Source organism: Rousettus aegyptiacus, unplaced genomic scaffold (assembly GCF_014176215.1).
Source record: "Rousettus aegyptiacus isolate mRouAeg1 unplaced genomic scaffold, mRouAeg1.p scaffold_m13_p_17, whole genome shotgun sequence".
Taxonomy (NCBI): Eukaryota; Metazoa; Chordata; class Mammalia; order Chiroptera; family Pteropodidae; genus Rousettus; species Rousettus aegyptiacus.
The window spans coordinates 15934125-16438013 of record NW_023416292.1 but is presented as its reverse complement, the minus strand read 5'-3'; the positions used below and the strand labels follow the sequence as shown (position 1 = coordinate 16438013).

General features: G+C 39.7%; 4 protein-coding genes, 1 long non-coding RNA gene and 1 pseudogene across 25 annotated transcripts; 4 read left to right on the top strand and 2 right to left on the bottom strand.

Annotated features, from left to right (window-relative positions):
• The first annotated feature begins 20198 nt into the window (after positions 1-20198).
• On the top strand, positions 20199-257268 carry RASAL2 (RAS protein activator like 2). Of its 11 annotated transcripts, none has more exons than XM_016141221.2 (19): positions 20199-20492; positions 130206-130333; positions 140348-140471; positions 190502-190608; positions 211092-211201; positions 220875-221028; positions 222485-222583; positions 223089-223643; positions 225950-226094; positions 229820-229964; positions 230635-230871; positions 232605-232806; positions 234945-235144; positions 235887-236748; positions 243289-243423; positions 245024-245226; positions 246390-246477; positions 249409-249439; positions 251750-257268. In XM_016141221.2, the coding sequence occupies exons 1-19, from the start codon at positions 20291-20293 to the stop codon at positions 251890-251892; spliced, it is 3870 nt and encodes a 1289-aa protein (XP_015996707.2). In that variant the 5' UTR covers positions 20199-20290; the 3' UTR covers positions 251893-257268. The 11 variants fall into 11 exon arrangements, with proteins under 11 accessions (XP_015996707.2, XP_015996708.2, XP_015996709.2 ...); XM_016141224.2 differs by lacking the exon at positions 20199-20492 and adding an exon at positions 44919-48037; XM_016141218.2 differs by lacking the exon at positions 20199-20492 and adding an exon at positions 90105-92072.
• A 5498-nt stretch (positions 257269-262766) lies between these two features.
• On the top strand, positions 262767-272821 carry TEX35 (testis expressed 35). 3 transcript variants are annotated; one of them, XM_036234579.1, is made up of 9 exons: positions 262768-262925; positions 264940-265098; positions 265621-265689; positions 266674-266730; positions 267421-267480; positions 271098-271162; positions 271378-271570; positions 271858-271901; positions 272142-272821. In XM_036234579.1, exons 2-9 carry the CDS (start codon positions 265015-265017, stop codon positions 272200-272202), a joined length of 633 nt encoding a protein of 210 aa, XP_036090472.1. In that variant the 5' UTR covers positions 262768-262925; positions 264940-265014; the 3' UTR covers positions 272203-272821. The 3 variants fall into 3 exon arrangements, with proteins under 3 accessions (XP_015996701.2, XP_036090472.1, XP_015996698.2); XM_016141215.2 differs by lacking the exon at positions 271858-271901 and having other exon boundaries at positions 262767-262925; XM_016141212.2 differs by lacking the exons at positions 262768-262925; positions 271858-271901 and having other exon boundaries at positions 263646-265098.
• Positions 272822-276330: 3509 nt separating this feature from the next.
• Positions 276331-309855, top strand: LOC107509033. 2 transcript variants are annotated; one of them, XR_004955150.1, is made up of 6 exons: positions 276331-276417; positions 287961-288079; positions 289122-289347; positions 291701-291903; positions 300522-300631; positions 307229-309855. It is a non-coding gene; the product is annotated as an uncharacterized LOC107509033 (long non-coding RNA). The 2 variants fall into 2 exon arrangements; XR_001596435.2 differs by lacking the exon at positions 307229-309855 and having other exon boundaries at positions 300522-303404.
• Positions 309856-330625: 20770 nt separating this feature from the next.
• On the top strand, positions 330626-503647 carry RALGPS2 (Ral GEF with PH domain and SH3 binding motif 2). Of its 5 annotated transcripts, none has more exons than XM_016141197.2 (20): positions 330626-330853; positions 417961-418098; positions 420773-420877; positions 421661-421711; positions 428728-428811; positions 432287-432376; positions 436021-436113; positions 438886-439012; positions 474539-474676; positions 475513-475603; positions 478019-478086; positions 479750-479885; positions 480681-480832; positions 483068-483122; positions 485565-485642; positions 487245-487350; positions 488921-489013; positions 493028-493133; positions 495042-495133; positions 497919-503647. In XM_016141197.2, the coding sequence occupies exons 2-20, from the start codon at positions 418042-418044 to the stop codon at positions 497946-497948; spliced, it is 1752 nt and encodes a 583-aa protein (XP_015996683.2). In that variant the 5' UTR covers positions 330626-330853; positions 417961-418041; the 3' UTR covers positions 497949-503647. The 5 variants fall into 5 exon arrangements, with proteins under 5 accessions (XP_015996683.2, XP_015996682.2, XP_015996686.2 ...); XM_016141196.2 differs by lacking the exon at positions 330626-330853 and adding an exon at positions 388730-388886; XM_016141198.2 differs by lacking the exon at positions 330626-330853 and adding an exon at positions 389500-394282.
• LOC118613026 lies at positions 399397-399515 on the bottom strand (annotated as a pseudogene).
• ANGPTL1 (angiopoietin like 1) lies at positions 447362-468540 on the bottom strand. 4 transcript variants are annotated; one of them, XM_016141201.2, is made up of 5 exons: positions 468389-468540; positions 461839-462686; positions 451333-451526; positions 449907-450177; positions 447362-448496 (listed from the first exon to the last, which is right to left on the bottom strand). In XM_016141201.2, exons 1-5 carry the CDS (start codon positions 468529-468531, stop codon positions 448309-448311), a joined length of 1644 nt encoding a protein of 547 aa, XP_015996687.2. In that variant the 5' UTR covers positions 468532-468540; the 3' UTR covers positions 447362-448308. The 4 variants fall into 4 exon arrangements, with proteins under 4 accessions (XP_015996687.2, XP_015996688.2, XP_015996691.2 ...); XM_016141202.2 differs by having other exon boundaries at positions 461839-462683; XM_016141205.2 differs by lacking the exon at positions 468389-468540 and adding an exon at positions 467230-467560 and having other exon boundaries at positions 461839-462683.
• Positions 503648-503889: the final 242 nt, after the last annotated feature.

Genomic DNA, 503889 nt, shown 5'->3' with positions numbered 1-503889 from the left:
GCCATATATATATATATATATATATATATATATATATATATATATATCTCTGGTCCAGCTTTTTCTCCTCTTCTGGAACTTCTCTTAGGTCACCTCAGTTCCCTCTTAAGATTCTTTCTTTGGAAACAAACCCACATCTGTTAATCAATGTTATTGTTTCTCTCTCCCCTGACCAAGCTAAGCATCTGATGGTACTACCTTCATTATTAAAAACTGACTTCTCAATCACACAGGCTTGTGAAGCTTGAACTAAAGCCTACCTTCTAGGACTCTGAAAGGAAAAGCAGCCACAGAATCCTGCCCTCTCCTTGAGCAGGAAAAATGAGATTACAGGTGTCTGTGACATGAGGAGAATGGAGGGCCCAATAGCTTTAAATTACTGGAAACAAGTTAAAACAGTTACCTTAACGTTTCCTTGCTTTTAACAGTCATGTTTACGTAAAGAAGACATTACCTCAGAGTCTGTCACGCCGCCCTCAGGAACTTTGAGGTAAACTTTTTGGTTCAGACATCCCCCCTTCAGGGAGCGTAATTCCCTGAGTGCTTGGGCAGAAATAGAATGACCTCATTTCCAAAAAGTTGCAAGTGACCAGTGACCGTCTTGGTGTGATTTATATACATGGCGCTTAGTGCCATGTATTGAATACTTATTTGGGGGTTAATGTTAAGAATTTGGGTGACTGGTTTAGATAGAAACATTCCCTTTGTTTGTTCCTTCATGACTATTTGGTGAGTACCTCTGTGAAGATAAACGATCCAGCGCCTGCCTTCAGAAGTAACAGCAGCCTTCTTTGGAGTGTCTGCCATGTGGCAGGCACCATTTAAAATGCTTTGCTCAGCTTCACTCATTTAATCTGCACAGCAATTCTATGAGAGAGATACTGTTATTATCTCCATTTTGCAGATGACAAAACTAAGGCACAAGTTAGCTAGTTGTCTAATGTTGGAGAACGAGGAAATCTCGGAGACTGAATTCGAATCCAGGCAACCTCGCCCCAGAGCCTGAATTCTTAACCATTGTACTTGATCACCATGGTCTCAAGTGCCTTGGATCTAAAGAGAGGAAATACGCAAATGTACTACGATTGAAAGAAGTGTACAAAATCAGAGACTATTTAAGAGATAAATTGACGCCATGCTACCTATCACCACGACATATATTTTTAGCCAAATTCCCTGCTATGTATGAGACTCAAAAGCATGCCTGGGAAATATTTCAATCTAACCCACAACAGGGAGGCACATGCAGACATACTGGTCGGTGGAGGATGGAGAAGATGTCCCAGAGGAGGAAACAGGTTGAGACGAAGGACAGTTTTCTGGCAGAGAATCCAGTATCAGTTCGACAAGGCCAGATAGAAGACTGTGAGAGAAGAAAGGGCAAAAGACAGCTCAGTGACAGATGGCAAGGTTATGAAAGGCCAGCCATGCCATGTCAAAAAGTTAGGGTTTTACCTTGAGGAATGTGCACTTTAGACAATCACTCTGAGTGCAAGGTAGAGAATGCATTAAGGAAGGACAAAACTGGAGGCAAGCAGACCGCTCGGGAGATGCTCACGGCAATCCTGGTCAGAGGAGGTGGGTGTCTACGCAGCGGTAGTGGAAACAGAAATTAGTGAATGGACTCCAGAGATATTTAAAGGTATAATTGCCAGACTTGATTGGAAGTAGGGTACAGATGAGGGAGAAGTTGAGAATGACACCCACATTTCTGGCTCAGGCAACTGGTTGAACGGTAGACCCACTCACTGGCCCAGGGAACCCAGAGGAAGAGCAGGTCGGAAAGGAGAAGGAGGTGAGTTTGGAGCAGTTGGATTCGAAGAGCTGAAATGTCCTTAGAACATCTAAGTGGAAATGTTTAGGAGACAGAATGATATATATATATATATATATATACTTAAATATAAACCTCAGGAGCAGTATCTAGGCCAGAATTATAGATTTGGGGGTTACGGGCAAATAGATGGTAACTAAAGCCAAGGTTTAGTCTGGGGTCGCCCAGAGAAGGTGTGTAGATGGAGAAATGAATGGGCCCCGATACAGGGCACCAAGAGGAAGGGACGGCCATTGGAAGAGCAGCTTTAAGAGAAGACGGTACAGCCAGAGGCGCAGAACGAAAACCCAGCCACGCGAAGAGCCGTTCGAGGGATAGCGCGCAACGGTGTGGAACAGTGAGGGGCGAAGAAATAAACGGAGGGAGCGGCGCACCTAGGATTTTGCAATAGGGAGGGGTCATTGGTGTCCCCGGTGATGCAGATTAAGTGTTCTTACTGGCACAAGCTGAGATATGGTGGGCTGAGGAGTGAGTGGGGGGTAAATAAGTAGTGACACCAAGTGCGGACAGTTCCTTAGGACGTGTGGCCGCGCAGGGGAAGAGAGAGCGAGCGAGCAGGGTTTGTGGGAGAGTGTTCGTTTTGTTTTTATTTATTAATATTGATGAAAGGGTTTAGTAGGAAGGGAAAGGTGAACAACGAAGAGTGAGGACGAAATTGACAAGAGCGCGATCCCTGAGAAAGTAGGAGGGTTTGGGATCCAAAAGTCAGGCAGGGGCTTGGGCTGCAGGAAGGAAACTTCCACCGTAACCACGAAGGAGGAGGACGCGGCGTGTCTGGTGGGAGGCCCGGCTCTAGGGGTTGGCGGCGGGAACTCGAGGTGGTTATCATCGTGTGGCTTGTACTTTCCCTATCGGTGGGTGTTGAGTCATTCGCTGAGAGTGAAGGGGAAGTGACATGTGTGGGTGGGAGGAATGGTTGCAGATCTGCGGAGAGTAGAGAATCTGTGAAAGAGCCACTTTGGAGAGTGGAAGGGAACATGTAACAAAAGGTCCCAGCTGGGTCTGGAGTAAAATCAGAGACCGCCCCCATGATGATGGACACTTTTAGCCAAGTTCCTTGCTTTGTATGAAACCCAGCAGCTGGCCCTGGGGAAAGTACTTTATCCTACTCCACAAATAAGTTTGAATCATAAGTGGACATGTCAGCTACTTGACTGGACTGAGAATAAATATTGATGAGAATTAATATTCATTAATGATTCATTTTAAGTGCTGTCTTTACAGTAGATAGGCAGACTCCACAAATCTCATCTTTTCATTAGATTCTAATATCACAGCATTGGAAGAAGCGATATAAGGAGATGGTTTTGCCCAATAGGTAAAAGCACAGGCTCTGGAAGCAAACTTGGGGTTCGGTCCTGATTAGACTGCCTGCCAGCCACATGACTTAAAGACCTCTTATCTGTAAAATGAGGAGGATAAGAACACTTACCTCATAAGGTTGTGAAAGCAGATAATGTATTTTCTGAGATAATACTTTTGATGTATTAGCTTTTAAGTTATTAACAGATTTCCTCCCTGGAACTGTTCCTTGTGATCTATTTTTTTGAGATAAAGCAAGAGAAGAAGGACAAACGAGGAAAAAAGGAAAGAAAAGTGTCTTTGTAATTTGGAACTCCCTCAGCCCATTCTCTTACCTCAACCATAACCCACGCTGTTGCTTTCCTGGAAGGGACTGAAATGAGCGTGGATCCTGCCAAGGTTGAACTTGGCTTCCACGCCACATCTGCGCCGTGTGACCTTGGGCAAGGTCTTAATGTTGCCGGGCTGCTGTTTCCTCCTTTGTAAAATGAGACCCGTTGGAAGGATTAAATGAGACGAGATATGTAAAACACTTTACACAGCGCTTATCACAGAGTAGGCTGTCCATAATTAAATGCCATTTTCCCTTTACTTCTCCCAGTAGGTTTTAATTGCTCCAGTCATTGCGGTCCCAAATCATTTTGATTATGCCGGCTTATGGCATCTGAAATTTATCAGATGATATTTAAATGCATAAGAGTGCTTAGCGATATCTCTATCTGTTTTGTATTTTGTTTATATTCAAGTCTAATCTCCCCCAATATATCCCTGAGAGCAGAGGCTATTTTTTATTCGTATTTATATTTTTGTTCTCTGTGGTGCCTAACAAAACGACTAGAACTTACTAGTATCTAATACGTATCTGCCGACCTAAATTGAAATCGGAGTATTTGGAAAGGATCAAAACTAAAACAAAATAGGAAATGCTGGCAATGAAAAGTGAAGGAAATGGCTTTAGAGAGAGAGGAAATTCATATATTTCCAGGAAACGAATCATGTGCACTGTATAGATTTTCATATTACATCTTATCATTAAATACTTTCCATGTACATCGAATTCAATTAAGTAACATTTGGATTCTTTACAGAGATAATGGTGGCAGAAATAGACAGAGACCCATCTCTTGAAAATGTTTAATGTTTTAGTTCATGAGCTTAAATGATAGGAACACCTTGTACTGGAGAAATTATACCATTAATCACATTAATGATTTAACTGGTTTCCCAGAGTGTTTCAGTTCTATTGTTCCTTAGGAAGAGAATTGTTAGGGAGAAAGAGAATTCGCTGGAAGGAAGTCAGTTTGCATTCTCCATTCAACTAGGAGGACACTTGAGAGTAGGTTCCTGGTAGATTTCCTGATAATAGAAGCAGGGCGACGAGCTCGAGGCATTTTTCTTTCCTTTCCCTATTGTCTGGTCACACCTGAATGACAAAATACCAGCTCTGCACCAGCCGGGCTATCTGACCCCTCCATGCCCACATCTGTCGCTTGGTGGCCTGGGTAGCTGCCTCCTGTTCGGGTGTGCAGAGCTCCGTGCTGAATGGCACTGTCCTTCATTCAAGGGTATACATCCTGTCAAAGAAATGCCATGACACAGCTCTTAGGAGGGGAGGGGATTCTGCATACAGCCGAGGTCCTCGAGCTTCTTTCATCGTTGTGGAGACGCAGTGACTGTTTAAACGGCTGAGCCAGGGCGCGTTCAAGAACAGAATTACCTTTCTCTTTCTTCAAGCTGTTTTGCTGAGTCAAATCCACTGCTCCAGTCTTCTCCCTTGCTTAGGATGATTCTGTTCCTCTCGAGGGTTCTATTGTCTGGCTTCTATTTTGGGGGATAGGGGATGAGATGGGGCTCGGGGAGTAGATGAGGAGATCTGCCAATGAACATTCCTTGGTGATAATTATTTTTTAAGCAAAAAGTTTGTTGCTTTGTTTTTAGGTAGTTAAAACGTTCTCATGTCAAAATGGCCACTTCACAGCAGTCACATCAAGGTGCTCCTGGCATCAAAATGACTGTGTCAAAGCTGTGTCAGCAAACTGACTATTATAAAGCAGCCTGCATCAAAAATGGCTGTACCCTACACTGGCAGAGGACTTGCCATCTAAACGCTGTCTAGAGTGTCGGTACTATTTACGATAAGAGGAAAAGTTGTGTTTTTCCATCGATGTTTCCACTTTCACTTGGGAGCTAGACTTAACCACAAGGAGCCAGATGACAAAGATGCACCACTCTTTATTCCTAGTGATCAATGCCTTCTGCAAAAAAGGAATTAGGGACAAATTAACAGAGGCGAAGCTGCTTTTACCACGGAAATTGTGAAACACCCACATCAATTTTATATTCGTGACTTTACACTTCGTTCTCATCACAAAGATCATTTGGAATTGTCTACTAAGCATCAGCCAACAAACTCCTGCTAACATGAAGGCAGCCTGGCGTCGCTTGTTAACTGCTTACCACCTCTGTGTTCAATCACAAGCATGGAAGAATCATAACGCATACGAGTGCCCAGAGCTGCTGCCCTCTCAGACATCCAATCAGGGTGCAAACCCTTTCCAGAAGATTTGACGTCAGATACCTTTCTTGACCTGAAGCTTTGGGCCAAGAACACTTACAGATCCGGCAGAGTCCTGCTCTGGGTGTGCAATGCAACTAAACCGTTGCGCCTCTTCTTTGAGTGAGGTACCACGTTCTCTTGGCTCTCTCCCCCCTCACCGGCAGCTCCTTTTCAGTCCTTTGCTCGTTCCCATTTCCCTAGGCAATGTCGAAATGTTGCAGTGCCTCTGCTCAGTCCTGGGCCCTCTTTAAAAATAACTCCCTAGGAAAGTGCATTTAATTCCGTGACTTTAAATAGCATCTGTGTGCTGATTACTCCAAATATATATTTTCAGTCTTAAAATTTCCCAGAACTCCAGATTCATGTATTTATTATCCCCATTTGAATGTCCAAGAGGCATCTCAAATTTATAAGTCTAAAATGGAACATGTGATTTCCTTGCCTAAGCCTGTTTTTCTAGCCTTCTCCATCTTTGTGTCAAAATGAACTATGTAATTATCCCTGATTCTTCCTCCTTCTTCTTCCTCCTTCTCCTCCTCTTCCTCTCCTCCTTCTCCTTCTTCTCTTTCTCTGCCTCTCTCTCCCTCTCTCTCTATATATAATCTCCTATTAGCAAATGCTGCTGTAGTTCTACCTCAAAATACATCTAGACGACATCTTCTCTTTCCACAGCCACAAGCCTAGGCTAAGCCACCATCATCTACCAGAACTACTGCAATGGCCTCGTCCTTTGCATGACTGGCTCCTTCACATCACTTAGATTTCAGATAACACGCCAAGGCTCAAAGAGGACTTCCCAAACAACCCTATAAGGAATACCTCTCTTCCCTCCACCACCAACTTGTACTCTATCAGTTCACCTTGTTGGCTTTCTTCACAGAACTTATCACAATGTGTAATTATCTATTTCCTTTCCATTGACTGTGTTCCCTTCTAGAATATAAGCTCCATAGGAGCAGGGAGTTTGATTCTTTTCTTCTGCATTCAGTCCCCAAGGTTTATCGCAGCACCTAACCCACAGTAGGCTCTTGACAAATATTTGCTGGAAAGAATGAATTGAAGGCCTTCTAAAAAAGAAAATCTCTTTGAGATTCTAGAAGTTTAAGAGCCATCAGTACATGCCATTATTCAGAAACACCCCATTGAGATTGGCCACGTATCAAATGTGAGAAATGTTTATTTAAAGGCATTAAGCCGAGACTGTTTTAAGGCCCAGTTCACATATAATTCTGTAACTACTCTCCAGTTTGTTCCAACCTGCACACCAGGATGGTGACTACATGTGTCAGTTGCTACCATCTAGTTAGCAATGAGGAAAGGTTTTCTTTACACAGATTTTATAAAAGACTTAGGAAGAAATAATCACATAGATTATACAGAATCTTTAGTTACCTGACACATAAAAATATCTACACTATAAATAGAAATGTAGTCAAGGGATGAGAAAATATTATTTTACAGACTGGCACAAGAGTTCTTTTTAGGCAAGGAATTGTCTTTGCTTAGAATACTATCTGAGAGGTGCCTAAGGGATGGAAGTAGAGGCTCTGTATGGGTTAGAAACAATGAAAAGATCACAAAATCCTTCTGCACAAGAAATTGGGACATACGGAAAGAAAAAAAGAAGAAATAAAGGAGGAAGAGTGGGAGAGAAAGCTGAGCAAAATGTCAGAAGGCTTAACTTTGGGTTGGTGGGAAAAGAGCAAGGAAATCAAGTTTTCAATTTTAAACCAGCCGAGGAGGGCTGCGTATTTGCCATACAAACCCCCAAATGCGGCAAACATTATCTTTGAATCTTCCGGAAGGATCTACGACACACAGCTGCCTCTCATGAATTTGGGGTGGGAAATTTAGGAGGAGGGGCTGTAACCCACTGTTGGGTCAGTGCCAAATGAAGATAATGGAACAGCTGCAAGATACAGAGCGAAGAATGGGAATTCAGCAGAAGCCAGAAACCAAACCCTGAGGTTACCAAGGGAATGGGAGCCCAGAAAAACTGCAGGGAGTTTGGGCGAGAGCATTGCTTTTCTCATAAGACATGGGATAGGGCTTCCAGATGTATTTATATAAACCTCAAGGTGATACCTGACCTCGCAAATAATCCAGGAGCCACCGACACTGCGATACTGCTGGTAAATATTAATCATTCCTCACTGCAGAATTAGTGAACACACTAGTTAGGGGTGATACGTAGTGCATACTCTAATTTGTATCTTCTTTCATCATTCTATCCTAATTTATTTGTTTCTATTTTCCCCTGTACTTCCATACTCCAATCTGACCATGTTAGCCACACTAATAGGTCACTGTTTTGTTTTGTTTTTTATTCTTAGAGTTTGTGAGCCAGAGCAAAAAAAAAAAATCAGATTTATAAAGTCTGTATGGTGAGAGAAGTCTAGTGAAAACTAAATTTTAAACAATAATAGACAGGAAAACCAAAAGTTTCTGGGAAGAGCATATTCAATTCAACTAAATCATTTATTCATTCAACTCAAGAAATATGTCAGATACTCTGCTAGTTTCTCGAAACTTAAATGTGAATACACCCCAGTTACTTCTCTTAATGAGTTCACAGTCCAGTGGGGATATATAATCAAATAATTATAATACAATATGGTAAGTGCAAAATATAGTAATAATCGTGGCATTTATGAGATCTTCGACGAGACACACTAGGTGAAGCCTGTGGGAGGGAGCGGTCAGGCTTAGGGATGGCTTTTTGAATGAGCTGACAGCCGAGCTGGGTTTTAAAGGATATGAAGTATGAGTCAGGTAGAGGAAGAGGGAAATTAGGTTTAGGTTAGGGGCAGGAGAGGGGAACAGAAGTGGCCATGTGCCTTGTAGAAAAGTAAGTGTAGGCAAAGGCACAGCAGGACAAAAAAGCATAGGCTAAATAGGGAACGGCAAGCAATTAGGAGTTGCTGGAGACAAGACTGAGATGCAAATGAAGCTAGAGCAAAATGGAAAGGCCAGATAATGGCGGGCTCTGAATGCTATGCTGAGAAGTATAGACCATCCTCCTACCTGCAACGGAGAAACACTAAAGGGTTTAAAGGCAGAAAAAGCGATATGACAAGATCAGAGTTTTAAATAAATCACTTAAGCGACTATAAAGAGAATAATTGGAAAGGGGTTGCAGTGGCATCTGTAGTTGTATCTATATTTGAGGTAGACAAACAAAAAAGATTTGTTAGGAAATTGTTGTCCTAGTCCAGGTAGGAAAGAAAGAAATCCCCATCTGAGGCATGGAAAGGCAGGAACAGATCAAGCAATGCCAAGGAAGTTAAATTGTCAGGGTGTGGTAATTGATTGGATCCGAGAAATGAAGGAGAGAGACTATCGACGAATTCTCTCTTGGATGACAAATATGGATAATGGGGTCATGAGCTAAGATCGTGTCGATAGGAGGAGAAACAAGTTTGGTGGAAATGATTATGAATTCGATTCTACACATGCAAAGTCCCAGGTGCCGCTAGGACAGCCAGAAATGACCCAGAACTAGCTAGAGCTGAGGGGACAAATCTGACATGAGGATACAGCATGGGAATTCATCTCTGTACAGGTGGAAGCTGAAACATTAAGGGGGCATCAAGTTACTTAGGGGACATCCGTACGGTGAGAAGAGAGCCAGTCAGGGAGAGTCCAGGAAGAAGACAGGCCCCTGAAGGAAGTAGACAATGAGATGTATCCATATATTTACACTTATTTTAACTGTTGAATAGTATTATTTTGTATGATAAACCATCATTTATCCATTTCTCATACACTCACAAACTTTTTCTTTATTTAAAAAAAAGTCGCTGCCAAAAAAAAAAAGACAGTAAAGAAGAAATATTCAGAGATTTATGAGAGAACAAGGAGGCGTGTGGTGTCATTAAAACAAAGAGTAAATTTTAAGAAAGAAGACCTCATTTGTGTCATATGTAGCTGCAATGTTATAAAAAAAGGCCCAAGGAAATTTAAACTTATCCACTTAGAGAACATTTTGAGAGTTGTTGTCATAGAGTATAGCAGGTTGATGACTGCTTAGGGAAGTAATCCCTTTGAATATTCAGGGACAATATTTAAGCCAGACAAGGACACCTAGCAGAAGGGAAAATTATTGGCCAGTCTCATATATAAATATAGATACATGAAAACTAAATGAAATGTTTCTAATTTATTGAAAATATAATATAATCAAGGAAGATTTAATCTCAGAAAGGAAACAATAATTTATTTTTTTTGAAATCTATTAATGTAATTCACAATCTTCTCTGATTAAAGGAGAAAACTAAATGATTGCTTCAATAAATACAAAAAGAAACACTTAATGAAATTTAACACGTCATGATTTTAAAATATCCTTCTTAAAAAACTAGAAATATAAATTTAAAAAATATAAATAAAATATTTTAACAATAAAAAAAAGAAAGCTAGAAATAGATGAAATAATTCTTAAAAACCTACAGCAGACAACATATTTAATGGTGATATCATGAAAACATTCCCTTTAATGTCAGGAACAAGGCCGGATATTGTATTCATTCCACATTGTCCAGGAGGTCCTATCCTATGTAGAAAGACAAGGGGGGGAAAAAGGGAGATTGAAAAAGAACAAACAAAACAATCATTACATGAAATAATATGATTGTCTACAAAGAACATTCAAGACCATCTTTGACATGTAATCAGTACTTATAATTCTTCAAGATCGATAGACACAAAATCAATGTTCACAAATCAATAGTATTTCTATACATCAGTGAATTCTCTTTAAGGTATAACTTTTGTTAAGTTTAGAGTCTGAATTCAAACAAGGTATTTAGAATTGGACCAATATATTTTAAAATGCACATGGAAGCCTTCAGGGCCAAGAACAGGCTGGGCAACTTTGAAAAAGAAAAGTAAGAAGGAGAAAATAACACAGCATAAATAGATAAATGGACCATACAATAGGACAGAAATCAATACATAAGAGAACTTGGTGTATGATAAATGTGAAAGTTCAAAGCAATGAGGAAAAGCTGGAATAGTCAATAAATGGTGTTGGGTCCATTAGCTACAAATAAAAGAAAAAATTATATCCTTCCCACTGTACATATAAATAAATATCAAGCGGATTAAAGATGTCGGTGTGAAAAGCAGGGTAAGAAAGCTTTCAGAAGATGATAGAAGAGAATATATTGATTACTTTAGTTTAGGGAAGGCTTTTTTAAGGCATAAAAAACTTAAACCATAAAAAAAAAGATGCTAACTTAAAATTTCTCTTTGAGAAAGGTACCACAAACAGTGTTAAAAGACAAGAGTAGAAGAAAATATTTAAATATTTGCAATTCAAATAACGGACAAAAGATTTGGGCACAGCATATACATAGAACTTCTATAAATCAAGAAGAAGACAAAAATGCAATAGAAAAACTCATCAAGAAATATGAAAAAGAAAGTCAGAGAAGTGAAACCTAAATTGCCAATAGTATATGAAAGTAAATTTGGATTGTTTTACATATATATGGCAAAATTTTAAATCTGATAATGCTAAATATTGGCTGTGAAGGTAAAATGAAAAGATAAGAAACTCTCGAACTCTGCTGATGGGAAAGCAAATTTGTACAAACACTATGAAAAACCATTTGCTAATATTTTGTAGAGTGGACTGCGTGTGGACTCTATTACAACGTGATTCAATTTCTGGATATACATCTAGAGAAACTCATAGAGATGCACAAAAAACATTTCTTTAAAGATGGTCACTGCTTTTTGTTTGCAATTGTAAAAAATTGAAAACAACTATCAATAGTGGGATGTACAAATTAATAGTGGACTATGTATATGATACAAAATTAGACAGCAGTTAAAATGAATGGTATAGATCAATGAGTATCAATATAGATAAATCTGGAAAGCACAAAACTAAATGCAAGAGTGAATTTCAGGATATATTACATATATGTAAATTTCATGAAGACACAAAACAAAAATTCAATAGGAAAAATCACCAAAGGAGTTGCATACGCACATGCGCACGTGCACATGTGGAAAGGATACATACGAACATTAGAATAATCACATTTTGGTATTTGAGAGAGAAAGGGATTGGATGGGGTGAAAAGGAGACTTCAACTGTATTTACAATATTTTATTTTTTTTAAAGACCTAAAGAAAAATGAGTGATCGGGAAGTAAGAAGACAGTAAAGACAGTGAGTATAGTCTACTCTTTCAAAAAATTCAGATGGAAAAGGGAAGAAGAAAGATTGGAGGGTGACTTGAGGAGGATGCTGAGTTGGGAATCACCCCCACCCGCCCCGCTAACTTAATTATGACAATTTTAAGACATACAGAAAAGTCGAAAGAATTAAACAGTGAATATCTATGTACCTATTATCTAAATTTTACAAAGTAGATTTTGCTACATTTGGTTAATCTACCCACCCATCAACACAAAAAGGATGCATTTCAAAGTAAGTTGCAATCATCAGCACCCTTCCATTGGTTACGAGCTATATAATTAGATGGGAGAGATGACCACATAAATCGAGGGAAGGAGCCAATGTTGAAAGTGTAGTTAAAAAATACAGAGAAAACAATTGCTTAAGCCCTGAAAGAGGTAGGAGATTTTGGCTTTTGAAAAACAGGAGGGATCGCTCATCCTCTGAGGCTGAAGGGAAAGATAGTAATGGGGTTGGGATGTTGAAGATCTTGCTCAGTGGCCTCCCTAAAATGGGAGGCAGAAACATTTTTTGAGAATGAGAGTTGCTAGTTGACTAGGTCTTAAGGAGAGAGACAGAGACCATGTATATTTACTGTAGAGAATGGGAGAGGGAATTGATCAAAGACAAGTTGAGGAACTGGTAGAGTCTCTGAGGACTCAGTCGAGCTTTAATCTGTACCAGCACAAGATTCTAGATTATGTGATTTTCTCTACTCCTCAGCTGTTTGAGAAAGAAGGACATAGAAGCAGACAGTAGGAATCTTCCAGAGTAGATGCGCCAGGACAGGGCGAAAGGGAATGCAAGAGACTGGTATGAGAGTGTTTCAGAAGAGCAACTATTAGTCCCAGGCAGGGAATGGGATGAAGAGAGTCTGTGAATAAAATAAAGCGATCAACAAATTCGTGTTCTCGTGGAATGAAGAAACGGCCCCTTTGCTGAGCCAGAAACTAGAGAGAACCTTTGTTCTAACCAGGCTCCTTGGTATGACTCCAAACACAGAGACAGAGATCAGATACGAACAAAGTCCCTATGGCTTCTCCAAAAACTCTGTGGCAGCCCTCACCACATCTCTGCACTTTGACAGAATCTTTATCCCATTGAGGCACCAAGAAACGCATGCCAAAGTATAATATTCGAAGCCCACCTTTCTCATTCCCGTAATCTTCAGTCGCCAATTAAAAGGAAAATGTTTCTAGTCGCCTACTTTCTCTTTTACCCTGTCCCCTTGATAGTTCAGTATTTTCTTCTTCAGCTCGTCACTATGAAATCCATCTTTCTCATCTCTTGTGTCTATCACTACGAACCCTTAATCAACCTTTCACTGAGCCGTAGGGAACCATTATTCCATTATGAATAACACACCCTGCATTCTTAATATTTCTATACTTCTAGCCTTGGATTGAGGCTTGCTGTCCTTCAAGTCTGGGGTTTGCCCTGCAAATTTCCCTAGTTGAGGCCGTTCATTCTCTCATCACTTTGTTCTATTGTGCTTAGAGGGAGTAGGGGTGCAGGGGTTGGCATTTCGCTGACCCCATCATGGCTACTTGCCGACCATTACTCCATAACTCTCATGTAAAAGCTCATCCCTCTCCTCCTCCCTGCCACTGGGGAAGAGGTTGCTTCCTTTCATTCCACAAAGACTTTGAGGTTAAATTCATAGTCTTCTTTATTCCACATCTTACCACTATCCTAGGAATTCAATAACTTAGTGATCTAATTTTTGTATTTCCTAAACCTTAGTGACCTTCTCCTCCATTCTACTTTAGTTATTTTAAGACTACATTTTGTATCTTGTCATCTATTACACCTCTGCGATCTTAAATTTTAATATCCTATTTTCTAACTACTAGCTTCTAAACTTCTAAACTTCTAGCTCCTCCCTAGTTGTCCTACTAAGGATGTCCTATTATAGACTAGTGGGAAAATAACCAAAAACTCTTCCAGATCTCCTATTCTCAAAACCAGAGATCAACCCTAGTTAATAACAGTGAGACATTCAGGATCTGTTATGACCATCATCAACCATATTTAGATGACGGTTTACTAGGGACATATTTTGGATACTTTTTGTCTTTGATAAGAGTTTTAAATAGGCTCCAGCTATTATAACTGATATCTTGATGCCTTTATTATATCAGAAGCAAAAATGGGCCAGTGTAGCCTCCACATGTCGATCAGTTATGATAATATTACTCTCAGGGTAATATGAGGACAATGGAATAATTAAAAAAAAAAAAACCTCTCCTTTAGAATCATTTGGCTTTATTTTTTTATTACATCTTTTGAAAACTCATTAAAACCAAAAAGCTAAGGAAGTGATCATTTTCTTTGGCTAGAGGGAATAACTTGGTGTTTCTATAGTTACTAAAAGAACACAGAAATTAATTTGCTAAAGATTACCCCCTTCACAGATTGTGTTAGTTAATAGGTGGTTGGTACTGTGTATTCCAGGCAGAGCTGAATTACTCAAAAGATATGGTGTTTAGAGCGCTGGTAAAAGTGTGAGCATACAAAAATATAACATTTTCAAGAGTTTGGTAATTGCCATTTCTAAAACTGTTCTATAGTGGTTATCAGTTTAAAAAAAAAATCAGAATTTTGTTGCTCTAACACTTTGCAACAAAAATTTTTTTTTTTTTAATTTACTTGGGGTGAGGTGAGGCACCTTATTATTTTCAGTGCTTAGAACCTCTAAAGGTTTTAATTAGGCCCTGTGGTTCCTTCTGAGTGTTTTTATTCTTTTGGCATTCCTGTAGTTGAATACTGAGGTGAGGTCATTATTTTGGAGGAGCTTTTGCCAAGAAGAAATGACTGGTGGAGGGCTGTTTGTCTCTGGCCCATTCCACTGCTTTCCCAAACAATATTATCACTGTTGGTACAAAAACAGTGACCTTCCCTCAGGGGACACGGGCGCTCACAAAATCCCAGATGATTCCTAAGTCTTTCTTAGTACCAATGAATGCTTAAGATCCAACAGTTCTAACTTATAATCACTATCAAATGTTGCTGTGAGGAGAGTCAGAGATCCTCAAGATGTCTATGTCAGCCTCAGTTTCTCCATCTAGAATACTCACTTTCTTTCTACCTGACCTGCTTCTGAACTTCGCTCATGCCACAGATCCGGTTTTCATCCCACTCTCTCTACCCAGAATACAGGGGAATGAATGGCAGCCACCCAACCTCTTGAGGCTTGCTGTCCTAGGCTCTTGAACAGAGACTGAGGAAGTAGGGGAATAGTTCCTTTTAAATATAGACCCCTTCTAGGGAGCAGGGGAGATATTTTCTTTTACTGCATTAGATTCTGCCTCAAGACTCAGGATGTAGGATGCTCTCTTGATGAGGGACAGACAAGGTTGAAAAGGGGAACATACTGAGCAATGAGGAACAGCTGAGAGCTACAAAGATAGGGCTGTGCTCATGTATAAATAGAAATGTTGCTGCTACCCTGATGAATCAGACCAGATGTTTCTCTGATGTCTCTGTTTGGTCCTTTGGTTAAAAAAAAAAAAGTATAATTTTGCTAAAATTATATGTGGGGCCAGGAATGTGGAACAAATGCTTTAAGCTTAAATAATATGTAAAGGAATAAAACTACTGAGGAAATCTTTATTAATGAGAAAAACATCCATTTAGGGAAGGACAGAAAAAGGGCAGGAAGGAAAGAATTTGTTGATATGATTGATGAATTGAGATTCAGGAGGTCTGAATTCTAATCCTTCCTTGGTCACTAGTTTTGTGACCTTGTGGAAAGCTATCTCTAGGTATGTTTATTTTTTTAATAGGGTAGAAACAGGGGTAGGGTGGGGTGGGGTGCATGGCTGGGTTTATAAAACTGATTGTTTCTTTTATAGCTTCAAACATCTGGAATTGAACCAGGTTTTCTTTTTCATTTTAATTTCTTGTTTCCTGGCTTCTGGCTTCATTGAGAGGTTGATATGTGAAAGACATTATGGGAGGTAAACATGAATAACACAAGGCCTCTGCCCTCAAGATGCTTATTTCTTAACAGCAGATATTAGACTTACATAAAGGACTATATACAGTGTGAGTGGTTCCAAGAGATAGGAGCAAACGTCATGGGAACTCAGAGGAGGCAGAGATCACTTCCAGCTTGGAGGATTGGAAACGAATTGTTGGAGAATGACATTGGCACTTGATGGGAGGTGGGCTCGGGGGGAGGACTTGAAGGTTGGTGCAGTTTTTTGCAGGCAGAGATGGAGGAAATGACATTCCTGATGCAAAAAATAAACAGGGGCAAGGGGCAGGGGAAGTGCTGGAGGTACTCGGGGACCAGTGAGCCATTTGGGTTGGCTGAGCACAGGCAGTGAGTCAGGTAGCATTGGTGGTTTGAGAGACCACATTTAGAAGGTCCTCTTTATTTTGCACGCATTTTAGTAGGCAGTAGGGAACCATTTTTTTGTTTGAACGTGACCTGGTCTGAACTGTGTTTTAGGACAATTCACCTCCCTCAGAGTGTAGGGTGAATTGGAAGTGGGAAGTCCTCAGGGAAAGGCGGGCAGCTAAGAAACTAATGCATCATCCTGGTGATAGCTAACCAGGCCTGAGCTGGGATGGTGTCAGTGGGAACGGAAAGCAGGGGTGGATTTATGCAAGGGAGGGAGAAGAGGACTTGGAGGTAACTCCATGTTTAAGCAAGTCTGAGGTAGAACCCTCTAGTTCTAATAATACCAAAGGAAATTCAAGAAGAGAAGGAGTTTGCTTTCCATACAATGAGTCTGAAGTATGGGAAGCGTATCTCAGCGGAGGTGTTCAACATTTATAACCTCCTGACTGGACCTCAGTACTGCAGACGGGGCTGGAATTGGGTATCTCAAAGTCAACGTTATCGAAGTGAGAGTTGAAATTGTAGAAGTGAGTAGATCACCACAGGATCAAAGAATGAGACAGGAGGAAGACAAGAGAATCTTGAGAAACGTAGAAATCCTTCTCTTATGATAAACTGGGCGCATTCGATGTCACAGAATATGACGAGTGCAGCACCATTGTGTCTGAGTGGAAATGGAATACTGAAAGGGGGGAAGGCCGATGAAACAGTCTAAAAACTGCATTGCTGCTGGGGTGATTAGCTGCTTAGAGGTGGTACCTAGGGAGCCAAGAAGGAACCGGCTATAAGAAATTAGTTAAGAGCACGTGTGATGAGGGATTCTCTAATGTGTGTTTGTTTTCTGACAGTCAAATGAGAAAATTGGACCCAGGTTGTGATAGCCAAGATTCCAAATCCTTATCTTTCCTTAATATTGGCAATGTGTATACTCAGCACCCAGAGCCTCTGTCTCTCTTTAGGAAATCTCAGATTACAGACAGCCTTTGTTTTTCAGAATATTACTTAGGGAATTCATTTTTTTCGTCTCCACTTGTCCTGAGTCTTGGGTTTGATACTTGGAGTTGAACTCCAAGGATAACGAATATGTGCATCACTTCTGAAAGCATAGCTCCGAAGGGAAGAAAAAGGAGGTGGGGGTAGGGTAGGCAGAAATGAGACTTTAGCTCTGTTGTAGTTTCACACACAAAGGCCTGTTTGCAAACGCCGATGTAAATGAAGACTGTATGAGCCAAAGATTCATCTTTACAATAAGATCTGCGTTACACCAGGGAGAGAACATTGGTGTAAATCCAAGTAGGATTAACTGCCTCCCAACAATGCAGACTGGTTTATCACTCTTGCTTGCTTTACTTCAATATTTTTCATAAGTGATAATAATTTGTAAAAACTATGAAACAGTTACTTTTGGCTTCACAAGTGTTAGAACAACGTTACCTGCCAAGGGGTAGGGGTGAGGGGTTGCTTAAGGTACCCAGATATAGTCTAATTAAAAAATTAGTGTTTTAATCTGTCTATTAACTAACTATGTTACTTTAGGTAGGTTGCTTAATTCTATGCTTCATCCCCCCCCGCCCCCCGCCCCATTGGCTTAATGGCAATTTAAAAAGTACTGGTTCTCTTTATCTCACAGAATTATCGTTCAGGTTGTAAAAGCATTTTCTCTTTAAATTATAAACATTTGGCGCATTCCAGACATACTATTACTTAGGCAAATGGACAACTACTGCAGCTAGTCTAGGGGCAGGATGGAGAGCTGAAGCAGGGACCAGGACTTGGAGAATCTGAATGAAGGAAGGATTATTGGGTGTTGGCAGAAACTTTTCCTTCAGCTCAAGGATGGATGATGCCACTGAGAGAGCAAGTTTGAAAAAAAACGCTCTGTGAATGTTTTGTACATCACTACTAATGCTGCTTTGAGAAAATTGCTTGGGTAAATAGATTCCTTATATATCGACTAATAAAGAGACTCAAATTTGTGTATCTGATGCCCACTATCCACTTGCTCTCTGACTTCTGTTACCATGGCTTCGACAGTAATTTAGTATAAATAAAAATGCTCTAGCTCTGTGCAATGCTGAGCCCTGTAATCTCCTAGCTTCATTACCTTCCTCTGTACACTCAAGCACCAAGGAATACAATGATTTAGACTTGGAAGTCTGACTCCAGAATTATCACTCTAAATACATTACCAAGTCACATAGCACCAAACTTGATCTCAAAAGGTTCTTGAGGGAACAAATCTGAAGTAACCAATATTGCAGAGACATTGTAGACCTATATACCCTGGTGTTTGACTTGCCAGGTAACCTGGTTGTTCCTCAGTTTCATTACCTATTAAACCAGAGGCAGGATGAGATTATCTCAAAGGTCACTTTCTGCTTTGAAATACTGTACCGCTAAATAAGAGTTTGGAGGAAATTACAAAATGCGTTGTCATAGCTCTTGATAAGTCAAAATAACACACCAGGAAACCACAAAACCAGAAAGCGAAAATGTCCCTTGTAGACCAGTCTCTGTGCAAAGTAGGGGCAATTGGGGAGAAAAACTCTAAATAAAATCCCCAAAAAGCTGTAAAAAAAAAGCAACATATATTTGTGGAATTTCTGATCCATTTTAAGTAGCCATATTCAAAAATATCATTGAAGACCTACTGTGTGCAAGGCACTAAGTGGTTGCTTTTCAATTTTTTACTTTGCCAGCAATCTCTTAAACCCGAACTGGTGAATACCGCCTTGGGTGGGCATAAAATTAAAGCCAAGGTCTAGAGAGACAGTCTACAAATAGACCAAAAATAAAACACAAGTGACATCATTAGAGAAAAAAAAAAAAGCCAACAAATTGCACAGAGATCAAAGGCAAAAAAAAAAAAAAAAAAAGAGAGCGAGAGAGAGAGAAACAAACATATTTGGTTAATACTGGGCTTTTGAGCATTTCATGCGCTCGCGAGGCCGGTCCATCCATCCACACCACACTTCCTAACCATGCTATGCTAAACCGATGACACGTCCAGCTTCAGCTCGGACAGGGCGCGGATCCCACACAGATCCCACAGCCCCAGAGCCCGCTGCCAACTCTCCTCTCTGGGAAGGAAGGAGGCGTTGCCCTCAGGGCGACTGTGAAATAAAGCAGCCTCTCCGATCTCCTCGTCCCATAAGAAATATCGGCCCGAATAAATAAGCACGTAATCAAACACAAGCACATACATAAGTACGCCCAAGGAAAACGGTGGGAAGAGGGGGCGCGGAAGCGCTTCCCCTTTCTTTTTAAATTTCCCGCAGCCCTCTTCCTCCCCGCCTCCTCGCGCCGTCTGCGCTTCCAGCGGCAGCCCCGGGCCCCGGGCGGCGCCCTGCGGGGCGGCGGGGAAGCGAGCGCGGCGGGCGGGGCCGGGTGGATGACTCGGCGCGCGGCTTCTCCTGCCTTCGGTGCCCGTCCCTCCTCCGCTTCGCGGCTCGACTGCACACGCGGCCGGGCGCTCGGCCTGCGATTGCTCCGGCCTATCACCCTGGGATGCCGCCGGCCGCCGCCACCGCCGCGGCTGCCGGGCTTGTGGGATCGGCGGCGGGGCCGGAGCCGCGGCGGGAGCCGTGGCCTGGGAGTGCGGGGGCGGGCCGGCGCGTCCGTGGGGCGGGGGGCTGAGGGCGGGGGGCGCGAGAGCCCGGGGCCAGCGGCCCCCCGAGGCTGAGGCAGCGGGCGCTCGGAGCCCCTGAGGCGGCGGCGCGGGAGCCGGCCGGTCGGAGGGGGCGGCCCCTGGCGGCGACGCCCCCCGCCCAGCCGCGCCACCCCGCTGCGTGCCCGGCGCGCGCTGCGACGGACGCCGCCGGCAGCGGCTCGGGGAGGCGGCTCGGAGCGGGCGGGCGAGCCGCGCCTCCCGGCGCCTCCCTCGCGCTCCCCCGGGAGCGACCCGCACCTGAGCCCGGACGCCGCGGCGGCCGCGGCCACGCTGGACCCGCCTCGCGCCGCGGGTGCCGCCCGCCGGCCGCAGGTGGGCTGCAGCGCGCGAGCCGCCGGCAGTGGGCGGCGGGGCCGGGGCTGAGCCGCGTCCGCGCCCCCCCGGGCCACCATGGAGCTCTCCCCGTCGTCCGGAGGAGCCGTGGAGGCGCTGTCCTGGCCGGAGATGTTCCCGCGCCTGGAGTCCGACTCGCCGCTGCCCCCGGAGGACCTGGACGTCGTCGTCCCCGTCAGCGGCGCCGTGGCCGGTGGCATGCTGGACCGCATTCTTCTGGAGTCGGTGTGCCAGCAGCAGGGCTGGGTCCGGGTGTACGGTAAGGACCGCGGGGCCGTCCCAGAGGCCGGGGCGGACTTCCTTTGCCCGGGCTTTAATTCATTCCCTACGTTCTCAGTCCCCCTGCATCTCGCGTCAGTTTCCCGCATCTCTTTCTCTTCTTGGACGCGTTTCTGACAAGTTCTCCAGACTCGCACTTGGGGAGAGATGCGACTCAGTGCGGTCTTTGGACCCTTTCAGGAGCCTGCAGTAAGTTTCAGGTAGAGTTGAGCTACGCAGACTTAATTCTTAGGCGGTTACAGGGAACTGTCAAGCGGTCTTCAAGAACGTCTGATGGAACACGCCATGAAATCAAGGGAACAGAGTTTTCGTTTCTTTCTCTTGATTGAGGTAGGGCTGCTGGAAACCAAGACATTATGAAGAAGGTTAGAGCGTGGGATAATAATATAATAAAATAAACCAAAAGTATGTATTTGGTGGGAACAGACTATATAAGCTCTTTCTGAACCTCAGTCGCCAAAGACAACCGCTGAGCCTGAGGGGTGTGGGTTATTTCAGATTGCACTATTGTTTCTGGTTCTCTTTGTAAAGTGACTGGGTTGCTACTCAGCAAGTTAAAAGTGATGAACACATTAAAACTTTCCCTTTCTGCATTCCTAGTAACCACCTCTTTAATTAAAACTGAACGATGGGATCCTATTAGGGTGAGCCTTGTGGCAGCATGAAAACCATGCTGGTTTTTGAAAACTCACAGCCCGAGGACTTATATCCTGGCATTCAGGACTCAACGGTGGCTTTCCAAAATATTGGAATGTCAAGATGTTTATCACTTAGCTCACATGAATGCAAAAGACGTTAGTAATCTGGCTTAGTCTAAGAAGGCAAATTTGAAGCACCTGGGATCAAACACAGTCTTAAAGATGTTATCCTGCAGTCATGTGCATCTAGGCCTACGGTGATGGAGACATTATGTTTCTTCATTCTTCTGAATGGGGTATGTTTGTTCAAGAGTGACCAAGACTTAGTTGTCTCTCTAGTTAGTTCAGTTGATTTCAAGACTTCATATCTATCGTTATCAGAAAAATCAGAACTAGGAGTTCAGAGATTTGAGTTTGTGTCTCATTTCTGCCGCTAATGTGGCTGGCTGTGTGACTTGGGGCAGATCAGGTCACCTTTTTTAACTTCTTTTTTCTCATCTGTAAAATGAGTGGATTGGATTAAATAATTTTTTACTCACCTTTTCAGTTCTAAAAATCCAGTTCTTATGACCAATTCTTAAGGATGTATGTATGTACCATTTTGTATTTTGGTTCATGTTTATATGTTTCTTGATGTTATTCTGATTAACTGAGATAATTAAAGCAGAGAAGTGGAAGATCATGCAAGGTCACCCAGTTCATTCTCAGCAGATTAAAAACTTTAGTGCCTGATTTTCCATCCACCTGTTAATCCCACTTAGCCGATAGTTTATAGCAGGGTTGATGAGAATCTGAAAGTGAGCTTGAATTAGAGTATATATTGTAGTTAGGACATTTTCCCATTCTGTCCTTCCAGACTTCTTTGGCATACCATTCGTTTGTTTTAATGAAGTCAGAGATAAGACTATGTGTTACTGCAAGAATAGGTATATATAATATTTCAGCATATCAGTTTCCAAAACTATTCTCTGGGTTTTCTAAACATAGGTTAACTATCATTCTTTGCATTTAACCAATAAAAAATATGTGCTTATTTTTGTTGTCCATTCCTAAGGCAAGATTTATGAGAGGTGTGTGTGTACGTGTATTTTTAAATATATGTATGTATGTATGTGTATGTGTATGTGTACACATACATACATACATATATATATACTCTCACACACACGTGCAGTATGTGTTTCAGTGTGAAGTTGCAGACTTTCTACTGCATTGTAACTTTTTTGTCTTCCCTATAAATTAACCAAAAGTCATTTTTATGTGCTGTTTAGAACTGCTACTTTCCTGCCTCTAGAGCAGCTCATTCTGGATACTACTTTGTTGTCTTTAGTTTGATGTAAATATTCCAAAACTGTCTTAATGACTCTTGGCTTTTCTATGTTCCTCGGTAGCTTTTAAGTTGCCTATTGTATAACTCTTTGAAGAGCTTTGAAATAAAAATAATGGACTGTAGACAGTCAATTTGGGAAACACTAGTTTGTTTTGGTTTTCTTGTTTACTTGATTGTTTTGGGGTATTCAAAATCCTGATTGTTTTAGAATATCTGAGTTCTTCTATACAATTTAAAGAGACTTTGATGAGTGTAATGTTTTTTAAAGAAATCCAGACACTGGGAAACCTAGTCCAGATTATGCCACTGGGGGGTGAGAACCTGGGTTTTCATTCTGGCTTTGCCACAAATTGGTTGTCTAACTTTGGGCAAGTAATTTTAACTCTGCGGGTCTAGGTTTCTACATAAAATATGGAATCTTGAGTAATTGGTATCTATGGTCCATTTTAGCTTTAGAGTTGTCTGATTCTATGGCCTGCCCTATTATTTTACCTACAACTTGGCCTTGTGATTCCAGCCTGACTCTCAAGGCCAGGCACCAAGCAAACCCTTAATGCATTTAAATCATGATTGTCAGGGTGTTCTGGGGAGCACTTTCATCAAAAGGTCAGTGAACTGAGTTTTGGAAGAAGGAATGTTGAGGGCAGATATAAATTTGTTTGGAATGTTTTCACAAGATAGGAAGGTGGGGATGAGGATCTTGCTCAGGTCTAGCTCATTCAGTTTTGAGACCTAACCTAAAATAGCCATGTGGGTTTTAAGGTAGGGTGAAAAATAAGGAGATGTATTAAGTACTTTTGGCTTTTGGCAATGGTTCACATCCTCTGCAGCACACTTACGTTCGAAATCAGTATGCAAACAAACAGCAACAACAAAAATACACCCCATTCCCCAGAACATCTGAACAGAAACTTTTAGAAGACTGGGCACTGTTTTGAGTTTGCTATCGACAGGTCTGGATCTTTGATTGATACCTCTGTCTGTCTGTCTGTCTCTCTCCAGAACTTTGTGTTTTAGAAAACTTTTCTGGAATGTTCAGAGCTTTATAATGGGTGGATCTATATTTAGAACACAAAGAAATGCACATCTTTGAGACACATCTAAGAGAGAGTGTTTATGCTGCCCTATCCATTTTCTTTCAGTTGTATAATGTTTCATTTCTTTTATTCCCTTATTACAATAATTGTGCCCGCGCCCTGTCAAGACTATAAAATTTTTGACACCAGGGAGTCTGTTTAGTTTATCTTTGTATTCCTGTCTTGCCACCCCCTTCATTGTCACCATGTCTAGCAGATTGGTACCTTGCTCACAGTAAGTCAATGTCTGTTGAATGTTGATCTGTCTCTACTTTGACCATCCCAATCTCAACCTGACTGATTGTATGGGTGGTAGAGTAGCTTAAACAAAGGCATGCCACAAACAGCTAAATATGGATGCAGAATCCAAGAGCATCAAATGCAGAACATTTTTCAGATATTTATAGCCTCCAAGCGAAGTCAATTGGCTGAAAAAGCTCAGCAGCCTAGCAAAAGGAAACGGGAGCGGCAAAGCCAGCCTCACTGTCTGTGCTTTCTGGTAAACAATGAGAACATTAAAATTAACTACTTTACCATGAATGGATGGCGAGTGTGGGACATCCTTTGGAAGAAATTTAAGTTACCAATCCCTAGAGGTGCCTCTGTTGGAGCACCCATCAGTACAACAGGTCTGCAAGTGTATGTGCTCTTGGATAGTTAGAGGGGAAATATAGTTACCACAATAAAGTGATCACCAAGAAATCATATAGTTTTTAATTTTAATAATATCAGCAGGATTTATCTAAAATATTCAATTAATAAAATAGCAACATTATTGTTTAACCATTAAGCTAATATACAGCTCATTGTTCATTGATGCCTGATAGGGACCTGCTGGAAAATTTCTTAAGGCTAGTACTATCAGCAAGCAGAAGAAAAAAGGAAATTAATTATACTGCATCAAATGCCACATAATTCCAGAAGTGTGACAATGGGAATTTAGGAAGAATTTATCATGAACCGCATATGAGTTGATGGGGGCAGAAGTCTTATCTGTTGTAGTCAATAACATTACTCATGCTTCACCAATTAAGACAAAGGATGAGATGTCTTTTATTGTATTTTTAGATACTGTATCTCTATATTTACGTAAAATGTTGCAAGCAGTAACAAGTCTAGGAAGTTGTTTCATTTTGGTCCAGTATGAATTAGATGTGACTAACTGGCCTTACCAGAATGTTCTTAACATAATTAACTTTTAATATTCTTAGCAAATCACTCATTCTTATATGTCTTAAATATGTACCCCACAATTCCTGTTTTGTTTTAATCTATAAACGCATGATAGTGTTCAAGCAAAACAAAGTTTTGTGTGCTCTAGCTGGTTGCTTGCTAGAAGAAAGTCAGTGAATGTGTACCCAATACATTCCAAACAACGTTCATGTTACTTAAGTGTTTTAATTTCCTCAACTACTGTTAACTGAACTTTTACACTGTTTATTTTAAATTATAGTGATTTCAGATAGCCCCCTTTTTTCTTCCTATGAGAGATAATTTGTATATCTCCTTTTAACCTTGTGTTCTAGTGGTGTTTACAGAAGGACAATTTCCTTTATAGTATCTTAGTAATTTTCTTTCCCTTATCATGTTGCTTTATTGCCATTTCATTTTCAAAGACTGGAACTATACATCCACAATCTCTTTTCCAAGACCATTTAGACTAGAGTTTTATAGAATTCAATTTTTTTTTTTTTTTTTTTTTTTTTTTTTTTTAGAAAATATGGTATATATACAGTGACATTAACCTCTTACTGGAGTCTGGAACAACATCTAGGAGTCAGTCCTGTTACTATTTCTGCTAAGACTATAAATAGTGTTATGTTAGAGCAGGTCAGATTTTGCTGCCAAAGAAGTTATGAAAAAAGGGTTTGCAGAGCTTTTCGGATTTAGGAATTGCAGTATAGAATTGAGGACCTGTACACATTTTCTGATATAGATAACGTGAAATTCTAGAATGCCCCTATTTATATGAGAATAGTTCGTTTATAAGTATTGCCTTTATTTATTTATTTATTTTGGATAGAATTCAGTACATATGCTTTAAAAAATGATGTATAGTTGTGTCTTGTCGAATGAAATTAATTTCTCCGATTTACTAAGAAGAAAAGGGATTCATGTGACTAAGAAAGTGGGCTTTACTGAGATTGCTAAGGAAATGGTGGCAGCGCAGGGGTTTCTAATGCTTTGTTTCATTAGAAGAATGAGGTGAGGTGAGGCAGAGACTTTATGGCCTTATTCTTTGCACATTACTCTCTTCAGTAGCACAGGGTGATTTGATCACCTTTTAAGTAGGCGAACCACAAAAAAGCATTCAACTAATGACTGAGTTAATCCAGAAAAAATTTAGCTGTCTGCTCCCTTGTCCCTCCCTATTGGAATAACTTTTAAGTAACCAGGGAGGTGTTGGGTCTTGTTAACCGGGAGGAGTTCGAAGTGCGCTGAGGGCACCGCTGAAATTGCTTCACCCTGTCTTGGCCGTGGGATAATTGTTCTCTGGTGTTTGTAAAAACACCTTTCTTTCTAAAGGCTATCAAGTGTTTCTTAAGACCTGTGGGTAGAGTATCCTTTACCAATTTAATGTAGCTGATTTTCTAGTGAGAAGGCAGTCATCGAGAAGTACATGACATGGAAATAGTAGGGAATACAAAAAGATGTCCTGAAGCCCAGCGCAGTGGTATTAGTGGATATACTATAAACAGAAGAAGTAAAAAATGAGCCCTTGAAGGCATGACAAAACTTTATTCCCTAGACTGTGATACAGAAGTTATCCTCTTATCCTTACAGCAGGGTTCAGATGTTGGGAGTCTGAGTTTCACCTTACCAAGTGTTGGTTACATTGATTACTTGACTGTGTCTACTTTGCTCGTAAGGGTCTCATTTAGATGTTGATTGCATCCATAGTCCTCTGTAAATTGTCTTCAATATTGCTAAAATTCTGTTCACATGGTGTCATTTTTAGTAGGCTTTTTAAAAGTACCCCTGACCCCTCTTAGGAGTCTAAGAGATTGTTAAATCATGTTGATACTGTTTGGGAGACTGAAAACTTAGAGAGGAAAATATTTAACACAATGCAAGAAAACAAAATTCAGAATAGTGTGGAAAGTTGAAAAGAAACTGTAAAGTTGATCATCCTGAATACTTTTTAAAACAATCCTTTGTTTCCTCATTAAGGAAACTGGTTCAGGAAGTGCAACTTATTCCCAAAATTGGAGACAAAGTCCACAGTTTGTTGGGATTAGAACTCTTAACCTCAGATTCCTCAGCCTCCTGTTTTAGCTTCTAGATCTTACTGCTTCCCTTAGGGAGATGGCCTTTTAGAGCTGGAGGTCAGGCACACTCAACAGTGAGAAATACCAGATTGTCAGTTTCACAGTCTTTAAGGGAAATGCTGGAAGTACCATTACCTAGGTAACAGAAAACAAAAATGGGCAAAACATCCAGAAAGTAGGAGGATGACAATAATCTCATAGTGATCCTTAAGAAGTAGACTAGAGGACAGATTAGATATTTTCATCTCTGCTTTCCTCAATTCTTTATCCATAAATTCTGTATTCTGAGATTGGAAGTGATATTTTGAGAAATTTGAATGTTTCATTTATGATGCTTAGAACCCTAGATAATACCTAATAACTTTTTACCTTTTTAATGTCTAACCTCTAATTCATATCATTAAAAACTACCTTATAAAAAATCCAAAGATAATTAAAATTACTGTGGTTCCACCTCTCAGAGATAACTGTTCTTTTAATATTTTATCGTGTTCTGTGTACAAATGTACTTCTTTGTGCATGTTTTCAATCATATTACATATATTTTGTCTCCTGCCTTTTTCTTAACTATTTTCTTATGTTTTTGAAAATTTTAAAAAATTTTTCAGATGTATTTTTGTTTTTAAATTCTGTTTTAAAAATAGGTGATATATTTTCTTCTTTCAAAATTCAAAGGGTATAAAAGGGTCTCGCTGAGGTCTCTGTCACCCCTCCTCCCTCACCCCTTACTTGCCATCTAACAGGCAATCATTGTCCCTTCCACGTAATCAATAAATGGTTAATGTTCTTGCATACCCTTCCATACTTAGTCCTTGTACATAGAAGCAGATAAATAGATAAGTAAAAACTCTTCCAATGGTAGGGTCCAAGAAATGTAGTTTAAAAAAATAATAATGTGGTTTTTGCAAGGTTAATGAAATGACTGGAGCAGGCCCGGAAAGGGGGTTGGCTGGGAGTTCTGGGTGTCTGGGGCCAGTTGTTAGTTGCTTTCATCTGAATCGATATCACCATAACTTTTACTGTGCAACTGCTTTTTTTCTCCTTTTGGACGCAAATGATAACTCATTATAGGAACTGATCTACACCTTGTATCATTCCTCTTTTGTATCCCCCCTTCTCACACAAGATATTAATATATTAATATATCTTGGATATATTTTCCTATCAATGTATAAAGCAATTCCTCATTCCTCTTATGGCTACATAATGCCTGGATGAGTCATAATTTATTTAACCATTCCCCAAGTTTTGCTGGTACAAGCAATAAGGCAGTGAATCTTGAATGTAAGCCATTTTGCTTGTATATATCTATAAGAAAAAAAATCATAGAATTATATTCCCAAATTCCTCTTCTCAGTTTTACCTATTTACATTTCACCAGCAGTGTGAGAGAGTGTCTCTCTCACACATAGGGAATTATCAAGACTTTGAATCTGAAAATCTAAAAGGTGAAAAATAGTTTAATTTTAATTTTTTATATTTCCTGTGTTACATGTGATTGAATATCTTAAAAAGCTATTTAAATAAATCATTTTCTGTGAACTATACACATCTTTTACCCAATGTTAATAGGTTGGGTCTCTTCCTTAGTGATTTGTAGGAACTCTTGCTATCTTAAATAAAGGACCCTTTATCTGCCATAAGTTGCCACTATTTTCCTTTGCCCCCCCCCTTTTTTTTTGCCTCTATGAAGAAATTATTTTTATGCAGTTGAATGTATCAGTCTGCTACAGCCTTTTGGCTTTACGTCATAGTTAGGATGGCCTTTCCTCATCTGAGGTTATAAAATAACGCTCCCATGGTTTGTCTGGCATTTCTTCATTTTCACTCTTTGCATTTAAATCTTTGCTCCATTTGAAATTCATCCTGGAGTAAGGTACAAGATATGGATCCAACTTCATGTTTAGAAAGATGGCTTTCTAGTTGTCCTGACATCATTTGTTGGATAATTTATCTTTCCCCTACTGATTTAAGATGACTCCTCTATCCTTAACTAGATTGCCATTTGTATTTTGGTTTATTTCAAGACTTTCTGCTCTGTTCTATTGGTCTGTCATATGCCAGTATCACACTGCTTTATTACAATGGCTTTATAATATGAAAATATAATTCGTTAATGACTAACATGACTTATCCAACCGTTATCTTACTTTAGGCATCAACATTTTTCAAAATTTTTGTATTAATAGTCTACTGATTATCTTTGTGTGCAAGTGTTTGAATTGATTCTGAATTTTTTTCTTAGGCTGAGTTCCCAGAGGAGTATGTTTCTGAAGGCCTGAGACTTAGTGCCAGTTTAGTGTGACCTTCCTGGAAAGCAGTTCCTGCTACGAATTATATGAAAGTATGGTTTGTAATTTCAGGTCCTGCTTCTGTGCTGCTACTTTCAGCATATTGAAGTATTTTAGGTAGATTTCATGTAGTGCTTTAAACATTATTTAGCACATATTAAATGTCCTGAGTTTTTATGCTTGTAAGACTGCCCATCAAAAACTGAGTTGTTTTGCCAGGGTACTTCTTTTTGGTTAATGGCATATTTCCAAGTGAATAAGAGAAGGGCATGAGTATAGTAGGGTCAAAGCAGTTGGCCTGCTAAAGGTCAAATCCAACACCATGGCCTTATTTATACTGTATTAGACACTCCAACTGAAATAACCTGACAAGAGACACGTAATGTTTTAGATACCCTAAGAACATAGTTGGTGGCTTTCATCTCAGCTGTTCATATCCTGTTTCTAGAACTCTTTGTTTCTCAGCATATTAAGAAGGAATTGACATTCATGACAGTTCTTCTGAACATGATTTGAATATAGGTTCCCTTAATTTTAGCTTGATGAACAACTGAGATGTGTACCTTAAATAGTACTGTGCTGATATCTGAGTTTTTAGCATGGGATTAGGTATGTTCTAGGGAAGTTTATTATGATGTCAGGCAAAGCCAAATTCAAAAAATGGCAACAAGAACTAATGGTCATGACAACAATGATTTTATTATTTATTTGTTTTTATTTTTTTAAATTTATTTAATTGAAGAAATTATTTAAAAAATTTTCCCCCGTCTATCTCCTCTCTTCTCCCTCCCCTCAACAACAGTACTTTTAAACATTCTGAAAAAAGGGCAGGAATAGGAATTGTCCTCTGAGAAATCATGGTTTATATAGATCATTAACCAGTTAACCACATTTTGTTTTTAAAGGACTTTGTATTTTTGGAGCAGATTTAGATTCACGGCAAAGTCGAGAGGCAGGTTCAGAGATTTCCCACACGCCAGCTGTGTCCACACACGCACAGCCTCCCCCGTTTTCGTCAGTCTGTCCAGAGTGGCACATTTATTACAATTGATGAACCTAATTAACATGTCATTATCACACAAAGTCTGCAATTTACACTGGGTTTGCTCTTGCTATTTTGCATTACTGGGTTTGGACAAATGTGTAATGACATTATAGTATCTCAGAGAGGGCATTTTCACTGCTCTAAAAGTCTTCTGTGCTGAGTCCATCTCTCCGTAACCCCTACTCCCCACCCATTGGTAACCACTGATAATTTTTACTGCTTCCATAGCTTTGCCTTTTTCAGAGTGCTATATAGTTGAAATCATGCCTCATTTTTTTTTTTTTTTAATCAGTTTGCTCAGGGGTCCCTAACCCTCATGCTATGGACCAGTACCAGTCTGTGGCCTGTTAGGAACAGGGCTGCACAGCAGGAGGTGAGCAGCAGGCAAGTGAGCAAAGCTGCATCTGTATCTGCAGCCGCTCCCCAGCGCTAGCATCACCGCCTCAGCTCCGCCTCAGATCATCAGAGAAGCACCGGTCCCTGGTGCCATAGAGGCTGGGGACCGCTGAGGCCAGTTTTGTATAGTATATAATATACACCCATGAGCATGCCTTGCTACATCACAAAGTAGCAGACTTAGAAAGGAACAAAGTAGTTTCGTTTTTTGAAATGATGTAGAGCAGTATGAGAGTGAAAGGAAGAATCTAATAATTAATACTGTGGAGATTTGTAGGAAATTTTGTTTGAATTAAATTTGGGCAGAATATAATATATAACTATTTTGCTCCCGTATTTCTCTTAGGCTTGACTATGCAGTTTTCTATTATTTGTAAATTTTATGAAAGCCCCTGAGTGAGGAAACACAAAGCCTTTCTAGAGTACGTTCCTGTTTAGAGATGAGCCTTTTTTGTCCAAGTGATTGGTGATTAGTCTCTATCAACAGACCTTGAAAAGATGGCCAGTACCATGGCTGCCAGCTAACAAAAGGCGTGTCTCAAGTATCTAAAAAATGACAGCCTTTATTTAGTGTTTTCTCATCTCATGAAGACTTTATAGCATTTTTCCTTTTTACAGAACAAAGATTTGTGTACTTATTTTGAATCTAGCTTGATAACATGGTTAAGGAAAAATAGTATCATGTGTGGTGATTCCCATTAAAATCAAAAAGATACTCCAGATGATTTGGCGTGGCCGTATTTCTTGCTGTTTTGTTCAGGTCAGAAAGTCCTCAGTGCACTCTAAATCAGTTTAAGAGATTTTTAGTTATTTGCACTTAAGGTTTTTGGCGTACACCTTGATTGTCTTGCCAAAGTGTCAACCTAAGAGAGGCTTTATTTTATAAAGTCTGTTGGCCGATAATCTTTCTTTTCCTGTAGTTGAACTGGCAATGATAGTATTTCCCTTATATACCCAGTGATATTATTACATTTGCTTGTGAGCATATTATATAAAATTATGTTTTACAAAGATTTACAAAGTGGAATCATACAATATTTGTCCTGTTTCTGTCTTATTTCACAAAGCACAAGGTAGCATATATCCTTGTAGCTTATATCAAAATTTCATTTTTTAAGGCTGAATAATATTCCCTCGTGTGTATATATCACATTTTGTTTATCCTTTAATATGTTGATGGACACCGGGTTGTGTCCACCTTTCGGTTATTGTGAATAATGCTGCTGAACACGATGTGCAAACGTGACCTTGCCGTCAGTTCTTTTGGACATCTGCCTTGAAGAGGAGGTGCCAGGTCTGATGGTAGTTCCACGTTTAACCGTGTGAGAAATGGCCAAACTCCACAGCATCTGTACCTTTTTACATTCCCACCAGCAATGCACAAGATTTCCAATTTCTCCACATTCTTGCCCATGCTTATTTTCCATTCTTTTTTATTATAATGGTTCTAGTTGGTATGAAGTGATATCTCATTGTGATTTTGATGTCCATTTCCCTAACAATTGGTGACGTTGAGCACCTTTTCATGTACTTAATGGCCATTTGTATATTTTCTTTGTAGAAATGTCTGTTCAAGTTCTTCTTTTATATTCTTAGTAGATGTATTTGTGTTTTTCAAATTGTCAGTGGTAATGTTAATTACCCTATATAGTAATCTTAATTCTAATGGTTACAATCATGAGCGTAATTATAATAACAGTAATGACAGTAAAACTTTTTGGGTGCTTACTATTAACCAGGCACAGTTCGAGGTGGTTTATGCTATTAATTTATTTAATCTTCATAACTACCCCATGAGGTAAATACTATTATAATTCTCATTTCATAGTTGAGGAATGAGGGGCATAGAGGTGTAAAGGAATTTGTGCAGTGTTATACAGCAAATAAGTGGCTGATGTGGGATAAGAGTCCAGGCAATTCACTCTCTGTACTCTTAAGTACCACATAATTTGGCTTCTCACAGATAAACAATTCAAATTCTTATTATGAAAAGCATTCAGTGTGGTGTTTGTTAATTTAAACCTTGAAGCTGTAGTTTACATAAGTGTTTTATATAGCACCATAACTATAAAATAGTGACATTTGATCTGCTGCATATGCTTTGGATGTTATGATGTTATTGAACACCTTTGTAGAGTTGTCCAAGTTTGATTAACTGTAGACAACATGAGACAGCTGTAGGTGGGTGAGTGGTGTGAATACGTCTATATTTTAAAAAGTTAAAGTCTGTTAGCTATCTAATTATGTATTTTTAGCAGTAATACAAAATATAAAAATAGTTTTTTCCTATAAAATCATGACATTCTAGGCTCATTATTTATGTTTAATCCAGTCAGTAAGAATGCCAAAATTAAGAGTCCGTACAATCTTAAGAACCGTGAGTTGTATTCATTTGAGGTATTGCTTTATTTACTCTACTATTTATGTTTCAAGCGTCTCTCCACTTTAATATCAGTAATTCTGAAAAGAGAATCCACTTTCGTAAAACCAGGTAAGCCCAAACATTGATCACAGCTTAGTCACCTCACATTTTAGGATATTTGTAGAGTTCACATATTTTTCTCTAAAAGCGCAGGACCATGGCTTCTTGGTGGGCTTGGTTTGCTTTCCTCTTAGTTTCTCTTGAACCTGGTTATCCTTATGGTGAACATGCTTCATAATTTAAACTTATTCTCAGGTTCATATTTCAAGGTCTCAGACACTTAAAGCATGTTTCATACATAGTAACCTGTGTGAATCAGCTCTGAAATCTAACTTCTTTCCTACTAATAGATTGTAGTTTTTCAAGATCTGTGATTCTTTTGAACTGTGGGCAAGTTAGCAATGGAAAGTGAGTTACAGTTTTACATTCTGATCAATTCATCTTTAAAGATGATTTAATACAGTATATTTGTTATTAGGAACCATAAACATTTAAGTGTACTATGTCCTCCTGATATTCTCTTTAACTTTCTCTAACAGAGTTAACTGGAAATCTTTGAGTAATTAAGTAAATGATGCTGCAATAAATAGTAATCTTTGTGAAGTTTTGACTTGAGTAGCTTTTGGGGTTACCATCTCAGGTCAGGTTTCGAGATGAACTCTAACCCATTTTGTTTAACATTGTATGATGTTTTCATATTTTAGTTAAAAAAGCCCTTACATGTGTCTTCCAAGTAATTGTATTTTAAAATAAACTTATATATATTTAAAAATAAAATATACCTTGAGTGAAGCAAATAGCAAGATCTTATAAATAAAGCTCAATTAAGATCTGGAATATGAGTCTTTCAGGTTCTTTTAATGTGTTACAGAGACTCAGAGCAGGATTCCAGTAACCTCCTCTCCCCATCTTTTCGTAAATCACCTGTTATTTATAATACATTTTCAAGTTTTTCAGGTGTCATCAGACTTACTGGTTTCCAGTTTCTGAGACCTACCCGTAACTGCTTTATGAAAATCAGTACAACATGTTCTTTAGGTCACCTTCAGAAATTTTGTGAATAAAATTTTAATCTCTTTTTTCCAATTTCCTCTTAATGTACCTTTTTAAAAATGTGTAGCTTTTGGCATGCATGTATGATATACATTTCCTTCTATGTTCCTCATAGCCACTTTGTGAATAGATAAGGTAGAAATGAAGAAACTGAGTTTAAAGCAGGTTGTGACTTGCTCAGAGTTAGAGACTCAAATCCAGCGTTCCATCTACTTTGTACTAATAGAAATCAAGTAGTTCTGCTTTCTCTCATTTGTTGTCATTATACTCTTTCCCCCAAACCGTAGGCTTCTCTCTGCCTATTTCTCTGTGCGTGGCTTAAAACAAAACAAAAGAAGAAACAAAACACCCAGCCCTGCTTTTTTATCTTATAGCATTTTTCACTAACTTCATCTCATTTTTGGTTTTAGTGTTCCTGATACTGTTTTTCATTTCTGGGGTTCTTTGGAAGCTTTTTGGAGATAGATTTTCTTTAAAAGCTAAGCCTGGCTCTAGGACTGCCTCATTTTTATTTATGGTATTCTGTACCTTGAAGACAAAGGGCACCCTGAGTCTTTTCAAAGGAGCATAGAATCCGTGGAACTGACTCCTGTTGTTACCTGCTAAGAAAAATCAATGATGCGCCACCAGCTTGAGACTCATGAAGTGTTCAACTGAATGGTTTTGGAATTGTAGGTGACTGTGACAAAATTAGTGTGCTTTATCAGCAATGCTATCATTGTCTAGACAGGTATGAGACTGCTCATTTGTTTTGTAAAGCCAACATCAGAGTTGAAAAAATTAAGTATTTTGGGAGACACTTTGAGTCAAAAAGAAAATGATGCTGTCTGCTTTAACTGTGCTTAAGTCAAAAATGGAGGAAAACAAAATTGACATGCTGCTTGTTTAAATGATATTTTCAGGTCTTCAGGAATGAAGACTGTAGTAGGAATGCAGTCAAAATGATTGGGTGTCAAAAATGACACGAGAAGTCACTTATCTGTTTGTGTCCTAGCACGTCATCTTAATGTGCATCCAGGAAGAAAATGAATCAAAACCAATGACTCCTGAACTGACTGTACTACTGTCAGAAAGAAGTATCTTTGTGGTGCATGAAAAACCTATATTGGAGAGCTAGAATTTTTATGATCAGTGAAGTTCTATTTATATTTTGGCATACATTATAATATATACAATTATAACCGGGATAAGTAGTTTTTGCACAAGGGAAGAATGAGCGATACCGATTTGTCAGATTTTTTAGCCCAGCTATTCATAAAATGGATCTGTAGTATCTAATTTCCATTTCCTTGCTTACACACTACTCTGGACCATTTAATTGTGTATTATTTAAAAGTTAATTTTATCTTTAGGTCATAGTCAAGTTGACCAGAGGCTTGTGGTAATAAATACCAAGGATGTGGATAAAGAATCCTAGATTTTGTGATCACATATAACATTGGTGCCAAATTCAACCTTTTGTCCCTTATTATTAAAAATGAGTCCCTCAGACCATCTGAATCTCTGCAAATGCTTGTTAAAAGTGCAGATCCCTGGACTCTTTTCTACCCTGATCTCCCACCAATCAAAATCTCTGCGAACTATGCCTAGGATTTAAATTTTAACAAGCACACAGGTAATTTGGATGCACATTAAAGTTTGAGATCTCCATTTTCAGAAGATTCAACATGTTATACATACTGTTCTCCTGTTCAGGATGATTAAATCAAGATATCTGTGAAGGCAGGGAAGAAAAAGATATCTATTTTCAATTGAAGAATTAACTATGCTGTATGCCTTAAACTTACACAGTGATGGATGTCAATTGTATCACAATAAAACTGAAAAAAAAATTATCATCTGGGGGATAGGGGAAGAATTAGATTTTTAGAGATATAATACAAAGCTAACATGTAATTATAGTGTTAATTTTATCTGTTGGTTTCTCCTGAGGATGCAACTTGACTTGAATTTTATAATTCAGGGCTTTGATCATCTAATGGTTGTTTCAGCAGCTAGAAAGTACTATAAGGCTTCTAAAGATTACATTTTAGTTCCTGTCGGGCTGAAGAAATAAATACAGGTAAGCTGAGCTTTCAACTTGCCGTCCGGTCCCTACTTCATGATACTCTCTCACTCATGCTGTTCTACAAATTTTCCAAAATTGGCCTTGATTTAAAATATGAAAACCTTACTGTAAATTTCCTTCACAGGCAAGGTAGAGAATATTTGCATCATCCCAGAAGGTAGCCTCATGTCCTCTATATTCAGTCCCCCTTCCCACTCCCAGCTCTTGGCAACCACTGATCTGATTTCTGTTCCTGTACTTTTACTTTTCCAGCACGTCATAGAAATGTGTTCATAGAGTATGTGTCAGAATGTGCTTCCCTTTTAAAACAGCAATATTCTAGTGTATATATGTACCACATTTTGTGTATCCATTTATCTGTCCATTTTACATTCTCACCAGTAATGCACAAGGATTCCAATTTTCCACCTCCTTCGCAACACTTGTTATTTGTTCTTTGTTGTTTTGTTTTGTTTGATAACAGCCTTCTAATGTGTGCGAAGTGGTATCTCATTGTGGTTTTAACACAATTTTTTTAACCGTATTAAAAATGTCTCTAAAAGTATTATATTTTGTTTTGTTTTTGAAATTAAGAACTTAAATTATTTTTCAAAAGAAGAACAGTAAACTTTTGTATATTCTAATAACGTTTGTGATATTCTAACCAGCCTAAAATTGGACTGCCTCAGCTTTCCTGCTCTCTCATACTTAGTAGCTGGGACTGTCGAGCAGGTTAGAACAAACAACTGAAGAATCCGTTTAGTGCTTTAGGAGTTATTTTTCTAATTCCTTCTCTTCAAACTCTCCGGCATACACATCTGCATCCTTTTCGTGGCAGCATCATCTTACTCTAGTTTTTAGAAGTCTGTGATTCTAGATTATTACCAGTTACTTTTCTCACACCTCTCCTCCCACCCATGGTGTAAATGTTTGCTGACACAAACATCTCGTGAATTTAAGTTCTTTGGACTGTATTGTCTTGTGAGTTAGAGCCACAGAGCTGTTGGATTGGGTTCAGGGCAGTCTCTCTACTACAGCAAAAAATCTAACATATTTAAAGTTTTATATCATAGTAGTTTGCTTTTAGAAACTATGTATGAAAAGTACTCTAACAGTAGATTGGAAAGTAGGGATATGTGAGGCTATATGTTAGACTATTTCCAATTAAGGAAGGCATTCTTGAACAGTAGACATTTCATCGTTCATAAATTATCATGGTGGTGATGAAGGAAATTATATTGTTGATATGGTTGTACATGTTTTAGCCAGTTGGCAGATACTTGAACATGTAAAGGACTACGGCTTGGTGCTAAGTATTATAGGGGATTCAGATAATTATAATAACTAAAATTTTATGGTGATTATTATGTGCCAGACACTTCTTCAGGCACTCAGAATTTATTACTTCTGTGATTTTTACAATCATATCCTGTAATCCTCATTTTGCAGATGAGAAAACTGAGTCATAGGAAGGTAAATATCTTGGTCAAGGTCACAAAGCTAATGATGGAGCTTCCATTTGACCCAGGTGGTATGGCTCCAGATCTTCTGCTTTTAACTTGTACTCTGTACTTGAAAGCAGAAGACATTGGTTCCTGCTCTCAAATAACCCCTAGACTGGTCGATGCAGTAAGTCTCAAACACATGCAGAGATACAAAATATATAATTTTAAAGGTTGTAGACTGTAAATAAGTGCTCTCAGTAGAAGGACGAGTTCAATTAGTTCACTAGGTTGACATAGCGTGATAGGATCAAAATTCTGTAATCCAGCAGTACTGCCACATGATATTATTAACCAACTGGGACGGGCAATGCACTGTGCTTGTATACTCTACGTGAGTAAGATGGAAAGTAACACCATTCTTTTAGGACAGACTTTTTTGTTCACTTAAAAAAAATTAGCCATGTGCAGGTAGTCATGTTGAATAGTTTATTAAAATTCAATCGAAATCTTAAATAAAAATGTGGGAAACCTTCAAGAGTAAGTATATTTTATGACCCAACTGCCTCTTAAAGGGATTTCTACTTGTATTACCTTTTGAAAGTTGTTCTTCATAATCCATGGGAGATGCTGTGGGGAGGGAAGAGAAGAAGGGAACATTTCCATTCATTCAGTCATCCATAATGACTTTTGTTAACATTGTTTAATGCTTTATGTCTGTGCTCAGAAATAGGATGTGTCATACATTACACAGCATGCTGTCATATGCAGTCTGCCTCCTCATGACTCTGAGTTAAACTGACTCATTTGAGGCCCAGTCTTCAGTGCAGGAGAAGCAAGCATCCACTTAGAGCAGCTAGAGAATTAGGACTGGTTTTCATTCTTCGGTCCTTCATTTAATGGCTACTTTTCTCCTCAGTCATGTATGACCTGTAGATTATACATTGAGTCTACTCTTCTTTGGTTAATTTTATTTCCAGATGTGTCACAGATAGCAGGGTATAGTGGTCTTATCAAAGGTTATATTTTTTAAAGTGACTTTCCTTCTAACAACCACTGCTCTCCAGTATTCAATTAGAGTGTATTTAAGTATGTTTAAGCTCAGTGTTTTCTCTTGGCTTTGAATTGTTGAGTTTTAGTGACATATACAGCCTTTTAAGAATTAGGCAGCATGAGAAATGCTTCTCTTCCGAATCGGAAGCATTTAAAGGCATAAAGAAGCGGTGGTCCCCTTTTTTCCCTGTGGGAATAACAAAAACAGCACTAACTCTTTCCATCTCCAGGTAGCAAGTAATCATGATACAGCATTCGTTTCTGTCATTAATAGTGCTTTCTCTGATTTTTAAAATTTCAAGGGTGGATTATTTGGGAAGAGCACATCTTTTTGGAACTTCATTTGAACTACATAGAGGATATAAATGAAACTCAAGGTTACAGAGGAAATGTAATGTACCTTCAACCACATTGCCTCCTTGTGTGAGAATTTTTTTTTTTGTATATTTTGTATAAGTCTAATCTTGAACACTGTCTTGACTGCAGTGTATATTGACTTGAACAGTTTTTCATATGGAAGATATAAAGAAGCCAAATGTCGCATCCAGTACATCAGAGTTAGTTCCAGTTTTTGGATGTTACCTTTGCAGGAAAAAACCTCAAGGCTAAAGATTTTTTCCTTCACCTTATTGGGCAGATATAATCAAATATTAATCTTGGTCTTCTGACTTTGCTTTACCTGTCATAGATTCCTTCTTCCCTTTTTTCCTATTTTTACACTTAAAAGCAAATTGCAAATAGTATTTTTTGTCAGGCTACGTGATGAATCTATATCATTAAATTTCCAGATAATTAGAGCATAACCCATTAAGTGCCAAGACCCTTTTATGGCAAGCTCCTTGGATGGGAATATTCAAGTTTGTTTTTTTTACCTCTTGGAAAGTATACACTGAACTTAATTTAACATTCTCTTTATAACTGTTGGGAGCAGTAGTGGTGATGGTTTTTCCAGAAACTGGGCATTAAACTGAAATTTAATTTTATTTCCTTATCTGTCCACAAATTAGATATTAGTATCTTTAGACTAAGGATTAGGTGAGTTATCCGCAGGGAAGTAAACTAATTTTAATTTTTCCAAGATCACATGACTTATGAGTGGCAGAATGCTACAGTGACTTCTGGGCATTCAGACCACAGAGCCTGAACTCTTAGCCACTAATGCCGCATTACCTCAACTTATTTATAAAAATCAGTGATGACATGCTACTAGAATGCCCTCAGTGGGTTTCGACGTGGTGAGACTGCTTATCCCTATATAAAAATGCCGACCAAACCGTTCTTTTCTTGAGACTTTATATCTGCTTTTCTAGTCTCTGTCTCTTCATTTGGAGGCTTTTTAAAACTGACATCCTACGCTCAGTGTAGCATACCAGTTTTCATCACTCTATACTTTATTTCTTTCTGATCTTCTGTAGGCTTGAAGATCAGATAAGCAAGTTTGTTAGTGTTGTTTGTAATCTAAAAGTGAATAGGTCATAAGTGAGGATAATGTAAATTACTAGATAACTTATTTCCAGATAATCAGTGTTACTGTGATAAGATACCACCTGGGACACTTAAGATTGTTTTCCAGAAGGATCAAATACTTTACTGTTGTATTTAAATGTATAGCTTATGTTTTTAGTTCCAGTTATCCTGTTGACACTGTGACATGAGTTTAGTAGATTTATTTCAGGTTCTATGAAAAGTATGCAAGCAAGCAAACTTTGTTTATTGGAGTTGTTAATTCCAGGAACAAATAAACAGCAGGTACTTTGCAGCCACAATAAATCCACAAATATTTATTTTCTGCTATATGCAAGGTGCCAGGTGCGATACAGATAAATATAAAACATGGCCCTTCCCTTCAGAAGTAAACAGAATACAAGCATATGAAAAGTAAATAATTTCTAATTGAATACACAATAATTTCTAATTGGATACACAAGAAACCTGAGGACCATTACTTCTGGTGAATAGAACTAAGATCTGGATATGGGAGAATGAATTTTTGGATTCTGAAAATTTTTGCGATGAGCGTTATTTTCGCAATGTAGATAGGTGCTTAGGAAAAGAGAAATAATAACTTTAAGTAATAGTTCAGTACTATAATAGAAGCAGTTCCCCAGTGATGAACTGATGAATGATGCCTGTGTAAAGGGGGGAGCTATCTCTCTGGTGTTTAACTTGGAGATAGAATTTGAACAGCAGGATGAATTTTTCTCGAGGTTTAGAGGATAAATGCTATAACTATGTACGACTTTTATGTTACTTTTATTTACTTTTTTGGAATTTGGAAATTTATGATATTTTATAAGAGTTTGGGGTGGGAAAGTGAAATCCACGAGTTAAGAATGTAATTTGGTATAATTTGGCGTTTGTTAGAGCTCAATGCTTCATTTGTCATCTTCCTCTTACTGTGACCCTTCTCTTCCTCACCTTCCAGCTCCTTAGTAAACTTTCCTAAGGACTTTGCCCTTTTTTGGGGGGGGGGCACGGTCTAAATGACATGAAACAAAACACCTGTCATCTGCCTTTTCATAATCACTTTGGTCTCATTATATCAGCCACCAGTAAACCTGTCAACCCTCTGAACAGCAGGACAGACTTGAATGTGGCATGTGTACAGAAGATTATTCACTTAATCTAAAAAAGTGCCACCAGAAAACAGCTCCATGTTCTTGGCTGTTTCCCCTTCCTTTTTGGATGGAGACACGTTTGGGGGAAGGGATAGTAATTTAAGTTGCTCTATAACTTACTGTCTAAAACATTTTGAAAATTTGTCTTATATGTAATTAGGCTCTTTAGTGTATTCGAGTTTCCATACAAGTTCTGGGTAGGGCTCTTGTCCTGCCCCCTATGAGAGCCTGTCAATAGGACTTTTGCGAAAGAGCGTAGGGCAGTCCTGTAAGGTGTACGTAAGTCATGCCAGCCAGGGGTCCTAGCGGAGCCTGGGTGCCGTCTAAGTCAGGCGAAGCCCCTTATCTTTCTTACTGTATTCAACACTTAAAGGGCACTCCATTTATTTTCAGATCATTATGTTCTTTATCAATGATTGTCAAATCAGGGAGAGGTGTACAAAAGCCTGGCGGGGCGCGGGGGCTTTATAAATAAATAGCTACCTTGCTCCCCAAGATTTTGATGAGTGCTGGGAAGGAAAAAGTTTGAGGCAGATGTTTTAAGAAATATTGTGTGGAATTTAATAATTGAGAGATTTCTTAATTCTTTATCTATTGCTATATAACAAACCCCTCAAATTTAGCAGTTTAAAACAACAGTGAACATGTGTTGTCTCACAGTTGTGTGGGGCAGAATTTCAGGAGCCACTTAGTAGGGTTTTTCTGGTTCAGGGTGTCATAACATTGCAGCCATCATGTCAGCCAGGCCACGGTCATCCATCTGAAGGCGTGTTTGGGGCAGGATGATGCGCACTCAGGACTGTTGTTAGACTTCACTTTCACACTGGCTGTGAGCAGGAAGCCTCAGTCCTCAGCCACGTGGACCTCTCTGTAGAGCTGTTGGAGTGTTCTCGGGACATAGCTGCTCGTGTCCCCTAGAGAGAGTGATCCAAAAGAGGGAGCAAGAAGGGAGGAGCAGCGCCTTTCACGACGTAGTCTTGGAAATTATATGAGGTTACTTCCACCTTCTTCTTTTCCTTAAAAGGGAGTCATGACGCCCAACCACCCTTAACAGGAGAGAATTAGGATTCATATTTTAATGGAAGAAATGCTGAAAAGTTTGTGGACCTATTTTAAAAGTGAGCAGGGGATATAAAATAAAATTGGTTTCTTTTTCTAATAATAGGCATTTAAAAAATACATTGAGTCCTTCCACTACAAGGTGTCACAGACTTGGATAGGTTAAAGGCCCTGCCCTCTACAGTTATAGTCCTAGTTGGGGAAGTTAGGTAGTCCTAGTTGGGGAAGTTAGGTACATATAGAAACAACGAGAAACCAAAGTAAAATATATATATTAATAAAGTGCTTGTGAGTTGCTTTTTCAAATCAGTGTTACCTCAGTATTATTTCAGTTTATTCACCTTAATTAGAGAATGTTAAAAAACCTCGTCTCTTCATTAAAAAAAGCAACCAAGAAATCTGCTATTCCTGAGTATGTATTAGTTGAACACCTCAGCATAAATTACAGAAATTCTGTTATTTAACTGCCTGATCTACCTATTATACCAAGTATATAAAGCATGGAGGAGAGAGAGCAGCATTTTAAGTATATTATACGAGCTCTCAAGTCTTAGAAGGATAGCCATTGTTCCTTTAATGATTCTGGTTAGCTGATTGCTCACATAAAAGAAATACAGATACCAAGTGAGAGTTCTGAATACAGAATTAATTATCCAGGCTGTCAGTTTATAAATCTTTATGTAAACTATTCTCCTTTTTGTAGCGTTGTATTTAATTAAGCATTTCCTCCTAGTGAGATAGTTTCTGTTTGAACGAGAGACAATATTGTGGAGCAGAAATATAGTGGGTTTGGGATTAGACAAATTTGGGCTCGAATCTTTGTTATATATTACCTGTGTGACTTTGGACCAGCTGTTTAATCTCTGAGTCAGTTCCTCATCTGTAAGAATAGCACCCATCTCTGAGGTTTATTGTGAAGAGTAAATGGAAATCATGTGAAGGGTTGCCGAGTAACTCTTAGATACTCAATAAATCTTCGTTACCTTCATTTACCTTCGAAGGTTTATTTCAATAAACCTTAGTTACTCATTTTCCTTACAAAATTAAAAGATAAGGCAGCCAAGAAGGCTTTCCTTGAGGAGATATGTTTAGATTGAGACCTGAAGGTCCAGCCCTTCGCAGGCAGTGGGAGCAGCCTGCGCACAGTGGGGCTGAGGGTGAGGGCGAGCTGGACTTTCTGCTGGCACACAGTGGGGCTGAGATGGGAGCAGTAGGTCGGAGCCACAACCTAGGATCCTTTGGGGTTATGGCGGGTATTTTCATTCTGAACACTGTGGAAATCACTGGATAATTTAAATCCGAAGGGTTGTAACTCTCATTTCCCAAATTTTGAGATAATAGGCTGCAGTTAATCCTAGAGGAGGGATTTATTTTTCTTTTATTCAGAATCTGAGATTCTAACGTTTATGACTTGGTTTCAAGATTTTTTTTTCTTTTTTCAAAATCTGATGAATAAACTTTTGCAGAGGCGATTCATACAGATATATGAGCCTTTCTTCGTAAGAACTTTAAAATAAATTCAGGGACTGAGATAAAACCTCCCCCTCCTCGCTGTTCTGTTTCTGCTCCCAGAATCGAAGTTATTTTTTCCTCTGCTCTCTTTCTTCCAATTGCTGCATTTTTAAGGACGTTAAGGATTGAGCATTTGAAGTGAGTTCTGTTGTCTCCCTCTGTTGTTTTTCTGTGGAACGTTGCACGGTTTTTACTGTTGGCTAAGCAGATTTTCTAGAACACTTCCGAGGCACATAAACTCCCATTTGCTTTTATTCTCTTGCTAACAACATCTTATTGTGTATGCCTCTATGTTTTGGGACATATAGTAGAGAATAATGTTAGGGATTAATTTATTAAGCCGTTAACTTTTAAATGGCTTTCTGAAAGTTTGGGAATTTTATTTCACAGAATGAAAAATCTTGTCAGTGCTTTTAGGAAGAGAGTCAGTTTTAGATGCTGACCGACAATTTCAAATAGTCAAATATTTTGACCTTCAAAATAGTCAATGGCAGAGTTAAAGATATTGTGGAATGATTTGTTTGTGACCAAAAATATCATGGCTGTGACTTGGGTGATTTGGTTAAACCAATACCAAATACTTACCTTTCTAACTAAATAAAAATGTATAATGTGTCTAGTCTGGGTACTATTTTTATTCACCATTTCTGCCCTTCTGTATTGCCAAAGACATTTTGGAACGGATGCACTCGCTTCTCTCCCACTCGGAAGCACTCAGGAGAGGAGCTGGTTGTGTTCCTACCCCTGTTAGCTATGGAGAAGGGAGAGGGAGAAGATGACTAATATTTAATGACCCTTTAGTGTGTTAGCTAGTGTATATTAGACACTTATTTTTATCATTTAATCCTTATAAACATTTTTATAACATAGGTGATATTCTCTAAAACTGAGGTTTAAAAAGATTAAATATCTTGTCCGTGGTCACACATCTCTTAAATAGTGCAGTTGAGATTTGAACCCAGGTGTGTCTAATTCTGAAGCTGTGTCCGTCCCTCCTTTTTTAATCTCCCTCCTTCCCTTTCCTCCCTCCCTCCTTTCTTTCCTTTTTGATCCTTCTCTCTCTCCTTCTTTTCCTCCCTCCTTCCCTCCTTCCTTCCCTTTTCCTTCCCCTTCCTCTTCTCTATCCTTCTTTCCTTTCTTTTCACTTTCTTTAATGTCCTAAAACAAACAAACAAAAAAACCCACAACCTTTTATTATTACAGAAGCACTCCAGATGCATTGTTGAAAATTATAAAATGTTAACTTATATTTTATTAAATATTTAGATAAGCAAAAAAAAAGTTTAATTCCTACTATTTAGAGCTTACTATTTTATTAACACATAATGTTAACCAGCTGACTCTCTGCATTTCAGAATTGTCATTTCATATAATGAACTGATTAATCCCAGAATTTCTTCTTCAACTGATTTGTACAAACTAGTATCAGTCTAGTATCATGCATTTCATCTACTTGTTATGCCCTTTAAGTAAGTCCCCAAATATAGTCCTAGGAAAGAAGTCAATTTGCAAGATTCAATTGAGAGGAAATTTACATATTAGCTTCTAAAGCTAGTTAATCTAAATTTTCTGTCACTCTTATATTTTCCATGTGAATGACAAAATTAAAATTAAGGTTAAATAGGTTAAATATTTTTAGATATGTCAGCTAAGTATTCAGATTATCATAGGAATGGAAGAATAATTAACGTCTGCATTTGACTACACAGGGAAGGAATCAGTTTGGAATCTGAAGCTCTTTTAGTCACCTTTATAAAAAGGGGAGAGTAATAATTGATAACCATTTTAAAATCATAAGCTAATTCTCTTGGAAATCCCTGACATTGTCAGATGAATGATATTATATAATCATGTATCTTGCTATCATAGTGATGGTTCTTTTATGCCTCATTTGGATATATCGCATGTAAAAGTTTTTTTATAAAATACTTTTTTAGAATAGTGTCAAGAATTAGAACTAATTCAATCATGCATGTTCTCTCTGTAATGCAGCATAAATATCATTATATTGGTCTCTTTTCAGAATGGATAGTGGTGGTAAGTTTACATCTATAGAGCTGTATAATTTTCAGCAAGTAGCATAACCATTTCATTCATCAGTTCCCTCATTTCTAAAATGGGATGGAAATGCCCTATTTCCTTAGACTTTGAGCTGTAAACATTTTTTCACATTCTAAGTGCTCTGTAATCAGGATGTATTTTTATGATTACTGTGTCTTATTGTCAATCAGATGACAATAGAGATGAAGTTATATAAAAATCTTTTGTTGATACCCTCTAAGATCACAGCATCTAGCCACCTTCATAGATTTGATGATAGCACTTACCTCAAAGGAATCAAATTAGTTTATAAAGTACCTGCCACCTAGGAAATGCTATGTAAGTATTAGCTATTTTTAATATCCATGGAACTATAATAAGAGTAGTTGGCTGATTTATAATTTTAAGATTATATAATACCTTCTGTTCGTGGGACACAAAGCATTTTCCATTGGACAGTTTGAAAAAGAAAACCAATTTAATGTTATAGATCTATAATAAATAAAAAGGAGAGACGATTACTGGACAGAAGAGGTAAGTGAGGTTGACGAAAGTGACAATAAGCAGAAGACTATGATTTATGTTGAATATAAGATATGCAAATTTATTTTTCTGATACTAGGGAATAGGTTTAAAAAAAATATATGACTTTTTTGAAGATTGTCAGTCTTTAGTGGTTTAAATTTTTTATTTAGATTTCTTTGTTTCTGATGGGAATAAGGGAACTTTTTAGAGGACTACATTGTGAAAAATCGAACCTAAATTTTATTCTGATTGTGATTTTTAGCTGATGCAGAGTAAATGGAATTGATTTGTATTATAATAAGTCATCTGATTATCTCTGTAATCAGATATACCATTTTATTTATATATATGTACACACACACATACATATATATGTATATATATTGCTTCTGACTTAAAGTAGAAATCCAGAGTGATAACAAGAGCTTTTGAAGTTTTAAAGTAACTCCTTACCATTAGTCCCTTCTTCATTCTGATTACCAGTTTGGTATAGAGTTATCTTTACCTCCATTTTACAGTACTGAAAGAGGTTAAAGAGCTTGTCATCTTATTCGTAAATGTCAAGATTTGATCCCAATTCTACATTATTCTAAAACCTCCAAAAGCTGATTGAAGTTTAAAACTTAATTAGTTGGACTTTCCCTTTTCAGACTAGATCAATGAATGCTTCTCAACCTTTCATTCATTATCTCCCTCATGCCACCCCACTCACAGCTTTTCTTTAAAGAAAAAAAACATTTTATTTTTTAGACTAGCTTTAGGTTTATAGAAAATTATGCAGAAAGTACAAAAAGTTCCCATATCCAAACCTGCCAAACACACACAATTTCTTCTCATTAGTGTGGTGTGTCTGTTATAATTGATGAGCCAGTATTGGTATGTTGTTATTAACTGAAGTCCCTAATTTACATTAGGTTTCATTCTTTGTGTTGTACAGCTCTATGGGTTTTGACAAATGCGCAATGTCATGTAGTCACCATCACACTATCGTATGGAACAGCTTCACTGCTCTAAAAATGCCGTGTTCTGCCTCCTCATCCCTCCTCCCCTTCCCTCTTCCCTTGAGTCCCTAGCAATCATTGATTTTTTTTTTTTACTGTCTCTAGTTTTTTCTTTTTCAGAATACAGTATGTAACCATTTTAGACTGGATTCTTCCACTTAGCAGTAGGCATTTAAGGTTCCTCCATGTCTTTTTGTGGCTTGATAGCTTATTTTTTTAATTGCAGAATAGTGCTCCCTTGTATGGTATACCACAGTTTGTTTATACATTTACTTAATTAAAGGACATCAATTTTTGGCAATTATGTATTTGCAAGCTCTTCACTTGGACTGGAAAAGCAAAATCTCAAGGTGCCACCATGCAGTTTTAATATCATAGATATAATGTATATTTGTTGATATGCTTGTGGCCTGTTGGAGGACCATCAACCATTTAATAGCTAATTTTTTTTTTTTTGTCTTCCAAGAACCATCTTTAAGCTGACCTCGTAGACTATTGTAGAGCTCAGCCATTGTGTTGATATTCCAGGTCGGAGCAAAGAGGAAGGGGAAAGGGCTGAAAGACCACCTTTCAGTTGAGCCAGTGACATGTACACAACCTTCCAGAAAGTCCTGCACAGCATTTCCACTTAATCCTGTTAGTCAGAGCGTAGACATGCGGCCACACCCAGCTGTAAGAGAAACTCGAACAGGTGCCTCGCTGCCCCAGGTAAGTGGGGTTCCATTATGAAGGAAGGCAGAGAGTGTATAGTGGATGAGAAAGTAGCATTTTTTTCATGGTGAGAGAAATAATAGTTATTGTTTTCACTAGATACAGTAGGTAACTCTGAAAATATTTGTTGGTTATTGAAAATTTGTAATAAATTAATTTAATCATCTAGTAATATTCGTAGTCATCATTACCAAGATCTTATAAATTCCTTATTGGAAAGAACATGCACAATTCCCATGGATTTGTATTCGGAGAGCTTTTTAAAGGTACTTCTGGGAAACGAGACAGATTATACTTTGATTTCTCACCATAGAGAGGAATATCCTTTCTTTCTTTTATTCCTCATACTCAAGCTTTGGAGTCCTAAAGGGGTTCTGACATTATCCTTGCAAACTGATATAGCCCTGCAAGCTTTATTTAGCTATTGAATCCTTACCAATTCTAATCATATTGCATTGTTTTCCTGATATTCAAAAAGAAGATTAGAGAAAACTTGGGATATGTAAATTATTCCAGAAGATACAGTATATTTTGGGGGCACATTTTTGCTTGTAATCATGTTGCTTTTAAAGCTGTTGCAAGTTTTATTGCTCAACTGCTTGGGAAACACATTCCCGTCTCATTCTATTATTCTTAGATGATTGAGCTGGAAATGTTTATACAGCTTTTATAATGGTGACTTATTGGCTGAGTATGTGTGCCTGCTGCTGTCTTTGGCATTTGAATAATGAATTAACTTGTAGGTGGCCATGGGAAGAGAGTGTTATGAATGGATTTTGCCTATGCTTTTTTGGTAGCAAATTATATCTGCTGCAAGGTTGCTGTGCCTTACCTTTATTTCTTCAGCTATTATAAAGCTATTAATTTTCACAGTGATGGGTGGCAGTAACCTTTCTCACACAGACCTGATCTCAGCATGGCGTATGTCAGGCTAAGCTGTGGGTGGGGATGTCTATATAAAGGCTTGGTATGCATGCCAGAGTTATTTAATAGCATAAAATGCTTCCTTTCAGCAGTAGCCTTTGGCCATTTCCAACTGTTTTAAGATTGGTTCATTTATTTCATAAAACTTGAATTATTTATGAAGTTGTAAATTACAGCTGTAATTAAACCTTTCTTTAACTTAGTTATGCCTAAGTAGATGCTTGTTATAGACAACTCAAATTGCTTTATTATGAATTTTTGTATTAGGAGGATTGGATATTCTAATCATCTTCTTTTACCTTCCATTCTACTCTCCTTAAGTTTGTTTATATGAGTGGTAAAATGGGTAAGTAAATATGAACAAGCCGTTAAAATATGTGTGAACACACAGGCTCCCTTTAGCAAATAAATGAGATTATACAAGGCAAGATATTCTTTCCTCCCTTCCTCCCCCTCTCCTTTCACCTCCCTTCCTTTAAATATAGATGATTAAAAGTATTTCATTAGGGAGTGTTATGCCAAGTGAATGATCTTAACCAGTGAAAAAATGTCCTTCCCTAATTTATGTACTAGATATGTGAAAATTGAGAAGCCTTTCAGATTCCTAAATTACAGAGAATAAGTTTATGTTTTTAAGACATTTTTCAAGTAATTGCTATATTTAAGGGAATAATATACTAGATATTTGTAGGAGTTATAACCTCTTCTATTAAGGAGCATACCAAAATATGTTTAAGTAAAACATGTATCATAAAATAGACTTGTTTGTTGTACACATTGTTAATATAAGAAATTCTAAAACTTTGGTTTTAATTAATTTTTCCTGCTTAACTTCAGTATTTCTGCCATTGCTTCTTCAACCATGGCACTGTTTCCTCCTGCTTATCATCTCTGAATTTTGTTATTTACCTTATACAGTGTTTATTGTTTTTACTTTTTCCCGTATTTTCTCATGTTCTCCCTGGGAGCCACATTGGCACAAAGTGACTACTTTTAAAAGGATGCTCTTCTTTCTTAATATGAACTCAGAGCGGTCCTGTATTATACTAAACACCTTTCCTGTCTTTCCTTCCCTCACCTTCCTAGTGAAAGGCAGATTTGATCGAATAATGCAGTCTGAATGACTTTCTGTTGCACTTAACATAAATTACATTTAACATGCAAATGGGATCACTCTGGGACTTAGTTATCCATTGTCTGACCAGCAGTTGTTCCCCTTCATTAGCTAATGGAAACAATTAGACTAGAGACGGCCATTACTGAACTGGATTTGGAAACTGCTACAAACCCCAACATGTAAACATTGTGAGTTCTGTTGGTGCTGGTTTCTGCTTTAGATGGTTCAACTTGTAATTTTTCCATTTTAAAAAGTATTGTCCTATATTAGGACAGTTAGAATTGTAAATTCACCTTTTCCAGGTCATTACATAAGCTCGTTCCTCAACTATTTCATCTTTTATAGATTTTCTGAGATGTTTTTAAAAATTGTTTTAAAAATGGTGATGAAAGCTCCATATTTTTGTATTTCCCTTAATTCTCTTATAAAAATAGAACTCGGATGTCTAAGCCAATAATTCAGATAATATTTATAACAAAACTAGACGAAGTATTCTCATGAACCTCAAAATATAAGCAAACAAGGAAATAATGCCAACAGTTACAAAACATGTATAACCAAAAAATCTGTATCAGCACAAACTAACCCTAAAGTATAACAGCACATACTTTTTTATGAATATGCAAGAACCTAGCGAATACTGCTCCCTTGAGCCTTTCCCGAAAACATACTATAAAATGACACTGTCCAGTAAAAATTTCTGCAGTGGTGGAAACGTGCTGTTTCTGTGCTGTGCAGTATGGTGGACACTAACATGCACTTGAAACGTGGCTGGTGTGACTCAGGAATCAAATTCTAATTAAATAGCTGCGAGGCTAGATTTTAATGGTGCAGCTATTGAATGAGCATTAGACAACTAAAATGACTGACATGCCATAAGGATAGGCAAAATATTCCAGATAATAAGTGAAGAGGGAACGACAGACTTAAAACGAATGAACGAATTGATTGATTATGTATCTATAGCTGATAACTTCCCCCAAAGAAAGATAATCATACTCTCTCTCTCCTTTTGGAAGCACACAATAACTTAGGAAGTAGTCTTGCAACATTTCTCCAACAAAGATGCACAAATGGCCAGTAAGCACCTATTAATGATGTTCAGTATCATTAGTCGTTATAGTAATGCAAGTTAAAACTACAGTATTATTTCTTACCCACTGGAATGGCTGTAATCAAAAAGTCATATATTTTCAAGTGTCGTTGAGGATGTGGAGAAATTGGAACCTTCACACACTACTGATGGGAACGTAAAGTGGTATGGCCATTTTGGATAATAGTTTGGCAGAGTTTTAAAAAGTTAATTACAGAATTATAACATTACCCAGCAATTCTACTCCTAAGTGTCTAAGAGAAATGAAAATATATGTTTGTTCAAAAGTTTGACATTAACCTTTGCAAACTGATGTAGGTGGAGCCTTGCAAACTTTATTTAGCTATTTAGTGCTTACCAAGTCTTCATCACCATTTGCCAGAATCCCTTCACATTTCTTTTAATTATACCTGTTATTGAGAATTGTGAAAAGTTAGAGCTAGAAGAAACCAGGAGGTCATTTAGTTCATAAATTTCAAGTGCATCTTTGGAATGCTATACATAAAAGTAGGAGACTGCCAATATTAAATGATGCTTTACTATAAAATTTATTATTGCTACAAAGTTTGTATATAAGGGTCAAAAGAAAAGGAGTTCCCATTTAAATAGTGTTTTTATTGACTTATTCAATGGTGAGTGCTTTCATCCCTATACATCTCATATGAAAACCATTAATTTTTCAAAAAATGCTTTCTTACTAGGGTTGCTTTTCATCTTTTGCTGATTTCTAAATGTTGTTATTTATTTATTTTTTTTACATGGGCCAGCATATTAATGGCCAGTGGACATATTTTGTTTGGCTGCTTTGTTACGTTTGCACAGTATATATCAAGCCACGTTAGATAGGCAGGGTATGTTTGGTTGTTAAACGACCTTATTCTTTGTTTGTTTAACTCACAGCATACATTTTATTTCAATTGCAAGGCTCCTATTGGCATTTGCGCTTCTGACTCTAGCTTAGAACAGAGGGTGGGGCCTCATAGTGTAGTGAAGGGATAGGTTTTGGAATTAGACCAACTCAGATTGAAAACCCTGCTCTTCCTCATACATTGTGTGTATCTTTGAACAAAGAAGTCGATCAAGTCGTCTTTACCTCTTTTATAAAATGGGAAAAATAATATTTTTAAGGATTAAATGAGACAATTTATATGTAGTATCTAGCACATAGTAGCTACCCCATATGTGGTAGTGATTCTTACCATAGATTCACAGAAGAACCTCTGGTGTCATGGCAACTTTCTCAAAACATTAGAAGCACTTGTTACTTTGTACCATGTTTTCTCCCCTTGTAATTTAGATCCCCAAGTTGTTCTTTGTGGAAATATGTAAATGGTTTCTCCCTTAAAATTTACCTGACACTTCTTTTAATAGGTATCAGTTTCCAATATTTGGCCTCATTCCAATATTTCTGAGGTCATAGAAAATGGGATAACATGCAACTGTTAAAAAGCATTATAATAAAATGTTTCTTGATGACTTCTAGATCCTAAGGCTTAAATTCAGATTATTGGATAATATTTACTTTTGAGCTCCATATTGCCAAAATATAGTCTTAAAAAGTCTTAATCATCCTGGAACAAGTAAGTTAAAATATAACTTGAAGTTTGGAATATAAACAACAGAATACTTAATTTAGAAATTCTTGGAAAATAAAATGTAGCTTTGAAAGAGTGAAAGTTTAAACCTGTATGGCTTAGTGTTTGGAATGAAATAGTGCAAATTGTTCTTGCTCTGGATATTTTTGGTTTTATTTTTGAATTTTTATCCTTCATATTTTAGTCTTTTAAATTCAACGTGTGTATCATTGCCACAAGAAACATTGCTCATGAGACGATGACACCATAGCATTCGTGTGATGATTTCTCGCTGACTGTTGTGTATATATATCCTCTAACTAGGCCAGTCACATAAGACGGGAGGGCAGACCTGGCATATCTTATTTCAAAGTAGTACCAAGACTTTGTCTTGGCTGACCAGAAGGTCTGCTTGCAGCCTAGTAGTTTTCAGATGCCCTAGAAAATAAAATTAAACAAAACAAAGTGTTGCAAGGAAAGTGTTTCAAAACAAACTGATTCAAACATCCACCTGTTCTTTTCTAAAATGCTTTTACTTATTAGACAATTATTGAAGAATAAGAAAGTCTTTTCTTCCTTTTTTCTTTTTTCCTTTTTTGCTCTTTTGCATATGTTCCATGAACTACCACTCTGGATGAGTGTGTTCAAAACAAAAATGGAAATAATCATAACTTTTATTATATTTCTAGTCATTATCTGAAAAAATTGTTCTGTGGTTTTGAAAGCTATGGTAAAACTTGTGCAGAGGATACAAGAAGCACAATAATGAAATAAAACAAAGTAATAAAATTACTACTTCATAAGATAGTCATGATAATAGATTTTCTTTTAATAACCAAACTCACGAACTGAGATCAGGATCAAGTTGGTAATAAAAGGATCCCATTTATATTAAATTGATTGAGTAAACATTTTACTAATGCTGTCTAATGAAGAAAAGATCAGTCAGACAGTGAAAACCTGACTTATGGAACATTTTGAAAGAAGGTAGCTTGATTGCTTTCAGTAATGTGCAGTACTGGCCCCAACTAGAGAAGAATAGAGTAGTAACCAGGCTTCTTTTGTAAGAGAGAGAACTTAAACTGAGCGAGATTCGTGCTGAGCATGTTCATCCCTCAGAATCAGTTCCCGAGAGAATATGACGCTGTCGACTGTGGCGTTCGTCGGGCGTGTGAGCCCCACGTTCTCTCTGATTGCTTCTCTGGCTGCTCGTTCCTCGTTTCACATGGGTGAGGGTTCCCCCAAGTGACAGTCCTGCTATTTTCTTATTTATTTCTGTTATCACTCACAAAGATCTCAAACGCATTGTTTTTCTTTTTCTTCCTCAAATAATTAAAAAAATTGAGATGTGATTCACATACTGTGAAATTCACCCTTTAAAAATGCACAATTAAGTGGTTTTTAGTATATTACACAATAACTTATGCAACCAATACCTCTGTCTAATTCTAGAACATTCATCATCCCAAAGAGAAACCCCCTATGCGTTAATAGTCGCTGCCCATTTTTCCTTCCTCTAATCTCTGGCAGCCACTCTTTGGTTTTCTGTCTTTATGGAATTGCCCATTCTGTACATTTCCTATGTATGTAGAATCATATAGTGTGGCCTTTGTGACTGGCTTATTTAACTCAGTGTAATGTTTTCAAGGTTCATTCATGTTTTAGCATGTATCAGTACTTCATTCCATCTTATGACTAATAATATTCCATTAGATGACTATACCACATTCATCAATTGATGAATATGTAGGTTATTGATTCTTTTTGACTGTTATGAATAATGCTGATATGAAAGTTTATGAACAAGTTTGTTGACTCGTTTTTAGTTTTCTTGAATATATGTCTAGGAGTAAACTTTTGGGATCATATGATACCTCTGGTTAACGTTCTGAAGATGTGCCAAAAGGTACCATTTTACATTCTATATTTTAGATTCTGTATTTTCCATATCTTCGTCAACACTGTTAATGTCCGTCTTTTTCATTATATCCCACCCTAGTGAGCGTAAAGTGGAAACTTTTTCTGGTTTTGATTTGAACTTTATTAGTGACTAATAATGATGCTGAGTACTTTTTCATGTGCTTGTAGGACATTGTATATCTTCTTTGGGGGAAGTGTCTATTCAAAACCTTTGTTCACTTTTGAAAAATTGTTGATTTGTAAGAATTTTTTATATATTCTGGATACTAGACCTTATCAGATGTATGATTTGAAAATATTTTCCCCCATTCTGCAGGTTATCTTTTTATTTTTTAGATGATGTCTTTCGAAGCACAAAAATTTTTAATTTTGATGAAGTCATACTTATTTTTTTGCACTTTTTTGCCATATCAAAGAAACCATAGTCTACTCCAAAGTCACGTGGAATAATGCATGTTTTCTTCTAAAAGTTTTATAGTTTTAGCTTCAAAAGATACCACAAAGTGAAAAAACAACCTGGAGAATGAGAGAAAAAATTTTTAAGTCATCAGTATACCAATAAGGAACTAGTATCCAGAATATATGAAGATCCATTTTGAGTCAATTTTTGTGGGTGGTGTGAGGTGTTCGGTTGACATTCATACTTTTGCCGGTGGCTATCCTGTCATTCCAGCACTATTTGTTGAAGACTGTTCTTTCTACATTAAGCTTTTTTTCTTGGCACTCCTGTCAAAATCAATTGTTAGTAAATATATAGGTGTATTTCTAGTCCCTTGATCTAAATGTCTATGTTATATCTATACCACATAGTCTTAATTATTGTAGTTCGTAGTAAGTTTTGAAATTGAGAATTGTGATTGTTCTGATTCTTTTTTTTTTCCCCTAAATTGTTTTAGCTATTCGGTATCCCTAGCAATTCCATGTGAGTTCTAGAATCAACTTATTAATTTCTGCAAAAATAAAGCCAGTTGAGATGTTTATAAGGATTTTGTTTAATCTGCAGAGCAGTTTGGGGAGTTTTGCCATTGTAATGATATTTAAAAAATCTTCCAATCCATGAACATGGGATAAATTTTCATTTAAGTCATCTTTAATTTCTTATACTGGTGTTTTACAGTTTTGAACGTACAAATCTTCCACTTCTTTTCTCAAGTTTATTCCTAAGTTCTATTGTTTTTTTATGTTGTTGTCAAAAGGAGAAAATGTGGTAAAATAAAGCATATGTGGTAAAATTTTACCATTTGGAGATCTGGGTGAAGAGTATAAGAATTCTTTGTACAGTTCTTTCAACTTTTCTATAAGTCTGAAACTACTTCAAAAGAAGTGCAAAAAACACTATTATAAAAGGAGGAAAAGGCAGCTAATAGAAATAGAAATGAGCACTCAGACTCCCTAATACTATTTATTAGCTGTCAGGTCTTATTTCTGGGGAGGCGAGGTATAAATCAAAAATGGGGTACATTTCTGATTTTAGGATGCCAATTATAACAACTTTTTTGGGGGGGCAATCATTGTTATGCCAGCAATCAGATAGGTTAATGTCTTTTCTATTCTAACTATTGAAAAGTTTGTTTCAAATGGAAAAGGCCCCAAAACTTCAGGGAAATGTATTTAATTTTAAGCAAAAATTAGAATAATAAGTAGCATTATAGTGTATGTGTGGGTGGGGGTGTTTAAACCATATTTTCCTTTCTTTGTTCTAAATGCTTTCCTGAAAATTAACTATCATTAAATTTATTTTCCTCCATAAGTGTAGGATTTTTTATTTTCTTTTATAAAGGAGGTGAAAGTGTGTATAACTGGTTATTATGCATGGTATTAAAAGCTTGTTCTTAGGCAATCCTGTGCTCGATAAATTATTTTGGTAGAGTGATAGATTGTTAATTTTCCCATTTCATTAGACCAAAGTTTTAAGTTTTCTAAGAGCACATTTTTGTTCTTCAAATATTTAATATATACATGTATGTGTGTATATGTATAAAATTATTTAGGCACAATGAACATAGTGATTGGGTTTTTCATCACATCAGCCTTAGGGCCAGAACTATGTTTTATTAATTTTTATATTCCTAATAAGTGATACTCAACAAGTGTTTGATTTTTTTTTTTTTTTTTTTTAGAACTGAAAGGAACCTCATAACTAAACTAGACCTCCTCCCTAATTTTACTGATGAAGAAACTGAGGTCCAGAGAGAGTAAACGTCCCTTGTCCAGAGTTGCCTTGGTCGTTAGTGCCTTAACCACGATAGACATCTACCAGCACTAGCCTGATGCACTATGAAGGCTTTAGTTATAAGTTAACCAGCTGGCAGAATTATGATCACCATCATTTCCCCTTTATGCACATGCGCACACATGCATCCTCAGACACAGTTCACCAGACCCACTTTATCCATCTTCGTTGCAGGTGTCAACAAACCCTGTTTCCCATTAGTGTTCCCTAATTGCACCAAAGCCAAATTTATCCGTTTTCAGCTTCCTGAAATCACAAAACGACCTTGTTTCTTCCTAACATTGCTAGAAACAAAAAAGATAGAAGAATCTTTTTTAATGGATCATGTGCTTGTGATCAGTCTCAATTTTAGTTTAATTAAATTTTTGTAAAGTGTGAAAATAATTGCTGTGAGACAATACTCGTGTGATGGTTTAATGGATTTTGAAAGTAATGCATGTAAAAAAATGCAGAACATGTTATTCAAAGAGCAATTTTAAGGTGAGAGTTCTTTATGAAATGACAAAAATCCTTATGGAACTAAAATCGGTAGGTGCCTCATATGATGAAGATGTGGCTAAAAGTTCTGTATAGTTTTAAAAGACTTAGAGGTACATATCTCATTATTAATTAGTATGTTTATTCAGAAAAGGAAACAATAAATTAAAAGAAAAAGTTAATGGAGGTCACTTTTTAGTTTAATTAAAATTTTAGTCATTTACATGGATTTTTAGTTGTATTACAGTTCTAGCTTATGTTCTGAGGAAGGTATTTCTGGTTGTTATTCAAAACAACAGAAAACTTTCCTAATTGATACATCCAGTGATACTCCTTGGCCCCTCTCCCCCCACCCCCTACCCCATTATCTGGTAAGATATTTTCCATCTTTAGCATTTTCTTTAGTTTTTTGTAATGTACGTAAGACACTAGTTATTGGTGTTTTAAGCTATTGAAACCCAATGATGGAATGACAGTGAACTTTATCCCTACTCAGAAGACTTAAGTTTTAGAGAGACAGATAAAACAATAACAATGAGAGAATGAAGACTTGTATTTTCCAGTTAACTATTGTGAAACATAATCAAGTAGATGATTTTTTATGCTTCTTATTTGTTACCTATACTAAACAAGATGGAAATGATTTCCAGTAGAAAGACGAACTTATTTTTCAGATAATAAATCAAAATAAGATTTTTAGATACCTGACAGTCATTGTATTGAAATCGGTAGTTTGCATAATTTAATTTTTCTTTTTAAGGTAATTGTAAGAGGAGAGGATATAAAAACAGACAGCTGCTTTTCAAGGAGAAAACAAGTTTTTAACTATGTCTAAGAGCATTTTAAAAATAACAATTCATCTTGGATTTAGAATGTGTTTTCAATGTTAACTAAACAACCAGATTTTCCTGTCAGCATTCGAGACTGCTGAGGGTTAGCTTGATTCATGGCACAAGCAGATGGCATCTTACTTCTGGCAGAATGAGTAGAAAATTCCTCAAGCACCCACCTGCATATGTTCTGTTCTTCATAAAATCCTGTGCACTTTCAAGCTTAAATACTCTCAACAGTTTTAACAAACACATTTATTAAAGTTGAAATTAGAGATAGCACACAAATAAGGAAGATTTGGTCTGATTTTAGATATTGTGATAAACCAAAAAATGAAAACTGCAGACCAGAGGGTAGACTGTCTTCTTATTGGCCAAATACTACATATATATTCTATGGAGATATGGATGTATCCCCAAGGAGAAAATTTTTTAGAAATGTCATTACCAGAAATTTTTTTTCTTTTCACACCTTCAGCTTAATTCGTAAAGGTTATTTTCTTAAAGTACTTTATAAAGGGCCACTTTGTAATCAGAAGTTCTCACTGGTAATCTATGGGACGGCATTCCTATTTTGAGTATGATGTTTTCTATTCCCACTTTCATGTCTCATTTTAAAATTTTGGATTGTAGTATGTTCTGTCTTTTATGTGGCCTGTGGGGTCTCAAAGTGGCACTGCTAGCTGTAGAGGCTAATTGAAATGGACAATGGACTCTCTATTTCTGAGATTTTGGCTTACCAACTCATGTAGTCAGTGAGGCAGTTGGTGTCAGAGGAGAAGTGGGTAGTGGGTCATACAGAGTGAACTCTTTTATAGTCATTCCTATTACTGCTTCTTTTAGAGTTTGTCAAGTGTGTACAGCTTGTATATGGAAACCAAAGTCTTTTTAATATGCTTTTGAACATGTATGGTAATGTTGAAGTTAATCGTGGTTCTAAAAATTTTTTCTTTACCAATAAAACTATTTTTTCACTTAACATTTAAGATTTCCAAGACAATGAAGAAAGATCATTGAAACTATCCTTAGTTTTCTCTTTTATTGGAGCAGTAATAGAGCAAAAGAAGATATAATCTTTAACATTTAAATTATTTTTAACATTGATATGCACAGTTGTCTACCTGTCCTTTAAAAATGTGCCATTTGTCAATTTTTCGACATTTTTATGACTACTTTCTTTTTTTCTTATCCAGTGTACACTTTAAAAAACCCTAATATCTATTTTTTAAAATATTTGAATGTCTCCAAGTCTTACTTAACGATCATGGTTATTTTTACTTCCATCCGTGATTGACAAGTTGTGTTCACAGTTCAGAAACAACTCAAGGGCTCTTTGGTGACAGTTCTTATTAGAAGATTTTATTTTAGTGAATGTTCATTTATTTTTGTACATTTTTAAATAAGGGCTTGCTTGACTTTTCAGTAGGTTCATTTACTTGGACGAGTTCATTTTTGACAGGCATTCTTTTTTAATCATCACAGTGGACACTAATTGCCTCCCTTTTGGGGTATGTAACTAGGATGCTAAGCATGGAATAGTAGGTCCAAGAGATGTTTTTTTATCTATAACCCTTAGAGGAGGGACAAGTCAAGAGGTATGTAGAAGTCTTCTTGGTCCTGCCGATGTCATTCCTCGTCATCGAAGATTCCTCTTTGCAGTTCTCAAGTCTGTGCCCTTTTCCCAACCATTCTATGTATTATTGAAATTTGCCTTTTAGGTTTTGCAGCCATGAGCTCTGAATGCAGAGGGCAGTTGCAGTTCTACTTTCAACCTTTAAAATGAATCCCATGGTGTTTAATTATGGGACAGGACAGTATTAAAAAGGGAATGGAGTTCCGTAAAAATTACTAGAGTGTTTCTACTTGCCAGAGTTCTGTCTTCCTAACATTCCCCTTCATATTTTAAAGAAATGCACATCATGGGAGAACGGATGGTTTAAAACAGATTTGCAGTTTGGCTAAGTGGTTATGAATACATTTATTTCTACTCTTAAAATCCTTACTGTGTGACTTTGCCCTTCCCCATCCTCATCACCCTGATTTATTTTAGATTTGCCTTTTCTCGTTTGGTTTAAACTGCTTCTCATTTCTGAACAGATAAATTAAAAATAGGCAATACTCCCTTGTTACTTCATTGCTAAGAAAGATTCCAAGACATTTGAAAGTGGGTTCTTGACCTTTATTTTATAGGGAAGAAAATGTTGACCAGATAATTAAACATTTATGAACTAGATTAAAGGATTTCCTCTCTTTATTTTAACATAGAAAAAGATACAGTAACCAGCTATATTGAGATAGAAGTTCTGCGGTCTTTCCCTGCAAGTATGTGAAGACGTGGTATACACACATTTTGACGGAGCAAAGAGGAAGCCGCTGAGTGAAACCTAACAGCTGTTCTATGTGGGAACGGCTAAGTCATAGTTGATTCCTCCATTGCAGTAAAATATATAATCGGAAAAGGGAATATCTACTTAGAAACACACTTCTTTGAAAGATTAAAATATTTTTAATATTCATTTACATGTGCCACTATTAAAAATATTTTCTTTTTTACAGCACACTTTTCAAGAGGAGTTCTTTGGTGGTTCTTTTTCTTAGAGTTGGTCATTATGTGTTCACTTTATAAGCTGATTTTTCTGTGAAGGATGTGCTATTCATTCATATTTTATGCTCATTTCATATATTTTATTTATTCAGGAATTCTAATCTATCCCTAGCCTTCTTTCAGATCTCCAGGTTTCAAATGTTAATCATTCACGAATCAGCATTTGTTTATAATTAAATACACACTTATATACGCACATTTATGCACACACATAAATGTATGTAAATGCCATTCTGGGTGTTTTCTGTTTCAAATTATTAGTTCTTTTTTTTTTTTTTTTTTAGTTATGTTGATTTGAGGTGTTTATCATTCCATTTTTTCCTTCATCGTTTCTCAGTTATTTTTTATGACACCTTATCTCAGCCAGTTTGGGGGGAATGAATTCATTTTGGCTAAATTTATTGGCACATACTCTTGCTCAGCAAAACTTGCTTATCTTTATGTTCTTAATAAATAACCAATTAATTATAACTTAATCAGCAGTCAGTAAATTTATACACCACTCTACCAACTGTCTTGAGAGTAGGGAGTACTTTTAGCCACATATCATATGTCTGGGCTATCCAAAAGCAATTTCTGATCCTGAAGACATAAGTTGAAAAGATGAGAAACAAAACATAAGCCTTTTGAAATAATCCGATCTATCAGCACATTGTTCCTGCTCACTCTCACCCTCACATGGGTACTGGTTTTGTTTTGAGAAGCATCATTACCATGGAGTTCAGGCAGTTTAATTGGTAACTGGTTTCTGTCCACAGAATAAAGGCTAAGGAAACATCCATAAAACCTGCAAACTTTTATATTATCTGAGCAGTTTACAGAAGAATGAAAATAATTGATACTTGAGTAGCTTGCCTAAAATATTTGTCTGGGAAAGTCACACTTGAAGCCTGAGCATTTAGTAGTTTTGAGGGAAACAAGGGCTGACTGAAAGGAGGATAGATCATACGTCGACCATTCAGACGATATTGTACCCATGGAGTTGGGGCGAACAGGTTGGTGTAGGTCAAATCCAACTAGAGAAAATGGTTTCTGTGGCAAAAGTTTTTTTTACATAGTACTTAATGTAAGCCATTTTCATGAAAATACAGGCTGTTTTCATCACATGGCCCATTGGAGATGTTTTATGAAGTTTTGGCCTGAGATGGGAGATTTGAGACTGAAGTGCCAAGCAGTGACCCTCCCGAGTGTTGCTCTCTGTTTTCACAGTCTCTTATTGGGAGTATGAAAAACTATGTCCATAAATTTGCCATCTTACTTGGTCCTATCATTCAAGACATTTTAAAAGGATTTATTGTGTCTAATATTTTTAGAATCATCAGGAAGTTTATAGGTATATAAATTTTATATGTTCCTGGATAGTTTTTTTCATGTTCTATTTCGTATGTTGCCTTACCAACCTGAGTGAGAGCCTCTATCTTTTTCTCTTTCTCTTCCTTTTTCCTTTCATTCATTCTTCTCTTCTTTCCATTCCTTCATGACAGTCCTTTTCAAGCCTCAAGGCCTAACAAAGTTTGAAACTTATTGGCTCTTCCATGTCTGGAGAGGTGATGATCTAAGAGAAGCGGACTCTAATTTCACCACAATGAGATGGATAAAAACATTCTACAAATTAATCCCAAAACTACAATTTAACAATATTAAATTACATAGAAGTCTGACAGGTTTTTCATTAAGTTTAGTATTGTTATCCCTGGATCAGTGATTCTCAGCCTCGTCAGAGTCACTGTCCACTTGTCACAGCAAATATTTTGTGATGTTCTCTTTACCCTCTCCTGAAACAAAATTCACATGTATGTGTGTATATCTATATCTGCATATCTATATAATGTACATTTATACATTTACATCACACACTTAAAGTAATTATAATACCTTAAGTAATATCAATGAGACATATTAAGGAAAGTAATTTAGACTAAAATAATATGTATTTCAATATGTAGATGCTCAAGCATAGCCACTTTAGAAACCGTCGCGAAGCAGTCAGATGCGTACAGCTGTGTGTAGAAGCACCACACGGCCGCGGCGTAACGCAGTGCTTCCCTGGCTGTGCAAGTACAAGTAGTGTTGCCACTGGTGACATGATTTTCCAAAAAGGTAAACAACCTTGATAAAGTTCCAAACATAGCAAAATACAGTCTTTATCTATTTATATTTGGTAATTTCATTCCTAGAAATCCAGTGTATGTTAAAATTGTACAGAAATACCTTATGTTTCTGTGTAGAACAGATTTAAGCTTCAGGCTTAGGTAGTTATTTCGCCCACGCGAGTGTCTGGTAGGACATTCTCCTCTACGTGGCATATCCATGCATTCCGAAATGCTTAACATGCAGGTTCTTTTTCCATCCGCTCTCCCCAGGTCGGGGAGGAGAGAATTCTAAACCTCGGCAGAAACCTCTAGTTACTGTGGTAACCAAAAGCACCCTCATAAATGTCCAAAGTGCCTCCCAGGGGTGCACAGCCCCCCCGTTTTGAACCACTGCCCTGGAGAAAAGTCAGTGGAAAATAGTTCTAAGGGTTCACTATGCCTCTAGTCAGGCATTTGTGGCCCATTCAGATAGTGATGTTTATCATAAGATATATGGAACAAAGGAAATATAAAAGACCATCAGCACATCGTAGTGTACATCTAAATATAGTGTTCGCCTTGGCTCAAAGTGTATAAACCTATCATTCTTTTTTAGGGCAAAAGGTCCTAGTCTGGGTTTGGTTACTCCCTGCAGTTATGCAACTTGCATATTTGTTCCTTCTGGGCAGATAGTCCATAGTTTTGAGTAAATCCCTGAAAGACCCCCTGAGGTCAGGAAGCAGTGTAATGAGGGCGGAAGGAGCAGCCTGCTGTGGCCCTTGGAGCAACTTGGCACCCTTGAGATTGCCAGGATGAGAGCCACCTCACCTTCCTCACAACCTCTTTCTTTTCTTTTCTTTTTTTTTTTGAAGCTTTTAATTTTTTTGTATATGCTTTTTTTTTTTTTTATGGTGCCATTGGTTAACAAAATCCAGTAAGTTTCAGGTGTACAATTTAGCAATAAGGTACACACACACACACACACACACACTGCATTGTTTGTTTACTGCCATAGTTAGATTTCTTTCTGTCACCATGTATTTGACCCCTTTCATCCCATCTACCTCCCCTCTCCTCCCCCACTCCCTACCCTCTAGTAAACCACTAAGTCTGTTGTCCATGTCCATGAGTCTCTGTTTGTCCTGACAACTTTCTTTTGACTAGAAGAAGGAGGGATTAAAATCCCTTTTTAATCCATTTTTGAAAACTCAGGTCTTTTGAAACTATGGCATTAAAACTCAGAAGAAAGCTAACATATTGTCATCCAGTCTTTATCCTGCCACATTTAGGAGAATTTTAATTACCGGATAAAGCTTTTCAGGATATCAGTTATATTAAGCAAACTTAAAAAGAAAGTTAATATTTTATGTTGTCATCAAGTTTAACATTTAAAAAACTTTAAATGAGAGACTTTTCTCTTTAACCCTACTTTACCTTCCCTTCTTTTATTCCTATATGTGTGACCATAGTTTGTATCCCATGAAAATTACTTTTAAGAGATGCAGTGACATTAAGACAAATTTTACATGGTTGATATCGTTTCTTCCATTTGCTTGTTACTTATTCCAAGAAGTTTCAAGAAAAATCTTTGTTCCCTAATGAATGAGTACGATATGAAAAAAGCGTTAGCATATAATCTTTTTCTTCCCTTGGAAAATGTCAATAATATTCTTCAACGTCTCTTTAAATACTTGATTTATTTGCCATCTACGGTTAATGTTTACCTGGTAATACAGTTTCCACAATATTAAGTTGGAAAATTCTAAAAGCTTTCATCAATTTTTGGTGAGACAAAAGGTATACATACTTCTCTAACATAATCTGAATGATGTCCTAACATACTTTCATGTGAGGATATCATGGGATAGAAGAGTTAATGAGGACTTCTTTTACCAGGCTGGTACCTACCTTATGAATTTCATAGGTTAGATGAAATTAAACTGTTTCTAGACCACATTCCCTAAATGATTAGATTGTGTTGGAGATGAGTTATAATTAGGTCAGACAAGAAGTACTGAACAGATAAACGAGAGGCTAATTAGTTTCCTGGTTCTGCCTCTGGATTTAAGCGGTGTAAAAGGTTCACGTATGAACCCTTTGACTTTGGCATTTACTTTCCAAGGACAATTGCAGGCAGCAGCTAGTTCCTTCAGGAGCTAAATTCAGCTCCTTCCTGAGCTTGTTTTAAAAAAATAATCATCCTTGCCAGAGTTCAGCTTCTGAGTTGCCTGTTTTCAAATCAGTAAAAATTATTGTCAAATCCTAATTGCTGTATATTGCTCACCTAGAGTCTCAAGAAACTTTTAGGAAAGTTTTGCTGTTTTGTCAAGAAGGGTCTAGATTTTAGAACTAATATCACTGGCTTGACTACTATCTTTGGGAGAACAAAATTTTCTTAATTGTTGTTTCAGTTTTCTCATTAATAAAATTCAAGAGAATGATCTTAGGTTCCTTTAACTTCCACGATTTTAACATGCATTTTTTTGCCTTTTAGTTGTTATAAAATTAGATTATTCCTATTTAATCTCATTCATTAAATTTGAAATTTTTTATTAAGTTTTTTAAAGGAAAAGTCACGTATGAGTATGGAAAATGCAACACCTGTAGGGGTGGGTGTAGGATAAAAGGGAAGTTCACTTCCTACCCTAGACCCCCCAGTTTCTTAGGCCGCAGTCCAGGAGCTAACCACTATTGCCATGGTATCCAGTCAGAAATATTTTATGTGTACCCAAGCACATATGTATGGGAATGCATGTGTGTGTCCCCTTACCACTGAAACACATTTACTTTTTACCTTATTTTTATCACATTTTATATTTATTTTAAATATAAAATTGGCATTCTTTTGAAATAAATTATACATAAATAATAGCTATCATTATTTAACGCAGTATATTTTGCTAGACTATTATGACTCTTTGATTTTTATTAGAAAGAGTTCATGCTCAGTACTTTTCTTCCATTTTAAAGATGATAAGGTATGTGATATTTCTGAACTTTCACTTTTTCAAACAACTGTAGGAACAGTGACAACACTTTATATTTGATAATTTTTTTTTTTCCATTTGGTTCAGATGTTTAAAAAACTTTTTTTGTGTCAAGACCTTCCATTTCCACATGGCATAGAAAGAAAGCAAGAGGATTTTCCATGGTGGAAGACAGTCATTGTCTAAAAAGCATACAAGTTCAAGAAACCTGTTAGAGCTAGTTACGTAGCCGAAGCCTCTTTGCCTCGTTTTGTCTAGACAATCAGTAATACAGGTGGTCCCAGCCTCTCAATATGCTGTCCTTTTACCTCTCAGGACACTTTCCTTTTACCTGTGCTGTTTTCTCCTACTGCCATTTAGTCTAGTTAGTTCTGCAGTCAGATGAACACATTTTAATGTCACTCACAAAATATTTTAACATTTTTAATTCTCTCGTAAATATACATATGTATATTCAGATATACTTATAAAAATCTGTTTTCGTGTTTCCAATGAGAAAGAAAAATCCCTTGTTGAAAACAATAGTTTTTGAGATTACTTACCACTGTAATCTAAGTTGCTCTTTTTTCAGTCGAAGCGAAAATCTGGGTTCAGCTGTAAGAAAAGGTGACCAGGTAGTTACCTAAGAGTTCTTTATATGCTTGGGTATATTACTAGATTACCTCTGTCTGTGACTTCCTTTTTATGGTACTTTCTCATAGATCTGGTGGCTTTCTGAATCCCTCCAAGTCACTACTCAGAAAGTCTGCACTTACATAGTTACGTAGTGGTGGCTGACAACTTGAACAGAGGAGATCATAATTAAAAGGGAAACTGGAAAATTAGAGAAGATTCAGAAAATAAAGTTCTCATTAATTGAGGGGTATTATATGGAATCCTGTGCTAATTTTTTTTCATTTATCAATCTAAAGGACCCAACAACCCTACTAAAATGAAATTCAACTGCTTTATTATACTTTTACATTATTGATTTCATGGGTTATTAGGGTTTTTAAATGCTGTACTTTCTATAGCCAGACTCTGTAATACTATAACACTGTTGCTTTTTGCCACACGCTAAGTGTCTCTCATGTTTCTTTTATTTTGCTAGATGTTTTGCTTATATGTGAAATTCTTACAACAAATTTTCAGGATTGGCATTATTCTTTTTGAGAAATGTGGAAACTGAGGCTAATGATATGTTGGTGAACGTTTAATAACTGGCTCTTCAGGCGATAAAAAAAAAAGTCCTGATTTGTAGCATTTGCTGATTTCTATAGTATAAAGGTGCCCATGTGGCAGATTTTAAGGCACCAGCTGACTTCAGAGGAAGTCATTGAAGGGGACTCGGGAGGATGGATGGGCACCACCGGCTCTCCCGCAGTAAGAGCGGGCTGTAGCACAGCAGTGACTGAGGCCGCTAAAAACACAGTTACTTGACTTTGCTAAAGCCAAATTTACACTCACAGCAGTCTAATTCTAAAGACTGCACTCTACAATTCTCCTTTTCTGGTTAAAAAAATACCGTCTCTTCAACTTGAGGAAGACAGAGCTGGAAGAGAGGGAAAGAGAAGGTAAAGAGAAGGAGAGAATAGGGAAAAAAGAATAAAAGAGCTTTAAGACTGAAAATGGAGAGCAACTGATTCAGACCATTTTGGAGATGGGAAAAGAAAAACAAGGCTTATTGAAGTGATAACTCAAATTTTATCAAAATAGGCAGCAATCTACTGTGGTTTTATCACTCTCAGGAGGACACACAGCATAGAGAAATGACAATAATGGTTACCACATCTCATGTGGGATTGTGTTCAGACAGCCCCTTCCTGCGACTGATGATATATTATCACCACTCCTGTTCACACTAGTTTCAACCAATGACCACATCACTGCACACAAAAATAGTCCAACGAAGTAGCTAATGTAGATAATAAATATCAGTCTTATTCTTATGCCACAGAAATAACCATAGTTCTCTGGGGCTGAGAAAGAAAGCCAGATATGCTATTGTACTTTCAGCATTCATTTATAAAATTGCTTGTTATAAATAACAAGGAGGAGAGAGCATTTCAGAGCACATCTAGGAGTGTTCATTCACTCGAATTTTTCAGAGGCTGATTATAAAACATTTATTAATCTGGATGCTCTGTCTACAGCAAAATCTTGTTTACGTGGTTTTAAAATATGCCAGATTAAAAACTTTTTCTTATATGTTTATAACTAATCACATAAAAGCCATATATTTTACTGAAAAGTTCTGAGTTATCTTAGTAGTATTTAGCTTCTTTCATAAAATGTATAAAATGTAAGCCTAGCAAATAGCACACAACAAGAAAGACAACACATTTAATAAATATTTTTTTTTCTTACTGTCGCAAAATATTTTCTTTTCCTACTCTGGTACCAAAAGCATGATACTGGAAGAAGAGGTGAAAGAAGGTACCATTGGTACCCTAATCATACTTTTTAATTAGTTTTGCAAATGGAAGTATCTAACATATTTATGCAGGAAAATATTAAAACAACCATGACTAGGTATTTCATTTAAAAAAAATTTTTTTTCCTCTGTGTGTAAACAGCCATGGCTGACAACCAAAGATACTAATTGAGGCTGGAGAGAAGAAACTACTGAAGCTTAACTTAACTCTGCCGGCGGGTTTTCATACCAGATAAGAAATAGATCTCTTCCCTTCTAAATTATTGCATTCAACGACATAATGTTATTTCTTTTACCTTACCAATGTAGTGTCTTTAGACTCTGTAGTGGTGTTTCCAATTATTCAATTTGTAATATTAATAATTTGTACCTTTTTTCTTGATTAATTAGAGGTTTTTCCATTTTAATCTTTCCAAAGAACCAGATTTTATAACTGATGTATTTATGTATTTTATCATAAATTTTTAATGATAGAATCGTTTTAGATTTATAGAGGAATTACTACAGAGTTCCTATCTACCCCACACCTATTTTCCCCCATTATTAACATCTTACATTACTAATGTACATTTGTCACAAGTAATGAACACCTATTGATACATTATTATTAACTAAAGTTCACACTCTATTCAGATTTCCCTAGTTTTTAACTCATGTACATTTTCTGTTCCAAGATTCCATCTAGGATACTAAATTAAATTTAGTCATCATACCTCCTTAAGTGCTTCTTAGCTGTGACAATTTCTCAGGCTTTCCATGTTTTTGATATTGATAGATCTTGACAGAGTAATATTTGGGTTGTGTGTATACTGGCCTGTGTATATACACATATTAATAAATAATTCTAAATATAACCATCTGTGTCTGTAAGCTGAAACATGAATTTATACTGATGTCTCCAACTCTTTTATCTGTTACCACACGGATTATTCTGCCTTCCTTCCCTGGTTTATTGGTAAACTCCCACTGCAACAATGAGAAACCTGGCCCCCATTAACTTAATTGATCAATTCCAATATACGCCTATGAAGATTTCAGAATTGTTAATCCAGATCCCTGTGGGAAATTGGTTTAATCAATTAAAATACAGTGCTTATGTGTAATTTCTTTTACTTTTAGTCATACCTACTCCATTAATTTCCAAAGTTACTTAGGGTAGCAGCTTTCCCTCCCACCACCTTCAGTAAGATTGTTTCACACATTCATATTAGGGGTAGGTTGTTTATCACATTCTGCTTCAATCCTGGAATCCCCTGACTTCCTAGGTGGTTAATCTGTTAATAAGCAGTCCTTTGTGCTGTAAAGTTCTATGGGTTTTGACAAACATATGATATCATATATCCGCCATTACAGTATTACACGGAAGAGTTCTACTGCCCTGTGCTGTACCCATTCAACACTCCTGCCCTGTGAATCCAGTGGCAACTACTGGTCTATTTACCATTTCTATAGTTTTTGCCTTTTTCCAGAATGTCGTAAAATTGAAATCGTAGATTACGTAGGATTCTCAAACTGGCTTCATTCATTTAATAATATACATTTAAGATTCATCCATGTCTTTGTGTGGCTTGATAGCTCATTCTTTTGTTAAATAGCCTAGTCAGTACTACCTATTGAAGAACATTTTGATTGTTTCTAGTTTTTTGGTGATTAGTAATAAAGCTGCTATAAATATCCACGTGCAGTTTTTTTGTGGACATAGTTTTAAAATAGCTGTGTAAATACTTGGGGGCATGGCTATGTAAGACTATGTTTAGCTTTGTAAGAAATTGCCAAAGTGCATTTCACAGCGTTTGTACCATTTTTTATTATTACCAGCGATGAATGAGAATTCTTGTTGCTCTGCATCTTCACCAGCAATTTCTTTTGCCACTTCTTTTGAATTTTAACTATTTTAATAGGTGTATGATGGTTTCTTGTTGTTTTAACTTAAATTTTCCCAATGATAGATGATGTCGATCATCTTTTCATATGTATATTTGTTATCTGTATATTTTCTTTGACGAGGTTTTCAGATATTTTGCCCATATTTTAATTGGGTTGTTTTTTCTTACCATTGTCTTACCATTGGATTCGAGGGTTCTTTGTATATTTTGAGTAAAAATCCCTTGTCAGATATGTGTTTTACAAATATTTTCCCAAATTCATGGCTTTTTTTTTTAACAGTGTCTTTCGAAGAACAGACATTTTTAATATTAATAAAGTTCTACTTACCGAATTTTTTCTTTCATGGATTGTGTGCTTTTGTTGTATCTAAACATTCAACATTAAAGCTTAGGTCATGTAGAATTTTTCCTCTTCTAGAAGTTTCATAATTTTGCATTTTACATTTAGGTCTATGCTCTATTTTTAGTTAATTTTTGTGAAAGATGTTTGATCTGTGTCTAGGTTCATGGTTTTACATATTCACAATCCGATGTTCTATAATCATTAACTGATAGATATTCTTTCTCCATTGAATTGCCTTTTTGCTTTTGTCAAAAACCAGTTAACTCTATATGTGTGAGTCTGTTTACAGGCTCTCAATTCTGTTCCGTCGAACTATTTGTCTGTTCTTTTGCCTATATCACAGTGTTTCAATTTCTTTAGCTGTACAGTAAGCGTTAAGATCTGGCAGTGTGACCCTCCATCTTTGTTTCTTTTCAGTATTATGTTGGCTATTCTTAGTCTTTTTCCATTTCAGAAAAACTTTAGAAACAGTTTATTTGTTTCCACAAAATAACTTGCTAGGTATTTGATTGGGATTATTTTGAATATATAGATAAAGTTTTGAGAATTGATATTTTTCTAATAATGAATTTCCCAGTCCATGAAAATGGAATATCTTTTCATTTATTTAGATCTTCTTTGATTTCTTTCATCATTGTTTGGTAGTTTTTGCATACAGATTCTATACACATTTTGTTAGATTTATACCTAAGTGTGTATTTTTTGAGGGCGTGAGAATGGGAGATGCTATTGTAAACAGTATTAAATTTTTTTTCTATTTCAATTGTTCCATTCGATATATAGGGAAGAAATTTATTAACTTTATATCTTGTGACCTTGCTATACTTGCTTATTGGTTCCAGATGTGTTTGTAGATTCTTTGTTTTTCTCCATTGACAGTCATCTGAAAATAAAGGTAGTTTGATTTCTTCCTTTCCAACTAGATAGCTTTTATTTCTTTTCTTGTCTTAATGCACTAGTTAGTACATTCAGTAGGGTGTTGAATAGGAGTGGTGAGAAAGCAGCACATCCTTGCCTTTTTTCCCATCTTAGAGAGAAACTGTCCAGTCTCTCACTGTTACATATGATGTAAGCTATGTATTTTTTGTAGATGTTCTTATGAAGTTGAGGAAGTTTGATGAGGGTTTTTTTTTTTTTAAAATTCACAAGTGAGTGTTATTTTTTGAAATCTTTTTTTTTTGTCTTCAGATGATATATCATTTTCTTTATCTTGTTTATATAGTAGGTTACAGTCATTGATTTTCAAATGTTAAACTAGGCTTGCATGCCTGCAGTTCTACTTTGTTGTGGTGTGTAATTCTTTTCATACATTGTTGGATTTGATTTACTGATATATTGTTGAACATTTTTATGTCTGTGTTTATTAGAGATTGTTCTATAGTTTTCTTGTAACGTCTATCTGATTTTGATATTAGGGTAATGTTGGTTTCATAGAATGAGATAGAAGGTGGTTTCTCTGCAGTAATTTTTTATTGTATTTTGGACATTGTGACTTTTATATTGTTGATTTTTTGCTTTTTATTGTCTTCCTTTATTATGACTGAGTTTATGTTTCTTTAGAATCAACGTGCTAGTTTTGAGGCTTGATTTAAAGCCTATTGGATGGATTTCTTGGGTTAATTTCGTTCTGGTACCAGCTAACTTTTGGAGATATGTGCAAGTCCTTTACCTAGTAAACAAGATTTCCTCCTCTTTGACTTGAGGGATTTCAAAATGTCTTCCAGTCCTGAGTGAGTTGTGAGGATTGTCCCCTAGCTTTTTTTTTTTTTTTTTTTTTTGCCAGCAGTCATGAAATTTAATTCTACACACAGACAGTTTAATTATGCAACTGTCTACGGCCATGCCACCCTGAACAAGCCAATCTCTTCTGATCCCGGAAGCTAAGCAGGGGCAGGCCTGGTTAATACTTGGATGGGAGACCACCTAGGAAGGCCAGATGCTGCAGGCGTAAAAAATAAAAAAGCGATAAATAAAATAAAATAAATTATGTAACCAATAACTCAAAGGGATCCTCATGCAGACTTTTGGAACTCTTTCTCTATGTCATTTCCTTTTCTCTGGTACTTTACCCTGCAAATTCCATCATCTGTCTCTCCCTGAACTCCCGTGTCTGTCTCCTCAGATTCAGGGAGACTGTCGTGTGCTGCCCGTGTTCCCTCTCCCTGTGCCAAAATTCAGAAATGCCTCCAGATTAAGCTCCGGGACTATCATAAGGTTTATCTGGTGTATTTTTCTTCTCCGAGGGGTCATAGTCCTGTGCTTCCTGTTTTCTAGTATCTGAAAAAAACTTGTTTTATATACTTTGTCTGGTTTTCCAGTTGTTTATAGCAGAAAGGCAAGTTCAATATCAGTTGATGGTCATGAGAGGAAATGGATGACTGTAGTTTCATTTTTAGCACAATATTAAATCTGTCACCACAAAGTCTACCGCTCAAGTAATTTTACTACATAGATTATTTAAAGTATTTCCTATCAAAAAACCATGTTTAAATGAAACCTAAAAATAGTTAAAGTTCTTAAACTTACATTCTGATTCTATGTGTAATTCAGTAAACATTTATGGAATATTATAATTTAGAAGGTAAATTATACTCAGTATTTACAGATTTCTGTATATTAGCCTAAGCATGTACTAAATAGCATTGTTTTAGGGTGTAAGAACTATAGGACTCACTAAAAGTACCTAATTTCTCAATTTTATACCCTCCTAAAAAGTTATTGGGAATCGCATGCTGTTCCTCAGATGTTTCTTCTGTTTTGATTCAGTGATTTATCTGGCACCAATTATTAAAAAAAGAAACCCATGTGGTAGTTGGAAGCATCCAAGATAAAGGCAAATAACCATAGCAATTATTGTCATCCACTTTAAATGTTGATTTATATTACCTTTGCAAAATCTGGAGCAATTACAAGGACATCAACTGCATTTATCAACCATGAGTTACTATAAATGAACAATTCATAATATTCTCCAGAACCACTATTATATGGCTACATCATTATGGCATAAATAAGAGACTTTCAGCAGTAGCCATAATTATAGTTCTTACATTCCCTGGTATGTATAACCCAAAATATTTATAATAAAAATTGATTGTTGTATGAAACTATAATAACTAAGTCTTAGTCCAATAGTAGAGTCAATTTGAAAATAAGGGTGGTGGGACTTTGTAGGAACTGGTAGAAATACTGACATCTATCTGTCATTTTTTGAACTAACAATATGTACAAGTACTACATATAGGAGAAGGAAAGACCACTCAGCTAGAGAATTTCTCCCATCTCAAGTTCATACTTAGTATGAATTTAATTAAGAATTTAATTGATACATTTTTCTTGGAACCTTTAGAATTCTTTCACTTTTCAATAAAGGTCATAATATCTCTGTTGCACTATATGTTATAGTTATATTCAGTTCATAAATGGCACGAATATGTCATAAACCAATGGTCTTAAAGTCTCACTATAGATCAGTAACTGAGCCAGTAAATTAAACAATTCTGTCTGTGAATATAGTCTATAACAGTTGTCTCAGAAGTGTGGTGTGTACACCCCTGGGGTATCCCAAGATACTGGGGTTCAGGTTAAAAAAGCATTAACACTTCTATTGATATATTTTTAGCTCACATGTTTAAATTTATATTTATGTTTTTCAGTGTACATAACGTTATATTTCTTCTGGATATGTTGAGGACAACTGTTATAAATGATACATCTATGCTGAATTGAATTTGATTTAGCATTTTCTTTAATAAAACCCATAATTCAAGATGGATGCATGTATGGATAGATGAATATATAGATAGATAATGTTGACCTAGCTTAAGCATCCTATCAGTAAATGGACAAATTTAGCTTCCATAGGTAGAGATGAATCCACAGGATAAGAAAATGGTAAGGAATTTGGAGGTGTATAGTCTTCTGTCTTGAATATATAATGAAGCAGGCAAATGAACGTATAATTTTAAGCACTATCCCCTCTAAGGCTGCTCAACTATTTTCTTTGTATTCCATCCCCAAGATATTGGTTTAGGAGTGAGAAAAAGTACAGAAGTCTGAAGTCCTAGGATGCTGGCATTGCCCTTGGGGAAAGTTCAGATCTTGCATCACTTCTTGGGTATGCACACATTTCCAGTTCCCACAGAGAAGCCGATCCCTGGCAGAAGGCAGATAGAAACAGCCAGACTGAGTCACAACTTTTGAGAATCAGAGAAATTATTTTTTAAAGGAATAAAGGCCCTTAGTGGAGTCAGATTTCTATAGCTAAACAGGAAGCAATGAAAAAATATATTTAAATCTTTATTACATTTGAGGGAACTCATCCCAACAATTTCATTTTATTTTGCCATGGCATAAATCTGTTTGGATGCATGTGGCAATTACCTTTATTGATTCTCTTTCACAAACATTGACTGATACTCTTCTGTTATATCTTAATCCTACCTGCCAGCTATGTAATGCTCTTTAATGTAGTTCATCGGATAAGCACAGGTTATGTATTAAGCGAATGTTAAGAACCACAATAAATGCCACAAACCCTCTTTTCTGACCTTTTTTTTTTTTTCTGATTAGGAGCTTATTTGTTGGAAAAGTCTTAAAACAGCAAAATAAATTACTTTCATTTGTAATTTTATGAGTCCTCTCTCTATTTTTAAAAGAACGAGAATCAAATAATCAGAACTTCACTGAAAAACCGAGGACAGTTTTGTGACCTAACACTTCATAAAACTTAATTCTATTTGGAAATTCCTTAACCTTTAGCATGTTTTTCTTTCTTCTGTCTCTACAGCTAACTCTGCCTCTACCTCTGCCTCTGTCTATCATGTCAGCAGCTAACACGAGTGCTTGATACATAACTTCTCTGCCTCTATTTAAATGTCCTCTTTGGGAGGGATGTACTCGCTGCTTCTTTGTGAGTAATGGCTTACATGGCCTCATACATACATGAGACGTAAACAGATTTAACTGAACGCATTGGATGCAAAGGATGATTTTAAGGTTTAAATGTAGATATTTTTGGTTTAACATGCCTACCAGGTATTTTTCTGCAGTTCTATCTGCCATGTTCAAATGATGACAAACAAAAATATTGTGGAGGCCACTGTAAGAGATGGCGCTTCTGATACTGTAGTTTGACTTAAGAATTTTCAAGGATAATTTTGACTCTGCCAATTTTAGCTTTAATTATCTACTTTAAAACCTGACTTGCTCCTGCTCCCATTTCACCCCGTGCAGACACACAGACACAATACAGTTTCACTGTGGTCCCTTTTTCATCTGAGTGAGGGAGGGCTAAGAGATATTAAGTGACTTGCTTAGGGACAGTCAACTAGACAGTTATGGATGCGGCCAGCTAGACTTCATTTTTTGTTTTTAATTTTAAAGCTCATATACTAGCCTACAATCCAGACCACTTCTCATTTGCCAGCAGTCAATATACTACTTTCCCTACAGTAAAGGTCATTAAATATTTACTATTTAATTAACTGTGTTTGAACAGCTAATTGTAAGTGACATTTTCAATAACATGCACTATGGATTATTACAGGGATTCAGAGTTACCAGGCTTGAGCTTGAATTATCTCCCTGCCTCTTGCTTAGTGTTGCCGTACCACTTAAAACTGGCCCTTCAGTATTTATTGTGTCGCTTTTGGGAATGAGCCTCATTTTTTCATCTATATAACAGGAAAAATACCTACCTCAGAGAGTGCTGTGAGAATTTAAAAAATAAAAGAAAAATGGAGACTGTGATAGGCTTTCAATTTAAGAGATGAAGTTGAATCTTTAATGCTCAATAGTTTTTTCTCATGTTGTGGTTTTCATTCTCATTGATTTAAAAAAATAAGTAAATAGTCGGCAAAGGTATCATATATGCCTAAAAATTTATTGCTTTGCAAATTCGGGGGCCATTTATACCCACTGAAAACATGTTTAAAAAATAACTGTAGCACTGTAAAGAGAGGAAAAAGTCAAGCCACAAAGTAAGAAATCTCTGCAAGTATAAAACAACTAAAATAAGAACTCTCTCATCCCGTCGTTTTCCGCCAAGCAGACTGGTTTCCATTTTGTCCTCACTGTATTTCATGTGTACTTATATTTGTGGACTCACCATCCTGTCTTAGCAGTTTTTAGTGTCTATGTCTGTTTCCCCTAACTAGACTGTGAGGCCACTGGGCCAATATAGAATGCATTGTTATTTATGTCCAATCCTTAGCGCAACTCCGAGAATACAGTAAATGCTTTCAAAATGTCCGTTGAAGTAATCGGAGGAATGATTTGACGTCAGCAGTATTTTGAACTCTTTCTCACTTAATATTCACAGTGAATTGCAAAGTGAGGAAGTACTGTGCTGTATAGTTTCTGAAATCCTTTCTTCTAGATTTCTAGGATTCTAGTACATGTTAAGATGGTCTGTACTTTGTAAAAGAATGTCTAAAATAGAGTGACCCTGTAAAATTGTAGAAATCACCAAAAACTAACAGAGGACATGTTCAACTAGTTCAGTTCATCACAAGGTAGTAGTAGGCATTCAATAAGTACATTTGTTGAATGAATGGATGACAAAAGAATTCACCCAACAAATAATATGTTAACCATAACAAGCATAAATAACAATAAATATGAAAACAGCATTTTCAGATTCCTGTCTTTATGATTCTTTGATGTGAGTTCTCTGACCTACTAAATGCTCATGCCAATGAGCACGTAGAGCAGGGGAGCTGAGGAACTGCATGCCCCTGATGGTTGCTGAGAGTCTGCGGGAAGGGTGGTTGAAAGAACTGAAGAAATTTAAAATTATTACTCACATGCCTGAGATTTGGCCTAGGAAGTGAGCACATTGAGATTGAAGAATGAGTAGAAAGTCGTTGGTCCTTCGTTGAACTTGGCCACTAAATGCAAATGTCACCTCCTGGGTACCTAGTAATTAACCTTTCATAGTGTGAAGAAACATTTTACAGTGTTGATGATTACTGAGAAATGATCTACTTAGAAAGGATAAGCTTTCTCTATTGAGTTTTCTTGAAGTCCAGCATAGCTGGCTACAATGCGGTGGGGTAAGATGCTGTTTATTTGCTGTCAGATGGGCGAAGGAACATACCTCCTGCTGCCTTTTCAGTGGGGTGGGATGGGGGTAGGGAAGAGCATGATGGACCAGGTGAGAAGATGAAATAAAAGACAATTGATCATGTGGACTTGCAGGATTGGCTGCTGCTGGTGGGCTGTTTACCTGCCCTGTGGGGTTAAGTTGAAGCTTGGCATTTATCACTGGTCCACATGGCTGCCGTTAACAGGACATGGCCCATCACACTTGCGGGTAGATACAGTTTGAGAAATATAGTTTGATTTTTTTTCCCAGTAGGAAATATACCATGAAAGAACAAGAATAAAAAAAAAAGGCAGAAACTGTTAATTTTTAGATGACAGAAAAAAATGTCGACAACATTGTAATTGTAACTTAAATTGAGATTTAAATGTAGGAATTATGTTGACATCTATATCGATAAATAATGTTAGAATATTGCCACCAGCTGTGAACTATACCACTTAAGAGTGATGTGATAAATTTTTGGATGTAATTCCTGGGAGAATTATCATAATAATGCATAATAATATGTAAAAGAAAGGCTTGAAGAATAATCTCATAAAGGAAATCGAATATGTGAGGGCTTTCATGAAATGGATGGGATTTTTTAAAAATCCCATGTGAGAACCAATTGAGAAAATGAGATCAAAGTTGGAAAGTGATCATCTAGCCTGGCCGCCTCACTTTTGGTGGAATTTTCATTGTTTTGATCCAGAGTATCAGTTCCTTTGTTCTTATCCCAGAAAGTGGCTGATTCACGGAGAATACAGGAAGAATCTGATGCAGAGGAGCTTGGGCTCCTTCCCGTCACCCAGGCCATAACTCACCGGAATTTGCTGAGTGTATGACTGTCATCACAAATTCCTTATTTGCCTAATGATGTGACTATACTTTCAAACACAAATGCAAAAATATGAGGGAATTTTTTTACTTTTAGTTGATTCATGTCAGTACTATTTGTTAACGGCCCTTTGAGATTTAGGGATTTCAGCCCCATGAATAGGGATAATCGGTAATCCTGTATTTTCAGGGGCCAGACTCTTCAGAAGGTCTTTCAGCACCTGCCCGAACAGCACAGATTAGGCTCTTAGTGCTGGGACTGGCCTGGCTCAGGGTTACCTTTTCTTCCTGGAACTAGACCTCTCTTACCTCATCTGCCTTATCTTTATCATTCTCCTCAAGTCATTTAAATATCATAATTTAAATATCATAATTTTGAAGTACTTGAGTCTTATTGTTGTAATAAGGATTATATTTAGACATAATCAGTTTGGACTTTATTTTTGATATCCTAGGTGGAAGCTTAGATTATTGATTATAGATCTTTCTTCTTTACTAATACATGCATTCAGTGTTCCTCTAAGCACTTCTTTTGTTGCATCCCACAAATTTTGATAAGTTTTACTTCCATTTATATTTAAAAATATTTTTCTTGAGATTTCTTCTTTGATTACAGCGTTATTTAGAATTGTGTTGTTTAATCTCCACATATTTGAGGATTTTCCAGCTGTCTTCTCGTTACTAATTTCTAGTTTAATTCCATTGGGGTCTGAGAGCACACATCATATGATTTCTAGGGTTTTAATTTAAGGTGTGTTTCATGGCCCAGAATGTGGTCTGTCTTGGTATATGTTACATGAGAGTTTGAGAAGAATGTGTATTCTGCTGGTGTTGGATGAAGTAATCTATAGATGTGAATTGTGTCAGATTGAGTTCAGCTGTCCTTACTGATTTTCTGCCTGCTAGATCTGTCCATTTCTGATAAAGTGCTGTTGAAATCTCCCGTTTATAATAGTGGATTCATCTATTTCTCCTTGCAGCTCTCTCAGTTTTTACCTCATGTAGTTTGATGCTCTGCTATTAGGAGCATACACATTAAGGATTCTTATATTTTCTTAGGAAACTGACTCCTTTATCATTATGTAAAGTCCTTCTCTATTCCAGATAATGTTCCTTGCTCTGAATTCTGCTCTGCTGAAATTAATATAGTTATTTCCACTTTCTTAGATTAGTATGTTATGTGTGTTAGCATGGTATGTCTTTTTCCATTCCTTTTAATATATTGGTGTCTTTACATATATATGTATATACATATATATTATAACTTTATTTTTCATTTTCAGTTGGCATACAGTATTATGTTAGTTTCAGGTATACAACAAAGTGACTAAACATTTACATAACTTACGAAGTGATCACCCCAATAAATCTAGTACCCAACTGACACCATCCATAGTTATTACAATATTACTGGCTATATTAGTTATGCTGTATTTTACATCTTCATGACGATTTCATAACTCTTTTGTAATTTGCACTTCTTAATCCCTTCCTCTTTTGTACCTACCCCACACCTCCCTCTCATCTGGCAACTGTAAATTATTCTCTGTATCTATGAGTCCGTTTCTGTTTTGCTTGTTTATTTTCTTCTTTAGATTCCGCATGTAAGTGAAATCATATGGCATTTACTTTCTTCTGTACCCTGTAGGTCCATCCATGTTGTTGCAAATGGCAAGATTTCATTCTTTTTCTTCTTTACAGCTGAGTAATATTCTATTGTATATATGTACCACCTCTTCTTTATACATTCAGCCACTGATGGACACCCAGGCTGCCTTCATATCTTGGCCATTGTAAATAATGCTGCAATGAACACATGGACGCACAAGTCCCTTTGAAGTAGTGTTTTAGCTTTCTTCAGATAAAAACCTAGAAGTGAGATTACTGGGTCCTTCTTTGTTTTAATGTCTGTTTTGTCTGGTATAAGTAGTGCTACCCCAGCATTTTTTTTTCATTACCATTTTCATAAAATATCTTTTTCCATCTCTTTACTTCAGTCTGTGTGTGTCTTTAGATCTAAAGTGAGCATCTTGTTGGCAGCATATGTAAGGGTCTTGTTTTCTTATCCATTCAGATACCCTTTTTTTTTTGATTGAAGCATTTAATCCATTTAAAGCAATTGTTGCTAGATATATAATGATTGCCATTTTATTATTCATATTTTTAATCTCTTTCTCCTCCTTTTCCCCTCCCCTCCTTCCTCTCTCTCTTTCTTCCTTCCCCTCCTCCTCCTCCTTGTCCCTCCAACATTTCTTGTAATACTGGTTTGGTGTTGATGAATTCCTTTAGCTTTTTCTTTTCTGGGAAAGCTCTTTATCTGTCCTTTGATTCTAAGTGATAGCTTTTCTGGGTAGAGAAATCTTGGTTGTAGGTCCTTTCTTTTCATCACTTTGATTATTTCATGCCAGTCCCTTCTGGCCTGCAAAGTTTCTGTTGAGAAATCAGCTGACAGTCTTATGGGAGCTTCCTTGTAGGTAACTAATTGCTTTTCTCTTGTTACTTTTAAGATTCTCTCTTTGTCTTTAACCTTTGGAATTTTAAGTATGCTGTGTCTTGACGTAGGCCTCTTTGGGTTCAGCTCATGTGGGACTCTGCACTTCCTAGGCTTATATGTCTATTTCCGTTATAAGGTTAGGGAAGTTTTCCATCATTATTTCTTCAGATAGGTTTTCAATTCCTTGCTTTCTCTCTTCTTCTGGTACCCCTATGTTGTGAAGTTGGTATGCTTAATGTGCCCCAGAGGCCCCTTATGCTGTCTTCATTTTTTTTTGGATTCTTTTTCTAGTTGTTGCTGTTTTGATTTGGTATTTTCTGCTACCTTATTTTCTAAATCACTGATTTGAGTCTCTGCTTCCTTCATCTAATTATTAATCTACTTTCGATTCCCTCTAATGTAGTCTTCATTTCAGTTACGGTATTCTTCATTTCTGACTTGTTCTTCTTTGTTTTCTATCAGTGCCACTGTGTCTCCTAGCCTTAGTAGAGTGTCCTGTGGGGCCTAGTATGACAGTCTCACCAGTCACCTGAGCTGTATGCTTCAGGTTTGACCCCTGTATGGATTGTGTGTGCCCCCCTGTTGTAGTTGAGCCTTGGTTGCTGTTTGTACATTAGTGGGAGGGATTGATCCACGGGCTGATTTGTTGTGAGGACTGGCAGTTGTCTACAGTGGAGGAGCTGTAAGGCTGACCCTACAGAACAGGATTCGTGTTAGCGGAACCCTGTTGCATGCTCAGTTTGCCCTCTGGGTGTGTTGTCCTCAGATGCGACCCCCCAGTGGTGCTCTGGCTCCATATGAAGCTGACCACCGGGCGTGCCAGCTAGAGTCTCCTGGGAGGGGCCCTGCCATAACCCAGCTTCAGCCTCAGCCTGTGCCCTGCCTGCAGCCACCTGGCATGAGCCACCAAGCAATCTGCAGATGGCCATTATCCACGCTGGGCTTGGATGTGCCTCGAGAGGCAAAGCCATGAACCCAGGCAAGCTGCCACTAGTGTGGGGCTTGGGGCTGCTAGCAGGAGGTACGGGGTACACCGAGGCAAGATGCTGCTTATTCTTTGAGAGATTTTAGGAAAGTCCAAAGCATGAGCAAAGGCAGGCCATTTGTATGGAAAAACTACTGTAAGCAACTTGGGAGCCCTCACCTTTAAGCCCATCAACTCAATATATCCTCATATGTCCCTGGCACCCTTCAAGCTGCCTCCCCAGCACTGGAGCTCAGAGTGAATAGGTCCATCAGTGAGTAAGCCCGTGTGTAGGCCACTTAAGAGGAACCTTGGGGACTTCAGCAGCCCTCCATCTCATTCAGCCACAGTCTGCTCTTTTCAAATCCAGATTTTGTGGGGACTTTCTGGTTCTCAAACCATGAGTTGGGGTACCTTGTGTGAGACTGGTATCTCTCTGCCTCTCTGGGGGAACCTCTGAAGCCGAGATAGCTTCTCAAGTTTTAATTGCCACATGCAAGTGTGGGACCAGGCTGTTCTGTGTCTTTATCCCTCCTACCAGTCTTGAGGTGGCTTCTTCTTTATGTCCTTAGTCATAGGACTTGTGTTGAACCAGACTTCAAGAGATTCTTAATGATGGTTGTTCTGTAGTTTTAGTTGTAATTTTAATTTGGTCACAAGAGGGAGCAAGCATAGCATTTACCTACTCCACTATCTTGACCTGAAATCATCTGGTTCTGTATACAAGAAGGTTTCTTGTATACAGCATAGAGTTGGGTCTTGTGTTTTGATCCTCTCTTACAATCTCTGCTTTTTAATTGGCATATTTAGGCCATTGACATTTAAAGTGATTATTGATACATATGTTAAGACAGGAAAGAAAATGGAATCACATAAAATGCTCAATTAAAATTGCAAAAGGCAAAAAAGTAGTGGAAGACAAATATTGGAACAAAGAAAAAGGGAAACAAATAGAAAACAGTAACAAATATAATATATTGTAAGTATAATATACTTTTCCCCCCTACTTTTTAAAATTGTTGCCCTAGAGTATGCAGTAATCCAAGTCCATTTTCAAATAACACCATACTGCTTTACAGGTAGTGTAGGTACCTTATAATATAAGAACAAAATATTCCTAATTCCTTCCTCTGGTACCTTCAGTTTTGGTGCTTAGCTAAGCCTAGCTTAGTACAAGCTGCTAGGTTATTCACCAGAGTACAATGAGATTTATTTCATGTTACCAGAATATTATTTAATTTTCCAAGTATGTATTCATGAAAGAACACATGAAATTTGTTGAGAGCTTATAGTTATTTCCTGATGCTTCTTTAAGGTTTTCTCCAAATGGTAACACTAACATCAAAGATAATTTTTAAGGAACTTGAAAAGACCAAATTATAGTTTCTGCATCAACTAAATTAGCATTTCTGGGAAAGGTTTTTTAATTTTTAAAAATTAAAGCAATATTTCTTGCTTCTTATTGCTCTCTTCCCATGTCACTTTATTCTTTTTTTTATGTTCCTTCTTTAACACTAGTCTCCATCCATATCCTTGAAGAAACAATAACCACTTGATTCAGGGAAAACAACTCCTTAGAGTGTAATAAAAACAGGCATGGAGTTTACAGCAGTGTGGGTAAAACAGGCATTGATTAATAACCTCACAAGAGAAAGTCCAAATACAGCTATAACTGCAATAGAGAGGTGTGTGGGCTGTAAAGACCTATAATAAGGAGATTTGACCTAGTTGGGTAGGTCAGGAAAGGCCTTCCTCAGAAGTATCACTTGAACTGAAATCAAAGCGTAAGAAGACAGGCAATAAGATCCTCCCAGGTAGAGGGAGTGGTGCAAGAGCCTGCGGCGTGAGAGAGAGTGGCTAACATGAAGGACCGAAAGGGTTCAAGTTCTTTTCAGAGGGAGGCTGAAGGGGTGGGTAAGGCAGGGACCAGGCTATGTTAAGGAATTTTGGTTTATTTTATTTTCATAAGAATAGTGAAAAGCCATTGGATAGTTTTAAACAGGATGCAACAAATTTGTATTTTGAAAAAATTATTCTGACTCCAGTAAGAATAATAGTTTGCTGGGGTCACAGGAGATGTAGGTAGGTGAATTTAGGAGGCTATTGTAATCCAGGTGAGAGAGGATAGTAGGTTCATTTATGGAAAATGGTGAGAAGTAGATAGATTAAATAATACTTAAGAGGGAAGGTCAGTGAGTCTCATGGATTGGATATTAAATGGTAGGAGAGGGGGATGACTGAGGTTCGGGGCTCGTACAGCTGGATGGATATGGTGCCTTTGTTAGGATGAGGAACAGTGGAGTGAGACCAGAGTGTGAAGAAAAGTTCATGGGTTAGGTTTATGCTTTTCGAATTTAAGATGGCCACAAAATGGCAAATTGAATATATGAGTATGTTTTTCAAAGGAGACAAAATCTGAACTGGAAGTGTAAATTGACATGGTCACTGCAAAGGATGATACGCGTGGTAAGAATATGGAGAAGGAATGCCAAAGACCCGGTTTGAAAAACTCCCACCATTAAAGACTAGATAGAGAAGAATGTGCCTCAGAGGAGCAGAGAAGGTGTGATCAGAGAAGGTAGAGGAAAACTAGAAGTTCTTATTTTTTCAAAAATGATTCTAATAATGGCATTGGGAGTCATCCATGTTTTTATTTTTATGTGTTTTCTCATTTTAAAAAAATGATTGATTCCAACATGTGTCTGTTAAAAATAATCTTTACGTAGCGCTCCTAGACATGAAAAGCAGCTGCGTACGTGTCAGGTGTGTCTTCGAGTTCTCCTACTTAGGAGGGAGGTAGTTCTTGCCGCAGGAAGTGTTTCGTCGGGAAGCAGATGTGCTCCAGTGATAGGAGATGGGAAGGGGATGTTGTGTTATTAATGACTTAGCTTTATATAAACAAGGACTGTGTATTTTCGAAAGATGTTTTCTTCTGCTTTATAGAAATTAATCCTATTTTTAAAGGTTTTCATGAGTTGATCTAAGAGGTATATAATCTCTTGTTCTAGTAACAGAACTCCAGAAATCTGTTAATTGTAGCATATGTCATATTTTCTGTTAGAAAAGACCACGTGGGATATACAGACGAGAATTTCAGTGTAGGAAAGGTGTGTCTTAAGATAGGAAGTGGTTGCAGACTGTTTGTAAACTGAGAAAGCTCGCGTTGCCTTTTTATCTCCACTTGCTTCTCTTAGTTGAAATAAATCTAAAAATATATTTTAATGAGAAAATGATATTCCATTTTAAACTTTAAAAAGGGAAGTATTTTAGCATTTACACTAACACTAACGCTAGATTTCATGTCACACGTATGCTCCTAAAGCCTGAATTTCTCAACTGTGTTGTGTGGATCATAATTTGGAAAAGGCTAGCTAAAGCAGGTTATGGAATCCTGAACTGGGAATTAGGATACGTGTTATGTTCTTGTTTTTTTGCTGTTAACTAAGTCATTATGGACAAGTGTGGGTCAATGCTAAGACTTTTATTTTTGCTGTGGGTAGACTTTAAAGTGTGTGTGTACATATATATGTTTTTTCTCCTTTCAAAAGGAGTGATAATGCACATGGTCATTGTAAAATTTCATATATTAACACGTTAACATAAAAATGAAAATATAATAACAAACATAGCCAATTTTATTGTTTAAAAAGAAAATAGCAACAGACTTTCTTTTCATGCATGTTCCACCATGTGTATACTGATATTAATAATCTTGAACAAAAGTGGGGTCATGTTCTACTTTTTATAGTACATCTTGCTTTTCTACCTTATCTATTTTGCTCGTTTTTTCTTATTATGAATGTAATATTTACTCACAGTTAAAAATTAAAACCGAAGATCTAAGGTGATTTTTCATTTGTATTCCTCACAGGTAATCACTCTTAAAAAGCTTGTATCTTCATAGCACATATAAACATATGTGAGTTTCTTTTGTGTCGACATGTGCTATGGTTTCTGTAGTCATTCCTCTTGATGGTCATTAGCATCCTCCTCCCTTGCTTCCTTCCATCAAAAAATGCTGCAGTTCAGAAGGTGCAGTAGATTGTTGGAATTTTAATTGGACTTTATTTCTATTGTAGATAGTCGTAGATAGTCTTTGCTGTCTTAAGGAAGAGGTTTGGCTAGATTCACTTACTATATCTGATTCTCAGTACACTGCCATGAGAATGACTAAATTTCTATGTGATATATACACTCTCAGACTATTTCAGCAAATGTTCTCGCTTTGTCCTCAAATCACAATACAATTTTTTATTTTGGTGAATCTGACGGAATCTCATGGGAGCCTTGAGAACTCCTTTAGTTCTTTTATTTAAAAATCTATTTATGGCTTGCTATTCACAATTTGGTCCACGGATCAGCAGCATAGGAGCTCGCTAGAAATGTAGACTCTCTGGCCCTCACCCATGCATGCTAAAGCAAACTGCATTTTCGCTCGCTCTCCCACTGGCGATTTGTCCACATGTCACAATGTGAGAAGCCTAGTCTGGAGGTGGATTTGCTGCTTTGTTTTTTGGGCTCGATCCTCTGTGCCCACACCATGAGTTTGGTTCTTTGGCTCTTATTGTTTTGATAAAGAAAAGAAGAAAAAAAGGAAAAAAAATGAAAAGTTTGAACTGAATTTACTAAGATGTTAAAAGCTGAATTTACAAAGGTTAAAAGCCATTTCTGCTTTGCTTTTATTGTGCCTTCCAGTGTTAAGTTCTGCTGTTGATTTTTACCTGGTTTTCACCATACCAGTTAAAGAAGAGATGAGAAAATACAGTCAGCTCTTCTATTATGCTCGTTTTGAAAATAAATATGTGTACCATACGATTGATATTAGGGAGCAATTATTTGTATTACATAAATTTTGTGTTTGCTTGTGTGCCATTTGTCTGGGAAACACTGGCATGTAGGAAATACTCAAAAGGCATACATTTCGGCTAACGACCAGCTACCTCAATTCTCCGCGTGTGTTATGAGCCACACCATTCACTTATGGTGTTTCAGTGGTCTGTAGGATTTCAGGGAACACTCTTTTCACCACCTCACAAAAACAGCAAAGCTGCACCCCTGCCAATGCTCACTTCCACAGGCAGACATCAGGGTTTTTTTCAAGGTAACATACCATATTTATTTTAACATTTAGGTAAAATGCTGGACAGTTTTTATTAGCTTCCTGCTTTTTCTGTATGTCATTGTTAAAGTTTCTGAGTGTTGCTCTTCAACTCTCCATCTTCCCCATAAAGCCATGTAGTTTTATTGTGTAATTTTGTACAGCGTGGTGCTTTTCAGGAAGGCATGTCACATTGTAGAAGCATTGACTATAGCAAAAGAACCTCAAGATCAAGAGAATCTCAGAAGAAATTGATTTTATCCCTTATGCTTTAGACTTGGTAAGAGTCCCCTTACTACACACTTTCCTAACGCTCTCTGTACTCCGCTTCCTAATGTAAGCCTTTCCTGACTAGCTGGCCAGGCCAAGAGGGCAGGGGCAGTCAGTCTTATTCTTTTTTGTTCCACTAGTCCTACCATAGTGCCTGAAACATGGCCGATGCTCATTAACAATTTGAAATATGACTCGATGTGAATATAAGTACCTTTATATTTATTTAGGGAATGCAGATGTTTCTTTTGGCTTAGCAACCAGAATGGTTCTTAAAGCATGTTTTAAATAGTACACATTATTAGTAAGAACATTTTAAGGTAATTAGTTGATACTTGAAGTGGCAGAAATGTTCTTGTTCTGACACTTCAACAATCAGCCATTCATTACAGGAGGTTTCATAATTAATGTAGTGATCCTAGTACTAGTGTCATTGTTTCTAATTTTAAGAAATTGTAAATCCCGTGAATATTTCGTTAAAAATTCATAAATTCCTTATATATGTTTAAGAAAATTCAGAAAATAGAGTCTCAAGTTATTATTTTAAATTCAAGTTAAAGATAATACTTGAAGAAATAACTAACATAAATGATTCTAGGCCTCTATAATGATAGAAGAAGCATTTGTTAAATCAAACTTAAGCCAGCTGTGAGAGAGATGAACCTTCTCATTTATTTCTCTGACTGTTTGTACTTAGAGACTGTTACTTCCTCAGTCTACAGTTCTTTGCTTTCTGATTTCACTTGAAGTTTTTTCTGTTATTTAATATTTTCCAGTTCCATGTACCTCAAATAGGGAAGTTTATGGTAAGAAAAATCATGGTAGTTCCCCAGAAAAATTGAGTCCATGAGTCTAGAAACTACGATAATTATTTTTACCCATAACTTTACCTGTTTAGTATGTAAACATCATGCCTTTATATCCCTAAATACTTATGTGTGAATTTCTTAAGAATAAGAACATTCTCTTTTGTAACCACAGTAAAATTATCAAAGTCATGAAACTTAATGTCAATGTGATTCTATTTTCTATTCCATAATCCATATTCATGTTTTATCAGTTGTCCTATTAATGCCCTTTATAGCTATTTTTCCCCCAGTTCAGGATCCAGTTCAAAATCACACATTGCTTGTAATCGTCTCCCTTTAATCTCCTTCAAATTGTAACAATTCCATAGCCTTTCTCTGATTTTCTTGACTTTGACATTTTTGAAATAAGAAGGACAGTGATTTTGTAAATCTTTAATTTGAAGTTGTCTGATATTGCTTGTGATTAGGTTATGTATTTTTTTTTTTGCAGGAATAGCACAAATTATGGTGTATCCTTCACAGTTCATCATATCAGGAGGCACATGGTGTTAGTTTATTTCAGTATTGGTATTCATTCATTCATTCATTCATTCATTCATTCATGCATTCATTCTCATTGATGTATTTACTTCTCTCCTTAAGCCTAAAATACACAAAAAGTAGTTTCATTATTGCTAACCTATAATACCAGATAAGCAAACCTACTAACTAAAGTTTAGTATTGCTTACAGTGTTTTCAGGTAAAGTTTAATTATGGCAAAACACAAAAATCTTAAAGGTATAGTTGAATAAGCTTTGACAAATACATACACCCATACTCATATCTCTATTAAGACGTAGAAAGTTTCCATCATCCCAGGAAGCTTCCTGGTGGCCCTTTTATGTTAATAGTGCCTTCTACCACTGACAACTGCTTTTCTTATTTTTTTCTATTATAGGTTAGCCTGTTTTAGAACCTCATAGAAATGAAATCATACAGTACTCTTTTGTGCCCAATTCCTTTTGTTGGCATAATATTCGTGAAATTCATCCACATTGTTTTGTGTATTAGTAGTTCATTCTTTTTATGTCTGAGTAATATACCAGTGTATGAAAATACCAAAATTTGTTTATCCATTCTACTGTGATGGATGTTGGGTTGTTTCCAGTTTATGGCTGTTATAAATAAAGCAGCTATAAACATCCAAGTACAAGAATGTATATTTAATTTTTCTTGACTAATGCCTGTGAGTGGAACTGCTGCCTCATAGGGTAAATGTATGTTTAACTTAATTTTTTTAAATGTTGACTTTGTTTCACAGCAATTGTACCATTTGATGCTCCCATTACCAATGATGACATTTCTAGTTGCTCCACATCCTCACCAGTATCAGGTGTTATCAGCCTTTCAAATGGTAGCCATCCTAGTGGTTGTGACTGATACCTCATTATGGCTTTAATTTGCATTTCTCTGGGTACTAATAAGATTGAGTACTTTTTCCATATGCTTATTGACCATTCATATAGCTTTCTTTGTGAATGGCTTGTTCAACTCTTTTGCCTATTTTTAAAAATTAGACTGTTTTTCTTTTTACTAATAAGTTGTAGGAGTTCTTCATGTATTGTACAGATTATTGTGAGTTGTGTATATTGTGAATATTTTCTTCCATTTTGTGGCTTGTTTATTGATTTTCTTAATATATCTTCTATTGAGCAGAAGCTTTTGATTTTCTGAATTCATATTAATGTTTTCCTATTATGGTTATTGCTTTCTGTGTTCTAAGAAATCTTCACCTACTCTCAGTTCACAAAAAAATGTTCTAGCTTTAAAGTTTTATGTTTTATATTTATGCAGATTAATCTTTTGAATGGTTTGATATACCATAATAGAGATTAGATTTTAATGTTTATTGTTTTTCTTTTGTTCAAATTCACATTTCTGAGTATTTTTTTAAACAAGAAAAAATTTTATGATTGTAAGATAACTCTACTTTGATATGTTTTTTGGAAAGTAAAGTACTTCAACATTAATATAGAAATGTATAAATTTAGAGGCCATATAAGTAAATGAAAATGAGTTTATCGATTTATGGTAATAGAAATAACTGAATATTTTGATATGTTTAAAAGAATAGGTATGCTACTAAATTTACTATTTCTGCATTAATAAGAGAGTATGAGAACTTTTTACAAATAAAGGGGTAGTTTTTTAGTTTTCCAGATGAAATCATCATTTTTTATATAACTTGCTAAGTGATTTGATTGCCATGTTATATCTTTTATTGGTGGTCTAAAGTCTGTCAGGCTTTCCATTCAAAACCCCTATTTTCAGGAGTTTATGAGCAGACAGTTGAAAAAAAAATTAACCAGTAAAATCTTGGCATTCATGATCTTGGTTCAATAGAAGGTACTTGCCTTAACAAATTTTTAAATAGTCAGCTCTTTTTTAAATTTGTAAGCAGCACAAAGAGGAATGAAGGAATTTCTTTGGTTAAATAAATAGGGAATATTTTTCCAGACAACTTACCCCAATTCGATTTACAAAGCAAACTTTGCCCTTCTAGAAATCATTTAAGTATGTATGGTCCTATGTTCCATTGCCACAAGATCTTGCCTCAGACTTTTTTCCCCTTCGCTGTCGTTCATAGGAAATGTCCTTTATCCTTGTTCTCTTTTCTATCCATTTATGGTTTTTAAATTCTCCATATTATATTTACAATAAAATGGCTTTAAATTTTAGCATTCTTTTGTCATTTTTTTCCTCCTCTTTGCAGCGCCTACAAAACAGTTATATGACTTTACCTATTGGTTAGTAAACAGTATTAACTTTGAGAAAAGTTGTAATGTACGTAGCATTGGTTTTCTTAAATTTCTGAAATGCACACTTTAAAAACCATTCTGTAGAGCTGTCACTTCAACAGCAAACTTTTAGGCAAGTTTTTTCTTCTTCCGCAAAGTGTGGATATCAGCTCGAATACTTTCACATTCTGTTTTTAACCCACTGTCATTTGCATGGTGAGCACTTAGCTGCTATTGGTCCGTAAAGGTGTTTGTGGGTTTTTGTCGCATTTATTTTACTTCTTATTTTTTAAAAGATCATTTCCTGAAAACCTCGAACAGAAATGTAACCTACTGTAGGAAGCAAGATGATCTTCTGGAAATCTTTACTTTTGCTGTAGTCTGGAGATAATTTGCTTCAGGCAAGAGATTTTTGGGTGCTGCTGAAATTTCGGAGATCTGGGAAAATAGGGGAATATAATAACATGACACCAGCTCTTAAGCAGCAACATCTGCTGTGGTTCAAAGCCACACAAAGAAAGCTACTTAAGCAGTTGAATGTTTTGGACTGCACGGACAAGTGTGGTTCAACTCCAAAGACTGCAGAGTAGAGGAAACTTAAAGCTTAGAGAAGTTGTTAAAAAATGGAGTCGTGGAAGATGAGCATCTTTAAGAGACAAACATCATCTTGTCCTCCAAGCTATCGAAGATCTTTGTCAGAACCTGCTTATGCAAACTCAGAGATAGGAACAAGTTTAAAGAGTTATCCATGGTGCAGTCCAGTGAAAAGCAAGAGGAAGAAAAATGAGCATGCTGTTTGCAATCCAGGAAAGCCACTGGGTGCTTATCGGTGGCAAACACATTCCAGCCTTAGGTGGAAAGGGGGCAGAAGGGACAGTATACAGAGTAATAAAGGAGACTGGGACGGACCACAACAAAAGGTTCTGCCAGAGGTGGTTGGTAATAACGCTGCTGTTTCTGCTGAAGAGGTACATGGAACATCAACAGAGAAGCTGAACCTGGCCAACACCCCATCACTTCGGGTTCCATTCACCAGGTCTATTTCAGAGCCAGAACCTCACTGCAGTATCAGATTTGTTAGACCGTGGCCGACTTCAGTGAGGTCAGTGGAGTCTGAGCAGCAAGGATATTTCATCCGTGGCATTTTCTCTACTCTTTCCAATGGCTTCTCCAGGATGCTGAATCTAAAAGGAGAATCAACCAATGAGCTCGTAAGAGAAGGTATATTGTGATGAATCAGGGGAAGAAGGGATACTTAATTTAATTGCTATTGGAATTTTAATTATTTGTGTTTTTGTAACAAGCTAAACCATTCTGTTCACTCATTATAAGGCAAATTTATTTAGTACACTTTTTAAAAAGTGATAAACTACTTCAGAGACCCGCTTTCAGTGAGTAATAATAAATAATAGTAAAAATACATTTGGTTAAATTAAGGAATTTTTGTATCATGTTATACTCTTGCACTCTATTTTGAGGCCTTTGTAGGTGTTTTATTTTTTTAACCCTTGTTTACTCTCCTTGGTCTACTTTGCAAGTTAAATGCAATTTAGAGAGAGAAATAGTCAAATAGCTTTCTCATGACAACGTTGAGACTTAACAGAATTTCTACTATGATCTCTTCATAAAAATAAACAGATGTTATTAGAACTATTTAGAGCAGAAATGTATTGGTAGCTTTAAAAAAGTTGGAATTTTGATTTGCTTATGTCATAAAAATATGCAGTTTGATTATGGAAGTGGAAGCTGCAAATATTGAATATGTTCAGATGACAAAATAGAAATTTAGGTTTGGTTCATTCCAGACAAGAGAATCATCAAATTTTTAAAGCCTCATTAGGACTTCTGTAAATTTAAGTGTTTTAGTGCATTGTTAAAGCCAACAGACACACAAAACTCATAAATTTTTATCTGGTTGCCTTGGAAATGACTGACCTAATCTGATCAACTAACTGTTTTAATTATGTGTTAGGACATATGCTTATTTATTTGTTGTTTTTTAAGACCTTAACACTGAAAATCTGATATAATCTTCATCCAGATGAGGTCATTTTTGGACAAGGTCTTACTATTAGAAAACTAGCTTTTCTTTACTATGAGCTTGACCACATCAGCAAAAGTTTTAAATCTTTCTAAAATGGGAATTGAAGAACTTTGTTATTGGAGTATAATGTCGTTTTTTTAAAAAAATAAAGTTAGAGAATGCAAAAGAGTGACATATCAGTGAAGAATGAAGTAATTTTCCAAATGTATATGTGCCAGTAATTCAGTATTTCTCCTAAACTCTGTCCTCCTTAGATTTTCCTTTGCTCAAGGAGTTTTAATGATATTAGTAAGTGTATATGTTTTCTTCTTACCCTTGGCTTATAGATAATTACCAAGAGGAAAATCTTTCTTGAAGTGCTTCTGTTAATATTTCATTAAAATTTTTGAAAGACTAGGTTGTTGCATTTCCTCGGATGCTAGTATGGTATGTCTGTTTTCTTGTCAGGTGATCCCAGGATGTTGTAAAGGAATGTCAAAGGAAACTTAAGAGTTTAAAATAAATTCTTAGAATCAGTGCCTTTCATTGGTAACTTGTGTTTTTGATAAAAGAAAGCTATAGGGTTTTTAAAAACTCTGTATTTATAAACATTTTGAGACTTTCGTAGTTAATTTCAGTTTTTAGCAAGTAGGCCAAGCTATTGACTATGTGTGAGGTGCTCGGAGAATGTGTACCTGCTTTTCACACGTTTATGGTCTACTTAAGGAGATATAAAATATTCTGTATTTATTACTTCCTAATGTTTTATCATTCAGTTCATAGAATAATTATGCATGTGGAAGCATACAGAGTTTAAGGTGCTATTATAAGAGATTTCAAGACCAATAATTAAAGACCAGTACATAGTGTTCCTTCCAGTCAGATTAGCATTTTTTATACAACAATTACTATGATATGTCCTAAGTGCTTCACCAGTGGAGACTCAAGCTCTTAAGACTGAAATGTACATTTTAATATAAAGTTTGGAGCTAGTTCTTGTCAATAGATCTTTTCTCTTTGGACAGTAGCGTCTAACCAGCATAGAGTCTGTCAGTGGTTTTCTAACCTTCTGCAGTTGGGAACCTTTCTCCATTTCTCTTTCCCCACAGAGGAAAGAATATGATTGGCCTAGGAGACCTGAACCCTACTTCCGCCTATGCCAGTTACCATTTGTGAGATTTAATTTCTGAGTTTTTCTTTACACTTTTGTGGAATAGTAATTTCTTCCTCACAAGCAATAAATGAAATTCGAAAATGCCATGTAAGTTATAATATACATAGCATTTATTCACACATGCTATGTGAATAAAAAGTATTCTTTCAGAGTTGTTATTACAGTATTGTGGCAAGGTATAGAAATATTAGCACATCGGCATCTTTAAGACTGTGTTAAGAAAATCAATATATTTCTTAATTTGAAACACACTAGTGTTTGTTACTTTGCTTCTTCAATATGAACTGTAAGACATGAGAGGCATTAAATAATCTAGTATATATTTAAAGCATTTAAAAAAACAGTGTTTGACACATAGCAGTTCTATATATATGATATTGTTTCTATTAAGAAAGGGACCTTACATGGATATAGTTATTTTTTTAAAATAGAAAGGAGAATGAGGATAATTGTTGATTTGTTAAAATTACTAAATGTAAGTAAATTATAATGTTCTCATCTTAAATTCTGTGAACTCAGACTTGTTCTGAGCATGTGCATGTTCTCAGTGTAAATAAATAATAATTTCTTGAACACAATTACCTTCATACTTAGAGCAATAAAATATACTCTACTCAGGGTTCCTAACCAACATCAGAGGGAGAGGCTCAAAGGCTTCACTACTATCCTATGTTCAGTCCTCCTGTGTGTAACATGTATTCCTTCATGTGGTATGATATGTAGGTCAAATGATACACTATAAAAAAGAAAACTTATACTTCTTATAGCTACAATTAATTCCAGCCACATCAGGCCCATGGCTAAGCATGGAGTCAACATGCTTGCAATTATGGAAATAAATTGAAACACCCATTAAAAGAGGAATAACTAAACAGATTATGGCCTATCAGATCAACAAATTACCATAGAGTCTACTCGTTGCTACTTACTGGCTATATGAAACTATAAAATTGTAAAGGTACATGGAATGTAAACCATATAGATCTACTTTGTATAACACTTAAAAAGTAGAATTACTGGTAGGCAGTTTTATTCCTAAATTATTTCCTTCCTCTGTTAGTAGGTAGAGATAGGAACAGAATGCTTTAAAAAAAAAAAAAAAAGTAAGAAAGGAAGTTAAATATACCGTTAACTAGTTCTCCTTTCTGGGTATAGTTTATATTTTATCTATAATGTCACGATAATAAGAATAACCTCTCTCCCGAGTGTTAGTTACGTTTTTAAAGACCCCTAACTTGAGAATTGGAAGACTTTGTTTTTGTCTTCTAGATAATTTCTTTTAATATTTTCGTTCGATTTTAATAATTTTTTAATTTAAAAATCTTATTGAAAAGAACTTCATACATCAACTCAGCAACTGTTTATTGAGTTCCTGAGACACTATTCTTGGTGTAGGGAACATAGCAGATTATTTTATTAATACATAGCTTCTTACATATTCTTGGGAATCAGTAACTATATTAGAAAACCAAAATTAAGTACTCTAAGTTCACAGGATGTACATATAATAAAAAGAGGTAAAATCTAGTTAGTATAAGAACTTATGTGGTGCCTCAGATCTCTGTAGTTAGACCTTTATTTGCTTTATGTCATAGTTAACAAAGAGAGGTGTCTCTGCAAATACAGAGCAATATATTCCCCTCCTGCTATTTCTCCTGCTAATCATGTACTTCAGCGTGCATAACACCTACCCAGCTAGCAATTTGTCACCCATCTGTTGCATTTAAGCTGTCCTGAAATTGTTGATCCAATATTTTGTCACTTATGATATTTATGTCGTCTATTGTTAAACAACTTTGAAGTTAATTTTTAAAAATTTAGGCAACGAACTCTAATACATTAGCCTATTTATGTATAATTCTATATTTAAAATTATTCGACATAATATAATTCTTTAATTTTAAATAAATATATCCTGGGTGTATTAGTCTGCTAGGGCTGCCATGACAAAATATCATGGGCTAGGTGTCTTCAAAAATACTTGTTTTCTCATAGTTCTGCAGGCTGGAAGTCTAAGGTCAAAGTGGGGGTGGTGTTGCTTTCTCCTGAGGCTTTGCCGACTTCCAGATGGGGCCGTCTCATCGTATTCTCTGCTGGCTTTTCCTTTGTATATAGGTGCATCTAGTGTCTCTTCCTCTTCTTTTAAAGACACTGATCCTATTGGATTAGGGCCTTACCTCATTATGACCTCATTTAACTTAAATACCTCTTTAAACATCCAGTATTTGTCCAGTATACAAATACCGACATAATGGGGGCTAAGGCATCAAACATAGGAACTTAAAGAGAACATAATTCAGTCGATAACACTAGGGAACAAAGGTCGTAACAATTATAAGGTTATTAATGCAATATATTAGCATAAAATTTAAAATGTTACCTGACATCGTCATATATATGCTCAAACTTAAAAAAATTTTAGCAAGTTGAGAGGCTTTAGAGAGAAATAAGCTATATCGCTTTAAATTTATATTCTGTTCTTTTTATCGTATATGTATAGTTTTAGAATGGTTGTAATCAATGTAAAATTTGTGCTAAGTTGTCCTCTTTTTTTTTATTTTATTTTAAACTACTTTATATACATTCCCACCTACTAACCAGTAATAAAAATGGCAAGGATATTGGACTGTCTGGCATTCTGTTATATTGAAACGTTGAAGTTGGCTGTACTGGACATTTCAGTAGTTTATAGTTTTTTTCCCCATTACAATTTCTCCCTACAGAAATCTTCTTTTTTCTTGTTGGCTTATTTCTTTGGGGCATACCAGGAATAATTAATTATTCTTCGGAATATGACTATCTTATAGTTCATTATCTGTTTTAAAGTTTTCTGCTAGAACGACATAATACATTAATAATGCCTATAACAATTTAGGAGTACAATTTTCCCCCATGCCGATACCAAATTTGGACTTAAATATTCTGGGGTTTTGTTTGTTTTTTGTTTTTTTGTTTTTTGTTATTTTGTTTTTGTAGTCATAACAGGGAGTGAGGGAAAGGAAAAGATCTTTGGAGTTGGACAAATGGGTTTAAATTTTACCCACGTTATTATCTAGTTGTATGACTGAGAAAGTTTTCTGTAAACTCTCTGAACCTCCCTTTTCTCATCAATAAAACGTGAGATGATAATAGCTATCTTGTAGGGTTGTTGTAAATAGTAAATGAAACAAGATGCCTAGCTCATATTAGGTACTTAGTTAATAAAAGTTTTTATGATTATTAGTTTAATGACTGCATAATATGACTTCTATTTTAATTTTTTAATAGTGAAGTACATTTTTTCCATAAAATGGTTTATAATATATTTTTCAATGAGAAACTCTTGCTTCTTTTGATTATATATCAAGTGGAATCTGAGTATATGTAACAATATTTTTTTTTATGTTCAGGTATTTTACATTGTAGATTTTAAGTTCATTTACATTTATCTCAAATATTATTGTTTTCAAATAAAATTTGAGCCACTTAAAAGAGCTGGTCAAATCTCGTAAAGCATATTTCTGATTTCTCTTTATTTAGAAAATTTGTCTTAATAGTGCAAATATATTCTTATATTTCATTGTTAAAAAATTTTTTTTTGAAATGCTTAATTATCTTTCTGGGATTAATTTAGTTGTATAATATGCAGTATAGAACTAAGCACATTATTTGCAATATTAATAATAGTTGTACCAAATTATTCTTCTCTACATGATTTCAGTATATGTTTAAAATATTCTGAATGTCTCTGTATCTGTTCCCAGGAATAGCTCTTATTTTACAGTTTTTCTGTTTCTGAAAGCAATAAGATTTGTTTTCTGTTTCTGTAAAATGAAATAGCCTTTTCTCAAATTATAAAAGTAAAAAAAAAATCACTACATAAATTTTATTAAAGACAAAAAATAAGGAAGACAAAACAGACCATAATTCCCAGTTGCCAAACTATAAATTTTAATTTTAAAAAGAATTGAATTATTTTAAATTTCTAATTTTAATTTCAGGTATAAAACAGGTGCATGATAGTTATGATGCTGCTTAGTCCTTACATTGGAGTTAGACAGATTCCTATGTTTAAATTCTGCCTCTGCTTCTTTTTAGCTATGAGGTAGGCATAACCTATCTGATTCTCCATGTTCTTTATAATAAACAAAGCTAGTAGTAACAGATGTCACAGAATTGTTATAAGGATTAAATGAGATAGTATGTGTCAAGTGCTTTTCATAATTCATAGGAAGAGCTCAACAGAAGTTAATACTGAGTGGTTTCTTGGAGCCAGCTTGCAGAGTCAATTTTATGTATCTGTTTCCAATCCCCATTTAGTGGAATTGTATTGATAGCTTCAATTAACCATAGTGGGACCATTTAAACCCCAGAAATAGAAATGAAAGGTAGGTGGTGGTGGTGGGTGATGATGTTTCAGGAGGAGCAGTTGTTAAACTTTTAGCAATTTACCACTGGTATTATTAGTTAAATCTTTAGAGTTAATAGCTAGTATTATAATAGAACACATGATTTTTACTTTAGATTTAAATATACTTTTTCTCAAATTAAGAAATTTTATGTTTTACTGCTTCAGAGTATCAAAGTTGAATGTTGACTTGTATTAAATGCCTTACTGGCATCTGTTGAGTTATCTTTTTTATTATTCTTTTTTCTCTTTTACTAGTGTCGAGTGTCTGGGATAACCTGTGTATGGTTGATAGTTATTTTAAGGTATTTTTGCTGAGATATGATAACACCTGTGTTATGATTTTTTTTAAAGTCATCTCTATGTTTCTTCCTCTGAGATAACACAGTAATTTTTCTGGATCCTATTATTGAGTGATTTCTGAGATTAAAATTATGTATCACCTTTTAGCTCATTGAATGAAATGTAATCCTCTTCTGAATTTTAGAATAATATGAATAACACTTTGGAATTTTCTCCATTGAATTTATTCATGATACCTTTATTACTCATTGATTTTTTTAAAGATGATCTAAATTTTTCATTCACTGTTGTAACAATTTTTCTGTTTATTGTTTCATTTGGTGTTTTTGTTTTTTAAGTTTATTTTCACCTGGATTTTTCATTTATTAGCATGTGCTAAGTAAAATGACCTCTAACATTAACAAAATTTGTATTTATTTTTGCCCTATATTTAAGTAAATCCATTAATATAAAATTCAAGCTAATTATTAAGTACAATCAATAAAAAATACTCACTTTAAAATTTTAGTTTACTTCTCTCTTTGAATTTGTATCAAAGGTTCCAACAAAGCTATTCTCGAAAGTAAAATTTTCTTGTCCTGTTTGTCTCATGCTTAAATGATCAGATTTCACTCTTTCCATGTGGTTATGTAATATCTGAGCAATCTGACAAATAAAATGAAAAAATATGTGCTTTAAACGCAAAGCTCTTTCCTTAACAAATAACTGACTGGTTTGATTTTTCTTATCTAAAACAGTAATTTAAATACACCAAATTAGTAAATCAATAAATTCATAGGGGAGAGCTGTTAACCTAAGGGATAAAATTTCCTAACCAATTAATTTATCTAAAATATCCTAGTTCATTTTCCAAAAACAAAGATGATTCAGCTGATATCTCACCTTTTCCTTGCTGCCAGTATCTTTTTTCATGCTTATTTTTAAGAAATTTGAGTCAAAGAGTGTTCGATTACCAAAAGACATTCTTTATTAAGATACTAGGTGCCAAGGATTTGACCAGGTATGGTTAATGGTAGTTAATGGTGATATCAGCCATATCGTAGTTTTTCTAGACTACACCTAATAATCTTGAGTACGAGTCACCCCTAACCTGAAATGGAAGTAATCTCTTCATAGGTGTGTAATCTTGTAGTTCATTTAGGGGTGTGATACCAAAAACTTGTTTCTGCTTCTCAGCTTTAGAATTTCTATTAATCTCAGTTTCAAAATCAAAGATTTTGATTTTAGGGTCTAGGCTAAAAACTAGCATTCTCAATAACCACTTTTAAAACTTGCCAAGTAATATTTTTTTGATATATGTTGTAACTGGGTCATTTGTTCCTCAAGTCTATAAAGATAAGCAATTTCTTGGTTTTCAGTTACTCATGGTTTTTAGTAAAGTCTTAGAAAGCAAAACAAGCAAGCCAACAAAAACAACTACAAACTAGAAAGGATTTAGTTTTAAGTACTGTGATTAATAGTTTGTTTCACTGGTTGAAACTTTATGGTATGACTTGCACCAAACATGAGGCGTCTCTGACATTTACCCTGGAGCAAAGATCAACTTATGATTTCTTACATTGGGCTCTGATTTCTTAATGTAACTGGATCCAGATCTTCCCTTCCTAGTTGACTCCATCCATTTTTTCTTTGCCACCAGCTACTGAGGATGATACAGAAATGAATATAGCCCATCATCCATGCTCTAGTACTTTACAACATAGTGAGGGGGTAGATATGTAAATGAATAAATAACAGTCCCTGACAAGATGTCATTTGAAACAGATTCAGATTAATGAAAGTCTCCCAGGTTAAGCAAAAAAAGTTAGGGGTGTTCTATGCAGAGGGAACAGTATGAAGGCCAGGAGTACATCTAGGGAATGGTGAGAAGTTCACAAAGCAAAAAGCGTAGAGGTTGGGAATGTGAGTAGATGTGACTACAGGGGAATGAGGGGTCACTGTTTGAAGAGTTCTGTGCTGAGTACCAAGTGAAGTTTTTTGGATTTCAAATGTAACAAATTTTAAAGTAGGAGATAAGCTTCGTTTTTTAGTACAATAATTTTAGTGTTAGTGTGGAATGATGGACTTATGATGGAGAGCTGCAGTTAAATTCTGCCGGAGCTTAAGTTAGGTGTGATAAAAGCCTAAATTAGTGTTACTACCTAATGATGGTAGAAACTCAAGATGACATTTCTGAAGGTAGATTGACAGAATTTTAATAATGTAGAAGGCCAATAGGAATCAATAACAAGGTTTATAGATTTGGAAAATGGTGACACCTGTATGGAGATAAAGCCATTGAACAAGTTCAAAGGGGAAGTCAATGAGTGTTTAGTAATTTCTGTATGTTTGATTTTAAACCCCAGGGTACTTTATATGCATTGATCTGGTTTAATCCTCTGAATAACCCTGTGAAGTAGTTAGATTTATTCTCATTTCTGAAAAATAAATTTATTTAAGTTATTTTCAGGTATACAGTACATTGGTTAGACATCTATAATGTTCATAAAATGATCCCCCCAATTGCTCCCTCCCTCCCTCCCTCCCCTGGCCCTTCTCTTAGCCATCATATTAATGCTGACTGCATGCCCTTTTCCATGCTCCCCGTGCCCAACTGTCAAATATTCTCTTTGTTTAAGTAAGGAAGTAGAAACTCAGGAAAGTTTAGTTACTTCCGTAAGAGGACCCCGCTAGTCAGTGATGGGTCCCAGTTCTCTCTGACTCCAAGCTCCTGTGCTTACCCCTCCATTTGTGGCCCTCTGAGCATACAGTGTTTGAGAGGTTTTTTAGAACCTGGGAGCATCTGCTTAGTGAGTACTAAGGGATAGTGGAGCAGGAGTAGAGATCAGTTCCCAGGTGATAATATACTTTGGGAGTCATCAGTACATGGGTGTTGACCCCATAGGAGTGGACGAAATCACTCAGGTGGGGGAATATAGTGTGAGGGTAATGAGCGTCAATACAAGCACCCTGACCTCGGCACATTTGGCCATCTTATTCCAGGATAATCACCATTCCACTTTCTGTCACTATGAAGTTGACTACTTTGAGTATCTTACTTAAGTGGAAATATATAATATTTGTCCTTTCGAATAATTTAGATTTTTGAGGTACATTCACAGAGTTGTCCAAACCGTACTGTAGTCATCTTTATAATACCAGAAAGAAACTATACCTATTAGCAGTGACTTCCCAAATACTCACATTCCCCCCTGGCTGCTCTAGCCATAGATAACCACTGATGTGCTTTCTGTCTCTATAGATTTACCCATAGATTTCATATAATAGAATCATCCAGTATGTGGACTTTTGTGTATGACTGCTTTTATTTAGCCCTTGCTTTCAAGTTCATGCATGCTTTAGCATCTGTCAATACTTCATTTCTTTTTTATGACCAAATAATATTCTATTATGTAGATACACCACATTTTAATTATATATTCATCAGTTGATGGACATTGAGTTGTTCTTATTTTGTTTGGCTGTTATGAACTAAGCTGCTGTGAACATTCATGAACAAGTTTTTACGTGGGTATATGTTTTCATTTCTCCTGGGAATATTTACCCTTATACTGTGAGGACACTGTAAAGGAAGTATCCTTAGTCCAAAATAATGATTTGGTTTTTTGAGACCTCAAGTCACATTTTGTTATCTAAACATGTAATAATCTCGCTATTTTATTTGTGTCTTATATCTATGTAGACATTCAGTAAATATTTGTACAAGGTATTTATAATATCTTAGTCTTAGTGAATAGTTTCAGTAGTTAGCAATTTCCTCTACCTGTGCTGAAAACAAATATAAATATATTTTTGGGTCTGTGTGATTTAGTTTCCTACTGGAAGCTTGATTATAATGAACTTGGTGATTGGTCTTCATTGCCAGGATGGTTGTATTTTTATCTTCCTGAGGCAGTTTTCGGTCAGTTTCTCACGCCCAGGGCTGTTATGTCTTTCCGAGGAAGCAGAGAAGAGTATGATGAGTAATGTCTTTGAATCTGTGATTATGAAACCTTATCCATATGAGTATGCAGGTTCTTAGTGACTGAGCTTCAGTCAGTTAACCACAGACATTTTTCCTGTCTTTCTCATTTGAATTTTCTCATTGAGTTACCCGTAGTTTCCTTTCTCCTAGTTTTTGATATCTAGATTAATTTATTATTTATTCACTTGCCTTAACAAAATAGAAATCCTTTGTTGTGTCCATGTTCTTAGATGTTGTCACCAAAATGTCAAAATCGTTTGAAGCTTACGTGATAGCAATTCAACTGTAACTTAGCACAGCGTATAACCATAACCTTGGTCAAAATAAAGGGTATTTTGAATGCTATGTGTGTGGTTTGTTTTTCTGGAGAAAAGCAGTATCTGGTGGTTAGAACATATGAGTTGTTGTCAGCATTTGTGGGTTTATTTTCAGATCCAAGCTTTTTAAAAAGAGAAGCAGAGTCCGTGCCTGTATATGTTTAGTGGAATGCTTTATATACTGTGGATGTACTGTAAATAGTGGAGATTTTATACTACTGACAGAATAATGTACAATAAGTTGCTGACAGCGTATGTTAGATAATGATAGCTGTCATGGTTATTTAGTGATTCCATCTTTAAGCTTTCTTTGAGAAAGGCATGATTAACTAGTAGCGTGATGGTATTTTCAGCAACTTAAAAGGAACATTTTTTAAAAATTCAAAGTGTTTAGACATTACTCTCTGTCCAAGGGACTGCCAAAAACTACCTAATGGAACTCATCCATTTCACAGTAATACTTGCCAGAATCTCGGAGTAAGAAACATCCTTTAAGGTTGCGTGATGATTCTGATATGTGGAGACTAGGCACTGATATTCTAGTATTTCAGTTTTATTTACTTACATCCTCTTGACAGCATATTAAACCAGGGATTTTAAAAAACAAGTCTTCTTGTGGTATTATTGGTCCTTGAGCTGGACAGAGGTGTTCTGCCCTTAAAATAAAGTAATAAATATATCGTCCTAGTTTATTAAAAACAGATGAATGGCATTAAAAATTTTTTTCTATTTAAAAATTTTAAAATATTTCTCACTATTTTGGTGTCTGGCTTAGTCTATAATAAAACAAAGTATTTAACTTAACTCAAATTTCTGTATTTTCTTATTTTAATGTTGAGTTGCTTTTTGTACTGTGACTTAACTTTAGGGAATGGCCTCTCATTATGAACACCTGTTGTACATAGTGAACAGGGTTTGGTTGCTAGTAGAAACCATGATTGTAGCTGGTTTATTAATCCCCTCTAGCCTTTATTCCAATTTATTAGATTGACAGTTATGCCTCAGATACTGCTATTAATCCCTAGATTGAGGCTGTATTCCTTTGAATAATACTTTCCTGTTCCTGTTTTCTATGGATTTCTAAATGTATCATTTTGTTCAGCCAAAAGAAACAATTTTGTCTTGTGAATCCCCTCTCTTCTGAAGTTCATTACATTTTTTGAAACCAATGACCAATGTTCATTTAACAGTTCATTGAACAAGCTATTTTTGTTACTTTTAGCTACTTTTCTTTTTCAGCGTTAGACCACTTCAAATATTAAATGCAAAGGGACTTTTTATCCAAGAGTAAATAGTATTGGAATAAACTACTTAAAATAAATTATTTTAAGTAATTGTCAGAATTTCATACTAAATAATGTGTACATGTATGTATTGAGGTGGGAGTAGAGGATGATTGAGAATTTATCTTTAACAAATATTAAATTGGAATTTATGAGATAAACTTTAATATTTTAAGCAAAATTTTGGTTATAATTGCAACTGTGCACCTATGTGCTAATTATTAAAATAAAAAACTAAAAGTTAACTTTAGTTTGGGTTACTTTTTCTGAAATAAAAATTGCATGATTACAAGTTATGACATCCTTCACATTTTACTTTCTCTGCACAATAATTTTACTATATATATAATTTTTTTTACAAAATCAGAATTTCTTGGTTCTTTAATGGCTCCTTTTTTAAAAAATTTATACCTCTTTCAATTTATTAGAAAATTAAGGCATCTGTTATATCCTGTTCTAGTTTAACAACTCAGTTTTAAAATAAAAGTTCAAGACTTAAAGCACAAGGTAGAATTCTGGGGAAAGAATAAGTAATTTACAATTTATAAATGTTAAAATATGATGAATTTATCAATACACCTGAATATTTACATTTTGATAATCATGCTCCTTCTGGAGTGCTGTATATTTAGCTATATAACTTAAATATCTAATAAGTGTTGTCAATGTTAATTGTGTCTGTGCTTGGGATAGGACACAGATTGCTGAGTAATGTTATTAAAGAATGAAATACTCTCTATATACAGATATCAAAAGATCTCTGAGCTATGTTTTAAGATAAGCAGCAAAAGTACTCATTTTTTTTTTTTTTTTTAGTTCTTTGTAGTTTTCAAGCCCTTTCAAATGTGTTATTTGATAGTAAGTGCATTGAGGGGAAAGTAGTAAGTTCATTTTATGTCACTATATGTCGTGAAATTTCCAGAAGGAAGCCCTTTCCTCCTTTAAGGCAGCTGTGGATTTGGAAATATGAGCTGGGAGGCCTGAAGGGTTAGACCGGAATCCTCCACCAATCTGATATCCCTGTCCTCCTGTCTCTACATTCGTTAACTAGAATAAGTCGAGCTCGATTCAGTAATCTTAGTATTGTCCCTTCCACTGCCAGAGATGTATGACCAAGGATTGCACTGGGAAAGGTGAACAAAGAGTGGCAAGTAATCTGCCAACTTATCAATTCCATATTTTGGGTAACTTTTCTTAACTCTCCATTTGCTAACTTTGAAACGCAGAAAATAGTACAGATGAATTAATTTCATGCTCCTCTCCAAACACATATACACATCCAGGGAGGTACATGCAGAAGCCATAATTGTATCACTTAGTCTAGAAAGCTTTTGTGTATAAATTTTCTGTGCTCTCTTGCTATGGTGCTTACCCTTTAGCTCTCTCCTCAGCTCACTGGTCTCTCAGAAAGCATTATTCCGTGCACTGAGATGGAGGACTTCCTCATTTCACCCACAGGCTTGTTCCTTGATTTGTTCATAGTGGATTTGTTTGTTTGTTTGTTTTTAGTGTATCTCTTTGTATAGTTTTCTTGGTGGTTGCTTTTGGGGTATTATAATATTCACGTGACATCACAGTATACTGCTATCAGCATTTTATCACTTTGAGTGTAGTGGATAAACCTTCTTCCATTTAGGTCCCTCTACTTTTCTGACTTTAAAATATCATTATCTTGCATATCAGATGGTATTATAATTTTTGTTTCAATCAAATATTTAGAAACTCAGGACAGAATATGTCCTCATATTTCTGCTCTTTTCATTTTACTATTTCCTTTCTGTTTGAAGAACTCTCTTTAGCCATTAAATTTTTTTTTTAAATTTTTCAATTACAGTTGACGTTCAATATTTTATTAGTTTTAGGTGTACAGTATAGTAGTTAGACATTTATATAACTTATGAAGTGATCACCCCACTAAGTCTAGTACCTCCTTACCACTAAATGTAGTTATTATAGTATTATTGACTATGTTCCCTATGCTGTACCTTACATCCCTATGACTATTTTGTAACTTCCAATTTCTTTACCTTATTCACCCAGCCCTCCAAACCCTCTCCCACCTGGTAATCATCAGTTTGTTCTCTGTATCTATGAATCCCTTCCTTCCTTCCTTCCTTCCTTCCTTCTTTCTTTTCTTTTCTTTTCTTTTCTTTTCTTTTCTTTTCTTTTCTTTTCTTTTCTTTTCTTTTCTTTTCATTTCTTTTCTTTTTTCTTCTCTTCTCTTCTCTTCTCTTTCTTAATTCCACATATAAGGGAAATAATATGGCATTTGTTTTTGTCTGACTTATTTCTCTTAGCATAATACCCTCTAGGTCAATCCATGTCACAAATGGTAATATTTCATTGTTTTTTGTATGCCTTTTGCTATTCTTTAAGGGTAAGTCTGTTTGCAACAAATTCTTTTAGTTTTCTTTCATCTGATAATGTCTTAATTTCCCTTTAAATTCTCAAGGGTAGTTTCACTGGGTATAGAATTTACAGTTGACAGTTATTCTCTTTTAGCATGTGAAAAGTTTTGTCTCATTTCCTTCCTGGCCTTTATGGTTTCAGATGAGAAATCCACTGTTATTTGGATTGGTGTTCCCCTAGAGGAAATGTGCCATTTTATCTGGCTGCTTTCAGGATTTACTTTTTGTCTTTAGTTTTTAGAAGTTAAATTATGATAATCTCGTCTTGGATTGCTTTGGGTTTACTCAGCTTCTTGAGATCTGTAGGCATGTTTTTTGCTTCCCCTTTTGTGAGGTCTTCAGCCATTATTTTTTCAAATACTCTTTTATCCCTGCTCTATTTCTTCTCTCCTGGGACCCCACTGATAAGACTGTTGGAGTTTTTGATATTGTCCTACAAGTCTTTGTTTTATTTTTATTTTTATGTTTTTTTATTTCATTTTCTCTGTTGTTCATATTCAGTGAAATCTGTTGATCTGTCCTCAAGTTTGCTGATTCTGTCTTCTGTCATCTCCATTCTACTATTGAGCTGTTCCAACAAGCTTTTTATTTCTGTTATTGTATTTTTCAGTTCTATAATTTTCATGCAGTTCTTTTTATAACTTCTGTTTCTTAGTTGAGATACTCTATTTTCTTAATCTATTCCAAAAGATTTTCCAATTTCTTGTCATGCATTTTATGATGGCTGCTTTAAATTCCTTCTCAGATAATTTCAACATCTGATTCATCTCAGTTGATTGTCTTTTCACATTCAAGTTGTAATATTCTTGTTTCGTGGTATAATGGATGATTTTTTAAATAAATCTTGAAAATTTTGGCTGTTATGTTAGGAAACTCTTGGTCCTATTTAAATCTTATTTTAGCAGGCTGTCAGCCTATTTAGATTTAGCATGTAGCTACATGCCTAATGTTGAAGGGTATGGTTCCTATGACAATTTAATTTTCAGATCCTTTGCAGCACTATTTTGGTCTGCTTAGTTTATATGGGCCTCCTACTCATCTTTGCTGGTGCCGGCTGAAGGAGCAGAATGAGCTTCCCCAGAACAGACCATCTGTGCCTCTAGCAGGGAGAAGAGAGTCTCCAACCCATGACAACTGAGGTTTTGTGGGCCGGGCTGCTGTGGCAAGTGGAGAAAAATTCCCAGGCTGGTCTCTTGTTGTGATGAATTCCTCTTTCCAGTGGCTGCCCCTACTCGTTTCGTAGTGTATCCCGGGGCGGGTGGGGAGGGCAGTTTCATGTCTGGAGGGGGAAAGACTGGTTCCCTTGGCTGCTGCTTGTCTGCAGGCCTCCTTGCAATATCCCCTTGCAAGTGCTATTGGGCTTGCCTGATGTTGTCTAAAGGAATGAGCCTACCTAGACTGCTTTCCATTCGTAGGTTTGGACAAGGCCTTGGGCCACCTTTCATTGAACCAGGGTTGTCAGATACACTGCCACTGTGTTGTTCCTCCAGTCCTAGGGACCCTACCTGATCATTCTTATTTCCATTTTCACAGTTTTGTGGCTACCTTTTGAAGTTCCAAAATTTCTAGTTGTATTTAACAGAGAGGAGTATGAAGAAATGAGTCTATACCATTTTGTCTGGCCTAAGACTCTTTCTTAATCCTTTATTCACAGTTTGGTTTAAAGTGCCTAGCCTGTTATCATTTATGTTAATTTTCTGCAGTTGTTTAATGATATAACTTTTCTGTAACCTTATGTATCAGAACTTTTCATGAAATCTTAACTTTTTTCCAACATAGCACTCATTAGCTTTATGAAGTCCTTTCTCTTTTAGAGATTAGTGATTTGACTCCATAGTTACTTTGCACTCATACAGTATTCAAAAATGATCACCAAAGGTTCCAGATGGATAGTGGTCAAGTAAAGGATTGATTTTTATAAAGAGTCATTTAGTGAACATTTTTGTGTTTGGTAAACTTTTATTTCTTTATAAAAATTTATAAATATGAGGACTGCAATGCATATTTATATAAGCAAAAACCTTCCTATGTGTCTGTGTCCTTATATTCTATTTTAGAAAACCTTAAAAGTTCTTTAATCACATTTTTATTTTACAGATGAGTAAAAGTCAAGAGAAGATAAAAGACTTGCCTAATATTAAGATGACCTTATAATTTATAACCTAAACAGAGAGGCTTTGCAAAATCTAAAAAGGGGCACTATATTAACAATTATTTTGAGACAACAAGGTGTAATCTGGGTCATGTGATCATTCTGTCTAGATCAAATTACTAGTAAGTACAAAATCTACTTTAGTGAGACCCCAAATCTCCCGACTCCTGTGGGTAGCCCAGATGTAGCATAGCATCATGAGTATGACTGTGGGCTGTGATTGCTTTCATTCAAGTCCTAACTTTACTACTTACTCGCAGTGTGACCATGATCGATTTACTCAAATGCTCTGCGCTTCGGTTTCCTTATGTGTAATGTGGGAGTAATGACAGTGGCAGCCTCGCAGGAACGCTGCGAGGCCTTAATGAGATTATACGTGTAAAGCCCTTACTATAGTTGGGGGCCAGCACTGAGTATTATGTCTCCTGGTGCTGTTATTACTGTTATTATTATTATTTTTTTAATCCTAAAATCAGAAAAGGCAAGGGTTAATTGAGGACTAGTAGCTTTAGTATGAGATTAAGAGCCAGGACTCTGGGATTCTATTTCTGTTTTGCTCCTGATTCACTTGGACTCTTAGAGAAACTGCTTAACCTTTTTGTGTCTAAATCTCGACATCTTAAAGCTAGAAGAACCTTGCCATCTGCTCACTTCATGGAAGATGGTAAAGAAAATATCGAAAAATGCTTTTGAGATCTGTGGGAGAAAGGTGCTATATAAGCTTATAAATTTGTTCATCTCTGCATCAACATTAACTTGCTCATTAAGTATGTATAGTTTTTAATTTGCTTAAGTAGTAATTCAAAATTTTATATATATATATATATATATATATATATATATAAAATGTGGAGGTGTTGATACTTCAGTTAGAATATTTCCTTTTGTGTTTTCTTCATTGTTTAAAAAATGCAGATCCTTGGTGCCACATTATATTAGAAACATATAAAAATCAGTATAAATGATTGATAATGAATGAACAATAATTTCTAATTTTTCTACTTAGTTTTAATTAAAATGTAGCCTTGATTCTTTTTCAAGAAATGTAAAAGGATGAGAGCAGGGATAAGGAATGTTTGATTGATTATAACGAGAGAAAAAATGTGGGCTAAAACTACCTCAGAAGGACATTTAGCCTCTTCTCATGTAACAGTAGAATTATATTTTAACGAATTCAGTTCGGTAATCATTGATTATGTGGCTACCATGTACATGGAAAAAGGCGAGACAGTTCTTCTCCTCACATGCTTATGATCTAGTAGGAAAAATAAAAGTGTAACTGTTTTGTCATGGTCATTAAGGCTATAGCCAATCTTTTCAAAGTTTGCAAATAGGGGCAGTATATGAAGTAAAACCTTATGCAACCTTTTGACTATTTCAAATTAGCTAGATTTTGCTAAATGTTTCTGTGAGGTCCCAAGACAAATGGTCAGTTCAGAAAAGACAAATACATAAAGAAGTATACACAAATTTGCCAGGTCGATTTCTCACTGGGGTCCATAATCAGTGTTAATTTACAACTTTTTTAATAAAAGGAAAAAAAGTATGTTATTCAAGAGAATAAAGTGTTTGAAAACTTGTGTAATCTGAAAAATATCTTAGGAGGCTTTTTCAAATAAATATCCTTTTAATTCACTTTGAGATTATGATTTAGCTTGAATAATTTTCATTTCTAAAGTAAGTCTGAGGAACAGAAAGAAATTCAAGATTTGAAATTAAAATTAAATGGAAAATTATGTTCTAAATCTATCAATTGTTACATTTTAAATGTAAAATTAGTATAGTGAAAGTCCAGGTTATAGATTATGAATATCCAAATAGTATGCTTAACCTGGGATCTCACTATTCACTTATAATGGTAGAGAATGCTAGGATAGGAATATTTTATCCCAGGAATATTAGGATAGGACTATCTTATTTAACTTAATATTTTACTTAAATATTTATTGATATTTAAATGAAATGTAAACTATGTTTTAATGTTTGTTATTACATGAAGATTAGAAAATTAAGTTTTGTTTTTAAGAAGACTTGGTATGATGTTTTGGTACTGGCAATTGGTCTGTCTTTCAGTTGCAGCTCTCTGAAATGCTACTAAAGGAAGAGGAATGAAATAATCTATTAGTTATTAAGATTAGAACACAGGCTTTGACCCAGAGAGCTCAAGAAAGAGCTTTTAGATAGAAATAGAGGCAAAAATTTAATAATAGTTATTTTTAGGAAAGAGTCAAATGCCAAGAAACATTATGAATCACCATTAACCATCTAGTTTGGTCATTCAGAACCTGAAGGTTCTTCTTCAACACTCATCTTCCCTTTCTGTCAACATATCTGTTCAAAATCAAGACCTGACTTTGTCTGTTTGTTTCTTTGTTTGTTTTTACCACTTAAATATTTCTCTAATGGTGACCTTCCTTTATTTTATCACCACACTGGTCCTAATTTACCGTCTTTCTTGCCTGGATTACCATAGTGTCCTCTGTATTAGTTTCCTAGAGCAGCTGTAACAAATTACCTCAAAGTGGGTGGCTTACAACAACAGAAATTTATTCTCACAGTTCAAGAAGCCAGAAGTCTGAAATCTAGGTATCAGAATGGTTGGTTCCTTTTGAAGGCTTTGAGGGAGAATCTTTTCCACATCTGTCTCTCCTAGTTTTAGATATTTGCTGGCAATCCTTGGCGTTCTTTGGCTGCTAGCTTTATCACTGCAATTTCTGTCTCCATTATCACATGGCCTTCTTTTTTGTGCAGCTCTTCTTTGTCTTCAGATCTCCCTTTCCTTATAAGGATGTGAGTCTGACTCTGGTACAACCTCATCTTAACTTCACATTTTACTGGAAGTTCTAGCCAGAGCACTGAGGCAATAGACAGAAATAAGAGGCACCCAGATTAGGAAGAAGGAAGTAAAACTGTTTCTCTTCGAAAGTGACATATTCAAGTATAGTAATATCCAAGGGAATCCTCCAAAAATTTGTTAAATAAATGAGTTCAAGGTTGCAGGATACAAGATAAATTTACAAAAACCAGTGGTATTTCTATGTACTTATAACGAGTAATCCAAAAATGACATTAAGAATGCAGTTCTATTCGCAGTACCATCAAAAAAATAAAAATAAAAACAGTTAAGAATGAATTTAACAGAAGGAGTACAAAACTTTTACTCTGAAAACTTTAAAATACAATTGGAAAAAAACTAAAGATCTAAATAAATGGAAGAAATCTCATGTTTATGAATTGTGGAAGACTTAACTATTGTTAAGATGGTACTACTCCTTTAACTGATTTACAGATTCTTTGCTATTCCTATCAGAATCCTAGCTGACATTCGTTGTTACCGTTGTTGAAATAATAAGCTGAAATGATAAGCTGATTCTAAAATTCATATGGAATTGCAAGGAACCAGAATATGCAAAACAATCTTGAAAATGAGGAGTCTTTCATTGCCCGATTTTACAATTTATTACAAAGCAACAGTAATTAAAACAGTGTAGCACTGGCTTGGAGGTAGACATATATACATTGATGGAATAGGATTGAGAGTCCAGAAGTAAAACCAAGTACCTAAGGTCAACTGATTTTCAACAAGCATGCCAAGGTCATTTAATGAGGGAGACGAATAGTATTTTCAACAAATAGTGCTGGGACAACCTGATAGGCACATGTAAAAATTGAAATTGTACCCTTACCCCCTTACCTCATACCAGATATGTAATTAACTCAAAATGAATCAAAGACCTGCATGTAAGAGCTAACACTATAATACTCTTAGAAGAATCAGTTTGGAGGTATATATTCATGACCTTGGCTCTAGCAAAGGATTTCTACACACCAAAAGTATGAACAACAAAAGAAAAAATAGATAATTTGAACTTACAGTTTAAACTTTGATGCATAAAAAGGATATCATCAAGGAAGTGAAAAAAAAAAAAAAAAGAACCCCACAGAATGGGAAAATATATTTGGAAATCAAATATCTGGTAAATTAGAAATTTATAAGAGGTTAATGTCCAAAATATACAAGGAATTCATACAACTCAACAGCAAAAAATAAAAGATAATTTAAAATTGAGGGAAGGTTTTAAAGACTTCAAATATATTACAATTTTTGTGTGTCAGTTATACCTCGTTAAGTTGATAAAACTCTGCAATGAGATACTGCTTCATACATATTCAGATGGCTAGAATCCAAGAGTCAGAAAATAGCAAATATTGATGAGGATGTAGAGAAATTGGAACCCTCATACACTGCTGGTAGGAATGTAAAATGGTGTAGTGCTTTGGAAAACAACCTGGCAGTTCTTCAAACAATTAAACATAAATTAACCATATGACTCAACAGTTGTACTTCTAGATAATTACCCAAGATAAATGAAAACACATGTCCACATAAAAAACTTGTACATGAATGTTTGTAGCAGCATTATTCATGGGAGCCAAAGGATGGAAACAACTCAGGTATATGTTAACTGATGAGTGGATACCCCAGTGTGGTATATCCATACAGTGGTGTACTAATACCTGCTACAACATGGATGAGTCTTAAAAAATGTTATGCCAGATGAAAGCCTACATATTATGCGATTCCATTCATATGAAATATCTAGAATAGGGAAATATGTAGAGTCAAAATAGATGAGTGGTTTTTGGGGCTGAGGGAGTTGAGATGAAATTGATGAAAGCGTGATGAGACTCCTTTTTGAGGTGATGAAAATGTTTTAAAATCAACGGAGGTCATAGTTGCACAGATTGTAAATATACTACAAACCATTGAATATACACTTAAATGGGTGGATTTATTCTCTGAATTATAATTCAATAAAGCTATTATAAAAGAAATGTGTGTCTTTCCAGGTAAAGTAAACATTTTTATATCACAGATATTTTTTGTTGCAAAACCATTGTATTGCTTTTTAGACTTTAGACTTTAGAATATAGAGTATAGCTACAAACAGCCTTAGCTATCTTCTATTTTAGATTTAGTGATCTTACACGTTGCCTAAAATGTGGGTTTTGTTTTGCCTTCATAATAGGTGTCAATTTTGTTATTTAAAAAATAAATTTGATAAGAGTCATTTTAGCATACTTGGAGATCTAAGAAAGTTTGGTTTCTATTATCTCATGTGTATATGTTTCTAGTCTTCTTCAACAGTTTTGACTTTTGTTAACATTTCATGGAGTTTTCGTTAAGACTTATGCTCAATACAAATCAAATTGTGTCAGTGGCATGAAAAACATCATTCACCAGGTAGAAATTTAAACCTGAATATGAAAGATGACATAGTAAAGCAAAGAAACACATATAAAAGACAATTGTTCTTTAGAAAATAAGTTAATAGGGATGTTTGCCTTTTTGTTTTGTTTTAGTTTTAAGGGAGAAATATAATGGTAGATTTTGTGATTTTAGGGTCATTTTTATTTATCTTATTCTTGATTAGGGTGATTACAATTAAAATATCTCAATATATTTAACTTTTTACTATGTTTAACACTATGTGTTTTGACCTTGGCCTTTAAAATCAGTTAGATGTATGGTTCACACAAAACCTTCTTAGAGTCTTCCAAAGAAGAAAAAACATGCTAGTTTACAAGTAAAAATATTTTGCATTGTTATATTTCCATAACTCAAAGTCTTCCTATATTCTAAAAAGTAACAACTAAAATATCTGGAGTGTTAGTTTCCTAATAGTCATACCATCACTTTCAAGAAGTTTGCAATCATATACCTACATATAAATGTTGGCTCGATGAAGAGACACAGCCTCACAAAATTCAACTTGACAGTGCATTAGAAAGCACGGAACCCATGATCTGGTTCTTTGTTTTGAGTATTGCCATTGAGAATTGTATTTTAAACTTTCTTTTGCTTCAGAATTGTATTAGTGCTTCATTACATTTAATAGATACCTTTCTCCACACTTCCTCATTAATTGCTATATGGACATTGATGACAAGGCAGTATTTGTTACTTTTGGAGGCACTAAGGGACTTATATAAAGCCAACGATGGCTTTCTAATGTAAAAAAAAAAATCTTAAATTTTTATCTCTCCTGTATTTTGAGGGTCTTGTAATTGACCCTTTACACACGTCTTTCAATTCTTCACATTACTGTTTATTAAAAAACATTTTAAGAACAGTTAAACCACTCGTATGAGATTCTGACTTTCCTAAAGATTAGAACAATGTAATATATAGCAATGTATAAGCTCCCTAAAATATACTCAGTACTTAATAACTGGAATTAAATACAACCTTACCCAAAAGAGTTGGTAATAAATATTATGTTTAAAAATATGAAAATGACTAAACAGAAACTTCCTCTGCCGTGTAGTCTTGCCATTGTCACAGTCCGAAAGTGAGGTGGTGTCAGGAGAGAAGCCCCAAGGCCCGGCCTTCCTTCCATCCAGCTCCCTGCCCCCGCCCCGTCATCACGCAGCTCCTGGAAACTCTCTAACTGCAGTTTCTGTGAGTTCTCCTGATTTTTCCTGTCACTTTCCAGCCCGCATTTTGAGAAATACACGTTCAAAATATTTATCGCCTAAATAGAAAAATAACTCTAGAACTGTCAAACCTCTCAATGGCACCTGTAATTAATGGAAAACATTCCACAAATAAAGTTGTCGTGAAGATAATATAACGAGTAAGGTCTAACTCTGGATAGACAGATATTAGAGAAAAGCTTAGGTATTGACCTCTTATAACAATTTAGCCCTGTATGTAACCTTTTTAAAGAGAACTTTATAAAAGATTCTAAATTTGTTTGACTTTTAACAATAACATACTTAATCACCTCACATTTAGCCTATGTTTCTCTGTTGCAGTAGTTAGAATAAACAAGTTTATATACTAAATTCATATGTGAGTTCAAGGCTAACATTAAAAAAAATAACTTCTAGGAAAGGCGTACAAGAACGAAATTATTCTCCTGCATTTGTAAATGGATACTCCATAACAGGAACGTTGCTGTAGGGATTAATCAGAAGTGTTTATGTGCAGTGCATTTCAAAAATCTGTAATGTGAACTTTCACGAAAGGACTCCACGCTGGCCTTCTGAGAGTCTCTCTATTAATAAGCTGTGTAAATTCTTCCTCTTCTTTTTTGCTGTCATTATGTTGATAATATAAAAATGAATAATTGAATGATTGAGGAATGTTGCCGAGTATATTATTTGGAGGAATCGTTGGAGCAAAATCAATGTCCTTTCTCTGTTGGAAGCAGTGACTGAATAGAGAGAGAGTGGGCAGGCTCCTGGTGGTGTGAGGGAGGTCGGGCTCCTGGGCCTCCTGTGACTGCAGGGTGTTTAAAGTGCCTGGTATCCCGGGAAACGTGAACTGTTTGTGATTCCAATTGGTGCTTGTGTTTCAGTGACGTCATGCAATTTACAGATCCACACAATGGATCTCTTGTTTGTGGACTTCCAGAGGAGTGCATATAGTTTGGGAAAAGCACCTGAATACCCTGAGGAATAGAGGCTTGAGGTGGGGGGAGGAGGTAGGGAGGGAAAGAGAAAGAGAATTCTCTCAGGCTTTAATTTTACAAAGCAGTGAGAGCCTTAAAAGCTGTTCCTTGGTCTTTTGAGTTTGGATTCAACTTTTTTTAAAAAGCAAAAAACATCAGCCATCAAATTTCTCATTGTTTTACATTCTTGTGATAGCATTTGAGAAATATATGAACATTTTTGTACAAACGAATTTGAAGAAAAACATGAGGATTAATTACTCTTAAATTTAACCATCAGCTGTGTAGTGGAAAGAGACTTATAGAGCTTTGAGTATTCAAACGAATTGGTTAGATTAAAACAGTGCCATTAAAAATATTCTTCCTCCCTCCCTCTCTCTTTCTCTCTCTCTCAGAGGTAATTGGTAGCCTGACCTAAATGATGGTACATCACGTTTACTAAACCAGCCTAAATGGAAGAATATCTTTCCACCCTTATGTTCTTCTAATTGTTTTTGTGGCCAAGAGGCTGTAGGTATATTGGCTGTCGCTTTGTAAAGTTTGCATCAAGAACAATGTGCATATTCTCGGAGAGCAAACCTGTGTACTTGGAGGGTTTTTTCTAGAATATTTTCAAGGAAAATTTACTTCTATACGTTATATAATCCTGAAGTTCGTTCGCAGTTTAAATCCGTTTTTTTCCTCTAACATTTTATTATAATATTTTTAGCATTGATAGTTTTGAATTAGAATAAGAAACAAATTTGTTCCTTCAAATGTGTGAAGTAAAAAGAATAAGAGGTAACAATATGCCAGGTTCTGTTCTAAATGCTTGAAGTGTCTTTTAATCCTCACAACATCCCTGTGAGGTAGAAACTATATTGTTCCCATTTTAAAGATGCGGAAACTGAGGCACCAAGCAGTATCTTGACTAAAGTCTTGCAGCCAGTACGGGACAGAGCAGGGATTTCTTTTCAAGCCATTCGACTCCAGAGTCTATGTTCTTAATGGTGCCTCTCAATGACAGTGATGATAAGAAACACTTACTGAGCACTTCTTTGTGTGCTGGAAATTGAGGAATTGTTTTCAGTTCTTTCTAGTGTGTTAACTCAGTCAAGTAACCTAAATTGGGGCTGTGAGTTCTGCCATGACTCTTAGCTTCAATCTGCCAGATTTCTGTGCTTTGGTAGCCTCTTCTCAAAGATCTTTGTAAATAATTTACATGTGCTGAAAACCAGGATCGAGTTGTGTGAATCGGCTCTATGTAAGACTGCTAGCAGGCTCATTATGTGCGGGGCACTGTGAGTTAGTGTCACCTTAGAGAGCCATGTGAGAAGCAGAAGTTTCAACCCAATGTTCCAAATGCTATTTAGATATTTATTTAAAAAATAAAATAAAATAAAAAGCCTTATATAGCCAACATTTCTTTTCTGGTTCCTAGGGTCTTCATGTAGACTTGATCTAGTTAAAAATAGGCAGTTCCCTAGTAACAGGTGCTTCTCTAACTAATAGTAGAGGAAGTTAAGCATCTGTGGACCCACTGAAAGCATCTCTGTGCCACCCACATGCTGTACGTACCATGATAGAGAAGTTGAATTATGATGTTGAATTATGGTTGTGTTGAAGTGATTTAAACTTTCTTTTTTGTCCATGAGCTCGATATTGATCAATTTAGTTTAGCGCTTCCCTGTAACCATTTTCTAATTTGGTTGGACATAGCTACATAGTTTTCACATGAATGATGTTATTTTAAAATTTAATCTTAAAGTAGTAGATGTACATAGTTGCAAGTGTGCCCTACAAGAACTGCAATAAAAAGAGTGTTCGCTTCCCCACCCACTGACTTAGCAAGTTTCTGTTCCATAGAGGCATCTACCTTCAAAAAAACCTTGGAGATTTTTTCTAGTACTTGCCTTCATATTTTTAAGTAACTCACGCATTAACACCTGCACATATGCACACGTGAAAATATAGACATAGAGTTTCACTCTTTGTTTGCAACTGTCTTCTACTTTTAGTCTTTTTAAAATTATCTCTAAACACATACACGCACACAAACCCATGATCTTATTCCCTTTTATTTTTGAGAAAAGGGAGTCTCAGAGAGGTTAAATCATTTGCCAAAAATCATGGAAATGGCAAAGGAAAATTTGAATCTGCTCGTCTGACTACACAGCTGAATTTGTGTTTCATTTAAGTCACATTTGGACTATATCGTGATTTCCTTCTCCTTTTCAATTTTCAGATGGTTAATAATAATCACAACCTTCTATTGTGTGCCTGGTATACGTGAGAAACTTTGTTGACACTTGCTGTGTATTATCTAATTTGAACCTCACAAAAATCCCTATGAGAGTAAGTCTTTTGTCATCCTTGTTTTAAAGATGAAGAAATAGAGGTTCAAGTAGATTGATTAATTTGTCCAAGGTCACACAACTTATAAATGATATAACTGGAATTTTTTGAGGATATTTTTTATTGAAATATGTACAGAGAGAAAAGTGCACAGATCCTATGGCATGATGGAGCTTAACGAATTTGCATAAAGGCGACATACCTGAGTACCTTGCACCCTGCTGAAGGAACAGGGTATCACTAGCATCCCAGGAGCCTGCTTTATGCCCTTTCCCAGTCACTGCATGTCCGGACAGTAACTGCGATGCTTTCATATCATGGATGGACTTTACCAATTTTTGAACTTTATATAAGCAAAATTATGCCCCTTCTATGTCAGACTTCGTGTGCTCAATATTACAGTTGCGTCATACATGTTATTACATGTAGATCATTCTCATCGGTATATAATATTTTATTTTATGAATTACCATAATTTACTCCTCCATTCTGCGATCGGTGGACGTCTGGGACTGTTTCCAGTTTTGACTGTTTGCGCAGTGCTGTGATGTGCAGTCTTGTACCTCTCGCGGGGAAAACGTGTCCACGCTTCTGTTGGGCGTGTATCTAGGAGTAGAATTGCCGGATGTGCGTATGTCCAGATGTGGCAAATACTGTCCCACCGTTTTCCTGCGTGGTCGCACCGGTTCGCACTCACCCCTGCAGTTGCCTCGCCGCCTCGCCAGCGCTCCGTGTCTTTTCCCTTCTGGCCCTTCTGGTAGGTGTGTGGTACCATCTCACCGTGCTTTCAGTTGGCCTTCCTCACGTGGTTAATGAAGTTGAGCACTTTTTACACGTTGATTGGACATTTGGATTTTTTTTTTTGAATTGGCTGTTTAAATCTTTTGCTCATTTATCAATTGGCTCTCTGCCCTTTCGACTGAGATCTCTGCTCTTAACAAAACACATTGGTTTTCCTCACCCTGTTCTTCTTTTTCTGAGACAAAAACTTTGGACTCTTCTAGCTTTTTACTCTGGCATTTACACATCTCCTTAATTCTAAATAGTATGTATATACCACTGTCTTTATAGTCATCAATTTTAGAGCTTGTCATTGATTTCTATTATGCTGAATCAGGATTTTGCTGTCACATAGAGCCATCCCAACTTCTTTCCTGTAGTTATATATTTTTTAATAATCAGTATTCAATGTTCAATTAGCACTCAAGAAACAATCAGTACTTTTTAAAAAAATGGTATTCAATTCAGTTTTTAAAAAATCAGTACTCGGTGTTAAAAATATATATATTAAAATCAGTATTCATCTGTACTGGGCATGGCTGAATATCATTATTGCATTTCCTTCTTATTTTTTTCTGAGGTTAATAATTGTCTTGCATTTTCATTTGCACCTATTACTGATTCTTCCCAAACCTTCTTGTAGTCTTGCAGTACAGTTTTACTCAAGGTAAGTAAGGTCAGTAATCCGTCAGGTGCAGCTTTGGTTTGTTTTGTTTTCTGTTTTCGCGGTGATAGCCTCCGTGGGGTCCGCCTGGTCTTCTTGTATTTAGGGCTGCTCCCGAATAGCTATCATCCCACCTGTTTGTTTTCTGTTTTCCCTTCGCCTTTCACTTACCTTGGAAGCCCTGTTTCCTGCATCTTAAGTCTTCTTCTCTTTTATTTACCTCATTTCCTTCAAGGACATCCTCCAGGAGTTTTTAAAGATGGTGCAGCAGCAGAAAATATGGTATGACAGCTTCTGGCATGTCGGTCTCTTTAGTCAAACTGCTTCGATCAGGACTGTGGTATCTGGTGCATACTTATCAGCCTCTTGTTTCTCTATTTCTCTTCATCATCACTTGGAGATACCTTTGCTTCTCTCTTGTGTTGGCATGCCTGTTTTGTGTTTTGTTTAGTTGTTTATTGTATGCGGTCTGTTTTCTTGGTTTATTCCCTGTTATGGATTGAGTGTTTGTGTTTCCCTCAAATTTATTTTATCTTGGAGATAGAACCTGTGAGGAGGTGATAAGGCTGAATGATGTCATAAGGGTGGGGCCCTAATCCGACAGAGGTGGTGTCTTTATAAGAAGAGGAAGAGATTGCTCTTTCTCTGTCATGTGAGGTGACAGCCAGGAAGATAGCTGTCACCAGGAACAAAACTGGCCAGTGCCTTGATGCTGGACTTCCCAGCCTCCAGACCTGCGGAGAAATGAGTTTCTGTTGCATAGCCACCCGGTGTGTGGTGTTTTGTTATGACGGCCCACACTCCCTCATTTTGAAGGAGGGTATACTGCAGTAGCTTCCTGAGAAACCATACATGGTAGGCAAAATTTGAGACCTTGAATACTAAAAACATCTTTATTCAGTCCTCACATTTGACTGCTGGTTTGGCTGTGTGTCATCTAAGTTAGAAATAATTTTCTTTCGGAATTTTAAAGGCATTGCTCCCTTGTCTTCCAGAATCATGTTGCACTTGAGAAGTCCAGATCCATCACTTCTGAGCTCCTGCATGTGTAGTTTTTCTCAGTGGTGTGTTTTGCTGGGTGTCTGTTTCCACTAATTTTGCTGGGCTCTTAGTGGGTTTCAGTCTGGAAACTTACATTGTTCAGTACTGAGAAACTTGACTAAGGATTTCCTCTTCCGTGTATTTTTTATGTTGAATTTTCTGGATTGGCTTCTCAGTTTGCTACTCTTTCTTTTTCTTGTTCATCTCTGTCTTTTTGTTCTACTTTCTGGAATGTTTTCTGACTAGAACAAAAGTCTATACATGTTCACTGCAGGAGAAGCCACCACAGGCCTAACTACATAGTCCACGTCCACAGCAACAATTTTTTTTTTTTCAAATATTTTTAGTCCCTGTTGGTTGAATGCCTAGATTCGGTGGGTGACCTGTACTTGCATTTCCTTCCACCACCATTTTCAGAAATGGAGTAGGTTTGGATAAGAGGGGATGTCTACTCTATTTATGTTGGTTGTATTGAAGAGAAAAAGCTAAATGCTTTTACTGCTTTATAGTCTCATATTGTAGCTGTTCGTTGCCTCCTACTCACTTTAGGTCAGTGGTTTTTGATGAAAGCTTTTTTACTTGGAACATTAAGTGAGCTAAGTTGTTTCATGATCAAGCTGATTGAATTGGGTTGGTGACTTACCAGTGAGTGACTGGGAGGATTCTCTAGAGAAGCCTGTATTATCAATTTGATAGTTTTCACTGTAAGCTCAGCGACTTATGATTCAAACAGATCACAGTTCAGAAAAGATGCATATTTATTTTCGTATTCCCTTCCAATTGATACTGTGGAGAGAGGTAGAGCTCTTAAATTTTTTAATACTACCAAACTCTTGGTAAGTTTTATTTTTAATGCAGTTTGCCTTTTCCTGCTCTTTTAGATAGAGAAAGAATATCACAGTATCGGCTGTACAACCAATTGCTAAAACCTCCAAAACTGATCTCTCTCTCTCTCGAGTGGTAAACCGTTTATTCTTTTTTCTCTACTCCACTAAAATCGTATTCCTTTAAGAGCTCTAATTCTTTCCCTACAGCAGCTGCTTCTAAAAGAAAGTGATGAGATTCAATTTAAAAAGAGGCAAGCGTGGGGATATATTAATATAGGAAGAGGTATTAAATAGAGCAAAAAGAACGAGTATTAAATGGTGTTTGAGATGAATTCTTAGTATGGTTCTTTTTTTTACCAGTAACATGAGACACGAAAAGGATCTTGAGTTTTGTTCATTTATGTAATACCCTGGTTATATTTTAAGGGCCAGAGTAGTATTTTCTTATACTTTTTTCAAATTTGCACTATACTTGACTATTTAAGAAAGACTTGCATATAGACCTTTTTTTTTTCTTGAGGATTGATATATAAATGATTTTATTTGAATATTTTATACTTTCCTGATTAGGTTAGAGTATATACTGTAGATGTGAGGGGTCTGTTAGGATTGAAAAGCAGGCTGTGATCGACTGTCATGTGCCATCTTGACGCTGGCATCATTCATAACATTCTCTTCAGTTACCTAATCGATATAATTGCTTAAGCAGTGCTTGGCCCAGTGTGGGGATTATGGGACTTATTCCTTCTAATGCATGTCTAAAAGCGGGAGGAAACCATGTGATCGGCTCTGCCCGCTGTTTCACGGCACAGGTGCAGTGCAAACTGGACTTCCTAGGGATGCGGACAGGAGGAGCAAGTGGAACCATGGGAGGAATTGTTTTCTGTCCTGGCCCTCTTCTTAAAAGATGACTTAGGTAACAGCATCAAAATAAAACTGGTTCTTCCACAAAGAGAAGTGTTACTTTTATCAAACATCTGATTGTCTACTGTGAATCATGCCTTCAAGGAACTTACCACACTGTTACTGGACAGCTCACTGGGCCCACGGTGAAGCCGAGGTAAAGCCCCCGCGCTAAGGTCCCAGCACTGTGGGGACAGTGAGGGGGGGCAGCGAAAGGACCCTTTCATAAGCCTTAGACTGAAGAAAATTACTCACTCTGAAGAAGTGTCACCTGTCGTCCCCTACTTGCCCTCTCTTACCCTTAAAAAGGGCGATGGCACGCATAGGGGACTGACTGACTAGACGCCAGCGATAGGTAGCTTGGCAATGACGCCTCTGTCGTTGAGAAGGAAACTTGATGGTTCCCTGAGGTTAACATACATGAGACACAATATAAATTCATAACAAATAGTTATGGAGTCAGTGAATTCATGATACGGATTAAAACCTGTGTTCCCATAAAGGCAAACATTCCTGCCCTAACGAGTTTATATCTTAAACATATACAGTCGTTTACTACTCAGTACCCTTATTACTCACCGAGTTGAGTGTGACCGTATTTAAATCTACTGATTCGTATGCGCTGTGACGTAGTTTGCCAGCCCAGCAGTTCATTGTATGTCAGGACAAAGCGGAGTTCACAGGCACTGGTGTTGGGCTGGTTAACAACCCAAGACAATTTTTGTTTATTATGGAAGCAAAGTATTTTTGGACATTTTGACAGAATATAGAAGAATGGAAAGATAATGGGGGGACGAAATAAGTAAAATTAAACTTCATTTTAATGTCTGGATTGGTTTTGTCTTTCCTTTCTATACTTTAAGAATGAAAGAGAATGGCTTAAAATATATTAATTGGCAGTAATCAGTGCCGGCTACATTAGGTCTGGGATAGTAGCAGTAACACATTTGTAACGCAATTTGCTCTTGTATCCTACTGTCTAGTGAGTTGGTGCTAAGCAGCCTGTTACAGTTACTGACATTATTAAGCATCAGTTCCCCGTGGCAACTCTACAGTTCTGTTGTTGTGGAAATTGGCTATTAAAGATAGCCAGGCATGTAGCACATGTTTTTAAGCTGTGTGGCAGAGCAAGGATTTTTTTATTTATCAGAAAAACAAAGAACTGCCATTTAAAAACATAGCTTGTTATTTCCCCTATTATCACAAGTCATATTGAATTTCTGTTAAAATTATTTTGAATAATTTGGGGAAGAGAAAAATAGCACTTTATGTATGTAGGGAAATTGTTATGTTCTTAGCTAAAGTGCTATGGCTCTTTTTAAAGTTATTTAAATATATTTTTACCTCTAAAAGAAAGTGGTCACTTCAATTCTGAGACTTTTTAAAGAATGCTTATACTTTGACTTTGAGTTCTAACCAAATTCAGAACCAGGTTAGCTCTGGCATCGGAATAAACACACACGCACACACACACACACACACAAATATAGATCTTTCTACAGTAGTTCAGACTCCTGCAGTTCACAACTACTTGTTAGAAATGTGTTTCTCTTTTAATGTAGCAAGATCTCCCCTATATAGATAGATAGATGTCCGAAAACTATGGGTTTGTTTGTTTGCTTGTTTGTTTTTGTTTTTTAGGTGGATACTAAGAATTCATGGTAGGTTTTCACAACTGAATGAAACATCAGGGTTTGTGTTAGCTGGAGGAGCCTTTCCGAAGAATGCTCTGTGAAGCTTGTTTTAGATGGCAGAAAATAGGTTTGGGATTTTAACAATTGCATGTAACTTAGGTTGGAATTTTTAAGAACGTGTGATTAGTAAATGATGTGGTTCAAATGCAATGCAGATGAATTTCTAAAGAGTTATAAGATACAAAAATAAAATTTCCCACAGCAATTTTTTTTTCTTTGACATTCTCCATATTTGGGTCAGAGACTTATTCTTTTCCACTCCCCTTTACTCCTATTTCTGCTTCCAATCAGATCCCTTTATTTATTCTCCTACTGTACATCCTTGAGATGCTTTCTAAATGGAGAAGAGACAGGATGCTTCCCCACTCAAAGAAAAGTTACTTTGTGAGTATTTATAGATATGCTTAGTGGAATTTCCAGCTCTGTCATATTTTGTTTATTTTCCTTGTCAAGTGATGTGACAGGCCATGATGCTCCCTTCTTTGGTTACAAGGAGGGGTAACTCCACGAAAGTTTTTTGCTATTGTTGTTATTGTTGTCTCCTTGCCAAGTGGTTACTAAATTTATATTAGCATTTGAAGAGGTCCATAGTTTGACTTAAATTTACAGGTAGACTAAATAAGCTGGTAGAGTTGGCCCGCTGTATCTATGGGTTTCACATCCAGATTCAACTAGCTGCAGATTGAAAATATTTTAAAAAAAAAAAATCCAAAAAGGAGTACTTAAATTTGCCACACACTGAGCACTAGGTGGAATCCACGTGCGTGAAGTGATGTGTAGGCATGCCCTGCGTTAGCCATGTGCATGCAAATACAGCTTGTGCGAAAATACCGCACCATTTTATGTAAGGGATTTGAGCATCCAAAGATTTTGGTTATCTGCAGGGTCCTGGAACCAGTCCCCCATGAATACCAAGGGACAACTTTGAATGCTGTTTGAAATGATTTGGATATAATGACACTGAATCCTTCAAGTTTGCCTTTTAGGTTTCTTTCTTCTTCTTCTTCTTCTTTTTTTTTTTTTTTTTTTTTTTTTTAAAAACTTGTATTTTCGACTTCCCTACTAAAACTAAAGCAGAATTACAGTTACATAACCTGCTTTAATGAGCATTTATCAATCTGTGTTTGTATTGCTTGCTCTTTTATTCTCTCGTCTCCTTTGTGCTATTCTATCACAAGCAACTAGAGTTACCAGTGCTTTTGATTCTTATTTCAAACTCTGGATCACGAAATCCCTTTCCACTGTCATCAATCTGTGACTCTAATCATCCCTTGCCCAGGCCATTACATTCGTCCCCCATTCATTGTATACGGTCTCTGGTCTTTTCTCCACTTACTTCATCCTACAAACTATTGCCAGGTTTTCTTAGAATCCTTTTTGGCTTCCTTTTGTCCAAGCAATGGTTTTTGAAGTGTGGCCTGTGGAACCTTAGAACATGAGGACCCCCTTGATCTGCTAGGTTAGAACTATGTTCCTATAAAAGTTGCCTTTTTTTAAAAAAAACCGTTGACATTTGCACTGATGATGCAAAAGCAATTATAAATGCACCTATCGATGCAGTAGCAGGACTCAAGACAGTGGCACCAGTACATACCAGTGGTCGTTGCATTCTTCTCTGCCATATGCAGTAGGAAAAAAAAGCCAATTTTACTTAAGAATATCCCTGAGAACTCATAGATTATTCACAATTTTATTAAATCTCAACCCATCTTTTTAACATTCTGTTTGATGACATGGGAGGTACCCGTAGCCGCGTACCAAAGTATGATGGATAGAGAGCACCACAGAAAGCTTTTATGCGAAGCGAGTGTGAGCTGAACTTGCCACTTGTTTTTCATGAAACACTATTTTTTCTTGAAAGAACAACTGAAAAACAGACTATAGATATTCAGTCTTGGTTATTTGGTAGACATTTTCTGGAAAAAAAAATGAGACATAAATGTGTCACTTAAGGGGGAAAAAAACAACAGTATTTATTGCCAATGATAAAATTCAAGACTAAAAATAAAAATCAGTATTTTTGAAAACGAATCTATCACCTTGAGCTTGACTTCTCCCATTACTTAAAGACTTTTCTGATGAGATCAATACCTTTCTAAAGGTTAGTGAATGTGATTTTTTGATATTATATACTGAAAAGTGTCAACATTTAGAAGATCTGCAAAACTAAATGCACCAACATTTTCTAGATGATCGGTGTATAATGTTACAAACTCATGCATATGGGTGAAAGATTCATTCAAAGGGCAAAGTAGACCAGTGCTTTTTAACAGTATGAAAAGTCCAGTGATGTGTCAGATTCAACATTTTACTCACTTTTAAGAAGCAGCTGCTTGTCAGGTTTTGGCATAGTATTGAAAATATTATCTAAAAGTGCTATTAAAATACTTTTCTTTTTTCTAACTACATATCCACACGAGTCCAGATTTTCTTCATATACTTCAACCAAACATAAAGCAATAGGTTGCATGTTGAAACAGACTTCTGTTCAGCCAGACTTAAAAGAGATTTGCGAAACTTCAAAGAGAGTTACTCGTCTCACTTAATTTTTTGAGAAGTTACATCTCATTAAAAATGTGTTATTTATATTAACATGCAATAGGTTTGTTGCTATCATTAAATGAATAAATATTTTTAAAATTTCTGTTTTGATTTCTAATATGGTAACTATTGATTAATATGATCTACATAAACAAAAGCTCTTTGAAGTTATCAAAAATATCTGAGAGCTGCTTGTCTGTGTGATAATGACCAGCCTTAGAGCAGTGCTGTCCAAAGGGTCCGTTGAGTAACCTCTGATTCTTTTCCATGTTTCTTAAATTATTCAATTTTTGTAATAAGGCCAGCATTCAATTTCCTTAGTATTCTTACAGGAACGAGACAGTGCAAACCTGAATTTTTTTCCAGTTTGCTATTAAGAAGCTAATTTATAATTCTAAGTTAGTTATCCTTTTCTCCAGTGAATTTTATACACTAAATATTATTGGAAGTGAGAAATCAGAAGTGTGTCACTAGAGCAGTAAGAGAGGGAAGGAGGATGACAGGGAGTAAGGAAGGAAGAGCGAGAGAAAGAGTTTGGGGAAATTACTAGATGAAGTAGGGCTTTAGTCTAAGCTTGTCGTGTTAATATAGTCTTAGTATGCGGGCTTCACAAATGTGCTATTTAAGCTTTATTTAGCCACATGAAATGAGGACATGATAGAATGAGTAAATTAAATCTATAAGTTATTTTAAAATCTTATTTTATCTTGTTATTTAAAATGCCTTCTAAACATTGACCCAGAAATGCTAAAAAGAACGAAAAAAGTCACTTATTCTAGCTTCTTTCTTGCTTTCTCCCTTGTTGTGCATTCTCATTAAATTATCAAAAAGTAGGCATTAGATAGTTTAAAAAAAAATGAAACTATAAAGTTTATTACAAGGCTACTCAATCTCATAATTTAGACAGAAAGGTTTTAAATAGACAATTATTACTCCCTCTTCATTCTGCCTTTAGCCCAAATGTTTTGTATGAGACATCTTTTTTCATAATACCATGAAGGACCTAGGAACAAAACTCAGGTTGCAGAAAGGGAGAATATGAGATAGGGAGACTTTAAGAGAATTACTCAGGCTGACATGGAAATCCAGGGCTGATGTGGATTTATATTTTGGCAGGAAATCTGGGTTATGCTATAAATATAGTATCCTAAATTCTAATTTTTATGTACAGAGTCTATCAATGTCTTCTTGCCTGTCGATCATAAGATTGCTGTTCAAATTAAATTTCAGTGGGCAAGTAGTGGGCAGTTTAAGTCACCCATGGCTAACTTACATGAAAAGGTTAGCTATTTGACTAAGAACTTGCCTAGGCCACAAAACCACCACATTTCCACATAAAGTAGGTGAATCCCTCTCTGTTGAGGTAGTCTTGATATTTGCTCTAAAAATAGGCCTACATTGTGGTAAAAATCTAACCCAGTTGTTTGTCCAAATTATGCGAAGAAAATCAGTTTTGATATGGCTTTTAAGTATAGGCAGGAGGCTCCTATAGTGTTAAAAAAGGACTTAGTTCCTTTAGAGCTTTTTGTAATCATTTTAGGAAAGTCTGAAGTATTAAAAAACACCTTTAAAATAATTTAAGATGCTTAGAGTGCGAGGGGAGAGCGGAGGGCGGGGAGAAAGTTGGTGTGGAATAGGGAAGCTGTGGATGGAGCACCGCTGCGCATTGGGCAGAGGAGTCAGAAGCAGAACAGGAGCGGGGAGGAAATAGTGGACTTCGAGAACTAGTAACGTGTCCAGCCAAGCCCTGGAAACATTGTTGGCTCTGGGCCTTTGACTCGTTTCGGAGGGTTGTGGATAAGTTCCCCAAAATGCGCAGAACAGCAGGTTTAGGCAGACTTTAGAGAGCCAAGGAAGTTAAGCCACAACGAGCACCAAAGATAATGGACAGCAGGAGACGCAAGAAGGTGGCCGTACACCGGACCACACTAAGTTACTGGCCTGTTGCTTGCTTTCTGTAGGACTCTGGCCATAGTTCTGCATGGTTGTGCAATCATAGCATAAGATGTCTAAGAAATAATTTTAATTTCCATGAAGCCATTCGATACCAGGAATACCTATCCTCTGGTGATAAAAGGTCTGTAGAAATTAATATTAATGAAAATACTCATTTAATAACTAAAATCTGCTTATTTATGATTTACAGCTCTCCTGCGCTCATAGCTGTTTCTTTTCTAATTTCTTCAGTTGAGGCATTCTTCTAGCATAACAACTAATGAATTTTAAATGATCCCTGCAAGTAATTTCCTGAGAGTAATTAGTCCTTCATGACTAAAGAACTTTTAATATGTATTGAACCGCCATAAAAGTCTCATTTAATGGATCTAATGTGTACTTATGATTAAGATATGTTCTGAGTTTTACAACAGCTCAAATAAATGAACAGTTTATATCAAAAAAATTTAAAGTAACAGGGTAATAGTAAGCATTTGGTATTTTATAGGGAAAAGAGACATTTAGCAGAGTGGAGACATTGATCTTTGACATTGTATACCTCCAGCTCTAAGAGATATGAGCGTAATAGTGTAGATCTTTCCTGAGCGAATTGCTTCCTATGATTTTAAGATATTACTGGCCTCTTGTGGTAATACGCCATAGTTTAAACATTTCTAATTCTTGTGAGTGACTAGAAATACAGCCATTTTGAAGGCATAGACTGCCAGGAACTTCACCCTTTCAGTTCTTGTCAGCAGAACTCTCACAGTGTACATGCGGCGGCATCTTCCTGCTGAAGACTAGGGGCTCCGCCTTTTGCTGTTGTCTCTGAGGCATCTCCACCTCTTTATTTCGAATGATGCTGGTTTTGCTGTGAAGCGACCTCCCAGTATTTCAGTGCAAATTACAGCCGTGATTGCTGTGTCAAGTTTGTGCTAACAGTTTTTCCTAGAGTGTTTCAGCCCTTTTTTCTGCACACTATAGGCCACTTTTTACTTCTATGTGTAAGATTTTATTTTCTTAAGAGAAAGTTTTCAGTTTACAATCGGGATTCATGTCTAGACTCATCGCTTTGTTTGATTTGATTTTGAAGAACCTTACATTTGAAACCCTAGTTTACTAAGCAGGACAATAAGTTATCCTTTGTTTTTTATATTTGTCACGCAGATGTGAAAGGGCCACCCACCCACCGTCTGTCCTGTGGCCAGTCACCCTACACTGAGACCACAACGTGGGAGCGGAAGTATTGCATCCTCACAGACAGCCAGCTGGTGCTGCTCAACAAGGAGAAGGAGGTGAGAAGAGCCACTTCCCTTTCTGACCAAACGCCTGCAATCGTCCGGTTTTATTTGCATGTCGAAAGTCACATATGAAAATGGAGGCTTTATGGACAGTAAACCGTATGTAAGTCTAAAGGGCTGCTGACATCACAATGACATGCAGTTGTCGTGAAGACGTGCATTCCTCAACAGTCACACAGTGAAAGAGGTGTTGAGTCAAGTAATGTGGAATGAGAAAGGATTGGATTACGTAGACTTGGCCCCGAAATGGCCCAGACCGGCTGTTGGAAATGGTGTCAGTCTGGCTCCTAGCAAGTAACACAAGGGACAGTCAGTGGATTAGTTGGGAGATTTAACGAAGGGACTACTTACAGAGGTGTGGGCTGCGTAAGGGACCCACCGAAGACAGGTGAAGCATCCATGAACTAGCAAGAGCAGAAAGCGGTTATCACCCTGGACCTTCAGGGTCAGTGTTTCCAGAACCCAGAGAACCGTGGTTGCGTGAGAGGGCGCATGGCAGTTGCTGTGGCTGTGCACAACAGCACGGCCTCCCCCAAAACAGAAGTGGCCGGCAAGGAGGAAGCAAGGGAGAGGACGCACTCCAGCCCACTTCTCCTGCCTTCCCATTTCTTGCCGGCACTACTGCCTGCAGCCAAACCTAACTTGAAACCAGAGGCAAAGAATGCGCTTGATGTGTTCTGTGGAGGTTCGCTCCCCGAAACACAGCAGAGAAGGAGAGGGCCGAGGTAGATCTGGAGAGGCAGACAGTGTATAATTAGTCCTAGTTGTAGGTAAACTTTCTGTCCCTCTCTAAATTTAAAACAAACAAACAAAAAAACCCCAAAGCTCTTGAATTTATCGTATATTATTACTACTTTACTGCTCAAACTGTTAGTGTTCAGATCCTTCCGCATCCAGATAATTCATTTGCTTATTGATGATTTAACGCAGTTGTTATCATTCTGAATTGGTAGGGCCATAAGACCATCCTATTCCCAACCTCTACGACATAAAAAAAAAAAAAAGAGTGACTATGATCATGACAAAGAAAGAGGGATGATAGGAGAGGAGAAGAAAAGGTCTGATTCAATGAAAGAGAAAGTTTAATTACCATATATATATATATAAATTAAGTAGAAATCTGTAAATAGAATATCAATTTAGTAAGTAAAATAATATTTTAAAATATTAAATTTAATTTTATTAAAATAATTTTTTTAAAGGACAGCCTTTTCTGGAGCAGTCTAGTACATGTTGCTGTGTTTCTGTTAAGTAGGTACATAATTTAAATTGGTAGAGCGCATATTAGTGTAGAAGATTTCTAGTTATCCAATTTGAATAAACAGATAATTCAAAATGCACATTTGAACCAACCTACTCTGTCAGCAGTCCTTTTTCAGAGTTGTTGATAAGGAGTGCTCTGAACAGATCATTTGCCATCTTTCTGCTCTTGAGCCCTGTAAGAAGTTTAACAGCCTAAAGACAGATGACATAAGGTCAAGAAGCAGGCCTTGTCCAGAGCCCAGATATAATCTGTCGATTGAACATTTCTAACCAATCGAGTAATCTAGGCCTGGGTCCCTCTTTGTATCCTAAAATAACTGTCCACGATGAATGATTTTCTAAAACAATGTCTTGTGCACTTTATCCCTGGCGATGCCAGTCATCACGAGTAACCCTAGACATTCCCACAGTCTGCGTGTGGCTCCGTCCCTGCCTCCCACTCATCCTTTGCCACCTCTTGAAACTCTCACTGTGCCCTCTGCAGCTTGTGATCCATCAGCGGCAAAATCAGCTGTTTGAGCCACTGCTTCCTGAAGGAGTCCTTGACGTCCTGGTCTCATGGGACCTTGCATCTTCCCCGAGGACACTGTCTCCTGTAAGGACTTGTTAAGTGACAGCTGTTCTCCCACGGCCCTCAGAGAATGCTGCCCGTGGTTGTGTCCTCTCCTGCCAGGGCTGCCTCCTATCTCTTCCCCCTCATTTTCCCCAAAAAGCCCAAACTCCGAACCTCAGGCTGTAGGCATCTTCCAACCCCCATTCATTTCTCCTTTTTTTGTTGATTTTTGCTCCCGGCTCATCATCATGATCTCCAATGTGACTCTAGCTTTAATTGTGAGGATTCCAGTGTCCAGAGACATGATTCTTTCCGTTCATGACTCTTAGGTCCTTGACCCCCTCTCCTCCAAGAGTCTTTTCCTCTCCTCTGCCCCACTTCTGCGTCTTCATATGCTCAGTTGTGTGCATCTTACTCTGTGCCACCATCTCCTGCCTGTTCAGCTCATTCCTTTTTCCAGCAGTCCGTCAGTCCTCCACCTCTGCTCCATTGGTCCTGTCCCCTCGTCCGCCCCTTCTGCCTCTGACGTCCTCTCATCCCTCTTCACCTAGCCTGAATTTTAGGGTCATTCTCATCATTGCCTTGCATACTATTCCTTGCCTTTGTCTTGAATCATCATACTCATTAGGCAGTGATGGCGCAGTTAAATCCTGCTTCTCCTCTGTCCCGCCTTGCTTCCATGCCGCAGTTATCTGGAGAAAATCACTCCACCATGCTGATGGTCTTTAAACTAATAGCTGCAAACCTCATGTGAGCCCCTAATGCTACTTGGCAATCACAAAACATTTTCCTAGTCCAATTATTGTCTAGCTCTCCTGGACCGGTGCATCTCAATCCAAGTGTGGTAAAGGACCATTTTTTTTCCCCACCTCATCATCAACAGAATGAATTAAGAAAATGAAAATGTAAAAAGACAAAAATACAAACCGAAATTTTTTTTAGATTTAACAAGTGGAAGTACAATTCAGTTAATATATGAGAATAATTATAACATAGGAAAAGAAGGAATATTACAACAATTGTCCATGTTCATAGAAAGTATGCCTCACAATGAAACAAATGAAGCCTGTTGCAGCCAGACTCTGACCGACACCCCTCTGCCAGAACTGCTCGTGTTAATGAGCTCACTGGTGACTCCACATTGCTAAATTCAGTGGTCACTTCTCAGTTCTCATCGTACTTAATCTGTCAGTCAGTGGTCACGCGTTCCTTCTGGAACCACCTTCTTCATTCGGCTTCCATGATACCGTCCGTGCTCTCTTAGTTTTCCTCCTCCTTCCCTGGCAGTTCCTTCTGAGTCGTCTTTGCAGATATTTTTTCTTCTCTTGAAATCTTTACAGGCAAGTGCCACAGAGTTCACCCTTGGCCCTCACTTTCTTCAGAGTCTCATCCAGTCTTACAACTTTAAGCTCCCTCTGAAGCTGGTGATTCCTAATGTTACATCTCAAACCTGCATGTCTCTCTTCTCTAGACTTACATATCCACCTGCACGTTGAACACCTCAAATTGCATATGTAATAGTCATCTCCAACATGCCCCACACCAAGCCCCTAGTCTATCCTTCCAAGTTTCAAAGGCCAGACCTCTCCCCTGCTTACTGGGTGCCAGCCATTCTGGCTTGGGCACTGTTCTCCAGTGCGTCAGGCATGTTCCTGCCTCAAGGCCTTACTTAGCCTTGGCCTTGGCTTTTTACTTAAGGTATTTGCACTACTCACTCTCTCATTTCTTTCCGCTCTTTGCTTACATTACCTGCTTACTAAGGCCTACCTGACCACGTGTTTAAACCTGGAACCCCTCCCGTATCCAGAACTTCTGATCGAATTACCGGACTCTAATTTTTTCTCCCCACAGCATTTGCCACCTTCTGAAATGCTATATAAGTTTTATGTTTATTGTCTGTCTTCCCCTAATGAAATGTGAGCTTTGGGCCAGGGAGTTTGTCTGTTTTGTTCAGTGGTATATCCCTCAGTACTTAGAACAGTTCTTAACACATAAGTAAATTCTCAGTAAATATTTGTTGAATAATTTTTGAAATAGCCACATTATAAACTTTGATTCCTGAATATCCATTTCCTTAATATAAACTCGAAAGTAGATGAACCTTCTCTTCTATTTTTTCTTTTTGTGTGGTAAATCGTCCCAGAACATTTTTTTTCCCTAAAACTGGATTACAAAAGAGGAAAAAAATAATCCATAAAATGCTTTACTGTTGTTGAGTATGTGATTCCATCTTTATTTATTGAACATCTGTCGTGTGTGCAGTATCGTGGTTGTGAAGATGGAGTTTTATTGGGGACACATTGCAGTGAATTAAAAGTTATAACCATTTGGAATACCATAGAGATGGTGGCTATATAACATTGTGAATGTACTACTTGTCACTGAATTAATTTTATGTTATGTGACTTTAACCTCAGAAAATTATATATTTTTTAAGATTTTAATATAACCACCAGGGAATGATTAACTGAGATGTTGCCTGGAGAGGGTTGTGTGAAGTGGAGAAAGCCAGAAAAAGGTTTTACAGAGAAACTTGTGATTAGGTCATGTCTTTAGGGACAAATAGAAGCTCACCTAGAGGAAAAGAAGGAAAGGACATGCCACGTATGTATAAGGAAGGGCACAGAGTCAAGAAGCATTCTCTCTTTGGCAAACTGCAAAATGTTAAGAATTCTTGGAATGCAGTTTGCAAGAGGAAAAGTGATAGCTTTCAACAATCAAATCATAAAGTTCCTTGGAGACCATGCTAAGGAATCTGGACTTTATTCTGGAAATGATTTAGACCATGAAAAGGTGTTTAACAGGGCAATAATATGATCAGATTTGCTTTTTAGAAAAGTAACTCTGTTGATCATGTGAAAAACTGAATGAACAGTATTAGAAGGAAATAGATAAGCTAAATTACTGCAGTAGACCGAGTAAGGGATGACAAAAGGAGGTCGAATTTACAAAACAGTTTAATGCCCCGAGACAGGTGTGTTCTGTCTTATTAAGTCGGAAAAACTGCATTAAGACTGTAGGATAAGAAAATGTTAAGCCATTGGTGCCCCACTACATGAATGATAAATTTAACAGTGTGTGTGTGTGCGCGCACGTGCGTGCGTGCATGAGTGCGTGCGTGTAAGGACCAGATATGCTGCCCCTCTTCACACACACTATTATAACTCTTACCCTTGGAATTTTGCATTGAACAATTTAGAATTCCTTGAAGCAAGGAGTTTAAGGAATTTACTGCTGAAATTATCTTAAAAGGCTGTTTTAAACCTTAATCAACTTAATCATGGGGGTGTTTACTGTTATGCTAAAAAGATCAATTAAGAGGGTTTGCTAAGGATTTAAGCTGAATCCTTAGCCAGGCACTGCTGGAAAGTAGGAGGCTTATGTGAGTCTCCTATCACTCATGGTGGATTCGGTGCGTGGGATCTTTTAATGCTCGCTCTCAACGCCGCGTGTTTCCTGTCAGAAATGGGAAGGAGTCTGCGTGGGGGATGCACATGAGAAGAGTGTTAAACACACCACTTAGCGACTGGGGACGTGGCAGAAGGGTGGATCTGGGCAGGATGCTGGGAGAGAAGTCTGCCAGGAGTATCACCTTGAGAAATGACTCATTGGTCGTGAACTGCTTCATGTAAATTGTGCCAGATAGACATGGCTTGTGTGTTATGAGATACGCTTCCCTGCCCGGTCGCCAGGAGAGGCCCAGCTGGCCTGGCACAGAGCCAGCCAGAGGGCGTGGGCGGCCATTCGAATTCCGTTTTGCTCGCAGGAGATAAGGCCAAGTAAACTGGAGATTAAGGAGTTGAGGGAAATGGTAGAGAAGACAATCAGGAACTTCTCTGAGGTGCAGCCAGTATAAAAGTACAAAAGAGAGCTGAATTCGTGAGTTTCTTTTGGCAATAACAAGCTGTTAGGAAGGGTAAGTGGGGCTCCATTTTTCATCATTCAGACTCTACTTTCTGTACTTGGAATTATGAAAGCTGGATGACAGTGTACAGGCGGGAAGGTAGTAATAATGCAATTTAAAAATAATTAAAAATATTTTTCTTGCTTTTGAAAAGCAGTATTTACACTCAGATATATTAATGAAAATAGCAGTTAGGCTTTGTGCAAACAGCTAAAAATCAACTGTTACTTATCCTGGGGTAAACTACCCGTGGCACATTGCATTCAAAACCACTTTCAAGTTATTCAGCAGATACATAATGTGTCCCTGTGTGTGCATTCATGTGTTACAAGTTATAAAGAATAAGACACAGTTCTTTCCCTTCATAGCAAATTTAGTTGTGGAAATAAGACAAATAATTTAAAAAATGGCATTTGATAAATAGCATGAGTAAATGAGATAGAATAAAGGAAAGAAATCCATTTATTCTAAAGGACCCTCTTTGTCATTAAGATGCTGTTGACAATGGGTAATCACCAAAGGAAGCTTAGGAAAGGAAAGGATTTGATCTAAGTTATGTGTCGTGAATGTTAATCTGTAGGATGTGTTGGAAGAGGGGGCGATAGGAAGGAGACAGACCAATTAAAAGCCTTACCATTTCTCTGATCCAAAAAGTCCAGTGGTTTCCCAGTGCTTCCTGAATTATGCATGGCTTGGTGTTAAAGCCCTCCCAACATGGCCATGTGTTCTGGGTTCCCCCCACCCCCACTTCTCCCCGTCAAAAGGCTCTAGCTAGATTGGCCTGCTCCCTGTTCCAAAATAAAACAAAAAAGTCCTGTGCTTACCAACTTCTTGGCTGATATTATGTTTTTTTCCTTTGTTTAAAATGGCACCATCTCTACCTATTAAATATTCATTCATTCATTTGTGGGTTGGAGCTATTTTAAGGTCTGGGGATGACGGATAAGATACAAGCTGTTAATTTCAATGGAATTAGTTGCACAAAGGAACGCTTATAATTCAATGTGATAAGTGTAGTGACAGAAAGTTCTGTCACTGGAGGAACGTCAGAAGAGGGTACCTTAACCTCCCGTGGGGGGCTGGTACACAGAGAAGTTTCTTGGAAGAGGCCCTGTCTGTCCTAAGCGCAGGGTGAACAGTTTACCTGGCGGGGATCGACTAGAAGAGAAAGCAAGGGGAAATAGTTCATGCTGAGAGAACAGACTAAGCAAAGGCGCCGAACGACAAAGTAGGGACTATAGCAAGGAAGTGCAAGCAGTTCGGTGTCCCTGGATGTAAAGTTTGAAGCTGAACACTTAGTGGCCATCTTGTGGTAAACCTGCTATACTATATTAGGGAGTTCAGCAATTTTAAATTACCTTTTTTAGCAGAAGTGTTCTTTCTTTGTGGAAAAACTTATGCAGAAGCCCTATATAACATAAATTCAGAATTATGCCCTGTATGAAGCAGAGGGATACCTTCCCCCATCACATGCGTTCATCGTGTTCTTTTAAAGGCACCGTACACGTGAACATCATTTAAGCATCTTTTAGGGAAGAAAATAACTGAGAAGATCTTTCTTTTGCTAGGCATAATCTTGGTTTTCTTTCCTTGACTATTTTATTTCATCCGTAGGTGCTCAGATTGAAATTGCAATTAATTTCTATGTAATTCTAAATTAAAGGGAAGGCAATTTTGTAAAAAATGATATGCATATGTATATATATATAACATACATACATATACACACATGCACACATATATACATATATGTGTGCGTTTATAATGTTTTCTAAGTAACCAGATTTATTTGTGCACATTGCTTTTCCATTGTCATGGGTGGTTTAGCACTAACGAGAGGACCGAGAGGCAGAGATCCAGCTTAACTTTGTGATTCGCACATCCTAGATGCCTGAAAAGCCATTTGCTTTTCATTGTGTTCCACTTTCCTCATCTGAAGTGGCATAAATTAAGTGCTTGATATTTTTTTTCCCCTGGGGAAAAAAAGGACTTCAAAGAACAGTACAAGGCTAAAAGGGCTTAAAAATTTTTTCTTTTTATGTTGGAGAACCTGGAAGATATACACATTTTAAAGAGTAATTCTGTATAAACAATAAATGTGAACTAGTAAAATTAAATTAGGAGAGTCAGAGTGAACAAAATTGCTTTTCTAAAAATGACTGTCTAAAACGGATTTTCTTTGGCTGTGTACTAAGATTTGTGAGCTCCAGCTTGGTTTGTTTGAAGGTACTTGAAATATGAGTCTTCTAATTTTCAAGGAGATCAATATCTTTTCAAAATATTTTAGGTAAGAAGCAATCGATAGTTCTGTAAAAGTAAAATGTTCATAAGAAACACAGATTTAGAATCAAAGTCAGCACTGTCCCAAGTCAGAGGTGAACTGCCCTGACCTGTAAGAGCGATACTTTGAAGGAAGACTTTGATTATATTTTAAGAAATGAGGAGTCTTCCTTAAAACTTCGAGAAAATAATTGTGAGTGCATTTTAGGTCTAAATAAGAAGATGATATATCTTATTTATCCTCTCCTTAGAAATGGCAGAGACAAAGTATATGATAATAGAAGCCATTTCTTACTTTTTCCCAAATATGGCCTTTATAAACTTCCACAGAAAAGATCATATAATATCAAAAATAACTACTACCATTTATTCTTTATGGCTTAGGCCTTGATTATTTCAGATAATAGGCATTTTTAGAACTATGAAGGAAATAGTTATATTTATTCAGGTTCATCTATTTGTTCAAAAATACAAACTTTTTCCCCCAGATTCACCCCCATTCTTTTCTACTTTTAAGACAGGTAGAGGATACATTTCTTCCTCTTTTACTACAAGGGCGTTATTTGACCTCTCAGTGCTATTCTTTTAATTATTTAAGTAGAGATAATATAATTTTCATCCTGAAAGGGATGGGCGACTTAGATTACCATTTGCAAAGTTTTAAGTTACAGAGTGCCTTTGGAGGAGTCCATGTCTTTACTGATGCTATTATTTATTTGGTCTCCCCTTATTTTTTAGAGTTTGACCTTTCTTAATTCTGTCTTTTCATTTGTCAGTGTACAAGCAGTAATCACAGTTATGCTAATGAGGAAATGGGGAATTTCTGGTCCCATGATGAGTGAAATTTTTCAGTCTGGTATGAAGACGTTTGGACTCTGCTCTTCGGGTTCTCAGTGACACAGCTCCCCTTCCTGCCACGCCCTTGACCCCAGCCACAGGAGTTGGGTTACTGAGGCAGAGCCCCAGGCACACACGTATCCGTCTTTCCGGATCAGTCAGTGTGATGGGTGTCCATTGCCATGACCTGTAGAAATAAATTATGACTCATCTGTAAAAAGGGGATAATAATGATAATGGCTCCCCACAGTGTCACACACATAAATTCCTCAGCCTTGTACATAGTAAGAACTCAATGCTAGTCGTTATGTTTGCAATTTGTCAAAAGTTCAGTATTGGAGCCATAAGAAATTAGAAACTACGATTATTTACTGACATGTGTCGCCAAACTAGTTTAGATGTCACCAGGACTGTTCTAGTTTTGGTAAAGGTTGCTAGTGAAATCTCATTACTTTACAATAACTTGTAAGTTTTTAAATAGTTAGCGGTGTTAGAGATCTCTTGTACCATTCATAGTTCTCATACCACATACACAAACAACACTTGGTGTGCTCCTGAAGTTATGCCAGAAAAAAATATTTTTGGGGATTTCAAAAACTAAATGCACTTTTGGGAGAAAATATGCCATTTTATATAGGTATATGAGTTTCCATTGAACATGTGTTTTATTAACTATCTCTAAGTGCTTAATTCTAAAATTGAAGAAAAGGAGTTATTTTACTACTTCTATCTAACAAAATCTTTTAAGAGAATTTTGGAGCTAAGTCTTTCTGGTCGACTTTTATTTCCATTTACCTTGTTGAGCACTGTGCAGAATTGGAGCTCGTGAACCAGTTTCTAATGTAAAAGGATCTTTTATTGGTGTGGGCGTTTTATTTAGTTTTCCGAGCTCCCAAAGCAGGTGCACACCTGGATACAATTTGTCCATACTTCCAGTAAGCTCATTTACATGCTCACCTTTCCTGATCTCTCAGTTTTGTTTTTAAAGAAAAGCCTCCTGAAAAGTGGTTGGTAATACCTTACCATTGCATATACTTTATTTCTACATTTTTTTCTACTTTGCTCCATTGATTACAAAGTCCTGTCTTATTAACTGAAAACGTCATTCAGTCAGAGGCAGTTATGGCGAGCTGACTATTAAGTTTCACCTCTTTTCCTTTTGGTTAACTAGATGCCTGTGGAGGGAGGACAGGAGCAGCAGGACTCCACCAAAGGGCGATGCCTGAGGAGAACTGTCAGTGTCCCTTCCGAGGGTCAGTTTCCTGAGTACCCACCAGAGGGCGCCGCTAAACTGGGTAAGCTAATAAAAGGAAAGCCATTCCTTGCTTTTATCTGGTAATTTATGGACTTGTTATTGAGTGCTACAGTAAAACAAAACATCCTGCATCTCCAGTTAAGGAAGCTCATTGAAATATAGTATCTTAACCAAGAGTTAAAGGTCATTAGAAAGTTCCGATTTTTTATAAACAAGTGGCAGCAAAGTTATTTTACAGAGATAAAATTTATCTGAGCGCTGTAAGTTTGCTGTACAGCCCTAGCAAGCTGGATGATGTGTTGTTTCTGTGTTTACTGCTCAGCTTTAAATTTTGAAAGACCATTAGGTGATCTTGTTGAAGTGCCGAGAGTCACTAGGAAGCCATATTATGTACAAACTTAGTACTGAGTGTTTTGTGACCTGTTCACAGAGGTACTGATGCAGTCTTGTGTGATACAGTGTCAGATCAGGCTAGTTTAGCTGAGCTAGTTTTATATATCCCGTGTGAGTTATATTCAGGACGACAGTTGGAGTGGGTGACTGAAGAAGGAAACCAGAAAAACCCACGAGTTGTTATACGCTAAAGAAATTAATGTCAATATCAAAGCATCTCTTCCCGTCTCCTCCCAGATGTATTTTGTTTCATGTCTTGCTTGCCTGCCAACGGATGTTTAGATAATTAGATCAGGTAATTTTAAGGGAATGTAATTAAGATTAAATAAAATAATGAAAGGATTTTAAAAGTGAAAAGTGCTTTGTATTGTATTATTATTTACTTAATGAGCCTACACAGTGAGCCATAGACCTTTGGTAGGCAAATAGAAAAGAATCATTTATATTCTCTGTGTTGGTTAACATGGTAATTCTGTGATTTTGGTCGTATATTTGAAAATTAGGGTTTTTTTTTTTTTTTTTTTTTTTTTGCCTTTCTCTTCATTTCTCTTCATATTCTAAATGGAACTCAGAATTCTTGGTCAGAATTTGAATCCTTTATTTTTCTTTTTATCCTGTAACAGCTGTTGCTTTTCCAGAAATTAGTCTTCTCGTCTTATTTCCATTGTACTTCTTTAGCATGTGTCGAAACCAGTTTAGGTGTTGGCCTAAATTATCCTGCAAACCTGTCTGGGTGTGACCTCTGTATTGCCAGTGTATATTTCACATACAAGTTAAGTGTAAATTGGACTGGCTCAGGGTCACCTTTCAACTCCTTTGCTGTCATTATTTGCAATGTTAATGCTTATGACTCTTTGTCGCTACTCTAGGAACCTCTGACAAGCTTTGACCCACAAACATCAGTTGATTTTGAGGAAGTGTAATCATAGTCTGAGAAATTATTGCCATTTTATAAAAGAGAGAAATATATAGTAAATTGATACATATCTCAGCACTCCAAGTACTGATCTCAAAGACACTAAGATGAGGTGGTTAAGGTATCTAGCCCGGAGCCAGCCCTCACCTACCGTCTTGACAACAGGCCTGGTAGCCATCTTGACTCATGGTGGTCTGTGATCAGTTTTGGAATGGATGTCCTAAATTAGCACTGAAGCTATTACTCGTAAATATTAGAGGGGAAGGACTACTTTCAGAGCCATTCTTTCTTACATGCCGGTCTAACGTTGAATTAGATCATTATTCTGTTCTATTTTTATCTTCCAGTGATTCGTCTTTAGGCAAAATTTTCTGTCAAATATTTTTATTGAGTCATTGCTGTGTATGTAACATTATATTCCAGTCCCTAAGAACAAAAAGAGATGTGAGATAAAATTTCTGCCTTTGGAAGATTCTCATCTATTTGGGAAGACAGATTATTGATACTAGTCTCAGTACATGTTATTATTGTGATGCATTATATTGTGTGGCTTCTATAGATTTTTTAAAGTTTATTCATTTATGCAGTGAATAGTTATCGAGTAACAACTATGGGCCAGATGCTGCTCTAGGCACTTGAGATATAACAGTGAAAAAAGTAGACAAAACTCTCTCCCCTTGTGGAGCCTGCATTCTATCAAGAAATGACAGAAAATAAGCAAGAGTAGTAAGTAAAACGTTGACTGTGCTGGATGGTGATAAGAACAAAGATAAAAGTAAAGTAGGAAATGGGAATAGGAAATGTTAAGGAATTATACTTTTAGCTAAGGTGACCAAAGAACGCCTTACTGCCAAGTGACATTTGAGCAAAGATTTGATAAAAATATGGGGGATCAGGGCACGTGGCTCCCTGGGGCTGCGGCCTTTCCCCCAGGATCAGCTCGTGCACAGTAGGAATGTGTCTGGAGTCTGCAGGAACAGCCCTGATGCCAGTGAGGCTGGCGTGCAGTGAGCCCGGGGGGAGTAGCAGGAGACGCCGTCACCGAGCTCAGTGGCGAGCAGGTCCTGAAGGCCTTGTAGGTCACCACAACGGCTTTTGGCTTTTACTCTGTGAGATGAGGAGCCACTGAGGATAAGAATGCAAGAATGGAAGTTCAGAGACCAGTTAGGATGCTATGCAGCGATCTAGACAAGAGAAGATAGAACTTGGGCCATAATCTACTGATAGCAGTAGAAAGTGAGAAGTGACCAAGTTCTGTATATATTTGAAGGAAGAGCCAACAGAATTTGCTTGTTGGATTGGATGTGGGAAGTAAGAAACAGAAGAGTGAAGAATTTTGGCTAGAAGGATGTCCCTTGAAATGGGAAAGACTGTGGGAGAAGCAAGTTGGGATTGGCCAGGGGCTCACTTTTAGACACGTTAAGTCTGCGGGTCTTATTAGACGCCCAAGTGGAAATACATGAGTCTGGGAATCAGGGGAGAGGTACGGACTGGAGAGGTAAATTGCAGGCTTTTAGCAAATAGATGGTGTTCAAAGCCATGAGGCCGAGTGAAATCACCAGGGAAACGTGGGGAGAAGAGAGAAGCCCGGGACGGAGCCCTCGCACAGCACCCAACGGTTGGGAGGATGACAAAGCACTGGCCAGAGACAGGCCGGGACGGAAGGAGCAGGGACGCTCTGGCTTCGTGTGTCCAGATGAGTCAGTGGAGTGGCGTGTGTGTGGGAAAGCCCTTCTGTTTTCACATAGTTCTCGCGTTTTCCAAGCTCCGAATTCTCTTTGTCCTCCAGCAGGGGGACCCCAAGGCGGCCTGACCAGATTTCGCAGGTGTAAATCCATAGTATACATTTTGGTTTTAGGTATGAGGCAGTCAGCTATAGAGAAATGCCTTCTCCTCAGAGACTTCATGACAGAAAGGAGCCCCACGAATGTAAAACATCTGCGGAAGACTTTCCTCGCGGCTGCAATTTAGTGTACATTACAGATTTCCAGCTGGTGAAAAAACTCGTGCATGTAAAAATATGGGAAAGCCTATGTTGGTGCCTCACACATTGTTCAACATGAGCAAATTCACACCTATGAGAAACCTGATTAAGTGTCAGGAACTTGGATCTAACGGAAGAGTGTTTGGGGACTTGGGCGGACAGTGGTTAAGCACAGACTGTCCTTCTCTCTCAGGGATTCTCAGACTCTCGCACTCAGCAGTTGACAGATTGCCTGGGATACTAAGCTTGCATTTATGCTGGCATTCGACAGATTTTGATACACCAAATTCTTTTCCACTGAAAATGAGAGGTTTTCTTTAAGGCATGAACATCACATCTAAAGCACCCATTTCCAGATTTAGAAAACCTAGAAAGAACTATTTTCCCCCTGGTGACAATATCCAGATTTTAATTTATTAAATAATTTTAATTATTCAAATTTAAATCATGCAAAGCATGCTTTGATGAATTTTCTGAAGGAAATTATTTCTTCAGATGTTCGGGTCTTTGCCTGGAAACAACACTAGGGGCTGTGTAAGTTGACCCCATGAACTAGAACTAGTAAACATTCATTTTCAACATAAACATAAGCTATATGGATTCACCTCTTTTTTTTAAGCCATCAAATACCTTCCAAGAACACTGTGAAATAGGGATAGGTGAAAGCTGAGTAATGGACGTTTTTAGGAAGTATACTTTTATTAAAACAGTACGCCTTGATACATGCTAGCAAGCCTCTGAGGAAGGAATGTATCAAAAGTCTTTTAGAGTCAGTCAAAGTTAGCTGTCCAGAATGTTCATGTTTATGTTTATGTGAATGAAGAAGTCAAACCATTTAAAATCCTACCACAAAAAAAAAAGGACACCAAATTGGAAAAGCACTTGAGGAAAAGTCAACCTTGTACCTATGTTTTCCTAAATTTATTGACTTAAGTGATAAAAATTTGAGGAAACTTTCAAGAAAATGCTTATTAAAACAGAATAAGCTCTTTAAAGCATTTATAAAATTATTATAAAGGATAACTTTTAATCAAAATTGTTAGAGGATATTGATTAGTCAAACCTTAGTGTTAACCGTTAACCCTGACCTTCTCTGTTAAATTAGCCTCAGTTTTAACTTTATTTATAAACTAATGATGACTATATTTTTAATCCCGAGACATTTATTAGGAGCATCTAGATAATTTATGAAGCATTTTCATAATGCTAGAATCTTCTGTAAAAATACAAGATGATAATAATATTAAAGGAAGGAGAAATGAGTAATGAAGATTCAATATTACAAGAAACAGATTCTTCCATTTTTCAAAGAATAGAATTTAAAATGCTAATAATTAATGCCTGTATGTGGTAGCACTTAATATTTAGATTGACTATTATGTTTATATCCGTGTGTGTTTGTATATATATCTTCAACAGAAGCATATCTTGAACAAATGATGAAAATGTTTATGAAAAAATCACTAGTCTGATATTTCTAGCTCTGAAAGTTAGAACTCAATGGATAATAACAGCCCTGGGTTTCTTTGAAATGCTCTAAAAATATCAAGTCTTATTTCTCTCCTATAAAAACCATTTCACAATTACCTAGAAGCAAGCTCATGCTAACAGAGCTATATAATAGCCAGCCTTTATACTTTTATTCCATCATTCCTGGATTTCAGTGATATGTAAGTTATTTGAGGAGAGGTCAGATGAGCTCAAGAATTATCAAAAACATATTGGATGATTAAAGTAGAAGACCCTGGAATAATCTCACTTGAGGATTTTGGTTGGGTAGTTCTTAAAAACCATGAGCCAGTATATATTTATTCTTTGAAATCTTTAAGATTCCATAAGTTTCTGTGTGGTGATACATATAATACTAGTCTAGAAGAATGAGCTCACATCTAGGTTAAAATAGCCATGTGTAATCAATTCTGCTATAATGTGATGTGTTCCTAAAAATGACTGTACTATGTAAAATCACACAATAAAAGTCACAAGACTTACGGGGGGGAAAGGAGTTGGGACACTATACTCAAGAACTTGGTCAATGACACATAATATAGGAACTTAGCGAAAATGGTAGCAGTTTTACATGCGTTAAATGATTGAGAAATGCATAAATACTGCAACAAATATAGCACTTACCTTGAAAAAATATCTTGAAATTTACTTACGATAGTGGGCCTCTGAGTAGTTCTAAAGTTTATTGTGAAGTGATGGAGGGAGGGCTTTTTGGAAATTGAATAGAGCACCGTTACACACTGTTCCCGTGGAAAGATCCCGTTTTCAAAGCAAGCATTATTACAGAACCGACCTTACTACCAACTTGATTTAATCAGATTTGTCCATTAGAATGAAGCAGCTGGCATTTGTGAGCCAATTAAATTCTAAAATGTCAATTTTGAAAACATTTCTAAATTTCTTTTGGAAGTTATTTGGAACTTAAAACTAGCATGAATAAAATAAAAATTAGTATTTTACTTTTCAAGCTACCCTACTAAAGCCAATTTCTGTTTTATGAGTTAGATTTAGACTAGCAGTGAGAACGTTTTTTCCCATAAGGAAATCAAGTTCTCAGTTCTCAGTCAAGGAGCCAGACCGCAGCGCCTTCTGACTTGTGAGTGGGTTCCTGGTTTGCCTCTTATCTTCTTCCCCATCCTCATCCCGTCACGGTGGAGGTTGGTCGCCTCTGTGAAAGCGGGTGCCAAGGCAATGCCGCCCTCTGGTTGTGCGGATCAGGATCAGGCGTTGTCCAGTAACGGGGGGTGGGGGGGGCGGTGCATGTCATTTGTCTTCATAGGTTTGTAGTTACTTCATAAAATTTCCAGTAGATGGCAGTAAAGTGTCTTAAATAATGGGTTCCTCTTGTGATTCATGTAAGTCATGTGTATGGGTTGTTGTTGGGGTTACTGTAAAGCCTGAGGACCTGGGGAAGGATAAGGATGAAGGACGTCAGCGTTAACTGTGGACCAGCGACTTACTGGGTTTATAAAGCTGTGTATAGGCCTTCATATTTAAGCTAGACGAACAGTTTTTTTTAACAGATATAGTGTGTTCTATTCTTCAGCCCTGGTTTGGTCCCACGTCATGAGAGGCCCCACAAACATGCATGCGGACATATTGGTTCTTAGAGGATTGGTAAGAAGAAGCCGTTAGTAGTGGCTGCTTCTGAGGAGAAAATTGGAGACATGATGGAGCAGAGAGGGAGGGAGATTAACTTTTCATTATATAACTTTTTTACCCTTTAAGCTTTTAATTGAACGAGTTAATATTCTTAAATAATAATGCAATAATACTAGTAACTGTAATGAAGAAGGAAGAGAGAGAAAAGGGAAGAAGAAATCTGCTCGTGCTGAAGGTAAATTTCAGTTCTTTATGATATATTTCAGAAACAGGAAGAACAACAAACTAAAATCCGAGAGAATGAACCAGAAGGGTATATTACGTTGATGTCAACCAGTGGCTTTCACATTACTAAAATATACTGCTTTAAAAATTAGCTAAGTTTCTTCTCACTCTCCAGTCGTTAATTTGTAGCAAGATATTAAGTTGGCCATTAAAACAGCTTAGTTTTTATTTATCTGCAGTAAAGAAGAGAGATTGGATCTAAGAGACTAAAAGACTTCTTTACGTCTTTACGTTAGGTGATTGTAACCTAATAGATTATAAAAGTAACCTCTATTGGATTTTTCAGGAATGTCAAAAAATGATGTTTTCTTCTCCTTGTCTCTTTGTTAAATAAAACTTAGCCAAAGTCATGCCGGGGAACGAGCTTTCTGTGGATCGTGAATGCCGAGCCTGTGAATTAACGTGTCGTGGAATCAGTGAGATAGAAGAATAGGTGTAAGCGTTTCTCATCTTGCTTGGGCAGGTTTAAATCAACCCAGGAAAGAGAGTCGAGGTGGGACATCGTAGGAAGCTTCCTGTCTCTGTATCTCATGACTTTACTCATTGTTTTTTTCCATTTTTACTTGTGCAGTTTGGCAAATTCCTTTCTTCTCAAGGATAGTCATAATTCACCGTTCTGTTCTGTGGTAGAGGTAGAAACATGGGCGGACTTGTTTATTAAGCATCTTGAGGTTTATTTTTGAGGCTCGATCTAGGCCCCTGGCTGCCATGGATCCTTTTCTAAAAGGTTATAAGATTCAGGTAAGCTGAACAAAATTAGCTAAATATTACTTACCATGGTCATTGTCTCTCTCTCTGTAGTCCAGGGTTGGCTGAGGTGTTTATCAAAGCCCCTTTAGTTTACATTTCAAACAGAAGGATTTAATACATCAGTTTGGTGGAAAATCTAGTTGAGTTTGTGTCCAAAACAAGACTAGAGCTGCCTTCAGGGATGAAGCGTGTTTGTTAGGCCCGACCCTCACCCTCTGGCACACACCAGCCCTACAGTAGTTTCTACAGTAGTAAGCATGCGTGACGGAGGGAACGCCCAGGTTTCTCATTAAGCCATCCTGCTCACCATTGTTCTGATTGCTTTCTTTTCTCTGAAATTTACAGCCTATTTTCTTTCCTGTTGTCTTCAGAAATTCTTAGGTTAACTTCTTTTCTCCTTTTAATTGATACTTAATAAAGCACCACAAGAAGTTCCCACCTTTCATTTTCTTTCCTTCTGCTTACAAAATAATTCTCATTTTGTCTGAGTGTGGCACATTCTTTCTAATTCTAGAGAGCAGAGAGTAACATCAGAAAAGTCCAAGGTAGAAAAGAGAGAAAATAACATGAATTCATAGAATGGGAAGGAAATAAACAGCTGAATTAGAAAGAGAACTGGGGTAGTAAAGAAAGGTTATTATTTTATCTCAGTTCATTTTTTTCCACTTAGAAGCCTTTAGATTTTTTCCCTCTCATTTTAATCGGGATAATGAGGTCTAAAGAATCAAAAACATATTTAAACATCTTTTGTAATTAATTTTTAAAAGTAACCATCATAGAGAAGTATTTAGATGTATGTATGAGGAGCTAGATAAGCTAGTGAGGAAGTCAGTGAAATAATACATTAGGTGTGAGTGAAAGGAAGAGGAGAGAGAAAAAAACTTTGAAAAGTAGAATATCATTGGCAGTGCACATAACAATTAGAGAGAAATAGCCCTGGAATAGCCACCGAAAGCTGGACAGTTCCGTGATGGTAGATGAGCCTCCCCAAAGGCACTGCATGTGCAATAGCAGTGAGGAGACAATTTGGCCTCTTCTAATGACACTTGACATCATCGGTTTAGCATAGGCTGATGGGCAGATGAGCTTTTATCATTAAATGTGTTACTTTGGTTAGAAAATTAGAATCGTACTTATAGTGTCATGATCTTTCCCAAAGCTTAGCAATGAGTTTAACGGCTCTATCATGTTCATGCCTAGGTAATACATTCATGACTTGTCTGTCTTAGCTCAGGCTGCTGTAAGCGAATACCGTGGCCCGGGGCTTAAACAACAAACAGTTACTTCTGGCTGGGAAGTCCGAGATTTGGTGTCTGCTGAGGGCCCTCATCACGTTGCAGACTGTTGACTTCTCCTTGTTACCTCGCTTGGCGGAAAGAGGGCATGGGAGCTCTCAGGGGTCCCTTTTACAAGGGCACTAGTCCCATTGGTGAGGGCTCCAGCTTCGGGACCGAATCACTTCATAAAGGCCCCACCCCATAACACCATCACATGGGGGATTAGGAGTTCAACACATGAATTTTGGAGGGACACCAACATTTAGTCCATTGCCGTACTGTTGTCATTGTTAATTGGCATAGCGATTTAAAGAAAAATTTGTCTTGTGGAACTCATGTGCCCATCTAAAGGCTGGTTCATGCATTTTCCACCTTTGAAATGGTGAACCATAGATCAAACGAGGTATATTGTGCCAGTTCTATCAGAAAATAAGAATAGACTAAAATTTTCATTAGTAGAAATTTACCCCCCTCTTTGGTAATAAGTGAGATTCATGAATGGGTTTTTAGAAGAATGTCATTAGACTTTAAGAAGACATTCCTTAGTATATACTTTTTTTTCAAAATTTATTGTATACTATTTTCACTTTATCGATAATACTGTGCTATTTCAGAATTGGCGATTTTACCAAAAGTTTGTCTCAAAAAAAAAATCTAATAAAATCTTATTTTTCTCACTGTACCCTCTTTTTCTCCATTTTTCCTATTTTGCTTTTTCCTATAGACTCTTGGTCATATGTTCTAAGTTATGGCATTCTTTTCTAGGAACAGTCGAAAGCACAGCCTTGTCTCTGTGGGATAAACCAAGATGCCACCGTATAGATATTGTACGGCCTAACTGAAGGACTGTTTGATGTAGTAATCGTGTCTCATTCTAATATTTCTTCTCTTTTAAATGAAACTTAAAAATCACCAAACTCTTTAACATTCTAGTGTTTGTGTGTATCCAAGTTTAGTTGCTGTCATTAAGAGCTTCTTAAATAGCTCTTTGAAAGCACACTATATTCTGATAACCATTAAAATTAGAAGGAACATTCTTGAGGCTAGCAAGTCTTTAAATTACAAACTAGACATCAGAAAGCTTAATACTGCTGAAACTGTAATTAATAACGACGTAGTCTGTTGTCCAATCTGAAGCTATAATGGCAGGAAGAGACAACCTTGTTGATTCTTGTAGCTAGAAAAACAGTATAGAAAATCCAGTAAAAATATACAATATAAAACCCAATCGAAAGAACAAAATCTGTACCTGGTGTAGTTGGTCGATGGTGGCTTCCAAAAGGATATGTTTACTTTTTTAAATAATATTTAAGGAAACTGAAGCAATGCTTTTCCAAGACCCTACAAGGAGTAAATGGCACAACTGGCATTTGAACCTGGTGCTCTGGCCCTCAAGCCAGTCCCCTTGACCGCTGTGATCCTCTGCCTGCCTGGAGTGGTGGACAGAGGAGGCAGAGTTCTTTACTTCTGGGTCCTGTGACACTCTTAATGGCAATAGCGCCCTTACAAAATAGCCCTTACAAAAATATGTTCATTAGCAAAGTCACCTTCTGTTTTTTAGTGTGAAAAAAAGTGTAGTCATCACTTTGAAAATATAAAAACAGAATACATAGGTTTTCTGTTACTATTGGTAGTCAGAGGAAAAACTGTGACAAATGAAATTCTGTTTACTAACGATGCAACTTCATGCATCATTTAGAGAACTTCTTTACAAAGAACATGTCGGCATTTAATAGCACTCGGTCAATATTAAGTCCAATTAAACATTGAACAAAATAGTATATTTTCAGCATTTTCCAATTCTTCATATTCTCATTTCCTGTTTTACATGATGTAAAATTTAAAATGTGCATCATAAAAGTTTTAGAAAATTTTGAATGTTTTATAGGGGATAATTTTAATCATGCAGCAACTGATGATAAAAGCTAAAGCACCATCCATAATAATCAAATTGTACAAACTCAAACCTAAATGTCTCAGAGGACGAAACTATATTCTTAAAAGTAGTGCTGTGGTCCGGCTTTCTCTTGCCAGTGAGAGAGAAACCATTGTGTTTATTTCCTGACACGAGGGGAAAGGGGTGCCTTCCACCTGCACCCGCGAGACCCTGGTCCGTATTTGTCTGGGTGGCCTCCCGAGAGACCTAAGAGTGGGAGCGGGAGCCGCCCATCATTGTCAGTGGCTGGTTCCTTAACAAGCGCATCGATCTCTTTCATCTGTCAGTTTTCGTCACCCACAAAATATCATTCAGATATTAGACTTCCTGGAAATATAGCTATTTTCACTTATTTTTGTTTCCTATCAATATGACATATTAAGATTAGAATATTAAATATATTATTTAGTTTTAAATTAGTTCAAATAGCCAAACCTTATACTAGCTTTACTATATTCTGAGCAGATTTTATCTGTTAATAGTAACCACTATTGAAGGTAGGTTAAAGAATACCACAGTCACGTGATCATAATTCTCGAATGTGGTTTTTTGGGGGACTTACATCACTACTGTCACTGAAACAAATCTCTTATAGAGGATTTTCAAGTTTTTCATTGGTAGTGATATTTTTTTGTCTTTAGCCTCAGTGGTGATAAATCTAGATATCAGGTTTTACTGCCAGGAGAAAATATGTTATCCCTTGTGATAAACAAGATGTGGCTTGTTTGTCTTCGGAGCAAACAGTTCATCGGTCCTTGAGCACAGTGCTCGCATCGCTGAACTTCACTGTGCTTTCTTTGTAGGGTCACTGTTTTGGGTCATTGTTTATGAATTGATTTTGTTCCTTGTCCCATAATTCTGAGCCTTTTGTACCGTTGCTTTTGCCTTTTCTGGGAAAATACCTAATTCATTTCTTATGACGTAGAACTTTTTTTGGTAACTATAATTTTTTTACTGTACTTGCGGAAATTTAGAAGGAAGTTTTAACCTCTTGAAAGTCATCTTTTATATATACTGATATGTTTTAGAACTAAAAATGATGATTTATGGAGTTGCTTTTTCATGTTTTAAACTTGGATTTAGCCAATTGAAGGGTCATTTATTTGAACTTAAAAAAAAAATCTCATGTCATTACTTAGGAACTCTCAAAATTAATCCTTAAAAAAATAGGGGAAAAAATAGAACTATATTTTGAAATGTAATATTGGAAATGAAAATGTAGTGAGACTAGTATGATAAAATGCAACAGGATCACCCTTTTGGATCCTGGAATAGAATTGAAAAGGGTCTTATTTTTATTCCTATCACCATCCTAATGATTCAGAAATTATGGGTAGAAGTGCTACAGATTAAATTTCCCTTGCTTAAGGACTTAAATTTTCCTTTGAGAAATGGATTTTCTATTTAAAAAAAAAAACCACACGAACATCATTTTTAAAGGTTGGACTAAGGGATGATATTCTCACAGAAAAAAAAAAAATGGAATATTTACAAACCAAAGACAATATACATTTGTGATACGAGTTTTTTATCTCTGTTTTTATATGAAGAATAAGGTCCGATTAAGTTCCTTGCTCTGTTTGATATTAAATATGTTAAAAATGGAAGAGAGAAAAACAGCTGGCGAAAGAGGCTCCCTCATTCTTTCTGGAGTTGGATTTCTTCCTGAGAACACAATTTGGGGCCAAGCTACTGGGAATATCTCCTTTCCCTTTTTTTCCATTTAATTTATTCTCTTCTACCTGAAGAAAAAAAAAAAAGAAAAAAAAAAGATGAATTTCCTCTCTTATGGCCCCCACATATCCTAGGGCCCAGATATTAAGAAAACGTTCACAGATTCTCACTCAACATGATCATTTTCAAGTCAGGAGCTGCCTTTCTGATTCTGGGAAATGTAGCTGTCACCAGCGACTGAAATAAGTGAAAAAGCACAAGTGGGGACCTTTTACAACTTAGTGTCTTGTTCTAACAGAAGCACGTTTTGTGACACTGGGCTCTATGCAGACTGAAGAAAAGCGCCCCAGCCGCTGATGACTCTAATCTGAAGCAATGCGCAAGCCTTTTTATAAAATTAATAATAGCATAGAACATTTGGAGGTACAGAAAGCTGTGGAGGGGAAAAGCAATAACCCCAGATGCCACTTAAAGGTATATCTGGAGAAGGAATTTAGTGTGGTACACCTCAGTGGTTACGGGAACGCGCTGCAGGGCCCAGCGGAGCTGGGCTTCCGCCTCTGCCGCCATGACCTGAGAGTCACGCTGTCAGACCCACCTGTGTCTCCATTTCCTCCCCTGCAAGTGGGCAGAATCGTAACATTGGCATCATAGGTTGTCTGTTTTAGAGCTCCGTGCTCTAGGAAATTACCGTTAGAATTTTCTGATTTTTTTTAAATGACATATATCTTAGAGTTCTAGGTTTTAGCTTATTTCAGTTAGTCGTGAATGAATATGGAAATTAAGCAAGGCCAACTGTACCTGCAGTGTGCAGTAGTATTTTGAAATACATAGGACATGTATATGTTGTGAATCAGTGGTATGCCGAAGACGACCATACCACACGTCTCTGCTTTTTCTAAGTGAACTATATGGGAACGATAACTCACAGTTGCAAATGTTCTTTAAAACTATGACAAAAACAAATACCTAATAACTTTTTTTTACTGAACCTATGTGTTATCTGCGTTATATGGGAACGATGGACTAATAGTCCTTCAGATAGCAGATTATCTTAATAGGAAATCAGTAAACCTAACAGATACGTATATACTTGTGTGTGTGTACACATACATACATACACACACAGGAATATTACCTATTAATATCTTACCTATCCCCAAAATGCTTTTAGTTACTTATGATATTTATTAATGAATTTTTCATAGAAAGTGTTATATTTGTTCCTGTAGTATATTTTTACTCATACGATAAAATAAAACTAGAAAATGATTTGCTTTTATTTTTCCACTTAGGTTTTGCTTATTTTTCTTTGAAATATAGTCCTATTCCTATGAGAGCGTGGGTGTTGATTTTGTTTACTTCCTTTAATGCGTCCTCCCTACCAGTTGCCATTTCAGGTAAGGAAGTGCAGTCCGCTCACTCAGTCATCTTCACTGGGAGAGCAAGGTGTAAAGCTGTATGCCTAGCCACGAGTTTATAAAACGCGGTGTGGCTATCATAATTGTCACTTTTTGGCATTTGCCTTTTCCTAACACTGCAAGTACTTTTGCTAAACCTATAACTAACAGATCTTCTGGTTTTTACAATGCTTGTTTTGTTGCTGTTAGAATAGCATTGTGTATTTATTTATATGTATGCGTTGTGGTCCAATCACATGCAAATAAAATTAAATAAAGTTTAGAATTTCAGAGGCATTTTTGAAAAAGTGGGTGACTTTAGTGTTTGTCATTCCAATTGTACACAATGATTTTCTTTTCTCATATGAACTCTGAAAAGAATGCAGTGGGAAGACCACAGTATCGAGATGCCAGGCTGGTTTGGGGGAGACCTTAGAAGAAACTGTGGTGATGAAAGAAGCTGTGTTTCTGATCCTCTGCTGTTCTAAAGCAGAAGCACACATATCACTGGTGTAGACCTCAGCTTGACTGCCGTTGAGATGTTGTTCTGTTTGAAAGAGAATGATGGGTATTAAAAGGGTTTTTTGTTTATTTCTTTGATAAAAAATGAAATGTGCAAGTAATTTTTAATGATATGCAGCTAGCTTATTTTTGTGCCCTTCGATTTTGAGAAAATTGTGCGTTTATGGTTTTAGGGTTTCTTAATGGCTGTCCCATTGACTTCTATATTTATACCGAAGTCACAATTCCATAATAACTTTTCTAAGGGGCTAGGGAAAAAATATGCCCTCTATATTCTTCAAAATGTACAAAGTGGACTATTTGATTCATAACTAAAAAAAATATCATAGCCTTTTAGAAACAAAACCAATATTTGTAGTTTCTGAATTTGGAAAGTCACATAACTAAAGCTGTCAGGAGTCCGCTTATACCTGTTTACGAGCCGTTTGTTTATTCAGCAGATATTTATTAAGCACTTGTAAGAGGCAGGCACTGTGCTTTGCAGTGATGACACAGCAGAGAACACGGTAGGTGTGGTCCCTGCCGCCGTGGGGCTTGCAGGCACCAGGATGCGGAGCAGAGGGACATCCAGTGTGTGAATGAATTGCAATGGCGATGAGTTCCAAGAAGGGCAAGAACAAAGTGCTGTTTTCGTGTATAATAAGACCACAGTTTGACAAGATGACCAAGCATTGAAATTGATTGATTTTCTTACTTATGTTTGAATTACATTATCACAGAATTCCAGAACTGAAAAACGCCTTTAAAATGATCTAGTCCAACCCTTCATTCAGCCTTTGAATCTGTCTTATTATTTATTTGATCATCGCAGATGTTTCACTATTTTTGACTTACAAAAATGGCATTTTCATGTAGTTCAACCTAATACTGTCATGTATTATTAAGTACAATGCTAAATTATGACTACGTAAGATGGATTAGTCACAAAAACCCTACCCATCTTCATAGAATAATGTGAAACCAGATCATTACAGCATAGCGATTATTTGCAGAAATAAAATGGCTTAAGTGTCCTCGCACTCTGAAGCGAAAGTGCCTGGTGCTGAGTTAAGTGTTCTGGTTGTTCGATCCAGTACATCAATTCCCGACTCCTTCAGCCACTTTCCAACTTGAGCTGATGGCGAAGAGTGAAGCTGGTACTCGTGCTTCTCCAGCTTCTTGGAGAATTCCCAGGTTGTAGGGGATTCAGAGTTCATCAGTCTCTTTTTCGGTCTCTACCCTAGAAGCTGAATTTCCCTGGTCATGGTGGCATAGCACATGGCCGTGGGTTCGTAGGTAGTGAAACTTACGCTGAGAAGCTACTTGTACAGATCAGGATCCCACCTGTTAAAAGTAGGCCCTAACTGGGTAAATGATGAAGTTACTAAATTCTTTTGGTGTGTAATTCTGTTGATTTTAGTTACTTAATACCACGCAAGCCTGAGGTAACTTCCTTTATGTTCGTCCACCACATGACATGTGTAGTGCTGGGCCCTGGGCACCGGGAAATGGGTGTAGGAAGGTCCCTGTCCTGAAGTTATCCCAAAGCACTAAGTCTCAATACTTACAGAAGGTTTGATAAGTGAAATACAGCCTTTCATCCATGCGTTCTCCCATCTGTCATTTATGAAGACCCACTTAACGCCAGGCATCCTTCTGAGTTCTGGGGATAAGCCGAAAACGAGGCCGAGCCCCTGTGCCCCCGCCTGCCTCGCAGTTCTGTAGGAGGAGGAAGGACATGGGCATCAGTGACAGAGTGTCAGGCTCTTTTCCTAAGAGCTGTGAAAAAAGTAGCACAAAAATAAAGGTAAAAGAAAAAAGATACGGCAACTCTCGATAGGAGAGAAGTTTACCACGTTAAGAAAGTAATTGACGTCTGGGTTTTAAAGGGTAGGTCAGAGTGTGACACGCAGACCAGGCCAGGGAGGGGCCTCCGGCCAGGGAAGCTGCAGCGCTGAGGCCGGAGGCACCGCGGGGAGCTCCCCGCAGCGGTGCCGCCTCACAGAGAGCTCCATGCAGGGATCAGGAAAGCGTTAATTTCTTAACAAATATAAATGAAGTTTAATATGAATGTTAATAGAGAAATAACGTCGGTTGATATATTAATACATAATTAAGTGTATTGTTGAAGTGCTGGAGAGGAACAGCATCCTTGGGTTTAAGAAAATTGTCTCCTCAACAGCGGTCTTCAGATTTACTCAGGTCTTAGAAGCTCCAGCAATAAAAGTGCTTTTTGCTCAACACAATAAATTATTGTTACAATTAATCTTCAGATATCTGAACATGTCATTATTGATTTGAATTAGGAACCATTTAGGCCTCTTTAAGGTTTAAGGAATATTCTTAAGAAGAAAAACTCACACTTGAGAAAATTATATGCATAAACTTTTTCTGTCATTCGAGGAAAGAAGGTCGCGGTTAGCTGTGTTCCCAGCACCGCTGGTGCTCAGCAGCACAGTTTGGGAACTGCCCCACGCAGTGGGTCATCAGGTGTCCGGTCAGTCTGCATGGGACGAGGTAGGGGTCCCTGCCTCTTGCAGCAGCGGCCCCTGTACCAGGCTCTTGCTGATGGCTTTGACTTCCTTGTATTGAGCTGAAATATCTCTCTGTAACTTAGACTCCCTGTTCTTAGTTCTAACTCTTGGGTAAAATTATGGAAATCATGACCTATTTCTTAGAATTATTCTGAGGAATTACAAGGAAGAATAATTTCAGTGTGCTTTGCGCTATTTTAAGGTTGATGATAAATGACAATGATAAAGCTTTGTGTCACCTCCGGTGAGAAGAGGGCAGGGTTGTCGGTGTTTTGATTTGTGCGGGTGAGGGTGGAGCCTGTGGTCTGTAAGTCTTCATAAACCCTCAGCTCGTTTCTTTTTTATAACTTTTGCTGGTTTCTTTCTTTCCCCATGATTCTTATTTGAGTAGCAATAGGGTTTAAAGGAGTAGTTCATCTAGAGTAACAGTAGGAAAATACAGTGTTACAGCATTATTTATGAATCTTGAAGGAAGACGAGACTAGATAAACACAAATAAAGTATGCCTTAACTAACGAAGACTTTAAATCTTATTTGAAAAAAGGATGCACATATGTGTGTATTATCTATACATATATACACACATGAGTAGGTATATACGTAACATGTGTATAGATGGATATCTAGATAGTGTGTCAGATGTATTCCATGTTAACACATATATGCACATACATAAACAGAGAGAGAAAATACGTGTTTCCACCAGCCGCTTGTTGAGCGGTGTCTGTCCTGGTCCCCTGAATGAAGTGGCAGGTAGAGTCTGCCTAGTGATTCAAACTGCGAATTTTTTAATTGATCCCGACATGCTAACCTCAGCAACCGAGCAGCTGCGTAATGTGTTAGGTCATCATACCAATAACGAAGGTGACATCATTGACCTGCCTTCCTTTTTTTGGAATGAAGAAAATAAAACCCCTAGTAATATGTCTGATTTTAAAACAAAATGGTGACAGAGAACAGTATTATCTATAACTTCTTCACATCTAATTGACCTAATTAGTTTAAGAGCTACTCCGTTTATAAAATTAATTTTTCATTGTTCTTTGTTTTTAAAATGAAGTTCTAGCTTAAGTCCTGAATGAACAGTTTTAGGGAAATGAAAGTTTTCTAAATATAAAATATTTCCTCTGCAGTAAGTTCAGGTGAGCTAATGAGTAAGCAAGTCTAAGGTAGTAGTATAACACGTGTGTGTGTGTGTGTGTACATCAGCTGTAAGATACCTGGTTTTTGTACTTTGGAAAGTTTATATTTTAATTCAGTATAAAAACATTCAAGGAAGAATCTCCAAAATTTGTTTTATTCTTCTGTCCTTATAATAGGGCAGATTTTGAAATAGATTCCTTTTTGGAAAAAAAATCACTTCTTAAAACAGAAATGCACACAGCCACCATACTGCCCCTTGGGACAGAAAAAAACCCCGAATTACCTAGCTCGGTGAATCACGTTGCTTCTGCAGCAGATCGCCTGCGCCCAGTGCTGAGAGACAGACGCAATAAGGAAGGGTGGCTATTGTTTAGTGCTCTGTAGCAAAAGGGCAGGGAGGAAAAAAAAAAAAAACAAAAAGGATTGAGTTTGACTGGCATCGGCTCTGGCTTTTCTGCATTCCAAACTGTCTGAGGCACAGAGCGAAAGCGAGAGAGAGAAAGGGAGAGAACAGGCGAGTGCAGAGTACAAAGTGTTTTGAGTTTCTGACTGGCATGCCGGAAAGATCATGTTAGCAACACCCAGAAACTTCCCAGAATGCAGACCCCAGGTAAGACTTCCTGGAGTCCGCCTGAGACTTCAGTGAAAAGTTTTTTTAATAACACAAATGCAATGACTGTTTACATTTGTGGTTATGGGCTTTTAAAAAATAGGTTGGTTTTCATTACTGTGAGTTCATAAGAATATTGTGGGGAGGCCGTGAGCATCCAGTACAGAAATCCAGCACAAGAACAGCTGGCTGAGAAACTCAGACCAATTAAAAGGGTGATGATCATAGCAAAATATTAACACTGCAACATTTTCTTGTTCTCTTAATAATTTGAAGTGGAGTCTTCCCCAGAATTCTTTATAAAATATTAAGATACCTGGGAATAGATGTATTTCATTTCTCTCCAAGAGAAACAAAATGTATTGACCATCAATAAGATTCTAACAGCCTTGATTGAATCTTAGTAGCGCATAATCTGTGTCATTTGGAAAGTTCAACAGGTTGGATCCATAGACTCAGTGAGAACATTCAGATGAGAACTTTGCTTTTTCTTTCTGACAAGTTAGAAACTTTAACTGATTGGCTCATTGAAAATTAAATCTGAAAGAGACTTGAGAGATCATCTACAGTCCAGTCTCCATTGTCTCTGAGAACATTGAGGTCTAAGTGATTTAACGCTTGCTCAAGATCACAGAGGGTAAGAACAGAACTGAAACGGATCTCCTGATTTTCAGTTGACTGTTGTTTTCATGGCATCAGTTCATTTAGGTTTTCTTTTTCATCTATACTGTATCTGCAGACCTTAAGCACCAATTTCCTAAGTCGACCAAATGTATCATAAACCTAATACTGAAATCTACGGAGAGGATATATTGGGGAACAGATGTCATCAAACTCTTGGTCAAAACCAAAAATATATAACAATATTTACAAAAGAAAAAAAAAAAGGCTTTCAGTTAAGGAAAATGACTATAGTTTGTATACTGCTTTTATATAAACAATTACATAGCTTTGGCATATTCTGAATATCTGTATGTGAAATTAAAACTCGTTCAAATTGATTTTAATTTCTTTTAAAGACTTTAAGACTTAGCAATTTTCTATATAATTTAAGATAGTAAAGCTTTTCCTAGATGCTAATATCCATTTCTGTAACTCATATCTGTTTACCGGAAGCAAAAAAAAATCATCCCATATTAGATGCATTCTCTATTATTTTTGGTAATTTAAGATAACATTTAAAAATTATCCCAACTGTTTGTACCACCAATTGCCTCCTTATCCAAGGTCCAGCTCTGTTTCTCTCCGTTTATAAGGGTCCTCTGTCACTTCACCTCACAAATTATGTGTCGGAGGGGAACTTAAGTGGAGGGTCTGGAGAGTCACGACAGACAGTGAACATCTGTCTTCATACATTTTCATTTAGTTTCTAAAAGAGGTTGCTGCCCTTTCCATTTGTCTGGAGACCATTGTGGGATTGAGAGAGGCCACACTGTTCTAGTGAGCTAAATGGTAAAGATAGCCGCTGTCAAAAGGATCTGTCATGGCTCTTTACAGCTCCTGGGAACAAGTTAGCTTGACTTGGCGATAAGCACAGTGGAGTAATGTTGTCCTTTTGTGTTAAAGCTTGACCTGTTCATTCCAGTCTTCAGCTGGGTCTGCGTAAATGCAGTTGTGGTTTACAAAGCTGTGTGGGATGAGCAGTAAGGAATAAAGGAACAGCAGTGAGTTTCATTATTGCTCTTGGCTACCGGAAACCAAATTACAAAGTGCATTCTCCACCCAGTAGGGAACAAGAGACTGTTTGTCCACTGTAGAATCTGTTCCTTACGCACACTGTTTATGAGAGGACTGGTGGCTGTGAGAATGAGGACACGACGCTCTGCACAGCGTAACCGTGTTCGTGTGGTGCCACACAGGAGTTTGCTCTCGTCTTTTATCCTTCCCGGAGTATGGGAAGGGCTGCCGTGATGTGTGTGTGTGTATTTTGTTATGTGAGTATATGCTAGATGACAGAGAGAGGGAGGGAGGGAGAGAGACGGACTTTTGACCTGTGTGTATTTCCTCATGGCAGAAACAATCAGGAGTCATTACTCTATTGTTCCTGTAGTTTACTGGCCTAACTTGTAAGAAACTACTTTATTAACCAACCTAATCATAAAACTCACTACCATGCATTACAGAGAAAAATGTTAGGAGGAAACACGTATTCCCCTTTTCTGTCCTGAATAAAAATGTCAGATATGCAGGTTTATGCCTTCTGTGGCAGAAGAAAGCAATAATACGGTACCTATTTTGTGACCGAAGACCAATTTTAAATGGGAACAGAGTGGGTAAAGTGAAATGCGTAGCATGAGGGAAAAAAACCCATGTGTACATGAAATAATTTTTCTTGTGCAGGCCCATTTTTACTACTCATGATTTTTTCCTTGATGTTAGCTTCTTTAAATGTTTCCCCCCCCATGAAATATATATATATATATCCACATAAATATAGTTTATATATTAAATTCTCAAGCTTAAGAGCTCTGCAATGTAGCTTAAGACATTTTTGCGGTAACAGTTGATAGTTGATCTGAACTTTTCTCTCATTCAAAGGAGTTGTTATATCTCCTTTCCCACCGCAGTTTCTTTCACCTCTTGAGTATTCCCAGTTAAAAACTGTAAGAATGAAATTTCTTCCAACAAAGTGAAGATGGGCTGGTCATGGGGTCCTGAGGCTGGACGTGTGAGACGCTGTTGTGGGCTTAATTCTTTCCTCATGAAAGTTACCTGATTATACACCCAAAACTCCGGGCATCCTTTAATGTAGACAGCATGGTCGCGTTTCCTGTCCACTCCAGTCTTGACCTTCAGCAGCCTCTACAGGGGAAAAGTTCCAGACTGGATTTGTTCTTTCTGTTCTTTCACACCCTCTAGTGGTTGTTTATGGTTATTTTCAGGTCCCTGTGCATCAGTTTCAGTGAAAAAGCGGGTGACTGTTGTGAAATCAGGTTCAGCAGATTCATACACTTCAGCTACATAAATTTTCTTAAACTATCTAAGTCTTTATTGCAGAGAGGGGAAAAATTAATTGTGTCCTGTTGTTTCCTAGTGAACAGTGATTCAAGAAAATGAGTCATGACTCAGCAATGTGACTCTTTCTGGCTGTCTTTATCTTAAAGTGCCGATGGGGATTCAGTCTATCAAAATTCCACATTTAATTATGGGTATGATCTCAGCTTGGGTTTGGAAGCCTTCAGCATTGCCACTGAGAATACTTTCTTTGTACATACTTGACAAGTATGAGAGACTTACTGAGTCGGGCATTAAAATTCAGATGAAAGCCTGTGTCTCCCCCGGTGTCCTCCTTGCGCCTACTCAGACCTTACCATTTAGCTGAAGTAGGAGTACCGTGAACTTAACCTCGTGGAGAGGGAGCCGGGGAGGAGTTTTCATCAATAATTTAACTCCGCATTTCTGTCATTCTCAGGCTTGCAGTATTTTATGAGTCAATGAATTGCTGAGACTGCAACTTGAAAAATTAGTTTAGGTTAGTGAAGACCTATTCTTTCAAGAAGAAAAATTACCTGGTTCCATGCTCTTTCTTATGGCAGACTGTCGAAAGTAAGCAACTTGAGCTGCCCCAGGATCAAGCAAGTGTCATTCAGGATCAGGTGTCACAACAGGTAGCCCAGCCCACCTGTTGGACAAGTTGCTAACTGATGTCTTGCATGTAATTCCAAAGACTATGGAGCCTCTTTGAAAAACTTCACAGCACTGTTGTATCATTAACACTTCATAGATCCTACTTCTACTTAACATGAAGACTAGGAAACTGGATATTCTTTCACTTCAATATTCGAGTTTGTAACATTTTGCTAAATTATACTCCCTGAGTTGTGTGTAATTGATTTGATTTCTGGTCTTTTGAGTCAGGAGAAGGTTAAGTTGTTTAGGTCTCTACTTCGATAATTCCTTTTTTCTGGAACACCTAGAATATAATATCAGGTAAATAAATGAAATAATTTATTTTATTTATTTATTTATTTTTTTTAAAAAAAGAGGAATGATGTATCAAAATAAGTATAAAAAGAACCACTAAAAAATCTGGCCCCTGTGACTACATAGGAAGAATTGGGTTTGTTGAGTCAAAGGACAGGATGAGATATGATAAGTCTATTAAAAAGGAAGGATTATCATCTTTTATGTACCAAGAGCTTGTTGTCAAGAGCTCATTTCAACACATTTGCTCAGTATGGTTATAGAATATTTCTTATTAGAATTTTCTCAAAAAAGAAAAAAAAGAATTTTCTCAAAGTATGGAAAACTAATCACTCAAAGAAATGGTAAGATTGTTTAGTTTCTTTTTGCATGTGGTAGAGAAATTGCATCACATGCTATTTGGTCCACTTTTCATGAGTATTACACAGCTGAGATTTGAGATTTTTAATAAATTGAAATCTTTATTTTGTCTTCCATGTAATTTGTTAACATATATCCAGAGATTTTCCTTGAAGCATTTTGCCTCCACTTGAAGTTCAGTGAAATGTCATGGTAGTTTCCTGAAATAATAGATATCACTCTACTTTATAAATATTTACTTGTAAATATTTGAACAGCTACAATTGCTAAGATTTTTAAATATATTTTAATAGTTTTAGTTTTATTCATTTCCTTGCCTTTTAAATATAGCACTCAGTAAATGATTGATGATCAACTTTTAAAGGTAAATTTTCAAAAAAAATTTTTTCAGTTGGAGCCAGTGTCTGTCATTTTTCTTAACAAAACTGAAAACGTGGTGTAAAGAGGAAATCCTAGGAGTTAACTGCTGTTGTTACAGAGAATAAAAACCAGTCTCCCTTGGAAACATTTTTAGTTTGTACGAAACCAAAATATATGCTGCAGAGGGCGTTTATTGTAATATAAAAGGCGGAAGTGTAGTGAAGTATATCTAGTTGTCCCCTGTGCCTCAGTAGGACTGTTCAGGTCAACCCTTGATAACGCCATTTATTAGTGTGCGCCGGGGCGGGGGGAGGGGTTATTTATTTGTTTTGTTTTTAAATGGAAGGGTTTTTAAAACCAAAAGTCAGGCTTTTGTCTGGTCCTTTTACAAAGGAAAATCCAACCAATTATTTACCAGTTTTTTCAGAAGTATGTCTTCCTGTGAACAAACTGCAAAATGTATCTGGCAATGAAATTTTAATTAACAAGAAATACTGAGCTTCAAGGGTGTGACTCTTTTATTGCTATAAAGTGCTGTGATTTATGACAGCTTCCCAGTAGGTATCTCCCAGTGTCAGAAATTATAAATCCATTTTCATTTTGCTTAGTTTTTGAATTAAATATTTAAAGGCAGACTTTTTCTTTCTCTTTTGCATTGTCAAACCTGTTAGAAGAGAAGAGAAGCTGTTTTAAGGCTTTTCGGGTCTAGTCCAGATGTTGCTTATGCTACATTTTTCTCTGACAGTCTGGAAAGAGAAAATTTTAAGTTTTAATATCCAATCATAATATATAATGAACTCCTACACATCAATGACAAAATGGTAAGACATGGATGCCCGTTTTACAAAAGAGACGGTCCAGGCGCCTGTTCAGTACATGACAAGGTCCTCAGTTTCTTCAGTCATCAGGGAAATGCAAATTTAAACCAAAATGGAATGTAACACCCATCAGAATGTCTAAAATGAGAATAATAGAAAATGCCAAACGTTGACCAGGATCGAAAACAAATTTTCGTGCACTGCTGATGTGTATGCTGCTGTAGAGAACCATTTGACAATATCTACTAAAGCTGAGCAATGCTTTCTGACCTGGCAGTTCCACTCCCATTAATGTGTCCAACAGAAAAACATACATAGGTTCGCCAGAAGACCTGTGCAGAAATGCTTGTAAGTGCTAAAACTCGGAAACTGCCCAAATGCGCCCGAGCAGTGGAACAGATAAGTTATGGTTCGCTTACGCAGGGGAGTTCTGTACAGCGCCGACAAGGAACAAACTGCTGCTTCGTGCACCAAGATGGGCAGATCTCACACGTGTATGTTGAGCATAAACAGTCTGAAAAGACTGTCCACACTGTGCGATTCCATTTATGTACAGTTCAAATTCATCTGAGGTGACACAGGTCAGGATAGTGATAATTCTTACGGGGTAATGACTCGAAAAAGTGTAAGAGATGCTTTTGGGTGCAGGTGATCTCTTCTGTTCTGCTTTGTTTTGTTTTATGCAGATGCTGGCTACTCCATTTGAGAAAAAGTATTGCTTTGTATACTTGTTATTTATACACTTTCCTGAAAGACTGAGAAAATATATTTCTATAATTTCTCCATTTCAATGAAAAAAAGAACCTATAAAACAAAAACAGAACATTCTAAGCTAACTTCTGAGATGATGGTGTGATGTTCTTTGAAAGTTTTTTTTTTGTGTTGGCAAGGCTGAGAGATGACCCCATGTTTATTCTCATACTGAAAGTGGTCTAGTTCAGTCAAGGACCTTACACTTGGGATCATTTAAAGGGTTAGATGATGAAAGCATCTGAAAACCCAGGCTTGTACATGCATCTTCAAATACAGTTGCCCTATGTGAATAATAAGTAGACCTGCCAACTAGGCTTTTCACCATCTCTGAATATACTGTACAAAACGCTAATTTTCATATGTCACGCCTTAATTTTAAAAACATTTTAGCTACATATATTTTATATATATATTACTATATTATATATAAAGGTATACATGTACTCATACCTAACACATTAATTTTTACATATGGTTTTTAATGGTTTCATGATACAAATTTAATAAGTTTTTTTATGCTCATAGCTTTAATGTCATTTTGCTTTAAACACATTTCTGTGCTTTTAAAGGATGTGTGATTACTTGTGTTTAAAGGAAAATAAAACAATTTTTTCCTCACTGAAATGTGGAAATATCCAACAGAGTAAATGGAAGATTCTTAATCAATGTTAATTTCCTTTTTCTTTAAAAAATACAAACGTGACCTAAGATTGAGCATGCTTTTCTTCTCTTCTCATATAAATCCCCCTCCTTCCGTCCTTTCCTCCCAGTTCTGAGCCATTAAAATGTGTGCATTTAGTTCTGTTTTGGGATCCATTTATAGCAGTCTTCTCCGCTTGATGCTTCACATGTAACCTGTTTTACTCAAACATGGTGTTTTCATGTTAGCATACTTCACTAGTTTTCTACTGCTGTATAACAAATGGCCGCACACTTAGTGACTTACAGTAACACCCATTTATTACTTCATAGTTTCTGTAGATCTGAAGTTCAGCGAGAGTGTAGCTTGTCTTCTCAGAGTATCACAAGGTGAAAACCAAGGTATCAGGCAGGTTGCCTTCTCTTCTGGAGCAGAGTCTTCTTGCACTTGTAGGACTAAGATGCTTTTTTTTTTTTTTTTTTTTTTTTTTTGGTGCTGGCTGCAATCAGGGAGTTGTTCTCAGCTCCTAGAGACCACCTTTGGGGTCCCATTCCAGTGGCACTCTCAAAACATGGCAGCTTACTTCTTTAAAATTGGTAACAGAATCTTACTCTAGTCTGCTATGATTGAGTCTGATATACATAGTTTAATCACAAGAGTGACAGTATCATCACATTTGCTATGTCATGCAGCCTAATTAAGGTAGTGGCTCTCCCATCATATTAACAGGTCCAAGCCCCACCAACAAGGGTAGGGATTATACAGGGATATGGATACCACACATACCCACATCATAAAAAACAAGCGTTTGTACCTGATTCTTAGTTTTGCCCCTCACTTTCACAGTTGCCTGTTGATGATTTCCTAGAAGCTAACGATGCTCTAATTTTGGCATGGTTAACAACTCTTATCTTTATACCAAGTTAGTATTAGTTTTATGAGGCCTATGCTTTTCTGTGATATCAGCATTTTCATTTTCAAGCCACCACCCATTTGTGTTAAAATAATGGAAAACACAATAAAATGTTTAATTGTGCAAAGGATGCTGAACAAATCTAAATGCCAAATTAACTGTTGACGAATATGTGACCCCACCTCATATTTATCATCAACTGATGAATGACAGTCCTGAATTAGGAAAAAAAAAAAAAACTGGATTAGAAAATTAAAGACCTACCCATTTGCAAATTATTTTGCTGTGGAAGAATGAGCTGAACCCTAAGGAGGACCTCGGGCCCTTAAAGACGTCGCACATTCTCGCTGTCCTCACCGCCATGACAGTTTTCTGCCCACTTTCAAATCCGCCTTCCAGTCACAGACCTTTCCAAATGCTGTCATTTGATGATTCTTGTTCTTGACAACCTGTGCTACCCTTCCCCCTTGAATTTTTGAAGACATCTTTTCATTTCATTACATCTATGCTTGTATATCCGTAAAGGCTGCTTATTATTTCATTGTCAATTTCTCTGTTTCCCTCTTATATGCACCTAGTGATTTTAGTTCTTGCCATTACCAGTTTTGTGTTAAATATCTTTGTACATACATCTGTGTCCAGGTATTTTTTAATGATATTTATGTAAAATTGGTTCTTAGAAATAGAATCAAAAGGTAGCTTGCATTTTTCACATTTGTTCAGAGTATCTTTTTTGCTATTTAAAGCTTTTAATTTTTATGTTTTTCAGTCTTGCCGCTCTTTTCCATTGTACTTTTTGGCTTTTATGTCATGCTTAGAAAGGCTTTTCTCAATTTAAGATTAGGCCTTTTTCTGGAATTTATTTTTGGTTTTGTGAAATGAGATTTTTTTCTAGCTGTATAGTTGTCTCAGCACCTTATATTGAATGGTCTACTCTTTCGATACTCGTTTGAAAGGACCCTCTATTATCAGTTAAATGTCTGCATGCCTTCTTCTGGATTCTTTTTCTTTTCCAGTGCCCTATTGTTCTATTCCTTCATTAATATTACAATGTGTTAATGACCACAGATTTTAATGTGTTTCTCTTACTGATACAGCAAATTTCCTCTAATTATTTCTTACTTTCAAAATACGTTTGGCTTTTTACCAGGCATTTACTTTTCCAAATGATATGTAGACTCAAGTTGTCCTCTACCCTCAGCAAAAAAAAAAAAAAAAAAAAGTGTATGTTGATATTTCAACTGGAATTACAGTGGATGTGTAGATTATTTGGGGGAGAATTAACTTCCATACATTACTAAATTTTAATTGTTTTTAACTGTATGTAAAGGGCAAGTTTTATATATTCTTTAAGGATTTATTTTTTTCTCTTAAATAGAATATTACTAATGTCTTTCCATATCATTGCTATAATTCATCATTTGACAGCTGTATGATTTTTACATTTTTTAATATACCAAAACAATTTAGAGTTAGAGTTTAGGTTGAGTTTAGTATTAGAGTTAGATCTCACATCGAAGGGTGTTTGGTTTATTGACAGAGTTACTATAGCTGTCAGTGTGGCTGTGAACTTTCTTTTACATATCTGCTTTTGTCGACTTACAGGAGTTCCTCTGCTATATTCCTAGGAGTCGAATTTCGGAATCTTAGGGTGTATAAATGTTCAACCTTAGCAAATAATGTAAAATTGTTTTCCCATCACCAATATATATGAAATCCTAAGAGATTCATATTCTAATACTTGATATTGTCAAAATTTTTAATTTTTGCCATGTAATGAAGATAAAATGGTTGATTTGCACACCTGATTACCAGTGATAGTGAACATTTTTCATAAGTAGGAGTTCTTTATATGTTCTTAATAGTAACCCTTTAACAGTTGTGTGTATTGTGAATATATTCTCAATACATAACTAGCCTTTTCATTTTTTTAGGGTTAGTAGATGATCAAAAGTTACTGATTTTACATAGACGAACCTATCAATTTTCATAATATTTATTTACAAAATCACTTCCTACCTCAAGGTCTCAAGATATTTTTTATTAGGAGTTTTAAATTTTTTTTCTTGATATTTAAGTTTTTAATCCACCAGGAATTGGTTTTTATGCTTTTATACTTTTTTCATACTGATGGTTTTTCCTGCTTGTATTTATAAACAGTCTTTTTCCCTGTGGATCTAACCATACCTAATGGGGTCTTTTCTTCATTTCATTTATCTAATTAATAATTGCTGGTAAATAGAGAACTCTTAATATCTGTATATTTATCTTATTCTAACCATCTTATAAATATTCTTGTCCCCTGTTGCCATCCTTACTAAGGAAACATCCTATTTCTGCAAATATTTACCATTCTCTTTTTTCTGATGTCTATATCTTATTGCTTGTCTTGTCTTACCGAGTTGGCTACAACTTACCAGCAACATATAACACACTCTAGTGAACCCATATCCTGTTGAAAAATAGTGATCCTAATGGATATCTTTATTTTGTTCTTAACCTTAGTAAAAATGTTTTTTATTGTTTTAGATTTGTATATAATATTGCTATTGGTTTCTGGTCTATATCCTTTATTAAGTTAAAGTGTTTACCTGTTCAAGATGTGCTAAGATTCCTTATCAGAAGGGGTACTGGGTGTTATCAGTTGCCTTTTTAGCATCCCTTGAGATGATCATTTGGTTTTTATCTTTTACTTTATCATAATAACACTGTATTCAGATCTTTCTTCATTTCTCCCAAGTCACAGATGTAAAACCAGGAAGCTTAAATCCTGCAAGTCAATAATAATATAAATATTTTCTTTTCCAGTATTCTCTAAAACTCTTAGACTACTTAACTATTTTGTTATTCAGCATATTGACCTTGTGTTTATCCTTTTACTCAATTATCTAATTTTACTTTATAAAACATAACTAATGAATTTCCCAAGAGATTTTAAGTCGTATTATTTATTAATTGCCTGCAGAAAAACCTGTGGGTCTCTTTCCATGCTAACTAAATGCACTTCTGAAAAATAAGGACACATGGAAAAATATTTTCATTTATTCATTTAACAAATATCGAGCATTTACTGTGTGCCAAGATTTGCACTAATGGTCAACGAAATCCTTTTGTTAAGAAATACTTGTGAAAACAGTCAGGCCGTCAGAGCCATTTACTGGTGGAAAGGTCTATACTGCATTCATGTCAATCTTCTTACACTTTCTCATTGAAAACTGTAGGGTCCGGCTGCCTGATTCTGTAGGGATCTTTGGGTTCCTACACAACTTACTTAAAACCTTGTTATAGTGTCTCAAATCACTGAGCTAAGAAAACAGTTTCACTTCCCACTTAATGACTGTTCACCATCCTCAAACCTCTCCCAAAATATCTAAAAATTTTATAGAAGAAATTATAATACGGAATGTGGTTAAGAGTGTGAGATCCAGAACAGGAATATCTAAGTCCCGGTCCCTCACCCCCAACCACTTTCTGGCTTGTACGGCTTTGTCACTCCTGTCAATCTTAGTTTTCTCTAAGCCTTAGTTTTCACAGATATAAAATGGGAACAGTATTACTGCTGCCTCCCAGGGTTGTCATGAGGAGTAAATGGAATTAAACATGTGAAGCACTTCGGGTATTACTGAGTACATTGTAAGTGTATAGAATACATTTGATCTTTTATTATTCTTGATAAAAGTGTCCATATTATGGCTGGTTCTAAGAGACAGATTAGAGGAGATATTGCTCTAATAATTTTCAGTTGACTTTCATAGCAATGATTATCTTAGTTGCATAGGTTTATCCATCTCTCTCTCCACTCAGTAAATATGGAGTAGCAACTAGTTGCTTGATATTGTTAGGTGCTAAGTAATAGACTCCAAGAAATGCATATACTTTGAGTAAAATTGGTTGTAAACTTTACCTTTATTTTACGAGAAAAATAATTCTTTCAAGAATAATTCTACATTAGCCATTTTCTGGATGTTTTTGAGAAGTTTTCTGTTCATTAACCGCGGTTATCACTTTATTTACATTTTTTTCCTTAAAAAAATACCTTTAGTGTTTAAGAAACTTTATCATCTTTAAATCTAAATCAACTTTCTTAAACAGAATCTGCCATTAGTGCTTGATTGACACATTACTTTTGAGCATCCATTTTATAATAGTGTTATTTTCTTTTTTAAAAAATTACTTTACATTTTGGTACCCCTTTTCACTGGAGGATATCCAAACACTTTCTATTATATGTTTTAAATAATCATATAATAGGAATACCTCTTACAATATTAACATCCTTGTTATTCTGTGGCTTCACATGTCAAAATGATCACTTTTTAAATCCAAATAAATGAAAATTCAGCCAAGCTTCATTAGTTTGTTCAGCTCTGATCATATAAGGCAACAGTTCTGGCAAGTGAAAACAGCTTGGGAGTGTATTCATTGATATATAATTTATATGTAAGTGGTTTGAGGTTTATATATGTATTTAGGGTACTATTTAAAGTGTTGAGCTATAGATTTCACAGGATTTGACTCTATTCCTAGTACAGTAAAATATATCCTCACCAAAATATATGGAAAAATTCTAGTTTGACATATACTTTAATCTGCTTTGAGGCAAAGAGTTGTATATATTTGAAAGAATATCAAGATGGAAATTCAATCACTTTACTTGTCATTTAATTGCCTTTTTGAAAACCAGTTATTCCTACTTCCAATTCTTTATCTCAACAGTATATTGAATTTTAATAAGTTCAATGGTAATCCTTCAAAATTTTAATAGACATTATTTTAATATAGTATAGACTATTACTTTGAATTATACTTGCATTTAATTAGCACTGGAGAGTTCTCAGTCAGCATTGCTTAAAGACAATTTGTTTTCAAATAAAGGACTTTGTATGACATCGAAGTAGAATTTGTAGAGTTGACTTTGCACAAAGTGTCATATTATCCTTAAAATATCAACCAACATCAGTGTTAAATTTTCTAATTTTGATCACTGTTCTTGGTTATATATGAGAATGTCCTTTGTTTTAGAAAATATACACCAAAAACTGTTGGCAGTAAAGGGCATAATGTCTCCAAGTTTTTCAAATGGTTTAGAAAAAAAAATGCATATATATGCTAATAATACACACAAGAGAATAATTAAGCAAAGGTAGCAAAATGTAGACAGCTGATGAATCTGGATAAAGGGTATGTAGGAGCTCCTTGTACTCTTCTTGAACCTTTATGATAAGTTCAAAACTGTATCAAAATATAAAATTACCCCCCCCCCATCTCCAACTTTATCAACTTTAGTTATCATTTTAGGAAAAGATCTGTTGTCATATATTACCTGCCTTTGTTCGTTCCTGAGTAGTGTTAATCTTTTCCTGTGGACAAGAATAATAGAGCAAGAGAAAAGAGGACTGAGTCAGTAGTTTTGGTTTCTTCAAGAATGACGGAAATCCCAGATAAAGGAGGAGGAAAATATGGTGCTTTTAAAATTGAAAAATAACTCTCTTCTGCTGTGGCATTTTAAAATACTATGGATGAAAGGAAGATTAGTTATTACATCTTATTTGGATATTCTTTTAAAGTATGAGGCTTCCACACAATAACATATACATGAATGTTCATAGCAGCATTACTCATAATATTAAAAGTGGGAACAGCCCAAATGTCTTTTAGCGGATTAGTATTCAGCCATAAAAAGAAATGCAGTGCTCATACATGCTACAACATGGATAAATTAAATGAAAGAAGTCAGGTATGAAAGGCCACATGTTATGTGATTTCAGTTATATGAAATAGACAAATTCCAGATCCGACAAATTCATAGAGAAAAAACTTAAATCAGTAGTTGCTAGGGACTCAGAGGCTGGGAGGAATGGAGAATAAATGCTCATGGGTACAGGGTTTCTCTTTGAGGTGATGAAAACGCTCTAGAGTCAAATTACTATGATGGTTGCACAACTCTGTGAATGGATTCAAAACCACTTATAAGGATGAACTTGATGGTATGTGAATTATATTTCGATAAAGCTCTTCCTAATTAAGAGCCCAAAGACCTTACAACGTTACAGGCTTTGGCTTCCTGTTATTTCACAGACCTCGACTGCTTGTACTTTCCCCCAGCGCATTCCAACCTACCTGCACTGGTCTCCTGACTTGCTACTGCTAGGCCTTTGCTTTGGTTTTCTGCTCTTCCTAAAACCCAGCAACCTGTTACTCAGAAGTCTTTCTCCCAGAGATGCCTTTCCTGTGCCTACCCTCACTACAGTTCCAGCCTCCGACGTTACCGGTGGCCCTTACTTGCTTTACCCTTTTCCTTGGCACTGTGCACCATCTAACATGGTATTTTACTTTTTTATTGTGCGTCTTGTTTATCTCTTCCTTCTAGAATCTTCCTCTAGAATATATGCTCTCTGAGAGCAGAGATATGTCTCTGTTATTCACAGCTGTATTCCAGGGCTTAGAACAGCACATGGCGCGTATTGTCACTGACGTCATCAGATGAGTGGATCTGACAGGCAGCTGTCAGGGGTATTAATTTACAAATCAGGAATATTTGGTTATTTATTGAGATTACAGTCAAACATTATTTCTAACAGTTCTACTCACAGTTTTTTGATGCCCAAGACTCGTATTCTCGCAGAATGTATAGCCCACTATAGAATGGTTGCATCTTCAGGAGAGTTTCATTGTTTTATCTTTAAGGAAAATGTTATGTAAGGAGAGCTAATTCGTGCTGTGTTCTGATTGTACGCAGGGGGAAGTAGTGTGACGCCTTATAGATTATGACAAAGTTTCAATCTAGAACTCTTTCTTGGGCGCCTCATTTGTTAACTGTGTTTACAAAAGGCAAGTTTATGGTATTGGATTATTGGGTGATATTTCTGCCTAAACTGCCTTGATTTTTGGTATAATAAATAAAATAAGAGATTTATGTGTCCTTCACCCAGGTTTTATTTTGGTTTTTGATTCGGAGGCTAATGGTATGGTTCTTTGCATCAAGAATATATAGGATTCTTTAGCATTAATCTGTCTCAATACATGGAATCACAATCTCACTTCCACTAATATATCATCCAATAAACATTTATTAATCAATAACCATGTTTTAGGCATTAAAAAACTTTTTAATTAGTAGAACATAATTTTTGCCTTCTAAAGGCACAAGGTGTAGTGGAGAAAATCGCTATGTAAACAAATAATTTCAATAAAGTCATAGAAATAATAACAAAGGGTGAATGAGAAAGCTATTAATTCTGTTTTAAGGTATCAGGGAAGTCAGAGAGGTGATGTTTGAGCTGAGTCTCAATGGATCAGATTAATGTTTTCAAGTATGTACGAGAGAAAGAACAGTACCTCGCAGGAGGTGCCAGTCCATCGACGAAAATTTTGAGCACTTACTGTGGCCAGATAATGCTCTAGACAGTGGGGATACATGACATGAATTTTTCCTGCTTTTGCGTAGATTACTTTCAGTGAAACATGTAAAGGCATGAAAGTGAGGTAAATAGTACAGTATGGCTGTGCCAAGGCAAGTCTGGGGGCCCCTTTCAAAACGGAAGCAGGAGCCACATCACACCAAGAAATTTGAATGCGATGCTCTAAAGCCAGTGATTTCAGTCTGGGATACCCTGTGTCATAAACTTATTTCAAAGGGATTGTCATGCATAGGTGCTAAGCAGGCGAAGCCTGTGGATTTTGATAAATGTCTTTTATACATATTTATCACTACTTTCCAATTTTATGTAGTTATTTTGAGTATTAAAATACAGATCTATTTAAACATTATGAATTCATAATACCTTTTTTTTACATGTTCTATTTTCTCAATCAATTCGTACTATTGCCACAACTACTTTTAAGTCACTATCTATCTGTCAAAATGACTAACCTTAAATAGAGATCCTAAAATATTCAGCTTGATATCTCCTGCCAATGTCGAAGCTGTTCAGACTTTTAGAGGAGCCATCTAAAACTTCAGTAAATATTTATTCGACTTCTAAGTTCCAGGCTCTGCTCTCGCCACTGGGGCTACAAAAATTAATATAAAACAAGATCTGTGTCCTCAGGGAGCTTACAGTCAAAGTGAACAGAGTCCAGATGAAGAATAATGAAGTCAACATGGAGAGAAGAGTATGGATCCAGGATATATTGAGAGAGAAACTCTTAAGCAGTGAGAATTCTCTCACTGTAGACAGACTACTAGAATAGAAAACAGAGTAGATTATTGAGAACAGAGCTCATGTTTTTAAGAGCGTTGTTTTCTTATACCAACAAATCTAATCAATCTCTATCTCCAGAGAAAGAGATATTAGTGATTCATGTGTCTCTGAAAATACTTCTGCTTAATTTTTCTCTACGTGTTAATAAGGCAAAATAAGCTTAAACTGTGTAAATATGTAATGTAAATCATATAAAATATCCCTCAGGATCTGAGTGCTTCACAGTGACAGTGTAAGTGTGACAAGGGTTGAAGAACAGTCACTTGCTTTATTGGTGGATCTTGAACCTTCCGCCTAACAAGCTCACTTCTCTTACTTCAGATTTCAGCCTCCTTTACACACACACACACACACACACACACACACACACACACACACACACACACACACACACTTCCTTTCTTTCTCGCTTAGAAAGACAGCGCTATTGACTAGAAGCCCAGAGTTGCCCCCAAGTTCCGACCACCGGCTCGAATTCTCATGAAGTGGACTTGTAATATCCTTAATGTTGCTGCTGGCAGTCAGTTACAGATTCCATTATTGTCGATCAATGCAGATGCCATGTGAGGTGGGGGAGGCGTGGAGGAGGAAGAGGAGAAAGGAGGGATGAGAGCTTTCTATTCACAGATTCATCAACCTGCCTCTGCTTGCAGGAAATCTCCGTAAAGGGGGCTGGGATGCTGTAGAAGCAGCTAAAGCAGGAAGGGGTTAGGAGGCTGCAGTTCTCTCCGCTGACTGAAAGGAAATTTGAAAACCTTTCTTCTTAGAACAAAACAAAATGCTGAATTTGTTCTTTTGCCTTTGTTTTTGTTTGATGATATGCTTTACTTAACTGATTAGCTATTGTGCTGTCTGGTTATCTAGGCTGTTTTAGTGTAGGAACCTGTTTCTTTTTCCTTTGGGTATCTTTATTCTTTATTTTCCTTCGCTTTCTCCTGTCGTTAAACACAAATCATTCAATTTTATCCTGGCTTTCTCTTTCAGGCTAAAGCTTAACAGCAAGAGGCAGAAGGACAAGTCTCTCTTCCCTTTTCTTCTATCACCCTCTTTTAACCCTCTCTGTCTCCTTCCCCCTCCCCCCCGTTGTATTAGATTGATGTCACAGAGACAGAATTCAGAGTGGAGGGAGGATCACATTTTCTCTTTCATTATTACAGTCTGGCTAGCAGTTTAAGTTTTGGACCCCCCAGAATTTAGTCTCTGTGTCTTTCTTTTCCCACTTCGTCATTCAGTAATTGTGCTCTGTATGGAAAAGTTTTCTGGCTGGAGAATGAGTCTCCTTTCCCCCGGTGATGTGGCCGAGTGGCTGGATAGTAGCACCGAAGAGGAGAAGAGCCTCCTGTCATTTCTGGGTACGGTAGGGCTCCGCTTGTTCGTTTAACCCATTGTTGTCTGACCTTCTCTTACTTTGGGGAGTAAGACCCCACATTTTCCAAAATCCACTTTTGGATTTTTAAAAGGGGGAAGAGAAATTAAGAGAATGTGTTTTAAGTTGTTTGTTCTTCAAGTTTTGTTCATGTCTATGGAAATAGTGCCACCAACATTGGCTATGAGAAAGAGACAGTTTGCTTTGCTTTAACAAAGAATGCCAGCTCCATGCAATGCTTGCCATGTCATCTGGGGCAGCTGTTGGTGCTTTTTAGGCAACTTCTGCTAGCCAAAATATATTATTGTTTTACTCTACCTCTCAATACAGTGATGATGAGACTTGCCGTGTGAGAGTGAGAGAGTAGGCTTTGTGTGCAAGAAAAGCCAGCATATGGATTGAGAAGTAGCTTTTATGCAAGGTGTGAAATATCTGTAATGCTCATATGTAAGCTTTCTCCTGAGTATGTAAAACAGGACACACGGACCACCATTTTTTTAACTTTCCATTTACAGATGCTTTCTAATAAATTTCTAGGTAGAGCAATTATTGATTATGGAATTACTGATATAGTAAATAAATTCCTAAGAAAGTTGGGTTATAAATATAATCACATCTGAAATGTAATAAGAGAGCTTGATACCTATAGAAATCCTATTTGTGAGTACTTTTGTTAGATTAATAAATGTCTTCAAATTTATCTTTTTTATAAATTCGATTTATCTCATAATTTCCTAAATATAAGTATACCTTTATTATTAATGGGCAAAACTTATGCTATTCTAATTTATTTCTCATAATAATCTCTGTGACCTATAAATATTTTTCTGATATTCCAAAAGCTATTTCTATCTTCTTAAAATCTTTTTTATTATATGTGGCATAAATTTCTGGTTTGTTTTATTTAATTTAGTTATGTTGTCAATCTTAACATTTTATAAATGATTTTTTCATGCAGTTTAGATGTAAAGGATCTTGCTAATTGGGTCTTTTCTAATTCTATAAATACTCAGGCACACGTATTTAGATATTATTCCTACTCTCGATTTAGCACAGTCTCACATACCTCGAGAACTGGGTGACTTTAAGAAATATGTACCTCTTGACTCCTCATTTCTCTGAAGCCTGTCTCATTCTACTTGCTTCCCATTCCCCTCCCCCCACGCACATAGGAAACCATCAGTGAAGAAAAGCAAGTACAATATCCCTGAGTGAGACCAACCACTTAGACCCCGCTGCATCACGGGAAAGAAGGGCACAGTCATCGTGAACGTCTTTCCCTTGCTCTTGCATGTTTTTGTCAATTCTAATTATCTAGTCTCAAGGTTAATTTATTTCTTTTTATGGCCATTACCTCACTAGGCCTACAAAGAATTTGATCGAATAAATAGAAATGGGCAGATATGAAGTACTGCAATTCATACCCCTCCCCGCCCCCCCCCCCCGCTCACCCTCTGTTTAGAAGAGTTAGCAAGACCCTCTTCATCCACACGTGGAGGTGATACAGCGGGTGTTGGAACACGCTTGGGAGACAAATGCTGATTCCTGCACATTATCCACTTCATGAAAGAAAACTTCGGCGTATATAATAGATAAAACAGATTGAGTCACAGTCATGATTTTGCTCATTAGCTATAACAAGAAGTTCAGTTACTGAGTAGATGACTGTGTGTCTCATGCTCCACTGTGGCAGGGCTGAGCCCTGGATGTCAGCAAGCCTTATTTGGGGACTGAAGCTCTCTGCTGACTGTGATAGCAAACACCTCCTTCTGTGGACAAATAGGAATTTACTAAACTCCTCAAGAGGAAACTAGGAGCAAAGCTATGTAAGATATGGCTCGTAATAGCTTGAGGATTAAGCAGAGCCTTTGTGATGAGTCATTTGCTAATGTAGTTAGCATTAATAAGAACATGTTTTTCCCAGTGAAGATGCTAAGGGAAAAATAAGAAAACTGAATCTGTTTTATGGTGCATCTAGGATAAGTGGAACCAAAAGAGACATTGTGTCAAAGAACCTATCACGCTATGCTTTCTTCGCCTAAGGAACTTTATGGCAGACTTATCTCTAGGAGAGGAAATGAAAAGTGCTTTGTGCTGGTGAGGCTTTACTACACTGTCGGGCAATAGCCACTTAACTGATGTCCGGGCCTTCCTGTTAATTTAGTGCACTGCTAGTCTGATGAAAGGTCATAAAACGATGCCCTGTTCCTTATTCTATTCAAAAACCTTCCATGGTTCCCTCATCGCCCGTCAGATAAAGTCCACATGCCTTCCTCTGGAGCTTATTCTGGCCCTTCCGCCTGACATTCCAGTATTGCTTTGGGGCGAGAGGACTCCGTGCCACCAAATCGATGAGCTTTCTGTATGTTGGACAAACATTGCGCTTTCCTACCTTTCCATGTGCTATTTCTTCTGTCGCCAGTGTCCCTTCTTCCAGACTGAACTTTCCGAGACCCTACCCCTGTTTCAGATCTCGCTTACGAACAAGACCGTGCAAGGTGCAGTGGCCGGATACAGATAAAGCTGCTTGTGAGAAGCATAGAATTTGGTTGGGGAGAAAACATGAATTATATACAATTAAGTGAGAAAGATTTAGTGATAATTTAAGATAACAATAGACATAATAAAATAAAACAAAATAAGGCAGTACCTTGGAAATGATAGATCCGGGCAGAATTGCTTTGGAAATTTGAAGAAAGGAGGTATCATTTTTGATTAGGAACACTGGACATTGCTTTACAGAAATAGGATTTAATCAGAATCTTGAAAGGTGAATAGATTTTTATGGAAACAGTGTTTTCTGTATGAACGGAGTGTTATGAAGGATGTTAAATTAAGTTCATGTCCAGTGAGTAAACTGATTTGCAAGGAATAGAAAGGAATAATGCATGTAAAGAAGTAATGAGAGGTAATACTTCAAGGGTATTTGGTGGCTCACTGCGTAGGACTTTCATGACAGCCTGGTGAGTAACAATTTATCCTGAAAGCCATTGGGAAGAATTAAAGAGTCTTGAGCAAGAAAAAGATATGGTTGAAATAGCTTTTTAGGAAGACATATCTGAAACTGCCCCAGTAGGGAGAAAGAGACTAATTAAACTGGTTTGAAAGCTATTCCAGTACTCCAGATATGAAATAAGTGCCTCTGTTTTAACACTAAACCCTCTATGTTATAATGAGTGGTTTGCTTATTTGTTATTCAAACTAAATCGTGAATGCCTCCAAACAAGGTCTCCGTCCTCTGTCTTTTCAGCACCTTGTACACTGTTAGGGGCAGATGAATATTTGCGCAGCTCAGACGAATAACTGATATGAAAACATGGAGAGATAATATAGGCTCTATTAGCAGAATTGGTGACAGATTGGAGGAATGGGGAACATAATGAGTCAAAGACTATTTCTGAACTCAGGAGGCTGGTGGTACTATTAACCAAAATACAGAAGTTGGGGAAGGGAGCCAGTTTTTAAGGGAAGATGAGTTCTAATTAGATATTTTGAGCTTGAGGTGCCTAGTACGTAACAAGGTAGAGATATAGTTTTGATGATTGGAAAAATGAAGTCATGGAAAGCAACATTTGAGAGCCATGTAGAGAAGAAAGTAAGTTGAAGGTCTAAGCATCTATAGGCGATCTACTATTGAGAGTCTGTCAGGAAAAAATAGGACAAGAACAGAACCTTGAAGAGTCGCCAATGGTGAGGATTGGGTAGGGTAGAGGAAGTAGAAATGCAGCGGGAATGATCCTGATGGCAGGAAGAAAGCCAGAATGGTGTGTTATTACAAGTGCTAAGACAGAAAAAATCAACAAAGTAGGCAGTAGTGTCAGTGGTGAAACCAGAGAAGTCAGAAAAGACAATTTGACAATTGGAAGATTTTTGATGACCTGTGAACGCATCGGTGCCATCTCATTAAAGTTGAGGAAGGAGAAGTCAGATTTTATAATATTGAGAAAGACAGCAGATGATAAGACTGAGAAAGCCACAGGTTCCATCTCTTGCCTGGAGAAATCTGTGACTGATAGAAAGGAAAAGGTACCTTTTTTAAAATCGGGAAGACTCATGCATATTTTTCTGTAGAGGAGAGTACAAGATATGGAACCCACAAGAGAGGAGAATAACCTATAGAACAAAATCCTTTATCGATGTTGGGGTAAGGGTGGGATTAAGGGCAAAAGATTCACTTTTGAAGGGAGGAACTCATGCAGGAATCAAAGATGCAACAGAAAGTAGGGAAGGAAGGCGAGGGAGAGAACAGTCATCGTATCAGCCTTATGGCATCTGTCGTACCCAGTCATGCGTTGTAGTTAGTTAATCGTTTACCCATTTATGTTGTTATTTGGGTCCCATCCAGCACTTCCCTGCGACTGCAGGATAAAGATATTCTCTTAATATTGTCCAGAACAGCACTGAATGGGTGCTCAGTAAATACTTTTTTGAATGACTGAATGCTATTCAGTTACCCAGAATCTTGAGATTCAACCATTTTCACAATTATCCTGTCAGATCAACCTCTCCCTGACTTTCTACTACTGTTCTCTGTTCTCATATCTGTAAGTACCATTGAAAGTACATTGGTAACACTTGCAATTTTTCTTTAGTTGATTGTAATGGAATCTTTAGTCAGTGAAAAAATAATAATAGAAATTATAAAATACTTAGAACTGACCATCCTGAAAATAGTACATATCAAAACTTATAGGATATTGCTAAAATAGTTATAAAGTAATACTTATAGTCTTAGTTTTTTATATTGCAAAGTACACTGAGAATTAGTGAGCTAATTAAGTATTCAACAAGTTAGAAAAAGAAAACACAAAGAAAGTGTAGAGAATGAAATAATGAACATAACAGCCAATAATGAAATAGAAGACAAAAATAAACGTAATAGAATCAATAAAGCCAAGAGTTGTCTTTAAAAACATCCAATGAAAATAGATAAAACTGTCAAGATTTGTTCAAGACAAAAGAGAGAAAACACAAATAATGAAAAAAGAGACAGTCAAGAAAATCAGAAACTTGAAAAATAGACTTATGAAAAACTCTATGATAATCTTTGAAATTTTAGAGAAAATGGACATATTAAAGATGTTATTTATTAAAATTGACTTTAAAAAAAATAGGAAATATCAGTAAGCCTGCTCCTTAGAACCATTAAAGAAATTGAGTCAGTAGTTTAAAATCTACCACTGATTGTGGTTTAGTTTCTCGTAAAGCTTGACTTCCAAAAAAGAACAAATGTTGGATCATACTTGAATTAATATTTCCAATCAGTGGTAGTCAGTTTCCATCGCAAATAAGTAAATTGGCATTCTGGTATCTAAATTGAAAAGCAAACAAAAAATATCAAGAGCCATGGTAAAGCCTAAGCGTGGCAATTGAACCCATGTTGAGTCCCACAGGAAGTCATGGTTCCCTTAGAGTTCTTAAGTCTTAATCATTGTTTAGGAGATTTCCTTAGAAAAGAAAAAAATTCTTTCAAAAATTATCCTCATAGGGGTATGCAAATAAAAAACTAAAGAAAATCAAGCTGAAAAGGTATCTAAAGAAAATGAAAATGAGTAAGATTTTTCAGACTTAAACCTGATTGATTTATGTTAAGGCTGCTTAGTAAAACCGTGGAAATTAGTGAATTTTTAAATAGAATGATGCAGATAAGGAAAAAACCTCAAAACTTTTATACCTAATCTCCTATGAGGCTTGTTTATCAAAACGTTAATTATAACTAAAGATTCAAGTTCATATACATAAAAGGAGAGTGATTCTTAAACTTGATTAGATGGTGACTTTAATTCCATATGTGAATTAGAGACAACTAGAAAATGTATTAATAACTTTACAATGTGTTAGGTTAACCCTGTGAAATTGTTAATATTTTACCATTTTAACATACAAAGATGGCAAATCTGTATGGTCACGCGTTTTTATTAAAGGAGAAAACAAAATGTGCAGTCTGTGCTGAACTATTTTTTAGTTGTTTAGTTAAAATTTGTTACTAATTATTATCTTTTCTGGTTTAGTACTCCCTGCAGAGAGAGAAGCAAGAATAGGTACAAATGGTATAAAAAAATTTATCATTGTGAAAGAAATATTTAAAATGGAAAGAATTCTACTTATTAAAATTTGTTTTATTTGAAAATTTAGACAAGACCAGCATTATTCAAATCGTACAGTCTGTGTTCAGTTGCAGAACAGGAATGTAGTTTGGTACCCAAAACTAGAGAACATATAATTGAGTAATATGAACTGATAATGAATGCATTAATTGAAGATCAAAAAAATGTTAAAAATGAGGCCTAGTTTTATAGAAGTAGATGAATTGAAATTTGTATCAAAGGTCAGCTAAGATTTGGCAGGTAAGCGAAAACCATTAGCAAAGGTACATGCGGGGGAGTGAGTATGGACAGTTTGAGTTCAGAGATCATGATGAAGGCGCTTTGCTGGAGAGTGTTGGCAGGAAAGAGTGACTATGGAAGGTGAGGCCAAGTGTTTTTTTTTTCTCTGTGTCTGACCATCTCAAGATCTCTAGGAGGGTAATTACATCAAGAAAGTAATGTTTGAGGGAGATCAATCTGGTAATGGTGAGCAGGACAGCTTTTAGCACAGAGGCAGGAGTCAGTGAGATCATGTCCGAGGGTCCTGCCATAGTCCACATGAGAAGATAAAGTCTTGGAGTAGGGTGATAGATGGCAGTGAAAGTAAAGAGGACAACATGAAGCCAGCGGACACTCTGAGGAGAGAGATGGCAGGGCTCGGTGGCCACAGGGATGCAGGTCAGCATCACAGATGCCTCCCTTTTCTATTACCTCCATCAAAGGTGAATAAGTGATGTCCACCGTAAGCATCTTTGCTTTCATGCAGCTTCATATGTATATCTGGTCCTCAGTAAATTATTAAGTTCTCATCTTTATATTAGAGGCTCAAATATTTGTATGTTTTCAATACTTGCCTTTAATTTCTATTTGGGGAAAAAAACCTAAACTAGGCTTAAACGACTGCAGAATAATCAAGGACCAGATCTTTTGTAAAGATTTTAAAGATAAATATTGAAATCATGGTATGACTAAATCAAAGATTATACCCACAATTATATATAAAACATACTAATAATGAGAATATATTATTGAGTCAGTTATCAAAAAAGTTTAGAAAAGGATCTTAGGGCATCTCTAAATTAGAAGACATTGTCTTCTCGAGTTGAAGACAAAATATGATTCACCAAAATGAATCTGTAAGATTAACAATATCTTATAAATAAATCGAAATGCTTAAAACAGTCATTTTATGCTGAACAGTGCCTTTTTAGGTATTTAGAGACTGTTCTCTGTAAAACCTAAGTCCTGAATGCTTTTATCCAGTTTCTTCTCACAGAATTGGCCTGAGTAGTTCTCTCTCCACTTAGGTGTACTGAAGATGACTTTAGGACGCTAGAAGGGCAGGTTTGTTTTCTTTTTAAAGACTATTTTTTCCATTTTTAGTTTCATAGCAAAATTCAGAGGAAGGCACGAGAGTACCCACGTATCCCAGGCTCCACACATTCACAGCCTCCCCCACCAGAGCTGATGAGCCTCCCCCGACAGACACAGCATCATCACCCAGACCCATAGTTTACATTAGACTTCATTTTTGGTACTATATATCCTGTGAGGTTGAGCAAATAGCCTAATGTAAACGGAGTATTTTCACTGCCCTAAAAATCCGCTGAGCTCCACCTATCCATCCTGCCCCTAAGGGCAACTTACTTTTTTGGAGGACTTCTTGGCACTTTTTTTATTCGCGCGCAGAATCAATAGTAGTTATTCTTTATAGCTTGTTTCTTGTTTTATGCAAGTTTTCTCAATGTGACATTAAGCGAGCACCTTTTCCCCTCTTCATCCCATGGCCACACCTTTCTTTGTTTCTTGACTAGAATATTCTTGTCAGCATCAGCGTTCCAGGATCCAGGGTTTTCTCTGAGGGGCTTTGTTAGCAGTAAATTATTGCTCAAGGAGTGTGACTTAATTCTCTTTAAAATATGAAGAATTGTGTGCCAGTCATTAAAGTTCTTTGAGTTATTTTGAGAAAGAGTCTCTGAGATTATTTATCTTATTTTTTCTGCATTACAGCCTGTTATACGAAACACAAGAAGAACAGGTAGCACACTTGGTGTTTTAACCTCGTAGGCTCTAGACCCAAGCCACATGCGTCCCTGTCCCCATTCTGCCCCTTTTCAGTTTGGCAAAAATGGACAGCGTGATAGAACCTCTCCTGTTTCTTTATCTGTCAAATGGGGGCGATAATCCTAGCTCCAGAGAATTGTTGTGAAGATTAAAGAGAAAACTCATATTAAACACTTAGTGTATAATAAGGAAAAATAAATGATAGTTTTGTGTTGTAGTTACCCTTGTTATATTTTCATCGTTGTTACTAAGATCCTTGGTTGGTATCACTAAGACCCAGAGATGTGTCTTATTTTTGAAACTTAAGATACATGGAAACACCCCTGAGCTGTTTTCTTAGCCTTTCTGGTTCAGAGAGTTATTTGCACTAAAACTGTTCTCAACCATCCCACCCAGTATTCTTAGCCTAAGCCGAAGAAGTGGAATTCTTGTGGGTGTCCAGATTCCTTGACCAGAGAGAAATCTGTTCTCCTATTTATTAACAAGGAGAAATTTAAAAGAATAATAATCATAACAGAATAAATTTGTTGAAGAAGAGGTAGATAGCTGTACTTTCTGAGAATTCGCATCTCTGTGCTTAGCACCAATTTGTACGTATCGAAGTAAGTGTCTGGGGCATGCAAACTTGAAAGGACTGATTGTGTGAGTGAAGTACTGCATTCTAAGTGATACAAACTGGATGAATTAAAGTGGCTCTGGGGATCGGTATTTCAGAGCATCCGTTGGTAGTGGCTGTCAGTGCACAGTCTTCAAAGCAGTGACAGTGGGATACTGCAGAAACCGTCCCACGGCAAATCAGGTGGACGAAGTCCGTAAAATGGCCAGGTGCTCAAGTGCTAGAAACTTCTCTTTGCTCTTGTCCCTTGCCCTTTATAAAATTGTTCTCTGCCTACGTCTTCAAGCTTCCATTACGTCTAGGAGTCCTCCAACAAAAAGTATGAAAATTCATTTTCATGAAGCCTTTTTTATGTTTTACTATTTGTTATAAAAGTTCCTCTTTATTGTAGAGGTAAAAACCCATTTCCTAATACTGTTCCTCCATCTTTTGTGCCTCCTATGGAAGAAAAATTCTCCTAGTTTAGAATTCCCAGCATGGAGAGCTAAGTTATATGCTTATTTCACTCATTAATAACTTGAGCCACTGCCTTATCATATCCTATTTATGTTATCATTTGCACAGTCTAAGGGAAAATACAGGATAATGAGGTCAATTCATTCACAGCAACACTATACACTAAAATTTCAGTGACTTGAATGGGTTCACAAGCAGTTTGGTGTGCATTCACTTTTCTATCATGTTGTGTTGAAATGTTATTGATTTTTAAAAAGGTTTTTGAAGTGAACTGAAAAATTCCCCTTTTAAGAATATTAGAACACTAGTTTCCTAATATAATATCGAAAATATTAAAGGGGCTTGTGAATAATCATAATTGACAGAACATTCATAGTCATTTATGTTCTGTACACAGAATTACTAGGAGAATTGGCTTGGGTTGCTATTCGCGTGAAATATTTAGACATCCTATCTATGCCAAACTGACTGCATCTGTGAACATGTAATGTTTTTCTGGTCTGTCATAACTAGGGAATTTAGCTGTGAGAAGGATATTTTGGTTCCTTACATCACTGTCCACCAAATTAAAACTTTATAAATACCTTTCTTTTTTTTTTTTATCTTTCATGTTGAATTTCCTGAAATTACTTTCACATCAATAAGGTTATTCCCTTCTTTTAAGTTTGCCCATATGTTCATTCAAGAGGGTAATAATTGTTATTACCTCAATGGCTATCTCAAGGATTAAGACAGCTCTTAGACCTAGTGCTTAGCACATAACACTCAGTATTGGCCAAAATTAGCATAAAATATGTGCTTGAACAAAAAATAAATGTAGTCGATGCTTATAGATGTCTGGCCATAATGATGTTATATAAGCTACCTTTCTCACTTGATGTTTTCAGAGGGTTTCAGAACCTCTCAGTTACACATTTATGTATATCAAACATAAATGGTCAACGTTTCTCTTTATTCCCTTTCCAAACATAATGTTCCAGAATTATTTCAGTCACATTCATTATTTAAAATCTGAAAGTAATTAAGAAAGTACCAGTAAGCGTATATCCATCAGGATTCTGTGTGATTTGTACCTTTTGGTGACGTGTAGTTCACCAGGTGGCTTTCTTTCAGAGTGAAAAGCTCAAGTCCTTACATGTAGGCGTACGAGCTATAAACAGTAGCCATCTGCCCCTGCTCACCAACACCAGCCCCCCGGCCTCCCCGCTGCACTTTACCCAGAGGCTTTGTCTGGCCTCCCCACTACCTGCAGGGTCCTCCCTGATAAGTCTCCGAGGCGGACTCCCGGGTCCTTCCTCAAATGCTGACTCTCACTTACCTGTTCACTGTACTCTCTGTAGGGGAATCCTTGTACCTCCTCATCTCCTTTACACCGTCATACTTTTTTCCCTCCCTGGAACACTTTTTGACATTTGCTTCCTGATAAGTGAACGGAAGGCCAGGAGAACACTATTAGATTCCTTAGGCAGAGGTTGAGTTGTTTGTTGAACGGGAACCTTCTCAGCTAAAAGTGCCTTTGCCCCTGTAACTATCCATTTGTCAAATTCTTTGCCACACTTTTGAAAGAAAGCGTATTGGCAAAAGGGAAAATGTATATGCTGAGGAAATGGTGTTATAATACACACTTCGGGTTTAGAGAGCCCCTTTCTTCCAAAATGCTAACTTTGCGTCAAAGCACATGATCTCATTCATCTCATCTTCATCTCTGGTTGGTCTGAACAGCTCAGTTCATTCACAAAGCCCGGAGCAGGAAAGGCGGAGTGGCGCACACAGGTCGCACAGATAGACGGTGGTGCTGCTAGGAAAAGCAGCCAGGTGTTCTCTTCGCTTCCTACATCATGGTCTGCAGAGCTGGACCGGGGGTTCGCGCTCATTATTATAAGTTGCCACCTCATCTCATCAGTCACGTTCCTCCATCAGTTCATACCCAATGGCAAAGGAAATGAAGAGATAAATGTCAAACTTACCCAGGCTTTTTGTAACTTCTTTTGCCTTTCAATCTAAAGATGAAAAATATTATTTTTAGGCGATGAGAAAGTGAACAAAACAGTTTCAGGCCTTTATCTACAGAAACAATACGAATGTGTCTTCTCAGTCTCAGAGGATGAGCATATTTTAACTGTAATTAAATATTATGACTATGAAAGGAATGTTAATGTTTTACAGCAGGTGAAAACAATGTGGCAATATACTGCTCAAGCACAGTGAGGGGAGAGCTAATCTGGGCCTACCGGAACCACTGTAGATTCCCCTTTCTGCTCGGAGGCCTGAAGTTCAGGGCGGCCGGCCCGGTTGACACGCGAGCCTGCCGGAGACAGCCCAGCAGGTTGTTAATCCTGGTCTTGCTGACGCCGCTGCCCTGTTTTTAAATGGACGTCGGTTCTCGGGGTGTATGTTCTTCTCTCAGCTCAGTTATGAATCTTCAGAGAACCAAAGACCCTGGACATTCAAAGGCCTTTGCGGCGTTGCTTTGTGGGGCACAGACTTCTCCCTCTTCTGGGAGCTCACTTAATTGACCTCGTATCCTTTCTTTTTCCTCTTTAGTAGCAATCGTTCAAATGTCAAGAATAATTTAATTTTTTCTTTTTTGAGCCCAGTAACATTCTTTAAGCTACATCAGAGTTGTGGGTTGTTTTTTGTTTGTTTGTTTGTTTGTTTCATGATACAGAAGGAGAATCTAAAAGCAAAATAATAATAATAATAATAATAATACAACAAATACTGTATTTGTTAGTGTGTGAAAAGGGATCGTTGCTCATTTTAGCCAATATAATTTCCACATAGTTAAAAACATTGGAATATATTTGTTTAATGAGTTCATTTGCCTGCAAACTAAAATTAGATGTTTGGGGAAAAAGTGAGGAAATAAGCTTCCATTTTTTTCCTTAGCCAGAACATTGTAAATTAAGAAAAACTGTTTACTAGGTCATTCAATCCTCCTAATAAAACTTCTTTTTCTCCCAATTTGGTTTCTCTAGCAATTATTCAGAGATTAAAATATATTTTATTATAATATTGTCTCCTATGCTTCGTAATTATACGTAATTATCAGAGGAAAGATGAGATTATCTTCTACCTTCTCCAGCCCCCCTGACCCCTTGCCTGTCCCCCATATATACTTGCCTAACTGGGGATAATCATTCTTTGAAGTCACGCTCCTGAAGTCTGAAGGTCTTGTTCAGTGTCCTTTGACAAACTGATCTGTTTAAATTCAGTGCTTTGTGCCATTCCCACGAATTTTAGCTAATTACACTGCCATTTTTTAGAAATGTGCACTAGAAGTCATGTGTGCCTAATTCTGAAAATGGCTTTGTACATTAAGGCTCATTTAACCACTGATGGTTAGCGAGAAGTTGAGAGACTTACAGTTACTGGTCATAATTTTAGAACAGTAATAGCGTGGCACTTTCTTGTACTGCAGGCATATAAGATGCTATACTGTCAACCTCTCAGTTATTAGGAATGTTGCAATTTGGTTTATGTCTTACTAGTCCCGATGTCACAGAGAGGATAGATGTTTAGCCATGGAAAGAAAACCAGTGTCCAACGGGCAGATAGTAACAGGGCAGGCACTTCCCATTGGATTTTCATAGGAGGAACTGATTTGTGTGAATTACTGGGTCTGTGTAAAATGGTGTCCTTTTGGCACTGGCTGAATATAAATTTCGGTAAATGTTTTTTTTTTTGTTTTTTTCTTTTTTGTTGCTGCAGATTAGTGTAATACAGTGAAATCTTCTGTAACTGAGGGGAGGCAGTGGTTGGGTGTCTGCTAATAGCCTGAAAGTAACTAATGAGGATGTGCAGTGGGAGCGATTGATTGAATAGCTGCAGTCCCGTGTGTTTCTTTCTTGCTTGTTCTCTCTGCAAGCTGTAGAGAGGGAGGGGGAAGAGCAAGACACGGGGAGGGAGCGGGAGAAAAGACGCTTTCTCTTAAGTGGAAGTAGCACGGATCCCAGGGGCCGGGAGGCCAGGAATGGAAGTTTAAACTGCATCTGTCTTTTAAAGGGAGAACAGCAGGAAGCAAAATGTCAGTCTCCGGAGTCACGATTTACTCCTTGTTTTTTAAGATCTGGAAGATAACACAGAATACTTTTTTTAGGATGTATTTTTTTTTTCTTGTCCATGTTGAGATTATCTAATGTTATTTGAGAAGCTGGATTCCTATATGTCTGTCAGTTGAAGTGGCGATGGGAAGCAGTTGTGATAAAGGTATAATATGTATATATCTGTCATCTGTGTGTGCGTGTGTGTATGTGCATATATATGCATATATATCCCCGTGAAAAAAATTTAAATGTAACCTTAATATCGTGTACAGTAATTAAATCGGAGATTGCCACATTAGGTGCAAAATCTGAGGCTCGTTAGGTAGTTTGAACAGATTTAGGATTCCAGAGTAAGATCTTAGTAAGGTCATATTACCAGAGCAAGGAGAAGCTGATCTATTTTTAAATCTGCATAAGCATATATGTTATTCTCTCCTGGCAGCAGCTTTCCGTCTCCTCATGGTCCTTTGGTTGCAGTCTGGTAAATCATCTTATCTGCACAGAAGTGAACTTTGACCTTTTTTGCAAACACCATCAAATCATGTGCATACTAGACTATATTTTGTTCATAGAAATATCGGAAATTTCATTGGATTCTGTTAACTCCTGTATTGCTCACGAATAGAGAAGTAGATTCATACACTGTGAGATGCAAATATTAAGTGAACTTATAGATATTAAACATAGCTCAGAGGAAATTACTTTTTATATGCGCACAGATAAAGATGTAAGCTGTCACACTCCAGCAGATTCTTAACTGTGACCATCTCCCAGTGTCTTAATAGTTCAAACACAACAGAGATAAAGAGACAAATTATGTGGATACAGAATGTAATACACCTTTAAAGCAAACTGATCTTTTTGTGTGTGTGTGGGGGGGCAATAATTTTACGATTTAGTGAAAGGTTTTTAAATTGGGGTTTTTAATGGTTTTTTTCCTTCTCTTCCAGAGGTGCCGGCAGAAAGGTCCCCCCGCAGACGCAGCATCTCAGGGACCAGCACGTCAGAGAAGCCCAACTCCATGGACACTGCAAATACCTCACCCTTCAAAGTACCAGTAAGTGTTTCTTTTCTCTTCTCTAAAAGAATATTTTACTTCTTTCCTCTTAGAGACAGTTACTAAGGAATCAGAACATTTTGCTCTTCAAGAATGTCTACAATACTTAGATTAAAGGACAGAGCTATCAGCTTGCATAGATTAGCTGTGGTTAATGTTCACTACTTTCAGTACAAGGTTTATTAGGTCTTAGGGAATATTATTTTTATGTGTGGGGTATTTTCAAAATATATAACTACATACATTAAATTCAAATTCCTCAAAACTGTAGAATGCAAATCTTTACAGGATACCCTTTTATCAAGTTACTAGTCAAAACCTATCACAATTCTGTAAAGTTGCTGCTAGGATTTTTTTTTTTTTTTTTTTTTTTTAAGGAATGGGATATGACTTCTTCCCCCCAGAGCGGGAACATAAGTAGAGAGTAATGACACTCATATAGTTGCAGAACAGATCATCAGAGAACTGGACAGTTGCGAGTTCTAATCTTGAAATCTGGCCTATGCTTTGCCGAAGTCATCTTTTAGATGAGCACTTAAGTGCTGAAGAAATACCCTGGAGGCAATTTCCCAGGTTAAAATACTCCTCAGACTGACTGGGCTGTACCGAGACTCGGCATTAAATTCAGAACGGTGCTGAGAGGGAAAGGCCTGTCCGTGCCCAGGTGTCCGCCGGCCACCAGTTGCAGGCCTGGTTTGGAACTTCTGCTGTAGCTCTGAGTAATCCAAGTTTTAGTTCACCCACTTTCTTTGTTTACTGAACGAGAAATATACTCACTTCACAATCATATCATTTTATTAAAAATTCATTGTTTTAAACTTGGAAAAAATTCTTTCATGACGTTGATCATTATTGTAAGTACAATAGAAATAAAGATAAAGTAGAAATAGATTTTCCTGTGGGGGAAAAAAGGGATTTTTATTTTTTAATTCAGCCAAGTTAATATGTTGTATTCTTTATTTATTCCAATACTATTTTTTTTTAAGTTGGGATGACCTTTGGAGTATAACTGATATTTTGAGATATGTAAGTAGACACTCATTTGTAAGTTAACCAAAATAAATGTTTTATTTTGGATTAACCCTGAGGAGCAAGATTTCTCCTTATTGTATCCCAGTGCCTTGTAGAGTTTGCAGATATCTCTTACTGTGATCTTTCAAATTTTTATATACGTTCTCATTTTTAAAGATCATAAGCAAATATTGGATTAATAATCAAATTATGACAGGAATTTTAAAATATCAGGTTTCACGCCTTTCACTAAATTTCTCTGTTCCATAGGCATAGCTGCCTATTTTCAAAAAATTCTTTCACGAATGAAAAAAAGTATTTTTCCTTCTCCCTTCTTGTTTTCCTGATGAAACAGAGATCAAATATACTGAAACTAACTATGCATGTACAGAGTTTGGCAAAAAGAGATTGAGTTGGAATTTAAAGTTTTCATACCAACACGCTAGAATAGAATGATAAATTTTTAAAACTTTTTAAGTCAATAACTGAAGAAGACTATTTCTCTGCAATATGGTACCATTGAAGTACTTCCTAAGTACTTGGTTGGGCTTTTAAAATTTGCATTAATTAGAAATAACAGTTTTCAGTTACATTTAAACAGTATGTTGGCAGCTAATTTGGGGTCTACCTTAATAACAAGACTGATTATTCTTGAGTAAAAGTGATAAACCGACGATGCATGTACATGAAGGCCGGCTAGCACTGCTTACAGCCACTCCCTCGGTCTTAGTCTCCTGCCTATCTCAGCCACCTCATGGGTTTAGAAAAACTGAGGGAAAGAAGAGCCCTTTGACTAGCAAATCGCAGTCACAGAGCCAATGCACTTAGCTCTCTAGGAGAATTTAACCATTCATAAGCCCTGACCATCAGAACACACTGGTTGCAGAGTCATAAAACAATCTGAATCCACTTAAGGTAAAGGCAGATAGCCTCACATTTATCAATAGCCCTTAAGGGTACCATCGTATTACAGGACGGATGATGCATAGTGCAGTAATTGACATTGATAATAATGATCCTGAACCATCCAGAAAAAGTGAAGTTCTATTTGTTATGCTGGGCTTTTTTTTTGAAGTGGAACTGTTTAATATTGTGTGATATATATCCATTGAGAATATTTAAAATCTTGAAGATAGGCGACTCTTATAAAACTTGTTATAAGAAAAGTGTGGTTTGTGAAGTACCTCATTCCTTGATAATACTGGATAAATAATTCATACTCTTTTAAGAGAAACCATAATATGCTGGCTAAATGAAGCACTGCAGTACTTGGATGTTTGTGGAAGGATAGTGTATTTTTAAAATTTCCATGTAATACCAATAGCGAATGTACCTTACATCACTTAAATGTTTTGCCAGTAAGAAGTATGTCTAGTTTTCAAACCAGCACAAAATACTTTTGTAATTAATATCACAACAGACTCTCTGAATATGGGAAAACAGTACAAAAAGGAACCAAACTTGAGATACTTAACTTTAAGTTACTTACACCATACCTCAGAGGTCATTTCCATGTTACGAGAGGGCAGAAGTGAGATTTAAGCACAAGGACTAGTGGTTCTAGGGTTCAAGTGTCTTTACTGTGGTGAACATGGATGAGGTTCACCACTCATCAGGTGGACTCAAAAAGGAGGCAGGAGTGGCCTCTCCACACCAGCCTTATTCTTCCCAGCTCCATTTTCAGGCTCACTGAGAGCGGAAAACATAGATTTTAGCACGCTTCGACTGAGATTATTGACAGTGACACACCCATTGAATGCTTACTTTGGGCAAAGTATTCACCAATTATTGATACTTTCTTGGCACTATACTTGGGACTGGGGAAACAGAAATGAACACAGTAGAATTTGCCACTCCCAGAGAACTTACAGTCTAGTAGCAAGGGGCAGAAAAATAACCAGATTCATAAGGAAGTAGAAGAGCATGGTGACACAGGTTTTTAACAGCGCGCCGTGTAAGCTAAGGCTTTGCCGAGGAGCCAGGATTTGAGCTGAGTTCCAAAAGCTGAAGGAAAATAATTGACAAGGAAAGAAGAGTATTCCAGGCTGAGGAAACAGCGTTTTGGAAAGACACACTTCATAAGGTGACTGATGTTTCCAGAGACTATGGAACAGGTTCAGTGAGGTAGGAATCAAACGCACGTAGGCAACAATGGCAAGAGAGAAGTCTGGAAAGGGAGGTTGAGACAAGACTATGGGTTTGTTCATCAGGCCTAACTTAAAGTTGCCGGTTGCTAAAGTATCAGAGATTAGTTTATTGAAATATTTATCTTAGCTCAAAAGCTAAACCAAGTTATATAGATATGATAAAGTACTGGGAAATTACTTGACTTCCACAGGTGACTTTTTCTTCCTGCCATCACTTAAGGTAATAGGTGAGGGACTACTACCATTCAGTAGAGGGCCAATGCAGCACTCACCTCACTATCAGGTAGCATTGCAGAAGGTTCTAGAGTAGTGGTTAGCGTTACAGAGATCCAGGAGAAGAAGCCAGTGCTAAGAGGTGCTTGTATCCTGCTGACAGCCTCGGGGTAAGGCAGAAAGGAGCCAGGCACTAAGCGCAGCAGTGAGCCCAAAGCAGGGGAGCCCAAAACCGTCCATGTATCGTCCTCATTCCCCCAAATTTATATTTTTAAAAACTTAAACTGGATTAAGCAGATAGTAGATAGCAGAGTCAGTAAATTTCAAAATAATGACATAAGAAATGCAAGAGGAAACTTACACAGCACTGAACCTATAGTTTGAGGCAAGGACTAGGTCTTTAAAAATGTTTAAATGTATTTGTACTTTAATCATAGCCATAACAAAAGCGGAGCTCTGCAGGATAGTTTTTTATATTCTTCCTCCACTCTCATTCCATATTTCTTTACCTTAACTCCAACTGCAGTCACAGTCGATTCTTGAACAATGTGAGGGTGACGGGCGCCTGTAGCCCCTGCAGTTGAAAATTTGCATATAACTTAAGTCAGCCCTCAGCATCTGCAGATCCCCAACTGAGATCAAAAATAGTATTTGTTTGTAGATCTGTGTCCTTCACTAGACAATGGATATCTTTTCTACTCATCTTTGTTGCTATGCCAATGCCTAACACAGTATCTTGCACATAGTAAACACCTGACAAATAATTATGAATGGGTCAAATATGCATGAATTATTGAAGGACCAGAATCAAGTATCTCTCATGCTTATTCTCTCGGTATTACTGGTGATGTTTCTAGTCAGATGGAATACTAAATCATTTATTTAATAAACAGTAAGAGATCATTTGGAATAAATGAGTGTGCCTGCGCAGAATAGTTATATTTTTTGCAGATCTGAGTTTGGACTGCTAGATTCTTCAAGAACAATTTTAGTCATTTCAATAGTTTTTGCCTCTTTTGAATATCCCGTTTTCCATTATTTTCTTTAAGATCCTGCTGAACTTTTTACCTTTGGCATATTTGTGTTTTCCTTTAAATAAGACATCCATTCTGTTTTATACGTTGTTAAAACTACATTTAAATGATAGTACAGGGGTTATAAGGAAGACATAAATGAACTAATGAAAAGTTATCCATGTACTTAAATTTAATTCCGAAAAGTGATCACATCTTGTCATTGTGTGTATTTGTTTTGCATGGCCTGAGTTTTGGGGACAGCCTTCTTTCTTCAGTATCCTATTTATGAAGTGACTATTGATAGTTATGATTTTCGTATCACTTCTCCTTAGACGATGCCATCAATTTAGTTTTGGCTAAAAGAAAGCTGCTTGTGTTCTGGGCCAGGTGTTCGGCTGTGTTCTCATTTCCATAACACAATGGTCTGAGTTGGCCTTCCATGTGAATATAGCACAATGCAGTCACAGCTGCTTCATTTGTATTAGCTTTGAGCTTGGCTCTGAAAGAATTCAGGCACTAAAATATATGCCAAGACAACCAGAAAGCATCGCTGAATTAAAGCAATAGCTGATTGTTTCTGCGTAACCCTCCCTGTTCTTATCACAGTGACACCTGAGCCTTCTCAATCAGATACGTGTACTAGATACAAAAGACTGGCAAAGGATTAAATCTCTGCATAGTTTTTAGAAAGTAAAGTAAAGCTTTGGAACAATAAATGTAGACTAAGTTAAATTCCTGTATAAAAGGAAAGGTTGCATCCTCTCTCAAGTATCAATATATCAGGTCCAATTGCTGTTGGTCTCTGTTTTGAACAGAACCTTCAGTAAGATCAATAAGGTCCTCAATAAGGTCTTTGTTTTTCCATGTTAAAAAAGAGACAGAAGGCTTCATGCACACTTAATAAAGACCAGAAAGTGTTCATTATCCAAACCAGTGGTTTTCAGCTCTGGCTATACCTAAAAATGACCCATAGAACTTCAAAAAAATAAATAAATACCAATGCCTGTGCTCCACTTCCGACCAGTTAGATCAAAATCTCTGGACTAGAACTTTATCTTCTGTGTGTGTGTGTGTGTGTGTGTGTGTGTGTGTGTGTGTTTTTTTTAAACTTGCCAGAAGATTCTAACATGCAGCCAGGGTTGAGAACTATCTGTCTAAATGATTGGTTAAAGTATTAGGAGCTCATTTTAGTCCGTGTCTTCCCGTAGACATCAGTGCTTTCTTTTGTACCTTCAAGTCCGGAATAAAAAACTGAGAAAATAAGTGACATTTTCTCTGTGGCCTGCTATCGCTCTCAAACAAATGGCTGCATTGTACGTTAGTTGCCCTTCTAAGTGTTTGCCACGGTCAATTCACATGACCAGTCTATATTTACAAAGTACTTGCTTTATTGTTGCTTCGTGGCCTCTGACCAGCCTAAGAATCTCTGCCTGAGGGGTGAAATAATAAACTTGAATTCATAGTAGGCAAGCTACAATTTATTTCAGTTTTCGTATTCTCATTGCTCCTGTATCCTGGGACACTTGAAGTTCTGTCCTAGACTGCTTGAATATACGAGATCCATGTTTGCTCCTGCTCTTTACTGACCATCTTCATGAAATTAAAATCCATAATAGGATCACCCTGCAGTGAGACCTCTTTTAATAAAGGGTGCATTTATATTCGTAAATGCATGAATATATAATATATGAATATATGCTCATATTATATGTCTGTCAAAATACGACTACCAGAAGTAAAAATAATGTTGTAAACAGGGATGTCAAAAATGTTATAGTCTGAAGATATTAAATATTAACTATACAGACCTTTAAATTATTTTGTAATCAGAATGGGTTGAAAATTTCAAGTCTTTTAATGAAAAACATCCTAGGAAATATAAAATTTGGAGCAGAGAAAAAAGGAATAAGATTAGATATGACCCCTCAAGGGGGATAAAGGAAATGGCAAATGTCTGGGGGAAAATACTTGGCAGGGAATATTGCCAAGATTCTAAACTTGAAAGAATCAGAGAAAGTTGGAAACCCTCAATCTATGGTTATTCCTAGAAACAGGTTGGTAGCAGTGCCGACTTGTGGCGATTCCGGCTTACCCTGCCCCAGAGATGAGGGCTGTTTGAGAGGGGACGAGATGAGCTCACTTAGAGCTCGTTGTCACAGACAGTGTACTATTAGCCCGTCTTCTTCAAACCACAGTATGTTTCTTCTGCTTTAATGGGCAAGTGGTGGCTAGACACCTTTCATTTCACACTTAGAGATAAACATGTCGAAGGGATAATGCCTGCTTAAGGGAGCATGCAATTAGCCACGAGGTATAACTGAAATCAGATGCTCTCCTCTTTCACAAAAGTTAGGAAGCTAGAGATATAGAAAGGAAACCTTGCCAACTTCTTGATTTTGCTAGGATTAGCTGTCCAGAAAGGTATTTTTATATTTCTCAGCTCTACCTATATATACTCAGCAAGGTACAAGCATTGCTGGTAAACGGTATTACCCGTGAGGTGCCTTCCTGCCATCAGGCCCTTTATATTTCTATAACCAGTGCCAGTCCCATTCTGCTGGATTTTTAAATGCTTCATTTGTTTTACATTAGCCATCTACTAATTTCATTCTAAATGAACGTCATTCCACGGAGATTCTTTGATTAAAATATCACCACAAAATGTTTTGTCTGACTGTTGAGTAGCTATGAAAAGAAAAGGCTCCAAAAGGATTTGAATAGACATTTCTCCAAAGAAGACATATAAATGGTCAATATGACTATGTCAAGATGCTCAACATCATGAAATATTGGGAAATGCATATCAAAGCCATAGTGAGATACCTTCTTGTACACACTAGGATGCTATAATCAAAAAAAGACAATTGTAGCTGTTGGCAAGGATGTGGATAAATTGGAACCATCGTATATTGCTTGAGGGAATGTAAAATGGTGCAGACACTGTTTAAACAGATTGATAGTTCCTCAAAAGGTTAAATGTAGAGTTGCCACATGACCTAGCTATTCTACTAAGTATATATACAAAAAAAAAAAAAATTGAAAACATGTGCTCGCACAAAATCTTGTACGTGAATGTTTATAACGGTATTATTTGTCATAGCCAAAAAGTAGACACAACCCAAAGTCGGCCAAAGGATAGATATACAAAATGTAGTCTGTCCATACAATGGTGTATTATTACACCATAAAAATAGTGAAATACTGATAACATTGCTAAAACATGGATGGACCTTGAAAACCATTATGCTGAATGAATGAAGCTAGACACAACTGGTCATATATTGTGTGATTCTATTTATATAAAATGTCCAGAGTAGGGAAATCCATAGAGAAAGAAAACAGATTTGTGGTTACCAGAGGCTGACTGCTGGTCGGTACAGAATATCTTTTGAGAGTGCTGAAAGTGTTCTGAATTTAGACTGTGGTGACAGTTGTACAACTTTATGGATACACAACAACCATTACATGTTATACATTAAAAGAGAGAATTTGATGGTATGTGAATTGTATCTCAGTATAGCTGTTTTTTAAAAATTGGGGGGAAAATAGAAGATATCTAAACACTTCTTACTAGTGATTACAAGTTGAAATGATAATATTGCGGGTGTATTGGGTTAAATGAAATGTATTTGGGGAGGAAAAACAACAAGATACATTTCATCACATATTGGCTGCTTGTTTTCTACAAGTTTTTTTAGATGCTCACTACTGATACTTCGCATGTTTGCATTTTATGCAAATTACCATAATTTTGCCTATTATAAGGAAAATAGTTTCATACATTTTTAGTTACGCATATAGACATATGCATGACATTTGGTTTTAAAAGAAAAGCAAATTATGGCAGTCATATATATACATGTATATGAAATATTTTTTTAATTTTTGCAAATATTCCCATCTGAAGCATTATTCACATCTAGTGTACTTTATAATTTCTTTCATAAGTTCATGTCTATTAAACTGCTTGACCTTTTTCATTATGTGTACAGTTCACCTCTGCTTCTGCATTCTTGTGAGGTATCTTATATGTGGGCTGGTTTAAGGGGGTAATGCTGAGATTTTCATCGTAGCAGGATATTTTCATTATTGTATAGCAGTGAAATTAATGATGAACATCAGGAGATACAAAGCGATGCTGTTTTGGAGAATCTTCTAAATAGTCCTCTGTGTTCTACTAACACTTAGTTCTGACGTCCCATGGTCATTTATATTCAGCTCTCCCCAAACCGTATTCACATAGGTTTTTACCAAAAACTGTTTTCTCCCTGAATTTCTAACTTGGTAATACTGCAAATCTCTGCACTCCCCAGAGTCAAAAACCTAAAAGCCATTGTATTCTGTTCTCTTCCTCCCAAATTTAGCCATCAGGTCTTCCTTGCCTCTCTTCAGAGTCATCCATCCATTCCCTCTTTCCCAGCCCCACTCAGTCTCGTTATTCTTCCCCTGAACCAATGCCATGCCGGGCTTCGTGACCGTGAGACTAGTGCAGTGCGCAGAGTCTCCACTCAGAAAGCCCCTGGACATGGAGTTTAATACTCTGTGTTGCCATCTCAGAATTCTCAGTGACTCATCTTTGGATTTCTATTTTATAAGAAAGTCCAGTGGGACAATTAGCATGTGCCAAGGCACAGTCCCAGCTCCCGGTGCCTCCCTGGGATGGATTCTGCACTGCCCACATCCCTGGCCCTGGAACGCCAGCCAGCCTCCCCTTGTCTGCCTCGCCCACCCACGGCTGTCACTCTCTGACCCTGGTGAGGGCGTGTGCACAAGCATGAGAAAGATAAGGGTTGGGCTGTGCGCCCCGTGGCATCTCAGAGAAGAGCTTGGCTGTGTCATCCTTGCCTGTCAGCTGCCCGTTAGGTTCACTGGTGTCTGGCAGGTGATCAGGGGACACAGCTCGGTGTCTGCCCATCCCCAATCCAGGTGCCCAGTGAGTTGCAATGACAGCCATGGAAAGGGGAAAAGACTGGCTCGACTTCCCTGCCCTGGGCCAAGGCATGGCACGTGGAGTTAGTGGTCGGGGAGGGGCAGCCTGGCAGGCAGGGGGCCACCCACCTTCTGCTTTGTGGGCTGGGGCCCTAATTTGAAGGTCTACACTTGCCCTGGTGCCCAAGAGAGCATGGCCTGAAGCGACAACTTGAAAATACCATGGCAGATGGAGATAGAGACTTCTGAAGAAAGGAAAAGTTTTCTATTTTGGTACCTTTAATGCCACTCTTTGCTATTTTTTGAACAAGAGCCCTTGTATTTTGTACTGAGCCCCTTCAAATATGTAACCGGTCGCATCTAGTACAGTAGAGACTTTAATTCACCTCCTGGCCTCCAGTTCCGCCCTCATCCGTTTTAACCTTCACACTGCTGCCAGCCTGGTCTCTTTAAAATCTAGACCTGGTCATCACTTTGACTCTCCTTTGCTGAAAGTATTTTATTAGTTCTGTGTGGCCCCACACCCATGGACAAGACCAAATTTTGTACATTGTATTTGGAGAGGGTTCTTTCCGTTCTCCTCTTTCTCTCCCTTCTGTCTTCCCTCATCTGAATGTCTTCAGACAGAGCTAGTTGCCTACAAAAGGCATCAGTCACCAGCTGAAAGCTTTTGACTATAACTCATGTTTTACAATATGATAAAAACCAAAGTTAACTTGGCACAGGAAGTCTTTCATTGCCAGCCCATCTAGTCTCATTTTGTAATACCCAATATCCCATCCCCACCAGCTTTCCGAGACTCCAAACTTAGAGTGTTCCAACTTTACCCCAGCCAAGTTTTCTCGGATATCTTTGCACATTTCTGTGCTTCCTAAATGCATTCTCATTCTTTAAAACTCGAGTCCAGTGTTTCCTTGAGCTGCTCTGTCCTTCCATAAGAGTGGACAATATTATTGTACTGTAAGGTCATTATTTATACAGTTGTCTTCCCCGGTCTATGATATTCTAGTCGATGGTTTTCAGAATGGGAGGTATATATTTCAGAGGGTACACAGCATAATCCATTTGTGTTGCAGAAAGAAAATAATAATTATTTTATTTTTAAAATTTCTTTTAAAATTTTTGTTATTGAAATGTTTTATAGTCATGCTCTGGAACATTCTTATATTGTATAGGTAAACAATTTTAGGTATGCACACCAGCAACATTTCACTCACTTGATCCATTGTCAAGACAGTTTAGAGGCCAGTCTTCTGGAGGATCAGGACTGCTATATATTTCATTCATCTCATAACTCTAGCACTGACCTTTCCTTTTTTCTAATCTGTTTATGAAAACTCACTTAATGTGTATGTAGGTGGTGTTCATGATTACCCAAGGTATTTACGATGAAAGACAGTAACCTTGTATAGCATCTTCATCAGTAGTTGATGGTTTTAAGTTAATCAGCATGGTGCACTGTTTGTTTGTTTTTTTTTAAGGGTCTACTTTAATCTGTTAAGTAAACCAGAATTAATGGTGGACAGTATAAAGAAATAAATTTCCTTCTGTGGAAGCCCTGAGAGATGAATGATAGAGTGACTCGTGAAAATTATCTTAGTTTGCTTCTCACTCAAGGGATAATTGGATGTGTAGGAATGGATGTGGTCTGCCTCGCAAGTCTTTAAAGTTAAATGAAAAACAGATAATACATCTAGCAGAAGTCAAGGTCAAAACTGGGTGATCTGTCCTTCGCCACCTAGGCTCATCTCTTATGCAGTCGGCGAGACCACTGTCACTCAGGAGCACTTCTCCATTCAGATCAGGCGCCTGCAAGTGAAAAGGGCTCTGCACTCTTCTGACCACGTGATCTAGGGCCAGTGTCACCTGCCTTTTTAATTCTGCCCGAGTATCAGTACAAGGATTTCATATTTTAGCATTTAAGAATTTGTAGCTGGAACAGGCAAAGAGGAATGTTATTTTTTAAGGTATGTTCAGCTAGCATGTTCCTTGTGTGACCAAGAACAAATTATTTGACCTCCTCTAAGGCCCATGATGTCTTTTTTATGATAATGAAATACTACACAAATGTTTTAAGATCCTTGGATGTTTGTAAATAAAAGGTACTATATACTAAGGACCAACTTATTAATATTTGGGGGCCTAAATTTATAATGGGGGGAATAAAATGTTTACATGATTAGCAGTCACGTCATTAGGAAATAGCCTCTAGAAGTTATAGAAATATGCCTAATAAGATCTTTTCCATGATAGACATTAATAAAGAGTAATTATGTTGTTTCACTTTGTGCCTTTTGCTCACCACCATTCCCATAATATAGGTTTTAGGTGTCTTGTGTTTCACCAGAGGCAGTAAGAATTTTATTTTTTTAAATAACAAATAAGCTCCAAAGCACACCTCCATCTGTGATCATGTTATTCTTAGAGTCCTAAAAATGAGAGGTGGAGAATTTCAATTAAATTCATCTAGTCCATCTCCCCTGACAATGAGAAAATGTCTTTCACATTATATTACCTGATACTTTCTTCAGGCTTTCGTGATAACCTCTGGGAGCCTGTCTAGTAGACTAATAGACCTCACTTTGGGGGGAAATGTTCTCTTTCTTAGTTTTGACCGATCATTCTCATTATTGTATCCCTTAAAACCATCTTCCTTAATATTTTACTCTGTGAACTTGAGCAAGATCAGCAGGCTCTGCTCGTCATAAGAAAGTCAACATAGACCTCATTAGCAGAAACTGAGATGGTCTACAGAGGAATGTATTCCAGATACTAAACATTTCCTCTTTAAAGCACCAGATTTGGTTTTATCCTAATAATTCTGACTTTTTTCCCCCTCAAATATATCAGATATTTTCTCTACTTTCTAGAGTGAATTGGACTTTTCATGATAATTTAGGTTAATTATTGTTAGCATTCTGCAAATATATATTAGTAGCCCACTGTGTGCTAAGCATTGAAGAAATACAGAGATAAAATCTATAATGTTTGCCTTCAGGAGTTAAGACTCAGTAGGGGATAAAATTGGAATAGAACTAATTATTGGTGGTCAAGATAAAGGAAAACAGTAGTATAAACAAAAGGTCTCAGGTAATTAGAAGTTAGGGACTCACTCCTATTATCAAGAATGATTTCTTAAGAAGCTGGTATTCGAAATATATATATTGTAGGAACAACAGAGTAGCCATTTGGAAAAAAGACAAAATTGGATGTGTGTCTCACATCTTGCACAAGAATAAACTCTAAATGGATGAGAGATCTGAATGTAAAAGATAAGTAAATAAACCATACAACTACTAGGAGAAAACATAGATGAATTCCTCTTTAATCTTACTGTAGAAAAAACTTTCTGTAATGGTTACTGAAAAGCCAGAGGCAAAATGTTTTTTAAAAATTCCGTGGCCAAAAAAAAAAAAAAAACAACATGATAACAAAGTTAAAAGACAACCAGCTGAGTGGGAGAAAATATTTATAACATATAAAGAACTATTAAAAATTGAGGAACAAATAACCAAAATGCCCATATAGAAAAACTGAAAACAGATATGACTAGGTCTCAAAAACTATAAAAATTGTCTTGAACATATAAAAGCAATGTTCAAACTCACTTATAATCAGAGAAATGCAAATTAAAACAATACAGAGATACCGTGTCACCTTGTAGGCTAGCAAACACTGTAAAGTGTGACAACAAATTCAGTTGGCAAGGCCATGGGAAACACACTCGGACTTTGCTAGTGGGAATGCACACGGTGTTTCTCCAGGGGGTTTTGGCAGAGCTACATATGCACTTCCCTTTTCGACCCAGCAGTCCACCCTGCAGATACACTTCCATCAGTTTGAAAATACTTATGCACAAGCTATTCCTCGCATCATTGTTTGTAATTGCAAAATATTGGAAATGACCTAAATGTCCACTCATAAGAAAGTAATTACGTAAACTGAACGTGGAAGGTAGGATCCTGCCTGTATGGATGTGGATGTGAACAAAACTGACTGCATCTTCGTATCCCACCGTGTGCCCTTCCATGCCCAGAGCTCTGACCTAACTAGCCTCAGCCAGCACCAGCGCTCCCTAGTTAATGCTTAGCTGTGTCCTGTAAGCTTACACAGTGTAGCCATAAAGATTCCTGTCAGTAAATGGCCAGAATGGCATAGCAACCAAGATTAATATCAAACTGGATTTTGGTGTCAATTCTAAGCAATTATCCATCATAAGACGGCTAGGAGGTATGGTTCTTGGCATACTGCGTTTTTTGTCCCTTTGTCTTGTCATTAGTAGTTAAGCTTTACTGTAAAATATGTCCTATAACCACTGCCTAGTAGCAGAGAATAATCTGTACAAAGTGCTGGGTCATCTATCCGCTCTGACCAACTCTTCTATAAGTAAAATTACCCTCCAGTAAATTTTGTTATAATTAATGGAGTTGCCAGTTTCTTCCTTTGGTCTTAAGATACCTTCTCGGTTTGGTTGCTTTGTCATTATTGTCACCTACAGTTTCCCTCCCTGTTTGGATTTGCAATGATGGGAAGGTAAACTAAGTAAATAAAACTATGATAACTGGAAAATAGAGTTTAGCATTTTCACTTACTTCTCCTTTTCTTTTTTCCTTGTCAATTTTCTACAATCAGATTTCAGTTAACATCTAGCGGACATCTACAAGTTCCTAAGTTACATTAAGAGAGCAAGGAAGGGAATAATTTATATATGACATATCCCTTCTCAGGTAATTACAATTCATAATAATATGGACTGCTAATAGGTACAGAATACACAGAGATTAATTTACCAGTTAAACTAAAATTTAAAGGCAAGAACTACAAAGTTCTCAGCTGGGGTCCTTTCTAGATGACAAGGTGGCATTTCCTTATTGTGAGGCACATAACGTTTTAAGGAACTGCTGTTAAAATTACTTAATCAGCTAGAATTGCTTGATCCCTTGTGTGGTCACCGACGCGACGAAGTCTCAGGGTGAAGCCGCGTTCTTTCGCGCCTCACGGTGTTTTCCGCATGTGAGGTGGTGACACGTCTCTGTGCCTCCACTTCGCGTGTCTTAAGGGAACGGCAGCAGCGCTGGGACACCCACGAGTCGTCCCTTGTCACCAGCGCCGCGGCTTCGGAGCCCGGTTGCGGGGCAGCAGCTTCATCTCGGTTACAGCAGCGCGGGAAAGGCACGTTCAGTCCGCGGGGGACGCGCCGCTTGCAGGCCGCGGACGGCCCTCGCCGCCGTCCTAGCGTTCACCACGCTCCAGAGGACGGCGCCCTTCGGCTCTTCCTTTCCCTGGCAGTTGCTCATTTCAAGCCTTATTTTGACAAAATGGTGACTATAAACTAGTTAAAGTGAGTCATTTTAGTTGTATCAGTTGCTACAACAATGTGGTTGTTTAAAATGATCAGCTTTTTGCTATTTTTAAGAGCTGTAGATGGTAGCGCCAGCATTTCAAAGGAGAATTGGGCGATGTAGGGTTTGTTTTGAAGGTTTTATTAGTATTCTGGTGGATTAGGTTGGTGTCTCTTACAAGGATGCAGTCAGTCCATTTGTAGTCTTTTCTTTCCATTTATGCTATTGCATTTTTAGAATATACTTGTAGGAGCATCATTTACTCTTCACATCAACATAAGACTATCATAACTTATGTCGAAGAGAGAGATGCATCTTCCTCTTGATATCTGTTTTAAAATTTTATATTTGGATCTTTTTCTCTCAGTGACCATAGAATCAATTATATATAAAAGTAATTTCAATAGTGTTTCAATTTTACTTTAGTGTAATTATATATATAGGAGTCCTAGATGAAAAGTTTTCTAAGTAGATTGTCACATGAATGTTTTGGGCTCTTTTTGGTTTTTTTTTGGTTTCTTTGCTTTTTCCCCTCACGTTTTTGAATTGTTATACTGCATTTCTGCCTCTTTGTGGTATATAATTCTATAATAAGATATGTGTAGAAATTAAGTATAGTCCGCACAGGGAAACGTATTATACTACAGTGCCTGGAGTATGTGAAGAGGAATTAGAATGTGGAGAATCAATATAGTGTCGTGGTTAAAAAGCGAGGATTTCAGATTCAGGCTGCCTGGGCTCACATAAGTATATTGTGGAGTTGTCATGTCAATTAAGTGCTGTCACGTGTTGGAAAATGCCTGGCCAACGCTCGATAACCAGGAAGCCTTCGGTAAGTTCATTCCGTCAGCAGACATTGCTGGCATGCTCACGATGCGCCAAGTATCGCTGTGGGCACGGGCAGACACCACCGAGCACAACGACCGAAAAGCCCCGCTGCCCTGGAGCTCGTCTCCCTTCCTCGGCGGTTGTAGTTTCTAGGAAGAAAAGCCCGCTCCCACCTCGCCCATTCAGTTGTCTCTCACCCTAGGTTCAGAGTCAGTTAATACTTACAGGCACTCACTTTCACTACTTTTGAATTCAGTTATCTTATTCTTTGAATTGGTCCCAGGAAAAGGAGTTTTTAATCCTCATTTTACAGATAAGAATTCTGAAACTTAGAAGTTGTGACTTGTCCGAGGTCATGCAACCAGGAGAAATCGGAGCCAGGATTTGAAGCCCCACGAGTTCCCTTCACTTTCCATGGTGATACTTGTAGCAGAAACACCATGACGTATACTCATTTCACTGCCAATTTTATTTCCGGTCTACAAACATTCCTTGAGCCCCACTAAATGCCAGGTATCAGACCTGCCCCGGGAATGCAGATTGTCTAGTTCTTGCCCTGAGGAGTGAAGCGTTTGGTAGGGAAGACTTGCCACCTAAGCGGGCATGCGCCATGCTGCATGGAAGGCTAGCTCTGTTCATGGATGCCTGGACGCACAGCGGAGGGTCAGGGCATGCCGGAAAAAGACATGCCAGAAGGGATCATCCTTGAGCTGAGTCTGAAAGGATGACTTGGCCAGGAAAAAGGGAGGGAGTAGAACAGTAGCAGAGACTCATGGTGAGTGGAGAGGATTCTAGGCTCTTGGCGTTGCTGGAGTGTAAAGCACGGAGCAGGGAATGGCCAGGGATCAGGCATAGTTAGTAGCCGCCAGATGAGACTGCATTCTGCAGGCAGGACCCTTACCAGGACCATGCATTTTGGTACCTTTACGTCAGTTACCCACCCAGGGAAGAGGAATTGCATGTTACGAGGCCTGCTGCCTTTACGTAAGGAATTGCTCAGAAGGAGGTAGTTGGCATGTGGGCAGCCATACACCCTGAGGTACCCCAGAGGGAGTGATGCGGAGGCATAGTAGAAGCCAGGCCTAGCTGGAGATGGTGAATTTTTAGTGGCAGCAGTTTATTCAGCTGTGTGGTCTTCCGGAACAGCTTAGTCATGGAACCAGAATTTGAACATTGATCCAGGTTCGATTTTGGATAGCTAGTCATTAAGAGGGTTGTCGGTGAGAGAATAGCTTCAGAAGACTGGCCACGAAGTCCAGGTTGGATGGAGAAGAAGACAGGGACAGGGAGGAAATGGGGTGGTCGAGAGACTGGAGGATCCTGTGCGGTCAAAGAGCATAAGTATTGGGAGAAAGAGATATGATCGGGAAGAAAAGTCTGAGGAGGAGGTTCTCTGAATGATGATAAGATCTAGGGTGGCTGAAGAGGAGGATAAGGATTACTGGAGGCACAGAATCGTGAGGCAAGGGTATTAGATGGATCACGACCTGGTTATTTACTAGCATGATGTTAAGAATTAAGAGACAAATATTGCAAGCTAGGGGACTAATGCTTTAATGAATAAAGGAAAGGGAAAGAGATTAATGCATGAGAACAGCAAGGAATGATAAAGGGTGCTAAATCAAGATGAAGTGAACCTCAAAGAATATGCTTTACTCCAAGCCATTATTTTGTGGAAGAAAGTTATTTAATGGAATAATGGTTTGACTCCATAAAGCCATTCGTGGTAAGCTTGAAAAATACCAGCGCCTCATCCAGGGCACCACCCGGTATTGGGCAGGGAAGAACGGAAAGCTTCTATCAAATAGGGCTGTAAGCTAAACGTTGTTCTCAGGTCAAACCATGTTTCAGTCATATCAAGAAGATGAAAACAGAATTTTGCGTAGCAGATTCTTCTACCTCTGTGAAATATGACTAACCACCCTGGGCAATCTTAAACTTTTCCTTATCGGTATTCCAAAAGCAGCCATGATTTCATGTATATAGTTATCAGGTACTTATTGAGCACTAACTAAGGTTTAGACACTGTATTAAGTATTAAGATAGGATTAGCATTATACCTAGCCTCAAAAGTTTAAGGACCAGTGGGAGCCAAATGATACATTAACAGCTGGTCAAACCACCCCTCCGATCTTGTTTTTTGCTGCTCCTCATCGTATACCAGCCAGACGAAACCTGCGTTCGTCCCGGCGTTCCTGCCTCCATGCCAGCTCCTCGTGCGGAGCGGCACACAGTCCCCTCGTCCCTCAGCGCACTGCCTGCCCTTCTGGATCGAGCACGTTCCACTCTTTTCCTGTAACTTCCCCTTATTTCTCCACATGATGTAACCTCTTCTTTCTCCGAATCCCTGAAACCGTTTCCTTTGTACCTCTCTAAAGCAATACCACGTCCACCAATTCTGTGATGCACAGTTTCTTCACTTTTTAACACCTCTGTAGATTATTCTTTTAAGATATACTTTGTCATCCACACTCTTAAAAGAATACAGGACGATGTTCTGCGGACTAACATAAACAGCAGCTTCTCTGAGTCAAAAAGTCGTTCAGAAGAATGAAAAAGCATTAGGAATACCTGATCAGTTTATTTCGCATATATTATTTGTATGTATACACTGTGTGTTACCTGACAAAACCAGCCTGAATAAGTTTTTTAAAAACTTTTCCTTTAATGCAAAATTAAAAATCTAAGCGATAAAGCATTGTGTTAGTTTAATTGGCAGCTTTTTTCTTAGTGTACATAAAATAATGGTGTGCCTTAGAATCAGCAGTGTGCTAGATTCAAAGAAATAGGATAGTTAACTTTTATTTTGTGATTGGGTATGCCAGGTGTTGAGAACGTGTACCTTCCTAATTGTAAAATATATTTATGTTTCGTTTCTAAATCTTATATTAAACTACAAGCTCCTTGAGGCTAGAGTTTGTGTTTGTTTTATCTTGGATTCCCATATAATACATGAATTAGTGCTTTACAACAAATAGACATAAAATAAATATTTATTAAATAAATGGATTAAGTGCCACAAAAGGCACAGGTAAGGGACTGTGTAAGCAAACATCTGCTAGTATATCCTCAGTTAACTTCTTAACTGTGTTGTTAGAAATGCCTTTCTATGTGATATTTGGTCAAGTCCTTAGTCTGGATCTCAACTTTGTGAGCTAACCGTCAGTGAACCTAATAGAATTCCGGTTTGCTGACAACATTTCTGAGCAAATATGACCATCTCGATTGAAGCAAGTGGTAAATAACGCCTTAGAGAACAAATGGCAGCGACACGGAGATTGTGCAGGAGAGCAGACGAATGCCCGTCTCTCAGAAACAGTACTTCAGAAGATAGGCTTGTTTCCTTCCCTCCAGTCAATCTCTATGCACCTCAAATGGAAATGATACTTTCTGGGAGTTTTTACCCTTATTTTTTGAGCTACAAGAACAAGAAATAACATAAGCATTTTTCTTAGCAATATAGTTCTACTTCTGATTTAAATGTTTGTTTCCATTTTTCTCTAATGGAAGGAGCAATGCCAGTGTGTTCACAAACACTTGTCATAGAACAGCACTGTGGTAGTATACTCGACTGTTCACCAAATATTTCCATTTCTCTTTCAGGATACATGATAGGGTTGTACATACTTTATTAGTTAAAATTGGGTGTAGCCATGTGACCTTTTTGTCCGATGAAATGAGACTGGATGTGACATGAAGCTTTAAGAGCTAGTCCATAACTTGTCACACTTCCTTTCTCCAGCTGCAGTGACCATAGAAGCGCACAGATGTAGCCTCTCTCAGCCGAAGCCCCTGAGTGAGGACAGCATAAAGCCGGGCCCAACTCCCTCGGCCGGCCTGCTCACAGACACATAGCATTTTTAAAGCCACTGAGGTCACAGGGTTTTTAGAAAGGCACACCCTAGCTTTTCCTGTTGAATATAGTCTTCACCCCGAAACAGTGGGCTTTGGTGGTAACTAAAAGAATTTAAAAGATTTGATGTGCTGATATTGGCTTAGCATTTCTTTTTCTTCCTTGCGGAAATATTTACTGGACACAGCTTCTATCAAATAATCATCATCTCAAAGTGATTAGGGTCATTTTCCATGCATCAAAATAATTTTCTTTGAGTTGCAACATTTTCTCAGGACATTTTGATGTAGTTCTATAAGATGTCCTTTTAAATGCTAACAGCAGAATTGTTTCTTGAAAGCAGTGACCATCATCATTCATTCTTGTATTTATTCTTTTATTCAACCCACTCTTATGGAAAGCCCATTATTTGCCAGGTGCTAAGACTAGAAGGTGCTCAGGGAACTCTAGATAGTTCAGTGGAAAGTGGCAGGGGGCAAGCAGGGGCCAAAACTGTAAAGGACTTTGTTCTTCCGATGTCTAAATGCTTTAATGTTGTCATAAATGATACCTATTTCATTTTAAAATAATTTAGCTACATTTAAAACTTAATTTTACAGATATCACATCCAAGTTGATAAAGACCAAATTTTGACAGTTTTGAGACCATCAACACATTACTTTGTGCTCATTACGCAACTCTTTTTTTTAAATTCGTCCAGTGCACCAGTACCTTGCCACCTCTGGGCCTTGGCACGTGGCATTCTCTTTTTCTGTTTTCCATTAATTTAGTTCAGGAAATCACCACATGCTATTTCTATTGAAATTGCTGATACCATCTTCATAGAAAGAGTATGTTTTTCTATATTATAGTTTTGAAAATCATTGGAGTAAGAAGTTTCTCTACCATAAGCTAGTATAGAAATTAAGAAATTAAGTGCTATCAAAAATTATCCCAATTATCCCAGTTATCATTGAAGAAAAAGGTGTTTCATCACATGACCAGGTGTCTTCAAGCAGCAAAATAAGAACTTAAAAGCCGGATTCTGTTTCTGGTCTTCAGTATAAAAACCTGAACATCACTTGCAAAGGTAGTGTGGGAGAGTAAGGAGGTGGCAGCTTCCTTTGGCTCTCTCTTTCCTCACCTTGTGCCATTTCATTCTAGGGGTTCTTCAGCAAGCGCCTGAAAGGCTCCATCAAGAGGACCAAAAGCCAGTCGAAACTTGACAGAAACACGAGCTTTCGGCTTCCATCCCTTCGCAATACAGACGACAGGTAGGAAGTTAAATTGCTTAAAACAGAGAAAGCAGTTACACAGTGGGTTTCTGTAAGGCATTTTGGTCTTCGCCAACATCGCATCAATGATGACTGTAATGATCCAATACAAAATTTACTTTTTTTTGTCTTGCTCATATTAAGACAGGTCCAAAATGTTGTCTCAAATACCCAGCTAGTTCAAGAATCTTATAATAATATTGGTGAGTGTGTGGATACATAAGAACTTAATTTAAGAATCAGTCGAGCTGTTTCTGTAGAATCAAGCTCTAATGGTCCGAGATGTATCTTTCTTTTGTAGAGTAACTATATGGGGTAATGATGATGATGATGATGATAGCTAACATTTTTTTGAGCACTGTGCTAGATGCTTTATACATATTGTCTTTTTTAATCTTTATAATAACCCTACAAGATAAATATTACTGTTATCACTATTTTATAGACTGAGAATCTGAGACGTGGAGAGGTTAAGCAGTCTTTCCCAAGGCCATACAGCTTAGTAAACAGCAAAAAAATGGTATTTGAACTTGGGCAGTTTGGTTCTAGAGTCCGCGCTCTTCACTATTACATTGCTCTTTGTGTGTAGCTTACAGAATCGGTCTGATTGGTTTGCAGTGACATCTAGAAGACATATATTAAAAGGAAGCCTGGATTTCAATAATTGGGGCTACCAGCTTGAGTAAAGCTCAGATGTATAACTTGCTAAAATCATTGAACGTACGCTAGGATGGACACATTTTTAACACTTCATGCCTCCATAATTAATAAATACAATTTAGGAAAATCGTACCTTTAGTATCTTAACATATCACCACCATCACCAGTATTTACTGAGTGCCACACATTTTTAATGTAGCCTCTCATGTAATACAAATCTAGATACTACTATTACTATCCTCTATTGGGGGTACACTATTGCCCTCAATAGAAGAATCTGTTGTTAGGAAGAAGGGAAGGTTGGACATTCCAAAGACAACTAGCAAGCTCGGACATAAGAAGGAAGTTGATTTGCCTACCCGCCCCAGCACTAGGGAAAGGTTCGGCTCCCACCCCAGCTCTAGAAGGCCAGCAGCCGGGCTTACCTTTATCACATGGCAAGTTTGAGGAACTGAACCAGCCCAGATAAAAAGACCTACAGATAGTGACATTTGTGTTTCTCCACCACAATCTCAGCTGGTAATCACACCCCTAAGTATATTCAAGAGAAATTAAAATATATATTATTATAAACACTTGTATGTAAATGTTCGTAACAACATTATTCAAAAAAGCCAAAAAGTAGTGGTGATCCAAATGTCCATCAACTGCTGAATGAATAAACAAAACATGAGACATTCATGCAATATATTATTTAGCAATAAAAAGGAATAAAGTGCTGATACATGATACAGTGTGGATGAACTTTGAAAACTTTATGCCAAGTAAATGAAATCAGTCACAAAAGATCATATATCATGTGATTTAATTTCTATGAAATGTCCAGAATAGCAAATCTTTAAAATCTTTAAAGACAGAAGATTAATGGAGATATGGGGATATGGAGATATGGAGTGGTAAATGAGAAATGAGTGCTACTGGACATGAGGTTTCTTTTTGGAGTGATGAAAATGTTTTAAGCTTAGACCGTTGTGATAATTCCACAACTCTGAATATGCTGAAAACTGTACACTTCAATTGGGTAGATTTTATAGTATGTGATCAATATTTTAGGGGGGGAGGGGAAACAGCTGGCCAGGAAGTACTCTACAGCGAAGATCATTAATCCATAAGCTTCATTCTAGCACACAAGAATAGCCAAGAATCTTCAGATATTTGAGGAAAATCTCCAACCTGAATGAGACTGAGCAAAACAAATAAATAGGAGAAAAAAGAACCCAAAAGAAACAGACAATGCCTAGAGCCAAAAACAACTTGAAAGTATAATGAATATTTTCAGAAGATAAGATTGTGCATCAATAAAACAAGCAAGATGCTGTAAGAAAAGGAACATCCATGAAACAAGAAAGATACTTGGAAATTAAAAGTAAGAAAGCTAAAGTCAAATCATTCTCTCAGAAAGTGGAACCAAAACTGAGAAAATAAACCCAGAAGATTTTAGAAAAGAGAGGAAATTGTCAAATAATAAAAGAAAATTTCCCAAAACACAAAAACATAAAAGTCTATATTGAAAAGGCTACCAGATTTCCTGCACAGTGAATGGAAAAAGACCAAAGACCACCCCCCACATTACACACACACATCCATTCACATCATCATGAAATGTTAGAGCACCGAGGCTTTAAAAATACCCAAAAAGCTCTAGAAAGAAAAAGTAGATTACATATGAAGAAGTGAAGAGTTGCGTTGGAATTCTCAGTAGAAATATTTAAATACAAGACAATGGAGCAATGTCTTTAGAATTCTAAGTGGAAATTATTCTCAACCCAATATTCCATAGACAGGGCAGTCCTTATATCAAACTGAGAAGTTTGGAGTTTATCATGTAAGCAGGGGGAAACTTTTAAACATTCTTGAGCAATCAAAATTGTGCTTTGTATAGATTAATCCAGCAATGAAGTTTCAAATGACTTGGTTTACAGAGACAAAGTTTGAGAGACCAGTTAGCAAAAAAACCATTTGTAAGAAATGATGAAGGCTCTAAGAAGGATAGTGGCAGTGGGAATGAAGAGGCAGAGATAAGACAGGAGGAACATTTTAGAGGCAGAATCAATAGGATGTCACAAAGTCATCATTGTTCTAAAGCCAGCTAATCAGATAAAAGCCAGTAAAGTGATTTCCCAAAATCAATATCGGCAGCATTTTCACGTTAAAGCCATGTGATATGGGGAGGGCGTTGGGACACAGAAAACTCTGCCATTTCTGCCATCCATTCAAAAGCACTTTGAAAAGTTCGAAAAACTAGGAAATGCTGAAAGTTGTGGTCATACTACGTTGTCAGGCGTTCAAGGATTCCAGAAGCCTGTCAGGCTGACTCTGGAAGTGCCGCTTAAAAATTACCCAAAGTTTTGAGGTAACTGTAAGCACAAGTAGTAGAATGTTTCTCACCCCTTTCTAAGCCCCTCAAATAAAAACCTTCAAAGTTACAGCCTCAGTTCTAAGGCTCACTAACAAAGCTTGATTTTAAAGTATCTGCTTATTTGTTCTTTGTCAGGAGATACCTGAAACTAAGTGTGGTATTCACTGGAGGGGGACTTGGGGGGGGTGCATGCGGGGGGAGGTGGATTTTGGAACAATATACAGAGCTTCTTGAGTTTCTCCTAATTAAACTAATTTTTTACCTTTTTATTTTGAATTTATATATTCACAAGAAGTTGTAAAAATAGTACGGTCTTATAAACCTTCTCCCAGCTTTCCCCAATAATATTTATAACTGCAATATAATATCAAAACCAGGTAATTGACATTGGTACAATACTATTAACTAGACTACAGACATTTTTCAGTTTACACCCATTTTTATAAGCAGTTGTGTGTGTGTGTTTGTAGTTCGATGCTGTTTAATCCTATGTGTAGATTTGTATAACCACCACCACAGTCAAAGTACAGAATCGTTCCAATACCAGAAAGAACTCCCTCGGCTGCAATCATCCCCCACCCATCCCTGACCCCTAGCAATCACTGATTTGTTTTCCATCTCTATAATTTTTTTATTTCAAGAATGTTATTTAAATGGAATCAATAATATGTAATAATTTAAAACTGGTTTTAGTTTCACTAAAAGAACACTTTTAAAATCCATCCAAGTTGTTGGATCTATCCATAGTTTGTTCCTTGTTGCTGCTGACGAGTGTTCCTTAGTATGGCTGTACCAGGGTGCATTTAACCATTCACCCACAAAGGATATCTGAGCAGTTTTTAGTTTTTAAAAAGCTTTTATGAATAAAGCTGCTATAAACAATAGTGTACACTAGTCTCCACCTCTCCGGGGTGAGTACACAAGAGTGTTATTGCTGGGTTGTATGTGTTTAGGTTTATAAGAAACTGTCAAACTATTGCTGGGTTGTACGTGTTTAGGTTTATAAGAAACTGCCAAACTATTTTCCGGAGTACCTGTACCATTTTACATCCCCACCAACAATGTTTATGGGGTCTTTCTGTGTTCCAAGAGATTTTCACCAATGTTTTCTTCTAGAAGTTTTATGATTTTTAGCTTTTCTCTTTAGGTCTGTGACCTATTTATTTAATCTGTGGTTGCATTTAGTAAAAGGTCTTGATTCAGTTTATTTGTGTTCAGTCTAAAATATTAATCCAAGCTGCAGACTTGCCCCAGCCAAGCCGGTTACAGGGGGGCTGCCTGCCATTGTGTTCCCTGCATCTACCTCTATTATAGTGCCTGATACATAATGCACACCAAGTAATTACTGGATGGATAGATGGATTCATACATATATTCATTTATTCAACCAAATTAGAAACTAATGGGAAAGCAGATAATCATGAATTTCGGAATGATTAACAAATGTCATTGAACTCCATCAGTTTTTTCCTCTTTCATCCTCTTTTCACTCATACTTAATTTTATGGCAATAATGAGACTAAAAGTCTAACTACATTCAGAAAGAAAAGTTATTAGTCTTTTCACTCATCCTTTAACTAGTAAGTATGTTAGTTGAAGTGGTTTATGAGTATGGTTTGGTTTAGTTTCATGGGAGTTTTTTAGTTTGTTTATATTAAATTGTTAAATAGGCACTATTAGAATTTATTCCATTTGCAATTTAAAGAGACATAAAAAGGGAGTATTACAATACGGTACCGTTTCTGTAGAGAGCTTGTTCCCGAGGGTCTGTCATGTTGGAGGCCAGTTGAATTTTCTGCCCTCCAGAACATGTTTTAATATTTATAGTCTTGTCTTCCTTCTGTGTCCACCTTCACTGTATGTATATGTGCATATGTACCAAAATAGGTTGAATGTCATGTTTGCCCGTGGTGATGAATTTCCTTTCCAAGAGTGTGTTCATTTTAAGTGACAACTCAGGCTGACAAGTATCCTTTTTTGCCATTAGCAGCTGGGCTCATTACACCATCCTGTCTAGAGACTGAGAACAGGGAGAAGGAAGATCAGCAGTCTATGTTTCCAAAAATAGCTTTTTTGTGTGAGTGGTTGCATGGTAGTTTTTTAAGCTAACATAAAAATCAGCGAGTAATAGAAGCAGCAGGGACGGGCGTGACGCGCCCCAGGCAGAGCAGAGCTGTCAGGGTCCTCGGGAAGGACGGCGTTTTTAGTCTACAGGTAGAACTCTGGCAAATGAACGTTAATTTAATTTATTCATTTTTCCTTCCTTCTTTCCCTCCTTCTTTCCTTCATTCCTTCCTTCCTTCCTTCTCTTTTTTAATTCAGAGAGGGAAACCTTTAAAATGATAGTACAAAAAAGGATCTGCTCTTTCAAACACAAAACATCAGTTGGATGTTTTCATAGGTAGCAGGTTGAAAAACAATTGAAATCAGGGAGCAAGTAAAGCAACATTTTTCCCAAAGCGAGATCTCAGATGGAGTTTTTAATAAACTGATCAGACCCTATATAAACTTGCTGGTAGAGTATTAGAATACCTAATTTTGTTAATTACTACCTGGGAAATTTTCAAAGGAGGCAGAGTGCCTTAGGAATACATCCTGGTGAACACAAGCATGTACTGCGGCACCCAGCTTATGGCTGAGCTGCCTCTTCAGGAATTCAGTGAAGCAGCCTGGAATCAGAACTGCCAAGCCAAGCAGAAATTCACCTGCTCTGGAGTACAGGATTTTGTGTGGCAATAAGCATTTTTAATTAAGTTTCCCAAGTTTGGGACTGAATCTGTAAACATGTGGCAGATTGAGCTAGCACACCCCAGCACCACTGGTGCTTTGGGGAAAATATGGCTTTTTAAAAAATTGGATGGTAAAGCTGAGTAAAATCCAGCTGTGTTTTGCTTAACACTGCACTAATCAAAGTTCTTTGACTCCTTCTCCTCATCAGTGTAATCCAATGGTGTGTGTGTCGCTCCCCTTCCCCCGTATTCACTTTTTCTTTTAAGACCCATTTCAGATAGGGATGTGGGTTAAAGCAATGTTATACTCATTCACCGTAGTGAGTAATAGAAAGCCTCTCCTGCCTTGTAGCGGCAGATAATCTTCATCAGCAAAGCAGTTAGATTTTTGACCCTTAATTAGCACATTGCTAGAGGTCGTGGAGTTGACACAGAAATCAGCTGTCTCCTGACCTTAAAACAAAAGTATAAAGAATACGGTGCCCTTTTGTTAGAAGTAAAATCACTTCTGGGAAGCACTTTCCCAATTAAATCGAGAAATAGTCATACTGGAGCCCTGAATTGCGCACGCATGGAGTTTGGGGTTGTGGCGTAGGAGTGCGGGGGTTGGGACGAGATCCCTGGCCAGTCAGTAGTCAAGGGATTCCCAGTATCCACTTTTGAGGCGGGGTTTGTTAATGAAGGCCATTGTCAGATTGGGCTGAGAAAAGTTGTTTTAAAACTTATTATTCTCTCAATAAATCCACATTCATAGAGATGCAAAGTGCTCTACAGAGCTGCTAAAATTCTCTAATTAGCAGATAGAAAATCAATTCATATGAAGGCACAGGAAGTGACAAACATGATTTACAGGGGACTTGAGGTTACTAATGCTATTATATAGAAATATTTGTAAGAAAAGTCCCCACCCCTGCCCCCACCATCCCAGCCATTCCAAGGCTGCTGGATTTTCCTGTTTACAGCAGTCCTGCTTCTCTGGGAATTACATCTGTCTTCTCAGAGACACTTTCTTTTCAGTACAGGAAGAGCTCACTTATTTACGCAGTAGTAATGTTGAGCATGCTAGTGACTTGGTGTTCAGTTCATGGGGGTGTGGGTGTGGGTGTGTGTGCACACATATACGTAGGAGGTTCTGAACCGTGTATGATTAATTGCAGTTTCAGAGACTAGGAGTAGTTTTGACTTCCAATCACATATGGTTTGGTCGTAATATCTGTTTATGGTGCGTTTGGAAGTTAGACCCAAGTATCAAAATGAAATTTGTTCAGCATTGGAAATACAGCGAATAAAGAATTTTATCCAACTTTGTGTAAAAGAAAAAAGAATGAGTAACCCAGATAGGATGATGTAAAATCAGACCTAGAAACAGTAAACCAGGGTAAGCGCTGCACAGGGACTAGAACAGACGGGAGAGGAAGATCGGACTTGCAAGCTGGGTGTAACCAACACCTTCCAGAAAGGGGCTGGGAATGGCCCAGCTCTGCTCCCCAGCGGAGTTAAGAGAGTCCCCTCCACCCCCGGGTTGCCTCAGAGCTTTCCTACAGCCTTCGACTCTGAGAAATGGCACGTGGAAGTGGGTAGGGGCCTTGCGCCCCTTCCCTTCTGTCTGGAAATGGTCAAGCCCGCAGCGCTCCGAGTCCTTCCAGCGCGGCTTCTCCCTGCCTTCTCCCTGCCGCGGCTCTAATCCGCTTACAGGTGTAGCAGCACCATGGCAACGGGCCCAGCCTAGCGCCCAGGAACCTCCTCGCCGTTACCTCAGGGGCTGGATGCCGCCTGAGGAGGAGAAGGAGGAATAGCGCCTGGGCTGCAGCCCTCTCGGAAGATGACTTCATGCTCCGTTGTTTGTCCTTCTGTTCCGCTTCTGCCGAAGACTTGAAATTACGCCTGGAAAACATTTATTCAAAGATGTTACCAGTGACCGCGGGCGGCAGGGACACTGTCTTCTGTTGGTTCTTGTCTTCCGAATGGAGAGTCGTTTTCTGAGACGTAGTTCAGGAAGCGACTTGCTGTCTCGTGACATGTGGCACCGCTATGCTTTGGGGCTGCACTGCCAGGTGGCTGTACAGTTGCTTCATGTAGGTAGACGTTTATTGCATTTGAAACACAATTACTTTATGTTTTAGAATATTTTCCTAGGAAATTTTCAAAATAAAAAGTAAGCCTTTTCTCATACCTCCTTCTATTTTAAATGTGCCTTTTTCTCTCCTGTTGAGAGCATCCTACCACAGCATGGGAGGCTTTTTCCCTCCAGACAACTCCTCCTGGGGAAAATGGGCTGGAATTGTTGTTTTGTTTTGTTTTGTTTTGTTTTCTGTGTGTTTAAGAAAGATTACAGTATCCTGTTGCCTCAACCAGGCTTCCTATGAAGCATGTTGGGAAAGGTCGTATGGTGACTACACTCGAGTAAAATTGTTTTAGCATTTAGCTATTTACAGTCGTTGCAGTGTATAACATGTCATTGTCTTATCTCATAGAACAAAAGAAAATAAATACAGAGCTGTGAACATCGTTATATTTTCACATCCAAAACATTAGGTGGTTTCTGTGCATGTTTTGTATTATCAATAGTAAATATAGTTATTGACTTTTGACCTTAAAAAGACTGCCGAATATCAGGGCACACATCTTTTACCCTAAACATTAAATGGTGGTTGGGTTTCTGTGTGTGGAAGGAAGAATGGACTAAAATCCCGTTGCTTGAGATGTTTTGTACTGTGTGAAGTTCGATTGAATGCTGTTAGAATTAGGAAAGAGTGAACGAGCAGCCTTTAACGCTACTTTCCTGTATCTCATTACTTTATAATTCAACTGAAAGTTACTCTGACATCAAGGATGTCAGTTCCTTTTAATGTTAATTGTGGTTATTTCAAGGAAATGAACGAAGCTGCTTATTTAATGTTTTACAAAAACAAATGTCTTTACACAAGGCATTTCTTTTTATCTGTATAACTAGGTACTTCTGCTTGAAATACATGTATTTAACTCTGGGTGTTTCACTCAATAAATACTATAATTATTGAGTAAAACTGCCTGGCCATTCAGTTCTGGATTCAAGAATATTGTGCTTCCTATTGTTTGACTTCGTTAATTCTTCCAAGGGGAAGGCAGTGTAGTTGTAGCTCTTGTAGTGACGAGAGCCATGATCCCCAGCATTCTTTTTTAAACAGCTAGGAAACAGAATCAGGATGCCTGAATGGTGTTGACAAAGGTCTGTTCTTCTAGCTGAGAGTTTGAACATTGCTTTTGTGGGTGGGAGGTTTCTTCAAGGCATTTTATTCTTTATTCATATTTATACAGTAAAACATGGACAGACCCAAAAGCTTGCCAGAAAAGAATGTCATATTGAGATGGAAATCAGACCTTTTAAAAGGCAGGGTCTTATGCTGAAAAGCTTGGCTTTGACTGTGTATGCGTGCGTGCATGCGTGCGTGTGTGTGTGTGTGCGTGTGTGTTCTGCCAAAGCAGAAACAGAATGAGAATTAGCTACGACTATTTAATCAGTAGTAGAAGATAAAGCTATAGCATGAAAAATATATATATATGTGTGTTTTAATAATACCCTTGCATAAATAAGAACATATAAGATAACCTCGGATAGTATATATTCCCTCATTTCCAAGACAGGAGTGACGATAAAAACAACATGCGTAGTGGAGCCCTGAGCTCCCTTGAGACTACAAAATTATAGTATGTTTTTGTGCTTTATTAAGGAAAAAAGTATGTGTGTGTGCACACACACATACATATATGGTTTATATGTGTCCCATGAATATGGTTACTGTTGTTACAGATTAACTAGTAATTTGCTCATTTATTTTTTTCCTCAGGCATTTATACGTTTGTTGTTAGCCTCCAGTGCTTTAGACCTTCATTTCCTTGTTGGCCAAGCAGTCACACTGTCTTAAATACCTGTTTCTGCTTTCAGGTCTCGTGGGCTGCCTAAACTGAAGGAGTCGCGTTCCCACGAGTCCCTGCTGAGCCCGTGCAGTGCGGTGGAGTGTCTGGACCTTGGGAGAGGGGAGCCCGTGTCCGTGAAACCCCTCCATAGTAGCATCCTCGGACAGGACTTCTGCTTTGAGGTACAAAAGTATAGAATGAAGAACGGGTAGTTAAACAGCAAGCAGATTTTTTCTCCAGTCATTCTGTGATTTCAGTCCTCTGGTGATGATTCAGTCACCTTCACTGGTTTTCCATTATCGAAAATTACCTACTTACAGGGAACAGTTTTAGAAATCTATTAATCTAATTATATTAATGATTAAAGTTATTAATGATGGCTTCTCATTCCTTTTGGTTTAATCTGCTTTCGAAATAAATGGGTTCTTAATGCATTCTCAGCAGAGGTCACAAGATTAACAATAATATTAAATTAGTATTTTAATTTTTTAGGATTGATAAAGATATCACTCACTATGTTATTATTTTTCTCCTGGAAGTCTAAGCCTCTAACTTTAATGATTCTTTGAGGGAATTGACCAAAACATAATTTTTCTAACGACAACACGGACAGTTCAAGATCTGGGACCACGTCTTACTAATTTTTATGCTCTGATACGCGCCGCCCAGCCCCTAGCACATTGCAGCTGCCTGATTTCTTGCATGAACAAATTGCCCTGTACACTTCAACATGTAACTAATATAAAAAATACCAGTGAGAATTTTTTTACGTTCTTTTTCTAGGGGGAGTAGTACTAAATCTCATGTATTCAGCAGTTATAGCGCATCTCAGTTTGGACCCGCTGCATTCATTTCAGGTGCTCGCTGGCCACATGTGGCGAGGCGCTGCCATATTAGATCAGAATATGTCATTCGATCTGATTCACTAGGTTACAGTCTGAGATTGAGTTAGTATGTGAGCACACTTAGCAATTTGGACAGGTCATTTGTTAGTGTTCTTTTTTAAGTCGCTTGAACTTTCCCGTATTTGTGGAACTCCACTTAACAGGCTGTATGCCAAGCCCAGTGTTAGGTGCTAGGCATGTAGGTAGCATGTTTCATTTTTAAAGGACAGTGATAATAGTGGTTAGGTTAACCTAATAAAGACCGGTAGAGGAGAAATGGGTTCATAAGACAGCAATCCAATACTGGTAGCCCTTTTTAATTTCATTTAGTTCCCATCTATAATATTATAGTGAACGCAGCCCCAAGAAATTGGATAAGCTGTTTTAGAGACGCTCTTCCCTTTTTAGTTATTTTTTTTTTATTAACTTACTCAGAATTGAGCATATTCATTTGCAGGTAATTTAAGATGTGGCCTGAAAGGTTTTTAATTTCGACCTTTCTGAACAGTTTTAGGTTTCTGAGTTGAATTCGCAATGGCCTTTGCTGTCATACCTGGAGATGAGCAAAGATGCAAAGCACAAAGCAGACATAGATGTAGATACAGAAATCACCAAGCTGGCAGATGTCATTTGGGTTTCATGTAGTGTTTACTGGGTTCATGGCTGATCCCTAATTCTTAAGTGATACAGCTGGGAAACTCGAGCCCCCAACCCCTGTGTTTCCCTTTCCTTATCTCTAATCTTTATCTTGAAGGTTACCTACTTAAGTGGAAGTAAATGCTTTAGCTGTAACTCCGCTTCAGAGAGAGATAAGTGGATGGAAAACCTTCGCAGGACAGTTCAACCAAATAAGGTAACAGTGGCTTTAAGTGTTTAAAAAATGGCTCATTTTTACAGATGCTTTTAAAACACATTTGCATATTATGCCATTTTATGCTTAAAATAGTTTTATTGCAAATATCATGATTTTACCAATGCGGATAAGAAAACTCAGAGAAGTTAAGTGACTTGCCCAAGTCAGAAACTAGTACATGATAGAATTGGGACTAGAATCCAAGCTTCTTAACTAATCTCTTTTTATTTGCAGACATTAGTCTAGTTGCCACTCTGCTAGCTACATGAGAACTTATATTACAGGATAATATTTTTTAACCCAAGTAAAATAGTATGTATGTGGCTCTCTAAGATTCAGATACATTCTTTAGAGCTTGCTATTATCGTGAACAATGAGATAGCAAACTTTCATTATTTATTAATTACCTGTCATAAATCATATGATCAGCATCACCTATTTTAAAAGGAAAATTTGTTTTTGTAGGATTTGAGCTCTCAAACTCAGCTCTGTTACCTCTTTATAGGACAATTGCAGACGGGCTGAAAATGTTCTCCGTTTATGGATCATTGAAGCCAAGGACCTCGCCCCTAAAAAGAAATATTTCTGTGAGCTGTGCCTTGATGATACTCTCTTTGCTCGTACAACCAGCAAGACCAAAGCAGACAATATTTTCTGGGGTGAACATTTTGAATTCTACAGCCTTCCACCTCTCCATAGCATCACAGTTCACATTTATAAAGATGTGGAAAAAAAGAAAAAAAAGGACAAGAATAATTACGTAGGACTAGTCAACATCCCCACTGCCAGTGTGACTGGTCGCCAGTTTGTAGAGAAGTGGTACCCAGTGAGCACTCCCACCCCCAACAAAGGGAAGGCAGGAGGGCCTTCTATTCGGATTAAATCGCGTTTCCAAACTATCACCATTCTGCCTATGGAGCAATACAAAGAATTTGCGGAATTTGTCACCAGCAACTACACCATGCTGTGTTCTGTCCTTGAACCAGTAATTAGTGTGAGGAATAAAGAGGAGTTGGCTTGCGCCCTCGTGCACATTCTTCAAAGTACCGGCAGAGCCAAGGTAAGTGAAAAGGGAGAGTCGCGTTACCCCAGATCTCTTCCCCGCTTTTGTGAAGAAGCAAACATGAGTCTATGGAGGTTTGAGTTAGAGAAATACACTTTGCTGTGGTCAAAATGGAAAAAAGAAGGAAACCCATTAGCAGTTCTCAGATCCAGAGAAGATGGATATTGTAAAACTAAAGAAATAAAATGGACAGACCACAAAGATTTATTTAAATTCCATTTGCGTGAAGGATAGATACCACAGCTAGCTCTTTATTGTCTGACAAAATAAATGGTAGTATTGGCGTGATAACCTCATAGTGTGTTCAAGATTATTTAGCTTTAGTTCTAGACTGTGTTATGTGGCGATTTTACTCCTCACTGTATCTCATTTAAGATTAGCGATGACATCCCCCAGTCACAGAAGGAGGTATTCCAGAAGCATCCTAGGCAAGTGTCTTCATGGGATTAAAATCTATATTTGGAATAAAGATACCAAGAGATGTTATATAATTGGTAGTTGTTTCATGATAGTCTTATTTCATTTCATCCTGGATAGAAGTAAAAATTTAGGAAGACAAAAACAAAATATGCTAATTGTATGAAGAACCACCACCAAATGATAGTCTTTGATCATCCCGAACCATAATAATTATCACCTCTATGGAAGCAATATTCACTTAACTAGGCTGAGTTACCATTGTATTATATGCATATTGGTTATTAAAATTGTATTTCAGACCTAGAGATCTTCATAGAATAATTTATTTAGAACCAAACAAAATAAAGTGCTATTAAGATTTCTTGGTACAAATCAGAATATGTCAATATATTCAATATTTTAGTCCCATACCTAATTACCTTCCTGTTTATTTTAATTTTTGTGGTTGGATTCACTGATAATCTTAAGCTTTCTGGCATTAAAAAAGTCATTGAAATTTGAATATCATCTTTGAAATTGTTTAGATGTGTTCTTTCTGCTCTTCAGTTGCTCAACATTGAAGATATATATAAGCTTTTTAAAAACAACTTTATCGTATGATTTACATACAATAAACTATACCCATTTAGTGAAAAAGTGAAAAATTGAATGATTTTTTGACAGATAATGCTTCCACTGAAACCACCACCACAATCAAGAAATAGAATGTTAACCTACTCCCAAAAATTTCCTCCTGCCCCTTAGCCTGAGAGTTTTACTAGTGATTTCTAAGTCTGTAACTCCTTGGCACTGTTAAGACGCCCCAGAGTAAATCCCATTAATGTTTAAATGCTTAATTTTAAAGTAAATCAGCATATTCCCTCTGTTTTTGGTGTTTTAGAAACTTTGATATATTCAATGAATCTATAGCATTCAAAATATATGTTATCACATTGCAAACTGAACAATAATAAATACCGAATTTTACATCAAGTTCTTCAAGACTATTGAGAATGAAGCAGCTGTTTCTTGAGGCCTGGATTTCTCCTTGTGCCTTCCTTCTCCACCGATGGGTTGGAGGGGCGGACAGACTGCCTACCAAGTGAGGTTAGGTGTTACTTTCAGGAAATTCCATTGTTGATACCGTGGACCAGTTTGTGACTGTTATGCATTAAAAACCTAATATGTGCAGAAACAGGTAAGCACTGAAAATATGGAGGTGAACAAAAATAGACATTGTCTTTGGCCTCAAGAGGCATACAATCTTCTGGGGAAAACAGATATTAATCAAGTAATGAGAGAAATGAATGTGTGCTTGCAGCGAGAAGTACAGAGGGAAAGAAGTATGGAGCTGTGAGCGTGCGGCCGAAGAGGCCTGACTCACGGGGTTCGGGGTGGTGTCGGTCAGAGAAGGCTTAGCTGAGGGAGCGACGCGCAAAGACCTGAGGGTTCTGAGGAGCCGCGTCCACGACAGTGGGGAGGAATGATGGTGGGAGGGGGCAGAACTGAGAACAGCGTTTGCACAAAGCTTCGTTGTGAACAGTCACACTGTGTGTTGGAAAAGGCTGGGCGTGCCAAGGACCTGAAGACCCTTGAGGCTGGGTCAGAATGTACAAATAATGGTGCAAGGTGACGCTGGAAGGTAGTCGGAAACCAGAAAATACAGAGACACGTAGGCTGCTCTCAGAACTTTGGTCTCTATCAAAAGTGCAAAGGAAAATCTGTGAAGGAATTTTACACTTAGGGCTAGTGACATCTAAAATGTTATCCTGACTTTTTCTTTGAAATGTATCTGGTAGCTTTGGTTTTGAAGCAGATTTCCCAAGATGTCTGATATTTCATCAGTCTCTTGTGATGTATATTTATTCAGTTGCTTTCTGCCTGACTGAACATTGTTCTACCAGGACTTTCTGACCGACTTGGTGATGTCTGAGGTGGACCGTTGCGGAGAACATGACGTCTTGATCTTCAGAGAGAACACCATCGCCACCAAGTCCATTGAGGAGTACCTCAAGCTGGTGGGGCAGCAGTACCTCCATGACGCGTTGGGTATGGAGAAGAAACGCCTGTTCTCTTTTCTTCCCCTTTTGATTTCAAGTTATTTCATCCTCATGAGACAAACAAATTGAGCTAATTGAGCTCGAATTCTGCATGTTGCTTAGTTTTAGTCAACGAGTGTGTTAAAGTTTGAGTGCAGCTTTGAGGAGTCTCTGCAGCACTAGCTCACCAGCGGAGAAACAGCAGATGGGTTTATTAGGATTCGTACAGAAAGAAAAAGCTCATTAGCATATGCTGCTACCCCCGTGTCCCCAAGTTCCCGATTTTGCAATACATAATAATATTGGTGGGTGGGTGTCACTACTGAGAGTGGCCTGTTTCCCCAAAGTGCTGGGTATTTATTTATGATATGAACATATCACTTAAGTCTTGGAAGTGTTAACATTTGTTATCATGAATCGAAAACTAAGAAACTCTTGCCCATCCCCACAACTCTCAACTTCTGTCTTCGAGACCTCCAGAATTTTCAGCCATAACTAATTTTTGTTCCATCAGTAGTTCCTGCTGACTAGGCCACTCACTTGCAGTTCCAGATTTGGTCACGAAATTCAGGCGCCAACCCCTAGAGTAAGGCGCCGTGCTGGGCACTGGATGCGTGAGTCCCTGAGGAACAGTCATTTCTTTTCTCTCTGTTCCCAGTGCTTCACGCAGATAGTAGACCAGCGCTGCCCGAGAGAAACATAATAGAGCCACGTGTGAGGAAACTAAATTTTCTGGTAGTCACAGTATAAAAAGGATAATGAGAAACATATGAAATTAATTTTAATAACTTTATTTAACTTATTATATCCAAATATTAGCAGGTATTCAGTATAAAAATTACTGATAAGGTTTTCTAGTTTTTCCATACTAACTCTTTGACATTTAGTGGCTACTTTACATTTATTGTATATTTCATTTGGCACTAACTCCATTCGAAGTGCTGATAGTCACATACGATTATCAAGAGTAGACAGTGAAGTATGTTGAGTGAGTAGATAGTTTTTTGCCTTCGAGGATCTTACAACATAGGAAAATAAGAAAGATGAGGATATCTGTCTAACTGTAGAGGGAGAAATCCTATGCATTTTTCAATGAATTAAATAAATTATTCTAGCTCATACTTCACTTGCTATCACAAGAGCCTGTAATAATACATTTGAGGAAGATTTTATAATAAGCATTAAATAAAAAAGCTTCACAGTGCTGAAATCTCAGTAAACCAAATAATAATAATAATAATAATAATAAGTACACTTGAGCACTCTGCATAAAGTTTTGCTATATTTCATACACTTTGAGCAAAAAATAAAAATAAAAAATAGATGGTATTTCCAGACTGCTTAAAGAATTCTCAAATAAAATTAAGTTAAAAGTTACCAGTCATACTGTTCAGTCTTCATTTATCTTGATTAATGAAGATCGATTATTTACTGCAGAGGCTCTGCCTCAGACTTAAATCTGCCATCCGTCAGTGCCTTTACCTTTCTGATTGAAGTCAGGTCGGGTGTTGACACACGGGAAGTACCACCGGAAGATAGAGAACAAGAAGGCCTGATTTCCATCCTTGGTAGCAGAAGCAAATTCTTTTTTTAGCAGTAATATGTCCACATCTATTGACTTATTTCTACACATGAAATTTGGATGCTGGAGAGTAATGGATTAGTGATTTACAAAAAAAACATATAGAACATTCTGGGCACAAACTTCCATTGAAACCACATCAGGAGCACCCGCCTCCTTGGGCTCTGATGTCTTTCAAAGGAAGAGGGCAGATATGAATGGATTTTTGAATCTGTCTTGGTAGCTTTTGATCTAGTAAGCAGCTTCTAGGTACAAACCTATAAATGTTCAGTGTGGTACTTTTGACATTATCAGACATAGGCTGTAGTTCCAAAAATGAAAATAATTTGTTCTGTTTTGGAGGATTATAAATACACTGTAGACAATTTATTTCCAGACCCTTGAGTTATTTATTTGACTCTTGTCTGGAAGAATAAGAGAAAATTCTTATAATTCACAAGTTATTTGTTAATATTTGTATTATTTCCCTAGAATTACTATAACCTTAAGGAACTCACAAAACAGAATATTTGTAACATAAATTTAAAGACGGGCCAAATGTTACATAGAGTATTTGACACTGATGATTTAGTTTTAACTCAGGTCCTCCCTAAGTGGGGTGAATTGGGTGGAAGCACATAGCGTAGGAGACACAGAGAGCATGTTGAATACAAATCTCGGGGCAATCAACAAACATTTTTAGAAGTCTTTTACTAGTTTAAGTCATTTCACTTTATGGAAATTATTTAGAAGTTGCCTAGTTTGTACATAACAGTACGTACTGTGTGGAGCCCCTGCAAGCGCCAGGCACCATATGAGAGGCTTGTCTTTTCATGCATTATTTCCAGTCCTCGCCACAGTTCTTTCTATAGGGTGGGAGCTGTTATGTTATTTTCCAAATAAGCAGCCGAAGCTCAGACTAGTTAAGTGACTTTTCAAGGCTCCACAGTCAGTGATGATGGGTCCAGGGTTTGATCCTGGATCCGTCTGACTCCAAAGTCTTTAATCTTTTCTGTGCACCACTTTCTTTTCTGTTCCTCAAGTAATTTTCTTCCAATTAATCATTTCCCGTCCTCTATCATAGCTATTTTTAAAAGCTTTCATTTACCTCAGTACTAAACACTCTGCTAGAAAATGCTCTTCGGATTGCTGCTGCTACTTAATTTTTGCAGAAATTATTGTTCACTTTCATGAAATCTATTCTAACTAGCCTAAACCTCAAGTAATATAAGCAGATTTGAAAGAATCCTCAAATGATCTACTCCTCTTTCATAAAGGCCTATTTAAAAACCTAAAAGTACTTACCCCCAGCTCTCATAAATACTTACTGAGCCCCTGCAATGCTTTGGGAGCTATTTGATCGGCCGGGGATCTGAACACGAAGAGAACCTGGCCCCTGACCTCCAAAAGCATTCATCCTAGCGATGAGACAAGACATGTGAACAGATAGCACAGAACTGTGAGACACAGAACAGTAGAACATCTGCAAGGTATAGTAAAGGACACATAGGGAGGTGAGGGTTAGTTCTTTCAGAAACTGTGGGCATATCCCGTAGAGGACGGGATATGTGAACAGGGCTTCTAAGTTAAATGTATTTGGGAAAACACATGCAGATTATATAAAGAGCTGTTCTGCTACAGTTTTGTGCTGTGCTGAACCACTGTCCCCATTACAAGTCTGGACACCCTCACTTGAATCTATGTTTGGCACCAGCATTCGCACTTAAGACCTTAGGTGGGCTACGTTCAGTCAAGCTTGGATTATTATTTTTTTTTAAACTAATAACAACATCATTCACCCTGGCTGAGGGGCCTTATAACAAATAAAGAGTTCCTGCTAATTAAATATATTTGTGGTTTCAGATATAAGACTTTAAATTATGCCATTGTTTAAAGTAGTGTCATTGTTATTTTTATAAATACCGTGATGATGGTGTTAAGTGATGGCTGTTTCTCCACTTCCAGGATAAGGAAAATCAGCATGATAGATGGGTGGTGGTACCTCTTGGGTTCCAAAGCAGTAACTCTCCGTGAACAATCTTTTGTCCCCTCCATATCAGGTCTTAGAAAGAATTCCCAATTAACATTTTAGGACAGAAATCCTAGATTTTTTATTTCTATTCAGGAAGACATACCTATAGTCAAACTCTCTGCCATCTTCTCTTTTTAAACAGGGGAGTTCATCAAAGCTTTGTATGAGTCAGATGAGAACTGTGAAGTAGATCCCAGCAAATGTTCGACCAGTGAGCTGCTGGACCATCAGAGTAACCTGAAGATGTGCTGCGAGCTCGCTTTCTGCAAGATCATCAACTCCTACTGGTGAGCACGTTAGCGCGCCGCCCCCTGCTCATGGGGCCTCACGGCTTTCCACGCAGAAGTCACCACGGTGCTCACTGTTTATCTCAGCCAAAGGAAAGGCTTAGGGGGAAAACCGAGAGTTACCCTCCTTCAGTCCTGCCTAAAATCTACGCCTCCCTCCTGAGCAGCAGAACCCCCGAACTGTCTACATCAGTGTAATGTTTATCCAGAATATTAGCACCACGATCCCCTGCCACTGAAAGTATCTTAATGGCTTTCTAAAATATTTACTAGTGTTAAACAGGTGTGTTAATGATTTTTGATCATTGCGCCAACCCTAGCAATTGGTGAGATTTGGGAAGATTTTTGATGAACAGTCTTTAGAGAGCTTGCGGTGAGCTATATTAAACCAGATGGTTTAGTCAGGAGCCTCCTGCCATTTTCCCACTTTGCAGCACTAAATTTACACTGATTCCTGAGTTTTACAGCTTTGGGTTTTCAGTCTCCATCTGGGCTTCTGTGAATTTTCCGCCACCTCTTGGCCGTGAGTCAGGCGGGGCTCACTCCACCGGGCCCTCCTCACTGCTTGACTCCAGCATGGAGGTGCGCGGAGCCAGAGCGAGATTACTCGTGCTTTCTTGGGTTATGGCTCTTTTCTATTTAGAGGTCTTGCTCTCTTTTCCTTCCCCAGTGTTTTCCCTCGTGAGCTGAAGGAAGTGTTCGCATCCTGGAAGCAGCAGTGCCTGAACCGCGGCAAGCAGGACATCAGCGAGCGGCTCATCAGTGCCTCGCTGTTCCTCCGCTTCCTGTGCCCAGCCATCATGTCGCCCAGCCTTTTCAGCCTGATGCAGGAGTACCCGGACGACCGCACGTCTCGGACTCTCACTCTCATTGCCAAGGTCATTCAGAATTTGGCTAACTTCGCCAAGTAGGTGTCTCTACCACAACCACTTTTTTAAAAAACATTGTTTAAAAAATATATGCGATCTAAAATGTGGATATGGGTGGGGAGCCTCCTCACTCATGTTATAAAATTCTCATTGTGGTGTTGTTATAAATAGCAAGAAGAATGGAAACAACTTAAATATTCATTTTATAGAGGAATGGCGGAGTAACCTGTGGCACATGCATTCACTAGAACATTCGCACGCACTATAAACAGTGTTCACAAAGAAAAGCCAATAACGTGGGTAATGGAGATATAACAGGGCCATTAAAAACTTTAGCAAAAAAAATAATCAGGATATCAAATGGTGTATATGCTATTATCCCAGCAATATAAAGACACAAAAACCTGAGCATTAAAACATTGAGAAGAACAGTCAGATAAATCCCAGGGTTATGTTGTCTCAGGCAGTTGGCCTGGTCCCTTCAAACAAGTCAGTGTCATGAAAAATGGAAAAGATGGGGGGACTGTTTTAGGTCGAAGGAGCTAGATGTGATGCATGATGCTCGATCTTAATCAGATCTGATTGGAGAAAAATCTGTGAAAGTCCATTTGGGGACAGTTGGTGAAATTTAATTTTAAAAGTTTTAGTGTGGTAATGGCCTTGGTTTATGTAAGAGGTATTCCTTATTCTGGAGAAACGGGTGCTAATATATTTAGCCATTATGTCTGCAACTTAGTTTAAAATGGTTCAGCTACAAAAAAAAAAAAAAAGTATACATAAATAAAGAGAGAGAGAGTGAAAGCAAACTTGGCAAAATGTTAACAGTTAATGTAGATGAGCGGCATATGGGTGTTCATTGTACATTCTTTCAACTTTTTCTGTAAACTTTAAAGATTTTTTTAAAGACAGAAAGCAGTTAGGGAGAAAATGCACTCAAATGTAAACAGCATTTGTATTTGGGTGATATCCACACTTTTTCTACTTCTCGTTTTCAAATTTTTCTTAAGTTTATATAATTTTTATAATTTATAGAAAATATTTTTAAGAAATCACTAAGGAATCATACTGGCAAAATTGATCACAACAGATTTAGTATTGAAGCATAAAGACAAGATTCCATTAGCAATGTACTAAAGGAAAAAAATTAAGTGAGACAGGTTGTTTTCTTAGTTTAAATAGTTACTTCTTAGAAGTGCACTACTTTAACTTCGTGTGCCCTGTTGATAATAAGCCAATGCCGAATAAACACATATACCCATATTTGAGCTAATTCTGGTAATAAAAATTATTTCTAGGTTTATTTTGGAACAAGTTTTATAGACTTAAGCTAGGCTCTGAAGATAGCTAGAATCGAGACAGGCAAAGAAGAGAGGAAGTTCTTCTCTAGCAGAAATAAGTAGCATGAAAAAAGGTGTGGAAAAGGAGTTTTAATAATGTATTTGGGAAACTTTGAAGAAGTGAGTGATATTGAAGGTTTATACTGATGAACTTTTGGTATGTAAATGAATATTATATTACAGAGTTTTAAATACCAGAAAAAAGGGTTTTAGTTTTACCTAATGAAAAATAGAAAACTATTTAAAGTTTTTGAGTATTAATATCAATATTAAAAGTATATTTTAGCATTTATCACTTACAGATAATAAACATATTAGTCACTTCCCTCCCCCCCCTCAAAAAAAAGAATTATAGCTCTACGAAAGTCAACTCAAAATGATCACCTCTCTTTTCCTAAATATGTTCTTTCTCATTTTCTCTCCATGCACTTTAGATTCGGTAATAAAGAAGAATACATGGCATTCATGAACGATTTTTTAGAACATGAATGGGGTGGAATGAAGCGCTTTCTTTTGGAGATCTCTAATCCGGACACCATCTCCAACACCCCAGGCTTTGATGGGTACATCGACCTGGGCCGGGAGCTCTCCGTTCTGCATTCCCTACTGTGGGAAGTAGTTTCCCAGCTCGATAAGGTAACAGGGACCAGAACAGTAGTGGGAGCTGGGAGACAGAGAGCTTGACTTATTACTTAATGTACCTGCATTCCGAGAGCATCAGCAGAGTGACATCACTCATGCTTTCTGTTAGTCGAAAGCAACCTTTTATCCTAGAAGTCTTGGAGTAAGTGGTTATCATTGCTGAGTGTAATCTGTGCCCTACAAACCAGGAAATTCTAGAAAGCCATGAAATTATTTACATATATTTTTAAGTAATTATCTGCATCAGTGTAGTATATATATTGCAATAACTAACTAACTAAATAAATAAATAAATAAATAAATAAATAAATAAAGTCTTCATAACATCTAAAAACTTGCCTAGAAACTAATATCAAATATTGGCATATGCAACCTTAATCATGTATAGTGGGATAAGATGAAGCCTCATATTGTAATTTCTAACAAAACTGCGGACTTTGAAAAATACCGAGACTGTCATGTTTAATTAGCTTTACCCATGAGTTTTTTTTATCTTATGCAAGTCAGAGAGTTTAATGTAACTATTAGTACTACAGTTATGTGGGATCTGAAATTTCAGATGGTTTCTTTCTGCAGATGTGAATTAGGAGTACAGAAAACAATTACTTTTAATCATTTATTTCCTGATTATAAGCTAAGAAATGTTTTATAGTAATAACTAAATATATATATATATATAGTCTTCCTTCTGGAATTTTGCAAAGAGGGATAGATTTTATAATGGAAAATTGTCTTATGCTTTGGCTAGTTTTCTCACAATAATTTTTTTTTGATGTTTTCATTTGCTACAGGTATTTATATATAAGTGTGGTGGTATGTTAGAATAATTTCAAAAGACAAAGTTATCTTTCTGTGATAAGAATTTGTTTTCCTTCATTTTTCTATTCTTAAAAATGTTGCACCAATAAAACTGGAGGGAGGAGGGAGTAAAACCTATTAATAAAGACCACTTCCCTGAGGAAATGTGAATGATAGGGTGTCCACTAGTGCTTAAAACACGGTAAACCCTTCCTCATTCTTAAGGACCCCTTTTCCACGTTTAGGGCATGCCAGCCAGATTGCAGCTATGCTGAGGGTAAATTCCTTGAATATGGATGAATCATGGCTCAAGAAGTTTGAGCATGTAAAGTCATTCTTCAGGTGGCATTTGAGCAGGCATTCTACCCATTCGAGCAGGGTCGAAGAATCTGTTGGTTGTTGAGAAAACAAAGAAGACCCGAGGCAGCCATGTAAAACTACCTAACGTTGAAGGGCCCCATAAGACCCCATGAGAATAAGAATTCCCCTAAGGAAAAAAAATGAGAGGGTTAAAGCAAGTACTAAAAAGTTAGTTATTCTTTTGTCGAATAGCTGCATCCATGAAATGCAGATACAGTTATCTTGAGATCAGCCTGGTTTATTCAGGGTCAAGGTCTTTTTAACAGACTTTTCTGTGTAAATACACTTTCTTCTTTTTAATCTCTGTTTGGTCCTGGGAACCAGGAGTAGTACGTCTAGACATACTTCATACAGAGAGTTTACCTGATTTTGTTGTTGAAAAACAAAAAATTCTCATGCTGATGCAAGCCCAGTTGGCAATAGGTCAGGGTTCCCAAGATTAAATGGGATCGTGGATGACAGTCTCAGCTGTGTGCCCTGAGTGCTCTGGACCCCTGCATGCAACACCTTCTTCCATGTTGGCATGCACTTCTTTCTTTACGTGATCCCTGTTCTTTGGAAGTTTTATCACACAGCCTTCTGGTCTTGAAGTCCTTTTTGGTTAGAAGGTGTTTAGTTCTTCCCCTCCCCTCCCCCACCTTGATCTACCAGCCTTCCAAAGATTTCATTTGCTTTGCATGCCTATTTTAGTTGGAATGGCAATATTTTGGTTGTTTTGAGCATGTCTTTTAATTTATATTTGCATAACCCTAATTTCTGTTTCCTTTCTTTCCTCGATGTCTGCTGCACCTTGTTCCGCCTCCTCCATCCATCTCGACGCCACGGTTCCGCTGCTCCATAACAATGCATTACGAACCTGCCACCCCCACATGCAAACACCTACCCTTCCCTCCAACCTCCACCCCTTCATCAATGGGCATCGTGGTCCCAAAAACAATCTGTGGTGGATATCGCAATGCTTATTATCCAACTAGGGTGAAAATTCCTTCCTACAGGCGACCGTGGCAAAACTGGGCCCTCTGCCTCGCGTTCTAGCCGATATTACCAGGTCTCTGACTAACCCCACACCAGTCCAGCAGCAGCTGAGGCGCCTCGCTGAGCACAACTCCAGCCCCAATGTCAGTGGAAGCCTCTCCTCTGGGCTGCAGAAAATATTTGAAGATCCCACTGACAGGTATGAAAGAGAGAATTTGAAGTCCTGTCTTGGAGAGAGAATGTTTAGAGACTTAGCGAAAAAATCTATTTAACTTATTTGTTGAATTTACCAACTTTAAAGCCACTAGCAGCTGGAAAGAACTGTGTGACTTAAGATAAATCCAATCGTTCGTCATAATACTACACAAGATCGGGGAGACTTATTTTCTAGAATGATATTTTAGAATGAATGATATGTCCTATTTAATGGAAGACTAAGGGCTCTATAAATCTGATATTGTCATGTATCATAGCACTTAAAAATCTAGGGAACCTCAGTTAAAACCATTGTATAGCTGGCCGTGTCGACTGGACGGTGTTGTTATGTTTAGACTTTGTTTTCTGTATCGGCGAGATTTGTGCCTCTGGTTGTGCACTCAGAGCTTCTCCTCTTGAAGGGTTGGAAGGAACCAGTTGAGTACGAACTGGAATACCGTGGGAGGGTTTAAAACCTAACTAGGCAAGGATTGGGGTCCTAGTTAAAAGCAAAGATAGTGATGGAGTGGTCGGTATACACAGTGTTATTTTCCAGCTTTGGAGAAACACTTAAAATGTTGGATTTTGTTCTAAGAATCGTAATGATGGAATCTGAATTTAGAAACTGATGTAAATATCTACATTGGGCCTTGAGCCTTCAGAAGCGTTCGCATGCCTGAAGTGAGGAATCTTAACTATGTGGAATTTGCCTCAAAGATAATTAAGGGTCCTTTCCTTTTCCACAGCGATGTGCATAAACTGAAGTCCCCAAGCCAGGACAACACAGATAGCTATTTCCGAGGGAAGACGTTGTTGCTGGTTCAGCAAGCCTCCTCCCAGAGCATGACTTATTCTGAGAAGGACGAAAAGGAAGGGAGCCTCCCTAACGGCCGGAGTGTCTCCCTCATGGACCTCCAGGACACCCACGCTGCTCAGGTGGAGCACACATCCGTCATGCTCGACGTGCCTATGCGCTTGACCGGAAGCCAGCTCTCCATAACCCAGGTGGCCAGCATCAAACAACTGCGGGAAACCCACAGCACCCCGCAGAGCGCGCCCCAGGTGAGAAGGCCCCTGCACCCAGCCTTGAACCAGCCAGGCAGCCTCCAGCCCTTGTCATTCCAGAACCCTGTCTACCACCTCAGTAACCCCATGCCAGCAATGCCAAAGGCCTCGGTGGACTCCAGTTTGGAGAACCTAAGCACTGCCAGCTCCAGAAGCCAAAGTAACAGTGAGGACTTCAAGCTCAGTGGCCCCAGCAACAGCAGCATGGAAGATTTCACCAAGCGCAGCACTCAGAGCGAGGACTTCTCCCGGCGGCACACCGTGCCGGACAGACACGTCCCTCTTGCTCTGCCGCGGCAGAACAGCACGGGGCAGGCCCAGATCCGGAAGGTGGACCAAGCCGGGCTGGGTGCCCGAGCGAAAGCCCCGCCGTCCCTGCCGCACAGTGCATCCCTGCGCAGCACGGGGAGCATGTCGGTGGCATCCGCAGCCCTGGTGGCCGAACCTGTGCAGAATGGCAGCCGGTCCCGGCAGCAGTCCTCGTCCTCCAGAGAGAGCCCTGTCCCCAAAGTGAGAGCGATCCAGAGGCAGCAGACGCAGCAGGTAGGGGTGGGTGCTGGCGGGCCTGGCTCCCCCTTGGCTGACTCTTTCCTCTGGTCTTTGTTTAGAAATCATTGGGAAACCCAGTTGCCAACAAGGTTGCCACTTAAAAATATTTTCTGCCACCTTAATTGGAAAGAGGAAATGAAAGACCTAGGAGGCTTCTGGCGAGGAGGTGGGGCGGAGCTCAGCTCGTCACCCTGAGGGGCTCTGTGGGGACCGGGCAGGGCCATCCCTCCTCTTCCCATGGCAGGCTGCTGTGTCGTGCTGGACAAACAGTTTAGGCCCTTAAATGATGAAATCTGGAGGCCAAACCAACTAGGAAATATTTGGGGAATCTAGACAATAATCCTTAATTTTTTTCTTAAGCTTCCAGAATAAAGTTTTGCATTCTGAGGCAGGAGTTTAATGTAACCACTCTCTACGCCATCCCCCAACTCCCTTGGGAAATATCAAGTCCCATATGCCTTTTCCTGGAAATAGCTGCAGAAATAAACAACTGAACACCTATAGAGGCGAGGGAGGGAGAGAGGTAAAAAGAGAAGCACAGGTGGGTGACAGGTATTCCGAACAGTTGCAAATCCCTTACGTTCCCCGTTACGTGGACAGGCCCAGCTGGCGTCACACCCAGTCCTAATAGAAGATTTCCAGATTTTTTCTCTTGAAACTTTTGTCCAAGAATTTAGTCATTACTTCATTACACATTACATTTGGAGGCCCCAATACGTATTTTGTTCTTTGAAACAAACCAATAACCTTAGCCATTTGTGTGTGTATGTCTTTCATCTGAAAAAGTTTTGTACTTGGTGAATTTTTTTTGAAACCAGTCGTACTTTCTAAGTAGCAGGGAGCTTTGTGGTTTAAAAAGTTCTACGACAAATCCTGGCCAGCGGAGACCGCAGTAAAAACCCCAGCGTGTCTCTTTCACATGCTTGGTTTCCATAGGTCGGCATTTCCTGATTGGGCTGCTTCCGCCTGCACTCTGCTGTGATCAGAGCCCTGGCCCCTACTTTGACAATCATGGTTTTTTGTTTTTTAATCAGAACATTTATAGAATCCTCGCATGTAGAAGAAGGAGGAGAGGCGAAAAGCATGACTGACTGACGCTGATTCTGGTAGCCGACCTCCTGGGCAAAACCTCCTAGTTGGTCATTCTTTCCTGAGGAAAATAAGTTTTTCTTCGGCCTTAAGTTTTTTGTTTTTGTTTTGTTGTATTTCCCAAAATTTCACCAATTTATTTGATTTAATAAGCATTTTCATTTAAAAAAGAAAAAAATTATGTTATATTAATAATATAATAATATATTTAATTTTTTCCTTTAAATGCAAAATGCTTAAGTGCTTATATATCTTTATAAACATTGTATATTTTTTCTTTATACATCATATCTATATATTTAATTTGTGTGTTAGGCTATCAGTCATTCACACCTAATCATGAATCAGTTTCCACACATTGCTTTTATGCTAGCTTCTAGTTTTGATCAACTCCTTTCAGAAAATTAAAGTGTGTATTGAGAGGAGAAGAGAAAGATGAAGTGCTGGGTAGGGGCAAACATCTACCTGCGGCTGAGTGCAGCATGAGGTTCCCGAGGAAGAGATGAGGAGGAGAGAGAATCTCAGGTCAGGAGAGGGACGGGACGTGGGAGAGGGCCTTCTGCCGACTTCCCAGCCGTGACGTGGCCCCAACCCTGGAGAGAAGCGGGGACTGCTTCCCCATTTCTCCTGCTTCGTGTATGTAGTCCTCGATTCCCGAGGCCTGCGACTCAGACCGATTGCTTACAAATATAAGTTAAATTCCCTTTGTGTGATCCTCTGGAACCACTTGTCATTTATAACATTTGTGCTATAGGAAGATATAGCACCTGTCACAGAAGCATTCAGTACATGTTTCTGTGGGTGCATAGAAGGCTGTCTGGGTAGATGGAGGTAGGAAATACATGTAGTTTCTAAACAACCAATTAAAATTATTTTTTATGCCACAGCCATTAAATGAGTTGGGGAATATCTTTATTATATTGTCATGAAGCGGGACACAGCCGAAGTCAGATGTCCTAACACAGCTTTAGAGATTCCTTTTTGTTTATGCCATTGCTGTTAAAGCATAACTCACTGTGTTTTGATTGCTCAAGTTTCTGGTTTTTCTGTACTCGCTTTTTCTACATAGAGAGTGTATTCTTTTGAACTTATATTGTTATTTTTTTAATTCCTTTCTGTTTCTTGCTTGCTTTTCTCATCTCACTCCCATGAAGCCTCTGAAGTTCTTTATAATCAGCACATTTTTTAAGCAAATTCCTTTACATATTTTAATTGTAAATTGTGTTGAGGAATTCTTCTCTTTCAAAAACGAGAAGATTTCTTGGTGGGGGGTGTTCTGTAGGCGTCTGTAGTTATCGGAGGCTTTGTCCTGTGCAAAGCCCATTTGTGTCTCAGCACAGAGGAGCTGCCGTTGCTGGCAGCATGACTCGCTTCAGCCTTCTCTATCTACTTAGTAGGAAGGAAATAAAATCCTAATGAAACAATCTACAAAGAAAGAATTTCTTTCGGGAAACTTGTCTTTTTTGGCCCTTTTCAGCCCTCTGTTTGGATTTATTTTTTCTCATTTCTCTTTTCATTTCGTTTTTGTCATATCACGAACACAGTACATGTAGTAGACTTTATCTACAATATGTGAGCTGTTCAGATATAGCATGTTACCTAACCTTAGAAATTCAGATTTGAAGAGGCTTTTTAAAGTGGTATTTGGCCAGTCTATCGGAATGATGCTTTAATTCTGACATTTGGATTTGTTGAACCCTCCTCTAACCAACCTCTGGCAAGGACTCTCAGAGTTTACTTATCAGTTTAGTCCGCCCTTTGGCGTTGATAGCAGAAATGTTGTCCATTGATGGGAACCTGACTCTTCAGACTGTGAAGATGCCAGAACCAACAAGTCTTGTTTACTAGCAGGGAACAGGGAGCTAGGCCAGGCTATGACTAAGTGGAGGGTCAGTGAAGCCGCTGCCTCAGGTCCTTTTGCCCTAAAGCACTATGATTTTTTCCCCATAGAACCCCTATACAGCTCTATCTCAAAAGGAAGAGATTCCTAATAGGAATTCCTGGCCCTTTTTTTTTTCTTTTGTCTCTTTCATCCTTTATTTTCTTTAACGCTCCTCTGTTGGAAATCAGTGGGTATAAACACTCTTCCTCGGGCTGTAGCTAAGCAAAATGGGGTCTGAACCACTTACCAACCTCCCTCTCAATTTCCGTGACTATGAACTAGAGGTAATAAGTTCTGCTGTGTCGCCAGCTTATAAAGGAGACGGAACAATAACTGAAGAAGAGCCTTTGATGCAGTTTATTACTACACATAGTAACAATACGTGTAACTTATTACTAAGAAGGATTAGCAGGAAAAGAGGATCCTTCTCTTAGTAATGGGTTCAATTTTAGGGATGAATTCTAAAGAGAATTCAATAATATTTTTATTGAGCATCTATTGTACAATTATGTAGTCACTACCAATACAAAGAAAACCCTCTGATATGGTGCTGTGCCTCAAGGATTGACCACCTGATTGGGAAATAAGACTAGCGCACGTAAGACCTATAGAAAAAATGTAAAAATCAGTATATAGCTATTTTACAACAAAAAATAATTTCGAAACAAAAATCACCTGTTGTCTTTCAGTCTAGCACAATAACTGATTTTGATTTGTTCAGTATTACTTTTTCTTCTTTTTACAATTACGTAAAGGTTTTATTATGAATACAAGAAATAATTACTGGCCTGATTTCATTTTTACAGCAGTTATTGACCACCTACCACATGCCGTGCAGAGTGCTAGGATATTATAGGAAGTGGTTGAAAATCGGGTTCAATCAATAAAATAGGAGTAGACCAGAATACCCAGTGCCCACTGACTCCACGGACGTTGTCAGTCCTTGAGGCACGGTAGCTACCACCATGACCGGTGGAGTGAAACCGCTCTTGCCTTTACGGTTTCTCATGTAGCAGTTACCCGAGACGACCCCAAGGGGTTGTTGTTCTTACCATGTTTTCAGGGGCTAAGATCTCTCCTTAGTGTGTCTTAGGAGGATCGTTAGTTTGCAGTGCATTTAGAGGACTTCCATAGCCAGTTACCATAGCAAATCACAGGAAAGCTCGCTCAGGCAACATCTCGTTAACTATATAAAGCAGAAAGCTATTGAATTAGCTGCCTCGAAGTAATAAATTCCAGACAGTAAAGTTGATGTTACTTTTAGTGACCACTTTATCTCAAACTGCTATTGAATAGAAAATTTTGGTTTCACAGAAAAGCAGCTTTTCTGTACCCTGTATGCTAAAGTGATAAGATTATAAAATTAAAAAGACATGTCTCCTTTAAATATTGACTTTCTATTAATTTTTTAAGACTCAGAACCACATTTTTGTTGCCTTTCAGATATACATAAGTCTAATAAAAACCTAAATCCCTTGTTAAATTGTTTTTCTCTACAAATACTAAAGCAATTTATTGTGTTCTGCTTTTCAATCCAGTATGGGGAGAACTAGTGTGTGTGCATGTGTGTGTACGTGTGTGTGTTTAAAGTACCGTAGAGTTCATGAAGTGGTTTTACATGCTATATCATTTGTTTCTCATAATAACTTTTGATATGGATAATGATTATCTTCCTTTATTTATGATACTATATCCTATAGGCCAGTGTCTTCAAAATTATTTTAAGTATATGAGGCGTTTATTTAATTAGTCATGTAATTATTTTAACACATCTTAGGAAAATATATAATTACTAATATAGACATTTTTAGTATATAATATATAACATCAAACTCATGGTTTTACTGACATCATTGTTTAGCATAAAGACTTAGCCAACTGAAAAAGATTGTTTTAAAGAGATAATAATATAATAGTGATAATGTGACAAAAATAATGAAAGTGATACAGAAATGAATGAAGTGTAAGAAACATACCTATATACTATAGCGGAGATAAAGGTAGATTTTTAAGAACTGAGGATACTGAAGTTTAAGACATGTTTATGTATTTATTGACAAAATAAAAAGAATGGCTTTAAAGAAGGAAATTTTAGAAGCTCACGCATGAATACTTGTGTGGGCCTTGGGCATGAAGCCATTTTTAATGGACACATATCTGTCAGAAATCTGTTCGTAAGTCAACCAAACCGGTTTTTCAAACCTTCAAGAAATACCTTCATATTACTTTTGTATGTTTTCAAGCCTCTCCCAAGCCATCTTTGATAACCTTTTAGTGTCTGCAGCCAGTTTTTTTTTTTTTTCAGTTTTTTTCCGCTAGTCTTTTTAAATCTCAAAGTCATCAAAATACCCCTTCTTTTAAAATATTCATTTGGAATTTAACTGGGTTCTACTCCAGAAAGATATAAAGATTCTTAAGGGGTACAGCTCTGCATGGGAAAGAAAATCCCCTTCAATGAGATTATGGCGTATAGGTCCTCAAAATAGAAATCCGTTTTAATTGTAAAGAGGCTAACTCGCACGCGGCGCTTTGTTCTCCCCACCCACCCATCCTCACCCCACTCTCTCTCTCTCTCTCTCAGGCAAGCCAGGGAAACAAATTTATGTGTTTCCAACATTGTTTGTGGAGAAGGAACTAATATTCAGAGGCCTAGTATAAATTGTAATATCCAGTGCCAGTTTTCTAAACCTAATACAGTGGCAGCATCTAAGCTTTCTGGTAAACGACAAAGAACTTTTGAATACATTATCTTATTCAATCCTTACAACTCCTTGAGATGGTCAGGCTGGGTGTTGATGATGCTGGTGGTATCTCAATTTAGTAAATTAGGAAAAGAGTATGTAAGAGGTTAAGTGACCATTTAAGTGGCAGAGATGCTACTTAAAGCCAGAAATCTTACCACTTTCTATATCTATATTAGAAAATGACAATTTAGCTATCCTAATTGGATAGAAATTTTCCATAGATGAATTTGATCTACTGTTTTGAGCTTGTATTCATCAAGAAACTGTCTGGTCTAGGATACGGACTTTTTAGTGGCCTAAATTAACCCATCATTACTCTGTAAAAATGACTGAAATGGTTTCTCTCTTTCTCTAAATGGTTAAGGTGAATGTTAAGAATTTGATATTCTGACATACAAACAGGCAGCTTGTGAGTTTATTTAGCAGTAATCATTCCTTGGTTACTGAGCATCTCTGGGCTAAACAGACATTTCTTCACCTGAGTAACCAATGATCAAGTTGTGCTCTCTTTCTCTCATTCTATTATCATTGGAAATCCATAAAGTAATTTGGACCCCTGGACTAATTAACAATTTTAAGACCTTGTCTTTCTTTGGAAGGAGAAAAAGGCAGGTTCGTAGGTATGTTGCATAGAGAATAGTTTATTCTTATACAAATGAATATTCTCTTTTCTCACCCCCAGCCCTGGCATTAATAAAGTATTATTTAGAACTGAGAGCACTTATTAGAAAACAGGGGTGTCTTCCAGAATAGCTCTCTGTGAAATGTAACTAGTGGATGAACTGTTTTGGGAGATGCAAATCAGTCTTTCTGATGCAGGTTCAATCTCCTGTGGACTCTGCCACAATGTCCCCAGTGGAGAGGACAGCAGCCTGGGTTCTGAACAATGGGCAATATGAAGAGGATGTGGAAGAAACGGAGCAAAATCCAGATGAAGCCAAGCACGCCGAGAAGGTAGAACCGAGTGTGTCTGTATCAACTTACTGCCCCACAGCAGCAGGCCACCAGAAGGGCCGTCAAGCCAAGAACGTGATCTGCCCCCTCCCCATCTTCAGTTTGCCTCACATATGTATCTCTGTATACTAACTCAGCAGGGTCCTTATGTGAAAATATGCAGAGAGTGTTCATCAAGCTGGAGCGGGAGGAATTAGCTCTATTTTTTTTTTTTTTTTTATGTAGGTTGCCTTAATTTGGAGAATCCTTTGCTATTCACTTCTAGTCATTTTAGATGAATATGTAGTGTTTCTATAAACTGGTTGTTAGTCTTCAACCAAGGCCAAAATTTCCCTTGAACTAATCTTGGTAATGATTTTGTCTTTCCTTTTCTTTTTGCATTTGCTGGATAAAGAACATCTAGCTCTATAGATAGTTTTTAAAAAGACATTAACTACCTGTTGGTTTGGTTTCATTTTGTTTTTTAAAGAAAAGTTGACAAGGAAAAAAATGATCAGACAGGAACTTTGACATCACATTATCTTATTTAGCTAACAGCCAGACAACTGGCTTCTGCCTACTCATCAGTATGATCCTAAGCTGTGCTTGGTTGATGCATCTCCCTCTTCGAACTGTCCTAGAAATGGTCATCTTTGACCTTCTGGATTAGCAAGTGTAGCTTAGGACCGAGATGTTGGCTAAGCAGAAGCTAATTGTCTGATTGTCAAATAAATGGGATGTTATGCGACAATAGATTGCATTTTACAAAGCACCATGTGATTTATCACTAATGACTAATGAATTTAAGTAGACCATGTACAAGAATGCTGATGCCCTTCACCTCACCTAGTAATTCGACATCCTCGCGGCAACTTCAGTACAAGAAAGAGCCGTGTAACCATTTGAATTATATAAAGCTTTAATAAGAATTTATTATATAAAGGTTTAGCTTATGTAAATTTAGTGAGAAAACAGACATATGTGTTCCAGCAAGCAGTACCAAATTGGGCAGATAAACCACATCATGAAAGCAAGCCAAGAGGCGGTATTCATCAGTCCCTGAGAACATGTAGGCTTTTTGCTTCGTGCTTGTGACCTGAATATTTTATGCTTTTATAATTGGGGAGAAAGCAGCAATAGTCTTCTCTGTCATAAAATCCTACTTATTGATTTAGTAGCTTATGGAAATGTTGCTCGACTCTAGTAGAGTGAAGGAATGGCAGTCTGATGAGCCACGGTGTGTCCCGGATCCTACAGTACAGGCGATGATCAGAATCCTTCCCCTCGTAGGCAGCTGGCTTTTGACTTATTTTAAGTGATTTTTCAGGCTTCTAAGTGCTTGATCTTTTCGTTATAGAATAAATATGGCTTGCAACAGCTGGTAGTTTCATGTGGAGAGAGACATGTAAATATGCAGGTTTGGAATGCCAAGTTAACATTAAAAATGAAATTTCAAGAGGAGGGCAAAGCCCCATCATCATTTAGGCCTATTGATAATTTAGTGGCACTGGAATGGCAGCTCAACCAGCGTCCAGCCACCGTGCCTAGGGCTCCCCTCGTAGAAACTACATCACTAGCTGCTAAAGCCAGTGTGATGCCCGTTTCCTCCCCTCCGCTGCAGTACGAACAGGAAATCGCGAAGCTGAAGGAGCGCCTGCGTGTGTCCAGCCGGCGGCTGGAGGAGTACGAGCGGCGGCTGCTGGTGCAGGAGCAGCAGATGCAGAAACTGCTGCTGGAGTACAAGGCCCGGCTGGAGGACAGCGAGGAGCGGCTGCGCAGGCAGCAGGAGGAGAAGGACAGCCAGATGAAGAGCATCATCAGCAGGTGGGAGGACGCCCGGGGGCGGGCGTGGGCGCGGTGGGGATCCCCCTGGTGGGGAGACAGCCGGAGACTCCTCACGGAGTGGCAGCAAGGCCGGTTCAGCTGTGCCCGAGCCCTGTGGCCCTTGATACAGGTGTGACGGCCAGCTGTGTCCCTTACAGTGTCTAAATCTGAGACCTTTGTGCACTTCCTGGGAAGTCAGAGATAGTCTGTTCTTCTTTTCATTGTAGCAGGTAGAAAAAATAAAAACGTAGTGTGACTCACTTGAGAGGTCTTAGAGGAGAACTGGATTTTGAAACCTAGGTGTTCAACATCCAAGACTAACCTAGTTTTTCATAAGTCCAAAGACATTTCATTGGCTGTCATTAGGGCCAGAGAACCAAGAGCGGGTAGCAGTGATGTCAAGGGAGGGGGCCACTTATAGAGCACTCACTAGGGGCCAAACACTCTTCTGAGTTCTTTACAAATACTAGCTCGTCTAATCTGTTAACAATAATTTGTTTAATGCCAACATCTGAGGTAGGCATTATTCTCATTTTACAAATAAGGAAACAGGCGCAGATCAAGTCAGTTGCCCGAGGCCACTTAGCGGTGCCACCAGGATTTGAAGCCAGGCAGTCAGGCTCCAGAGTCACACTCATTACCACTCTGCTTCGATCTTGTCAAAAGCCACAGACAGGTCAAGTAAATACATTGAAGACAGAAAAGGTCTGTTGTTTAGCACGCGGAGTCTGACCGGGAGCAGTTTGATGGAGTTTAAACACCAGTGGGGTGAGATGTCAGTGGTGGACAAGAAAGAAACTAGACGTACGAAGTGTAGAGTACTTCTCGGGGAAGCTCACTTAACAGCGGGTGGTTGGATTTCTTTTAACTCATTTGGTATTTTAAGGTGAAGTAAGTTGTGCCAAGGGATCTGACAGAGAGGGAGGCAGTGATTATGGGGATACTGTCCCAGATGGGACGAAGACAGCGGGATCTGGTCACAGAGGAGTCCACTTCGGATGTCTTCTTTCAAGGCAGGAGAGAAGAAAGAATGCAAGGTTGCAGATTTTTTTATTGGAAAGAAGCAGAAATATTGAACCGTGATGAGTTTGGGGTTTCTTGTCCTCTGTACTGTCTAGCCCTCTCTTGAAAGACATTGATATGTCTTTCCTGCCACTTTCTAGGCTAATGGCCGTGGAAGAGGAATTGAAGAAGGACCATGCTGAGATGCAAGCAGTTATTGATGCGAAGCAGAAAATAATTGATGCACAGGTAGGTAGGCTCGGATGCAGTGACTGTTATCTCCCGACTTCCCACTCCTTTGCAAATGCCAAAGCATGTACTAGAAAATGGGTCATCGGAAGGTTCTCGGCATTACCTTTTGAAGATGAAAAGTGTTTCTGTGTGACCTATGACCTTTCCTTTCTTTCACTGGTGACAAGTCTGTTAACCCAGCACAAACCCAGCGTGCTTAGTGCAGTTGCTTAGCAAATCTCCATCTAGTGCATGAGGAGCTCTACTTCTTTCCTCATGGAGAGTATGGCATTCCCCGAGGGGAGCGCTGTGAAGACTACACCGCATGTGTCTGGCTTGTGACCTCCACTGACCTTTGCTTGGCTGTGATGTTCACGGTCTTGTCAGTCACGTCCACTGTGCCCTCACCCTCTAGCCGCTGACAGTAGCGGAGCTGCAGGGGGAAGACAAGATCGTAGAAGGCACCTTTCCTTATTCTTGCGGTTCAGGGTTTGGCATCGATGCTTGGAATTTGCTTGGCTGCCTTTCTTTGTTGGCTGTGCTTGAGGAGCCTCTTTGGGTTGATGAAATCAGAGCCTGGGCCTCTGCTCACTGTAGCTTAGACCCGCGACACTAATGGTGTGATGACTGCCAGGAGCACCTCACAGGGACACATCAGAGATCAGAGCAAAATCCAGCAGGCGGAAGGCGTTTCTAGTTCCTTTCCATTTTCTCAATGCAAAATATGGTCATATTTCTTAGAGCGAAGCAAATAACAAAAGGCAGATGCGGTTTTGATAGTGGCTGGTCTAGCCGCTGCATGTATCACCTCCCTGAACACAACCCAGGTTTGCATTTCTCACCTTTAGATACTGTATCACATCCCTTAGCTAGGAAATAAAAATGGGAGCAAGCACTTTATGGTCCACTCTCCGCTCTGTGTACCAGCCCGTAGTCAGACTGTGTTAGAGCCCAGTGTCCTTAAACACGTGCTCAGCACCTCCAGTCTCGTTTCCTCGGATGGGCTTATTTTTCAAAGGAGTTAGGAGGGAGGCCAGAAGCACAGCCCTGGGAAGAAACCTGCATGGGCCACATGCTCCTTCAAACACACTAGCCTTGGAAGTCGAGTGTGAGTTGTGATGCTCTCTCAGAATATTTTGGACTCTTGAACTTTGTAGTTTCTGGATATTTAGACCTCCTACAAGTCAGAAGAAGGTTCTGCTGTAATTATCTTACTTGGTCCTTTTTAAAGGCCTTTCTGGATGTCCCCAGGATGTCGAGGGAACGGTAGCAGTGACAAGGCTGTCTCACTGTGCACACACTCAAAACGCATCCCAGAGGCTTAAGAGAAACAGCTCGGATAAAGAGGGCAGTTTAGTCAGGCAACCTGGTGTTGGCAAGTTTTTGCTTTGGGATTTTTAATATGACAATGTAAAGCAAGAAGAGTTCTATTAATAACCACACCAGGAGAGATTTTAGTTCTAATGAGATAAAACAGACCATTTTAATAAAATAATAAAACAGACCATTTCAACCTATGTAAAACCATGTCCGTCTTAAGCAGGGGGGCTGGGGTGAGCCATCGTCATGGCTCTGCACACAGGGTTGCCCTTTGCTCAGTTGTCCATCAAGACAGCCTCCTCATTAGCTTCTGAGGGTTTCTACCCTACCCCACCCCCTATTTTGACATCTAGGGCAAGATGATCAGGTATGAAGCAGGAATCAGGTAAAGCAAGAGAGGGAATAAGGTTTATTAGGGCTCAAAAGCTTGAGAGAATAAGGGCCTTCTCTCCATTAACCGGGACTGATTCGCTGTTCAGGATGGGAGCAATGCCCCCCGAGCACCAGTCAGTGTCAGACTCATGAGCTGGCTTAGCTGGGTAATATTTTGCACACATACCTCAAGGCAGTGGTTTTCCGATGGTCCCTCCAATTCCGCGGACTGTTTGGTGGAGCCGGGGGAGCCTTCCATACAGCAGTTTCCAGCTGCCCCTACTGACCAGCACTCTCGAATAATAGACCAAATCACACCTTGGGTGGCTAAAATAATCAGTCACCAAGGCCACATAAGCATTGTCTTAGAATAAATTTCCTACCAGAGGCCCACTGTGGAGCCCAAAGAATACTAGAAAATCCACTGTCCCACGTTTTGAAAGCTGCTATCCAATGGACAGCACAAATCACAAACACATAAGCTAATAAAACAGAAAACATCTAATCTTTTTAAAAGGAAGGTTTCCCAATTCCAGCCTTTGTCTTACTGCTACATTAAAATCTTATTATAGCAAAGGACGAGGAGCATCCTCTGTCATCAGTGGTGATGAATGACGCTTTGTATCAGATGTGTTCCTTTGCAAGGAAAGATCTCACATCTTGAGCATTTGGTGGAGCAGAGCAGCCCCTCTGGCATCGTCAACAGTGTGAGGAGAGGTCGGGGGTGAAAGCTACCCAGCAAGGGAACCCATGCTTTTGCATCCCTGACGTCTGCCTCGGTGCCACAAGTGGAAAAAACAAAATTATTTCTGAAATGAGTATAGCTTTCCTTAGGCTAGAGCTGAGCCCAGCCTTTCCCAAAACAGTAAAGGCCAGATGCCCGGTGAACTGGTTTTCATCTCTCTCAGTGGCCCTTTGTCCCCACAGGAAAGGCTTGTCCCTGAATCCAGCGTCCCCGCCTCCTAGGGTCAGCTTACGCTGTGGGCCTGGCCTGCCTCACCCGCTAAGGAGCAGAGAGGGCGAGCACTCCAGGGGTGAGGGCAGGGCGCCCTGTCCTGACTTGGGGCGCAGCCCCAGGGCCCCTGGGGATGGTACTGAGGGGCCCTTTCCAAACATTAGGCCAGGGACCGCCACCTTTCACCCCCGGGATCTCTCCCTGTGATGCAGATGGAGAGCAGAGAAGGGCTTCCTCCTCTGAGAAGCAAGCAGCTGCCTAGTTACTGTTGCAAGTCATGTCTCCGCTGTGTTAAATTACAGGTCATAAATGGAGATGAGATTATGCAAACAGGCAAGTAAACCCTGTCGCTCCCTAGCCGAGCAGCCCCAGCCCTGGCCCAGCCCCGGCCTCCTGCACATTCCAGCTCCTGCGCTCTCCACACCCGACACCCCCCGGCAGGCAGGGGCTCCGCTGCTGAACCTTTCCATCCAGGCAGAATCGAAATGTCAGAGCATCTTTTGCCAGCCGAACTTGAATTTCGAAATTCCCTATTTGGTTTTTTTTCTTTTACTTCTATTTTATTTTGAGAGTTTGGCAGTGAGGGGAATTACAAAAGGGGGGGATCTCTGAACTGTTGTCGGGGTGCTTGGCTCCAGCTCTTTCTCGCTGGTCGGTAAATAAAGTCATTCTTAGCCTTTTCGACCCTTTCAGAGTCAAATAAATTTTCATGAATGCCTAATTTTTTTGGATAAACCTGGAGAATCCTGTATTCTTTGGTATTAGGGCCTTATAATTTATCCCAATACTGAAATATCTTTTCTTTTTTCATCATTTCAAGAAATCACCAGCTTTTCTGTTTTGAGGTTTTCCTTCCCTCAAGGGAAAACATCGTATTTGGTTCCCACCACTCGCTTGTTTTCCGGTAACCACGTGGCCAGTCCTCACCTCCTGGCTTGGAGAAGGTCTGTACTTAGAATCCCAGGAAACAACATTGGCTGTAATTTTTTAAAAATTATTATTGTGTTTTTAAAAAGCCTTGCAGATTTTTCTTTAAGTTTTGCTTATCCTTACATTGAGGTACTCACCTTCCCAAAGTCAAAAGCATCTTATACCAGAGTAGTCGTTTGTTAATGCTGATTTGGGATATCTTACCACCTGAGTTCTCCATCAGAGAAAGGAAGATTTTTTTTTTTAATGATAATAACAAGTGTGAGCTAGGTTTTTTTCATGCTTTTGAAACTATGAGCTGCCATACAGATTCCCCACCCCAAAGTTGAAGGCGAAAGTGTCACGTGATACTGTTGTATACGCTTTTACGTAAATTCGCCCGCAGGGCAGTGGTCTTCACTGGCTTCCTCCTGGCAGCAAGGGTCCCAGCAGAGCAGAGCCGCTCGCGGCCCGGTGGCCTGTGTAGCTCCTGCTGTAATAGTCAGGAGAGCGTCAGGCCCTCAGCCCTGCGGGGCGTCTCTGAGCCTTGCCGTGACTCACCTTACCATGCTTTCCCCAGGTAAGGGCAGAAGCTCCCAGGGTAGGAAAGCTCCTTTGGCCTTGGGGTTTGTCCTCATGTGTTATTTTCTTTTTAATTTCGTGGGCATAGGTAAAGCTGGGTCTTCTCAGCGCTAACTTCTTACCTACTGAAAAACCACGACTTTGTGTTGGAAAGGTTCTAGAATGATTTCCCTAGCTGCTCAAGCTACGATGAGGGTTTCTTTCTCTCCTACTCTTCATGAAGCTGATAATATTTTGATAGGATGCTTATTATTTTTTTTTAATTTAGATCAGCCTACTTTCCATGAGATTGCCTTTTTTTTTTTTTTTTTTTTTTTGGCCCTTTTTTCCTTCTTGTTTTTTTTGTGTGTGTATTCAGCAAACTTTGGCTCCAAAATATTGGTTCTAAAGCATTTTTTTTTTTGCAGAGACTCAAAAGTAAAACGGGAGCCGCCTCCGTGTGGGGGGCCTCCCGGGAGTAACTCTGAGCTGGAATGGGTCCAGGAGCTTGTGTCCTCTGTTCGTTTTCGTGTGTCACGTTGGCGGCATCTCCCTTCGGCCACGTCTCCCCCTCCCCCACGTCCCCGCCCCTCCTTGGTCTGAGCTTCTGGCTGCTTCCCCCTCGCTGTTGCATCTCCACTCTGTGGGTGACTATGAACTGCCACCGTGTACTGTTTTTAACTTGAGGCACAATGTGACTTCTCTGCACATGTGACTGATGCGCCCTGTCCAGGGCCTAAGAGCCCATAGAGCACGTGCACGTCTCCTCTGTGAAATGAAACCTCTGGTGCTTCTTTCTTTGCGTTCCAGTTCCCACATTTTAATTTTAACCAAAAGCACCTAATACAGCCGGGCACCTTGACACCTGTGTTGCATAGTCCCAAAGTAACACTCGATGTCATTTTTACATGGTGTCCTAGTGTCCCGAGGGACAGTAATGACAAGTCCTGCTGTGCCGAAAGGAAAAAGAGAAAGCACACAGAGCCTCCCGGGGCTCCGGGGAGGCCGAGCCTGACCCGCGCGCAGAAAGAGGCAGAGACGTTCCATTTGTCGGGGGAGCGTCAGCGTCCTGCTGTCTGGGAGAAGCAGCAGAACGGTCACTCGGTACAGAGGGTCATGCGGCGTGATTCTTTTGCATGTGGCCCGAATAAAGCCGCGGTTGGTGTGTTGTAGGAAAAACGGATCGTGTCCCTGGATTCGGCCAACACCAGACTGATGAGTGCGCTGACGCAGGTGAAGGAGCGGTACAGCATGCAGGTGCGCAACGGGCTGTCCCCCACCCACCCCACCAAGCTCTCCATCACGGAGAATGGTGAATTCAAAAACAGCAGCTGCTGACGGGCTTCCGACCAGCCGGACCGCGGGGGACCGCGGGGGACCGCGCGCTCCTGCCCCGCCCTCGCCCGGCCCGGCGCTTCAGAACGGCGCCGCAGAGAGAAGGCTCCACGGAGGAAAAGAGTCTCATCTTTCAGGGCACAAGGCCAAGACCTCCCGGGTCGACGCTTTCCCCCATGTCTCTATGTACATAGGGAACTTAGTTCTGGGCCATGTACAGAAAATACCACTGTAATATACCAAAAGGAAGTTAATAATGTAGATTGCCTTTTTAATTATTGCTATTTTTATTATTGTTTTCCTCTTGTTGCAAGCACTGCAGTTGTTAGAAGAGGAAGGTAGGAACCAAGTGTGAGTGAGAAATGAGCCCAGGGTTCAGTAGGTAGAGACCACGTGTCCGTCTGTGTGTCTGTCTGTCTGTCTGGTAGAAGCGCACAGCGTGCAATAGGACATTGTCAGAATGAGTTTTTCAGGGATCCATCTGCCAGTTGAGAAACTCCATTCCTGCTCCCTAGTCCTTTAGGAAAACAAGCAGATACAAAGGTCCAAACAAAACATTCATCCCGTTGATCAGCCAAGACTGGTTTCGGAGGGACAGCTGATCCGGTTCGCGGATGCGCTGTCTCAGAGGGCGGATGAGAGCCCTGCCTCAGCACTGGACTTCAGGACTGATTTCCGTCGAACCCCCGTCGATGTTTATTTCCTTCTGTCTGTAGCAGATGGGAATTTTCCATTTTAGGTAGGGGGCTTTTTTTTTTTTTTTTTTTTACCCTAGTTGTAATAAAGGGCGTTTTTCCCCCCCTCTTTAGTGTTTACAAAACTATAAATATTTGTGTCTCTACATACTGTCTTCACCTTCACAAACCCACTGCCCTTTCCTCCCCCGTGGTGGGGGTGGTATCACCAACGGGGTTTGCTCTCACCTGGAGAAGCAGTTCAAATATGCTGCCCATCACCTATCCGAAGCAAACACCCTTCCGTGCAGAAAAGGGCTAACCATACCATAGCAGGAATCTCTGACTATTTCCTATTTAAAGAAAGAAAAAAAAAAACATTTTCTATTTGTAAATTATAATTTTTATTTGGGATAAAGATTTTTTTCACTGTACTAGCATATCTCTGGGCAGGGTTATTTTATCTGAATCTTTAACTTTTAAATTGCTTCTTTCTCTAATCCCCTGAGTAAAATTTGGAAAGGAAAGCTGAAGCATCACTCTCTTGAAGGTGATGATGACTCTTGTACAAGAGAAAAGTGAAAGTGTGAAGACAGCGCGTTCCGGTGGCCTTGCCCGTGCTCTCGGGTGTGTCGGTGATGAGCCAGTTTCACCAGTTGTCATCTTTGGCTTTATTGCAGGACAGAAAAAGTCATGGGAGCTAACTTATTTTCTTCTTTCTGAAGGTGTGCAATGTCATCTTGAATGCAACCTTTATTATCAGAAGTATGGAATGTTACGCGTTAAGACAATATATATATACAAATATATATACACATATCTATTCACATGTGTACATATAACTGCACAAATAGGAAGAGTTCATGCCTTCTATGCTGTCAGATACAATGGTAAAAGGGTTTTGAATCTCTCTAAGCAAGATGCAAGCCGTCGTCTATACTGAGAAAGGACATTTCTCAAAAAAGGTAATGATGTTTATTTTAAATTATAAATTCGAGGAAGTTTTAAAAAAGGAAAAGCAGAGAGGACAAAGAAGCCCTGAGGGAGTCGCAGGCATGGAGTGAGCGCTTCTGCCTAGCAGCACCTTGGAAGGGAACCAGAGAGCAGAGCGTCACCTGCCATGTCCTCCCCTGAGCGAAGCCCCGACAGGGGCACCGAGCACCCCGTTTCCCCGCACCCCGGCTCGCATTCCCACCCGTGGGGCGCTGCGCTCTCTCAGACGGGTCTTTGTGTTGGACCTTGCGGCTCAGCAACCTCACTGTGGCTCCCCCGACTAGGACCTTTTCAAGCATTTCCCTTCCCAGCCCTCCCGTTGCTGCCAGTCGGAGACTAAGGCAGCTCCCGCTCCCGCTCACGTTGCTCACCGCTGCGGCCTTCGCGCCCACAGGCTTCAGCACGTGCGTGTTTTCTTGACCCTCAGTCGTTATTTTACAAATCCCATCCCTCTCCTCCGAGCTGAGGGCACGCTGTGGTCAAAGTCACTTTAACAGGAAAAGAAATCCCCAGTCCTGAGGTTGCGGGAGGGGGAAAGGCAGATGTAGGTCTGCTCTGCTCTTGTCTGCGGCCGCTCCCCGCTCCGGCCGGTGTCATCCGTCACTGCGACGGCCTTCGACTGTGCCGCAGAGCCCGGGACAGAGCTGTCAGTCCGGGCGGTGTTCAGTAGGTAGCGTGGGTGGCGGCCCGCCCTGCGGTTCGGAAGAGCTCAGGTGTTGGTCGTGGATTACAGGGCGTCAGGGAGACAGAACACGTTTTTGACGGATGCAGTACATCTCGTCGGCGTGTGGGCAGACCGCAGCCCTCGACATCAGGTTATCTTGAATGAAGAGAAGAGAGTAAAAAAAATTATGAAGTGAGAAGGAAGCTGGAAGTTCAGAGTTATTGCCAGATGTTAACTTTTAGATTACCCTTTGAGCCTATTTCTATCCAAATATTTTTCCGAGTTTTTTTTTTCTTTATTGTGGAAAAAGGTAGCAACAGCTGATGATTTTTATGGAGGTATTCCTTAATTGGCTTTTCTGCAGCTCAAATAGCTACAGGCTTCTGTTCTGCTGGGAGGAGGGACATGGTTGAAGAAACGGGTGAATTAAGGGGGCCGCCGACGCGTCACCCGATGCGTCACCACGTTGCGGGGCACGGCAGAGACCCGGGCCCAGTGGAATTTAGACTTCAGAAGTGCTCGCCTGCCAAGCGCTCGTCTAGCTGACGCGCAGACGCGACCGTTAACAAGGACAGTGTGGTAGGATTTAGGAAAAAGCTCCGTGTGCTGCTGTGGTATCGCCGGAGCGACGAGCACCCCGGGCCGGAGCCGCAGAGGGAGTTACGTTTCCACAGGGTCGTCCTGTTCCCTGAGTCTCTGCAATGAGAGCCTGACCGACGGGAGGTCATAACTAGGTCACTAGAAGGAACGCTGGAGCATGTGCCGTGTCCCAGGCTGTCACCGAGGGCGGCCCGTTGGTGAGGGGCGTGCGGAACGAGGCGATCGTGCTGCCGCGGCCTTTCGCTTTTTTCCGTTGGTGCCGAGGTGGTCGGATGAGCTCTCTGCGGTCCGCTTCCACCTGTACCCGCGATGGTGTCCAACAGTGCGAGGAAAAGTAGCATTTCTGTCAGTGGCCGCCGTGTGCCCAGGGGAATTAGCTTGATCGAGAAGCAAAGCTTTTCACCTCTCCTGTGCCTGTGGCCTTTGTTTATGGGTCTGCGGCTCTGTCGACCCCTGACTCTCACGCTGTCCTCAGAGGGCCACCTGGTTGGGAGCATTTCTTAACATGGAGGTCCCAGAACGAGACAGTTGCCATCGAGTGCGTCTGCGCTGGTTTCTCTCGCCTTCCATCCACGTTTAGTTCTGGTTGTCTCCAGTGTGGAGTCCTGAGCAGGCTGGTCGTGGGCCTGAACCCTCTGCAGGAGCCCCCGGGCCACAGCTCCACGGCATCTGCAGCCGCCCTGGGAGGCCGCCTTCTCTGCGGACTGCGGAGGGCTCAGAGGGCTCTCCCTGCCCTTCTTACCCTTTCCCGAGTCTGGTAGTGGCATCTCCCTCTCGCCCTAGCAGTGAATAGTTACTTTCCCGCCCCTACCTGGGGGCCAAGAATTTGAGATACTTTGTTTTTATCAATACATCAATTGAAAGGACCTGTTTTACTAGATTTTTTAAAGCAAGTTACATTGGCGTGTTGAATTTTTAATAGAATTTCTTTTTGTGTTTGAGTGATTGTTATTAGTTCTAGAAGCATTCTCTTGTCGTCATGACCCAGTTCCAAAACAAGATCTTGAGTTTAGGAAAGATAAAAGTGATGAAATTTGCATGAGGTAGAATAAATATATTATGAGGCGTGAGAGAATCTGAGGAAGGTAACATGATCCAGAAGGGAACGCGTGGCCAGCAGCCTCCTCAATAGCTGGAAAGTTCAAGGAAACGGGGATGTACAGCCTTTCCCAGGAGCTCTTCAAACACATAGCTGTATGGAAAGGCAGATTCCGTAGACAGCACGTCCACACCCGCACAAAACACAGTTCCCGGGGCCTCCTTTTTCTGAATGTTGATCTATCTTGTAGAGCAGTGATTCCCAAACCTTCTTGGGTTTTTCAGATTTTATGCTCTCATTTGTTAGGTTTTATGACAGTGGTTCCCTTTTCTTTAAAGTGTACCATATGTGTTATATGTATATATAAGTTAAAGTAACTTGAAATTGATTCGGTTTGACATTATCTCAAGACCCTTGGATATCATCAGTGATACCTTGGGGAGTCATAGAAAGGAAGTTGAATCTCACAGATCTGAGTAGGATCCAGAAAGTAGTTTTGGTTCCTGATCAGTTAATCCTCAGGCAACTGAGCACCCCACCCAGCAGGACTTTGCAGACACAGTAAGCCACCCAAGAAAAGCAAAATGGTCGTTTTTGCCCAGATTTCAGCATGCATTTTAATTTCCTACACGGTTCTTATTTTTCATTCAAAAGCCCTCGTTTTTCATTTTTCTCTAGGAAATATTTTCATTTAGGACTGAAAACCAGATTTATCTGTTGTTGTAAAGAGAGTTCCACAGAAGCTGTGTTTCAGGGACCTCTGTCATCCACGTGGGAGTACAAATATTTATGTAAAGATATCATATTTATGTCGTTTTAAACTCCCAAGGGAAAATTTCAGTTCTCAGTTTACCGAAATTGATTCAATGACCACTATCCTGCAGAAAAGTTGAAGTAAATAGTAAAGGTTAAATTTTGAATGGTGCTTAGACATTTCCTAATCACACTAAAATTAACTCAAGCAGATAGCTGCATATTAACCTGAATCACACCTGTGAGGAATTTACCTTCTAAATTTGCTTTCGTTTTTCATCTCCAGGGCCTTAATAAAAGTGTGTTAATACACATGACTATTTTACAATGATAGCTCTAAATAATTTATTTTTTATTTCAAGAAAGAGAAATACACCTTAGAAAAACAAAACCCAAGATTTTATTTTATTTTTAAAGCCATATTTTTGTGCTAGTAGCACTTAGATTGCTTCATATGTGAGACCCATATCTGCATTTCATTACCTGGGTTTGTTCTAAAGAAGATTTATTTTTGTTCTGTGAATAATTTTTGATGGTTCTTGTACATGTACAGATATAGATATGTTTGAGGTCTTTTATTGATAATCCTACAAAGAATACAAATAAACTTTAACTTTAAACATTTCAGACTAAAGCTGCTACTGTATTTGACATGTTACTCTCTTTAGCATGTATCTGGGTGATTAGGACACTTGGATTAAAAAACAAACAAACAAACAAAACGTATGCAGGAACATTATTTCGAAGGTGTATTTTAATATTAAGAACAATGTCTTAGAATTCTTCAACTGACTGGAAAGAAATATTTAGCGGTAGGGCAAGTAGCTGGTGGTCACACGTGTCATAATGTGACGGTATCCTTGGAGAGCTCCTCGTTCTGGAGAATTTGAAAGCCCTGAGCTTGTCACTGGTAAAAAAAAGTGTCCACCTTCCTTGGAAGTAGGACCGCACTTAGCTCCCCAGACCACTGCCATCCCCTCTTAATCCCCCAGCGAGATTAATGGGGTTTGTTCCAGGATTGTTATTGCTTCACGGGGGGTTTGTTGTTCCCGTTTGCTTGTCATTCTCAAGGTTATTATTCCCAATTGCCTCCATCTTCTCTTTACCTGTTTCATTCCATAAACTCCAGGGATATGGAGTTTTCTTTTGTCTGGGTGTAGGTCTGAAATTCTACCAGTTACAGATAGCCTCTTCACGTATCTGGAGTTATTTCTCATTCTCATCTACTAGGAATTAAAAAACTGAAAAAAAAAAAAAATCAATCCGGATTCAGTGAATATCCAGAGAAGCTTGTGTGAGAAGGAGACTCCAGATCAGCAGTGTGCTATTTTTTGTTTACTTCGAAGCCGACCCATTTCAGCCTGAACTGCTTACCACCTAACGTTAGCTTTAAGACTTCTCGGATCTGAAACATCAGAAAGAGAGACACTGTTGACACTGTCTTGTGACCTCATCCTCTCAGTCCAGAACTGTCCACTTCCGTGCCCTTTACGTGCAGCCACCTTTATTTTTCTTAGTCTGCCTCCCGCGGCCTGCCTTTCGTCATTAGTACCTTCACCAGTGGGAAGGTGTGTAAATCAATTTTGTTACACGCCACCAGCACATCCCCCCAGACAAAAAAGAAAGTTCGATGGCAGAGGAGGCTGAAACAAATGCCTTAATTGGTGCTTCTCAATCCTGACTATTCATCAGAATCACTGCAGAACTTAGAGAGAGAAGGGGTGCCCTTGGGGGCCACCACTGAACAGTCAACAGCATCTCTGTAAGGATTGGAATCAGGCTTTTTTTTAACCTCTCAGGGATTCTAACTTCGGCCAGAACTAACAGCCTCTAGTCCATATGTAGCCCGAAGCACTGCGTGTGAGCATCAGTGAGGATGTCTCTGTTCTTGGAACCGCGAGAAGTTGGCTTCAGATGTTTCTTTCTAGAAACCCGAGTTTGTGAGAAGTTAGAAGAAATTGCCTAGGATCTGTGTCTTTGACCTGCGAGTAAATTGCAATAAGCTACCAGATAAATGAAAATCTGTTTCCTTGTCTATAAAATTGTGATTTTGGCCAGACGAGCCATAGGAACTCTCCAGCTCTGACATCTTATGATTATCTGAGAGAACTAAAACATGTACCCTTAGGCCATGGTAGAAAATCACCCTGAGGCTTTTGTCACAATATTTAGGAACAGTTCTTCAAACCTCCAATCTCACAATACTTTAAATCTGTTTGTGTTTATATTTCTTCAAGTAATGTCACTTGCACGTGAGGTAAAATCGGTTCCCTCCTGTCTCATTCTGCTGCTCCAGATCTGGCCTCAGTCCCTCCCCACGCAGACCCTTCCTGTCTCCTCTCCCGCCGGCCTCCTCTCCGGTGCCCACTCCCATCCCCACCCCGAGCTCTGTACATTTCCTTAATGAAATGAATAAACCTGTAAACTCCAGAAACTCTCATGCCTCACCCCCTGACTACGACCACCGCTAACGTTCTCGCACATTTCCTCCCGATCCGGTTTTCGAAGCGTACGCGGGTCGGTGTCTCCACGTCGCTGTGACTGTGTTGCACGTGCAGTGTCGAATTGTGCTGGCTCCCTTCACGTCCTCGTACAGGCATCGTCTCGGGTCACTGTCACAGCCTTGCTCCACAGATTGAAATACTCTGCTCACTTGCTAAAAACCTCTGATGGCTCCACCACTGACTGCTGGATCACGTCCTTCAGGTTTCGGCCCTAGTCCACCCCTTTCCACCTGTCCCCTGCCACCGCCTTCCCGAATACGTGGCCTACACTCAGGTCCCATGGGACTGCTTTTCATTCCCAAACCACACACTTTGCCCATGCCGATCCCTCTGCCCAGGAGAACCTTCTAGGCTTTGCTGCCTGACAAAACCCGCCATTATCTTTTGTCCAGTTACAGTAGTACCCCCTTACCTGTAGGGAATATGTTCCAAGACCCTCCACAAATGTCTGAAACCATGGTTAGTACTGAACCCTCCCTTATGTATACCGTTTTTCCTATACATACATACCTGTGATGAAGTTTGATTTATAAATTAGGCACAGTAACAAAATAATTATAACAATACATACTGCAATAAAAGTCATATGGATGCGGCGCCCCTCCCTCTTCCTCCCTCCCTCGCTCTCACTCACCTGAGGCCGCTAAGGGGCTGGTGGGCAGGTGGCCTAGCAGAGTGGGACGGCAGCCCCAGATTTCCTCATGCTGCTCAGAACAATGTGCAATTTAAAACCTAGGAATTGTTTATTTCTGGAATTTTCGATTTAATATGTTTGGACTGTGGTCGACCACAGGTAACTGAAACTAAGGAAAACAAACCCGTGGATGAGAGGGGACCCCTGTACCACCCTTCCAGGCAGAACGAAGTGGTCACTGTCCTGCCCGGGCTCCTGGTTCACACTTCCGGTGCGGCGTGCACCACGCTGCCCTGGCCGCCTCCATCAGTCCTTGGTGGACCCAGCTCCTTCAAACACAGGAAACGGGTCCTGCTCACCTTGGTATCCACGGTTCAAGGCCAGGTTCAAAACAGGTACTCGGGGAAAAATTACTACATTAAATCATCTACCAATGTGCAAAACACTGTTCTAGGCCTGGAGGAGATACACAGGGTCATAAAGCAGCCCTTGCTCTGCGAGATTCCGCAGTCTCACTAATTCATAATTTTGATCATCTCTAATCATCATTAAAATGGGAACGAGGCCAGCCCTGTCTATGGAATAAGGTAAGGACAGAGGCGGGAGACGGGATGAATCACTAGGCCTTTCCCTGGTGACTGAGACCGCTGTGCTGGTCACCACCATTTACTGAGCATTGCCAGGAGCCAGGCCCTGAACGGTGCCTCATGACGATGGGATTTTCTTTCAGTTTAAAGATGAGAAAAAGAGTTCCAAGAGGTTAGGAAACTTGCCTAAGGCTACGTGGTGAGTAGTAGAGCCAATGTGCCAACCCTTGGCTGTCCAAGCGCTGCAGCCAAATAGATGGCTTCTCCCCTAGACGCCCACACCAAATTATTATCCATGAGGATGGGAGGGCGAATGGGCTCCAGTGGGACAGAGCCCCCTGCAGAGTGGACTGGATGCAGCCAGGGTCGGGAGACTGTGGCCCAGCACGCGCACACACCTGCCCTCAACCTGTGTCCAAGCACGGGAGCCAGGCCCGGGCGCCCCGCGTTCCCCGGGGCAGACCCCGCAGTGTCTGCGCGGGCAACCAGCATGGGCTGCCCACCTGGCGGGGCGTGCGACAGTTCCCTGGCGCCCAGCCCGGCTCCCTGAGCCCGAAAGCTCCAAGGTGCTGTCTGCGGGGTCGCAGGACCGGCTATATGTATTATATATTCTAATCTTGCAATAAAGCTAAAGAAAATGTTATGAAGAAAATCATAAGGAAGAAAAAATACATGTATAGTACTGACTGAAAAATATCCACGTATACGTGGACTGTGTAGTTCAAAGGTCAGCTATGATCCCCCAACAAGGACCATCCAGAGAAGCTATGGCATCACTCATTTTCGTTGCCTCAATGATAAACGGGGTTTGGAGGTGTCAGAGGCGGAAAGGAGGCGATTCGGGACTGGGATGGCAACCGGAGAGAGCCTTCGAGCGCGGAGGCCCGAAGAACCAGGAGTGAAACCGCCATCCTCTGTTTGGCCTCCATCCAGAGACAGAAGGGAACATGGCCAAGCGAGGCGTCCCCAGGAGCCGCATTTGGCAGGAGCAGAGGAGCCTCTGATTGTTGGTGGCTCTTTATCTCCCACAGCAGGCTGCTCTGCACCCGTTGGCTGTGGGAATAGCAACAGCTCCCCTGGGTCCTGGGAGGCCCTAGAAAACATGTCCTTGTCATGTGAACACACAGGAGAAAAAAGCCTCCTATCCTCACATAATGTATTTGCTCTGACTTTTCACTTACCCTTAGCTATATTGAATTAGCTGGAGATTTACAATGATTTGTTCAGAATATTATGTTTTGTTCCTGAAACAGAGGTACTAGAAGTTCCCGTGATAGAAACTGGATGTAATTTTTCCTTAGAAACAATATAATAGGGTGATTCCAGCCAAGAACGGATGCGCTATATATAGAAACGATGAGAAATTGCATAGTAACCAGCATGTCAGTGATAGAAGATATCTACCCTGACGCGGTGTAAAGCTTTGTGAGGTGTCTGTAAATCAGTCAAGTAAGACAATGCAGTTACCAAGCTCATTAAATCTCTAAAAATTGTATGTGAGAGGTCCCCTGGGGTGAGGAGCCCCGAGCCCCCCTAGCTAGGGGCGGCAGCAGACGCTGCAGTCTGTGGGTGTCGTCAGAGCAGATCATTTGGGTCACATCTGTCCGAGGCTGACTGGAGACCACGGCCACCGGGATCCTGGGCACCTTGTGAAACAGTTTTCCCTAATCCAAGGGCTTTAGAACGCTGGGTCACCCCGTGGTCAAACAGGCCCCTGTGCACGGAGGACAGTCTTTTGTTCTCGGGGCCTAGATGTGCGTAGTGGCCGAGCCTGGCCTTCACTGAAAGCCAAATCTTGGGATCCCAAGAGGCCAAGATCAAAGGCGTCGGGCCGTCTGTAACCCTTCTCTTCCCACACCGGGCTCTCCACACGATGTTGTCTTCGCGAAACGGAAAACCAAGGACCGTCGGAAAGAGCCCTGGGAAAATGCAAATGACATCGGCTTGGCGTGAAGAGACGCGTGGCTTCTCCTCTCGCTCTGTCACGCACGTGCTCCGTGCTCCTCGCCCCGGACCGATGGACTTTGCCGTGGAGGAGGGTGAGGAGCAGCGTTCCCCAAAGTCACACCCAACAGCGCCGCGTCGACCTCGCGCTGCTCGCGGTCGCAAAATCCCAGAGGAGGAGGAGACGGCGTGAGCCTCGCCGACTCAGGTTCACCCGACAGGCTTCCCCAGCCCTTGCAGAACACGCCGCCGACAGCGGACCGATTGACCCGGGAGCATGAACAGTGAATGCCGTGAGAAGGCCCGGGCCCGGAGCTGCGGGGCGTTCCGGTTACATTTCTGTCCAAACGATGACAATGACGTGGGCGTAATTTATGAAGCAGTTTTACACCGAGACCTCGGCGTCCTGTGGACACAACTTCCTGCTCCGTGGCCCGTGGGATCATGGGATGCGAATGGCTGCACGGAGGCGCCATTGAACGAGCGCTCAGCCCAGCGCGGGACGCCGCCGCGGGCCCGGGCGGACCGCCAGCCGGCGCGAGGGGGACCGCGGGCCTGGGGGCGGTCGTTTTCACGGTGGCTTCCTGCTCCATCCAGCCTGTAGGATTTTCAGAAACCTGGGGTAAGTGTGTATGGGGTGTTGAGAGGAGCCTGGGCGGCCCCCCACCCCTCCCCAACTGAGCAGAGTGACAGCGTGAGCTCAAGGGCTGTCACCAGGTTGGGGGCTGCGAAATAATCCGCAAGGAAATGCATCAGAAACGACGCAGGCAGCTCGGGGGGCAGCCGCAGTGCCGCCGGCCTCCACGGGGCGGACGCACAGGTGTACGGGGTGGGGGGGCGGGGAGTCGTGACGGGCCGCGGCGCGTGGACGTCGCCTGCATCGGTTCCGGCACCCTGTGCTCGCCGTCCTCACAACTTCCAAGGGGGCCTTTTCAGTTTCAACTGGTAGTTGAAATGAGAGGGAAGAAGGAACCGGACGGCCCAGGAATAAGAGGAAACGAGAACTTTTGCGTCTAATCTGGATTCTGAAGGCGTTTAGGTCCTGTAGGAGGCCATGCTTCTTAGACTCTCTATGCACGAATTTAGTTACTCTCAGACTGGCCTTTTCTTTAGTATTCTACCCCCCCACCCCCACCCCTAGGGGTTCTCACCTTTAGCACTGTCCACGTGTGGCTTCTGGCCCTAACCCTCTTCCAGGATGATGGGAGAACCGGAAGAGACCGTGAGTGTTGGGCAGAGGGCACAGGGCCAGCCGTGCAATCAGGCCAAGGAATCGGAAATCATCCTGCTGAGACTGGCATCCCCCCCCCCCCCGCCCCAGTCCCAGTACAGAAAACCTCAGGTTAGCACAGCACGTGTGCCTTGATCCAGACAGACGTCAAGGCACCTTAGCCCAAGACAGTATCACACCAAGGGGAAGGTCCATCCGGGTCCGGAGAGCATGGCGGGGCAAACAGTGGGCTTAGAGGGGTTAGCTGTTCCTGGCGGACACCCTCTCCTCATCAGGAGGTAGGGCCTTCTGGGGCAGGAGCCAGCAATCCTTGCTTCTCCTGAGGTGTGCCTTGTGCTTCGGCCATGACAGGCATGGTCCCTCAGGGAGGACTTTGCAGGAGACTTCGCCCATGTGGAAGGGAGACCCTGTGGCTTTAGACTCTGACCTGAATTCCTCATCGCAGTAGCCAAAGCCCCCCAGGCTCGGAGCTGCGGTGACACTCCAGGCCAGCATGTGTCCCCTGGGCATTGTGACCTCAGCTGTTCTGCACACCGAGAGGTGGTCATCTTGCCCTTGCCTTGGCCTGTAATCTGCATAGGACAGTGGCCTGGTCACAGGGTTCCCATCGTGGGGAGGCTGGGAACTTGAGAACACTCTGGCCTCCTCCATCATGTCAGCCAAGAGGGCAGAACTGAAGAAAACAAACCTGGTAAAGGGGAGACATAGCTGGATGCTGAGTAGAGATGCAGGGTGGGGCGGGGGGACACAGAGGGTGTCCTGACGAATCCTCGGCTTTCCTTTCTCTGTTCTGAGCACGGAGTCGCCTGTCAGGTCAGGCTGGAAGGGGGTGGGATTGATCCCTGGCCGTGGGGTGGGAAGGAAAGAGGCCTCTGCTGACCTCCTCTGGGACAGGGAACACATAATGCCCCCCCCGCCCCCCTTGACCACTGCTGGAGTGATGACCCCGTACGGGGCCTGCGCCAAGCCCACATCTAAGGTGTACAATAACCTTATTACATAGAGGTAATTTTCACCCCCATTTTACAGATGAGGAAATGGAGGCGCAGAGAGACTAAATGACTTGCCCGAGTTGACATGGCTAGTAGGAGGACAGCTGAGATTAGAACCCCAGCCCGTGCTCCTGCAGTAATGCTGACGCGCCTTCCTTAGGGTGCTGCCCGCCCAGGCACCCCCACGGGCAGAGGGCTGCCTGCCCAGCGGGCGTGCGGGTGCTCATAGCGGATGTGTAACGACGTCACAGCATCTGAGCTGTTTTGAACCAGGAGCCAGGGGATGTGCGGTGCTGAGCTCACGCGCAGTCGGACCGGCAGGGTCGGGTAGAGGGTTCAGCAAGGGGCGGGTGTCGTCAGCCTCCCAAGGCCCGATGCCCCACAGGCCGAATCCCAACCTCCTCTCTCTACAGAACAAGAACTACAAGGCAGTTTGCCTGGAATTGAAGCCGGAACCCATCAAAGTAAGAAGCGATTTTGAGGCCACGATGGTATCCAGGCCTGAGACTCGTGGGGAGGTGACTTGGAGTCAGGGGTCATTCGCTATGGCTGGTGGCCAAGACCTGTCCCAGGTGCTGGGGGTACTTTGAGAGACAGATAAGCTCTCTAACCTCATAGAACACCACATTAGTAACTAATCAGATACATACATGAATGAGGGAAAATTCCGCAGGGTTACCTGCTATGCCGAGAATTAAACTAGGGGGACGTGACTGGGTGGCTGCTGTAGGTGGGGTGTCCTCTGAGCTGAGAGATGAAGGACAAGGCTCCAGCCACTCAAAGGCTGAGCCATCACTGAGGGTGGTGGGAAGGGCACGCACAGGGGCCCAGGGCAGGAACCAGCTGGGCCGTTCAGGGACAGAGAGCTGAGGCCCAGCGGGCCAGGAGGGGCGTGGGACAGGGCGAGCACAGAGAGGGCAGAAGGATGGGGCAGGGGGGCGGGGGGGAGTGCTGCGCAGGGAGGTGGGGCCACCAGCTCTCTCCTGTTTGCAATGGCCCGGAGGGAGGAACAGAAACTCAGGATGATCCCTCCTGCCTTACCGACCACACACCTGCAGGTTCCAATGCTCTGTGTTTCTGGTTTCAATCAACAGGCATATGACTATAAAGGAGTTAAACCAGAAGGGCCATTTACCAAACCAGGAGGGACACGGGGGCTAAAGGTAGGCGTTTGTTCGGACCCAGGGGGCGGGGTGGGGTCAGCCCAGTGAAGGGGGGGGCAGGTGGGCAGGGAAGGGATGCTGAGCTAAACAGCTTCCAAGGCACGTATGGCTGAGCTTCAGCCCTGTGACTTCATTCCCTCCGCTTCTTTTTGCTTATTTTAACTATTTTGAAACAGTTTCAGACCTATGGAAGTTTCCAAAAATGGCACGATGAATTCTAGTAGACCCTTCATCCAGAGTCCCTAAATGTTGACATTTTCTCATGGTCCTCTCCCTCTCTCTCAATACATATATATTCACACATACGTGTGTGTGTGTGTGTGTGTGTGTGTGTGTATAATATATATTATATATATATAATATATGTCTGGTTCTTGAACCATTTGAGAGCATGTTTCTCTCAAATTTCAGTGTATGTTTTCTACAGACAAGAACATTTTTACATTAACCCCAGTACAATTATTAAAATATCAAAATCAGGAAATTAATATTGGTGTAATACTCATCGATAGCCTTTATTCTAATTTCAACAATTATCACACTGATGCTTTTCGTAACAAAAGAAAAAACAGCTCTTTTGGTCCAGGATCCCGTCTAGGGTCATTCACATCTAGGATCCGTATTGCCTGCCAGTCCCCTTTCATCTGGGACAGTTCTTCAACCTTTGTCTTTTGGGACACTGACATTTCGGAGGATTACAGATCATTTATTCTGGAGAATGACCCTGGACCTGAGTTGTTCGTGATTAGATTTAGGCTGTGCCTTTTTCGACAGCCACGCCACAGAAGTCTCAGGGGACACAGGATGTCTGTATGTCCCACTGACCTATCTTCCTGAAAATACCCTTTCTTTCCTCCTTAATGAGATGTCTCTCTCTTTTCCTCTTCTGTCCAGTCCCTGGGATCTTTCCTTTACTCCTTTGACAGTTTCTCTTCCACCCAAGACATTTCTTTACTCCTTCTCTTCCCTATTTTATTCCCTCAGAATGAACTCAGGGAGGTGAGGGAAGAGCTCAAGGAAAAGATGGAGGAGATAAAACAGGTAATGGGGCAAGACTCTACAGGACAGGAAGGTAAAGGCTGGGTGTCCTCCTACTTGATAGAGGAGGTCAGGACCTGAACAGAAAAAGCCATCGACGAACTCAGCCCAAGGCCCCTCGAACATTTAAGTACTGGGCAGCTGAGTATAGCTGTTTCTTACTTGTTTTGAAGCTTAAACTCAATTTTTGACAAGGACTCTCTGGTGTCTCATGGATGAGGTTTGGGAGGTATAACTTTAGTGACAGAGTGAGAGGGGCTTACTGGAATTTGGGGACAGTCAGGGGACAATTCCATTCTCCTTATTTGCCTCGCCTGAGCAAGCTGCAGAGCAAGACCTCTCTTCTTGTGTCTTTGATGGAACCACCCAGAACGTGCTTATGAAGAAAGAGGATGCTCAGGCGAGAGGCGGCATGGATGCTGTGGTCTGAGCTCCACACGGAAGACGTGCACTAGCCTGATCTAAGTTGCGCCGAGGCTGGGCGGTGGTGATAGCTTAATGGTACATGCACCAAAGTCCCCTCATAGACTCCTTGGGAAGAACATGGCTCTACGACTCTAACCGGCCCTCATTAATCCATCCCCTGAGCTTTAAGCAGCTCCCTCCAGAGGGGCAGCTGCTGCCCTTTGCTTAAAATGCCCCAAAGGTGACTCTACAGTCAGTAATACGCTCTGTGCCTTTCTTCCTCAATAGATAAAAAACGTAATGGACAAGGATTTTGACAAACTCCAGGAATTTGTGGAGATTATGAAGGTAAGCATTTACTGAGTGCCTTCCACAGGCCACTGCAGCATTAGACTTTGTGGAAGGAGATGCCAGACTCTGCCTTGCAGGTGTTTATAACTAGTAGGAGACCCAAACTCTGCTGCAAGAAAGAATTCAACAAGTACAATCTAAATGATACCTGGATGTCAGTTAAGTGTTTGGAGATGTGAGTAGGGAGCGTGGGCTGGAGTAACCAGAAACACCTTTATAGAGAAAGGGAGCCTTAAGGTGAGCCTCAAAGCCTGCATTGGGAGCTTCATGTACATCTAACCAGAAGCCCATCGAGATTATTTTTGAACTCAACACTTAGTAAGAGCATCATCTAGATTCTGGAATAGTGGTTCTCAGGCTCTGGTGTGTTTCAGAAGCACCGGGAACAGAGCCCAGGTCCTTTCGGATGGGGCTCACAACCTTGGGTTTGTTCCACGTTCCCCAGGCGAAAGTTTGGGAACCACCAATGTAGAAGCATAATAGGTAAAAGAAGATATCTATACATTTTTCAAGAGTTGTTACTACCCATACCATATATTAAACGTCCTAATAAAGCCACAATGATCAAATTTAGGTGGTACAGCCCCAGGATAACCAGACAAGTGAATGAAAGCAGTTTCGATGAGCCTGGAACAGCCTCTCTGCCAGGGGTGTTCTGAGAATCACTTTTGAGGATCTCTAAAATGTGTACACCCAGGCCCTGGCCCAGATGAACTGAATAAAAACCTCTTGGTGGGGCAGACCTGTCCTGGGTGAGAACCAGGTCCTCAGCATTTTTGCGGCCGTTATTAACCTTGGCTACATGTTGGAATCGCCTGGGCTGTGACTTTGACCGGCTGCCCCTTTATGCCCAGGCTGCCCCCCGTAATCGTTACATCAGAACCCCTTGGGATGAAGTCCAGGTTCAGTAGTTTTTAAGATGCCCGGGTGATTCCATGTACATCCAAGGCTGGGAACCCTAGCTCTATAAAATTTAAAAATATGATGAAGATGATTTTTAAAATGTCAATGAGAAGAAAAGGATTATTTAATAATATTACCATTCCTTGAATATATGATGAAAAAGCTTAATTCAGTTAACTCTGTAAACTGAAATACTCTACAAGTGAATTTACATAATAAAAACCAATGAGAAGAAAGAGTATATAAGTATTTATTCAGGTGTTCTAAGCGTAAATACAATGGAAGAAACCACAAAGGATATATTGATATATTTGACAATATAAAAAAAATTTCGAAATGATAACAGAAAAGCATCATATACAGAGTTAAAAAGCAAAGCACAATTTTGGAGAAATAATTTTTCACAAATATGATAGATATAGACAAAAGGTTTTTATCTGTAACATAAAACTCACATAAATCATTAAGAACCAAATATAAAAATGGGACAAAGGTAGGAACAGACAATCCACAGAAGAGAATATAACTAAAAACCAATAAACATTAAAAGCATTTACTTCATGAGTAAATCAAATAAGTGCAAATGAAAGCAATAATTAGATAATGGTCACATTCAAATAAGCAAAGTTTTAACTTATGACAACTGTAGAACAAGGCAGGAATGCTCTTATATTGCTGACAAGAGTACAAGTTTGCGCAAAACTGAAAAGGAAGGAATTAGACTGCAGGTATCGGAAAATATTAAACCCTCTGACTTATCAATTCCACTTCTCAGAATTTAACTTACGAGAATAATCAGAAATGCCAGCATGGAGATATATATATATAAAGATGCTCATGACAGGGTTATTTATAATAGTAAAAATTTGGAAACAAACAGAATTTTTAAGAGGCAAATAGCCAAATAAATTATGGTATATTGATATAATGAAAATCAGGAATTTAAGAGACAGTGTTTAGAAAGAATACTTATAATGAGAAGTAAAAAAGCAAAATACAAGTAATATATACAGGCTGATCTCAACTTGAATTAAAAAAATAGATAAGTAAATGTATAGAAAAAGGACTGGAAAGAAATATACCAAAAGATTAATGGTTATTTCCAAGTGACGATCATTTTTTCTTCTATATTCTTCTGTATTACCTAAATTTCCTACATTGAAATGCAAGCGCGGTCAGTGTTTTGTTCGTGGCTAGGACTGGGTCTCCAAAGGCACAGAGGAGGCTATTTTGGGCACAGGCACAGCTTGTGTGCAGCGGGGGAGCAGGCTGAACATGAAGTGAGGAGATCAGTCATCAAAGTGGGATCGTTTGGGGAGCCCGTGAGTATCGAAATGGAAGGGGCACACAGGCAGTGGTAACGAAGGCTTTTGACAGACAAGCAGACAGGCTGGGACTTGGCCGTGTAAGCAGTAAGAGGCCTCTGGAGGTTTTTAATCAAAGAACATGCTACGAGCAGCACTTCAGAAAGCTGAGCTGGCAGCTGTTTGCAAGGTGGCCTGGGGCCCCCCGGGGAGCAGGCAGGGGCTGTGTGGAGTGAAACTATCTGACGGGAAGCTGCGTCCAACTCAAGGTGAAGAAGGCTGGACCAGGTGTAGGAACAGAAGGAGAGGTACACTTGAAAGATGCATTGAAGGGAAAGTAACATTCTTCGTGACCGAGTCAATACAGAGAATGAAAAGAGGCGAGCGTCCACGATGACACCAGAGTTTTAATCTGTGTGATTAGAAGAAAGTGGTAACAGTGACAAGGATAGTTGGGAAACAGAACTAATTTAGAGGAGAAAATGAAGGTCAGTTTGGGACATGAGTTTGAAGTGATAGACGTGTAAGGATGTGGGACATTTTGACTTCCAGGATGTTTGGACTCCATGAATATTAATATTCAATTCAAAATTTATAGTAACATTTTTTAGAAATCATCTCCAGTCAGACAGTATCATTCTTTGATAAATTTCCTACCACAGTTCAGTAAATTGTTATCAAATCTTTTGTTTTTACTAGAATTATTTTTCTTGAAGCAAATTATTCTTCATTTACATTTTATAATGTTCAATCTAAACCTATTTTGTCCATAACAAATATTACCTATGATGACATCTTAGAATTTCATTTGTGACCACTATTTTTTAATTTTCTCAGGTCAAATTGATAGCTCTAAACTTTGCCAAGAAGATTTTACTATTCTTTCAATTCTTAGTAAATGATAAATGTGAAGTGTCATCAGAGCTACTATTAGTTTTCTTTTGTGTTGACTCTTTCTGCCAGGAATTGGGTAGAAGATGGAGCAAACACAAATGCGCATGATCTGTGTACGTGCTGGGGTCAAAACATTGGCGTCAGAGTATCTTGGGAGGAGGGGGTCACATGATTTCTTGGTTCCGTCACTTCATAGGCGTTGAACCAAGTCCGATAATGGTTTCGTCCAAGTGTGAGCTCAGGTGAAACAGTTCCTGCCCTCTGACTCACGTGGAGACTTTGGACAAGCCCCTAATGACTGCACCTGTTGCTCAGCCCCATCATGGAACGGGGGAGAGGAAGGGAGAGGCGGCCTGTGTCATGTGCACCCCATAGGCCCCCTCCCCAAAGCCAGTGAGGATTCTCAAGGAAGACGCCAAGGTGATCTCTGAGTTGTTTGCAGGCAGAGGCAGGAGAAAGGGATTTCAAGAGCCTTTCAAGATGGTGATCCTGGCTTTGAATTCTGTCTTGAAGGAAATGCAGAAGGATATGGATGAGAAGATGGATGTTTTAATAAATATACACAAGAACGGCAAGCTGTAAGTGTAACCTGCACCCACCTCTACTAATCCCTAAAGAACCTCCCCCTTCACTTGGCTAAACATTTTCGGGGTTCAGAGGACCTCAGGCTGCAGGGAGCCGTCTTGGTTTCTCTTGCCCCAGTGGCTTGGAGTCAAGGCCTTCCCGTGCTATGGTTATCTCTTTGTCATGTTGGGAACTGTCCCCCCAACTCTGCCCCTCCCTGACTCCCCAGTCCCCTTAGAAGAGGAACAAAGGAGCATCAGGAGCTCAGGCCGACGGGCAAGTCTGATACCAACCCACAGCTCCGGTTCAAGGAAATGGATGGAGCTAATGGAGCCTCGCTTAGTCTTCACAAGAAAACTTTGGCACCACAGAAACCAAAAAAAGACCCGCTGGATTCCCTTCATCAGTGTGGGACCCGCTATGTAAGTGAAGCCCTGCCCCTGCCCTGCTGAGGGCTACATTTCTAAAGCCCTCAGCTCCTGCTCCCCCACCTCCGCGGGCCCAGGAGGCCTCTGGAGTGTCGCCCTGTAGGCCTGGGGAGATTGCTCAGTCATGACCAAGTAGGACTCAACCCTGGATGTGCCTGTCCCCAAATGCCACTGTATTGTTCTGTCCTTTCCTATAGCAAGACTTGACGAGGTGCCCAGCAGGCTGGCCATCTTGGACCAGGGAAAAATGATCTTTCTTGTGCCGTTTCTGTCCTCTACAGGAGAAATGTTTGTTGTGTGCCCTAAAGAACAACTACAATCAGGGGTAGGTAGACCCACAGGAGAAGTGCCGGGTCTCAGGCGGGTGCCCCGTCAGCCCTAAGGCTGCATCCCCATCACATCTGACCTGTGGCTCTGCAGACCACACCCACCTGGTCCCAGGGCACATGGCACCAGGAAGGAGGACGCGGGTCGCTCAGCCCGGAGGCTCCACGGAGGGGAGGTCGCCTCGCCAGCGGCTGACCTGACCTCGCCTCAGCTTCCTGCCTTTCTCCCTGTCTCCCAGGAAACCGCCGCACCAGGCCTGGGCACCCTTATCACCCTTGGAATCTGGAGCTTCGTTCTGATGTACCTGTGCTTCAGCCCCTATGTGACCGAGGACGTGCTTCCAACGTAGCCAGCAGCTCCGGACCGCCCGCCCCCCCGTCCTCGGCCACACTGCGAAGGCTGTTGCCCTCGTCCACTCCGCCCCGCCCAAGGCCGCCCTCCTCCCAGATTAAAATCTTCCTTTAAAATCAAAGGGGATGTCGCCGGTGTGTATATCAGCCCCAAACCTGAGTGTACAAAGAGTATCACTCTTTTTTTTTTTTATTCTAAATCAACATATTCCAGACTCCAAACCCCTCTTCCTGCTCCTGGTGGATGAGTGGGAAGCTCTGTCGTGGTCACCCTTGGGGCCATCTCCCTCCCCGCGCCCACCGTCTTCCTCCACCCCACCTGGCTCTGCAAAGGTCCCAGGTTGGAAGAGAGGGGCGGCCCTGAGGATATCAGATGCCATTCCGTGTGGTCGCAGGAGACACCCCCACTGTCCTGGCCACCTGCTCCCTCCATGTTCTTGGCTCCTGCACTGTGTGTGTTGGGGTGAGGGCAAGAGTCTTGGGGGACCCCCAGGCCCAGGGTCTAGCATGTGTGTGTGCATAGAGAGGCATGTATGAACTGAAAAGACAAATAAACACAGGAATAGTAGCAGTGGTTTTCTCTGTGTAGTAGGATTATGACAGATTTTTCTGTCATTCTCTGTGCTTATCTATACTTTCTAATGTTTCTACAATGAATCTGTATTATTTGTATAATAAAAAATAATAATAAGTTTTTTTTAAAGGTAGAGATAGATGGCCAAGGAAGGACCCTTTACAATGGAGACACAGGTAAGATATCCTAAAATCTTTTCTGATGGAAAGCACCTGAGACCTTTCTGTTTCGTGGGAACGGCCCGTGAAGTCATGGTCTGCCCATTCGTCCAGAGAGAGGAAGGGGCTGAATTAACCCCACTGAAAGGACAATTTGAAAGGACAATAGGAAACGAAATTAAAATGGTTTTATGTTTATAGCCATGAGTGATACTTATTCAATATATATCCTCCCCACACTTTCCCGGTATCTCTGCCACCCACCTCTCCCTCCCCTGGGTTATTACAATGGCCTTGAGGTGTAGGAGTCACCTACAGTCTGTTCTCAACAAGCCAAAGTCAGCCTATCGAAATGTTGGATCATGTCGCTGTTGTGCAGAACTTTCCAGTGCTTTCTCATTTCCCTCAGAACAAAATGCTAAGTCTGGATTGCAAGGCCCTACAGGATCCGCCCCGCCATAGTCACCCCACACACATATTATCGTCCCCCCGCTTTCTGACTCCAGCCACACTGGTTGCCTTGCTCTTCTTCACACACACCCCATACAGCCTTGCCTCGGGCCTTTGCACTCACAGCGTTCCCTCCCATCCCCTCGGCTGTCCACACGGCCAGCTCCGTCCCCTCAGAATCGCCTTCTCAGGGACACTTGCCCTAGTGTTCTATGCCGATGACAGCGTCCCCAGCCCCAGCATTTTTTATCATCCTTCCTCTGCTGTATTTTTCTCTCCAGCATCCATATCACCAATTTAGATACCATATATTTTACCTGTCGTTTTCTGTCTTTTCCTATTAAAATGCGAACTCCTTGAGAGCAGAGGTTTGGTTTCTGTCATGGCTCTATCCCAGAGCCTCGGGCAGTGCCTGCCGTGTGGCAGGGGGTCGCTAAACACTTGCCGAAAGGACACACGGATGTCAAGGTACGCGCCATATACCAGGCACTGCTGGCTTTGTGCTGAGAGCTGTACCTGCATGGTTTCATTTTATTCTTAGTACAACCTGTGAAGTCATTCAAACTGTCATTCTCCCTATTGTCTACACGCTGGAACAGGCTGGGAGAGAGAAGCTAACAGGAGTAATCTATCCAAAGTCACAGAAAAAGTGGCAGAGTTGGAACTTGAGCACTGGGACTTCAGAACCTATTTCCTCTGCACTCTTACTTCTCACGACGTGGTTCCCTGGCATTATCTGGGAGCTTGTTAGAAATGTAGAGTCTCAGGCTACATCCCAGAACTACGAAATCAGGATCCACATTTTAACAAGACTTCCAGGTGACTCCATGTATATGGAAAATAGGGAGCCTCACTCTGAACAAGGGGCTACCCACAGTCTGCTTAGCTTGGCCTTGGGTCCTGTACTCACTCCTGTGGGTGGTTTTCCTGCCTACTCCCCCTGCCCCCCACCAGGATCTCCCCGGTACCTGCTGTGGCAGTCCTGGAGGAATGCTGCAAAGGGTCTGCTGCATAGCAGAGCCTTTGGCTTCCTTCCTCAGCTGCCCTGCGGGCCTCTGGGGCAGAGCCAGAGTTTCCCGCTGATTAGCAGAAGCTCAGTGCCAGCCTCTTGTCCAGGAGCCAGACTCTGTGGACGGGGTCGCTTCTCTTTCTTGGAGGAAATCTCTTGATTCCCTTAGGTAAATCCGGACCTGTGCCTCTCCAAAGCATGTGAGAGGACCCACTGTCATCAGGGATGCAGCACTGAGCCTGGGGTGCAAGCTATTTATTTCTACTTGACATTTGGGTAGGTATTCGGTCCAGGGAGGTTGTTAAAAACGAAACCTACTTTCAACTAAATTATTAACTAATTATTAACCCACGTTGACACCACTTTTATAACTAGGAGCCACCTTCAGATTTGACATTTATGAAGAGTGGTCTGGAATAAAACCAGAAATACTCCCAGCCTTGCCCAAGCCCATTTAAAAACGAGTGCATATAAAACCAAGCACTATGCAAGAGCCAAATATGAAAATACACCAGCAGAGGGCGCTGAGCCCCCATCGGTCCTTGTCCACTGACCTCTCCAGAAGGAAAAGCTGCAAGGAGGAAAAGAAATTAAACAAAATTAGGGGTCTACACTCTGGGTCCCACCCTGGCTTCATCTTTGGAGTCTTGTGGGAACTCAGGACAACCGACATCTCTGGTTCATAGCTCTGGGAAATCTCGTAGTCACCCACATAGGGATCAGTTCTAAAAGGCCACCCCACGATTCAGCATTTAGAACTCACAATGAAATGACTTTCATTCATTCCTTTATTTACTTAACCAGCATTTGTCGAGCACCTACTAAGAGCCAGGCACAGGGCTCCCCATAAAGTGGTCATAGTTAGATTCTGAGTCTAGCCCCCAAGTCTTTCAAACCTTTAATATAGAGAAAATAGAACGAATGACACAATTTTCTCTTCTGGGGTCCAAGAAAAGGAATAGGGGAAGTACAGTAGGGGAAGTACAGTGTGGAGGAGAGGAAAGAAACGGTGGGGAGAGAAGGAGGAGGAGAGGGGCGTAGCAGGAACGGGACCCTGGGAAGAGGAAGGGAAGCTGGGTGTGTACGAAATACAGACCTTGGCGAGTTCCTCTTTAACATCTCCCCAATGCCCTTTCTGAACCTCGATTGGGACTCATCTCTCCAGAGCCTCGGGACTGCACGCCCAGAACTGCTGTCGCACGTCGCGGCCTGGCCCGCCCACCATGGCTACTGTGCTCCGAAGTCTTGTCTTCTCGCGTGCTGCGCTCGCGCCCATGCCCGCGGCCGCCCTCTGTAGCTTGGGGTTGGCGGGCCATCCGTCTATTAAAGTAATGCGCTCTGACGTGTGACGGACGGGTCCGCCCAGGGCGGACTGTGCATCTTTTAAAGAGAACCCCAATTTGTGTCTAGCTGATAAATTCCCGACCCGCGGGCTGGAGAAACACGACAATTTCAAGCTGTTTGTGTTGAGACGGCATTGGGGGAGCAAAGCCTGAGCGCTACCGAACGCTCTCACGCAGTCTCTCAGAGGAGCTGGCAGGAGGGACTCCTGAGGGGTGCAGGGCTGGTATGGAAGGTCACTGGCAAGGCAAGGATTTGAGAGGCTCTGGGTGTGTGTGTGACAGTGACTTCACGCGTGTGTGCGTGGACGGGCCTGGAGGGAGACGGTCGCTTCGTGGGGACAGGATGGACTGTCGCGCTGGACGCCGGAGAACCACCGAGGCAGGAGACAGGGCCCGCAGGTGCGGGGGCCTCGCGGCGGCAGCTGCAAGCCGGGCTCTCCGAGCGCCCACACCTGGGAGCCCCTCGCCGCGCGGGGCTCAGCGGCCTCGGCACGGACCAGACGGCCGCGCGCGCGCCCGCCGCGCATGCGCAGCGCCCTGCGGCTCGGCGCCCGGCCGCGACGGTCCCGCCTCAGCCGCTGGGTGGCGGCACGCGGGCTGCTCGTCTCCTCAGGCGCCTGCCGGGGCGAGGTGAGTGGCAGCTAAAGGGGCAGAAGAGGCCAGTGTGACGGGGGAGGCCAGTTGAGACGCGGCCTTGGCCGGGGCAGACTCCTTCACGGCGGCCACAGGCGCGCGTAGCCGGGGCCCAGCCGGTCGGAGTTGGCCCTGGGGTTGGCCTTGGGATGGGCCTCGGGCCACGTGCGCACGGTCCCCAACCCCCCCCCCCCCGTGTTCGCTGCCTCCCCTGCCCCCCCCCAGAGCGTCCCAAGGAGACCCCCACCGCTTGTTATTCCTCCGAAAGGGGCCGCTGTCTGCGCCCCGAGTTTTAGTGTGGTAACGGGGAAATCAGCGGTGTGTGTGTGTGTAAGAAAGTATTCCTCGCACTGCAAGGGCACGATGAATTGTACATTTTAGAAGAGTGAATTTTATGGTATGTGAGTTTCCCCTCAAAAAATGGATCGAGCGGTTACAGGTGCGATGCGTGCCCTTGGCTCTCTATGTTGTACGCCTCGATAACTTTTTTTAAAAGGTTGCTTTAAAAGTGAGGGTGCTAGTACTTCCCGACCCGCACCTGATTTTAAAAATGTTCCCAGCCACGGTCCCAGCAGAAATGGCACGTCCTCTATGAAGCCGCCCTCGCCCCTGCTCTGAGCACCCTGAGCATTCAGGGTCGACACCCCGCCTACAGCTTGTTGCTCTTGAAGCCCGGCCACTCAGAGTGTGGCCTGGAGACCAGCATCACTGCGTCCCTGCGGGGAGCTTGTCCCTCCCGGGCAGCGTCTGGGGCTGCCCCCGGCCAGCGGACTGAAGGATGAGCCGGGCAGCAGAGGCGTTCACCACCGATCTGGGGACAGAGACAGTGTGCCTGCTTAGCACCCTTCTCCCTAACAGAACCAACTGTTAGAGCGGCGGGCCTCACCCCTGGCTACTCATTCCAGTCACCTGGGGACCTCTGGCAACACCGGCCCAGGCCCGTTAAATCAAGACCCTGCAGGAGGCTTCACTGGTTGCTAGTGTTCCCAGGTGATTCGAATTTGCAGGCCGTTGGCGTGAAGCAGGCAGAGTGGGGATTTCAGCTGGTCCACTCCCATTTAAACAGCTGAGTAAACGTGCTGGGAAATGATGGCAGCCGTTGCCAGGTAGATGACAAATCGAGTTGACAGGTGAGATTCTGGGTGTCAGCTCTCTTCTGTTCGCTGAGTCATTTGAGGGCATTTGGAGCCAGCCACCATGTCCACCTGAGTCACTTCCCTCTGGGTCTCTGAGGAGTGGCTGAGCTCCAGTAGGTCAGAGGTTGGCTCCTGTGGACCCGACTGTGTGGCCTCCCATGGCCGCGGGTTCTAGCAGCACAGATCGGGGACCAAGGGTAAACAGCTGGTCAGCAGATCACAGTCTGGATAAAGTTGGGGGCAGGGGAAGCTTGTGGGGGTGCACGAGGATGGGCCTCCTGCCTGGTGCTAGGCTGAGTCTACCCCAGTAACACCAAGCCCAGATTCCATCTTCATGGCAACCAAGTCCCTCCCCTGGGAATCTGGGTCCAGCGACAAATAGTGACTTTCATCAGTACCAGAGTGTAAAGTTAAACTGGCCTATTGACAGGGAACAGAGAGATTTAAAGCAAACGCGTCAGGAGCCACTGATCCCTGGCGATGGGGGCGGGAGGGGTGGGATGGGAGAGGATAGGGCCGTTTCTAAACACTCCTGACGCATTATGGGGAAATGTGGTTTGAGAATGATCCCTAGGAAAGAGTGAAGATGGGGACCATGTAAAATAGGGTCACTTGAACGAGGTACTAAAATTGTTAACGTTATGAAGATTGAGGCATGAGGAAAGACCCCGTTGTAGTTCTAAATAGCCTGGGAACTTACTTTTTCTTTTCTTTTCTTTTCTTTTTTTTTTTTTTTTAATTTCCAGCCCTGTGTCTGTGGCCAGATATGCCTAGGGCGGTGAGGGTAAATTTCTCTGAGGAGGTAATAAGTGAGCACGCTTGAATGAAATACTGGAGAAAATCGTGGAAGTACCTGGTGTAGGGAAGCAAAAATATAAACATTTATTTCTTCATCGTGGCCTGACTTTCAGCCAGAAGTGCTCACCGAGGCCCCCACACCCTTGCAGGAAGGTATCCATAGTTATAAGGCAGCCTCAGGTGTGGGGGTGTAGACCTGGGGGTGCAGGGGATCCGCTCAGGGGGCCCGCCACCTTCCTGTCTCACATCAGCTGGGTGCAGTGGGCCACGGGGGGTTCCAGCCAGTTGGATTCAGGTGCTCAATTCCCTCCTGGCCTGAGGCAGCGTCCTTAGGGCGTGAGGTGAAGTGCACGACACCCTGCCCGTGTCCCAAGGTGTGTTCCCCTCTCTGAGCCTTTCCTACTTCCCACAGCCAAGGGGAGTTAGCAGCAGGACATACTCCTTCGCTTGCTTTTCGGATGCGGGAAGCGAAGGGCACGGGGACCCTGAGACCGCAGGAGGGGCCCTGGGCAGAGCTGCCCTCCCTGCAGGTGTCAGGGGCTGAAGCAGAATAAAGGGCAAGGGCAGCTGGGTGAGTGGTGAGTGCTTCCAAGTAATGTGTAACCCAGGACTCCCAGACGCCGCCTGGTAATCGCGCTGTTGATGTCAAACAGTCCACTGGCCCAGAACAGGGGCACTTGGGGAAATTTAAAGCGCCACTGAAATAGTAGATGTTACCATCTTCGTCCGCGCTATGGGTATTACTACCATTGCAGTTTCTTCTTTTGCTAAAAGTGGCTCCGTTCCTGGCGCGGGAATGATAGCAACCTTACACCAGCATTGACTCGACGCCAGGCATTGTTCTTAATTGCCGCCGTGGCCTGCCGCCCCGGTGGGAGGCAGCGGGGACCGCAGGGGCGTGCAGTTCCCGCCGTGCCCATTGGGTGGCGCGGGCGCAGCACTGTGTCCCGAGCCTGGGGCGGCAGGCGCAGGGGCTGACCGCTGCGGGCAGGTGGGGAGCGGGGGCAGCCCGGTGCCTCTGCAGCCTCACTGCGGCTCGGGTTCCGATAAAGGCCTTCCCTTTGCTTTCTAGCAACTTTTCTCTTCGGGGACATGCATCTCAGAGCAGGCTCCAAGGCCATGGGCTTGGCAGCCGTGGGACTGGAATGGGAGTAAGGACTGGGGGAGGGGAGACGCTTGCTGAGAGAAGTGAGGAGGCGCGAAGGGATCTGCGCTCAAGGCCAGGCTTGTGCCAGTCTTTTAGGTTTAATAGTTAACCAGCCCACTGCGTCCTGATCTTGGGGTTCCTGTGCTGATGCGGGGACAGGAGGTGTGAGGGAGGCTCTCCCACGCGAGTGAAGCAGTGGAGAGAGGGAGAGGACTAGACCCCTCGTCAGGTAGGCCCCCTCGCCCTCCCCTCCCCCTTCCTCTCCCACCGAGGGCATCTTCCTGGTACCTTCTCTGGAGTTTCTCAGATTCTGATGGGAACCAGCCCGCTCCCCCCTACTTCTGAGTGGACCTTTCCTCCACGCCTGGGCCATGAATCACCTGCCCTATTTGAATTTGGTTTTCTCCTTGCGAGAAGAGACACAGGTAAAAACACTGTCAGGGGAAGCCAGGAAGTGGACCTGCGCCAAGGTGCCTGAGGATTCATGGACACCGTGGCGTGTACACCTTAGAGTACAAAACTGCCTTCCGCTCCTTTGGCGCATCCACGCAACACCTAGGACGCTTCTCCATGCACAGAAGGGACCTAATAAGGGTTTGCTAGGCACCGACTGTGTCAGAGCGAGCAGAGAGCAAGGTCAGAATGGCGTGTCCCTGGGCCCGTGGCAGATCCCGCCTCGTCTCAGGTTCTAGTTCAGCATGGCGAGGACGGCCCGGCCCTGCATGCTCAGCAAAGCCCCCAAGACATTCCGAGGCTTGGCGAGTAGGCCACACTCGGAGGAATATCGGCCAGAGCTTCTGGGTGCTGCCGTGCGCCGTGCACGGGTGGGAAGCTTGGCGGCGGCGTTCCCGCCTCCACCTCCGGCTTGCTGTGGCTGCCGTCTTCAGCAGCATTTTGTCCCCTGCCCTCAGCCTCCCCGGCTTTCCCTTGCCTGGTTTCTTTATTCGTTTTGTTTTTCCTGAAGTCTCTGGAACGTTGAGCCAGATTCTTTCAGAGGGTAAGCGCGTCACCGGTGTCACCCTGGGCTTTCAGGAAGCTTCAGACAGTTGTTCAGCATTGGGTAAATTCTGTTAAGAAATGAAATGTTCATTTTCTAGCCATTATTAAAGAACCGGCATTCTGTAACCACTTCATTTTCTTAAATGAAGAAGTTCTGATCTGAGCCCAAACTACCCCCGCATACCCACCCTCAATCCTCCAAGACTCCTGTACTTCAAATCTCAGGACTGTCAATCAAAATCTCTTTTTTAATTTTTTAAGCTCTTCATGGAATTAGAGGGGCAGGTTTTGTTTTTTAGGAAAAATTAGAAAAATGCCTCAATTTCTTTACTAAAAGACCTTAAAGGGAGTGCACTTCTCTGGGGTTTCCTTTTTCCCTCACAGCTCAACCTTCCATCATAAAACTAGAAGGTTGGCAGACAAATGATACCCGGAGTCCTCAGCTGCGTATTTTATTACTGCATTTTTAAGAGCCATATTTTATAATTGCCCTGATAATACGAGGGATGGCGTTTGCGAGAGAGAGCGAGTCAACAACACCTTCCCTGCTGGCGTCTGCCCTCTAATAACCCCATGGGACGGAGACACACACCAGGGAGGGATCATCACAGGACATGAAAAAGGTGGAGGGCTGAGTGCTGGCGCCAGAAGCGCTTCAGAGACAGAAAGCAGTCACTCGGCCAGACAGGCCCGTGGCTCGCGCTTGGAGAAAGAAGTGAGGAGTGGAAAATGGCCTCTTTACCTTCCCAGGAAACACAAGGCCTCGCCCAGAGTTTCCTGTGACTTCGCATCCCCGAGACACTGACTGCCCGGCCACGGTCCGCGAGAGCTCAGGAAAATGAACGTGAGGGGGGCGGGTTCCCCGTGAGGTGAGGGAGCGTGAGGACACTCGGGGCTGTGCCCTCCAGAGGCCGGGGGAGGGTGCACTTAGCCGCTTTCTAAAAATTATTTTTCGAAGTTAAATTTGGCAACGTTTTTCCAATATTTAATGGGGCTTCAGGAAAGAGATAATACAGGCCCTTCTTTGTTTGAAGGGCATTAAACTTACTGGAATCTTCTCTGCTGCAGAAACAGCCGTTCCACTTTATTTGCTAACCACAGAGAACTTACCTCGTGGCAGCCATGGGCCGTCTGGGGACCCCACAGGCTGTGCAAAGGACAGGTGCTCTCCCCTGGGCCCCAGGACACTGACTCTTCAAGGTTTCTTTGGACCCCCTAAGTGCCAGGTGCGTCATTTCCACTTCTTCGATTTTCGCATCTTCCCTAAGAGATGCCTGAGCTATTGCATTTCCGGATGAGGAAAGCGAGGCCGAGGGAGGCCAACAGACTGGCCACCTCACTGAGTGTGGCGCCACCCACCTGGGATTCTGGGGACATCTCAGGCTTCAGTAGCTGCTCGTGCAATGAAGGACGGAAGAGGGTCTCAGGGATCCAGCCCAGTTATGAGTCACCCTCCAAATTCTCTCTGTTGCGTCACACCTTTTGTCACCGCAAAGCCAGGACAGTGATCTTCAGCTTTTTCATCAAAGACCCAAGAAAACTCCTGTGTTCCCACCTTCTCTGCTTTGATTCTGGAGCTGCTTGACCCAATCACTGTTTCACGCCCTAAACCAAAGAATAACCTCGAGGTTATGAACATAGACATTACAGTAGGAAAGGGGAAGACACGGACCTACAGGACAGCGGCATGGAGCCTGGAGAATAATTTCCTAAGTCTCCAGGAACACCAGAATGGTATGCTAGAGACAGAGAAAACAAAAGTGTTTCCTCTCTGACTCATTACTTGCCGTAACAGCAAGCAAACAGCTGAGGGGATGAATCCGGGCCACACGGGGAAGGCCAGGTGGGCAGTGCCTGCATCATGTAGACACAACCAAGCAGCCTGTGCAAGACAAAAAGGCTTGCTTCTGAAACTTCTGGAATCTTCTCGGCCCTCGAGCATGACAGAGCTCATCTGAACATTTTAGGAACCGTTTAAGCACCCACAGTGGAGGCAGGAGAGCGGGAATGGTCGTCATTAGGGACCTCGGCTGCATTTTGAAGGCCACACAGAAAAGCAATGGACAGAAAACAGGCCCCAGCTGAGTGGTTTCCAAACAAAAACTTAAGGAAAAAAATGTACAAGGAAATGCGTGATATGATTGACAGTGACATGAAGTGATGGATGGCTGTTCCCCTACCTTATCTGAGACCCAGTTAGGGTCCTGCCCCCTCCCAGGAGGCCCCCACGGCAACGCTGGCATCTAAGCTTTCTCCCTTCCCTGACCCACAGTTTTTATTATGGGTAGAATGTGCTGGTGTGTTCAAAACAATCCGCCCTGGTATTTGACCGATCTTCTCTCTCCAATACCCGGTTTGGGGTCAGGGACTCCATCTTCAGTGAGAAGGACGATGATGCTTAGTAAGCACTGCCTTTCAATGCAGGCAAGAGGGATCCTGGCCCCAGTGCCACCTTCCCTAGGGATAAGCCCACATCCTCCCTTCCGGACCATTCTCCACATTCGTGGACCCCATCGCAGGTCTGTCCTCCTTGGGTGGACCATATTGCCAGTTCGTGCAGTGGCCGAGGGTCAGCTGTTTGCAGGAGGTTTGACCTGTATGTGAGACCTTTCATGGGGCCAGATCCTGGTGGGAAGAGAGGGGGTTGGGCTGAGTCCAGGCACCAGGACCATCTCCCTGAGCAAGCCCATTCTAGTATGGACTTCTAAGGAGTCCAAGGGTTCTACACTGGAATGGGATGTTCCATCCTCGTGTTATTCCGAGGAACTTGAAAGGCAGTGATGCAGAGACACCTCTCGGGCACGGGTTGCCTGGCTTGGAGTGGCAGGGTGACAGGAGGCCCCCAGCGGAAGGAACGTGGGCTTCCATGGGGTCTTTTCCAGCCCCACAGCAGCCCGGGTCTGGCCCGGCCGGCTCAGCTGCTGAAAGCTGTTTAATTCTCATCTTGCCATCGCTGTCACCTATCTGGAGCCAAGAAACACGCCACTGAAATAATGAAATGCCTAGCTAAGCTTAAAGATAAAACCATGGGGACTTTCTAAATAACTAAGTTACAAAAAATGAAGTGGAAGCTGCAGATTTCTGTAATGAATTCAGAGACTGTTCTAACATGGAAATAATGTTAAACAAGGGAATTTAAGGCAAAGAAGTTAGTAGCCAGGAGAGAAAGGCAACCTGTATGGACTACACCAAGACTGTCTCAGAAACAAATGTGCACTATTTGTAGTAACCATTCTGCATGTGCCATTGATTTAAAACACAGTATGCCTTCCATTTATTTTAGATCCCGCTAATTTAAACGAGGGTGAAAGGACACAGTTCGGCTAGACTGATGCTCTCCTCTACACTGTTTTAAAGATTTACCAAGAAAATTCAGAGGACAGACATGAGTACAAGGGGAGTGTTAGGTGTAATGAAGAAATCAGCTCTTTGAAGGTCTTTCGCACAATCATCGCGGGTATGTGACTGGAGCTCCGAATTATAGATGAGTCATCCATTCTTCGAAGGAGGCTGCATAGGGTCTTTTAGAAGGACTTGGGGAGCATTTTGAGTGGTTGAAAGAAGCAAATTGCATTTCATTGTCATCAAGCAATAATGACAGAGCCCTTTGATGCCTAATGCAGCAGGCCACATCTGCTAGGTGTTGACTACAGACACGGCCCTTGGCCAAGCACTTGCTTGCCAAGCATCTGGCCCTCACAGCAAGACTATGAAGTATCAGGGACGAGTGCATGGCCATCTGACAGATGAGAAAACTGAGACGCTTGGAACCTAAGTGCCCAAATTACCCAGCTAAATACCAGGGAAAGAAAGGTACACCAGGCTCTCTGCCTGTCTAAAAGTTTACTATCTAGGATATTTTTAATGTTGTGAATTTTCCAGTTTTAATAAGTTCAGGTCCATCTTACAGCTGATCTGGATCTGGTGAGAGTCACTAAAGTAAAACAATATGAGATTTTTTTTCTAAACTATGAAACTATGTCCACGTATCATGCCAGGAATGAGGAGGAAACTGTCGATGGGATGTCCAGTCACACTGGGCATCGCCTGCCTGAAGAAGAACATTCTTTTTTTCCCTTCAAATTATGATATCTTATTTAAATATTTTTTTCACTTTTATTTTATTCTATTTTAATTTTTTTAACATTTCATTTCTTTATTTTTTCCCCCTCCCTCCTTTCCTCTCTCCTCCGGTAACCACTAGTCCATTGTCCATGTCCATGAGTCTCTGTTTGTTTGTCCTCCTCATTTGTTGCTTTTAGGTTTATACCCCATGTATAAGTGATATCATGTGATTTTTAGCCTTTTCTGTTTAGCTTATTTCGCTTAGCATGATTATCTCAAGGTCCATCCATGTTGTCGCAAATGGCAGTATTTCATCTCTTCTTATGGCTGAGTAATATTCCATTGTATATATGTACCACAGCTTCTTGATCCAGTTATCTATTGTAGGACACTTCGGTTGCTTCCATGTCCTGACCACTGTGAATAATGCTGCTATGAACATCGGTGTGCAAATATCTTTTTGGATATGGGTTTTCAAATCTTTGGGGTAAATACCCAGTAGAGGGATTGCTGGATAATATGGTAGATCAATTCTTATTTTTCTGAGGAACTGCCATACTGTTTTCTATAGTGGCTGTACCAATTTGCAGTCCCGCCAGCAGTGTATGAGGGTTTCTATTTTGAAGAACATTCTTATTTCCAGACTGTAATGTATTTATTGTTCCTGAACAATGACAAAAACACTGATAGTTTTGTAACAGAACCTCAGGGAAGCTGCTAACAAGTTGGCTTTTCTAATTCATGTGGAAATGTTCATCTTACTTATCTGAATTGTAGCAAAGGTGTTCATTTGCATGAGAATCTGTGGAGGTTTTGTGAAGCTTATACTATAGCACACAAATGTGAATTCACGCAAAAGAAAATCGGTGAAGTATCTAAGTGTCAGCTCTTTTTCCTTTGACCCTCGCATCTTACATGGTTTGAAAACTATTTAACAAAGGAATTATATAAATATGTTGTATCACTTAGTAGATTTTTATGGCATATTCGCCTAAATAGTAACTGTGCTAGTTTCAAAAATAGCCAAAATAAAGGGAGGAGGAGGAGGGTGACTCCAACTTTTGACAATAACTAAGGAAGCTCTGTATTAAGTGGCCGGTTAAGATCTAGTAGCTCTTTTAACTTCAACTAAAGCATTGGCATAATTCTAATCTCTATAACAGGCATTATAAAACTAAGACAGTGAGAAAGCAGATTTGAATGAGAAGGAAGCTGAGAACAGCAGAGAATGAGAATCAGATAGAAACTGGAAGGAGACAGAGATTAGGAGAGGCGGCCAAGGAGAACACCCACTACCGGTGACTAACACCCACACCTTCACCAGGAAACGCTGCTCACCCGGCTGGGCCGTAAGGTCTGGTTATCTTTTGGACACACGTGGCAGGTGGGTGTGCCATTTCCATGCCCCAGCCTTCCTAAGCCACCTCTCCTCAAGGTCCGGATTCATTTGTGCACAGTACGCATTTTGTGTAGCACTAATTATGTGTCAGGCCCTGGGCCCTGCCAGGGGACACACCCATGAACAAGGAGAGCAGGTCCCTGGCCTCTAGAGCTGACATTCTGGTCAGGAGATTCAGTCCATAACAAAGTAGATAAAAAATTGTGAGAAGTGCAGATGGCGATTTGTGCTATGAAGGAAATAGTGCACAAGGCAAGGGGATCGAGTGTGATGGAGGGACGGAGGGGCTACTTACAGAGGCGATCAGGGGAGGCCTCTCCGAGGCGACGTCTTGGCAGGGAAGGGGCCGGCCGTGGGAGGCTCCAGGGTGTGAGCACTCCAGGCAGAGCAAGTACAAAGGCCCTGGGGCAGGAAGGAGTTTGCTGCATTGGAGGATGAGCAAGAAGGCGCCAGTACCGCTGAACTGCAAAAGAGGAGAAAGCAGACGAGGGCGGAGGAGTCACGGCGGCCGGATCACGTGGCCTTCTAGGCCGTGGCCAAACGCTTGGCTTCTCTTCTAAGTAGAATGAGAAGCCCTTGGCAGATCACAAGTAGGAAAGGGATAAAAATCAATTTACATTTTCCAAATATTACTCTGACTATTCTGCGGAGACTGGGTTACAGGAAGACGAGAGGAAGGTCGTGGCTGAAGAGACTGGCTGACCATGGCGTCCTTCTACCCACAGGGGTGCATGCAGGGATGGGCCCGTGGCCTGCTGGGGGCTGAAGTCCGTCCGTGGGATGTTTCCCTGGAAGTTAAAGGGCAGATTCTGCTCTGTTTAGAAGCTGAGCTACACCCTCTGCCACTTGGAGGAGCCAGAGAAGGTGATAAGAGGCTGAGAAAGGGATGGGCAGCATCAAGGCCACACCTGCAACCCCTGAGGTCCCAAGGCCACCAGGGTTCCTACAGCTCTTCCATCAATTCCAAGACTTTCTACAGAAGGAATTCTAACAAACGCATGGAGGTTAGGGATGGAGAGCGGGTGGCCAGGGAGGAGTAGGAGAAAACAAAGCAGGAGGTAGACGTGGCCTTGGACCTGAACGTGGCTGGGATCCGAGCAGAGGGAAGCAGGGATGCCGTGAGCTTTCGGCCCAAAGATCTCGCAGCGAGTGAGGACTCCGGACCCTGGCAACAGGACAACCGCATGCTCTCTGTCCAAGCACTTAAGTTGCTCATATCCCCAGGGGACGCTGCAGCTGTAGGACCTGCAATCGGTACAACAGCGAACAATTCTGCGTTCTCAAAGATCAGAACGGTGCTTAAAGAAACAAAACGAAACAGGGACAGTGCCCGAGTGTGTACAACATCCAGGGCAAAGCAAAATTCATTCACAAGGATTTCCTTTTAGAAAAGGGGCAGAAGATCCTGAGAACTTTCTACAAATGTCCTACACGTTAATAAAGATAAGCAAAATCTCACAAACACTGTCTTTATTATGTGTGGTACCCTCATTATTTTATTGGAGTGAGTGATACATTCTTATAGCTGCTGTCTCGCCTCGACCCCTAAAGCTGCTGTTGCGGTAAAGGCTGATGTCTCTCTACCACAAACTGTCCTTCTGCAGAAGTTGCGACCTGACTGCACTCAGGGGTGGGGGTCCGGTTTTGAATGACAAGCAACCAGGGTGCCTGTGGCGGGGCAGGGGGTCGATGGATCAAAAACGGTAGATAGGGGTCAGATGTGGAAGTGAAGGAGGAAGCCTTCATTTTAAAGCGGCGAGTTTCTGCTGTCCCTTCGTAGGCACAGCAGGAAGATGGTCCTTTCCTGCCGTCCTCGCGTTCTCCAGCCTGGCATCGCCGCTCACACACGGAGTCCTCATGGGGCTAGAGCCGCCCTGCGGCCTAGTGGGAGACAGGGCCTCCCAAAGGGGCCCCTAAAAAGTACTGCTGCGCCCAGTGTGTTAAAGTTTAGAGCAACACACTCCCATCTTTTCCTTACAGTTCCCTCTTTCCTTAGGTCCGTGGGTCAGGGCCAGGCATCGATTTGGTGTCAAATACCGGCCTCTCCTCACCTGTCACCGAGGCTCACACTCCTCGCAGTCAGGCTCGTCACATCTCTTCTCTGTGGTCCCTCAGGTAAGGAGGCTTTAGGTGGGCCAGTCCCGCCAGTTGACCTGGAGTATCTAAACCCCACCCCCACCCATCCCTCAGCACTGTACCCAAACCTAGGAGGTGAGATGAGCAGATTCGTGGTTAAATACGATTGGGCTGGCAGCCAAGGAAAGAGTACTTTAGCCTGGAGCACTGGTTGAAAATACAGCGCCCCCCCCCCCCACCCCCGGTTTCATTCTCCAGGCCAGGGCCTGAACTTCTGCACATTAAACCAGGGCACGCCCACCCCGAGGTTCTGAGGCATCGATTTTCAGACCGTGTGAAAGCCTGCTTCCAAAGGAAGCAAAGCTGGAGGTCAGGGGGTCAGTGTGGGTTTGCATCCTGCGTGACAGAGGCTGAAGCCTGATGGCACCAGGTGCCACCAGAGAGGAAGGGGAGGAGATCCAGGGACAGAGCAGGGTTCAGAAAGGTAGCCAGGGACTGGACTGGGGAGGAGAGAGGAAAGGGGGCTGGGCAGGGTCCTTTCAGGCTTTTCCAGGAGGAGGTGCTGCCGTCACACATCTGGGGGACAGCCCTGGGCTCCCCTCCTCTGTCTCTGCTCCCCAGACAGCGGCTCCTCCTCCTGAGGAGCACTCAGGTTACAGCTGTGCCGTGGCCTCGGACATGGCCTCTCCTCAGGCCTGCCTGATAAAGTTACCAAACATGAAGTGTGACAGATCCCTGGAGGAGGACAGTGAGTGGAAATGATGGCCTAACCCAGAGGGCTGTCTTTTAAGCTCTAAACCCACCTGGTGGTAACACCTGCCCCTGACATTTCCGGAGCTCCCTCTTCTGAGGAGTTTAAAAATGCCTCTGCTCCATGGGGCCTTCATGACCCCAGGGCTTTTTTTTTTATTTGTTTCTTTAATAATGTACACAAAGGATTATCAATAAGAAGTATAAAAGTTATTTTTTGTTTTTATCTATTTGTTATTTAGTAGGGAGTATTAATCTCATTTGATAGACACAGAGCTAAACGGCTCACTAATTTTAGAGGTTTTGACCTGAAGCTGCTCTTTCCTTACAGATTTGTCCTTTTGTGTTAATGAGGTCCCTGTCCTGTGTGTGGGACCCATGGGCCTCAGAGAACCTCACTTGACAAATATGCCGTCTGCCGGCTTCATATTCACGCGATGTGTCTGGCCAGGGGCTCTGCCCGGAACGGCAGCCTCGTAAATGCTGCTGATTCTCCCCGAGGATCCGGCCTGGGCCTCTGGACTTCATGGAAATTGTGGGATCCTTCCACAGCTGAGGTAGGAAATGGGAATTGGTGTCAAAGTCACTTCTACGTTAACCCCCTAGAAAAAATGTGTCTGTGGCAAAGTTGGTGAGGCGGAATTGGGAGGTGCATGTCAAGGCCGCAGGACTGGGGACGGGGGCGAGGCGGGCAGGGAGGAGAGCAACTACAGGGTGCCGTGTTAGCCCCTGGCTGCGGGAGTCGCAACCCGATGGCTCTCAGGGGAGGGAGGGCCAAGCTAGCCTGGCTCCACCGGGTGTCGCAGCCTCTGGCTTGGTCACACAGGGCGTCTTCCAGATGGCCAGGTGGTCTCACCGCTCGTCACAGTGAGAGATGAGGGGAGAGGAACTCACCTGCTGGCTCCTTCCTGTCTCCTGTCTCTCACTGGTCACAGTTCTCTCCTTGGGGGTTAAGTTCCCCACGGTTCTGAGCCGTGTCACCTGGCATCAGAGGCCTAGCGCTCTGCCAGGGAGCAGCAGCCTAGGCCAGAGGACAGGTGGGGCCGAGCAGACCTGAGAGGCACGTAAACGGGACTTGGTTCCGTGGTAGACGAGGAGTTAGGGATTTTTAAAAAGGAAGTTGTTCTTCCGCCTTTCCACTGGAACAGTGGCCCTGCTGGAGAAGTTGTGGGGCAAAAAATTCAGATGTCCTCACTTCACAAACTACCCCACTTCATTTCTCTGCCATGCCCTCATAGTTATTGAGTGACCTCGCGAAAGCCATTCAACCTCTCAGTGCCGATATGGCAATGACATGAAGTCGATGTAATACATACAACACAAGGTCCTTTTGAGAAGTTAGTGAAATAAGGAATGCATAAGCGCTTTGAAAACACAAGGCGAGGGGCCTTATTAGTACTTCCCCCCTCTTTCTGCAGCCCCACCCACTATCCCTCTTGAGGCACTTCTGACTTTTTCCTTGGACCCCCTTGGCTCTGTTTCTACCAAGTCTCTCTCCAGTTCTGGCCCCTAACTGGTTGCTTTCCTCCTTTAAGCTCATCTGTCCCCTGAAGCAACCTCTCCTTGGCACTCTGTTAGAGAGAATCCTGACATCCATATCAGAGACCTTATTCTTTTAGCAATGATGGTTTGCTAGGGCGATGTTCTCATGATTTCACAATAAAAAAAAAAAAAAGCTTTCTTTTGAAACGATGAGTAAGCTCTCCACGCATACCAGCATTTGGGAACTATACAGCGTGCCTGGGAAAGGCTGGTCAAACTGTACCAAGTCTCCACATTCAGGCTGAAAGGAAGGCAGGCCAGCTTGTTCATTTTATTGCCCCGAACATGCTTTCCTATGGGTTGTCTCATCTTAGCCTCCCAGTAACCCCTATGAAGTAGGAAGGCCATGTCCATTTTTATAGGGGAGGAAGTGGAGTTTCAAAAACAAACTGAGTGATTAGCCCGAGGCCCAGAACAGCCAGAGTCCAGGCGAAAGGGACACACTGTTTCCTCTGGGTCCAGCTGTTTTCTGTTGAACACCACCGTGTTTGGTCCGACTTGTCCCTATGTCCTTTGTTCTCGATTTTCACAAGAACTTTTATCTCCAGAGAAAGTAGCTTGGCTTCTGACAGATGCTTGTGTTCTTGGTGACACAGTTTCTTTTACTCACCAAGAAAGTTAGTCTCAAAGCCATGCAGCCATTAGGGGTCAACGAGACCAGAAGGCTAGCCTCCCGCCTTCGGCTCAGTGGAGGCCTAACCCGCGCTTCCCAGCTGGTCCAGGGAGCCCGTGATGCCATGAGCTGCCCCAGAGCTCAGAGCAGAAGAAAGGTGCAGGGACTTTCCCAGCCGAACCTCATGTTTCGGGGCTCCCCTTGGGGTGGGGATACCTGAGCTTCACCCTTTACCTCTATCCCCAGAGGTGCGATGGCCAGATAAGGTAACTACAGGTCTTTCACGGCACCAAATGTTGTTCTGCTGGTTTCTGTTCCCGGAGGGGACTGTGGTATCTTGAGAGGAGACCTGGGGGATGGGAGTGGAGTGAGCAGGGACTGAAGAGGCAGAAAGGGGATCGGGAGAGAAACTCCAGGAAAGAGCGGAGACGCTGAAGGGGATGCCGTGTGACCGTGACGCTTGTCCATTCTCCTCTGTTTCCCTGTGACAGGGTCAGTCACATTCATGTGACTCCTTGGTGCTTTTGGAGTTGATGGGGGTAGGGGGCGGGGCAGAAGTGGGGCAAGGGGGGCATGCGGTGACACAGGGCCAGCACCAGTGCTCTTCGTCCTGGGCAGGCCACAGGCTGGAGAGCTCGACATTGAAGAGGCCGTTGGTCTCTGAATCTAAAGATCCATGTTTATCAAGAATTCCTCCTTTAGGTCTGCTCCACGTTCTTCCTCTTTTGACTCAAATTTCCATCCATTTCTTCCAGTTTGGCGCAAGTCGAATCGTTGTCAGTGTCCCACACTTCGACTCACAAAACCCAGAATTGTAGAAAAAGGAGTAGCCGCAGAAGGAAGAGCATGCAGCCAGTCAATGGAAATTGTGGACCGAGCGGTTTTGGAAAGTGAATTACACTGGTACAGAAGCTGGACCGCAGCCATAGGGAGGAGCTTTTCTTGTTCTGCAGGAAAGGTAGCAATTCCCACTTGGTGAAATAAATTATAGGGGAAACCAGCGCGATCTGGTTCTTCCAGTGGTTTAAATTCTAATGTTGATCGACACGCATCTGAAGCCACCAACAACCCTGACCACAATTTGGAATAATGGCTTTCGTCATCAGATCAAACGTGTCCAAAACTCATCAAGCACTGATTTAATTTCCTCGGCCCTGTCCTGTCTCACGCGTAAGGGCTCCAAGGGCTCCTCTCAGTCCGTTCAGATACTATAACAAAATACCACAGGTTAGTTGGCTTATAAACAGCAGAAGTTTATTACTCACAGCTGGGGAGGCTGGCAGTCTGAGATAGGGTGCTAGCACGGTCAGGTCGGGGCCCTCTTCCAGTTCACAGACTTTTGGCTGTGCCCTCACATGAAGGAAGGACTAGGGGCTCCGTGGGGTCTGTCTTATTGTGGGGGCGGTGATAACTATTCACGAGGGCAGAACTCAAGAATCATCTCCCAAAGGCCCCCCTCCTAATCCCACATAGTGTGCATTAAGACTTACCATATGAATTTTGAGGGGACACAAAAATCCAGACCAAAGTAGTGTCACAGTTTGCAAACCTCAGCAGTGTCTGCCTCTGTGGAGGTACCCAGGTTTGTTTTGGTTTTGGATTTAAAAATGAAGATCTAGATATTTATTCATATTCATATATATGCATATGTTATACATTTACAAATCAAAGGCAAGGAGGGTAACTGGGTCTTAAATGACAATAATATATCCGTTTTGAAGGATCATTGTTTTTCACCAGCTACCATTTAGATTTCAGGGCACATTTCACTTCTCATTTCACTTGACACATGAGAAAATTGTTGCAAGCTAGTTGAGCTGTAAGGTGAACTTGACCGTGATAATGGCACACAGATCAGCAAAGACAGCAAGGTCAGCTGACCGGTGTTCTGTTCTCCTCAGCATCTGTATCTCCTGACCTGGTTCAGGATCACCTCTTTGTTCTCTGACGATGATCAGATTAGCGCAAAGTGGTCCAAGAACATCTTTTGTATCATTACCTGGTAAGGACATTGACAAATGTATATACAATGAATGGACTCGAAGAGGCTGATTGATATGTGTAATTAATCCCAGACGGCCACCTTTGCACCGAGCTGTTAGCTTAGATTCCTTTTCTCAGATGGGTCTAGAGATTCTTGGACAGATGAGGAAAATGCCTTACATAGAAAAGGTCTGTTTGACTGTCCAGTCCTGTTATGCCAACCGGATCGATCAGGATAAGCGAGATACGCTATGATAGCACACAGCCCCCACACCTTAGGATTTAGGCACAGAAGTTCATAGCTCGCACCACATCTGCTGCAGGTGTGGGCAGTTATCCAGGGCAACTGTTCTCACATGTTGACTCCGCGTTTTGTTCTTGTGGCACTTCCACTTCCCTGATCGCCACAGCAGGGAGCGAGCGAGGGCGAGCAAATAAATGCTTCCGCCTGGAAGTGACACGTGTCATATTTCACCCCGTGGCCACCCTGAACTCCAAGCAGGCAGGCGTATCGGTTATTTGTTCCTGTAAACGCACCACCTTGAACTTACGCTTTACCACATATTTTAGTATTTCTCGGAATTCTAAGTAGGCCAGGCACCTCCTTCACTGGTTTTGTCTGGGTTTCCATATATGGCTGTAATTGGTTGGAGGGTCAGCTGGGCTGAAAAGTCCTACATCCATGTGTCTGCCATTTGGTGCTGGCTGTTGGCCGAGGTGCCCCAGTCCTTCTCTGTGTGACTTCTCATCCTCCAGTGGGCTTCCTTACATGATAGTCTCAGGACAGTGTTCCAAAGGGTCAAGGACAAAAGCTGCAAAGTCCTTTGAGCCCAGGCTCTAGAACTTGCAAGACACTTCCACCACGTTCTATTGGTCAAGGCCAGTCACAGGGTGAGCCCAGATTTAAAGTCTGGGGAAACAGTGCCTTGAAAGAAGGAGCTGTAGACACTGTGGCCATGTGTTTTGATCTGTGACAGCAGGTACATGTACAGACAGTTCTTGTTATCCGTGGTAGTTATGTTCTATAAAGTCATTGCCAATGCTGGTTTAGAGAATCCTGAACTACTACTTCTAGGGGAAATACATGGTTAGGGTACTGTGAGCCTCTGGAAACACTTTCATCAACTGATCAACACATAACCTTGTTATATGCGTGTGTCTATCTACTGACACCTTCTTTAATATTTATTGCTGACTCATTAACATCAAACTCATGGCCAACAGTACTGTGACTCGTGCCTGAATAAAGCTCACCTGACATGTATTTTTCCCATAAGACACACCATGGCCTTCTTATGCTTAGAAACTTTAGACAGCATTTCAGCCTTACACTTGGGAACGATTTAACCAGTGAAATCACCAACAAAAAGTTCAAAAGTGTGAAAAATATGTCACTAAATAGACCCTCAAAAGGACATATTTATACTAAAAGTGCTGAAACAAAGAGGCAAGTCAATGCTTTGTTTTACCTCAGCTGGGGACGTGTGTGTCAGACAACACAAAATTTTCACCACTCTGCCCATGTCCACGAATGACCATAAAAGCAGCGTGAGTGTTGATTTGGGTGGTTACAAATCAATTTTAGCAAGGAAGCAAATACTGAGCCCACACATAATGAGGATCAACGATACATAGAAGAGGGAAACCGGATTGGTGAACAGTGTTAATTTCTGTCACTCATTCACAGGAAAACAGGAAAGAAATGAACATTTATGAAGTACTTAACTCTGGGCTGGCCTTATGCATTTACTCTATCATTTAATATGACATGTATATTTTATAGTACATGTAATCTAATCTAATCTAATCTCTTTTATATGTCGTTGGATTCAGTTGGCTAGTATTTTTTCTTGTCTTTGGTTTTGACATCAGAGTATTATTACTATCCTTGTAGAAGGAGTTAGGAAGTGTTCCTGTCTCTTCTGTTTTTTGAAAGAGTTTGTGAAGGTTTGGTGTTAATTCTTCTATAAACCTTTGGTTGAGTTTGCCAGTGAAGCCACCTGATTCAGGGCTTTTCTTTGTGGGATTTTTTTTTCTTTTTCTTTTTTTTTGCTAATTCAATCTCTTGTTATAGGTCTAGTCAGATTTTTTTTTTCTTCTTGAGTCAGTTTTGGTAGTTTGTGTCTTTCTAGGAATTTATCCATTTCATCTAGGTTATCTAATTTGTTCAAGTACAGTTGTTCATAGTATTCTCTTATCTTTTTTATTTCCATAAGGTCAGTATAATCCCTCTGTCATCCTCATTTTAATAATTTGAGCTTTCTCTTTTCTTTGTCAAAATAGATATCATTTGTCATTTTTTATCTTTTAAAAGAACTATTAGTTTTGTTGACTATGCTTTTATCTTCTCTATTTTCACTCTAGTCTTTATTGCTTTCTTCCTTCTGCTGGCTTTAGATTTATTTTGCTCTTTTTCTAATTTCTTTAGGTGGAAATTTATGTGAGCTCATTTTTCTTTTTTAATATAAGCATTTACAGCTATAAATTGCCCTCTAATCACTGTTTTTGCTATACCCCATAAGATTTAGTACATTGTGTTTCCATTTTCATGTATATGAAAGTCTTTATTTTACTGTCCCTTGTAACTTCTTTTTTGACTTATTGGTTACTGAGGTATATGTTGTATGATTTCTACAAATCTGTGGACTTTCTAAATTTCCTTCTGTTACTGGTTTTTAATTTTATTCTGTTTTGGTTGGGAAATGTACTTTGTATGATTTTAATCCTTTTAACATTATTTAGACTTATTTTATGGCCAAAAATATAGTCTATCTTGGAGAAAGAACCATGTGCACTTTAGAAGAATGTATATTTCGCTGTTGTTGGGTAGAGTATTCTAAATATATCTATTGGTTGATAGTGTTATTCAAGTCTTCTGTTTCCTTGTTGATCTTCTGTCTAGTTTTTATGTTCATCATTAAAAGTGAGGTATTGAAATCTTCAATTATTGCCGAATTAGTTATTTTCCTTTCAATTCCATCATTTTGTTTCTTGTATTTTGGGACTTTGTTGATAGGATCATATATGTTTTTAATTATTTTATCATTTTTGATAGATCGATTCTTTTATCATTATAAAATTTCATTTTTCTCAAATAACAATTTTGTCTTTACGTTAGTGTAATGTAGTATAATTAGTTTAATGTCTTGTCTTATATCAGTATATTCTTCCAGTTCTCTCTATTTTTTTTACTGCAAGTATCTTTTTTATTGTTTTATATCCAACCTATTTGTGTCTCTGATCTAAAGTGTATGTCTAATACAGAGCACATAGGTGTATTATGTTGGTTTATTTTTATCTATTCTGCAAATATTTTATTTTTAATTGTAGCATTTAAGTCTTAATTTTATTGAGACTCCTTTGTATGAGTTGCTTCTCTCTCACTGTTTTCAAGATTTTTTGCTTTGCCTTTGCCTTTGACAGTTTGATTTTGATAGGTCTTGGTATAAATATTTTGGGTTTATGTTACTTGTTTTTCATCAGATTCAGAAAGTTTTCAGTTACTATTTCATCAAATATTTTTTCCCCCTTTTCTCTCTTTTTTCCTTCTGGATACATATATTGATGGTGTTCCACGCAAGTCTTTGAGACTCTGTTCAATTTTCTTTATTATTTTTTGCTTCTGCTCCTGAGACTGAGTAATTTAAATTGATCTCCTTAAAGTTTGCTAATTTTTATTCCACCTGCTCACATCTTCTGTTGCACTCCCCTAGTTTTTTTGTTTTTTGTTTTTTGTTTTTTTTCATTTCAACATCAGAATTTCTATTTAGTTATTTAAAAAAATAATTTCTAACTCTTTATTCATAACCTCTATCTGGTGATATATAATTCTCATACTTTCCTTTAGTTCTTTAGACATGATTTCTTTTAGTTTTTTGAACATGTTTAAAATAGCTGACTTTAAGTCTTTGTCCGGTTAAGTCTAGTTAGTCCAAGGTCTGAGCTTCTTTAGAGACAACTCCTATTGTTTGCTCTTTTCCTGTGTTTGTGAGCCATACTTTTATTTACTTGTCTGGTAATCGTTTATTGAAAACTAGACATTTTAAATAATATAATGTAGGAACTCTGGAAATCAATTTTTCTCCACTCTTCCCGGGTTTATTTTGCTGTTAGCGTTTATTACAGTGGTTGTTTGTTTAGTGGCTTTTTTGAACTGAGTCTGTTTTCTTTGTTATATGTGGTCATTAAAGTCTCTGCTTAGTTATCTTAGTGGACAGCTAATGATTGTACAGAAATTCCTTTAAAAGCCCAGAACCAGTAAGCCTCTCAGTCTTTGCTGAGGACTCCAAGTGTTGGAGCACACCTTCAACACTAAGCCAGGTAGTTGACGACTCTGTCTTAGCCTTTATTTCCTCCTTTTTCAGAGCCTCGAGGTCAACCACAGGTGAGAGCTTAGGTCTTTTCAGGTCTTTCCTGAACATGCACACAGCCTGGGGAATGCGCACAACCCTACACATGTCTGTAGCCTTGTATATCCCTTACAATGTGTCCGCGCTTTTCAAAGCCCCAATGAAATTGCATTCCACAGCATTTTCTTTTAAAAAGAATTTTCGGAGGTCCTTACTCTACCTTTTTCACTCACATCTGTTGGTAGCTATTACCTCTATTATTTCACTTAGGATTAGGTTCACCTACATGTGACAAAAACCCTGAGGTAACAGTGGCTTAAATGCACTAGTTGTATCATCTCACATTAAAAATCATGAAGTAAGTTCAAAAAGTTAACAGTGTTCAGAGAGCAGTTCCTTTTAGCTTTCAACTCTGCCATTTTTGGAGTGTGCCCCTCATCCTCATGGTCTCAGATAACTGCCAGGGCTCCAGCCAGCACATCTGCATTCCAGGAAACAGGTGGAGACAGAGGGGAAGAAGAGTATACACCCTTCCTTAAAGGACACTTCCCAGAAATTGCACATGATATTTCAGAACATATTCACATAGCCACACCTAGCCTCATGGGAGGTTGAAGAATATGGTCTTTACGTAGGACACCCCTTGGTGAGCGTGTCCAGGTAGAAACTAAGGACTCATTACTAAGAAAGGAGGGAGACTAGCTGTGTCTGACAGAAGCATTTAACAGGTGAAGAAACTGAGGTTTAGAGACCAGTACATAGTGATGCTACGATTCAAATCAGATGGTCAGACCCTAAAGCCTGTACTTATAACCACTTCACCGTTCAGATTCGGAAAAGGTAAATAACTTGATGAGGTCACATAGTTGGCAAGTGCAGATCTGTCTGGCCCCACCCCCCAAATCATCCCTTTGCTATTATTTACCCCGAACCATCTATCTTACTCTAGGTGGCCTCTAGAAATAGTGACAAAAAACAGACCTCACTATTCAAGCTGAAAATGCCAGGTAGAGGTCCATTACCTAAATAAGTGTATTGAGCATCCTTTAAACACAGGACAACAATGGGCACCTGAAGGACAGTAAATTAACCAAGATAATAGATTATTAGAAATAGAGCCACTAAGAAACAGATGCAGTGGAACTCGCTTGCTTCCTGAAGCGGGATTAAAGAACCAGTAAGTTACAAGCTTTGAATTGCTATTAAGACATCAGTAGTGAAAGCTGCGGTCTTGAACAGAACGCTAAATACGTTTTGTTCTGTTTGCCCCACTAATCTCTTGGACACCCAGGTCCTCTCCACCCAGTCAGGAGGTTTTTATTAGTCCCTTCCACTCACATCCAGCTGTGGGGTAGGGTGAGGCCCATATTAAACTCAAGTCATAGGGTCCACTGAGCCCACGCAAGGTCTAAGAACAGACCCCAACGACTCACCCTTGTTTTTCTTTCTTTGTTAATTGTTATTTTTCTTCACCTTGGATTATCCTAAAGCTGAGCTAACCTAGACCTGAATACGTAAGATCATATTGTAATGACCAATTCAGGAGAGGTTTGCAGTTCAAGCAGGGCTCCTTTCCACAGTGTCCACGGAGAACACGCTCACCAAGGGGTGTCCGTGGAACTGCAGTTTGAAGCATAGTCGAAGCTGCGGTGACTAATGCGGCCCCTATTCCCTAAGGTTTGAATCTGTCAGAAAAAGAGAAAAGAAAAAAAGATTTGATTCCAGCAGCTGGAGTGATTCTAGCTCTATGTAATGGCATATGTTTGGGGTATTGAGGTTAAAAACTCATGGTTGGACCTTGAGCGCCATAGGGAGCTGCCATCTGTCCCCTCCTTTGCCTCTAGAAACCTCCCTGCTAGTACACAGCAGAGCCCCCTTACTGAGATTCCCTCCCCACCCTGTCCTGGTACCCCCCCCAGATAATCTTTGCTGATGCCTCTGCTCCACATGCTGCACGTGCGCGCGCGCGCGCGCACACACACACACACACACACACACACACACACGAGTAGCTCCAGCCTCTGTCTCTGTTTTCACTTTGAAATTTTTTTTCAGGCTGCCTCAGAAGGTTAACAGATGTCTATCATGAGAATACCAGGTTTCATTTAATTTTTAAAATTTAATTAAACACTTCATTTTGAAATAGTTATCCATTCACATGCAGTAGTAAAAAAATAATACAGGGAGATGCCATGTGCTCTTTACCCAGTTTCCACTGACGGTGACATCTTTAAAACTATCGCGCAAATCTCAGCCAGGATGTTGACATTGGTACAGACCTCAGATCTTACTCAGATTTCCCCTGTCTACGTGGACTCGTGTGTGTGCGTTTGTTTATTTAATATCTGCTATTTTATCACTTGTGGAGGTTTGTGTATCAGTCACCATCTCTTATGTTACCTTTGTCTAACCCCACCTCTTACTCTATCCTCAACCCCCATCCCAAACCCCTGGCAACCACGTATCTGTTCTTCATTTCTATAATTTTGTTGTTGCAAGAATTTCATATGAATGAAATCATATACAATCTTTGGGATTGGCTTTTTTCACTCAGCCTAATTCCCTCAATATCCGTTCAAGGTTTTATGTGTATCAGTGGTTGATTGCTTTGCATTGCTGCATAGTATTCCAAGTTGTGGATGTACCACAGTTGATTTAACCATTTACCCACTGAAAGACATCTAGTCTGTTTCCAGTTTATTACCAGCAATGTGATCCAGTTTCTCTGTATCCTTGTCAGCAATTAATATTACCACCGTTTATTATTTTAGCCATTCTGATAGGTTTATAGTGAAATCTCATTATGGTAATTTAATTTTTAAATCTATTTTTAGATTTAAACTTTAAGTTGTTGCCAATTATTTGTGCAGCTTTACTGTATTTTTATTTTTCAGAAGCTTATTTACCACTGAGTACTTGTGCGAAATGTCGGAAAAATTTAAATATGATTTCACATAATTCCATCTTACTCATTAGTCCACACTTTGTTCAATATGCCAAGAATTTTGTCAGTGCCTACATTTGAGCATGACTTGATGCACAATACTGAAACTTTTTCAATAATTGTCAACTCAAAAGTTAACATAGACTGCATGAACAATGTAAGGGCTATTCTGCCCTTCATGGGCCTATTGTAAAAGGAATTGCTTTGTCCACCTACCAAATATGTTTCTATATTTATAAAATATTTTTCTAATGAAAAATTAAACTATGAGAAATATACACCTAGCTATTTCTTTTCCAGCCCCTCCCAATGAGGATTCATTTTGGCTGCCTCCTTGATCCCTCCACTGCGTGAACTCTGGTCCCACCCCAGCTTTCAGACCCTCGTACTTGCACCTGAGAGGAAATAAGGTAAGATGGGAGGCTCAGTCTCCGAGGCTGCTATTTGTTTGGGAAGGAAATCTGACATTTTTAGCATAAGACTAAAATGTTTACTTTAAAAAAAGTTGCCTGAATACAGTCAGGTTTATATATCATTGAATCTGTGGGTGACCTGTAGTCACATTGTCCCTTTTTGAGTATCTAATTCATTAAGGGGCAAATGAGACAGCTCTAACAAATAACTCATACCTGTTTGGGCTTGCTTTGCTGGTCCTCTGGTGTGTATATGCATGACACACTCACGCATATGCGTGTAATGAATGGCTTAGTGTAAAAACCCTGCAGCAAACAGCCCTATGAGGGGGTCCTCATTGGGTTTGCTAGCAAAGCTACTTCAACAAAGGCTATAAATGGCAGGCACATGCCTCCATAAGCAAAGCAGCTATTTATTTTTTTAATAGGGGATTCTCATGTTGCAAAGACATCACAGATTACTAAATAATTTATTTAATGGTAGATTATATGGGCTTCCCTCTTTGCCATTGTACTCATACCTAAATGTCTAAAAGAGATAAGGTAAGCAAAAGCCAGAGCTCAAGCTTGGGTGAGCTGTTTATCTATTTTTATTAGGTATGTATGACTATTATAGCCAATATACCTGCTTTACTTACTCTTCTCTCAGCTGCAAAGGTCATATATATAATAGAGGCATTACTTTATTATTGACAGATAATACATAACAATGCACTCAACACACAGCACTGAGAACTACAGAATAGAATTATAAATGACCTTGTCTACACTTGGTGATTTTAACGAACAACTTTGATATATAGGGGTGTGTGTGTTTTCTACGAAAATATAAAGACACAACAGAGGAACAAAATTCAATAAAACAGTGTTAGATTTGAAAAATGGAGGTGAAGGATAAAAAGGACTTGGATGCGTATTTTTCTCTAAACCTCTATTGTTATCTTTTCAGTGATTTAGAGTTGGAAAACAATAACTTCTAAGCTTCAGATCATAGGCAGTTTGCCTTTACCTATATACCGTTCTCAGGAGGGCATAGATACCTTGGAAGAGGGGCACACTTTTCTGTCGAATGCAATTTTGATTGAGATAAAATTCATTTTAAAAGAAAATTTAAATTTGATAATAGAAAGATAGCAAAAGACCTGAACAGACACATAAGGGGACCTTCATGTGGGAATACCTCTAGTAAAAGGGGCTTCATTTTATTAGTAATCAGGGAAATGCAAATAGCACTACAGGCCCACCTGATCAGTTAGAATTATAAAGTTTGACAACACTGTGCGCTAATGAGGATAAAGAATAATGGGGATTACTTTGCGTGGGAGTTTAAGTTAAAAGAATGATTTGGGGGAATAGTTGGGGTTACCTACCTACCAAGGCAGATTCACATACCCTGGTCACAGCTGAGGAAATACCACTGTGGGAAAATGGCCTAGAGGCAGATGGACCTGTACATCTGTGGGCCAGGATCTATCTGAGAATGTTCCCAGCAGCCATGAGCCAGCGAGAAGCAGCCCGACCGTCTGCCCAGCACGGAGGGGCTACGTAAGAGCTGGAGCCACGTGCAGAGGCAGGGATGAATTTCACAGAATGTTGAGCAAAAGGAGCAAGACAAATGCGGAGTTAAGGGTCCATTGATATAGGCAGCTCATAACTGGCAAAACTGACCGGTTTCGTTCAGGGGTACGTAGGGAGACAGCAAGAGTTTAAAGAAGAGCAGGGAAATCATGATAACAAAAGTCGGGCTGGTGGTTACTTTTAGAGGAAAGGAAGTAATGCGATCTAGAAGAATACGCTGACTTTCGCGCCCTGAAAAAGTGCCGTTTCTTCATCCAGCTGTGGTTTCACGTGTTTTCACTTTACAGTTATTTGCTAAACCGGATATTGGTGTTTAATGCACTTTTATGTACGTATGTTATATTTTATATGCACATGAGCAAAATGCTTTCTTACCATTCTATTAAATACTAAAAGATCAGGATTTTAGAAACTCCCTAGTTCAATTTAGTACCTTTAAAAAATGAACTTTTAAGTATTCAGTTCCGTCAAATGAACATTTAAAACAATAAGCCAAAACCCGTGCACAGCTCCACACCGAATTCTGTAGCATTGCACTGGGAAGACAGCCCAGGGGGGAGGAGAGCGCTGGGGACCCAATCCAAGGTCCGGCCAATGGCCCTGACCCTCTGCAGCTGCTTCCCGGGGCAGCCCTCTGGTCTCGCTCCTCATCTGCCAAGAGGTTCAGACCGGATCAGAGCTCCTCAGAGTGTCTTCCAGTGTATTTTGGGAATTCTCCGTGGGAACATTAAAAGTTTTTTTAATAAGAAATTCTTTCCATTTTGATGAATCTAGAGTGTGTGAGCATCATCTGGGCTCTCCACGTGCCCACCTTAGGGCTCCCAGTGCCAGCCTGGCCATGAGCCAGGGAGCACGTGGAGGCCCAGAGGTGCCATTTTCCTGGTCTCTAGCCAGTGAGATGAAAACACAGGTGACTTTAGTGAGTCCCGTCTGTGTTTGCCAAGTGACCTCGTGGCAGGTTCTCAACCAGAGGTCTCACAGGAGTCTAAAGAGGCAACGTCATGTGCGATTTAAGGCCTGGGACAATGCCTGGCCCAGAGAAGTGACCAGGCACCCAAGTGATAGAGCGAGGGGCAATTTACGAAACCATACCATCTCTCACTCGTTTGGTGTCCTTGAGTTTTACTGGTTTTATAATTGGTTTGTCAAAAATCATGAATTTGTTCTGATTTTATGGTTGCAGAAGTTACAATAAGCCTATGGGCTGTATGCCCAGTTTCGTGTTTGTACACATTTAACTAACAATCTTATGAAAGTAATTTACGTTGGCACCAGAAAGCCTCACGCCTTTTTGTCTTGGGAAGGCACCCACCACATGTCATCCAATCGAGCCACACTGAACTCATGACCTCTGGCCCTCCAACCTGTGACTCTGCTTCCGCGTTGAAAGTCAGCACTTCTCAAAGCAAGTGGCAGGTGTGTGTGTGGTGGGGCTACCTGGGCTCCGGCCCCTTTCGTCTGACTCAACTGCAGGTGATTTGGCCCATGTCAGGCAATATTTTCTATTGCCATGACTAGAGGTGGGGACTGGACAGTAGGGGCCAAGGATGCTGCTAAGCATCCTACGGTTCTCGCAGGCCCCCATAATGAAGAACTCTCCAAACCATGATGCCAGCCGTGCCCAGGCTGAGCAAGCTCGTCTGCTCTCTACAGCTTTGACTTGCGTAAGAAGATCTCTGTGTCTGTGCGCAGTTAGTCAGCGTAGGGCAGGAGTTTTCTTTTATAACATACCTTTCTCGGCACCTGTTTCCTTCCACACAGCAGAAACAAACAAGCAAGCAGAAGCCATCACTCAGGTCTGAGGTTAGGTGTGCACCTGGCTTGATTTAAGAGTGGCAGTCTTGAGGGATTTTACTCTTTTTCTGAAGCAACCTCGTTCCTGGTCCTTCTCTGTTGGGTCCTGTTCTGCCACCTACACAGAGTGCCTTTGCTTTGCAGGGACCTGGTGCTTGGTGTTCGTAGCTGTTCTCGAGGGGATGTGCTCCAAAGTGATTCCCAGAGGAGCCAGCATCTCTTCCAGAATAAACTATTGGAAACACTATCTGCCCAGAAATGTTACTGAGGGCTTCAAACAGATTACAGTGGTTTCAGGGAAACTCCAAGGTTGACCTAGGGGCCCTGTATTTGCGTTTGTCTGCGTGCCCGTAATGGCTGCTGGGGAATGGCTGTCCCCTCTCTATCTGCCCCCACGTAATTCTTTTATTTGTTCATGGAGAGCCTGTCAATGAGCTCTGCAAAACACCATGTGCGGAAACAGGCAGGTGGGAGTATGAGCGACAGCTTCCTGAGGATCGTCTGCCGTCCTCTTCAGCCCCTCCTCTGGTTCACCTATTCGTCCAGAATCTCTAGCTTTCTCCTGACAGGAACAGCCGTTAATGTCCAGACCAACAAAGGGAACGTGCCCTCGCTGACGGGTCCGGGCAGGCTGCCTGAGGGAGGGACGGGCAGGGCTTCTCCGCTCACTCAAGCTCCGCCCCGTCTAGTGGTGCCCCCACTGCGCTCACGCAGGGTCTGGGAGATCGCAGCGGCCAAGTCTTTGTCCACCCCTGACAGCACTGGCACAGGCAGCTGCCTGGGCGCCTCGCACCCTGCCTAAAGCCGCCACCCTTTCCTCCCCACCCCTCTGCAGAAAGGACAGTCCTCTGTCTAACGTGCAGTCTTTCCAAGACGCAGTGGGCCCGTGCATTGGGCATGACACAGGCGCCCCCGGGGGATGGCAGACAGGGCCTGTTTTCTGTACTTTAGGGGTCTGCTTGGATCTCACCGCTGAGAGGAGGGTGGGGCTGCTGGGAGGGGCACTGACAACACCTAGGGGTGCAGGCATCTCCATGCAGCGCACACGGCCCACGAGCTTCTTCTCCGTTTGGGCTCTTTGGTTGACATGCCGCCTCCTCCTTTGGTCTTTGAGGTAGCTACCCTCCTCCAGGTGCCTGGGGCCTGCATCGCTCAGAGTAGCTCACTGCAAAAGGATGCAAACCAAAGGCCAGAGAAGCTGAGCGTTGAGAGTAAGGGGCGAGACCAGACCACAGAAAGGAAGGCCCGCCACGGGGTTAGAGATCAGAAGGGTGAGAGCACAGCAAGTAAGGTTGTCGGGTAGCTCTGGCCAAGGCCATGAGTAACGCAAGGCTGAGGTGTTACTTTTATAGGGTCTGGTGATATTTTAGGTCTGGGGTGGAGTGAAGAGGGAAATGGGCTCGACAGCGTTGAAGCGACCACAGTGGGCAAGACTCCACATCTGTTAGGTCTATTTTTGTCAGATTATAAATCTATGATGTTCAGACTTTGATGGGTGAGAGAAGGAGTAGCTGTGATTTTTTTCCCCTGACTTCACCCCAACTCATTGATGACCTAGGGCCCAATCTCTGACTCTGGAAAGCAAGCCAGACCCCATCCTAGCCAAAGCACAGGCAAAGAAGGCCCTGTTCAGTGGTGGGGGTAGCTAAATATGGCCTGTCCACCTGGTGTGAGCCAGAGCCTAACTTTAGCACATGCAAAGTGGGGAGCCAGCTGCTTTGCCAGCCGCACCCAGGGCCGCTTCTGCTTTACCTCCTGCACCTGTGAATTTGCACATCTCAGAGCTCCTTGTCCAATTTCGAAGCTGAAACCATCCTAGATTCACACAGGACTCCTTCCCTGGGCAGCAGCCAGCACCTTTTCCCCTCACACAGCAGAAGCAGGCTGTCCTTTCTGCCCTGCTGGGTGGCCCGTGGAGGGGAGGGACCTCACAGAGGAGGGCTGCGTCCTGAGTTACGAGTAGCCTGAAGGAAAATGAGACAAGCTCACCCCAGGGAGATGGCACAGGATCATACGATCCGCTCAAGAGCCCATGGTCCAGGCCCCTTACTTCCCCTTCCTGTGGCTGCAGCCTTTCCTTCTTGTCATGGTTGATTAGCTCCCTAAGCAGAGGTCGGCCAGAGAAAACGAAAGGAGAAAAGTGAAGAAATCAATAGCTCTGATACAAGATCTGGGGGTGAAGTTAACCAAAGGAGGTTTCTCTTTTCCCGTACATTCTCTGCCCCTTCACGGTGCATAGCCAGGGATGAGAATTAAATGCTGGGTGTAGGCACAAAACACATCTTCTACCCAATCACCTATGAGTTCTCTGGTCTTCAGCTTGAAAGCTGGTGGTCCCAGAGGTCAGGATGCTCCTCCAGGACCAGTGCCATCAGGTGACACCAGGTGACAGGTGTTAGTTACCTGGCGTCACCTGCAGGCTGGTGGACAGGAAGCCCTGCCTGTGAAGACGATGGGACTGGAGGTACGAGGGGGAGGCGTGTTGTCTTCTTGCCACTAGGGAGGGACACAGGGACGGGCCGAGGGAGTGGAGAGAGTGTAAGAGGCAGAGAAGCGTCTCTTCCTACATGGAGCCTGGGGGAACGCCAGAGTCCTGGAGTCTGGCCCTGAGGATGGCCACATTCTAGAGGGCCATCAAAGAACAGATCTGAGCAGCGAGAAGAGGCCAACCACTGAAAACCTCAAGTGCCCCTCTGGCAGGAAGAGTGGGTCTTGCTGCCAGGAACCTCAGGGCTAGAATTCTTGGCTGGTGGCCTCTCTCCTTTCACCTTATTTATTCTTCCTCTCCACTGGACCGTGTCACTCAAAAGGAAATGCAGAGATGGGCCGTTAGGTTCCAGAAAGAGTCTCTGAGGCTCCACAAATTTCAAGCGGGCTATGAACCTGTAGGAAACGTAAGAATTAGGTGCAAAAGGAGGAAATAAATGTCTTCTGAGTGAGCAGCTGCTAAATTAAGCTCTATTAGTCAATGGGATATGGAAAGGAATTATTGCCCCCATTTGAAATCCAATTTCTACCCTACCGGTAATGAGCCACCCAAACCACCAGCCCTTCAGGAGAGCCAGCCCGCTGTCTCTTAAGGGGCGACTATTGATATCTTGGACCTAAAACCACTCAAAACCACTTGTGGAAATCACAATAATATCAGCTGGGTTTCCACCCAGAAAACAAATTCCATCCAATTTAACCTAATACCCATGCCTATATGCCTTTGGTATACAGTTGGTGACTATCTGGGAACATGGAGCTACAACTCACATCACCCAAGTCAGTTCCCAAACCTACCCCGAGTTTCATTCAGGAGACAGAACGCCCTAGCGTTGTGGGCGGCCGAGGGCAGCTGAGAACAGCATGGATACCACAGCTCACTGAACTGCCCTCCAGATTGAGCCCACTGTTTACGTCAGCCCACGACTTTGAGGAATTGACGTGGAGCCCGCTGATGACTCCCACCAATAAACCACTGTCCCCAGCACCTTTGTTCCCGAGACCTCTGCTGTGCCGGTGGGAGGGCCTGGAGTGGACGTGCTGGCCCTTCTTCGGACTGCGTCCACCTCCTGGGGTGCGGCAGCAGAAGGTACTGAGCAACGGGAGAACCAAAGACAGCTTCTCTGGACAGCTCTGAGAGGAGAGGAATGACCTTGTCATTCTCCGCTCAGATAGATTTCCTAGACGGTCATCAATCTGAGTGGCAGGATCAGCGGGCATACATGGAGCACCTGCTACAGAAGACGGTGTGACCCAGGTGGGTCTTCTGGTGTCGGTGATGGAGATGCATAAGTGGTCTATCTGTCTCTCTGTCTGTCGCAAAAGTGCAGCAGGCGATCCAAGAATAGCAACGTGGAGGGGAGAAAAACCCAAAGAATTCTACCTTCAAAATGACCATTCCTCTTTGGAAACCATAAAAGTAAGCCGATCACTCCGGATCCCAAGTGGAATGGCTCCATCCCCTAGCTCAAAGATTTGGAGAAGTCTTGGAGCTGTGTACACGAGGAGGAGGAAAGGAACATTTCTTACTTGTGGGCATTTCACGGCTGCTTTTACCCACATGGCTGTACCTTGTGCTCACAACCACCTCTGAAGTAGATAAGAATTATCATCTTCATCCCACAGGTGAGAAAAATGGAGTCACAGAGGTTAAATAACTTCTCAAAAGCTGCACTCAGTTTCAAATGGCAGAGCCTAGATTAAGACCTGGGTGTTCTAACTTCAAATTCAAGGCTCATCCAGCTATGGCAGTGGTTTTAGACTGTACCCAACAGGGCAGCCCAGAGAGGAAGGGGACCCGGCATCCCCTGACCCCCACGCACGTGGAAGCAGCTCCAGTTTTGTTTGCTTTATCTGTTCAAGATCTCATTTGCAAAAGAGGGGCGAACGGGTTGGGAAGTCATCGCACTCTTCCATGATCCCTCCAGGGGGGTCCCAGCCACAAGTCCATGTGGAACACGAGCAGGAGAGGAGGGCGGAGGGGCCAGCCCCGCAGGCCAGCTCCCAGCGTGCATGGACTCAGACCTTTAGGTCTTCCCCTACGGAGGGAAAGAAAGAGCTGAGCCCCGTCAATCTGGGGACGTGCTTCCAGGCTTGACCTCATGGGTGCTGCCTGGTCAGCTTTGTGGACCTCATCCGGGTAAATCCAGAGCCCTCAGCAGACTCTGAGTCACAAACTCTCCAAGCTTAGTTGGCCATTGCAGCCCAAGGCCCAGTACTCAGTGCCTCCGGGCTCCTGCACGCCCAGACTCCAGTGAAACGCATGCTCGCGCCAAGGGCTGGCTGACGCTGGGTGTGAGGCCACTCAGGACGTCACCTCCAGCAGCCTGAGCCATAAGACCTCCCAGCAGTTTGTCCCTTTCCTCCAAGCTCTTCTTTCAGATGGCTCCGTCTGCTCCCTGATGAACTTTCCAGGACCCCGCTTCACACCTGCTGGTTTTAGCTTCTCTAAACAGGAACTGCTTAGAAACGGCCTCCTACTCTCCCCCAGTGTCCCAGCTGGGGAACATTCTGGCTTACCACAAGCCTCCTGAAGCTGTGTGGAGTGTGACACATCACGTTGGGTTGGGTTTTGACCCTTTAACCTAAACTATTAAAAAGCTCCATGCTGTAGATAAAAGACTTATCTGCCGATTATTACAGTTCACGGACCTAAATGCATACGTACATCATTTTGTTCAGACTTTACAAAGCACTTGCAGCTTGGTTTTGTCATTTGTTTTCACATCTTTCTCCATAAACTGTATGTGACAGAAAGAAATCAGGCCCGGGTTCAAATTCCACCTTCACACTTACTGATTTTATGGCCTTGGGCGAGCTACTACTCAACCTTTCCGTTCTTCCTTTTCCTCGTTTATATTAAAAAAAGAGATAAGACTAACCACTGTATGTTAACTAACGTCACTCCAATAAATTTAATTTTTAAGAAAAGACTAACCACTGTACAGGATTGGTGCTTTGTTCTTGTTTTTTAATGAAGAATAAAAGATATAAAGAATCCTCTACAGTGCTTGACGCACTCAGATTTTCAATAGATGCTAGTTTCTCCTTTGTCCTTAAGAATGAAACCTCAAACTCATCCACATTTGCTTCCTCATGATCTAGTGCAGTGGCTGGCACACAATGATGGGACAGGCCACAGGAAGAGCTGCCAAAACTGATCGAGTCCCATAAGACAAATGGCAGTATTAGAAGTTGAGAAGCGAGAAATGTATCTGAAAGAGATAATAACTGCTCCAAAATGTACATACAAAGATGTTCATTGTTGTGCTGTTTATAATAGTGAAACTCTTAAAATAGCCTACATGCCCAAGGTAGGGGACGGGGCACATTAATAAAGTGATTTTATGTAATAAAATACTATGCACCCTTTTTAAAATATAGATTTAGAATTACTGTCCTTTAAAAATGCCGAGAGCATATTTTTAGGTGAAATTTTGTGTTATGAAATTGTACTCTTTTAAAACTATCAAAGGAAAGAAATGCCTGGAAGAATACTAAAAGGCAATGGCTATGTCTGGATGGTAGAATTATAGCAATTTTTGTTTTGTATATTATACTTTTCAATACCTGTGAATGTTTTTATAAGTATCAATTCTTATAATCAGGAAAAATTTTTATTTTGGGAAACCAAAATACTATATTGTTATATAGCATAACAATCAGTGGTTTTATTGTTGTTTTTTTGTTTTACTTTGCTTGACCGTTTGTTTTGGGTTGTAAACATCAAAAGCCGCTTTAAATTCATTTAAACTCAAAGAAAAATGTATTTGGAAGGCTAGTAAGACTGCAGGAAGGTCAAGGTGTGGCCGGGCCTCGGGAATAGCTGGGTCTGGCGCATGCATCTCTGCGAGCCGCAGTCATTCCTTCTGCGGCAGGCCGGCTTCCTCCGTGGCAGGAAACACCGTCTCGCTGAGTGCACCGCGGCTAGCCTCCACCCCAGGGAGAAAGTGAGCATTGCGCCCTGTGGTCCCTAGGTCATAAATTCCAAAGATGCACTACAATCAACCCATTGAGTCAGATGTCCGTCCCTTCCTGTGGCTGTGCCCAGGGTGTGGCAGTACTTCGTAACTGGCCCAGGCGGTCCATTCTCACCCTTAGGTCCATCCATGTGGCTCGAGGCAGGGTCCTTTAAGAAGAGCTTAATGAATGGGTCAAGAAACAATTGCTTCTTTCCCCCTGCACTCTTCTGCTATGGGCTACTATTTCTTTGGAGGGGAGAAAGAGAAGACAGAAGTTCTGAGTGCGTTGGCTTCTTCCTGTTTTCAGAGGGGGCCAGAGAAAGGCTGGAGGCAGAGGAGTGGCCAGCACTAGATCCGACAGTTGTCACTACTGGAAGTGGCGAGTGAGCTTCCCTGACACATTCTTGTGCTGCTGCCAAGATTCATCTGTGTCCTCAGAGAGCTTATGGCTCAACCAAGGATGCAGCACCTTTTCCCAAATCTGGTTTCTGCAGTAAATTATTTCCAGCGGCATGTCCTTCCTCTAAGTATTTGGGATGATATACCTTTTACCTTGTCTATAGCGTGGCCCCACGTAATTCATTTTCTACCTCTTTACTCTCCCTTGACCAAGGTGAGATCTGTCTTTCCTACCAACAGAGAGGCTGTTTGGACTGCCTTGGGTTGGGCTTGTTACCTAACTGAGCACTGACCGAATCCTCTTTTAGTTCTGAGGTCGGCAACCGGTTCACGGGTGCAACTCCCAGCCCCCTGTAGGCGATCGTCTTGTTCTTGCAGTGGGTTTCATCCAGCCTCCCAGCAGGCTCACAGCCTTGGCGGATCTGCTGGTCCTCAGCTTTCTTCTTTTGCCCCGAAACAATGTAACACAGATGAGATTATATGTCCAAGATGCACAAAAGGACTTTAGGACAGCATCATTTACCTACAGAGTTACGTGTCTCATCCCTGTATGACGTTTTCTTTATACTGATACTTAATCACTGAGCGCCAAAGGGAACAAAAAGAGTGTCTTTCCTGTTCGATTTAGTATCAAGAGTGCTGGAACGACAAGTCCACCAAAAACCATGACAGGTCTGGCAATACGTGTCCCCATTTCCATGGCTATGTACCATCGCAATGCACCTTTCGGTATGGAATTGCTTTTTCTTATTTGTTTTTTGTTTTTTGTTTTTGTTTTGGTTGCAAGTAAAGGGATATGCATCCACAGTGGCTTAAACAATAAGGGAATTTGTTTTTATGGTATGGACTCAGGGACGGTCTGACAGCTCAACTACATAATCAGGGTTCAGGCTCCTTCTGTCTTTCTCACTCTGAGTTAATAGACATATGGCTTTTCATTACTGAGCTTATTGCTTCATGGACTTAAAGTAGCTACCTCAGTTCCAGACATCACATCCAGATTCCAGGTAGGAAGGAGGGGTGTAGGGAAAGCAGCAAGTTTTCATTCCGGTTTGCACTTTTTATCAGACAAGCGAAACATTTCATGGAAATCTTCAAGCCAACTTTTATTTTATGTCTCGTTGGCCCCAGCTGGTAACATTTCACTCCTAGAAGCAAGGAGGATGGGAAACTTTACAAAGGGAAATAGTATAACTGTAACTGCATTGAATTTATCAATCTTAATTCATTCCCAGAGACCAGGTACATTGCTGCTACATACCACAAACCTCCACCACCATCTCAACAATTCAGCGTTGTGTTAGCAATGATTGTTGATGGTCAAGGGCAACCCTGGCGGCGTTATTTTTAGCTGTGGTGACGGTAGCTGTAGAAATGACCAGTGCTTTCTAAGATAAAAGTACTTTGAATATAGTGAAATGACATATGATTTTGATCACTGATAGCAAATATGGAGTCAGTGGAACTGAATATTGCCTAATACAACATACTTACATAGTGAAAGCATGGCTTACTGAATTCGAGAAGACTACAGAGAAATCAAGTCAAACAATGGCTGTTTGATGTTCCTCTCCAAAAGCAAGTAATTTCTGGATCCAACATATAAGAAATGACAGACACCGTTTACACTGCTTGTTCACATTTCTCTAAGCAAGTGAATTCTGAGAATCACATATTTCGAAGACCCCTTCCTACTCTGCATTTCTACTCAGTTCGAGGTGAAAAGTATTCTTGAGCTGTAGCTTCCACCACCCCAGCAAAGATCGCAGAGGCCCATTGCCTTACTCATGTTTCCCTACCTCTCACTATTGCCTCTTGAGCTCCCTGCTTAGTGAAGTTAATTTCGGTAGCAGAGCCCTCCTATGAGGGCTCATGAGGTGAAAGGTAGGGAGTTAAGGTGACCAGCCATCCCAGATGGCCTAGGGCTGAGGCTTTCCTAGGAAGCATGACTTTCAATGCTAAAACCAGGACAGTCCTAGGTCAGCCAAAATGGTTGTCACCGTAGGGGATATCGCCAAGACGAAAAGGGGCAAGGGAGAGGAAGTTAGAGAAGAGGGAGGGAGGGCAGGAGGACCTGGGGAGTCACAGCCGTTCAACCCAAATCTCAAAGTTATGCCTGTTCTCTGTATTTTAATGACGGGTTTCGGCACATCAGCTCACCAGAGATACTTGAACTCATCCTTTCTTCAGCTTCTTTGCTCTTCCCACTGTTCCTAATTGCCCATGTTTCGCCTCCCAGTTTATCCCACTATAAATATTTTTCCCCAGTGCCTATTCCCGTTCACCAGATTCAGTGGCATCGGAAGTGAATTCTTTGAAGCCCCCTTTGCTCCAACACATAGCAATGATAGAAAACATATAAAGGAGGATTCTAAAAGCCGTCGCCACACTCAGAACGGAGATACATCTGTCCGTGGTCCTAGAATAGAGTCAGAGTGCGAGATGATAAGTAGAGGCTGCTCTGAGGGCCCGCCAGGCACGGGATCTGGAAGGAAGCGGTGAGAGCGTGAGTCGGTCGCTGGGGGAGGGGGTGGGGCGCTCCATGGGAGGCATGCGAACCCGAGTCGTGCTCACGACCAGGGGCCAGGGCAGGGTGGCGCCAGCTCATGACAGGCAGCTGGAAAGCCCACCGCCTACCCTTGCCTGCGGCGTGGCTCAGCGCCTGGGGAAGCCAAGCCCGGGAAGGGGGTGCATCGAGAGAGAAAAAGAAAGACAGGAGGAGAGAAACCTCCCACATACGGTGATCCTATAAACCCAGCTTGAAAATGCACGAAGAAATCTTACACCAAGGAAGACCGCCAATGAAGTCAATCATTAGAATATGAATTTTTCTAAACCCAGAGTAATAAAAAAAATTCTGAAAAAGACTTGAAAATATGTACATTTAGGATCCTTAAAGAGATAAATGGGGGCATTACATCCTTAAAAAAAGATATATTCCACTGATATATTATGCCATTAAAACAGGCAGAAATGAAGTAAGCACAGGTAGATATAAAATTCGAAATTATAAAGAAAATATAACCATTGAATTATTTTAAAAACTATCTCAGTAAGACGGATTCTAAACTAAATGTAGTTGAAGAAAGAATTAACAAATTGGAATTGGGAGGCAGCAGCTTCCAAAGGATCATAAAAATAAGGTAGAGAGTGACAGGTGCTGGGTGGGAGCTCAGGAAGGCTCGTCAAGCAAGGCATTGGGGCAGCAACCTGATCAGGTCAGGATGCGAGTGATGCGAATGTAAGTAAAAATGAGTCAAATAAATCCATGGACGCACAGAAGTAATAATGCCTATTTTCCCAGCTGCCGAGAGGATTAAATAGAATAAAAGCACCGAGTCCAGTGCCTGACATGTAGTTTATGATAAATGTTGAGAAGCTCTGTCTTTCTTCCTAAGAAGCCAAATTAATAGAGTAGAATGTAGCATTCCACCTCCACACAGAGGGGGCTGTGGCCACCTCGGCTGAAGCCCACCATTGTTCTGAGGGGTCTCGAATTGGCTGATGATTTTAAAATCTAATAATGGTGGATTTAGCTCTTTGGGACAAAGCGGCTGGAACACTGTCAGCTGTCCGTGTGCCTGTTTTCTCCTTCTGCTTCTCTCCCTTGAGAACAAACTCTATTTTTCCCTCTAGCATTAACTAAACAAGCTAGTCACGTCCAAAATATAGAGATGACATTTTAATGTATCCAGGCAGCCTAGCCAGTAGTTTCCTCACAAATTCCCAAATTTTATCGGTGCAGCTCTAAGCATTTCTCCTCGTCACGTCTTGTCTAGAGCCTCAACAGGACTCCCAAGAGAGGTCATGGGAGGGCAAGAGACAAAGCCACGTTTTTTCTGAGCATGGCGCCTTTTCAACTCATAGGCCCCTGATGGAAACATTTCCTAATGAAAGGAAGAAAATAAGCCTGGCTCACAGCAAACAGCAGCAGAATGTTCCCTCAGACAGAGAGCAGCTTCTTGGGACGTGGGAGTCTTGGGAGACTGAATCGCTTTCAAAGAAAATGCCCCCAGAGTGAGAAAGAGCTTGTCCTGGGGGCTCAGCGACATCTGAGATCACATGCTTTAGAAGACAAGGGATTCCTCACCGTGGCTGGCCAGTGTGGGGGGGGAGGGAGGGAGGTTGGGGACGGCGAGGGGGAGGAGGCTGTTTATCACAGACGCAGAACTGGGCTGAGATGTGCAACCTGAATGATCAGAGCATCTCTCTCCCCTGAGCACTGCAGATGCGGGAGGCTGTGATGGGCCAGGAAGGAGCAGCTGGAGGTGCGGTGTGTGTGCTTGTTTTTAGAGCCAGAGGAGAGAAAATATGTTTCACCCTGAGTTCTTGGTCAGGAAAAGGTTGTTTTAAGAAGGAAGAAGAAGAAGAAACATCGCTTTCTGCTGCAGCTATCACTGGCATTTGCACTTGACTCCCAGGGGCGAGGTAGGCTGATGGACACTGGGTGGTGGCTCAGCGAACCCCTCAGCTTTGCGGTCCTGCTCCCGCCAGCACAGTTGTCCCCCACTAGCAAGTCTATAAAAGAATAAGTCTTCCCCTCACTTAATTTTTTTTTCCCCAAAAACTGCTTATCTCACCAAGGATGAATTATTTAAAAGAAAACAAAGAACCAAGCATCTCAACTTTGGCTCAGTTGGAGATAATGATCATGCTTGGAATGGGGGAAAACAACAGGCATTTCAGAGAAACACGGGAAGATTTTAACATCTCCCACATCTCACGGTGCATCTATCCGCTGACATCTTCCGAAAAAGAAGAAAAAAAACCTCAAGTTCACATCACATTGAAAACAAAACAATGGAAAAAAAAACAACAGATGTTTGGGGTGAGATTAGAGAGAAGATTGTTGCACACCAGCAAAATGAGAGCGTGATACACGCATTCGCGTCACCACGGGCATGGGAGTGGCGTTCTGGCGGTTCTCGTGGGCACAGATGCTTCTCATCAGTGCGCTCGTCTATCACAAACACACACACACACGCACGCACGCAGCTTGCAATGCATCTTTAGTAAGGTATCTGCCCCTTCGGTAGACAGGTAGGAGAGAGATTAAATGGAGGAAACTTATACTTGAGCATGGGACACTGTTCAGTTATATTTATTGGGCAGGGTCCCTGCATGGCAGCAGGCTCTTCACGTGTCTGTTGACTAAATCAACGCAGGCCACCATAGCAGCTAGTGGAAATGGATTGGATTCCTTTCTCTGGGGACAGTCATTTTGCCCGTACCCCTTAATCATGTCGTATAACCAGTCGCCTGCCCGAAGAGACTGCCACAGGGTATATGTTTGAGTAACAAAATAAGCTGCAGTTGCATAGCTGAATCTTTTTTAAACCAACTTCCTCATTCTAATTAGAAATACTGTATTGATCTATGTTCTTTCCTTATGCTCTGGCACATGTGGTTATTTTAAAAATTCATCTGCTTTTTAAAGCTAACTACCTTTCCTCATGTGATCCTCCACAAGCCTCAACCCCTTGTGACAGCCAGGAGAGTACTCTGAGGACAGACGTGACTATGATAGCTCTGTACTTTTAAAGGGCCTTCCAGAGCACATACTCTCATGGTCTCTGTTCCTCTGCCTCAGCGTGAATAAAAAGGGCCTTTGTTATAGACCTCCAGCACTGTGTCCATGATTCCCAGAGAGTGGGAGACTTGGAAAACATGGGCTCAGGAAGGAGATCGCCTGTTCAGTGTTATAGAGCAAAATAACAATTCAACCAAACTAGAAAATAGAAGAATTCAGTGGTTCCAAGTGATCTTTTTGAGAAGCACATTCTCAAATTAAATTAGGATTATTTCTGTGTGGGAATTTGTTTTGTGTAGTGCAGGTTAAGTACAATTGTATAAGGTGCACATTAAAAACACAACATAGAGCGGAAGCAAGTAATCCGATTTATTTATCAAGTTTAACTAGGAACATTCACTTGAATAGCTAATAATTTTTTTAAAATTTTTAATTACGTGTATTGGGGTAACATCGGTTAATACAATTACATAATTTTCAGGTGTACATTATCACTTGACATCTGTATATTGTGTGATTACCACCCAAAGTCCAGTTTCCTTCAGCTACCATATATTTGGCCCCCTTTACCCTGTCTACCTCCCCCCTTCACCCCACCCCACTAGTAACCACTACTCTATAGTCCTCTGGTAACCACTAGCCTATAGTCCATGTCTATGAGTCTCTGTTTGTTTGTCTTGCTCATTTATTGCTTTTAGGTTTATATCCCACATATAAGTGATATCACGTGATTTTCAACTCTTTCTGTCTGGCTTATTTTGCTTAGCATGATTATCTCAAAGTCCATCCATGTTGTTGCAAATGGCAGTATTTCATCTCTTCTTATGGCTGAGTAATATTCCCTTGTATATATGTACCACAGCTTCTTTAGCCAATCATCTATTGTAAGGTACTTCGGTTGCTTCCACGTCCTGGCCACTGTGAATAATGCTGCTATGAACATCGGTGTGCAAATATCTTTTCGGATATGAATTTTCAAGTCTTTGGGGTAAATACCCAGTAGAGGGATTGCTGGATCATATGGTAGATTAATTCTTATTTTTCTGAGGAACCGCCATACTGTTTTCTATAGTGGCTGTACCAATTTGCAGTCCCCCCAGCAGTGTATGAGGGTTCCTATTTTTCCACAACCTCTCCAAAGTTTGTTATTACTTGTCTTGTTGATTATTGCTGTTCTAACAGGTGTGAGATGGTATCTCATTGTGGTTTTGATTTGCATTTCCCTAATAGCTAGCGATGTTGAGCATCTTTCATATATTTGTGGGCCATTTGTATGTCCTCTAGGGAGAAGTGTCTGTTCAGGTCCTCTGCCCATTATTTTGTTGTTGTTGTTGTTGTTGTTGTTGTTGTTGTTATTGTTGAGTCATATGAGTTCTTTGTATATTTTGGATATTAAGCTCTTATTGGAGGCATTGCTTGCAAATATATTTTTCCATTTGGATGGTTCTCTCTTTATTTTGTTGACGATTTATTTTGCTGAGCAGAAGCTTTTTAGTTTGATGTGGTCCCATTTATTTATTTTACCTTTTACTTCCCTTGCTTTTGAGGTCAAAGTCATAAGATCCTCTTTAGTCCAAGGTGCTTGAGTTTAGTTCCTATGTTTTCCTCTACACATTTTATTGTTTCAGGTCTTACATTTAGGTCCTTAATCCATTTTGAGTTAACTTTGGTGTGCGGTGACAGACAGCAGTCTAGTTTCATTCCTTTGCGGGTGGCTTTCCAATTTTCCTAGCACCATTTATCGAAGCGGAATAGCTAATAATTTGACACTAGATAGAAAAACTCTATTGTGCCTCTTCTTGGACAAGACTCAGAAACCATCATCAGTAGTCCCCACTCCCTTGTCTCCTGAGAAAATCAAATCAAGAATGAGTTTAGCAGCTACTCTAAGGAGACCCCCTGCCCTCTTTATCACTATTAGGCAAGATATGCTGGGAGGCATGGGAAGCACACCGCCCGTCATACCGCAGCCCCCCACCACGCCTGCCCAGCACCCCACGGACCACTGGGGAGCCAGTCTGTGGAGTGTGAAAGGCTTCTCCTTTCTCTCAGCGCGAGGGCACTTGATATGAGATGGGAAGTTGCTGAGAATGACGGGCGTTCACGCCATGGGCTCGGTCCCTGCCGTAACTGGGAGCAAACAGGCCGCCTGGGCAGACCGCTGCTCCAGTACCCAGCAAAGATCGTCATGGCCGCTCATGCCCATGCCTGAGTTCCTGATCCCCTGCGGGGCCTGTCCTTTTATGCCCGTCGCTGTCGCTGCCGTATCTCCTAGACTCTGAGCCCCTCCTGCCTGTCAGTGTGGGTCTGACACTTCCCCCAGTGTGTCTGTGCATGGCACACAACTGTCACTGGTCTCCTACCCCACGGAGACTCGCTGTCTGCCTTCACCTCGGTCTTGGCTCAGACTCCTCTGGCCCAGCCCCACCCTGTGCTCCCAGCTTCACCCAGACTCACCCCACCTCGTCCTCCCCATCCTCTGACCAGACTGGCCGCTGCACCTCCCTGAGCCACCTCATTTTCTCTCCCCAGTAGGCCCAGGGCATGGGCAGCACAGGGAGAGACTGCTGCCCATTTCCACTGAGAATTAACAGGACAAGTTAGCTCTAAGTTGTAGCAGGAGAGAGAAAGGCTGTAAAATAAGAGAATCTGCTATTCAGGGTGATTTGGGAATTTCAAGGTTCCACAGAGTGGAGGAGAAAGCCCAGTGCCTGGAATGGCTGAGCGTGGGGAGCCTGCCGGGCCGTAGGAGGGACAGTTGGCTTCAAGATCAGCCGCCCGGACTGTGCCTTGCCCTCTTCCTGGCCGGCCAGAAGTGAAGATACCCGGGGAAAGTACCAGCTCATTTAAAGGGGTTTAAACGAGACCATGTTGGGCAAATTGTTTTAATGCCAAATTGCAGGAGGGCATTGTAAATTGGTGAGAAAGCCCCACCTAGGGGTTCGGGAGCCTGGCTTCTGGGGGGTCTGAGTCGGTGGAGCTCAGGCACAATATCAAACCTTTCCAGGTCTCTATCAGCTCATCGAGAATACAGAGGTGGGTTTGGATGAAGTATTCGTTACCCAGGGTGACATGAAAAGCTAACCTAAACTTTAGTGGCCTAAAATACAAACTGTATCATCTCACGAACTCTGTGGGTCAGGAATCCCGGCGGTGCACAGCCAAGTTCCTGCCTCGGGGTCTCTCCCCGGCTGCAGTTCAGGTGTCAGCTGAGGCTGCAGTCACCTTGGGGTTTGACGTGGAGGGTTTAATGTGGTGGTTGTTAGAGTGAGACCCTCTCCGAATCCTGGAATAAGAGCCTCAGTTGGAACAAGAGCCTTGGTTCCTTGCTGCCTGTCCCTCACGTGGGAGAGACATAGAGCATCTCACAACATGGTGGCAGGCTTTCTTCAGCATGAGCAAGAGAGGGCAGGCAAGACGCAAGTCCGAGTCTTTGTGACAGCCCATCACCTTTGCTGTATCCTGCCCCCTAGAAGTGACGCACTAAATCCAGTCCGCCAAGGCAGGGGGTGGTACAGAAGGGCAAGAGCACCAGGAGGCAGGGGTCACTGGGAGGTGTTTTAGGGGCTGCCCACTAGTGTCACTCCAGCTGTTGCTGGGTTCTGTGACTCCTCCCCTCTCCCCCAGGGGGCCGCATGGTCCATTCACAGCCCCAGCTGGGGTGGCGCTAATGGGTTCTCCCCCTGGAGTTAACCCCCATGAAAAATGTAGTCAAATAGGAAATTCACCTTATGCAAAAGAGTTAGACTATGAGAAGACGTTATCAGTTCCATTTTCTCCACTACTGTGTCATCTACCAATCAGAGGACTCTGGCAGTAGACAGATGTCTTTTTAGAGTAGGCTCAAATCTGGAGAATGAGCCAGGTCCCCAAAACCTGAAGACTGGGGGTGCCCTGGCTCACTTCATGAGATGTGAGGGGCAGACACAGAGTGGGCAGGCCTGGTGGTTTTTCTTGGCCAGTGGAAAAGGGTCATAAAAGCCTTTGCCTGTTATAAGAAGTAAATGGGCTGAATGTTGAATATTCAACAGAATTAAGAAAAAACAAAGATGGAAGGTATAAAGAAAAAGGAAGGTTGGATTGCATCGTCAGAGTTCACCTCCGCCTCCAGGGTCCACCTCCGCCGGTGGTTTTTTTCTGCTGGCTGGGAAGAAACACAGCCAACATCACAAGAGGATGTTCCAAGCAGGGAAGTGTTTGTTTCGGAGTGCGGAGGCAGCTTGGCCCAGGATAACGCACATCTGTGCACACGCTGGCCGAGCCAACAGCTTCTTGGGCAGTTTCTTTTCTCCAGCCTGCACTAATCCAGGAGACCCAGCTGAAGAATCCTCCTAGGTGTTGCTCCAGCCACCTCCCACCCTGCCACTCCACATGTCCTCATGCCCAGGGAGATGGCCGGACAGAGAATGGAGACACCTTGTACAAATCAAGGACATTACCCCGAAGGACACGCCAAGATGCATTTCCTAATCTTGCTACTGGATGTCTTCTGGTATCATCTGGGACTGTGGTGGTATGCGTGGGAAAAGTATCCCCAGGTGAATGTGAAACGAATTGATACTCCTAGACTTATCACGCTCCTCCAGCTTGTCACTGATTCGTTTTTCAGTTAGGGAGCGAGTCTAGACCTGGCCCCTTCTAATTTTCTCAGCCCTCTTTCCTCTGCATATGTAATAACCTGCAGGCAAAAGTTCAGGTAAAGGAAAATCCAATGTGATGGAGCCACGATGAAATATTTTGTCATTTCCTATCCTTCCGCTCCCAGTCTCCTCCCAGCCATTTATCTGTTTTGAACTTTGGGGTGTGTGTGTAATTTAAAAAAGATGTGCATTGAAAAGATTTCTGCCCCCACTTCCGCTTGTCTCCCTGGCTCTCCTCCCACATCCCTCCGGCTGGTAGAGTTGGCGGCAGGGCCCTAAGCTAGAGGCCAGGTTGAGCCACCTCAGAGTCAAAACCACAAACAGGAAGCATGCACACAGCGCTCCTCTCTGCAAAACACAGAGTCCCACGGCAGGTTTCCAGGTTCGGACCTAATTCTGAGTCCTCACCTGTCTTTCAGGGTGTCATTTCTATAGTGAACTGCCTTGAAAACAGCCTTTCGTGAGGCTCCTCTCCAGCATTCCCCTCCCCATTCTTTCCCTTCCACCTGGCGAAGGAAGACCTTTTCTGTTCTCCTAGGGTGCACTGGCATGGCAGGCAGCTCCTGGGGGAATTCTTCAAAGAAACAGATTCCTGCTTGATCCCTGACCTACTCACACAAGCCCTCCTGCTGGGTTGCTGGGCGGAGGGAGCTGGGCATGGCCACCCACCGAGCACAGCTGCTCTGCTAATTTTAGCCTCAGAGGGGCCTCCCAGGGGCCGCTTGTCTTCAGGGCACTTTGGAGAGATACATCACGCATCTCAGCAAGTGATCTAGGGTGGGGCCCACTCCTTGCTTGCAATACCCATAACACCTTTGTAAGCTAGAAAAGTGACTTTTGGCGAGGCTACTCTTAGCAAATGATAAAAATTAAAAAAGCCTCAATCAAACTGCAGTTTATTTCCACCTGGTCAGGCCCTGAAGCCTTAGACTGGTTCATCCAGATGCCTTATTGCTTACCTGGACATCCAGGTACCACCACACATTCCACGTGTCCAAAGTGGAACCCGTCAGCTTCCCCCAAACTCTTTCCCCCTGTCTGCCTGTCGGAGGCATTCCAGTTCCCTAAGTAAGGACCCTCAGGCCAGTCCTGACTCGCTTCCCTTCCTCTGCAGTTACCAAGTCTTAAAACTTTTTCATCTCCTAAATAGCTGTCAATCGCCTTCTCCTCTCCAGTCCCACCACTGTCGTCCTGCTTCAGGTCCTCTGCAGCGTTCACCTGCACACGGCAGTGGTGTGCCAGCGGTCACCCTGCTGTCTGTCCTCATTCTCTTCTAAGTCCAGCTACCAAGACGATCTTTCTAAGACCATGTCTCTCTCTAGCTTAAAACCCGTCAGCGTTTCCTGTCAGATGCTCCGTGCTATCTGCACATTAAAATCACCCTGAGAAGCTTTAAAAAAAATTTTTTTTTCAGTACCTAGCTTCCATCCCCAGAGGTTCTGATTTAAATTGGACTAGATGGGAGAAAGCATCCGTATTTCTTCTGAAAATTCCCTAAGAAACTGACGTTCAATCAGGAATGAGAACCACTGACCTGCAAAAAGAGGTCCAAAGTCCTCCTGGTGGTACCCAAGACTCTCCCTGACGGACCCCTGGCCACCTCTGCAGCCGGCCTCACCCCCCGCCTCTCCATGCCTTTACGCTCCAGCAGCACTGAACTGCTCGCAGTTCCCGTGACCATGCCATCGCTCATGATGTCCCCACGGCCTGAAACACCCTCCCTGCTGGTCCAGCATCACCTTCTAAGGAAGCCATACCTGACTACCCACCTCAGCACCTTCCCGCCCTCCCTGGTGCTCCACGGAACCTTGGGTGTATCTCTATTACTGAACATCACATATATTATGGTGATTTATGTGTCTGTCTGCAAAAGTAAAAGGGAGAGATTTGTTTACAAAGGGTTATTTCGTGGAGCCCAAAGCTGCTGAAGAAACAGCTGGGGCTCTCGAGCCCTGGAATTCTGAATCAGAAAGTTGCCTGAGGCCAAGGTGCTTCCTCTCAGTTACTCTCTCTTACAGGGGTTATATGGCCTCTGATCTCCTGTCATTACTTCTGGATCTTCTTAACAGACAACACTTTCTACCTCTGTGTGCCCGGATGGGCCAAGAACTACCACTCCACAAAGGCAGGCTCAACTCCTCAAGGTACATGTTCTCACTTGCTGCAACACAGACTAGCGTCAACAATGTCAATGCCAAAGTCCCAGAAAAGAGAATTATATTGGCCCAAGGATTCACCTCTGTTTTAATAAACTATGGCCAAATATGGCTGCTGCATAAGGAGGCAGGTCTTGAAAACAATGGAATTGAATCATAGGATGGGCAGATCCCCCAAAGGTGATAACAGTACTGCAAGGGCAAAGGGATTCTTGAACCATGTGATAAACGGATGCAGATTAGCAACAGCTGGGCCAGAGGAGGAGACCATTGTTTTGGTTTTGGATGTCGGAAAGCTTCGCAGGGAAGCTGACACTGGACCCGGACCTTGAGTAGGATTCTTCCAGACACAAGGGAAAACAAAGGACAGTCTATGTATGTAAAGGGACTATCCAACAAGATACCTGGAGTGTGTGTTTCCATGCGAAAGTGCAGGGAGGGGGTGCAGATGGTGCCAAGATGGTGGGATCAGCAGGTGGGGCTGGCAATGTAGGTTTGGTCCGGTGTGTGAGAGTCGTTTGAGTGCCAGCTTAGGTCTGGCCTTTGCTGCTCAGGAGAGGGGCTCCTCATGGAGGATCCCAATCTCTCAAGGAGAAGGTGGAGTGACAGACCCATGGGGAGACCCTGGGGGTCTGCATTAGGGCAATGGGTAGATTCTTACCAGACTTCGCAGTTCATAGAGCACTTTGCCTGTGATACCTTATCTAATCCTCACAATAGCGTCATCATGTAGGTAAGGCTGACTTTTACTTTACCCATATTGCTGAAGTGGAAATGCGATTCAGTTCTGTTAAGTAACTTATCCACGATCACACAGCTAACCAGCAGAAGCGTGATGTGAACATAGGTCTTCTGATTCTAAAGTTTGTTCTCGGTCTGCTGTACCAGGGTGCACAGCAATGGAAAGGTCAGACTAAAACTGCCTTGAATTATGATATCAAATATAATTTGGGAAAAGTATTTTTTTTGTTGTTATTGACTAATATAGAAAAACACTCCTGATATACTGACTGGTAGAGAAAAGGTTGAGTATAAGACGACATGAGCATTGTGATGCTAGCCTTTTTAAAAGTGTAGATATGCAAAAACATACCTAAAAGGAAAACATCAAATTGTTTTTTGTATTTTTATCTGGATAATTCTTATTTTATCATTACATCCTCCTATGACTTCTAAAATTCCTATGATGAAATTATACTACTTTTAAGGGAGAGCAATAACTTTTTGTTATAAAATTTATATATTCTCATGGTAAAATAGCCAAATGGGATTCTTCCAGATTTTTCCTATACATATAGAATCTAATTCTGTTTTTTAGACACACAAGTAAGGGCCTACCTTACCTACTGTTCTCCATCTTGTTTTATCATTTAATATCTCGGTCCTATTTTCATATGGGAGTCTGTAGACTTGCCTCATTCCTTAGCAGGAATGGAATCATAACTTATTTAACAATCCATTTTTTGAACCTATTTAAGATGCTTCCAGGTTTTTTCAATGTTACAAATTGTAAGTACACTGTGTTTATAACCTTATACATTGCACACACATTCTATTACATATGAGCAATAACTACTAGCAGTAGGTGAAAGGGTAATACCCCTTCACGGGGCCAAAGGGCATGTCTGTTCATGATTTGATAGATATTGCCAAATTGCCCTCACGTTCATTTACTGTAGGTTAAATTTTTTTTTTCAATCTGTGCCAATTTGATATGTGTTAAAAAAAAAAAAAAAAGGGCCGGAGGGAGGTTCTATTACAACATATTTATAAAGAAAAAGATTTTCATCACTGACCAATACAGAGTATATTGGTCACATTCCAAAAATATATCAAATAAAATTTTTTAACCAAAGTTATGTAACTCAGGGTTGTAATATTTTCCCCTTAGTTGCCATTTACCAAAAAACTACTGTTTATTGTTCACTGTCAGTGTATATCTAGTAATGAAAGCCCAGTCCTATTTATAGTAAGACATGAAAGTCGTCTTATGACATGAAATTGCTATGGTTCATAGTGCGAGGCAGTAACTAAAATTTTCATTTCTGCAATTGAATCACCAAAAAGAATGCACCATGGTTGCAAAGCTCAAACGAGGAAGATTGTTGGAGAAGGACATTTTCAGGGCCAGCCAGCGGCCCGAGCACAATCCACAGGACAGTCAGGTGCAGGCATGAGCAGCTGGGGCCAAGAAGGGTCTGAGTAACCAGCTGAGCATGTGTCAAAGGAATGCGGGGCTGGGCCTCCTAGAAATAAACACCCCAAATAAATCCTTAAAGGAGCTCAGGTCTTTCTGACTTATTGACTTGTTTGCTCGCTTCTTTGTTTTTCAGCCTTGGGTTATAAACTGAATCCAGATAATACTGCCTTACCCGCGTATTTATTCAAAAGACAGGTTGTAAATCATCACCCTAATAGGAAAAATTTATAAAATGACTTCATCATCTCAATAGATGCCAAGAAATAATTCAAATCAAATCAACACTTATTCCTTTTGAAAACTTTAAATATTTTAACAAGAAGGGTTTCTGTATTCAAGTTTCTTTCTTAAAACCATGAGCCGATATTATATAAAATGGAGAATCCCTTCAAAGCAGAAACGAAGCCAGTGCCCCCCTCTGCCATCATTATACTCAGTACGTGTTGAAGTCCCAACAGCTTTCCGAAAAGGCAGGAAACAGAGGCATTAACACAGGAAAGGGATAATTAAGGTACCTTTGGGAGATGACATTATTATAAACTTAAAAACCCAAGAGGTGAGAGGTGACAAAGAGGTATGGAATATAAGACAAATTTACAGCATTTGATGTTATTCTTTATACTAGCGGTTCACACAGTAAAAGAGATTTTATTCTACAAGAATAACAAAGAACAAATTCTTGAGTATTGACTCAACTCGGAGTAAGAAAAATTTATCTTATGGAAAGAAATGTAAAATACCATAATAGGAAAAATAAAGAGGAGATAAAAATGACAAAATCTGCCTTGCTCTGGTTAAGAGAACACAGCGAATATCCTATATCTTACATTAGTATGTGAATTTAATACAATTAAAACTCCCCTAAGATAATTTATACAACTTGACAAATAATGGAAAATTAGTCCAAAAGAAAGAACAGTCAAGAATAACAAAACCTTTAAAAAAAATTTATTGATGTATCTGTTAGATTTTGAAACATAACAACTAAATCTGAAAATGTTATGATGTTAACATCAAAACAGAAAAGGGAGAAATCACTAATTGAATAAAATGGATATTCTAGAAATAGATTCAACAGTTTTAGGGACTAAGTACTTGGAGGAGGGAAGGGAACACAAGCAGTGTAACAATGGAAAAAAGAAACATTTAAACAAAACTATAGGAAAAATGGGAATAATTATATATACATATATGTCATGCTTTAGAGTGGTTTATTGATAATTCTGTCACTGAACCAGAAATGTTATGATAAGAATGACTTATTCAGAAAGTATCTGGTGCCTTGCCTTTTTACATGGTTTAGGTTTTGTGAAGACTTTTTTCTTTTCCTGCTGTGGACTCATCAGCAAAGACCGAAGGGAATTTTCCCCTTGCCCCTCTCAGAAACAGCAGCCAGCAACCTGTGTTCCTGGTTCCCAAGGAAACAAGTCTTTGTTTTGGGAGCACTGGTTCCCAGGCAGGAGGAGACTGGGGCGGGGGTGGGGGGTATGAAGTGTCTACAGTCAGGGAGAGGCTGGATGCTCGGCAGAGAGTGGTTGGTTCTCTGGCTTGAGGGTTTCCTAAGGAAAAGGAAACACACAGCACCCAGGAGGTGTTGGGACCTGGAACGGGGCATGGACATCGGCCGTGTTGTCAAGGCCAGATACCAGGCTGCTCACCTACACTTCCCACTCACCTGCAGCCAGGTGAGCAGGAAGTGTAGCTGCAGGGCCTACCAGCCCTCCGGAGGCCTGAGCGAAGGCCTGTGGAGGCGTGGCCAAGCTGCACCTTCTGTAGTGACCAAATGGGTTAATGATAGAGACCTCTCTCCGCAGCCCCCGAGACTAAGTGAGGGCCTGGCACAACCCCAGGGGGGAAGAGGAGAGCCAGGACCCCTCCCTGGATCATTCCTACTGGGTTTCCAGAGTCCATCCTGAGCTAGAAAAATGAAGAGGTATTATTTTTTGCACCTCAAGTACAGTGGAACAATGCATACCCATTACGTACATTATACACCTTGATAAACTCAGATGCCTCAAAGAATTCTTAAACAACAACCACAGGCTATTTTGAAAACTAGAAAACAAGCTAGTATATTTATCCCAGGGGTGGCGAACAGATGCATTTCCGGGCATCAAAAAAAGAAAAATAAAATACAGAGACGATTAGACAAAGGGGTTATGACTGGCACTTAGAGAAATTCAGTCACGTGGTGTACCCGACTGCCCCCAAATGGCCTGGATTTATTCTAACTCAAGATGGACTGTGGTTAATCCATAAGTGACAATTAGCAAAATGTTTATGTTATAGTGGTATAAACCCAGCAGTGTAATATGCATTTTTGCACTAGCTGTGACATAAAAATTCATGCAGAGTCCAAGCTGACAAAGGACTTATTCAGCTTATGCAGCGTCTTCCCAGAGGCTGCCTTCTGAAGTGATCCTGGAAAGGGTCTGGGCTTTCTGACCCTGGCGGACCAGCCATTGACACTCGCTTTCACCACATGATGAAGCAGAGCTGAGCTGCGAAATAGCCAAGCTGGCAACCTCACCCAGGGCCCAACACATGAGCCAGGTCAACATCACTCATCCTCCTGGCGAGGGGCAAAGGCTAAATGTGACCCATGTGACCCCAGCATTTGGCCACTGAGATTTGAAGGTAAAAAAAAAAAAAGTTTATATGGTATATTAGTCTAGTTTCTCCATAGAAATAGAACCAATAGGAGATATAGATATAGTTAAAAAGAAAGAACAAACCCAGAATGAAGTCCATGCGGAAAGATAAAAATAAGCCCTTCACTGGGAACATCTCAAGGTCTTTATTTTTTTCTTCGCATCTGTGACAGCACCTGGCATGTAGAGGCACTTAATAAATATTTGCTGAACTGAATAAAATTAACTCAGAAGATTCAGAGGGAGTTCAATAGAATCTTGGCATTGTGACTTCTCAGCTCTGGCCTTAGGCAAGTCATAAGACCTTAGCCTGAGCTTCCCCTTGCCTGTAAGTGAGAGAAGTAATACCGACCCTCAGATATTGTTGTCAGTGTTCGTGACAATGTATGTAAAGTGTCTGGCACGATTCCTGCCACATACCCACATGGTTCACACACATGCACACCAGGCACATGCATTTAAAAAAAAAAAAAGTATGATTGTGTGAAGGAACCCTGAAGCTGAGAAAAGAAGAATTTTGGCAATATTTCAAACACCCACAACTCTATTGGCCATTATTATTTCTTATTCTTAGGAAAATAAAATGGCCGGGTTCAAAGGAAGGACTACTTTGAAGAGATCTTTTATTAAAACCCTGAAGCTGCCTTAGATATCAGATAGCGAGTGAGTAAAATGTGAATGAATGAGAACATATGTATTGAATTTATCTTGGAATCCGATGTGTATAAAACCCGACTACAAAATGTGCTTTGCTCTCTCTTGCTGTCCAAGCGCTAGAAAAACAGCATGACATTCTACTGAACCCAAAATGACCTTGAACTCAGCAAATAGAACAAACTGATGAAGAACCCCAGGTCACTTTTCAGGGTCTTTACCACATGAAGGGATACACAACTTGCTAGGACTTGGGATCTTTTTTGTTTTTCTTTGGTTCGATTCAGAAACCTAGGGAGAAAATAGAATTATCCCCTCCGTCCCCCCTTCAGGGTCTGAATACAAAGATGGAAATGTCACTCCTGTGAAGATGTCCTCTTATAAATAAGAAATGGGGCCTCACAGATGCGTAAAGAATTCAGAGTCAGGTTTTAAGTCAAAGAGGCAGGAAGGGGAGTTTATTTCTTTTCCTTTTTTAAATAAGGGAACAAACCATGTTGCATGTTAGATGGTGATTATTATTATAGGGGGAAAAAAGTATAGCAGTGTAAAGAAAGTGGAGAATGTGTATAGAAAGGGGGCAGTTTGTCATATTATTATTTTTTATGATTTTATCAATTTACTCATTTTTCTTTTTTTAATTCTCATCTTCCCACCTCCTCTCCTTCGGCTTGCTCTCTATATCTATGGGTCTGTTTCTGTTTTCTCTATTCATTTCTTTTGTTTTTAGATTCTAAGTATAAGTGAAATCTAAGGTATTTGCCTTTTCTGTCTGACTTATTTCACATAGCATAATACCTTCTAGCTTCATCCATGTTGTTGCAAATAGCAAGATTTTATTCATCTTTTATTGCTGAATTGTATATATGTATGTATGTATGTTCGTATATATACATGAGTGTGTGTGTGTGTAACATCTTCTTTATCCATTCGTCTATTGATGTACATCTAGGTTACTTCCATATCTTCATATCCTGGCTATTACTAGTAATGCTGGCATGAGCATAGGGGTGCACATATCTTTTCAAATTAGTGTTCTTGTGTTCTTCCGATAAATACCCAGAAGTAGAATTGCTGGAGTTTCCTGGATAGTCCATCAAAACATTAAGCTCTTTTCCTAACAAATAGTAGGTGGGATTTGGGCTCTGTCTCATCAGGACTTTGCGAGATAGGCCACTGATCGGTACTTCTCCCTCTCATGACAATGCCGACCTTTCCTTGGCTTTTATTTATGTAGACCAGAACCGGTGATGTACTGGTTCCTAAAAGCTGTCCCTAAATTTCAGGCAATTTGCAAGCCGATTGTTCAAAGCAACCATTTTTACAAGTTAACTTATATAAACTTATAATTCATTAAGTTATATTAAAAACTAATGTAACAAATGCACAAAGTGTATCACTACCTAATTATTTTACTCATATTTTATTTACTAATATTTTATTAACGTATAATATATGTTCTTCTGAGACTACTTCGGTCTATTGTATCTGTTCAGTGAAAATGCCATAGACCGGTGTGCCGCCGCGTACCTCTTCCCGACTCCGTGTTTAGTGGTGTCCCATTGGTAGCTGCAAATCAGCCATGGAGGGAGTATTCACCCCATAGAAACTGGAAAATAGAAAACACTATGAATCAGGACGTCTTCATTCCAGAGAGTCTTTTTTTAATGCATTTATCATCATACCACTGAGCAGAACCAACTCAAGGTCACTGTTCTAACCTCTCTTGCAAAATCTTGTTTGTAACACCAGCCCCTGAATCAAGGAGTGGCAGGACTGACCTTGAAAGACCAAGGGCCTGTTAAGTAGGTTAAAACGAGGGTGTGTTTGGGCCCTCCCGCTTCCTCTTTCTTTTAATATAGCTCTTTATGGCTGATACCACTTTTAGACAACATAGACACACCCTCCGTCAAAATTACAGGGGGTTTATAGTCTTCTTACTGAAAAATAGAAGAAATTAGTGCCGGTAGCTACCCCTTTTCAAAAACAAAGGTTTAACCTCAAATACCAAAGGTGTTACACAAAAATCACTGTGTGGAGCAGGCAGCCGCCAACGTTTAAATGATCATCATCAAGCTAGTCCACAGCATAGCGAGCCCTTCAGTGGCATTTCTGTGGCTAATTCATCCCAGCAGACACCTGGAGGAGGGGAGCAGTTCACCTGACCGGTGAGTTTGGAAAGTGGACCGAGGGGTGGGGGCGTTGCTTAGCTCCTTCCTCTCTCTCCTCACCCCTCCCAAAGGGGAGCAAATTCCCATGAGGGACCACTCAGTCCCTCCTTGTCCTGCTTCTTACAGAAGCCTGTACTGGCTAGGTGTTATTGCCCATGATGAGGTGGGAAAGCCTGCCTAATTCTGGGACTCGGATCCAGGAAACTCGCTTGCCCACGTCTCTAGTCACATCTCCCAACAACAAATGAATCTTTGCTCCCATTGGCCTTACCCATTTGTCTTATTTCTCAGTTGATCCAGAATCTAGCAGGGAAGAGGGTATTCGTTTCTGGGCCTCTTGGACCCATCAACAGGCAAGGATGATAAGGCTTAGAACCCAATCCACTAAGAAATTTCTATGGCGGAAGTGAGAAGCTGTCGACACTTGCCCGCAATACCTTTCATGTTCAAGGGTTACTTTGACTGTTCTACAGAGCACAAGTCTGGCAGCACAACAGAGCCCGAGCTCCCAAACTGATTCCTTAAGAAAATCTGGGCTTTTCCTGAGGCTCCCGCCCCCTCCGCAGCCCAGCGCCAGGCAGGAATGGGGAGGTCTTTGATCTAGGCAGGGATCCTGGCCAGGCTCTTTTAAGTTCCCTGAGTATTAACCCTCACACTTGCCCACTCTCTACTTCTCTCTTCGTAAAAGGACAGTAAAGGATTCCTGAGTCCAGGAGCTTTTGAAAGAAGCTAACTTTGAATTACCTACTACTTTACTTTTCTGAAAAACCCAGTGAGATCATCTTAATTAGGGAAGACACTTTAAAATCGGCCATAGGAATATTTATGGAAGATTGTCTAGATGAAATAGCCAAATAAATAATCCCACTACATTTGCTGTGAAACTCTCGTTAAGGGCATTATTCAGAGCATCCTCCAAAATGTTTCTGACGACCCCTCCACGGGGACTCTCTCAGATCTTTGTGCTAGGGAAACTTGGTCTCCCCTGAGAAATGAAATTCTTCTTCTCAGATAGTAATTGAGGAACTACTTCTCCCTCTTTACCTTTGTTCTAAGAAGGCTGCAGCCTAGCCTCTCAGTCTTCGAGTTCAATCACCATCACCCTTATGGGATGTCTGCCTTGCTTGGTTCTCTTAATCTTGGTTTCTTCTCTTTATTCCTCCTCTTTTGTTGATTTCGATATTTCATTTCCTTTTAAGGCCACTTTTTAATTCTTTTGTGAGGAGTCAAAATATATCTAAGTAACATTAAAAGATTCAATGATTGCTTGAGGCTGTTGGGGGGGGGCACATAGGAGGAGGCAACTGTAAAGAATGTGAGGAAACTTTTTGGGGTGATAGAATGTCTATATCTCAATTGTGATCATGGTCAACTGGGTACAGGCATTTGCCAAAATTCATTGAACTGAACACTTATAGTAGTGCATTTTATCGTTAAGCAAATTAAAGCTCAATAAAGTTGATTTATTTATCCAAGCAATACTATATTTCTATTATCTGCAAGCACCTTGCATGGTGCTGGGCAGGGAGGGTACATACGGTTGTGTAGGTTGTCCACTGAACAAGGAGACCTGGCCAGGGGGCCAGGAGGGGCCAAAATCCAACCCATTCCTGGCTCACTAAGCCAGATGCCCACCGTAGGGCCTAGTCTTCTCAGAAGAAGTGGCTTTATATGTATATAGTTTTCTCACAGCCTTATTCTGAAGATATAGTGAAACCAAATAGAGATAATTCCCTGCCCTTGTGGAGCTTGTCGTCTAGGTGGGAGTGTAGGCAATAAGCCAGGAAGCGTGTAAGCTAGTTACATGTGTAATAAGCACTGCATAGAAATGAATGGGATGATGTTATGGAGAGTGTCGGGCTGGGGAAGATGCTCGCTCTAGATAAGTCGTCACAGGAGACTGCTTAGATGACATTTCAGCCGAGGCCCAAGTGATAAGAAGCAGAGTGCGGGAGGAGGGCATCCAGGACAGAGGGGACAGCAGGAGCAATTGCTCAGGGGCAGGAGCACGTGGCTTAGTCAAGGATCAGCGCTTGGAAGGCCACTATGACATGTCATAAGCGAACTGCCGAGTGTCGTAGAGGTCAGGAATGCAACTAATTCTCAAAAAGTTAGACATGAGCCTTGAGAAATGGCTCAGGATACTAACTGCATGACCGACCATGTTATTTCTCATAGATTTTAGAGTTGCACGCGATCTGGAAGAGAAGACAGTTCTTCCGTTTCCTCCTATAACAAACGCAAAAAAAAAAAAAAAAAAAAAAAATAAGGCCCAGCTCACTTAGATCATTGATGACACAAATAGGATTAGAACTCAGGCTTGGCTTCAGTTCAGCTAATATTTCCTGATTGCCCACCGTGTGTTGGGTGCTATTACCCGCCGGTCAGTCCAGGGTTTTTCAGGCTTGGTAGGGTCGAATTACAAGAATGATAGAATCGGTGAAATTCTGCTGCTGGAGACATGTGCAGATAAGGAACAGCTTCCTTGAGATACCTGTGGGGGTTTAATCAGATGAGTATTTCACAAGACTTGATTTTTGCCTTGTTTTAAGAAATGTTGCCATTCCTGGAATTGAGATACATTTTTAGAATAATTCACATTTTAAAGCAACCGATTCTGAATCCTATGTTGAGAGTCATAGGAATAAGAGGACTCTGTTTAGGGAGAGAGAGATGAGTGGGTGGAAAGCGCTGATGATCAATCAGCGCATCGTCCTGGAAATCCAAGAAAAGCAAGATTGGGATAGAAGACTTGCAAGGAAAAGCACAGCTCTCACACCCCGCTCTATGCCACAGGACACCGTGTCACCTGCCACATTTCCTTCCTCTGTACTCACTGCCCATAAGTGGCAGGTGAAAATGAAAACCACATCTTCTGAAGCCATGCCTACATCGAGGTGAAATGATTTGCCGGCTAGAAGAACCAGAAGTTCTTGGAATTATATCATTCCTCTCTAATCCGTCCCCCTTTTCAGTTAAAGAAATGACAGCCACAGAACTAATCACCAGGCCACAGAAACATACCACAAAACCACTATTACAATAGTAACAGAAACGAAGCCTACCATCTTCAACACTAACTTGAGCATCCTACTCAGGCAGCTGAAAAGCTAATGTAGAAAGCAAGGCTAGCATTTTAAAAGAGATTTTCCCTAAAGTGTGAGGGGTTTGACTTTGGTTTTTTTTTAGTTTTTTTTTTTTTTAAAGAAAGTGACTTATATTTTCAACTCATGGATATTTTCTTAATTGACCCCTAGTCCACAGATGTGACCCCCGGCAGTCAAGTTTACACTAAACAACTTCTCCTAGTTCAGACTCATGCTGGTCCCTTCCCGTTCCAGTCTTAAGTCTGGGCCGACGTCCTATGGGGGTGCAGTGGGCTCTTGCACCTCTTGCTGTCCACCATTTCCTCCTCGTCTAGCACTGCCCGGCCCACCCCAGTCACAGTGCAATTTCTACGGAGACCCATCTCCTAGGATCCACCTCTCAGGCCATACATGGTGAGGCCAGAGGCATTGGGGCCCCAGACACTGACCAGGAACCCTAGATCTTTCCAGCAGCGTTCAGGGGCACGTCTCTGCTTCTCTCTGCTTCTGCCGCCCTCTCTCCCGCTCCACACTGACTTTCTCTGTGGCTCAGTCCATCTGGCAGAAGATGGCGGTTAGTCTCCCCAAAGTGAAGACTCTTGTTTGCAAGCAACAGGGTGTCACAGAAACTGACAGCAGGATTGTAACTGAGCCTAAAGCGTAACAACAGCCAGTGGCTTGAATAAGGGTGTAGGCAAGGGTCTCGCTCTGTCGCGTCTCCTGGTTTCTCTCAATGTTTCTGTGTCCGTCCTCTCCCATTGCAGACTAGCTCTTTATCTTCCAATCCGCGGGGTGGATAACGGCCATGGCCAACAGCTACCAGGGTTTTCCAACTCTTCGAGAGAGCGGTTAGATACTGAGTTGGAATCTAGTCTAATTCCAGATTCCTGGGAAAACTTTGTTGCTCCGTAGAATGTTGCTGCCACTTTGGGCAGGGCAGTCATGCTGTATGGAACCGTCCCGTGCATGGCAGGATGGGTCGCATGTTGACCTCTGCCCATTAGATGCTGGTAGCGCCCCACCCTACTGATTGTGACAACCATAAAAATGCACCCACCCTCCACCGAAAGCTACTCAAGGGGCGGTGTCACCATACTTTGAGACCCACTACATTAGGCATTCTAGCCCAACCTGGTTCCGTTTGGTGTCTTCTTTCTAGAGAATTCTAAAGTGGTTGTACATAGCTAAATCCTGAGTGACATTTCCCTTGAATACATCTTAGAGGACAGAGATGTGTGGAACACAAAATGACATTTTTATTTGTTTATGATTCTGAGTCAGATAGATTTGTTTCTAAAACCAAAATGTGCTCAGGGTTTGTTTTTGTTTTTGTTTTTGTTTTTAAGCCACATCTTGCTTCCACTAAATAGCTGATTTATTTTTCTTGCATGATGACATGGTGGTGAAATCAAGGATGTGGTAAATGTTTCTGTTTAATCATATAATGCAATTAGTAGTCCAAAATGGCAAATATTGACTTACGAGTTGACATTCTTCTTTGGACTCATACAACCAAATACCAGTGCAAGCCGAATATCCCCTCTCTACGGCACCCCGGGGACAAGCAAGGACAGAGCTTGCCAGCTAAGGTGGGTTTTGTTTCTTCATGGAAACCCGGGTTTGGCCATGGCCAGCTCTGCCTGCTCCCATTCCCATTATCTGAGTTTGAAGATGGGAGTCTCCTTTATCTCAAGGACCATGATATGTAACATAATGTACTATGTAACCTAAGAGGAATTAAGGTGGATGGGAAATGATAAAGGCATTGGCTTTAAGGCAAAACATGTTTACATTGTTATGACCCTAGAAAATATAACTCAGAGCAATACTAACAGGGAGACTGCTCGTGTCCTTTGGCGCTGGCCTGGGACCTGCACTGGCAAGAAATAGAACTAGCACCAGGTTTATGGCCTGAAAAAAAATATCAATTTGATTTTTGAACCAATATGATACACTAATAAATCATCTCTGAACTAATGGTATTATAAGCGGCAGGGCCATGTAGTAGAAAGATGACTTAGGTGGCAAGGGATGTGGATTCTAGAATAAAAAAAGAATCCATGTATGAGTCCATACTGCAGGAGTCCAGCTAATAAATGTAGGAGAAAGGATAGGATTAGAGAATCATCACTTGGTTATCACCACATTAATAACTGCTTCAAGTAAGACTCATTCTTTGATTATAAAATTAGTGAGCAGAGTATAAGAGAGATACAAGTATGAGAGATATACCTGCATAGTCTCAGGGTATCTTGTCACAAGATACTTATTAATTACAAAGGGAAAAAATGGTAACTTTATCATGGAGAGAACTGGCAGACACCGTCTTAACTAAGCGATCAAAGTTCATGTCACCAGAGACGGGACAAGTGGACCTTTTGACGTGATGACATGAGACAGACAGTACTGTTTGTGCCAGAAAAGCAGAACTTGAATTTAATCATGAGGAAAGATCAAGCAAACCCAAACCTAGGGGCATTCCTCGAAATAACTACCTGTATTCTTCAAAAGTATTAAGATCCTAAAAACAAAGAAAGACTGAGGAATTGTTTCATATTGAAGGAAACTGAAGAGATATCACAACTAAATTTGTGACTCTGGATTGGCTCCTGACCCAGATAAAGGATAACAGAGGGACAATTGATGAAATATGATCAAGGTCCTTAGATTCGTTTGTTGTATTGTTTTAATGTTAACTTCTCGATGTCATAATTATACCGTGATCATGAAAAAGAGCACGTTCTTTTGAGAAATATGTGCTGGAATATTTAGAGATGAGAGATTGAGAGCTAGGGGACCTGTGACAAGTTATTGAAACCCTCTGGGCCTCGGTTTCCTATTTGTGAGATGAAGAGGTTGCATTAGGTTGATGGTCCTTAAAGTGTCTTTAAAATAACAAAATCAGGGAAATTGTTTGACAGGCAAATCCTCAGGTCCCATCCCCACCTGAACAAGAAGCTGGGGCTGGCGCCTGTGCATTGACGAGCCCTCCAGGAGATCCTAAGGCAAGCTCAGATGAGAACCTCTGCATTAGTCAGTCTCTCCGGTCTCTGTGTCCTGTCCCTCTCCTGCTGAGTCCCCACCCACCCCCACATCCACCCCTTTCCCCACCCCACCCCTAGTTCATTCCTCATTTATTTGGTGTTGACAAAGGGCCTGCAAGGGAGCTGAAAGTGCTGGAAATTTGGAGAAATGATTTCTCCAGGGCATTCAGATCCAACCTCTGCTTGCAGTAGGTAGGTACAGATTAAATGCAAAACATTTAATAATCCTACTTAGCTCCAGAAACATCACAGAACCCAAGTGATGCATAATTAAGTTCCATGCAGAGGCTTATCTGCCTTGGCCTCTTACTAAAATGCTAGAGCCAGTTGCTTCTAGAAGGAATGGGCTATAAATCATTCCTGCGGCTTTCTAGTACTCGGTAGAGAAAAGTTTACCTTAGCTTTCTCTTTAGGATAAATGTTTCTTGGATTACTCAGGTGGTAAGAAGCTCTTCTGGTACCTTCTAAATAATTCTGCAAGCCCAGAGTTAACTCTTTCTGATCGGAGTCTAGGCTGCGATTTGCTTCTGATTGGTGGATTAAAAATAACAAATGAACGAAAACTCTCTCCCATCTCGGTTTGCGGGTTGCTTCTGCCGCTGGAGGTTGCTCACTCACATCCGCTCCCTGTCAACGCCACCTGACTCTCAAAGCTGCGTTCTTAGTTCTGACCTTTCCTCAATTTCAATTCCTGACCTTTTTCTGTTTTCATATTTTTACTTATTTATTGAACGGATAACGTATTTATGTGCTTCAAAACTCCAACGATACAAAGAGGTACCCTGTGGACATCCACACGCCCACTTTCCTTCTCCCCAGACTGTCCCGCTTCCACCCTCCAGGGTCAGTTTCTGGTTTGTGACAGCCCCGAGGATCCCCCTGTGAGAGCTGATGTCACGTGACATTCCCTCTGTCCAAAACGAATCCAGCTTCTCTCCTGCCGCTCTGGACCCAACCTCTTTGAGCCTCCTTGTCTTCATCTGTAAAATGGGATAATAACGATGCATTCCTCATGGGGTGTGTATATTATTTAGCACTGCTGGGCACGTAGTAAGCACACAGTAAAAATTCACTATTGGTAACCCCGTAGTGGTAGTAGTAGCAGCCATCATCATTGTAATCATCATCATCATCATCATCATCATCATCATCATCATCATCATCTCTCCTTAAGGTAAATAACTGAGTATGATTTTGCCTTTCTCCCCAGTCTTCCAAAGTGGCAGCTCTGGGGTTCATTTTCCCCCTTCTGCTTCCTCTACATTCCAGATCGTGTATTTTGGCTCGTCCAGCTTTACATTATTCCTTTCTTGATGGGATTTGGATGGGGCAATAGGAATTAGGAAGCAGTTCGCTGGGAGGCTGCTCTTTTCTCGCAAAGTCCATTGGACGAGGCTGCCGCGGGGCCTCTCAGCAGCTGGGTCACGCGCCTTTGCGGCCATCCGCCTCCCAGCACGGACCGTCCTGGCTCCTCTGGGACATTGCTGGTATTTTGTAGTTCATTCCCGACATTTCTATTCTTCCCTGGGTCAAATGACTGAGATCGTGATATATTAAAATATAAGATTTCCTGGCTTTCTTTAGTGCATTTACTCTGCCACCATGGCTTCCTTCTTCCACACATGGACTTCCACCAACAAATGCACAATCATCATTTTCACAATAAAATACATATATATATATATATATATATATATATATATATATATATATCATTAGAATGATCCTTCCATCTGTCAGGTACCTAGCGCTTAAAGATGAAGAGCCGCCTTCTTGACCTTGGGGGTGAGAGGCCGGTGGTGAGTGAAGGGCGTCCTCGCTGCCCTGGGTTGAAGGGAAGGACGGTGCAGATGCTCACATTTCTGCATCCCCGTCTGAATTCACTGGGCCGTGTTTTCGCCCTCCTGCTCTTAGCAAACGCCACGCCGAGGACCGCGTTTAAATCTAATTGTGTGAGCCACTTGAAGAGTTCTCATAGTTAAGCCCTTCAATTAAGAAAATCCTTCTCACCTCCTGATACCAGGCTGGAAATGAGTGCACGGACCCCTGAACCCTCTCTCCTAGGCCAGGTTTGAGCCTAGGAGAGAAGACTTCGCCCCTGAATTTGTGGTTGATCAGAACGCTTGGAACCTTGCCAAATAAAGGGATGAAAAGAGAAACGTCTTCCTAACCAAAGCTAAAACATCTGCCGCCTGGTTGTAGCATTTCGTATTTGATCAAGGAACATTAAATTTATTATATCATGTACTTCAATTTTGCTACAGATGCTTCCTCTGTGAGAAAATATTGGGCTCAGGCATTTCCCCTCCAGGAAGCCTTCCCTGATCCTGCTTCCTTCTCTGGCCCATGTTTATTTTCCCTGGATTCCCACAACCAGCATTGTTCTGCATATGAGGGGCTCTGCCTTGGGCCTTGTGTTTTAGGGGCCTTCCTCTGACTCTCCTTTTGACTGGACCCTCTTATAGGACAAATAGCCCACGGACCAAGGGACTATGCCCACTCAGAGCCTGAGCCTTGCCTTCCAGACTAGATTCTGGCTACCCATGACCCCAGAATGCCCTCTGTGAATGGCCTGCAGCCCTCCTCTCGAGGTCCACCCTAAAAGTGACCTGCACAGCTGGCGAACACACCCAGAGGGCTGCCTGGGGTGGCTGGGCAATGACTATCTGTTTCTGGGGAGAAGCTTACATGTGCAATCTGGGGAGTTCACATGTATGTGCACCTGAGCCTCATGGTATAGGATGAAGCTGGGGTTGGAAAGCCAAAGGGGGTGAGTCAGGGGTCTATCTGATAAGGTAGTGAGATAGAACATGTTGTATCGATAGTTCGTTAGCTAGGTTCATAATTTTAGATACTTAGACACACAGCCTGTGGGCCTCTGTTTGTGCCCTTGCCCTGAGCCCCGCAGATGTTAAAGGTAGGCCATTCATAACACTTCTAGGTTCGCAATGCTAACGTTGTATATTCATCTGTTTCCATGGCTGTGGTAGCTGCCTCATACCCCAGCAACCTCAGGGCCCTTGCACATGCTATTCCCTCTCCTGAACGCTCTTCCCACCGACCACGTTAGCCTAGTAAACTTCCAGTTCATCTACCAGATCTCAGCTGAAACGTCATTTTCTCAAAACAGTCTTCCCTGACCTCCTAGATCAGGCCTTCCTGGTTTCTCACTCTCACATCTCCCTATACGCCAATAAATCTGAGGGCGAAATACGATAGTGATAATAATAGCAATGTCAGTGATAATGATAAGAGCAGACAGTCCTTGATTACTTACTGAGTGTTAGACATACGACAGGTGGGCGTCGGGACCGTGTCTCCCCTTTCCCGCCTCCTCTCCTGGTCGACACCGCTACACTGTCCCCCTTGCCCGTCAAGCTGGCTTCCTCGGGCCCTGCTGTCCTGAGCATGTCCTGGGTGAGACAGACCATTGAGAGCAGCAAATGGCCTTGGGTTGGGTAAGGTGGCCAGCTTCTCGTCAGCATGCAGTCCCCCAGGGGAATGGGTTCTCTCCACCCTCTGGGCTCCTCCCCAGGGTAATTAGGTAGGTTGAAGCCACCCCTTCCCTCCTCCCCCCCTTACCCCGCCCACGTCTCGTGGCCCCCTCCCCAGGACTCTGCCCTGCCCTTCCCCATTTCCTCAGGCCAGATACACCCAGCACTTGACTGACAAGTAAGCTTTTCTTGCTCTAAGATTTTCCATCAGAAGTCTGTAGAATTTGCCCTTCCCTCTTAGTGAAGCAGAGGGTACAAGAGTCAACAAGTCCCTTCCACTCAAGTACCAACCAGAACTGTAAATGTTTTATAGTCCCTAACGAGAAACTAGATGGGAAGAACCACTTCTAAAGAGAGAAATAAGTGAGGATAATCGGGGCTTGGAGAACAAGTGGCAACTTACAAATACCATGGCACAAGTTAAGGTCTGAAAAATCCTTTGAGGGCTGAGTTTCTTAGGATACTTGCCCTAGGCTGATCCTTCCAGAAGAATGTGGGTTACTTTTCTCTTTTTTTTTTTTATTAGCAGTTTTATCAAGGCATATTTTACACATCAAAATATTTACCCATTTTAAGTGTACTACTCAATTATTTTTAGTGACTTTACTAAATGGAGCAACAGCCATCACTATACATCAGTTTAGAACACTTCCATTCCCCTAACATGATCCTTTTTGCCCTCATCCTGATCTCATTCTCTGTCCCAGGCAATCACTAATTTACTTTTTATCATGCAGATGGAATCACAGAACATGTGGTCTCTTGTGTCTGACTTATTTCACTGAGCATAATGTTTTTGATATTCATCCACGATGTAACGTGTCAGTAGTTTATCCCTTTTTTATTCCTGAATAGAATTCCATGGTATAGATGTACCTACCACCTTTCTGCATCCCTTCCCCACTCAATAGACACCGAGGTCGTTTCTAGCGTTTGGCTATTACAAATAATGCTGCTGTGAACATTTGCATGCAAATCTTTGTACGGACATATATTTTCATTTCTCTTAGGTAGCTAGCTAGGAGTGGAATTTTCAGGTACTTCTACATTTAACTTTTAACTGTAAACTGCCAAACTGTTTTCCGAAATGGCTTTCTTGTTTTCCATTCCCACAAGCAATCATGGGTTCCTTTATCCTCCCCCAAGTCATGGGACAAGCATCCTCTAAGCTTTGATCAACTCCCAGTTTTTCATTCAAAGACTTAATTAGGTCCTTGAGAACATTTCAGCTCTGCTCTCTTGGGTTGAATTATGCTTTGTCCTCTATAGTGACCTTAAATGGACATTCACGATGGTCACCCTCAGTATGTACATGTACCATTACTTATTTATTTAAAACACTTAGCTGGTTGGACTGCCTCCAATAACCATTTAGTTTTGGACTATCTCAGGGGATCTTCATGCAAAAGTACTTATGCAAACTAAACTCTGAGGCAAACAACAGCCACACTGCTCAGAAGAGTCACTGAGAAACTGAACTCCCTGACAGTTCAGAAGAGTGTAACCTCAGGCGGTATCTTCTAGAAGAGTACATTTGCCCTAAGTTTACCAACACAAAACTCATGAAGGTGAAAAGTCAGTGTGAAGGACAATGTATAGGAAAACTCAGAGCCCAGCGGAAACAAGCTTAGGGTTGTGTGAAGGTATGCACTGGTACATCTCACAGATTTCATTTAAAAAATTTTTTTATTCACCTGGAGTTAAAGAAATTTTGGTCACAAATCCTAACTTTTTCAGAAAGCCTACTGGACTGCTTCTACACTTTAGGAAGAGTGTACATTCAAAAACTTTGCTCAATAGAGAAAATATTCAGAGATTTAGAATAAAACCCAAAAACAATTAGAATCTAAATATTGCTGGGAAGAAGGTATATGGGAGCACTGTACTACTTTTGAAACTTCTTGTAAGTCTTAAACTATTTAAAAATAAAAGATTATTTAAGAAAGAAAGAAGGAAGGAGGGAGGGAAGGAAGGGTCCCTTCTGCAGTCAGCATGGGCTGGAGGTGTGGAAGAGGTAGGGGACAGTAAGGTACCTCATAAATTTGAAGACAGAGATCCTTTCTGAAAAAGAAACTATGAAAAAATCAACAGGACAAACCTACCCTGAACTGGAATCTATATATGCAGATATATGTGTTTACATATTCTATAAATGAAGGACCAGGTAGAGTGGAAGAAAATTAGCATGTCTAGGTGTGGAGTGTAACTGCTTGTTCTAAACCTTTATTTGCAAGAGTAGTAAGGGGAAGAGTTTAGCCTTCACTGCATCTGCAAGCAGAGAGTGCAAACACCGAGGACCGTCTAGCGGAGAGGGCCCGGACGGGCTGTTCCAGCGGCCTCGGCAGGGGCAGGCACTTCCGCAGCGGAAGTGGGTGCGTCAGACTACTGAGTTTGGCGACAAGAGCCATTAAGACCATTCTCGAATTCCCCTCGCTAGGAGTCCATACTCACTTTTAATTGTGCCTTGGCTGTTCATGGAGCTTTTGTGTAGCAACATAATGAGCTGATCAGCCAATGCAAGGATTTTAGCCCACTCGTCATTATTGCTTCTTCATAAATTAATCATTTAGCATTCTGGTTCATATATCAATATCTCGTGGGTTTTATGAGTATGAGCGAGCAACTAGAACAGGAGTTCTTAACCTGAAAACCAAGGATGGGCTTCAAGGGATCCATTAAGCCCTATGACTCCATGCAAATGCATGTGTATGTGAACACTGTGCGTTTATCACAGAGAGGGGTCGATAGCTTTCACCGGATTTGCAGACAGGGTTTCAGATCTGGATGCACCAGCAAAATGGAATTTCTGGGCTTATAAAACTTATTTTCACAGGACACACCGGGAATATTTTCCCGTGCTGTAATTGTTTTATGACACCATTTTTAACAACTTCATAGGATTCAGTTGCTCGAATTCATCTTCTAAGAGATTTTTAAAGCTGTCCACTAATAACCTCTAAAAGCCTTAATTTTTAGGTGAAATGTTGACTTATTTTTATTAATAGTTGCTCCGGTGTGAGGACTATAAGGGCAGTTACTCCGATTAATGGCTAACATTTACAAGACACCAGCTCGGTACTGGGCAGAGTGCTGTTGGGGGGGAGGGTGATCTTACTGCAGGCATTCCGACAGTCCTGGGCAGGGGGTGTCATTACTTTTGTTTAGCAGCTGAGGAAACCGAGGTACAGAAGTTAAAGAACTTACTAAAGTCACATTGCTGTCAGTGGTGGAGCCGAGCCGACAGCCGCTTTTGGCTGGCCTTTCCCCACAACACCGTGCTCACTGTCGTTATCCTGCAGGCTCCGCTCAAAGGCTCTGCCTCCCTGAAGCTTTGTTTCCACCCAGACATCTCTCTTTCGTAGGTCCTCTGGTCCTTCAGCGGGCTCCCAACTACCCCACCGAGCACCATGAGGGTATTGTCTGTCTCGAGGTCAGCAAACTCTTTCTATAAAGGACGAGATGAAACCTATTTTAGGTTTCGTGGCCCATATGGCCTCTGCCGCAGCTGTTCAACTCTGCTGTCCACTATAGCACAAAAGCAGCCACCGGCAAGACAGGAGCGAGTGACTATGGCTGCGTTCCAGTAAAATCTGATTCACAGACACCGAAGCTTGTGTTTCATATAATTTTTATGTCACAAAATATTGCTCTTTTTTCCCCCTCCACAGTCATTTGAAAGGGTGAGAACCATCCCTAACTCGTGCTCTGTTCAAGAACAGGGCCGGCTGGATTTTACCCACGTGCTGAGGTTTGCCAATGCTGCTCAGACAGCGTGTTATACGTGTTCATAGTCTCCACGCCTAGATAGAAAACCTGAGTTTAAAAATTATATCATAACCTTTTCTTATTCTCCAGAGAATCTCTGTGCAGGGGCTAGACTCATAAGTAAGTGCTCAACAAATACTTGATTAATACCACTGGTGCTTCTCACCCTCAGAGCCGTGTCCAAGAAGAAATAATAAGTCTATTTCAAAACACAGGGGATCTTTATTGTTTTCATCCTTTTCTTTCCCTAATGGAATTCTATATCTCTAAAATACCAGAGATTTTTGGGTTCTGAATGCTGATAAGGAACATCCACGGGCTTGGCCCGCTTGAAGGTCAGATGGCATCTTGGCCTGGGGCCAACGAATACAGCTGGTGAAAATTCAAGCGGTCACACACCTGTTGCTAGCTGCGGTTTTCCAGTTCCTTCATCGTGAATTAGGAAAGTATATAATGAATTGCTACTTGAGCAATCGTTTTTAAAACCATCATCCCCAACCAGGAGTGATGTCATGACTTGATGGACTAGATTTAGGGCCGTGGGGACCGTGCTGCAGGACTGACCGGCTGCCATGCAGCCTTTCTGGGCCTCCGCCTCCTCATCTGGACTAGAGGCTGAGAGCTCTGCCCTCCTCCCGTGGGTGCTGCAAGCCTGGGCTGGCCGGGAACCACCCTGCAGACTCGGCAGCGAAAGCCATGATCTTCTCCACGAACTTGGCCTCCACGGCGTTAAGCCACACCGCCACATCCCCAGACAGCGGCGTGCGGCGCTCATCTGTGGGCAGAGACAAACCCTGCTTGCTTTTTAACTTGCTGTAAGACCGTAGCAGCCAGCTATGAAGTCAAGCTGATCTTTACTTCTAAATACACATTTCGAAATTATATAACATATGCCAAAGAGCGTTTTTGTTTTACCATTTCCATCTGAAATCACTGAAACCAGAAACTGTAATTATAGCCATCTTTTTTGCCGTCCTGCTATTGGTCAGATGTCACTCTGCTGAACAGCATGGAAAATGGGAGATTCATACAATTCTTTCTCAAGGACGGCCCATGGCTCAGTTTTCCGAGTAGAATCTTGCAAACACTTCTGGGCATTAAGTTACATTCTAGATGTTTGAGGAGCCAGCTGTTCCACAGAACTTGGTTATAATTCTGATTTACTTCAAAAAGGTTTTTTTGTTGTGTTTTGTTTTTTTAAAGAACTATTCAATAGAGTTAGTTTTCACCCACTTTGCAGATGCCTTAAAATAATCTGGTGTAGAAAACTCCACCAACAGCTGCCAGCCTGCCTCTGAAGTGGGGAGGCCGCAACAAATGTTTAAACCTGGGGGAGACAGACAAAGGAACGCCTTAGCTGTTTCCAGTGAGAAACCCCTCCGCCACCCACAGCTGACGGTGACTTACTGCTCCTAAGAAGACAGCAGTCTCATGCGTGGTGCATAGTTAGAGGTGGGCTTACATCGACTCATAAAATGTGTTCTTTCCAGCCTTGAACTGATAGTATCATGGGGAAGAGGAGAGAGGAGGTGTTTGGCTATGTAACTAGAACCTCGATAATATCACTTGAGTGTGGGGTTCAAGTACACGACTGTCTCAGAGGTGGCAGTTGCCTTCTGCTCCCCAGTGCTGTCTAGGTCTGTAGATGGGTCCGGTGATGCCTGTGTACAGAGTTCATGACATTTATTGAGTGTTTATAGTGCCTGGATGAAGAGTGCTTATAGGAATGTTAGTGATTACTAATTATCATTATAATAGTACCGTGGGTAGAAGGTTTGTTGGCCTTTAGCAGATAACAGCTCATGTAAATACTCCACTGTGAAGTAAGAAGCTCCCAAGCCTCAGAGGTTAACATAACTTTGGTTGGCTCTTACAGTCAGCTGTGATCATCATGCAGCCTCCCCTGTGAACACCCCAAGGAGTAGTTCACATATTTCTGTGTGGGGTAGTCACTAAGGCATTAATCAAGAATTTGAACCACGGGTTTAGCAGATCTTGCTGTGTCTACCCACTTGCCGGTCCAGCTGTCCCTCCACCTTCACTGATGGACTCAGGGCAGAGAAGAGAACATTCTCCCTCAAATTCGGATTCATACTACTTGCAATTGAAAAGTCCATGAAATGTTTCTGCCCAATAAAGAGCCTTTAGTTAGCTTGAAAGTAAAGAGGGAAAGAAGGGGAGGAAATACAGTTTGGAGAAGTCTCAGGTTAATGTGACTATTTTAATAATTATCGAGCCCCCACTATGGCCAGACACTAGAGATACAAAGACACGAAGCCATCGAGGAGACTGCGGGCTGGGAGGGATGGACAGGCAAGTTGACAGGTGCCAGAAGGGGCCACATGTGCCATGATACATGTACTAAAAACAAGTAGAGGCACAAAAGAGAAAAGGATATTTACATCAGGAGGGGAGCAAGCCTGTTAAAAAAAAAAAAACTCAAAGGAAAGGAAGGATATGAGTTGCATCTTGAAAAATCGATGCGATGGGTCCGCCAGGCTCGTAAACCGCCCGCCTTCCCCACAGTTGCCGCGCTGGAAGCAGGAGTGAGGGTAAGAAACAGACCAGCATGCACGGCGATGAAACAGAATGCTCAGGATGCCCAGGACCTCGGGGCCAGGGCCCTCCGGGCCCCTTCCCTCAGCTCCTCCTCTGGGAAGCCTCCTGGCTCCTTTGAATTCCTGGAGCGGTTTGGCGGTCGGTGCCCTCCCTGTATCTTGTGCTCTCATCCTCTCTCCGGCCCCCTCCCCCATTTCACTGAGCCCCTGATACAGCCGCTGTGGGGAACAGCCCGAGGGCAGGGACTGTGTCTCTGTAGGTGGTGCAGCGCCTCAGGCCTCATCGGTATTCCATTCAACCTGCTCAGTTGGGTTCACCCATGGTCTCTGCGTGTAGAGACCAAGAGTGGGCATTTTTTCCTGTTTTTATATTTTTATTTTGGAATTAAAAATTTATGGAAAAGTCTTAAAAATAGTACAAGTAGTACCTGAAGCTCCCCCCTGCCTTTCACTTAGTTTACCAATTATTACCATTTTATCACATCTGCCTTATCCTTTTTCTCCCCCTGGTTGACATCTTGGGTTTTTGGGGGGTTGATTGATTGGTTGGTTGGTTAAATTTTTACTTTGCAATTAAAGTCGACATTCAGTCTTATTTTATGTTAGTTTCAGATGTACAGCACAGTGGTCAGACATTTGTATAGTTTATGCAGTGACCCCCCGGTTAGTCTAGTTTCTACCTGGCTCGTACCTGGTTATTACAATAGTATTGACTATATTCCTCACGCTGTACTTCATGTCTGTCTTATTCTTTACACACACACACACACACACACACACACACACACACACACACACACAGTTTCTTTTGTCAGTCAACCATTTCAGAAAAAGTTGCAGACCGGATGTTCCTTACGCCCTAATCTCTCAATATATGTACATTCTCATATACAATACAACCCTCAAGATCGGAAAATTAACATAGATCCAACACTACCCTGCAATTCACAGATCCCATACACCTATTGTCCCAATTATATCTTATACGGGTCCAAGTCCTCTATGGTTACCATTTGTCTTTAATCACCTTCATTGGGGAAACGTTCCTTTGTTTTTCCTTGCTTTTCATAACCTCGGCATTTTTCTGAGTGTGTAGTCACTTTGCCGAACGCCCTGCAGTTCGTGTTCGTCCGGTGCTTCCTCACGATCTGTGCATGCGTAGCAAGGATGCCTCAGAAGCAATGCCCTGCTCTTCTGAGCGCATGGTTATCAGGAGGCCCATGACGTCAGTTTGTCCCCTTCCTGGTTTTCTGTTACACCTGGTAAAGATGGTATCTTACAGGATCCTCTACTGAGTCATTCCTAAGGGTTTTGTGAGACGCCTTGAGACTTCTGTTGTAAGGTAGAGCTTTCCTCTCTCTTCCATTTACTTATTTAAATTTTGCCACTGTAGACTCATGGATTCCTGTTTTACCCAAAGGGTTAAAATCAGTAACTGTCATCTATTGTGCTATTCAAACCGTCCAAGACTCAGCCAGTAGGAGCTCATTTAAGGCAGCTCCTTCTGAGCTTCAAGTACGACTTGTATTACTTTCACAACTTTTCCAATTAAGGTGTCCTTTTGATATGTCCCCATGCTTTGAGCATCCTTACTCTGTAGTAGTAAAAGATGGTCCTGTCTTATCTCTTATTTTTCCTACTTCAGCCCTAGAGTCAACCATTTCTCTAAGGAACACTGATTCCTTTAAATGGAGAATAATATTTAGAAGCCAAGTCTTGTAAGTTAGATGTGCTTAATGCTACCAGGATATCTTTGCTTCTGGCCGTCTCAGCAGGTAGAAATAGGACATATAAGTATATATTGAGCTCCATATGTATGTGTGTGTGTTCATGTATTTACACATATGTCTGTGCGTATGTGCACACTCACATAAACATCAGCGCACACATTTATGTCTGTTTCTGTCTCTATACCTGTGCCTACGTGAAGCCATGAGGTCACATTGATTCTTCCACTTCCAGACCAACACCACAGGACTTATTCTAGCCTTTCCTTTTTCCTTATTCGTAGTTCCCTTCTGACAACCAGAAATCCTCAATGCATTTATTCTTTTCTCAGTCATCTCAGTATATCCCCAGCTGCTCAGCTGCACTGGCTATAAAGCTCGTTCCCTCCCGTGGACCCCTGAAACAAGCAAACCCCTTTCCCTGCCACGAGAGAACTTTTAATCAACAATGACTGGCATGATTAGAATTAATACCCTTCGAGTGAATTCTGCCCACCTCCGCCACTGCCTAGACTCAGAGTCAGTGGAGAAGAAGCACAGGGTTTACTTTTTCTGTCATGGCTTAGCACAGTGACTGCTATTTACTTCTTTGCCATGACAGTGACCTCTTTCAGTGTGGAATTTTTTGTTCCCATTTGCTTCTCTCTACTTCTCTAATTACTCGTGAGACAGTAAAAGGATGGACTGAATCCATTCAAAGATGTGGAGTGCGCCAAGCTTCTCCCAGCAAGAATGCATTATAAATATTATATAGCTGTAACAACCAGAGCGGAAGGCCAGAGGTCAGCTGGTCCCTCCCCACAGCTGCCAGATGGTTGGCTTTTCTAGTACATTCTCAGAGCCACAGCCTCACATCCTAGATACACATCTTCAAGCCATCTTCCCTTCCTCCCGCCTCTCCCCCTCCACCCCCATGCCACATGGTAACCTTGGAGGCAGTGGGTTCTCTCAGGGCACAGCTGCTGCGTCAGTTTCTCCTTGACCCATTTACTGTGGGCTAGGGACTGACCCCACAATGTCCTTATTGTTCTGGAGGACAGGGGAAACCCTTTTCTGCCAGCTACGTCATCCCAACGCATTTCAATGTTCCCTTACAGAATTTTCAAAGCCGGATAGTTATGTCGCACCATGTTTACCAAACAAAGTCAAACACCCCCGTTTCTAGAATCACTTTCAATGCTCTCACAATTTATATTGTGAGGGAAAATGGACGATAATGGGGCCCACGGCCTTTCAGGCCAGGACTGGCTTTGTTCCGGAGGAGCAAGGACACCCGCCTGGCAGCACGGCGCGTCGCTCCGCCACAGTGAAGGAACAGATGGTGAGAAAATCGGATTTGAAGAAGGGACAGGTGCGCCAGCATGGGGAGCTCGGTCAATCCCCCGGCTTCGGGTCCGCGTGGAGGGCGAAGTGCAGTTCCCCACGGCTGCCGGGCGCCCCGGTCGCTGCTGCTCCTGGCGGTTTGCATCTGGTGTCTGAGAACGCTTAATACTTCCCGTCACAAGCGTTTATCTCATCCCTCCCACGGGAATGTGTTTTCCCAGAGATCTGTATGTTCCTTATCCTTCTATGGGGAGTAGGTTCTTGATTATCCGTGTGATTGTGTATCTAAAATTTCAAGAATATTTAAAGCTGTTAACCCTGCGTGATTATAGAGGATCGCATTATATTCCTGTGACCTTAGAAATATTTACAATGAGCATGTGTAACAAGGAAAGATAAGCACAAACATTTATGTCTAATACATTCATAAGTACACACACACACACACACACACACACACACACACACACACACACCATGCTTCAGCATCTCTCTTTGGTGCCTTCTCTGCGAGGGCAAAACAATGTTCAGATGCTAACTTCCATAATATACAAAATAATTATTATAAATGTTATATTAAAACTGCCCAGGCCTAATTCTGCCCCCCTTCCTGAAGGAAAGTGTAAGTTATAACTTTAGTTAAGATTTACATTCGCCTGGGGATGGGGCAGGGGGAGAACAGACGCATTCTGTCCCCACGATGTATTTAGATTTAACCCACATTTATGCTATGTAACACAGTTTTATCTCAGTGATGCATGGTCGGGTTTAACAGCCACAACTGTCCAAGGCTGGGATCAAGTTATCGAGATTTTTTATTCCGAAATGACCCCCTATACATGTATAGCAGTCCTATGACCTTAACAGCCACCTCACAAGTCAAACTTCCCTGCAGAAGCGCGCACCACGACAAGATGCTCCACCCCTCGGCAACTTGTCATTCCCTGTCATTCATCAAGTTCTGCACAAGTCACACCTTCAGGTTCATCTCGAGGAAAAGACGAAACTACTTACGTAAAAACGCTACGTATTACAGAAACGTTAGTTCCTCACAAAACAGTCGTGAGTTAAAAACCAAAGCGTTTTACAGGATGGACTGCGAAGCCCCACCAGGAGCGGTTTAAGTGACACCAATGGTACTGGTTTGACTGGACTTCGTGCCTCCCAGTATGCACAGGGCCAGCTGCAGCTCTTTGGGCATAAGCGTGACTCCTTGGATGGCACATGGGTTGCTGCCTTCAGACACGCTCTCCAGACCTGCCGCGCCGGTCCCCAGGGCACACCGAGGGCTGCACTGCGGAGCGTCCAGTCAGCTCTGCCGACTGGGGTGACCCCCTTCACCAAGCTCTGGACAGGCAGCGCCGGAGTCCGATCTGTGGCTTGCTGGCATCCCCAGCCTCTCGCAGGGCTTGGGTTCCGGCCTGTATCTGTGTGGCTTCCTCATCCCGGGGGCAGAGGACACAGGGAATGGCAGAACCGGCGGTAGGAGGCCAGGCTGGCCGCAGGGCGCTTCAGTGACACGTTATCCCTCCAGCTTTCAGTGAGCCACGGACTTTTACCTTACACAGCATCCGAGTCTGCCGCCCTCTCTGATCGTCTTGCTCCAAAGCAGCACAGTAAACAGCCAAGGAAAAAGCCACCACCAGGGAATCCCAGGAGAACCCGCTGCAGCAGGCGGACCTATTCACAGCCACCAGCCAGGAGGCAGTTTGCTATGTTCTTTTTCTTGGCATTGTTTTCTTTACATGACACACATGTACCCCCCCCCTCCATTGGCTCTAGATGGGATGGACCTTGAGGGCGTGCTAAGTGAAATAAGTGGAATGCAGGAGCCAGAGAAATGTTGCTTTTGACTATGTTTTTATTCTCATTTTTCTCTCCAGGCTGGTGTGGAATGAGGAAACGGGGATTATGTATTTGTCGCTCTCACAAAATAGAGCCCTATAGCCTGCCCGCCTCCAGATGTAGGTGCTCATGGTGTGTCCATCTGATTTAAGCTAATTTCCCTTTCCCCATCACATCCAGACCTTTGAGTATTGGTCGGTCTCCGAACTCTCCATCCTCACGCTCGCTCACTCCTCACCTGCGTGCCATCCTCCCCTTCCCCGAGCAAGCCAGATCAGACCTTCCCTTACCCCATCCTCGTTTTACCCTCTCTCGGCCTCGAGTCGGGCACGTTTGGACTTCTTCTACTTAGGCTTTATTTTTCTTCATGCCGTCTCCCTTCTTGCCTCCCACTGCAGCCTTAGCACCCCACTCTGAGTTTATATTGTTTCAACCTCTGTGTTTGTTTATCGTGCTGGTTTATCGCCATCCTGGGCAAATCGAAATTGAGCAGTTGCAGTAGTAGCCAGGAGGTGACATCGGCTCTTTGGGGGTGGAATTTGTTTTGTCTTTGGCCGGGTCTATTATCTCTTTACATTTAAATCTTCACCATGCAGAATTACTTAAGAAACTGCGTCTGGGAGTCCCATGTACGGTAATTATTTTGATCACTAAAATAAATGTAGTAAAACATACCTACCAGAAAGCTCTTGTACAGATCAAAAGCAAGCAGAGAATGAATGAATGAGTGAATGAATGGATGTTTTCTTGTCCATAAGTCTTAGAATCAGTATTGTCGTTTTGAGTTTATTCTTACTCATACTAAATAGGTAAATATAATGGACGGGTTTTCAAATCAAAATAGCTAAGTTTCAGTTTTTACTATTGCTAGTTTATTTATATTAAATAAATATATAATCCCCGCCACAGTGCACAGCATAATAAGCACATGTTAATGCTGTTGAATCTGTGACCCAGTTTACTGAAGACATCTGTTTTCTAAAAGGATTTTTTTTCAAACTGAGATTAAAAGGCACTACTCAAGTAGGGTTGCCAGATAAAATACAGGACACTGAGCTAAGTTTAAATTTCAGATAAACAGCAGATAAGCTTTTAGTATCGGTGCGTCTCATATATTACGTGAGACAGATTTATCCTAAAAAATTATCTGTTTATCCGAAATTTGAATTTATTATAGCATCTTATATTTTTCTTTCTCTTCTCTCTCTCCCTCCCTCTCCCCCCTTCCCTTCCTTCCCACCCTTTCTGTAATCTAACAGCCCCTTCCCCAAGAGGTAAGCCTTAGGAGTCCGTCCCAATTCCCATCTTTCCACCACTAACCCCCCTCTTCTCCATCCTCCATCGCATTCGTGTTTTCCTGTCTTTCTTTTTCAGATAAAAGACTCCGATTTCAGTTCTCCCTGGTGTAATGGCCTCATTTCTATTCGAACTTATATTTATTTTTTCTCTTGTGACAATATGCAATAGGTGTGTAGCCTTCGTTGATTTCTACTGTGAGATAAAAAAAAAATGTGTACAGGATGAACTGCTGGGGAAATTGGCTTAAGCAACCTCTGAACTGATGACTAATAGTTTAACAGTTGCAAACAGGTGAAACCAGTCTCATTGTGCAAAGGAGGCAAACGCGAGGGTCAGCGTGGGCGGAGACGGGTGACACTAAAACGCGGTTTCTTGACAACAGAAATGTGGTTATCGAATGTCGTCCGCCACGATCGAAGGGCCTGGTATGTTCAATGTTCCTCTTTGTCAGCCGAGAACTGGATCTTCTTCTTTTTATTTATTTACTTTTTTATAATATTTCTATGACTTCGTTTCACTTTCCCTCCCATAAGCTCTTGAAGCCATCCACTGAGACCGTCAGAGAATATTCCATAGAATGGCTTCCCTGAGGGCCCTGGGCCATGCTATGCCTCACAAAGCTTATCTGCTTCCCTGAGGAATGCAGCGCTGAGACGGGCCACCTTATCGTCTCAGCTCCTCGTGGACAGCACCCAGAGTCACTCATGCCATTGTGCTGGCCATATAATTGGTTTATTACATTATCGTGTATGGGTCTGAGTAGGCAAATTTGTTGAGTCGTAAGTACAAGGAAAAACACATTACTCTTGTTGAGAGTAGGCTGTGTCAATGTCCACGGCGTGAGGCTTTAAATTGTTTAACAGTGTCGCCATAGCCACCCATGCAGGCTGGTTCAGTGAAATTACGTGCTCTGCTTCCCTGGAAATGACAAACTACACAGTAAGCTGTTACCTGTGTTTAACAAAATGCTACTCAGAATAGTCTAGGCGACTCTAATAAATTAACTTAAACATGTCTACTTAGAGAAATTAAAAATAATGTAGTAGAACAAATAGTAAGTATACATGAGCTTCAAAGAATAAACTTGAGATCCCATGAACTCTGGGTTCTCAGACTTTGAAAGACATGAAAATGTCCCGGAGACTTTTCTAAATCCAGACTGCTCTTGTGTGCCATTCCCAGAGATTCCGTTTCAGCAGGCTGTGTAGCACTGTGGTTAAAAGCATGGATTCAGGCGCCAGACTAATCTGACACTTTACAACCTGTGCAACCCCCTCAGGTCTCAGCTTCCTCATCTGTAGAATGGGGGCAATATTGCCGATTGCATGGAGCTCTGAGGATTAACACGTACTGTCTGTGAAACACCTAGCAGAGGACCCATATATGTGGAACAACTTTTTTCAAAGCCAGCGAGCACTCTGGGTGACCGTGATGCTGGCAGGGCTCAGCCCACACTTCGCCGAACACTGCAGTGTAGCCTCAGGCCAGCTGTTGGCACGGTTTGTGCTGTGCGTCGATGGGTTCATCCCTCTGTGCCTCAGTTTACTGCTGGTAATATAACTCTGAGATTTCTTAACTGACTCGCAGATCCAGCCCTTGTGAAAGGAGGTAGCTACATTTCACCCAGTGACTTGATGGTGTTCACTCTTCTCTGTGAGAAAGTTTGGAGCAGTAAGAAAACCGAGCGAAGACCGTAGGCACTGATGAGACACACTGGACCTCTGCCCTCACTCTCGTGGGAAGGCAAGAGTTGTCACGAGCAGTTCGTAGTCGTGGTTGTCATGACAAGCTGGTACATGGGAGATGAGGAGCACGCCACCCGCCACGTGGATGTGTTTGGATATGCGGGGAACCTCAATGGCCACGAATTCAGGGCCCCCTTTCTGGTTCCTCCTGAATGGCTTCTAAAGGCTGGTGGGCCTCAAGGCTCTGGCCTCCTCTCAATCTCCATTCTCTCCCCAGGTGTTCTGGGCTGGCCTGACCTTCGCCTCGGTTCAGGCTTGTATGTATCCAACTGTCACCTCAGCATCTATACTTGGAGACCTAAAGAGATCTCAAACTTAGTATGTCTAAAAATAAACTTGTCTCCAAATCCACCCTCCCCTCTACCCACACAGATCTGCGTTCACTTCCTTCCCCGAGCTTTCCCTACCAGGTCCTCAGACTTCCAATGAAGACGTCACTCTCAATTCTTCTCTCTCTCAATGCCCTGCCGTCCCTCACTTGTGCATCCCCTCCATCCTCATCTCTTGCTACACTGTGTTCCACGTTAGCCTTCTTGCCATTGTAGAACACCCCTCATCTTTCTAGAATGTTCCTGCCTCCTGGACTTCACTTCCTGCTCCCATTACCTGGCGCACTCTTCTCTTGGTTTGGCTCATGGCTGATTCTTCTCACAGCACTTGTCTCGATCTGAAGCGGCACTACTTGCTTGTTCATATCCTTGCTTAATACCTGTCTTCCACTGGAACTAAAAGCTCCAGGAAGGCAGAGACTCTGTCTTATTCACCGTGGTATCCTGAGTTCCATAATGGTGATAACTCATAGCGGGTTCTTAACATTTGTCGCGAGAATGAACGATTGAATGAATGACTATCAATAATAAGGGAATCAGCAGAATCATGAGAATTAGAACACTGAAAAAACAAAGCAGATTCTATCTGGGCCTTGAGGGCCTGGGAGGATTAGAGGAAAAGAAGGAGGGCTTAGCGTGCAGGGGACTCATACCAGCCAAACTCAGACGTGGCCGCAGTATTTGTGGGGCGATAACAAGAAGCTGGCCCGATATGGGTAGAGAGCAAATGACAGATGCAAAAAGGGACTGAAGGTGCATAGGTAGGAAAGTGTCAGACCAGAGGGGATGTGGAATGCGTCGTATAAAGGAGTTACTTTATAGGAACACAACTTCTCCCACGGGGGTGGCAAGGTGTCATCGGCGAGTGTGGCACGATGTAGGGTTTGGACGTAGGAATGAGGAGAGAGTTCTGCCACCACTCCACCACTGACGTAAAGCCTCAGGGAAAGATGAAGGGGTCTACAACCAGACTTTTCCCATCGTTTGAGTAACAGTGCCAGGAAGAAGCCTCTTTGCTCTTGGGACACGTCTCAGAAGCTTAGAGGTCATGACAGAGTCTGAGAATGGGCGGAGCCAGGAGGACCTCACATAACCCCGCGGTCAGGGAGTAATTAACTGTTGCTATAGAATCTAGGAAGTATTGGATCTTGTGCAAAAGCATGGAAATTAGAGGCTTTCTGAAAATACATCGGTGATAGCGTTGAGAAAATGTCAGGTTTTTTAATGACCAAAACAATGACCACAGCAGAATTTCGAGTGACTCTCTCCCTAATTTTGCTAATAGCCACCTTACAAACATTATTAATCATGATTTAAAGTACTACTTTGTAGCCTTGTTCTCAAGACGCATACACTGACCTTTCGAGAAATTATATTTATTCCAGATGTTGCTAATTATAACAGTGATGGAGAATTGACGTGCTGTGAGAAAAAGCTGGGAATGACCTAGATGAGTACAGCAAAACCCAAAGGACCCAGTCATTTCTCTATTAAGATCAAGTGGCTAATTAGATGGTAAAACCTGTTATAGCTCCCGGACTTCCACCTCCCCTCGAAGACGGGAAAGGCACTTCGTGTCGCACCAAAGCAACGATTTAAAGAACACTTCGGCATGCACTTCATTCGCAAGCCTGTAACTGGGCCATTTATCGTTCTTGAGAGAAAAAAAAATCCCTCTGCTGCGCCTCTATTGCGTCATAGGCCCCAGCGTCGCCGCGGGGGGTGGGAGCCTGCGCCGCCCTCTTCCGGGTTCGCCCTCGCGTCCCCTCTGTTTCCTGATGCACTAGGAGGACAAATTACACCTAGCGCGTGTTACTGCACTGGGTCCTTCACGTAGTTTAGCTCCGAGCATCCTCACGTGTGAGGGCAGTGACGTCACAACAGTGTTGAATCTAAAAAAGTAATCCCTGGAGAACATTTTGCTTCCACAGGCTGTTTATTTCAGATAAGGGATACATCGACCCCTCCAGCTCCCACTTTGGGGCTCTAAATCTCTGCATCAAGAATAGCTCTTCCTAGCCACGTAGAGGAGGAGCCCTTTGAGACAAAATTACTGAATAACTTAGAAATCACGTTACGTTAAAAACATGAAAAAACGAAAGTCCAGGACAACAAACGAATATGCCCAAGAACCAAGAAAATTTTTCCTCTTCTCCTCTATATTGGGGTCACAGCTCCTTTGTCACTGTATCCACAGTGCCCGGGATAAAGAGAAAATCTATCGGTTCTGTGGGGCAGATGGATTAACATGGTAGCTCCCACAAGCGGATGGCAATGTTCCCTTATTCTCACATTATGGGAACCAGAGAAGGGCGATGGAAAAGGGAAGGATCTGATCAGAATTGGACAAAGCACATCTGGCCAGTCTGTAAACCTCCAGTTCTGATGACTTTTTAAAAACTACAGTATTTGCAAACACTATTAAACGCATTATCACTATACTATCATTTCAATCAAGGAGTAGCTATTAAGAATTTTCGCTTTTATTCATTCTTTCAGCAAATGTTTGGTCAGTGCCGAGCACATTACACTTTGGGCCAGTGGCTTGTTTTACAGAGAGGAATGAGACAGAGTCCCACTGACCACAAGCACATGATCAAGCCAACCCAAACAGCATTGTCCACGTGGCTTGGTCAGTGCTGGGACAGTGGTGTGCCCAGGATGATAGGGAAGACCTGGAGGGCGGTCAGCAATGATCCCAAGACCAGGAGACATTAGACCTATGTCCAGAAAGAGAGGTAGAATTTAGACACAGATGGGGAAACAAGGGGAGTGAGTGACTGGCACAGGAATAAAAGTCATGAAAATATGAGAGCACCTGAGCCTTTCGGAAGCACAGCTGGTCGGTACCTCTAGAGTCTGAGGTAAGCGGAGAGGACCAGTGTCTAGGGCTGAAGAAGCAGCAGGGGCAGATTAAGAAAGATCTAACTCTCAGGACTGGGCATTAATCTGAAAGCAGTATGGCGCCATCAAAGAGCTTTTCACCAGGAACAAAAATATCATACTAGCGTTTTTGGAAGATCACTTGGGAACCAATGGAATACATAGACTTGTTGGGGAGGAGTCAGGAAACAAGACTGGAGGCAGGGACACTGGTTGGTTAGGGAGGTATGGCAGGAAACCAGGTGAGAAATCACCCGGGACCTAAACCAAGGAGCATCGGGGAGGATGGAGAGGAGAAGGCACACTGGCCAGTCAGAAGTGAAAAACGGGTGGAGGAGACACCGGAGAGAACTCCCAGGCTCCTGGCTTGACTTACCAGGCGAATGTCAATGTCATTAACCAACAGACAATGTAGAACAAGGGCACATTTGGGAGAGGAAGATGATATAGGCAATTTTGGATATGTAGAGTCTGAGATGTCTGCCTGGTCATCGGATAACTATGTTCAGAGCTCACGATCAAGTTCTAGGCTGGAGACAGGATTCGCCACGCGGGCGATCACCAAAGCTGCAGGTTTCAGTGCTGCTAGATCAATCGCCTGCAGGCGCTGTTTCTGTAAACTGCAAAAGAAATACATTTTATATCACATTTCTTAGTCCATAAAAATTCATTCGACAATATTTGCCATTACTCAGTGTGATAGGGTTTAATAATTTCTCCTTTTATTCGGTTTTAGTTTTTTTTAAAATGCAGGTCAGTTGCAAGCTAACAGGCTGCAAACTGTAACATGTATTGTCCTGGACTATAAGCTTCTTGTGGCAGGGTCCACCTCTTACACAGTTTAGACTCCCCATAGCATCAGTTACAGTGCCTTTCACATAGTGGATTTTTGTGGAAGGAAGGAGGAGGAAAGGAAGGAGGTCGAGAAGGAGGGAGGTTAACTTTCTGATGCTCAATTTTCTCCAAGGCTACAATAACACCTTGTCTCCTCCAATTCCCTTGAACTTTTACACATAGTTTCTATTTTTTCACACATTTCCAAGATGAATCAAGCATGGATGATAATGCCCAGGGTGAGATTTGATGGTTTGCCTTTTCTCCCCACCTCGCCTCCAACACCAACTCCCTACACCACACTGAGCGTTCCAGGCAGAGTGTTTTAAGCTGGACCAGACTGGCTGAGCAGTGTGCCCACATGTCATGGCTGCGGCTCTTTCCCTGCAAAGATCCTCATGCTCTGTACCACATGACCCCACCACAGCTGCCTGGACCAGCGGAAGATAGCAGCAGTCAACACACACGGACGGACGGAGAGCAGAGGGAGTAGAACCCGTGAGGAAACAGAAGCTCTGAGCAGGCGGAAGACAAGAGGAAGGAGGGTGGGATGGAGAAATGAGTTGGCAGGACTGAGCGCGGTTACAGAAGCAGCGAGAGTAGTTGAGAAACCACAGCAGCAGAGCCCTGGGAAAGAGCATGGTGGCCAGCTTCTGCCCAGGGGCACAAGATCCCCAGTGAAGCCGCAATAGATCCTGAGCTGCCTTCCATTTTCCTGCTTGCCTTTCGGACTCTGCGAGAGCCCGCTTTCCACAGATTCTTCTTCCTCCACGAGGCCTGGTTGTCATAAACAAAATCACACTCTTCCTTACTTTCCTGTGTGTTTTTAACATTTTTAAGTTATGGAAAAGTGGCAAGAATGATATAGAGAACTCACGTGCTTTTGGCCCAGAGTCATCCGTTTTTAACATTTGGTCACATTTCCTTTCTCTATCTCTCATTTTCTTTTCTGTAGCATTTGAGACTAGGATGCGTATATCATGCCCTTTGCCTCTTAATATTTCAGTGTGTGTTGCCTTAAACAAGGATATTTTCTCATATAACCACAATACAGGCATCAAATTCAGGAAATTTATCATTAATGTGATACATTAAAAGTCTAAGCTTCTCCACCAATGTTAATAGCAGCATCATTTAGGTAGACACAACCCATATATTCTCCCATAGATTAATGCGCAAACAAAAAGTGTTGTATGCAGAGAATGGAGTGTCATTCAGCCTTATTGAGGAATGAAGTTCCAGTTTAGGCTAAATTATGGATGAAACTTAGGACACAAATGAAATAAGCCAATCACAAAAGGACAAATACTGAGTGATTCCACTTATATGAGGTACCTACCTACACTAGACAAATTCATAGAGATGGAAAATAGAATGGTTCCGGAGGCCGGGGGAAGGGGGAATGAGTAGCTATTTTTTAATGAGCGCGGAATTTCTGTTTGGAAAGATGAAAATGTTCAGGAAACGGATAGTGACAGTGGTGGCACCACATCATGAACTGAACTCTGTACCTAAAATTAGTTAAAATGGTCACTTTTTTGTTGTGTATATTTTACCACAATTTTTTAAAGCCCACGTTCAAATTCTGTGAATTGTCCCAATAATGTCTTTTATAGCATTTTCTTCTCCAGTCTAAGATCATACATTTCATATATTGTATTTAATTACCATGTCTCCTTACGAGGGACAGAAGGACCAACTCATTTCTGTTTTCCTGGACTTTTCCAGTTTTCACACAAAGTCCTGTGTCCTGGGAAGCCAGCGAGTCCTGGGCAAGTAGGGACGGTTGGTCACCTTTCTCTTTAGTCTTCGTTGATCTATAACATTCCCTCGGCCTTTCTTTTGTCTTTCATTGCCATTTTAAAAGAAATCAGTTTAGCTATTTCGTAGAATGCCCCTCAATTTGATTTTACCACATGGTGTCCCAGGTGAGGCATTTCTGGCTGGAATCATGCATTTTAACGCTGTGTCCTTTTGTGGTATTGCAGTTGGTGGCCCTTCTGCCCTCAGAGGTATGTAAATTTTGATCATGGTCCAGTTGTGGTCCAGTTTCACAGTCTTGTACTTAACACGTTTCTTCCCGTATACTCTTAAAATAATTTCCCGTTACAGTATATAAGTGCAACCTAAGAACCTGAGCAGAAGGGAGACATTTTTTAGGGAATATCTGATCATTCTTGCACTTGACGAAAGCAAACATTTCAGGATCCCATTTCCATTGTCACTGCAGAGCATAATAAACCGCTTTATTCCTCATCCCTTTCCTCCACTGTGGCCACCGTGGGTTTTTAGAGAGAAAGACGTTTTAAAATGTAAGTATTTCTATACAACCCTCTCTTTAAAAAAAAAAAAAAATCATCACATCACTGGTGAAAAAGTATGTCTTTTCATTCTAGTTCTGTGCCTTGACACATTCTCAAAGTGAAGTGTTTTGTTGGGAAAAATCACACTGTTTAGGTGTAGAAGAGACCTTTACCCTCTTTTGATTGACAGCCCCAACTGACATCAGAGTTTGTTGTGTATTTGGTAAATGATCAATTCAAGGGAACACATCTTCTTTATTAATCACCCAATCGGGTAACCAATGAATTGTCCAGAATCACTAGCTGTCATTGGAGGCAGGGCTTTGTGAGGGAGAGGTCGAGGAGCAAAGGTCTCTGAGCTGTTTGAAGGACATGGAAGTCTGTGATGTGGTGACCCAGAATCTAACCTCAGCCCTCGCCATGGTCCGACATACCGCACGGTCCATTTCTTTATTGTGTTTACTATTAATTTTATGCCTCTCTCTGCTAGATTAAAGAAAACTCCAGTGAAGCCACAGATCTTAGTTTTGTTCACAGACAGTGGTGCCTGCCCCATAGTATCCATTTAATTAAGAGTTACTGAATGAATGAATGAATGAATGAACTTGATCATGAACAGAATTAATGCACTAGTGCCACTGACTTGTACAACTAAAACTGGTTAAAATAGCAACTTTTATGTAATGTATATTTTGCCACTCCAAAAAAAAGTCTTAAAAAAGTCTCTGATATGGGTTAGTCCTGGATTGCTGCTGTATTTGAAGTTATCTCAGTAGATCTTTACAAAGGAATAGGCCCAGACTGGTTCCTCATCCCAGGAACCCAGGGAGGATCGGTCAGTTTTAAAGCTTCTTGGCTCAAGTTTAGTGTTTCCGGGGGGGACGAAAAACAGCAGCCCCTTTTGATTGTCACCTTTCCCGCCATGCTTCCGCCCCCATGCACCCTCGTTCTCACTCCCACCAGAAGAGCCCTCAGACTCTAAAATTAATGATTATAAGGTTAGCTATTTGAGCAGAAAATTCCTCTTCACAATAATCAACCCCATTCAAATATTTCTGTAGATCCCCATGTGTGTGGAGACCATCATGTTGTTGCAATACCCACTCCAGTGGCCACAATAAATAACCATTGAATTGTTCAAAGTTATTGAACAGTGTCTCTGAAGGTATAGATGAATAAATAAATTTCAGGAGATAGATATTGCTGTATATATATGGACTGTAAGATCTGGAGCATGAAAATCTAAATTTCAAGAATTTATTCTAATATTAATTATACGACCTTGAGGGAGTTCACTTTCAGTTTGTAAAACGGATAAAAATATCATGTGCCTTTTAATATCGTTATATTTGTTTTGAGAATAAATGATAAAAACATTTTTTAAAGCTACACACCATATATATGTTAATTATAACGATAAAGCTTTTCGCAAGATCCCGATTTGGGTTTCCATTAAAATTTTTTATTTTAAAAACCAATTTCCAAACATTCATTTTTTAAAAAAAAAAATCAGAAAAGTAGACATGAGAATAAAAGAAAAATCATTCATAGTCCTACTTTCCTTCTTTAACGTCAAGCCTTTGCTCAGATGTCACTTTCTCAGTGAGGCTTTTAGGACACTAGGTTCAAAATCGTTGCAAATTGTTGCACCACCACCACACACACACACACACACACACACACACGCGCACACACACACCCCGGGCACCCCCTGTCTGTAGCACTTTGGGATATGTAACCCACTACTTCACTTATTTGCTTGTTTATTATCTATATCCCTGCAGTGGAATTTGGGCTCCATGATGTCAAGAACATTTTTCATTTTGTTCTCTGTCGTATGCCCAGTCCCTGCCCATTGTCAGCGTTCAATAAATATTTATTGAATAAACCAACAAATCCAAGCACAAGTACTATTAAGATTTGGATATATTTCTTGTAGTGTTTTTAAATTTTTAATGCAGTGAGATTTACTATTTTTAACATAAAGGGGAAAAAATTGACATTCTTAAACGCCAGTCACTGCGCTAAGGTGTTTACATACTTGCTGTCATTTAATCTGTCAACAACCCTGAGGGATAATTTCTCTGATTTACAGATGAGAAAACCAAAAGCTCAGTGTTAAACAGTGTACCCAGGTAAATTAATTACCTGGTAAATTCATACCGGATTCCAATCCAAGCGTGTGACTCTAAAGCTTGTGCAATTTCACTATGTCATTGTGCTTTAGAATTGTACTCTTAATGTATATTTATTCATATCCATCTCTTTCCACTTAGTTTTATATCCTAAGTATTTCCTCGCATTATCACATTTCATCTCCTCTTTTAATGGCGAAAGCTAACTATATACACGAAGATCATACTAGAGAGAGCGGTAATATGTGTTGGCTTAGTTATGAGCTTTCCTAAAAATCCGGTTTAATCCACCCCCCGCAGTTTGGTCTAGAAGCCCCTGCTTCTTCCTGTCTACCTACTCACATCTGTATTACTTGGCAGTCTCAGACTCAACCCAGTTGCTCATGTGTTTTGCTTTTTTGAAGAGGGTTAGTTGTGAGAGAACACGGAATTGGCTAACAGATTTTCAGCTGAACAATTTAGCCTTGGAAAGGTTATGTCAGCTGGACCCTAGCTATTGGGGCCCCCTGGCCATCTGAATCTCTCCTGCCCCTGAATCTCTGCCCCTTGGTGTCTGTCATCCTCTCAGATGAGTTTCCTCTGTGGGAGCAGAAGACACAGCTGCCTTGGGCACACATCCTTGCACCCCTCCGGTCAAAGAAAAGGGAATATCTCTCTTGAACTCAAGCTAGGAAAGTGTTAGTAAAAAGACACTGTTTGCCCTGGCTGGGGCCACGCATCTACCCAGGGACTGACTCATCAGTGTGCCTGGGAGCTTGGAGAACAGTGATTGACTCAGCTTCGGCCATGTGCCTTTCCTCTGAAGCATTGCATGATTAGTACTAGCCCCTGCATGGTTTCAGGGAGTATCACCCAAATAATGTCTGCTCTGTACAGACAGAATATTGAAGGCCCTACTGTAGGACCAGATCAAACCCTGCCTCCTTCCCTAACCACTTTAGGCCTCATTCATTCACAATGAAGAAAGATTCATGGAGCACCTACTGTGTGCTAGGCACCGCTTGGTCTGGAGGTAGCCTTATTCATTCAGTCAGTCAACAAACATTTCTTCAGAGCCTCCCATGCCAGGCACCTTGCTAAATTGCTGGGGGACTCAACAGTGAGGACAACAGATAGGTCTCTGCTCTCTTAAACTTATGTCCTATGGACACAACAGTTGATACACAGTACACAGGTAGGTAAATGAAACAATCGTAGGTTCTGAGCAGAAATAAAAGGCTCGCCATAACAGGAGGGTAATGACGGTAGGCATGGGGAAGGGTGTCTGCTTAGGGTGCTAAAATCTGGCCCCTCGGGAGAGCTAACAACAGAAAAATTACCCAGCCCCCCATGTCCTCTCTGTGAATTCCTCATAGGCCTTAGCATAGAGGCTAAGTACATGAAGGTTTGCTAAATGGAAAGGGAAACTAGGAAATGGAACGTCTAGCTTAGTGCAAAAATAAAGGAAATTTTCTGAAAATGGAGACCTGCTGTTTAAAGGAGGTCATACTCCCTTATGAGTTTTGGGAAAAAACACATCATTTAACAGTCATTATGAAAAAATGTGTGACCATAGGAACTGCAAAGTTCACAAGGCTTCAATACACATTTCAAAACAGGCCTAAGAAAAAACAATCAAACGTGTCATTGCTGTACAACTCATTCAAAAACAAATCCACAACAAAAAGGGGAAAAAAATAAGGGTATTTTGCAGTTTGCATACCTAAGCACCAAAGAACTTAAAGCCTACTCCGAAAATCCAACAGGCATGTTTATTTCTTTACAATGATCTTTTCCCCTGGATAAATTTGTTTGTTTCTATAAGTAACTAAACTGGGTTCCTGGACCCAATTCCAACATGTTGACAGGGTACTCCCCACACCAACAGGCGAGTCGCAGACACTAGCAGGGTATCCAAGAATTTGACTCATTTCTGACACCGCCTACCTGAAGATGGCATCAGATCTCACAGGTTAAGGGTTCAGCCCCACAAGACTGCCCCGCCCCCTCACACACACACACTTCAGATGCCAGCCGCAAGCCCAGGCTCTTACCTGTGCTTCTGACCACTGACTATAGATTGGAGGATCCAAGGACCCCCTCTGACCCAGAATGCCAATTGCAAGTCACTTTCAAATCTTTAGGGACAATTACCTTGTTCTTTGTATGTCTGCTTTTCTTCAAGCTAAGGGCCCCTATCCCTTTAAATGTTCCACATCCGATGAAGTGTGGGTACCTCGGTAGCATCCATTTGCTCTCTTGTCCCATTCGCCCTAATTTCCAAGTGGCACATCATGAGGTTCCACATAAGCTGACGCGAGCCCTGCTCCAAGGATGGAGTCCAGGACCAGGGCTAACATTTCATTCTCCTGGCCTCAGTGGTGGCACTCCAGTCAGAGTAGACCTCAGGATGTTAGCACATTGGTTCTAAGGTATGGGATGGGGACGAAGCTGCGTGGAGCCTTGGACCATGAAGAGAAGAGCCTACCTGAAAATGGCGCCAACATCCAAAAAGCAGGTAGAGAGATGGAGAGAAGATCTGAGTTCTGGTTGCCTCATGCGAAGCCCCAGGAAAGCCTTGTCTGAGCAAGTCTACTTCAGAATCACATGGTTTCAATTATATGGGCCACTGAATTCTCTTTTTTTGCTTAGCCTGGTGTTTTGTTTCTTGCAACTACACGTATCCTGATTGATACATGGGAAATGGTTCTTTCTTGTGGTTGCCAGTGACGCTCTTACCAGGTTCCCATAACAAAACCTGCTATTCTAGATGGAGACGGGCCAGTGCAGGTCACGGAGGTCCTCTCCATGAGCCCGGATCAGAATGCAGCGTTACGTCTGAAACTGAGACCGCGTTAGGATTTCGAGCGTTCCGGTAGAAGTTGCATTGTTCCTTAGGCGGTGGAGCTGGATTCGTGAGCTGCCTGGCTCCAGAGTCCACGCTTCCAGTCGCTGTGCTGCACTGCTTCGTGAATGCTGAGATTTTCCGAGCTGCACACCCATCTCTGTTGCTACATGCTAACATGCCACACTTGGTGCTTCATACGCCATTTGATTCCATCTTCTATAGATCTGATTCCTTATAATGCTGTGTCTCTGAACTCTTTTCCTTAGAAAGTATATATATATATACTTATATATAAAAATTATATATATATATAATTTTTAAAGAAAAGTAGTACATATACCTACATATATGCGTGTGTGTGTGTATGTGTGTGTGTATAAAATCTTTACTCTTGCCTTCATATATACCAACACATATGAGCAAAACCCTGCTATTTGGGCTGCTGGCCAGGATAGGAACTCTGTTATATTGAACTAGACAGCATGGTGAGAGCTGTTAAAGTAGGATTGGGCCTATACTCAATCCTTCTCCAAAAAAGGGAATATTTAGTTCCAGGGAGGTACTTAGCGGGTACAGCAGGAAACATTAGAAAAGAATGAGGGACAGGCACTGGCCTCGAGCCGGAGTGAGGTTGGCGGTGGCGGCAGCTGCTCCGACCCCAGGCTACAGGCAGCTCGGCCTGGCCACGCTGCCTGGATCTACAAAGGCCCCAGTTAAGGCTGGATGTTACTTGTTTCATGAGGACTGTTTTTAAACTGCCATAATTTTTAGGAAGATTGTCTTGTTATTTTCTTTTTAAAAAATCTATTGTTTCTTTTTTAAAAAATAGATTAAAAATTCACATGATTCAAAGCCTAAATGTACAAAAGATTATGCAGTGAAAAGTCACTCCTGTACCCCAAACCCCAACACTTGGTGTCCCTCCTGGGAGGCAGTTTTCCCTTCTTTATCCTTCCAGAATATTCCATTATCTTCTTTTACTGTCATACTTTTTCCCTAGAGATGTGTATTTGAGACTTTTTATCTTGTTTTGCCATGCTTTTCTCTCTTTCCTATTGCTTCTTAAGAAGACAAGGTCAATATCCCGCCCACCCAGGACTTTCTTCCAAAGGCCGACTGGTTGATACTGGTTTTATCCTCTTTGGAACTACAGTTTCTGCTCTAGTGAGGAATAAGTTTGAATGTGACAGCTGGTGGCCCCAGTTACCTTCCAATGAATGATGGATGGGACCAGGAGGAGCAATCGTTCCCTAATATTATTAATTGCAAGATTTTTGTGAGATCAAAATTCTAAGAACTAACAGTTGCCTCCAACTGTGACCAGCTGTTAAGTGGGCTGAGGCGGTGGGCACCTGCCTGCCCTTCAGGGAACATTCTGGGACAGCACCTGGCTCACTATATATCTTCCCTTGCAGCCACTGTGACATTCGATTCTAAATTTCTTAGGCCTAAAAATAATATCGTAAACCCAGTCCCCACATCTATCACTAGCCACATGACCTTGCAGGAGTACCTTACCTTTGGTCCTGGGTTTCCCATCTGTGCAGGGAGCAGGCTGGGCACAATGATCTCTCTGTTCTCAGCCCTAAAAACTTCATAAGAAGAATGGAGTCAGTTATGAAATGGTGAATGTCATCCCGGCCCTTTTCTCGCTAAAGCACCTGAAACATGAAGGAGAGAAGAATCTGACCGTGACCTTGAAGCATGACCCAGTGTCCCTGGGTAGTCTTAGCGTAACTGTTAAGGAATTTCTGTTCTTCGCTGCCTTCATCCTAGAGAGTTTAAGAACTGCTTGTCCTATGGCTGCAAAGAATTATTTTCTAATCCCACATACTGACAAGTAATTCTTTAACCATTTGAGTTATTACAAAAACACCATTAATTGATAAGTATGAAAAGACAGGAGAAAACGGACGTTTCCCCTTTTTAACCCTCACCTATATATATATCTAGGCGATTGGCAATTCTCGCCTAATTTGAGTGTTATTTTGAGTCATCAGAGTGGCACTTTAGAGATGCGATGGATGACTTAGATGCATCTCCCTGGGAAGGGCCAACCTGAGTGCTGTGACAAGGTTTTGTTAAGTGGCAGTACAAAGGAGTGGCCACTTTTCTGTGTCCTGAAACTTGATTTTGTCAGGGTACTCAGAAATGTCAGGGTCTCAGGACCAGGTACACAAATCAAACTCCCAAGAGACTGATATTCTAACCAGATTGACAGCTCATCTATTTGCAATGGGAGACATACTTTCTCCGTAGCCAGCACACTCAGGTCTGCTGGGCAGGCACCACCTCCTCTGAATCGAAGGGCCTGGGGGAGAACTTTTCATCAGAAAACTCGATCAGTGTGGAATTAATATGAGATAACCTATCCTGACCCTGATAGACAGGATAAGATGATGGACAATTCCTACTTCACGAGAGAGATTCCTGGAATGCAAGGGTCTCACATTTGGTTCATTTATTCAGTCAGCAAACATTTATCTAGCCCACCAGCAGATTTCCTGAAACTATTAAAACTTAAGATTCCTGGCTCCTCAAGACTGTGGGAGGGGACTTCATAATATGTTCAGACATTCAAATTTGCAAAAATGCGTATTTTAAATGCAGTCAGTTAGGACTCATCTCCTCGCGCTCCTGCTTCTCCTCAGTCATACTTCCTCTTGAGTTGGGTGGCATTGGAGCTGTCATAGGCATTTTTGGAATTTGCCAAAGGAGGAGTTGACTTAGGGATATATTTTGTTTGGATTTGGTGGCTCACAGTCACTTCTGCGAATAGTTATGTCCTTCCTGGCTTTCCTGTATCTGAATAGCTTCTGAGGATGCTTCTGTGGCTCACTGAGCCAGCTCACTCAGCAATGAGACGTGGATAGTGCTGGGCCAGAAATCATATTGCAATACAAACACGTCCTATTGCATCGAAAGGATGTGGAGATTAGAAGAGAAAGAAGGTCTGAAATATACAGTCAGAAGCAAATCCATGGAAAATTCTTCCAGTCTTCACACAGATGCAAGTCTAAGTAGAAAAATCAGTTATCTTTAATGCCTATTCAAAATGAAAGTTTTCCCCATCAGGAATATACTTAATTATACAGTACATACAATGATAAACATGTCACATTTTTTTTCTTGATGGAAATAGGACAAAATAGAATGTCTCAGAACCCATGTATTTCTAGGTTAGAGTTATAAACTGTGAATATATCCATGTAGGAATTTGAGTATTTTATGTATCTCAATTATCAATATTTAAAAAAAAAAACTTGATCAGCCAATCTAGAAGATAGTAGAAATTATCTTCCTATCCTCTTTATTTAAAATGATAAGGCAAAATTGTTTTCATATAGAGATTACCAAAAATTTTAAATGTGAGAAAAATAGCATTATGGAAAGGTTTTAGTCAATTAATAAAGATATGTTTTTTTAATCAAGATTTTGTGAGTGGTATCTGTCCACTTTTAAAATATTACCAAGAGGGAACCCTAAAAATAAATAAATTTTAATTTAAAAAAGTATTTTTGTGGTGATTTATTTTCTCATTCAAAATAAAAATTTGCTTTTGTCTATGTAATGCCGTCTTCTTTTTCTTAAAGAAAATATTTTAGACGCCACAAAACTTGGATCAGCCCCAAACTGAGCAACTGCCGTTTGCCTAACGATGTGCTTCCTCGGTTCCGGGGACGCAGAGGAGAGCAAGACGCGGTTTCCCGTCAACACATTTGTATGCTAGGTGAAAAGCAGACAAATAAACCAGTAAAGTCTGTACATTGTCGCACTTTCTATGTCGAGTTGATAGGGTCCTTACAAAGGAAGTGTGACTCTCAGTCCACACACTCAGAAGTACAACGAGTTTCAATTTATTTTCACTACTTGAACTTAATCGCATCCCCCGAGTCACCATGCGCCATCCTGGTTGGTGGAAATGCCAGTTGTGGCCCTCGTCTTGCCAAAGCTGACCAGATGTAGAGAGGCTCACCAGGTGCCTGGAAAATGGCCAAGGGTCTCTCATCTCTGGCCTGTCAGTCACCACCGCCATTCTTACGGATCTAGCCGGTGGTCCCTTCAAGGCCCGCAGGATTCTGCTCCACACGCCTGGTGCTCAAGTCCAGGAATCTTTTGGAGGCTGGGCCCCTCGAGCTGAGGGTCCTGCCTCAACAGGTACACAATGTGCCATTAGCCTCTGCTGATACTTCCATGCTAAGCAATGTGAGGGGCCCCTCAACTCCTTTCTTGGTCCACTTTGCCTGTTCCCTTTTCCTCTAGGACACCTGGCACAGTCTCTTCAAGGGACTTGAGACTTTTACAACACCCAGGAACAGGCTTTGACTTCACACTACCTGGTAAATTTTGTCTGGTAAAAATCTCCTGGACAAGGAAGCCTGAAAGGGCTTGACAATCTGTTCAAAATATTGAGAATACAAATTACTATGTTGGATATGGTGTCTAGGAATGAAGGAGGTTATTGTGGAAGTTGAGTGGGGGGAGGGGATGGATTTGACAGACACTGACAAATTTTGTTTGCTTTCCTTTATAGTTTTATCACACGTGTTTCTTATACCTAAACTCTGCACTGTTTAGTTTTGCATGTATTTGATCTTTACGTAGATGGAATCATATAGCAGGTATTCATCTGTGACTTCCTCTTTTGCTAAACATGCCTCTTCAGCTTTATTAGATAATACAAATAAGATTTTCAAAAATTGTCGTACCAATTTACATGCTTATCAGTTGTACATGAGAGTTTTTTTTCCCCGTTGCTCAATATATTGTCAGTACTTGGTATTGTCAGATTTTTAGTTTTAGTCCAACCAGTTATGCAGTGGTGTCCCATTATGATCTTAATTTGCATTTTCCTGATTACTAATTAGATTGAGCATCCTTTCATATGTTGATTGAGCATTTGGGTATCCTCTGTGAAGTGAACATTAGAACAGTTTTCCTCATTTTCCTGTTGTGCTGTGTCTATTTGTTTTGTAGGAGTTAGTTATTTTATATCTAATCACAAATTATTTGCCAGTTATGTTTTATAAATATTTTCTCCAACTTTGTGGCCTGTCTTTAATGACCAGGATTGTTTGTTTTTTTAAATGCAATTAAATATGTTAATCTTTTTGCAGGAGATTAGACTCTTTAATCTTCTTCAAGAAATCCTTCCCTACCCTGAGATCATGAAAATAATATCCTTTATTATTTTCTAAAAGTTTTATAGTTTTGACTTATACTTTTATATATTTGATCCACTTAGAATTGATTTAGGGGGTATGATACATTATAGAGATCCAAATTAATTATTTCTCTATAAATAAGTCATTGTCTCAACACTACTCATTGATCCTTTCTCCACAAGTCTCCTGAAAATACAGACCTAATTCAACTTTTCACATCTCTGTGTGTCTGTTTATACACTCTGTATTCTGTTTTATTGGTCATTTTAACTATTCCTGAACTGAAACCACATTCTTAATTACTATCGCTTTTTGTTAAGTCTCATTTATCTTATAAGGCAATTACCTCCCAAGTCACCTCCAACCTTGCTTTTCTTCAAGCTATTCTTGGCCTCTTGTTTCACATATATATTTTCAATTAGTTTATCAAATTCCAAAAAAGAAAAAAAATCTGTTGTAATTTTAATCGAAATTTCATTGAGTTTATAAAACAGTTGGATAGAACTTACGTGCTCATGAGATTAAAACTTCTAAAACAAAATGATATATATAGATAATCTTTAATAACATCAATAAACCTAAAGACAATTTTTTGATATTTGTTATAATGTACTTTTTTGTTATATTTATTCCTATAAGTCTTATTTTTTATGCTTTTGTAAAAGGTAACTTGAAAAAATTTTTTATTTTCTAACTCTTGCTGGCATATAGTAATGCCATTTTTAAACTCAGCCTTGTTAAACACTCCTATTACCTATTAATTATTAATTTTTATTAATTTTATCTGTAGATTCTTTATAATATTTACTAGTTAGTTCCCTTCTTTCCAATTTTTATACTTTAATTTCTTGTTTTTTTCTTATTGATCTGGTCGGGATCTCCTGTATGATGTTAAATAAAGCTAGTGATAGAGGCGTCCCTAGTCTTGTCTAGTCGAGAATGCTTTCAGTATTTCACCATTAAATATGATTGTCGTAGGGTTGTTTGTTTGTTTGTTTGTTTATAGCAGATGTTTATTACCATATAACAAATGATCCCAAAACATAACGGCTTAAAACAACAAGCATTTTATTATTTTTCATGATCGTGTGGGTTGTCTGTGGGGCTCATTTAGGGTCGCTTGTCTCTGTTCCAGGCGGTATCAGCAGGGCCGGCTGCAGTTGGACAGGAGAATCCAAATGGCTGAGATGGTTGGAATACCACGGTCTGTCTCTCCCCAGGGTCTTATTTCCTCCAGGACCTCTCTCTCAGGCTGGCCTGTCCAGCTGCAAAGCCTGACTTTCTTGCATAAAAGCTCAAGGCTTCCAAAGTAAGTTTAGGTGGAAGCCACAGGCCTCTTAAAGCCCAGACTCGAAATCATAACAACATAACTGCTGGTTAAAACAAGTCATTAGGAAAACCCAGTTACAAGAGGAAGGAAAATGGAGTTGACCTCTTGATGGGAGCAGCAAAATACTATGTGACCACGTTTCCCCAGCCTACCATGCAGATTGTCTTTTCCTGAACTGCTAAGAATTGTGATCATGAATGGACGTTGAATTTTAGCCAAATCTTTTTCTTCATCTTTTAGAATAATCATATGATTATTCTCCTTTAACCTGTTCAGGTGGTGGATTATAGTAATTGATTTTTGAATAGTAAACCACCTTATATTTCAGTGATAAATTCAACCTGCTAGATTCAATTATAAATATTTTGCTTAGTATTTTTGCCTTTATGTCCATAGTTAAGAGTCCTAATTTTTGTTTCTTGTTCTTACTAGTTTTGTTTCTTGTTCTTACTAGTTTTGATTCCAAAGTGATGTTATTCATGTACTATAAATTATGGAATATTTCCTCTTTTCCTATAATCTGGAATAAGTTTTTAATGATTAGAATGTTGTGTTCCTTGAATGTTGGTAGAAATGGTAGAAAAGCCAGTGCAGGCAGTGGTGGGGGTAAATGTTTTGGTTTGGTTTTGTGGAAATTTTAAAATGATTTTTTCAGTTCTTAATAGTATATTCCATTTTTAAAAATATCTTCTTGAGAAAGTTTTATAAAATTAGACTTTTCTAGAAATTTTTCTGTTTCTCCTATGTTTTCTATTTAATTGGCATGTAGTTGTTCACAGTATCATCCACCTTTTAATGTCTTAACATCTATAACATGGCCCCTTTTCATTCCTAACAATATTTATTGGTGCAGTTTCTCTCTTTTCTTGATCAGCCAACCAGAACTTTGTCAATTTTATTCATCTTTTAAAAAAGCCAACTTTGACTTTGTTGATTTAATGTAATGGATTTTTTCCATTAATTTCTGCTCTCAAATTAATTATTTTCTTCTAATTACTCGGGGTTTATGCTGCTCAAGTTGGATGTTCAGCTCATTAACTTTTTTTCTTTTCTCTGAGTACAGCTGCAGTATATTCATAATGGTTCAATTAAAATATGTTCTAATTTTGGTATTCTTCTTTAATCGTGAGCTATTTCAAAGTGTTTCTTAATTTCCAAATGTGTGAGAGTTTTCTAGTAATCTCTGACACTCATCGGTAATTTGGTTGGATTGTATGAAGAGAATGAGGCCTATGTAATGCCAGAGAATGTGATATACTTATATATGTTAACTACAGCTATATTTAGCTTTTGTTCTACTATCTTATTTTGTGCTATTTTTTTTGTTTTGTTTTTTTCTTTCTTTTGTTCTTTTTTTTTGTCTTATGGATTCATTGAATATGTTTTTCTGTCTTTCCTTATAATAATTTGTAAATTATATACTCTATTCTCTTTCTTTTCGTGTCCATACAAGAAATTTTAGCTTGCATACTTAACTTGTCAATGTCTAACATTAATATCTTTACGTTCAAATAACACAAATATTTAAATATTCTGTGTCTAATCACTCCTTGACCTAAATGCTGTTGTAGGTGTGCTTTTACTCTGTATTGATTTTTAACCTAACAAGGTATTGTTATTGTTTTATATAGTTTATATTTGTTTATGTTTACTCACATATTTACTACTTTTTTTTTTTTTTTTGCTCTTCGTGTCTCCTTGCATCTCAGACTTTCCCTTGGGGATTATGTTACTTCCACTTGAAATACATTTTATAATTTTCTTCAATAAATTGGCAAACTCTCTTAGTTCTTGAATGATACCTTTTTGCTAGCTAAGCAATTTTAGGTTGGTTATTTTCTTTCAACTCATTAAAGATATTATTTTATAACTTTCTGACTTCTACTTTTACTGTTAAGTCTAGTTTTCATTCGTTTAAAGATAATGGTCTATCTTAAGATCTTTCACTTTGCTGTTCTGCAGTCGAACTGTATGTCTAAGTACGATTTTTTAAATTTTTATTTATCTTGCTTAGATTCGTAAAAACTCACACCAGGATATAGCCAAGGATCAAAATTGAAGAGATAGTGGGAATTGGATTATGAAAGGTTTTCAAAGTCATACTAGTTGGGCTTTTATTCTGTAGAGCAGAGATCAAACTTTGTAGCTGTACACATTGCATAAGAGTTTTGAAATATATATGTTCTCTTGCCCATATTTAAGTTGACATGAATAATTTTCATTGTAAGGTAAAATACGTATTTTTTGCTAATGAGGAGAATATGCTAAATATTATATAAACTAAAATAAGGTGAGGATTGACTGAAATTGGAATACATTTTATGGTATGCTTTGAATATATCATACTTGCTATGTATTTGGGTACCCTTGTATACTATTTGAAATACATTTATATGCTTAATAAAACTGATGGGTAAAAATTATATGTGATTTAAAACTGGCATACTTTATTCAATAAGCATATAAATGTATTTCAAATAGTATACAAGGGTACCCAAATATATAGCAAGTATGATACATTCAAAGCATACCATAAAACGTATTCCAATTTCAATCCTCACCTTATTTTAGTTTATATAATATTTAGCATATTCTCCTCATTAGCAAAAAATACCTATTTTACCTTACAATGAAAATTATTCATGTCAACTTAAATATGGGCAAGAGAACATATATATTTCAAAATTCTTATGCAATGTGCACAGCTACCAAGTTTGATTACTGCTCTACAGAATAAAAGCCCAACTAGTAAAGCATGCCAGTTTAAAAATAAATCGCATATAATTTTTACCCATCAGTTTTATTAAGTGTGTCTTACAAAGTTTATACTTTAAAACATCAGTTTCATGTAAAAGAATAAGAATTACTCGCCTATGATGCTTCAAATGTTTTCAATTTAGAACAGCCCTATATGAGATCGACACAAGCTTCCCTCTTAACAGAAATAATATGTGTAAGACGCACGAAGGCAGGAAGACCCAAGGTCCTCCTATCGTTGAGAAGGTTTCCCTGAAACCGGTTGTCATTCTAGGTGATGCAATCAGTAACACAAATCATACAATGTCACAGTGGCTCCAGCTTCTGTGCCTCCTCCTCCTGTTTTCCCCCCTCTCCTCTTGCCTCTCCTCCATTCTCCCCCTGCCTCTTTCTCTTTCCTGTATGTATGCAGCCCTGGATAACCCACATTTAGTTTCTGGAAAGGTACTCTTGTAGCCACAAACAACTATCTGCTTCAAAGGGAGATGGAGCGAGGACCTTTTTCTTGGGGCAGAAATGGCTGGCTGTGGAGCCAGTCGTAACTTTACTATTTCATTTGGAAGTAAGTTCGAACGACCTCATGGGCAGGTCTTTCTCTGTTTTTAACTTGTAGCATTAAACAGGAAATGGGCACAGCGGGGACAGAGTTTGTTTTTTCTTTTCTTTTTTTTTCATAAGAACATGTAAGCATTACATCTTCTATTATCGCAACATTGTGAAATTTCCCTCTTTGAGAAATGTACATACAGATTTTGGTGGATTTCACTTGAAAATAATAAGTTAGAGTTCCTATTTTTTCTTTTGACTTCCTTTTTTCCAAAAGGAAAGAAACATGAGGAAAGTGTCATAGTAACTTCAGATCAACAGGGAAGAATTTGGCCAAGGGTATCCTAGGACAAGTTTAACGTGTGTTTTATGGTTAAGTGCTAACTACCATCAGCTGTAGGCTGTGCGCTTGATGATATACTAACCATTAAGCAATTAGAGGAGCTAGACTTCCCGAGGGGTTCAAACCCCAGTTTTACCCTTAATTAGCTCTGTGAACTTGGGTAATTTTCAAAAAAAAACCTCTCTATGCCTCCGTTTCCTCATCAGAAGATCAAAATGTTATTCACTGCAGATGATCATTTTGAGGATGACATGAACACCCCAGTTTTCTCTCCGGTACTATGGTCTCTTTCTCACAGGGGGTTCATTGAGTTCCATGTGTACAGAACTTAGCACAGGGCCTGCCTCATCGTATGGCTTCAACAAATGTGTTTTACTTAGTAAACAAGGAAATAAATCTGTCTTAACAATACAAAATTAAATGCTTGTTTTACTTTCACACACCATATTACAGCCGGGAATTTCGGGGTTTAACACATTGTGCTGATAGTGAAGGCGCTGAAAGAGAAACAGGCCAGGCATTAACTTTGCAAATTCCCTTGACATCCTCATATTTCATTCCACGAATCACCAACTGAATAGAGTGGAAAAGGAGAGCAGAGATATACAACGACGTAAATGACTTTCTAATTTTTAAATAGAGCATATTCGATTTTAGTTCTCTGTTCAACTCTTATGCAAATGTAATGGTAACACAATTTCTCCATTTTATCTTATATTAGTTCTCTGGTTTAGCTCTAATTTGTTGAGAATCAACGTCATGAAAAGATATTAAATTACTTATTAAATTCTAATTTTTTTTTTATCATGTAACATGACCAAGGTTATATGTTCTAGATTCTAAATGGCATTGAACTGGGTTTATATAGCATTAAAGCATCCAGATAGAAAAATAAAAGTAGTCAATTATCCATATTTTTCATAAAACACCAAAATAATTAAATATTTAGAAACATACATAGGATCTACTGAATTGTTCACTCTTCATTTCTACATTTATAACAATCTTGAAAGCATACAGTATGCAGACATACACTAAAGCCTGGTCTGTTCTCAGTGATCCGATGTAAGCTATTTTGTGTCTCTTTAATTTCCCTAATTTTCTAGGGATAACATTGAACATTATAGTGGAGCTATAGATTTTAATTGCCCAAAGCCACTCTTTACTGGGGCACCGTCCCTCCGTACTTTAATAGAGCTTTGTGGGGCTGTCACTCACCGTACCCTGCCTCACACTCTCTCCCTATCATGGCAATGAGTAAACAGACTAGACTTGGCTAATCAAAGTCATCTAACTCCCCAGGTAAAGTGGTTGGTCAGGGGTGGACAAACCATCTAAGATGAAGCAATCAAAGTCCTTGCCTTGCACTTTTGGGCCAGAGGCAGAGTGGAAACTTGCTCTCGTTTCTAGACCCGTGGGGCTGGAAGGAGGCGCATCTAGATTGCCATCTTCTCATCTAGCAGTAGATGAAGTTCACATTCCCATAGAAGATCTAGAAAGAAGGAGGCGGCCTGATTATTTTGGTCCCTTAGACTTTGTTCAGGTCTGACACTGTGTCCTCAGACCCCCAAACATTGTGTGTGTGTTTTAAAGATAACCGGAGATGGATTTATGGCATTTGCCACCCTGGTTTAGTGGCTGCCCATCCCAGCATATCTTCTCCAACAGTACTTGAATATTTTTACTTGTTTGTTATATAGCCTGAAATGTGGAGACTGCTTTGGGTTAAGAAGTATTCCATACTAAGGAACAAATCCCTCTGGGAAGGTCAGCACGAGGGCACAGGCTTCAGCATCAGACTGCCTGGATTCAAAGCCCAGCTCCATCACCGACTATAACATAGTGACTCTGGGAACGTTACTTAAACTCTGTGCCTCAGCTTCCTCATCGTAGAGTACAAGTAATGATAGCACTTCCCTCTCAGGATCGTTGAGGGTCTAAGGAGTTGATGCAGGCACACAGGACGGCATTATGTAAGCGTCAGCTCTTTTCCACTTAGGTGTGTATACATCATGTGAATCAGATTTCCTCCTCCCTAATCTAGCTGAGGACTGCTTTACTAAGGGAGCTGACGTTTGGTGGGAGGACTCGGCGGGGATTTGGGGACCAGAGGAGCTGCAGATAGGGGTGGGAGAGGAGTCAGGAAAGAGAGGGGTGGGGATGAAGAAGATAAAGTTAGCGACTCTGCAGAGTGAAGTAAGCCTGGATGGGCTGCTGCAGTTGGAGTCCTCGGGCTCCTGGAATAAAGGGTATTAAAAGATGGAAGGGAGGAAAAGGAAAGGAAGTGAGAGGGTACCAAAGTAAATAGCACACGTCTCAAAGCCTTGTCTAGTGTTGACTCGCATCCAGAAAAGGGAGAAGAAATTCTTTTTCCTCCCTCTTCCTCTTGGACTAGTATCATAGCTTAACTGCATTATGAATGAAATAGAGTGCTGTGGGCAAACCTGAGATCCCAGTTATCATTTATAACGTTGCGACAGGAAATACTTTCTGAGTTCCAAATAACAGGCTTCGGTGATCTTTTGGAACAGGATCCATTTGTAGGTTGTGGCCTGCCTGTTTCCTGGGGTGGGTGGCGGGAGGAGGCTGCAGCTGGGCAGGTCAGAGAGCCAGCCAGGGTTTCACAATAGAAGAAACTGGAGCTTACAGTGGTTGTCTGGACTAGTAACATAGTTGGAACTAGAGCCCACATCCCAGGAGTCTACATTTCTAGCAGAGGCTGGTTGACCACCTGCCATTATTGTTAGAGGAATCTAAATATCAGGTAAGAGGGAGATGGAAGAGGGGAGGAAAATGGTGAGAGCCCCAAGTCTCCTTCAAATCAGAGATTCTATTATTCTACACTGCCTGATTTTACAAACCACTGTTTACCAAAAATCATACTTTAATAAACACTTTACATTAAACCGGTTGTTAAGGAAGCCACTATTATGTTTTCTGTCTAGGAGGCAGTAAGGAGAGTGATTAAGACCATGTGTCTGGGGCAAGACTGCCTCAGATCCATCTTTGGAACTGCCACTTCCTAGCCGTGTGACCTTGAACTAGCTACTTGTATTCAGTCCCTACCTCATAGGGCCACCATGAAGGTTAAATGATTAAACACATATAAAGTGCTTAGAAAGCATCTGGTCCATGGACAGCTCTCGGTCAGTATTAGTCGATACTGTGTGCAGAGGAGTGTATGGAAGGTGTGATGAGATGACATGATCTTAGACACCAGCTGGGAAGAGACAGCATCTGCTTACGATGTGTCTTTAGAATAGGCGCACATAAAAACATCTCGTTTCATCAAGGTATACACTGTCGTCTCACTAATAAAAATGACGTATATAAGAATTAAGGGAAGAAAAGAGAAAGTGAGCTATGGCCTGGATTTCAAAGGACTTGCTGGTTTACCACGACAACCACTTTAATTCAAGGACTTTGGAAGAGAGACTTGTCCCTTGTTGATACTGTTACTTTTGATTCATTATATATTTAATGAAAATCTTCTCTGTGCAAGACACTGGGATCACAGTAAGGCAGGACTACACATTCGAAGGAGCACTTATCCTCCAGGAGCTAAAGGTTTGCTATAAGAAGTTATATATTAACCAAATGCAAGAGAGAAAGTGCCCTGGACGAGGCATCGAGGCATCGAGGCATCGTCAGTTGGCAACACAGAAGTTTCCAGAAATTCTATTGATCAAATTTTAAAGGGTTAGCCTTCGGCGCACAAAGGGGCCCAGATGCCTAATTAACATGAGAGAGAGCTCCTTGTTTTTGGAAAGGACTCCTGGGGTACAGTAGACATTGGGGCTCCTCTTCCCTGGGCTTTGTAGGATGAGAAATTGAATCAGGCTATCCAGAGGCTGAGGAGACCCTACTAAATGGGCCAGAGATGAATCAGAATAAGAATTTATTAACTCCTCTAGGTAGACAACAGGACCATCATCTATACGGCACCTGATTCTCCTCTTTACCCACCTTCCCACCCCTTTTACTCCTGGCAGAGAGATTCACTTTGGGAATAAGTTATAGAAAGGAGAGCGATGGACGTGAGTCAGATGACATTTTCTACTCTAAGGATATTTCTGTTTTAACTGCACTTTTGCATCTAGACAATTTTCTAGATTTTTTTTCTCTCTACATTTTTTTCTATTATAATACATTCTTTTTTTCATTTGAACAGAAAATTTTACATTGTTACAATTTCCGAGTATATAGCTCATTTTACATTGGCTGCATTTTTTAAGTTTCTTCATGATGACATTGAGGGAAGTAATTTAGTTTTATCAGTATGTTCTAAATCCGGCTGTAGGATGGGTTACATTGGAAGGCTTTCTGTAGAAAACAAATACTAATATAGTAGTTTATTTCTTTACCTAAAGGTTTCATCTTCTTCCTAACTTTTTGCCTCTATTTCTTGTCCTAGATCTTGAATACTATTTTTAGATTTGATTTCTGTTTGCTGATTACATAACAAATTTTATATGGTTAATTGAATAGGTACCTCAGTACCTGGTGTCTCCTGAACTTTCCAGAATTCTTATGCAAATCAACTGGCTTCTTTTTTGCCTTTTACCTCAACAAACTTTTACTTTTATTTTCCTCCACTTAGTTAAATCTATTTATCCTTTTTTTTATCTCCCCCAATTTTTCATTTGTTATCCTTTCCTTTCTCTTTTCGCCATTTATTGTAATTTTAGGAAAATTTTGGAAGGTAGAAGATATAATAAACATGTATATTCAATTCTCCAAGTTTAGAAGGTGATTAACAAATTCGTTTTTAATCTATCACAAGCCCTGCCTCTCTTGTGGTTCTATTTCAAAATTAATAATGTTAATAGGAAAGAAAAGTACTTAAATATAAATAAGTCTTTGCAAGTATGCATGTTAGGTATAACTCAGCCCCAAAGTTCATTAGTTTTAAAATGGTTTTATTTAAATTTCAGTGTATATGCTGCTAATGTTTATATTACACTACATATCAGTAAAGTTAAAACAATTTTTTGAAAAGTGACTAACATATCAGGCTATTATTATTTTTGAAGTCATGTTTTCTAATGAAGTTACAATTTGAAAGTCAATGTGTAACTAATTTCCACTTACACTTTTTCAAGTTGAATCCTCTTAAGTAACTACTATGTTACAGATATCATGGCTTTTAAAGACAAATATAATTGCCAACATTCAACAATGAGTTTCAAATCTGTGTATGCAGGATTAAGTCATAATTAAGAAAGTCTCCCTTGCTAAGTCTCAATTAAATACAGTAAAATATATTGTTTGATCTGACAGAAGTACTTTAAATGCTTATGTCACAATTTCCAGAATGAGTGAGAATATTTTTTTCTGGAATGCGAAACCACAGATAGAGTTGCATCTCTCTAGGTAAATGGACTTGGCGGCTATGCAGTAAGCTTTTCCCATCTGTAATGCGATAGCCAACTTTCTTACTGTACCACTGGGGCAGAAAATTATCTCCTGCAATATACTTTTCATTATGCTTGGGTGAAAAAAAAAAGGAATTAAGCCTAAAGCCATTTTTTTTTCCATTTAATTTTTCCCATTATTCTAAAAGTATTTAGAATTTTGAAGACAGTTTTATCCTGGAACTCTTGAATAAGCTTCTATAGCCCAATGTAAGTTCTAGAAAATACTATTTTTTAAAGTTTATTTTTGATTACAGTTGACCTACAACATTATATTAGTTTCAGGTGTACAACATTGGAGAAAATGCTATTTTCAAATTAAACATGTATTGAGTACCACATGCCTAATTATTCACTGTTAGCATAAAGTACATTATATTGAGTAAGTCTTTTCCCAGCTTCATTGGTGTACATGGCCTCGTGTTGTTAACTGACAAGAATATCAAAGAAGCAGTTTTACGGGGAGGTAATACAGCGTGAAGACCGTGGGTCGACTGCCTGGCTTTGACTTCTAGCTTTGCTGGTGCCTAGGAGCATGACCTTGGGCAAGTCATTGAACTTCCCTAAGCCTCATTTTCAAAATGTAGTAAAAATATCTACCTTTCAAGGTTATTGTGAGCAAAAAAAAAAAAAAAAAAAAAAAAGGCGACATAGGCTAGGCATTTAATGTGTTATCTGTCTATTGTAAATGCTCGACGAACATAAACCCAGAGAGGGAGTGAGAGGGAGTATACTGTGCTCTCCAGGAGTTTACAATCTATTGGCGGGTATAAGAAATGCACCCATTGGTAAACTGTACGTCAGTATGTAAGGAATTGTCAAAGGAAGAGAGTGATGCCATTGAAAACCTCAGCGGGGGTTTTGAGAAGGGAAATGTTAGTGTGAAATGGATGTATCAATTGGCATATCCTTGCGGAAGGGGCAGAGGTGGGTCTTAAGCCAGACCCTAAAGGCAATTTTAGGACAGATAGATGAGAGGGACAGGAAAAAGGTACACTGAAATGGCATGGCATAGGCCCGTATTCGGTGTTTATAAGGAGAAATAGTTTATTGTTTATGGAATGAATGAACCAAAGAATGGCCTGGCTAGTGTGTGGAGTGGCGATGAGGTGCATTAGTAGGATTGGACTGAGGTTATGGAGGTCCCTGAATGCCACCTTGGTAAACCGCAAGGAACAACTGAGGATTTTTGAACTGGGAGGTAAGTGGGGGTGGGGAAGGTGTGGTGTAGGAAACGGTGTGTAAAACAATGTGTTGTGGAGTGTAGCTGAATCTAAGAGATCGGTTAGCCGTACCTTTCTACATACACAGTTTGGGCTCTTAATAGCAAAAAGCACTGCAAAAAAAAGATATATAAGGATCAGGACTAAATAAATGAATGATAATGGAGAGAAAAGAGTTAATGGTGATTCTCAAGCTCGAGAGAGAGAAGAAATGATGGAAACAGCAACGCTGAAGGGGGTGCTGGTTAAGGAATTAAACGTTTTCAGCTTAAAAGGAAAGCAGCGCCTTTGTTGTTGTCATTGCTATTACAAATGCTATATGTGCTTCTAGTAAAAAGAAATAAAAAATAAAAAAAGAACCAGCAAACAATGGGGATATATAAAGCAGAAAAATGAAAGTCCCCTTCTGCACCCCCGATTCCATTCTCTTGGAGTAACCACTGTGATAGTTTGTTTGCACAGCTGTCTGGGCTGATTAAGCATACCAACTTAAAAGAAAAGGAAATACAGCACTAGTGGGCATAGTTCTCCCCAACTTGTTTAGTTTTATTTCCCACATTGGTTCCCGCAGAGCTATCTTCTCCCTGTAAGGAAATGTAATTGTATTTACCCACTCACATACTGATGGACAGGTAGTATTCCCGGTTTTGCTATGATAAGCAATGCTAAATACTAAATGAGAGCGGTCCTTTTTATCTCTCTGAATGTCGTCATGGTATTTTTGTAGAACAAGTATCTATATGTGAAATTGCTGGGTCAAACAGTATGTACGTTAAAAGTCTTTCTTTCTTTTGGAGAATTGTCTACCAAAAGATATGCTCATTCATACTCCCGCCATCCGTGAATGAGAGAATCTGTTTGCCTCCCTCCTGGCTAATCTTATTTTCTTCTGTGGTTATTTCCGTTTTGAACTCGTAGAGGTTTAATGGATGATGGAATGTCCTTGTATAGATGTCATGCAGTCAGACATGAGGTACAGAAGTTTGGGTGAGAATTACCGATGGAGCAGTGATAGTTGAAAATACAAGGCCATAGGGGTTCCACACATCATCATAAGAGACTAGAAGGCCCTCCGAAAACTCAGAGTTCAGAAGGTAAAAGGAAAAGTGATAGAAGCTGAGCCGTTGTAGAGATGGAAGTAGAACCTTAGGGTGGGCATTTAAAATAATTATGTTATTGTCTGTGGATTGCTTACTTCTGCTGCTGCTTTTTTGAAATTCTAACATTCTTTTTTTAAAAAAGCTTTTTATTTGGAAAAATTTCAAATTTATAGAAGTTACCAAATATTCTTTACCCAGAGTCACCTAACCGTTAACATTTTACTTACTTGTTTTATATACATATGTATATTTTTCTCTTTTTTCTCAACCATACATACATTCTAGTCCTTTACTTCTAAATACTGCAGTATTTAGGGACAGAACCACAGTACAGTTACCAATTTTAGCGATTTTAACACTGATACAATCCTTCATTCAATCTACCATCTGTTTTCCCATTAACCCAATAATGTGCTTTATAGAATTTTTCCCCCTCCAGTCAGGGATCCATCTAGTATCTCATTATGCTTTTAGTTTAATGGCTCTTGAGCTGGAATATCTTCACAGTCTTTTTCTTTCATGGCATTGACATTTTTGAAGAATACAGCCCTCCCTCTCCCCCAGCCCCCACCAATTAAAAAAACAACAGCATAACATTCCTCATTGGGGATTTATGTGATATTTCTTCATTAGATTCCTCATTAGATTTTCTCATTTCCTCATTAGATGTTGTGTCCTCTGGGCATCACGTCTTGAGGCAAACGATGTCCGTCTGCCCCTCATTGGTGATGTTAATTTTGATTACCTGGTTAAGGTTTTATCCAACTTCCCCAGTTTTAAATACAGTTTTCCTCTATCTAATAGAAAGTCTATGGGAAGAAGTCCAAGATGATGCAAATATCCTGTTCCTCATTAAAATTTCTCCCAACGTTTTGCATCCATTGATGGTTCTTGTCTTACCCTGTCTTTGCCACAGTGGTTGCAAAATGATTGTCCAACTCTAGCTCTCTCTCCATATTTCCTCTTGGCTTTCAACATTCTACCATAAGCAAGAGTACTCCCTTATTCCCTTATTCTCTATTCATTTTATCACTTTATTATTGGTATGGATTTATGAATTCCTGGTTTTAAGAAAAAAATCTAACCTTATTTTGAATGCAGGACATATAAACTGCTATGATGAACATTATTTACAAAGATCCTCACTTTCCTTTAAATACGAAGAGCAATGCCTAAAATTTTTCAGGGAAGTAGAATGTCAAAAGAATTTACTTATCTGGTAAACTCAAGTACCCAAAATATAGAGGAAAATATGAAAGTAGGCAAATGGGTTTTATACAAAGTAAATGCACCGAAATATCAGAGTTGTTTTAGCATTTTCAGAGGTTCTTTACTTGTATTTTATACCTATAGTAAAAAATATCGGTTACTTGGTTTCCAGGGTACCGTGCTAAGACAGTGCTAGACTGTCTTAGAGCAGGCAGTGCTACAACCGAGGTGCAGCAACAAGGGACGGCAGGGAGAGCAGTGATGCGGGCCGTCCAGATGAATGGGACTCCACGGCATGCACCAACAGAGTAGGCCATGGTGATTGGGGTCGTCTTGGAATTATACTTTTTGTTTTTAAGGCACCTTTGGGTCATTAGGAATAGGTTAAGCTTTACTGTGTTTTATGAGTTTGAGGCAGAGAAACTGGTGATATTTCAGAAAAAAAAATCAATACAAGTGGTTTACATTAAACTATTTCTAGTGCTTTAAGATGAAAATCTCGGTTGTACAGAATATCTAATTACATTCAAGCCCTCACTGCCCCTTTTCCTTATCTTGTAAGTTAAATGAGGCATTACTGCAATTGTCTTTAGAGTTAGTATTGAAAAGGATTAGTTCATGCCAAGATTTATTTGTACACTAGCTGGTCTACCCCAGAGTTGCCCCAAGGGAACATTAATCATCACTAAGTAAACATGTCCTTGCTGATCTCTGCCCTACACAGGGTTGCTCTTGTGAGAAACAGCTCACTCATAAATTAAGGCCTTATGCCTTTTGGAAGTTGATGCTCATATTTAAATGGACTGGTGATTACCTTTGCTCTTGGTATCTTAATATCTGTGGCATGTCTCGCTTGATTGAAAATCATGGCAGGCTCTCCTTGTACCTTGGTGTCACACAACCACATCCTCTGTCTGTGTCTTCTAAGTCCCCCTGTGCTCCCTTCCCCACAAACCGTATTTCGGGTATGCTACTTTGCCTATATTTTAAAGCAGAATATTGAAAACATAACTGAAATTTTTTTTTGAAATGTCCAGCCAATATATATATCTGAAGAGATGAAAGTTGAAATAGAGGTATATGTTATTCCTGAAAATTGTGTCACTTGTAGTATTGGGTATTACTGAAATAATGTGCTCTCTTATATGCCAATTTGATTTTGTTTTGAGAGCTGTAATGAAATGAGTTGTTTTTTTTTGCAGTGGTGGTCTCTTGTCTTTGAAACTGCTTGTTTTACGTCTACATTAGTTCCTTGACCTAGGACTTGGAAATAATTTTGATGAATAGTAATAAAAGTGCTACATAATGGTGATTCCTTTGAAATGACTTTTAAGCATATTGAATTCTTATTGATTTCTATTTTATATAATGGCATTTCTATTTTGTACATTAGTACTTTTTGTTATACTAAGACTGCATATTTTTTGTCTTTTGGCAATAGCAAGTGGAATACATAAAGCAACCTACAGAATTTAACTGTGATAAAAGTTTCTCCAATAAGGAAATTACACAGCTGGTCCCTCTTTAAGTACAAAAAGCCATTCTTTTATTTGCATATCAATGAATGGGAAGGGACACTGACTTTCTAAAATAATTTCCAAGCTATAACAAAAAGACATTGAAAATCAACTTTTTCTTGTATTTTTCATACAAATTCTTAATTTTACCAACTTCAGAAATTTGAATTTCCACAACTTTAAAGGTTATTAAAAGTATTATTTTACATGTTATCAACATGAGAAACAGATTTTGAGGAATTATTCCAAACTCAGAAATTCAGAATGTATAAGAATTTAGTATATCCATGGCCTAACTGCATGAGTTGCATAGCTTTTTCTCTTCAAGGTCCAAATGAAACTTCACTGCTCTTACAGTAAAATGTGAAAATTATTGGCAGATGCTGGAACATAGGTTTGTTTGCTTTTATGAAACCCTAATTCAAGTTTAAAGTAATTGCAAGACATTTATACAAAATAGAATTCCCTGTTGTTTCTCGGTTTTCCTACTTCTTAAGAGCAGGAATAATGGGGTATACTCAAGAAATAGCCCATTATAATACATAAATATATGTCTAATTGTTGTATGTATTATTGTTGGCACACAACCAATTACCTTTTCCTTAATCTCTTACTAACGCTTAAAAAAAAACCTAAACATTTACCCAACTTGATAAATAGGTTTTTTCCTCCACAGGCTAATTCTGTTTGCCTGTTGTTTCTTTGGGACTTGAAACAATTAACACCTATGGGAAAACTTCCTGTATATATAATACAGTTCCCCACTTTTTTTTTTTTTTAACCAATAGTCTGTTTTCCTTTTTTTGTCTTCTCATTTGAAAGTTTAGTTTTTTTTAATTCTCCTATTAGTTCCTCTATTCTGCAAGTGATTTCATCATGATTGTTGTCAGGACTTTGAAAAGAAAATGGAATAGAAAACCATGAACTTTGCTTATCCTTGTTTTTTCGGATTTAGAGAAGTAACCCTATTTAAGAGGGTTGAAAGGCATCCCAGCTTCCCTAAAGAACTATAACACAAGGCAAAGGAAAAAATAATTAGCGTTCTTCAATATAAAAGATTAATCAGTTCTGTTTAGTGGTTATTAAAAGAAAGAAAAGAAACCAAATGAGAACAATTTTGTTCATGTTTTATACCCAATGCTAGTACACAGTATTTCTTCCACATGCTACTGTATAATGCCTTAGTGAAAGAGCTGCAGGTTAGCAAATAATCATTATTTTGCAAATGATCTAATGACACTGTATACAAAGGTGGCTCACTTAAAAACTTCCATTTATAGTCACACGGCATCAAATGGTGCTAATTTTAAGTAGGCCACCCCCTATAGTGCATTCTCGCAAACAACACCCTTCTACGATTTATACCAAATCCATTCCTTTTTCATTCACAGGAAATATTTAATATTTTAGAATCTCGTTTGTGCACTGATGTGAAAATACCATTCACCTGCAGCTCATCAATCTGAGACCCAGGAGTTGCCAGATTTCTGTCATTTGCTCATTAAGCCAAGGGCAGAGGCCTACCTACTTCTAACACTCTCGGAATCTCAATGTGTGAGAGTATCGATCACCATAATTTACGACCCCCCCGGCAGTGGGGTGGCTCTTCACTTTTGGAGCTTCCTCACTGGTCCGCAGCGACTTCTAAAAACACGACTGGCGCCGGCAGGCTATTTATTTGATCTGGGGGCCAAGTGTTTCCAGACTTTGTTCTCCGGCCTTAAAGGTGAGGTGCTGTAGCAGAGGCCAGCACGGAGGATTTCTCCGCGGAGGGCGGGTGCGGGTAAGGGTTGCCCCACCTGCCCACGCTCCAGCCCCTCCCCGCCGCCTCGTTTGGCGGGCGCGCGCCGCAACCACCGGCGCCGGGCGGCAGTTGGGCTCAACCGGGCGGAGGAGCCGCCGGGCGGGCGCGCGCCGGGAAGACCCCGGCGGCCGCGGCGCTCGGGGCCGGCGCGAGCGCGCTCGGTTGGTGCGCGCGCGCCGCGCCGCTCCGCCCCGCCCGCGCGGCGCGCGCCCCCGCCCGCGCGGCTCTCCTCCCCCAGCCCGGGGCGGACGGGGTGGGTCCAGCTCACTCCCCTCCCCCGAGCGGCGGCGGCGGCGGGCGCTGAATGAGAGAGGCCAGCCGATCGCTCGGGTCGCCGAGCGCTATCCTCGGCGCTAGCGGCGGAGCGTGAGGCCGGCGGTGCCGTTCCATCCTCCGAGGCCACGGCCGCGGCGGCGGCTGCACAGGTCGGTGCCCTGGGCGTGGGCCGGGCGCGGAGCCTGGGCGGGCGCTGCGGGGGAGGGCAGGGAAGGTGGGTGCGCGGCGCCCCCCGGGCGGCGCGGAGTCGCAGCGGCGGCGGCGGCGGCGCGGGGAATGGCGGCGGCCCCGCGCTGCGGCGTGTTGAACTCGCGGCCGCGGGCCCGGGCTGCTCGGCCTCGGCGCGGGGCGGGGGCGGCAGGCTCCAGCTGGAGGAGGGGGGCGCCCGGGGCCCGGGGCCGCACCTCCCTCGGCGGCTCGCTTTCGGAGTCAGGAGGCGGCCGTGGGGTCCCCGCTCCGGCCTCCGGTCCCGGGGCCGCGATCCCCGCGCCCGCCTCGCCTGGCGCTCGCCCCTGGCGGCGGAAGCCCCCGGCCTGCGCCCCAGCCTCCCGCCAGGTGAGCCGGCGCGGGGACTGAGCCGCCGGCCACACCCCCTCTCGGCCCTGGCCGCGGCGCCCCCGAAGCCCGGCGCCGCACGGAGCGCGCATCGGCGGTCAGGGTGACCTGTTGCCGAGCGACCCGCAGCCCGAGTCGCCCGCCAGCTTCGGACCCGGAGCGGCGGGTCCCGCGCTCGCCTCGGGCCGGGTGGCTGGACACCTGGGAGCGGGCGGACTGCGAGGGCTCGGACGGCTCTGATCGAACACTTGCAGAGCCGGGCTATGGGCTATCTGTTGGAAATATCCGGAATTCCACTGCGGTATCGGATTAGTTAGGCACCTAAACACCATGCTCGGGAGGTGAGCTGGGAGCAACCCGAGCCCCGAGTGAGGAGCTGTCTAGAAAAGTAAACCTTTGCGGGGCTGTCTCCTCGCCGCCCCAGGCGTCCCCCTCCAAGCTCTTCTGTGTTGTGTAGACTCCGGCCAGTTTCTGTGTACGTGGGCGTGTTTGGGAAGAAGCTGCGAGCTGATAGGAGGCACCTAGTACAAATGTTAATTTGTTTGAACTGGGAGGGGTGAGGGAGGAGGAGGAGAGGGCACTGATGTTAGCTGTGGAGGAGGGGCGAAGAAACACTAAATTTCTCTTTTAAGAGAGCGCTAAAAAGAAATATCTAATACCTAGTGTTTAAGACCACAAAGTGGGAAACCTAGACAGCAGTTAATTGAGCTTTACCTTTTATGTGCCCTGGATTTTTACATTTCAACGCTGTAGTTGCTATAGAGAGTTCTTGTTTTCGTACCAGTGTTTTTGAGTTGATTTTGGTGGTGGTTTTTGTACTCACCCGCAGATCGACTGTTTTGAACGTCTCTTTGAAAATGACCATTAGAGTTTGGGGAAACTTTAAGATCCGTGCACGCATACGATTACAGTCACAGACCATAGCTTGCTGGCCATAAAAGCCTGTTCTACTCAGATAATTATGCTTATACAAGTGCAGTAGAGTCATACGTATAATGTTTATTACTGTTACTGCCGAATATCTTACTGTAGACTTTAAAATTGTGATATAACTTATCCAAACAATGTTTTAATAAAGATAATCTCTAACAAGCGTTGTAGGCATAAAGTTTATCATCTGGCTTTAAAAATTTGAAAAATAACTTGTCTTATTAGCTTAAAGATCAACTATAAGGACATTAGATGCTTTTTTTTGTATAAATAATTTGTGTAATTTATTTTAAGCAGTTTATTTTCCTTTTTAAAATTCAATACAATTTTGAAATGCTAGGATATACTTTTTTCCCCCTAATTTATTCCACCTTTCACTGAATTAAGGAACTTGAATTTTCAAAATACCCTTAGAATCTGGAAATTTTGTTCACTTTGCCTAAATTATTCCAGATTGCAACAAAACTTTAAAGATTGTGTTCGCATTATCAAGATCACGACATGCTTTTCTGAGATATATATTTAATATCAGGAAGAACACACCAAAATTTTCTGAGAGAAAATCTAACTAAAAAACTGGTTTGTGAATCTTTTATTTTGTGTACTTCTATTACCCATGTGGATAATATATTTGTGTGTGTGTTTACTAAGTACATGTCTTTTTCACTGTATTATGTCTTTATAGTTGACAGTTGTTTATAGTGAATGAAGGATATATAGGTGAAATTGTTCTGTTGCAACTTTAAAAAGCACTTAAGCTTTTGTCCAGAGACCAAGTTCATTTGTGCATTCATTCATTCACTCATCCTACACATATTTTTTGAGTGCCTAATTGGTACCAGTTAGTTGCCTAGATGTTGGAGATGCAACAGAGAAAAAGACAGGTCTGTGCCCTGATGGAGCTCAGAGGGCAAGTAGGTAAATAGTCTGCTTCAGTGACAACACCGTTTAATGTTAGTTTAAGAAGTAAAGACTCCTGTGATGAGTTACTTGGAGTTAAGGATATGGTTTGTGTTTTTCCTTCTAAGAATAGTGGGAATTATTAATAAGTGAACAATAGCACTAAGTATTGTTTTAAAAATGTGCCGATGTTTATAAACTTTGGGTGTCTGGTTCCTAAGTATACCAGAAATACACATTCTACCTGAAGCCAGATGATGCACAGTTTACATGTGGTTAAAACAGTTTTATTCTTTTGGTTTATATAGTTAAATGAAATGTTTGATAAAAATATTCTCTCATTAGCACTTACTTGTTTATAAGGGAGTCTAATTTTTTAAGTCCAAATTTTTAAAAAATCATCTTTTGGCTGTGTGTGTGAGTGAACAGACCAGTGTCTGACTATTCCATAGACTCATAATCATTAGTTGTTAAAATCAGAAAAGTTTGACTGAAAGTGATTCTTTTCTTTTTTACAAAATACGGGGCCAATATTGATGTAGTTCTTTACAAATCACAAAGCTTTCTTTTTTTTTTTTTTTTTTTTTTTTACTCTATTACAGATATTTAAATATTTTTGGTACTTCTCATTGACAGGATTGCCAGTAATGAACACTGACCCTCTGTAGGCAGCATACATTCCATTTTTTAGATGAGGCAACGGGTTTTGAAGATGTGGAGCGCGCAAGTGGCCAATAGGCAGTGAACGGAAGCGCGAGTTGTAGCCCTTGCTGTGTATTGGGCGTTGCTCCACTTTGGGGAGCGCGGCACCGGCTACTGCTGCAGGTCAGCGCACAGCACAGCGACTGGTCTGCTTCTCCAGACCTTTCTACATAGCTTTAACTTTAAACTCAACTGTGAACTGAAATTGAATTAATCGAATTTCTCTTCTTTTTGTTAAACTTTCAGGCCTGTTTAAAAGTATTGCTTTTTGGCTATGTAAAAGACAGTTTGAAGTTACTTTTAATGGTAGAAGTGTTTTGAGAATAAGACATTTTAAAATCAATTCTATTTTTCGAGTATGAGGTTTTTATTGTTTAACAGCTGTATTTGGGATAAATTGCCGCTTCAGTCTGAATACTGCATTTTTTAAGTTACCCAGTTATAGATGAAAAGATAGTTCAAACATCTTGAAACTCTGCCTCAGCCTGAGTAAGTCCCCTTGGAGAGTAAAGTGAATGTATTGCATTACCCTATAAATTGTTTCTTTAAATGTGTGTTATTCCCATTGGTTTTGGATTCCTCTGTTGTGAGAGAATGAAGATTAGATGTGATAAATTGTGGTAACTTGGAGTTAATCTGGGATTTTTCTTGACTAATGTCTTGAGCTTATGATTTAAGAAAACTTTTAACTACATAATAGGAATAAAACACCAGAATTTGGCATGTGGGACATCTATGGAAAGAAAAAAGTTTGAGTATAAATTTACCCAGTCACTTTAATAAGTAACGGCTAGTTAGGGATATAGGAAGAGTATAAATAGCAGTGTTCATATGACTTAGGTTGAGGGTCCCTGGCAATTAATGTGTGTCACTGCAGAGAACTTTGATACTGGCTCTTGAATGATACATGAGAGGCTTAAAATGAAGCGCTCACCTTGAACTTTATTGATACCCTTCTGTTCGTTTACTTACACAACCTTTTCTCAAAACAGAGTTTTTTTTTTTTTAGATTGATTCCTGGAAAGCCTTTTGTGAAAACTCAATTTAAGTAGCATCCCCATCACACACTACCCTTACTTTTATTTTTTTTCACATTAATTTATCTGACATTACCACATACATTAATTGCTTATTATCTGCCCTCCTTCTGGATGTAAGCTTCATGAGGGCAAGGACTTCATTTGGTTCACTTTTATAATCCTAGCACCTAGAAAAGTACTCGGCACATAGTCAATATCCAGATAATAATTGTGGAGTGAGTGAATTAATTGGTATTAAATGATAGAAAATCACTAGTTTTATTTATTTTTTAAAGCACATTCGTTTTTTTAAATAATACAGCTGTGCAGTTAAAAGGAAAACTGTACTAGAAGCCGTATGGTGGGAAACAGCCCCCCACCCTGCCTGGTCATGTAACTTTCCCTCGCAAGCCTTACTCTCAGCAGCCGTTTTCAGTGCTTTTGGCTGTTTCTTTGAAGTTTACTTCCATATTTTAAAATACTGTTTGTTTTTCAATTTTCAGTATTCTCTCTTGGCTTCCTACTGTGGAAGATGAGTCTGCTTTAGGATTTTTACACCACTTTGAACTTCCTCTCCATTTATCTCCTGTATAGTTATGTCGCGCTTTTGGTTAATTCAGTGTTCGTGATTCACTTTATTATGACTTTGCAAATACGTCCACCAGTGAACCTTGCTGTGTACTATGATTGTAATTCTTGGAGTTAAAATTTTTTCTTTGTTTTTGTTTTTGGCTTAGTTTCCTATTTGTTTCTAATTTTTTTCCAGAACCTGTCCCGTTATGTTCAGACACATCAAGTAATTGATCGATTTTTTTTTTTAACTGGAAAAATCGGAGGGCTTCATGTCCTTTGCTCCAGTCTGCACTGTGGCTCCCCACTTCTGCTGCATGGCGTTGGCTTGAGATCTCACTTCGTCGGGATGCTGCGATTTCCCCCTGCCTTTTTCCTGTGTTTAGAGCCTGTGGTCTCTGGGTCCATGCCTTCCTCTTTCTCCGTCGACACCTTTGTTTTGGTGGAATGCATCCCTCAGTAACTTTCGAGGAAGAGTGTCTGAGCAGGTGAACTTTTTGAGATGTCTGTATTGCTAAAAATATCTTTTGTTTTTTTTTTTTTTTTCCTATCCTGACACCTGGTTGATAATTTGGCTGGTCTGGGTAGAGAATTCCAAGGTGAAATAATTTTCACCGAAAATTGAAGAGATGACACTGTAATTTTCTGGCTTCAAGTGGTTGTTAAAAGTCATGCTCTGCAGTCTTCACCTTTCATATGTAACCTGCCCCCATTAAGACCTTCTCTTCGTCATCAGTGTGTCTGCTGTGTCCCTGATCTCGTACACTTCTTGTGCAGGTCTTACTTCATTTCTTGTGCGTGGAACTTCATGGGCCCTTTGGACCAGCAGTGTCCATATTAGATGAGAAGAGAGAAGACCTAGCATAGAGGTCAGCACGTTGTTTTCTTTAAAGCGCTAGGCGGTGTTCAGGCTTTGTGGGCTCTACAGTTTCTGTTACTGCTACTCAGCTTTGCTTTCGTGGCATGAAAGCAGCCAGAGGCGTCATGGACTCTGGTTTGCTTACCCCTGATCTGTGCCCAGGTGGAAGGATTACTGTGCTTTCCTAGGAGTAGGGTCAGTTTATCTCCAGAGGCGTGGGAGCAGGCAGAATGTGTTGACAGAGACAGGATAGTGGTAGCCTAAGGAAGTTCTCAAGCGAGGTTTTCTGTTTACCGTAGTGAATGGGAAGCAAGGTCATTAGCTGAGTAGGGAAGAATGGGAGTGTGGTATTGGAGGTTTAAGAAAAGGGGAAAATAGAACATAATCATCTATCCAGGAGTGGAAAAGTCATAGAATAGAGAAATACAGTGTGATTGCTTGCCAGTGTTAGGCTCACTTGAGGTAGATGGTTCTGAATTCCCTATTCCTGAGTAATAGAATTACCTGTGACCTTATCATTAAATAGATCTTACTCTAGGTTTTTAATTTAAATCAGATGTGGTTATTTTAGTAATCTAAGAAATATTTTCATACATAAGTAATATGTATGCTTATGTATATTTTTATATATGTAAACTTAGCCTATTTATCTGCTCCTTTCTACAGCAGTGTTTAAAGAAAGTACTATAATTTTTTCCCAAATGCGGATTTTGATTTAGAAATCATTCATTTCTTTATTCACTAAAAAAAGGTCGCAGAGCATTTTCTCTGTGCCAGGAATAGTTCTTGGTGCTGGGGATACAGCAATAACAGACAAAAGTATTACCTTTAAATATGTTTATATTTTAACTAACTAATATATAAGTAAATTATACACACAAATAGACATTAATAAGAAAGGAACATTGTGCAGAAAAGAGAAAACATAGTGGATATTATTAAATATATTTTTCAGCTTTTTGAGGTATTATTGACAAAATTGTAAGATAATTAAAGTGAACAATGTGATGATATAACACATCTACATTGTGAAAGGATCCCCCCCATTGAGTTAATTAACACACCCATCACATCACACATTTACTTATTTTAGTGAGAACATTTCAGTTCTGTTTTCTTAGCAAATTTCACTTATACAATATAGTGTTCATTATCAACTATAATTACCACATTATACATTGTCTTCAGACCTTGTTCATCTTATAACTGAACATTTATACCTTTTTACAAACCTTTCCCTATTTCCCCTACCTTACTATATGTTTTTGATAGATAACTGTAAAATGTTAAGAAACACTTTCTGGTCTTATTTTTGTATGAGTTTTTTTTTTTAAATATTGTAAATATTGATTTTATCAGGTGTTTTTTTCCTGTAGCCATAGAGATGATCATATGTCTTCCCTGCATTAATCTGCTAATAGGACGTATCGCATTAATAGATTATCTCCCGTTTGCATTTTTGGGTCCAACCCTGCTTAGCAGTGTTGCATGCCCTTTTTTCTTCCCACACTGCTGAACTTGGTTTGCCATTGTCTTACAGTTTTTTAAACTCTACATTTATCAGTAGATAAATTTATCAGGGGTTTATGTGTACGCATTTTGCTGGCTTCATAAAATAAGCAGTGAAGCTCCGCCCCCCCCACGTTTTCTGAAATAGTTTTGTAACGTGCTCCTTCAAGCAACTGTAGATATAATATGAAAGGTGAAAAATAAAGTTTCTAGAAGAAGACATAGGAAAATACCTACATGACCCGATGGTAGGCAAAGATTTGTTTTCACAAAAAGTACTAACTAGAAAAGGTCGATAAATCGTTCTTTATTAAAGAACTTCTGTAGTATCAAAGGATGCTAGTAAGAGAGTGAACAGGCAAGTGACACACTCGAAAAAGTGCCTGCAATACTTAGATCTGACAGAGGACTTGTATCCATAGTATGTAAAAAAACATGGGTAAAAAAAAAAAATACAAGCACCCCAATTTTAAAGCATTGGGCAAAAGACAGGAACAGCCATTTACCTGTGTTTATTTCTAATATTTTTATGGCTTAAATGTTTTTCATCTTTAATTCATCCTATTTATTTTAACAAGATCTAACTTCTGTCTTTTTATCCAAATGGCTGGCCAACTGTCATAAAGTTAGATGCCACTGATGGTGTTTCGAACAAGGAATAACATACTCAGAAGTGCTTGCTTGAGAAATATTAATTTTGGTTGGATCTTGTCTAAGAATTATCAGTTGCATTTTCAATTAAATGTATAAGCCTATAGTTTAATTTACATTGAAAGGAATGTGAATGTCAAAACTACGATTTCATGTTGTCTTAAATTTCTTATAGTGTATTCAAGTTTTCTTGGAATCAGTCAAATAATTTACAAAGTTAAATTTAAAATAAGTTTTTTTGTGTGTGTCATAGGCAGTGGTTTCAATCCTGTGCTTGAAGTTCTGATGAATCTGGGCAAGTTACTTAATTTCTTTAAAATTCAGCTTCCCTTATTTGTGAAATAGGCATAAGCGTGTCCTCTCCTAGGATCATTGTAAAGATCAATGAGGAAGTGTAAGCAGAGTGCTTAGCTGAAGCAGATCTTCACTCTTACTCTTCGGGACCTTGAAGAGCAGGTGTAATCACAGCCTACCGCCTCTCGTATCTGCAGTCGCTCTGGAAGTCTAGGGTTACTGGAGTAAATTATTCTTTAGACCGCTTCCAATCCTGATTTAGGTTCCCAGGATTTGACCAGAACATTCCTGGCCTTCTGGAATTAGTTTGCATGACACATCTATATTTTCTGTTGCTGCTTTTAAGATGCTTTTCTCTGAATGTGCTGAAATCTTCATAGATTTTAGGATTTCGTAGGTGGGGATTAGTATGTGTTTGACTGACGTAACTTATATTCTGTAAGTTGCCATTAGGATAACCTCTGTTGCTTTTCTTTCACAGTTTTGATTTGCTGCTGTATTTTTTGTAGACTTCTGTAGTTTCACTTGTACCTCTGAAAGCTGGGGTGTCAAGGGCACATCTAAAAGAGAAACACTTTGAGGGTATCTTATGGATTAGAAACTGCTTTTGCCTTGCTTGTTTTGTCAACCTTATTTTTGACTCTTTTCTGTGAGCATAGTATTTGTGAATGTTTATCGTGGTAATGTAAGTCTTAGTCATTTACATCTTGGTAAGAGATGAAATAGACATGAAACCGTGGTAAATAACATAAGGCCGCAGGCAGCTATGTGTCAGGTTGGAAGTGCACTTCATGGGAGAGGGGGCTCAGGGAGGGCAGGAGCGGTCCTTAAGGAACGTGTTTCGTTCAGGTGGAAAGAACACATACCTGTTGGAGAACAGTGTGACTGAAAATAAAGCAACAGGATCAAAAGGTTGACTGGATGGGGCGAAAAATAAGGTTGCATTTGGTAAGGTGGGACTAGATTATTCAGTCTCTAGAAATGAACCAGATTAGAATTAAAATGACGAGTATGTATACTGTTGCTAACTTTTAGTTTCTCAGTGTTTCCTCTCTTCTTGGGGCTTTAGATTTAAAATTTGTATGTGAAGATGGAAGAAAATCCAAACAGTTTAGAATGTGTCTTCTTTAAAAAGAACTAAAAGACTTCTAGTGAAAGATGGGTTAGGTAATCTTCCCAACAAAACAACATTGGTAGGAAATTAGCTTTAATAAGTTTTGGTTACATTTTCTTTTCTGTCTCTATTACTTGATTTTAGCTAATTATGTAGCAGAAAGTTTTAAATTCAAAGTCTTCCTCTGTCATTAAGGTGTAGGATAGAGCTCACCCGCAAAAAGGTTTGTAAAGCTCTCGCTTCAGAGCTTTGAACTTGGGCACTAGTACGACTGTCCAAGCCTTCTGTGCGCTGCACTTTTTTATCTACACAGTGTGGGCAGCTGTGAATTGGCTGTAGAAACAATGTCAACACCTCTAGCCCCCTCATCTGCTTCAGTCCACAGCTACAGGAATGGATAGGATTATTGATGTCGACTACTTCTGTCTCTGAGCAGAATTGAAAATGACAGGTGACGGCAGGTTTTCCTTCTCTTGTGGTAGTACTGTCAACATAGTAGGGAAGCTTTCGAGTTAGCAGTAGCTGGACCTGTGACCCATGTCTTACTTGTGGGACACTATAAATTACATGATCTTAATCAGAATTTGTATTTATAACTGTGTAATTATTATAACTAAATAGATTAGAAATACTAACAGGACTTTTGAGCCCCAGGTTAGTGGTGCCTTGGCTGACTCGGTGTCCTCAATACACGTTTTATAATTCTGATCTGCCCACAGCTCTTTTGAAGGAAATCTACTTTTCCTATAGCACTTTGCAGAAGAACTCTTAATAGTTATGTGTTTTCGTTTGTTTTACCATGTAGAACTATATCGCAACTACTTGGTCCAGGAGTTGCATTTGACCTAAGGGCTGCTAATTTGTAAGCCAACCAACAACCTAGGATTGTCTAGTGGGGAAAATTATAGCCATTGATAGGAAGCATGGAGTTAATTTGCCATTGAGCCATGGGAGTGAATTGAAGCTGGAAGAATGCATTAGTTTAGAGGCCTGTAAAACTGAAGTTTAAGAGACTTTGGAAAGTAAGTCCAGTATAAACAGAGGCTATGAATTACAGAAATGATAAAGGAGATGAGGAAACCTATTGGTAGGTAGAAAAAAATTGAGCCTCTGTACCCAGAGAAGCACAAAATTCTAAGAGAGACAGGCACAGAGCATGAGATTGAAAATTCTGGCTTCTGGTTCTGTAAATACTCCTTTTCCACAACTCTGGTATTTTAGTATCTTCTGCCCTTCTTGAGAGCACATCCAGTTTTTATCCCAGGAAAGAGTACAAGCTTTGGTGTCAGACTTTTGGCAGTAGAATTCTGGCTTTTGTCTTCTCCTAGCTGTGTGACCTTGGGCAGGTGGTTTAACTTGTCTCATTCCTCATCTGTGAAATGCGTGTCATAAATAATACCTTTCCTCTTAAGATTGATGCAAGGATTAAATGACACGTGCAAAGCTTTATTTTATTTTAATTTAAAAAAAATTTTTTTTAGATGAGGCAACTCTTGGTTGGCCTCACAAATTGCAAGGTCCTTGTCATCTTACAATCCCTTATTTTTTATTTTTTACGCCTACAGCACCTGGTCTTCCCAGGTGGTTTCCCATCCAAGTACTAACCAGGCCTGACCCTTCTTAGCTTCCAAGATCAGATGGGATCGAGCTTGTTCAGGGTGGCGTGGCTTTAGACTGCATGCAAAGCTTTTGGAACAATGTGGAGCACATAACAGATGTTCAGTAAATAGCACTAGCAATTTGAATGAATTTCTTGCAACTAAAAGAGCTAAAGAGTTAATTTGCTAGCAGATTTACTTAGAGCAGTGCAACCCAGTGTGGGCTGGGTAAGCAAGGTTATTTTAGGTAATATGTAGGGAATTTAAAAAACCACCTTATTCACTTTGAATAATGGGTCTTGCTATTTATTAAGTATTTAATAGATGCTTGGTGCTGTTCTAATCATTTTACCTATATTAACACATTGGATAGTCAGGATAACCTGGTGATGTAGGTACTGTTGTTATCTTCAACTTAAAGAGGTAAAAACTGAGAAACAGGGACGCTATCCATCTTGCCTAAGGTTGTACAACATGTAAGAGGCAGAGCTATGATTCGGACCCAGGTGGTATAGTTGTAGAGTTTAAAATTTTAAACATCTATTTCATTTTCAGTTCTAGTTTTCCTTTTGAAGCGAAGCCAAGGAGAAAGTCTCAGTTTGTTTGTATTATTCCTTTTATACCTTTGTGATGCTTCCGTCCCATTTTAGCAAAGAGGTAGCATACCTCAGGTACAGAGACTTAGGCAAAATGTGATACAAGGTGGTATACCATTGTAAGATTCCTATCTGTATGTGAAGTGGTATATTACTTGAAAGTAGACCATGGTAAGTTGAAAGATGTATACGATAATTCCTAAAGTAATCCTATTTTTGAAAAGATTACAGGTAATAAGCCAACAAAACAAAGAAAGTGGAATGAGAAGATACAATCATCTAATTCAAAAGAAGGCATAAAAGGAGGGAGGAAAAGAACGTGAGACAGGTAGCAACAAATAGCAAGGGTCATAAACCTCACCGTATCAAAAATCACATCAAATATAAGTGGTCTGAACACACTAATTAAAAGGCAGAGATTGTCAGATCGTATAAAAAAGCAAGACCCAACTGTATCCTTGCCTATAAGAAGCTTACTTTAAAGATAGCTATCGTGTAAAAGTAAAGGATGGAAAAAGAAATACCATAGTTAAAATAGTCAAGAGAGATATGGAGTAGCTATATTAATATCAAAGTGGACTTCATTCAGAGCAAAGAATATTTCCAAGGATAAAGGATGTCATTACATAATAAAGAGGTCAGTTAAGAGGACAAAACAGTTTCAGACATGTGTGCCCCTAATAACAGAATTTCAAAAATACATGCAACGAAAACTGAGAGAACTCTAAGGAGAAACAGTCAACATGTTGCTACTGTCAATAGCGTTGGTTTTACTAAATTTCAATTTTTCACTGTTCATTGCTAAAGAACAGTGAAAAATTGCTCAGTTTTAGTTGGAGATTTCAGTACCCTTGTCTGAGCATTGAAAACCACAAAGACATAGTGGACTCGAGCAATACTGTCAACCAGTTTGACTTAATTAATGTTTATAGAATATTCCATCTAACAACAGCAGAATATCCTTCTCTGTTCTTAAGTACATACAGAACAATTTCTATGATGGACCATCATTTGGGCCATAAAACAAATCTCAGTAATTTAAAAGGATTAAAAAACCTATGTTCTCTGATAGCAATGGAATTAGAAATTATTAACAGAAAACTGGGAAATTTTCCAATAGTTGGAAACTAAAGGGCACAATTCTAAGTAGCGTATGGGTCAAAGAAGAGATCAAAAGGAAATTAGCAAGCATTTTGTACTAAATGAAAATGAAAACAAAATCAGAATTTGTGAGATGCCACTAAAGCAGAACTTAGGGGAAAATTTGTAGCCCTGAATGCCTGTATTATTAGAAAAGAAAAAAAGATCTCAAATTAATGACTTCTACTTTCACCGTAAGAAATTAGAAAAAGAGGAAGTTAAACCAAGGTAATTAGAAGAAGGGAAATAGCAAAGATCGATGCAGAAATCAATGTATAAAACAACAGAAAAATAATAGACAAAATCAACAAAACCAAAAGGTGGTTCCTTGGGAAGATCAGTAAAATTGATAAAGCCCTAACTAGACTGGTTAGTATCAGGAATGGCAGAGGTGGCATCAGTAAAGATTCTACAGATAATAAAAGGATAACAGGAGAATATTATGAGCAACTTTATGCCTGTAAATTTTAAACAGAATTGAAATAGACAAATTCTCCCAAAGATACACTCTACCAAACTTCACTCAAGAAGAAACAGACAACCTGAATAGCCCTGTATCTATTGAAGAAATTGAATTTGTGATTAAAATATTCCCACCAAAAACTCCAGGCCCAGAAGACTTCAGAAGTAAATTCTACTAAATATTTCAGGAGTAAATTATACCAGTTCTGCAGAAACACTTTCAGAAAATTATAGAAGTGAGAATAGTTATTAATTTGTGAAGCCAGCATTACCCTTAGACAAAGACATGAGAAAAGAAGACTGCACAGAATTATCCCACATGAGCACACGTGCAAAAATTCTGCACAAATTATAGCAAATCGAATGGAACAATTTATTTAAGAAGTAATGGATCACGATGCACCAGTCGGGTTTTTTTCCCCAAGAATGCAAGGTTAGTAGAACATTTAAAAAGCCATCAATGTAATTTACTTTTGGTAACCACCTGAAAAGGAGAAACCATATAATCATCTCAATAAATGCAAAAAAAAAAAAAAAAAAAAAAAAAAAAAAAAAAAAAAAAAGCATTTGACAGCCTTACCTTTATTTCACATAATATCTCTGAGCAAATTAGGATTGGAAAAGAAGTTCAACTCAGTAAAGGACACCTCTAAAAAAACTACAAATAATGTAGTTTTAATAGCAGAAGACCAAATACTTTATCCCTAAGATCAGGAATAAGACAAGGTCATCTACTCTCACTACGTGTGTTCCAAAGGGTACCGGAGATTCTAGCCAGTGTGGGCAAACAAGAAAAAGAAAGAAAGGGCATCTAAAATGGAAAGGAAGTGAAAGTGCCCTCCACCTTCTTTTTTCCTGCAGATGGCGTGACTATATAGAAAATATAATGAAACACATGAAACTACTAGAACTAAGTGACTTCAGTAGAGTTGTGGGTTACAGGATCAGCATATAAATATTAGGATGCTTCTTTAGCAATGAACAGTGAAAAATTGAAATTTAGTAAAACCAACGCTATCGACAGTAGCAACATGTATGAAATACTGAAAACTACATAGCGTTCCTGAACAAAAGTAACAGTAAGTGAGGAAGTAGTCTTTGTTCATGGATTGGAAGGCTCGTTGCTAAGGTGACATTTCTCCCAAGTTAACCTGTTTATTCAGCACAATCCTAATCCAAATTTTAACAGGCTTGCTTTTTTTTGTAGAAATTGGCAAGCTGATTTTAAAATTCCTGTAGAAATGAAAAGGACCGACAACAGCAAAATAACTTTGAAAAAGAACAACAAAGTTGGAGAGCTAATACTACCCGATCTTGTAATTCATTATAAAACTAATCAAAACAAGGTAGTCTTGGTGTAAAGATAAATAGATCAATGGAAAGAGTCCAGAAATAAGTCAGTATGTATGTGGACAATTGAATTTTAACAAAGCACAAAAGCAATTCAGTGAAGAAAGGTTAGTCTGTTTAGCAAATGTTGGCACAATTGGATATTCGCATATAAGCAAATGGACTTCAGTCTACATCTTGTACTGTATATAAGAAATGAATCATAGACTTCAATGTAAAATCTAAAATTATAAAACTTTTAGACAAAAACAGGTGGAAATCTTTGTGATCCTAAGTGAGGCAAGTATTTTTTAGGTATGACACCAAAACACGATTCATACAATAACACATCGATAAAGTGAAATTCATCCGATTGAAAATGTATGCTCTTTGAAGGATATTGTTCAGAGAATGCAAAGACAAGCTGCAGAGTGGGAGAAAATATTTACAAATCAAATATGTAAGGATGTATATCTACAATATATAAAAGAACTCGAAAGTCCATTTGCATGACATTAAATATAATATTAGTTGTTAGTGAAATGAAACTTAAAATTACAGTGGGCTACCAGTACATACCTCTTAATCAGAATGGCTAAAATCAGAAAGACTGACCTCACCAGCTGTTGGCCAGGGTGTGAGAGACCTGGAACTCTCTACTTTGCTGTTGAGACTGAAAAATGGTGCAGACACTTTAGGAAGCAGTTTGATTGTTTTTTAAAATGTTAAATATAGACCCACCAGCTGTTTCACACCTAGATGTTTCCTGAACAGAAAACACTTGTATACTGATATTCACAGCAGCTTTATTGGTAATAACCGCTAAAACCAAAATGTCTATCGATAGGGGAATGGATAAACAAATTATGATATGCCCATGCGACTTAGGAGTAAAAAAGCATGAACTATTGATACAGCAGCATGGATGACTCTCAGAATAAACTTGCTGGAGGAAGGAAGCCAAGTACTTTGAGAACGACAGGGTACATGTTCAATATCTCAACTGGAGATTTGTTCACGGAGGTACACCATATACTTCGAATATGTTCTGTTTTGCATGCCACATATTTGAATGAGGCTGGTTTTAAAAAGTGCTGCAGTAGATATGAATTGACAAAAGACTCATGAAAAACTGCTTACGTAACATGCATCATTACTGCACTATTCATATAATGACTTTAAATATACACAAAGCAGAGAAGTCAATTGACATCTTTTTCTTAGAAATCATCAAGAACTTTAATTCATTTGGAGCAGTAGTTCTAAACCCAGGTGATTTTGCCCCCCACCCCAGGGGCATTCGGCAGTAACTAGAGACTTCTGATTGCCAAAATGGTCAATGGCATCTAGTGGATAGAGTCCACAGATAGTATTGAACGGTCTGCAGTGCACAGCAAAGTCTCGCTCAGCAAAGAATTATCCAGTCCTAAGTGGCAGTAGTGCCGAGGTTGAGAAGCCCTGATTCAGCACATCTAAAGTCGGTTTATCTGCTTATTCTATGAATCTTGTGTTGAACATGTTATTGACAGAACAGGTTGCTAAACAAATACCTTTGAAGAAAATTGTGTCTTAGGCCTTTGGGAATGGATAATGTATTTATGAGACTTATTTTTGAAATAACTATTTTTGTATAGCCACCTGGAGTTGATCTATCTGAATATGTTGCAGTATTTGTTTTCATATCATTTGAAAAAAGTTAAAACATCACTACCTCCATACACATAATTTCCCAACTTAGCCTCATAGAGGCCACCAGTGGAGCCTGGTTTTAATTGATGAGCTAAAATTTCATTTTTGTTGCTTTTTGAAATAATTAGTACCTATTTGAAATCTGAAATTTAGGCTTACGATTCATTAATTTAAAATGCCTGCCTAGCTGCCTTTTGGCCAGTGTTCTATAAGTAGGCCCAAACTCTTATTCACAGAGCAGATACTTCAGTGATTTTACTTGCAGACACTGGGATCTTAGTATTTTCTTCTTTTTCCATTTTAAAAGAGAACCTGGGAGAGAGAAAGTATAGGTTTTAGTGGAAGAATGAGGGAGAAGGACCAGGATTTAGATTGGGTTGAGAACGTTGATCCTTAGTATGTTGCTTGTGAGGAGTGGTATTTTTCCAAACAGATTGGTAGTTGGAATTCTGTATGTTCAGTTTGCTGAGCAGCAGTTTGCAGCTGCTGCAGATGTATCTGCATCTGCTCGTGGGGCGCTGATGTTCCACAGCTGAACTGGTCCACGTACGTCCCTCCGCTACGTCCCTCTGCGTGCTGCTGCCGTCTCTCGTACTAAAAGAGGGCTTTCTGAAGTAGACTCTGCCTCGGTTTTTGCGCTAAGACCAGGAGTTGGCAAACTTTCTGGAAAGGCCAAGTTAGTAAATATTTAAAGCTTTGTTTTGGAAGCCATAAAGCCTCTGTCGTGTGAAAGTAACCATAAGTAACATGTAAATGAATGTGCGGCTGGGTTCCAAGAAAACCTAATTTACAAAAATGGCTGGATTCCACTTGTGTGCCAACTCCTGTTCTGGACCCTCAGCGTTTCCTCTTTGGGACGTTTGGCATTTTCTGGTTGGGTTCCCACCGGTGGCTGGTCGCAGGTGGAAGAAAGTGGTACTCTTTCACTCACAGCTGCTCTGCTGTACCAATGGCTTGTATGGATGGTGGTATGGAATGAGGGACATGAACTTTACGTGGGAAGTAGAATGAGAGGGCATGCTTAGTCCCTTTCTCGCTCACAGTACGTATGCAGACGGTCGATAAATTATAGCAAGTTTACCTTTGAAAAGTCTCTGGCATTAGGTTTTTAAAAATGTACCTCTCTCTTGGCTGGTATAGGGCAGTAACCTTAATGCTCTCTTCGCTTTTAAGGTTCTCTCTCTTATCCGTCAACCGCCATAGATGGTGCTGGTTACCTTTCTAAAAAGCATTACAACACACATTCCTGCCTGTAATTATACCGTGACTCCTGGCAACACACAATAATGGTTCTTAGCCACTTTTTATTCCCGCGTCCCTTTGAAGATCATTTGATAGCTGTGATCCAGGAAAATTTTTTTGTGTGTTCGTTATGCAACTTTCATAGTTTTGGGGAGCTGAGCAGTTCATGACCCTAGGGTTTAATGCACGGTCTCTTAGTTTAGAAATCTTGATTTGGAGAGTAATGTGCATGTTTCTTCTTAGGCCGTTGTAAATGCTTCGTGATCTGGCTCCAGTCTGTCCCCTTTGCACTTTATCGCCCATGTGTGCTCACCCGCCCGCCCTCCCTCCCGCTTTTTCTGCAAAGAAATAACATCCTCCTGTCATGCCAATTTCTTCCATTCTTCTGTCTTTGTAAGTATTATTTCTTGCCAGGAATGTCCTTACCATTTCCCCTCCATCTGCCCAGTTTCTACTTGTTAAGACTCATCTCAAATATCAGATCTCTGTGAAGACTTTTCTGACATTTCCTCTTTGGCAGACTTAAACAAATAGGAAGGAATTGTAGCAAATGAAACTTGTAGGTAAGGAAACCTTCCCTTTGGGGGGCTGGGCTGGGCAGAAGGATAGAAGGAGGAATCTTCTAGGAAAGATTTCTTTGCTCTTAAGAGATATCCCTCTTTTTAACCTCCCTGAGCCTCAGTTTCCTAAATCAAATGTGATATTTATCTTAGAGGGCGATTAAGATAAATGAAGAACAGTGTTTCAGTCTCTACAGCACCTCAATATTTATACAGGAAATTCTCTCCTTAGGTCATTGGGTGGCCCCAGGACCTTATGCAAGAGTAAACATCTTCAAAGACCCATTTATTAAGAACATCTTGGTTCTTAATAAAATGTTCTAATGGAAAACTAGGTTTTGAATTTACTAAAACAGGGTTTCTTGATATCCTCCTGCCAAAATTATTTTAAGACGTGGGTGTATAAGCTACAAGTCATTTTGCCAATATTTATGTTGTCATAGGCATTGTCACTTTTAAAAGGCCAGTGGGATCTTCACTGTTAGAGGACATGATGCATTTTGGCTAGTCAGTTGCTGACAGAATAGATCTCTGTCTTTCACAAAGTAACACCTGTGGTACTCATTTTCCATGAATGACTTGGAGGGCATATGACATGATGATTTGTGATTTTGCTGAGCACAGATTTGGTCCCAGTAGGTACGTCTTTATGTAACCTGGTATTCTCCACTTTTGTGTGTACTAACTGCTGCCAGCACAGTGTATGCCGCTGGAGCCAGCTCCTGGTGCCGGTGACCAAGGAGAAGCAGAGAGCTATAGGGCTAGGAAGAGAAATTTTGGATAAATTAAAGAGTGAAATGTAAGATTCCTTGGCGACTGAAATTCATGATGTAAATCAGTCTACTCAGCGATTTGTATGACGGCGTAAATAAGTATGAATTATTTCAGTATTTTTAGGATCATTAAAAGGTCTGTAGAAGTGAAAAAATTAGTTACACTTTAATGTGTTATATGCCACAGTAGTATTCTCAAATTTGGGGATTTCCAGTGTTTTGGGATAGATCCTTCATTGGTTGTACTTGAAGTCATCACATAGGTAGGTATTCATTTGTTGAGACTTCTGAATTCAATGAGAATGAATGATATGGTCTGCGTGTGTGTGTGTGTCCTTCTGAATGAAACTTGTAAAATCATATAATTTCATAGTCCATTTATAGGGACTCTGCCTTTTCATTACCTACAGGTTAATGTCCAGCTTTTCTTTGTACTGTGACAGACGTTGCCCTTTCTTTACACCTCCTTCTCCAGACTCAGTTCCTGGTGCTTCCCTTCTCTTTTATTTTGCGCCCTCTAATTATCCTGCACTCAACCATCGGCACGTCCCCGAGTGCCGGTGACAAAGGATTTTACCATTCCTAGCCTTCGTGCGTGCTGTTTCCTTTGTCATCTTGTTCACCTAATGAACTTCTATTAGAAGTGAAGAGAGAGAGAAACTAGATATTTCACCCCCTGCCACAGCATTTAAACATTTAATTAAGGGTTGGTAGGGAGAGGGTAGTTTGGCACTGTGGAAAGCACTGAGGATTAGCAAACAGAAGACTTGCTTTGAAGACCTGCCTCTGCCATTAAGTGATTATGTGAGCTTCGCCAGACCACGCGACCTCTCACTGGCCTGTGGTCTTCTTGCTTCTCCCACTTTTCTTTTTCTTTACTTCCGTTTTCCTGCCCTCCCCTTCTTTCATTCTTGTACATTTGAAGGATTACGACAATTTTCCATTACTTTATCAATTACTACAGCCATGATTCTCCATGGTGGGGTAGGGGTATAGGGCATGCCCTGGGATGGAGGTGGAGGTGGATATTAAAATAAGGGTCATCTGGGGGATTTGAAATGTACCCCAAGTTGAGATTTTCAAAGTACCTACGACCTCTTAAATAATACTCATCTGTACTATTCTTTGTATTAGCATGAGGCAGAAGTATTTGTGGATCTATGCAGCTTAGTTCCAAAAGGCCGTTCATGAGACCATTTTGACTCCAAAGTCAAATGACACTAAACAAATGACCACTAACTCCACCTGTTGGTGGGAAGAGTAGTACTTTTTATTGGTTGTATAGTTTTTTTAGTTCCTACGAAATTTTACAAGTTGAAGGTTTTTAAGTTGTATAATTCAGAGAATTTACAGGGTTCCCCCTTTGCTTTTTATTTTGAAATAATTTCAAACTAACAGGGAAGTTATAAGAATAGTGAAGGGAACTCCTATATACCTCTACACGGATTCACAGATTTTTAACGTTTTGGTTCATTTGCTTTATCATCACTAACCTATGTCTGTCTGTTTCTCTTTTTCTCTCTCATACATATACATGCTGACATATTTGAGATGAGTTTGTATGTCTCATACTTCTTTGCTTCTTAATACTTCAACTGTGTTTCTTAAGAACAAAATTATTCTTTTATGGTCTACGGCATGCCACTCTGAACATGCCCAATCTTGTCTGATCTCAGAAGCTAACAGGGTTGGGCCTGGTTAGTACTTGGATGGGAGACCACGTAAGAAGACCAGGTGCTGTAGGTGTTAAAAAAAAATTATTCTTTTATGTAACCACAGTACAGTTATCAAATTCAGGAAACTGATACAGTACTTTAATATACAGTCTGTATTTCAGTTACGTGAATCGTTCCAATAACATCTTCCATCGCATTTACTGCCCTCTAATGTGGGAACTTTCGTTGTCAAGTCTCTTGAGTTTCCTTTAACTTGTAATGCCTTTCTGTGTGCCTCATAACATTGGCATTTTTAAAAGAATGCACTTAAAAAAGGTTCCTCAGGTTAGGTCTGTCCACTTCCTGGCGATCAGATTCCGGTTCTGCAGCCCCAGCTCGGCGACTCATGAGTGACGTTGTGTCCGTCCTTGAGTGGCATGTCGGAGGCACATGGCATCTGTCTGCTCCTCTCTGGTGATGGGAATTTTGATCCACGCAGGTATTTGACTTTTTTCTAATTAAAATAGCTTTGTAGAAACTTTAAAAAATATATGTAGGCAATCCAAAACTAGGGAAAAATTGACAGGTACACCTGAAGATAGTCACATTTTCGTGTATGTTGGTTATATGCTGTAATATGCTATAACACAGCTGTAATATGGCACAGTATACCGTAAGTAACTGTTTGGAAAATTGCTTATCTAGCACTGTGTTGTGAATGTTTCCCATGTGTCGCTGAGTTTTGTCTGTGTTTCAGTGGCTGCATAGCGTTCCACTGTGTGTAGTTCTTTGCCTGTGGATTATTCTGCGATGTTCATTTTAGCCTCGCATTTCAGGTGCAAGAACCTCTTGGGTGTCCAGGCTGTTTAACTACCTTTCTCTCTAGGCTCTCTTCTCTTGCACCTCAGATTTTGGCTCTGACCCTGAAGTCCTGACATCTGTCTTGCCCCTGTGGGCACTGACAGGCTGGGTTCCTTTCTGGGCTTACAGTGGCAATTTTGCCAAATACATAAATCTTATTCTAATTCGATTGCATAGTTTTCATGTTTTAATTGCTAATTATTGTACAGTATGTTCAGTTTTTTGTGTCTTTTATTTCAAATATATAGTGTTATGAGTTAAATGGACTCTTATGGATTAGTATTCTGAGCGGAGCATCTGCCAAAATGTGCACACACCCACGGAAACCAAAAACACACAAGAAACAAACATTTGGAGCACAGTTTATCTGTGTGCTTGGAACTTCCTTTCTGTTATCTGAATTTCTAGTTAACCTACATTTATATTTTGGGCCAGATCACATAGGAGATCAGAGCCCTTATGTACTAGAATCTCTTGGCAAGTTATCTTCAGCAAACTTGCTATGCTGGAGATAGAGTATAACCTTTAAAGGCATTATTTAATAGATTCTTTGAATATTTAGTTATTTGGAAATCTCTTCCCCTACAAGTATTTAGTTTTAGGCCATTTAGGTCTGTGGAAATATAAGCTGTCTGCAGATATGGGCCAGCTTAAAAATGGATCATCCCATTACTTCTACAGTTCAGTACAAATGGAATGTGATATCTCAAAGATTTATGTGCAGAGTCTCTCTTTTATCAGCTTAAGGTAAAACAGTTTTAATCCAAGTGAATTCTTTAAAGTAGCTTCCTTATTTTAAAGCATTTCTTTACTTTGACAAATTTTTTTTTTTTATATATGGATGACGAGGTGCATTTTAAATGGGCCAGTTTCTTTTCATCGCCCTTAGTAATATACAGTCGGCTTCAGGTAAGGTATTAAGGTGGCAATGTGATAAGTGAACATTTTCTTCTGTCCTTATCTTTTTCCTTCTAATTTAAGATATTGGCTTACTTTGTTTTGAAGATCATCTTTCTCACACATCTTGAATAGGTACCTAAAATATTTAGAAATAAAATATGTATCTGGAAACTGTATATAGATGTTTAAGTTTAAACTGTATTTTCGCAAGCTAGTAAACAGTCTTGCTGGGAAACTATTTAGTTCTTTTGACGTGAGATTTCTAAATGTATAGATTAATTTAGACATGATAATTTTTGTTTTCTTTTACAACCTGGGTGGTATGTGAAACTGCCATTGCAATTGGCTTACAGAGATCGAAGTTTCTCCTAAACTTGTCTTTTTAGTTGGAGAGTGTGAATTGCTATTATTTGAAAAATGCTTCCTATTCTTTGATTAAGAATTAAGTGTAGCTTAGAATTTTTTTTTATCACTTATACTGCATTACTACAGATAATTTTCAAATTGTGTGCTTTTGAAAGAATTCATAAAATACGACATTTATGTTTGACCTACACTTAGAAATTAGTCAACATGCAGTTACGTATCTTTTAAGAGACCTCTCATCATTACATTCAATACTTTCGTATTGCAAACTGTTTCTCATCCTTTAGTAAGTTTCTTTTTAGTGTACTTGTGTCTATTTCAGAATGCTTCACTTAGAGGAATAGTATACTCATTTTTTAAATCTATTAATTTGTATTGGAAATTTTCACCTGCTTCTGGAATTTAGAAATAGAAGAAGGGCTGCCTTTCCCTCTTCTGCTGTTTTTTAAGCCACACCACTGATATGTGGGCTTTGAGCCTCTACTTAAACGTTACCAAAGCTCCTTGCCCAAGGCCTTGCATCTGACTGGTAGTGCCTAAGCTAGGACTTGAACTCAGGACTTTCTGACTCCAAAATTTGTGTTCTTTCCTGTATAGTATATCATTTCTAGATGCAGTAACTTTTTTTTCCCTAAGTGATTTCATTTCATTCTCACAAACTCTCCAATGTACATTTTATCATCCTTTAATTTATAAAGGAAGATATCAAAGTTCAGAGATTAGTTTACCCAGCATAACACACCTGTTTAAAGTCCTAGAATTAGTATTCCATATCTCATGCTTCTCTCACTGACCTGCTTTCTCTGCCCCTTGCCCGGGGCGGGGGTGGAGGAGGGGAGAGTGGGAGGATGGGAGTTAGTAATGAATTAATGTGAATTCTGTTTTTTTGTTTATTTAAGTATCATCTGAGATTGCCATTTCTGTAGAATCAGGGTTCTGAGTTAAAAAGTGGCCGTGGCGGGATTGGAGTGAAATTAGGGGAGTGGACCATGCCGGTGGGAGGTTTCGTGCCCCTGGGAGGCTGGGAGAGGCCCTGTCGCTGTGTGGGTGGGAGCAGGGCCCGCACACCAGTTTCGATTTCTGGCAGAAGGTGGGGACGTGTTGTTTGCTGCTCATCTTGTCTGACGTCCAGTGGCTTACCCCTGGCGTGTTAAACCTTGGAATACCGGTGTCATTTCCTAAGGTCATTTCCCTACTCAGAAACCTTTAATGATCTCAGGTGTCATTCCCTTCCAGTGACAGCCCCCCATTTGACAGCTGAAACTGTCCACAGTCTGGTCCTTTCGCTTTGAACCCTCCCAGAGCGCGTCAGGAAGGTTCTCCTGAGCCGGCAGCCAGCACTCCACGTGCACCTCCTTCGGGCCGTCTTTACTTTTAAGTGTGTGCCCTTGTTTATGGTTGTTTTTACTTCTTTCTGCCTACCCTTCCACTTGTCTTTTTTTATACATAAACCTAAACGTCATTTCTTCCTGCAGAAGTCATGTGACTCTTGAAGCTGAATCACGGGGTAGCAAGTTGTAGATGGTGTGCTGGTCCTTCCATTTCCTGCCCTCTCCCCCTCGGCGGTATTATAAACTTGAACACAGTAGGACAGCCTTTCAGCTCCCTTCTCCGCTTCCCTCCTCTCTCAGTGTCCTCCTCCTCGCCCTTCTCTCCCTCCATTCTCTTTCTCCTTCCCCTTGCCTTCTGCCTTCTCTATTCCCCCTCGCTCTCCCTTTTTATTTTTAATCTGTTCATCAGTTCACCCATTTTTCCTGTCTTTTGTTTTTCTGTCCATCTGTCTTCCCTTTTTCCCTCCCTTCCTGCTGCCTGTTCCTATGGGCTGACTTTCTGGTAAATCTTTGTGTAAAAATGTCTGTCTAAATTCTCTTGGAGTGAGAATTTAGCTGGATGTGGAATTCTAGGTCAACAGTTATTTTCTCTCAGCACTTTGAAGATGTTTCATTTTTTATGTCTATTGGCGCTATTTAGAAGCTTTCCATTTTTGTTCCTATGTAATGTGCCTTGTCCCGCTTGCTTTTTAAACAGTTTAAAACGATGTACATAAAATACGACACTTTATTTATCCTGCTCAAAGCTAGTGATTCTTGAATATGAAGATATGTCTGACTTGTGTTCTGGAAATTTCTCAGCCTTTTTCTCTTTAAAGAGTACCTCTCATTATCTCTCTTCTTCTGGAACTGCTTTTAGGCTGTGTTAGCTCTTATTATTCTATTTTTTCATTTCTCTTAATCTCTTTTCACATTTTCTATTTCATGAATGCTGTAGAATTCTGCGTAATTTCATTTTTCTGTTCTACTTCACAGATACTTTCTTCAGTTGTGTTTAAGCTGGTGCTTAATTCTCCAAGGACCATTTATTTCTTTTCTTTTTAAAAAAAATTTATTTGGTTCTCTTGCAAACGTTGGTCTTGCTTTTTCCTAATACCCTGTGTTTCCGGTTTCTTCTTTTAAAGCTGCTGGTTTTAGTCTTTTCGGTTGATAGCCTGTATCTGAGAATTTTCCACCTGAAGTTCTCAGGTGGTAATCTTAATAATTGCTGTAGTTCCTGCTTTTACTTGTAGTGGATTTTTTGTTTGTAGAGTTGGTAAATTTTTATTCTAAGCTTGCAGTGGGGTTTTTATCTGTGGGAATCCCACATCGCCTGGGTTAGGGAATGTTCCTCCCCCCAAATTTTTGTTCCCCTCATCTGCCTGGAGTTCTTGGAATACCACTGGCTTGGGAACATGTTTAATGTGAATTTCTTGTCTTGAGGGTCCTGGACCATGCCGATAAACGAATTCAAATTCTGTGTCTGTGCTGAGCATGCCTGGGATTACAGATTTTCATTTTGTAGACAGATTTATAGATCCCCTCCTCCATGCCAAGACAGACAAGTTTCCTTGTCCTCCTGTACCAGTATACATTTTAAAATAGACTCATCACTGATGGGGTAGACTATCAATTTCTCTGGCTTTATTCTCAGTAAAGGTGGTGTGGGTGGGCCGGAGAGGAGAGTGTAGGGGTTTCAATTCCATTGTCATCTCTTGGTTGCCTTTTCTTTTCTATCCAAATGGTATCAACATTCAAGCCTACAATTCTAAATTTTTTTGTAGTGAAAAAATGTTTATAAATTGTTTTGTCATCCTTGTTGCTAGAAATCGGAATCCTCATCATATTCTTTTAAATGCGTGTAGTATTGTGTGTACTGATTATTTGACTGCCATTCTCCTTTACTGTTAATTGGACATGTATATGACTGCTTTGTTCAGTAATTCACTAATTCTTTCAACAGATACTTACTAAATAGGTAATTTGAGGTCGAGTATTATAAGTGTGCCTAAATGCAAAAATGAAAAACAGTGGTGTAGCATCTTGTTTTAAATATGGGTCTTTGACATCAAGGAACTCAAAGTTTATTAAGGAGAGATACATGAATAAATTGGTGCAAAAATATAACAATAGAATTTTGGCAAAGGGCATTAGGGAATTCTTACAACCCTTTTCTTTTTCTTTTGTAATAACTTGAACTTTTTACATGTGGCAAATAGCCAAGATAGTCTTGCTGAGTACCATACCAGAAATGATTTTAAGAGATGACCTTTTTTCGTATTAAGCTTTCATCAGAATAGCTCAATATAAATTATATTGAAAAGGAAATATTTTCTTTGTCACTCATCAGCATTTTGATGGCTGTTATTGAAACAAAGTACTGGGGAACTTGGGACTAATAACCAATTTTCTTATGTTGATATTAACAAGGTGGTGCAAGGTTAGCTGTCATACATGCTGAAGTGAGCTTACCTTAATGCTGTGATATACAAGCATTTAAATCTTTGGGCCTTCCATGAGTGTCATAAAATGTGGCTTTAATGTTTGTTTAAAAATAAATTTTAAAGAGAAACAAGTTCTGTAATTACTTTTAAATTGCAATTACAATGTTTTAGTCTTACCCTATTACTTTTTTTTCTCATGAAATTTAAGACTATTTTAACAAGAAGTTTTAGTTTCTGTTGAACGTGTCACTGTTTTCATGTTTCTTTATAATTGTCCATGAATTTTTTAATGTGCTTCTTTCTGGACAAAGGCATTGAAGTTGTTTCTGGTTTTCACTGTTGTAAATAGTGCTTCATTGAATAGCTTTATCTATATAGTTTTTGCTTTTTCTACAGAGTTTCGATGAGATGAACTTCCAGTACTGAGATTTTAAAACCAAAACGTATGAGCACATCAATTCTGTATTGTCTGAAGGCTTACAGAGAAATTGCACTCATTAATCGCATTTCACTACCGTGTTCTTCATTGTTACTTAACTCCTAGAGTATGTTTTGCAAAACTGTGAAATGTCTTCAGCATAGTATTCCTAATGATGATAGCATAAATGAGTTTACAAAAGATTGTGTAACTGTTACTCTGAAATGAGATTAGAGTAGTGAGAAATTGTCACTTTAACCCCTTGTTCTTTTACTTAAAAAGCATCAGTTTCTTGGTGGGAATACACTGAGAAGGTGCGTTAGGAAGCTGAATATGCCTGCAATTTAATCTAGTTTTGTAACCTCAAGCAAGGAACTAAATCTACACGTTTCAGATTTCCTATTTGGGAATTATATTGCTTGGAAAGAAGCAGTTTGCCTGTTTTGGGATTTAGACTCCAAAGAGTCAGATTAACTGTCTTTAGGAGTTTCAGAAGAGAATAAGGAAATGAAGTTAATTAAAGAAAAGCGGTTGTGATACTGGATCATGAGTGATTGTGCCAGTCATTGTGCTAGGTAAAGTAAATAGTGTTAAAGCATGTATTTGTATTGTTCAATCTGAACTTTTCTATATGCAAAGCACAGAAAGGCCTTGAGGCGCATACTAAAAAAAACTGTCTTTTATGACTTGCAGTGTTTTTGGCTTCGTTCTTAAACAATATTTAGTACTATTGACATGTAGTACATTTGTAAACAGTTATGAATAGGGTTTTTTTTTTAAAGGTATGCTTTGATGTACCTTTTTTTTTACTAAAAACATAATTTTAATATGACCTTAATTCTCATGGAGTATTTGAGTGACGTTTCAATTAAAAGCAGGCAAAAAAAACTTGATTCTTTACTGTTATAGTTTACAGATGTACTAATGTTTATTCTTGGTCTGTATTATCTCTTTCTCAATAAATAATGGTAATAAAATTTATATATTTGATATATAAAGTAGATTAAGGATACATTTTCTTTAACAATTTAATTAAAATCTTAACACTAGGGGGCACTCTTGATTTATGAATTCATATCTAAATTAATCTTTATGGGTAGAATGTGGAATGAGATGAAATTATTTGAAAACATTTTGTTGCAAACTGAGTGTTGCCTTCAGAGAATTTGGATTATCAGGCTCGCTTTGTGTAGCAGCGTAAATATATGTTGATCTTAGCAGCATCATAAGGCTAGTGAAGCTTATAAAATGAAATATTGTGGATTAGAGGAAGTTAAAGTATTTCTGTGTTTTATTCATTTTCACATTATTTCTCATATGCTTTTCATTAAAATTCTAGCACAGTGTTTTGCTCTCAGCAGGTACTTAGGACATATCTGAAGAAATGAAGATAAATGTAAGATGAGACCGAAGGCTGCTGTCATTAGTAATAGTTGTTAAGCATTTGAAAACCAAAACTGGAAACATGTTTTGCCACAGCTAGGAAGCAGATGTGAGGCATTCTCATTTCTTGTGCTTGCAGTTAGGACTTCGGTGATGCCCACCGCATGTATCTTGCCAGAGCTGTGTTTCTCAGGTTTGTGTCTTTGATTAGAAGACTCAATTGATTTTTAAGCTTTGTGTGGATTGCGTCGCTAAAATCCGCACCGTCACAGTAGCACGCTTACCAGTGTCAGTATTGCTTTAGGTACTTCACATTCTTTTCTCCTCGCCACAACTCTGAAGTAGGGCCCTCTTATCTCTTTTAGATGAGGAAACAGCACAGAAAAGTTGAGCAGTGTGCTGGCTTTAAACTTAGACAGTCTTGTTCTAGCCTGTGCTTCTAAATCACTGTCCTGCACTGCTGCTCCAGAGAGGGGAAACAGCATCGAGAGAATTATTATCGATGTTTCAAACTCAGTTTTTAAAGTGAGCATGGTTTTAAATACCTGATTTATAGACACTCGTTTTTCTTATGAAAAACACCTTAGAGATTTAAATTTGGAAAGGGGTCTTAAAGTCCATTTACTCTTGTCATTTTACAGAGAGGAGGGAATTCTGTCCTAGATAGGTAAAGCTATTTGTGGAAAGGGATTAGAACTTCAGGTAAACATTTTGACTTCCAGTAAAGTGGAAAGAAATATGGTGTGAAAAGAATATTTGACTAGAATTTAGGATGGCTTGAATTTTATTCTTGGCGCCTCATTTACCAGGCTCTGTGCTCAGAGGCTGTTCTTTGTGTTGTGTTGTGAGCATAATATCTTCCTTAATTAGTCTTATTGGTAGTTGTGAAGGTCAGTGAGATAATGGGTTGAAGATGTTCAATAAACTTTAAAACTCTATACAAGTAAATATATATCATGGTATTATTTGTTTATCTTTGTAAACTAGATTATCAGCAATGATAAAATTAGTATTGTTGATTTAGGGATGTCATTTAGATCTCTAAAAATTTATTGCTACGCCATGTGTTACTTTGCCACATTTTTTTACACTTTTATTTACTTAAAACTGAAAAAGTTCTTGAATTTTTCTCACAGTAAGTGGAAAATTATGGTTTTGCTTTGCTGATGAAGAACGTGATGGTAACACGTATTGAACACTGTCTATTTGGTATATCTGGTCATTTGAAAATAACACACAGGATTGCCCTCAGACTGCATTTAGTGATTTCACCGAAAGAAAAGAGTTCAGTAAAGTTGAAAACATTTATTTCTCCACACGGTGATAGGCATGGAATTGTTTTCTTAAACTTGCAGTAATAAACACACGTTTAAGCTTTTGGTTATGTTTTACAGGAATAAGGATGTATTTGTGGCCTTGGACGTGAACTAGTCTTCCTCGTTAACGTAGCGTTGGGGACGGATGTTGTGGGAAGCATGGACCTAACGAACGGGCAGGCAAGCAGTGGTAATGTTGCCGCTACTGCTTCTGAGGTGAGACATTTAAGAAGTTTGCTGGTATAGTTTCTTACCTGGCATTGTGACTTTTCTAGCATTATAGGTGGTCACACATTGAAATCAGAATGTGAGAGAAAGAGCTACGCACGTTTTAGTTTCTTAAAAAACTATTTTAATTGTATCATTTGCACATTGACTGTATCTTTGAAACAGTTCATCCTTATCCGCTTAAAATACTTGACAAATGATTACTTAAAATCCTTTCTTGGGCTTAGTTGTAAAGGACACATAAAATTTCTCTTGTGAGTGTTTTTACATTACATGAACCTGAGGGCGATAGTACAGGTGAGTCTTTTATTTGGAATTATGTAATTCTGGACACTGTCTAGATCCCTTGACGCCAGGCCTGCTGAGGGTGATCAGAGAACCACGAGCCTGGAATGCGAAGGGCGACTCCGGGATGTAGCCGAGGGAGTTAAAGATGGAGACGAAGACTGTGGCTCATCTCTCCAATAAATGTGCCATAATTTTATTTTGGCCTTACCTTTTTTTCTATTTGTTTTGTCTATAAATCTCGGCTACTTGCCTGCTTTCCTTAATTACTTTAATATCTAGCTTCTCTATTTTTTCTTTTCTTCTCTCTTACTAATATAGGATGAAAATAATGTCTATGACCCTTTAACACCTTGGCCTCAAATTTCTTTAATAACTTCAAGTCTGTTTTGCCCAAGCCAGTTACTTAGGTCTTGCTAAAATTGAAATTATTCTGAGTCTGTGGTTTCAATTCTTTTTCATATGCAGATGACTTCCATATTTTTATCTCTAGCTCTGGCATCTTCTATAAATTTTGTTAAGCATTTCTGATGGACAAGACACTTTACTTACAATATGAATAAAATCAAGTTACTTACTAATATTCCACAGTACAACCTGTAAAGAAAATAGTCCAACCCATTCCTCTGACTTCTGTTAGCAGTATCACCATCTCCCTCATAAAACAGAAGTCCAGTCTTCTGTAATGTAGGGGCACTGAGAGCACTTAGGAAGGTCACAGCCCAAGGGCACAGGCTCACCGAAAAACCTGATGGTAGGGCCGAAGGCGTCTCTTCTCCCCACACCTCCACACCACATCAGCAGGGCTCCTGTACGGTAATAAAGGATTGCAGCCGAAAGAACTGCGAGGCACAGACTCTAGCTAAGAAGGAGTTTCTAGGGAAACCCAAAGACAACAGAAAAGACAAAAATAAAGACACCAGAGGAAATGGAACACTCAGACACCCTTAGCAACAACAAACAGTAAACACGGCATAGCTCCTACGTAGATCAGCTACTTCTCTCAGTTCCTGTTACCCAACACATCATGCCTGGCTTTCAACAAATTATGACACATGCTGAAAGGTAAGAAAAAAATACATAGTTTGAAGAGATAAAGCAAGCAAGAGAACCAGACTCAGATTATGGCAGAGACATTGGAATTATCAGACTAGGAATTAACCATGATTAATAATACTTAGGGATCTAATGGAAAAAATAGACAACGTGCAAGAACAGGTGGATGATGTAAGCAGGGATAGTGAAACTTAAGAATCAAAAAGAAATGCTAGAAATCAGAAGCATTGTGACAAAAATAATGACTTTGGTCGGCTCACCAGTAAACTGGTGACCAGTAGACAGTCAAGGAAAGAGTCATGAGCCTGAAGATATGTCAACAAGAACTTCCCAAACCGCAATGCAAGGAGAAAATGGAATGAAAAAAAAAAATGGAACAGACTATCCAGGAACTGTGGAACAGTGACAGAAGGTGGAACAAATGCGTAATGGGGCGAGCAGAAGAAATATCCGAAGTAATGATTTTGGCATTTTGCTGTTACCAAAAGGGAGGATAAAAGTAAAAATGAGGCATAATGACAAGTACTCAAAATTGATGGGCAGCTGCTTATAGGTTCACATAGATATTATACCTTGGAAATTGAAACTTTGGTTAACTTATATTGTGTTGTTAGATGTAGCCTGATATCCTGCTACCACTTAGTAGAGCGTGATTTAAATATTCTTACAGTGATGATGCTCTGATTTCAGACAACTGGCGCAGAAAACATTTTTATCTCATAGTGCAGATGAAGTGGAAATTGAACAGAAATAAGATTATCAGAGCCCAGAGGCTCTTTTTGTTCTACATATAGCAATAGCGAATTCAAACTTAAAACAACTTTACGGCAGAAAACACTTAAATTTGCAATAGGAAGAACAGTATCAGTTGTATTGTCACAGACAACATGCACTGAAATAAGACCGAAGTTCCGAATGTTTTCTGGTTGGTTTATGTTATGAAAATAACTTGTCTTTTTCTTAGTAAAAATTAGTTTTAAAAGTTATAAATAGATGCATCCTTCCCTCCTAACTTTACCCCATCTGAGAATCACTGAACTTGCTAAAATCCCTTATTTCTTTAGGAAGTGATAGGGTGCCAGGATTAGGAAATTAGACAGGAAAACGACTTAATCAAGAACCTGAAAGTCTAAAGTTGAGGTCGAATTTCACGTTGCCGACTCCGTCTCGCTCTTAGCGCTGAGCAGCATGTTCTGCCCAGCCTTCCGACGTCCGTGGACCCACTGCTCTGAGTTTCCTCAGTTTTAAATGCCAGCCTAATTTCTGTGACACTGACGCTGAGATAGCATTAAAAGGGCCACGTGTTCTTCCAATTTTACAGAAAAGTAGCAGTTCTGAATCATTAAGTGAAAAGGGTTCCGAGCTGAAGAAAAGCTTCGATGCCGTGGTGTTCGATGTGCTTAAGGTTACGCCGGAAGAATACGCGGTAAGCCTCCCGCCTCGCCCTGCCCTGGTTTTTGCACAGAATGTGCATGTGCTATTGAGCTAGAATTTGTGGGCCCAGCACAGGAGATGGTGAAGAAAAAGGGGAAAAACATCATCAAGCCAGATGTGGGACTTAATACGGAGAGTAGCACAATGGTGGAGCAAACAGAGAGATGGAAATGGGGAATTTAAGCAGAGCTGTAGATGTTTTTAGAGCGGCGTCGTAAGTTACACTTTCCGCTCGGTGAGTAAGAAGTATTGGCCCTTATGGTAACTGCTTTCGTAGTCCCCCACCTGTCCCCACTCCCTAAGCCAACTGGACTTCATTGATGTGTTAGAGGTACGTTTGTTTTTGTAAATTAAAAAATTGAAAAACGAAAGTTGAAGGCATTATTGCAATATCATGAAAGTTATACAGAAAATCTTTCCTTTCTTAACTGATGTAAGTGTTTGTTTATGTTCTCTTTCTCCTTTAACTTGTTAATGGAATGTATTGCTTTCCTGTTTTACTATATGGCCATGTCCAAATTTTCAAAATTATTTTTCTTTTCTAACTTTACCTCATTTTTCTTATGAATAGGCATGCAGTAATTAGAAATAATTATGTTTAATGTAAAGGGCTAAATTTTCATTTCCTTAAGCACTCGTAAGATTGAGGCTTTTTTTCTGGTTAAGATTTGATTATTCAGTATATTTTAGTATAGAATATAATTTTAATTTAGAATATATGTCATATCATGAAATTCCATAGAAGAAATTGTCATTTTTTTACTTTTTATTTCAGGGTCAGATAACGCTAATGGATGTTCCAGTATTTAAAGCCATTCAACCAGATGTGAGTAATTAAGAACGTTCCTTTTATTTCAAGTATACAAAATAGGCAATTTTAATATTTTAAAATGATCAAGTTATACTTCTTCAAATTTTAAATGTTTAAAGCCCTTGATGTAGCTTGTCTCTGTGTCATTCAGGCCTCAGAAACTCATGTGACATTCATAGCTATACATCATTGAGTCATAGATAGGATTGTTTGAATCATTTTGGTTGATTTGGCTTCATCGCAGTAATCTTTCTTGTGTAAGTCTGCTCATATGATTTCTCTGCTTAAAACACTTCAGTGGCTTCCTGTTGCTCTGAGGATAAAGAACAGCTTTATCCTAAGATGGTCTACAGATGTCTTCAGAGTTTCGCCTCTTCCTACCTGCTCCAGCGTCACACCCATTTCCACCGCTTTCCGGTCTGGCCACACTGGCCTGTCAGCAGCTCTCACCTCTGACCCTGTGCACGTCCTAGTTAACTCCTACTCATCCTTCGTTTCTTGGATCAAGACTGGCTTTCTCTGATCAGCTTTTCCTGTCTTCCTGTAGGCTCCCCTCACACTCTAGTTCTCCACCAGACTTGATGGTTGCAATTTGCATTTATGCATTGTGATTCAGCAAGTCTTTACTAAGTTATTCTATAGCAGGCCCTGGTTTAGTTGCTGTAGTTACAGCAGCAGACGGACTAAAATCCCTGCCCCGTGGATCTTATGAGTGAGTGAGGTGAGCCAGCGTGTCAGGAAAAACGTGACGCAGCCAGAAGAGGGCTGAACCTTACTAAACCTTTTCTGAGAAACTTACAGTTGAGGTACTTCTAACAGTACGTGTAAAGAGCTTTCTCGCTGCAGACTGTCCTGTGTGTGCAGAGACCAGTCTTGGTGACTCCCAGAGTCCCATGTCGGGAATGTCCTGTTCAGTGAAAATTATCATTTGCATTAGAATTGAAATGTAAACAATTCATTAACATAGCCAGAGGTTTGAAGAAAGTAGAGAAGACATGTAGACTTGAATTTTTCTTGTGGATGAGAATAAACCAATGGTTCTGTCAGAAGCGAGGGGCAGCTGTTCTGTCAGTTGGTGTGACTCTGGTCATCACCACGAACTTCTTGACCCCGTGGTAAGGTCAGGCTTCGATCGGAACTAGAGAAGACAAGGAAGGAACCTGTCGACCAGGGGAGTGGGTATGGCGTGGCATCGGGGGTAGCAGATAGTGCCTGCCTTGTGTCTGATCTCGTTATAGAAGCAGATTTAATATACCAGGAGGAGAGAACGTGAGCCGCTACGTTAGAAGCGAGAAGTGCCGTTCTTGGTTTAAAATATTACATTGGAGTTACATCGTTTCAGAGCTTATTCTCATTTAAGTGCGAGAATCACAGCGATGAGTTCATCTGTGGCTGAGACTTCTTTCTAAATGGCCATGTAGGCCGAGTGCTAACGGACACACTGTGTCCCTTACAGCTCCCCACTTGTGCGCATGAGACTGCCTTCGCCCTGGGAGGAACTCCCTCCCCACAGTCTCTTCCTTCCCTCAGTCTCTGTTTACAGGCTGGTCTGCGTGGGCCTCTCCCCTTCTTCCACCTCTAGATGCCCCTGCGCTGTCCCCTTCAGAGCAGTCCTTTTGAGAGCGGTAGAACCTGCAAGATGAAAGGTAGAGCGAGAATGTGACTGTACAGAACACGCCTATAAGACATAGGAGAAGCTGGGGCCCCTGCGAGGTTCAGTGGGTCTTTCCTGGGGCGGGTGATCCTCAGCTGCAGCGTTTGCCTTCCCATGAGCTTCCAGAATAAACTCGGCTGAAAATTGGGCTTAACAGTTTCTTGGCTCAAAACGAGTCCATGAATATTCTTTCAAATACACTCTTAATGACTGTTAACGAATTGCCTTTATAATTGTGAATTACTATTAGAGGATTTCTCTTTACTGCCTGATTTAAAAACCAAGTTAAATCCATTTGAACAGATTTTAAGAGGCATCGAGATTGCTGTATTCCACGGAGCCTTTGCTAGAATGGAAGCTTGTCTACGTAGCGTAGTCACTTTAAATCAGTCCTGTTCTTAGGTCAGACCCTAAGAAAACATCCTTCGAAACACTAAATTTACTTCGTTCAACGTTTTGGTGTTCGTGGGAGATGTTTTAGTGTAGAGTAACTCTTGACCAGGCCAGTAAGTGTCAAAGATAAGGTGACGCCGGTGGGAGAATTCGTTTCTTAGATTGTATTCTAGTGTCACTCAGTGAAAGATCCTGGAGTCTGAGACAGAGATCGAGACAAAGGGAAAAGCAGCTTCTTTTCTGACAGAGGAATCTCCTGGCCGTTGAGAGGGGGAGGGGGAGTGGGTCAGGATTCCTTAAAGGCCAGCTAGCCGTAAATGCGTCCAGGGTTTATTTAAGAGGGGGGTGATGGGTGAGCTCCTGGAGTCCAGTGCAGGTGCAGCTTCATAATCCATTAAACGGGTTTTCGTTGTTGCTGCTTTTTAACTTTTTATTTTGAGGTAATATATAGGAAGTTGCAAAAAAAAAAAAAAATAGTGCAGAAAAGACATTTAACCCATCACCAAGTTTTCCCCAGTTACAGCTTACAGAAGTGTAATTCAGTATCAAAACAAGAAAATGAGCATTTATAAATACATGTTCTGTAGTTCTGACATTTTACCGTATGTGTAGATTTGTCTAAGCACCACCTCAGTCAAGATACAGTTTTCCGTCACCACGAAGAGCTCCCCCTTGTGCCGTCTGCGCCTTTGTAGCCACCTGCATCCCACCCCTGCCCTGCTCCCCGCCATCCTCAGAAGCAGTGTGTTCTCCATCTTTTAGTTTGGGTTGTTTACTGTGTCAGATGGACTAGTAATGTAACCTGTCTCAAAGGGGAAATATTTTCTGAAGCAGAAACTACCATCTTAAGAGGTTTTAAAAAAACCTTGTTTCTTCACATTTTCTAATTACAAATTTCTTTTGAATGGAGGGCTTCGATGGAATTTAATCTGTTTGCTTCCAAGAACAGTGTCTACAGATTCATTCATTCCCCACCACTTCCAGCAGGGTCTTCTTAAAGGGGCAAAGCATTTTTCCATTAAGTTAATACTGTTGAATGTTCCAAGAAGCGGACGGATTTTTCAAATAAATCTCTTAGTATTTATTTGAGGAGTCACAAAAGCATTAAAATTTTTTTAATGTAAAAACGAAGCCATAATTGACCAATGTTTTTGTCTGGGTTCCTTATTTATCATCATAAACTACAATGATGAAGATAGGATCAAATGAATTGATATGTGCCTGGTATACAATGGATCTTTATATTAATGTTAACTATTATTTTTATTGCTGCTGTTAAGACATCTGTTCTCAGGATGAAGACTTTTTAAGCAAAAAATTAGTAGATTAAATCACAGAAAAGGTCAGGTGTATTGGCTGCTTGAAACAAACAAAAACAAGGCCCGCATAGGTACATAAAGAAGACTGGGGAAATGTTTACTTAGCTTTTCTTCAGGTGGTGGGTTTATAGTCTATTCACAGCACTCCTCTGCCCATTTTCTCTCTGTTTAACAAGAGTGTTTGACAGACAGTTACTCTTACAGTTGGGAAATTAAAGTATTACTATATAGAAGGGGAATTAAATACACCCAGTTTTTATAAGACTATTAAACTGGCACTCGGTAGCGACAGTGTGATTTTGTATTTCAGGAGGGCAGTTTGACAGACAAAGAAAGCCTTGGAAAAGTTCATAATCTTGGACCTATGGCTGTTTTTTAAGAAATGAGCAGAAATGTCAGAAAAGGTGCAAGAATATTCATTATTTATATTGTACCCTTAAACAGAAAGACGAAATCCGCCTTACATGCACAGAACTCTGTAATTGAGTTGAACTCTGTGTCACATGGCCACCTCGAGTGGTTTAATACGTGTAGCAGCAGTTTGGTAGAGACACTTTGATTACAGCATTAATATAAATTTGGAAATTATGCTAATTGGTTAGAAACAAATTCAGTATTTATGGATTTATCCAGGAATTTTGTCCTAAAATATGGCATCTTTATATAATTGTATAAATATGCTGTAATTTTTGGACAGAACAAATTTTTTTTAGCAGTTTGACTTTTTTAATATATTGTCATATGATGTCATTTTTATGTTAGTATCTCTGTGAAATATTTTCTGGCTGTGTAGGGAGATAATGTGAAATGAGCATATATCTAGGCTGAATGCCAGACCTTTTTTTTTTTTTACTGTAAAGTTGCTCCTGTCGTTTTATTTTTTCCTTCATTAATTTCAAACTTGAAATTAATCAAATTTTAGGTTTTAGAAAAGTAATTCCTGTCTTCAGAGCATGTGCTGCGTGTCTACCGCATCTATGTGTCGAAGTGGTAACTGTCGTCCCTGTCCTCAGCGTTCCTCCTCCCGACCGCTCAGGCCAGAAACGTGAGGCTCTTAGCCCTCCGGATGCCGCTTTCGTAGCCCGCGTCATGGGCGTCCAGGCTGTGAGCCGGTGCTGCCTCCGGCGTATCTCCCCTCCGCCACTTCTTTCCATGGCCGCCCACCCCGCCCTGCTCCCGGGGACGTTGCCTTTTTCGCGGAGCATTGTGCTGTCGTCATAACCGTTTCCTAACCTCCCCCTGACTCGAGCCCTTCCTTTTTGTTAGTTTCTGTTTCATTTAAACGTTTTGTTGAAGATACGTATGTGTCATGTGTAAGAAGTCAGATGTCGCAGGACTCAAGAGCACATGCCACAGCAGTGCCGAAGCCCCGCCGCCCCCACCCCTCCTGCCTCCGTCCAGAGCCCCGCTCGTGTCCAGGTCTCTGAGCTCTTCCTCCTTCAAGGCATTATGTCCATTCTTCAAATAATATATCTCAGTGCCTATTGTTTCTGATATTTCAACTTTGGATATGATTCATTGACTATAGAAGATGATTTCACTCTCTTAGATTCTCTTCCCCTGACATTTACACAGTTCACTTTCTTCTCTTTCCCATGTAGTTATGTCATAGTTTTGACATGAATAAGTACTCACCACTCAGCTGTTCTTTACAGTTGAGCCATGATTGCTTAAATTTTGTTTTCCTTAAGCTAATGACTTGAGCTTTCTGTGTTCTTGTCACTGATTTTTCTGCCAGAAGTGAATGTAGCGAATGTGTCTTCTCTGTGTTCAAACGCTTCAGATACTGTGTTTCATCTTCCAGAGACGTCTCTCCCAGGACCTCTGTCCTCAGAGTCGCTTGCTATCGGGACCATTGCTCATAGCTTTGTCTCAGTATCTCCCTTTACTGTTGATCTGGGGATTCCAAATACTTTCTATGTTGGTTCCTCAGTTTCCTGGATCCCATGTTTTCTTTTTCTTAATTTGCTGGTTTATTTTGATGGGAACACATCCTAGCTCTCTGAGAATGGGGACATGGAAGACAAATTCTCTTGAGACTTTCATCTGAAATGACCGTAGTATACTTTTCTACTTAATTGATATTTTTGTTGGATTTAGAATTCTAGGATTTTGAAGGCATCGTTTCAGTTGTCTTTTAACTTCCTGTATTGCTACTGAGATATCTGATACTGTCTAATCCTCGTATAAGATCTGTTTTTGTTTTTGTTTTTAATTGAACAGACTTTATGATCTTTGTCTCCAGTATGTGCCAATTTTAGATACTTACAACTTGGTTTGAGTTTTTTTTTTTTTTTTTTTATCCATTGGAATAGGCACTAGGCAGGTCTTTTCCTGTCCCTTTAAGTTTGGTGACATTCTCTTGAATCATTTTTTTCCTTTTTGATAAGTTACTTTTCTCCATTTTTATCTGTTCTCTCTTCAAATTTTTTTTCTTATTTGAACGTTGATGCTTATGAGTGGTTCTAATGAACTTAATACTTTTGCTCCTACTTTTAGCTTATTGTTTCCAAGATTTTGTCAGTTTTATCTCACAATTCTGTATACTTTTAAAATTTCTCTTACATTTTTCATTTCTAAAAGCTCTATATTTTTCTCTGAATATTTTTTATATCCTTCTGTTTTGCCTAAAGTGAGTAATATTTATTCTCATGTATCTGAGAGTAATAATAATATCATTTTATCTCTTTATTTTCTCAGTTCTCTTTTGTTCCCAGCCCTAACTCAGTTTCCTGAGTCCTTTTTCTTTTTTCCTGTAGTTTCTGTCTCTTTCTGATGGTTGGTGTTATATCACAGCAGAGTTCTTAACTTACTGTGAACCTTGTACCCCTTTAGCAGACTGAAGCCTGTGGAACTGAACCCAGTTTTTAAATCAGTGGAAATTGGTTCTATTAAAATACTCTCATCAAAATATTTTTTAAATTGTTATGCAGTAATATGTGTGCTTTTATTAACATTAAGATCTAGAAATGATGCTATAATTTTAAAGTAGTGATGAGTGTAAATATTTTTGAGATACTGTACTAACTGTAATGTGCGATGAAAATACATGATTAGTATTAGAGGCAAAGACACACGTGTTGTTCTTCTGTATTCTGTAGCCTACACTTATACTTGAGAGGAGTGTCGTTTCAGTTAGAGACTCGTGTAAAATACAGATTTAATTTTTTCCATCCAAGTGCTTGAGCCTTTTGAATTCTGTTGACAGACCTTGTGGAGGATTAAGAACCCCGTTATCAGAGGCTTCTTCATCTGTCAGGTTACTAGCTGTCAGCTCAAGGAGTGAGGCCCTGGACCGCTGAGGGGACGCTCTGGGTGATTGAATGGGCTTCACTCCGTGTGTGGGATGCTCAGCTGTCACCATCTGTGTGTGGATCTTCCTTTCCTCTTGGAACTCAGATCTCTTCCGAGAAGAGCCCACCAAGCTGCCTGTGGAGTAGAAGTCTAGTTATCTGTGTCCCCATAGATAAGTAACCGTGCCCTCTTATAGTCTACTAATAAAATCTGCTTTTGTGACTTAACCGAACGGTTATAATATTAGCTATGTTCTATCGAATAAGATTTCTAGATAAGGACACAACTGTCTTCAATGTTTTGAAATCCTTAAAATAACGAAACTGGGCTATTTCTTGCATTTATGTTTAATTTTCAACTTAATTTTCCAGGAGCTTTCAAGTTGTGGATGGAATAAAAAAGAAAAATACAGTTCTGCACCAAATGCTGTTGCTTTCACAAGAAGATTTAATCATGTGAGTTACTTATAAAATGTTGATAGTTAGTTTCTGAACTTCAGTTTCTCAATATATAATTTTTCATTAAGGAATAGTTTAACTTTTGCTATCAGTTTTGGGATATTTTCAGCCAATATCTCTTCTCTGCATGATCTCTGTTTTTTCCTTCTGTAATTCCTATTGGTTGGAAATTTGTTAGACTTTGGCACTTTTCTACCTGTCTCTTAACCTGTCATATTTTCCGTCTGTCCCTCTGTGCTCATTCTGTGTGATTGTCTCAGATCTCTATTTTAGTTAACTAATTTTCTTCAGAAGTGTAATATGTTTCAAATCTATGTGCTTTTATACTAGTATCAAGTTTCTCTTATTAATTTCTTAAGTCATTTTCAATACTTGATGATTTTTGCGTAATTATCTAAAGTCCTTGGGGTACTAAATCGCTGTTATTTCTGTTGATCTTTCTTCACAGTAGTTTGTTTTCTTACACATTTTGTAATTTGGATCGAGTGCTCACGCGTCCTTTTAAGCTTTATCAGTGGGGATTTCACTGCTGCCTAGATTGAGGGTGCAGCCCCCCTGGGAGACGCTTCGCTTTCACCTGTACCAAGGGTGTCACAGACCTGCGACTGCCTGCCCTTTGTGTTAAAAGTTTAGGTTAGGGACCATCCCTACTTCTCTGTACTGAAAACTTGAGCTCAGGGCAGGTTACAAATTCTTATGAACGACTTATTTTTCTCATTCATCTATATTGCCCACATCATCCAGAGGTGAATTGTTTTAGTGAACTTTTTCACCAGAATTGTAGCCCTTTGAAGATCTCTTAGAAACAAATGGGGTGAGTGGGTAGAGGTGTGAGGCCTTGTATTATATCTTTGAAAAAGTGTTAGATTCTAAGCCCCTGTGTTACTAAGAGGAAATTCTCCCTTTCTTTTAACCACCACTTTGCCCTTATTTTCTTCTTTGTTTTTGGCCTTTAGGGAAATGTTATTTTCCTTTCCAGTTAGGTATGTACTTAACAAATAATACTAAAACAACAGTTATCTTTAACACAGCATTTCCAGGGGTTTATAGTAAATAGTTTCCCAGGTTGTTTTGGTCCACTGTCTTTTCCAAAATAGAAGTGGGTTAAAGTTTTTAAAAATTGGAGTAAACCATTAATAGAGACACAGGGCAAACATGTCTAGTACTGAATTCCACATTTAGGATATTGCTTTTAAGGTTTTCTGAGGTGGTTAGAATTTATCATCACAGTAAGTTTTCTCTTTGCTGTACAAATGCATCATATTACAATAGCTACAAATTGACTCCAGATTTAAGCACTCATATTATCCTTAAGCCAAAAAGTTGTCAGAGTCCAATATGTCACAGTGTACCAAAAGCTTTTATCCTTCTTCTGGATCACAATTGATCCTGTAGTAAGCTCCATTACTTAATTACTCCATTTCTCTAATTTCATAGGGTCACAGGAGATCTGAAGTAGCAAATTTGAAAGAAGTTAGGTTCACTCTAAAAGGCTCTTCTTTCTAGCTGCATCTTTATTTTTAAAATGAGTCTCTTGTAGACAGCATATAGTTGAGTCTTCCTTTTGTTAATCCAGTCTGACAATCATTGCCTTTCAATGTAGACTTTCAGAGGATGCAACGGTAGTTCAGAGAGTTTCCGAGGAACGCAGGGCCTGCTGCAGTATCCTGTAACTCACTCGTTTGCTTTATCCTATGTGAGAGTCTCTGAATAATAATACTAATGCCAATAATATTCCTGTGAACACACACATCTTTTGTAGATGTTCTGATTTTTATAATTGTCCTTTGTATTGTACTACGTACTACGTACTATGTACTTTGTATTGTCCGAGCATATAGGCGTTGTGTGATGCACTGTCTTTGAACCCTTATTTAGCCTTGGTGCTGTTAATAGGTGTATGTTTAATACTACTGTCCTTCCGTTGATGGTCCTATTCCTTTTGTTTATCTGAAGCTCTTTTGTCTGTAGATTATTCAGGAAGGGCTCATTGGAACAATAATTCCTGAGTTCTTAAATGTTGGCAAGTTGGCCTATCTTATGTGTAAAATTTTCTTCTTTTGATTACATTTGATATATTATTCCTTTTTTTTGAGAGAGTGTTGCTGTTGAAAAGTCTGATAATTAAATTTTTGCTTTCTAAAAGATCACTTTCTCTTTTTGTCTCAATAACCAAAGATTTTTTTTTTTTTAAGTCCAGTAACTTTATTAAACTATCTTGGTGGTGGGTCATTCTGGGTCAGTACTCTAAGCAGGGTTGGCTTTAGCGAGGACTGTTGACCAAGAAGCACCTACACTTAGCCTTTTTCAGCATGATTGTCTCAGCATAGTTGACATCTCACATGGTAGTTTAGGGACCCAGAGAGAATGTTATAGCATGACCTTGTCCTAGAAGTCAGCATTAATTTCTTTAATCCTCTCTTCAAAGTACTCCCAAGCCTGTCCAGATTCAATCAGAGGTGATATATACCCCAATTTTAAATGAGAAGAATGACAAAGAATTTGCAGTCATGTTTTAAAATCACCTAATCCTAAAATTTGTCTGACATTAAATTTAATTAAGTCAATGATCGTGCAGTTTAGATTGTATTTACAGTTGATAATTGCTAAGGTTGTTAAAATATCTAAAGAATAGGTATATTTTAGAAGTCAACTTAATTAGAATCAGGGATATTATCACCATTAGTAGCCCAAAAAGGATAACAAACATGAAGATGGCTTTTTAAAAACATATACATTTTACTTTTGCATATTCATTTGTAAAATGTATGCATTTTAACAGATTGTTTATTGATGAACGTTCTAAGTAAAAGCTGAAATATTTCTCACTAAAAATTGGTGAAAAAATATGAGATAGTGGCATCAATTTTTGTAGTACATGAACTAAAACGTTACATACATAGAACATTTTATCATATGATAAGGAAACTGTTTTCACCAGCACGGAACATTTAGTAATGTTATAGATCTAGTGATGAATCCGATGAATGATTTTTAATGCTTTTTAAAAGAAATCATGAAGATGAGTTTCATTGAACTAGAAAGTACTGTATAATTTTAAAAATATCTTAATATACTCTTAGAATGACTCATGTATTTGTCTTTATGATATTTGATTTCATTTTATTTATACCAAGAAAACCATACTTGAGATTCTTCACACTGTGATTCTGCTCAGTGGAAATAAATGGCAATGTGAGATCACACAGCCACAGAAGAACACGCTATAAGTAGCATATTTTATAATGCCTGATCTTAGAACTTGCACGATTCTCCCAGTGTCTGCCTATATATATGAAGTATATATGACATCCGAAGATTAGTTATGTCCAAGATTGGTAATGAGTCAAGGGAAAGAGAAAGTATTGTTTTTCAACAGCTATAGATAGTTCTTCAAGTAGCTCTTGTCATTAATTTGATCCTGGTGAGTAAAGAATCATGCCATTCAACTATATTTAATTTTTCTTTGCAGGTAAGCTTTTGGGTTGTTAGAGAGATTCTTCATGCTCAAACATTAAAAATTAGAGCAGAAGTTTTGAGCCACTATATTAAAACTGCTAAGGTAAGAAAAACTTGTGTGTTTAAATTTTGAGTTCAAGCATTCAGCATTGTTCATGGATATTTGCTTGTAATCCCTTAACATTTATTGATGCTGGAAAATAAGGCCTAATGATTTTATATGTCAGTTTTTTAAATGGGACGCCTGTTTTCTCTGCCTTTTCCTTTATTCTTCTTCCCATTTTATATCTTTTCTCCCTCTGTCAGAGTAGCTGAATTATAGGATTAATTTGACTGGATAAGTAAGCAGAGGTCAGATTATGGTGAAGTATAATATTTAAATATCGGACTGTTCTATGGGTGATTGGCAAAGCCTTGTCGGACTAATCAGGCGTGTGCATACCGGTTCTTTGCTTCCGAACTGGTTGACTCTGCCAACCACGTGGAGCAGTTGTGGTCTGACAGTCTGTGGCACTAGGTGGCAGAGCTAGCCTTCTGCAAATCTGGTATTTTACAGAGGTGTCATAAAATTTTTAAAAACATTCTTTGTGGTATACTAGATAAATACTGGGTTTTAGCTAATAAAAATTCATGACTTTTCTCAATAGATTCTGAATTTGCATTATTGTTTTCTGCTGTTTTTTTTTTTTAGTTTTTTACGTACTAGCACGTTCCAGTCAAAACCACCAAATTTTGCCCATCAAACCTGCTGTTATCCTTCTCATCAAAGACTCATTTAATTCCAGTTCAAACTTTTAGACTTTGAGTTATTTTTGACAGTGCTTTGCTTTTATCCCGTGCCCTAAACTCATAGTTTTGTTTTCTCCTCCCCATCACATCACTGTTGCTTAAAATCCTTCTGTTCTGACTCTACCTTTTGTATTCAGTTTGTTATAAAATTGGCAGATCTTTTACTTCTTTTAGTAGATTGTATCAGGGTTCTCTGGAGACACAAAAAGATTTATATATATAATTTATAAATTGATACAAGGAGGTGGCCCGTGCGGTGGTGGGAGGCGGGCCGTGTGGTGGCGGGAGGGGGGCCCGGCACGTCTGAAATCTCAGCAGGCGGCAGCCTGGCACTCTAGGCAGGAGTTCAGGCTGCAGTCAAGAAGCAGAATTTCTTCTTCTCAGCGAAACTTCTGATTTCTTAGGACATTCAGATTCTCTGAAGACGTTTCAGCTGATTAAACGCAGCCCATTTTGTCATCGAGTCTAATGTTTTCATTAAAATCAACTGATCATAAATGTTAACCATATCTATGAAGTATTTTCACAGCAACACTTAGATTACTGTTTGATTAAATAAGTAGGTACTATATAGCCCAAATGACCCATAAAACAGTCACATAGACAAAAAAGAATATTTATAAATCTATCTAAGGTATCAAAAGAGTGACCCAGTGGTTAGCCGTGTACCCACTTCGAACTCCCGGACGTATCTCCATATGCAGCCCCCTGCCCTCCCACTACACTCGGAGCCACTGCCCTTAATGTTATGTTTGCTTTTCTTTTATAGTTCTTCTGTGTGTATGTGTCCCTGAATAATATGTCGTTGTATATGTTTTGAATTTTTGAATTTGAGTTTTGAGTTTTCGAATAATACTTTTATACTTTCATAACGTTTTTCTTTTCTTTTTTCTTTTTTTTTACTCAGCAGTGCTACTGAATGGTTTGGGGTATCTCTGTTGTATTCTGTTGTTTGCATATACCACAGATCATTCAGCGTCTTCTAGCTTGGATAGTTTCCAGATTTTTGCTGTTACAAACATTGCTACTATAAAGCCTACAGGAACCTATATGACTCTCTTGGCGCTTCTGTGAGGGTTGAAGCCATAGAAATAAAGAGAGAAAAGACAAAATTCCTTCAAAGAAATGACAATTAGACCAGTAGCTTTCATTGACTCTGATGAGAATGAACTTTTTTTTCTGTTTTGGCCATTTATGTTTTCTTTCTTAAAATGTCTGTTCATGATCTTTGAACAATTTTCTGTTATGGTGTTGGTCTTTTATCAATTTTTATAGGAGTTTTTTTTTAATATAACTTTAGTTTCTAGTTCTCTGTTATATGCTTTGTATACATTTTCTTACTTGTGGCTTATTTTATCATCACTCTTTTCATGTTATCTTTTGATAAAGATTTTTTTAGTTTAGAGGTCAAACTTATTAGTTTTCAATTTTTATTGTCTTATTTAAGAATGTCTCATTTAAGAAAGCTTACTATATAGGTTCTGAGAATATCAAAGATGTTGATACTTGAGTATTTAATCTATCTGGAATAAAGTTCATATATAATATGTATGATTATGGATTCTACTTCATAATCTTCCATGAATAATCATTCTGGTAGCATTTTTAAAGATCTTTTTTATAAGCTTTAGAAATTTTGTCTGGTAGCATCTTTATGTCATCCTCGTTCTTGAAAAATGCTGTTTCAGACTTAGAGTTGTGTATTTATTTTTTTTATTTACTCTGCTTTGGATTCTTGCAGTTTCTGGCCCTAGGAATTAGCGTCTCTCACTAATTTGAGAAAATAATCTGCCATTATCTCAAATATTGTTTCTAGTCCTTTTATATATATATATATATATATAATTTCTTCTACAAATTAAATTAGATAAATGTTGGCCTATTTTGCTATAGCTTCATGTTTCTTATTTTACATTAAAAAAAAACTCTTGGCTTCTTTTTGCATTCTAGATGTCTACATATTTAATTTTTATTTTATTTGAAGCCAATAACTGGTATTGTTCTCCATTTGTAAATTCCTGTTTCCTTGTGATTTTTCAATTGTCCATTTCCCTTTTTTTTTTTTTTTACTTGAGTTCATATTTTTTGAAACTTTATGGGAGTTCTTCGAGACCTGGGTTAAGGTGGTACACTAGTCTGAGTTCTCCAGAGAGACAGAACCCCTTACCTTTTCTTAGTTCCAGTGTTCAAAAAAGGTGTTTTTTTGCCTTGTAGTGTCTTGATCATGAGGACAATCCTAAATGACTGATTTTTAGAGAGGGACATTTTGGGATGTAAGCACCTTGTAGTATGAAGAAATCTGGGAAATTAGCAATAAATGTCAACTATATCTCTTGATAAATTGGTAGAACCTATTCGTAGCTAGGCATTTTCTGCAGAAGACAAAAGCGAGGTGTAATATTGGGAATCAGGTGGCTGCCCACCGTGAATGAAGCGTAAAGGATCCAGGATTCAGGCAGGAGGACGCAGGAAATTGAGGAGGACTGTAGGTAGCAGGTGTGAACCCTGGCCCTGGAACAGTGGGAGTGCTGAGTAGGAAACCAGAGCAGGGTCCTGGGCACAGACCGTGTCTTAAAACTTGGATCATAAGACAGAGGCTTAGTAATATTTAAGTATAAGGAAGGAGACTGCCTACCAGAAACCAGCATGCCCCATCATACCAGGTAAACTTGACACTGAGTCATAACTTTGGCTTTTTGAATGTATTAACCCAGCTAAAGGTAGATTGGTTCCCAGAGCTTGGAGACAATGCCAGGTTAGAACATGAAATTTCTGTTATGGGCCAAAATCAGCTTACTGTAAACATAGCAGGTACTCTAAAAATAAATCTCAACAGTGAAGTTGATAAGTTCTGGAACACTACCAATTGCCTAGATTTTAGTTCCTGTTAATATAATGTTTTTTTGTATTCATGCTATTAATTTTCACCTCTTTTTCCCTTTTTTCTTAAATCTTCAGAAATTGTATGAGCTGAATAACCTTCATGCACTTATGGCAGTGGTTTCTGGCTTACAGAGTGCCCCAATTTTCAGGTTGACTAAAACATGGGCGGTGAGTAATCTTCCTTAGTTAATGAAAGGTTAGACTTTCGGTTAGAAGTAAAGATGTATTAGTTTCTTTTGTAGTTTTTAGTAAGGTTAAAATCATGATAATAGATAAGATTTTTAAAGTTACTTTGTACTCTGTTCTTAGAAACCTACATTTTTCCCTCCCAACTGTTTCATTAGACCTGTCAGGTAATTTTTGGGTAAGTTACAGCTCAGTATTTGAGTTCCCTTTGGGAAATCATCTTCATAGAACCTCTTTAAGCACATTTGACAATACAGCATTTCATCTTTACTGATGGGAAAGTGTAAATGCAAAACAATTTGAAGAAGTTCTAAATTATAAGTTTCAAAAAAATACACTAATTTAGATTTCCATTATTTTTTAGTTGATAAGCTCTTGGGTTTTTTTTTCCTTAGGAATAGGGGAAAGTCGGATAGTTAATGTGGAGTTATGTAGTGGTGCTGCGCATTCTGACATTATTTTGATCCCATTTTGTGCTGTTACTTTAATCAGGTCGGGGTGTGAGTTTTTGACTTCTACAAATTTGTGTATTTTCGTATTTGAGTGATGTGATACTGGCCTCAAGCTTTCTGGGTATTTTTCATTTATATTTTATAGGTTAAATTTTACATTTAACTAAGTCATTTCATATTTAATACTGTTCTTTAATATTAAAGAGGAAGGGCTTTATTATATTTTGTACAGAGGATTGTGTTCTTAGGGTTCTGTGATAAAGACATGGCTGACTATAAAAAGCTTCTCTTTTTTAATTACTAAAATATAACTTTTTAATTAGGCTAGTGATGCTTTCACTTTTCATAGTATCTGACGAGACAGATGTCTCTCATGAAAACCAGGGTAGATGTCTATATTGGAAAAACAGTGTGGAAGAACTTGAATCCTCTTTATATTTTATTTGTATCTTAGAAACGCTTAAGTGAAGGGTTTTTCTACTTTAAAATTTATTTTTAATAATGATGAACTTATTCTCTTTTCTTAAAATTTGAATTTCATGGGAGGAATGGAAATGATTATAAATATACAGTTATAAATTCCATCTTTGAAGTTTTATTGAAAAGAATTATACTGTGATTTTTATTGTGGTTTTAAAATGAGGTACATTTCCTTCAAGTTAATTATTATTTTCCTTGAAGATATTTTTATTGTCTCCCTCAAGTATTTGTAGGGAAAAGAATTTTTTTTTTTTTTATTTAGTAACAGCTCCATTATTAATCAATAAAATTATTGGTGTTTACAAAATATTCCGTACTGTTTCAGGCACTGTGTAATTGCTCAACAACTTCAATTAGTGATATAGACAGTCCCATTCTTATATAGCTAAGATTCTACTGGGAGAAGATAAACTGTAAATAAATAAATATATATCATAAATAGTGAATGCTCTGAAGAAAATAAAAGCAGAATAAATGGGATAGAAAGGAAAGCAGGGAAATGTTTCAAATAATATGTGGTAAGAGCATCTCTGATAAGTGGCAGTTGGGAAGAGACCTGGAGGGAGTGAGAAAGCCATCCGTGTGGATGTCTGGGAAAAGAGAATTCCAGGCAGACGTAATAGCCAATATGAAGGCCCTGATGACGTTCAAAGCATAGCAGGGTGGTCACTGTTGACAGCGGAGGGGTTGGAGGCAGATGAGTCAAAAGAGAAGTAGCATCGAGTCAGAGAATGGAGATGCATTTCTCAGTGATATTCAGGGAGGTATAGAGAAATGAATGTGAGGGGGGGGGGTCCTAGTTTATACATATGAAGTTCGAGTTGTCATAAATATCCATGTAGAACTGTAAGGTCAGGTTTAGGTCTACAAGTTTAAAGAGCAGCTGGGGCTACCGATACAGTTTTGTGATCATCGGCATAAAGGTATGTAAAACGTGAGGTTGGGTGAAGATTACTTATGGTGTGAACACGGATAAAAAGCCCTGGAACCATCTTTGTGAGTGGGTGGCTGAGAGTTTTAATATGTTCTGTTCCTTGCTTAACCCTGTGATCACCTTTGAATCTCAGTCTCCTCTTCTCTGAATCAATCCACAGACTTTTCTATTTAACTCATGGGAGAATTTTATAGGTGGAAGTGTTTTTGCATGCTATAAAATAACACTATTATTTTATGGTACAAAAAAGTGAAGTATGACATCATAAGGAAATAGTAACTTCATGTTTAAAGAAAAAATAGTTTTTTCAGAATCTTCGGAATAGTTAAAAAATATTTTCTGAACCTTTTAGTTAATATTGTTTGGGTGGACTGAGCTTGCTTTGCTTTTATTCCCCTTGATTATCTCTGTTTTTCAATGCATTCACAACAGATCTACCCTCAAGCTTCTTAAAACAATTTCAGTTGATTGTTCCACTGTGTATGATACAGCACTGGTCAAAGGGATCAAAGAAAAATGCCTTGTCAAAAATCCAAAAATATAAATCTGTTTACATAGATATTATAGCCATGGTTCGATTTGTCAAGAAAAGTTTGGCAACAGAAAGTGCTTAACCATTTCAAATAGTAAAAATGAAAAATAATGTCTTATAATTTACTAAGTAACTTAACGATTTTATGTACATATAAAAATATTTTATCATTAGTAGATTTGGGTTTATTATCTTAATAGATATGTCTGATTTTGTAATTTATGTATTACCAAAATATAATTAAAGATGATATAACTTTGAAATTAAATTCAAATTTACAATAAATACAACTTTAAATCTTTGCTATAATAAAATGGGATTTGGAAATAACTTAGGCTTTTCTGTTTGTTTTTTAGTTATTAAGTCGAAAAGACAAAACTACCTTTGAAAAATTAGAATATGTAATGAGTAAAGAAGATAACTACAAAAGACTCAGAGACTATATCAGTAGTTTAAAGATGACACCTTGCATTCCTTATTTGGGTGAGTGATGTCACTGCGTGTTCATTATGCTTAGTGGTTGCTCTGCCTTAATCAGTAATTTATATAAAATTCAAGGTATTTTAAAAGTGTATGTCCTTTAAAGAAGTTGCCGTGTTTGTTAAGCTGAAAAAACTGACTAAAGGAATATGTTACCTCATTGCCTAGAATATATTTTTATATTAAATTAGCCTTTTGCCCTTAAGGTTTTTTTTCATAGACTGTCATTTTTTCTTAGAGGTGGACCATACGGTGGAACAATACATTTTAGCTATTTTAGTAATACTTTTAAAGAATGGAACTGTAGTTTGCAATGCATTTTAATATTTAACTTTAGCTTAAACTATAAAACTGTTTACCATTAAGAAATTGATGGAGATTTATCGACTTTATGTTGAACATCATGAGTTTATATTTTATATAGCTGGCTGATATTTCAGGGTGAATTATGAAATGTAGTCTCAATGAATGTTGGTATCATTTTCCTGGACATGCGTTATTTAACTGTGGAAATCTAGCTCAGTGCTGAGACACATCTGTATCTTATAAATGATTTGACTAAGGATTTATCTCTTTACTGTATATTTTACAGTATTTATAAATTTCAAGAATTATTTACGCAATAACATTATAAGATAATTTTCAACAAAATATAATGTTTTGTTAGGTGTTTGAATTCTCAAACTGTCCCTTTTAAAATGTATGTGTAAATTTAAATACAGAAAATACTTTATATACTATATATAACATATATATGGTGTGCATAATCTTTACCTAGTATAAAGTAAAATAAATTGATTTGACCCCATGTAGAGAGTAATCAAATGATAAACATTTATTTCTTTCTAATATCGCTTCTTCTCCCATCCCTACTCTTCTGCATAACTACTCAGAGCAGATTTTACAATAGCTATTTTTGGAAATCGTTGAAAGCCCTGTCGTTTGCTTAGGGGTTGCCACGGTGTCATCTTCGAAGTCTTCACAGTACCAGGGACTTAGAAGACAAAAGTAGAAACAGAGGCAGCTGCGCACTCCCATCCGGCTGCTGTAGCATGGCAGCCTGAGTCTGTTGGAGAAGAGCTGAGTCCCTAGAAGGTTGGGGGACACCCTAGGATTCCTGTGGGAATGGGGAGTGTGGTGTACCCTGTGTCGCAGGCGGGAGAGCGCTCGCCACAGTACAGATGCTGCTGCTCGTGGTCCGTTTCTCTGACAAACAGCTGGGGGCCGTAGTAAGCGTGAGTGCCCCAGAGAGGCTCATTTCTACTGTAGCCTTGGCTGAGCCCATCCTGGACAGTGGTTTGGGAGAGGATGAATAGAGGGTTTCAGAAATATCATCAGTGTCTTCATGCTGCATGAGAACATACACTTTTTATAGCGTAAAGAACATTAGATTGGAAACTGGAAACCCTCAGTTCCAAAATGGCTCCGCCGTACTAACTTTCGAGGCCATTGTCTTCTTTGAGCCTAGTTCTCGTACCTGGAACTAGCGCACACAGGGCCAGAATCACGTTCTTCCTGACGCTGGCTGGGCCCCAGCGATCTCCTCTAATTCAGGAGGTGGAAGACCTGGCTCCTCGTCCTCAGACCTGACAGATCCTCAGTCTGAAGTCTTGATTTTGCATCTTTCCAATTATACCTGCTAAGCTCTCATTTTAAAATGTACTGATTCTGTGATTATATTTTTTCTCATCAAAATGTTTTTCTCAGATTTCATAATTTTCTCTTTTAGAAAAGGAAATCAAGATTATTTTCCATTGAAAATGAGAAAATGGCAGAAACAATATAAATCGTTTGCTGTGATGTCTAGTTCAGGGGTCTTCGTTTTACATATTTTTTTCACAGCGGACACTTAGGACTCGAAGTTGTGCATGTGCATGTGTGTGCATTCTTCACGCGCATACAGAGAAACGGGGAGGAAGCCACTGGCACAGCCAGTTCAGTGGGATCTGGAGCGGTTTTCTGTCAGAGGGGAGACCCGTTTTCTCTCAGCCCTGATACCGGAAACACCGCCGTTATTTCTGTACGTTAAAGCAGATGTGGACGTTACCTTTCCTGTATCTTCAGTTTGGTCTCCAGTGACTCTTTCGTCTGTGTGCCCATGACTCAGAATCTTCCTTCTCACTGTTACCATGTAGTTTTCCTTCACTTCATACGTAAGCTAATTTAAAAAGTTCCCTATTCTGCCTTTCTCCTTTTTCTTGCCGTGTCCTTTTGCTCAGCAAACTGTTGTCTCCCTCTTTGCTTGTAAAAATTTTCCCAATAAAGTCACCACTGACTTCCTAGTTGAAACGTTTGATAAGTATTTCTCAAGTCTCATCTCAAATCGTTAGGTTGACACTAGTTATTTCTGCTTGAAATTCTTACTCCCAGCCCCAGTCTTCCTCAGTTTACCTTGTACATTTCTAGCTTTTATTGGCTCCTCTTTCTCCGTGTTTCTCTCAAATCTATTCTTATAAAGTTCTCAGTTCATTTTCTGCCTTACTCTTTGCTCTATTTGCTGTGATCTCGTTCACACTTTTTCCATGTATCGCCTGATGATCCTAGAGCTAGACTAGACCCGAGTGTCCAGCCATCTGTGTAATTCCTGGGGCCCGGTAACATTTTAGTGACACACTGATTACATGAGATACCTACGGGGAACTAACTGAGCATGTACAGAAGTAAATTCATCATCTTTCTGCTTCCTGCATACCCGAACCCCATCTTATCGCCCAGTTTAGTCTACCAGTGATTATAGTATAGCATTGTCTACTCTAGAAATCTGGGGGTTTTTTTAACTGGATTTATCCTTCTTGTTTACTTCTCGAATTCTCCGTTGAAATGAGATGTGTGTTTCTGTGGGTTATCCAAGAATTAGAAACCAAAGGGGAGAAATGGCAAAGAACCAAAGTTAAAGAATATACACTTTAGCATCTACATAATCATACATATTGCTAGGCTTCATATAATTATTTATCTCTGTTCTAGTTTGTGAAGCTTCTGAGATTGCGGTACGATTGTGGAACATTTGACATAAACATTTGGTAGACTTGGGAAAGGAAGGTAAAACATTCGTCAGATAAGTTATTGTGACTTGGTTTAGTTTATTTCCCGTATGAAAATCATTTTAATATAGTGACGGTTTTGTTTTATAGCAAACCTCGAGATTAATTGTATTCCATCTATGAAAATATGCATACATTATTAAGGAAATGTGAAGCATTTTCAGCTTGCACAATTTGTCGACAGCTTGATTTATTTACTCCATGGACAGCTGGATCATTTTTTCATTCCTGATCTTAAAGTGTTTAGAACAATGAAGATTTAACAATACTTGGTTCGTATTTTGTTCTAATTTAAGATGAATAGGATGGTGGCTTTTTAGTTATACTTGTCTTGACTTCAGAATTCATAAAAAACTAGGCCTAGTACAGCATTTATTCCTCTGATGCTGTACATGCGATAGGACAGAACCTACCCTGAGACATTTGAAAGATAATATGCGTCTTGCAGATTGGCAGCTTCTGTTTTACTGTCCCTCTTCTGGTATTCAGAATTTACATAATGCTGCTCCCCTTTATCCGTCTGCAAAGGCTCTTATGGAAAGAATGTATCAACCAGAAGAACCTGCAATGCCTAGAGAGAAGGTAAAGGCTAGCCATCTGTTTCTTTACATAAGATCTGATCCAGACTAATGGTGCTTTTGCCCCTAAAAATTATGATTAAAACCAGCCATTCTTTGTGAAGCTTTAAAAAGAAGGTAGCGGGTTATATGCTGACAAAACTTTTATTTTGATACTACCAGATTTATCTATAACTCAATGTGGATTACATTTTAAGAAGTAGAAAACGCATTCTTGGCTTTCAACTCATCCCTTGAAAAATGGTCTCTTCTGTTCTCATTCAAGGTAAAAATTAGTCAGCCTGGACAATATGGTGAAAAATTCTTAGAATAGGGATACAGTTTTTCTGGAGAGGAATAGTTTGGCAGATCTCAAGGAAAAATTGTTTTGTATGAGAATTACTCCTTTCAATCTGAAAATCATTAACAGCAATCATTTGTTCTTGTCGTTGGAGAACAATCTTAAGGGGCTCGTGGAAGAATTTGGCATGAGCAGTTTTGCTTTGCTGGAGAGAGAGAAAAGTAGAACATCGTGCAAAAATCATTTAGTTGTGTGAAATGTGATATTCTACATGTATATTTTCTAGCCTCATTTCTACTTTATTCACGTTATAATGCAGTGGCTCAACCAGTTCAGGATGTTTTCTGGGAAAGAAGGCATATTTTTAAAACTATGGAAATAAATAAATTGTTGCCGTTCTATATATTGTTTTCTATTAAATAGAAACAGACTGCCTTGTAAACGCTCCTGCTCTTCTGCAGAATGTGAGTATGTTGCTTTGATGTTTGTAGGTGTGAGTCCCCACTCCTGTAGGGCGAGCTCCCCCCAAACGCTTAAGTTTTCGTTTAATATGTTAGATTTTCATAATAGGCCTCTTTTGTGTGTGTTTTTGGAGAAGAGAAAAGCCGTCCTTACAGCTTTCTGTAATATAGTGCCCTCTCCATCCCCCGTTCTCTGAAAAGCACTAGTTTTATTTCCATGATGATGTTCCCATTCATCTGTCGCCCCTGCAGCAGGAGGTCATCCCTTCTTTGTCTGGATTCAAGGCTTTATCCTTAGCATCTAGAACAAAAGCAGGCACTTAGTAATACTTGACAGTTGAGTTAAGTAAATGATCCCTTTCTGTCTCTTCCCATTGTTGCAGTAACTTTGTTTTAAATACAATAAATTTATCTGTGTGGCATTTTTATATACATCAACTCCCTACCCACCCCCAGTTCTCTTTTAACACATCAGCTGGCCATCGAATACTTGCTTAGCAGGATGCTTGGTTCTCGGATGTATAGCAGGGAATTAAATGAACTTTGTCCCTGATTTTATGGAACTTCACATCTCTACAGTACCAGAGGCTTGGGTTAAGATTATTACTTTGTGAATGAATAATCCTTCCTGTCTCTGTGTCATGGAAGAGGGAGCTACCAGCCTTGTTAGGGATGGTCTCATCACAGCTAATGGAATGTTTAAAGCATGCCTCGATTTACAGGATCTTCAGGTTTTATCTGATCCTTTTATTTTTCGGTAGTTTTTGCCTTTTTTGCTCTCTCAGTAGAATATGGTTCTGTGATATTACATTAGTTTTGGAACTTCTATGTACACATATTTTCAAAAATAATAGTTTTTATTCACATTTCTATTCAGATCATTTCAACAAAACCCAAAGCTTTCTGCAGCTCTGTGGGGATTGAGATTTTTTTCTTCCCCGTTGGTAGAATTGTACTTGTTAAATGTATAAAAGATTCTGACACTGATCTCAGAAATGCCTAATGGTTAAAAATTGTCGTTGGCATTTGATAGTTGAGTTTTATTCCATTTTCCTTTCTTTGCTTTGATTTGCAAATAATATACACCATGGATTACTTTAGGTATTCTTCTCATTAGACTACATATTGTATTCTGAAACAGCAGTAGAGCATGTTCAGTCGTTTTCTTCTGAATCCTGAGAATGAGCTCTAAGTGGCAGCTAGCCTAGTTTTTTCTTGGCCAGAATGACATCCCTATTTTCCATTACCTCATTTATATTCTCTTTTACCCTTTTTTTTTTAATGTATTTAAAATTCTTCTAACATTCTTCAATGGTATACGTATTTTCTGAAGTTTATTTTAGATCACTCAAAGACTTGTGATATAGAAGGGCTGGGGGCTGGGGTTGCGTTAATTTCTTCCCTGTGTTCACAGTTTTTCTTTGTGTATCTCTTTAAAAAATGTATAGTAGCTTTATAGGTCTGCATTTTAATCATGAACGGAATTAGATTCCCCCAGTTCCAACAGCTTTGTCAGTAGTGTTTCCAACTGTTGAGATTTCAATAATTTGTAATTTTTCAAGCAAACCTTAACAGGAGGATAATAATAAAAATCTTAATCATTAACATTTATTCATCACTTAGTACCATATCCTCAATACTCTGTACTTCACATAAATTAATTTATATGACAATTTTATAAGGTAAGTGATAATATTATTCAATTTTACAAGGGCAGAAACTGAGAAAAGGGAGGTTAAATTGATTTGTTATAAACATATGCATTATAACTTTTGTTTATAGTTCAAAAAATTATGAAATTAGTATTTTGGGAATCTGTACTTAGATTGTAGCTTTGAGTTTATTCTTCAGTCTATCCTATAATTATCCATAGAATTACAACTTAATAACTATTACCCCCACTGATAAAATTGAAAACCAAGCGTATTTTTAGATGGCTTTTTTGAGGGTAGGGGAAGAGAGGTCATGGCGTTGTAAGTGGGATCATATTTTCCTTACTTGCTTATCTTTCATAGACTCTAAAAAAATATATATATATAAAAACTTGTTAGAGTGTAATAATCTTTAACTTATGATTAAGATTAAATATATAAAAATAATATCACAGTAGTATGGATTTACAAGTAATTTAAAACATTTTCATGATTGCAAAAGCTTTTACAGTTCTATCATATTAATACCAGTAGGCGTCCTAAGAAGAGTGGAGCTAGGACTCTAGCATCATTACATAGTGCTAGAATTGGCACTCTCATATGACTCATAGAGTCAAGTGAACATTAGACTGGAATTTTGATTTTTATACTCTTCCAGGCCCAGAGCCTGAGGATAAGTTTATTTGCAGATAATCTACAAAATTTCAAAGTGGTATCTGATATTGGCATTATCCAAAACCTTAGATTTTTAAAAGTCTGCTTCAGAGATGCAGGTGTTCTACACGTGGATGGCTTCCTGTTGCGTACAGCAGAGTCTAAATCAGTTTTAGCATAAGCTTCATTTCGTTTATTAAAAATAACTGAACATAAAGAATCCTTCTGTAAACCGGCTCCAAGGTTATAGCTCATTCTTATTAAAGACAAGCAACCCTATGTTTATTCCTGGGTAACCTGCAAGTAGCTACAGAATCTTTGCTGCCACACAAGCGACCTGTCTAGTCTCTCCCAGGATCCTCATTCGCCTGAAATTGCTGCTATGGCTGGTCTTTCCTTTTCCTTTTTTCTTTTCTTTTCTCTTATGGTCCAGTCTCTTAACTGCCTGCCATAATAGTGGACATAGTTCTGCTAGATTTGCAAACAAAGATCATGGTTCAGTGTTGTAATTTTATGCCTGAAAACTTGGATATTGTTTCTTTTAACGCATTTATTGATCACACCGACGCTGGGCATGGCGCCATAATAGATGGTACAGAAAGTACATAGATGAGTAGGAATAACCTGATAGCTAAACTCTACTGAGTCCTTGTGTCAGGCTTTCTAAATATTTTACCACATGAATTACCTCGTTTGATTTTTCACAACCACCTGAGCTAGGTACTTTTTTATCCCCATGTCATAGATAAGGAAACTGAGGCAAGAGTATACCCGTCGCCGTAGGTGACCCAGCTAGTGAAGGGTAGAGTTAGGCCACAAACCCAAGCAGTTCTGACTAGAGAATGTCAGCTGTCATATAATACTGCGCCTTACTCCTGCTCTGAAGAAACTCAGGAGGAGCAGCTACGCCTAAGCTCCGCGGGGAACTCCAGGACAGCGCTGTGAGGGGGGCGGGATGCGCCTCGCGGCCCAGGGGTGCTCAGCTCTGAGCCCAGCTTTCCAGTCGTGTGCTTACTTTCACCTCGTTCTGGTTTTACTAATATGCCTCTTCTGTGAAAATTCCATAAGACTAGTCTCTGACCGAGTTTGGATGTTTAAGTGACATGCTTAAACATTTATTAACAGTTGCTAATAAATAAAACACCCTATTTAAGTCTTATTCAGCTAAGATTTGATATGACAGTTAGATGCCTAATTCCTCCCAGAAATCTTAGAGCAGATTTATTTTATTGGTTCTGAGGATGGTAGGAAGAGACTTGAAAACTGTCTTTACATGACCGTAAATAAAACAAAGAATGAAGTTCTGATGGTCAATCTTAGCCTCTGTCACCAGCCATTTTATTTTGAGACGTGACAGGGAAAACCGTTGGGTCATGTTGGTGGACTCGAGTTGTTCAAACAGCGGTCTTCAGTTCCGACTGGATTTTCTTTTTGTTTGAGCAAAAGTCCCATGAGATGTCTCTCAAATTTTAGTTCACAAGTGAATTAAGGGAAGGTCAGCTCTAAGCAGCGAACATGTTTCTAGAAGGAAATTGTTTCAGAAGGTTGGTAATAGAGAGTTGTTAGTTGCAAAAATGAGTTAAAGGCACACACTCTAAATGGAATTAGCAGTTTGGACCAGCCAGACCCCTGTGGATTCTGCACTGAAGCTGTTGAATCACAGCCTTGAAGTTGGTCTGGTCGTACCCACAGGTGTGCATTCCTGCTTATAAAGCCTCCTGGAGCTTTCTGACTTGGATAGCAGACAGGTTTTTTTTACCCCAAAGAGTAAAGATCAGTAAGTTAGGGGGGAAGGTATTTATAAATAAGCTTAGGGTTGCAATTCTGATCTGTTAGACCATTGGCTCACTAAATATTCTGCATTTTTATAATGTCAGTATTTTGCTGATATAACAAAATAAAAAATGTGTTTTAGGAGATTTTGGTGCTCAGCAAACCATATGAAGAAAATACTAAAAAATTATTTGTATATTTCTGTTTTTATAAATTGACTACTTAAATATTGTATACTTTTTTTGTTTTTAAAAATTATATATTTTAATACTGCGGGTCATTTAATTCTTGGGGGAAATTGGCATAAAGTATGTGATCAAGAATTTACATTTAATTTCATGTGAAAGGCACAAATTCAAATTGAAATAATTTTATTCAATGCAAAATGTATTTTCTGTTGGCAAAACTAGAGTTTTCTCTAATTTCCTGTCTATATTTTTATAAATAAAATGTATTAGGTGGCTGAAATCTTAAAATTATTTTTTCATTGAAAGAGCAGTCTCGTAAAGTTTTTAAATAAATCGTTAAGAATCTTAGAACATGTATTCATTTTTGATTTAAAATAAAGCTAAGATTTGTTTTACATGTGGCAAATATTTACATTTTAGAAAACAAACTTTGCCTGTATTTAGTCAATATAATTTTTAAAATAAGTAGGACTATGAACACTAATAATCCTCTGCAGTATATTGCAGGAAGATGAAACTCTATAACTCCGCTCTTGTAGTTATGATAAAATTCATTTTAAAAAAACTATATCCATGGAAATGAATTGTGCGAAATAATACACATTCGACATTTACATTTTTAGGAACTTAAAAATACAGAGTTCTAATTCAGTTGTAGACTGTCTGCCCTCAGTCAATAGGCTTGATCATCATCTGGACTGCCCTCAGGGAGTAGGACCCGCCTCGGTATTCGGCCCAAAAGACTCCGTCTTGGTACTTGCTTCTGTAGTGGCCGCCTCTGTACCAGACTCCGTTGAGGTTGGAGTGTGCGCAGGCGTTGTACCACCATCCTCCTTTATGAAAGTGGGCGCAGTTCCCTTTGAGGAGAAAACAGACGGCAAAGTAAAAGTTTCTTCTAAGTGTGGTACTCCGTAAACCGTCAGAAACTTATTCTGCCTTTGGAACAACTGAATTGGAGTTTTTCTTACTGGTATCTGTTACCTTTATCTTCATAGTTTAGTTTCTTCATTTATTCTCTTACTGTTGCTTAAGTATCAACTACATGAAAAATCACTTAAAATTGCCTTGTTTTATCTTGCCCTTTGCTTGCATAGGACTTGCTTTTTTTTTTTTTTTAAGTGACTTAATTTTCTAGGCAGCAGGGTAAATAAAATATAATCCGTTTTGTGTGTCGGGGGGGAGATCGGAGAAAATGGGAAGAAAAGGTAGGGAGTTGCTTAAGAGTAAAGTTTGAGGAAAATTAAATTCTCTATAGCAAAAAATAATATAAAATAGCACTACTAACAATTAAATGGGCTTTTGTAAATAAGGCATATATTATGGTCGTATCTCTCTTCCTCTTTTTGCCTGGTCAAAATAGGTTAAAATAGCGATCTATGAGCTGTTCGCCAGGATACAGCTGAACAGAACTGTAAATCAATTTTTTTGTGGGGGGGGGGGATGGGGAGGCGTCTTCATCAGTGCCAAACACCTGAGTTAAAAAGGCAAAAGTATATGAAAATTAAATTTAAAAGTATATTACACGGATGGCATGATCGATTCTAAAGAGCGTATCAACTTCCCCTCCAAGCAGAGCTTCCCCGACTCGTCCCTACGCGTCTTACTCGTCTCGCTGTCCCCTCACTAGGAGATGGCTGCCTGTTGCCCGCACACCCAGCGGCTGGCTTCCTGCACGCCCGCAGGTCTTCGTCCGGATGTTGGCATCGCACAGTCACCTTTCGGGTCCACCCCATATACAGCAGCACGCCCTCCCACCCCACTCCCTGCTGCCCAACCGCGCTCTGTTCCCTTACTCAGTTTTATTTTTCTTAGAGTACTCGTCACCGCCTGAAAGGTCATTTTGTCTCATTCTAAAGAGTAAGCTCCATAAGGGCAGGAACTTTGGTCACTGCCATGTCTTCAGCCCCTTCAGCGGTGCCTGGCACGTGGGAGGTGTTCAGTTAGCATTTGTTTGGAATGTAAGACACTTGAGGGTTTTATTTCCAGACGAATGAGGATCCGTTTTGTTTCACACCATCCCCCCCCCCCAGCCCCCACCCCACTCTGGTTAGAAAAACAGAACCTTGTTCTTCCTAGAGCTCTATCTTTAGAGTCGGCTTGTAGAAGAGATCCTAAAGCGACTCCTTTCAGCAGGTTATATTCTCTTTCAGCCTCAAATGACCTTTCTGGAAAGATTTTTAGTAGGATACGCCGTAATAATAGGATCTAGTTCATGCACGGGAGGTGGCGATTCAACAGAGGACGCACGTCAGTCTTTCCCAGCTCACCTGTGTACATGTCTTTGTCTCTGTCCAGCGTGGTGAACTGTTTACCATTGTGCCACATCATAGAATCCCCTGCGTTCCCCTGGTAAGTTCCCAGGCGCAGTCTGTAGAATTCACTCTCTGGTTCCAGGCGGAAGCTGCTGTACTCCGCATAGACTTTCTTGTCACTCCAGTCTTCCAGTTCAATCAGCAACTTGTAGTTGTCTTGATTGCTGAGCATATAGATGTTTTCTAATCCGAGCCAATATTCTCCATCAATGTTTCCAAACCCCTTCTGTCAATAAACAAAGCACGAGAGGACATAAGTAAGTGTAGAGAGAGAAAACTTTTTTATACGTAAGTTTTAAACATTTGAGAGTGTAAAGATACTGGCCCTTTAACTGGGAATGCGAATTTCCATTTTAGTAGGTCACCTGATCTTCAAAAGCCCCACATAGTCATTTTGTTTTGTTTTGCTTTCTCTTAATTTGTCAATAGTATTTATCTGCACAGCTAGTTTCAAACCCTACGAATAAGACAAAGGCAAAAGGGAATGAAAATTATTCATAGCTACAAATAATTAACTGTCCTATTTCAATAAGCATATTCCATTGGAGGTATGCAGCAGAATTTAAGCTGGGTAAACCTGATCTTAGCACTAAATGCATTTTCAGGGAGGTTGTGCTTCAGGATTTTTTTTTTTTTTCTAGTTACTTGGTTAGCAATTTACACAATTCTGACACAGATATATTAATGTCTCAATTTTATTTGGCAGTGAAATAATCACCTAAGACTGAGTAATCACATGTTACTTCACAATTTTGGTAAAAAATTAACCATCCAGAAAATATACTTTCTCCCATCTGCCATCCTCAAACTGAAGGTGGTATATACTCATAAAATGAGCGTAATGAACATCAACATTAATAGCAAAGACTAGTTGCTACCTTTCCAAAACTGGTATTGAACGATTCTGGTCCTCTATGAAAATCCAGGTGTTGTACATCAAAGTATTCTCAACAGCACCAGTGTTTGGTACCATCAACTTAAAGCATGGAGTGATCATCAGAGGTGGTCATAGAAATAGGGTCATTCATTAAGACCTATACTTTATTATTGCTTAAATAAATAAACCCGATGATAGGTACAGATGTGGTCATAAACAAAAAAGCAGTTATCCTCTTAGGAGTAGTCTTTGCAAAGAATTAAATACACATATAAGTCATCCAGACAGAAGGGACCATTTTATGGCATATCTTTGGTTTCCTTTTTACGTTTTAATTTTGACTTGAAAACTGGAGATGAGAATCATCTTTTTGACAAATGTAGATAATGGAAAACATATGGATAGCTATTTTTTAACCATGTATCTTATTTATTGCACAGAATGGCTGCTCTTGCAAGAGCTGCGTTGTTCTACCTGTCCCCCAGGTCTGAATCTCTGTTTTACCTTATAATTGTCCCAGTTTCTGAAGAAGTTGACAGAGCCATCCATTCTTTTCTGAATAACAGTCCAACCCCCAGGATCCAAACTGTTCTCACACCATAACTGCATTGGTCCGTTGCTGTTTTCAGGTTTAATCATATAAATCCCACTGATCGAATAACCGGCTTCTTTTGCATGCTGACAGTCTTTGAACGGTCCTGAAATAAAAATATCATTGATTGCCAGGAAACGTAATAGAAAAACAGCCAGATTAAAAGTTTTTAATCAAAGGTCTTACCTTTCTGTCTTTTTTTTTTACAGATAGCATTTTTTTATCTATTGTATATACACAGTATTATAAAAGTTAACAACTAAATAAAAGGATTATCCCAGTCCCACTATCCAGAACATTAACTTGTTTCATTTTCCACTCTTGCAAGTTTTTGTCTGTATACATACATGTTCACTTGTTATAATTTCTAACACACACAGAAAATTGGATTGTCTTTTTATTTTAACCTTTCATGAGATTATAGTCTTTGTTCTAGCACTTACAGTAGCTGTAATTATACAGCCTTTGATGCTGACATAGTTTATTCTGCTATTATCGGCCATCAAAGTTTCATCTGATTTTAGTATTATAAATAACACGACAAAGTGTCTTCTCATTGGCTTCATTTTTTCACGTTTTACAAAAATGCTCTGCTGGATGAAGAGCATGTAAACACTTTTCAACTCCTCTTAGTACCCAGTTTACAGTTTTCAAAACTTGATTTAAATGGATACACTGGTCCTTTGAGATACTCACTGAAAGCAGCGTACCGTGGTCAAATAAGTTTTAGAATTGCTAAATGTTATATTACCCTTTTGGAAACTCACAATGTACATTCACGTATTAAAGACCAAGAAGCCCTGAAATAAAGTAGAGTTTCTCAAATTTATAGAACCTTCTAACTTTTTCCTCATCCAACAGTCCATGAGAATACATTTCAGGAATGTTGGCAACATGCCTTCCTAAAGAGTTATATCAATTTATGTGACTAATAGTAATCTTCTTTCTTAATCTACACAATGACCTTATGATAGTTTACAGATGTTCTATACATGTTATTTCATACTTTTATGGATTCTCTCCCTGTTTTTTAATCCACCAATAAGTTCTTCATATCTTTCAAAGTGACAAAACATTTCATAAGATCATTTGTAGAGTGTCTGACTCTTGAGTGTGTGATATCCACGTTTTGGGATCTTAAAAGAAAAAGACTTTGAACATTCTTCGTTTCACCACTCTGCAGTATTCTGATCCCTATTTTTTTTTTATTTTTTATAAGCATGTAAAAATTTTAAGTGGTTGTAAAATAAGAATTACCCTAAAAGATCTATTAGAACAAAAAAGTATAGAAATCTCAGTAGTCAAATTTTAAATTTCACTAGAAATTTTTAAATTCTGACATAATTATCTGATAGTCGAGTTTTGTCAAGTAAAGTTCATGCAAGTTATTTTCAATCTGTACTATAAAGTTAATAGGATTGTTGAAATTTTGAGAAATGTGTTATTTATACTGTGCCAAGTATATACAGGGTCCCTTTTGGGCCTTATTGGGGTAGAATTGATCTCATTAAATAAATAGTTATACAGTTACATCATTCAAAGTTTTTAGCGTCTGTGAACTCTTCCTTCTAGATTGCTCCTTGAGGACAAAGACTTTCTGTTTTTCTTCTGACTTCATGTCATCAGTATTTTAACTATTAGTAGTTTGCTGTCAATAGTTTTTGTTAAATAAATGAATCAATTAACTTGCCTTCACATTTTAAATGCAAGGAAATTGAAAACCATACTCAAAAATCAAGAGATGATCAGTTTCTCTAGTCCAGATTTTTATGTTTAATTGATATTTATGTTTCAGAGTTTAAAAAATTATAACACAGTGACCATAAACACTACAGATTACTAGTAAAAAAATTTAAGAACTGCAAAGATTGCTATCTTTCTTGGGTTACATTTATTTTAGGTATTGAAATTTGGGTTCTAGAGTTTCAATTTGATTCTTTTTAATAATTTTCATTTCATTTCTGAGATTACCAGTCTTGCACTCATTGTGAACATATTTTCCTTTAAGCTGTAATAACTACCATAAAAATTCTTGTCTTTATTATGCCTGGTTTGCTGGGAGTTTTTTTTATCATGAATGGGTTTTAGATTTTGTCAGAGTCTTTTTATTATTTATCTACTGAGATGATGATAAGATTTTTCTTTTTTCGTTTGTTAATGTGATGAATCCTGTTGATTGTATTTTTAATGTTAAACCAAATTTGTATTCCTGGAATAATCTCAATTTGATTATGTTGTAGTATCGTTTTTATATATTGCTGGATTTGATCTGCTAAAATTTTGTTAAGAACTTATGCTTTTATATTTATGAGGATATTGGTTAGTCGGTGACATCTCATAAATGGGTTCTTTGTGTGGGGAGGACTATGATAAAACTAATGTGTGAGCTTATCAGACTGGCCATGAATTAGATCACATTTCATTTAAATTCAGTGCAAATTATTTTTATATTATCTTCAATATAAAACGTCACTTATTGTATTTAAATTACAGAGTATTCACAGCTGTTAACACAATACTTAACATTAAATAGCCATCATCAGTAACCGTTATTTCTCTTCTTTTCTCCATTGTTGCTAACCTTGACACAGTTAAAGCTTATTTAATAATTTAAGTAGCCTATTTAATAAATATATGCTTATTTAATAATTTTAATGTGGCTAATCAAAGATGAATATACAGTCATTTATGCCTTAGAGAAATAACATATTTCTGAAAATCTTCTGTCCTTCAAAATCATGCACTAAAAATAACAGCTGATGTTAGCTGTTAGCATACTTTGTATCCAGCCTCAGTTAACTTGTGTTACACAGCATTGATATGCTTAGGGAAAATCTCATATAGGTCAGTATGACCTCTTTGTTGTACTGATGTTGTTGTCCTTTTTTTTTGCTAGTCACATATGAGTTGCTTCACATTACAGAAACATGCACTTTAATCAATTCAGAGAAGGTTTGAGAAGTTGTATTATCACGTAGGATGAAATGTATAGAATTTAAATTTTCTATGTGGGAATGAAATGGAAGGAAAAGTGAAGTAGTATTTCCAAGACCATTTTTAGATTATTTTGTATAACGCACAGAAATATATTGATTTGTTTACTCATAGAGCTCCCTGTGGGCAAAACCTGTATATTTTGGTTGTGTATCCACAGTTTAAGCCTACTTAGGCACTCAAATATTTGTTGAATCAAATAATTCTGGTAGCCACAGTGGTTTTCTCAGTTCTGCATTATTTTTTTCAGAAATGTCTTTGATGTTTCTGCTACTGGCTAGAAACTGTTTTAGGTTCAAGCAATAAACAACCATAGGGTCAAGTGCGAAGTAGGGGAAGTGGCAAGTATAAAGAGATAATTTCACAGACACGTGCTAAGAAATAGATAACCCAGATTTGCAAGGGAGAGATCAGAATCTACCAGTGTCTGAGATGAGTTTCAAAGATTGATGAGGAGCGAGCTCGTGGGGGTAGGGGGATCTGATCGAGGCCACACGTGGGTGACATGCTGAGGCATGGAGACGGGAGAGAGCTGGGTGTTAGGAGTTGCACATTTAGTATGTCTGCAATGTGAGCGGCAGAGGGTGGTCCTTAGAGCTATAGAGTTGAAACTGATTCCTTTGGTTTAAAAGTGTAGTCATCATGCTTCTTTCCAAAGTTAGGTTTTTCTAAGTTGTCGGTTTCAGAATAGTCACGATATCTGAGGAACATTGCTCTTACTTTAAAACCTATTAATATTGTAATTTAATGTAAAATGGTTTCGTTGCAATACATATAAATATTTCTCTTATTTGGGAAATTCTCTTATTCTACGACTGTTACCTCTGTATTGCTTATTCCATGAATGTCATCTTTGTAAATATTGACTCTGCACTCATTGGAGTATAGTTCTGACAGTTTACACTTTATATTTAAGTATATATCCACAAGTTGGACTTTATTAGGTTATTTGAATTGCCATCAAATATTTAGAAACATCAAGGTTTTAAATGTTGACAGAATATTTACAAAATGTTATTTTTCTGCTATTTAATAGGCCCTTGGATATTTAATATACGAATTGTGGAGAGTTCTGGGTTTTCTAAATCCATCTTTGATTTGATAAGACTTCCATTAATGCAAATTTAAAATTATCTTCAACTTTAATTTTCAACCCACTTTTTTGTAGTGGGCTTCATGTTGACAGTTTGGATGCCTATTAGAGTTAATTGATATAAAGGCTTGGGAAAATTTAGTTGAAATCCTTCTTCAGTACACGTGGATAAAATTAATAAAAATAGTGCTATTGCTGCTTTTTTTCCTTCAGTAAATTTAGTATTTGTTTATGTTTATTTTCTAAATAAACCATAACCTATCTTAGCCCAGTGTATACTGTCGATCTTGGCAGAAATATTTTCTCAATAATAATGAGATAAATAACTCTTATTTACTCTCTGCTGTAGAACTAGATTATAAACCATTCTTAAGTGTTTTAAATGCACGTAATAGAAATTTTTAAATGACTAATAGAAAAGTACCAGTTTTATTTTTGAGAGATCAAATTTAAGTTGTTAGTTTGCATATTATCAAAAATAAATTAATCGATATGTTATTTAGGAATTTGTTCATGGTGGTTCAAAGTCTATAGTTGAAAATAGACTGAAAATACCTCTCTTCCTCAGCTATGTGGTGATTAAAGTTTGTATGGGGCCAACAAATTCCAGTTAATAGATCTGATTCATAGAAAGAAAAATATTGACCAGTCATGCCACATTGTTTCCCAGTGTGTATTTTTCATTAAGAACCCATATTTTGAACACAATGGTGTGTTAAAAAAAAGATTTTGTACTTTAAATAGCACCTTTACTGGAACCATCTTTAACATTTCTGCCCTTTTTCTATAAACCATTCGATTACTTAGAGGGATAGTCTTTCCCTTTTTATTGTTGAATTTCTCATTTATTTTCTTTTTCTCAATCCTGTGCTCTTTTTGATAGGACCAAAAAAAAAAAAAAAAGTTTAGAGATTTCAAATAAATGGTCAGCAAGTAAAATCTTTTGAGAGGTAAACTTTTTAATTGTGTTGTGAGTTAATTATAAGATAAATCCATTTGACAGCATTTCTAGAATGAGAAGTTTGAGGTAAATATTTTATAAAGTAATAATAGATTCTTTCTTGTAATAATATAAATTACTTTGTTTATTAACCTAAATTTAAAATGGACTTAGCAACCTGAGCTTTTGTTTTTGAAGTTATTAAAGGATTTGTCGATTGGTTTTCGTAACTGGTTAATACAATCCTATTCTCATAATTTCTTTGCTTATTAACTAGTCTCGTTTAGTTTTTTGTTTTAAGTATTAATATAAGTATTCCACTGAAACCATTTGAATCTTAAAAATTATGAATAGGAAGCATTTTAAATAATTGAAAATTAGCTTATTACCCATGAAAAAGCATGTTTTTCGTTTCTGATGACTGCTTTGCTAGTTTACCTTTTGAATCTTACCTTTTATGCCTCCATGTGTGCCAGGGCAAGGCGCACAGAGAGAAGTGTGCCAAAACAATGTGACAGTTAGTGACGGTCAGACCCTACACACACACACAGCGTTTCCACGCGCCTCACCTCATGTCATCTTCACAGCAGTCTCTTAGGAAAATGCAACTGGATCCCAGAGAATCCAGGTTTCCTGTTGTTCAGATGTATGCTCTAAAGTACTATGAAGAAACTTCTCAATTCCATTTATCTATGAGGAATGAACTTGTTTTTATAAATGTATCATTTGTAAAAAGGTAATGTTTTCTTTTATAAAAAATTAACCCGAAATACAGCCAGCGAATAACATGAACAGTTAGTTTTATTGAGGCAGTTTGCCAGGTGTTTAGTTAACATTTCCAAACTTTTTTTTTTTTAAGGTAGAGAGATAATTTATTTTAAACTAACAAAATCATGCTATTTTGCTGTAAATTCATACTAAGTTCATTCTTTTGAGGTGTATTTTTTTTGTAACTATTTTAAAAGAAAATATAAATTTACCCGTCATTAAAACACCTTTTTAAAAAATGATGGTAAGATATACCTAACATAATATTTACCAACTTAATCATTTTTAAGTATGTTTGGCAGCATTAGTACATTCTCATTACTATGCAGTCAATCTCCAGAACTTTTGTCATCTTGCAAAACTGAAACTCTATACCCCATTAAACAGTAGCTCCCCATTCCCCACCTCGCCCCAGGGGGCCCGAGAGCCACCATTCTACTTTCTGTCTCTGCGAATCTGAGTACTCAAGGTACCTCACATCAGTGGAATCATAGAGCGTTTGACTTTTTTATGATGGGCTGAAACACTGTTTAAATAATACATAACGTTATGCATTTAGGGCCTTTAGAGCGATCGTACGCCTACACGTAGAGCACAGTAATGTGAGCTGCTTGGTGCCAGAAGCTACGTGTGTACAGTGTCCATCTGTCTTTTTTCCCTTTTCACGCAGGTGCCCAAACAGTTTAGACATGTTTTCCAGTCAGATATAAGAATGATACGAACAAAGATTTTAGCCACATTCTATATAAAGAAAAGAAAATGGCAAGTCTGTTTATTGCTGCTTGTAGTCATTTATATTCGATAAGAATCACAGAATATCAGAACTAGACATCATCCAGTCTAGCCAGTGCTCATTGTACACATGAGAAAAACAGAGACAGGCCAGCAAGTGACTGACCCAAGGTCAATTACAAAGAAAACAAGTTTTCTTAATTCTGTGTACATTCCTCATATGAAATGAACGTTCTTATGGTGTAGCTAATTGTGTCCTTGAATTTCAGAGACCAGCATTATGGCCTCAAATAAGTAAAGAGTTACATTTATTACAAATAAGTTATGAATAACAGAAAAGGTTATGCCTGTCCTTAATTTTTACACTGAGGATCGATTTATTAGGGACACATACATCATTGTTTCATTAAAGCATGAGTCTGTTTAATGGGACTTTTGATATGCTGAATCCCCAGCATGGGGTTTAATTCTATAATATTGGATTTTTCTTGCACTACAGCTCAGTGTATAGTTAAACCTGGAACTGATGTATTTCATTTTGCATAAACACTTTTTCATGTGTCAGTGCATCAAAATGTGAATAACCATTTCTTCTACAATTGGTGCTACCATCCACTTAAGATTCAGTACCCATGGAAAATACTCCATGGTGACATATTGTGTACCCCATCAGTTTAAAAAAATTCCACATACTTCACTTATGTTTAATTATGAATTGTATGTACAGACTACTATACTGATATCGTATACATAAAAAGCTTACTCAAAATGTAAATTTTTAAAAGGTATCAAAAATATTGTTTTCTTTCTATACCTAGTGGATCATTTTATATATATCTTTCCTTTAGAAGTGAAAGGGTGTGGGAATTAATTATGCTCGTGATTTATGTAGTTTGATGGAACTCTAGCCTGTTGTTACTGTGAATTATAACAGTATAAAAATGAATGAATCCAGTACAATAGAATGTATTAAGGTACTTCTGTGAAGGTCTTTGGAATGACAACTTTAAGAAGCTCTATTAAAATGTAATATCAAGGCAGTCAGTATTTATTTAGCATCTTCAAATGAGAGACAATAGCCATATACCAGGAAGGAGCTTATGTTATAGTAGGAAGACATTCATTTAGATGTGTCTATAAGTCCCGTGTGTAAAGATAATGGATAATTCAAGAGGAAATATAAGAAATAGAGACTTTCATGGACAGAAGCAATCACTTCAAGTCTGTGGGAGTTGACAGGGGCTTCAAGGAAGAGTAGCTATTTATTTTATTTTATTTTACTTTATTTTAGTCTGAGCCTTATCATTTGAATAGACAGAAAGCACAGAAAAATTTAGAAGACTGAGTCGGTTCATTTTATTGAAGCAGACAGTTTTTGTGAAGGAAAGCTAAAGAAGTAGAATTGATTCTTTTGAGGAGGATATTAGCCTCACCTAGGCTAAGCAAACTGGACTTTTTTTGTTTGCACTATGGGAACTGCTAAGCAGAAGTGTGATGTGATCACAGCAGTAGTTTAAGAAGATGTCTCTTGGCATCGTAGAATACATTTCGATGGAGAGAAAATGGAGTTAGGGAGACCAGCCCAAGCTATTATGCAACTCTTAGTAAAAATTAACATTGGAGTCCCAGGCACTGTTCTAAGCACACCTAAAGTAACTGTTCAACTCTGTGGGGTAATACTATTATTATCCCCATTTTACAGATGAGGAAAATGAGGCACAGAGCAACTCTCTCCCCCTCCCCTGCCTAAAGTCACACAACTAGTATTCCAAGAAGTCTCCATGTTCTAGCTGCTGCCATGACAGCTTGGATCTAAGCTAGAGCTCAGGCTCTGCATAGAAGTCATGGACGCAGCCATGAAAGACTGAGAAGTCACATGGGTAGAACTCAGCTGACTGTGTGGGGGGCAGGAGGGGCGTGTCGAAGAAGAGCCAAGCGAAGTCGGAAATGGGCAGTAACATGAATCAAAATAGAGAAATCCAGATCGACTGACCTAGCAGTTTTACAGAAATTTATTCCAAGGATATAGTCATAGAGAAAGAAAAAGCAGAACAGAGGTTTTTGTAATTACAAGGTATTGATTACTGTGTTTGTGGGTGGGCGGGGAGAAAAACTTGGAGGTTATTACCAAATGTTAATGATAAATCTCTGAGCATTTGGATAGTCCATGACACTTTTATAAAAAAGTTTATTAGTATTTTCTAGATTTTTCTGTAGTAAGGGTGTTTTTATAACAGTAATTCACTGATTTCTGAAAGGAGCATACTAGTTTGGGGAAAAGGTTATTTTAGAGTCTTCTTAGTAATTCATTCATCCATTTCTCAAGTGTTTATTGTAGTGCTTACAATATGCTGAGCACAATACCTGATCCTGACTAGATGTTTGGGACAGAAAAATGAAAAGGCCGTTCACTTTCTTCCAGAAGCGGTCAGTGCAGCGGAAAGACAGACATCCAGTGTAATGTGACATGGGAAACATGTTCGAGGCAGAGTCAGCAGTCTGGGGAAAGAGCCATCCAGATATGTTTCTTTGAATCTGGGAAGGCATGACATTTAAGACACTGTTTCAGTGAAGCCTTAACAGTTGCCAGGTTGACAGAGAAGCAGAAAGAAGGCATTTCACTGAAGGCAACAGCAGCATGTGAGCTGATGGTGGACTCTCCAGATGCGGACACCCAGCTATGGTTAGAACCGGGAGGGGGAGCTCCAGGCAGGAGTTCCCTGAGCAGTGGTGACACCTGTAACCTGTACGAGATCTCTAAATGGAATGTGTTGGAGAGAGCTGTTTTAAGTCTAGGAGAAGGAAGGAGATGCCAATGAAGGGCCTACGGAAGTAGGACGAATTAGAATATTATGATGTGGAGGTGCAGGAAGGCAGCGCTGTGAAGTGTTTTTGGTAAATTTGTATCATCGTCTCTGCAGCAGTATGTCCTGTCTTTTCAATAAATGAATGAACTATGATTTATTTACCTCTTTTTTTTTTTTTTTTAAGCTTTTGAGCATTGAGGCTTTTCCTTTCACTCCAAGGAAACTAATCAACTTGTAAAGAATTCAAGAGACTGGCTTGTGAAATAAATGTAAAAAAATTCAGAAAGTTAGCAACGAGCTTACTAGACTGAAACAAAGATGAATTCCAGGCACCTAGATCAGTGACTGGTATTGAACGAATGAAGGAAGGAATGATACTAAGCAATAGAGGTGGAGAGAGTAGAACGATTTCTAGTTTTTTCAATGAGAAGGAAAACTTATTTATACGTACATGAGTACAAGGTACAAATCGTAGTTCGTTTTGGCCTTGGAAAGTAGGAGGGCTACCTCTCCTCCCGAGACTGAGGACAGGGAGGCTCAGGTTTTGTGCAGATTTTTTCAAGATGGGAAAGAACAAGGAAGCTCGGGCCTGAGTGGACTTAATCCCAGCACAGCAGTAGGTGGTGTGTCTGCTGAGAGCGGGGTAGCGAAGAGGTGTAATTATAGGCTGAAGGAAAGTGAAAGCAGTTCTTAAGTCCTCCTTTTCAGGACGAGGCCGATGGGAAGAGCAACAAGAGGGAAGTAAGATTGTTGAGCAGCAGCGAGCACCACGCTGGGGGCTGGTGAGATGCTTTGCAGGGGGTAGGAGTGGCTCATGGACTCACTCACTCCCCTTTAAAAGCTTGTGACTTAGCCTGGAAGAATTCGGATGGAAGAGTGTTCATGCTGTTTTACAGGGTCTTAGAGCTGAGAGGTGTATCTAAGTTCAATTCTTGATTAATAGAAGACAAAGGTAGTAATTTTGATGCTCATGTATAATTACATAAGCAAATTGAAGAACAGGTATTTATTACGAGTGTTGTTTCATAAACCTTAGAGCATATTAACCTCGCACTCCCATTGTTAACAGTAAGCAGTAACTCACCTTCATCGATGAAAGTCACTGGTGGCATCTTGAAAGGGCTTTTGGTAGGAGCCGTTGCCAGATCAGGCGGTGCCATTAGTTCTCTGGGATACCCCGGGTCTCTCTGTATCTCGTTACCCCCCAGCAGGCCAGGCGTGTACTGGTGGCTGTTGGGGACGTGTTGCGGCACTACCTGGACGAGAGGGGGAGACACGTGGGGGTCTTGTCGGGAAAATATCCTCAGGCACTGTTCTTCCAGCAGAGCGATCATCACGGACTGGTTATTGACGAGATCGGTCAAGGAGGCGTATTTCACCTCTAGTTCCCTGTACCTCGTCGCCATCTTCAGCATCTCTGTGGTGACATTGAGGATCTTATTTTCCAGCTGGGAAAGTTCGAGCGAGTTGTCCCTCTTGCGGACGATCTCGTGCAGCAGCTGCATGTAGAGCTGCGTGACGCGCGAGTTCATGTTGCGGCTCTCTTTCCTCAGCAGCTTCACCTCGTTCACGAGGTTGCCGTCCACGTCCACCACCAGCTGCAGGACGTCGATCTCCCGCTTCTGCTTGGAGAGCACGTCCTTCAGGTTCTCGAGGTCCATCCGGGTGATCATGTCTTTGATGGCCCCTGCGTCTTGCCCTTTGGTGTTCACGCAGATTGGCCCCGTTATCTTTTGCTCCGGTACCAGGAACGTGTACGCACATTTCTTGACGTCCTCCTTACCGTCTGTGGCACGAGGGGACCTCCTCTGAATTATTTTTTTTGTTTTGAACTGTGCCCCTCGGCAGCGTCCAGGGCCCGTTAGCAGGAAGAGGAGCACGCTTAGGGTCCAGATCAAAGCCTTCATTTTGAGATGAGTTGTGTGACGTCTTCTTAAAAAAAAACAGTGAAGGGAAAAAGGAAAAAGAATTAATACCATTCTTTTAAAGTCAGTCATATAAAAAAGTATCTGAGGAGAAAACTGAATTATCTATTGACATTTGTAAATAGGGTCAGAATTGTTACTGATTTCTTAAACTTAGTGTCATAGTGCCTTCGCGTTTGTTTAAAATTAGGTCTCAGAGACTGGTTCTTCCACTGCCACCGTATTCCTCTTTTGATGGGTGGTGCCCCTGTGTGCAGAGGCTGCTGTGAGGTGCTCCCGGGGTTCCCGAGACCCTATGAGATACTCTTCTTACCTCTAAAAAGTTCACTTACTATCTTAAAACTCTGAAAACGTTATACAGTATTCGTAAGGCATCATTAAAACATTACTTCCTAACATTAGGTGACTTTAGTAGTCAATAATTTATATTTATATTGTGCCGTTTCAGTTAAATTAGGCCTCTCAACAAATACCTTTTTTATCTATCAAAGAAACATTTTTAGACAAATTAAAACCAGAAAGTTTCAGCATCATGTTTTTGTTTTTGTAGTGTGTCCTTTTGCGATTCGTGACAAGTTTTAAAATGATAGAATGTTTATGGTCATTATTGCGGGAAATGGTGTTTTCCTAACTTGTAATATATGAGATATGCTCTAAGCTTATATGGGATTCAGCAGGTTAATTCTTCTAACAGGTTCTACTGAACTATTTTAGTAAAATGTTAATAATTTTCTATTACCAAGGAAAGAAACGATCTATAACTGAATATGATTGTCAGAGTTGGAAAGCCTTAGAGCCCATCTCATTCGAGGACCTCTCTGAACTCATGTGCATGTTGAGGCCAGGCCCGCACAAAGGGATGAGATTAGAGCCAGGTCTGGAATTCCGGTTCCCTGGCTCGTCAGGTGTTTATGGCAGTGGCACGTAGGCTAAAATTGCGTGCTTGGAGTGTTTCATTTGTGCTGCGGCAGATGAGAAATATTTGTCCTCTATGGTACAGTGTCTACAGAAACACTAGAACTAGTTCCAAACCAAAGCCTCTTCCTTTCCCTCTCCTTACCTCCCTGAGGAGCAGCAGCAGTAGAATGGGTAAGATACGTCTCTCCATCAGGTCATTAACAAGCTGCTGTGGTGCGGCCCCCTTCCCACACTTATGAACTTGATTCCTGTCTGCTGTTTTTGACGGGTGGCAGTGGATACACTAAACGGAGCTTTCCTGTCCCATTTTCCACCCAACTAGTAGTTTTTTTGATTTAAGAAGCCAGGTCCCAACTTGTTTATGCCTTCTGTCAATGGTAGCAGTGCAGTAATAACAGTTGCGTACTTACTGCGTGCTTGTTAAATGCCAGGCATTGCTTCAAGCCCTTTACTGTATCAAATCTTTTGCTTCTCACCATAGTTCTCTGAGGTAGATTATTATGATCCTCATTTTCAGATGAAGAAACTGACCACCAGAAGTTAGGGACCTTACCCAGAATTACACAGCTGCTTAGAGATGGAGCCAGGATTTGAACCCAGATAGAAAACTCCAGGGTTCTTATTTTCCGTGTAACCACTGTATCACTTGGCAACATATTCTGTCCTATTTTCTATCACCAACATTGTAACAATCCCTTATATTCATGCGTGCTCAACACATGTTAACTGTTCTCATTCATAGCCACACAGTGAAGTAAATGCATGCCATTTTGCACAGGAATGAGGTCCTGGAGAAGCTTAAATACCCAAGTGGGATTCACCTCTTCTACTCGTGACTTTTGTAGACCTCTGATTTTTATGCTACTCGTGTCATAACTACAGAAGAGTCTGAACTTTGTGTTTCTTCTGTTTCACAAAATAGAGTGATAATGAAAATAAAGAATGGATGTGTGGAGAATAACTATTCTTTTACAAAATAAGATAGGAAGGATGAGTGTAATATTCCATATTTATATCAGAGGCCTTCTACTGCTGACTTAGAGCCAAGAGCACATTTGGATCAGCACTTTTTTGTTTGTTTGTTTTCATACTTTGCCCTCTGACATCAGGAGAAATTTTAGACCTTAAGAGTTACCTATTTTATTTTTTAAAAGGCTTTCGTTGCCTATACCAAAAGAGTTACCTGCACCAAAAACCAATAAAAGACTTCTCGTTAAGTTGAGATCTGGTTTAATTTAAAAACTGAGGACAGTAAAACAGACGCTGTCAGCCCCCTGGGTAAATGTGCAGCACGCCCCCCAGTCAGTCAGCTTACCTTGTGTTCGAACCCAGGCGTTTCACTTTCATAAAAGAGCGGAATTCTTAGATCACAAAATTATTCTATGTTAATCATCTACTACGAAGTAAGCTACCAAAACAAGAAAAATTCTGAAAGCTTTGTGAAACTTCAGAACAAGTAGAGTTTTATGAGCAATACTCTGTTTGAAAAGCTTGTATTCCTACCAGACACAGATTTTGATGCAACAGCATATAATCCAAGACTGTTGTGCCTTTGCATCAGTGTGTCATGGAAAAACAAAAATGTGGAAATATGAATCTAAATTAAAATAGCAATAGCTTCCTTTTGATGTAGTCTGCCTTGGCTCTTAGCGGGTTCCTATATGGTTAAGTCATAACATAAATCACTGTCTACCATATGAGAATTTGACCCAAAGTAGTATTTAAAAGAGACGAGTAAAAGCTTGTTTTTTTTAAGTAAATACAATTCCCTATCCTTACCCAAGTAATGACTTCATTGTTCACAGAGTAAGGAACCACATTTCTTAAGTAGTAGACTAGCTACGTCATGAGTAAAGAACTTTTTAAAAATACGTTTACTGTTACATTTTCTGCAAACATTCTCTTATTTAATATTTTCCCACATATGTTCAGTTTTAAAAGTGAAAGATCCATAAATCTGTGTTACCTCATAAAACCTTTCTGTATACGTTAAAATTTTCCTAGGTCCCAAGAGAATGTTATAAATTAGTACAGTATACTTAAGTTTAAATCTGCCTTTGCTGGGTTGTTTCTAGGGGGGGAAAAGTCTTCTATGCCTTGGATTAACTTTATTGGTACTTTTTCTCTTCATAGTTGCTACATTGCCCGCTAGTAGAGAGAAGAAACAAGTCAGAATTTGCTTCCTTTCGGATGGCAAATGCAGAGGCACTTAACTGACGGTATCAGGCACAGAAATTAGCATGAAGCCATGAGCTTAAATTTATGAAGCAATGACAGTACCTTAGACTGTGAATTAGTTTCTGGGAAGAAACTACTTATCTGTGTGATTTGGGTTTTAGATTGCTCGCAGCATCCCTATGGCTTCCGTAAGAACTGAGGTTTAATGAGGTGTCCTGTACTTTTCACAGCAAACAACAACAACAAAGAGATGACAAATACATCAGATCCAGTACTACTTGGAAATTCTAGCAGGTTTTCTCGTGAAATATGTTTAACAGAGATCCTCCCAGTATTTAGAGTTAAGAATCTTTACGGAAAGAATATGAAAGTAAAGTTGGAGAAATCTTAGCTTCCCCATTATTTGCTCGTCGAGGATTCCTGCAGTTAATGTCTTTAGGATGTAAAGGACCAGAGGGGTCCCCAGATCGGAACAAACTTAAGTATCTTTACTATTAGTAACCAATAACATTATTTTAAATACTCACACACGTAAAGCCCCCAATGGAATATTGAAAGAAACCTCTTGTGCATGGTTACCAAAATTACTTCTGTAAAAATATTATATATTTTTGGTCTTTTAATCATGTATTTAAGTCGTTGTATTGTGGGTTTTATTTTCTGTTGTTAATGCTGAATACTTATGTAATACTTGTATCACATTTGCTTCTCAGTCCTTATCTGTTAACGTTTTAGGTGTTCTTTTTTTAATATAACAATAACTGCTTTTTGAAGTAATTCCAGTTTTCGTTTCTGTTACCCAAATTAAAGTGCCATTACATGTGAACCTGGGAAAATATTTAGAATTTTGAGTTTTAGCAAGAACTACATAGACTTGTCTTAAATCTTTCAAAGGCTTTCTGCTTGATATTTGGTTGTACTATAATTGAGGTATTGTTGCAAAGCCTTTTGAGTAATTTTATATCTTCTTAGCTGTGTTTTTCTAGCTGTGCTTTAGATATCTAACAGTATATATCAGTCTTTAGCACACACACTGTAGCTACGTGACGAGACACTAACCGTATTTACAACTATTTTCTTTAAGTTTGTTACCCTTTGTTTTCAATCACTGCGCTATAAACCGTCCTTATACATTAATCTTAAAGTTAAAATTTCTATCTCGTGTCACTAAAGCACTTGTTTTCTGAAACCCAGCATATATGCATTCATCTGTAAGCGCATACACTAAATATAATTAAATCGAACCTTGATTGATGCATTAGTCATCATAAAATAGGTAATGGCCAGTTTTTACATACAGTTGCAAAGCAAAACGTTTTTCAGATGAAATTTTAGTATATTCCAAAATACTTTTTGTATAATAAGAGATTTTGAAAATTCTACCACAATGTACAAGGATTATGCATTTTGACATACATTAGAATTTCCAAATAAAAATAAAAGTATGAAAATACCTTTTTGCATCTGCTGATAAAGCAAACGCAGAACCTTGCCGCTCTTACTCTTGCTGTTAAAAAATCAGTGAAGTTTGTTCATCTGCGACTTTAATGGCAACTGCATTTTTGTTTTGGGCCGTTGAATCCAAGCCGTAATAAGGAACTTTTTCTTCTTACAACACTAATCAATTGAATTTGACAAGCCACCTATGTAATTTTGAGAAGTGAAGTGGAAGTTCTGGTCTGTGGGCTGTCTTTAATCCAGCAGAGAAAGCTTTGCGGCTTTGCTCTGTCTGCCACATGGAGAAATGCAGTAACCAGCTGCAGCTGACCCAGATTGTATATACAGCACCCTTGAATAGTGATTCCCTCTTTCTCGGTAGACTCGAGTTCAGCCCACATATTACGTCACCGAAAAATTGCTGGAGACCAGCGGGGGTGGGGGTGGGGGTGGGGGCGCGGGGAGGGAGTCTCCTCAGGATTTCCTCTCTGTGGCCTTAAATCGGAGTGGGGGGGGGAGTGGGATCAGCGGGGGGTTGAATAGCTCTGAACAAGGAGGGACTGTGCAGGTTGAAGGAAGAGCACCATCTGGAAGCAAACTATCATGGTTCAGCAGGCAATTACAGAACAAACATTTTAGTCAGCGGCCAGAGATCTTTTACGTTAAATACTGAAAAAATAGTACTCAGCTTCACCTAGAAGCAGTTGCGGACTGATGAGTTTGTTTTTGTTTTAAAGAACAAGAGTTAACACTTTGTCAGGAGGCAGCCACCTGAATAATACAATACTCTCTGTAGCCTAGAAGAAGTTTTAAACATTTTACTAAGTTGCCGTTTCAGAAGGTTTTCAACTTATAAGAAACCCAGTGTTGTACTACGTTACATCTGACTGTGTAATGTTTCTTAAGATAAAACTGCTCATATGTATAATTACCAAAACTAAGTGGAAATCATTGTTTAAAATTCTTTCGGAAATTTAACACTTTAAACTTAAACTCTGATGCTCTGTAACGTCACTTCCTCAACGTGACCCCTCTTGCCTGAATAAGATTATTCTTAAAGTTGATGTTTTGTGATTTAAACACAAACATAACCCTGGCCTGAATGGAGTGGGGAGAGAGCTCTGAACCACACCCCACCCCCGGCTACGTGAACTCAGACAAGTCCCTTTTACTTACCTCAGGCCCGGTTCTTCTGCTGTGAAATCAGGTGCTGGAGAGAGCATTACTAACCGTTGAGTACTGACTATGCTATTATATATCATTAAATCAAGAAACGTGATTAAGTAACTCAGTTTTGGAGGAAACACAAATTTAGGCATCTTAAGTGATTTGGCTTAGTCCTTAAGTCGTAGAATTGGAATTTGTGGGATTCGGAATCTTACTCTAAGCATTAGGCGCAGGTCTCTCTCTCTCTCCCTCCCTTCCTCCCTCTCTCCTTCTCTCCCTCCCTCCCTCTCTCTCTCTCCCCCCTCTCCCTCTCTCCCTCCCTCCCCCTCCCTTCCTTTCTCTCTCTCCCTCATCCCCTCCCTCCCTCCCTCTTCCCCCTCTCCCTCCCTCCCTCCCTCCCTCTCTCTCTCCCTCCTCCCTCTCTCTCTCTCCCCCCTCTCCTTCTCTCCCTCCCTCCCTCTCTCTCTCTCTCCCTCCCTCCGTCCCTCCCTCTTTCCTTCCCTCCCTCCCTCCCTCCCTCTCTCCCTCATCCCCTCCCTCCCTCCCTCTTCCCCCCTCTCCCTCCCTCCCTCTCTCTCTCCCTCCCTCCTCCCTCTCTCTCTCTCCCCCCCTCTCTCTCTCTCCCCCCTCTCTTTCTCTCCCTCCCTCCCTCTCTCTCTCTCTCTCCCTCCCTCCCTCCCTCCCTCCCTCCCTCTCTCCCTCATCCTCTCCCTCTCTCCCTCCCTCCCTCTTCCCCCTCTCCCTCCCTCCCTCTCTCTCTCCCTCCCTCTCTCCCTCATCCTCTCCCTCCCTCCCTCTCTCCCTCCCTCCCTCCCTCCCTCTCTCCCTCATCCCCTCCCTCCCTCTCTCTTTCCCTCTCTCCCCCCCCCACTGGAGCACATAGTTGCAGATTGCTGCTGCTAGACGGAACCCTTGGCCTTCTACTTCCTGTACATATCATGTGCTTTCCCCTCCTCGTTGCTTTAGCTTGTGCTATTTTTCTTTTTCTGATAGGCTGTACCGTATTCAGTTGAATTTTGTTGATCCACAGCCTTATTTAAAGTCAGCTTAGTTTCTGCCCCTTTTACAAGATCGATCGTTTCTTTACATTCCTGTGACCTACGGAGGCATAGCAAGGGTTGCAAGCTGAGGGGCTCTGAAGACAAACGCTCACAGCAAGAATGAAACCGGTAATAAGTGAAGTAAACCAGAAGTAAGATAACAGGAAAACAGGGTTGTGACAGACAGACGTCTTTATGGTTAGCATAGTAGGATATGCACCCTTTCCAGCTGCACTTCATCGTTGCCAGATCTCCCCATTTTTTAGGAAAAGTGTCATTTAGGTATTTCCTGTGATATTTCCTGATTTTAAAAACATTGGGACAGATGGACTGCCAGCTTCTAGTCTCGGATTTACATTATGTAATACGTTACTTGACCAGTCAGCGATCGTGTCTTACTCACTAATAGCTTAATCTGGGGAAAATATGAGCTAGTAAATTCCTCCTGAGCTTTTTTACTTGAGCGATTTGGAGTTTTCCAACTTCAGCGATTAGTAATATCATAACCACGATGGAGATTGGAATGGCAGATGTTTAGGGACAAATAACGGTTAGTTTGGAATGGTCAATTGAAAATGAAAGTCAGGAGTTCGGTTCTATAGAAAGATCTGGAAAGTTACCAGCAATTCAGTGATAGCCGAAGCCATGGAAGTAAGATAACCCAGGAAGAGTACACGTAGGGTGGGAAGAGCAACGACAGGACCTCGGGGAATGCCAGCTCCCAGGGAACTGGAGAAACACAAGACGGGGAGGGCGTGGGAGGCTAGGAAGGGCCAGGCCCGGAAAGACCAGCGAAGAGAGACAAAGGCGGAGGAGGAGACTAGGAGACGGCGGAAGGTAATGATGAGGAGGGGTCATGTATGCCTTCGTTGGAATAAGTTTCAGCAGTGAGAGAGATTTCAGATAAGACAGTGGGTTGAAGAGTGACTGAATAAAATTTAACTGCCAAGAGGAGTTAATATGTAGTTTCTACAATATATTAAGAACTTAGAAATCAATAGTTTTTTAAAAAACAGAAAAATGGACAAAAGACATTTTATAGAAATATAAATGCTTAACCTCATTGTTAATCAAGGAAATGAAAATTAAAACAATTATCTATCATTTTATAATCACAGGATTGGCAGAAATAGAGACTCGTAAGACCAAGCATGGGTCAGTGGAGAGTTACACGGTGACAGCAGGAGTGTGAACTGATACGCTGTAGAAAGCAGCGTGTCGTTGTCTCGTTAAGTCGAGCATTGGTATACCACGTATGTGCCGTATGAGTATCCGCTAGAGGAACCCTCGTACGTGTGTACCAGAAGTCATGTTCAAAAGCATCTATAGCAATGTTGGGGCAGCGGGTCGGGGGAGGGGGAGGACGTCTGACTCATAAGGCTAACAAATACAAAGGGTACATTGCGATGTGGTTACATATTAGATTATTCTCAATCTGAGGAATTAGAGCTGCAGTTAACAGCCTGACACTTCACAAGTTATATGAATGTCTAATCACTGTGCGGTACATCTGAAATTAATATATGTCAACTATAATGGAAAAAAAATAAAATATAAGAACGTAGTACGAAGGAGGAAAAGAAAACCTGATAAGTCTTAGAAACAAAATAGCGAATGAGACAAAGCACTCACAGAAACCCGTACTTTTAAAAATTTAACAGGTGTTTACAAATCACTTATTGTGTACCTATTCTGACTTTACCAATGTCGTTTAATCACATGAAAAAAAAACTTTTTTAAAGGTCAGAACTAAGGAAAAGTAAATCATCTATTGTGTAGGGATACAGACACGTCTTGAATAAAACAAGGGCGCGATCTTCACATCCAGAGCAGCGGTTCCCTGGGGCCCGGAGGTGGGCGGCGCAGGGAAGGAGCCCTCGGGGGTGTGGCAGAGTCGGCGAGGGCGCTGAAGATCATCGTCATTAAACATTCATAGATTGTGTTGTTTGGTCACTTTAAATGTATCAAAGTATGAAGCCACGATTCCCACACACATACAAAATGAATACAGGTCAAAGGTTTTATTTAGATCGTTACATTTATAAGGGAATCAGGAAGGTCATACTCCGTTTCAAAGGAGAGTCCACACGTGCCGGCAGGCTGTCGTGAGTGCCAACGTGACTTTACAGATAGTTGCAAAATCAGTCAGCATCCACAGGGCGATTGTCAGTTATATCTCACTGGATGGACAGAATTTATTGGCATTTTTATGGACAAGAATTTGTGTTATTGCCAGTTCTCAACAACTTACAGAGTTGTAAAATAGCTCAAAAGGGCCAAAAGGATGCACTGGAGACAAGACACCTAGTAACCATTTTTTGCGTACTTCCCAGTCTATCACAGCTTTTCCTGATGCATGCAAACTTTTATGTGTGCCAGATATTACATTAAAAATAGAATGAAGATGGTCGAAAGGTACTCGTAATGACTAACAAGACATTTATTTTGCTCCTGTATCTCTGGAGTGATTTACAAGAGACCAAATTTAACAGAAGATGCTTCCATTGCTCTGATTGCTCAGCAAACTGGGGAGCTGTGGGCAGGAACTGTGGACAAAGACCGAAAATGTATTTATTATAAATCACAAATCACAACTTCTAAATAGAAGCCAGCTGGCAATTGCAAGGTATTCGTAAGGTGATAGAAGAAGAGTTTGTTTACAGTCCTTCAACCGTTGAGACTTTGTAAGAAGCAAAATTGACCAACATTTTCTTCTCATACCCACGCAGACTCTGAGGAGATGGGGAGAAAGTATTCCCACGAGGGTGGACACAGCGTTCTGTGCACTCATAAGGAAGAGAAGCAGGTTCTAAGGGAAGAAAGGTTTTGTTATCAGGTGCTTCCTTTCACTGGCAGTAACATTTGAAGAACTTAAGGGCATGTGAAATAGACTTTAAATGGGCTTAAGTGCTGTGAAGTTTTCATAAAGGTGTTTCATTTATAGTAAATCCGTAAACCAGTAAAATTGTTCTGATAATTTAAAAAAATAATAGAATGAAGGATTAGACGAGTGTACTAGTCTGTTTCTCCTTCAAGGTATTTGTCGAAGGGAGAGAAGCGAGAGTCCTAGCTCAAGAAATGGATCAGATTTGATGGAAGGCTTGATTCGATTTTTGTTTTCTTTCTTTCTTATTTTTTTTGATTTTTTTTTTAGTGACTTTGGTTAACGAAATCCAGTGTTTCAGGTGTACACTTTAACAGTAAGGCATGTATATATTGCCTCGTGTGTTTCCCTCCCATAGTTAGATTTCTTTCTGTCACCATGTATTTGACCCCTCCCCCCACCCCCTCAACCCTCTGGTAACCACTGGTCTGTTGTCCGTGTCTGTCAGTCTCTGTCCTGTTCGTTTGTTGTTTTTCGGTTTGCAGCCCACATGTAAGTGAGGTCGCGGTTTTCGACTTTTTCCGTCTGGCTTATTTTGCTCAGGATGATCATCTCGAGGTCCATCCATGTTGTTGCACATTTTTGTTTTCTTATGTAGATGATATTTAGCTGTGGGCATTGGCTCTGGGAAAAGAACCATTGGAGGGCGGGTCATAGCAGAAGCAGCAGTGGATGTTTATGGAAGGTAATAGTGATTACATTCAAGATCACAGTTTTGATTTAGAAAAAAGGGATTCTTCTGAGATTGGAGGAAGAGGAAAGGAGCGGTAGAATCATTTGAAGTCAAAAACAAAGTTGAGAGTCTTTTAAGAAAAGGACATTGTTTATAATAGGTGGCTTAAAGAACACTGAAGATTTGCTGAATGGGAAAGGAATGATACTAGGATGAGTAAAAGGATTGTCATGCCGACCTTTTACATTATATTAAGCACCTGTTATCAAAACACTGCTCAGGACTTTCATTTCCTGAGAGTACAAGATAGAGCAACAGCCTTAAATGAGTTTATAGTCTTGAACAGATAAGATATAAATACCAGGAAGTTTACATAAGGAAATGATAAAGTCATAAAAAATTACCAAGCGAATGGTAGAGATACAGATTGAGTTTATAACAATATTAAAAAAAAAATACTTGGAGTATAAGTATGTACTCTGAGATCTAGCTCTGTCACTGATGGTTCACACGGCATTAAATACCGCCTTCGATACCTGCGGGCCTCAGATTCTTCATCTGTGAAAAGAGTGGGTCGGACTAGACGGTTCTCAATTCCTTCCTTGGATTCAGTGAGAAAGCGAAAGCGCTCCTGGCACTGGCCTGGGTATAGGAGAGTTTAGACGGGCAGAGATGAGTCTGGGAAACAGTGAAGGTAGAAGAAACGGCGGGAGAGAAACAGAGCTTGTTTGGAAGACAACAGGTGTGTCACCTTCATTGCTGTGTTCACCTTGAGAGTTCATGAACATGGAGGTGAAAGTAGGAAACAGTAATTTTTTTTTCTCCAACTATAGTGGTCTTATACACAGTGCATGAGGTATTTTAAAATAAGTGGCTTTTCGTATCCAGAACTGGTGCAACCAAATGATTTTGGGGGACATGTTATTTTTGGTGGTACAGAGAAATGGGAGGAGGGGGAAAGAGTGAACTTTAATCTGTAGTCACATGAACTATTTCAAAAATCCAACTGTTAATCTGTAAAACAAGACATTTCTATCAGTGAGACAATTTTCGGATGTCTTAAGTTAAGACTCAAGTGATAGTTATCAACTCAAGGCCAGTAGGTATAGAAATAACATTAAATAACCATCCCATGCCAGGTACTAGCAGGCTGGCCAGCGTGGCTTCTTCAGGCTGTCCCACAGCTTGGAAAATAGGGCGCTAGTTGTATAGACATCAAAACTGAGGTTCAGAGATGAAAATAATTCGTCTCCATTACGCTCAACTAGACAGAGGTAAGTCAAGAGCTCGGTTTCTTTCCATCAGGTCCTGTAGGTGCTAGAGTTTGTATCTCCAGCTTCAATCCATACTCTAAAACGGTACCATAAGAGGATATTTACAGGAAGACATGTTATTTACGTCTGACCCCAGCTCCACGGGAATCCGGGCTGCAGTGTGTAAGGAACAGTATGTTCTGAATGCGAAGTGTGTGGAAATACAGCTGTACACTAGCTTTTCCGCCTTGTCTTTGTCATACTCTTCCAAGCTCCAAGTAGGAAAACGCTTACCGAATTTCGTTTCAGGTATCTATCTGTCAGATTTAACATACATCGATTCGGCGTACCCGTCTACTGGCAGCATTCTAGAAAATGAGCAAAGATCAAATTTGATGAATAACATCCTTCGAATAATTTCCGATTTACAGCAGTCCTGTGAATATGGTACGTGTGTGGGGGGGGGGGGATAATGCTAAGCCCTTACCACCTTGTGCCTCTGCTGGTTCATGTACACCTGTCGATGGCCACTGGTCACCCAGGAGGGAGCGTCATCCCAACACAAAGGAAGTGATTGTTTTATTCGAATGTTTGGCTGCTTTCAGTTTGATAGTGAATTGAGATAGGCTACTGATATGTAATTTTATGATATTAAAAAATAGTTTACATTATCTGATTTGTTTAAATTTGTCTTAAAGTTAACGCATGTGTATCTATACTTTTAGGAAAACCTCAGAAACATCCTAAAAGTATATGTGTGGGGCAGAGGGGTGGAATAGGGAATTTTACTGAATGTTAAAATCAAATAATCTCTCATTTTATTCTTTTCTCAATATTTTTAAACATAACATCAAATTGTAATGTTAAATTAATCTTATTTGAAATTTCTAAGCAGAAGAGGGAAAAACCTACAATAACAAATGGGAGCCAGGCTTCCTTTAAAAAAAAAAAAAAAACTGCCTTACATCTTGCTTTTAGATGAGATTCGAATATAAATCACAATGAAGTCTGCTTTTTTCCCAATGAAATTTCTCAAATATGTGGGACTTTCTAAGTGGAGCTGTTTTGTTTTTTAAACTATACAAGCAGCATGCAACTGTAATTTTCTAAATTACCTTCAGTTTTACGTTAAATATTTACCCCAGTAATGTCCTTCCAGGGTTAATTTAAATTTTGGTGCTGTGGGGCCTTCATTTACCTTTAAATATATTTTTCTCAGCTTAACTTTTAAAATTCTGGATATACTTTATCAGGTAATTAATTACTTATCACATTTTGCCTAGATATTCCCATGTTGCCTCACGTCCAAAAATATCTGAACTCTGTTCAGTATATAGAAGAACTACAAAAGTTTGTGGAAGACGATAATTACAAGTAGGTTCAAAAGCGGTTTGTATAACTGTCCTGTCCTCCGCCCTCTCATCCCCAAGTATTCAAACACCTAAGTCCTACATCATATCACGCAAATGCCTAATCTAGTTGGACATTGACATGTGTCTTTTTTTAATCATTTGGTCGATATACAAATGCTCATCTCTTCTTTTATTTAGAAGTTTTTCATCCTTCTCAAGTTGTCGAGAGCTGTGTTTGAGAGATTTAGTTTAAATTTCTTCCTTTCTCTCTGTATTCAAGCTTTGAACCTTTATGGAAATTTATCTTTTAATAGACTGAAAAATGAAACCCACTTTAAATAGAAAAATCACTCCCTTTTTAATGGTAATTTTGGGCCCATCTTTGAACTCGTTTTGAATTGTTTTTGTGGTTTGAAAGAATTATTGAACCTTCTTGCCTTTATTAAAGATTTTTAAAATAACGGATGTTCGGATGTTCGGTTCCTTCTCATTGCCATCCACTGCCGTGCCCACGGTGAGAGGGAATGTTGACTTGATAACTCTTTATCGGTGGGGTGCCACCCATCATGACTGCGAGGTTTTTTCCCAAAGGTCGGAAGATAAAGAGCTTATTTCACTTATTTTTCTTTTAGCTTCATGTATTAATTAAAAAAAAATTGTCATCGTTGTTTACCTCTATTATGTCAGTGGTTCAAATTTAACTTTGTCTTCCACAGATATTTTTTTCCAATAAAAGGTCATACTTTAAAAATTTATCAAAATGAACGACCGAGTTACTTTTCAATATGGATGCTTATATAAAATTTTTTTATTTTATGTGATAGGGATTATCAACTTCCTTGTTCCATAAGTTTCAACAATTTTTTAAAGAATTCTGCAGAACACAATACCAGTGAAAGGCTAGAAATTCTGGAAAACACCTAGAATAACTTTTTTTTTTTCCAAATAATGAGTATATTAAGAAGCTCTTCATGTATACTTTAATGTATCTAAAGTTTTCTTAATGTTTGAAAACACCTTTATTACCATCTCCTCCCCCATACCATGTTACCACTTTATATTTCTATTTCAATTTTTGTTTTACACGAAGTTCTTAACAGGTAATTCATTTGAAAATGTACGTGGTCATTGGAGCAGCTTTTAAAGGCTGGAGTTGCTTCACAAATCAGTTACTGCCCTAGGCTGTCATCCTTTTGAGTTTAGTGTGATTCGCCCATAGCTTCCTTTCTGTTTCTTCTACTTTGGTTCTTTATTTGGAAACTGTAGTTATTTTGGTTTTCTTTTTCTTCCACCTACCAGACCGTGTGCTTCAGAAGGGTAGGGACACCATGTCTGTCTGATTCTCTGTTCTATTCCAGTGCCGAGGGCACAGTGCCCAACACGAAACAGGTGTTCAGTAACTCGCAAATGAATAAATTCGGTATAGTCTGTAGCCCAAATAATTAAACTGCTTTGTAAAAAGAAAAAGAGCGGAGTGTTCTGGTTAATCATACATGCATTTTTATACTGTCAAATAATTGTATATAATTCCCTCTTAGGTTACCAAAGGAATAATAAGAATCTATAATAGATTTATCATTATGAATGTCGCTAGTATTATGCAATTTCATAAAAAATTCCAGTTGGCAGAATGATAAAACATAAAATGCTTTTATTAATTTTCAGACAAATGCTTAGTTAATAATAGGTTTTGTGGACAATACCAAAGTATTCTCTGCAACTGCTTTAGTCTCCTATTTCCTGAAATGGTTTCCACTGATAGAAATCATAATCTCTTTCTGCTGTGGAACTCAAAACTATAAATATATGATCCTAAATGAAGCTTAAGTACCAACTAATAAACTTTGACTTAGGACAGGGATGTACCAGGAATTTTACAAACAACCTTTTTATTTGTATAGATCTTTCTTTTGATAAGTTGAGTTGGTTGGTTTTTTGGATGGTTAGTTTTAAATAAGATATTTTAAATTTTTTTCAGTGCTACAGAAGCCATTAGCCCATCCAGTAAAGATTCTAGAGAGAATTGGCCTAATATATTTAATAATACATATAAAAGTTCCTGAATTAAAGTGTCAGGTATCAGTGTAACTTCAGGTTAAATCACCTTTTAGTCATTATCAGATATCTTTAAAAGTGTTGAATTGTTCGTCAGTGTTGGGTAGTTTAGGGAGATTTTTCTGTTTTTCAACATAATTTTATAATGTTTTTCCCCTTCCTAATATTTTCTATAAGATCCTATATTTTCCTTTATTTTCATGAGATCAGCTTTGTATGAAAGAGATAGACTTAACTACTGAAGATTGCTCTTCAAGAAAAATACTTAGATGAGATTATTTTATAAAAATGTTTTTTTGTTTCTTGGAGAAAATACATGATTTTAATATTATTTTGACAACTGTTAATCATGTTATGTGTTTTGTTTCTTTCTAAAACTCAGGCTCTCATTAAAGATAGAACCGGGGACCAGCACACCTCGATCTGCTGCCTCCAGGGAAGACTTAGCAGGTTAGTGCATAGTTTTCTCATTGCCAAACGATGGCTCTGCTAACCTAGTAAGAAAGTATGTACTCCAAGTAAGTACTTAGCACATTTGATACTGCACTCAAAAATTTATTTTTAGTACTAAAATATATCATTTTTGTTTGTTTGGTTTTTTGGGGGTTTTAATTAAAATGTTGTTACTTGTAGTTTGTCGGTAATGTACAAACAAATATTCCAGTTAATCAAGAAAAATCAATAGACCAGACAAATAACAGATGAGTGTTTATAGATATTTATTTTTCTAAATTAAGAACATACTGTCCTAGGCAATGAAGGTTGATCACAGAAATTTCTGTGGTCTCCGTGAGGAATTCTACCCCTTTGAATAATTATAAAGGTCAATTTTAGTGAGTTAATTTTTTTTTTAATTGTACTTTAATACTGAGTCAGGCACTGAAAATATTAAAAAACAGTCCCTTAACTTACCTGTTGCATCATGATGGGGTTATCGTGTATTTACAACACATAATCAAAAATATAAAACTGAAGAGAATTATTATTTAAGAAATTTTGGAGAAGTACCTTTTTTCAAATTTCAAATACAGACCTTGGTACTAAATTTCATATTACTATATATTCTAAAAATTATCTGGAGACCCAAATAATAATGTATGGAGGAAGCAAGGGAACAAGCCATGACAGTATCTAGGGCGAAGAGTACTCCAAGCAAAGGAAAGCGTTTCAGTCTAAACGTCTCTTCAGTTTGCTTTTCTTCAAAATGATGTTTTGCTAAGTCAGACAGAGAAAGACAAATACCACATGATTTCACTTAACATGTGGAATCTAACAAACAAAACGGAAAAAAATTCACAGATACAGAGAACAAGCTGACGGCCGCCAGGGAGGAGAGGAGGCGCGGGGCGGGCTGAAGAAGGTGAAGGGATCGGGAAGCACAGATCTGCAGTTACAGATAGGAAGGCCGTGTGAAGCGCGGCGCAGGCAGTGTGGTCAGTGATTTTATAATCAGGGGTGTGTCGGATGGGTATTAGACTTACGGGGAATCACTTTTAGATTATACAAATGTCTAATCACTACGCTGTACACCTGAAACTAACATAATATTGAAGGTCAACTGTAATTGAGAAATTTAAAAATAATGTACAAATAAATGAAGTGGTATTTTGCACATCTGCGTACTTTTGAGTTTTATTTTTTGTTGTTCCCATAAGCCGGAACAAATGTCAGTCCAGATTTAAGTTCTGGCTTGAACGCTCGACTCGCCCCCCACAATCTCTGTGAGAGGAGGCTGAAAGCGAGAGCGAAACCGCGTGGACACCTGAGCGACACCCGGGCCCCTGAGTGTGCAGTCCCGGCTCCGTCCGCCGAGCGAGACCCCGAGCCCCTCCTTACTGCCACTGCTTCCTCTGTAAAGGGGAGACTGTTCCCGCTGTCTAGTTAGCGCACGTCAGACGGATTTTGTATGTTTTAGGATTGGGGGTTTTAAGACTTGGAAGATATTTCCAATGGTCAGTCAATTAAATGGAATTAGCATATTAATCAATCTTATCTTAGAATTTAAGCCACAGTTTATATTTTATATGAGGGAATTAAAAATTAAACAGGGTTTTGAAAACATTTGAAAATCTCTCTCTCACTTCCTCTCTGTCTCTGTAAATTGAACCCTCAGGTCCTGAAGTAGGAGCATCTCCACACTGTGGAAGAAAGAGCATGGCAGCCGAGGGGGCCCTGCTGCTGCAGACGCCGGCGACCCCTCGGAACCTGATTCCGCACGGGCACAGGAAGTGTCACAGCTTGGGATATAAGTCAGCATTTTCATTTTATCTTTCACATTTTTGTCACAGTTGCTGGTTGGATTTAGCTCCTGTTTATTTTGTTAAGTAGGGAATAGTCATCTTGCAGAGTTTTTTGTTTTTGTTTTTTGCAATCGTCTTTTTCTGATTCAGTAAAGTATCTCGTTTGCCTAAAAGCGCTTATTTCCTCCTCTATCTTAATTTGGAAGTGAGCGTACCAGCAGCGCCTCCACATTTGGGGGAGATAAATGGACATCACTGAGTATCGTCATGAACACAATCAGGAAAGCAATATACTATTTTACTTTTAAATTATAACCTTTGCGTCAAGACAGTCATTGCTTGTCTTAACTAAAATAAGTCTCCATAAATTAAGGTTTATAAAAATTTTTCTTTTTATTCCTAAATAGAAAGAATGGGAAACTGATTTTTTTTTTTTTCATTAGCTTTGCAAGATTGTTTTCTCAAAACAGGGCCCATGGGTCACCTTTGCCGTGATTTTTTGTGAAAATGTAATAGCCATTTTCCAGAAGTGAATGTGAAAATTTTTTCGTGGACATGAGACTTAAGGTGAAATTAAAGTAGTCTCTGTTACATAGGTAGATATGTCCTGATTTCCTAAGAATTTTTCCTAAACTGTTGGTTTGAGGGTTTTATGATAAAACCTGTTCATATTAGTATGAGCAGGAAGTATAGGATAGCAGGTAAACCTTTTATGTCCTTTTATGTCTTTATGTAAGAATATCTTTGTATCCTGAATTAGTAACAGTAACAAAAGAGGTCAAAAATATTTCTCTCTGTTTCCAGTTTCATTCACAAAATGAACACAGCAGAGTTTAAGAGCGCAACGTTCCCAAATGCAGGGCCGAGGCACTTGCTGGACGACAGCGTCATGGAGCCCCACGCGCCTTCTCGAGGCCACGCCGAAAGCTCCACGCTTTCTAGCGGAATATCAATAGGTGAGGAGCATTTCTCTGAGAGGGTTCCAGCCTATGTAAAATGAGATCTTTCACAAAACTCAGCTGGAAAAACATCATTAACTCCACCGCAAAAAGAGAAGATTTGATAAAAGCAAAGTCGCAGTTAGATATGGGATCGTCTTAGTAGTAAGTAGTACTGAAGGTCATACTTCGTGATGGTTTAAAAAGTGCTTAGTGTTTTTTACTCCAAAACGGGAGGCATTTGGGGAATGGCAGGAGAAGAGTGTGGGCTGGCTGAGTTGGTTACTGTGTGCAGCGGGGACGCGGGAGTGAGGGACCAGGCAGAGTCAGTGTGACTCCCAGTTTTCTTGGATCAAATAGCTGGTTTAGATGGTTGGTGCTGTGCTCCCAAGATAGAGAAGACTAGAAAGAGCAGTCATTGGTAGGCAGCGATTGACTGTGAAGGACGGCCGGGTTTGGGGAATTAAGAATTCTGTTGTGGAGATGCTTGGTCCACGTGGAGTAGTCAGGTGATCGAATGTGTGAATCCGGAGTTCAGTGGGGGTATGGTCAGGTCTGTGGCTACGAGTGAGTGAGCACATTTATAGTATTCCAAGCCATGGGGTTGATGAGGTCATCTAGGGGGAGAGTGTAGATAAATAAGAGAACATTCTAACTTAGAGGTGTGAGTAAGATGATGATGATGATGATGATGATGATGTTGTTGTTGATGTTGTTTGTTGTTGTTTTACAAAGGCATGGGCCAAAAAAAGGAAACTGTGAAGGAGGGGGGGCCAGGGAAGTAGGGGAAAGCCAGGGCATGGTATCACAGAAGCCCCGTAGAGGAAATGTTTCCAGGAGGGAAGTACTGAATGTATCAATATCAAATGCGAAAAAGAGAAGGTGGGTGGGTCTAACCAGTGAATTTCTCAAGATAACAGTTACTGGTGACCTTGACTAGAGTCGTTTTATAAGATACTAGGGACACCTGACTGGAATCGATTGGAGAATGAGGGGTGAGGAAAGAGCTCGATGAAGGGGACCGGGAACTTGGGGCCGTACTGGGCAGGGACATGAGAGTGAGAGGAGAATTTGTTTTCACTTCCTAACCTTTTACTTTCTGAATCTTCTAGATGGGCATTATTTTCTTTGATAATTAGAAAATCTCCATACAATGCTATTTTTATTTTTAAAAAAAATAAAGAAGAAAAATGTCTTCTTCTGTGATGGCCAGGTTTGCTCTAAGGCTATTATTGTTGTTAATGTGATCATCTTAATACTGATGAACCATCGTTAGAAGGAAATGCAGGAGTTCGTTCTCTCGAACCTACTGACTTTTCTTAACCCTCGAAAATTCCAAACCCTGAAAACTAAATTGCTTTAGAGATTTTCAGTACTGTTAACTGTTTTTATTCCTATACTCCCCTTTTTATAAATGCAAATGATTAAATGATGACAATATATGCAAAATAGAAGATAAGTTGGCCACCTGAGATACCTCTTTATTAGTGCTAGAAGTTACCTATGTGCAGATATCAACCTCAATCTGAAAAATAATGCACAAAATAATTTTGCAAAAAAGAAAGGAACTTATATCAGTTAAAAATTATTACACTTATAAGATCCTGTATGCCACTTGAAGCAAAAAATAACAGTTTTTTAAATTACAGCTCTTAATCGTGTGTGTGTGCGTGTACAAAATATTTGGCTTTTCCCATCATAAGTATTATAATTATGATTCTCTAGTTTATTTGTGGCTTTTACTTTCCATAGGTATCTGGTTATTTCATTTAGTTATAATTAGCGTCTTCGTTTGGAGACCTTTCTCCTAGAACAAGTAGAGACTAATTGTTGACCTTTGTATCTCTTTTATTTCTGTATTATCTTAAGTAGATAAAGAGTGAAGATTGATACATCTTTGTTTGTAAATTAAGAATGTTAGACATAGGCATTACCTCCTAGGGTTTTTGTTTTAAAGCTTTAAAATTCTGAAAAGAATGACTATAACCATGACTGATAGGTGTTAATATGCGTGCACCCACACACATTTGTAATCACAAAGCGTGTTTTCATTAGTCGTGACTTTTATACTCTTTGTTACTCTAATTTGTTACATTGGTAGTCTTATTAATGATATTCCAATATATTGCAAAATAAATCTATCATAATATTAGAATAACATGATTGCCATTTTATAAGCACAGTTATAGAAATTATTTTTAAAATCAAAAATTCAGACTGATGTTTAAAAAATAGAATAACTTTTGATTTTAGGTAGCAGTGATGGTTCTGAACTAAGTGAAGAAACCTCATGGCCTGCTTTTGAAAGGTAAGAAAAAGTGTCCATTTAAACTGCTTTTAGTTTATTTTGTCTGTCTTAAAGTATATTAACAATTTAATTCACACATTAATTCCTATATGATAATATGAATTTTAAGAGATAATATTTATTACTATCTCTAATGGACTATTTAAACTTCCCGCTGATGGCAGAAATTAGAAATTTGTATTTAAGTCTGGAAATGAGTCTTTCCTAATAAATACATGTTTGGTGGCTTGACACATGTATATGAATTTAGTACATTTCAAATTATAATTTAAAAGCAGTAACAGTCATAATCAACTCATTTACTTATACATTGAAAAATAAAATTATTTCCTTCTGGTTGACTTAAATAATTTAAGACATTTAGTAGTGTAGTCAGCTTCGTTCTCCGCTACTTTATTAAGGGCAAAATGACTTAGTAAAATTTAAATTATACTGTAAGTAAAGCTTGAGGTTTGAACTTAAATTGTCGAGAACTCAAAGTCTGCACAGAGCACCTAGATTTATAGTGAAATACTGTGTTATTCTTCCTCCTCCTCATTGCTTGAAGCTGTCAAAGCCACCAGCAGCCTACAGCAAGTGTCGTGCTTTATCGATCTCCAGTATAAGATGTCCTTAGGAAGTGCAGGCAAACAGTGCAAATAATGGTTTTAACTAAATGTTCATTAGGACTTTTGTCTCTGACCGTTTCAGTTCTGCCATTTCTGTACTTAGAAGATACTTGACTCTTGACTGAAATAATTGCTCTTTTTTGTTTATTAACCTAAGCAACCTAAGTTTCTAAGCAGTGTATCGTTTAGATTGAATTTTGAATGTCGTATTAAAATCGATGGAGTTGTAAACAGTTACCTACCTCCCTATCAGTGACTTTGTAATAGAAAACAATTATATTAACTATAAAGTTAAACTACATTTGATTTGCTTAATTTCATGTCGTTTAATGGGAAAATTATATCCTTTCTCTTGATGACACTTACTAAAGAATTCTCACCATTATGTGATTAAGATTTCACTTGGAAATCCAATATTTCATGGTACTTTTAAGCCTTTTTACACTGTCAGTGTTGCCAAGTTTGGATCTCTTTGTTTTGGGGACTTCTTAAAATTTGTTTTTGCACATTATTTCTCTTTCAACTTTTACTATCAATTTCTTTATTTGGGTTTGCCTGAAATCAGAAAAACGCAAGAGTTGCCTCTGGCATGCTGTCTGTACAAATTGTCTTAGTTCTTTCCCTGTAAAAGAGCATAATACCATCATGTTGATCATAGAGTGTATTGTAATCTTAAGACGAAAAACATCAATGAACAAAATTGTTTCTCAGATCGTTTGACTGTAAGTGAGCAGCTAGCGTGGCATTGTAATGGGTAATCTGTTCTCATCCCAGCAGGTGACTTTTGAAGACAGCATTTAACGGTGTTACCTTCACATCTCAAAACAATGTTTTCCATTCATGTCAAACATTTTGCTTTGGAGACATTTGCAGTTAAAAAATCTACTGTACTTGTGTCAAGTTTAAATCAGTGGCTCTTGGAACATTTGGAGAGTAAATTAATGCTGCCTAGCAAGAGTCAGACATGAAATAATAATAATAATTATTATTATTATTATTTAATAAAGAACTAGGTTTAAAATAGCCACCTGTATATAATGAACTTAAAATGTTAAAGATGCCATCTTCTGTTCTTATTTCCTAGAGAAAAGTCAAATACTTTGCTGCTTGAGTTGCTAAAATAATGTCTTTTGTTTTCAATATCATTTATCAACATGCAATTTTTGGCTTTTCCCAGACAAAGAAGTATCGGTGTTTCTATGTATGTGTGTTTATTTTGTTAAATATTACACGCCATTTTGGATAAATAAGTATTAACTCATCATTTCTATCATTTATTGGCTTATTTATTTCAGTTAACATGGAAATAATGCCTTTAATTATTACTGTTCATCTCTTTTATTAGTGTTCTTGGACTTACTATAAAAGGAAGGGAAATAAGGTGTTCTGGCCAAATTCATTTTCAGTTTACAGGCCGCATTGCTTTTAGGTGTCTTCATAGGGACATATAATAAAAATGAATTATTTATATGAGTCCAGGTGTCATAATTAAACTGGAATCAAAGAACTGGAATAGAAACAAAAGGATTTTTGAAGTATTTTTCAGGCTTTGATAGTATCTGGTTATAAACAACTATTTTAGCAGATTTGGGAAAGTGAATGTATAAATAAATTTATGTGTACTAAGCTACCTATAACTTTCTAGCGTCAACAGTAAAAGAAAAACTTTTGAAATCTATGATGCATGCTTTAAAAAAGAAATAGTCACATACTAACCTTTTATAAGACTTAGAAAGCTATGTTACAAGAAGAAATGATACTGTTCTAGGTATTGATGATGCTTTTGTGAATAAAAGTATGTGTAATATATCAAATTTATAATGGAATCCAACAGGAACAGATTATACCACTCTCTCGGCCCGGTGACACGAGGGGCACGAAATGGCTATCGAAGCCACCTGAAGGCCAGCAGGTACAACGCCCCTGCGTCCAGGGGCCGCAGAGCTCCCCTCTGGTGTGGGTGATTGGCTTACGCGGGTGTGGTCTCGCACTGTTTCTGTTCTTTTTCAACTAATTGGTTTAAAAACTAAAAAACTGCCCAGGAAGTCTTCGTTTCTGAGGTTTAATCTGGAGATGGATTTGAACTGTTCTTTCTGATCCACCGACCTAATCACTACAGCTTGCGTCTGTGTCACATTTTAAAAATAACTCCAAGTTGGTGGCTTTTTAACTGCACAGGTTTTTCTAATGCTGCTAGCTGTTGGATGAGCAATACAGAAATCTGCTGATGATTCAAAGGCTGCAATCAAAGCACTTACTTTGCTAATAAGTCTACATTAGATTGGTCTTTTGAAAATTGTTTTAGATAAACTGCAGGTGCTGAAGTTAGACTAGTCTACTTTGCTAAATAATACTTGCATATTCAAACTCAGTGTTCATTCAGTTATTCATCTAGTTAAACCAGGCCTCTTTCTGCATTGCATCAGCTGCAGGAGAAAATACAGATGGTGGATTGATTTGTGGGCTGGAGGTTACTGATAACGCCTAATCAACCGATGCACAGTACAACAAAATAACCAACTTTAGAAGAGAACTTTATGTCCATTTGATGGTGTCTAATCAATCTCCTTTTGTATACCTCCCTGAACATAAATAGCTCTGGCCTGAAATTTTTAGCGGCTTCTAGGCTTTTAAGTCACTTTGAAGACACCTAAATAATCATAAAGGGATAAGGTAGCAAACTTCAGTGTTCTTCGCTGTTGGAACTTCTGCAGCTCAAGTCAGATCATCAGAGAATGACAGGTTTTTATTGGCATTTTTAGTTGTTGACGTGTAGAAATTATTCTTGTTTTAAATATAGGACCTTAAATCAGTTGGGAAAAGATATTTAAATGTTTGGTTATTTTGTGATGATTTTCTTAAGATACATGAAAAGGCAATGCTGGGTGTTGGAGTTGCTCCTTTCTTAAAGAGCCGTTAGGCTATAATCAAACACTTTCACATTGAGAGCATTTAAATGTTATTAAAATTTATTGCAGAAAACCAATCTTTTTAACATGTTGTTTTATTTGTTCACCTATATTAGAATTAAATTTAGCGTGGGTTTTCTTTTTTTCTTTTTTGAGCTTTTGTTATTTTTACTTCGAATTTTATATGCTAAAATACTTTTAACAAATAGAATCCTCATTTTTCCTACCAGGACTTAAAAGTTTCTAATGGCCCAAAAAAAAAGTTTACAGCAGTGATACAGTGTGGCATGTTAAGAAGAAAAGTCTTATTAAATCTTTTGCTTAATCTTTACTAAAGTAAATTACCCTATTCTTTCTCAATTACACTTGTTCAAATGTGTAATAAAGTGTGTGTTTTTTAACCATCTGCTGATTTGAACGTCCTGATTAACTTCTGTGACAGCTTATAAATTTCAGATCAGTAAGCCTTTATAATGGTGTCTTCTCATTCTGAATAAAGTAGCAAAGTTTTGAAGTTAAGAATAATTACATTTTATTTAAGTACCTACTTGATAACTACTGTACTAAACTCTTAGCATGTGTTTTTCTTCATTTCATTGTTATAGTTCTGCAGAATCAGAAGATTTGGCAGTACATTTGTATCCAGGAGCTGTGACTATTCAAGGTGTTCTCAAGAGAAAAACTTTGTTAAAAGAAGGCAAAAAGCCTAAAGTAAGATTTTATGTTATATTTTAACATTTCTAAAAATATACAAATGTATAAGATCTTTAAAAATATGAAGAAACGTGAAATAAAACCAGATGTATAGTGCACTTGAAATAATTTAAGATATACATTTCTTAAATTATGTTTCTTAATTTATATTTCAATTAAATCAGGAGGATGCTTAAATCATGGTACTCTCATACTTCTCTGCTGTCTAATATAGTTCTTATTCAAAACCGTTTCTCAGAGAACCTTGAAGTATATACTCTTGAGAAATATTTTAATAATAAGTTTAGGAAAAATAAAGACTAGAAAGTAACAACCCTATAAAATGGAATTAAACCAGTTTTGTTTTGTCTGTTCTAAGTTGTTTAACTCAGTAATGCAGTTTTGTTTTCCCACATGAACTAGAACCCAGTTATTAAATGTCCTCTAAACCATAATCATATTAAAAAAAATAAAAAGTTTGGTAGAACAAAATTTCTCATATGTTACACAAAAGTTTGTTTTTTTTTTTCCCAGTAGCAGCATGGCAGTTTGGCCACTAAAAAAAGATTGTTTTTTTTTTCTTTTCTCAAATAACATTATAATTCATCTAATTTGGAATAAAAACTTTGATGTGTATATACACTTAAAGTTTCTGAAGATATGAGGACTTCTTAAAATATCAAAATTGTTTAAGCGATCTGATTTTTCTGCTTACATTGCAACCTGGAAACTACACTAGACCAGCTAGGGAACCGAGAATGGCGTGTCAGTTGAGGCATCACCACATGTAAGGCATGGCAGATGCCAGAAACAGAGCAGCGAGCGCGTGCCTGCCTCACGGAGGTGACATTCCAGTGAGGAGAAACAGGAAATGAGTCCTTAAAATAAGGTAGCGGGATGGAGAATGATGGGGTGAGGAGAGATGTCACTGTAGCTCGACTCGACGGTGTGTTAGATGTGATGTGCGAGGAAAGGGTTAAAGCGAAGAATCCTTTCGGGTTTTTGGACTGAGCTGAGTGAATATTGGGGACATTTATTGAAATCGAAAGGTTTTTTTGAGAGGGGGCAGGTAAGTCTTGGCCAAGTTCACTTTTGATATGCTTATTAGACATTTAAGGGGCGATGTCAGTTTGGCTCTTTAAAAAGTACAGCAGAGAGGGGGTGTGGCCAGAGAAAGGGATTTGGGAGTTTTAGCATACAGGTAGCATCTGCAGTGTGGGCCTGGGTGAAATAGATTATCTATGAAGAAAGTGTAGCTGGGGGAGATTGAACTAGGGTTCGGGTTAGATCAGGAGAGCGAGGCAATGAGATTCAGGCATTTGGAAGGGAATGGGTATGGTACTGACCATGCAGTGTAGGCTAAACATAAAGAGAGGGGAGGGAGGAAATGGGATAGGGAGGCCATGGCAACACTAGATAATATTAAAAAGTGATGGACTCTTGATGAGACCAATAGTTATCTGAGGGACGGTACCAGTGGGGCGTATCAGGTGGAGGTGGCAGGAAGGCGCGGCCCCGAGGCGAGGCTGAGGAGCCGGCAGCGTGTTAGTGGTGATTCACGTGGCACACTCGTGTTCGTCCTCTCCAGGTAACATCTTGGACAAAGTACTGGGCCGCTCTGTGTGGGACACAGCTTTTTTACTATGCTGCCAAATCTCTAAAGGCTACAGAGAGAAAACACGTAAGTACTCCTCCTCTAGCTCGTCAGCATTGTTTCACGGCTTCTTCACGGTTGTAAAGAAAGTAGTCCTAATGGAATGCAGTGGTGTGGGGTTTTTTCCACATTCTAATCCAGAAGTTCCTAAATCTATTCCTTATTTGAGTGTTGTAATGGAATTATTTTTATTTAGTAAGACTATTGCAAGGAAAGTCCTGGAATAACTTCCCTATTTTGAAGTTTCTTTTTCGACTGCTATTTTTCCATTGCAAATGTCAAAACCGCGTATTACAAATATCTATCTTGGCATCAAAGCGTTCCCAAACCTGGGTTTCTTGTTCAGAAAACAGTCAAAAACTATTGTCTTGTAGTCTCGGTTCCTAATCTATAAAATGTGAAAAATTGCATACATCATCTAAAGAACTTTCCACCTCAATCTCTGATCGAGTGATTTTCCCAACAGTGAAAAAGAATAATAATTACCATGGTTACTGGGGTCCACTTTCTTGTGCTTCATTCACGTTACTCCAAAGAAGCTTCTCAATGCTCGTTTCTCCAAATGCAGAATCTTCCTGAAAATTTTTTTTGTATGCTGTTTTGTTTTTATGTGTCAGCGATATGTCTTTGAAAGGAAGAATAACTTTCCATGTTGCATTAATAAAATCCCTTGGAGAGGAATTTTATTTTTAAATTGTGTGTTTTGTGGAGGAATTAAGTAGTTTACCATGCTGAGGAAAGGTAAGCCACGAAAAGAAAAATTAAGTCCTTTTACTACTTTAAAATTACCCAGATGACACTGCATAATTGCTTACTACAGTGTAGCCGTTTCAGCAAACCAGAGGTGCACAAGAGCACGTTTTCTGGTTTGAATGAAGCTGGGAAGTGCCATTAAGAGAGCATCGCCTTCCTGCTTCACCAGCCATGCCCACAGCCTGCCGCTGTCCTGAGCTTCATGCCGGTGCCTTGCTTTTCTTCAGCGTTTACCATGTGTGTTTCCTTAGCAAGTGCGTTTCCTCATGCTTTGTTTTTTAACCGTACGTGAACGGAGTCCTGATACACTGTGTATGAAAATGGTAAGAAATTAGAGCATAGGAGGGTTGTGAGGAAACAAATGAAGTGCCAAAGAAATAGACCGTATTTCTCATCTTTTTTAAGTGTTTTAAAACTGTTAAGATTAAAGAATTATAAGAGTGAGATAGAGGATATAAAGACAGGTCCAAGTTTATATTTAGTTATATATTTTAGGATAAAAGAACAATCTAGGATAAAAGCAATGAAGGAAAAAATATTGTAATTCTTTTCAAACAAAATTGAAATACAAATTGGAAGACAATATTGGTTATATAAACACGACACCACCTATATTGCATTCCTGCCAAAAATTTAACCCAAATCTAATCATGAGGAAACAGTCAAATCCAGATTGTGGGACATTCTGCAAGATAACTGGCTTGGATTCTTAAGAACAGAAATTGACAGAATGGGATAGGGGAGAGGAGGATTGTTTTAGATTAAAAGAGACTAAAGAGTCTTCACAACTGAATGCAATGTGTGTACCTTGGTTGAATCCTGGAAGTAATTAAAATATATATAAAGACCATAATTGGGACTATTAAAGAAATTTTAATATAGACTTTATATGATTGTATTTATTTTCTTAAATATGATACGTTGTGGTTATATGGGAATATATTCTTAGACACATGTTGAAATATTTAGAGATCGATGTTATGTCTACAACTTGCATTTAAATGTTCCAAGAGATCAACCAAATGCCAAATGTAGATATATGGATAATCATCATAGCTTTTTCTTTTTCGACATCTCTGTAGTTTGTCTCTTAAAAATTAAAAACTGTAGGAAAAAATCACTAATGAAAATATACTTGTTTATATATGTATATAAATTTTTTTTACTCTCTAAAATTTACAACTTTTGCCTATGAGGAGCAGAGTAGGCTTGGAAGGTAGAGTAACTGGGGAGAGAAGGGAGACTATAATTTTGTTATGTCTGTATTTTTTAATGTTTTAAAATTAAAACATTCACTCAAATTTTTTTCAATGGAAGTATATTGAGTATTCATTATAAAGAATTTTTTTTGCAGATATGTTTTGAACCTATCCTTACATGGCAATGAATGAATGAATATTGTTTGATTAAATTTTAAAAACCAAGACCACACCTGAAAAACAAATCTAGAACATCTATAGACCTTCCACTACTGAGCAAGAATAAAACAGAACAATAGCAAAATGAGAAAGGGAGATACATAGAAGATGAAATATAAATGTCCAATAAATGTGGGAAGAGGATCAACCTCACTGGTTTTCAAAAATGCAGATAAAAGAAACTACCTTTTTTTGTTTGTTTGTGTTGTTTTGTAATCAGGCAAAAATTTTAAAGATTGATAATACAGTATTGGCCATAGTGCAGGAAGACAGACTTTCATCTATGGTTGGCAGAAACTGAAATTAGTATTGTTTTGTGGTGGCGCTCTTGGCTAGTTCTGGTCCTTCGCTTCTTGTGTATAAATTTTAGAATCTGCTTCTCAAGTTCCACATAAAACCTTAATGGAATTTTTATTGAAATGACAATGAATCTATAGATCAATTTAGAGATAATTGAAATCTTTACAACATTGAATCTTTTCCTTCATCTCATGGTATTTCTCCATTGATTTAGGTCTTCTTGAGTGCCTTTTAACTGTTATACTTTCCATTAATGTATAAAATTACACTTGACTTTATGTTGATTTTTTCCAAACATCCTCGCTGGTATTTCTTATTAGTTTGGTAGATTTAGGTGTATGTTCTGTGTAGCTAATATTACCTGTTTGTAATAATAGTTTTATTTCTTCCTCACCCTTCTTTTTTTTTCTTATCTTACTGATCTGACTAGGTCTTTTAATTCAGTCTTGAATGAAGGTGGCAGTGGTGGACATCCTTATCTGAATGCTGATTTTAAACATTTTACCTTTAAGTGTGTGTGTTGCAGGGTTTTGGGTTTGGCATTTTTTTTTTTTCTTTCCTGCTTTGTTTTGGTTTACATTTTGTGTGAGTCTTTGTTGTTTAGTAGATACTTCTATTAAAATAGGAAGTTCTCCTCTATTTCTAGTCTATCACAAATATGTGTTATATTTTAGCAAATGTTTTTATTTTACATCGACTGAGTTGGTCATATTTCTTTTCTCTCCTAATCTGTTAAAATGGCGATTTACTCTAATGATGTTTTTAAAGTTAAACTAACCATACTTTCTTGAAATAAACCCAGCTTAGCCGCATTAATTGACTTCTAACATTAAATCATCCTCATATTCCTGGGATAAATCCAGTTCGGTCATCATGTATCACTTTTTTTATATTCTGCTAGATTTGGGTTGCCAATATTTAATTTTTTAATTTCATTTGTGAATGAAATTAATCTAATTTGCTTTTTTTTTAATAACAACCCTTCTATAACTTAAAAAAATAGAAAAGTTACAAACATGCTAAGAATACTTTTTTTTTTTTAGAAGTACAAGAAAGACTATATTTTTATTAAGAATTGTCCGATAGCACTGCTCGTTTATTAAATCATCAGGTTTAAGATAACACCCCTGTTACATCATACACCTTGAGCTTACACAATGCCATATGTCAATTATATCAATAAAACGAGAGGAAAAATGATAACACCTTTATTAAAATGCGAGTGCATTTCTTATAAGACAGGGGAAAGAGGCAGCAAAATAACAGGAAAAGAACAGAGGGGAATTTATCAGTCCACTAACAGATCGTGCTCCTTGGGAACGAACACTAGGACAGGTAGGCGCTGATAAAGAGCTGAGCTGGGAGAGGTCTGGAAAGCAGGAGGAGGCTCCCTAGAGATCGTCTAGATGCCTGGATGGAATCATAGTCTCCGGCCCCAAGTAGACCTGACCAGCACGAAGTCGCAGATCTCATCTCTCCCTAGGAGAAAGAGAAAATACATTCTGTGGCACTTAAATTTTGCTTAAGATGAGCCATGAAGGTAACCGTTAATTATCTTTTTCTCTCTCAGTTCAAGTCAACATCAAATAAGAATGTGTCCGTGGCAGGATGGATGGTGATGATGGCCGATGACCCGGAGCATCCAGATCTCTTCCTGCTGACTGACTCTGAGAAAGGTGAGGCGTTGGCGTAACTAGAGGTCAAGGTGCTGCTGACACGGGACTTGCCATAAGCCAAAACCTAGTTTAACTGAAATACTCAACCTGGGAAGGTTTGTGTAACTTTGTCTCTTGGGAAATGTTTCCTTCACATAAGGTATGGCAACGATATCGGTATTTTAAATATCAATTAATATCTGTGAATTGCTTCTTTAATAAGTTTATTAAACAAGCTATTTTCTTTGCTGCAGGGCGTAAGCTCAAAATTAAAAGCCCAAGTAATCCCTAGAGAGCTAGGAACGAGGCAGGCGGGAGGAAGGGCGGGAATGTGAGAGCCTGTAGGCCACTGTTACCTTAAAATCTCAGCGATTTGCCACACGTGCAGCACCTTCGTTCACACCCTGAAGCAAATTGTTACTCTTAAGTTCTGAATATGGTGGAAGTTTTCCTTTAAATGATTTTTAATTAAATTAATTGCTTTTTTTGACGCAAAGCACTTTGCAAAGACGTATAAATTATAACAGTTCACTTATACTCCATAGAGACATTTATGAATAAAATTAATGGCTGTTGACTGTGGGCGTTTTTAAAGTGGCGGGTGGGCTGCATAGAATCATTTCATACCTCCCGACCCCGCCCGTGCCTGTGGGGAGATCGCAGACGGTCAGTCATCAGAACAGACCCTGATGTGACTGCTGCTCTCCCCTCACGACAGCTGCCCGCTGTCGATAAGCACACAGGGGAGCCGGAAGGGAAATTCCTCCTATCTGCCCAGAATCTTCCAGCGACTCACGACGGAAATATCACGTTACCTTTTATCGACTGTACAGTTACATTTTGACCTCTATTCAGAATGCATTTTATATCAATAAATACTCTGCTTTTAGGTTATTATGGTGTTTTAAGTAAAAACTTAAGTAATATATGTCGGATACAAAAAGTAATAATGGTAGCCAGCTCAGTTGTAGGAATGCCTTCTATTTAGATTGATCTAATATCTACATCTGAGTTCAGCCTGCAAAACAGAATTTTTGAATACTTAACATTTAGAGAAGAAAAAGAATTGCTTCTAAAAGTGAAAAAGTTCTTTGTTAGAATCTCAAAGAAAAGCTGCATTAATGCCTAAATATAGTCCCTGTGCCATTGAATGGAGTTATAAAAGAAAGTAAAAGTCGGTGAAAATTGGGAAACAAAATGAACTTAGATCAATAAAAAAAGGGAATAAAGCTCAATTTAGGGCAGTCTGTAATACATAAATCCTTTTCTCAGTTTGTCTTAATACATATAACCATGTAAAAATCCTTATTATTTTTGTCAGTCTTGAATTAGACTGACATATGGTCTGCTAAGTGCACACAACACAGATGAATTTCTAATTTTCTAAGAGAGAGAAAGGTATCTCCTCAGATTTTTCCCAGAAAGCCCTCAGTAGACCTGTAATAATTTTGACAGATGTAACTAAAAACTAAAGGCATATTTGATATTGAGGTTGGCTGATTAACCTTTAATCACAGTATATAGCTAATGTCTAAATTTTAAACAGATTGTTTTGGCCTGTAAAAATTTTCATATTAATACCTAAGAGATCGTCTAAATAGTATTGAGAACAGATATTCTGTACTCTCATTCCCACACACATCTAGAGAAAGCAATTTTATTTAGATATACTTTCCTCTAAAAGAATGTTTAAGGAGACAAAAGTACTTCTTTTTCAGTTCATAAACAGCAAAACAGTGACTTTCTGCATAAACAATGTCACATGAATATGGCTCAGAGAACTCTTTGTACTGGAAAATCAGGTGTTAGAAGAATAGAATTCTGAAACAGAGCTCTCGTCACGTTTTAGTTTGCGCTTTGGTAGCGGGCAGAATTATTATATGTCAGGGTCCTTAAATTTGACTTATTTTTCCCTTGTTTTGATTTTAGGCAATTCGTACAAGTTTCAAGCTGGCAATAGGATGAATGCAATGCTGTGGTTTAAGCATTTGAGTGCTGCCTGCCAAAGTAACAAACAACAGGTGAGCGTTCCTGTTAAGCCTCAAAGAGTCCACAATGTGGGCGTGAGTTTAAGAGCGTTCCAAAGAGAAGTAAGTAGACTGGCTTCCTGAATGAAGTGGGAAAGTGGTTTTGTTTTTATTCTTATTGACAGCAATCAACAAGACATGAAATCCCCATTCTAGTGAGGAGATGGGCAATAAACAAGTGAACAAATAAAATTTCAAATAGTGAAAGCTTTATAAAGAAAACAGAATTATGTGATGTGAGGTGGTGGTAGTAGAGGCAGCCTTAAGTAGGCGTGAGCAGCAAAGGTCTCCGTAAGGAGAGGACGTGGGCATGAGTGACGAGGAGGAGCAGCCACACGGAGATTAGGGGAGGCAGTTCCAGCAGAGGGGACAAAAAGTGCAAAGACCCTGATGCTGGAACGAGCTTAAGGTGTTCAAACCAGGGAAATGGAGGCCGCGCGGGCAGAGTGCAGTGCGAGGCAAGGGAATGCAGCGCCAGAGAGGGCGAGCGTTCGGGGGCACTCCAAATTCATAAAGTTTATTCTGATTCATCTTTATTTGTTCTGTTGGCAACTTGATGAGGGTTTCTGTGGTTGCAGTGAAACCAAAACCATTTGGATTTTTTTTGCTTTTATTTTCCTGAAACAAAGAGGGTCTAATTCAACAGCTTTCAGCTGCCAAGGCGAATTAATCCCTCGCGTTATTTTCCCCAAAAACCTTGTTGCAGCCTCAGCGTTGAACCGCACATCAGTTGGGCAGACGTAAACGTGACCACATTAAGGAACTCTCGATACACTTTTTTATCGCAGTTCTTAGTTGAATATTTTTGAAAATCATTGGCTTAAGGTACTGAAAAATGGAAGTATACAGTGTTATCAGCTAATTTTGAATAACATACTATGTAAGTTTGTAAACCTTGTAGAAGTGTTTTTCACCCTGTGCTGTCAGAACCCATTATTTCCCCCTCTGTGATAAAGGAAGAACCGAAGGCCCAGAGCTGCTAAGCTTCCTGCACAGGGTCCAACAAGGAAAGCGGGTAGAGCTGAGATGCAAGCTCTGCCTTCATCCTTTAGGTCCGTCCCTTTTAAGTATTGTCGGAATGGGCCTTGTTCTTGTGTAATTTTTATTTGACATACACGAGAAAGACTCATAGCAGTATTTGGTACCATTTTTAGCAACCTCCATTACGGGCATGAAATGCTGTTCGGCAAAAAGTGCTCTCTCACCTTTGTCAAGTTAGTGTCTGGGACGGAATGAAAGAAACGGGCCTTTTGCCTAGACTACGCTTTGTAGGACTCCGTTCCATGCTGTGCATTTTCTTTAAATGTAGCTTAAGGAAAGTATTTGGTGTCATTTTTTAAAATCTCAGATTTCGGGGTTAATCTAGGCGGCGTATGCATACCCACGTAGGGGTTCACTTTCTCTTCCTGTGTTAGTGGACCTTCCTGCTGAATGAGTCAGCTAGATGTGTGTAAACAGGTTTTGTTTGCTTCTTTCTATACCCACAAGAATCAGAGTAGTGGCAAATTTATAAATAAAAGCTATACAATCTGAAAATTTTTAGTAGAAGACTAATTGACTCAAATACAATACCTCAAACCTCGTTCAGGCAACTTGGGAGGAAATGAAACTTTTACTTCATTTAAATATAGGTTTCTTAAGGCCAGTCTTGAGAATTTATACTTAAGCACTTGAGCATTTGCATTGTATTTGATTTATAATTCAAGTAAAATAATTTTTCCTTTAGAAGTTGACACGTGTAGGAGATCCATTTTTTGAATATCAAGATTTTTTTTAAAAGATTGGTAAAGAGTGAGCTGTTAAGCTGTTTTTATTTGTTTTTATTAAATGTACTGGGATGGCATTGGTTAATGAAATTTGCATAGGTTCCAGTGTGCAGTTCTGTAACACGTCATCTGTATGTAGCATTGTGTGTTCACCACCCACAGTCGGTTCTCTTCCTGTCGCCGTGTGTTTGATGCCCTTGACCCTTGTCTACCTCCTCACCACCCCCCTCTTCCCTGTGGTAACCACTGACCTGTTGTCTGTGTGTCTGTGAGTTTTCGTTTGTCTTCTTTTGCTGCTTTCAGTTTTATATCCCACATATGACTGAAATCATATGGTTCTCGACTTTTTCTGTCTGACTTATTTCACTTGGCATGATTATCTCAAGATCCGTCCATGTTTATAGAACTTCAGACTTGTAAGGAAATCAAATTAAATTTGATCCAATCTATAAGCAGCAGACTTAAATAACCCATTGATTTTTAAGTCATAAAGTGTCAGAGCAGAATTTATCTAATGATGACTTTTATTCCTTTATATTTATTTTCATGATGATTTCACACATAAATTTTTAGTAATGTTTGTTATAAAATCGTCGGCGCTGGATCTGAAGATTTGCACGTAGGAACGTGTTGTGATACATGTAAAGGAGAAAACAAATGACGACAAGGGTGTCCGGAACCACAGCCTGCTAGAGCCACACTTACTTTCTCATTCATTTCTTCACTTGTGTTAGACAGGAAAGATCCTGTCTCCACCCTTTGTCCTATCCTGACTTCACTTGACTGGAAAGGGAGTGTTAGCTCAGTGATGTTCTCCAAAAATGTCCTAGCATATTTTATTCATTATTCTTGAATGACTACAGTACCTTCTGTCACATTCCTTTTTTAAACAGATATCTTAGGCCAGAAAGACTTTAATACCTGGGCTTACTTAAAATGACGAGGAAAGATAAACAGTATTTTAAAAAAACAACTTTTAAATACCGTCAGTTTGTAATGCTTCTATTTTTTAGGTTCCTACAAACTTGATGACTTTTGAGTAAAAGCCTGAGAAAGAAGAGAAGTGACTTGTTGCTCCCCAGCGAGAGCAAGGCCCTGCTGACAGAGCGCCAGCTAAAAACCAGTCCTGTGCCAGGAGGAGCCCAGAGGTCCGTCTCAGCCTTTGGAGCTCTGAACCCAAAAAAGCACTAATGTCAGGGAATGAAGTGAGACATTCCCAGAGAACAAATCGAGTTGCAAAACAAACTGCCATGGACCTGTTTCTCATCTCTGAACCGACCTGCGGAAACCACTGCCTTAAAAGAATGAAAGGAAAAGCAACCTGAAACACCAAATAGTGTGTGTGAACCTTCGGGCGGTGCTGTGCTTGGAATATATCGTAGCTAATTTGCATTTCTTTTACCTTTGTACTAATTTTGGAGGGGGTTGGGGGGAGGATCGCCTTTTTTAGATACACTTTAAAAAGGAAAAAACGTTTCTAATGCGTTACATCAGGAGCTGGTTTTGCACCAAGGGGTAGAGATAGGCTGGTTAGCAGGATCCTAGCAGCCGGCCACCTGAAGGTGGTTAGGCCCCGGCTGGTATGCCCCCTCACTCTCTCACACGGCCAGAGTGTGGGCCCCAGAAACATTATAATGTGAGTTGTTGGAGTTTGTTTGGGACTTAAGGAAGGGTTTTGTTTGGTTTTGGATGAGGGAAGATATTTTTAAACACTAAACTTCTGAGATTTAGTCCTGTATGGGGAACATTACTTCCTGCAGGAGGTATAAAGGCCGAGTGTTCACGTGCCAGACACTGCTTTCAAGTGGGCTCCAGAAAACATGGTTGTTTTCAACTGGGTTTAAGTTCAGCCTGCTATATGAATGCATTCTTGGACCACAGATCTGCTTAGCAGGGAACTGTAATCCCAAACTAAACTTTTCTGAGATTTTTACAGTAATTACATTTTTCAAGTTAATTGGATTATCCCTCCTGCCGGCCACAGGTGATTTTTATCCTCAAGGTGATATATTAATATTTCATCAGGGTATTTTCTTTTACAGTGTTTAATGTGCACAATGCCAGGTTTTTAAATTCATCTTCATTATTTTTGTTCAATATGTGATTCAAGATCACATTTGTTTAGAAGAGATTCCACATATTACATGTGTGTTTTATTATAATTTTAAAAGGGAAAAAGGGAAAAGATTGAGATTCTGGGAATTTAAAGTCAAAAATTTCCTTCCTAAACAACTTTAAACATTTTTTTGAAAACTTATTATATGTATAGTATATAGTAACTTACCACACACACACACACACACACACACACACACACACACGTCCCTACCACGAAACCATATTTTGTCAGTAGTTGACCAAGCAGTTTTGTGAGAGCTCTTCTATGCAATAATGCATTTCATCTCCAAAATACAAAAAAGAAAAGTTTGAAGGTGAGATGCCTTAGATATTCAACAAAAAGTGGCATTTGAACAAAGACGTTGTGTTGGGTGTTACACACTCATGAGGCATCATTAAGTTTTAGCAGTGGCCCAGAGTAGGAAACGCTTCCTGACTGAGACCTTGTAGGCTCTGTTACTTTGGGCCTCATGTAAAACTTTTCACATTTGTCTTCTTAGAAAACGTTATACTTTTTTTTTTCTCCTAAGTATTTCATTCCATAAAACTTAAATAGAAAATATTGCCCACAGAATAATTAGGTAAATAAAAGACCCTTTTTCTGAGTGCTATGTTTTTAGATTTAGTTTTCTGTTTCAAAAGGATATGAAGAGTTCATATATTTTTCTCACAGATAGCACAGTTAGAAATACCATTATTTCTGGTTTTGTGGAAAATGGCATGGGCTGGAGAGAGCAAAGTGTCACCCGTGCTGAGTGATTTTTCAGTTAGTGACCTCTGGAGCTTAACCCACGTTGGGTGCGCAGACTGACAGACGCCATCGGCATAGCCAGCAGTATTACTGTTAGACCTTGCACGTCTTCCTTTCGTTCTGCTTTTTTTTTTTTTAATTCCTTAATCTGCTTACTTCTCTTCAGAAATAAGTATTTTTAACAGTGTATGTGCTTTTTAAAAATTATTGTGAATGAGACCCTGTGGATTTTTTTATTATTATTTTGTTTGTCGTCAGTAAGCTAAAGTAGATATGTCATAGGTTGACCGTTTCTGAAGAGATAACGCAACTGGAAGTCGGAGCCTGACATCACGCAGTTTTGCCAAAGAGGGAACTAAACTGGAAGATGTGTTTGATATTTTCCTCTCTAAACATTAGTGGATGCTTGCACAGAGTAAGAATAGTATTCAATTTGGTAAATAGTCCGTATATAGATCGTGTTCTCTGACGGAAACTCTTTAACATAACTGCATAGAAGTAACCATTGTTCTTCTATCTCCAAATTTGTCCGTCCAAAAGGTTAATCCTTGCTTTTTAAGATTACTTTAGTATTTGAAGCAAATGGAAACCAGTGAGAGAAGTGAATTAAAATAGTATAGGCGAATTTTTTATTTACCAGATGATACCTAATGATAACTCCAGAAAATTTGTCACCAAAATATATTAAACATTTAGGTAGTTTGTTAGTGAGATGATGAATTTATCTCCCTTTTGCCCTTTATAAATTAGTAAATTGGTGACTCAAAAGCTTGAAATTTCCGTCAGTATTAAGCTCATTCGTTTCCTAGCCAAGAAAAACTCATAGAGTGATAATTTAAATTTAAGCTAGTCTGTGATAAGCATAATGATTGGCATCTTATATGGCGTGGTGTAATAGTATATAATACCAGCCAAAATGCAATTTGAGACATGCCTCATTTAACATTTTATTTGAACATGAAAGCTTATTTTTTGTATGGAAGTAATGTATTAGTTTTTTAAATATAACTATAAAAAATAACTGCATAATGACCTTCCGGAGCACAATTTTGGTTTCATGTCCTCTCTGTGTCTGGGTTCTGCTTATTTTTCACAGTTTTTTGGTTGTTGTTGTTGTTGTTGTTGTTGTTTGTTTTTGTTTTTGTTTTTTTTACTGTAACCTCCAAATTGTAAGCATTGAAAGAGACCTGATCAAACACACCTTCCTATTTTGTTTTCTTCACTATGTAAATATTGTTTGTGTAAACATTACAAAAAGGGATCCAAACAATTTGAGTTGAGTATTTTTTTCTCCTTAGGCATGTGCTTCAATGACATGTTTTTTCTGTGTGGGAAAATGCCATGTGACTATTGCACTACCTTCTGTGTGAACTGTTGGTATTTGGTCTTTCTGTGTGTCAGGAGTTAAGGCGCCTATAGCTGCGACATTTTAATAAGTGGCTTTATTCCTCTTCTAGAAGATTCATAAAGGAGACCAAGGAACACTATTGTAATAGAAGGAGAAAATGTTTACAGTCTGTAGTGTACACTATGCATTAGTTGAAACCGGGGCCCTCCAAGAGCAGCCTAGCCTGTTGATCTCTTGGGATTGCTAGAATTCTAGAATTTACCTGGCCAAATGACTTGAGCAGAAATTTCCTTTTCTTTCTTTCTTTTGTTGTTTTTTTTTTTTTGTAAGTTAAATTGTAAACAAAACTATGGGGCATCACATGAAAGGAAATTGATAATGTATCCACTGTCGACTTTCTTCCTGTTTTTGAGGCACATTCCTTTACAACCAGTTTTTAAACTGCCATATTATCTTCTGCAAACAAGGGGTACCAGCGTTGCTTAACGGAAGGTAATCTTTAAAAAAGAAACCCTCTGCTACAAAGGCTTTTGAAGTAATTGGATCCCTTTTTGGAAATGAAGATGAATTCAACTGTCCCAGTAGAATGCTGATTCTGCTGTTTTACGATTAGGTGAGCTAGAGCAGGTGGTGAGGCGTGTCTGACTTGCTCAGAGATCTTTTGGTGTTTGCTTTTATTTTCTCTCTCCTGTAGTATTTCTTTCAAACCTAGTTAACTTATGATTTTATAGCCAGAGTGGTATTTTGTTTTTTTCAAAGATTTAAAATATAAACACTGTTACTTAATCACACTGATGATGATTATTTTCCATGTAAAGTCAGCCTTTTCAAAACGATTCAAGTACTTTTTGCTTTTGCTCCCCTAAAAATGGCTTGTGTCTAAAGTGACGATTTTTGTTTTGCTTTGAGGATTTTCACGAAAGAGATCTGTGCATACAAACTCTTAAGCTCATCGAAAGCAATTTCATTACACTGGTATCTCAAGCTGGAGCGTGGGGAAACTTTGGTCAGTGCCTTATCAGTTCGAAGACCAAGTTTAGGGCATCGAGTATTGACAAAGATCATTTGCCCTCTTGCTCCTTTATTTCAGGAGTGTGTGCTATCCCTCGCCACACCAGCGTCCTCTTTCTCATAGCAAGTTCAAGAAAGTCTGTGCAGACCCCTCCAGGGATTGCAGCAGTCCTCTTTGGTTTCAGGTCTTTGCAGACAACCAAGCGCCCTCTCTGCTCCTCTCCTTCCAGGGCAGGAGATTAAAAACAAATCCACCCAAATCAGCCTTTGGGTGAACATTCTAAAGAACAACTTTGAAGAGCATCTGTCAGGCTCAGTTAATTTTGTGTTGTTGGTATTGGGTCGTTTTTTGGTTTTTGTTTTTTGGGGTTTTTTTGTGAGCTTAGACTTAAATATAAAGCCTTTCAGAAAATCTTTAAAAGAATATGATACAGTCGGAAGGATTTGTTTGGGTTTTATTAAAGGTACTGGAATTTTGTAATGAGAGTTCCTTTGGCCAGAAATGAGATTTATTTTGATTCATTCTCACATTAAATAAGACTCAGAACAAACAAGCACTCACTTAACTTACCCGTGTTATGGTTGACTTGAAAATATGATGGCAGGAAACCGAAAACAACTCCAATATATAAATTAAAGGGAAGTTTAATTTATAAAGTTGACTAGCTTTCCCAGTGAAAGCGGAGCTGCAAAACATTTTGCTTCTCTGAGATTATTACAAGATCTGGAGCCACTGTTGTTCCACTGAGTCAAGAGGCTATTTCCAGAAATTTTAAAGGACGTGTCTATTCCTGAGTAGGCAGGTGGACATACTCTTTAAAGCCACCTGAGGGGTTAAGCAAGTGGTCCTTGAGGGTTGGTTATTAGCAGAATTTAAATTTTGATTTTAGTCGTTTCGACTGCAAAGTAGTGATGAGGTTAAAGGGTACATAATGAGGCTGCTTTGGAATTGAACTTTTATAGGCAAGCAGACAATTTCATAAGTATTAGCTGTGCTTTAGGTACCAGGTAACAAACATTAAGTTTCCCCCAAAGATATCATTTATTAGAACTATTCACAAATAGAAGCCAATAATTGTTGACTTATTAAGTCTGACGGAGTAGCCAGTAAGTCACCAGACCCTTCAAGAGCTTCTACACCTTGAGCATTGACAGTTTCGTTGTGTTTACAGCCAAAGTGTGTGTGTGTGTGTGTGGAGGGGGTGGGGAACTCGTTCACAGCGTAATCTGAAGGAGATACACATCTGTGGGGATGAAAATCCAGTGCTGATTAATAGAGGAAAACACAAGCCATTTTTATTCTTTATCTCAGTTAACATGCGGTACTTTCTCTAATGATGAAGCACTTGATTGCACTGTGACCTCCTGGAGTGATGTGCAACCTACTTCCTCTTTTTGTTCCTATTTAATAGCAAATGTGAGTGTGAGATCTTCAGTGTGTTTGCATAAGCTAATTTAAAATGAATTTCCAGTTTTCTGAAACATTTCTATTGAAATAAATGACTTAAAATATAGGTTGTATGGGGATACTTTATTACCATATTTTTATTTTTATCATTAACTTTCGAAGTGCATTTTATCAGTGACTTTGAAATAAGTCCTCTAACTTGATTTTCTCCTCTTTCTAAAATAGTCGACGACATTTCTCTTGGTAAGGAGAAGCTTCTGTCTGGATCAACATCAGTTGCTTTGCTCTATCCCAGGACAAGGATGGGCAGTAGAGGTCACGTGTAGATTTCCAGCATGTCCCCGTGTG

Bases quoted from the DNA above. Each gene is read 5' to 3' on its own strand.
- RASAL2 (XM_016141218.2), top strand. From the start codon at position 91,475: ATGGAGTCGTGGAAGATGAGCATCTTTAAGAGACAAACATCATCTTGT. The intron at 232,807-234,944 runs GTAACAGGGACC...TTATCCAACTAG, and splicing joins TAGTTTCCCAGCTCGATAAG to GGTGAAAATTCCTTCCTACA. The intron at 243,424-245,023 runs GTAGAACCGAGT...CCTCCGCTGCAG, and splicing joins AAGCCAAGCACGCCGAGAAG to TACGAACAGGAAATCGCGAA.
- TEX35 (XM_016141212.2), top strand. From the start codon at position 264,901: ATGCCCCACAGGCCGAATCCCAACCTCCTCTCTCTACAGAACAAGAAC. The intron at 265,099-265,620 runs GTGCTGGGGGTA...TTCAATCAACAG, and splicing joins GTGGCCAAGACCTGTCCCAG to GCATATGACTATAAAGGAGT. The intron at 266,731-267,420 runs GTAATGGGGCAA...CTTCCTCAATAG, and splicing joins AGATGGAGGAGATAAAACAG to ATAAAAAACGTAATGGACAA.
- RALGPS2 (XM_016141197.2), top strand. From the start codon at position 418,042: ATGGACCTAACGAACGGGCAGGCAAGCAGTGGTAATGTTGCCGCTACT. The intron at 418,099-420,772 runs GTGAGACATTTA...CCAATTTTACAG, and splicing joins TTGCCGCTACTGCTTCTGAG to AAAAGTAGCAGTTCTGAATC. The intron at 475,604-478,018 runs GTAGGTTCAAAA...TCTAAAACTCAG, and splicing joins GTGGAAGACGATAATTACAA to GCTCTCATTAAAGATAGAAC.
- ANGPTL1 (XM_016141201.2), bottom strand. From the start codon at position 468,531: ATGCCTAAATTTGTGTTTCCTCCAAAACTGAGTTACTTAATCACGTTT. The intron at 451,527-461,838 runs GTGAGTTACTGC...TTTTTATTTCAG, and splicing joins AGTGACTTTCATCGATGAAG to GACCGTTCAAAGACTGTCAG. The intron at 448,497-449,906 runs GTGAGCTGGGAA...TTCTCCTCAAAG, and splicing joins AGACAAAGACATGTACACAG to GGAACTGCGCCCACTTTCAT.